Source organism: Scatophagus argus, chromosome 9 (genome assembly GCF_020382885.2).
Source record: "Scatophagus argus isolate fScaArg1 chromosome 9, fScaArg1.pri, whole genome shotgun sequence".
Classification (NCBI taxonomy): domain Eukaryota; kingdom Metazoa; phylum Chordata; class Actinopteri; family Scatophagidae; genus Scatophagus; species Scatophagus argus.
This window is the reverse complement of record NC_058501.1, coordinates 5,454,679-6,023,306: the sequence shown is the minus strand read 5'-3', so window position 1 is coordinate 6,023,306 and position 568,628 is coordinate 5,454,679. Positions and strand designations below refer to the sequence as shown.

Sequence of the window (568,628 nt, the reverse complement as noted above, 5' to 3'; positions counted from 1 at the left end):
ATCTCCCCACAACCCCTGATGGAGTGTGCCTCTCACTTTTCTGAATGTGTCAACAATTTCTGGCTGGCTGGCCAGACACTGCGTCCTGGCGATGTCTGCTCTGTGTGTGTGTGTCACTGTGTGTATCCATATATATGTGTGTGTTTGTACTTGCTTATGTATGTTTGAATATATTTATGTCTTTGTTTTTTTCTGTCGTTTTCTACATAAAGCAGCGGGAAAAAGGGCCATGTCATTCTTCTACAGCTTAATCAGGAGCTACACACAGGAGAGGACTGCTGCAGCATGGACCTCCCTGATCATGTTAATGAGGTCCCCTGGCTATGCAGTCATTGAAGTATAATTGACTTGTTCGTCTCTTATCTTCCTAATAGACACTCTGACCCAGAGCACGTTTATTTCGCTATGAGAAATGTCAAGAAGGATTGGAAGTTTCCTCAGTGTGCCCATTAAAACTGAAGGCATGCCACCCTGTCTTCAGCCAGTCAGGGCTGCCATTGGCTCCCTGTCTCATTATGCAGATGCCAAACGTAAATAAATGATTTGCAGATCACTGCTACCCCCACCATTCTCCCCCTGCCCTTGCCCTCTTCCCAAATTGCAGTCTTCTCTCCTCTCCTAGCACTGGAAAGGAGGACAAAAAGGAGGGAGGTAGGGAGGGAGGAGAGGAAAACACAACACTGTCCAGGGAGCCCCGTGACGATTTGTCTCTCTGGAGTACAATAAATAATACATAGGTAGTAATTATAATAAGACATGTCCCTGACTTGAAAACCTGGCGAAGCGCATTGATGTTGTTACAGCTACGTATGTCTCCTGGCTTTCAGGACCCATCAGAATCAAATAGGGCTGTGTGTAATGTGGAGAGACCAAGAGGTAAGCTGTGTAAGCGGGCGCCAGGCGAGGACAAACCAGTGACGGTGGTTACACGCTTGTGGATATGAGGGGGAACATCTGTGCATATCGTCAGCCCCTACCCTCCCTGTATGTCCACCATGTCTTCTTGCGGAGTCACAGAGGAATTGCTTTTGGTCACAAAGCATTGTTAGTTGAAAACTGTTTTCCTTCAGTGAAGCCTAGTTTCTACATGTTACAGCTTCTGTGCCTTGACTCTCCCAAAATTCCCAACTTGTCCTGCGGTCTTAAAACAACACTTGTTTTAACAGAGTGCTTTTGATGGACTGTGAGGGGAACTTAAAGGCTCTTTCATATCACAGACAACACTTTAATGGATGTAATAACAACAAATTCAAAATGGCATTCTATCCAAGTTTTTATATTCATTCTCTCCTTTTTATGTGAAGACACATTCTATTTATTTTATTCTATTCTTTATCTTATTTTTATTTTCCATTTTTATTTTAGCTAGTATTAATTTTAGCAGAGCTAAACTCTTGAATTAAAAATCTTTTTTAAAGGAGAGGTAAGGCATACTCATAAAGCTGTTTTTACATTCTGTATGCAGCGAGGTGGTTCATCTGTTTTATTAAAATTACATAAACACTATTGGGCTCCTGATATTTTCATTTAACTTTTCAATTGTATTTTATCCCCTGTATCTATATATACATATATATATACACACATATATATGAGAATGGTACAGTACAGTAATCTGTTTTACAAGTGATTTTATTTCTCAAGGCATAATAAAAATATTTTTATTTTCAACAATAACCTACAAACCTCAATATCATTTATCAGAATACAATAAAAACATAGCTGTCTCCCTCACTTCAGTACAGATCCTTCTGTCATTTCTCTTTATTTAGCATGGATTAATGAGATGAGTGAAGCTGCCTTGTGTGCCCCCTGAAATTTTTATTTTCTGATCAGCTGCTGTGTGATCGTGGCACTGGCTGTGCCTTGACTTGGAGACATCATTATAGTAATTACCACAAGCTCTAGTAGTTGCAGGCAAATAATACTGCCGGGTTCATTTTTTTCCTCCCGTTTGCTGCAGCTCCACAGTGGAGGGGAAATTACATTTTTCACCAAGCCTTTCTGTTGTCTGTATTGTGACAGCGGTCATACTCCATCACATAGCCCCTCTCTCAGCTATGAGTATTCCACAATCGGAGTAATGGTGAAAAAAAGAAAAAAAAATCAGAGCAGAGGAAACAGCCTATTTATTGTGCAGTCCCATACCACCTTTAGCTTGTGAATAGAAAAATGTTTTTAGTACAATGACTATCTTTCATTTGCATTCATCTCAGTGATGGTTCAAAGATCATTTTTAATTAAATGAGTCTGGATTGATGAATTAATTAATCTTTTGTAGGAACGGTGTTGCCACAAGGTAATAATCTCTTTCCTGATTCATCCTATCAAGACAAATTCGAAATCTTTTATTTGGTGGTTTATGTTGGATAATGCAAGGAAAGCTTCAAGCAGCCTGACGTGTGCCTTGGCTGACTGGTATGGATTTGTTGTTTGACCTCAGAGTCTCTTTTTTTCACTCAGGGAAGGCTCGTTGTATGAGAAAAAGCTACCAGTGATACAAAGCTCCAAGAGAATCCTTTGTCTTTATTTTTTTAAAATTATATTTGTGGAAACAAAACAGAAAATAACTCACTTTTCTGTGATGTAGTCTGACCTGCACATAAAACCTGCTGGATGAAGCATTTCTGCAGCTGCAGACTTCGGAGATGTTGTGCTGACCGGATGCATGAACAGCTTGAGATGCTGCAGGTTGAGGGGAGTTTGAAAAGCTTTTCGTTTCTGTTCCTTTCTTTTCTTTGTTCTTGATCCTTCAGCTCAGTGGATCACACACTGGAGAACAATAAAACGGTCACTGTAGCATCCCCAGTGAAATTAAATTAAATAGAATTTTTCTCTTATTTTTCTTTTTCTATTCTAAGTTTTTACTCCACCTCATCTTTTTCAGTGACCAGTATGTCTAAACCAATTATTCAGTGTGTAATAACAAACATAATTAGCATATCTTTTATCTTTAAAATGATTTTTGATTAAGCACTAAAAACTGCACTTTGTCACTGTGCTGAAGTGTACTCGAGTGTTAGCTTGTGTGCAACATTTCTGAAGAGCCATTGTCATTCCTCACTTGTTGTGTGCCATACTATACTCTATTTAACAGATGAACAATTAAGAGAGATGCAATTAATGCAAAATAGGCAGAGGATAACTGGTGAAAAGAAAGGCATAAAGAAAATGCAAACAATAGTGGAATAATATTGGCCAAAAAACACATTATATGGATCTGAATATCAGCATCCACTTCACATGCTCAAGCACACACACACAGACACACACACACACACACACACACATAGATATGTGTAGGAGTGACTGAAGTGTATGCATCATATTAGTAGCATAAAATATACAAATTGAGAGTCTGTCCCCTCAGATGGCTGGGGTTAGGGTTTGTTTGTTAAACCTGACTGTAATTTTGGACAGTGAGCTGGATAATTTTTCCACTGTGTAATTAGGTATTCAAGCCAAGGCCGAGCTGGTCACTGTCTACTTCTTCTGTTCTAATTAGCCCAAATTGAACAATTTGTTTCTCCTTTCAACTCCCAAATCATCCCCTATTCTAACAGTCATTTACATTCAGAGGAGTGACAGCAAGTGACACTGATAGACCTCCTACTGCAGCTCTTCAGAGCACAAGCACATCAGAATTATGTTTCTGATAATCACCACTGTTCAAGGTGCTAGGTGTAGTAGTTTGCTTTGTATAGACGGCTACATTTCCCATAAAAAACAGTTGTGTCTCATTCTGGCTTTAGTGTGGCTTTGCCCCAGTTCACACTACCAAACATACTCTGTACTAAACATGATTAGTAATGTAGAAAACCAGAAACTAACGTAATTTTATTGTTTTAGCAGTGTGTGCCAATGCACGCCAAATTTGCATCCAGTTTTGAATTTGTTTTTTTTGGGGGGGTTTTTTTTGTTGTGTTTTTTTTTTTAATTCTGGTTTTGTTTCATGATGATGAAGCTGAAGCAATTATGGCTCTATTTCCAATGCGCATGGCATTGCTGTCATTAACACCACACAAAATGAAATAAATTTGCTATGCATACTGACATCCTGTCCAGTGTAAACGTGCTTCCTACTTAAAACCCATTATATTAAAACCTTGGAAATAACACGAAACAGAAAAATATCAACATAAAATATATAAATTACATATTTTGTTTTATTATAAACTAAAATAATTTTCAAGATCCCACTAGAAGATTGATGTGACGTAGCCATATTCTGCACTGTGCATCCATACCTTTTTAGTGTCCCTAATGAAGCGTCTTACATCTGTGGCTAATAATGTTGAATTTTTAAATATGATGTGAGATGATAAACAGCCCACACAGAAGCCAGTGGAGGTTTGCAAAGGGCTACTCACTGTGCTCCCTTGGAGAACTGATAACTATCTGTAACATAATCTACATAATGTTTTTTAATATATGCATATGCACATATATTACATTTAGCTCATCAGTTGTGTGATTTCTGTCTGGTTCTCAGTGTAGCTGCTTTTGTCCATATGTGTTGTTGTGTTGCAGGAGAACACGAAGGAATCACAGAAGCTTTCGAGGATTCTGGTTGAACAGGTTGTTTTTACTTTCACTCAGGTGTCTGTACTCCGAATTGAAAAGTCTATCTTATCTTGTCTTTGGATGAGTGAAAGTGCACAGGTGAAAACAGAAGTTGCAAAATAGGAAGGGAATGAAACACCTTGCCATTCTGTTTGCCTCACCGACCTTAATCTGCTAAAGCCAAAGAGTACAACGCACAGAAATATTAGGCCATGATAAACACGACAACATATATTTATGTAAATATTCATAATCCTTCTCTGAGCCTCAACCCCGTCAAATCAGTCAAATCACCCATACATTCAACATACAACACATAAAACATATATTGACACATACTGCTCTTTGCATGTAAAAATCTATAAATCTGCTTCGAAATCACACAAAGTAAAACTTCAGAACTTGAGAATCCTGAGCCTGAGAATCATCACATTTTAAGTTTTATTAATATCAAAGTAAACCAGTCAGAGCTGTCTGTAGATCCATTCTGAGTCCTACACTGCAAACAGGAACTGCTAATAGGACCAATTTGCACAAATGTAAATAAATATACATATAAATAAAAGGAAACAGAGCTGAAAAGAGAATACCAGTAGCAGTACTTACCTAAAGCTGACATTGTAACATTGTACATTGTAACAGTACATATAGTTTACAGGTTTTTCCTCTCCTGATTGCTTTCATAAATATATATATATATATATATATATATATATATATATATATATATATATATATATATATATATATATATATATATATATATATATATATATATAATCAACCCACCTGTGCTATATAAACCTGTAATATTTATGATTTTATTGTATAAAAGAAAGAAAGAAAGAGAGAGAGAAGCACCGCCATGTGTTTGAGACAGTGACCTTTGGCCTTTCATTGATAACTACAGAGTATTAGCACTGGTGTTGGTAATCACTGCTCGAACCCTCTGCAAGTGCCTCTATGTAAAAGAGTGTGTTTGTTTCTTTTTGTGCATCTGTGTTAGTGTGTTTTCATTTGTGTATGAATAGATTATGACTGTGGGGGTGCACGTGTCCTTGAGCATGTATGTGTGTTTGTGTGTGTGTGCCTGTGTGTGAGCGGCAGCGTGTGTTGAACATGTGCTGGCGTTCTCAGAGGAACAGCAGGGCTCTAATAAGGACTAGTCCTAGATGGCAGCTGGTAAACTCTGTCCTCAGAATAGGTGTCCTTTATTCATACACAAAGGAATGCAAATTAGTCCCAGTGCCGAGTGGTCGCTGAGAACGGATCCACATGGCACACACACTCACTTTCAAACGCACACTGAGAGTTGCACAGCAATGCAACTTCCCTCAATCAAAAGAAAAACAAGCAGGACTAATGACAAGGCCCACCCGTACAGATGTTTTGTGTGTTTGGGTGAGAGTGTGTGCCTCTGTGTGTATGTGTTTGCATGAGTGTGAGAGTGCATGAGTTCAAGCACGTGCAGTCACCAAAGGTCATTTTCCACAATCACAACAAAACGTCTGTGAGAAGTCTCAAGAACTCAAACCACACATACACACACACACACATACATAAAATCAAAGCATCTCATTTTAAAATCCCAGCAGGGAGCTGTATGGAGTATGGAGTACCTCCTGGTGAGCTCATCATTGCTTTTGAGGGTTTTTTTGTTTTTTGTTTTTTTTGTCATGCTGTTTCACCACAACGGTACTAAGATGGCAGATAAATATGATTATTGATTCAAACAATGCAAATCTAATTTTCAAGTTCAAGGCTATGTTGTAGAAAAACATCTGATGGAGCCTAAAACACAAGCAGTCAGAATATCAGACATAAACATGTTTCCATGTTACATTTGGAAATTAAGTTAGGTCTTTGACGTTCCCTAGCTCATTGAAAACTTCAAAGGAAACATGTTTGGTACAGGCACAGGAAGCAATACTCTCAGGTATAGAGTGGTGTAACACATGCCAGGGATTACCCAAAGCATATTATTGACAATAGTAAGCAACACTGTCCGTATCATTGCCTGCATTCCCTGAATGTACATTAGCTCTGCTATCACTCTTGACTGTAAACACTCCCCTAACATACAATTCTGGCCTGCTCTTCTTATAAGACTTCACACTTCAAGCACTCAGTACAAAGAATCTTGTGTGTCTTATAGCAAAACTCTGTCAAATTTTTCTACAAATGTCCACAAACATATTAAACATACAGATAACATTGTTAATACATCACAGCGAGAACTATAAAATAATATTACATTTACTGCTGGGCTTTGCCTGCGTTAACTAAACATTTTGGCAGACTTACAGGTGCAATATCAAAGATTGGCTACCTGTCAAAAGTTCCTCCAAACATATAGGGGACAACATATTACAAGAGTTATTGCTCACTGCTGCTCTCCAATCTCTTTGCTGTAGCAAGCTTTGGCTTGAGTTACTCACTTTGCTATAGTTTGCTATACAGCTAGTGGCCCTGTTAGCTGATTAGTCTACCAGAGGACCAGGACAGTGTTGGGGTTTACACCACAGGCAACAGATCCAGGTTCAGCAACAGCCACCCAGTTAGCGCAGGCAGACACCAGAATGGGACCACACACTGTCTTCAGAAGAGCTCGACGACCTGGGATTCAGTGCGGTCCAGACATTTTTTCATTCATTCGCCATTCTTTAAATGCCGTTATTTGTTGCCAACAGGTTAGCTAGAGTGGCCTAGCACCAGTTTTTATTATTGGTTGGGAACAAGTGTTTTAGTCAATCAGGTTAAATTAGTGGCTTGTTTACAACCTGCTTTGTCATGGAATGTGATATAAGCTCTCTTCCAACTTCAAACATTATTGCCATGTTGTATACTGATTTTGATTTTTTTGGTAGCTAAGTGACAACTACCAAAATAAAACTCAAGCTATGATAAACCTGTATTATCCTATAACACATAGAGAACCAATGGAGCTTTCACCTGGCAATCCTGAGACAATTTTGGTTCATTCTTTTATTTTATTTTCTCTAAAAAACAATCAGTGGATCCCTTTGGCAGATGTAGAAAAAGGTGTCAAATGAACAAAACAGTCAAAGCATTTCCGTAAGTTTGGTCTCTAGCCGAGAGCTATCAATTTTTAGGTGTCAGGAAGCAGTAAAGGAAACCCATAATAGGTATTTGCAGCATGGTGCCATATAGAAAATGATTTTGGCATCCTGAGAATATCCTGAATAGATACCCTGTCAGATGCAGCAGTGAATGTGACCCAGTGCGAGGCCAGTCAGACATCAAAGGGTGCCAGCTGTTTTCTCAAACTGAGGGGGGGGTTGGAGGAGAGAAACGAGTAGGGCTGAAAAGGAAGATTGAGATGACACGTCGGATCTCCAGGAGTGTCACTTTGTGTAATAGGTGAGTGGCGGGTATTCATCTGCTTCGAGAGAGAGAGAGAGAGAGAGAGAGAGAGAGAGGGAGAATACTCCACATGGACTTCAATGAGACTTCAGTAATTACTTATTACTGCACATATGGATGAGATGGCCGATGAGGGGACTTGAGGCGTGCACAGCTCTTGCTCCATCTGAAAACCACCTCCAGGGTGACTTCAAGAACATCCCTGTAATGCTCCAAGACAAAAGTCTCATTACAGGTAATTATGGACTGCCTATATCGCCCCCCTCCCCTTTTTGCAAAAGCCCTTATGCCTCACCCTCGCTACTTTTATCCTCTCATTCAACAGGAGAAGCAGCCTAGGAGAGGGAATCAGGGATGGAGCTTGGAGGGGTGGGGGGTCGGGGGGTTATTACCTGGAAGCAGACAGTGATCATGGCCGCTGACGCTTTACTGCACTTCCATTCATGTGGAGTGGCTCACTTGTGGGCAGCAATTACCGACCAAATGATCCAAACTGGGCCTTGTGATGAAGTAGCTGGACTGACTGAGTGACTAGCCGCACTGTTCTTTGCTTGTGCGCACAATATTGACCTATATGCTTTTAAAGTACAGCTTCTCAGTGAGTGTATGTGTATGCACTTATGTGTGTGTGTCCATACTTTGCATGGACTAGGAATAGACCTAAAATCTACTCTGCACATTTTTTGTATGTTTGATCGATTTTTTTTTCATAATAATTTCATCTAATGCAAAGGACATGATTTATTTATTAACATGTTAATGTTTAAAAAGATATTCCTGGAAAGTAAGAGAACTCATACTAAAGTAATAGCCCAATGTAGTGTAAAAAAGATCAGTTCATGAATCATCAGTCTGTCACTTAAATAGATACCAACTGAGAAATTATCTTTATCAATAATGGGGTCCGATTTAGAGAGGCTGCTACTATGGAAGGAAGGAATTTGAATTTAGAATTTTGAATAGTGTGTCTGAGAGGGTTTCAAGAGCTCTTCATAATGTCAATTTTAACTGAAGATGAGAAGGGTTGAGGTCAACTTAAATCCTTTCACTGGACAAGAACCGCCAACATTGAATAATTCTGATAAAACCTCAGAAGACATTAAAGTATAGTTAGGGTCAGATAACTAAAAGACAAAGTTGGGTAAATAAAGGTTGGTTGGGATTAATAAAGAAGTGAACATTAACAGAAAATCTGTGATGGTACATAAACTCTTATATACATATAAACTCCACAGACACCAGGAGATGCACCCTCTCGCCAAATTTTCACTTTAAGGACCACATTGGTTTTAAACACTGAGTGATGAAGACCATGCAATTGAATTTTTTGTAACCCTTTTCAGAGTATTGTTATTGACTATTTGGTAAAAGAGAAATTAAATGACAGTTGACTGTTTTGGACACTTAATATTATAGTGGTTTATGAATCCCATGAATCCTAAGACTTCACACAACCCTGACAAGAAGCCCAAAACGTCCCCAGTTGTTTCATGTTGTGAACTGTTGTGGGAAATGTCTTTATCAAAAAGCAGAAATGTTGAGCCTTCATTCCACTTGACAGGTATGGTAGGTCAACTGGCCTTAAAAAGCTGTTCACCCTAAAATAATTTCATTAGCTTGGGTTTCAGTAGAGGGTTGTAATATACCTTTATACTTGAGGATTTTATACTGGCACAAACATACTGATAGTCGTCAGACTCATGCCAAATGAGTCTGGGTTCCTTTCAGAAGCCCATATTGGTCAAATCCTGACATGTCCTGTATGCGTCCCTGCTCGCACGCCCTGCTCTCCTCTCACCATGAGTTCATCAGTGTGGAGCTGGTGCAACAGGCAGGGCTGTCATCCACAGATCAGAGGCAACAATGGTGCCTTCTTTGGCTGCCTTTGAGTATGTCACTGTGGGAACAGCATAATCAACCCCATGTCACCACCAGCTGCTCCATCCAGACCACATTAGAATAAACAACAGGCGAGGAAGAAGCAGAGGTATAAAGAGAGAAGACAAGTGGGTAGGAAAGAAAGCAACAGGCTACACTTGTCTTGTCTGCCACCGATGGAAACATGATATTGTTCTGGGTTATTAAGCCCAGTATCAACAGTGTGCTCCATCTGTGGCCGCTGGTGAATGAGGATCCATGAGGCACAACTTGAGCCAGTGACGGAAGGGAAGAAAGACATGAAGAACCTCCTCTGCTCATTTGTGTGCTGTGCTACAGCCTTTTTTCAGAAGAGACAGGTCATGCTATGTTCAGGGACAGTTCTCACTTTGTATTTCTGATTCTCTTTATAAAGCTCAAGCCTATTGCACCTTATATCAGTGTAGGTTTTTCTCCCACAGCTGTACTCACTTGTGGAATTTTTTCATACACATAAATATGTGGTAACAGTTTGGTTAATTTATACTAGTACTACTACTACTAATTTATAGTATCTCCTACGGCTGAAGACAATGTCAAAGGCAAGAGAAGGACGGATGAAAACAGAAGTCCAAGCACCACGACCACGGGAGTTGCCATTGTTCTTTATTGTGACAGAGGTAGAGATATGTTTGATGACAATGGGTTGTCCTTGAAAAAATCAAACAGAATATGAATGGAGGTTTTGTCATCATCTTTGACAAAGAACCAGTTCTACCAGTGCAGAGTAGGAGAGGCTTCCACTTTTTCTAAGGTCAAACACATGTCATCTGCAAATAGGAAAATGCAACATTTTAAGGGTTGCATGGTGCATCCAACACCACCACCCCTACCCTACCACCAACACCACCAAAAAAAGTCTCCAAAAGTCAAAATGTGTTGAAGTCATCAGAAAAAACACTGAAGGAGTACAATTCTCACCACTATATGCAGTAAATGATAATTGCATTAAATATAGGTTGGGTGATGCATATACCACTGGCTATTCATCCTGTTTGAAGTGCCTTCTCTCATGAGCCAAGATCTCTTCTCATCTCCAGTACCTGTGAATTATACAAAATGATGTGTTCGCCATTGATTTTATCAGTCCACCGTAGTCGCTAGTAATCCCATTATGACATGTCTGTTAGTACAATAGCCAGATATGGCCTGAATAAAAGAAGCCTTTCTTTGCCTTGTCAAAGGTAGGCTGTCTTCCAAATTACTTCTTCAGAAGTTAAAAGGCCCACTGCCTAATCAGTCTATTATACCAGACTAATAGATGACCAGTAATTGCAACTAATAACTTATTACTCATCTACACAAATATTCTAATAGCTTGTATTTAGAAGCCAATTTTTTCAATGGACATAGTAAGAAGGAGGGGGTTCCTATTCACAAGCCAGACAGACAGCAACACAAAGAAATACTCCCACAAAGGAAGCTGAGAAAGCAACCTGTAGCATGTTTTTTCTTCTCTTAGCTGGATTAATATCTAACCTTATTCATGGGGATGTGAAACCTCAGCTTCGTCTTCATCTCCAGAGCTGTCTAGCAGCAGGGCTTTGTTTGGTGCCCGGGCCCCTTTTGAGAGAGAGAGAGATAGAGACTGTGCTTGGAATTATAGATAATGTCCTCTATCCTCTCTCCCTGCTAGCCTGCTAGGCCTCAGACACAGAGCTCAGTGGGGACCGGAGAAGTGGACATACTGTACATGATTTGAGCAACAGCAGCTATTGTTGTCCCGACAGGGCTCACAGGTGGAAATGCATTCAGTCACAGCCAGGCAGCGAGGAATTACCTATGCGACAAAATAATAAAGCCTAGAGTGCAATACATGGCGCTCACATTTGTTTTGTTACAGTATCTGTTGTGATGGGACAATATCCATTTTTTATAATCTAAAAAGTCATACAATACAAGTCATACAATATTAAGATAATGTAAGTTTAGTGCTGAGCATCAGCAGCAATAAGTGAGTACATTACAAAACAGCTAACAGTAAAATATTGATTACATTAATCATTGCTTTGTTTTTGTAACTATTACTTGCTACTTTGCTTTAGTTCCAAGGTACAGGAACAAGACATTGTAAGCAGTCAGCCTAAAATCTGATCCTCAACAGCTAGCTTAAGGCTGGCTTATGATGTAATGCTCCAAAAATTCTCGCCAATGTGAAGTCACAAGGTTCACATACCTTCCAACTCTATAAATGAAACCTTCACAACAAAGCTTTCAAGTTATTAACTTTGGCAACTCAGCTAAAAATATGCAACATATAAATACTGGTACAACAACTGGAGAGATGCATTGGTTCTCTTTTGGTAGAGGGTAGCTGCCTGTATACTCTTGGCGGACCACTGTGATCAGCAATGTAAGGGTCACATGACCAGCGAGACCAAATCTATGGCTAATGAGCTAATCTGCTAGCATGTCTACTGCTAGCTGACCACTAGCTTTTATATTACCTTTGTGTTATGTGCTTTTTCACCTGTTTCTTTTGCTGTACAGGTAAACATACCTGCATATACCAGGTTCTGTGAACTGAACACAGAGACCAAACTACTGTAAAACCTTTGTCAGTCTTCAGGTAAGACAATAAATAAGCTCAACTAATTAGGAATTGTTGGGATTACTAATGTAACCTACTGAATTTCAAATTGTAATCCTTTACACTTCATGTTGTAGTTACTTAGCACATTACAGGGCAATGCAGTAGAGTGCTACATTATGCATTAAGCAAGTTTCTTGTAAAAGTAACAAACACATCGTGGTCCATGGTATGTAAACATACTTTGAACTGAATCTACACTTGGGAGGAAGCATCATTAACAAATATGTTTATTGACCACAGTGCATTGACCACTGAATGGGCAGAGTACAATAGCGGTAGTTAAAGGGGCAGGACACACAAAAACCCACTGGGAGTATACAGCCCCCGCTGATCAATGACCTCATCCAGAGTCAGTTTCTCTTTCAAAGGCGGCAAGACCAAAGAGCAGTGAGGCCTTTTCAGCCCTGCAGATAACAAACCAACACCAGACACCCAATAAAGAGACTTCCACTTCATTTAAAAGCAATTAATATTCTTGGCTGGCTGGCGTGATCCCTTTGGTGTGGCAGGTCTGTACACGCCCCCTGCACTGTAATGGAGTTGACTGGTTAACTTTGAGTCTTTGGCCACAGTGTTGGCTGCCTGGGTGAGAGCACTGATTCACAGTGGGACGCAGTGTTTAGATCAGAGTGAATGGACCTGTCTCACACCCCACTGCACCCCAAAAGAGACTCTTCTCCGTCTCTTTCTCTATACGTGTCTTGCTCTTTCCGTCTCTCCCTCTCTCTCTGTCTTTCCCGTCCTCTTTCTATCCTTTACGTTCTCTCGGCGTCTATCTTGGCTTTTGTTTCCTTTTTTCCTCCCTTTCTTTCTTTTTTAAGTTCTCTTCTTCACTCAGCTTTCAATAGGAGCAAGGGTTTAAATAGTTAGCCTTTGTAATATTTGGTAATGATTGTCCCCTGAGAATGTGAAAGACAGGCTAGAGGGAAAAATATTTTGTTCTTTTAAACACACACACACACACAAGGTTTTATAGTTTGGTGATGGAGTTCAGATATTTTATATTAAATAGATGTACTTTATTTTTACGTTTAGATCACTAGTGTATAAATATCAGCAAAAACATGAATATAAATCATTGCAGCCTTATGGAACCTTATATTTTTCAGTGAGATGTTTTCATTTTGACTTTTTGCTCCCAGCTTCAGCTCGTATGTGAATACACGTACCTCTCCCAGTTGAGCAGCTGAGAAAAATGCAATTTGACATGGCAATGACACAGTTAGTGACGGGCACATAATAGCAAAAAACATACACTTAAAAGGAAATAAAATAAGCTCAAGTCAGTTTACTGTAAATGAAAAGAAAGAAGCCTAGGCAGCTTCAATTTCCTCTGTCAAAGCAGACCATGTCGATCCATCTCCTGTGATGCTTAACATATTTATAATCACAGATCTGAGGTCTATCCCAGTATGCATTTGTCTAACACAAGGCTACTAAATACACACTCATTTACACTTAAAGGTCTGCTGTGTGGGATTTAGTGTTTCTTTTGTGGTACAGTTACATGTTGCAGCCAGCTGAACACCTCTTGCTTCACTCTCCTCTGTGGTGGCCACTAAAAACATGAAAAACGGCCCCCTCTAGAACCAGTGTTTGATTTGTCCATTCTGGGCTGCTGTAGAAACATGGCAGTAAGGACCTGCTGCTGTTGTAGATATAAAAGGCTCATTCTGTAACAAAAACACAACGTTTTTTGTTTCAGGTGATCATTTAACAGAACCTTTAAAAGCAGTTTTTCAGTTTTCAGTTCACTTAATGTACAGGTATTTGAACTTTGGAAAATGTCAACCTCATGGTGATGCCAAAGAAAGGGTCAGAAAGATTCATTATTGCAGAATTACTGAATCTGCATATATATTTTGTGCCAGTCTATCCAGCAGATGTGAGGATATTCCACATTGACAACATTAACCTTTTTGTGGCACTGGAGGAAAAGTTACAGTGAACATGTGTACAGTTTCATGGCAATCCAGACAATATCTGTTGAGACAAAATAAAATAAATAAATAAATAAATGGTGATGCCAGGGAAAAGTCGAGGATCACCAAACTCAATAAGGTTCTCCCTGAGGGAGTCATGAATGTCTGAACAAAATTTCACGTCAGTCTATCTAACAGTTATTGAGACATTTCAGCCTGGACCAACTGACCAAGACTCGCCTCATGTGTTAAAAAACATTAAGTGGATCCATCCTATTCATAAATCCATCACTAAGTCTGTGCATGAAGTCTTTCATCTTTTCTTAATCACAACCAGCTATTTTCAAACTAGTGATCACATCCCACCATTAAAATTGAATATAATGAAGCAAAGCACAATTGAAATGTTTGCTTTGAATACAAATGAAATCCCTTCTTTTATTTCTATTCAACAATGTAAACTTTGCACACATACTGCGTACAACAACACAGTAGTGAATGTCATTGCCTTCAGAGACCTTGTCCACTAAACTGAATGATAATGACTAGTGCATTAGCAGGCGCCTGGTTGTTTAGTAGGCTGAGGGTAATGAGGAAATCAATGAACTACATTCAACACATCTTTATTCACAGAGTCACACCACCGGAAGATAAAGAGCTTTTCCAGCTGTAGACTTTCTTCATTGTCACTGCTGATAACATCTTTCTAACAATCATGCACCCACCTGAAACAGAATAAAAGTCTGAATGCAGAGTCACACTCAGCAAGAGTCACTCTGCAGTATCAACAAGGATGATAAGTTGACCAGTTAACTGTTACCCCCTTATAGACTTGTCTAAGCAGCCTGTCGATAGTAGCTTGTAGCAGCCTGTGGGCATCAATTAAATCCAACTTTTAACCCGCCAGTTAGTCGATGAGAGCTAGACCTGCTATTTTTACTGCCTTGCATTTGTTTTTCTCGTTCTGCGCCATATCCAAATAGTGCTGCATCTTTACACTCTAGTTCATTAACCTGAATATGCTATGGCATCAAGAGCTACTGTGACAAACACACTAAACAAAACGTGAGAAGAAAATGAGCCAAAACCCAAGCTAGTCAGGGCAGAGAGGCCAGTTCTGGCCACCTGTTGCTGGACATGTCTCACAACCAAAAGCCATATCACAACTAAAGTTAGCTTGTATTATCCTGAAAGCAGAGGGAAACAGCTAGCTCAACCAGCTCAGTCCTGCCTACCAGCACTTCTGAAGTTCATTGGTTAACATACAGTATTATATCGTTATATATGTGTTTTACTGTTCTTTTCTTCACTTCACTGTATAGACAGGACTGCAGGAAATCATTGAAATAGAAAATAAAACCAAGAAAATACACTGTTTCGTTGTTGGAAATTTCAGTTTCTGCAGAAATTAAACAAATTAGATAGATTCAAGGGGGGCTGTTTCGAGTCTTTATGCTAAGTTAAGCTATCCATCTCCAGGTTCCATCTTTATATTTGAAGACTCTCTGCAAAAAGTTAAATGTATTTCCCATAATGTCACTGACTGTTATGACTATAATGACTGTTACTAAAAGTCTTTGTGACAAACTTGCACTCTTCTAAAGACTCAGCTAGAGGCTTGAAATCTAGCTGGGGACATTATGTTTCTTCACTACCCTGTCTATCAAAACCAGGTTTGCTCTTCAGATGCTGTTGAAGAAATCAGATCACTTCAGAAAGCCACATCCATCTCGTCACTTACTGTTAGGACATGCAGTTGTTCTATATGATTTGAGACTATTTGGTTTCATTGTCCCTGATATTACGTGTTTTGTGCTGTTTGTGATTTCCAACATCTCAGTCTCATCTCAGTGATTTAAATGATTTGATGTGCTGATACTTCTTTTTGACATATTTTTGCCTTCACGTCATGTGGTCAACATCATAATCAGACAGAAAACACTTGCAGAGAGAGAGTCAATAGACTTACATGAGCCAAAGGTTTTAATTTGAGTCATTCTTGGGTCATGATGTTATATTTTGTCCAACATTTATTTTCTGCTTATACTAAATCAGCAGGAAGCCAGATGCTGTTTATTATTTGTGTGCTTTGAGCTTTGTGGGTATTCTTGTTTGTATGTTTCTGGTATGTCTGCCAGCAAGTGAAACAGGACTTCACATCCACTTTGTCAGATGTTTATCATTGCCAGGAGGCCCACATGCCTGCTCCAGATGGATGCTTCACATGCTGAGATACTGAACGTACCTCAGAAAGCCATTCTTTATCAGTCTCAGTAGCATTGTGCTGTCTGTTATTGGTGTATTCATTTTACAAAATCTACCTGTTAAAATGTGGATTTGAATTTTATGGGTTGGTATGCAACATGGACATGAATAGACTCCACAGCTTGCAGACCTGACTGCTTGATGTGAGGGACCTAAACAAAAGGCGTGACAGTTTTCAGAAACCTGTGCAAATGAAAATTCATACTCATTATTCATGACATCAAACAAGGCTGGGGGCCAAAGCAGACTCATTTGCAGCTGAATGTGGCAGACAGTGGAGACAGTGGCCTGTTTAGCATGTGTTTGTCTTGCAGAGGTGGTGGAGGGACAGAGGAAGAGAGGGTACCAGTGGGCCACAGCTGGTGTGCCACAGTCTCAGCCTTTTACCTGCTGCTATCACAACTGACAGGCTGGGCCACAACCAGGGACTAACAGTCCCTCTCTATCAGAAGTTGAGGCTGTGGACTCGACCGCACAGAGACCTTGTTAACTTTACGTCTGCTTCTTTATCCATCTGAGCCAAAGTTGTCAGCTTGTTTCTCCTTGCTCCTTTATTTCATGTCAACCTATCTGCTTACCTGTCCACCTCCATTAGTGACAAGAACTAAAAATTCCAGTACAGTGTCCTCCCCAGCATAATAAAGAGTGGTCTCCTTCCTAATCTTCCCCCCAAATAAAACCTGTTCCTCTTACCTTTATGCTATAGGCAGTGAAAGGCAGATGTCCATCCTTCTGATTACAACTTGTGTCTGTCCCTGTATAAATGCCTGCACTTGTGTGTATGTATGTCAGCATGCATTAGTGTCTTTTCATGTTGCTCTATGCTTTTTTCCTCCTATGTGTTTGTCTCATCCTTCTCTGCAGCTCTGTGAAACCAGCTGTGTGTGTTTACTCTACCTGGTTAACCTGCTCCAGGAGAGCAGGCTGCCAGCAGCAGCCCCATCACTTCACATCCACTCTGTCAGAGTTCCATCATGACCAGGAGGACTGCACGTCTCAAAATGTGCAGATATTGGGTGTGCATCTAGGTCATTTTTAACTAAAGTTGGTGTGTATGGGTTTGTGTGCATATTGTATACATGTTGAGCCATTTGTTCCATCACTTTCAAGCTCGATCTGACCAGTTGTGCGTGTTGACTCTACCTGCGTTCATCTCCTGGTCTACCTGCTCCAGGAGAGCAGGCTGCCAGCAGGAGAGCAGTCACACAACATCAGCTCTGTCAGATCTAAGAAACTGAGACAAACAGTCCCTGCCTCTCTGTCAGAAAAGATTTTGTTTTGCCCATCACACTCCATCGGATAAAAAAAGATCAGTGGTGTTTCTGCCTTTACTGGTTTGTGAACACAGAATCTGAAATGTGTCCTTGAAATAAGAACATAGTAACATCACATTATGTTTCTTAGTTCTCCCTTCTGTGTCTGTGTTCTATTGTGAGACAACAGGTGCTGTAGTAGACTGAAAAAGCATTAATGATACCGAACAATGACTATTCAGTCTATTTCCAATAATCAGCAATGGCAGATATTGTATACTCCATCAGTGACTCAGTCCTGGTCCTTTAGCCCAGTGTGTTTTTGTTGTCTGTCTCAATATGGAGTTAGTAGCATTCACCTGGTGTCACAGCTCATATCATTAATTGACACTAAAAGCAGCAGACTCTTCATTCCAAGGACCACAGCTCTTAAAGTTACAGGCCTTAAAATGTCCATTACCTCAAAGTCATTTGTAATACTTTTTATGGTCTGTATTTATTCTGCTGTAGCCGTTAAATATATTTACACTAATTCATTTCCTGTCTATATAGTTGTTTGTATTGTGAGTGCCAGGGTTAGCCATTCCGGCACTGTATGGCATGAACACACACAAGGGATTTCCAGGAAATGTATAGTTTGAAAGACACGAAAGCTGGTGTATGCTAAAGACAATTCAATTTACTTCCATTGGGGTGATATGTGACATCTCAGAAAAAGAAAATCAAACTTTAGACCAAAAAAATCAATACTGTCAGCTTGGCTAGATACTATAAATACTAGAAAATATGTATGATGTTTTGAGGGGTGTAAGGGGTGGCTGGAGAGGCCCACTGAAAAGCTTGGGGTGACACACCAAAACCAAAACCCATAACTGAATTTCAGGTATTCTGCTATGCTGCTGTAGTCTAGTTGAAAACTATGTCAGCATGACATACTAATATACTTTGGGTTTTTGTTTCACAGTTAATGTTAGTAATGTTATTTATTATTTGATGTGTTTCACAGTAACCCCCTTGGTAGTGTAGACAGTTGTTTAAAGGAACAGTTCACGTGTTTAGTGGCTGTACTGAAATCTGGTTGACCGAGGGTACTGTCAGGAAACTGGTATCTCTCTTTGTTGAATTGTGGGTTATTGTTATCTTAATGTGATATCATCTGTTTTGTTATGGAGAAGAAAAGCTAGCAGCTGTGTGAGTCTGCACTTGGTATGCATATGCTAATGTTATGCTATGCTAACATGCTCATAATAAACATGCTAATTTGCTGATGTTAAGCAGGTTTAATGTTTATTACATTAAGGATCTAAATGTAGCATACTAGCATAGAATATTAACACTTGCTCATTTAAACTGAACAGCCTTTTTGTGCCACAATTTATGCCAGTTTGGCATAGCTTTTTTATGCCAGGTGTTTCACCTGACACAACCATTTCCATTTATCCAGGCTTAGGACTGACAGTTAGAAATGCATTGTGATCGTAGCTGACCCGCTCTACCTGCTGACATAAAATCTCTTTTATAAAACTATGCATAATCTGTCAAGCAATTGTGTTCCCAGTGTCAAGGAGAGGAAACCTGTGCAAACGGACATGCACAGTATGAATGTTTTATGCCTCACAAGTCAATCTGGGTCTGGGTCTGGCCATTGCCCTCAGTTGAAAAAGCCGTGATTAAATTATCTGGCAAACACATGGACACACAATTGAATGCAGACCATTTTGAATGCGCTGACGTCCACACACACGTACACATACACACTAGCACTCGTTTAGGATCTGATGTTTCTAGCTGGCAAGCCAACATCTTTCAGTGTTCTTTGGCGTTACCATCATTTTCATCACATCCTGAAGCTGCTGAATGAAGGCTAAGTGATTCCTCACCAAAGATCTCTGCATCCCTGCAGAAATTAGAATTTCCACTTTTATTTTTGTTTTTTCCCAGTCTCAGCCTTTAAAACAACCTTCAGCAACAAAACTAGATATTTCTCAGTATAAGTTTCATGTTTTGTAGGATATTTGTTTAACAATGCGACAAAAGATTTTACTAGAACTTTACCTTCACTGGTGTTTTCTGAACTCTTTCAGTTAAGCAAAGTCTTCAATGAAACATACACTATATGGATAAAAGTATTGGGACAGACCTCTTTATTATTGAATTCAGGTTTGCTATGGGGGTATTTTTCACGGCTTGGGCTGAACCCCTTACTTACAGTGAAGGGGGCTCTTAATGCTTCAACATACCAAGACATTTTGGACAATGCTATGCTTCCAACTTTGTGGCTACAGTTTGTGTAAGGCCCTTTTCCAGCATGATTGTGTCCCACTGCACAAAGCAAAGTCCATAAAGACATTCTGGATGAGTTTGGTGTGGGAGAACTGGCCCACACACAAACATGAGTCTAAAACATGCCCTGTCTTTACCATGTCCTATTTAATGCTTGCTCCGTTGAAGCAAGCTGCTGAAAAAGGGTCCTGTGATCAAGGATACCAACATCAGGCTTTAGAAGAGGCTAAATTGTAGCCTGGAAACAAGTCTGTGGGGTGGTTGGCCTGCCAGTGAATTTTGGTTTTGGATCAAATTCTAGGCTGGGAGTCAAACTCTCTCAATCAAATTCTTTTTTCCAGTGTTCCCACTAATGAACGGCACTAATTGATTGAAAACGCTGGTGGGAGGGGATGAGCAAGCAGGGTATTATAGTGTGAGAGAGTAAAGGGGCTTTGAACACAAACAGCGACTGGATTGGGTCCAGACTGATGTGGGGGCCCACGCTGAAGAGCCCTGAGTATTGTACCCGGAGCAGAAGATATAATACAAGGTACAGTGAACACAGGGTAGCAAACACAAAGGGACAGGCAGCTCCAACCATCTGAAGACACTCCCCTGCTGAGAGTGAAAACACTTTGGAGTTAATTACAATTATTCCTGTGGGTTGAATCATAGTGTGCATTGTGTCCACTTGTAATGAGAATACATGTTTGATATACTTTTCAGGGAAAGTCTGTGTATGTGCTGTGTCTCTCTTTTGTCTTAAATGCAAGGGAGTAAATATGAGCTATCAAGAAACTAAATTTGTCACGTTACAGTCAACTGCAAAGAATCTGTTTTTTCAGGATAGTTCCTTACAACAAGGGAAGCTCGGACAGTACAATCACAGAACTCTTCAGTCTTTAAGAGTGGGATCCCCATCCTAAACCTAATCTGATCACTTGTATCTGCAATGTCATTCTTTCCAACAAGATCTAAAGCTTGTGACCATTAGGTGAACAAAGATCAAACAGCAAATCAAAAGCTTTGTCTGGGCTTTATAGTTCAGTTCTTTCTTTACCATTGCAGGCACCTGGCTTGCACTTAACCCCAATATCCTTTTCACTCTTGCTAATGGAAAATCTTCAAGATATTTAAACTGCTCCACTCTGGGCAGTTATCTGGAAGGAAAAGGCCACATTTTTCAGAGGCAGAGTCAAAATGTCCATTCATACCCATTGAGATCAAACAGACAGCTCTTGAATTGGGGTAGCAGTCACCAGAATGGAATACCAGCACATTTTTTTCTGCTCTTAGCAAGCAGTTCCTGCCTCTCTGTCGGAAAAGTTTTTGTTTTTTTACACCACACTCCATTGGATAAAAAGAGATCAGTGGTGTTTTTTCCTGTACTTGTTTGTCCTGGTAATAGCAATTTCTTGACAGCAGAAATGTCTGAGACATAGTTTAGACAGATGGTTTAATTTAACTCTGGATTTGTCCAGAGCCCAGCAGGTGTAAACATTGTTAAACTGTGCATGTGACTGACCATCAGTAGTAGGCAGTAGCACAACATAAAAACACATTACAGTAATGTGATAGCGTTTTTCAGTTAGATTTTGAAAGTCAGTGTTTATGGCACATTATAGTTACCAATCCCACTAATGCTTGGCTATTTTGTCATTTTGTGCAGTTGGTTTGTTCTTACCAGGAGTTTGATGGAGGGTGGATATTAGTTTTGTGGACAACAAGTCTGGTAGCTTAGCACAGATGGATGTGTGAAGGATGAGGTTAATTTCTAACAAAGAAGGAGAATGTGACTCAACTGGAATGGTTAACATGTTAGCCAATGCCCTACAGTCAGAAATCACCTGTTTTATACAGAGGTGGATAGTAAAATTGCATGTTAACATTAGCCTAGCTGTTGATGATCAGTAAATATTATGTAGGCTGGCTGCTCTCTTAACCATAATATCTCATTTTATAGGCCAGTTCTACACATATTAATTGCAAAATTTGTGATAAGAGATTACTGAGGCTTTGGTGTGGTTTCAAGGCACCTTTGACATATTTTTGCTGTTACTCAGGCAATGAGTATTTGATTACATTTCTGAAGTAACTTTGCAGTCAATGATTACCATCTGTATCTCATTTAGTGCCTGCTAAATGAAGTGTAATGTGATGTAATGTAATAGTAACAAAATTTGTACCCTCAAAAATGCTGCGTGTTGATATTATGCAGGTGGCAAGCACTGCTGTTGTCTTTATTCCAGTTCAAGCACTGCTGAAAGATATCGCCATCATTAGACAACAGATGAGATATTCTAATGTCACACTGGCTGCGTCGTGGTCAGTGCACATCCTTGTCGGACTCCACTGTTTTACTTCACATCAAGGCTGATTAAGTAAATGCAGGTCTTATGCAAGGAGAAGGAACTGTCTGAGCACAGATAGAAATATATTTTATATGTAAATATATATATATATATATATATATATATATATATATATATATATATATATATATATATATATATATATATATTAAGATGTGAGTAAAATATTGTCAGCAACAGAGGACCTGCACAACATTTGATCACTGAATGGGCAAAGACCATTCACTGTTTTGTCGAAAGAACCCTAACAGAGGAGCAGAGTTGAATAAATGTGAATGAGGACTTGGTTTTCACATATTGTGAGGGCAGGACATGATTTTGAGTCTTATTTAGCAACACTCACATTTGAATGAATTGTCACCATTTTTTCATGATAAAAAACGTGTATGCTGAAAGTCTGTAACAGACTGAAACTTCTGCGCTGATTATTATTCATATTATGGTTCACTATGCTGCTCCCTGATTCCCCTTTTGAGTCATTTTATGTTCTAGAAAATGTATGTAATATTAAGAAACAGCAATTTTGCGTATTTGTCTCATTTTTTGGTACAGCATTTCTTAAATGGAATACATTGTACCTCACCCAGCGATGCACCAACAGCATGAGTTTTCACATAGAAGACACAAAGCAAAAAATAATGGGAGAATGGGGATTTTATGGGAGATCTGCATGTATAACCCATGTAGCCTGAACACTATGAAAGGAAAAAGGAAAAAACTATACATGTGTGTTACTCTCTCTATATGTACTTTTAATTTTGAAGTTTTTTCTAGTGTCACCGACGTGACAATGTATCAAATCCAAGTGTCAGGGACAGGAAAGACTGAATATAGTGACACACTATAGGTAGATTCTATAACATTTTCACAGATGGATTCAGTGTGCCTCAACAAGGTCGCACCTATCTTTACTGCCTTTACATCCTGCAGAATTCATTCACCAGCGGCCAATTTAAAGTATGAAATTGCCAGCGGCCCTCAGTGTGGGATGTCTTGTCTGTATATATTTTTTCCACATTGTCGCACCCCAACCAAGTCAACTGAGTGGAAAATAAAGTAATAAAGCCAGGTAATTATAGGATAGAAGGAATTCACATTTATTTTCGGACAGAAAATATAACATAAGAGACACAAAAAATAAAGTAAGAAGCAATACAAATATAATCAACAGAAGAAAACTCTATGCTGCTTTCAGTATTAGATTTGACCAGAAAATAATAGTGAGTGTGCTACAAAATGGCAGGCCGCAAAAATGGCTTCAGTTGATTTTTCTGCTGTTCTGTGTGAAGCTGAAGGTGTTTGACTGGTCAGCGGAGTAAAAGTGAGTTGAAGGCAGCTGCTGAAATGGCAGCACACTAAGCCTGCTGGAGTCCACCACATCCAAATAAGAGGTGACAGCTTTTGTTTTTCACCTCAATGGTGAAGGTGTAATACTTAAAATGCAAAGACTTGTAGGAATCAAAATGAATAACGATGAAATGTTAGCATTTAAAAGACAAACAGTCCTTGGAGCAGAATAGGAATTCAACATTCACATTTTAGATTGTGTTGACCTCTTCAGGAATGTTCCATTAGAGCTGAGTTCTTACATGGATATTAAATAGTTCTGTTTGGACAGGTTGCAGTAAATGTGTACATACTTTGTTATGTTAGCAAGAAAATATTATCTTTCTCATTTGCCAAAGTGACTGGACACTTCTGCAGGTCTCGATAGACTGCTGAAGTACATTTACTCCAGTACTGTATTTATTTTTAAAAAATGTTACCTGTACTAAAGTATTCTCACTTGATGCCACTTTATTCCTCTACTCCACTACATTTCAGACTGAAATATTATTCTCTTTACTCCACTAAGCCTTACTTTACAAATAAACGCAACAGCACATAAGATATACCATATGGACAAAAGTATTGTGGCACCTGACCATTACACCAACTTTACTGGCATTGCATTCTAAATACACAGACAGCTTTGCAGCTGTAACAGCTTCCGCTCTTCTGGGAAGGCTTTCCACAAGATGTTTCTGTGGGAATTTTTGCCCATTCATGCAGTCGAACATTTGTGAGGTCAGGCACTGATGTTGGACCAAAAGGCCTGGCTCACAATCTCTGTCCCAGTTCATCCCAAAGGTGTTGGATGGGGTTGAGGTCAGGGCTCGGTGTGGACTAGTCAAGTTCTTCCACACCAAACTCTTTCAGATTGTCTTAATATGCAGCAGCATTAAGATTTCCTTTCACTGGAAGTAAGGGGTCCAGCCCAACCCCTGAGAAAGAGCCTGGGTGTGTCTGGATACTTTTGTCTGTATAGTGTAGTTCAGCACGACCCAGACAACAGGGAAATGCTGACTACACACTGATGCATGGTGTGATAAGTCTTACTAATAATACTTGGGCCTACAAACTTTTACTTATATTTGAATGCAGGACTTTTATACTTGTAACAGAGTATTTTTATATTGCAGTGTTACTGCCATTTGTGTTGGGTATAGCGGGATTGGGAAAAGGGGATAATCAATTAGCTGAACAACAAAATCAATCAGTATTGTCATTATTATTATTGTTATTATTATTGTTAGTAGTAGCAGTAAAAGAAGAAAGCAGCATATTGCTACCTCCCTTTTTTCTTGATGACAAGACTGAGGCCTTAAAAATTAGAAGATTATTTCGAGCATTTGGGGGTTTTGACATGCAATCAGGCCACCTTGCAGCCACCTTTGCTGAGGCCAAACTGCCTGAGTACAGTGAGATTTAATACTGTGCCATACCACAACAGCAATGTAACACTGCTAAAAAATAAAGAAAGAAAGAAATGAAACATAAAAACGTACTCGCCCACCTGAATCTATCTGTTCAGCTGCATTTTTAGAGCTGATTTTGTCAAACAAAACGAAAAACCAAAAATAACGAAAAGCTTTGATCAGGTTTACGCAGAAAACGTCAGCGTTAGAGCGTTTGCGTTAACTGAGTTGTTGTCGCGGACAACAAAAACAACAACAACAACCAACTTTTGTGATATTTTAAATTAAATTTATTCAAAAACCAACGACTTAATGGACAGGAGTAAAACATTGTGCTCATAGACAATATCACTTATAAACAAACGTTTACAACACTTCTCCACTGCAATGTGAAATATCATACTTTACACTTCTTTACATCGGCTAGAACTGCAATCAGCACAATTTTCTTTCTCTAGAAATAATTCCTTAAATAAAGTCGGCGCTGCTGCGGGCTGCCTCTTTAAGAACAGCGCGCCTCGGCAAGAAAGTGCAAATTTAAGCATAGCGTGTTCTTCAGGGAGGCGCAGGGAATCAGATAAGTTCGGTCACAATAATAATTATGCACCTGTTTTTGTTGAAAAGAAATGCCCATTGCTGTTTTAAAGTGCAACTGTCAGTTTAGAAGGGAATATGGGAAGTTCTTGCCCACTTTTATTCACATTAAAAACAGTGTTTAAAAAATGTTTTTAAAAAAATCCTGTTCTTTTACAGCTCATAATGTCACAGTGCGTCCATATACAGTCTGATGGAATGCAGTGCTTTTTATTTTCTTTTTTGGATTATGCCTTTAGTTAAAACGCATGGATCTTTTCTCAAATGAAGGCGATACAAAAGACAGTTCTGTGTCCCTTTTTTATACACGGAAAAAAATCTATCTGACTTAAGAAGTCATTTAGTCTCATGTTGAGCCTTGACAGCTTTTCTCTTAAAGCCACTGAAAATGTCTTTGAGTCATGCTGGATCATTGTTCTTGCTTTGTGTGCAGGTGTGCTGCGATTGCTTTGTTTAAGTGTCAGTAGTTTTAAATGCAGCAGACAAAGACAGATTTATCCATTTGCGTCCAAAATGAAAATAATTATGGTGATTTACATCTTTTTTTGTCTGAAGCAGCGAAACATTGTACAAGTGTCCTTGAACGAGACACTGAACATTTTTACCTGCCTGATTACTGCGAGGGACAACTAATTATAAAGACAATAATATTTTTTTCCCGAATGTGTCACGATGGAACAGGAAACAAAAGCGTGAGTCCCCTCTAGGTCAAAAAGCAACATTTCAACTGTGAGCCATCATTAAGTTTGGAAACATTGCTAGCATTTAGTTCAGGCGTCCGTGGGTCAGTGTGTAAAATATAAAAAATCAAGATTCAATACAAGGCTGAATGACATGTTTTTGTTGTGTACAGAATAGAGAGTCAGTGAGCAGTCTCTGCGTGGACGTGAAAACATCTCAGTCATTATTCTTGCTCGACTCTTGGTCGCTCTGGTCGTCGGTGAAGCACACGTCCACGTCGCTGTCATTGTCGCTCTTGTGCTCTGCGTCCTCGAACAGGCCGCTCGGTTTGTCGTCCAGTTTCTTGACTGTCTGCCCGGGATGTCTGGACTTGACGTGCCTCTCCAGGTCCCGCCTTCGCACCAGCACCTTGCCGCAGAAGTCGCACCTGTAGGGCGTGTTTCCCTCTGCGTGGAGTCGGATGTGTTTGTTCAGGTTGCTTGGGTCTCCAAACGGCCTGAAGCACACCTTGCACTTGAGCGGCTTGTAACCTGTGTGAGTCCTCATGTGGATTTTCAGGCCGTATTTCCTCGAATACAGCTTGCCGCAATACAGACACAGGTGTCCCTTTTTCGGTTTGCCAGACGAGGCGTTGCTGGCGCTCCCGGCGGGCATCGTGTCCAGCCTCGTCCGATTCTTCTCTGCGGCGATTTCAGACAGCTGTTGCGTGTGCATGGCGATCTCCCGGTCGATGTTGGTGATTGAGCCCAGGTCTTGGCTTAGTGAGGGCGCGCCAAAGTAGGACATGGACTCAGGATACTTGAGGAGGTTGCTGAAGTGGAATTTGAGCGGATAATAAGGTGAGCTGTACAGAAGCTCACCGTTGTAGACAGTGAAAGGCATGAGTGGGATGTTGCAGTCTCCACCGTAAGTCTTCACACCGTCGAAGTGAGGGAGAGAGAACCTCTCAAAATGGAGTCCAGGGGGCATCTGGGGGTAACGGGAGGGGGACAGACTGGAATGCATCCGACTCTCCACGTGTTTAAAAGCTGAAGTCTCCTCCATGTGAGGCAGCAACGGGAAACCTCGAATGGCGTTTGTGCATGGCACCATTGGGGATGCGGAGTCCATAACTGCAGGTGTGCACTTGGGAGGGTGGTTCCCCCCTCCGTTTAGAGTCTCGGCTACATTGCGGATTGGTTTCATGTTCCCAATGAGTTTGCCGAATCCCAGGCCGCCCAACTTCCCATTTGCCTCCTCTCTGGAGGAGTCAGCGCTCGGGACTTTGGAGACGCCGGTCGGTTTGAAGGCAGAGCGCACACCCGGGTGGAAGCCCATGCTGCTCAGCACTGAGGATGTGGCGCCGAAGCCGAGGATGTGTCCTTGATTTCTGGCCGAGGTAACGCTCATGTCGAGGGCCCTGTCCTGTTCCTCTGAGCTGCTTTTCTTTGACAGTCCCGTTTTGTTTGGAAACGGCGAGGAGGACACTGTCCTCCTGCCTGAGTCTGAGATGGAGGAGTTACTGTGACCGCTCCTCGGAGACGTGGAGGTGTTGGGGATGTCTCCAGACTTTGGTGACCTACTGATGGTCTCCGTGCCTCTGACCTGCTCGCTGCTCACAAACCCCCGTCCGCTGCTCAGGGCGCAGTGGAAGTGGACGTGGGCCTTCAGTGTGTTCGGGTATTTGAATATTCTCCAGCAGTACCAGCAGATGTAACGCTCCTCACCTGTGAAGACAACAGCAAACATGACATTAATGATCAGATGTCTAAGGATCACTAAGCCACACAACACAGCATGAGGCCAGATAACACTGATGGCACGATAATTTACAATAAATACCCGTGCGTAAAAGTAAATAACAGGTTCGGCAACCTGTGGACAAACAATCTCCGAGTCCCTCCGCAGACAACTGAGCCCCCTTTTCCTCTATGACAGCACCGCAGCCACGCAAAACAATCGCATAAATTGAATGGAGGGTGTGATGTAATGGAAAATACATACATTTTGCACTGCATTGGCATCAGAATCGAGGGACTGTTGTAAAACAGACTGATGTTTGTCCCTTTAAACAACCTCATTCTCATCAGTCACTTCAACTGAAATTTAAATTTCGGCCTAATGGATATGATCCGGTTTGTAAGATCCGGTGCCAAATAAACGCAGGAAGCCATCTCAATGACCCCCAGACGAGCACTCAGAGGTTAATATAGATGTAATGATTTTGTAATCCTGATACGGACTATTGTTTATGATCGCCATCAAAAGAGCAAACACCCTGCCCAATCTGGCGCTCAGAAACCCATGCATTGAATGCGGGACTTTCCCTCCTTGTGCTCTTTCCCGTGGAAGTGACAGCAGCTGTTGCTTGAAATCGCAAGTCTCCAGAAACAATGGCTGCGGCCCATCTGTTGACGCCTAATAATGGGAGCGAGCGTATGTCCAGGAGCGCACACGGTGCGTTCGGCCGGAGAATCAGGGCAATATACACCCCACATAAAAGTTAGCATTCATTAGGCCACAATACCTTGATCCACTCACCTAATTTGCCGTGAAACACTTGTTTTTGAATGTATTTGCTTTTGAATACATGAATATTAATGACGCGATGACATTTGTTAACCTCAGTCTCGCATCTGAATCACCAGCCACTTCTTCTTCCACGGTCGCCGAGGCACGTCAATTTAAGCTTTTAATTGCTTTTTTATTCTGCGTTTTAAGCGCAGTAATTACTTTATCACAATTATTTTAATTTCGCTTGACGCAAATTTGGTATCATTTCAAGCTTCTACATTTTACATTTAGCTATTCAGTAACTTAAGAGGCCTTTCCAAAATGTAGAATCCAAAATTGATGGAATTTCCTGTAAAGTATCTGTTGATAGCAACCTTGTTTTAACGGATTAGTCCCTGCTGAGCTCAAGTGTATGCCAAGATTAGAGAATAATCCCCAAGCGCTAACGCCAAATTATCTTAACCAGCCCAAACACAGAGATTAAAAGTCTTAACACAGGCTGGTGACAAAACTCAAATTTCCTGAAAGGAAAGAACAGCCGCGGTCATTCAACAAATTATATATTTATTTTTATATTTTATTTTATATTTTGGAAACACATTTCTATTTTTATTAATACTACTTGGCCTTTAGACTTCACCCAGTTTCCCCCAGGGATCAATGAAGTGTTTGTGATTCTAATTCTTTATTGTCTTGTGTCTAATATCCTTGCAGTCGTATTTATTATTATTATTTGCTGTTCAGTGAATATTAATGTCCCACACTAAGTCTTAATTACTGTAGGCTTGATCCATTATTTCCATCCCTTTATTTAAACGAATTTACCCCCCCCCCCCCCCCCCCCCCCCAATAAGAAAACAATTCTTCGATTTCTTCTGTTATTGTTTTGCGAAACGATTCAACTTCAAATAAATTAATGAATGACAAAAAAAAGAAAAAAACGAATCGGCTGCCTGAAGGGGGAAAAAAACCCAACATCCAATCGATTTCCATCTCTGAGCGATAAAGGAGACACATCACGGGTATTGGCAGTCATTTAACTGTGCAGTGATGGTCCCCTCAGCATGTCGATGCTGTGTCAGTGTCAGCCCTCTCTGCTCTGTCATTTGTTGCCCAGCAATTGCTGTGCAATAAATACATTATTATTATTATTATTATTATTATTATTATTATTACCCCCACACACACACACACACGCACACACGCACACACACACACCCGGATGTTTATCAGCAGTCTGAATTACCTCTCTCGTCGTGTGTGGGAGTCGCCGTGGTGGGGATGTCGTACCACTGGGCCAGAGCGTTGGAGTACCAAACACTGAGCTCCTCTCCTGCAGGGATTTCTCTCAGCACGCGGTAGAATATCTTTAGTAGAAAGGAAAAGAGGGAGCAGAGAGCGTGGAGTTAACTGAAGTGTCCGAAAGGGAGAGGAAAAGAACGGGCCTGAAAGTGTGAGGTGATGAAAATTCACCTGTCCGCCAGGTAAATCCGACACGGCCTCCAGGTTTTGCTCTTGGCTGTTCCTGGCGGCGCGGATGAACCCGATCCAGTCTGGCACGGGACAGCCCGACTCGTCCACGAACTCCCCCCGTACCAAGCGGATCTAAACCAGCAAACAAACGCTCAGAATACGCACGAGATTGACAATTGCTACAGTATGATGAGAACAGTGAAAACCAAGCCCCGTTGACACGTCTCCGTCAGGGACACAAAGAGACGCTGTAACGAAAACTAAATGAACGCAGTCAGTAACACACGGGCCTTTTTCAGTTCTTCTTGTCAAACCGTGGACCTATCAATCCCAATATTTATTAATTGCATTCATCCATTGGTTTTTTATTTTTCATTTAACGAATTTGTCACCGATATTGTCATTCATGGCTGTCTGCTTTATTACTCAGAGGTGCTGCGGCCAAGCATGACCAAAGCGCGCTTAATGCGTCTTTATCCGCTCTGCTGATAATTTACTAAAGAGAATGACACACGGGCCTAATTGAGTTGATATGGGAAACGAATTTGAGGAGTGTCAGAGCGTTTCTAAACTGTTCAAGGACATTAAAGATCGAAGCGCGACATTTGACACAGAGATTGCACCTGATGATCGCCAGCAGCCCGGGGCCACGCATTTAGACGCATCAATCACAACCGCTGACAGCTTCAACAATAACAGGGTGCGGTTATAGATGCGCTTAAAGACACTCATCTGCGTGTCAAAATGACTGTTTTCAACTTTGAGTTTTTCTTTTAAGTTTCTTTAATGTTAATATTTAATGATACTAATTTATTAATACTTTCATTTTCAAATTTGCTTCTTGTAAGCCAAAAAAATATTATACTAGTATTTGACACCACTGATCCATTTAGTCTGATCTGATAATTTTAATTATCCCAGCCCAGTAACATGAATACAATTTTGTTTTATGTTTATTTTTAGCACTGTTTAATTCTTATTATTATTATTATTATTATTATTATTATCAGTTTTCCTCGCCGTGGGCTGCGAACCCGGCCTGAGTGGCATCTTTCTGTGGCCGGATTACATTAAAATTAAACGGCTCATCGGGATAACAGGCCCGCCAGGCAGTGAAATGTGAGGCGGCCGTGGGCATGAAACCCCACACAGCAGACCCGGGTCGCCCATTAGGCCGGTTAAGTAGAAGCACAGACTGACAAGTCAGCCACTAATGGAGCGCAATTATTTCCAAGTTGACAGGCCAAACCAATTAATAACCGAAGGCCCGATGGAGTTTGACAGTGCAGCTAAATCCAGTAAGTTCGTTTTAGATATTACACACGCTTCAGATTAAAAGAAGTACAAAATAGTGTGTTTAGATATTACAGTGGGCCATATATAGATGTGTAATATTCTTGTAATCGCAAAACGTCCTCACTTAAACTGGAAAAGACTAAGTTTGACTATAGTTTTAGGGTTGTTTTTTGTTTGTTTGTTGTTGTTTTTTGCTAATAATTCTAAAATAGCCTAACTAATTTGGTAATAAATTGCCAGCAATGTAGCTTAACTTTTTTTCCCAAGCGGCCCAGAGCACCTGATCAACTCTCTTCACTTCCAAGTATTTCAAAATAAGACGCATTTTTTGAGCTGAACATACAGTCAAACTTACAACTTAGGGTAAAACGTTTTATCAAGTGTTTATAACTAACCTTTTTCTTGGGTCCGACTTCCTTACGGTCCGACACGTACTTTCCGAGTTTGAAGATACCCGGTACCGGTCCTATCCGGAGCCCGGCCGGGATGCTGCAGTCCGCAAACACACTGATGGTGGTGGACGCCCGGGTGGCTTGCATGGCGTGGGGTGAGATCAGAACCATGAAGGCTGATGGAGACCCAGTGGAAGAGTGCAGGGAAGGAGGAGGAGGAAAAGGTGAAGGAGGAGGAGGACGAGAGGCTGAGGACCGGCTGATATCCGCCCTCAAAGTGACGCTCTGGCGTTATGCTCTCCGGCTTTTCTAGTGATGTTGCAGGCAAGGTAGTCACCCCCACCCTCCCGAACTCTCCAGCTAAGGGATGCAAGTGTGCGAGTGTGTGTGTGTGTGGGAAGCGGGGGGGGGTGGGGGGTGATGCTGTGCTATAAGGTGGTTTTAAAGGGGGAGCGGAGGATGGGGGGAGTGGTCCTGAGTTTGCAGAGAGCAGTGTGTGCCTGAGTGTGAGAGAGTTGGCCTCTCCCAGCAGCTGTGAGGAGAGGGAAAACGGGCCGGCCTGGTCACATGGAGACTTTCCCTCACCCCGCCGCATAATGAATTGCTCCAAACCGGTCAAGAGACACAAAGGGCCAGGCGACCTTCCCATCCCCAAAATCCAATTTGTCAAGGGCAGAGAAAAGAGGGTGCAGAATCAAAGGTCCAGAGCGACCATTAATCCTCAGCATGTGGCTTTGTCCTCCAGACAGTTCCGATATTTTAACTGACAAATCCACTGTATAATTTATCCATAAATCCTCACCCTTTTTCACTCTTCCCTTTCAAGCCAGGTTTTGGAAATCAGTGGCTACTTTAAATCTACTTGGCTGGCATTCTTTGAGTTTAATACACTTCAAAGCGCTTTATTCCCCCTCCTCCTTTGTGTCCTTAGTGTAACAAAGGGAGCAGGAAAGTTTAGAGGACTTGTTAACTTCTATTGACTCTCGGCGTGTGCCGGGTTGAGATCGGGCAGGTACTGAAAAGGGAGAACCACCAGCAGGAAGAGAGAGAGAGAGAGAGAGGGAGAGAGGGAAAATAGAAAATAACCATCACCATCTTCCCAACGCAAACACACACGCACACACTTGTGGTTTTCTTGTCTTGTCTTCCTCATTCATGTCAGGTACATTCTGCTGAATTCACGATCAAGGACAGGACAATCAAATAAAAAAAAATATTTTTTCTCATTGTTTTATTTTACTTTATATTTTAACTTCAGGTAAGCAGTATGAATTTCTATTTCTTTGGGACAATTCACAGTATCACACGAAGCAAAAATGTGTACAGGAATATAATGTAAATAGATGATGAAAAAATTTGCATAAATAGAACATAATCGTAAAATGAATTATTTCATTGTTTTCTTTTTCATTTTAAAGTCAGAATCAAATGTCAGATTCTCCAGGAATATGATTTAAATTGTTGTGATTAAATGTTTGGTTCCACTCGAGTGTCTCGACAGATTAATTTTGCAAGAAAAATAAAATCAAAAAAGCATAACGCTGATGAGAAAATTCAGTATTTCCAAAACTTTTCATGGATTAAAAGCAGCCCTCGTTTCCACTTTGCGACCGTGTATTTTATTCATTTATTTATTTGATTTGTGTGATTTAAAGTCTCTCAGAAGGATCAATTCATTTTTTTGCTTATCTGAAAAAAAAAATCTAATTTCCAAATAGGTGACATTCAACTCAAAACCTCAGGAATAATTTTGATGGACCAGCAACTCACTTGTTGGTTCGGCAAACAACACTCTTACATTAATGGAAAGCAGTTCTGAAAAGCGGTTGGAGAGGAGAGGCAGCCTCCAACGTGTGTCTCCGTGCAGTAACTTGTGTAAAGTTGTTGTTTTGGCCTTTTCATGCAGTGATGAAGAGTCTGACCAGAGAAGAAGAAGCTACGGGTGAACATGCTGACATTTTGACTTGTCCATGTGGAATCTCTGAACGTGAATCATGACAAGTAGCCTATAGCCTCCATCTGATGTCAAAAACAAATCTTCTGGGCTCATTTTAACAGATCATGCAGATTGATGAATGCCCAGAGGTGAAAATTTGTATACCTGCATGAAGTATTGATTTTTTTATTTCTTTAATTTTTTTCAGGAAAATAAAGAATAAATTAACCAACACAGTGTTGTGTTTAAATTCATTAATTTAATTTGTTTTTTAACAAATTATTTTACCCCCCCCCCCACACACACACAAAAAAACAAACAAACAAAAACACAAAACATCTAAACAGCCAGATAGTATAATAAAATGCAGTAAATAAACTAATATACATTCATCCCTCACTCCTCCCTGCGCTCCTCCACACTCAGTCAAAGAGCCTAAACGACACGCGAACAATCTCATCAATAGGCGCAATGTTTGCGCCTGGCTGTGCGGAGAGGTTATTTATTAACGCCTAGCCATTTGCGGCTGGTTCCCATCCACCCCTGCGCTGCTTTAAAGCCCCACTTCTCCACAGTGAAATTAATTATTCTCCGAGGAGAGGAGGGGTGGGGGCGAAGACGTTTCCTTTCTGTTTGCGGAGAAGAAGCTGGAGTGAATCCCCGCTCCATGTGCGCTCTCAAGTCCCGAGGAGCAGTCAAAAGGCTCGGTGTCGCGGTGACAACAGTGTTGGAAGCAAATGGGATGGAAAATTAAATGAAATTAAATGGCTTCACCGGCGGTATTGTACCTCCTCTTCTTAAAAAAAAGACACATTAATTACATGGTCGGACCTTTATTCTGGGACAGTATTGCGGAGTCAATCAACAGCATTCCGCAAGTGCGCTTTCATTAAATAATCTCAGCACGCCTTTCATAAACTTAAATAACGACCTGAGAAGGATCGGAGTTGGGAGAGAAGGGAGACGTTTTTATGGGCGGTTCTGCCCGGCTCTTGCCAGCCTTTTTTTTTTTTTTTTTTTGGATTTTAACTGTCTAAACGATGGGGCTCCGATTTAACTGGTTGGCCATTAATGAGCCATGAATATAGAGGAACAACCTGTCTGCAAAGCAACGCGGTAAATACAGAGAGCAATGCCCCACCAGGGATCTCCATTCATGCTCCCTGACTATACTTCAGGAGTGCCAAGGGTTCACCACCACCTCTCCTGGACTGGTTTCAATGGCCTACCATTTAAGACCCCTCTGAGCTCAGAAGAAAACACATTTTTTATGTCGACCCATAAACTTTGTTTGGGTCTATTCAGAAGAGCCCAATCATTGTCCCACTTAGCAATGTGGCCTATTTCTCACAGATTCCCACGTCTTAGAAATGACTTTGTGTTCGTCTAAATCCATTTATTTCTCCACATGTAAGCCCGCACTTTCGGCACCTCTCACATTTATTTGGTCACACGTCTTCCAATTAAAAGAGAAAGAAAGAAAAGTTCAATCCTCATTCTTTTGGTTTTTCTGAACAGGCTGAACTCTGCAACTAAAGACTTGGTATTTTTTATTCCTCTCGTATGTGAACTCGCTCTCAGATAAAGAGAAAAGCTTTGGACAGGCCTGTTTGTCTTATTCCACGCCTTTCTCCTCTTTATGTAAGGTGTCATATTTAAGGTTTTTTAGTTTCTGAGAAACCTGGGGAAAGATGCAAGCTGCAGTAAGGGCAGACCAGCTGCCTTGATGCGGGTGGGACATTAGCGACGCGTTTGAATAGTAATTATGCTTGTATGGGACTCCCACCAGATGACATGATTGGGTTTTAACCCAGACTAATATTCAAGATCGCATTAGAGAGGAGCCGAATAAACGGCACCTGATTGAACGTTGTTCATGCGTGATTTCATTCAAAACGCCGTCTCTCCTTTTTTCCACCCCGAAGTGGGCTGCACCGTTTCGGTATTCAAAGTTTCTACAAAGTTTCTGCGCCGGGCTTTTTCAAGGCACATTTCTCTGACTTAAACTCACTTTGTCTCGCATGAAGAGACGAGGATAAAAGCGTGTGAAGTTGCGTGAATTGATATGTTTCGGTGTACCTTATAAATTCATACCTTTTCTCACTCGAGCGCCTCAGAAAGAACGTGTCACTCAGGCCGATTCTCTCTGCTGTCCAACGCATTTAGCAGGAAATCTATTTGAGAGGTTCATTCCTAGGCAAATGTATGCAGGCCGGGCCCTGCTTGAATAGAGCAGCGTGTCAGCCGACCCTAATTGGGATTTAGCCACCCAAAGCATATGCGAGAAGTGACAGAAAATCACAGGTTTCAAAGAAAGTCACAACTTTTGCCCTTCGTGGTGAATATAAGATGCTCTTTCCCTCGGCTCGGAGTAAAGCGGGGTTTTTCTTGCAGGATGAAGGTTAGTGACCCTCTGCCGTTTGTATCTGCAAAGCTAAAAGCGTGAACATAACAACTTTAATGGCAAAGAGCAGGTTTAAAGACGCGCAGCCTTGACTGGCCACATTTCAGTTCAAGTCATGGTTGTTATTTATGGTATTATTACTGTGTAGCTTTGTAACATCTTGTAATAATGATAATAATAATAAGGTTTTAAATCACAATTGCTGATTTGATTTTTAGAAAATTCCTTTGGACAAACCTCTGTTTCTGTATGTATCCATTTATTTATTTCAGTGGAAAAATAACACTCATCTTTTCAACTGCACCAGTTTTTGCACTCTAAGACGAAGCACCATGGAGAGCTCCGCCTTACGCGCGCGCGCGCGCACGCACACACACACACACACACGTACGCCCGCAGACACACACTCTCAATTTCTCTGTTAATTATATTAGTAATAAATTTAGTGGCATCATCCCCGAACCTGCGCCTGAACATAAAGGCAGATTTAGGTATCTTTCAGGTTGGATGCACATTAATAATTCTCCTTAACAAAATGTAATCTAATGATATGAGCGTCTCGCTGCTCCTCATTATATCTCCGACTGACAGTTCTGTGTTCAAACTAATTGTCTCCTATGTAGTTCCTGGGATGAGCTTGTGGAAATGATGTTCGAGTGAAATATCGATTATCTCAACATGAAGTCTGTGCACAGTGGTCATAAAAATGAGTCATAAAGTAACGATAGGGATTTAAATACAGTAAGATGCTGGGAGGTTCATAGGCTCTAACAACAAGGTGGGCTTAAGCTAATATCTTAATTAGCTTATTTGTAATTTCATTTTTCTTCTTTTCATTATATTTTTACTTGAAGCCTGCCTAAAAATTTAAGTACATCATTTAAGTACATCTTAAGTTATTTTTAACACAAATATAGATATTTTAGATGTGTTGCATTGTTTTTCAAAGTAGGAAAATTTATTGTTTTGTTGCATTAATTGTACTATAGTTTATTCAACATATTCCAACATTCTGTCATCTGAAACAGCACACATTATTCATTAAACATTTAAATTGGTGTATTTTTCTATTACTTTTCCATTACAATTACCACCTTCAATCAAGGCAAAAGCGTTTTAAGGGAACACTATATGTAATGTAGAAGCGCTTGTGAAATAATATTCTTTCATTAACGGACTTCAGCCAGAAGTGTGTCCCATGATAATGATGATAGCACGGTAATGTTATTATTGGTGCACTTTCTGTCAGAGGGTTGGTGTGTTGCATGTTTCTGCTCTCAGCTGCTGAGCAGGATGCAGAGTGTGTTTGGCATCTGCTGCCCAGATCCAATCGCTCCCAATCAGCAGCAGGAGGAGAAGGTGTAGATGTGGATGGAATGAGGACTCTGCTGCAGGACAAAATTTGACTGACGGATGCCTTAGCCCTCCAGAAAGTGTCAGGGCGACTGCCTCAGCCCTCAGGTGATTCCATCTTTCTCTCTGTTTTGCTCTTCTCTCACTATTTCCTCTCCATTTCCTTTAGCTATCTTTCCTCCATGCCAAAGCTATGAATACGAGCAACATCTCTCTTGGTTGATCAAAAATATGATTATACTGGAATTACTTGAAAATAGTACTGAACAGAATCCAGTGTCCTTATAAGACACCTCAAACAGTGAAAAAAAATCATCAGTTATAAAAGACAAGGTAATTGAATGCTGATAGCTTTATTTGCAGCAAGTCGAAAACAAGAGGGAGGTGTAAGGCACACAAAAGTTTAGAGACCATGTTCAGTGTTCCTAGTGAAGCAAATTTAAACCCTATGAAATGAAGGTTTCACTCTAGCAAAGGGTCAGTCATGGTCTTCTTGTCCAGGGCAAAGGGCAAAGGTCAGCGCCCAGACATGGGTTTTGGTCAGTGCAAAGCTCAGAGGGGCATGGAGGTTTAAGGGCGACAGGAGGTCACTTGGGAATTCGTGCTGGTCAGTCATCGTCATTGGCTGCACCAGTGATGGTGAAGGTTTGCTCCTGGTGGTCCGTCTCCAGCACATCATCCTCATTTTTGACTGTTCTGTAGGGGAGGAAAGAAAATAGCTTCTTACAACTAGATGGACCTCTAAGCAGTCGTGTGGTGGTCTTATATCTTACCCTATCATAAGGCAGGTTAATACGGTAAATGAAGTTGTTCTTTTTTAATAAAAGAAACTAAAAGAAAAAGATACCTGATGGTGTCTTTACCTGATGAGCACTGTCCTTCTCTCCGTCAGCTCCACGGCCTGCTCTGGGTAGGCATCACTGTTGGTGTTATATCCACCGGATCCATGTCCCATATCAACACCACCCACACCTCCACCAACCGTAACCATTCCACTAGTGCCTGATAATCCACCCACATCACCTCCACCCACACTCTCAGTTCTTCCACTGCCTCTTATTCCGCCACTCATTCCAGTAGGACCTATTCCACTATCTTTATCTCCATCTCTATCTATGCTTCCACCAATTCCATTACCCATCCCTCTACCAACACCACCATTTCCTCCAGTGACCCCCGTGCTAGTAGTACCCATGTTACCTGTACCGGCAGTGCCGCCATCTGCACTCATTCCAACACCACCCACTCTACTGTCACCTTTGCCTCCACCACCAGTACTAGCAACTCCAGTCCCGGTGTCCAAACCTGCAGCACCCACACCAGCACCAAAGCTTTCAGCACCAGAGCCAATACCACTAATTCTTCCACCAACACCCGCACCATCTGTACTAGCTCTTACACCTCCATTTATATCTCTAGCTTGCAGTCCACGAGCAACTCCCACGTCCTCCCCACCTGCCCTACCAACAGGACCCTTCTTGTCACTCGGACCTCTTCCACCCATTTCTCCAGCAGCACTGCCTGAACCAGTGCCCATGCTTCCAGAACCCATGCCCCCACCCATTTCACCAACACCACCCATACCTCCTCCACTAAAGCTCATTCCAGCACCAATGGCACTTGTGCTGCAGTTGGCCAGAGACAGGGTTTGCACCATGCCAGACAGTCGCAGATCCTCTCCTTCAATAAGTTTTCTTAAAGAAAAACAAATGTGTAAAAAGAGAAAAAAAGTTTTGTTTACATTGATTTAAATATGTTTCATGGCACTAAATGCATTTTAACTAATTTCTTTGCTTCACCTGTATGTTGTAATCTCAATCTCCAGAGACATCTTGACATTCAGGAGGTCCTGGTACTCACGCAGGTGCAGAGCAATTTTCTCCTTGGTGGATTTCAGCTCAAGCTGCAGGGCCTCAATCCGAGCCTGTTAAGAGAACCACTGTGTGAATGAATTATTGTTGCGACTCAGTGTCGGCATGCATGGCACTAAGTGTATGTGTTCACAGTCGACTCTGGTGTGAGCAGGTGTGCACCCTGGGACTCCAGGAGCATTCACACTACATGAGCTTATCTGTACCTGCAGGTCTTCCAGTTCCTTCCTGTACTTTTCTTGTGTCTCTCGGATCTGGGCCTCGAGAGCTTCATTCCTGGTACGCAGGACATCCAGATCACGTTCTTTGCTTTGGATCTGGAGGTATTTTTATATTACTATGATCATTTAATATCAATTGTCAACAAATTCCCATTTATTCACTTTCATGTTTCAATACTCACATCCTTTTTGGCACCAGCTATTTGTTCTCTGAAGCTTCGAACTTTATCCAGGTGCCTTGTAGTCTTATCCGTGAGATCTTCAAACTTGTCTTTATACCATGAATCCATATCCTACAAATATGAGATGAAAAATCTGCATTAAGTTTAATTAGAGAACTTAACTTTAGATAGTGCTGATGTGTGATTATTTTACCTGGAGGTTTTTGGCTGCAATGTCATCATATTGAGTCTGGATTTGTTTCAAAGTAGCTGCCAGGTCAGGTACAGTGAATGCACTCTGAGCTGAGACCCGAGCTGTGTAGATCTGCTTCATGAGTTCATCAATTTCCTGGAAAAAACAGAAATCGTTAGTAATCATGAAAATGAAAGGCAACCTGGCTATGTAATTCTTACATGAAGATGTTATGCACCTGTTGATGGACCCGTTTTAGGAATTCAATTTCAACCTCCATTTGCTCCAGTTTCTTCTCCAAGGCAATGCGTGAGGAGGTGGCTTTGTCAACATCCTGAAAAACACACATAATTATATGGGTGTGGGACTTTAAATGAATAAGATGATGGTGGAGATATTGACTAACAAAATGGAACTTACTGGACGTAAAGCTTCAATGTCTAACTCAGCTTTCCTCCTCAGCTCCACTGCCTCCTCATACTTGATTTTTATTGCCTCTAGTTGAGCAGTTGTGGACTCCTTAGCCGCCAAGGAGATGTCCTGAAAACCAGAAAGGCAGAAGTAATATGGTTGTCTATTAGATTTAGAGGTGTGTACAAAATGAAGACCAGCCCCTTTTACATTTTATATTTTAACTTCATTCCTGAGTGTGTGTGTGTAAATTATCAAGACATTTCATCTGTGCATAAAATAAAAGCTGAAGACAGCTGGACTCCGTGACACCTTAACATACTCAGGCACCTCTCCATTTGCCTGCCAGAAATAAGCCTGTTACCAGGTAAGGAACCTTGAAAACACCAAGTTGACGTCTTGTATCATTGCTTGGATGGATCCTCTGCAGCTCAGTGAGGTGTAAACCTCCCCCGAAACAAAGAATTCAGTCTTTACGCTCTATTGAGTGCCTGAAATGTAAAAAAAAGGAACAGCTGATGTGCGGCTTGGAGGATTCTGTCTCACCCGCTGAACTCTCATCTGGTCAGCGATCTTTTTCAGCTCCTTCAGCTGTTCCTCATATAAGAGGCGCAAACCTGTTGGCTTCTCAAAGCGGTTCTGGTAGGCCATGATCTCTGCTTCTAGTAGCTTGTTCTGCTGCTCAAGTGATCGAACCTGCAAACACAAGATAACCTCCTTTGTGATTTCCAGTGCACCTGAACAACAATGTTTCCTGTCCATGAGCTCCCAGAGGTGAGTTATAATATCCATTTTACAATGAAAGGTATTTTTGGCCAAGGCTGACAAATCTATCTATCATCACTGATGAAAGAAGCAAAATATTGTTATTTTGAGGGCTGTTTTACCTTGTCAATGTATACAGCCAGCCTGTCATTGAGGACAATCATCTCCTGTCTTTCACTTGTGCGGGTGTTGAGAAATTCTCGGTTCTCAGCTGCAGCCACATTCAGATCCATAGCAGGCTCTCCGCTTAGCCCAACACATACCATGGCTCCTGCACTCACACTGAAAATTCACAGACAAACTCTTCAGACGTTATGCTTACGAGAAGATCATCATATCACGAGAAATAAAAAGTACTCTTAATCTGCTTGAAAGAGACCTGGACAACTATCCTTACCTTGACATAAGGTAAAAATGTTACAGCACCATCACCTAAGGAAGTAATAGACTGACAATATAGCCTCCATACGTCTAAACACTACCTCTGTCCACATGAAGGTAGTGTAGCTGACAGAGCTTACCCTGCTCCAATCACACGAGTCCTGCGTGCAGCTGAGACTGTCCTCCGACCCACTGAGTCCACACGCTTGATGCTGGCCACGGCTCTGCAGGGGTAACCGGCGGAGGCATGGCGGGTGTCTCTCCTAATGGGTGACGGGCTGGACACCCTGACCTGGTAGGATGAACTGCTGCTGTCCTCAAAGTGACGGCGGTAGGACGAGATCCTCTCTGGGCTACGGCTCATGGTGGCAGCAGCAAGTGTCTTTCCTCTGGTTCTCTGAGGAGTGATGAAAGAAATGCTCAAACAGGGTCTGTCTGTGGTTTACTGCACTTCACAGTAAATCCACCTTGTTTGCATTCCCTGTAGGTCAGTCTCAGGTTTTATACTTCTCATTGCAAGCCATGCCCAGGCCCTGTCAAACACAGCCCGGTTCATGAGCCAACACTTGTGGAATCTTGAACCTCTGCACCAACTCAGACTTGACCTGCTGCTCAGATATCTGACAGCATCTTGTGAGGAGCAGAGCTGGGCTGGGATAGTGGCTGACAGCATTGGTGGACTTCACCCCTTTGTCTCTCTGCAAAATAAAGAGAGACAAATGGGTGGCTTAACAGAAACATAATGGGTTTTGCCAGGATTACGGTACATCTACCACCTCAGTGTCCACTACAGTGCTGGGCGGCTGACAGACAAGCAGGCAGGGTCCGGTCAAGCAGAGCAGCCAGTAGGTGCAGCACTGATGTGATCTGCTCTGATGGGATGAGGGACTTTAATTGAATGCTGAGCAGAAGCTGGAGGGTGAGCTGATGAGGCCGCAGAGGAACAAAGAGCCCTGGCAAGATTTGACGTAAATTAGTACTTATTAGTCTGGTCTGTTTTCAACATGCTAAAACCAGAGTGTGCAGGGAAAAAGAAACCGAATTAACTGCTTCTGAGGGAAATTAAGGAGGCAGGAGAAAAAAGTGTGTGTGTGTGTGTGTGTGTGTTGGGGGGTGTAGTCTGGAGTTTACGGTTCACATGGCACAGTGATATATGAGCAGAAAAAAGTGCTCAAGTGCCTTTTCACTGCAATTCTCACTTGGCGAAGGGTCAATAAACGCTGAAAAAAAAAAAACTACTGTAAACTTTAACCCTCATAGAAAACCTTGGGTTCCACACTCAAAGAAAGAGAAAGAGACACACGGAATAACCAAAACGTAGGTTATGACCTATCTAAAAGTCAGGTTTTATGGGTTTGTTTTTAGCAATGTTAAAGAAATTCAACTGTTAGAATGCTTGTTTATTTTGCTGTTCTTGTGACACCCTTTCTTGATGGATTAAGCAAGCATCTATTCTTTCCCATTGACCTCACATCTTGCAGCAGTGTGGGACTTTTCGGAAGAGGTGGAATCATTTGTGAACAATCTATCTCCACTAACCAGCTCTTTTCATGTCGCAACCAAATAACTCACATCACTGTGGTGTTTTCTGTTACAGTATTTATAACGCCTGACTTCAGATACCAACACAACCCCACCTCTCACGTTTAACATTTCTTTCAGAGTCATTCAGTGCATTTTAGGTTTTCCTTCTGTAACAGTGGGCATTTGGATGTTAGACTCAGGGACCTGCTTTAACAGTTAATTTTTGAGCAATGATTTCAGATTTTCCTGCTTGTGTCATTAAAGCAGAAATACTATTAACACTTGTGAGCTGTTTACTCATGCATCTGGAAAATCACTTGAGAAGTCAGTTTCCTATTCAGTGACAATGATTCAGTATCAATAAGTCGCTTCCAAGCTTTGTGAGGCACTTGGACTAATTATAAATCTAAAAACAAATGATAATGAGGAGATAATTTGTGCATTCTGCTTGGACTTTCATTGTCAGCTGTAAAAGGGAAAGTTAATAGGGAACCAGGTTCAATTGCCAAAGCCAGCTTACTATAGTAGAGACATTTTTCCTGATTAAAAACAAACACATTTATTATCATGGATGATGCAGGGACCTGATAATGCTCCCTGGAGGGTGGGTGACAAATTCATACTGAGACACAGTGGATATTAGACATGGCCTTTCAGTACTGTAGATCATCTTAGTCCCAGTAGCTGTCACCTCAGTAAGCCTCTCGGAGCCTACTTATATCACAAGTTATCAAAATAAATATCCTCCTGTGTCCTTTGTAACAGACCTGTTGTCCATAAAAAAACATATAACTGCAAAGCACAAACTAGACATCACTGTCAAAAGTATCATTTTATTTATTGGATGATGTTGGCAACAACAGCACTGACAGCACCACATATGAGCAACAAGCTATTTAATATTTACATCAACTGTTGGAGTGTTCATATTATGCAATGAAAAATGTCAATTTAAATCACAATCATTCACAGTTAAGTGGTGATTTGCATAGTTAGTCTGGAAACAAAAACTTCAGCACTTCATCTGCTTTTAATATCTGTGAGGTTTAGAATACTTACTGGTTATATATTTATTAAGAAGTTGTAAAGGGTTTATAAATAGTTGTATGCTGAATCAAATTTACAGGTAACTTCAAGTAATATTGCAGTAGTTTTGATTTTTTTTAGCAGCAGATTGATCTGTGCTGAGCCCTCTTGTCTTAGTCTTTGGGATTCACAGATGAGGATATCAACTTAAATCACTGCCTCTTAAAACAGAAAAGTGAATGAACTTTTTAAAAACCCCTTACAAGACTGTTCGCATTCTCACCTTTCAGTCTGATTTCAAGTCATTTTCAAAAAGAGCTATAAATATATAGTTTTCTCCTTCTTCCTTTAGCCTTGGATCAATGATGTCGTTCATTTTTCACCCAGTCTTGCCATCCACCTGGGTAATGCTGAACACTGAAAGAGAAAAAAAGAAGAAAATTAACGAACTGTTGCATCAACATAGACATGTCAAAATTAAACTTAATATTTTTTTTAAAACACAGTAATATGTTGCACTTAATAATTAAACTGCCAGCATCTCAAGGAGATTTTCCCCTGCTTTTCATTATGATACTGGAAATGTGGCATGCGGCTGCTTTCAAAAGGGCACCGCATGATAGGCTGGCATTATGCAACAAGAGGTCAATAATCTCAAGTTGAAGAAATTTAATAGTGTCTTGTGGTGAGATATAACAGCCACATATAATATTCAGTTAACTAAATTCAGCCATAAAAATGTATGAGTACTCTAGACTTTGTCCAGTCTGGGAACAAAAGCAAACTTTAAGCGTTAACAACAACAAGAATTCCTATTCAACTTTTGCAATACATGAGGGGAATAGTTCAATAATTTGTGAACTTGACTATGAAGTGAGAACCAATGTGTTTGAGAGGTATATGCTAAGAAAGCATGTCTCACTCTTTGTATCCCAGCGAGATGGCTGTGTCGAGTGCATTCTTGCTTCTGACCCCTGTCAGACAGCTGAATACAACGTTATCTGTCTGCTGAGGCATTTCACCATCATATTTTTCTTTGAACTCTTCCGGATCCAACTGGAGGGCAGTGCCAACTTGTCCCACTGCAAAGTCAAAGAAGCACAGGCAGGTTAGATATAAGCAGTACATTAGATATATGCTATGAGGTAAAACAAAACTTTGGTGGACCAGGTGCGTCTAGGAGTTGTTGTAAGTGGTGTACAAACACCTGACCTAGATGCACCAGAGTTACCCAGGGAAAGTTACACAAGAAGTAAGTTCCTCTCTCACAGGATTTATTAAGTTGTCAGGTGCCATCCATGTTGAATTAAAGAGCTATATAACTTCACTGAGAATGTGTTATCGAAACAAATTTGCAAGACAAAGAAAAAACGACTAACCCTATCGTTTTTTATGTCTATATGCTTTGTGTGACATTCCCATATCCCAGTTTGTTCGCTACCTGCAGACAACACATACGATCGGTCACTACATTAGCGTACCGGTGAGTGAGTGAGTCTGACGTTACAACCCTGCCAACCTATCTATAATTTTCTGTGTATTTTAGGTGAATGACACTCACAAGGAACATTAATTGACCCGGGGATGGCGCCGTACTCTCGGAGCTCCCACGGCTCTCTGACATCTATAACTACAGACTTCCGAACAGCCAGGAGCTGTTTCAGCTGGTCATAAGTCACATCTGTGCTAGGTGGTCCTGAGCTGAACCTGAAGAACAGCAGCTCTGTAAGCGAAACAAATAACATGTAGTATATGGACAATCTCATAACATGACAGTGAGTCACGAGCCGAAGAGTTTACACTCACATGTGACAATCGAGTCAAATACAACGCTAATTTTAAAACTCACTTTTGCAACTGGGATGGGTGTTCTCAAGGTTGGACACAGAGATTCGTCCCATCGGAACGGAAACCCCAGGCATGGCGGTACTGTTCCATAACAGCCGCGGGACAGCCCCTGCAAATCTCCAGCACCTTGTGAGAGTCATGTGTGATTAGTTTAACCCTAAATTAACACTTCGTCAACATAAACCCGCAAGTGCGCAACAATACTCCGGATGACCATTAAATTCACACTACTTCCGCTCACCCTGCCTGCATTGACCTGAGCGTAGGCATAAGTACGGAACAACTAAAGGACAAAAATGATGTCTCCCTTGACTTCTTGTCAAAGTAAAACACAAGTCATTAATATTTCACAAGTCAAACCATTATGACCACAAAGAAACGGTATGTGCCCTGTGTAACTAAAACTAATTAACTAACTATTATTAAAGATATAACTGTGATAACTGACGTGTTAAGGGCTCTCTTGATACACTCATGCACTCATCAGATGCGTTTTTGACAACATTATACATTTTTTGTCTTAGTAAATAATATCTAATAACAAATGTGTGGCCATGTGGTTCTTGTGTGAGAACACGCCGAAAAGAAGCTCGTGAATACCTCAGAAACCGTGACGGTCTATCACTTTCGTGAGATTTTCCATTGTAAGTAAACGCAACATTAGGCCAAACTGAGCTGCCGTAGTGCGTCACATGTTGAGTAGGGTTTGCTAGTTGATGCTACTGAAAGCTTGAAAATATGTAGCAAGTCAACGGCTGAAACGAAGAATTATTGTGATAACTGTTCTGTGCTTGTCGGAGCGCTGTATGTTGCTTCGAAATGGTGTAATATTTCCCGTGTATTTTTGGATAAAACACACCTGTTAATGTTGTGTTTATTCTGACAAGCTAATGCAGCTAGCCTGTTTGCTAGCAGAAAGAGTTGACATCTCACCGTTGGCATCAGGTTAGCTAATATTGTCAACATAGGCGCTAAACTAAAGAGGTGAGTTCTTACCGTTTTTGCCAAATCTAACATCTAAAAAGTTAATTAATTTTTTAAAGACCTTTCATGTTCACCTGAATTGAAAGGAGGCTCCGTAACTGTGTTATTAGCCTTTATTAAGTAGATAGTTATCCTTAAGGTAATATTACAATATGGTACCTGGCTGTATTTTCTGTCTTATTGACATACTATATACTCCGTAAGTATTCTAACAGTTACACATTTTCTGTTGTTTGGGGCGTCCCGCAATCTGGTTTAGAAATTGTTTTCTGACTGGGGTCAAGGGACATTCAGTTTCAATGATGCTTGAGAGTTGTCCGATGAATATTTGGTGAGCTGTGTATGAATAGTTTCAAAAATGACCTCCCAGTTTTTGGACAATGCAGCAAGATCGATATTTTTAACCCGCGAGCTATTATGGAGTGATTAGGGCCAAACAGTGGAATTTTCTTTAGAGGAAAAGTCATTAACTCGACCTCAATCCACCCGGACAGGTGTTTCACCTGCTAAGTACCAGACTGAAGGTGTAAAGTCCACCAAAAACAAGCAGGTATCTGATGGTGTTTGTAGGATGTAAATATTGATTGCACAAGATTTGCAAATACCTTTTGAAAATTTGTACTTCTAGTCCTCGCTATTAACAAATCAAAATTGATAGGACAATGTATTTCAAGAGCCACAAGACTTCACCGTAGCTAGTATTGTGTAAGTAAAATTATCAAGGCAGTTATAGACCGGTGCAAGTTTTGCTGTGCTCAACTTTTTTTTTTTTTTAGACTCAGTTATGTTGAGGTAATTGAATTTTGCGTAGAAACATCTATCTTGGTCCCCCATCATCCCATCCAGAGCTCCAGATGCGGCTGAAGGACCCCTTCTCTTTAAAAGCCGCCGATATGACTAAGCGGACTAATAAACCAAGGAAACCCCGAGACGAGGAGTCATCAGATGAAGTCAGTGGTAAGTCACTGAAACGGCACAGAACACCAAGCAGGCTGTGAGATTTAAGATGGACATCTATACACAGTGGACAGTGGGATGAACAGTTGTTTGTGCTTAAAAAGAAAGGTACATATATAGGCCACACAACAGTGTTTTTTGTTAAAGTGTAATTTACAGAGAACATCCACTCACTGCTTTTGACACATTTGGAAACATTGGTGTCAAGTGAACAATCATCATTTTGTACTTTTATACTGTTTTGTCAGACTCTTTTGTCCTATTAGATCAGGGCAATAAGCTGTTGGTCAATGGATTCCCATGACACTAGTGGAATATTCATTACAAGGATTTTATTTTGTAATAAATAGTATATATGCTTTTTCTATAATCTATCTTTTATATGCAAATGTATCCCTTCAAAAAAGTGAATGGAAAATAAGTGGCTAATTTATCTTTATTATTTATTTTATTTTATTTATTTGTTCTTTTTTTTAACAGGGTTGACTTGCCAGCACGTGAGTAAGGCAGTGGATCTGAACTCAGTGAAGAAGTCAGTGCTCTCCAATGTGTGGCTGGTGTGCTCAGAGTGCCTGAAGGAGAGGACCATGATTGATGCAGAGCCGGTGGCATCACATGACATTGTGGTATGCTTAAAGTGTGGTTTCCAGGTAATAACTATAATTTAATTATAAAAAGTGCTAACACAATACCTAGCACACAACATTTTATACAAATTTGAAGCTTAACCATTATTACCCCAGAAAGTACAAAATGGAAAGTGGTTGTCTTCTTGTTCGAAGAATTACAGCTACAATTTCTATATTGAAATGATGAGAGATAAAACCTTGATGGAATAAGTTGTGTTTCATTTGCAATGAAAGAATCTTTGCACTGGTCAGTTAAATTGTAATGGCATTTATTCGAGGTTGGTTAATTTAAATTTTAGATGGTTTAAAAAAATAATTAACACAAAATGTTATTGTTATAATCAGACATTCACCGTTGCAGAACAATTCAAGGTTAAAAAGCATCAATGTCTACATATTCAGTGTATATGTATACTGTCAAAGGGCTTAAAAATATGAATATGTTGTTTATAGTATTGCCATAAGTAGATTTAGCTGAAGTGGGAATGAGCCACAGTGATTAAACATGGCCATATGTGCTCTGGCCCTCTGAATGTATCTTGAGCTTTTTTAAATCCAATTTAACTATCTTACAGCTATGTAACCAGTCAGGGATCCATCATGCTGTAAAGCACCACCAAGCTGTCCATCCAGAGTCTCACTGCATCACTATCAGCTTGAGCACGTGGAAGGCCTGGTGAGAAACCTCAAAACTGCATTTATTGTTAACTATAATGAAAAAGCCAAGGCTTCTCACACTGCCAGTGTGTGTCACCTTGAGATGCCGCCAGTGCAGTGGACTTATATAGAAAACAACAGACATTGATTTTTTAACTCACATCAGACATCGTAGGTGTGTGTTTTTTGTTTAGTTTTAGTTTCCAAACCTAAGTATTTTTGCTAGACATGTAGATGTATGAATAAAAAGTCTTATAAGACCATCAGTAACATAGTATTAAAAGTTTTTTACTCCATTGTTATGTTTGATTTGGGTTATAAATGGTTTTCACAGTAACTTTCTGTGTGTGTCTTTGACACCTTCTCATTGTAACAGGTGTTTTGAATGTAATGAGGAACTCTCCATTCACTGCAACAAGAAGGCTTTGGCTCAGACCCTGGACTTTTTGCAAAAGCATTCTGTCAAGGCAACATCAGGTAAAGTGTGTGTCCCCCCCATATATATACATAGTAGACATACTGTACATCCTCACTTCAATTTCAGTAGTGCTGAAGACAGGTCAGTTGGAATTCAGTTTTGTATAAACATTTCTTCTATAATTTAGCACCTGTGTCTTTGGTTAAGGTAAAAAGTCCCATATGTGTTAGTATTTGCTGTACCCGTCTAACCGGGTCTAACAGCACAATAACGCCATGACTGTATACCATACTTTTAGTGGATGCCTTGTTACTACTTCGTGTTGAACAGCAAGTACTTGTAGTACATTGAAGTATCAGTAATACAGACAAATTGATTTACTTGGTCACATAGGCAGGCTTTATATGCACCTAACTGGTACACACATACGCATGCACATCAAAAATCAGAAATGCATATCACTGATTGTTTTAAAATGTGTCTAATAATAATAATAATAATAATAATAATAATAATAATAATAATAATAATATTTATTTAAATAGTCAATTTTCTTAAGAAAGTTACAAGAAGAATACTGTACATTGTCCATAATATAGTACAATTCCAAAGCCAATTAAAGATTAGAGATCAGCATAATGCAATTACACAACAACAGACCAGTAAAAAAATAAATAAATAAATAAAGAAAAGAAAAAACTTGTCAGAAGGAAAGACTTGTCTGAATAGTGGCTGCAAGCTTGAAGTTCAACTGGTTCAGTTGAATTGGTTGCTGACTGAAGTGTGCAGGCCGTAAGGGATTGACTTGTGACACTCTTCCGTGATACAGGCTTGGATGACAGAAAAGTTAGTCCCTGTGTGCTTTAACACATTTAACACATGTAACACATTTAGTGTAGTTTTATTTACAAAGTGAAGCAAAAAAAGATTGTATAAAGAAAATGGGAAAGTTTCACAGATGGTCTTAGATGGTCTGCGTGGAGGCATGAAACACTGTTAAAATATAAAGGCTGTTGTCTGCCATTCAAATGATGCTGGCCCTAATTGTAACAGTGTCCTGCAACAGAGCATTTTATTGCTTTCCAGCCAGCGTGTCTGACATTGGTAATGTGAAATCGCATCCAATAGGTTTCGAAAGGGAAAGTCATGATGGCTGTTGGACAGTTCAAACTTTGACTTGATGTTGCGAGCCATTACAGGATACATACAGATAACAAGGACAAGATGCATTTACACAGAGGTTTAAGGGTTCAGAAATGAATCAAGCCATGTGTTCATTTATTTTAGTTTTTGATCCTTCAACTTGGCATCAGGAAATGCAAGGTCTGCACAGTTTTGGCAACATTGTCACGTCCACTTCTTCAGAAATGTGAGACATCGTTGAAACTTGACAGAGACTCAACTTTGCCAGGAAAGATGTGCCTAAAGCAAGCGAGAAAATGCTTGGCACCATCCTCTATGTCTGACCAAATTGTTAATCCAACATCATTGAGGTGATTATATTATTTCTTACCCTTCTTCTAGGATTTGAGCAATGCAGCATATGAGAGGGGATTCATGCATGTCAGCATAATAAAAATAATCTCTACTCATCTCTTAGCCCTGACGCATATTCATGCGTCAAAGATAACAACAGAGACTTTTGATCAGATGCCAGGACTGAAGAGGACAATGAGGAATAGTAGCAAACACCTTCACCTACTTATCAGGTGTTGACTGCAGTACACCTGCTCCCCCTGGTGGCAGTTGTCATCTGGATGGGGCTTTCAGCTTAACAGGCTACTTGTGTGTGATGGGTGAGACCACTCTGTGTTACAGGAATTATTTTTTGTGAAAACATCTACTTCTTCTTTGTTTTCCTAAGCTACTTAGGACTTAGAGTCGTAAAAGTACAGTCTTTGACACTAAAGAGCATATAGTGAAGAATTTGAGTTTTAAGAAAATTACTTGTGTCGCAGGAGGTTGTGTTCACATTTGACAGTCTAACTGTGCTCTACTTTCAGTCTTATGTCCTGTCACCTCACTGAGGCCTCTTGAGTCCCCTGTGGCCAGTTAGTGAACCATGAAGATATTCACTCCCTCCCCTTTCCTTTCCATACTTAAAGATTCATACACCTTCTGTCAGATACCTTTCCCATTTTGTGCTGGCATGCTGAGAGGCCTTCTCACAGGCTGTAGCTGATAAGGGTGGTGGGCACCATCACTTTCAGTCTCACTGTGTGCCTTAGATAAGAGGCCAGCTATGTAGGCCCAGTCAGGCTGGTGCACCATCAGTCTCTCAACCACAGCTTCAGAGTTGAGGGACTGATTCTGCATCCACCCCCCATCCTCACCCCGCCATACTCACCCTCACCATTGCATGACTGCACACATTAGAGAAATTAAGCGCTTGAGCAATACTTCCCGGCTGGGTTCCCTGAAGAACAAGAGCAGCTGCGTGGGGTTCAGCCACTGCTCTGTCGTTCTTTGTCTTTCCATCGCTATCTGTTTCTGTCCCTTGCTTCCTCTGCTGAGGCTCTGTATGTCTCACCACCTTTGGGCCTGTGTGCTGCACTAGTGGGAGCCAGGGTCCTCAACAAGTCAGAGCAACTGGATCCTAACAGCTGGAGCGCAGTACCTCTCAGCGGACATACACTCACAGATACACATACACAGAATGTAGAAAATAATGATCAACTCCTGCAAATACCCTGTGTACTTTCATTCTGTATTATGTGTTTACTGGCCATTACAAATGACATGATATTTCAGAAATAAATTTCATTGTGTTCTCATGGCACACCATATTCTCTGCAACAGATGGCACACACTCTTCCTCGAACAGAACCTGAATAACTATTACTTGACCAGTACATTACATACCCAAGGAATTTTGGAGATTCTTTGAGTACAATGTGTCTTACAGGCCTATACAGATTGTGTTACTAAGCTACAACCCCTCACGTGGGTAAATAGAAACTGTAAAATTGAAAACAAAAAAAGAATTAAAACATTTCAGCTAGTTGACGAATGGTGGCATTTCCAGATTCCAATTTTAATCTCCATCAGTTGACTCATAATAAGCATTTTTTCCAAGTTAAATTTCAACATTACTATTATGTTTTTACTACTAATAATAAAGTTTATTAAGGATCTCGCTGCTGCATTTTGAACAGTTTGGAGAATGTTGATTGATATTTGATTTATACTTGTTACAAGACCATTATAGTAGTCTACCCGTGAGGAAATAAAAGCACAAATTACAGTTTGAGTATCATTAAGTCTTACCTGTCCTGTTTTTGCAATGTTCCTTGGATTGTGGTATTATAAGCAAAGGAGAACATGGATTAGCAATTTGTGTGTGTTTTATATGCATATTATATTTGTGGAAATGCCCTTTGGAGGACCTGGTGCCAAACAGTGGTCTACATTTGTGGGAAACAGTATGCTGAGCTGGGCAGTCAGTGGCTACAGCTTTCCCCTTTGCCTCTTTAAATTACCTGTCACCTTTCGTGCCATCCAGTTGTTCTACACCGGTCAGCCAGATAGATATAGAAGCAGGCAGCCATTGTTGCAGCAAAATAGGTGGTTGTTGTCTGTGGAGGGGCTTGTGAAATTGCATTTCAGTATGAAGGCCACATTTTCAGAAGAAGCTGCTGTTGTACTGTTTTTCCTATAGACACCACCACAAAAGATCCCTAGCAAGGATTTTTTTTCAGAATCTATAATAATTTTGTACGACAGCAGCTCAGTGTAGAAAGAAAGTCGATTAACAGTGCTCTCTCACCATCAAGGCCTTCAGCTCAAGTACCAGAGTCCCAGTAAAAAGCGAATTGACCTCAGGGTGCTAGACTCCAGCTTGTAACACAGCTGGGGAGTCTTTGTGGAACAAATTAAATGTTGGTTAGGCTTAGGGTTAAGAGGGTTAAAATGTTGGCTCTGAATAAGCATCAGAGGTTGTTTGTTGGAATCTGTCAATTCTGTCTTGCTTTATGGTAGTGATTATAAACAGTTATCACATCACCATGTTATGGTATGGTATGCACCATATTAGCGTACTATGTAATTTCGTTTTTAATTCTGCAACTCAAAGATTCAGTCCTAAATTTTTTTAGCTTAATAAGATACAGTAGGTCTTTTTTATTTGATTCTGTGTGTTTTCAGTACATTCAGAAATACAGTGTTTTTTAGAGACATGATAATAAGTATGATTTAGTGGATTTCTGACGTGTTTGTTGGGCAAAACATTTTGAAACAAGGCTGTTAAGCAAATGGTTTGTCCATCTTTCAAATAGAATGTTAAATTTGTTTGTGATACAGCTCAGCTGTACAGCTAAATAATAATGATAAAATTCAAAATACCTGTATTTAACATTTTCTCAAAAAAATGGCTTTATAAAAGGGTTATGGTTTAAAAGTAATGTAATTGATACCGGATTTACTTTTACGACATTCATTATTACAATTTTGAAATCCTATTTATAAATGAATTTGTAAATCTGTGTTTTTAAATGCACCTTATATAATATTTGTATCTAGAGGCCTCACAGTTGAAACAATGAAAAAATGTAGTTTGATGTTGTAGTGAAGTAACATGGGAATTATTGGGGCCATTGTCTTCATCGTTAGTCATCTTTGCAGATCAACATCTATCAGATGTGACTCAGGCACAAAAAAAAATATTAAAAAAACAAAGATCTGCTAACGTTTAGGCATTTAATGCAGAAATGTTACAGATTATATCTTATAACTGTATTTAAGTCTATTTATCTTAATCTATTCTAGCCAAATTTGCTGCACATGTTCGAATGCTAGTTTTGAACGCTTGCAACATTCTGCTCTCAGGTGTACCACAGATGCAAAAGGTTATCTCATAATTAGCTGCACAGATTTGTTCAAGTTGTTTTATACAGGTTGGTCATGAATGGGGAAAAGGGGAGTGGTTCATAAACATGTATTTGTCATCAGTATTGTCTTCAAAACATGATCTAAATTTCACTGTAGGTCCTAGAGAGCCCATTTATTAGTACTTATAGGTCTGTGTCAAATTTGGTAGCATTAGAGCAGTTTTTGAAGAACTTACAGTGACAGATTTGACTGTAGGTTGCAGTAAAGCAAATTTTGTCACATATCAATGGATGAAGCGTGCAAATGTGTTGTTTTTCAACTTTCAAACTTGTAGAATTGTTCTTTTATTCTGATAGACAATGACACACTGCTACCTGAAGTGCACAGTCAAGGTTAAAACTTTGGCAAGGATGCATTCTTCCTGCCTTCTTTTTGTGTTTCTCTCTCATTTGTGGAGTTACACATACCCACATTCTCTTCTTTGCATACAGAACTCAAACTCATGACAAGACATAAAAGCTTATCACCAGGTTGAAGTTGGAAAACTCCCTAGTGACAAGTTTGAGATCATTTTATGATGCCGGTGTTGGTCATACTTACATTAAATGTCTTGATTTGCTTAATATACCTGGTCAGAGTAGAAAAACAACTACAGTAAGTGAGTTGTGTTTTTTGGCTGAAATGAACCAAAGATGAAAGTTTGTACGGCGAGTGATGTCATGATAGGAATGTTATGTTATGCTCATAAGAGGGATATATATATCTTCTTTTTGTCTGAATTGGCTGATTGAGTCTACATTGACGCTACATGTACATTTTACAACTTGTATATAACAAAGTAATTTTAGAAACAACCATTTATCCAGTTTGCTTTTGGGCTTTTTTGCCTTTTGTTGTTTTTTTTTCCGTATCTGAGGGACCTTGGTGAAAGATTGTGTTGAATGATTCGATGTGTTGTATGATTACTGCACCCTGGTTCACCTGGTTTCCTGCCTCATTGAGTTTGGTAACCGTAGTTCTTAGTTTACTGTCCATTTAGCTCAGCCGAGTCAATAGCCAGTAAGATGCTTGTTCCCTGGTGGTGCTTTCATGGAGGTAATCAAGGGTGACTCTGTCTTTATTCCCACCACCGCACATGAAAGTAGGCCAGATAGTGTGTAGCAGAAGCTGTGTATACATATGTGTGTGTGTTTGTGTGTCTGTAACATGGCATTGGGTTTCTCTTGGCCTCAGATGGCAAAGAAACAGGCTTTTCATGCCCTGCAGTCACAACAAATTAGCAAATTAATAAGACATTTGGTGTTGCCTGGCCTTCCCCTTGACTGCCTGCTCTGCATGAAGGGAGCTGGCCTTGGCCCTCCACACTGCTGCACTATAAGCGAACATGGGGGCATAAAGCCTAACGGCTATGAAAGAGCCATCCAAAAAGTCGTTTTTTAATATAAATGTATATGCAGTGTGTATATATATATATACACACACATATATATATATATATATGTATATATATATATATATATACATATATACACTCTTATTTTGGGCTTTGCAGAGAACGGCATATTTTGAAACATGTTTTGAAACATGCTTGAAATTCATGAGCTTGAATTTTCTTACCACATGTCTGGTATTGACCTTGCTTCAGCTCACAAAAATAATTGTCAAAACTATGCAAAGTCTTCTTTTAAACTCATTTTTAATTTTCTTTTGCAAGAACTCTTGTATTGTTCTTGTTAAAAGTCTCAAGCCCAGTGTCTCTTTGTACATCTCTTGTGTGAAAAAGAGCAGGGAGTGCAGGAGGTGTTGGTGTACATGCATGCATGTGGACGACCCTGAGCGCAGAGATGCTTTCCTCTACCCTGGGGAGAGGCTCCACAGTGTCACTGCTGCCCATACTCGGTGGCTGAGCAAGGAGGGCCAGGTGGTGGTGCCGAGTGCAGTACAGTCAAGCGTGGAAGCTGCGCATGCTGACATTTGCCTTCGCTGACTGCTGCAGGGAGAGGAAAAATCTGCTTTTCCATATGCTTGTGCTCGTTGCAACCCTTCCCTCCACCCACTGCCCCTCCTGCACTCCTCCTCCTCCCCCCCAGTCTCAACCAGATGGCTCCCCAAACATTGTTTACCTTGGGTGACGGTCCCAGATGCGGAGTGTGTCCATCGGCATCCCCGTTCTGCCAAGTTAGTTCCTCATTCCTCTGCTCCCTCTTAGTTGAAGTGCCAGTCACAGCTATTGCACTCAAGTTGCATTTAGTCTGTTGATTTTGTGCCTCTGCTCACAAACACCTCAACAAGTAGACGCACTCATTTACACATTCTTTCTCTCTCGCAATTACTTTTGCTCGTTTGTTTGCACTTCTGTAAACACATCACTTCACACCTTCTCAGTCACTCCAAAACCAAAAATACACAGTTTGGTTTTTTTTGGTCAGTGCTTACAGTCTTTCCCCATGTCCACTTGTTTTCCATGCATTATGTGTGTTGACATATGGGAGCTCCCTTATGGCTGCATATTGGAGGTGGAAATAGACTTTCAGATGTTGCACAGAAGTACAGAGGGCCAAATGCATTTAGCACCACTGGGTGGAGTGCCAGAAAAGCTTGTCATCCTGATAAGCTGAACCACACCTCTTGTTAGCCCCTAAGCCTAAGAAATGCTCTCTTAATTTTTCACTGGCATTGACCATTTTTCACTTAAAATGATGTAAATTTAAAACTCACAGCTGGTGCAGCCAAAAAATATATGATAACACAGTAGGCCTGAAGGAGGCTATGTGCTGTATGTGCGTTTGTGTTACAGTAAATATTTTTTTTCTCTAATCAGCTGAACAGAAAAGTTGCCCTTTTATCCCCATTTCTTTGAGTGAAATTTTTTTCATATAAAATGCAAATTATTTTGCCACGAGTAAAAAGCCCAGGGTTCACATTCTAGCTAGTTTGACTGGGCTCTTTCCTGCTAATGTCTTTGGCCTTGAGAAGGAAAAGCTCACTGCTGCTCATCAAGCTTTGAGCTTACCACTGCGTTAGGTTGAATAGCTTTTTCAACAAATGTGTTGAGCGCAAGGAGTGGCTCTCTGAATTGAATATGTAGGCAAAGCCATTTGTGTGTTGAGGAGAAGAAGGGGAGAGTGGATGTGCAGGTTGTTTTAATGATTATGATGGTGTGCAGTTCCTTACTTTGGATTTAAGCGGGCACAAGCCAGTAAACTTGCTGCTAACATGCAGTGGGTGAAGCGTTTTCTTAATTTCTCTACAGCCTGTAGACCTTAAAGTACTTCCATCAGTCCCTGTAGAACTTTTGTTTCATCATCTCATGGGGCTATGCAGTTGTGATGGAGCAAAAAACTCAAGAATCACTGTGACTTGATTACTTATCTAGAAATTTAGAAAATCAATCTAAAAAATGTATGATGCACTTTGGAAAATGGTCAGCAGATTGGGAAATATACCAAAAATGTATTCAAATTATTATGAACATTTACCAGAACTGTTATTGAAAACTGTAGTGTTCATTTTATTAACCATTCATGCATCATCTGTCATTCTGTATTTAGCTTGTGGCATGGCAGCTAAATGTTTATCAGAGGTGTGTATAAAAATGCAATCCTGTCAACTCTGTAGCACTTCAAGACTTGTTTTCTCATTAATGCGTAATGTGAGAGGACACCACTTGTTTTTCCTTTCATTAACTAGATCAATGCCAGTTGAATTGAAAGTGCTCATCTCGATGAGTTATCGTTGTTTATTTCTAGCGCAAGTGTTATTTACATACCAAGGTTCTACATGTACTGGAAACTATGTCGTACTTGTGGCTGGCTAGTTCCATGTTGTGACCAATTTCTGACCACTTGACTTCAAAAATAAGCAAGTTCAATTGAGTCGAATTGTGAACATGTTTTGTAGACACCAGAATTTTAACTGAAACTGCCTGGGATTTTCTGTATTTGTCAAGCTTGTCCAATATCATGTTGAGTGAAGATCCTTCTGCCTCAGTTTGCACCTTCTAGAATAATGTAGCTAATGTAGCACCACCTCCATTTTTTCATATTCCGTCTGAATGTAATATTATAGTCCATTCACATGTTGACATTTTGTATAGCAAACAGTATGAAGTTCATTTATTGTTTACCCTGTTACAGTTTCTATTTTCAGGATTTCTTATTTTTTGAAAAATGTCAATAACATGCTAATTATATTGTGTTATCATGGTGATGGCCTTGCTGTTAGCTGCTGGCACATCATCAGCTCACACTGCTCAGCTACACTACATGATCTTGTCTGTCCCCAGCAGCCTATCTATATGTCACTGTTAGATTCTGACCATCTGTGTGTGAGTTTCTGTTTAATGTTAGTTTTCATTGGTGGTCAGGAGTAACAGCTGGCTCTGGAGAGCCATCTCTCCAACCCCAGCCCCCCCCCCCCCCCCCCCCCCCCCCCCCCGCAGTCTCACTAACCATCGGAAACTTCTACAGCTGTCATCTGCTTTCCCAAATGACCCAGCTTTCCTTCCAGCTGCCGTCCCAGCACTCAGCTCCCAGCCCCAGTCTCGCATCAAGGCTAAGCCCAAATTTTGCCATATCCTGCTGCAAGCCCCAATTTAATGGAAGCCAATATTTTCTGTAAGACTGACTGCTACCCTCAGTTACAACTAAGTTTCAACCCAGCCACCATCTCAGCTGTGTCTCTAGTTTGGCTACCAAGTCTTGGGACCAAATATAACCTCGTATCAAATCTTTTGTCAACTTCATAGGCCGTCCACACGCTATATCCCAATCATATATCTGCAATTTCCAGGCATGTAATATATCTCTTGAATCATTTGATCTTTATGTACATTTTCTACTGTTTCTACTACTGTGTATCACTGAGCTTTTTTGTTTTTATGTGTTCCAGGAGCATTGCCAAAGATCATCAAGTTGCAGGAGGAGCCATTAGAGTATACTGACCCACCCAAAGGCAAGAGTCCAGTCATCAACAGCACCTTGGTCCCTGTTAAAGGCATAAATAACCTTGGTAACACCTGCTTCTTCAATGCCGTTATGCAGGTTGGTATAATTATGAATCAGTCCAAATCTAAATTTTCTTTCCACAAATCTCTGTACTGTTAAAGAAGAAAACAAGCATTTAGGAGCCTCAATATATATTTTTTTCTGGACTATGAAATAAGGTACTATTTAGTGCACCATTTAGTCAGAATGAATATCTTAAATATAGCAGAAGCAGATGTGATATATTTATAACTCTGATTCTAACGTTACATTGTACATTGTTTGCAAAATTGTTTAGCAACAATTGTTTTACAAAGTATTCCTGAGCCCATGTAGTAATATTCTTTGCTCAGTCATGTGATTTATAAAGTGGTGAACCTCACCTCATCCTTGATTGTCAACAACTGACCCTTTCAAGGATGCTCCTTTCATACTAAGGGCATGTAATGACAAGAGTCTGGCAAATCACTACATATCTCAGTACACACGATATGACTCAATATGCTGTGATATACTTGTGCTTTTTTTTTGCACTGAATTTTAGTATATAAAAGTTTATTTTTTGTGATTAATGATAAAATAAAGGTCTAACAAATGAAGAAAATAAATATTTGCAACAGTAACTGCTGAATTTTACAAGTTAAGTGCTAATAAATGAATTTTGAATATTTAATGAATTAAAATCAGTACAGTGATTTGATCATCAGTACAGCATCAGAAAAAAAGTAATTGTGTTGTATTGATATTGTCTTACACCCCTGTTCATGCCCAGTCTTGATGCTATCTCCTGTTACCAATGAACCTGTTTACCTGTGGAAGGTTCCAAGAGATATTTACAAAAATCAATGAAGTTCATGAAATAAAATATTAAATATATTGTCTTTGTACTGTTTTCAATTTGGTATACAGTATGTCAAAAAGGATTAGCAAATAATCACGTTCTGTCTTTCTGTCATAAATCTGGAGCAGAATGACACTATTTTAAAGTGGATTTCTCACACACTACCTGCTTACAGGTCATTGCTTTATTACTAGAAACCTTGTGATAGAATAGAAACCCGTGTGACTCATTAGGCTAAGATGACCTTATGAGTATTTATGCTTTTGCAATGTGTAAACACTTCTCAAGTGCTGCTTGCTAAGGGTCTGGTCTGTAGTAAACTGGATTGAGGTTTTTCAGTAACTGTGAGCTTAAACCGGCTAGGCCTTGAGGTCCTTTTAAAGTATATTCAGTGCAACAGTGAATGCAGTGCCGGCTTGGACATGTTCACCTACCAATGTACAAGTGGCACTCAGTTGGTGCAGAGCACCGTACAGCACGGATATAGAGCCTCCCCAGTCTTTCTCTGGTCGTGTCATGGTGACTGCAAACTGACATGCCTCTTCAACAATGAAGATGTTTTTTCCACCATTTGTTAATCACCCTCAGGGTCTTCCTGATTGATTGAAATTTGAGTGAGCATGCTTTACATGCCACCCCCCAACCCTCCCTGTCTGTTTGTATTGTCTCCTTGAAAATTGCAATCTTTCTGGTGAAAACACATAATTGTCAGAGGATGAGCTGTGTCTGCGTACACAATGCCAGCTCCATTGTGTGTTTTCCATAGCAACTGTCTTCATTGCCAGGATGTGACAAAACAAATATCTCATGAAAGGAAAGGAAAGGAAAAGATGTTCCTCTAACATGAAGGGACAATGACTGCTTCATGCTGTCTCCTCGCCAAGGATCTTCTCCACATTTCTAGCTAACAGATCATAGATAGATTTGAAAGCCTCTTTCAGAATAATAAACTCCCCACAAGTTTCTTAAATTCTACTAAAGTGGAGATAGCATTTCACCAAGGAATTTTAATTGACCACATTGAATTTCCACAAGCGAAGTATGGATACAGTTTCATATTTTGGAAGGATTTTCATTTTATTTGTTGCTGTCTTTTCATTTGATGAATAGTAAAATATGTTCATATGGCCAGTTTGGTGAATTGCTGATTTTGTCAGGTATTCAGCTTATTGTTGTGCTGCTCAACATTTGTTGATCTTATGTAATACCTGAACAATACCTTTAGCATTGTCTTTCAGTGCGTGGATTGGTTAAAATGCTGAATGGCTGAGTCTTTAAATAATCGTGTTATCCTCACAGAACCTGTCACAGACGCACATGCTCATCGACCTCATCCAGGAAGTGAAGGAAAAAGGGTACAAGCTGAGGATCTGCCCTCCTGTTGAGACCAATCTGGTACAATTTGCTGTCCATCTCTTCTGCTTTTCTAAAGCCTTTGTCTTCTCCAAACAAAACAATAGACTGAACCAATACCAATTGTGCTTTTGAAGTGATGCTTCCCTATGCTTCTGACCCATTGTTCTCTCTTGTGTCTGTAGCATTCATTAGGTCCGTGACAGAAAATAAACAAAATATAAATAATTGTAATTAGTTAATTGAAAATTGATCATATGTAGAGCTTATAAATAAAGAAAATCTACTTAAACTTTCTCAAAACTGTGACACATTGGCACAAAATCTGTAGTGAGATCCTGTTTTGTTAATGTCTTTTGAAATTTGGATATAAATGTCTCATAAATATTTGTTTTGTTCATATTCCAGAGTCCATTGACGGTAACGCTGCCTGGTCCAGAGCCCCTGACTTCAGCCATGTTTCTTTTCCTCCAGAGCATGAAAGAACCAGGGAAAGGCCCACTCAGTCCCAAGATCCTCTTCAATCAGCTCTGCCAGAAGTAAGATAGTGTTCTTCATATCAGTAGCCGTAAAATCACCCATGTTGAGACATTAGCTTCAGACTCTGTATACAGATATTTTTTCTCAGGGTAGTGAAGTTGTCAGACAGTCCCATAACATGCCAAAAACACTACCTTATTAAATGTATAGCAGTTGCTAGCTATTCTTCTTTCTGCTGCTTGCCACACTGCTGTGCCACCTGTGTCATATTGATTCAGAGCGAGGTCTAACAGGCTGTGTGACAGGCAGAAACAGCCCCGCGTTTTTGAACTGTTGTTTTGTTCTCTTTTATGAACAGTGTGAATGTTTGGTTGGCTGGGTTCTTGTTTGGGCATGGTGCACTGCTGGTTGGGTCCACCCTGTATGTGGGGAGGGGGTGCAGGTGGGTGGCCAGGGCATTTGACGATGGATGACTGGGTACATCTCTGGTGTGTCTTTGACAGTTATTCTGGTACTTAGCTTTTATGAGAAAGGTCTGGGATTGTGTGTATGTAGGCTGCCACCTCACCTGGTACCACCTTAGCCTGCAACGCACATGCAGACAATTGTGCATTCAGACAGCAAGTGGTGCTCACACCTTTATGCATTCACATGTGTCTAATTTCAAGTAGACAATCTATTCCACTGACATGTATTTGAATGTATTAGAGAGATATGGCTTTAAGCTTCAGCACCCATTACCCACATGGTACATTTACCACAATTAAACGTTCATCATGGCCTGTACTGTAAATTCTACATCGATAGGATAAATGCATATATATACATATATATGTATATATAGCCACTAGCATTGTTTTCAGTGCTTTAAAAGGGTAGAACACAATAAAAAAGAGGAGCATAAAAATAGCACAGTCCTTAATTTCTTAAAAACATATTTGAATAGATACAGAAACAAATTAATTGACAGAACTGAATTGACAGTCAACTAACAGAACAATCAATAAGCAGAGTTTTGCTCAGAAAAAAAAAATAACCAAAAGAACCAAGATATGTCACACACACTCCTTCTTGTGATTGAGACGTGTATGTCTAATAGGTTAAAATGATGAATTGATGACATTTTATATCCCAAAGGTCAACTTCACTGTGACATCATAATGTTATGTCAAAAATAATTTGTGGCATTTTTGCAGTGACATCTGTTTGAGGTTTGAGACAATGTGGTTCAAGAAATTAACACCAGCCAAATGCAGGTAAAATATGACCGTGGTTGCTAGATTTCAGACACAAAATTGTCATGTACTGTTGAGTGGCTGTTGAATTTGAACATCTGTCTGTCAGTGGCTGGTAGATGTTAACATTTTAAAAGTTAATTTCCTAGCCTTTTCATAAAAGTTGCAAGCATCCAGGTATATTGTAGATAATAAAATTCTTGAGTCTTTGGCCAAGAATTCAAAAGTGGTGGCTTTGTTCTGTGTGACCTTGTTAATTTTTTAGAAAAGAGCTCTCAATTCCAAGCATTGTTAAAACGAAAATTAAAAGATATAAATTCAACAAAGTTTTTGTACCAAAAGGCTGTGTCAGATCAAAAACTTTGTCTGTTGAAGTACCAAGAAATTAAGATTTACAATATGTATTGTTCTCTAACAGACTTTGTGGTTGACAGAAACTTTTTAGCAATTGCTTTATGAAAGAGAAAACCAAAAGAAAACAGTTTTCTGGTTCCACCTTATCAAATGTGAGATTTTGCTGTTTTTCTCTGTTTGTATTATTGCAAATTGAATATCTTTGAATTTGGAACTCGTCTGTGATGGACATTTTCCACAAATACAGTATATAACTTTCTATAAGCTTTCTATAAGCTAAGATTTCAGTCATTTAGCACTGAGAATAATCACAAGCTCCAGCATCATATAAGTGATATTTATAAACACTTGTACTTGCTAACTAACACATTTGCTAACTAACGCATTTGTTTTTACAAATTCATTAATCAAGATTTCATGCAAGTAGACTTTAATATTCATGGATCTGATGGCCATGGAAAAACTGGACATTTATTGCCCTTTTAGGGCCTTATTCACTGCTGTTCCCTCTAACATTCACTGAAAGTGCATGGTGAAGCATTCTGAGCCATCCTGAGCTCTTACATGCTTCTCCACACAGAAATTAATCTACATTCAGTCAGGTCTAAAGCTTTAAGATAAAAGGGCATGGTCAAGTGCTACTCCTGTTTACTGGCACATTTTTCTCCAGTTTAGTAACATTTACAATTGATAGATTCTGTGAATCGTAGCCTATCATCCTCACCTGTCACTGCAAGCTCTTGTCATTCAAAAACATTTGAGTGTGACCTTGGCCTGTGGGGACAGAAAACACTTTTCCATTTCTATTTTACTGTCTTTCCTAGTATGTTGGTGTTTTCAGGCAGGTTAATACGGCTTTCTTACTCAGATCAGGGTCGGTTTGAGTGTTAATTTGCAACAGTGGAGCCCTGTTGAACCCAGTTTCATGTGAATATGTGTGTGTTTCTGTGCCTGTGTGCACGAACATGCCTTTAACCCCAACCAGCTGAGTAATCCACTGCCTGCCTCCTGCTCCTGCCAGCAAAAGCTGTCTGATCTGGGCTCAGACTAGTGCCAGGCGTTGTGGGTTGGATAGTCAGCACCACACTCTCTATCTGGTGCCAGAGAGGGTCCCAGCTTGTACCCAGACTTTGTTTTACTATAAAGCTAGTCAGTGGTGGCAAGACTGGAAAAATGGCATTTAATTAAAGCTTTGAAAGCTATTGATCTACTTCTTGGATACCTGCATTTTTAGTTCACTCAGGGAGAGTGGTTTTCATAGAGCCCGTCTGCTGATTTTGTCAATCTAAAGATTTAAAAAGTACATTTTATTTCTAATGTTGCTACTTATTATCACTATCCGTCGATTGGGATGCACTTCAGGTCTCATGCAAAAGCTGAACGAAAAGGCCAGACAGAAGCACTCGTCTGCACCTGCTTCTTTCAAGGTGATATTCAATTTTCAGCACAGCCACAGGACACTTTCTGCGTCACAAAAACAGAAAAGGGTGCTGGCTGCCCTCTATATCCATGTGCTGTAATCAAATCTCCGCATATTCGCATCTTTCAAATGTTTTTCATAAATCTTTATGAGAAGCCTGCTATCCCTGATAGAAGTAGTGGAGGACAACAATGAATTTCATCTAGTGCTCTGGTATCCAGGAGACAAACACACATCTATATTGACATACGGTTCATACACAAAGAGGCAGGAGTGGCATGCAGGTTTGCTCAGAAGGAAGACATCCTTCATGTTGAAGAAGCAGATGTTCATGGTTAGTTAAATATAAATAGCACAAATACTGGATTGTGCACAGATGCTGAGCCAAACACAAAAGTCCAGGGATTCTAACTTATAACCTGATGATTAGAATTCATTTGCTTCGGTCAGGTTTACAAATGAGCTCAGGTTGATAGAAAATACATTGTTTTCAAAGAAGCTGAACATGAATCATCCCCTAAGACTGGTATTGGCTGGCCTGTGGCTTGTAACACTACAGTTGTTGTCAAGTAGAAAACTTACTAAAATAATAAAAAAAAAATAATGATCTCCAGAGTTCACATTGATATATATATTTATATATATATTTTTTTTGGATTGGTGTCTTTCAGTCCTGCAATACTGTGTCCTGTGATACTGTAAATAGAGAGACACATGAGGGCAAATATGGTTATTATTTTTCAAAATATTTAAGTTGTAGCAAAAGACACAAATGTCCACATAACCCGGAAGCATTTTTACCCCGTAACCTAAAAATTTAGGATATAATAATTAAGTATAACTAAATAATAAGATACAGTATACTTAAATATCAGTGATCTGTGGTGTGATAGATGACATGGTATTGTAAGATGATATTTTGATTTGATTGATATGATTTGAATGTGTTTATGCTTAATACCATTGCTTTATAGGCATTAATATACCCGCATTTCATGATATGGAATGCATAAGTTTAACTTTTTCTACAGTTAAGTGAAATTAAACCATAAGCAAATTTCCGTCTACTTCTACATGAGCCACCAATCAGGCATAATGTATTCTAACCTTTTTTACTCTTGAAAATTGTACTAGATTGTTTAGAATTTGTATTTAGAATGTGTTATTCTTGGTAAAGATGTATGGCTTAGTCAGCCAAACCAGTGAAAGAACGATAGAATGGGCACCAAACAAAACTAAGATGCATCTGCTGCTAAGACATTTCTTATTTATTTATTTTTATTTAGATATTTATTTCTGAACATATTGTAAGTTATTCAGTCATTTTTCTATTTTTTTATACCTATGCAGAATGAATTTAATATGTAAACTGTGTGCGGGTGCATTGTGTTGCTCAAACACAAACGTGTGTGTGTGTGTGTGTGTGTGTGTGTGTGTTGGGGGGGATGGGAGGGGTTGTGGTCTTGTGTCTGGTACTAACTCATCCGGCTATTAATTGTGTTAGCGCAGCTGTTTGCATAGGCCAGATTGAGAGCGGTGCTACAGGGCCCTTCTGCTTCTCTCCACTGGGATGAGTTTCCAGACCTCCTCATTCCCACTGATCCCAACCAAGCTTTTCATTTTTCTCTCTATACTTCTCTGTATCTGTATGTCTCACTCATTTCCTTCCTTCTGCTTTTTATTTCTCTCTCACTGCATCTCTGTCTTGGGACATCAACAGACTAGTTAGCAGAACAGGAGGGGACATTCCTTAACATACTGTTTATTTTTAGTGACATGACATGTGCTCTCTACCATCCTCAACCCTCCACTCAGCCTTCCTTGTGTGTCTGCACGAAAAGGACATGTCTGTATGTGAGAGTGGAGGTGAATTTAGGCTTCTCTCTTGAGCCACATGACAGCTTACCTCAGAGGGAGGATCCATTTTAAATGGATTCTTCCAATAAGTAAGACTATGAATGGAATTAATGATACAGATTGTGAATAAAAAACACAAAGACCTGTAATAACCTTTAGACTGGTACTAGCTATCTTCTGTGTAAAAGAATTTGTGGCTTACAAGGTTAACCCATGACCTCAAACTCCCACCCTCTGAACACCCTCAACACTTGACTGGCGGTTCCTCAAATCAATAAGATGGCCCCTCAGTGTTTGTTGCGCCTGTCAGACCAACCTGTCTTGTGGTTATGTGGCTGGCTCGGCCCAACAGGTTGCAGTGGCTCCAGCCATGGCTGCCCATCTGCCCCTGGCATCTGTCCTCACATCTGCTTCACCATTGGACAGCCAAGGGACGGACCCAAGGAGAGCCTCCCCTCTAACCACTTTGGCATTAATGTCCAGGATGGCTGGTCATCAAAAAAGCAAATAAATCAAGCTAATAAATTGACTGCCAGGTGGAGATGTTGCTGCAGACTGCAATATTGACTGTGTAGAAACTGCGTACATTGTCCAGCCTTTGTATTAGTTGGTTTCCTGAGAGCATAAATTAATATCTTGAATTACAGAACAAACAGTTTCTGATTGTTTACTTATGTCACCTTTTATTTTGTGACTTCCTATTTTTCAGTTTCAATGCCATAGTTCACTCTTTTAAAACTTTGTTTCAAGCTTTCAGATTGTAGTTTTAATGTTTTGATTTGTGACAGTAGTGCGACCTCATACAATAGCAGGTAGGATTTTACAGATATAATAATGAAAAGGCCTTGAAAACAAGTAATTGTGGTTTTCTCCGTTTTCATTCTTCTTTGCAGATTTGAGTTGCTTGTTGTGCAGTGGTTTTCTTTTTCATGACCTTAGAATGCATAAAAGTTGAAGATTCACTTCCACCTTGATGCTGCTGACCTGTTATGACACATATAGTGCAAATTTTTTACTTTCAGCCAAAGACTTCTGGTTGTTCATGTTAACAGATGGTACCTGTTTCTCAACCATACTCTGCTTCATTTCACTGTATTTTCATAGTAAGCCTCTGTCTTTCTCCTGTTAATTTCATTAGTGTTTTTATTTTCTTTTGTCCAGGGCTCCACGCTTCAAGGGCTACCAACAACAAGACAGCCAGGAGCTTCTGCACTACCTGATGGACTCCATACGAGTAGAGGAAACTAAAGTGAGCATTATATATATAATATAGCACAAGCCTTTATTTGATTTGAGGTTTCTTTACAGTGTGTTAACTGGCAAATTTTAGCATGTGAAATTAACATGCTGACATTAGCACGGCTGCAGACTCTTAGTTTGTTTACTTTCTATTTGATTTAGCAGATTTTATTTTGTTTTTGGTTAAAAAATGGATTACTGTGGACTACAACTACAGTTAATGAAAAATTAAGTCAAGCAGCAATGATGGCAGTTCACGTATAGGATTAATGGTAATACCTAAAAGGACTCAATAAGCTGATAGCAGCACCAACAACAGAATTATCAAACATGTATGTCTGGAATTCTATATTTATATCTATTCTTTTAAAATCTATTACGCTTGTGGCCTTTGTCATCGGCCTTATCAGTCCTCCGCTTGTACAGTATTTTTTATGTTAGAGCTCAATAAAGATCTTGCTTAAGTTTAGTCCTAATGTGAGACACTCAGCTGTGTGTTTATGGGTGGCTGTGTGCTGTCACATGACTTGATGTCTTCTTTTTGCTTGGCCAGTCAGTTTTTGTGTTTTAACCTTATGGTGCCATGCTTTTGGCAAGTACAGCGAACCCCCTCCCTCTGAAACCTTTGCAGGGCAATTAGGAGCCACAACAGCAGCTCTTTGCAGGGTTGAGCGGCCCCCCGTGGCCCCACCAGTGCCTACGTGAACCAAGGAGGAAAAGTTAGCGGGTGTGTTTAGTGGTCAGCCCCTAGACCTAAGAAGAGCTGCAGGTTTGGCCCCCCTGCTCCCTTCCAAACTTGTGAACACTGACAGTTGCGCCACTTAGGGGAGTTGCAAGTGGCACGACCGGCATCATTGTGTGATCTTGGGAAACCCACAGCTGCTGAATGAGCTCCAGGGCCGCCCCATTGTGTTTGAGGGTCACCCACTGCCCCCTCCTACACACACACACACTCACTCATCAGCCTATCTCCCAACCCATCAACGAGGTGAAGAGGGAGGGGGTACAGCCTCTTCTATTCATTCACTCAGAAACTCATTTTTCTTGCCAAGCACATTCGGAGATACAGTGTCATTTTAGTCTGCATTATTGAATATGTTTTTCAGTGAGTGCAAATATTAATCCAGTTACTAGCTTTTCTAATCAAGTTGTCATGTGCTTTCAAAGTTTTATTAGTAAAGCTTGTTCAAACACAGAACACACACATTTTCCTTACATGAATTTAAGCCTAGTGAACCTGAATAAACCCATTCATTTTGGATAGGTGCATTTGAGGTACTCTTAACTGTACTACTGTTCAAATAATATACACACGTTGTCCTGTGGTGTGTGTGTGTGTGCGTGTCAGAGAGGGACACTGGAATTTTTGCACTGGGTGTCACCAACCTTTTAGAGGCCCTAAGTGTTTGTGTTGAGTGGCCATTAGTATCAGAGATCTAAATATGCTAATTTGCCCCAGTCAATTATCACCAATTAGCTGAGATGGTAGGTATTACTCTCTCAGGGCATGGATTGTCCTTCTTCGCCTTGTCTTCATTTTGGTTTCCACCCCTGCACCCTCATACCAGCAGCCGTCTCCACCCCCTCAAACCTCCACCTCACCCCATCCTGTGTAGGGCAGTGCACGCTGTTACACTGGGGAGGCCAACAGGGAGGGTGGGGGTTACTGGTAATTAATGAGTAGTGGAGCCTTCGCCTGGTTTGACTGTGCTGACTGAGTGGGATGAAGGCTGGCCAGGCTGGGATTAACAGGACTTTTTGACCTAAATAGCCAGTCCAGTGCGTGGGTCCTGGAACAATGGGGGCCAACTGGTCTCGACCGCTGACATAGACCATGGCCAATTATCTATTGATTGGTGCTTTGCTGTGGCTGTGCCTCTTCACAGCTCTCTCACCAACACACTCACTGACCACGTCACCTTCAATAAGAGGGCCTCGTAAAGAACTTACACACACACAAACACGCACAGTTAATTAAGACATTTACATGTTAACGTTTTTAGACAAGCACAATAATTATTTTACACTAATGATGCTTATAATAGGTACACCTGTCAAACTGAGCTGTGGTCTAGATTTTGATATTTCACTAATGGATGTAATAGAAAGAATTTGAGAAGAAAAGCATCCCATTTTGGGTATTTATTTTGCATCTAAATCTATCACTTTAAATCTGCTTTGTTTTGTATTTTTTGGTTCTTTTGCTTCCAGAGGGTGAAAGCAGGAATTCTGAAGGCTTTCAACAATCCCACTGAGAAAACAGCCGATGAGGACACCAAACGCCAAGTCAAAGGTTCATCCGCTTGCTGCAATAGACAGATGGCCAAGATCAATAGTCCCATCTTGTGGCAATTAATGGAAATACAGCTTTGTTACTAATCAGGGAAGGGCTGATTTGACGGAAGACAGAGAACAGCATAGTCTGTGTTAGAAAAATCTTCAGGATTACCTGCAGATTTTTATTCATATTATAGATATAGATTAGGCTTGCTTAGTAAAATATAATCCAGACAAATATAAACTACACAGAACATAATACATAACATTGGAATTCAGTAGTATTAGCTGACAGCTTTCATTGAAGAAACTGTATAATGGTGATCAGAATGATTAAGTGGAGTGAACTGACTATTTATTACATAATAACAATATGTGTAGTCAACTGACAGGTATGTCTCTCTTTCCATTAGCATATGGGAAGGAAGGTGTGAGGATGAACTTCGTAGACCGCATCTTTGTAGGCGAGCTGACCAGCACCATCATGTGTGAGGAGTGTGAGCATGTAAGTGTATGGAGATGAACTGTAGCAAAAGATCCAAATAGTGTGAACCAATCAGACACAGCTCAATGGTGTTCCCTTCAGTGTTACTCAAATCAAGCACAGCAGGGTTAACAAGTTTATGCTTTCTTCAGCCAACCTAATATTGAGACAGCAGTTGCTTCTGAATTCATCAATGAGTTCATAAGCCAGTTAAATTTTGCTGTGAAACCCTCCATTCCTCTTCTAGCTGTTACATTTTTTTCACTTTGATAGCCACAACCAAGGATGATGATGTACTAAAGTCCCAGGAAAAAGATGTGAACAGAAAAAAAAAAAACAGAAAAGCACTTCAAGGACCAGCTGAAACACCAACTGTTTGCAGCAGGCATTTACAATAAAATGTTGGAGCTCAGAGTTGTTAACAAAGCCACTGCCACAGTGAAAACTAAAGAAATCCTTGAAGGTAGAGAGCACCAGGTGTGGAACTGGAGAGGAAAAAAAGCAAAGAAACAGCCATTTCCTACATCTTCTCTTAGACTTGATGAAGATAAAATTAATTGTTAATAACTGGCTTTGATGATGTTTATTAAGAAAGCTGATGAATGTTTTATGCTGACAATGACTTGCATGCAATTTGTCTTTCAGATTTCAACAGTGAAGGAGGCATTCATTGACATCTCATTACCAATCATAGAGGAGAGGGTGAGCTGTTACAATTGTTCATAAAAATATCAGTGCAAAGAATATTTAAGTATGATGGCTATCAATCCTACGGGATACCTATCTTGATTAATAGACATTTGTGAGTAAACATTTGTGCACATTTGTTTTCAGCTGAAAAAGTTGACCATTATGTTTCTGTACTGTATAAGTTTCCCCTTAAAACTGATGATGTTTTAATTGCCGTGTTCAGATATCAAAACCATCCAATCCTGGCAGGCTGGGGAAGGGCAGCAGAGAGCAGGATACCCATGTGACTCATGCTGACCATGTCCTTTCCGCAACACAATCGGTCAACAGAAACACAAGAAAGCTGAGCGGACAGGTAGGGGTGTGTGTGTAAAGAATACAATGGTAAATACATACTTTTGCAAGGTGCAAAGCGTGGATCAAATGTAGACATTTTATCCATCATATGTCACTTTCTAAAGCTGGCCCTCTAAATTATTTTCACAGCCCACCAATAGAAATACAAAGTATGGTGTAATGGTGGGTAAGCTAATAGCTGACATTTTTTCAGATGCATAAATGTAATTATGTGTTTATCAGATATTTTGCACCCATGTCACCATCTATTTCCAGACTGACCTTGTTGAGATATGTACATGACCTTGAACATGTTTGCTGACCACGATATCGCCTGTTGTGTTTTCATGCGTGTTTGTTTACATAAGAATGCCACCAACATTTTAGTTAACGTGTCAGAGTGATTGGCTGGGTTACCATTATAAGACCTGGGTGCAGCACCTAAGATACTTTTTCACATTTTATTTATTGTTATGGTTGTGGGGTTTTCATGTATTCATTTAATTCTATGTTTTGTTTTTTAGAATATTTTTTCACATTGCAGCGTCTGATTTTTTTTTTTTTCTTTTTTGTATTGTTACGTATCTCTCTCAATCTTGGTGTCATATTGGTCAAGAGAGAGAGAAGATTTTTCATTTTGGTGTTCTTCCAAAAGTAGTAAAGCTCTTGTAGCTTGCAATAGTCTTTTCTCAGTCACATGTACTGCTTTAAAATGATCAAGGCTCACCATTTAAATCATCTGTTTCTTGTCTCTGTCAAAAATGACATACGTAAGTTTGTCAGAATCCTTTACACACCTTTACTTGTAATGGGAATGCTTTTATTCAGCAGTTGGCCAGAGCCACCTTTATAGAAAAATGATTTAAAGGTTATTCAAGAGTATGCTCTTTGAAAGAGGCTAATGTATTTCTTTTTCTTTTTCCAGAAGCAGCAGAGCAGGAGGTCTTCAAGCTCTGTGGAGGAGAAGGGAGCAGGCTGCAGTGCGGAGCGGCTAGAGGAGGAGGGCGTAGCAGGTGGATCAGCCCGTTGTGTCTCAGTTTGCAAGATGGCTGCTGGTGGCAGTCTATCAGATGGCAGTGAAAGAGACTCAGGTGCTCAGGACAGCAGTAATGATGCAGACAGCGAGGCCTCAGAGAGCGAGTGGGCCCCACGCACCTCTTCCTCCAGCCACAGCCACGGGCACACAGCCGTGCCGTCGTCCACTTCCGCTCTCACTCCCTCTCCCATGCCCGTCTCTGCCTCCTCCCCTTCATCATCATCCACCACAAGGCAAGGTGGCACAGTAGAGCAGCTAGTTAACGCAGTGTCTAAAGTCAACCTTGGCTTCACTTCTGGAGACTCTCCCTCTGCACACTGTTCTCCAGACGAGCAGGGAGAAACGCAATCGCGAGACAACCTCCACCATCAACACCACCAGGGAGCCTTCCAAGCACTGTCCCACAGTTACACACCCAGCTCCAAGGAGTGCTCCATCCAGTCCTGCCTTCACCAGTTTACCTCTGTGGAACTGCTGATGGGCAACAACAAACTGCTTTGTGAGAACTGCACTGAACGTAGACAGAAGCAGCTGCGTAAGAGCAGTTCAACTGGTAAGACAAAACAACACCAAGAATTACTGATCAGTACATTAGTCTGTCTCAAGGAAACCCTTAAAGTGATACTCAACAAAAAAATCTTTCTTACTGAACTCCCATCCCCTGTAGGCTTGATTGTTGGCTGCTAAACACTGCAATTTCATTTTTCACTGGGCATGGCACCTTATGTAGCTTGAAATTCCATTCAGTTCTAATAATGACCAGTTTTTGCTCTTGAAAATTACTACGAAAATGTCCAAAGAAGCTTTTCACTCCGCTATTGTGGTGTAATTCACTTTTTTGCTGTGTGCTGACAGTGTTCCAAACACTCATATTTCTTTTTTGTACAGTTAGATACCCCTGAACATGTCCCTGTTTAGTTCATCAGTAGCAGAGTGTGTTTACACACATCAGAGGAAGTACAATTCTTCCTGGTCTCAATCTCACTTCTTTGTGCAGTTGTCAGTTTCTCCATTGCTCCAGATCTTCCTGTGATGAACATTTTCTACTTTCTCTTCATCAAAACATTTTTAAGACAATCCTGACTTTGCTCATTTGAATAAAACAGAATGAATGTTTTAACAGATACACCTGACACTGACGTTCATGCTTTTGCCATGCATAGATAAGAAAGTGGAGAAGATCTACACCAGCGCCAGGAAGCAAATGCTGATATCCTCACTGCCTCCCGTCATCACATTACATCTTAAACGCTTCCATCAGGTGAGAACATGCTGCCTTTTCTTGCACTCTATTTTACCATGGAGTCAAATGTTGTGTTTAATGCAGCAGTGTGTTTTCTTTCACGTATCCTAAACAGTAATGATATGTGAGGCTTACATGGTGGTGTAAAAGGGCCTGAATATGAATGTCTTCTGGTTCTGTTTTTGTATTTTAAGGCAGGGATGAACTTACGAAAAGTTAACCGTCATGTTGATTTTCCCCTCATTTTGGATCTGGCTCCATTCTGCTCGGCATCCTGCAAGGTATGAAACTACTATTGCAGTGTATTTGAAATTGAATTAATCTTGTCTATGTCCAGCTTACGTTAAAGGGATTTTTAACTGTCTGATATTCACCGCTACTGTGACTATACAGAAAGGTTTTGTTATTCCTTGCCTCAGTAGTTCAGTTTATGAATGTCCTTGTTTGGTTCTATTTCTGGAGACAACTACCTCTGAGTCTGTACCTTTTTTAATATATATGGTTCCCTTTTTGTTTTCCCTTTCTGTCTTTCCATTTTTTGCTAGAACCTGGCAGCTGGTGAGCGTGTCCTATACAGCCTGTATGGGATTGTTGAACATAGTGGGTCAATGCGAGGAGGCCACTACACTGCATATGTAAAAGTCCGCACACCCCAGAGGAAGACCGAACAGCACCACAAGAACCTGTCAGGTCAGGGTTTCGTTCTCTCGAGCTTCTGTAAGACATTTTTATCTACTCTGTGTGTTGCTGAAAGCAGCCAGTGGTTTGCAGCAAAGACCTCACTCTTGTGACATTGAAAGTTCCCTCCACAAAGTGCAGGATCAATAGAAATCTTTGTGTTCTATGGATCCATGCTATTTTCTCTTTTTCTTTTTCTCCCCCCCTCTCACGGAGAATGTCCAAGTATACAGTATTGAGTAATGCTCAAAGGTAGTTGATGCAAACAAGTTGAAGTACAACTTGACATATTGTAACTGGAGGTATTCTTTGGTAATGACATAAGGACCAGAGAAGCTGTTAATAGTGACTTCTGACAGAATGTGGAGTACACATTCAGTACATCTACCTGTTTTTAGCTGTTTGGCATTATTTTAACTTCGTTGCTATAATTTGCTACAAATATGTAAACTGAACAAAAGTAGGTAATGAGAGGGCCTTAGTGGCAGTACAGCATTATTAAGGGCATATGATGACTAACAAAGGGTCAGTATTCTAAGAATATGTATGCTAATAAAATTAGGTAATGGTTAATATGTGTTCCCTAATGTAAAGAGTTACCCACACATGAGGTGAGTGCTTTGTTTTGTTTGTTTTGTTTTGTTTTAATAACAAATGCAACATCAGATAGCTATTTGTTTCTCAAATGATTCTCTGTGCCCCATGATAATAACACTGTGTGTGTATGCATGTGTGTGTTTCAGGTGCAAGGGATGCTGGCAGCGGCTCCCAGGGCCAGTGGGTGTACATCAGTGATACTACCGTGCAGACGGTACCAGAGTCAAGGGTACTCAACTCTCAGGCATATTTGCTGTTCTATGAGGAAATGCTGTAATGTGACTAGTGAAAGTATTTTCCCCCAGATTTCTGTTTTGCTTAATATTGCTTTTGGCACATGCCTGTACTGCCCCTCTTACTCTGTCTGTGAGTAGGTGCAGAGAAGAAAAGGGAAAGACTTCACTGTATGTTAACTTGTTTTACATGAGACGAATGGTTGTGTTTTTTAGTTCACTGGCAAATATATCTTAGATATCTAAAGGATTAACCACAGGGGTTAAAGTTACTATTTTCCGCTTTGATAGACTTTCATTCATGTCTCTTGTTTTAATCCTACCCTTTAAAAAGAGGTTGGGAGATAAGAGTGTTACTGAACCTGAGCTGTTCTGTTTATTGTCTTTCTCAATCATGTGCCGGAGATACCTGCATGAAGGAGTTTCTCTACAGTAACTAATGGCAAATAAGCAGAATTTTCGCATGCTAAACTGTGCTCAGCACTGACTAGTTGATGTCAATAATGTGTGCATATACACACATGTACGTGTGAATGAACGAGTGAGCGAGAGACGGGAGAATGTAGATTTAAGGTGCTACGTGTATCATTGGCACATCAGTAAACCGTTGTCACATTAAATTTGAGTTAGTATCATAATTAGTGTAATGTAACACTCATGACCATCATGAAGAAGGATGGCTTCTCTGTCTGCATTCAACACAAAAGATTTTTTTTTTGGCTCTGGCTCAGGTTTGTGAAAAAGTGTGCTTGATGGCTTCTGGCAGAAAGTAGAAGTTAACGAACATCAAGACAAAAATGTCTTCAGACATGTTTTGACTTTTTAGTAAAGAAGAAATGAAAGAAAGAAGAATGATGCATGAGGACAAGTATCAATATCATTGGTGACTTGAGCACGAATAGTACAGTACCAATGGTGTTAAATAGTCTCAGCCTTTGTGCTATTTATTTATGGTAAAAATGATAACCAAGCTATCATAGCTTACAGTAGTTTACATTAGTTGTGTTTCCATTATTTTTATATGTATTTTGAAGTATTGGATTTGAAAAAAATGATTAAAAATCTGAAGATTTCAAGAAGGCTTCCTCAGTTTTGCAAAAACCTTTTTACATTAGTATAAGGTTGTTTTTGCCTTAAAAAAAAAAAGTTAAAGCACTTAATTGGAAACACTTTATCCAAATAAGTTCTGATATAGTGACCATTTAACTCACATGACTGATCAGCTGTGTCCACCCTGTGATGAAACTATGCTTTGTGTAGCGTAGTTTATTCTCTCCCAATCAGTTGCATTTTCTTTTTTTGTGACAGTTCAAAAGTTTGCTTCAGATTTGCTTGACAATTAAAAACATAACTACTATGACATACTGGTTTAAATAACTGACATAGCACCTTTAAGGAACAGCACAACAGTTATTCTGCAGACAACTTTTAATGGATTGTTCTTTTTGAACTTCAGAATGTATAAATATAAGACTATCAGTGATTTATGTTTGCCAAAGATGAGTTTTGCAGCTGCAAGTCAGATCAGGAAATCAGAGCCAAACACATAGGAGTTTACTTCACACAGAGTTTCTTTAACATCGGTTCTCTCAAGGTCATCAGCGTGGTTCTTGAGTGACATGGTGCACACATACTCGATGTTTATCAGACCAACAGCGCACCTTGACTGCCTTCATTGTATTTCAGCTCTACCATAACCGTGTAGGTGCACATACAAACCCATTCAAATGTTCAACAGAGTAAGTGCTGTGACCCACTGACTTATAATTCCAGTACGATCAGTAGGTTGAGCAAAACCTAATTATAAAAAACGCAAAGGCTTTAAGCCTGACTAGAAAAAACATCTTTGCTGTAATGTGCATGGGTTAATGATTGTATTGCCTATTCTTGAATTGTCTATGTGAAAAGAGCTGTTCATCCTTTTCTATGAAAGTATTTTAGATGAAAACCTTTCTCCTGCTGGTTGGACATTTGCCAAAACAGTAGAAGGGAAAGGGTTGAACACATGAATCAGAATCTAGAGGTTTATTGTTTTGTTTTGAAACGAGGACAAATTCAGTGCCTATGCTTCAGGTTTAAAAACATGCATAGTCAAATGCAAAGAGGGATATGTGTGGCATATTTATGTACAGTAGAACTTACTGTAAGCAAAAATAATGAGTATGTAATTGTACATTCTAGAAACAATACAAACTCATGGTGCTTCTGGCGTGCAGGGTTTTTCCTCCAGACAGAATTGTTTCCAAAAAAATCATTTAATTTCATTTATGAAATGGTAAAAATTTGGAATGAGTATAACTACATCCTGTATGATAAATAATAAATAAATAAATCTAATTTAAGCACTGAATACTCTGTTAGACTCATCTGTCTCTTCATGTGTTGGCCTCTGTTGTGCAACAGCACTAGCAGAGGAGGGATCACAAGGGAGAAGGTTTTGTTGTTTCTTGCTTTGGACTCTGTGTCATCCTGTTTTTACTCTAAGCGAGACGTTGTCCACCATTGCTCTCGGCTGTCGCTGCGGATCCCGTGGTGCCATATTCAGCCCATCTTTGCCGGTGATCGACCCTGACGGGTGCAAAGCAGCACTGCTTCAGAACATGTCGTGAGCTGGTGAAGAGGAGGTGGGTGTGGAATCGGGGAAAAGGGCAACGTCCAAAAACATTGCCTTACGCGTCCTCTCGTTCCCACACGCTGTGACATCTCAGTCGTGCTGCTGGAATGTTAAAACAGGTTGTCAAGCTGCCACCAACAGAAAGAGCAAATCTTCTCTGAAATGCATTTGTCTATTTTTAAAGTGGGGGTGGCTTTTGGCTCGAGGACATGCTGCTGAAGCATTAGATGTGATTTAATCGCACTTAATGAAAGCCCCCCCCCACCATGTGAGGCAGTTGTAACAAACTAAGGCTGGAATGCTCATTACTGTCTTCCTATATACCAGCAGTAGAGGTTAAATTTTACTGCTCTCACCATGCACGCCATTGTCACTGTCAGTCTCACCTTGGTTGACAACACATCACACATACCCTGCGTTAATAAGCAACACGCCCAACGCATTTTTTCACGCAAATGTCCACACACTTAGACTGCAGGGGCGGTAGGCTTTGCCCCTCGCAGTGCATACAGTATACTATGCATCACCACCACTTATTAACACCAACATAGCACTGAACAACACCTGCACATGACCCTTTCTTTAAACAGAGCATGTGCTAAATATGTTTCAGATGTATTTCAGGAAAACGCCGACAGCCAGACAGTGCTACAGAGCAACTGGAACCATCAACACTGTAGGTACATTATACGTTGCTGAAATCACTTATCAATATGTAATCTTGGTCTAGCACCCAGTCTAGTTTTTATTTTATTTTTGACTTAAAGACATTTGCACTGCCAGTGACACGTCCAGGAAAGATACCAACACATGCTTCTGCTGCCATCTACCGATACAGACATATTTGTGATTTTTGGAAATACCAGCACATGGTTGGTAAAATGACTGGATTATCACCAGGGTAAAGTGGACAACTGCCCTGGGACCACAGTGCTTTTCTTTGGTTTTATGGGTTAGGGTTAGGGTTACGTGAACTGATCCACAGTATAAACTGAAATGTCAAAAATATGACCTCTGTTATTTTGTGATTACTGTATCACAGTGTTTTGTTGAGAGGCCCTGTGTCAACATACATTGTAGCTTTAATACTTGATTGTACAGTATATTATTAAGTATCTTATTGAGATCTTGTTGTTATTACGTTTTTAGTTTCAAAGTCCAGCACAAACAGTCCAAACACCACACCTCCCACCCCCGCCGGTCATTTTAATAGATAAAATCAGAGTGTAAACAAAAATAACATTAGTATCCATAAAGACTTTGTGTTGGCCTTCATTACAACAGTTCACAGTGGTCATATTTAGGACTGGCCAATGAGGAAGCTAAAAAAAGCATTTGTGTAAATAATGTACATAGTGTATCCTGCATTTCTTCAATCATAACATTTGAATAATCGGCAAAATAGGCCATCTCTCCTGGACCTCGACACGGTAGGCTGTCCCTCTAGCTCTTTCCACCTTAGGGAAAATGTGCGCCCCCTCTTCAGGAGAATGAACCAATGGAATGGTCACAGGACTGGGTAAGTGACACAATCCAAAAGGTCATGTGAAACATCTGGAGGAAATTCAGTGACTGGATGACAGAACAGTAGATTGTAGTAGATTGTTTGTTCAGTACAATTTAATTTTTTTGTGTGTTGTGTTGACCAACACCCCTCAGTTGGAAATGATTTAATTCAGTGATTTCAATTTGGTTCCAACTTATTGTACAAAACTACCCAAACTTGTTGAAACTTGTAAAACTTGTATAGCCTTCAAAACCACATGCTGCAGATAACCTTGCAGCACCGCTGACAAAATGACCTAAAAATTCAGCAAATTCATCCAAACCATATTGTTCCTTTTGGTCTTGGTACAGCTTTCGTCAGTGGTTCAATAAGCCATGTTGCCTTACATCCATACTTTTACCCAAAACAGCTAGTTTAATTGAGATTTGATCAAAACCTTGCTGATAAATCCAGGGCAACTCAATATACTGTAGTAACGGAGTTTTCTAGAGGTGCCCAAAGGATTACTTCAAAATCATCAGTATGTAACGCCAAATCAATACTTATATTTTGCTGTCTCAGTAACTTATTGTCCTTGTAATACTTGCTGGCTTGAAAAGACTAACGGTGCACATAATAATTCTTGATCAAATACTATTTAGTCCATAAAATCTGCCTGTTCTAGTAAAGTCTCAAGTACTTTAGTGACATATATATAAACAAAAGCATTATTAGCTGTGTCACAAGGATAGTCTATGGGTTCTAAATTCCTTCTGCCATCTGTACATAGGGAACCTTTCTGTGATGTTGTTAAAAGGAGTGGATTACTTTGAACTATAGCATAATAAATCCCTTGCAAAACAGAACCATTAATTTCAGTTTTATGTTTGGAAAAGATTTCTTTGATACTGTTGAGTCTGAATGTTAGAAAGAAAAAAAAATATCCTCTAACCAAATCCTCTTCAGTCTACTGTGTTGCACCTCTAGTAACATGAAACACTGTCTGCAAATACAGAAAGTGTCTCTCTGGCTGCATCTTCCACGATCTCTTCCCTATTCTGTGATGATTTCTCTGCTGTCACTTTCAGATTGTTCACCATCATTTACCTCATCTTTAGTATCAGCTCTTACTGTTTTTTGAAAACATTTAAATATACAATTTTTATGGGTTCGACTTCATTGAGAACTGAAGGTAGGGTGGTTGTTTCAAAGGTACACTTTAGAATGGGACTCTGTACAGTTTCTCAGTTCTTTAAATGATGTTCAGAAATGCTTTAAAAATGCTTTTGGTCATGCAAATGGATGATCCTTAGTTTTCCTTTTAAACTTAAATCAACATTTTCATAAGCTCTTTTATTTTTGTCTGGCTATACAAATTGGAAGTAATCATTAATTACATGATCCTTTAAGAGTAATCCAGTAATCTCTCACTATAAAGTGTCTTTACTGGATAATGTTTTCCATGTTGTGAACGTCTCAACCATCAGAGCTGATATAAATAAATTCTGTTTTTGCTTTTCAAATTCCTGGTTGTTCCATTGTAACATTCTGCAGGCTCCATTAAGTGTGTTTACACTGAGGCTAAAAGGCTATATTGGGCTTGTTTTAGACTTGTATTTGAAGCTCCGGTTTCTTATTTGTCTCGCGAGACTTGGCAACACTGCCTCAGAGCTGCTCACTAGTGCAGCCATTTTGATTTGGAAGCGCATCGCTGGAGAGAAACTGTCTGGAAAAGGTGGGGGCTATGTTACTTTAAGCACATCGCTATTATTAGTTTCCATCACACTTCCCCCCTTGTACACAGTGTAATATGGGTGTATTTTATGTGTGTAGACGGTAATATACTGGTACTACTATTTGTTAGCTTTCATTTTGAGTTTAGCTAACGTTAGCTCATGCTATCTTTGGTGAGCTTCCTTAGCTCACAAACGCATGATCAGAGTCAGCTCAGGGGTTTTGATTTCACCGGCCCAGAATTTATTTCAGTATTTAAGTATTTAAGTAATGACACAAGACCCCATATTATCTAACGTTTGCTTCTGTTATTAACATGGGAAATGATCCCCTAGCTAACACAGCTAGGCGGTCAGCTTGAGGTAACGGTAGTGCTCGAAGCTAACGCTCGCCATTTCTTACTTTTAATGAGACCCAGTTGTAATGTTAATGCACGTAAACGTCTGCAGCGCTTGTCACGTTTGCAGTAGAATTGATAAGGTTGCAAATCGAAATCTATCTTGCCTTTTTGTTTTTAGGTGTGAACCCTAAGGAGAGTGATGTGGGATCAAGGAGGACAGCCTTGGCCGCAGTGGCCTCTGAGCCAGCAACAGTGGATGCAGTCTTTCCAGCACCAGCAAGATCCAGGTTAGTGAGTGATGCATATGCACCTTGAAATATTTTGCTATTAAAGAAATGTGCATATGCCGGCTGCCTTTGCACATGTACACACTGCTTAGACAAATCTGATAATTCTGCATGGATGCATTTTTTGGCTGTGAAGGTCAAGTGGATTGGGCTGCCCTGGCACAGGCATGGATAGCTCAGAAGGAGTCCACAGGAGCAGAGCAGCAGAATATTCAGCCCAATGGCCAGGACATCCCGGGTCTTGAACCTGTTGGACAGAGCAACCACAGTGCCTTCCAGGGTGATCCAGCATTTGGCAGAATGTGGCAGCCAGGTACAATTTTCCCTATTTCTTTATAGATTTTTTTCTGGACTGTTCTTCTTTTATTGTGGTATTGAAAAAATGGTGCAAGAATAATTCTTGTATAATTCATTATTGACCTAATATCATTTATTAGATGTGAGAGGATTTCACTGTTTTTTTTTCCCTCTTGTGGTTACAACAAGGTGTTTATATTGCTTTTGCTCATTACATTTTGTCATTAACAGAATGGGGAATGCCTGGCCAGCCCCCTCCTCCTCCACCCCCTGACCAGGCCTGGATCCCTCCAGGTTCAGGACCGATGGATGTGGTGAACCCCAGTGAGGACAGCAACAGCCAGGACAGCGCAGAGTTCAACTCTGAAGCCCACCATGGGGTTTACCCCCAGAACAGCCATGGGTATGGGGCACAGCCCGACAGCTACGCCATGGCCCCCATGGCCATGAACCAGTTTGATTATCAGGTATGCAGATGCTACAGTAGAAACTGTTGAAGCGTTTGGGTTTAAGTGTGACACAACAAGGAGCAATCCATAGAAACTGTGCCGGGTCCCTGCATCTAGGTGTATCAGTCATTGCTTTCTTGATGCGGAGCAGAGGAAGTGTTGGCTTGTTGAGGATCCAGCATGGTTTGTTATTATTTTATTGGCTGATTTTTTTAATTTTATTTTTTTTAAAAACATAACAGGCTTTCTAGCCCAGTTGGCAGTGATAGATGAATGTCAGCCGATCTAATCCTGGGAAAGACATCAATAATCCCGCACTCAGTGCGTGCCACTTGATGGCAGTTGAGGGAGGATCTTCTGCACTTTGAACTTTCTTTAATTTTCATTTTGTACTCTCTCTCTATACACAGCATGGAGCAGCCTCGTCCTTCGCCCCTGCACCCACAGGCTTCCACTCGCCGTACTGGCAGGGTCCCCCTCAGAACAGGCGGGATGCCAGACCGCCCGGGTTCAGAGATCGGCCCAGATCCCCTATTCAGCTTCCTGTCAAGCAGGAGGCCCCAGCACCACTAGGTGTGTTTTCACTCAACTGATAGCGAGCCATCATTGTTTTGGATGCATTAATGTACTGCACACATTGTGTTATACACCTGAGAGAGGTTGATTTTTATTTATTTTTATGGTCCATAAAATATTGCTTCTAATTTCATGTAAGGAGATTGTCTTCCAATGAGACAGCACAAGTACTGTTATTAGGTACTATTTAATATTAAGTACCATTTGGGCTAATTTATTTTCTCTTCTGTTTTTGCGCTGATGTGATTTAATTGTCAGTACAATGTGTGAAAACAGGCTTTATTAGTCAAATTATAGTACTGTGACAGTGTCAGTGCAGAAATGAATGGTTCTGCAAAACACTCATTCGCCTCACAAACACTCACACACCTCATTCCAGAACCTCCACAAAAATCATGTGTTAATGTATAAGTGTTAATGTATCCCAAAACCACACTTTAGTTCAGCATTGTGCAAGTTAAACAAAGTCATTTTAAAAATTGTTGCTAACATTAGTGTAAAGGCTCAAAAGGGGTTTGCGCATTGAACAACATGGCGTTTGTTTCACGTGGATAATTAATTTTGATCTCAAACTTTGCATTTAGATGCTGTAAAAAGGCGCACACTGCCTGCCTGGATCCGCGAGGGTCTTGAAAAGATGGACAGAGAGAAGCAGAAGAAGCTGGAGCGAGAGCGAATGGAGAAGGAGCGTGCAAAAATAGCAAAAGACGATGGCACTGAGAACGAGGCAGATGAGGATGGTGATGGGCCTCGTGTGCCCCGCAAGAGTAAATTTGTAAGCAACCTATTTCTGACCTTGATGCCAAAGTGGTTTTGAAAAATTGGTTACAGTTGTGTATTGGGAGTGTGGTGATGATCACCTTTATAAAGGATGCATGCTTTGCTACTCTGTTAATTGAATACGAGTCCCTGCATGTGTCTGCATCAGGACAGCGATGATGAGGGAAATGATGACAATGACAATCAAGAGAAGATCTCCATTAAGAAAGAATTTCCTGGCCGGAGCCCGTCGCCTCCCGCAGAGGACAGTGAACCTGAAATGACTGAGGAGGAAAAGGAGTTCCAGCTGGTCAGTTTGGTCGTTGACATTCTTATTTTTTTTTTAACTGCTTTTGTAGTTTGTCTAGTTTTGAAAAGGATTTATTGAACATATTGTATTCGATGTGTCTTCCTCCCACACCTTTAGATGATCATCACTAAAACGCTACTGACAGAGATCCTTCTTGAGGTGACTAATGAAGAGATCTTGCATGTTGCCAGAGAGGCTCACCGGAAAGCTACTCGAGGTCTGCTCTTGTCTTTTCCAGTTTATGTATCATCTAAGCTTGTCACCAAGACATTATTTTTAAATTTCAAGAGAATCCATTATGTGGATATAATCAATTTTAAATTAAACTCAGTTTTGCCCTGTAAAGCAGTGTGATTGTGCGGCAAACATGGGAGTATATCTGACCATTCTCTGCTAATGCATCAGAAGAAGAGAGCAGAGCAATGCTTTTCACAAACAATATTTGAAAACCTGATCTTCTGGTACATGGTATTGAAGTTTCCTGCTGAAAGACTGCATGATATGACTGAGTAAAGTCTCAGCACTGGCTGACCAGCATCCACCTGTAGATACAAGTGACTTACTCCATTGAAGTGACTGTGCATTAGTACAGATTGGTTCTTTCCCTCCTGCCCGACTGTTTGACTTGGATTGTGTCAAAAAAATTTGTTTGTTAACCCTCTCTTTTTTTTCTCCATTTTTTATTTTATTTTATTTTATTTTATTATTTTATTTTTCTCTTGTTACCCACGGCAGCTCTTGTTAATAGTGCTTTATCTGTGACCCCCTTCTCTAGCGACTCTTGCCTTTGAGAAAATGGATGTATGTGTTTTAACATGTTGTTCCTGTTGTTGATGTGAATCAAAGCTCCTGCAAAACAGCTGGCACAGTCAAGTGCACTGGCTTCTCTGACTGGTCTCAGTGAGTATCCCTTTTTCTGTCACTGGGCGGGGTGGGGGTGGGAAGGAAAATATTTATCATTTTTAATTTATGGTTGGGCGTTTGTAGGAACCTGGGAAAGTCTGTTAGCACGAGGCATAACACCCAAGCACACATAATTTTAAAGATGGATTCAAGTAGAAGTGGATTCACAAACACTGAGTTGGGTTGCACTTTGATGATAGAAGCATGCTCTTGAATACGAAGTATTTCTATAAGTGTGTATATATGTATAAAATAATATATATAACACAAATACATCCTATATGTATTAGTTTATAAAGAGGTTTATCAGTGTGAAATAATACATTATACAGAATGAAGTGCCTTTCATTAGGACCTTGGGTTGGAATTAAGGGCTTTCAAACATGAAACCTGACTGTGAGAATGGATCTTCATCCTTACCAACACTCAGCAACTGGGGGCTCTGTTATGGCAGGTGGGCTTGGTGACTACGGTTCAGATGAGAGCGAGGAGGAGGATGATCGGAGCGTGCGAGGGTCCGAGTCCTCCGACACAGATGAGGAGGAGTTGCGTCACCGCATCAGGGAGAAGCAGGATGCCTTCCGCCGCAAAGAGCGGGAGATGCTGCAGCTGCAAGAAAAACAAACACAGGAGGCTCTGCTAGCACGTGGTAAGACATGATGTTCATGACGCTGCTGGTTTAGACTAGGACCACAGTCATGCTCATAGTGTAAACAAGAGTTAAATGATCCAAGCTAGTGCTGACTTGATCTCATCTTGAGCATCACTTTAGATTACAATTGGCGTGAAAATGTGTCATGTGTCCTTAGTCTTCACAGGGCCTGATGTTTCCTTGTTTAACAAGAGTCTTGTTTGTTTCTACAGAAGAGATGGTGAAGGAGAGACTGAGCAGAGAAAAGGGGGAATACGATGAGGGCCAGCCAGAGAATTCACACAAACAGGAAGTAAAAGAGAGGGAGGCGGAGCCCTTGGTAGAGAGGCGTAGATCCCGTAGTGAAAAGGAGGAGAGTGAAAGCAAGCACTCAGGCAGAGGGAAAGAGCGATCAGGACGAGGGGGCAGCGATTCCCCGGCCAACGGTCACAGCAGCAGCTCCCGCTCCACCTCCAGCCACAGCAGTCGTCGCTCTTCCTCCTCCTCCTCCTCCTCTTCCTCCTCAGCATCTTCCCGTAGTTCTTCTCGGTCCTCTTCCCCACGAAGGAAGAGGAGGCGTAGCCGTTCCTCCTCCCACAAGGCTCGCCGGCGCAGCCGCAGTCACAGCTCCCACAGGCATCGCAGTGACCGTAGTGAGAAGGGCAGGGACAGGAGGAGGAGCAGTGCTGAGAGATCGGGCCGCCACAAGAAAGACCGCAGTGATTCCAGGGAGCGCAGGAGCCGCAGGAGTAGATCCAGATCCAGAGAGAGAGCCAGGGCCAGGGCCAGAGACAGCCGCAGTCGTAGCAGAGACAGAGAAAAGGAGAAAGAAAGGGATAAGGAGAGGAAAAGGAGTCGGGATGGCAGAGATGACAGTCACAGTCGTAGTAGCAAACACAAACAAAAGGCCTCCAGCAAAGACACTGAGAGGAGGAGGGACAGGAGTCACAGCCATGAGAAAGACAAGAAAAAGAAAGATAAGGATAGAGAGAAAGAGTCAGATAAAAAGAAAGAAAAGCTAAAGGCTAAAGAGAAAGAAAAGGAAAGAAGCTCTGTAATTACAGAGGAGAACAACAAATCGAAGAAACGGAAAGAGAGTGACTCATGGACGGACTCTCAGAGTGACAAGTACTCCCGACAGGATAGCAAAGCCAGCAAGAAGGGCTCCGCCAAAGCTAGCAAGAGGCGTTCAGACTCTGACTCAAGTAGATCCCCTACCCCTGAAGTTAGCAAGGAAAAGAAATCAAAAAAATCCAAACGTAGTCGCTCAAGGTCGACGGAAAAATCTCACAAGTCTGGTAAGAAGGCAAGCCGCAAACACAAGTCTAAGTCACGATCAAGGTAGTATTCGTTTTTTTCTCTTTTTTCCTACTCTGTGTTCTCATTGTATGTCTTGTTGTGATTTCTCTGGAGTCCTTTAATCAATGTATTTCAGCTTTGAAAAGGAGATTAGTTGACTGAACATTTTGAAAATGTAGTCAAGTGCAGTCACGTCTGCTTAACTGTGTAAAGCCCAGTCTGATGCAATAAACGGTTTTAATGCTTCATGATACTTTTATCTATCAAATACAAATTTGATTTTAGCACTTTGTTAAAATGTGGGGACTTAAAATAAGGCTGTGCAGTGCCAAACGAACCAAGCAGAAATGCTGTGCGCTGCAGGGTAGAATTGCTTGTGTGGAGACTGCAGAAAAGGCAGTTTTTGTGGAGATTGTGTATAGTTTTATTGTGCCCTGAGAGTACAGTATGTCTGGGGAGCTATTTGTGCATGTTTGTATTTTGAAGTATGCGTGGGTAAGTGTGATTGGTGCAGTATTAATGTGATGTCCACGCCTCTCTTTCAGGTCAACGTCCCCCTCCCGTCGTAGCAGACGCTGAGGAGCACAGTTAACTTCCTGATCTGTGCGCTTAACCATTTTAAATTCCATGAGTTGAACAGGCTTGTCTCATTATCGAGGCAGTTGTGTAGGTGAACCCCCCTCATACATTTCTTTCATCTTTGTAAATATGTTGTTATTTTTAAAGTGTGACTGAAGAACAAGACTTTTTGAATGGTAGGAATTTTCACTTGTATATCATTATGCAAGGCTTAATAATAAGACTGTGGACACTAAGATTTCAAGTTGTATCATTTTAAAGCATAACGGGATTAACTTTTTGCCTTGAATATTATTGTGAGATGTCCAATAAAACTGTTTATTCCTTGTCTTGCCTCGCTGTTTCTTTTATCTTAAAGCTGCACTGAACAGCAACAGAGCACTTCTTAACACTTGTTGAAGAGTCATAATGCTGGTTAACGCAGTCCATGTAACAGAGCTGCTGCTGCCCTTTTCAGTTCATACCTTTAGAGAAAGTTTGTAAAATGACTGCATACTTAAAAACAACAAAAAAAAAGAAACGACAAACATTCAAGGTCACAAGGTGCTGGAAGTAGCATCACATTTACATGCCAAGGTTTTTCTGTTGAAATTGTTTGCAGGATTGCAGATGTGGCTTGAAGCAGTAGTGTATTCAGTCAGTTTCTCGGAGAGACTGGCGACGAGGCCTTGAACACGTGTCTTGCAAACGTGACGTGATCGCTATGAGCCTCGGGGAGGACTCAGTTAACCGTAGAGCGCGAATACTTTGTTTCTTGAACACGTTAAATAAAACCCAACTGTTTATGAATACATTATCCAAATCGTCCACGGCATAACGCTCATACTGAAATAGTCATAGCCACAATAATATTTTCACATGCGACAGTTTCTCCAGAATTAAGGCTTTTGTGAATTTGTGGAGTGAATTTCCCCACTGCGGGATCAATAAAGTCCATAATATCTTTTGTTTGTCGTCGGGGCCTGGTTGGTCAAGAGCCTGAGCAGTAGGAACGGAAGTGTGTGTTGTTTCCACACGAGCACAAGAGATGTGAGCACTGTCGGTCAGACAAGCGTACTGAAGTGCAGTGAGCAAGTACACGACAGCTAGCCGCTGTGACATGACAGCATGTACTCGAACAAACTGGCTCGCCTCATGTTAGGGCTGTACAGCCGTAAAGCGGCCGCTGTGTACGGAGCGATCCAGAGCGGGTTCAGCTGGACTGCGGTGTGTAAACAGCGGGCCCTGTGGCTGCAGAGGAGCGTGAACTGTCACGTCAGGTACGGGAGTGACGCGGGGGTGTGCTGAGGGCGTCAGGGTCGAAATCTGGTCTGTCTTGATACCGCTTTGAATGGAGCAACTTGCAGAGTCAGATAAAGGTCGAATTAGAGCACACAAATGAGCTTTTAGCAAAAGTGCGCTTCGGCTGTTAACATAAACTGAATGAATCCTAAAGTTATCAACGTAGCTGAATCTATGGAGACCTCAGATGTTTGTTTTTATCCGATTAACAGCCCAGTACCACAAAATGTTGGGAAGCTATAACCAGCAAATGTTCTCAAAAATCTATTTTTTGCTTGATAAATTACTAAAACAGTTCCAGCCGGTGAGTTTTATATCACTAGATACAGCGACTTTTCAATCCACGGTCCCCAGGTCCCCTGATATTTTTCCAAGGTTGTGTACCTCCTTGTATTAAATGCCATGTTTAGACATGTACGGTGTTGATGTGTCTGTTTTGCCACGCACAGTGTTCGGACAGCCTCCCAAACCACAGTGGATCCAGATGAAGTGAGGAGGTTCCAGTCACTGGCCAGCAAGTGGTGGGATGAACAGGGAGAGTTTTCAGCTCTTCATGCTATGAATGACCTCAGGGTGCCTTTTATACGGTGTGTATTTGTGCACAATGTGCTCTTGAATATTCTTTATATTTTTTGAAATGTCGACATGTCATGCTCACATCCCTGTCAACGCAGGGGACTGATTGGCAGAGGCGTAAAGCAGCTGTGTCAAAACATAACCTGGAGGAGGCCCAGCCTTTTGTTTGAACTCAGACAACACATGGGGGATGCACTGAAGTAACATATAGTGAAAGTGACAGGATTCCTCCACACATCAGCACGTTTTCTGGCATATAACGTTTCAGCTGCCCCGATGCTGCATACATGAATGTTCTTAGGGCTGCGGCTGTTTTGATTGATAAGATCTGCTGTAGCGGCTCCACAAGATAATCATTACATTAGCCATCCAGCCAAGAGCCAAGAGCCCATCGCTGCCCCAACCCCCCCTCCTCTGTGGTCCCATTGGACACTGTGAGGATGATGATGTGTGTTTATGGTGACAGTATGACAGATTCAGTGTCAGTGTATGTCTGGGAAAGGCTGATTGGCCTGATCCAGGTCTGCCCTGAGGGTGTGTCTAAATGAGACCACTACTGCTACTGTTGCTGCTGTAGCTTCTACACTCAGACAGTCTGACTGTGTTTCAGTCAGTCCTGACTTTTGAAAACTGTTTTTCTTCTTGTTCCTACAGTTGAATGTTTGAGCTTCAATGCGTAGGATGACGTATGTGTACTGCAGACTCTGACACCATATTACTGTTTTCACATCCAATGTTCAAAGTTTTTGGTTCACATTTTTTTTTCTGTGCTAAGTGCAAGTCTGATTTTAAGAGGCGGGTCTCAGCATGAGCTGTGATATCAGTCCTGACCCAGCATTCAGCCACACAAATGTGATGTTGAAACCTGAAAGAGAATGGACTTTACAGTGAAGTAGGAGAGGTCTTGTGTCTAGCAGTTAAATTGAAATGAAAAATATTTGTCCATTTTTATTAATAATTGATTATTTTTAATGAGGGAGAAGGGAGAGGTGCAATTTTAAGGATTTTAACGTTTAACTCTAAAAAAAAAAAATAATTCTGCAAAAACATGTTGCATAGATTCAGTGGTCTTCACACCTTTAGTGTTTTGCTTTTGTGTTTTAAAACATCATTTTGTGTTTAAAGGTGAGTCAGTTTGGCTTTTTGTATTGTATAGTGTTGCACAGGATACATCTGTATGTATTTAGTTTCATTTAATAATTAAATATCACTAATTTATTTGGTTTAATATAATTAATTAATCAAATTCAAGAGAAGGACATGTAGAAGTAAAGAAATACAATCCCTTTTCTGCCTACAGTATATTTTTAATTTTTTTTTTTAGTTCTTACATGAATAACAGCTAATCATGGCCAGATGTTTCACTCGCACTGTTGCAAAGTAGCCGCTGTCAGCATCTTTCTTTGTTGTTGCGTGGTTGGGAGCCAGTTAGGTGGATGTCTGCCAACACCTTATCTCCTCGCCTTCACTGTTTGCACAAATACTGTTGCACCCCAGCAGTGCTTTAATGAGGATGATGGCTTCCCAGACCTCAGCCTGGTCTACATTTTTGGTGCCCGAGGCAGACAGTCGTCAGACAGTGTGTGAGGGAAGCAATGGAGGTAGGGAGGAAGGAACTCAGAGGAAGAATCTGTAGCCAAAAGGTTATTTGAGGTAACTAACGATGTGTGTGTGTGTGTGGACAGTAAGAGGAGAATAGATGTGCTTGTGGGAGAGACTTTGTTATCAAATTTAACCTATTGCTTGTTTACCTGTTCAGGGATAATCTGCTGAATGTGCACGCCACACGTCATCCTGGGAAACCACTCGCAGGACTCAAAATACTAGATATCGGCTGTGGTGGAGGCCTGCTCACAGAGGTAAGAGTGTGTGTGTGTGTGTGAGTGTGTGTACACTCCCTGTTGCATCAATTTCAGTCCTTTCTTTCCAGCAGTCTGCTGCAGTATGAGAGTCTGCTTTCATTGCATTATAGTGCCAGTCGCTTCACATACGTACCGGTGGCCAAAAAACAGATAAACATCAACCTAATTCTCGTTCTCTTTTGATTTGACTGGTCTCAGTTTGGTGGAGCGGACAGTCGGTCGTTTACAGTTGTTTATCTGTTTGTTAGTGGTGATAGCTGGGCGGCTAGGACAGGGCCTCTGCCTCTGCCTTCATTTGAACTGAGGACATACCAGCTGTGGTGTGTGATTTGAGAAGACAAAATCAGGTCCTGTATTTAGATGCCTCTGTCATCCAGGCTGTCATATTCGCACACACACACACACAAAACCCCAGAAAGTGTCTGTGAAGATTGGTCGTGTCTCTGGTTGTCTCATCGCTGCACTCCTTCCCATCCGAAGGGCTCAGCTGTGGGAGGACAGAGATCAGCCCCTGGGCAAGCAAGTGCAGCTCAGCAGCACACAGGCCTGTGTGTTCCCACCTTTGTCCAGAAGAGGGCGATGTAGTACACATGAGATGGAGCAGTGCGGAGAGCTCTCAGTCTCTTTTCTTTCTCCACTGCTCTTTATTGTTCAACAGTGGCAAAACAATTAACCTTTCATTAAAGACATGAAGTCTTTTTCTGTCTCCCTCCCACACACAAACGATTATTAATAACCCGCTCAGAACGCTGCTATGTGAATTTCCCTCAGGATCAATGAAATATCTATCTATCTATCTATCTATCTATGTGGCCTGAGCTGTAATATTTTCTTGTAGGCTGACGTAGGTCAAATACTGTTAAAAACATCGTAAGAGAAAATAAAAAGATATAAAACAAGTGGTGTAAGTGAAGAAGCATGAAAGTACAAAGTTGTCAATAGAAAAATAATATAAAATATATGTATCGTAATTTACTGTTACTGACCAAGTAATGTGCAAAAGTTGATGATTTCTCATCATCATCAACATCCTTCCTCATTATCTGTACTGTGTGTATTTGGTGACCCTGATCAGTTACCTTGTATTGTTTTTAACCCTGTGTGGTGAGTCAACTTCGCACAATGTGGCTGAAGTTTAGTGTTCTCTAGAAGACATTTTTTTAAACATCTGACTCAGAGTAGATCCACTTCTCACATGTCTCTGTCTCCACCCTCCTCGTTGTCCTTCACAAGCCCCTGGGTCGCCTGGGAGCCACCGTGTTGGGTATAGACCCAGTAGAAGACAGCATTGGCACAGCCCGGCTGCATGCGTCCTATGACCCAGACCTTCGTGACCGGGTCAGCTACCGGGCCTGCACTCTGGAGGAGCTCCCAGCAGAGGAGGAGGGTGGAGAGGAGGAGCGGGGGGCGGGCCAGTTCGATGCCGTTGTGGCGTCCGAGGTGGTGGAACATCTGGCTGATGTGGAAACGTTTGCCTTCTGCTGCAGCCGTGTGCTGAAGGTGTGTCCTGGGATAGTGCATGGGTGTGTGTGTGTGTGTGTGTGTGTTCCTCCAGCTGTTAACTCATGTTAGATATTTCTGCTTCAGTACAGTACGTGTCTGTGTGTCCATCTGAGCGTGTGCTGATGTGCATATGGTGCTGTTGTTACGTTTGTTGTGTTTGCATCTGTTTTGTGTCTCTGGGAATAGCTTAGCATGTGTTTTTATGTCTGTCAGTTGCATTGAACCTTGTAGTGAAAGCTGTGCATCATCTCTGAGACCGGATGATCTTCTGGGTCGGCGAACCAGAGGAGTTGAGAGGAAAAATGTTCACTTAATGGCCCTTTATTTGCCCAAAAGGCCCAAATCTCTCACTCCTGCTCTTTACTAAAAAAAAAAAAATGTAAAAAAATTTAAATTTAAAATGTGTGTTGCTGCAGGGCACCTATGCAAGCATACTTTAGCATGTATTCTTGTATTGTTTGGATTCATTTGAAAAAAGAATGGGGGTTTTTATCTTCCACTCCCTCTGCCTGTCTGCTCTCCTTCTGCCCAGTCCTGACCGAGTTTGAACCTTGAGGCTCAGCACTGTTGCTTTCTGTGCCCTGAAAGCTCTAAATCCATTCTATAAATACCCCAATGGCACATGTAGCACCTCGCTTGTGTAGGTAGTGACTACAGGGGTGTGCGGTCATTGTAAAATATATATTCTGTAGCAGTAAAAACTCTGTAAACCCTGCAATACTTCATAAACTTAAACTGATCCTTTTGTGTGTGCGCAGCCCGGTGGCTCCCTCTTCATCACTACTATTAATAAAACCAACCTGTCTTACGCGCTGGGAATCGTTGTGGCCGAGCAGCTGCTGCGCATCGTTCCCAGCGGGACGCATGACTGGGAGAAGTTCATCAGCCCAGTAGAGCTGGAGCGCCTCCTGGAGTCCAGTAAGTCCCTCAGATTTCCATGACGGGGGAAAAATGGCGCAGAGAGAAGCTGTCCCACTCTGTTAACATGTCCTGGTTTAAACGTCGCTGAGCAGGTTTGACATGGAAAGTGATTTTTATTTTGGTGCATTTTTTTTGTCTTTAATGAGGAAAGAAATTGTCAGTCGCTGATTGGCTTTTTTCCAAGTCTCAAGAATCTTTGTTGAAATAAAGAATACATTACTGAGTCCATCACATAGGAATTAGATCATTTTTATTAGGGGCTGCTATCATGTCCTGTTCCCTGCTGTAAACATGGGTTGGATAAAGCTGTACTCTTACGTCAACTGGATAAATTAATGGTTATTGTTTTTCTTACGGACAGTGTAATTCATGCGCATTAAAATGGTTCTCCTTCAGAGACTTCTGAGGCTGCAGCCAGCCAATAAGTGTGTCATCTCCTGGTACTGCCCAGAGTTTAAAATATTCTATTCCAAAGAGGAAAACGTCTGCCTTTCTTCCACTCTCAGGTGGTTTCTCGGTGCAGTCTGTCCAGGGAATGCTGTACAACCCAGTGTCAGGAGCCTGGAGCTGGACTAACAGCACTGCCATCAACTACGCCCTCCACGCCGTCAAAGTGATAGACGACGGCGAGCCGGAGCAGGCTGACGAGAGCACCTCCCGCCCAGAGGACAATGCTGCTGCAGCTACACACAGCTGAGCCAAACAACTCGACAACCACGTGGAAAATATGAAAAAAAAAAAAACAGTTAATGCGCAGGTTCATGGTCCTACGATCCCTGTGGAAAAGCGGGGTTATTGGAGGAAAGGGACAAACAGCCTTGAGATAGAGTTAAAGACATTCTGCTGTGGCTGGTTAACAGAGTAAGACTGCAGTGTGTTGTTACACATTGTTTAAAAGTGTTTAGCGTTTGATGAGCTGTAGTTCTCTAATCACTCAGTAACAGGGTTTCATAATGTTCACATTCATCATTTTTCAGTATTGCTGAATCAGCTTTGTCAGTATTTTGTGATTTCTCCTACCCTCTGTCCAAAGGGTCCTTTCATCACTTGCTTTTGTGAAGAGTACAGCAGTGATTTATTTGGCCCTGGACGCTGACATTAAATACGACTTCATGTTGGCTTTGGCTGCACACTGGAAAGGGATTTTTAAATGTGTCCATATGTGTGGACGCATCCTCTAAAAGTGTCCTATGAGAGGGCTCTGTGTTACATAACAGGAGCCTGTGGCACAGAACAAGTCATTCTTGCATGATGTTTTCAGGGAGACTAATAACATGGCTGTAATGTTTGCAGAGGTAGTATTTTTCTCTCTTGCAGTAGCTAATAAAATAGGCTGCGGACGTTTCAAGAGTCCCAGCAGACCAAGGAGGGTTGCGTCTGTTGGGTCTCTATCAAAATGAATGGACAGTTAAACATAGTGATAGTGAACCACCGTGTTGTGTAGGAATGAGTGCGGGGTGTCTGATGGGCCGTTGTCCCCGCACCGGTTCAGCCGGCTACAATAACAAACACTCCTGCTTCAGTGCGCGCTCCCTGAAGCCGCGGGAGCGCGCACCTAACTTGCAGTAACCATGGCAGCAGCGAGGACATCAAGGCGCATCGCCGTGCGACACATTCACTAAAGATCACCAGTTCGTCCTGCTCGGCTTCATCGCAGCAGCTGATCGAGATCAGACGGGATTTCCCCGGCATCAAGGCGGCTCCGGTGGCGATCTAAAGCTGTACGGTCTGTACAATCCGTTTTTCTCCAAGTTGTCTGCGCCCTCCTCTCGGCATGCTCGACAAACAGACTCGGAAAGCACCCGGCGGATTTACCCGACAACATGAACGTCTTCCTCCACTTTCGAAGTTGTTCCAGAGTGAGTAGACTTTGTGCCTGTCATCACATCATGTATACGTCCATGTTTACTTGTTCCTACGCTGGGAAGTCGGTGTAGACGGACAACAGGTGACCTGGTTTGAAGCGACAAATACGCTGATAAAATTAGATCTTACATTTTTCTTAATTGAGAATGTACAGTATACGTTACGATTTGAATCAGTTTACAAGAATTTTAATTTTTAGAAGTTTTTTTTCCTATACATAGAGTGTGCTTTGCAGTGTTAATCCTAAAAATGTTTTTAAAAAAAGAAAAGAAGAAGAAGCCACAAACTGCAGCAGATTCCCTGTGGGAGCAGCAGCCCACAGTCACTGAAGCGTCGCATACGCTGTTTATTCTCTTATATGAATATCATACGTGACGTCATGTGGTGTTGTTGGCCAATAGGCAGCGCTCCTCACGGTGAGCCACTGCTTTCACTGGGATGCAGGAGGCTCGTCAGGGCGGGGTGACTCCTCCACTGGAGCAGACAATAGGCCGGCCCAGCTGCATCAAGCTGCCACAGTTAGACACACTACCACCGGATGTTTACCCAAGCTCACCTGGAAAATAAAAGTATTCGCATGTTGTACGCTATTATTTTTGTTCAACCTGCTGCCAGCCCCCCCCCCCCTTTTTTTACCTTGATCAAATAGCTTATAATATTATAACCTATTTAAAAGTAATCTGAAAAAATAATTTGCCTAAATTTGAGTGAGTGAGTTGATGCATTTTCCCAAGCAAAGCTACCAATCATTTACTAGTTTCAACTTGTCAAATGTGATGATATGCTTCTTTTCTTTTGGTTAGTCCTCCATCCATTAGGCCTTCGGGTTTGGCCCGCTGGTCTCCTGTAACATTTGTGACATCGGACATATCTAGAAAATGACTGGTTGATTTATTGATCATTTTAGCTTAGTTGCAGTAAGCTATAAAGATTAAAATCACAGTAAAAATTAATGTTCACAGCTGAAGATTGAGATTAGTTCTGTAGGTTTTAAAAGTTTCCATTATTTACAGACGACGTGAAACGGTGTGAAATGTCAGCGTTGTTAGTGGTTCTATTTAGAGAACACCATGCAAATCGTTAAAATAACATTGTAACGCGACCGCAACACTGACGTTTATTTTGTGAATAAATAAATTTGGCCGGAAGTGGAGCCGTTGTATTTCTGATGGGCTTGACAACGTACTCTAAAAACCTGCAAAGGAAAGCGAACTGGGTGCCGCTGAGCATCGTCCTGGGGAGGGGGAGTCGAGATGTTTACTCCTTCTGATTTTCTGGAGAGATGCTAGCCACTCCACCGCCATGCCGTAGACAACCCGCCGGGCGCTTAGATGAAGCCTAACGGGGACTACAGCAGGGAGGGCGCGGGGTGGCTGTAACCGAGGGAGGGAGGATGTACTGGGCTGCTGGCTTCGCCTCTTCCCGGCCGTGTGTGGTTGAACTCGGGCGTAATCACAGCCTGCCCCTTGGGCTGTGTGGGTCCGAGCAGCAGCAGTCTTTGTATGGCTATATCATCACTTTCCCTTTACAGGACTACGGAGGCATCATGTCGGCTCTGGGCTCGGACTCCTGGTGGAAGAAGACTCTGTACATCACCGGGGGGGCCCTGCTGGCTGCTGCAGCCTACCTACTGCATGAACTGCTCGCCATCCGGTAGGGACGCTCAGCATGGCTGTTTCTCACCGCATTCTTGTGATAGGGGCTTCAGAGCCGTGAGTGTAATTGTTAACGACCCTGAAGGATGGGTGTCATTTCAATGGGATATGATAAAACCATGAATGGATAAGAGAGTCCTTCCATAGGATGGGGTTTCAGTGCAGATCTCGCGGTGGTTGCTGAGGTTTCAGTCACTTTCCCCCCCTCCCAAGGGCACCACTGTAGATGGAGAGAGAGAGAGACAGAGAGAGAGAAATCAAATATATAAAAAGCGAGTCACGCGTCCGCTCCCGTGCCAGATCCCGTGCCAGATCCGTCGGCACCTCAGCGCGTCTAAATGAGGCGCTGTGGAGTCACAGCGACCTTTCACGAACCGTGCCATTAGACACACAGCTGCATGCATATCCAAGAAAGCCCACCTATATTTACAGATGTGCCTTGTAGAGATGGCGGGTAGATGGGTCGGTGGATGCGATGTAATGGTGATTAACTCAGGGCTGTGCGTGCAGTGCAGGGAATGCGTGTCAGTGGAGGGATTATTTTGGGCCAGGCCAGTGCCGGGGACTAAGTACATCCTGTAACAGTGGCCTGGTAGTTTCTGCTTTCACCCCCCCACCACCGTGATAATCTCTGTAACCTTGCATTTCGTGCAGAGACTGCTGCCCAATCACGTGCAAGCTACTGAGGCTGCACCCCGCAGCCTGCCGGCATCATCTGTTCATGCCATGTGATGCTGGCACTGGCAGCAGCTCTGCCATTGTAGTCAGCCATTATTCTCCATGTCCCTTCTGTGAGGGATCCTTAATGTTTGCAGAGCTCTGCGGGGAGATTTCAGCAGCACGTTTCTAAAGACAGAAGTAAAGGGAGGATAGGATGCAGAGGACAGATCACACACAGTGGGACAGCGGACGAAGGTGTTGAAGGATACTTAGTGCAGACTGCACAGAGATGTGGATCCTGCACCACAATAACGTGGACAGAGACACACAGTGTCATACAACAGTGCTGTAATAAAGCCTCTCCTCATGAAGGTTATGATGCTCAGTTGAGTTTGTGGTGCTGTTGGACTGTATTGTGCTCAAGGGAGGGCGGTGTGGTGGCTTTAGTCTAAGATAGCTTTTGAAGGGGTCTTCTGTTGACTTTTCAGGTGCATCAAAGAGATTACAGTATTTAATGTGTTCATACTTTTGTTTCCAAACTTGACATGACTTCACTGCCTGGCAGATCTGTGCTATGTGGACAAACCAACAGAGGGATTTAGCCAACTAGATGTCCTGTTCTCACTGCACAAACTCCTCCATGTGACTCTTCCTTGGTGATTAATTGTAAATAAAACTATGTGAGTTGTAGCTATCTGCATGGCTGATGATGGGATTATGCCAAAAAGAATCACCTTTAATGCAACATTGTGTTTTAATGGTGAAAATTAAAGTCTCCTGTTAGCACTTCCTGTGTGCTGCATAAATATCATCTGGTGAGAAACGGGAACGATAGGTTTGACGTTACAGATCCAAACTGTATTTTTCTTTAATTCTGTGTAGCTGCTAAAGTAGCATGTAAAGCTTCAGCAGGTAATGTTTAAGTGTTAAGGTAAATGGTATTAAATGTCTGAAGTCAGGTAAACAGTAGTCTATTCGAATTCTGGATTTCTTTTTAGTTTGTTTGTTTTGCATATGCCCTGTTTTATGTCCCTCTTTGCAGCAATTATGACAGGCAAATGTAAATGCAACAAACAGGAGATGGACATATGGATGTAATCTGATCTCACTTAAATGAAGTATTTTTTGTATGTTGCAAACGAGACCTTAAATGACCAATATAGACCAAGCTCTAAAATGTATCCAAGTCAAACATCACTCAAGAAGTAGGATGTCATGGTAGCTACTTTTGCTGAAATAACTGCAATAAACAATATTATTGTCCTTTTAAGATCACTTTGTGCCACCGATAAAATGATAATATCAGAGCATAATAATGAAAATACAGCATTTTAAAGAACAATGAGACAATGATTCATAAGAATCTTCAGACAATGGAATTGGAATGTGAAAAGCTATTAAAATATGCTAAATAAATAAAAGATAAATGAACCTCACAACCAAAACAATTAAAACAAAGGGGCCTGTCAGCTCCTTCATTCCTTCCTCAGTGTATGCATGCACTGGCACCGTTGCTGCAGAGCCGCAGCAGTCCAGGAAACACAGGCAGGGAACACGTGTAGAACTGTTTATAATTGTGTTCAGACAGCAGGCACACAGTGTGACCGTAGCTGAGGGATGGAAAACGTCCAGCACCGCGTTTGGTCAAAACTATGACTCATTCAGTCAATAATTTCTCTTCTGACCGAAGCTCCTAATGCAACTCAGCTGAGTGAGGCGGAAGTTCACTATCAGCAGTATTCGCATATAAACTCAGATCGACACATTTCGCAGGACAATACACTGTGAAAGCACCATAACTGTTGTTTCTAGGGTCATTATGGTTACTTAAACTTTTACACATAGGCAATCATTTCTATATGACAGATTAGACGAAATCAGATGCAGTCTGTAATAGAATGGATTGTTTTCAGCCAGGACAACAAAATGTAGGTTAATGATGCGAACCTGCCGCAGTTGCTGAAAATAAAAGCCTGCATACAGCTGTCTGGTTTAAAAAAAAAGCAAACAGAGTTCAGGGACACAGGGACTCTCTGCTGTGTCACCATGCTATAATAAACTACAGGTGTGACCTTTTTCTCCCGGGAAGGTTTGTTAAAATCCAAAAGTGAACAGCAAGTCCAGCTTCCTGTTTAGAAACTCAGTTGTATTTGGTTTTAATCTCACATCTCTGACTGACCTAGAAAGCAGATGTACCAACACCAGTCGCTCTCAGCAACATTTATGACAGTTCCGTATTTGAATTTGACCATTGCTCTCCTTTAATTTTGTATAAATCCTCTCTTTACTAATGTTCCCGCTGACAACATAGATATCGAAGCTTACACAATCAGCTGTTTGCAGTTTGAAACACAACGTCCGCAGTGTGAGGAAATCCCTCAAAGCAGACACAAGTCAAGCCCCTTTGCGTTCTGCTGATTGTCAATCATGTAATTCCTCAAAAGCAAATGCTGATTATTTAAGTTGGCAGGTTAATCAAAGTTTGTTTTGACATCATAAAGTATGGGTTTTCAATTCAAATATACTGGTAAAAAGCCTAAGGAAAACAATGTGTATTTATTTAACTTATACCACAGACATTGCATAAAGCTTAAGTAGAGTCCAAACAACACCTACCAAAGATATTTTTGCCTTCATGTGTACAGGAAGGAACAGGAGCTGGACTCTAAAGATGCCATCATCCTCCATCAGTTCTCCAGGCCAAAGAATGGCGTGCCCAGCCTGTCACCCTTCTGCCTCAAAATAGAGACGTACCTGCGCATGCTGGATCTGCCCTACCAGGTGATACTGAGCAGACTGTCTCCAAACTGATTAAATTCACAGCTACACGAGAGGACCCTGAAGTGCTCTTTGATGTCCGCTTTCCAGAGATCACCAGCTGCTCAAACATCTTTGGCACCTCGTTTCTGTTGATTAAAGTCTGTAGTGTTTCCTCCTCAGCCGTGGCTGCTCATGCTGACTACCCAGTTCTTCCAATGCTCGTGATTAGTGACAAGTCAGTCGATGCACATGTCAGCTTCATGCAATCCATGGCTGTTTAAGTCACATGCTCACACCAAGATTCTCTATTTTTGATCTTCTTTGGTAAAAACCTAGACAGATGATTTGTTCTTGGCACTGAGTTGACCAGTGGTTCTCGGATATTTTGGCTTTTGATCCCTTGAAACAAAGCAATTTGTACTAGTGACCTTTTATATCTGGTTATTATTCAGTAATTCACTGAAGTAAGTTAAACTAGAAAAAAAGACTTGCAATTTACAGAAAGAATGGTCACAGTCTTTGCAGCAGAGGCCAAGTTATTTTGACTTTTAAGTCCTGGCTTTTGGTTAAAAGTGTGGAGCCTACAGTTCCCATAATGCAACTCAATAGCATCCCTTCCTGCTTGGTAAACAGACAAATCTTTCAAACTTCACTCTTTCAGAAGCTTTTCCACAGCCAGAGGAGGTAAGCTGATTAGCAAGCTGATGAACAAGCTAAACATATTGTGTATAATGTTTGAGGAGTCAACACCCACAAGTTGAGAACTAAACATTTTTAAAAGTCAACACAGGAAAACATTTGCAGTAAAAATTGGAATATTACAACTTTTTATTTGTCCATAAAATGTACATGGAATCATTCATATTCTCACATGAAGCCGTTCACCTCTGCAGAACTACTTTGATGGGAAGCTGTCGCCGCAGGGTAAGATGCCCTGGATGGAGTACAACCACGAGCAGGCTTCAGGGTCTGAGTTTATTGTAGACTTTCTGGAGGAGAAGCTGGGCGTCAACCTCAACAAGAACCTCACCCCGCAGGAGCGAGCCGTATCCCGAGCTGTCACCAAAATGGTTGAGGAGCACCTGTACTGGTAGGTTACAGCTGTGTCTTTGAAAACCTGTTGGAAAGTTTGACTCCAGTTGCTGCAGCCTTGTTCCAGTCTCCAGTGATCTCAGTGGAAAAATCCAAGGCGGCTGCGTGCATTGGGTTTTGTGTGACGCAACTGTTGCGCTTGAGGGCTAAAATTGTGCATTTACCAACTCTAATGTTTTTATTTACATATTCATATTTAATTCAGTGGTAAATTCAGTGTTAATTCAGTATATCAGGAACCAAAGTGACAGCTCTTATTGTTGAGTCCTAGATGCCTACTTTTTCATCGTCTTGCAGCCTTCCAGCTCAGGCTTAATCTATCCTCACCAACTCAACTGTGTTATCAGCCCTCCCTGTCTGTGGTGAGTCACCCCAGTACCGCTGGGTGAGAAAGACGCTGCTGCTAGGAAATCGTTTACCACTCCTCCCACAGCCGGAGAGGCTCAGAGTGTTTTCCATTACCTAAAAGCTCTATCCATCTTACACTGTCCACCTCCCTCACACACACACACACTGATGTAACACTGATCCATTGTGGCGTGGCCAGTTCTCCTCTATTAATAATGTCAGGGCACATTTTGAACTAAGAAAGTAAATGACCGTCTGACATGTGCAACCTCACTGTATGTGTTTAGGAGTATTGGAGATAGATTTGAGATCCTATCACATTTCTCCAAAGCTTTAGAAGCCATTCTTCCTTGCTCTCCTTCCTCTGCTCCTCCACCCACCCCTTGCCAGGTCTAGACCCACATATAGACCTATTGATTGAATTATTTATGTCAGGGAAGGGCAGTGTGGCGGCTTGCTGCTCTTTTAAGAGCTACAGAGTCACAGGCCAGCAGCAGCAAATGATGGTGAGGTCACCCACAGTGTTCCACCAGCCCTTCTGATTCATGCTGAAGAACTGTTCTTTATGCTTTATTCTCCATTGCCATCCACCATAAGCAGTCACGTGAGTTATTAGTTTGCTAGAGATAGTGGACAGTTTTGCCTTTCAAATATATATATGTTTTCAATAACTGTCTTCTGCCTGTGCGAATCAATATTTTTATGTTAACAATGGACCATATGGCTCTGTGCAGTGAGAATGGGTCCTGTGGTGACAAATTCACTGAGAATTATCAGCTGACTGTTCAGAGAATTTTAGCCTCTTGTAGTTTCCTATTTTGATTTTACAGCCCACACATTTACTGATCTGTTAATAACTATTAATAATAACCGTTAATAATGTTAGTGTTAATAATATGGCAGATGTTTTTATAGCTTGTTCAACTGCCCCAAGTAGTTCAAGGAATCAGCAAAGGCAATTTTAAATCTAAATATCATCAACTTTGCCACCTAAATAGTATTTTAACATTAAATAAGCCAAGCTGTCATTCTGTATTGATGATTTTATGAGCAAAACATGACTGTTCCTGTTCATATGACTTTTTCAGTTGTTACAATAGAAACCAATACTACTATTACTTAACATCATTGCATAAGACTTAAAAAGGTCATGTTTAAAATGAGTTTGTTTTGTTAACATGTTGTTTTCTGTCTCCCTTGAGCTTACAGACTAAATCTGAATTTGACATTTTAATCCACTAAAAAGGGTTTTTTTTGTGTCCAAAGTTTTTTTCCTTACTAGTCTGGAAACAAAGTATAGTATATCCTCTTGGCGCATCAGATATCAGATATCAGGTAACAGGAAGTAATACCATCACCACTCCCAGATGTAACATTGACCAGATGCTCTAATTCAGCATACACTGGTCAGCCAGTCCTCTTGGGTGAAGCAGGGGACTGCAGACTGGCAACCGCCCCATCATGGCTCATGGGTTTGCCACTACCCACAGAAATATGACATGAGGCTTCCAGGCTTTTAGACGAGCTGAGGAAGGAGCTCAGTCTGTATTTCCATTGAGGCTGTGTGAGAAAGTGCAAGTGTGTAAGGATATAGCAGCTTAATCTTGTTTGTGTCTACATGCGCAAGCAGCTTGCCTGGAAAGACATCAGACAGGCAGTGCAGAATCAATGGTGCACTGAATGTACCGAACATAACAGACTGTTATTCTTGAGTATTTTAATAAGATACATGCAGCTGAAAAAAAAAGAACGGTCTCTTATCGGTTTCATTTATTAAATCTATGGTAGTGACAAAGGAGGAGATCAATAGAAGCAGTGTTTTAGAGGGATTTTCAGGCTTTGTGTCAGGCTTGTTTGCACACATGGACACCAAATCTGTCTGTCTACTGCTGTGAGACAAATCTCTATTTGACGTCAGGAATGTTTGTGTAGACACCCATGTTTCCTTTTTAATTTGAACACAAAATCCGTGAAACACAGCAATAAGCGTGTGCTTCTGTCCAACAGGTTTTAATCCAAATCTGTAGCGGAATTTCTTCAATGTGCTCAGTCACCTCTCCTCCTCTAACCTGTTTCTGTATGAGAGGCAGCAGCGGACTGCAGCCTTTTCCTCATGTACATAACAGCAACAGCTGACAGTTTGAAAGGCTGAAAATATGATGCTGTCTCCTGGCAAGCAAGTTGAGAGCAGCTCGGTTGATGAATGGGCAGTGGGACGGATGTGGTGGTGGATTTTTATTGACTGGGACAAGGTCAATTGATCCAAACGTGGTAACAGGACACAGGGGCTGAATCTGTTTTAAAAGTCTTAATTGTGACACTGCTGTGCACCCTGCAAGACAAGCTCAGTTGCATGTTTTTATTAAGAATTTGAACTGCTGATAAAGAATTGTGTGCAGACATGAGGAATTGCTTTTGATATCCTGAAATTATGGCTTCTCACCATTTTGCTTAAGGATCTTTGGAGAAAGTTGTTTGTGAGGACCAAAGTGCATAGAACAGACAACATGTGTAATATGAGACTTGTTTAAAAGTTTTAAAGATCTTTGCTGAAGTCAGCACACAAAAAAGAAACAATCTTTGAAAAAGAGAAGTGAACTGGCTCAGACTTTAGTTATTGAGCAAATGCTTAAAGGAGGCGGATCTGACTGGACGTGAGGTGATCTGTGTGGAGTAGATGCTGTTGTTGATGCTGTAAGATGTAGAGTGGTGAGACTAATAGAGGGCGTAGCATCTTTGGCAGGAATGGCTTCCTTCAGCGGATCTCTGAGATTGTGTGCATGCTGTGTATGATAACCAAAGATCTGTCTTTGGTTGGGAATACTGCATGTGCAATGTCTGTAAGAATAAGAATTTCCCTTCAGGGATAAATAAAGGAATTCTGATTCTGATTTTAGTAAAGAGGCAGAGCTTCTAGGACCTCGCTTCTGTGTAAATGCTCTTTGGTTTGCTTATAAAATTGCTTTTTCTTACCAGAACTTTGAATGTGAGTTAACAGAGAATTTGCTAATTGCAGAGACAATGTTTTTAATCTTTATAATGGAACAACAAGTAGCAACCTTTTGTAGTCTAGACCTTAGAAAGATGAAGAAGAGCCTTTTACTTCTTGGCAAGATTCCACTTCTGACAGACGGCAAGTGTTAGGTCTGTAGTGTAAAAGTTTGGTGCCAGATGGTGCCTGCTTTGATATAATTACATTTTAGGTAATCAGTGATAACATGATGTTGTCTCCTGTGTGTGTCTTCTCAGGACAATAGCCTACTGTCAGTGGGTGGACAACTTGGAGGAAACTCAGAAGCTTCTGGCGATGAGCGGCCCCCTGAGCAACACTCTGAAGTGGCTGCTGAGTCACCTGAACGGCAGCATGGTGCGCAGGGAGATGTACGGCCATGGCATCGGTCGCTTCTCTAAAGAGGAGGTCTACGCACTGATGGAGAAGGACATGAGGACGCTGGCTACACTGCTTGGTAGGAGGAAGGCTGTGTGTCAGTACATGTTTGTGTGGATAAATGTTCTTAATGCCTCTTCTCCAATACTTTGCCATTAAAATGTATTCCATTAGACTTTCCTTATCAAATTTCTGAGCAACCTTGAAGAGATTACTCAAACTCTGCTGTATAATCTGATAACAGAGTCAACAGATTTTTATAACAGAATAGAAGCATTTGTTTTTACAAATCCCTTACCATTAGTGGGATGTGTTCTGTTTTGTTTCTAAAAGCACCAAACAGTTTCAAATGTTTTCAGAAACTCAGTCTGGTGGATAGATGTGGAGAAATCTAACAGCTTTCCACAGCAGCTGCTTTGTCATTTTTCTATAAAACCGAAGGTTAATGTCAGCAGCAGTCTAAGAAAAGTTAGTTTCTCCAATCAGACACAGTAATTATTCTTGTTGATATGTGTGATGTTGAAGTGACATCTGTATCAAGATGATTTGTTGTGATGTTGCCATGCCATAATGTCCAAAGGGAGGATTGTTGGTGGGCTCTGACATTAGGACAATATGGCCTAATGAAACAGTAGTGTTAGTGACTAATAGACCCTGACAAATAATTTCAGAATAGATAATGCACAATGATATACTGCATCCTGAGATGAAAGCCTATGAATAGATACTTAACATATGTGTACTGGAATAAGTAGCATTTAAATGGATTTCATTTCTTTGCAGTCAACATCAATTAAATATTAAATGTAAAGATTCAATCATATTTGTAGTTTCCAACATATATTTTGTTGTCTCTGTGTTTGGACTTAGTGAGGTATGGAAGAAATGAATGAAAACAGGGAAAGATCTGGATGTCAGCCACAGGGATACAATGTCAGAGTGTTCAGATGGAAACAAAGAGTCAGATGCTGGAAAGAAAAGTAATTTGCATCGATCTGTCTGTGCCATTTCAATGGGAGACTGTTGTAAAACGGAACGTTATTCTCAGAGTAAAAGCTTCAGTACGCTCTGTGAACACTCTGCTTCTCTTTTAATATTTTGCTGTTCCACACTCAAGTGCCAGAAGTGTGAATCTAAAATTTGCTGCTGCCAAATGTACATCTGTTCTAGCTTCACGATGAAGTGAACTTCATTTGAAATGTATTCTCTGAAGGCAAGGAGAAGATTATTGATTTAGCATCATATTTGAGGCCACAGTGTTTTATTTACCCTCTGTTTTATTAACACTGGTTACAGTTTTTTTATTTAAAAAAAACTGTCACCTTGTAAAGCATTAGAAAAGTGATTCAAAGTCAGGAGTGTTTGTATCACTGGAGGTTATTCTGTCAGGAGGTGTAAGGAAAGATTGTGTAGCGGCTTAGATTATTTGAAAAAATTAGACAGTGTGATTTAAAAAGATATATATTTACATATTGGATTTTAGGAGGAAAATAACTATCCATATTGAATCACCTAATTTGGTGCAATACTCACCAGTAAGCTACCAGCTTCAACAGGCTGACTGCACAGTACACACATACAACTAACCTGACTGCATTAGTTGTATGTGTGTATATTTAGCTTCCTCTGAGGGGTTGTGGTGGTGCTTCTGGCAAAAAAGATAGGAAACCACTGCATTATATCATTCAGATTGCTTTTTTAAAAAATCACTACTAAGGCTTTTTATGGTGAGTTAATTATTACCTTTAAAATTTCACCTTTCATATTGGTTTTAGTTTATTTTCATAGTTGTTTCATTAATTTAGGATTTAAAAAATACTGAACATTTCTCTGCAGAAGTACTCACTGTTTCTTCTCTTTGTGCAGGAGATAAGAAGTACTTTATGGGCTCCAAGATGTCAACATTAGATGCTACAGTGTTTGGGCATCTTGCACAGGCTATGTGGACTCTGCCTGGGACACGACCAGAGCAGCTCATCAAAGGTCAGTGGATATGTGAAGTGAGAAGAGTGAAGCAGAATATTTTAATATTAAAATATGAATTAGATATTGCATTTTTACTGGCTTTATGTTGAGAATTGTTATTACAACTACATTGGTAGATGTAGTTGTCTATTCCAGCCACTAGATGGCAGCAAGATTCTTCTTCAATGCAGTATTGCTGAGAAAGACTTTGATTGTTGGTTTGACACCTTGCACGCAGCAGGAAACACTGGAGTCTTTAATCTTTTCAGAGAGCAAAATCAAAGCTTGCAGTGTCACATATGAAGAGTCTTTGATAGGTAATTTATGAAGATAAGCAACACAATAAAGGGATAACACAAAATATTTCACAAAGTGTCCACAAAGATGTGTTGTCTTCCTCTGTATCACACTCAGACTGTCAGTAAGCACCAGTGACACCAGCGACAGGCTTGTGCATGTCAATCTGCTGTGTCTGATGTCTATACAGGAGAGCTGATCAACCTGGCCATGTTCTGCGAGCGGATGCGGAGGAGATTCTGGCCCGAGTGGTTTGTGGAGGTGGAAGATCTTTATTATGATGGAGACAGTGAGAGCAGCAGCGGTGGCTCCCCTACAGGCCTGGTGGACTTTGGCCTCTTCTCCAGGACTGACACTCTGGACGACAGCGATGCCAGCAGCCACTCGGCCGGACACACACCCTCCCCCGACTCCGACCACTCACTCTTTGACTCAGACGTGGGCACGGGATCTGACAATGACATTCAGCTTAAGGAGGAGTTAATGCCTGACCTGGAGGTTTGACTTAAGAAAGGCTGTAATTGGCTGACATATTGAGACTGACAGGAGGCGGGAAAATTTAGCTTGATAAATCTGGCAATTTGGACAAGTTGCCAGACGACAGCTATTCCAGAAGAAACTATTCTAGCTCCTCCACACCCTATAACCCAAATGATACACCCTCCTGATGGGCAGACTGGGTATTATATGCAGAGCATACAAACTGAACCTCATAATACACATGTTAGTGTATGGTTTGTCCCCTTCTGTAACGTCAGAACTGTCTCTGGGGCAGTTCCTCTTTGCCTTATTTGTCTCGTCCCAAGATACAGAAGCAGGCGTTGTGAAAGGTTAACGCAAAGGAAACATCTCATCTCATGAAAAGTGCGCAGATTACAGAAGAGTGTCGTAGACAAGACAGGTGGCACTTCACTTGCTATGAAACGATGCAACTAATCACCACTCTGCCATGTGTCTTAACGCACAAACCCATTTGAACAGGTGGAGATTGATCAAGTGGCTAAAAGGAACAGCTGCTGTGTCTCGGTTGTTAACTACCTGTGTGCTGGAGAGGAAACACAGATGACACAGAGTGCCAGTCCGTACTTTAGATTGATCCCTCACGTCATTTCCTTTATGCTACTGTATGTCGGAACAGTCTGTACTAAAACATGATGTGCTGTACTGTATGTCTCCATCAGGCCACAACCCAAGGTGTACTTGTAGTGCTATAGTATAGAAGTGAGAAGGGGAGACAAGCAGATTTGTGCCTGTTTCATTTACTGATTATCGTCCTCATTTCTCTCCATTTAGTAATTATTTGTTTGCACTTTGTTGTTGGTGAGGCTGGAGCTTCCAATCCTTCATTTAAACATCTCTTTGGTAGTAAAGAGCTGTAATTTGTATATTTCACCACTAGATGGAGTCAACAGTCAGCTTGATGCCTCCTTTTTCTGTAACACCAAGGTCATTCCATCCTGAACACAGTGAATTATTTCTCCTTCAGTCTTTTAATATTGTCAGTCCTATAATATTGTGGTTTCCATCCACCTGTCTGTGTAGGTGTGATGTGCATATGCATGTATACTTGCATAATGCAGCAAATCAGCCTTAGTTCTTTCAGACTAAAGTGGAGTCTGAAACAGTTTTTGTTGTGATATAATTTATTATCAGTGCCACTTAACTATTCTTTCTATATGATCTATTGTCAAATATCTATTTTTTGTTGATCTTTGTTTTTTTTTTATTGCTCTCAAGGAGAGATGTTATTTTGCACTAGTGGAAATTATTTTCACCTTATTTTAAAGGGGGCAGTCTGCTCTGGGGGTAGAAAACAGTGTAAGCCAAGTGAATGGGAAACATAAATGTGTATATCAATAGAGTGAGTGTTCTGGTAATGATTGTGCTGGGAAGGGGACTGTGCTGCTTATACCGACTGTGTGTATGTGATTGTTACTGGGGGAAGCAGTTGGTGAAGATGTGTTTGCAGAGTCAGAATACCAAATCAACAGAACTAAACATTGCTAGTTTAAAAATATTGCGTTTACAATGGACCAAAATGTCTCTGGAAGTGTTTTGTCTGTCATGTTAAGCATGGTGGAAGTGCTTGTCAGTGCAGTATAATTACTGTACAAATATTGTGGTGCATGTAGAACAGATGCGACTAATTAAAGGGTCGGTTCACCCAACTCAACCAAAAACATTTTGTCTCTCAGTGCTACGCTGATAGCTTTGGATTTATGTCTCCACATTTTGACATTTCTGCTTCAGCCTCAATACAATAAAGGGGGAAGACATTTTGTTTGTGGTGTTCATAGCATTAAAAGCAGATATGAGGAGCAACATCTCATTCCAATTCCTGTTTTTTTGCATGATCCACAGAACGTGCTGTCATCACTTTTCATCAAGGTTATTTCTCTAAATGAGATCCAATTAAAACTGTAGTACCAGTTTTTCCAAAAGGCAAGGTCAAGCAAATGGTAACAAACTGTTCAAATGAATTAGAACACATGTAGCATCCTAATTGTAAGATTGATTTGACAGGCTAACGAGACAGACTTCTTGTTGTGGTAATGTTATTATAAGGTAGTTTTACAAAGATAACAAACATCTTCACTTTTTTAATATTTTTTCCATCTATGGTGTCATAGCCAAAATGCTATTCCCTCATTTACAGACTTAGTTGGGTTAAAGAATGATAGTTCTAGTCCCAAGAAGAGAACAGACCTGCTGTGGCCATTTTTTCTGGACTCTTTTTTAAAATGACTTAAAGCTGCTATAATCAGAATTTTTGTATTAACAAAGGATCCAATACCAGTGTGTAATCTGGAAGCTGGAAGATGATACTATTTCACTTTTAACATCTTGTTTCTGCAGCCCCCTAGTGGTGAAAAAAAACTGTTAATGCAGCTTTAAATGTCATTATTTAGTTCTGTGGGCACCTAAAACAAAATCATATTCACCTTAACTGTATTGGAGTGGAGAATAATATGGACACCTGGACACACCAAGACTATCTGCATGGCCACACACCACCTCCTGGGGGAATTGAGAAGACATTTTTTTTTTTTTCTTTTTTTAGTTTCAGTGAAGTGACCCTTTAAATGAGAAACCTGGGCAGACAGATGACACAAAGCCAGAGTGAGGTTTAGATTCTGGGACTCTTGAGACAACCTTCCTCCATCATGTCATCCTGTGGTTTGCATCCTGACCTGGTCTGGGTCGGGTGCTTTTCAGTATACAGTTGGACTGCTTTAATCAAGCCATATTAAAACTAAATGTCTTGTTATTTGAACCATGTCATAGCATTACTGCTCGGGTAATGTAAATATTGTATGTGTGACAAAGTGTACCATACTGTATGTAGAGCTGACTGAAACTACCTATGGATGTGCAGTCATTTACTGGAGCGACTGGATGATTTCAATAAAGAATAGCTGTGACAATTTTAAAGAGGCCGTTGTTACGAGTTTAATTTGCATCCTTATCATGTGTCTCGGGTTAATAAAAGGGTGTCAATGTCCTGGCACTGATTTATTGAGTTCTGTAGTTTAGTAATAATAACAGCCCCCAGATTGTGTTATATTGTCATACCACTTACTGTATTTTATGTATGCGGTTCTGTGTTTTCAATCAGGCTAACAAGTCGCAATCATTCAGGTGCAAAGGGGTGCTGATTAAGACTCTGCCAGTCGCTGGAGGGGAGACAAGGGGAGAGGAGCAGATGGAGCAGGAACTGGAGGAGGAAAAATTACAAGGAATGAGAAAAAAATTCAGGAGATAGGATGAGGTTGAACTTGGGCTGAAGAGGCAAAACAAAAAGTGTAAGTAACCAGGAGCAAGAGGAGAAGGAGGGATAAAGAGGAGGAGAGGAGCAGGTGGTGGAAAGGAGAGAAGGGGTGAAAAGGCCAGGACTGAGGACTGAAGGGGTACAGGGAAGTCACTGGGGAGGAGGAGGCGAGCATCAGGATATTTTGGAGGGGGGAGATGGAGAATTAATGTATAAGAGGAGGAGGAGGATGGAGAGTGCAGAGGGGAAGGAAAAGGAGTTAAGTCGATGGGGAGGAGGAAAAGCAGATAGGAAAAACAGGAGTGGGAATGAGAGGAGAGGAGAGGAGAGGGTGGCTGGGCTAGGGGCCCGGGGAGGAGAAGTGAGGGCCACGGATCAGGAACCAGGCTCCCGGGGGATGGAGCAGGTGCAGGCTGTGAGCAAGGCCTTTGGGCCTGAAGGGGCTGCCAGAGCTTAAAACAATCTGCACTGCTCCTTTTTTAATTTGGCTCTCTGTACAGCCCACCCTCCACACTGACTGTCTCTTCGTCTCTCTCTGCTTAACAGATCAGCGATCCACAAAGAGGGGTAAACACACACAGAGCAAAATTAAAATCGGAACTCCCCTGGCACCGTAAAACAAATTAGAGCAAACAAATTACAGACAGTCAACACACAAATAGTGGAGCATCTGTGGCTCTCTGGACTACTGAAGCCGGTGGCTACCTCCCACACCACCACCACCACCGCCTATAGTACATGTTCACAATAAACTATTCTATTTTATGTTAAAGGTATTGTTTAGCTGTGCTTTGAGCTAATTGCTAACGTCAGTGTGCTAACATGATCACAGTTACAATGCTAAGGAGCTGGTATACTGTTTATCATGTTCAGCATCTTAGTGTAGTGTGTTATCATGCTAACATTTACTGATCAGCACTAAGTACAAACTACAGCTGAGGCTGATTTGGCCATACTGGGCAAATTGAAATTTTGACTTGATGATGGTGGTAGATGGAATGTTGAGGAACTTATCAAAGTTATTACAGTTCATCCTGTGAGGAGCATGGCTGTCTGTACTAAATTCAGCAACAAACCATTCAACTGGTGTTGAGATATTTCACTCGCAACCCAAAATTTCATATTAGCTCATTGGGAAAAGACAGAGGTTCCAAGTCATTGGTATTCATCCTCTGGGAACCATGATAGAAAATTTCATGGCAAAACATCTGAAAGTTGTCAAGAACTTTGTTGTCTGTCCACCAGCCAAAGAGGTGGACAGACAGACACAGATTCTGCCATCCCGTGAGCCACATTATCAGCATAGCTAAAAATATAAACTAACATTAGAGAGTTCAGATTTCATTAAAGATATCAAGATTTGAGGCAAAGAAACAGCAAAGGCCTCCTTTTCAGAGCTTATACAGGGAAAAAATAGACATGAAGGGTTATGCTGCCAAAAGCTTGGGCAACAAATTGGGTGTTTGTAACTGAGAGAAGTGTGCAGATACGTTTTGTGATAGTTTTGGTGCCATTTTGGCACATATGACAAATAGCTTGCAGCTTGTATACTCTCAATCGTTTTCAGCCACTTTCAAAAGGCCTTGTGCAAAAAGCTGGGTCTCACTAGCTGAAGTAGTCAAGTTAAAGAAAATTCTTTTTTGTTACAATGCATATGTTATTTTTGTAGATTTGGCCATCGTTTCTGTCATCCTTGTTATTTTTTGATTGAGATACAAGATTTTGTAGCAACACAACAAAATGAACATGATTTTGGGTGGCCGCTATCTGGAATCACAGCAAGATACTTAGAAGAATCGGAACAGAGCAAGAAAAGCAAGCGCATGGCAGTCATACAGGTTGCAATCTAACTGACAGTTTATTTAAACTACATTATTTGGAGGTGAAATTGAAGGGGCTGCAGAGGCTCAGGATTGTCCATTGATCCAATGAGGTCTGTGGTTCAATCCCTGGCTCCAGCTGCATGTTGACGTGTCCTTGGGCAAGGCAGTGAACCCCAGTGGCTGTTGGTGTGTGAGTGTAATTGTGACTGGCAGAGCATAGAAATATTGTGGGTGTATTAGATAGGATACAAGCCTTTGCAATCAGTGTATGAATAGGTGAATGTGACAAGTTAATATAAAAATGACTTACATTACATTTTGATAAAGGGTTCTTGGAGTGACTAAAAATGGAAATTACAATGCAACTCTTGCAATGCGCTGTACACCACAGATCTTAAACAATGCATTTATTACTGTATGTTGTCACCACTTGTGCAAATTACCATGAATATTTATCTGCACATATCATATAAAATTTAACAATTAAAAAATTACAAAAAGATTGATTTAATTTGTATCCAAGTATCACTATAAATTCACAGAGTTTTGTATCTCACAAGTATTTGATTTGTTACTGTGTTTGCGTGTTTGTGTTTACTTTCTTTGTGTGAGCTCATTTGGTCTTGGCTGGCCCTCTCCCTCAGTCCTGTGGCCCCTCTGGCCCTCTGGCAGTGGCTGTGGCCTGTCCATCTGCCTCCTACTGTCTGGGTCTGGTGGGACAGGAGCAATGGAAGACCCCCCACATCCCTCTCAAATATCCCCCCATCGAACACCCTCGCTCCAGCCCCCAGGCCAGCTGCTCAGGCCCCAGAATCTGCACAGCACTGCCAGGTGGGCCCCAGGACACGCAGTTGGACCCCTTCATGTACACACTCGTACATGGAGCAGCGCACAAACACACACACATACACACACACTCACAATACCAACACATATGCTCAGTAAGCCTCTTTACAAATGGAAGCCATGCAACACACACGCTTACACGGGTGGCCCACACGAAAAAAAAACAACTTCTTCTCTCTCTCACTCTCTCTCTCTCTCTCTCTCTCACACACACACACACACACGGATTCGTATGTGCCAGCCTTTTAACACACAGCCTTTGAATGCTCAGGTGTTTCCCACAGCACCCCATAATGGTCTGAGTTCACAGGGGTGAGACACCAACAGGTGGCGCTGTTTTCTTTACTAATTACAGCTTTATTTATTCGCTGGCATGTGAATGCTTCCAGATGACTTTGGCTGGCCTGCTCATTTACAGGATAAAAGCCAATGTGTGTGTATGCGTGTGTTTTCTCGGATGCTTTCATTTGTCCTACGGGACACAAGCTATCACCTGCCTTTTAGTACTCATAATACACAGAGTAGTATTTTTGATATGTTTTTCCTGTCAGCATTTTTTGTGCTAGTACAAAATGAATTATGTTAGGTGAAATATGTCATCTGCAACACTGTCTCTCAGTGCCAATAGCCCCAACAGGATGTTTATGCGACTCCTGAGCTAACGGTAGATTCATGAACTTGCAGGTAAACAGGTCACAAAGTGTGATCGAGCCAATTCTTTTGTACAATAATACAAGTACAGAGTTCTACTAGAATCAGTGCTTGCCCACTTTTGGTATAGGTTGGTATATTGACAACAAAATGCAACGAAGTACAATTTAACTCCACTGAGCAAATAAATCATGATGTACAAGAGGCATTGACCAGAGTTTCAGCTCTTCTGGAGAAATGAATAATTGTAGTTGTCAAAAACATCAAATTTGTGTGGACCAATAACTGAAACAACATTTATGCTGTATTGTTAAGATCTGGATGGAAACATACAGTATTGCTTTTAAAGGTGATATGGAAGACCACCTAGTTTCTAAATTTCATTGTCTTCTGTTTAGACTGAACCAAAACAATGAGCTGATTGCTGCTTTATTTGTACCATTGTTAATGTATTAATTATGGAAGCTATTTTTTTTAAAATGTCATTATATTAAGATTTGTACTCTTTGTGTGTGTATTTGTACATGTGTACATTGTGCGACTGAGTTTTGGTTTTGATGTCATGGCTCGAAAACCTCTGGGCAACAATTTACCTGTTGGTACTTTGTATCTGAGAGGGGTCATAACAGAACGTTTGCATAAGTTCTGACTTGGTACTGACTGGTGCAGTTTGAGATTTGCCCATTTGCCCCTGGTCCCTTTTAGATTTAAACCTGTAAAGTGTGAAGAGACAGTCAGGTATTTTATCATAGATGAAGTGATTGCTGTTCTCTTTAACTTTCTCTGATTATTGTTCATCCATTAATCGTCCGACGTTTAAACTTTTGCTTGTCAAGTTGCTTTCACTTTTCTAGATCCTTGGAGACAGAGTGAGTCAGTGAGTCTCCTGATACCGTGATGTGTTGTAGCAGAAAGTCAGAGACACCGCCATGGACCAGACCCTATCATAGCTCCCCTTCTGTCAGCCCATTATCTTTCTCCCACATGCTCCTCTTTCCTTTTCACTTCTCTCCCTCCCCTTGCCTTCCTCTGGATGTTATCTCCAGCCGCTTATGCCCTAATACCTCAATTGTTGTACTCTAAAAACAATAATTAGCAATCCCAAACGAGACTGAGGGGCGAATTTAACAGCTTTCTTCTGATGTGCCCCCCCACCCCCCGTTTTTTTCTTTTTATCTCCCCCTCCTTTTTTCATAAGAGCAAAGAGAGGTGATGGGGGGGGGGGGGGGGGGTATTGGCAAAGCCTCTTTAAACTCTCTGGTATTATGGAGGATTATTTTGTGCTGAGATCCTGGCTTGTGTGTCTGTTTTTTTTTCTCTCCTTTTCTCTTCCTGGTTGTGGCAGACACGCTAGGTAAACAGTTTGTGTCACACTTGATTGCGTTTGAGAAATTAAAAAACAGGAATAACAATAGGCCAGGGCTGGGGATGAGGACTGGCGGGACACTGACACCATAAGACCCTGCCTCTTTGGGGACCCCTGGTTGGTACGCTGTGTGACAGAGCGACCCTCAAAGCCATAACAATACAAGACCTCGTCCTTCAGAGAACACTCTTCGCTCCCAGTCTCTGAGTCTATCTGCACTGGGCCATCTGCTCTCCTTCTCTCCTCTTCCTCCTCCTCCTCCTCCTCCTCCTCCATGACTCCTTTTGGAGAGACTCTGGCTCAATTATTCAAGTGTTTACAAGCACAAACACTCTGCCAGGTTGGAGGTGTGTATGTGTGTGAGTGTGTTTTCTTGACATATTCCCCTTGTGATTCACATACACTCTGTGTACATACACACAGACAGTACAACATCTGTGCCTGTCACTGAAATCAGTGCAAAAGTTAGAATAAAGCAAGCCACTTACAGTTTACACTGAACAAAGCTCAACTACGCAAAATGCTCCTAGAAAGCTTCTCAGTAAAATATGGTTCTCTCTGTGATGAAATGTAGATCAGCAGAGTGCTGTGAAAACAGCTTGAGAGGGTATGTCACCGAAATACACATCTCTGTGTAGGAGCGCAGTTAGAATCCATCCCTATAGAGGGCAGTGTGATACTACAAAAGCAGTCTGGTGAGTATGTTTTCAAAGACAACATGAGCACTAGTAGGAGCTCACACAGAGATGTAACTAACTGTTCATTATTTACACCTATTAATTTTGTGACAGTGTTGTTTATTGGTAACGACTTCAGATTTAAATAGGACCAATCACAAGAAACAAATTAAAAGTGGATAAATGTCAAGTTAAAGACATTACAGATTCAGGTTCAAGGTATGCAATGTTGCTCAGTGCGGTTAAGCTGCTCATGCATGCCTATTTCCATTTTTCTCTGTTACTCTTTTTTCTTTTTTCTTTAGGTTGTATTCTATGCGTGCAGGTGTAGCAAAATCAAATTTTGTCCCCATTCAAGCACAACAAGAAAATCACTGTAACTAAAACTAAAACCACAGCTGCAGTCAAACTTGCATGTAGATTAGAGATGTGAATACCTCGCTTCATCAAAGACAAAGCAACAGCTAAAGATAAAATCTAGCCACATGTAAACTTTCAACCCTAAACTTTAAGTTTAACTTCAGTTGAATCAAACATTCAAGCTAACTGTAACAGCCAGTTAACTCCAAAGCTAAAACATAACCTACTAAAGATAAATCTATAAACTTCAAGTCAAATCTTAATACATATCTAAATCAGAAACATTTACATAAACCTGAGACTACACTTAGTAATAAAGTAAACAGTGTTTTGCATGTAACAATTGTGTGAGAAATACTGTCTATCTTCACCATACTAAAGAAATGAGTTAAATAACAGCTCTTACAGCAAGTCTTGTGACACTGAGATGCTGCCATGGAAAGTGTCAAGGTAGAGGAGAGGGTTATACAGTTCAGTTCCAGGTGCACACATTCAGGTTACACTGCAGAAAACATTTCTTAATCTTCATAATTGCAGCAATGTAAACACATCACAATCTCATGTTTATATCATAAAGTCATCTTTAATGTTGTGTGCTGAATCTTCACATTATTCATGTTGTATAATCTGTATTTCAGAGTTCATCCACCTTTAGAGACTGTGACGAGGCTCCAACTATTGCAGTCAAGTTTGTGCCAGCCCCAAAGACCTGTGACCTGTTTCATTTCCTTCGGTTTGCATTTTGTGTAGAAGCATTTACTTGCTGGCCAGCACAATAGAAACCAGCTTAAAGCCAAACAGGGGTGCTAACTCATTTATCACCCGGAGCTTTCTTACTTCTGTTTGTGTTCTCCCTGTGTTACAATCAATCATGTTTAATTCAATAGGCCTCACTTTGCTAAATCAAATATGGAGTTTTGGATTAGTTGGTGTTTACTCGTGCAATACATTTGCTTATGATTATATGCATTTGACAATTTAGCAGGAGTAAACCTGACACAGGTTCCACCCAAACTGTCACACATTGTGCGTCTGTCGAGGGACCATCCTGCACCGGCCTGCCTGCAGCTTCAGGCCTCCCCTAATATATAATCTGTTGTTATACTGTCACCGCAAGGAGCACAGCCAGCCCTGCAGAGACGCCACCGAAATTCATTAATCTAATTAAATATGTCGTATTGCCCAAATGAGACGCTGGTATGGCTTTGCTGCAGGATAAGAGCAAAGTAAGGCTGAGTCCCACTAGAGTAGCATACAGCCGACGTGTGCTAACGCTACTGCGCTTCATTACACTCTTAATTACCTATTGTTTCTAACTAGTTGGTGGCGTTTTAATGAGAATCTACAGGCAGTTAAATGTAATCTAAATTTTCTAATCTACTGGTCCATTACCAAGGAGTCAAAATGTTATTGGTTTTGTGAGTAATCAGACTTTTAAATGGTGCTGATATCACTCCCGGAGGGCAAGGAGTGGGTTTCGACTGTGTAATTGAATTCTGTTTTTTTTCCCCCTCCTTCTTCTTCCTCTTCTTTTTCAGGGAGCTGAGAGGAAGATTTTTCTGTTGCGGCTGGTCGCTCAGGTCGAGGAGCATGTCTTTGGTTCCGGTCGGATCACAAGGTTTTTCCGCTCAAGGGTCACCATGGCGACCCCTTCAAGAAAATGTGTGTCTCTGCAGAATGTGCGTGTTTGTGTTTATGTGGAATGTGAATATGTGCGTGTGCGTGCATTTTTTGTGTGTATTTCTGTGTTTGTGCCCCAGTCAGCCGCAGTGCTGTGCTGTGCTGTCACCTGCAGCCAGATAAGCCAAAGGATTTATCACCCAGTGAATTGCCTTTGAGTGGTGGATAAAATGGCTCCAATACATTCTCATATGAAAACGCTGCGAGGTTAATGAGAGCCAAATTCACAGAGGGCTAAATCTATTAGGTTTTCATGGATGGAATCAATCAACATGCACCACACCGACTGATTTGTCATATTGAAGCATTGCCCGTTTGAATTCCAAAACACAATCCTCCTCACGGAATGATTCACTTTGATTTTGATTGCCTCTTCATCAAGAAGATGACAGCTATGAACTAATTTTCTTTTCTATCATGTTACACACTTATTAGCTCCGGCTGTCCTTGGCAGATGACTGATTCCCTTCTTTTATAGAGCTACAGTTGGATTTTCCTCAGTTCTGTTCAAACACTCACAATGTTGCTGTATTCTTTTTCAAATTATTTAGTTTTCAGGATTTTCATTTGCATAAAGGATTAGCCCTTGACTAATTCAATTCTTTTAAAGATGTGCTTATGCACGTTCTTGCAGATAGATTCGCCCGATACTGTGAGCTGGTGCTGGTAGTGCTTTTATACTCTGCCAATTTGCAAGAATAAAATGTTGCCAATTTACATTTCTGCAAACCATGGATGTGTTTTAGGCTTTATACGTATCACAGCAGCATTTCTGGAAAACATGTCACATCACATCCAGATTACACAAGCTGTTATCTGGAGGCAGGGGGGCTTAAGCAGTGTGACACCTGTGCAAGACAGCTGCCAAGCAAGAGACCACTGTCCGAGACCACCTCTACCAGCTAACGAACCATTTGTGGCAATTTTTAGTTGTCTTTGTTGTATCAGAAGCAGATATGTTGAATGATCAACAGAGTTTCCAGCTGTGTTTGTGGTGACAAAACCAAGTATTTTGATCCAAACCATGATTTGTTTTTGTGCCTTAATCTAACGAGACTCACATAAAATTTAAACATAAAATTAAAACTGAAATGTAAAGAAGCAAATTCCCAATGGTACAATGTTGGCACTTTGTACAACAATAATTTTAAAATGGTCAAGTTAAAGGTATAGTTCGACATGCCAAGAGAGAAGATCAATATCACCCTTGTTTTGCTAGAGTAAATGTGAAGCTATACCAGCGTCTGTACTGACGAATGCTTTTGTGTGTGGTGAGTCAGGATTTTCATTATTGTTTGCTGGAGTTGATAAAGGATTTTTTAGCAGCTCAAGTCTCCGCTGGATTTTCAGATCTTTTTTTCAGTCGCTGTTTTCAGATGGCACCACGTACAGTATGAGAGAGCTACCATCACTTTATTCTCTCTGTGTGGATGCTGTGATGCTCCGTGAGAAGAAATCTCTAATCATTGTGGATGACATAAAAAACAGATAGATGCATTTGTCTTGGGCAGTTCAAACCTTTCTCTCAGCACAGTGATGGATGACAACCTTGGTGTTGAGTGTGTGTGTTTGTCTATCGCAGCGGTGCAAAGTGACCAGGGACAGGCGCCAACAGAAAAAGGCCCTGTCCCCCAACTAATGAGCAGCATTATTCAAATGGAGTCTTTGTTGTCAGTGCACTGTGCTGTAGTCCGCATGCTGCTGTCACAGGCAGCATCGCTTGATTCACCGTTTCCTCATTTCAATGCTCTATCAGTTTATCGCCTATTCAAATGCATGTGGGAAAATAAGACACCTTGACACTGCTGGTAGTTCATGTTTTGCTGTACTGTAATTACACCTTCCTGCAAGTGCTCATACCGCACAAAAGTGATCTTCTAATCAATATTTACATTTTAACACAATAAAAGTAGTGATTTTGTTGCACTATAGCCTCGAAGGATTCAGATGAAAGCTGTAGGAGGATTACCCTCTGGGCTGCCATACATGGTGTCAGTACAGGATCAAACAGTAGGTGGGCACTGAGCAAAAGGCACATAAAAGACAGCAAACACAAAATGTCAACAAATAGAGGAATATCACCCAGTTTGTCTATCACACCGTGGAGTCATATGGAGAAAAAAAAGCAAGAGCAGCTTTCAAGGCCTTCAGCAGCTGACAGGAAGAGCAGCGGTGAATAAAAGAGTAAGAAAAAAAAGATGGTAGTCGAAAGAGGAAAATCGGCCTTTCTACAAAGAAGGACGGGGAGAAAAAGAAAGCAGGGTGTTGGAGGAAGCTCCTCCGACCGAGCCCATCTCCAGCTGTCACAAATCATTTCTGCTCGGGAAGTGAGGGGAGGCGAAATGTCAAAATATTTGAATAAATTCCACAGAAGCCTGTTGAGAGTGGGGTGGTGCGGTGAGAGGGGTATTGTTGGCGCAAATGGGGTGGAGAGGGGATGAGAGGGTTGGGGAATAAAAAGGTGGGGTTGGGGGGCAGCAGCAGAGGGGGTTTGCATGTGAAATAGCTTTCACGGGCCTGAGGAGGAACATGAGCTAAATGGAAATCAAAGGTTTGGCCACAGCAGTGATATTTTGGCTCATTTTAAACATTTTCTCCCCTGGATAAGATTACTAATAATGACACCTGCAACACAGCAATGCAGACACTGTGCACCCTCACCGTGTACTACATACAGCACCTCGCCTTCAATGTTATCTAATTCTGTGACATGAATGAGTTGGTAAGATGATCTAGAGTTTTCCACAATATGTTGTTTTACATACCTTGGCAGCGATTTTAAAATGTTTTTACTTAAGACACATTTTCCATTTCCATTTATGTTCATGTTGTGGTTTGTATGTGTTTCCTTGCATATTGCTTGCAGTATTCCATGCTTTTTTTCCCCTCAATTTTTTAATTAAATCTTGACACAGTTGGATTGACACAATTCCTATTTGTCATATTTTTGGGAGTATTCCTTTTACATATTGTAGCTTTTCAAAAAAGAGGCATCATTCACTGAAAAAACAATTTCTGAACTTGTAAAATTACAACATTCAGTGACTGAGACTGCAGACTGTGAGACTTCCACTTTAATATGTCTTAAGTGAAACAAATGCTCTTTTACATACAGTGAGTAGAAATATTGTAGTCCAAACTTTAACTTCTCCTACCAGAACCCTCAAAATACTCGCATTAACTATTTCAGCTAATATCATTCTGAAATGAACATCTGTTACATCAACGCAACAGAAGGGCACGTGTTAATAAAGTGACTGGATGTTGATGGCTACTAGAAATGTCAGCTAAACCCAAAATGTTCTGACACAAGTTTCTGTAGAGTTTTCGAAGGCATAAATGGATGTGCAGTGACTTTTAGATAGTAACATGTATATTTAGTCTTGGACATATGCCAAGATTGTGACATTTTTACTTGTGCTTGTAGTATATTGTTTGTGGTGTTATGTTTTTTATCCTCTGGGTCTAAACAGAAGCTAGTATCATCATGAGTTAATGTTTAGTTTTGCTTAATTTCCCTCTGTGCTCCTATTAATATTTATCATGCAAGGTGAAGAGTGAATTAAGGACAGGTTCTGGTGATAAAGGTCTGATGGTGCTTGTTTGTTCAAAGTCTCTAAATGCATGTACTCTATCAGCCTGTGTGCATCGACTCTCTTTGTTCAGATGATCCCTGGGGTGCATTAGAAGTCACAGGGTCAGTGTCTCCTCTGTTTGCCTCTGAACTCACTAACACTGTATTTAATTAGGCCTCTAATCAGCCACTAAACACACAATAAAATGAGACAATCTGTATCTGTTTACCTCCCTCTCAACTCTTTAACACACATACACACACATTCTGCATATTTGCATGTATAGTTGGCTAAAAAAAAAAAAAAAAAAAAAAGGAAAAAAGAATCACTTATCAGGGAGAAAGATCAAGGTCATGACTCCTCTTCACACCCGATTCCCTGAAACCAATTAAACTGTCGGTCGGTGAAGTTCAGTTGGAGGACACGGACTGGGAAACAATAGCAGATGACAGCTTCTCTCCGCTATCTCTGGTTGGGTTTTCTTGCAGCAGTAATTATATTTGCAGATTCTGTCATTAAGAAAAAAAAGCAGAAGAAGTTTCGCAATCAGGCGGATATATTCAAAACATCCTGTTAATAGGCATTATCAGCATTTGGAAACAGAGTCAGATGTCAGATTGTGATGGGAGGTCAGACTTGAGTAAAGAGATGTGATCTGCACTGGTAAATTAATCATGTGAGCTTTATGAAATGCAAAAGGTCAGAATGTAACATGAAGCATCTGTGACTATAAAAACATGTAATGAGTGATTGATAACAGAATGCATACTGTAGCGGTCATCATGCTATAATATAATATAAAATAATTCTTGCTAGATTTATCCCAGTACTTTCAGCTTAATGACCAATATCTTTTCTGATCAGTGGACTGAATTACCTCTGGCTTTGTAAATAAATCAGTCAATAAAATTAATAAAGGAGCGTGGAACAGGCCCTCACACCTTTGTGTATGGCAGAGTGTGCTGCGGCAGTCTTGTTACTAAACACTGACTGGTTTGACACCATTCTGAAGTTTTCCTTTTTGACACTGAATGAAGGAGATCAACAGTACTTCCTATGTGGCACTAGGGAATACTCACTAATTATATGCTATACTGCAGCATATTAACTGCAGACCATAGCGTGATGATTGTCACACAAGCAATGAAAATGTCTTCTAACCGGTATGTAGATGTCCTCAGGTCAAGACCTGAGAGCAGATAGGACATTGTATATTTGAGTTACAACTTCCTGTTTCAGGACTGTATTTCAAAATTTGCCACGCCACCATGGACACACTAAATGGACACACTATGGACACTTAAAAGAAAACTCAGATTTGGTAATTTCTCATGGTGAAGTTCTTAAAAGTGCACTGACCCATTTTGAATTCAAAATGGCAGACTTCCTGGCTTCCTGAGACTTTTTTGTAGATACTTTTTGTGTACAGACTTTTTTACATCTTGGTAAAACTTGCTGTGAGGGCTGCACTTTGGGCGGTGCTATCAAGCCTCTTTATATCTTTTGAGATCTCTACAAGGTTTGAGTGAGCTTCTAAACACCTTTAGTGCCTCAAAAATATGATTCATGTTTGGTAAGAATAATTACATTTTTAATATATAATATGATGACATTCTCAACATCATCAGTTGTACTTTGTGTTTTCTGCTAATTGACAAACATTAGCTTCAATTCAGTTTATTTATATAATACATAATTCACAACAAAAGTTATCTCATGACACTTTCCAATTAGAGCAGGTGTAGACCAAACTCTTTAATTACACAATACACATTATACCTGCAAAACATCATGCAGCATGTCAGTACAGCCACTGTGAGCGTGTTAGCATGCTGACGTTTTAGCACAAAGCCCTCATCTGTGAGTACAACCTCACAGAGCTGCTGCTCTAGACTGTAGACTCTTAGTCTTTACAGAATAAATATTCATACATTGTGCATTTATCTTACTGACTTTCACATGCAGTAAATCTATACAAAGAGAAGTGAAACATATATCAATATTTCCACCCTTTGCTTATTCACTCTAACAGCCTTAAAGTTGCTCTCAGCTCGGTCACCTCTACTGACTGATTAACGGCAAAATAAATCTCTTCCTGTGAACAAGTGCACTGCCAGCTCCACTCTCTGTTGTCACTCAAATCAACCCTCTCAACTCCAGGTACTTCACATTTTAGCTGCCCATGAGGGTTTGGCACAGCTGACATGTCTTAATGCATAAAACATTTTGGACTGTCAGACATATTTAAATGTTTGTGAATAGAAAACGTAGTGAAACCTGGAAGTCATGTTTATAGTGGCACTGACCACAGATCTGTCTGAGGAAAATTATGTTGTACTATAACTTATAAAACTCCATTTACAAATAACAAGCTTTTCCAACTCCTTTGTGTAAGAAAGGTCTCACAGTGCATAAACTAGGACAATATGTTTGATGCACTGCTGTACAGCAAACTTCTTTTTCTTCCTGGGAAGTGCATTAAAATAGGAGGTTAGCTAGAGTACAAGGCTGCCTATCACTGCCTCGATCTAAACTGAGATGGGCAGGCAGGCCTGGATATTCTCAGAGCCTCCTGAGACATTTTCTCATGTGGGCTGACCGTGCTGCAGCTGGGAGAAAAGCACACACATATACTGTTCTATACAAGCAATAACCAGCTCCTCAGCCTCTATGCTAAAAGGAAGCAGAGCAGCACACTCATTATTTAACTGCCTTTTGACAGCTGGGGCATAGCAGAGGGACAAAAAAGTGTGACTGTATGGGTGTGTGTGTGTGTGTGAATGGCACAGAAAGAAAAAAATGAGTGTGTGTGTCTGCGTGTGTTCATACACATGTAGTTCTGCATGCACTTATGCGTGTGTCCCTTCCCATTTACATTTGCGTGCATTTGTGTGTGTGTGCGCTTGGTCATGTGCATATGTATGTGTGGCACAATGGACCAGAACAGAGCTCTGACAGTAGCAGGACTGTTGTTCGCTGATGCCTGCCTGGAGGAGCTGACAACGGCCCGGCCTGTCAATCACTATGCATGCCCACTAGCCTCTACTCACATCATCCTATCTTGTTAACTCTAAATCTGGCTGGGTACTGTTTATATACTCTGTGTCTTTGTGTGTGTATGTGTGTGTGTGTGTGTGTGTGTGTGTGTGGACATGTATTCCTGTAGTTGTGGGGACAAAAATCTGTTTGCACAGTCACATTGTGCAGACTTGCCGCACTTATGGGGACAAAATTCAAGTCCCCACAACGTAAATCATTAAATATTAGGGTGAGGATGTACTTAAAGGTTAGGCTGAGGTTAGGGTCAGGTTACAGTCAGGGTTAGGACTAGGCAAGTAATGCTTATTGTTATTATTGTTATGGTTAGGTGGTGGTTAAACCAACAGGAAACAAATGTAAGTCTATGTAATGTGCCAAAAGTGATGGAAACACGACTGTGTGTGTGTGTGTGCGTGTGTGTGTGTCTGTGAGAGAGAGAGAGAGAGAGAGAGAGAGGGTGGGGTGGTGCATCCTTTTCTCTGATGTGTTTCTGTGTTACAGTCTAAGCTGCATGGGTCTGTTTCAAACAGAGTGAATTGAGAAAAAGTGAGGAAAAAATTGTACAGGGATTACTAAGAATTATGCCGTTCTGTGGGAGTCAAACGTTTCCTGTAGAACCAAGCAGTTGATTTAATGCACTTATGTTAAAGTATAGCTGATTATTCAACATATTTGAGAAGCATTACAATCAAAGCAGATCAAGGTTTTAGACTTTTCACAAAAGAAGCAGATTTAGTTAGTAGGTTTATATTTACCTCTAAAGTAGCCTACGGTCTCCATAACAGGCCAAGGATTGGTGCCACTGGGACAAAAAGAGCAAGAGCTCTACTAGTCAAAGTCTGTGGAAACTGTTCATGTTGCTTTTGGTTTTGGTGCACTGAAAAGACAGAGTGGCTGGACAAGTCATTCGGCTATGCAAATTCCAGCCAAAATATGACCGCTGTACACAAGATCCATTAGGCTCTTAATTACCACCCCTACAGGGTGAGGTGTGTGTGTGTGTGTGTGAGAGAGAGAGAGAAAGAGAGAATCTGTGACTATGAGAGTGAAATGAGCTGTGATATAAAATTCTGCATGTCTAGTATAAAAAAGAACTAGTATAAAAAAAAAACGCTATACCTATTTCAATATCATGATTAAAATAAAAAAGTCTTAAGGATACAAAATCTGTTAATTTTATTAATGACCTGCTCACATAGCTGGAACAGAAAAAGTCACTAAACACATATCAACATAAGAACAAGAAAGAAGGAAAGGCACTATAAGTAAATAATATTTTTATATTCTACTTAAGATTGATTTTAACCGTACCACACCAGCGATATAAAAGTAAATTACCAGACTTCTTCAGTTTTAAGCTCCTTAGAAGTTAGTACACACTGTCAGAGTTTGTCAATTTGTACTGTCTCAAGGCCTGAAATAAAACCCAATTAAGCCTTGTTCTCAATTTAATTTGAATTCACTAATCAGAAAAAAAAAACATGCCAAAACAAAACAATCTAAATTTCAGGCTCTCATTTCTGGTGTGATTAGGCACAAGCAATACTGCTACTGTTATTGTTAATGTTAAAGTTAAGTAATATGTATATTTTCATGACTGCACCTTTAAAATAAAAAGACCAGACTTTATTTCTAATTATTACACAAGAACATTGTGATACTGAAAAAAATAATTTCTAAATAATTTTACAAGTAAATTTTTACCAATTAAAGGGCCACAGCTGTGTTTTCCCTGATCTGATGCTATCTCTATATGACCTTGTAGTGTTTTACTGCCTATGGCTGCCTATGCTACCTTTTCAGACACTTTGCTTAACGTGCTGTGAGGTAATGCTGCACAGGTCTTGATGTTAAGGAAGAAATTTAAATTTGAGGAAGTACATTGACACTAATGCTAGTTTTAATATTTTAATTCTTTAATTTTATCAATAACAATAATGTAAGCACTTCTGGTAAAACATTTACTGTTGTTTTTCAGCAGCAACTGATAACTGTTTAACACACAAACCTGTACCTTGTTTAAACTAATTCCTTATTCACGGACACTGAAGGGATTCATGGACTTCTCGCTCTACAAATGTATGTTCTTTCTCTACAGGTGTATCTTGCCATCATTCTGTTTTCAAGGAAAGACTACAAAGTTGTTGCTCCTCTGTGTTCTTCTTCTAATGAATCTCAAGAGCATTAGACATAGCAAGATGTTCTAATGGTCCCTACTAAGCATATCATTTCAAAAGAAACACCAGTCTCCAGAAAATGACTCACGGCAGGAGCACTTCTTATGTACAAAGAGCTGGCTGATTTTAAGATATATGAAAGTCAAAATCTGTGTGATTTGTGTAACATCCACGTGACAAAGGGTGTTACTTTTGTAATACAGTACAAGCCTCTGGAAAACAAAGTACTTGTCAAGTCACCAATAGCTCGACACAAATTGACTTTGGCTAATTGTGTTAATGGGAACTGGAGCATTTCCCAGATAGTGAAGCCATTACCATCTCCCCTCTGGAGAACATACATTATTTCAGTTTTTTACACCTCCGCGTGAGTGGAGGCATCAATGTTTTCAGGTGTCAGTCCTTGAAGGAATTTCTTCAAATTTGCCGCAAATGTCTATGGACTCAAGCTTGAACTGATTACATTCTGGTGGTCAAAGTTCAATGACCTCACAAAATAATTAAGAATTAATCTAATGATTATGACAAAATTGCATGGCCATTATTACCAGCATAACACAGGAACAGAAGGGCGGATTGTGACCATATTTCATATTTTGTCAGACACTGAATTGCTAACACTAATCCTGGGCTGTATAGATCTTCTGTGATGCTGGGTTGAAAATGTCTGTGAAGCATCTGTGGAATATGTAGCAGATTTAATGGCTGAACATGCGAATGCGTACAAGGAATTTCTTGTTTTTCTGTTCATCTCAGTGAACTTACACACTAATAGACCTTCAGCAGTCGTCCACCACAATCTAATTGGTTTTACTGATATGAAGCTTCAGGTGACTGTTGTTGCATGATGTGATGAAGCTCTCTATCAGTCCTCTGTAAAAATAGTCTTTAAATGAAGACACTCTAACTAAATTTATTACCTTTGTTAAATTCCATCAAAGTCTTTCCAACATATATTACGTGAGTCTGGGCAGATATGTTTGTGAACTACAACTTCACTGGTGTGTGAGGTGGTGATTCTAGTTTCTTGATGATGGCATCAGATGATTATATGTTTTCTGTATTCTCATTCCTTTTGCTTGCTCCACCTGAAACATACAAAAATCCCAAAGTTACCACCAAGAAAAAGCTCTAACACCTGCATCGATAGTGTCTTCATGAACACTGAATGGATTTTTGTATGGAAACTCACAAACTAAGTCTTGCTTGAAACTATGAAAGACATCTGAAGTTCATATACTTGCATCATATGATGACATCTTTGTTTCTGCGGGTGGAAGGTTTGGATGAACACACACTTCTGCAGATAAGAGGCTTTTAGCATGTTTTTAGCAATCCTTCTATTAGACTACTACCTCTAAAATAAACACACTGTTCGTAATGTGTGTGGAAATATTAGTTTTTGCATCCATTAAAGTGAGGGTACAACGAGAAATTACATTACAGCATGCACATTCAGATTAAATTAGCATTATTGAACCACACTCTATCTGCATTTTAAGCTATTTGTTAAAAAATAAAGTGCAATCAGAAGAGCAAGCAAAGTGTTGAAAAAGTACAAAAAAAAAGTTAATGATTATTTGGCAAGTCAGAACTGTTGTCCAATTCTTTGTCAATAAACTGAATTATGGCAGATAATGTTGTTATTTGAGCTTCTCAAATGTGAGGATTTCCTTGTTTATTGCTTTCATTCTTTAATTTATTTTTTTGACTGTTCAGACAAAATATTAGCATTTTTTTTAGAGACTGAAAAATGACATTTCATATCCTGACCAAAATAAGAGATGTATTGACTGACAGAAAAAAGGACACTAGTTTAGTTGTATCTGTGAATTTAATTAAAATGAAGATTATTTTTCAGTTGAAATTGACATATGCCCAAGGAGACTACGGCTCTTAAACCAAAAAACAGAACAAAACAAAATGTCGACTTTAGTTACATAACCTTTTCTACTGGCTCTGCCATTCTATTCAATTACACTGACACAGAGAAATAAATCAATTTAACTCACGCATTATTCAGTTTAACAAGCACAAAATGCTCCTCTGCTATCATGAGGACATTCAGGAAGTATGATCAATTTTACACAGTGCCAGCAGTTCACTGTATGTAATCTATGATCCCTTCCTCAAATAAGCCCATTTCAGGGCAGACTATCCAATAACCACTAACAGTGTTAAAAGACAAGTTCATCTGTTGACTGAATGTGTCTCATGCATGTAAGAAAACAGAAGACTTGATTTTGGAGAGCAGTCAACATGCTGACAATCTTTTGATGATAAATCCAACAAATCCCAGTCTTTTATAGTCTGTAAACAAAACAGTATTGAAATGAAAACATCAACTGTCAAGGGTTCTGGATGAAACACAGAAAACAGTCTTCTGCTGTCCATAAAGAAAGTATGTTTATTAATATTTATGCTTGAAAGAACACATACTTTCTCTAAGATATCACTCTGAAGCTTTCCTCAGGTAAATATTCAGAGAAAAGTACAGGACATTGGAAATATGCTGAGAGATGCCAGGGATCATCAATTATCTTCTTAAAATTTTGTTTTTAATCACATCTTTTACTCAGATTCTGATGTTGGCTTTTACCTTTTGATATTTACACCACTTTGAAAATCATTTTTCATCCAGATCATCAAACTGTTTTATTTTGGTGATAAATATATATACACAAGAGTTACTGAATTTGAGCTGTCCATATACTGATCATATGACCTGATCATATGACTTACACATACACTTTATAGACAAAATTTTTTACTGGAACACAGCTCTTTATTACTGAATTCAGGTGTGGTGCGGGGCTGTTCTCAGGGCTTGGGCTGGACCTGTTACTCCCACTGAAGGGATATCTTAATGCTTCAGCGTACCAAGACATTTTGACAATATGCTTCCAACATTGTAGGGTTTGGGGACGGTCATTTTCTATTGCAGCATGACTGAGTTTGGTGTGGAAGAACTTAACCTGTCTGCATGTTGCATGCGTGTGTTCAATCAGTGATGGGTTAAATGTAGAGAAGAATTTCATTGTAAGTAAAAAATATATTGATAATTAAAGTTTGAAGAAATGAAGAAACTAACAAAGCAAGTGTAGGGGGACTCTAGCTGATAATAAGAAGGAATTTGTGAGTGGAATTTTTCTGATTCCCTTTAAAGATTGATACAACTAAACATTTAAGAGTGAACTTAAAAGCTGGTAAGACCACAGTCGTGAAAACACTCAACAGCAGTTTAGTCAGCTGTTACACAACACTTGATTTATTCTGTAAATGTAATAAATCTGCTCATCATACCTCAATTCTTCAGTTTCAGGTAGCAGAGGTGATCTGTGATCTGCTGATCTGTCTGCTGTTTCTCCCAATGAAGTGTGTGTTTATATGAGGGACTGCATCCAGCCAGAAGATGTGGTGGATGGTACAGAGGCCAAAACCAGTCCTGCTGAGGAAGAGTCTGGTCTGAAGGAGGCACACTGTCAGGCAGAGAAACAGTCTCAGTCCCTCATTACTCCACCAGCTCCACTGACCACCACTGCTGAACCTCCTGCCCACACTGCCATCCAGAATGAGTTGAACAGCAGTCTGTAAGACACACAGGAAGCAGCACTAGGCTAGAACAACACTCTCTGGTCGCTTCTCCTCCACCTGCTCCTCTCACTCTTGCAGTTGAACCTCCTGTCATCATTGGCTGAGATAAAACAAAGGACCGACGGGTACCCTGTCCAGAGCCAGACTCTGCTGTGGTTTTTACTCCACCACATACTGTGACACGCACTGATGAGCCTTCTTGCCTCACTACAGTGCAGGTGAAGCTGCTCAAAGTAAACACCACAACAGGCAGAGATCATTATTCATGCTGACATGTTGTGTCTGAGCCATGAGGTGTACTCACACAGTGGTTAACTGTTAGTTCTACTGTGATGAGACTGTCCTCCTTTGCTTCTTTATATAAGTCGAACAGACAGAAAGGAGTGCAGTCAGTGGCCTTCAGTTGGCTGCAGAATACATCTACTGTTGTGTCATGCCTGAAGATGACACAGGGGCTGAACAAAATTCCCTCTGTGAAAAATCATTTTAGTGCTGCACTGCTGTAATTGTTTAGTTTGTGGTGAATTAATAAAACTGTGTGAACCTTAAGACACTTCTGTCTTACATATGTACATGTACTTATTGCATATACAATATAGTTTTTTTTTTGTTTTGTTTTTTTTTTACAAGTGCATCTGAGCATGTGTTTACATGTATTTGAAAAATGAGATATTCTAATTTGTGTGAATCAAAATCAAGAACGGAACAGGCACAAATATCTCACAATGGATGTCAAATTTTCCCCAAAACACACTGATATTGACCATTATTGGTGACATGTCTTCAGACATCTGGGCAAGGGTAAAACAATGATTCTACCACAAAATTAGAAGGACTATTCTGGATCCAGAAGAGCTAAACACTCATTATTCTCGACCTGTCCTTAAATAAATAAATAAATATTCGCCTTCCCAGAATGCTGACCGGATGTTGATGATTTGTTGTCCGGAACTGGTGCAGCCTTTATGTACTTACGTAACTCAGTCCAACTATATATATTTCTTAAAATACGCGTAGTCATTTACGAAAACTGTGGAAACGGACATGGTATATATGTCTTTATCGTAATCTTTTGCAAATTAGGCATAATTCAGTTAAGTGTTGCTGCAATACACTGAAGAGGATAAATGGCAATTATTTAGTGTCTATCGCTGATATCCTCAACTGACTACACGACCTTTGCTCACATGCACTTTCTAAACATATTGTTTTATAAGCTGGGTACAATGTAAAGCTTCGGTATTCCCTGTATTGTTTTCCAGACTGGCTGGCTATAATATGGACTGAATAATTATCCGACGGTCAGGGAAGGCATCGCGAGGTAAACGGGAGGAACGTGGTTCGTTGGTTGGAATAAGCTAAAAAGGAAGAAGAGAATTGTACCTCATGAATGGATTTATCGATCTACGTTTACTGTAAAGTTAAATTGTGTCCCGTCTTGTTTGATTGCCCGATTATGCAAGCTAGCTGCGGAAACTAACAGTTATGTTTTGACAGCTCAGCTTGTCCGAAGGCTAGCTAGCTAACGCTGGCTAACTAACAACAGCTATTTAACAGTTACGTTAACACCAATAACTTAGCTGGCAGAGACAGGTAAGGTTTTCTGGCTAATGTTAGTGGCCTCACTAATAGTCATTTTGTTTGTTTGTTTTTTAAACTAAGGTATTCAGAAAGCAACAGTTTCTTTGTGGTAGCTAGCTTAACGTGTACTATTTTCTTGGTAATGTAACGTTCATGCAAAATTGGAAACACCTTTATGATTACCCAACGTTTTTAGTTTTTTCGCTACAAACAAGACTTGATGCTTGACAATAATGTTATAGCCATTTCTCTGTAGCACTGAAAAAGCGAACTTATTTTTGACTGACGTTAGTCCCAATAGCTATGTGCTGTTTTTTTTTTTACTTATATCAGGCTTAGTGCTAATAAAAACATTCATGTTGTTCTTTTGCCAGTCTGAATCGTTTGAAGTAATTATCCACTAGCGTTTAGGCCCAGTGTTTCAAAGACCTGTCAGTATTTTGAATGGTCCTTTGGTTGTAGTCCTGTTGCTGATGGGGCTGTTTCATTGTTTACGTTTTGACCTCCCGTTATTCATCTAAGGTCTTGTAAATGCGCATTGCTTACTGCAGCTTACAGCTGGGTAGCTGTTTGATTTGGAGTGAGAATACTTGAGCAAGTTTAACTGAAGTCATCCCAAACGCCTGTATCACAGGGATGTCACATTTCAGACATTGACGCTCTCGTGACATTTAACGAGTCACTCAACACGTCTGTGTGTTCCCAACAGCCAGATTTAAGCAACTGTCAGGGTGCAAAATAAACCTGCAGGATACCAGCCATTGAGAACCTGAAGAAATACCCATTCGAGAGCTTTTTGATTCTTTGGAGTGTTAATGTGCATTTTCACTTTGCCACTTGCCACTATTACCTGATAAATTTGCTGTCATGCTTTGGTGCATGTTGTTACCAGCAGGTGTGGTCATTATAAAAATGGTTATTTTAGTCATGGGCAAGCAGTGGGACTAGGAAAGTTTTTACTGATAACTATGGCACCTGTAGATCGGCAGTGTCAGCTTGTATCACATCAATGAAAGGTGTTTGCTAAGCCTGGCAGTAGTCTATCTATGGCAGCATTATGTAATGTTTCTGTCAGTAAGCTTTTAAAGCTACATCAAGTCTTCTCTCTCATTTATCTTTGTCCTATGAAGGAATTCTTGTAAGCGCTGAGAGAAAGCAAGATTCTGTTGGTTTACATTCTGTTTAGAGGCTGATGTGGTTCTGTAGTTTGGAAACTTTTCATTGGCATTCAGCTAAAAGTATAGTTGATGCTCATTCCTCCCCTTAAACTTATATTGTGAAATAGATAAGCATTATAGTTACTATAATGTTCTGCTTATAGATAAGCAGAACATTATAGTTTATATTAGGGCTGAACAATTAGTCAAAATATTATTGAATTGACAAAATGGCCAAGAGTGCCAGAGCTGCAATTTTTGGATCAAAGTAAAATGTGTCACAACATACCATTGTAAATGAAGCATTGTGGTGCTACAAGGCACATGGAACAGGAACATGCTTAAGTAGTACAGACCCCAGCAAACATCACACCATCATTTTTGGTAAAAGTAAAATGCACAAACTTTCCACCACAATTTTGACTTTTATCCCAATATCTGCATATTGTTAACCCCTAGTTTATATCAGGGCTAAGAAGCAGTTGTGCTCTGTGGTGCCTCAGATCCGTTGCCTTGCTGTTCTCACTGTTTGTGTTTGTCTCTGCCTAACCTACAGGTCATGCATGCAGCCGGGCCTCTAGCCTGCGCTTTGTACACCCCCTGCTCCTCAGACACTGTGCTTCCAGTAGGTGGAGGCTCTTCCTCCCTGTAACCTCCATTTCTCCCTGCTGCCCCCATGTTAACCCTCCTGAGCATGTTTTACTATATCTGTCTACGGCGACGCTCCAGGAGTGGGACTCGAGGTGAGGCTCTGACCAGTCGACGGGCTGTGGAGTCTGGCCAGCGGGCGGCATTGCCAGTCAGTGTGGAGGTGGAGCAGTATGCCAAGGAGGTTCTCGACTTCAGTTCCCACTATGGCAGTGAGAACAGCATGTCCTACACTATGTGGAACCTGGCTGGTGTACCCAACGTCTATCCCAGCTCAGGGGACTTCACTCAGACGGCTTTATTCAGAACTTATGGGACGTGGTGGGAACAGTGTTCCAGTGCTCCACCACCTTTCCGCCACACCCCTAAAGGTTTCTACAGCCAGGATTACATTGAGCTGGGCTTTGAAGAGCCCGTCTACCCTACAGGAGTGGATGTGCTTGAGACTTATTACCCTGGAGCCATTGTTCAGATTCTGGCCTGCTCTCACAACCCCTTCTCCCAGAACCCACCTACTGATGTCAGGTAAAGACCATCTGTGTTGGAAAACCACCACTCTACCATTTTTAACAAACTAACACTACCAAACAAACCATGCAGTACCACCAGGTACACTCAATTTTGAGGTAGAAACCAGTTTTTGCATTGAATCCTGGTGATAAGTTAAGAGTTATTTGAATTACTCATGATGCCTTGTATTTTTTCTCATTTTTTCTGTTTTATTTATTTTCAAACGTAATTGGCTAGATTGGTGTCACCAGAGAGAGTCTCCTCAGACAAAGGTTCACCATTTATCTACAGCATAGCTTTTTACCTCTTTGACACTGCCAGAAGGGTATCGATGCATAGCCGGTGTCAAAATAAATATACATGGCCCTTTACTAGTTGCAAAAAATGTAAAAATCCTTAAATTCTACTTAATAATTACTCTGTAATCAGTAGTACAGCTATTATATTGTTCATTCCTGCTCACCAATCTTTCTTCCTGGTTTTTGCTAAAATCGGCAGTCTGTCAAGTTGTGAATGAGGCATGTTGTTGTCCAGTCCCAAAGCTCAGAGATCATTTTGCATTTTATTCAGTCTTTGAAGCACACACAACAAGCAACAGGTGTGACCAACCAGAGTCAGGGTATGAAATCCTGATGGATCTGGAATGTTGTCAGGCACGAATTATATAAATGTTTGAGTTATATAAATGACTGCACAGATGTGATGGATGCTGTGCACTATACTCCAGTTAAACAGGAACCCACAAACAGTGTTATGGGCCTACTTTTACTTCTTGTTGTGGCTTAACAGTACAACTTTTGCATACACTTTATTCTGCCCAGGTGGGAGGTGCTGTGGTCAGGGGAGCCCACCAAGGTGCTGACACCCCAGGCACGCCAGTTTTCCCCGAACATCAAGCATATCAATTTCCCCACAAACCTGCTGCGTCTGGAAGTCAACAGCTCTCTGTTGGACTACTACACTGAGCTGGACGCTGTTATCCTGCGCGGGGTGAAAGAGAGGCCCATGCTGGCTCTTTATAAGATGCCTATCATTGACATTAGTGACCTGAGTGACAGCGAGGAGGACCTGTCTGATCTGGGAGGTCCATTCAGACAAGGAGGAGACAGCAAGCATCAGAGGACCAGCAATGGCTACTTTGACAAACTGCCATATGAGGTGATTAAAGACCTGACTCATGTGTCTACTGAATCACTCAGGCCAGGTTGAAGATTATATTCACACCTGGGGCCAGATGTATAAACAGTGTGTACCCACAAAAATATATGCCCTTTCCCACACATAAGCTGGTTATTTAGAAGAAATGTCCACACCTCCCACATGCTTCAGACAAGGCATGCACACGTTTTTCAAGACATAAGGTGCAGGTGAAATGACGAGGTGGACGTTAAACATAAGGTGATTGTGTTATTATTTTACCGCATTCTGCGTGTCACACAGAGACGCATTTATAAACTGTAATTGTTCATTACTTTCCAAAATTAGTTAATAGTGATCATTGAGATATTAACCCAATGGTGTAGTACATGATACGTGCTGATGAAACAGTTGTTTAAATTGCACATTTTCTTAAAATATTTGCCATTCTTCTCATTGACAGGAGCGGTGAAGCGGGCTCAAGTATCATTATGCAATTGGATGGTTAAGAGCGTTCCTACATCTACTTATGGGTGTGGAAATGAAGTTTGTGCACATGCTTCATAAATCTGAAGAAAAGAATGCATATGCCTATTTCTGTCACTGTGCTTAAACACAATTTTAGTGGTGAATCTATGCAGAGTTTTATGCATCTGGCTCCACAACAACATAATTAATTTTTTTTATTTTCTTCTGTTTTCTTTTTTTTGGGTCTGGGACTTAGAAAAGATGTACATTTTGCTGTGGATTTTGGACAGATCATATAGTTATAGTGCATAAAATGAATTAGCTAACTGGTTGCTGAATTACACAAAACAAAACCGCGTGGAACTGAGGCAGTAGGAATACTTTGACCAATGCATATTTTCTAAAAGTCGAAGTAAGTTGCCCATCCAATAATCACTTTGATGTATTTTAACAAGTAAGGGGCTCCCACCATTCTGCTAGTACCCACATTATCACCAAAAGTACCCCTTTGGAGTTTTCTTGTCCACAAATAAAAAAATTACATTTAACATTCAGTGTTTGTCACCAAAATGTACTGTGTGTCCTTGAGCTCTAACAAAAGCTCTGTGTTTCCTTTCTCATAATCATTTGCAAAGCTGATTTATTTTTAAATGTTTGAAATCCAGCATTAAACCACATTATGCATTAGCTTGCAGTCTACTTCTTCACTGCTTTTGTTTCTTGGACCCTGCCCGCTGCCTGTACATCAGTGCTTGTCTTATTAGTGGTTAAAACTTGACACGTGACCTTAAACCAGTGCCAGTGAATGTGGACTGTATGATTCTTTTTGGGTTTAAACATCAACAGAAATAACTTGAATTTAATTGATGAATGTTATTTTAGAAACAAATTTAAAGCTGTACTTGTTAGTAGAGCACATAACCCTCCAGTCAGAGATTTTCCAGATGCTGATGGTCAGCTCTGATTGTATGTATCATACTGCTCACAGAGAGTCCAGCGTTATCAGTTTGCATGTTAACGTTCTATTGTTTTGCTGTAGGCCTGAAAAAGGCAGCCATTTTCAATTATCAATGAATCTGATTATTTTTTTGACATATTTTAATCTATGTTATGTTAGTAGCTGTTGAAAAATCTCCATAACAAGACAGCCTCTTTAATTTGCCTGTTTTGTCTGACCAGCGGTCTAAAATCCAAACATTCATTCCATATATGTGTGTGTGAGTGTATATGTACGCTGATTTCCCGGTTTTCCACACAAACGCATGAATGTTGTAGCTTGGACCCATTCTGACACTTGAACTCGCACGCACTCACGGACACAACCATTTTCATGCCATGCAGATATATCATGTTGTCTGAGGCGAGTTTCAAAACGCCAGCAGTACTCTTGATATTCCTTCTCTTATCTCCTCTCCAAACCGCTGCCATTAACGGCAGTCTTCACAACCGCTGTGTGTTTGTTTCAGAAACACAATATAGCTATTATCTGTCAGCTGATACGCGCCTGAACAACGCGAATTGTTAATTCACTGCAACGCACACTTGCACGAGCACAGTCATTCTTTCTGTTTGAGAGCCACACAAACGCAGTGCAAAACAAGCCAGCTCACCTCGCCACTGATCCTGCTATCAGTGCTTTGTGTCCCAGATAACCACTATTTAGATGTGCCTGACAGAAGGGACACAATTAACATTCCCTTTCTGTTATTCTGTTGTCTACTAGGTTCTACTATTCTTTAATGTTGCGTGTCGTGTTGCTTTCTGCTGTTTCCTCCCAACAGATCTAACAGTCTTATGTTTTGTCTCTCCTATTTCTTCTTGCTGCGTTTCACCCTTTCCCCGTCTGCTCTTTTCTCCTGACCCCTCTCCCCATCTTCCATCCATAGCTCATCCAGCTGATACTGAGCCACCTGACCCTGCCAGACCTCAGCCGTCTGGCCCAGAGCTGTAAGCTGCTGCACCAGCACTGCTGCGACCCTCTGCAGTACACCCAGCTGAGTCTGCAGCCCTACTGGGCCCGGCTGAGTGACGCCTCCCTGGGACACCTGCAGAGCCGCTGCACCCTCCTCCAGAGGCTCAACCTGTCCTGGACTGGCAACCGTGGGGCTCTCACCCTGACCGGCTTCAGCAGGTCAGACTGTCAGCACGCCACAAGTGTTAGAAAACAGGGAGATGTCCTTGGAAAACTAGCAAATACTCATAAGCATAATCATTTGTTTTGAGGGAGAGAAACTTTTTTCAGGAATTCATGACAAAGAAAGTAAGAGAACATGTAAAAACATGTTATCCTTGTTTTTTAAAATAGCGACAGGTGGACAAGAAGGTTGCTGATATATGATGAATTTACCTCATTCATCTCTTTTCTTCTACATTCATTCTTCCTCTCAGCTTCATGAAGGCCTGTGGCCTCAGCTTGGTCTGCCTGGAGCTGTCATGCTGCCACTTCCTGAATGAGGCCTGTCTGGAGGTCATTTCTCAAACTTGTCCTGGGCTGCAGGAGCTCAACCTGTCCTCCTGTGACCGCCTCCACCCACAAGCCTTCGCACACATCTCCAAACTAACACGCCTCCGTAGGCTGGTGCTCTACCGGACCAAGATAGAGGTATTCATGCTCAGAGTGTGTGTCTGTCTGAGAAACCACACTAATAACAACATTTCTAACTACATCCTTACGTCTGTCCTGTCCAGCTATGACAGGTACACTGCTGCTTGGTTAATGATATGTTTGTGTCCTAAATGGTTGGCCTTGAACTTTGTAATATTAGAATGCACAAAATGCTTATTTACCTGTTAGACATGCAAGGCTATACCTCTACATTTTTTGTAATCATTCAGTATCACTAAATCTAGTGGAGATATTGTTATATATTGTTGTCTGTTAGCTTTGAAATATTAAAACCCTACTCTCATGGAAGATTTACACTAGTCTTTGTATTGTTATGATATAATGGAATTGACGGATACAGCCATCAGAGGGAAAAGATTAGGGAATTTTATCAGTCGGCATACATCAAGTTTACATGACAATAAGCAAACTAGTCATATAGTAAAGGTGTCTTATACAGTTGAAAGCACCAAGTTTAGAGTTGTGCTTATTTTGTCTGCAGTGGTAGAAAAAGTGGAAATGTTTCTGTTTGAGGTTTTTCTCTTTCTTCTTATCTACTGTCTTTTTATCTTGGTCTCATATTTCAGTCTAAGTGTCAGCTAAAGCATTTTAAGTCTTGAATTCAACTCAGTTTAAGTGGTGATAAAGAAGTTTTGCTTTCTAACTTTGTTGCTACCTTCATTCAAGTTGTTTTGTATCTTCATCTTCACAACTGTGATGAAAGCTGGTCAAGACTATGGGCAAACGCAATCATTGCAAATCAGTAGTAAAGATCAGATGGTAGGCAACTTAGCGTACAGGTGGATAAACCACATCTGTATGCTAATTACAAGGCAGAAAAAGGCTTTGATGGAATGATGGACTGTATGTGTGACAATAACATGAGTATCTTAGCTTTGCAGCAAAAACAGTCATTTTATGGTCAGTCCTCATTAACTGTTGCTTTATTTTTTGTCTTCACGATTCACAATAGTAATCATATCCCCTCATGCTTGTAGACATTTTGAGGAGGGAAAATTTATCTCTTGTTGGTAGAAAAAAAATGATTGTGTTTGTATGTGTGACTGTTTGGAACAAAACAGTGACAAAGGCAAATAGACTTTGGTTATTTCTGCTAGGTACTTTGCATGATTTTTGTCTACAGTAAAATACATTAGGTCTAGTTTCACCAGATCACTGAAGGCTTTGGTCTAGTGGTGCCCAGCTTTTTCAGTCATACAGCAGGTCTGTCAGTCAAGACAAAAGTATTGGGATGCTTGACCATAACTTTAATTCAATTCAATTCAGTTTATTTATATAGTGCCAATTCACAACAAAAGTTATCTCATGACAATTTCCAATTAGAGCAGGTCTAGACCAAACTCTTTAATTAAATTATAATATAGAGAACCCAACATTCCCCCTTGAGAAAGCACTTGGCGACAGTGGCAAGGAAAAACTACCTTTTAGAAGGCAGAAACGTCGGAGCAGACCCTGGCTCAAGATGAGTGGCCATCTGCCTTGACCGGTTGGGTTGAGAGAGAGAGAGAGAGAGAGAACAGGAGCAAGAGAGAGAGAAAGATAGACAGACAAAGAGAGAAGGAGAGGGAGATGGGGTGTGAGAGAAGGAGCACACAAGCAGAGATGCAAAGCAGCAGTAATAATACCAAAAGTATTGGAACTGTAGATAACGATAATGACAATGAAATATACAGAAGGTACTATGGTGATTATGATAGCAATATTAGTAACAATAATAATGGTAGCAGCTGCAGTAGAGTAGTAATAGAATTAAATAGATTATGACTTAACAGTAGTATTCACAGTAAGTTTCGAGCAGGACTGCAGCAGGAGGTCTGACGACGATCCATGGGAACCTGTGAGACGAGAAGGCACGAGGACTCCAGGGAAGAAGTTGGGTTAGTGATATGCATTCATGGGACATAAATTTGTGCAGAAGGAGAGGGAGAGGAAGAAAGAGCTCAGTGCATCATGGGAGGACCCCCGGCAGTCTAAGCCTATAGCAGCATAACTAGGGGCCGGCCTAGGCCGGCCCTAACTATAAGCTTTATCAAACAGGAAAGTTTTTAGTCTACTCTTAAATGTAGAGAGGGTGTCCACCTCCTGGACAGAAACTGAAAGATGGTTCCATAGTAGAGGAGCTTGATGACTAAAGGCTCTGGCTCCCAATCTACTTTTGGAATCTAGGAACCACAAGTAACCCTGCGTTTTGGGAACGCAAAGCTCTGGTGGGATAATAGAGAACTATCAACTCTTTAAGATAGGATGGTGCCTGACCGTTCAGGGCTTTTAAAATCTATCCTGAATTTTACAGGTAGCCAATGTAGAGAAGCCAGTACAGGAGAAATATGATCTGTCATGCTGGTTCTTGTGAGTAATCTTGCTGCAGCGTTCTGGATTAGCTGGAGAGTCTTTATAGATTTATTGGGGCAGCCTGGTAGAAGGGAGTTACAGTAATCCAGCATGGAAGTAATGAATATATGGACTAATTTTTCTGCATCTTTCTGACTGAGAATGTGCCTAATTTTTGTAATATTGAGGAGGTGAAAGAATGTAGTCTTTGAAATATTCGATATGTGGGGGTTAAAGGACATGTCTTTAGACATGACTTTAATGACATCGCATTCGAAATACACAGACAGCTTTGCAGCTGCAACAGCTTCCAGTCTTCTGGGAAGGGTTTCTACAAGTTTTTTACCCATTCATTCAGTAGACTATTTGTGAAGTCACACACTGATGTTGGACCAAAAGGTCTGGCTCACAGACTCCGTTCCACTTCATCACAAAGGTGTTTGATGGGCCTGAGGTCAGGACTCTGTGTGGGCCAGTCAAGTTCTTTCACACCAAAGTCATCCAGCCATGTCTTGTCTATGGACCTTCTTTGTGCACTGGGGCACAGTCGTGCTGAAATAGAAAAGGGCCTTCCTCAAACTGTTGCCTCAAAGTTGGAAGCGTTTTCCAAAATGTCTTGGTATGGAGCTGTTTTTGTCTATATAGTGTAGGACCAATGATCTCCACAAGCTGTTTGTTTGATAGTTTGTGTTTTGGGTTGGGCGTAGCTCATTTTGTGTTGTTGTCTTTTAAGATGAACTGAGTCAACTCTGAGGCCCAGAGGCCTAAAAGTCACGTACTCCTTCAGGTTCAGACCTGTGTGCCGTGTGAAACCACTGACTTGTGTTTTGGTGTTGCTCCTCAGTGTTTGTCATGTTTCAGAGCACCATTGTGGGCAGGAGGCAGTGTAGAGTTTCTGTGGTGGAGCCAGGCAGCGTGCTGCAGGTTGTTTATACCCAGACAGACAGAGCGAGCTGTGTGTCTGTTTGAGGTCCTGACATCTCAGCTGTCATTACCCTGTCACTGCTCTAATTAAATGGCTAGCTCGCCAGAGGGAGGCGTTTATAAAGATGCCAGTGACAGGCTTGAGCATACACACACACACACACACACACACACACACACACACACACACACACACACACACACACACACACACGCACACTCTCATCAAACACACACTTACACAAAAGGCTTTCACTTGCATGTCTCACACTTTTTCCTGCCGCTGAGGTACGTGTGTTGGCAGTTGCAGTGTTGAATTCCCATATCTCTATCCGAGCTGCAGCACCACTGGAGAGGTGTCTGTCCTCACTGAGCTCCACTCTGTGAGGTAAAAACTATATGTTGTCCTATATTACATGCTCTTAAATACAGTAAGTGTCACCTGAGTGTGCCAGGCAGCAGACAGGAAATCACTTAGGAGGAACTTTGGGTGACATGACTGCACATGTTACTGTTATTTAAATGTATCTAGTTTTTTTGATGTATACCTTTTAGATTTACACTCAGATAAGATGTCAGGTGTTTGGTTTATTGTTGAACATGTGGCTCATACGCAGCAGTTATTTCAAGTGATGTTCCCTTTTTTGTATGTTGTCTCCCATTGTTGATTTTGATGCGATAGGATGAGATGTAATGTTTAATAAAATGTAAGCTGTGCATCTTTCTCCTTGTTATCTTCACAGCAAACAGCTATTCTGACTATCCTGACTTTCTGCATTGAGCTGAGACACCTCAACCTAGGGAGCTGTGTGAGGGTGAGAATTTGTGTACACACACATGCGCACACACACACACACACACACACACACACACACACATACACACACACACACCCCCAGAGAGAGAGGGAGAAGGAGAGGGAGGAAGAAGAAGTCCAAATACAGCACAGTCTGTTAAACACACAACCTTCCATGTGTCCTTGTTCAACAGCAGCTTGTCTAAAAGATGGCAGGGACATCAGCTGTGTTGCAATAATTGAGATGCTGTTAATACAATGGTGTGGTGTAAGCCAGTGATACAGTTTAAGTGAAATTTGTCTTCAGCCTCACTTCACAGCACGGTTAAAATATGAGTGAACTCTACACACATAGGGCCTTATTTAAACAATCTATAGTGCATGGCACGTGTATTTAGGGTGTGTCCAATTCCACTTAAGTTAAATGGTGCATAATCTGGGTGCAAAGTAAGGTTTAAGGTGCAAAGGGGTTGTATTTATCTTTATAAATCAGGTGTATTTTTGGCGTAACATGAAATAAACCAGGTAGAGTCATGTCTGCCTTTTAAAAGCCAGGTGCATGTGCACATTCATTAAAGAAAACTCTCATACATCAATACAACACACAGTGAAGAAATCACCTGGATAGCTCATACTGCTTAACACGATTTAAAAGGAAATAATACCTTCAGGGACTGGTACTGGTGAAGTAAAATCAGAGGAAGTAATTCATTCAGGTGGGTGGCAATGAGTTGAAAATGCAGATATGGTTGATGTTAGGGTCGATTTGCACATCATCAGTGTGTAACAGACAGAGTGTATGTGTGTTGTGCAGTGTTTTCCTGCCCTTGACATAGCGGGAAAACACTGCACCTCATCACAACTCATTTTAGGACCAACACACCCATGATCAAACAGATGGGCGCAAATACATTTGCTTCTTACACAACACGGGTGTTGGGTGTGAAAATGACAGCTGACTCGCTCAGAGACTAATAATGACACTTGCCGGTAAGGTAGGGTTCATAGAGTAATACACACAGTATTTTTCCAGAAATAATGAAGCTTATTGGTTCTTTAGATTCTCATATATGTATGGTTAAAAGACTAGTTTGACATTTTTGGAAATGTGGTCATTTGTTTTCTGGTCGTGAGTTAGATGAGAAGATCGATAACACTCTTCAACCTGTCAAAGATACAGCTAGCAGCTGGTCATGTTAGCTTAGCACTAGAAAACAGTTGGCTTTGCTCTGTCCAGATAACAACATCACAAGCACCTCTAAAGCTCACTAAACAGCACATTATATTTTGTTTGTTTAATCCGTACAAAAAGATAAGGCTGTAGCAAACAGCAATTTGTTGTTTTACTCTTCAGCTTCTGGACAGATTAAACAAACAAGACAAAGTGAGGTAATAAGTGAGCTTTTGGCATGCTTTTAGGTGAATTTTGTTACTGTTATACGGAGCCAGCTCTGTTGGCTGTAGAAATGATAGATATGACAGTAGTATTGATTGTCTTATTCTCTTTCCCAGAAAGAGAATACAGGAATTTCCCATAATGCCCATGTCCACCATGGTGGGTTTTTTTTCCCCACATTGTGCAATAATTAAATTAATGATTGAGACATTTTAGGAAATGTTTGAAAATAGTTATAGTGGTGGGGCAGATCAACCCCCTCCTAGTATATATCTTTGTAAAAGATCATTCAAACAGAAAGGAAGGTTCACCACAAAGATATATATTCCTTATTTACTGACCTTACCAGTCACTGACTGACTCAGCAACTCACTTGCTCACCTTGTCAGTAGCTGAGTTTCCATCTAACTGATGGATGTTTTCAAATTATGAGGTAGAAAGTGAGAAAAGGGTAAAGGACATTCCAATTTCACTGCATTTTTTTCTTGTGGTCTATCTTAGGGCATATGTGTCACCATAGATAACAAAGCTTTGCAACACTGGGCTATTGAAATACATAATAACAGCAACTCTTTAAGACAAGTTTTAATATCCATCCACTAGTAACTCTGAGAAATTTTCTGCATGCTATCATTTCAGTGGGTGAGGTGCCTGCACTGGTTTTGTGGCTCTTAAATTGCATTTCTTTGCTTTTATCTTTGGATGAAAGGATGAAATATGGCCAACATTACCTGACACCAAAGAACAATAACATCTTTGCAAACACAAATCAGTTCTTGAAAGACTATTTAATTTATTTTCTGGTGAGGGTGTTCTCTGTTAGTGCTTTGTTCTTTCTTGAAGAAGTCAGGTAATGTCCCTCACACAAGCCGATACAGCTAATCAGATTTTTATTATCGCTATATTTCAAAAGTTTGCTCAAAATACACAAGATACTGGGAAGGATAATGGCTACCAGATCACTCATTACTTCATCGTTGTCTCATGTATGACATCCTCAAGGCAAATTATTCAGTTCTGTGTCTGTGTGCCACAGAGGAAAAGCATTTTAGTGTAGTTACATGAGCTGAAGCAAAAATCATAGTTATTGAAACGATTTACAAATCCTGTCCTCTGGATCAACTGCAAAATTTGATAAGCTTGCTGCAGAGTGACATATTTTGTAAAACTGATGTGGACCCTCCAAACTCCCTCTGTGAAGCCTCGAACAGACTGGAGAGGCGTTAACTGCTGCCTGTCTCTGCTGCAGATTGAGGACTATGACGTGGTGGCCAGTATGCTGGCCGCTCGCTGTCGCTTCCTCTGCTCACTGGACCTGTGGCGCTGCAGAAACCTGACTGATCGAGGCCTGGCCGAGCTCGTCTCTGGCTGCAGGTAGTTAATACCAGTGGGTTCATTGCTATAAAAAAAATCTACTTGGCGTTACTGAATAAAATGAATGCATTTCAAGTCATTTTTCATCTATTTTGCTTTGTCTTTGCTGGATAAATGTCATTCCTTGTGCTGTTAAACAACCGAGAGCATAAGATTTCTCACTAAACAGTGTAATTATAGTGTAGAGACCAGTAAAGGCTACCAGTATTCTCAGTGATTACCTTGTGCTTGTTAAATCAATATAACATTAAAGTTACCAGTTTGTAAAATACAACACATGTATAAGCATTAAGCCCCATTTATTTAGATTGCAGCCTTTAATGCAATTAGCACGTTCTCAGAAGCCGTTTAGCCATTTAGTCTTGTAGCTGAGGAGAGCCAAAAGCAGAGAGCATCTGTCTTCAGTGAATATCTGAATTTGTGGACTGAGTCACTCCAGTGCTCTCCTGCATGCTCCATGATTGCTCAGGATGTTGGAGGAGTTGGACCTGGGCTGGTGTCCCACACTGCAGAGCAGCACCGGATGTTTCCAGCACCTCGCCCGCAGCCTGCCTCGCCTGCGCAAGCTCTTCCTCACCGCCAACCGCACCGTCTGCGACTCAGACGTAGAGGAGCTGGCGGCCTGCTGCCCCTCACTGCAGCACCTCGACATACTGGGTAAGCTGTGGATGTCCCTTCACAAACATTTGTTATTTGTTAATTGTTTATTATTAATAGTTATGACTCGTGACCCGTTTATTTAACCGAGGCTTTTGAAAAGATTTCCATATATACATATATTATTCATTGTAGCATGTGGTCCAGAGCAGCTCTCCTCTGGGGCCAGAAATGTGCAGACTTTACCATAATGACTTCCTGTTGACGCCGTTGTCTTGCATGGTTACAGGAACATTTCATGTGTACATGTTCCTGTAAAATGCATTGAATATTTCTGTTGAGGTTTCAGACAGTATGACTAAGCAATGTATAAGTTTTTCTTTTTCATAACATTTTTATGCCTTCCAGTCACATGTGATACTGTGAATACATGTTGCATGACCAACTCTCACATATCACTCACTTGGCAGTGAAAATACTTAATATTATTAAGGATTCTAGTATGAATAAAATATTCCTCATTTGCAAAGTTGCAGCAGCACCTCACAGCAGTATGTGATGTGCACAAACATCACAGTTACAGTTGCAAAAGATGATGGGCTTGGCAGCATGGTAGCATGAGAAGTGCTACTCAGGCCAGCTCTGTTGATGTGTCACTTCTGTGGCTATAGAGATGTGCTATAGTAGGTGTGTTGGTCTGTATGCTTTACATTAAATCCTGTGGTGCAAGGATTGAACATAGAGCATGTTATTTGGGTCTGGACTGTATGTCTATAATATATATCCATTGGAAATACATATAGTAAGTGACATATTAGAGGGAATTTCTTACTGAATTACCCAGACATTTACATATGCTGGGGTTTTTTTACAACTCAGACATATAATTAAATGTTCTGTATTCGTCTGCTCATGTTTTTGCAGCACATCTTTTATATTTTCTTCTTGTCCCCGTTGTCTACTTGACAGGTACACGGCTGGTAAGTGCTGCCTCACTGAAAAAGCTCCTTCAGTCTTGTCCACAACTTCTCCTCCTGGACGTCTCCTTCTGCTCGCAGATAGACATGCGGGTCGTCCAGGAGCTCTCTGGGCTCTTCCCCAATGTGGCCATCAAGAAGAGTTTCACTCAGTGACCGCAGGGTCATCTCATTTCATCCTTCATAGTCCAGAGGTCCAAGTGCTTTCCAGCAGACAGTGTCCCAGCGTGAGAACGAGTCAGGTCAGATGCTGTAAGTGATTGCTGACCTGCCTGCGCCTGTATCGCAGACAAGATCTTCTTTTAGCGGTCAGCAAATAAAGAACTTTGAGAAGGTTCTTTGGATTAACTGGTTGAACACAAACAACTACAAACTCCTAGTCACAGGATTACAGAATGGGAGACTTTTTATTTATTTATGTTTTTCATTTTGGACACTTGAAATCAGGGTCGTTGCAGTAAAGCTGCTACATCTTCCCAGAATATGAATCACCATTCATGTATTGCCAAGCAACACAAGCCTAGGAAATATGCCTTGGTACTGGAAGCAAAACACAAAACAAAGCATTATTTGTGAGCAGTCGTCCCTTGAACATCTTGTTAGGACAATGAAAGGGGACAAATGTGTGAAACCCTTATTGAAAACCAACAGTAATATTTGGTAGCTACATAGTAGCCGGTGAGATAATTAAAGATCAGGGCCTTGGTCAGTGCCTTGTCAGAATGAGCAGCAATTATGGACTGTTTCAGTGCGTGAGGATCTTTCTGAGGGCATCTGTCAACATCAAGCCAATTTGATTTTATTCTAAGAAATCATCAGCTGTTGTGTTCAAAGGTAATAGGAGCTTTTAAGGTGCAAACAAAGGAGTGAACACAGCCTTATTTCATAGTGTCTTGTGGACAGTGTCAAGTCAAACCTTAATGACAGTATACACAAGCTTCTTTGTGTTTCTGCAAACAGTGAGGAGGATTATACACAGGGATCTCATGTTGAGAAGAAATGCTCCATCAGCTGTCCTGCACCTTAGATTTTCTGACAACATGTTTTCATCCAACAAATATTTGAGAACTTGTGAAAAAACAGACAGGGACAACATTTGTTTCAATTTACACATGCAAAAAAAAAAATACCCAAGGTATCAAATCAGGAACAGACAGACAGTCCGAAGCCCACAGATATACAACTTACAGTGTTCTAAAATCAAGAAAAGCTGTAAATCCTCTCATCAAAGAACATGAAACCAGTAACTGTTTGTTGTTTTTCTTCAAAAAAAAAAGAAAAAAAAACATTGAAACATTTATTAATCATCCAAAGTTTGGGTTTTTATTTCCTGTCAGTTGATTAAAATTCTGATCTAATTGTCATTGTCTACCAGATAGGTCTTATCAACAACACAAATTCATTTAAAATTCATGTTTCACCGCATTCACCCTCCAGATGAACGTGATAAAGATTTATTAATTAAAAAAGAGCTTTAACTCTGGCATGGTAGATGCCTTCTTAGTCGAACATGACACAAGACTTACATTACTGAACTTGAGACTTTTGTTGTTTTGAAGGAGAACACCAGATCTAACATGCGTATTCCAGGTTAAATTCTGCCCTGTGTCTCAATGTTACATTTTCGGTTGAGTCCAACACTAAATGGTAAAGTTTGGAAGTCATCACATTGTTTTCATCATGTCACAAGCTTTTCCGGTCGTCATTTACACTGAGCTCTCTGTCTCTGCTGTTTGACTGCAGCCACCTGCTTACTTAAAGGCTAATTTTGGTATTTTCCAACCTGCTCCCCCTAGAAGTAAAAATATCAGGAGAGGAGCAAGAGGTAGGACTGGCCTCAGTGGGTGGAATGAGTGTATAAGTCAGAATATTTTCATATCTAACGCAGTGAATTAATAGTTTGTTTTGACGACACCAGAGTTGGTGATTGTTGGAACAGTGAAAGGATGAACCAAGACTGTTTTGGGGAGTTTTGGTTTGATTCTGTCAAGTTTAACTCAGTGGTTTTGGTGAGAGTGATAGCTGCTGTTTTGGTTAAACTGAAATGACTCTATTCTTGGACATATCTCTGTAGGGATCCTTTCCATAATGTTGCCAGACACTTAGAATAATTGAGCCTATCAGTGGGAAAAAAGAATCACTTAGGTGGACGTGCTGTGGCAGTCGCACCAAAGGATTGCTTTGTGGCTGCTAGTTGCAGCTGTCTCACTCAGTACTGGACTATTTTCAGAAATTGTTGTCCCCAGTAGTCACTTAGACAAAAAAGCATGGGAAATATGGGTCCAGGTTGAAAAGTACCGAAGGTACCCTTTAAGTTACCCACAAATTGTTTTGCTAATGGTAAGGTGTACTGTAGATATTGTAGTACTGTGTATGTTAAAATGACTCTATGAGACCTCAGTATTTATCCTGTAACTCAGGGGTTTTAATATTTCATGTGGTTTTAGATATTGTTTTCACATATTTTGCTCTAGAAACCAGCACAGCAGACATGTTGACAGACTAACAGCAGAATGAGTCAGCTTTGTGGTTACCTGCCATGTTGTAATGTTGCTCTTAAACAGCAAACACAGGGGACACAAATGATCGCTCAGCACTGATGTAACTGAGACTGAGAAAAAAATGTCTAATTGGGTGTGGAATGTTGCAGTAATTGTATGACTGAAAAATATACTGCTGTTCTTGCTCTTCATTTATTTTTTGTAATATATGAAGCCACAGTTGTGGTGTGGCAGAAGAGCTTGAAAAGCCTTTCTTAAAAAAAACAACTTGAAGTTTTCTTTGAAGCACATGCTACTAGTCAATATTTGTGCCTTATACTCCTGTCTGAATGTGGTGTGATGTCCATGTGATATAGATTGTAGTGAAGTGCTTTGCTTTGTGCCCTTCAACCAAAGTAACACACACAAACCTGGTCTTTAATCCTACATTTATGTTTGACCAGTTTCTATGCTAACCTGTGTATCAGCCATGGTAATTAATATGCAAAATAATATTTATTTATATTTCCCTGTGTGATGCAAATGTTATTTAAACTAACTAAACTCCATATATACGTAAATAGTCATGTGCTTTTTTTAGTGCACTCAGTGCATGTCCAGTCTAGCTAACGACTGGAAGTATTTAGTTCAGCTCAGAACAAAGAGTGGAAGCAGCGTTAAACTGTTAACTGGCGAAAGAATACGTTTTCCAGCAAATGGAGCTCATGTATGTCAGAAATCCAGACTACGGTCTTAATGCTAGCAGTTTTGCTTCTTATAGTCTTTGTGCTAAGTTAGGCTTAACATGCAAATTGATAATTGTACTCGATGCCCAGAATTCAAATAGATATGAACCCCATGGGAAACTGCCCCGGTAAAATTGTGTTTTTGTTGAAATGGATGTCTTTTTAGTTTACTTCCAGAGTGGTGTTTTAAACAGAGTGGGTGTGCTAACAGTATAACTAACTTTCAAGATAATTACTTACTACACTGAAAACTGACGATGTATTCTATGTACAGCAACTAGGAGCATTTACTTGTTAAGGCAGACTACTTAAGAAGCAGTTTGGTTTCAACTTTTGTGTTGTTTAGCTCTGAGTGAGTGACTGACCTTGCCCTGCTTTTCTGTAACAAACATGAACTCTCTCTTCTCCTGCTCTGGATGTGTGATCAACCTTTGTGCCATTGGTAGGACATGCAGTGATGCTCCCTGTGCTGCAGTGTGAAAGCCACTGTTGTGTGAAAACACTGTGCCTCTGTCATGATGAAACTGGGTGCTTCACTCTCAGCAGATTTTAAATAAACTGCAGGCTGATGGCTGACACGACAGACTGTTTGTGTGTGACTCATTCAGTTCTAACAGCCCTTTGATCCTGTGAGGACGTGGATTTTTACAAAAAATGTGGCAGTACAATAAAGAGGCAACACTGCTAGAATTAAGTTGCTAATATTCTATTTTCCCTGATTCTTTAGTGAACAGCATGCAGTCACTGACAGTACAAATTACAATTATGTTACTGTATAATGCTGAGGCTTCTTAAGTAGAGTCATGCAAGTGTGATTGGAAAAAAAGTAGGGTCGTGTACTGAATCCACAACAACTAGTGAAGCCATTAGTCAGGATGACTGACTGGCTAGAATTGGCGGAATGATCCTTTTTGCCTTAACCCTCTGCCATTTTACAGTCTATTAATACCCCAGAGAGAAGTGACATTAGCTTGTCTTCTTAACGGCCTTTTAATGAATTGTTTATGCCTGGTTTAATGATGTATATTGTGGCCCTGTAATGTGCCCTAATGACGGAGAACGAGGCGGCCTCGGCTGAAGTATTAATTTGGACTGCCTCCCCAATGATTATTCCTCAGCCAACAACACCACTGCTGCCGCCTCTGCAGCTCTGCGTGTGGGTACGGGTACAAGTGAGATTCATGGAGTCTTTCCGCTCTGAGCTGTGGCTTGATTTCTCGCTGTCACGCTCCTTTATCAGGCTGATATATCCAGGGGGGATCCACAGCAATTAGTTCAGCTTTTTATTTGTCTTTCAAGAGCTTACAGACGTAGCTTGATGAATCTGCGAGGGGGATGTATGGATGGAGATATTGCTCCTGAATAATAAATCCAGCATTAACATGTAAACATGGGAAGCGTTAGGAGGCTGGCACAAGGTTGCCCCATGCCTCCTTGCTTTCTTTTCAGCCCTATCTACAAACCATATCAGTGGCACCAGAGCATACCTTGACAAATATGGCAGCAACCCACTGGTGGAGTAATCGTCTTCTCTTCGGTGAGACACATGAACACTGTGGTCTGCCTCCTCTGAGCCTTCCTCAGGCTGGGACTCGACAGGCCCCAGACCTGCCTGAGGAAGGCCTCACTGTGATACCCATCATTATGTGGCTAGGTGCTCCTTCTCTAGTTTCTCAGCTCAGACTCTAATAATGAAGATGTCCCTGTCAGTCCTTACCCTGATGTGTCTAAAGCTTATTATTTCAGTTTTGTTTTTAAGGGTGTTGAGAATGTCAGCACTGAGTTTCTCAAATCCATCTCAGTATTTAAATCCATCTGTAGCTTTTTGAAGCAGTACAGAGTCCAAATCCCAGTACACTCTGTTGTGTGCCAATGCAAACGTGTGATACTCTGGTGTACTTACTATAAATAAGTGACACCACAGTTGAGACAATTCATAACCTTGATCCTATGCTAGTGCTGCAGATGAAGTGCTCGTGTTTCTCCAGATTAAGACAGGATGTCTCATCAAACGTGCTGCTGCCTGTTGCGGTGAGTCCCTGCTTGTTCTTTTGCATAAAGCTGGGTGTCTTTTTTTTTAAGGGAAAGGATACATATTCCACAAAGTTGTTCTAAACTAGATCCAGTTGTTTTTTTGACCCTTCAAACAAAAGGAATCATCTACTTGTGAGCAGGTTATGGACTTGATGTGGATGTTTAATGGGGAGAACTTTCTTTCTTATGTTGTTTTGTTTGAAGGATCTCTAAGGGCCTGAGGTGAAGAGTTAAGATTTCTTTCTTTTTTTTTTTTCTTTTTTTTTATCCATTTAATCAGCTTGCTTCATCCTAGGTTAATTTTGTTGCCCCTTGTGGTGACTGGATCCCCGTTTGGGAACAACTGAAACAACATCCTTTACTTGTTTTGTGCCTTGAACCAATCCAGCAGGTTTCCCATCATACAAAGGCACATGAGAGACACGTCTGCCCATCGGAATTATTGAGTAGAGTATTGCCTGGATGCACTGACCTTAATGACATCTTTGCCTCCTTGGAATCAAACAAAAATAGTTTTCTGCATGTTCAAGCTGTAAATACATAAAGCTACAAAGCAGAATGTTTCCCCCAGTTTAAGTGAATCTCTAAAATTATACCTGAAATCTCAGAGACTAATGAAAAACAAGGAAATAATCACTGTCTGCTGTTTGCACTTTATTCTTGCAATAAGGCTTTTACAACACAACATTATTTGGTTCTATTTTGTTTTAAATACTCTGCTATAGTTTTAGTTTATTTACTGTAGTTGCTTTTATTCTTCTTTGTGCTCCCATGTGTGTGTATACATGTACATACACCGATCAGCCGCGACATTAAAACCACCTGCCGTATATATTTTGTAGGTCCCCCTTGTGCTGCCAAAACAGCTCTGACCTGTCAAGGGGGCCGACACAGGATCTCTGCGGGATATTTAGTGTTTTGGTCAGCGGCATCAGAATGTTGGATCCTTTGGGTCCTGTTCACTGTCCTGTGACTCGGTTTACTTCGGTGCATCCCACAGATTCTCGATCAGGTTGGGATCTGGGGAGCCTGCAGGCCGCTGATTGCCAGAACAAAAGGTTTCCCTGCAGAGCACTGCATCGTAAACACACGATTATGTTATGCACTTCACCTGTCAGCGGTTTCAATGTTGTAGCTGATCGGTGTATAAAATTATATACAGCACTTCTCTTATGGATAATATGCTGTGAATATTTTGTTTGATAACTTTTTCTGAGCTTTTAACCGTGTTCTCATCAGAAAATGACTCACCAACAGCCGCTGGCTCACACTGAATCATTTCCACTGATGTGGTCGAGAGTTCCTGAAAGCTAGTAAGTGGATATTAAATTGGGATTATTTTTTTCATATGTGAGAAATTTACAGTAGATTTGTTTTAAATGAAAAATCATATTGGTATCATATTGGGTAGTTTGTCTCATGAGTTGTATGTGTATTTTAACTGGTAGCAGCACCTGAGCAGTAAGACTTTTTTTTACCTCCTGATGCTCTTTCTTACTATCAAACCTCAATGACTGTTGTCCATCTAGAACTTGCTTTGGTGTCAGCGCCTGTGGACAGAAACCATTTAAAGGCTCATGGGCGTTCTCAAAGAGGATCTGGCACAGAAGCCTTCTGAGATGGCCTTGCTGAGAGATGATGTTTCACAAACAGGCCGAGCAATTATAGCCTGAATAATTATGCGCTGTAGGGGAGACACGATTCGCCCCACTGATCAGCAAAGTTCATGTGAAGTTATAATTAAACAATAACTCGTTTACAAATGAACGCACATACGCATTTGTGTACTTAAGTGTGCAAACTGTAATTAGCTGTGATGCATCTGAGTGAGACTGAAGAACAACAATGTCAAATGGGGGAATTATGTTCAGCTTGTGAGCTTGTATCACTGTTATCTGTGTGCTGGGGGAGGAGGAAGAGGAGGAGGGAAAAGAGAGAGACAGATCGAATGAGTGATTGATGCAGAAGGCTGATTCATCTTCACACGATTCAGAGATGGACATGATGTTTGACAGGGAAACTTCACACAAAGACATTAGATTGAGATCTCTGGGGGGTAAATAAAGTTGGTCACAAAAACATTTTCATTTTCAAAATTAATTAGACCCCAGGAAATCATAGTGAAACATGTTATTACTCAATGTTAAGTTACATGATGTGATGAGAGAAAGCTCATTTTATTAATGCTGTTCCTTCAGACAGACAAATATATATGTCTGTTGTTTAACAGCGCTTTCATATATCACTTTCCCAAGATGTGAGTGAATCTGATAATTACAACATCAACAACAACAAAAAAAAGTTTTCATTGTGCTGAGTTGGCATTGCTCATTACTTTGACTCCAGTAAGTACACTGTATGTCTGGAGGCACTGGCCATCTTTGGCACTGAAAAAATAGTGCTGTTGATGAGCAGCATCAGAATTAAACAGGCTCATGTAGGCACAAGTTCACACTGCTTAATTCTGATCCATAGCTCACATCTAATTTTGTTGTTTGGCTATTCACGCTGTTTCTTAAATATAGTCAGTATCAGACTCCAGTGTGAACTGGTCATGGTCCTGAACTGACTGGCCACTCAGCGTTTATGGATTCAGTTCTGAGTTGGTGTGCAGTGAAAACCAGCAAATATGTGATAACAAGGATGAGGAGAGAGAAGGAGACAAATTTTAATTATGGCTTTTTGTGGAGCGATGGATGCTACTATGGAGGTGTGTGTGTGTGGGTGTGTGGGTGCAGAGTTGGAGCCTGGAGCTTTGGGACTGTGATGTGAGTGACTTTGCAGAGAAAAATTTCATCCAAAACTCTGCGTTTGTACTCACCAAATGACTCCCACCAGTGCAGAATTGTGACGAACGTTGGTCGAGAGTGATGTGAAAGTCACGTGAAATCCAATGGGATTGTTCAGACTGAGATCACGTTGTGAAAAAAAATTAAAACTTGCAACTCATTTAGGACCAAATATGAAAGTGACCCAAATCAGACTTGAAAGATCAGATTGCCCCTGCAGCCTGAACGTAGCCTTACAGATGAGACCCTTCTGCTGTGAGGAGAGTATCCTGATCACCAGTCTGAGCTGACACCCTGCATGATGTTGCCAGCTTGTCTGCTTTACAGACTGAGATGTTTTTTTTCACATCCAGCGTTTGATTTTCACAGGAGCACTTAGCAGTAATAAGCACAAATTTACAAGGCAGAGATGTAAAAAAAATATAAATATATAAAATCTGCAAAGCAATGTGTGGGTAAGTGTCATCCAATGCTGTTTGTGATTTTTGGGAAACAGGGCTGGATTATCCTGCCAGGACTCTTGCTACAGTTATTTTTAGTGTTGAGTCTAGGGATGCAGCTAACATTTAATTTTGTTACTGTCCATTATTTTTGTGAATTGTTCGGTCTATTAAAATGTCAGGTTTTATTAATGACATCAACAGTGGCTTCTGTTCTGTTTGTGTCCCACTAACTCACATCTGTGAGATACCAGGACCCTAAAACTGGTGCAGCTAAATGGAATTCAGCCGTTATTCTTTTTTCTTTTCTTTTTCCATCTGTACTCTTGATCTTAGTTGGTTCGTTAGTTAACTAGTTGTACTTCAGCCGGGCTGACCGAAGCATCTGTAGTGCTTAATAACATTGCCAAGGTGCGCTGTTGTTGTCAGAACTTTTCAAGTGGCTTATTTCCAGGAAATCAGGGGCAGAAAAATTTATCTTGGCATCATTAAATTTTAGTTACATTTTACTTAACAACATTATATAAACAAATAGCTGATGATTTTCTAGTAATTTTCCATGTGTAACCATGTGTTACCGGTCAGTTAAAGTGTTAGTTTATATTGCTTACTGAGACTAAATATTGACGTGGAATGCAAAGTTTTTTAAAATAAACTGTTTTCAGTACTTTTTCTTATTATTTATGACCTTAAGTTCTTTTTATTTTATTGGTCTTCAAAAAACATTTCGTGTTTGTTATAAGTAAAACGTTATATATATATATATACACCTTTAGGAAAAATCTTGTCACATTTCTGTCTATTAGTTATTTCTTTTATTTATGAATCTATTTATTGGTTAATCGTCTCAGCACGACCACACTATCATATTTTCATGTAAGTCAGGACTGACTGTGTGTCTGTTTAACCAACTATGACGCGTGGCAGAGCTCTACAAAGACCACTGATGTCTGTTGACCTTATTTAATGTTTATTTGATGGTATTTTAATGCCCGATATTACTTTGTTTCTCATATTAATTATTTAAATACTAAATGTTGCCACATCTTTGTAATTATTCTAATCTTTTTATTATTATTATTTTAGACCAAACCCTCACAAACCATAAAATGACATACCAGCTTGAAGTCACCCTCGGGTCATGCTGGTGTCACTAGATGGCGCTAGAATACCGACCATCTCCCTCTCTGTTTCTCCACAGCTCAGCACCACAACATTGGAGTCATTTTTTTTTCTTCCCAGGGAGCCTAATGGGAAATTTCAAGTCACCTAAATAAAAAGGAAGGTGTAATTAACGCGACGCGCTATTAATTGCGTCTTCTGGAGAGCGGATGAAGGGCACGAGGGCGCACTTTTTTTGATTACTGGGTTCCACAAAAGTCTACTTCAGAGCTCAGAGAGAGGGCTTTATTTCCGGGTGTCTCTTCGTGCCAGGCATCCAAATGGCAGGTCAAACGGCGAGTGACGATGATGCTGAGAGGAACAGCTTTTGTTCTCCCGCATCAACAACAAAACGACGTGTGAAAGTGACACTCGTACAATGTTTGCTCATCAGTACCGCCCACCGCAGCTCAAAGGGATGCTTATTATCCCATATAGAACTGAATTAACCGTATTGCCGCTGGTGAAAAATACAATCAAGTCACTGAAAACTTCTAGTCCTGGCTGCTGTGGGAATATAACGAGACATTTTTCACAAGTGATAGACGCCACTTCTGCGTCATTATTCTATCCAATAGTTCAAAAAATAAATGTGAGTGCAGACGTGGTCACCCTTAGTGTCACCAGAGGAACTGATTCATTGTAATACCCACGTAAAGCTGCTCTATTTGTTCTCTAAATTCGGTGGACATAGGAAATAAAAGAGGAACCCTACGTTTTGTTGCTTACGGTCAGGTTAACTAGACCATGCAATCAGTAGCCGATCATGTATTGATTCCCTATCAGCCACGTTTGCCTAATAATGCTGAGGCGTGTGAATCTCATTATACAGGCTCATCTTCTCACACTCACACACACGGCTGCAGACACCAGTACAGGTCGGCTGAAACGGGAAGGAATCCGATTGTAATGAATATTTTTATGGCAACCACAGAGGGCAACACAAGTTGTTTTTTTCCCCACAGGAAGTGGCAGGCGAGTGAAGCTCATACAAATATCACACCATAGGTTCCTATGGGAATATTATAGAGGAATAACAGACCATATGGAGGAGGAAAATACCATCAGGGTCACCACTGTCACTATCACTGTCACGATAAATCCCTATAGAAATATTGGAATGTATTAGAATGGGTTTTTCTCCAGAATATTTTGTTTTGATGGGAGTATCTTAGGGACAAAATTCAGTCAAGGAAACGCTCATTTAGATTTCACAACCTATGATGCGTTTAAGCCCAGTTGTTTTTTTGTTTTTTTAATTTTATTTCTTTTACCTTCACTATAGCCTAATCAAGATTTATAGCCATCTAACGACCAATACAATGTAAGTTTTGGTCGATGTAAATGTAACCCTAAAATATAAAAGATTTTTGGTTGTTGTTTTTGTTTTTCCTCGGACACATCTGCAGGAAAGTTCCCAGAGACCAAGAGCAGATTGATGATAGTGAATAAAACAACTTCGTGAATTTATATCATTGGAAAAGGCTAATTATCTTTGTTTGAAACCCCATGTGATTTTTTTTTGCCTCGATACAGTGAGGATGCAGCAGAAGCAGTGAAAACTGTGGTTCCAAAAAGCGGCGAAATGAGATATCATCACGTCGGACCCATTTCAGTCCTCCGAAGGACCACTATTGGTCCACGGACCCCGCCTTGAGAACCCCTTATTTAACCCTCGATGGAAGCTGTCCATTTAAAAGCAGCCTGGGGCAGAAACAACACATCGTCGGCTCACAATCTCCCATTCATCAACCCTGATTTTCTCTCAACCATTAATTCTACCCAAACGAATGAACTCAAAGCAAGCAGCACCACGGATGTCAAGCAGACAGTGAACTCACTGCAGCTGAATTACAACAAAATACATTTAGCCTCGACGTTGGAAAAAAGCTGTTTAATATCAACCCCATTATTTAAAAATGTGCAAGTCCGTTGTTCATGTGTCTAGCGATGAAACACCTACAGGCGTTTATCATCTCTGCTTTATCTACCCCAAGTTCATCCAGTGAATATGACATAGCCTGTACCCCCCGCGACCCCCCCCCCCCCCCCCCCCCAAAAAAAAAAAACAAAACAAAAAAAAAACCCAAAACACTGGCTTAACAAGCAATGAAACAAAACAACAAGAAAACAGCGTCGGATTGCTACAGGTCTACATCTCACAACTTGAATTGTTCAGTAAATTATGAGTTGGATCGATTCATTAAAGCTACTGAGGAAAGATTTCAATGCCATGATCGTTTCTGCTTACTGTTTTCTGCATGAGAAACACAAAATTCAGAGGGGGGGTGGGGGCAGAAAAAAAAGAGGAAAAGCTGTTGAAGGGAAAAAATAAAACCAAAATCCCTGGATATCAGTGTTTGCATAAAACGAAAGCAGGCTACTGTACGGAGAAAAGATGTATATATACATGTAGCTGTGACGGTCCAGGCTGTGGCAATCCCGCTGGAAAAAAAAATAAAAAAAAAATAAAATATGTCTCTCTTCTTCCCTACAAAACAAAAGCTTCCTCCGTGTGGTTTCATATATATCTCGCACTTTGTGTCATCTATAAAAGCCATTGTATAATAAATTACAATCTCATTAACAATACTAAAAAATAAAATAAAATGTCTACGAGCAATTTCCATCATGTAATAAAGCAATATAGACGAAGATGAACAAAATGGCTGAAATGAAATGCATGGCAACGATCTCACAAACAAATTAAAATAATACCTCGTGAATAATAATAATAATCATGATAATAATTTTGATCAAATGCTGCCTTTTTTGGAATTGAAATTGAAAGGCCTTATTATTGTTTTTCTTTTTCAAACACACCAGTCATGATGTTATCTCCGTTTGTCTGATTCTTTGTGGACAGTTCTCTGCAATAGTGCTATCGATTCGATTAATGTGAATTCAGTCCTTAAAGCACTATATTTTGATTTGGAACACAATCTAATGTGATTTCAGTGTGGACGTCAAATGGCAAAACAGATCTCCTTAGACAATTTAAACAAGTTAAATTAATTTTACATTCATAATGAAAATATTTAGACTCTAAATAAAATGCGCCACAGAAATTATTAAATCGTAAAAGAGCATAATTTCGGCAACAAAATGAACGTTAAATAGTACACAAATACAAGGCAGAAGGCAGGCTATGAATGAGACTAGATTTAAAAACAAAACAAAACAAAACAAAAAAAACTCAACCTGTTCGTTTTTTGAAAACAACAATCCAAAAAGTGCCCCAGTGAAGAAAAAAAAAACCAAATGAAGCCATGACCTTTAAAGTTATACAATATTTACAAAAGTGGATCTGAATGCTCTGTGACAGTTGGTGACATATATTTTTGTAGAGCTCTGTATCTATAGCCCATCCTTTTGTGGAAAAGTGCCAAATAATCCAATCAATCGCCACGGAGCCCTTCCTGGAGCTGGGAGACTCTCTGAGGGGGGAGGACATTATTTAACGCGTTTAGTGAAAAATGTAAAGGACTTTTTGTTTACACTGCCGTTTGACTTATGATAACCTAGAGGTCATACACTTTTTATTTACCACATCACTGCACTCATGCCAATTACTTTGGTCAGTGAGCTGCACAAATGTAGCCTAATAATAATAATAACAATAATAATAATAATAATAAGTGTTCATAACTAAATCCTGACCTCGATCTTTACAGAATAAATAAAAAGCTGAATGGCCTGCAGTTTCCAAGTAGTGTTTTGAATGTAAAGCGGCTCTGTGCTGCCTGGCTGGCAGATGGGACTCAGGCGATGCTCACCCTCAGCTGGACTCCACCGGACTGGACTGGGGCTGCAGCCTTTACTGGCCTCCAGTTTACTCCATTAACGCAGCCCCTTTGACCCCCTCATCCCACCCCCCCACCCCCTTTACCACCCACTCCCCCATCACTGCTGGACGCACAATTTAGAGCTACAAAACTAAACGCCTTTGCATTTGTTTTCCCTTTTGCGCACAGGAAAAAAAGTGTTGTTTTTTTGTGATTTGATATAAAAGTGGCGAATGGAGACCATTCAGCTAAGCTTTTCGTCTACAAGCAGGTATCCCTCCTCCCCTTCCTCTTTTTTTCGTCAAGTATGATTTCAATACACAATAGGGGCTACACCTTGAAACTGCGTCGACTGGAGTCACAGTGCTGGGCATGTATCCTCGGAGAGCACAACACAGGCTTATGTTCCTTTAGCTCTGGGAGAAGAAAAATGTCCTGTTCTCCCCTTACTCGATCATTTTCCATTTCTCAGATATTCACTGCAGATATTGTGTGAGTACTCACTGCAATCTATTATACATAAAACACCCACTATAGCGTTTCATAGTCCAGTGATTTATATATAACCTTGGGGATAAATAAAAAGGATAAACATGTCCTGGAGGAGCGGTCCAACAGAGTTCATTGGACCGGGGTCTGGACCCCGTGGTGTGGCGGTGTGTCCCCGTACACATCCTCGCTCCCCGGCAGAGCTCCGGGAGGGGTCATGCGTTTCTCCTTCTGTCTCCTATTACAAAACCAAACCCTCACCACTTCTTTCTCCAGGTGCAGATTGTCCGCCAGGCTGATTATTTCCGACGCTGACGGTTTAGGGCACTTCAAAAAATGGCTCTCCAAAGCTCCCTTTACGCTTACCTCGATTGAAGTCCGTTTTTTCCTTTTCCTCCCCTGCGCCGCGATTTTGTCCAGGCTGGTCGGACTGCCCGAGGTGGAGTCCGCCTCCTCCAACCACTTGTTCAACAGAGGCTTCAGCTTGCACATGTTTTTGAAGCTGAGCTGCAGGGCCTCAAACCTGCATATGGTGGTTTGGGAAAACACATTTCCGTACAGGGTCCCAAGGGCGAGTCCTACGTCCGCCTGCGTGAAGCCCAGCTTGATCCTCCGCTGTTTGAACTGCTTGGCGAACTGCTCCAGGTCGTCCGAGGTCGGCGTATCCTCGTCCGAGTGGTCGTGGTGGCTCTGCGGTCGGTGCTGGTGCTGATGCTGGGACGGTGGGTGGCCGTGTTCGCTGAGGTGCGGGCTGTGGTGGTCGTCATGACTGTCTCTTAGGTTGTGGTGGTGCATCCCCTGCCCGCTGCCCGGGATCAGCCCGTTGACGCTGAAGCCCGGCTGGGAGTAAATAAGGCTTTGGCCGTTCGTCGTCGCCATGCTCGGTATGTGCGCCGCGGTGGTGGTTCTCCACGCCCGGCCGTCGTGGTGGTTCCCGTGCGTCTGGTGCACCAGGTGAGGTGGTCGCGACTGGTGCTGCAGGTTGCTGCTGGAGTTGTGCATCTCGTCCCGGGCGCCCTGCACCGCGGGTTTGATGTCCTGCTCCGCGCCGAGCGGGCTGGAGGACCACGGGGCTCCCTCTCCGTGGGACAGCGCCGTGATCCACTGGTGTGCGTGGCTGAGCGTGTGGCTGTTGCTCTGCAGCGGGTAGTCGCTCTGCAACAGGCTCTGCGCGTCCCGGTACGCCGTGGCTTGCTGCATGCTGCCGGGCTCCGAGTGCACGATGGATGCGCTGGAGGTGAGGATGTTGTAGTGGTTAGACGCTGCGGTCGCCATGACTCTCGGAGCCGGACTGGTCGCTCTTATTAAAGGAACCTCGCATTTGACAGATCCTCTCCTGCCCACAGGCGGCTCCCAGGCGCTCTGCCAAGTGGACGCCGAGGCGCACCTGGACTTGGCCCCGCCCCCGTCACTCATTGGACATCAAGGGATGATGGACGTGGTTACCAAGGACAACGGCGCGGTGATTGGTTAGGGGGAAGTCTCAACAAACACTACTCTCTTTGTTGGAGAGGTGCGAGTTGAGGCTCCTGTGGAAGCGAAGAGTCGGAGTGCAGCATGGGAAGACGGAGCACCGGGATCAGCAGAGCAACTGTAAGATACAGTTGATTTACTTTGATAATCGTATTCTATCCAGACTCAGGCTGCAGGTAGTCTAGAGCTAGGAGACCAGGGTGTCCTCTGTTGGGAATGCTAAAGCTATACTGTGCACGATACTCAGATGTTTATTGAGGTAGACTTAATAATAATTATTAAGTTAAGAATTATTTCTGCGCAAAGCTATGATATTAAACGTTGTTATGGAAACGTCTGTGTGTGTAACATCTTAAGTTGATTAGGCAACGTTATCTTTTTCATTGCATCAAAGACACTTAAATTTCCAATGAGATGCATATCTTTTAAAGCTACAAATTCGTATACCGACAAGGTCTATTTGTAAACAAAAAGAAAGTTTTTAGGAGTGATGCAGCGTTGCAGGTGTACACATAATGTCTGTTGTTTGTGCATTTCTCTCTCTCTCTCTCTCTCTCTCTCTCTCTCTCTCTCTATGTTAGTTTTAAATTCGGATTAAACAGCTGAAATTGAACACTGACATTTTAATTCCCGAAACAATATTTTTTAAATGCACTGAAGGCAGTCTTAAACCAACAGGACGACTGTCCTAATGTTCTCTGTGTGTATGAGGCGACAGGCATGGCGCGGTGTGCGAGAAATAAATCTGTAACATAACTCGATTGTTTTCTGAATGCAGGTATCTGGCAGAGGAAAAAGCTCAGACAGGTTTCAAGCAAATCAATTACTGAAGTAATCTTCCTTGCAATAAGATTGGATTAAATTGGGAATGAAATGGACAGCCTTCATTTGATGATTTATAGTTTTTCTCCTGTCTGTCTTAACAGCGGTCAAGTAAAAGTTTACGGCAGTTAAAACCGAAATACCTGTCGTTTAAACACTACTTTGACTGCCTGTCCCTGCTACCCTAAGAGTTTTTTTTTTTTAAAAAAACTATTACTTATTAAAACTATTACTGTCAAGATCCTGCAATTTTACCAACATTTATCATTGCGTGTAAAAGTGTAGATTTTTCTTATTGAAGTCTTATCTAAATGTAGACGCGTCTCATATGTCTTAACTTGAAAACCTTTGACGGCCCATAAAGTAAACAAATCCACTTTTGTGTCCTGCTAGGCTGTAAAGTAAATTAACAAGCCTGCCTCAGGCTGTGGCACACAGAAAAGGCGGCTCCCTGGAGCTTCCATATATAGCTTGAATAACCTAAAAGATAAATAAAAAGCCATGAAATATATCATTTATATGATTTCCAAAATGTTTGTTTAATAAATGTAGTCTGGAGTCTTTCATGTGTTCTCAAATGATTGCTTGCAGCACTGTAAAGGTCCTACGTAGGATTATTTGAGCATGGTGCAACAGTACTGAAAGCCTTTCAGGATTCTTTACATTAGCAAAAAAGATTTAGAAATTATTTTCAGGATTTGTATACAACTCTTTTGGAGTTAATAGTGTGTGAAAAGCTTCTCTGGCTGCTCATCATCCAGTAAAGTGAGGATAGACACAAGTGAGGAGGAGGATTAAGTCCAGACTCAGGCCTCCAGTTCAGGGCAGGGAGGGCAGGTTTCCATCCCGTCCCAGCTGTCGTCCTCTCGGTGTCAGCTTCAGGGACCAGGACTTTGTCCAGAGAGGGGACATTCCTGGCCAACCACTGCTGGTTGCCATAGGGAGAGGTAAATGAAACAACAGCAGTCACGTCTCTGCTGCTCCCCCCCTGCCCCCCCCGCCTCCCCTGTTCCTGGACTATCTAAAGGCCTCTATTTAGAGGGGCTCTCTGCTGCGGGGACAAAGCCTTCGCAGGGATAAAGGAGGGAGGAGTAAAGAGCACAGGGCCCTAAGAGGGAGAAAGGGCTAAAAAAACTGAAAAAGATGAGAGAGATTATGTCTGTCCTCAGCGCTGCTCCTCACACTGCAGTGACATAAAGCAAACTGTGGCAGCACAAATACTAAAATCTTGCTTGGCAGAAGTATGTTTCTACTTACTAACTTCTGAAACAGTCCCTTCATTTGGAATATTAGAAGGCATTAATAATTCCTACTGTATATATGCAATTAAAAAGCACTTTTGGTTGGTCTATGGCCTATAACAATTCAATCCACCAGAAATAAAGTAATACATACTGGCCACAAATTAAACCTATAAATCAATTGAGGCAGTTCTTCAATATCCACAATTTATAACTTCTAAACTATGCAAATGACTGAAAGTGTAATTAAACATTTTATTTAATAACTTGGACCTAGTAGTAAAATTAAATGGCAATAAAAAAAGGCAATTATCAAAAAAATGTTCAAACTGTGCAGTAAAAACAGAAAAGTGTACATACTGAACACGCACACTCACAAATCATTCTTGGAAATGTTAATTTATTTGAAAAGTTCACACAGGGACACGTGTCATGTGTCGAGACTGCGGTCTGTGAACAACACGGCAGCACGTAGCAAAGGCCGAGTGCTAATTACAAAATGTTCTCTAATCCCTGCTTCAGATGACCTGGATTGGATTTTGAGTTCATACACGGGTTTATCTTCCACTTTTCTTTGTCTTGATGCTGCTTTGGAGGCCAAAATAGAGATTCTTAATCTCTGATGTTACTACTACTAATAATAGAAACATAAATATAAATAAATAAATGTAATCAGAGAGACATAAAATTGTAAAATAATAATTAAAAAAAGAATAGTTAGTGATATTAATCCTTTAAAGGCATAATATGTAGACGGAAGGCACAGAACTTTTAAATGAAATATCATAAACTGTTTCACTTGTTATTAACAAAGACAAATAATACACACACACAACAAATAATTTTAAACCTGAAATGTTTTCTCATGTTGTTGGGCTGTTGACATTAATAACATCCATAAACAGCAATATAAAACAGACCTGTGGTCAGTTTGGAAGCACAAAATGCTCATATTCTGCATATAACTCAGGCTCTTCAATTAAGTATTACTGATTGGGCCTTTAATGGATCTCATTTCATAGGCTAATAATCTTTTATGGACGTGAATCCAGCTGCACTGATAGCACATGAAGCCACCAGGATTTAAGTCATATGAGGAAAAGTTTCCAGGCACGGCTCAGTAATTCATTCTGGTAATATTGAACATTATTGTGGCGTAACATTGAAATCGGCCAAATCAAAAGAACATTGTGGTAATTAGGCTGTAATTCAAGGAATTACCACATCACCACACAGGCTTAAATAGTCGTGTTGGGAGAAACGCAAAGCACATTATTTTAATGGTGTAATATGCAAACTATGGCTCGTTTCAATTACATGGCTTAACAATGCATAAATGATGCGAGCCTTGTTATTTGGACTGCAGGGTCCTCAGTTATTCAATCACTCAGAGGGGCTAATGTTAGGGGCCATGCCGCCTCCTCTTATACAGTAAAAACACTGGGCTGAGCACCGAGGGCCACTGCCAAACTACATTTAAGGGAATAAAAATGAACAGCAGAGAATGTAAGCGTTAAATTAACAGTAGGATAATTATATGACCCGTGTGCTGTAAAGATTCAATTTCTAACGCTCTAATTAGGCGGCTGTCTCCCCATACATCAGCTCACATCCCTCTGCCAATTTCTCACCAGAAAGTGTCCTGCGAGCGGAAATAATTAGATTTTATTAAGACACGGCTCGTGTAATAAAGAAAATCAGAGGAGGGGCTGGTTGAATATGATATGTTTTTAAAATTATCGATTGTTCCACATACACAGTTCAGTGAGTCCCATTTAAAGACAGGGACAGTTGAGTTCAAGCTAGAGGGAGAGAGGCTGGGATCTGCCTGTATGTCTGACTGACTACATTAACCCATTGACTGAACTGTCCACTGTCTATTGCACGAGGAAGATACAGTAATTCAACCCTTCTAACAGAAATATAGTCCACTTGTAATGACTTTTAGAAGGCTGCTGTACAAAAATCATCACAAAATGACTGTGTGTGAGGCTGCAGCTAACTAGTGAAAATGCCAAGTTTTCCCACAACCCAAGATGACATATTTCAAGTTCCCAGCCAGTCAGCAATGAGTTTTGCTTATTGTCTTATCATCACTTGAATGAGTTCCACTGTCCACAATGACGTACGTGTTTTTTACATGACTCAGCTGAGGGGGAAAGTTTCTCTCTGCTCATCTTAAGTCTCAGCAGGATTTTGTGACATCACAACTGGAAGCCAATCACTGTCCAATGTGCATCTTTACACAAGTAAAGTAGCAGTGAAGTAGGAGACATCTTGTGTTTAGCAGTTAAACCCTTGGAAACACAACATATTTGGACATGTAGTTTTTCAACATTGGAGAAGGAGTGGATTTAAGAAAACTGTGTCTAATCCTTAACCTGTGCCTGGAAGAGATCTTTCAATCGCGTGTGTTGTCTAATGAACAGCCCCAAACATGTTTGGACTATCATCACAGAAGTTGAAATCACAAAATAGTCTTTGTTGCAGAATGACTGGCTTAGTGCAGTCTCATCTTTAGGCAACAGTCATGACTAAATGATGAAAAGATGAAAAGTCTTCAATGTATCTTTGAAATAAAATTTCTTCTGTGTTGTAACAATGCAACCTGCATTGCTGCACTGTGGACTATATGCAGGGAAAGAAATATGTTCAATATTTTTTTAATCGAGCTCAGATGTTGTCACAAATGTAATAGCAGAGCTGTCATGTTATTGAAGTTTTATTTCAGATTAGCTGTTCAGATATAAATAATTCTCGTTAAGGCTCGTTTTAAATCTTACATAACGATAGCCGACCCACGCCTTTCATCCTTACTGTAATTGTTGTGTGCATCAAAGAGAGGAAGATTGACAGGCTGTATGGGAGGATTAATACGCTGGGTAAGTGACTACATACTGGGTCGGGAGAGGGGGGACCAGAGAGGGAGAGCAGAGAGAGAGTAAGATATGGGGTGAGAAGGAGGAGAATGGAAGAAAAGTAGGAGAGGACAAAAAGTGGGGAGAGAGTTAACGAGAGGGAGAGCATTAATTGTGTGTATTGTGCCGGGGCTCTTTTGCTGAGTGTGGCTGTCGAGGTGCGGGCGCTAACCCCTCCAGCAGCCCGCCGTGATCTGAGCCAGCTCTCAGACTGCTGTATTCCAATGAAATTAGGCCACTCAAAGGCCTGCTTAAAGCTGCCCGCCTCCCCCCCAACACACACACACACACACAGATAGCAACAGCCCCTGTGGGTCCCCTCCATTGTAGGAGAGAGGTGTATTCTGTCCCTCTTTGAGGCCCTGGATGAAGAGACCACCCCGGGGAGCCGAAAAAGGGAGGATTACCTCTCTTTCTGTCCCTTTCCCTCTGTCTTTCTCTCTGTGTGTCTCCTTTTCTTTCTCTCTCTTTCTAGTTTAGGGGGTTCACCTCTAAATCAGCTCAGGCAGTCACAGAGCTGAGCTTTGGTTAGCTCCACCAAAGCGACACAACTTGTGAGTTTTTGCAGGAGGAAACAGAAGAAGAAGAGCAATGAGGCGTTTCTGTGATGGATGTCATTGTGGGACTGCTTTAGCGCTTTCCTCTTCCTCTTTCATTATTCATACAACCATATATTTCAACAAGTGGCGTGGGGCGTGTAGCTCACTAGCTTGTCCCTGTTGGCATCAGCGCCGCAGCCTCAGTCTGTCAGTCCCCTCTGTGTGCTGTATTAAGAGAAAGCTCTTCATGATAGCAGAGTTCTCTTGGCTGGGTTTCAGCGTGTCTCGTTCCCCAGAAAGCATTTAAAGTAGATTACCATCCTAACGCTACACCTCCCCAATAAGAGAAGAGAGGGGAGAAAAAACCTGGCACATTAACACCTGCAATACTACTCAATGGCATCAACAGATTAACGAGGTAATCCACACAATGAGGTCTTTGATTCGTGTGGTTTGGCAGCCAATAACGCCAGGCATAATGCACACTGTTATTTCAGACCGTCCCAGCACGAAGAAACCTGGCAGAAGCCATTCCCTTTTTTGTCTTTCCATCAGATGAGCTTTTGAAGAATTTTAACTCGTGCAGCTGGTGTGTTTGCCTGTTTTCTTGTCAGAGAAATAACCTGCTGGCTGCTCCTGTGGCACATGTGAAGGGAGAAGGGGAGGAATCACAGGCTTTCTGAAGGCTGTTTAAACAGCAGGGCTGAGGAGCTCTCCCTCGTCTTCCCCCCCATTTTTCTGCATAAGGACGTGCGTATAAGATTTGTGTGCATGTGCGTGCTTGTGTGTGTGTGTGTGTGTATGTGTGAAATAGATTGCACAGTCCCATCGCTCATGTGCGGCTCGATTAGCCCCACGTGCCTCGTTCGTCAGACGTAGAGGCAGAGCAGATGGCAGGAGACGCACCGTGTTACCATGCTGCGGCACTATGTAACGCTGCTCTAATTGAAACATCAATACTGCCCTGTCAATACACTACTGCTACTTTACCAAACACCACTAGCTACAGACCTGCACTTGACTGGGGCAGAGCCTATTACTCTGACATCTTTGTTTCACATTGAGATGCGCTGCAAAAAAGTTTCCTGCTGATATCAACATGGCAGAAAAGTAACTTTTTCTATTTTTTCCTCTGAAACAATTTCTGGTAATTTCAATTAAACAGTTGAGTTGACTTGTATTTGTATACAGTGTTGTGGTGGTAAAGGAACCATGCAGAAATAAGAGAGAGAATTTCCTCTGTAGCATCTCTGCTGTGGCACATTTTTTAATGAATTGATAAAAAGTTGAGGGAGTTCACATGGCTGTGATCAGTAATTCGACGTTATCGGAAATTCAGTGGAGAACAGAGAGAAATTAGGTGGCTAGAAATTAATTTGCTATTTGTCCAACTCAATGAGGAGTGACACAGCCCCTTTAATGAATGGGTAATCCATTTCTTATTGCACTGAGCTGAGTTCACCCTTCAATGAAGTGGAAAAAGACAAACATATCTTTCACTAACCTTTGCAACTTCCGAAAGCAAAGGAGGAGGGGGAAGATGAGTGCAGAGACCTGCTCCTGGAGCTATTTGTTTTTGGGAGAGGATTTATATGCTTGTGTACGTTGTTTCTGTGGCCAGGAGAGTGATTGAGTTTTAATGCCAAGCTAGGAATCCGCAATAAATAATCCGTGCCAACACTGAGGCCACACAGTCAAAGCGCTGGACATGGAATTGATTCATGATCAATTGACTTGCTGCACTGTGGAAAACAGAAGTCTTTATTTAATCGTGCCTCATATTTGTGTCTTCACTTCCTGGCCCGCTGCGCCGTCTCTTTCTCTGCCTTTTCTGCAGTTTCTCCTGCTCCTCCTGGATCTGAAGACTCCGACTGTTGCACCTCCTTCACATCCATGACCGTACCCTGCAGAGCCTGTGATGGTAAGGGGCCGCTCTCTCCGTCCACGTGAGGCTCCCTCACAGCAGAAGGTCTTGACCCTGAGGAGGACTTCTGTACATCATATGTCTGGTGACGCTGTTGGACATAGTGTTAATGTAACATGAGAAAACCTAACCTATAGAAACTATTTGTAGAGACATCCAGTAAAAGCATATAGGGCTGCAACTATTAATTACTTTCAATATCAGCTGATTGTGTTTTTAATTAACCAATTAGTCGTTTTGTCTATTAAATGTCAGAAAATAACGAAAAATGCCTGTCATCATTTCCCAAACCCAAATATGATGTGCGGTGATGTCAGTTTCTTGATTGTGCTCAACCAACAATCCCAAACCCAAAGACACTTAGTTAGTCATACGGGAAAGAAAGACAGAAAATCCTCACAACTGAGAGGCAGTACGTAATGGATGTTTTTGTTATTGTTGATGAAGAAACGATGAGAAAAAAATCTCAACTAGTCAGCTAAGTGACTGATTGTTTCAGATGTGGAAGCAGCCACATGTCCAGTAAGAAAAAGAAGCACTAGCGTCCAAATAACTAAATGGCATGTTCCCTAAACACTCACTGAATTCCTGAAGATACAAAGCAACAATACAGAAGCAATCAGTGAGTGTGTTTCCATCCACCTGTTCTTACACACATTTTCTCTGTGTGCATAAAACATTGTGAGTGGAAACCAAGTCAATTTGACTCAAAATAATGTGAAAACATGAGGTAACACTCTCTATGCCTCATCATGACATTTCATTGTTAGTGGAAAGTATGTGTAAAGTGTAATGCATTTTCATGCGTTTAGAAGAATCTATGCTGGATCATAAGTGATTATTATGTTATTTCATGGACTGTTATAGCATAACATCAGTCCTTACTACAGTTGAGGTGTGTATAGGTGATTACAGATAGTCATAATGAATTCTAAGCTTCATAAGTCAACGTCTAGTTTAAAACTAGTCAAGAGCATCCATAAGACCTTTGAATAACTTCTAATTCATTATACATCTGTAGCGTTTTATGACTGTTGATATCGTGAATCAGAATGCATCATGTGTGCTCATGACTCCAGTCAAAGCCTCATGAATTCATTATAAAACATGATGAATGACCCCATCGCATTACAGATTATAAAATTATTATAAAATTACCAAATCAAACCAAAAAAAGTATATGATTTAATCAAATAACAAAAATATCAGTTACACATTATATACAATTATATTTTATATATGCACAAACTAATTACATGAAACAAACATAAATGTCGAGGCTTGACTGGTGCACTTTTGATGACGTCCTCTTCACATTTTCTTTTACTGATTTTCTGGACTTAAACTTGACTACACTACCCGAACTTGTGATGCTCCATAGCCTACCTGGAAAGCCATACTGGACTTGTTGAGGGTCTGCTTGTCCAACCGTAAGTTTCCAGGAATCTTCAACATCTGTGTGATGGAACAAATATTTTATATTAAAGACAAATAATCATGGATCCTTTCCTGTTTCTGAGAATGAAACCCCGGATGACAACAGATCATTTGAGGGGTCACTGCTGTAGTTGCGTTAACTTGGAGGACTCTCAAGAGAGAATGGTTTAAAAACAAAGAAGAGGCATTTTCCCCACAATGCAACCAATAGAATCCTGTCATTCAACCCTCTGTGTGAGTGACAGAGGACATTATACATCCCTTTGAGGTGAAACTCACCTTTATGTGTAAAATCTGTGAAGTGGCCCTTTAATCTTACTTTAACATGCCATGAATTATTTGCAGTTGTTGTGGTAAATTATTTGCTCTTTTTAAGACTCCATGAGGTCCTTTTTCTGTTGCACTTCACAACTGCACAACGTGCAGAAGGGTTTGTGTCTCCTTTGACAGCCTTCCCCTCCTCCTTAAGGATGTCATGAGGGAAAAAAGCAACAGAAAACACCAGAGGAAATCTGATTCAACTCTGTTTTCTCAAGAAAAAAGACAAGGACAAACAACTGAATTTGAAATCAATCAAAAACTGGCTCTGTCCACAGGAGCGACGTTCAGACTCTGGTTACAATTTGATCTTGGCTCAAGTCTTCACTGAGTGTTGACATGTCAGAGTTGTGAGGAATCCCGAGTCGGCAGCTTACAGCAGGGATTTCAGTGATACAGTATTTACAAGGCACGAGGAAGTGGGAGCACTGCAACAGACGGCACCGTACACGGCGCTTTCAATTATTTCTCACAGCATTCATGAAAATAGAAGCTCAGTGGGGAGCACAGTATGAACAGCAAAACTAAAAAAAGACATGGAGCGAAAAGAGAACTCCCAAGCTAAAATAAATGCCGTCATATGGCTAAAAGCTGAAAATAGTGTATGTCACAGAAATAGGAGAAATAGAAAATGTGTGGTGTGGAGTGTAGACAGTAACGGAGCAAGAATCCTGAGCATAAATAAGTGGAGTTATGGCTTTGTTGTGATGGCATCTCACAAATCAGTTTTGAGACTGATAAACTCCATGACAGAAGCACTTGTTCAAATAGTGGTCCTGGGGAAAAACACGAGTTATGATGCCCCATCCTGAGTGACTTTAGAGTTCGAATGTGTTCGAAATCATCTTAAATTAAAATAGAGTAAAAGCCTACAACCATTCTAGCAGTGTCAATATCAACGTACTACCATACTCCCAATGACAGTGATAACATGCTAATGTTTAGTATATATAAAGTTCAACATGGTGGCACATTGGTTAGCACGGTCCCCTTCCAGCAAGAAGGTTCCAGGTTCAAGTCCAGGGTAGAGTTTGCATGTTCCTGCCTGTGTGGGTTTTCTCCGGGTACTCCAGCTTCCTCCCACAGTCCCAAAAACATGCACATTAGGTTAACTGGCTAATCTGCATTGTCCCTAGGTGTGTGCATGTGTGGTTGTCTGTCTTTGTGTGTCAGCTCTGAGACTGACTGGCGACCAGTCCAGGGTGAACCCTGCCTCTCACCCGTAGTCAGCTGGGATAGGCTCCAGCAACCCTGATGGATAAGCGATATAAAACATGGATGGATGTTCATCGTGTTCACCATCTTAGTTCAGCATGGACATATTTACATCCTGGGCACCCTTTAGCATCTGTGTGTGATGCACAAAGACACAAAACTGTGCAGTTAGTTTTTAAAGAAAAGATCTGTGACATTTGGTTTCATACAAGACGTGAACCTGTCTCTTGGGGGAAGCTCGTGTGCGTGTGTATGTGTGTGTGTGTGTAACCTGCCACTTGTCTTGGAACTTTGTCACTCTATGTACCATACTGGATTGTGTAGTTGCTGTGATCTTCTCATAGTGATGTGGGTGGTTTATATAGGAGTTAGTGAAAAGCCTGATATGTCTCAAACAGATGTCAAAGGGTACCTTCTGAGTCTCGATTAGACACTGAGGAATGTGACAAAAAAAGGCGGTATTTGATGCCCTGGGAATCAGATCGAGCTGGGATGCTATTACTTTTGAAGGTGTTATGTTAAGTGTTTGACAAATTAAAATTTTGACCTGATGTTGACATCAGATGGATAGTGAATGGTTTATTACAGATGTCACAATTCATCCTGAGCAGCTCAAAAAGACTGAGCTGTAGCAAACAGTCACTCACCAGCTATGCTTATTTTCATTTACTGCATTCATTTTTCTAACACTGTACTGGCATGTGCACCTTTCCTTCAGTAGAAAAAAAACCACATTCTTTATGAAGGTGACATCACATAAAGAGATTATATTCTCTCATTCATCCTTCACTGTACCATCCCTCTGACCATCTCCCGTTTAAATCAAACCATTCTTTCATCAAGTCACTGCCAGTCACTCGCATGACAGTCACACATGTATTTTCTCTTATTCCAGTCCCCTATAACCTTTAAACTACTGACACTGGTCTTCTGAATTTCAACAACAGTACTCCAAAATCTGCTTTTTATTCTTGAATGGTGTTTTTGTGAATTAAACAGTACATCGTGGCCAGCCTAATATAGCAATTTGGGAGGCACCGATTATAATGAGCAAATCTTAAGAACAGCACCTCCTCATTCATTACGTCTGTGAAATGAAGAGAGTTTGCTGGATCTGAGCCTGAGAATACAAACATGTTCTTACGCAGCTGACTTGTGAAGGATAACTCAGGGCCTTATGTTTGTTCTTTTGACCACCATTTGTTATGGTTATGATAACGGAACAAATCTGTTTGATTTTCTGATTCCTCTTTCTTATTGATGCCACCATGTTGCCGGATCTCAGTGATTAACTTTGTAAGCACACTGTTATTTATTACCCATATGAACGATGACCAAAGCAACAAGAAACACAAAACCTAAGTGGCAATAAATCTGAAATATCACTGAGATTGCTAGATTTATTTTATTCACATCCTGGAATGCACATACACCTACACTAAATCCTGTCTGCCCTCTCAGTCATCAACAGAAAGAGATGACAGCCAGCTTTTCCTGGAGCTGATCACCCTCTCCTCTCTTAGATGAGAAGCTGTTAGCGAGGAAGGGAGAGAGAGAGCGAGAGACTCACAGACAGAGACGTTTGTTTCCCAGCCCTTCCACCATCTCTGTGGGACGACCCTCCCCATCCACCCACCAACCCCCCCCCCGCCAACCTAGTGGATCAAACAAAGGACATCATTTGTAGGCCAAGTCTTTTTCTGAGCGTCTCTCTCATCGGCTCTGCATACCAATCCAATACAGCCCAAGGAAAAAAAAGCCACGCTGTGGTACGTGTGTGTGTGTGTCTGTGTGTCTGGGCCGGGGGTTGCAAGGTCTGTTTGCCTCTCCGCCAAGCATCGATTTATCCTTTTCTCCAATTTATTTCTCCTCCTTGCTTCTACGATCCATTCAGATCTGCCTCTAGGGGAGGAACTTGGGGTAAAGACATCGCCGGGCCTCGACATTGCCTCCTAACATCGGCTCAAAACTCATCTACAGGCCCAGGGACCATGTACCCCTGCAAGGACATGTCGGGCAGGCACACACACACACGCACACACACACAAACAGAGCTACCTGTCGTCCAGCAGCACACTTTTGTCAGAGCTGTAATTGGCCCTATAATGCAGCATAAAGGACAGAGAAAGAAGGCTTCAGTGATTTTTGAGGATAATGCTGTATTAGTCTGAAAGAGTGTTTCAGTTCAAACACTATGCTGAAAAGATGATTCACTACAACACAAAATGTCCTCTGATTTCAAAGGGGAGTCGTACCCTGCTCCTCTTTCTGCCGTAACAACTGTTGAAGAAGCCAGAATGATATTTAATTGTTCTTCATAATCAGGCCTAGACTCAGCGTACGAGCAGATATGATCAGAATAACAATATCCCAAGTCCTCATTCAACTGTCTCTGTCTGTATGATTCTGACATTTTCAGATGTTATTACTCATACTCAAGGATTTGTATCCTAAAGCCACGCTGAACAGAAATGCTACATGTGCACAAATCCCACTGTCGTGCCCCTACACAAACACAGAGTGACACACACACACACACACACACGTATGGCAGAGATCTGCGAGCCATTCTTCAGTGTCATGGTGAGCGACGCCTGGCACATCCTTACACCTGAAGTTGATCAATGCAGATATGTCCAGGGGGAAATTGAAATCCATAGGAAATTAGGCGGTACCAGTGATTTATTGGAATAGTAAATCACAGTGTGTGTGATGTGTGTGTGTGTGTGTGTATACAGTACTGTACCTGCTGTCTGGCTGGGATGGTGATATCATCAGTGCGTACTTTCCTGTCTCTCTCCATTTGGTAGATCCATTGAATCAGGTCCAGAGGGGGGTAAGGGTCCCTCTGGTACATTCCCCTGTGGGGGACGTGGTGGCGGGACCCCATGGACACAATGCTCTCCAGGGGTCCCTCTGAAGAAAAAGAAGAAAATAGAACTGCTGTTAAAGCAGTGCATGTGTGTGTCTGCCTCAGTGGCTACATTTCCATCCAAATGTCAAGTCAATTTTTTTGCAAATGTTTGAAATGTTGCCAAAGACAATATGGAAATAAGGTCTCTAAATACATTTATTGGGCTTAGGTGATAGAAAACTACAAAAGCAAAAGCAAGAAACAAATCTTTTAGGGTTATTTGTTAGCATTTGCTGAGTTTTTACTGTTTTACCCAGCATAATCCTTTTTAGATTTTCATGAAATCAAATCTTATTTTTGATACCATTTAGAGAAGCATTTTTTTCATTCATTCAACGGATTTACATTTGGTAATTTCCTCTCTATATGGTTCATTGTTCTTGGAGGAGTCATCCGTTCTTGTGTGAAATTCAAGCTCCTTGGCTACATGTGAACGATTCACAGGGAAATGAGGCAGCATCTAATCCAGCCTTACTGTTTTTAGTTTTATCTCATTCAAATCATCCTCACTGCGCTCTCTAAACTAGCCCCATCAGAGCTGTGATAAGTTACAGTAAATTAAGTATACTTCGCTACTTCTAATACAAACCAAACATTTCCTTGTGCTTGCGCCTTCTTCACATTGAAAGCATTCAACTGAAAAAACACAGACTGGCTTTTATTGTGAAGCAGTGACAATAAAATGTTTCAAGACCAAAATGAATAAGTGAACTTGTTAGTTTTATGACAAACCAACTGTTTAATGTGTGGCTGTTTAATCGTGATGGCAGCTCGCAGACACGAACAACGACAGGTTAAATACTCCTGAATGGTTGTGGTGAACAAATATTTCAGAACACCAAAAATTCAGCCACTTCATGGGCAAATCATGCCAAGCTTTAATAATTAGGCAAGCAGATTTCCAATTCAACTGATGCATAATTTCTTTGGTAAAATGTGACATTTCTGCAGAATAAAACACCCTTATCACATAAAAGGTGCAGCTTGCCATTTTCAGCCTTTTGTAATTTGTTATATTTTGATTCAAAACATACTAGAAAATGCAGCTATTCCTCTTTGTGTAATACTGTGTGTGTATGTGTGTGTGTGTGTCTCTGTGTGTGTTTGTGTAAAGACTCAAACAAAGGCTCTAATATTCTACCTTGACCATAAATAAAAGTTTTAATCCTAAACTAGCCCCTTTAAGAACAGCAGCACCAAAACGTTCTCAGTTTAAGAGGCTTCTCCTCAACTTTTTGTGCTTGTGAGGAAATCCTTTCAAAAATGTAACTTGAAGCACCTTGAGGACAACATGAAAATCCAAAATATACATTCAACACTGAGTAGTTGTGTGAGTTTCTCAGAGGTGATTTCATTCATGCTTGAATGTTCAAATACAGAAAGTATGGAGTGTGACTGAAGAATCACCACCCCTAACACACACACACACACACACACACCCCTTCCCTTGCTGTTTCTTTATTCTTTTTCCAGGTACACCGCTTGTGTTCTAGTGTGTTTTTGTCCTGCTTTAATTGCTTTTTTTTTTTTTTTTTTGCAGAGAACAAGAAAAGACAACAACAAGGCGGTGAGGGCTGCAGCTAATGGAGAGGCTGTATTTGTGAATGGAGGCATTCATCTGGAGACATCGTCCGTGAATTGCGCTGCACAATAAGCAGCGCTGGGCTGCTCAGATCGCCAACCAGTCACCAAACACACACAGATACACACATAGTGATGCACACACTGAAGCCCTTAGATCACTGGTGCTCAGAGGAGGAACGTAATCACACCTCCGCAGAGACAGGGGAGGAGAGAAGGAGGAGAAGAGGTGGTGGGATGTGGGGGGGGGGGGGGTACAAGGAGAGAGGAAGAGAGGGAGGTGGAGGAGGAGCGGACAGGATGGTGAAATTGATGTTTCCTACCATTTGATTTGGGCCATGGAGCCCAGGAGGCACATCAGATAGAACTACATACAAACACACGCTCTGACACATTTAAAACTATACACACACACTATAAACATATTTGTACTATGTAACTTGTCAGAACCCTACACTGCTGAAACAATAAAGCCCACGCACATCCTTCAACCGAACGCCATTAAACCAAAACACACAGAAAAAGACACAACAAAGCCTATGTGAGGGTATATAAAAAAACCCTCTCGTCTCTGTGAGGCGAGGCACCTGTCAGCGCCGCAGCTCCTGCTACTACGGAGAAACATCAGGAAACAACAACTCAATTAAACACACCATCCCTGTTCAATTACTGCCACATAATCACAGCAATTTACCTTCACTTGCCGCACAGCCACCAAACAAACACACACACATGGGGGCAAGCGCACATACAGAGACGAAGAAAGACACACATAAACACATGGATCACAAAAGACACCCGTAACTTCATCCTATACATCATGATTATAAAGCTCACTGTGTGGTATCTGCTAGCAGGATGTTAAACGTTAGTCAGAGAATAATATAAGTGGACTGCTGATTTATTGTAGCTCTAACAACAATTACATTTACACGTCTACTATAGTATAAATGCCAAATAAGTATCAAAGCTCCTGAGCTCAAAATTTTAAATGACATTGTGCACTACATAAAAGATATGTGGACATATTTTTGCAACATGTATTTTGACACTTTGGTCTTGAGACTATTCTCAAGGTTTTGTGCTTGGAACTCATGCACATCCAACTATGTGGTAAATTTGGTAAATTTGAAGCTAAAGCTGTGAGACGGTTCGCATAACATAACAACCAGCCTAGTTCTCTTGAAAGGTAAAAAGTCAGCCTTGCAGAGCCTTTAGAGCTTACTAATTATCACATTATACCATGTTTTTTTAATACATGCTGAAACAATTTCCCCCTACTTGAGTTTTGTGCTCAGCTAATTGCTGTCAGGCTACATATTTAGCATAAATACACATGTGTGGTACCAATATACCGATCTAAGGCTTATACAGAAACAAATTTCACAAATTTAAGCATTTATTTAATGTATTTTATTAACATGAAAAGTTTCAGAAAAGCATTCAAATATATTCTGCACACTGTGGATGAGGTTCATAATGTGCAAATTACAACGGAATGATGTCATGGGGGACAAGTGTGTGTGTTTGTGTGTACGCATATTCATGTAGTTGTGGGGACCTGCTGCACTTATGGGGACAAAATGCAAGCCCCACAACGTAAATCATTAAATATTAAGGTGAGAGAGTACTTTAAAGTTAGGCTGAGGTTAGGGTCAGGTTAAAGTCAGGGTTAGGATTAGGCAAGTAATGCTTATTGTTATGGTTAGGTGGTGGTTAAACCAACAGGAAACAAATGGAAGTCTATGTAATGTCCTGAAAGTGATGGAAACACGACAGTGTGTGTGTGTGTGTGTGTGCATGTGTGTGTGTATGTGTGTGTGCATGTAGACAGCAGATTGACTAACAGCTTGAACTTGGGTTATATCCAGGAGCATGGAGAGGGATACATGGATGGATAGAGAAAGAGGGAAAGGGGGGTGGGCATTGATTTCTCAACAGAGAGATCAGCATCTTGACAGAAAGAGATGAGAGTGCAACAGAGCAAGACGTACACACTTCACACACACACTCAGGCACACACAGAGCGAGGATTCCTGCTGTGGCCCTCAGGTAAATTCCACGATGTTTCCATCACGAGCTGGAGTACTTTAATTGGCCTAAAATTTTCGTGTTTTTGGAATAAAGTTGGATTAAAATTCAAATTTTGAATGGGATAAGGAGTTAAAAAGTTGTGAAACTTCCCAATTTCAACACTAAATCTATTAAGGTCCTTAACTTTTCCTCACTATCTTTCAAAAGTCCATGATATTCCAGGATCTTTTTCACTGATGGGAAACCCTGTTGACAAAGATCAACAGGAAATTCTGATTCAGTGTCTATGTCCCAGCATGCCTTGGTGATTCTAACAACCCTAAGACCCCTGACAGGGACATGGAGGACAGTGCTGTGGCTTCGTGCTGGTGTGGCTAACGAGGTGTGAGTGTGTATGTGCGGAGGTCATAGGTATCGAGGGAGCTGACACACACCATGGCGGAGGGGGGGAGGGGCGGCCAGGGGTCACGCTGTAATTACACATCACAGTCCCTGTGGTCAGTGGCTCGACTGACTTCTTCTGGCTACACTGCCTCTGCCACAGAAGCAGAGATGGCAGGAGGTGGTGGGAGTAGAGGGTTAGGAAACTTTTCACTGCACTTGGAGCTACAAGAATAAAACATTGTAAATTTTTCTTTGAAATTTTCTTGTTTATTTTGTTCATTTTCTGCTTTGAAATAAAGGAATGCATTGATTAAATTGGCTCTCAGTGGGTGCAGCTTTACAAAAGTGAGAGTATGTGTTGACCCTCTGTGGTCAAAGTAGTGTGAGTGGTTGACCCTCTCACATACCATGCGTGGTCCTGTGCGGGTGGTAGGTGCCATAGAGGATCAGTGTAACACTAAGCAGAGCTCCAGATGCCTCCTCGTCACTCCTTGTGCAGCTCCTCACTGTTCCTTCGTGATCAGTCACCTGGAAACAAACACATCAGCAAGGGCATCATTTCACCAAAAACCCCTATTCACACACATCTAATGTTATTAAAACACGCAAATCTACTCGTTTGGACTGAATTCACGGGGATGAAGGGGGGAATAACAAAAATGAAAAGCAATTATTGTTTGGTCAATGCAGTGCCTAGTGATTATAAATTTACAAATTGGTCAGTTCACTATCTCTGATACAAATATGTTGCTACTTCAGATCAAAGAGTTTAAAGAGCATTTATGAAACCATAGGAAAGCGATGACATCCGTCATCATCACTTATTTTATCACTTCTCCTTTCATGTTTTAGCTATTGTGTAATTTCTTGGTCCCAACCAATTTCTACAGCAATCAAGTCTCTTGATATATATATGCTATATAGAATCAAGAATCAGAAGAAGAAGAATCAACTTTTTATTGGCAGTATATATATATTTTTACATACACACATACTGAATTTTACTACTGCATTTATCCCATCCTTAGTTGAACACACACATGCAACACCTGGCAAATTACATGCAGTGAAACACACACAGGAGCAGTGGGCAGCATCAAGCGCCCAGGGAGCATATTGGGGGATTAAGTGCCTTGCTCAAGGGCACATCAGCCGGCTAATGAAGGGGGGGGGGGGGCATTTTATCGCATTAATCACTCCACCACAACCAAATTTTTCCTGCCCGTCCGGTGGGGGAATCGAATCGGTGACCCTCCGATCACAAGCCGCTTCTCCAACCTCTAGGCCACGGCTGCTGCCAGTATTATTACAGTATTATTTTGCAAATAAATCTTTGCAAAGGAAGGATGTAATATTCCACCACACCATATTTTGAAACTTTGCTCTTTAAAATTAATTTTCTTTTAAACTCATGCACCATGCCTGATATAACCAAATGTTGGTACAACTCAGAGTTTCTGACTCAGTAACTCAGGGTTCATCTGTGGGGAACTGTAGGGTGGCCTTTTGCAAATGCTCATTTGAGCAGACGTGTTTCTGTGCTTGGAGCATCAACATGTAGAACTACTTACTTGCATCAACGAAAACTTAATTAATAACCATTTCACACTCAAGTTGAAATACATTTTAAAGAAATATTTAACCATGGATGATCTGCTTTGTGTGTGTGTTTTTATAAATAAATAAATACTGTGTGAAATTGGTTAGTACCGTTGTCCCTATCAATCAATCAATCAATAAATAAATCAGGCATAGTTTGCTGTCTATGAAAACCTGTGAGTAAGGTACTTAAGAGATTTGAGCGGATGTTCCAGGGTACAACTTCACTGGACCCCTGCCAACAACATGCTGTCATGTAGTTTGATTCTGCCATTATTGTAGAGGTCTGAACTCAAGTCATTTGAATTATACTTGAAACAGACTTTAGTCTTTAATCTGAGAACTTTTCACAAGACTAAACATGAGTGGCTTGTGACTTTGGTTTGACTTTAGCTTCTTTACTTGACTCTGGAAATATCCTTCACAAGTCCAGAGGTGTGTATGGCAGTGCAGACCAGCAGACAGATTATTGCATTTGGAAACAATTAATTGGAATATTCAAGTATAAAAGAGTTATATTTATCTCCCAGTTAAACCTTGATTCATATCACTCATGCTGTAAGCTGATAACATTAGCAGCCCTGAATCAAGACATTCTGTATCAGGATCAACTAACTTGTGAAAAACTGGATGTAAAAGTAAGAACATCTGATATCTTCTGCTGCTCTACAGCTATGTTATATCATACCAAACAAACACTCCTTTAGTCCAGAGCAGGTCAAAGACAGACCTCACTCCATATAAACAGTGTGCGTGTGTATTCTATATATGTGTGTGAGAGTGTATGTGTGAGTGCTCCCAGCAGACCAGAGGCCAGGCATGGCGGCCCCCAGCCGAGTGCTGCATTGATTTGTTGTTGGTAAACAAACAGCTGGATGCTACAGGTGGATCGATACGCCTCGCATGCCTGCTAGCCTCCCAGCGTGCCCTTCTACCGGGTAGACATGTCTCTCTGTGGAGCTGAGACCCCGCTGTCGCTTGGAAACTTCATGAGTCAAATATTTTGAGTTTCTAATTGAGCAGAATTTAAAAAAAAAAAAAAAAGAAAAATTAAATCAAATTCACTTAATATGAGGGTCTATGAAATCCCTAAATAACATAATTTTACAAAGGGTGTAATTTATGGTGTAATAGTAAAAGATCATGTTGTCCTGTTTGGTGATGATATCAGCCATAAGTGCACTCAGTCTGCATATAAATTAAGCATTTGTTGCCAATCAATGTTCAAAACTTAGAGTACAATATCAAAATGTTTATACTGTATATACCATAAAACTGTAACTTATTTTGGGACAAAATGACCCTAAATGTTAGTCAAAAGGAAACATTTTTTATGCATTATACGTTTGAATATGTAACCTGGCCTCATGAAGCCAACACATACATATGAATAATAATAAAAATAATTTGAATATTAATTTGAGGATAGTGTTTAAATGGATGTTCATATGATAGCTGTGTGTTTTCGTGGAAAGAATCAACATGGTTTGAAGTGCCATTTGCAATCAATTTTTCCACAGATTTGTGGAATTTTAACAAAAAAAAACCCACAAAAAAACTATAAACTGTTTTCAGCTTTGTGTTTAGAGTTTGTGTTTATGGTTTCAACTATAACTCAGAATTTTGAAAGGAAAAAAAGCAGTTGGTATGATATGATGGATATGACGTTTAACTACAGTGAAATAAAAGTGTGAGAGCTACATGCAGAAACAAAACCCAAGCATGAGGGAAGGAGAAACTGAACTGACTTTTAGCCAAAATAGAGACAAAGAAAATGAAAGGATTAGCGGGAGCAGAGGAACAGAGGGGAGAGGGGAAGGATGTTAAAGCCAGAGAGAGAGAAACTACACAGGGAAAAAAAAATCTAGGTGGGAGGATTAGTGATGGGGGAGAGATGTCAGGATATCAAAACGGGTGAGTGTCAGGGAGAGGAAAGTGAGACCAAGTAATAGAGGGCGAGCCTGAGAAGAGAAACGAGTTCAGAAAGAAAAGGTGGTACAGTGGGAGCCAAAAAGAGAGGGAAAAGATGGGACAAGGACACATGAAGCTAGTAAGAGGCAGAGGACATCACTGAGAAAGACACACACAAGAAAAAGAGCTTGAATGTTGAAAATATCTCAGTTTTCCCGTTTCTTTTTTTCTAGGAACATGAAGCAGCTAAATGGATTTCAATCAGTTCAACTATTTAATTAATTTTATTGTTTACACCTTGCACTCCAAGACCCCCAGGACACTTTTGGACAGTCCCCTCTAGAGGTATCAAGTGATACCAAACCAGGTGCTGGCCGGCCGGACCTTTTCTGTGTGGAGTATGTATGTTCTCCCTGTGTCTCCCTCTGAGTGATCCAGCTTCCTCCCACAGCCTAAAGACATGCAGGTTAGGTCAATTGGTGACCTAATTGTCTGTAGCTGTGTGTGCGAGCATGAATGGTTGTTTATCTATATGTCAGTCCTGTGATGAACTGGCAAACTGTAAAGGGCGTACCCTGCCTCCTGCCCAGTGTCAGCTGGGATGGGTTCCAGCTCAAAATCAAGCCATAATTCAAAGGTAGCTCCAAAAATATGAGATGTAGCATATCACCAGAGTAACTGCCAACTGCTGATCAATATATTTATGCTCTTTCGCTGAAACTGTAGCTACTATGAGCATTAGCACAGTTAAATGGAATCACTGCAGACAGCAGGGCTCAGCTACCTCCTACCAACACCAGTGGAAGCTGGTCTGACCACAGGGCATACAGTATGGTGGAGATTCACAGCAGATCAGATAGAGACTAAGACCCCGCGGAAAAGAGGACAGGGCTTCAGTAATAACTATAACTTCAGTATTACATTTATTTTGAACTAAAATTATTGCCATATCTTACAGTTGCACCATTAGTGACTATCTGATAGTGCTGCTTACATAGCTCATAGATTAGGGCTACATAGCTCTTATTGAAAGGGGAGCTTTTTCAAGATTTGACACAAAAATTGTTAGTCAAAGTGTGCTTACATCTCCTAAAAGAAAGAAATACGATGCTGATATCTGTGCAGAATCAGTCAGTAGCTGTTATTTTGAGCTGAAGCTGACATTGATAGACTTTTTGTGTTTTCACTGAATGTCATTTTTGTAAGTGTGGAAATGCATACAGACCATCAAAATCTCCAGTGAAACCACAATCATGCCAGTGTGAAATGATATCAAATGTATCATTTTAAATGCGTTAGTGGAACACCACCCTTCATATTTGAGACAAGACAGAGGCAAAATGTATAAATGTCGAAGTCTAAATAAATTAGCATTATAGCATTAACTTCTGGAAGTTAATGCTCTCTGTGTGTGAGAGCTATGACTACTGGGCATAAAATATGAAGAAGGAGGTTGCTAGAAAAGCGCACAGTACTCAGTTTACTTTCACGGAATAAACAGAAGCTTCAAAATAAAGTCCTAGAAAGGAACCTGTTAGTGTTGGCTGTGTTGGAGCGGGAAGCAGAGTCAGATGGGAGGGGGGAAGGAGTCTTGCTGCGTCTACATATGTAAAGCAGCAGGGAAGCAGCAGTGTGTCAGACTGAGGCTCTGGCCCAACCTGAGCTCCTCACTGCTCCCTCCAACACATCAATCATCCAAAACAGGGCCATCATGGCCACACTGCATGCTGGGAGGCACACACACACGCACACACGCACACACGCACACACTCAGGCACGCACACACTGTGGCGGGCTTAAACACAAACAACTGAACGCACACACACGAGGTTGCACAAACACAAACGTTTAAATTACACACGCACACACACACACACAGCACAAACATGAAGTGAACTACGAACACATGCCTATACACTCGGGTAAAACTTACAAATGCAAACAGCATCACAGTGCGCGCACACATGGATGGTTGCAATTACATAAATGGACATTCTGCAACACACAGAGGGAAAAACACATAGGCAAGAACGCACTGCAAAACTGCACGTTGTAAATGACAAACACCTACAGTGCAAACTACACACAGGAGTCACACTCTCTGTGCCTCACAAAGCGCGTAGACAAACAGAAATAGGTATCCTGTGCCCACAGGGTGCCCTCGCCCCCGACCATCTGTGACGGGTGCCAACACACAGTGGGTGATATTTACATGGAGACCCACCCTACTCCACACACATGCACATACACAAATACACACACACACACAAATGCAAAGGGGAAAAAAAGAAATACCCACAAAGGGCTGCACGGATCGCTTGATCTCCCAAAACTCATTTAACATGCAGATATATGTAAATATATGCACCTCTAGAAATCCACCTTGGGCCCAAGTGAGTGAAAGTGTGTGTGTATTGGCTAAAAGTACACATTTGCGGGAATGTGCATGTGAGTTTGTTTCCAATGTAGCAACTACCAGGGCTGTGACAAACTTGACGATTTTGTGTAGCATATTGTATATAGTGTTACAGCCAAGTGTCGAGAAGCCGTGACTGGTCCTTTTACTATAAGCAATGCAGTTTATCAAAATATCATTTTATTTTTATAAGCAATAAAACTGAATATCAAAACCAACATGGCCCCTTTGCATGTTTAGGGCTGAAAGGTCTCAATTACTGCTTGGATTAAAAATTGCAGAGAAAACTGTGTAACTAAGTTCCACCCCCACATGGAATTATTAGGTCTCAAATTAGTACAGTCTAACCCCGAGCACCAACACCCACTGTACCTGTGCTACAGAACAAGTGTAGACCATAACAACCAGTTAATACAATAAATTGAAAAGTGTTTCAAGGCCTGAAAGAAATACAACTTTCACAGTTTAATACGTTATTAATGTAATTGATGCAAAGGTACAATATCAAGCAGTCTGTTGAGATTAGATTTCCAGCTTTTTGACTAACTCACTAATATTTGGAACAGATACATATTTGCAGTAAAATGACAACTTTGTCAACATTTAGAATAACCAGTGATGGAATGCAACTATGTAAAATGTACTCAAGTACTCAAGTACAATTTTGAGGTACTGCACACACTGATCACACGCCATAGTTTTGACAATATCTGCTGTTTATTTCATTATCAGTTTGTCTCTGTGTGTGTTTGGTGTGTGTCTTCAATTTGGAAGACAAGAGGGAAGCAGCAGGAGTGGCTCCAGAAAAAGCGCCAGGGATGATGATGGTAAATATATGATCTGTCAGTCATGGCCAGCAAGGATGGCTGTTTGTGTGTGTGTGTGTGTTTAGCCACAGTACCGGAGGCTAAATAATGCCATTATATTCCTACAGCAACACTAGTCACAGTCAGCTTGAGTGTCAAAGTCCTCTGGGAATCAGAGACAAAGACCACTGCCACCCTGCTACACACACACACACACACACACATTCCCTGTGGCATTGGGTGCAAATGTATGTGTGGCTATGTGTGTATATATTATTATGGGTTTGTATGTGTTTTTGTATGAAATGCTGTTTCTCTGGAAGTATCATGTAATAATGCAGAAATGCACTCCGTCATTCTAACAGTAACCTAATAAAACAGTATTCGCTGCTTTACGCACATGAACATACAGTGTTGGTTCGGCTAAACTACGAAAAAGACATATTTTCCTCCACATCTAGTGCTAGTACCTAGTATTAGTTTTGTGTGGCCAGGTTTTGAGATATTTCTCTTTTCTCAGATTTCTTTTTCTACACCAGTTCTTTACAGACGTGAATGCATTTTTGTTTTCTGTACTCATAACTGTGAAATCTTAGATAAAAAAATCTCCTAAGCAATGTTTCTTTCTGGAAGCAGTTTACATTTCATCAGAAATTAACAGAAAACTGCTCACAGTGTGTTTTGTGAATTAGTCAAATTGATGATTCTGCTGAATTTGGCACCACAAATTTCCATTCATGTCACCACTGTACTGGGCTAGAGACAGATCTCCGAAAAGTCTTAAAACCTGGGCAAAACCTAAACTATCTGCATGGATAGATACCATTGGCAGAAAGTGTCTTTTTGTATTTGGCTGATCCAATAGTATACATATGGTATACTGATAGTCATATTTTACAATTTCCTTTACAATGTTACCTCTTAGCTCTGCGGTTAAACCAGTAATGCTTTAAAGAGATGAGAAGAGAAAGAGACACTGAGATAAAATGTGTGAATGTGTGTGAGGGAACAGAGAGACAAGAGAGACAGACAGACAGACAAAGAGGATGAAGAAAAATCAAGAACGGACAGGGTCAAAATAACATTTACCTTTTATCCTCTTCGAAACTCTAATGATCATAGATACTGCTGATTTTATATTATTGTTTTAAAATCATAGAGTTAATCACGTCAGTGTGATTAAATTATTGTTTGTTAGCATTTTCCATATTGTGCAATGCCGCCTGCAATATTGTCTCTGATAAGCCGTAAAAGCTGAGCTGAGGCACCACAGATGGTGGTAGAGCGAGCACAGGGGAAAGCACATACGAGAAGAGAGGGTGTATTTCTAGCCCTGCGGTCTCATCTCCTTCACAGCACTGGAAGGTCAGCCGAGCCTCAAGCCATAAGACTCGCTGCCTTTACACTTCAGTCCCTCTTTTATTCCAGCAGCACCACAGCGCTCTTTGACAGTTGTCATCATGACGAATCAATATGGACTCTCCACAGACACCCCCTCTGTGCTGCCCTTGAGTTTTTAAAGAACTGATCCGGCAGATAGTCTAGTTAAAGTCTCTTACCAGGGCCTCCATTTCATAGTTTACCCTTCACTCTCCACCATCCCTCCAGTCTTTTCTATTAGTCCTGCATGTCCTCTCTCTCTCTCTCTCTCTCTCTCTCTCTCTCTCTCTCTCTCTCTCTCTCTCGGCTTCTCTGTTATTCTCTGTATCTTTCTGATTATCATTTCAAGATTCAACTGGCTGATTGTAAGGCAAACTTTACCTTTGAAGCAACATAGAAAATGTCAGAAACCATCAAGTAACATTTTCCCAGGAACCATGATGTGATAAATTTCTGTATTTAAACTGGTGACTAAAATAGTCCTTCTAATACATAATTTTACTGGAACTTTGGGTAAATCGAGAAATTTGATCATCACTATGTGTAACAGTAGTTCAGATTTTAATGAAGGTCACAAACCTTTTACTGTGTATTGTTACAGGTTTCCGTTCTAGGTTTTTGTGTTGACTTCAAGTGTTGTAACACTGTCTTTTTTTCAATGGCCTGCATTTGTCTTTGTTTGGGAACACATTTCTCTCCAATTTGCGGCAAAGCTGACAACCAGCATACAACCAATCAGCATGTGTGTGTATGCGCTGATTAGCGGTGTGCTAAGGCATGCGGCACATAAGATGAGAGTGTTAATTCGTGTTGCGAGCATCACAGTTACTCGTCTCGGCCCTCCGGTAATGAGCAGCGGCGTCGTTATGTGGCTCTGCTTCACGGTGTTTCCTCCCCGTCTCTGTGACACACTGGGCCTTGGTAATTGGTCACAGAGGAGACAGTAAATCTGCACGAGGACGTGGGAGAGAAACAGAGACAGAGAGGTAGAGAGAAAGTGTGTGTACCTGTGTGTGTGTGTGTGTGTGTGTGTGTGTGTGTGTGTGTGTGCAGGAAGAGCTAGGTGATAGAGGACAGGGGGTGGGTGTCTTTCATCTTCACAGCTTTTTCTCTATAAACCTCCAACTGTTTACAAGGACTGATGCCTATTTGCACACACACACACACACACACACACACACACACACACACACACACACACACACACACACATACACACACACAATGACCCCCCAATCTCTACTGCTCCCACCCACACGCATATACAGTAAATGACCTCAGCGCGCTACTGTCTGTGAGTATGGATTCTAATCAGACGTCGGCAGTATTGTGTCTGTCAAACCTGGCCAAGGTTACTTAACCTTCCAGTCTTAATTTCCCTTCCATTTTAGCTCCTTCCTCCATATAAAACATCAGCACATCTATGACAGAAAAAAAAAAGAAAAAAGAAAAGAGCACGGGGAGGAAAATGAAGATTGCCATGCTTGACTGAAACTCGGAGATGAAAGTAGAGGATGATTCACATAGCTATGGCAAAATGAACTGAACCAAGCTGAGCTGAGCTATGCTGTGCTGGGCTATTTTTAAACGTCTATACTCCACAGCTACTGGAATAGGACAATGTGAAGCAGAGCACATCATTTCTATATCATGAGCGAAGGTATGTGAAATAGAGTTTCCATGAGGGTATGTGAAAATTTGCGTACAAGCTTTGCAAAGAAGATTATTTTTGGTATATTTTGCATGCTAGTTATCACATGAGAGATCCGGGGGTCTTGCACAGACAAAAAAAAAATAAATTCCACACCGGATTCAAAGTCATATCAAAGGATTGAGGTATGCCAATACAGTTCAGAATCATGGAGACTATTCAGGTAAAACATCAGCTAAATGAAACTACAGACATGCGAGCAGCAATGTTTCGAGCCTAAGGCTAAAATTAGCATGCAAACATGCTAACAGTGGCAACACTTACATGGTATCAGGGTATAATGTTTACCATATTTACCATCTTAGCTTAGCATGCTAACATATGTTTAGTAGCACACTGTACAAAGTGCAGCAAATCATGGCAAAAGTGAAAGTACATTTTCTCTCTCACCTGGAGCATCCAGAGGCCTTGAGGCTGCTCTCCCCAACAGTGCACTGTCATCAGGGTCCAGTTTTTCAGGCCATCAGAGGAGGCGTCATTGGGCCGTGTGTCCAAGAGCAGTGATACAGTGCCGGCTGGAGACTTCAGGCTTATGGAGAGGTCACCGCGACACACAGTGCTGATGCTCACTCTCACCTGGTGAGAGACAGGTGGCAGGAAGTAAAAAAGGAGGGTGTCGTGAACAAGGAGATTGATGAAGGTGTGGAGAAACAGGGTAAAAAAAAAAGACAGGAAGTGGGTGGACAGAGACAGAGCAACATGTAAACATGTTACCTTCCAAACCTTCACATCATTAACACTGTGACACAACTGAATGAAGGAAGGACTGGTCTTTAGTTCCCAAACACACCTGATTGATTGCTAACTTGAATTTTTACTTTAGAAGCATACTTTGCCATTTTAGCAAATGCACTTCTTTGCTTTCTTGCTGAGAGTTAGATGAGAAAATCGATAATATTCCCATCCCTTAGCACAGAGGCTTGAATCAGGGGAAACAAGCTAGTCTTGCTCTGTTAATTTGCCTTAGAATTAATAATTTATATCTGTTTGTTTAATATGTATGAACAACAAAAATAATATCTGTTTTTTGTGGATGCAATGACTTTGAGTTTCCACTGGTTGCTTGGCAACCTTGAGGGGATGACAAGACTCCAAGAAGTTACTGCGCCCGGCCAAGAAACAGTCCTGTACGTACACCCCCATAAAACCATAAAATGTTGCTTTCACATTTAGGTTTTGTACATTAATTTGTAACATTTAGAATTATTGGTTTGCAGTTTTTCCCGTTGTTTCCAGTTTTTGTGCTGACATAAACTAAGTGGTTGCTGGCTGTGGCTTAGTTTTTAGCAGACATGAGACATTTTCAAATATCTCACTCCCTGCATAATTACTAAAATGCTAAAGAATCCCTTTTAATATGAAGCAACACCTCCACCATCAGTATATTAAAAAAGATTGCTGTGATCATCATCAGATCTAAGGTTACACATGTGACATATGCATGATTAGGCCATTGGAAATACTGCAGAGCAAACTGCAAGGCACTGCTAACTTACATTGTTTCTCCATGTTTAAATCCAAAAACAACCAGTTTCATCTGCGATACTAGTAGGGAGCAGACAGAGAAGTCCAAAATGGTTGATGTAAATATAAGATAAATGATTTAAATGAGCACATATACTCCCCCCAGAACACCCATTTCCCTGGTTCCCAATCAGTAAACACTCTCCTTGTCCCTGTTCATCACAAGCAGCACATCTGGTGTGACAATGGCACATCGCAGAGAGAGCCGCCAAGCTGCAAAAAGACTGACAACCCGCTCCTGTTTACAGCGTGTTACCACGGCAACACGTCCATCAATCACACCTCGCAGCGATGGCCTGACCCACGCTTTCTGCCAGGGAGCAGAGCCGCAAAGATGAAGCCTTTTCAATTTACATGCTGACACACTCCCGCTCTCTCTCTCCTTGCCTTTTCACGAGTACACACACACACACACACACACACACACATGCACACACAAACATAGATGAGGCGCACAAACCCAAATGTGCACATACTCAGACACATACAGTATGCCTGCTGACACAGTCAAACATTTACATGCATGTGATTGTACTCAAGAAAACACAGTTTTGCCATTTTCTGCAAATTACACATCCAACACACTACACATCACAGTATGATCCTTCAGATCCTTTGATCCTATGATTTGTCATTTCGATTCTAATTTGACGCAAAAACACTGGCAACAATTTGTATGAAATGTTGATGCCTCTCGCTTATGGTCAGAAGTTAAGTTTTCAAGACACTTCGTTTTGATTTGTATAAAGTCAAGAGCAACAGGAAACTGACTTCCTTGTCTTTCCATGTTTGCGAGAAATATTTAAATATTTTTGGGGATAACTATTATCTGCTTTCTTGCTATGAATAAGATAAGAAGACTGGAAACCTTGTAAAATCCTAATCAGGGTAAACTGTGGTTTTATATGGTACGCTTACGTATGCAACTCATTCTTTGCCAGGAGCAGTCACTTTCTTGAGACTTTGTTGGTTCAGATCACATTGCTTTTTTTTACTTTGGTTTTTCAGTGTATTTAACAAACGAGATATTACACTACAGTGCCTTTGGAGGAAGTCATGCCAGCTGTTCCCTCTGTTTCAAGTCTTTAAGATAAGCTAAACTAACCAACTGCTAACTAGCCTTACAATATATTTAGCAAACAAATAAAACAGTGGTTCTAATCTAAATCTCAGCAACAACTCAAATTAGTGACTTTCTCAAAAAGTCAACCTAAATCTTGAAATGGAAAAACAATTTTGAAACAGTGACGCAGTACATTGCACATGCCGTTGTTCACAGAGTGTGTTTTAAACGTGCTGCCTGACCTGAACGTGCTCCAGAGCGTTGATCTCATTAGTTGTCCCATGGCAGGCCTCTGACTGGATCTTGACACTGACCACGCCACGTGGAGAAAGAATTCTAACCAATAAAACATCACTGCTTTTGTACTTTTTAAATACACACTCAAATGCATGCATACTCTCCTACAAATACAGACACACAAACACAAAGCAGTGATAGCATAGATGAAGATAAGATGAAGGATTATTGATTCGTGTGGGGTAGCTGTTTTGTTGAGGCAGGTACAGCAATGTGATGCAAGGAAAGCATTTAAGCAACAAAAGTCATATAAAGTAATAAAAAACAAAATCAGCACAAAAGATTAGTACATAAGATTACATAAATACAGTACAGTAGAGAGTCTATTTTTTTTCAAAAAAAATAAAAAAAAAGGTTTATTACCTGGTAGGAAGCAGCGTGACTTCTTTTGTGCATGTCCTCTGCGGTGCAACAGTGTTGAAGTGTGCGGCCTGCTGCACCATCAGCCCCGCGTCCAGCAATCCAAAGCCATACCTGAAACAAAAGGGGAATATGCACTCCATTATATACTGTGTGTGTTTGCATATGCGAGAAGGACAAACATCCTTATATCCTTATATCCTCTTTCACATTTGAACTGAAGGCTTTTACGTGGGAGGCTGAATCTTCTGCAGGAGCAGAATAAGTGCTAATGGCTCTGACATGAGGAGGCAACAAGTCATTGACAAAGATGATGTTGTCCTCTGACACAAACGCTTCACGCTCTGTCCGGGCTGAAGCTGAGGGCTGCTGTTTGTACCCCCTGTAATTGCCAGGAGGATTGATTCTGAACAATGTGCCATCTTACGGACTGTAATCAAGCCTCATTATTCATTCTTTACCACCCCAGTCTGGGTGCTGGAGACACAATGGCTGACCCTTAAGTGGCGTTGCTGCCTAGTGACTGTATGACCACTGTCTGTCTTACTCTCTCTCCAATTTGCTGCTCCTGCTTTGCCGTCTCCTTATGTCTCATTTGAATCGTCCACTCTCATCTTTCCTCTTTGCCCTCTCTTTTTTGCAGAGCAGCCTGCTATTCAGCGTTCTTTTCCTCTCTAAATTCTCCTTCACTCTCCTCCATCGAACCAGAATTTCTTGCATCAGAACTCTCCTCTGCCACTTCAGTGATGTTGAAACCTCATAAGTCTTAATTCTCCCTTAAATCTTTCATTTTCACACACTTTCTCTCTTTCAGTTCCCTCTTGTTAAAATCAGTCCTCACACTGAGTAAGAGGGTTGTTACAACCTTCATTCTCCCCAACCCCTCCTCTTTGAAATGCAGAGGGGGTGACAAAGAGCTAATTTCTGCCATTATTACCATACAGACCTTATGCCGTTAATCTGCAATAAGTGAAATTCATTATCCTGATGACGGGGTCTCTCGGAGCAGCAGAGAGAGACAGAGACAGGGGAAAGGGGGGAGCTGATCAATAACTCAATCTGCTGCCCTGCATGGGGCTCCATCTCCTCTGTCTCAGATTGTCAGTGTGTCTGAAGAGGAGAGGCAGGAGTTGCAGCCCACACCATCCTCTTCCCAACAGCACGCCGCGCAATCAATGGACACAATCTAATCAGCCACTATCACTACCAATGACTTTTAGCATGTTGGGCCCAGAATAATGGCATTAGGCAGACGGGTGTGTGGGGTTGAGGTTTCGCTGAAGTTCAAGGTCAACCGAGAGGTTTGTGAAAAGCGTGAAGAGCTGTAGCAAAACAAAGCTGAATGCAGAAGGGTCGACCAGTGACTGCTAAGGCATCGACTGACACGTATCCTAACAGAGAGGAAAGAACCTAAAAGTGCTAATTCTACATGATGGGATGTAAAAGTTCTATCCATCCATCAACTATATCGCAGGGGGGCTGGAGCCTATCCCAGCTGACTATGGGCGAGAGGTGGGGTACACCCTTGACTGGTCGCCAGTCAATCGCAGGGCTGACACACAAAGACGGAAAACCGCACACGCTCACACACTCACACTTAGGGGCAATGCAGAATAGTTTTTGGGACTGTGGGGAGAATTAGGAGTACCCAGAGAAAACCCACACAGGCACAGAGGGCCGGTTAACTCGGACAGTGGTGAGACAATGAAACTGGCAACCCTGTGTTTCATTGTTGGAGCCCTCCACATTGGCAATCCCCTGTGTCTATGAAGTGGCACCATTCGAATGAATGAGGGCACAACGTTTATTTTTGATGCACAGCTGGTCTGAGAGCGGCACTGGGTTGGTGTTATTCTAAAAGTTTTATTATTGTTAATAATTGCCATGAAATAGCTGACACCAGCTAGGTATTATTTTGTCTCAAATCACTTCCTGATCTACACAGCCTCTGTGGCATTCAGTCCCAAGTACATTCATTCCTATTGAAAGCATATGTTTAAACAAAGGTAACATTAATCAAACAGGACTAAACCGTGTATTTGTTTAGGAACTATTTTCAGTGATGGATCAATCAAAGTTTTGTGCACTAATGATTATTAGTATCACCAGAGGTGCCTCTAAATAAATTACGACTGCATGTTATGTGGCTTTATTTTATTGTAAAAAACAATGAAGCCCTATTGCCGAAAGGTAGTCAGACATGCCAGGCTACATGGACATTACCAATTAGCAAGATTAATTCATTGTTGTTATGCTAATTTGATCATCCACTATCAAATCGATGCATGAATTAGCAAATGTCCATATGTCAGCTTCACTGTCCTATAACACAATTGTTATACCATTGTTGTAAATAAAGTTCAAAATTCAGTGTCAAGTGGGTCAGTATCATGTATAGTTCTGGAGTTATTGTCTTTTCATGAACATATTTGAGCCCAAACAGACACTTACACAATACAGACTCACATCAGTGTCACTAGAATATATTTTTGTTTAATTTCTTGATGGATACTAAAATGTACAATAAAAACACCAGCAATAGCAATAGATCTTTCAGATAAGATATTTCACAGTGTGGGGGAAACTGATACCCTGACTTCTCATAAAACACAAACTGTTAGTGACCTGGTCTTGCCACCCTGCTCCCTTTAAGTGATTAAATATACCTTCCCCACCCCATACCCCTTAGCGAGATCTGTGCACCTATTAAATCCTACAGCTCCCACAGATCGATTGGATCTGCCCTAGCACCATGGCCATAAACCCACACAGACATATATCTGATGGAGAAAGCTGCAGGAAACAGGTTTACCCACGACAGAACATGATGAAAATGACAGATTTTATGCCCCCTGCCATGTCAATGAAACACCACCGCCGAGCTGTGACGCTTTTCGGCAAGACTCTCCGGCCTTTTCATCCATCTCATCATCAGTAGCAAGAAAGGAAAAGACTAACACAGTGCTAAATTCAGAAGGAGGCTTGTGACTTCTTCAAATAGAAATGTGAGCAGGATTTATTGCTGACAATGCTGAGTAATTTCATCTCAAGATTTGTAAATTTTCTTTAATGTACATGATAGAGATTTTTAGAAATACTGCAAAGATGGTCAAGATTAAAATGTCTCTTAGATGAAAACCACATCAAGCAATTTGTCAGAAAACACAGTCATCAAATTCTCAACTTGTTCTTTCTCCACCTCCTGCGTGGTCGGAGGGAGGTTGAGCCAAGCTGACTACAGAGTGACAGCCGATCTTCTGTCCACGCAGCACGAAGCATGTTAACCCCCCCGACCCGCCGCCTCCATACATATCGAATCTTCAGCCCTCGCATTTTCTCCATCCACTTTCACTCCTCGATGGCAAATGCCCTTGCAAACTCTTACTCCCTCCTTCTTTTTATCCATTAGGATGAAGGCCACTCCCCCCACCTCTCCATGGGGCCTCTTTGTAACTGTCAAGGAACCCTTTTCACTTTTTGTTCTCCAGGCCTTCCCAGGTCCTTTCTCTGTTGATATTCACACCATCTGCCAGCAGCAGAGGAAGGTGCACACAAACCCAACCAGCTCTGAGACATCAAGATTTCCAGGGTGGAGGTCCTTGCTTCGTCTTTGCACATGACATTAAAAACAAAAAAACAGTTTTAACAACTGGTATGCAACCAAAACAGATTTTTCTGCAGCTATCCAGAGACCTAGCTACTGTGGTCTCACCCCTTGTTTGCAATGGTACGTCCTGCTATGTCCCCCCAATAGAAGTGGCTATAAAGAATCACTCAAGCCGCACTAAGCAGCTGCCTGTGAGTTAGGTCATTTTCCCAGGAGCCACAGAGTGGGCATTGGCAGGACCTCAAAAAGAGGGGAAACCATCTGTTCAGTGCCTGAAAAGGTTGGTGACACCTTCTGTGGTACCAACAACTTCTAATTAAGTGGCCAGGAATGCGGTAGCAACACCGGCGCATGATTGGTGGGCTTGCCTTAGTTATCCTGACGACAACACAGCAGACCCCGGTCAGTTTCACGCACATCTCTCTGACATCTGGCCATGAGGTAATGAAAAATGAACAAAGGGGGGATAGAATAAACACTTGATGAAGATGACACACCACTGGAGCAACCAGCAAAATCTATATTTACTTTTGTTTTCTATGATTTTCTTTGTTCCATTTTTGTTGCACTTAATTGAATGTTTATCAGGGCCATAGAAAACTACATTAGCCCTTTGGTCAATCCCAGCGTGGTTTGTTTCTGTTATATCACAATGCCCTAATTTCATTAACATAAGGATTTAAATGAAATAACAAATAGACTTAACATTCTTCTGATTTCCATCGCTCTTACAGCCAAATCTGCTGCTCAGAAATGTTTCTAATTAGGCTTATTAAGTAATTAAGAAGAGGTCTTAATTATATCTGCGCCACTGGGACCTGCACGGCTGTAACCATGAAATGCTGTGCCGCTCTGCTCAGCTTTGTTGGTTTGGATGTTAAACAATTTCATCCATTTAACTCTTCTGATTGTGTATTTTTATAGAGAGAAAGAAAGACAATTTTTAGGCTGTATTAGGCAAATATCTGTCCCACTTGAAATTACAGAGAGAGAAACACTCTACAGCCTTCAAGCACAGCCTCAAAATGTCAAGCAAATTACCTTGCAAAGAGTTAAAAGTTTAATGAAATATATTGCAGGGAGGAAAATGAGGGGTTTGGCACAGGCATGGACTTAGTCTCAGGAGAATGGGCACCAAACGGCCTTCCCAGTCTCCACAGCCATCAGTCAAAGTAGCAGCCACCCGTCCCCTTCTCTTACACAAGGAGACTTCTCTGGAAACCACATTGATCTATACCGCATGACCTCACTCTCAGTGTCCAACATATTTTGATTTGTAGCTTGAGTGTTATTCAAACACAAATTCAAAAGAGGATGAAATTCAGCAGAGAGCTTTTGTTGGATGCACACCAAGGTACAGTCCTTTTAGATGTCTCTGCCCTTCTGGGGAAAGAGAAAGGGGGGTGAGGGGAGAGGGGAAGAGAGGGAGAGAGTGAGAGAGAGAGAGAGAGAGAGAGAGAGATGATTGACTAAGAACTGCACTACAAGCTTGGCTTAAGATTCTCTCCTGGGTCCCGAGTGCTTTTCTTTGACTCTGGACAAAGCAAACACCGAACCAGGAGCCCCTGTTTAAATCCTCAAAGGGTCAAGTTTTTGATGCCATATCACTAAATGTGATAGAACAAACAGAAATGCAATGATGAAAAACAAAGTCTGTTAAAGAATGACATTTTACATAATCATGGAAACCACAAAGAGTTTTTTATTCCACATGCAATATTAAAGAATACAAGGTGATTATGCTTTACAGGTCAATTTACGGGCATAAGCCACTGTTGCTCACGGAGCTCAACTGCCTCAACATGTATATTGAACGGTAAACATGCATAAATAATATAAATAGCACTGACACACAAAAGTCACTTGGAAATTATGTTTAGGTAAATAAAAGTGTGATTCTTAAAAGATGTTTATCTATTATTTCAAAATCACAAAATGTATAATGACCATAGAGAAAAGTCTTTCACTACAGAAGGAGATATTTCCTTTTTGTATATTATCTCATGAATGAAGAAGTAGGCCTGTGTATTGTTTTTCAAAACAGAATTTACAGACAATGAAATATGCAGTTTGTTTTCTTTAGCAATGCTTTTTATGTTCAGGGTTAAAAAAAAGAATGGGAATCCAAAAAAAACCCATTGAATTTAACCATGGTGGTGTCTCTGAGATGGCAAGCAGAAGTAATGCATTATCATCTGTGACAGGAATTCTGTAACATGTTACCAGTTCAAAATCAAGTCACAAGTAACTCTCATGAAGTTTTGAGAGTGAGTGTTGGGTATGTCTTTTTAAGCTCTTAAAGAGGGCCCTGGGTTTCCAACAACGCAGTCACAACATCAGACCTGACCAAATATTGGATATTGTTTGTTGTTAGTCATCACTCTTTTTTGCAGCATGGATGTAGAATTGTTTTTTTTTTTTTCCAAAATGCTGTATTGCTGAAAATGTGGATGTGTACAAGGCACTGAAACTTCTGCTCTGCAAACATGAAAAGCACATTAACATTGCCAGCAACGTGCTGTCAGTTAATTGCGGTGCTGACATATTTTATTTCTGAACGAGAAAAAAGGGAGTTCGGGAGAATAATTGTACAGGCTGTTGTGGAACTTTATTTTGAAATTTCTTCTGTTTTTCTACCCCCCGTAAAATATCAGAATTGCTACTTGTACATGAATTATGCATTAGCAGAGGTTTAGAACAGCGCAGGGTCTCTACAACCCCCCACCCGTCTTGTAGCACAGCAGGATGGAGCGGGGTGGTGTGTGTGTGTGTGTGTGTGTGCAGGCAGTTGGGTGGAGGGGTGCACAGGCACCCCCCTGCTTTCCTGCTGCACCCCCCTGCCAGGAGACACGGCACCCCCTGTAGGAGGTGCAGCGCTCTGCTTCCCCTGTCCCTCAGGGCGAGTTGCTGTATGTCACACACAAACATACACTCAGCTCATTCAGCCCAGTTTGTCTGCTGACCCATCAATCAAATGCATAGACACAAACACACACACACATGTGTACACAAATGCACACACCCACAATTAACATCAACATTTTGCATCTCTGCGTACGACTGGAGTATTACATTACATCAGGCGTGCAAATAACAGAAATACTTTCAGATGAGCCATATTCCACTCAAAACAAAAGAGAAGAGTTAGCCTCAATAAAGCTATTATACCCAAATAATCATTTGAGGTCAAGGGTAATGGCTGACCACTGGCCCACCCATCCCCCACAGACATGCACACATCCACACAACCAGAAAGAGCCTCCACTTCCTCTCAATTAGCCAACAATTGCTCACACACAAATCTGCTCTCCGGAAACAATATGATAGCATTAGCTACTCTAACATTAAGTGATAGTGGGATTGTTAGTCTGTGGATGAGCTATAGCTGTAATTTCCCTGCACCCGCACAGTCAGACACACACTTTCTCTCTCTTGTCTAAAACACATGTATATAGACCACAGGCTCAGCCACGGAGTAATTGGCTCAGCAGTGAAAAACAGGAGGTCTGGATAATTAATTAATCTATCTGGCTGGGGCAGAAACACAAGGCCAGTTTTACAACCCCACCAGGGAGACTGAGGAAGGGGAGGAGGGAGGGGGAGAGAGAGTGAGAGAGAGAGAGAGAGAAAGAGAGAGAGAAAGAGAGAGACCTGACATACTCAGACGATCTATGGCCTTGCATGAAATGGAAATGCCTTGCCAGAATGCATTAGGTGGGTATGCACACACATTTCACACAAAACACACATGTTCGCATATTCCACATTCGTTACATCTGTGTGCTGTCACAAACATATGTACACACACTCTCCCTCAACACAAACACACGTATTAACACCAAAATGCACAAACACCCTGTGAATTGTATGTTTATCAAGATTTACAAAGCTCACAGAGTTGCAAGGTTATTGATCTTTAGGCAATTCACAGACAGATCAAATGGGAACACCCGACTGCTCTCTCATCATATTTTCAAAACAAGATTACACTGCTCTATTCACAGTGATAAAAGTGGGCAGAGAGATAAAATGGCACACATCATCTCTTTATTGTTTAGCTATTGTGAGACGACGTGTATCTTACAGAGGCACAGATTGTCCAGGTTTTCTTTGTTTCTCATTTTTTATGATTAGAAGTGGGTATTGAACTTCTTAACATTTGGTACCGACTGAAAAGTGAGCGTTTACTTGTAGGCCATTTCCACTGCAGTAAGTTTTTCAGGGGCCAGAAACCATTTTAGGAACTTAGGAACCACATGTAGGAACCACCTCAAATGAGTTTGTTTGCAGTAGTTCCTGGCACCACATAGTTCGAATTTTGGTGTTAGGACTTTTGTCGATGGACCAGGAACTGTCAGGGCAGAATACGCAGTGCTAAAACTCCCTTTCTTTCATTCACATCCATTTAAATATCAGCTACATAACAATACAAAGAAAGGACAACTTGACTAGGGGTGGGAATTGATAAGTTTTTATCAATATCAATGCCATTGTCGATTCTGCCTATCATTCCAATTATCAATTCTCTTATCGATTCCTGAGTAGTTCATTGAATGGCAGAAAAAGAGTTCTACACAGTCTTCTGCCCCAAAAGCAACCATTTTATTTTTACCCAAAATTATGTCTGCACAAGTCTGTGAACATGAACATATTCAACTCAAACATGCTGAACAACACCTTCACAAGATATGGTGTAGAAAGAAAAGTAGTCTAAATAAATCAGACTGATACAGTAAGTGATAAAAACAGGAATGGACATTTAACACTTGAACATGCTAAATTACCGCTTAATACTCCAGCAACGTTAGCACTCGTACGCAGGCGGTCGAACACATGACATTCTTGGTGCTTAATTCCATGCTGGGTAGACAAATGTTTTAGCATGTTGCTGGTATTTGCACCCTTACACGATATTACAGCATTGCACTGATTACACGCGGCAGAATTCTCATCTTGTTTGGTGAAATGGAGCCAGGCTTTGGATCGCTTTCTGCTCTCCATGATGCTGCCTCGTGGTGTGGCTGAAGATCTGAGTAACAAATGTACTGAGACGCAAAATTTCCGGAAAACGTCGGGCAGGGAAATAAGAGAATCGTTAAGAATAATTGATAACGTTGGAGGCGTACAATTCTGATGGAACTGCTCAGTTGGAACCAGTTCTGAGTCGGAACCGCTTCTCAGCTCCCATCCCTAAACTTGACCCTGTTGTTTCTTCACATGTGAAATTTTGTTCCGCTCAAATGCTGTTTTTTTTTTGTTTGTTTTGTTTTTTTTTCAAATTTACTGAACTAATTTGTCTAAACTTTACGGTTCTTACAGTTCAGTTTCTGACTTGAGTTATTTGGTTGAAAAGAGGTATTATTCTTTCTTCAGATAGTAACAGATGCCAACCAATTTCAAAATTTGAGACTATTTTGCTTAAACAAAGCTGTTGTATTACCTCTTGTGTTTAGACAACACGTGGACATTTGAGATCTTTGACTTATTTTGAAAAGTTACGTTTTTTTCTTTATATATTACTTCACATAACAATCATTGTTTCCACACTCTAACCAGAAACTTTGAAACAATACTAATGCTATTTCTGCTATTTCACTTTTGAACACATTGTAAGACAGTTTGGATGACAGGAAAGGATCACCTAAATGCCTAATGGGGCATAAAAATATAAATGAGCCTGAACCAAACAAATTTGGGAACCCACTGCAATAGCAACAGACTATCAACTTGTTTTGAGAATATACTCCTCTTTAGAGAATGGTGTCAAAATACACTTCTTGGCTGCTTAAATCCTGGCAGAGGATTGAGGTGAAGAGAGTACGGTAAGAAAGGAGTGTAGCTGTTCCACGATCCCAGACAGTTTGTCTGTCAGCCTCAGGGAGGGATATGGAACTTGAGAGTATTTTTTCTCTCTTTTTTCACCATGAATCTGTGTTAGTGGTTGTCAGATCTAACAACAGGATGGGAGAATACAACACACACACACACACACACAGACACACCTCAGCTGAGGAGGGAAGTGGCAGGTACATCACGTCTATGGTAATAGAACAGCAGATGGAACTGGCAGGCACACACAGCACCTTGTGCTTTGACTCAAACACACATACTCTTGCATGTGCACACACCGACTTGTTCATACATAACAAAAACACACTGACACAAACACGCAAGAACAAGCTGCTTTTACTTCTTTGTGATGAAATATCACCTCTGAAAATAAACACATTGCCATTATCCACACATGCACACACACATACAAGTTTGACTTTCTCCTATCAATGTGGTAAAAAGTACAGGTCAGTTATAAATGGCTCATTCTTAGTGCGACAGAAAGGTATCAGAGTGTTGGTCCTAGAAGGTGTCGCCTGTTTCTGACCTGTCTCTGCAGGGCATAGTGTGAGAGATGACGTGGCTACTGGCCCTGATTATCTAAGAGATAAATCATCTTTAGTCACTCTCACAGCCTGACAGACAGACCTGCCTAAGTACCTGGGAGGGTGGCAAAGGGACACTTTAAAATCTCCAGTGATGAGAAGTACTGCCGTGAAGAAAACAGTTAGCCGCCCCGAGCTTCCTCCTATCCTCCCAAGTCTCTGGCTGCCATTTTGGCAGAATCTCAAGGCGCTATTCCGGCTCTATCTCATGTCACCGTTCTGGCTGTCGTTCAATCCTCATGTTGGCTCCCGTTCAGCCTCCATTCTGGCTCTGGTTCAAACTCCACAGTGGCTGTGTTTCAGGGGTTTCATTGTGGCTCTGTTTCAGCAAATTCCCCCCACCCCTTCCCCTTTCAGTTTCAGCACCCCAGGTAGCTGGCCTCCTGCCCGGCATGCAGATCAGTGGGAGATCCAGGCTCAGGCCTTTTGTTTGGGGTGGCATTTTGCCTTTGTTTTCCCATCTCGCCTGTAATCTAAACACCCAAAACATCTCATGCTTGACAAATCGGCCCTGAGACGAGGGAGCAGCGGAAGACAAACGGCTGGAAGCGGTTCAACCCCAGGCAGGACTGATGGTGTCCGACTGGGCCTGACCTCCCAAAGGTTAAAGACACGTTCACTTACAAAGCAATCAATTACCCAGGCTGTGTGGGCGCTTTTAACCAACCTCCCCTCCTGCCTTCCACACAGCCGGTGTTATTGATGAGGGTCCCAGTGTACAGCACACTCCAACCTGGAGTGTGTTTTACATTTCACAATTGAAATAAATCTCAGATTCTCAGTGTTTCTGCCTACCTGAACCTCTCTCCTGCTTTATATTGCCTTTCTCTCCCCCTCTCCTTCCACCCCTCCCCCACTTTTCTCCTCTCTGCAGGTTGTTGTAGCAGGTTTATTCTGGTAGTTGGGCTCCGTGGGCCCCGGCAGGCCCCTCAGCTGTTCCGCTGGGTTTGTAATTACCATTTCATTAAGAATGACAGTTTCGGGGGTTGAAGCACCATTTCATCCGGGTCTCGTGGGGAAGGCTCTTGCCAAATTTCCAGTGTGAGTGGCAATTATCTCTCTCCGTGTCTGCAATTCACCATTTTGTACTTAGTGGCTTGACAACGGCTAGGAACGTTTTGTTGGAGTAATAATATGTCTGGGATATTTACACTGCAGACCACTCAGGCTTAGCTCTGTGAACAGACTGGTACGAGCTATCGGAAGATAGAAACAAACGAAACAAAACACTACAAAGACAAACACTACATCACTGCGTTTTGTACATACTTCAGAAGAAGTGGTATTTCAATATACCTTCCAAAAAGCTGCACAAAACTGGGCAGTCTGTAAGTATATTAATTTGAGGTTCAATTTATTTTATGTATATGGTTATTCTGGGCTGATTAGATTCAATGTTTTTTCTTTACTTGCTTCTTATAAAGTTTCTTTTTTGACCACTTTGCAAAAATGATTCGTGATCTCAGCGGAGCTACTTGGCTCAGCTGTAAAGTACAGACTTCCCTAAAATGCAACACTAATGCTAAAGCACTGTATTAAAACATACAACATATGACTTGTCAAGAGACTGTTGAAATATCAAGTTTACTTTAACTTTAACTTTATTGTGTACTTAATGTAAAATGTGCATTAATAATAAATAAAGCAACAGAAATTCAACCACTTCACTTTGAACATCCATGACCTTCGTTCTCTTTGAATGCCAACATTTTTATAATTGCCTTCTTTTGCCTCTTAATGTACAGCTTGTACATTCACTTATATTTATCTGCACGCTGAGGTACTGTATGTGCATACACATGTATTAAAGGTAGATTAACATCTTTCCTGGTGCGACTACTCATGCTGGGCAAAAGTACACTCTAAAATCCAGACAATGTTAATGCGAGGCTACAACATGCTGTGGTTGACAAATCACATGAGTATCTCTTGTAATTTTGTTCAAACTCCTTAAACAGTTTTGGTGATTTGTCATCCTGCAATACTGTACACAAGAAAAGAAAGAAAGTGACATATTTTGTCATTGGAGGGAACTCACTCCAACGAAATTTGTGCTCTGCATTTAACCTACCCAAGTGACGTGCACACACACAGCAAACCCGGGGCAGTGGGCGACCGTGTGCAGCGCCCGGGGAGCAGTGGGGGTTAGGTACCTTGCTCAAGGGTACCTCAGCCATGGACACCGGTACGGGGAATCGAACCAGCGATCCATTGGTTACGGGTCCGACACCCTAACCGCTGATCCACGACTGCCACGACAATAAATACTTGTACTTGTAGGTGATATTTAAATTCTCTATGACAGAACAGCTAAAAAAGAAATGGCTGAACATGCAAAATGAAAACAACCGATCACACCAACCCGACTTCATTCATCAGAGATGCCAAAGAAAAGGTTTTAGATTTTATGATCCCGTGAGCACCAGACTGAAGGAGAGAACACAAAGTGAAGGTAACGCAAAGCAAGGTAACATAAGAAAAGAACTGGTTCCTGCAACGCGTGTGATATATGAGATAGGAAACGGGAAATCAAAAGTGTTGATAGTTGTTCTGAACAGCCACACTCAGGTGAAAAGGCAGCTCTCAAAGAGAGGGGAGGAAACATTATCATTTAAAAATGAAGATAACTGTAAACATTTCTAGACAGTCTCTGCTGGAAGACATTCACAGAGTTGATTGTAAACTCAAAAAAATATATATAGTTGTAACCAATGAAAAAAGGTTCAAATTCTGCTTACTGTCTCACCTTCACACACCTGGAGAATCGCTACCTAATGTGAGTGCGAATGTCAATTATGGAAACTTGGACTGTCAGCTTCATGTTCAAAGAAAAATAGTTAATTGTTGATTCCCAGGTTGTCAAATACCAACACTTTGGGCTGGTGTCCAACACAAGACACCAACTTAAAGCGTCTGTATTTGGTCATCTTTCTTAAAAATTACTTTAAAGTTGCATAGTGCTGTTTTAGGCAGGTGGGGGGTGAACACAGCCTGGAGTTCCACAAATTCCAAGTAGCTGTAATCTACTGAGGAAATTTGATTAATATCTAGTAAATCTACAGATAGTTGGATATATATAATATAACTTAATCCGTTTATCAGCTTGCTTTACAAATCTGTGATGTCTTTCAGTCAGCCTGGATTGGACATCTTTTTCAAAAACCACAAGAACAAATTAAGCATTTTTATCTTACATACGTTCATACATGTACATCATGTTCAGTTAAAATCACGTCATGCATAGAATTTTCATCTAATCATGACTTCTCCAAGACTGTTTCCTAACTATATCTAGCAGTTTCAAGGTGGACATCCAAAATTAGTGTCACCAATTCAGTATCTGAGCAAATATAAAATAAGGTCACAATGGTGTTGCAGAAGATTTGCAGAATATTAGACAGCGAAATTGACCTTTTACCTTTTGGGTATGAAATCTCATTACTTCATCATTTTATGCTCTTGAATGGAATTTTGTCATAATTAGCACTCATAAGAGACACTGCATTCATGAGAATGGGAGGAATGGACAACCTGAAAACATGCCTTCTTGGGCCACTGCTATCGCTGGCACAGAGGCATGAAATGTGAACGACAGGAAGTGTGTTAGCCTCAGAAGAGTGTGTCTGTCTACGTGTTTATTCCTGCCTCTTAAGAACAAAAAATGGCAGGCGTCTGCTGTGTTGAGTGATAGTGACATGACTCACGCGATGTCTACCGCGAGTGACGGCTGCAGCTCTTTTAATTGCATGTCTGCGCTGAATGATGGGATACTTAATTCCTACACATTCCACACAATTGCTTTTCACACTGGCAGAGGCCTGGGGAGGCAGCCGAGGCTTTCTGTGGCCATATGGAGAGGGAGGCAGAGCCCATGCTGAGTGATTGGAAGCTTACCGCCTCATCCATGCACCAGACTGGCTGCTATACTGTACCAAGCTGCAGACGGGCACGTGAAGCAGCACCACTAATGAAACACATTGCACACACACCACAGACCATACACACACATGAAACTGGGATGTGGTAAGATGTGAGATTTCATTTAGCTTGAAAACACCAAAGCAAACACACCCTCATTACTTGCACTCAGACAAACACACACATATGCAGCCAAACTTACATAGACACAACCAAACACAAACACACACATACCATACACACTCGGATATAGTCTCAGTCACACTCACACACTGTATTCTTGCATGTATATTACACTGAGATCTTCACATAACTCTCTCTCTCTCTCTCTCTCTCTCTCCAACACACACACACACACACACACACACACACACACAGTGAGTTGTATGAAGTGTGTTGACAGTCCTGTCAGCTCATGGTAGCACCATGAGACTCCCTGCTGTCCTGTGAATGGGTCACTTCTCCTTCTCCTTCATCTCTCTTATCACTTCATCACATCGCCTGTTTTCTGTCTGGAGTAAGAACAGTGCTCTAGTGGTACAATAGTTGGATAGTGCCGTGACGCTTCAACCCCAACTTTTCTGATCCTGGATTCTCAGTGGCTATGAGGTTGATGGGTGATTTGTAACGTGGTGACAGCAAACCCAAAAACATGTATAATTTTCAAGCCACCACACTCATCGGCACATATTTTAAGTGTAGACTTCATTGCTTCATAGACAGATAGATAGATACCTTGCATTGTTAACTAAAGGATTGTTGGCCAGACATTTTATTTTGAACCACTATGTGCTACTGTAGAAAAAAGGTCAGGGATCACCACCATGAGTAGGATTCATCCCATGGGCACCATTAATATCTGAATATAATTTTACTGCAATCCATCCAGTAGTTCTTTACAATAATTTACTCTGGATTGACTGACAGACATTCCCATCTACAGCTAAAAAAATCTGATCTTTAATAGATGAATTTAGCGTTGTGTCATTATGCTATTAATGCAGTAACAGAGGCTTTTCTATTCTGAAAATGACAAACTATCTCTTAGAGTAAGACCTTGTAATTGTTTGGAATTAAAAATGGCTCAGATTGCAATTATAAACTGTCATGTTCCTCGTTTTCTCTTGCATTGGCACGTCAAACATGAGAAAAAAAAACATCAGTTCCTATGTGTGAGAGAATTTTTCCTTGGCAAAGTCCTACCTAACCCTGGTAATTCAGAAGTGCAAATGTTAAAGCTCGCATGAATTGAATATGCATCCAAAAGACTCTTTCTCTTTAAAAGTGTTGCTGATTATTACTTGAAACATACTGAATGTCAGCACATATATTACCTACTGGCTGAATGAATGCAAACATACAGGTATTGGCCCCAGATGTAGCGGTTAAATGTCAGCTGCAATAACATCCAGGAGTACTGTTCATTGATGTGACCCTGAAAAACACCTGGCCCCCACGGACCCCAGCAGGGTCCTGTGCATGCAAAGTAAAAAGAGAGAAAGAGAGACATATAGTTTAAAGGAGAGAGAGAAAGAGAGCATACTAATGCATTTAGTAGCCAGGGCTCATTTAAGAAAAGCCCTTAATGACTTTAATTAATCTTTATTAGCTTCAATTAGAGAGGGACACTGGGGGGAAAACAAGGGTGTGATTCCTGCAGACAGATCAGAGAAAGAGAGCAGGACCAGGCCGAGAGAGAGAGAGAGAAACTGCAGCCAAAAACTTCCACATATAAAAGGTGCACCTCCTGTTCTGATTTTGATTGATGATCTTGTGACTTGAATTTGTTACGTTTTTTTACATTGTGCATTTATTCTCTTGGGTTCACAGCAGTTCAGTGAAGAAATGTTAGTGTACAGGCACAAGGCACATTTCACAGGTAGCTCAACTGCATAAAAAGCTATGGGAAGAAAGCAGTTGAGTGCAATTGGATGCAAATTCATCTGCAGGCATCATGAATTGAGAAGACGACACGTGAATAGTTTTGAAAATATTTCAAATTTGCCAAAAATTGTCGGTAGATAGCATCAATGTAAAGGTGCTATCATCCTATGTCATGTGGCTGGTTGGGGGACAGGTTAGTCCACTTAAAAGAGCACAGAGACCCATGTTGTGGCGTGGTTGTGGCTATTTGGTGAGGTGATTTACAATGATTACAAACGAATGACTTTCATTATACAGGAACCTCTTGGGCCTGTGAAAAACTTTTTGATTGCAAAAAACAAAACAAAACTTGGCAATGTCGACAGTCTTCTTTTTTCTTTTTGTGAAGTGATCATGAGATAAGCAGTATCATGTCCTTCAAGGTCCCTAATGATCAGGAATTAATGCAATTTGTGGGCTTGGACTCTTACATACATGTGTTTACCAGCTTGATTCAAAAGTTGGCATTTTAGCCTGGATTGACATGGGAGAGACAGACAGAGAACATGGAGACAGCGAAGAGGATCACGTGATTCTGTGTTGTGTGTCTTAACTAGCAGACTACACAACCACGTGATTGACCCCTTTAGATAACCTCTCTTGATCTAATTTACTTACTACATTCATAAATCCCGTTAGAAAATTTTGGCTTGCTTCTCAAACTGTATTTCATTACTGAGGCTAAAATATTCCACCATAACTCAGGAACTCAGTTTCATACTACTTAAAATGTGTAGTAAATTTAAGTAATAAAGGTTTATTAGCTTAAAACAATATGAGTTACTCTTTTCCACAAATAAAAAGGTGAATAAAGCAGAAACAGGATAGCCAGTGCTGGAGTGGAAATCTCTGTCTCCATCTCAACCCCAACCCTTCATTCCACTCATCCAGTCCACCATCCATCCCTTCCTCTTCCCAGAGCTGTGTTTGTGTTTCTAGGGGGAGCTGGCTGACCCCTGACCCTGGGCTAATGAGAGCGATAACGAGGATTAAAAGGGGGTGACTGGAAGGTGTCTGAGAGTGGGGTTTAAACAATTACACTGGGCTGCCAACATGCCTTTCTTCATGACTCAGGAAATTACAGTCTCCTTCGCGCTCTCCCCCCGCACTCTTTCAGTCGGCACACAAAAGAAAGGGCTTATGGAAAATAATAAATTATCTCGAGGCCACGTTAACTTGGATGTAAATCGCTGGGCAATTATGTTTTAATAGCCCTTTAAGAGAATGAGTAATTGGGTTGACACTACTGGGGTTGATCAGGCTCACCCGTCTCTTTCCCTTCGTGCCGCCAGAAGAGAGCTCTGGGTCTGTGTGTCGGTCAGCCTGCAGAGTGACTCTATAATGGTTAGTCAGATAGCTTGAAAAACAATGTGAGAATGACATCAAGGAATCTGGATGGCTGGATTATCATCATGCTAAAAGTAGAACTGTGCTGTGGTAAAACAAGTATTCACAGCATTTTGTTTTTAATTTTGTATTACCCCTTTTGCTATTGCTAAAATGTCTTTACTTTTCACCGTTTTAAGATTGGTTTTATAGGTGGTGCTCTTTGCTTTGTCTTGTCATTCATTATGGCTATCTGTGCTGTCATTACAGGTTGTGTCTATCCCAAGTTTCCCAACCCAAGTTGGAAATAGTCCAGACTGCTTCATTTTCTGGGTTAAATTGATGTTTACTTTCATGTATACTCCTCATACAAGAGCAACAGAAGTTTAACTGCTAACAAAATACACATAATAACAATCTCTGAACCATATACCAAAATTAATCAAATGATTACGTATAATGTTTAACTAAAATCTGTGGAGCTGTTCCACAGTGTTCTACTGTGTAACTGATTTCAAAGCTGGTCTTTAGCATCTATTAAAAATGAGACTGTGCAAGCAGCAGGACGATGGTTTGAATCACGATATAAAAGTAACACCTGTGGAACATCAATAAAGCTTTCTCATGCACTACATAAGGAATCATGTTGATGCTGAAACTGATGAAAACTTGACTGAAACTCACAAAATTTCTAAATAAGATCCAACTTGGAACTATCCATCCATCTTCTATACCGCTTATCCGTCAGGGTCACGGGGGAGCTGGAGCCTATCCCAGCTGAGTACGGGCGAGAGGCAGGGTACACCCTAGACTGGTCGGCAACTTGGAATATTTACTTATTTTTAGCATGTAGCAAAAAAAAACAAAAAAAAAAACAAACAAAAAAAACAAAACAAATAAATAAATTAATAATAAAATATATATATAATAAATAAAATAAATTAAATCATGTTCAAAAATTTGTATCCATTTAGACCACATTGTCTGTTCACATCCCAGCAATGTATTTATATTTGATTACACAAATTACACATTTTAAAAACAAGGTTTTTATGTCACCAGTCAGTATATGTGTAGTCCTGGCTGTGAGTTATGAAAGAAAAAAAAGATAACATCCCCATCACCATAATTGTTCCCACTAGCACACATCCACACAGAGGTGAGCTGGACAGCACCCTCCGACTTTTGGCCTGGACTGTGACCTGTGGATGATACGTGTATGTCTTGATGTGGCCACCATAGGTGGAAATGGAGACAGGATCGATGTACGAAGGGAAAAGATCACAACAGGCCAAACCTGGTGAGCCGAAAACCACCAAATGAGACTGCAGCAACACAAACAGCAGGGGAAGGAGGAGAGAAAAAAATCAGGGGAAAATCAGAGAGAGAAAAGAAGACAGAAAAAGGGAGAAAACAGCAACATAGGTCTGAGTACAGACCGAATCTGACACAGTAGAGAGAAATAATCAAAATCCCTGGCAAGGATGTCGGACCTTACTGCAACGAACAAGCAAATGGTGAGATAAACCTATATTTATCTCCTCTTACTTTCATCTTGGGAGGAAGACAAACGGGGTAAGAAATTGATCAGATGAGCATCTGTTGGGCTTGGCAACAGTCACAAGTCTGCAGAGACGGTTTTTAAATCTCATTTTTCAATCTCTTGTCCATTACTGTCAATGCTGTACAGGCACTTAAAGGACTGCTACACAGTGAAAGAAGAGAAACAGAGCTGCATATGCAAATGCAGGTTACTGCACCTAAGTTCATCATTGTGTAAATGTTTCCTTTAAGATAGAGGTTCTCTACTTCATGCTGCCACATTTTGTGTTTGAGACGAACAGTTTGCACAGTGAGTTTTTACAGGAGCAATTTTGATAATGCACCTTGTTTAAAAGGAGCTATGAATAACTTTCTGATACTTAATTCTTAGTATATGCTCTTTACAGAAATATAATAGGTCAACTATGGTGCTGTTTGTACCTGGCATTAACAAGAGCCTTGGGTGATCCAGTTGCAAGAATATGTATGTATGTCTCTTCACATCTGATAAAAAATTGTTCTTGAGTGTCCACTTGTGATTGGACCTCCGTTTACCACTCTGAATGCAAACAAACATATTTCTGTTTGCAAAGACTAAATGCATTGTGCTGAGACCAAATGAAACAAAAAAATAATTCAGTGGATAATGTTTGTCAAATTTACAAAAAGGCTCAAATAATTACGAACTTGCCAGCCAGTTAATGCCAGGGTTATGGCCAAAGGGAGCTTTTTCCAGAGAAAACAAAGTGCTATGACCTTGTACTGCACAGATATTGGACAGATATATGGTGGTGGCGAATGCTTAACATACACAGTGCAAGAATCTGACACTACAGACCAGGATATGCAATGTTTTGGTTGCTACGGCGAAACTGTAAAAAATGAAATATGCTGTCATTTAAATGTGCACTCTGTAGGATTTAGTAGCATCTAGCATTGTGGCTACAGGTTACAATCAAATGTACACTCCTTATCTCATCTTCTACTGGTAAAAAGAACACAATACTACAGCCAGTGACCAACTAGCACGTGCGATCTGTGACTGCATAAGAGGAAATAATGCTCCACACCAGAAGGTGGCAGTAGTCTGTATTGGTCATTCAAAAAGGCAAACCAGAAGACCTAGAGATGCAAATATACATGCCATTGTTATGATATGATTATGATAAACCCTACACACTGGACACTACTACATTAACATTTTACTGATATGCTCAATATAAATCAAATGTAATTTGGACTGGGTTATGTTTGATACTTGTTGTCAAAAAGGGATGGCATTTGGTGGTTTATATATGGTTTATATATCTAAAATAAGATACAACTTTATAAAAGGTGGTACTTTGGTGATGTAGACCTTCTCATAGAGGAGCATTAACCACATCAATGTGGATCATACTGATAGGACCGCACTGATACTTGATAAAAGTCCCCCATATCCCATATCCTATATATCCTGTGCTATGGAGCACCTGCTGATATGTGGCTGTATCTTTTTAAGTGTGTTAGTGTGTCTCTGTGTAGTCCTCCCATCCTCACTGAGTCTCTTTTATTCCCTCCTGAGCGGCTCCGTCACCCATGTCGCCGGGGGACAAGGAGAATGTGGCGTTTTCCCTGGATCAAAAATTTACGAGCAATTAAAAGTCGGCCGACGCCCGGCATCCATCAGCCCTGCGTGCTGCTGCCAGGATGGGTGAGGGGGACTTGCAGTAAACCACAGGCTATATACTTTTATATCTGTTTTCCCTCCAAAGAGGGAAGGTTATGACAAAATTATGTTTTACTGTCCTGGGTTTCCAGTGCGATGTAGACATCTTTCACGGAAGAGGCTCGTTGGAGGTCAGAGCCCCTGAAAAGGAGGAGGAGAAATATGTGTGTTTAAAAGTGTGTGTTGTGTTTATGTTGGGTGATTTTTTTTTTTTTTTTTTTAACCACTGACAGAAGCCTTTAACACAATAGGAATAACATAGTATCTCTTCCTCTGGTCGATCACTTACTGAGGGAAGAGTGACCTAATTACTCTGTTGTTTATTACTGCGCAGCTCTGATTTATTTCCTTATGCTGATGTAATTTCAACACTGACTCTTCCTCTTCCATAAAGGCTGCAAGACACATTTTCTTTTTTGTATTCTAATAAACACTCACACACACGCACACACGCACACACACACATACACACACACACACACAATGATCCATTGCGGCACACCTAATACACAAAAAAGTACGCCAACGATCATACATCAATACAGTCACTGTTTCACTTTTTCTGGCTGCTTGCGACAGGCTCAGACTCATTTGCATCCTTAATTGTGTTGTAATGTACTTTTAATTTGAAGACGGAGGCAATTAATTATTTTGATATGGAACAAAATGCTGCAAATGTAAACATTCTAATGGTTCTCTGTGAACAGAGTATCATTTTTCAAAAGAGGGATTGAATCTTATCTAATTTTTTAATGCCATACTAGTTTTTTCTTTAAAGATACAGTTTTACTATTCACACATTCTCCTTGATATTCACTTTGTCTTTGCAGACAGGGCAGCGGTTCTTTGATCTACACCGCCGCTGTTATTTTCTTTCTAAATCTCCCACAGGATAATTACTGTAGTTTCACCTATGCTATCAGAAGAGATTAAATAACGTGTAAGTCTGTTTGGACATTCTCCTTCTTCTTCTTCATACGTCTCCATACGTCATCCCTCCAATGCAAGCCGCTGATGCCAGGCCCTCCACTCGCTATTTCTGGGTCAGAAAGGCTTCAAGTGGAGATGCGAATCGCAGATATAATCCCCCCCCCTCCCCCAATCTTACATGTGATCAGTCAGTGTCAGTGTTCAAAGGATAGCAAGCAATGCCAAAGGAGGAGAGGAGAGGAGAGGAGAGGAGAGGAGAGGAGAGGAGAGGAGAGGAGAGGAGAGGAGAGGAGAGGTGAGGAGAGGAAAGGAGAGGAGAGGAGAGGAGAGATCCATTTGTACAGACTCAGGAAAAAAACCTGACACTTTCACTCCCTCAACCTGATAAACTCCCCACAGAGAGGAACAGGATGGATGCGTGTTATTTTTTCTGCTTTTCACCCATTTCCATCACCTTTTCTCCCTCCCTCATTGCAGTTTGCTCTCTCCCCTCTCTCACAAACACAAATTTTTTGTCCTCTTATATCTCTAAACCCCCACCCAGCTACCACCCCTCACCCCTATCTCCTTCACACTCCCACTTCTGATTCTCCTGAGGGTGCTGGGAGCTCGCTGACATCACAGCCGGCCTGGCAACAGCCTATAAATTATGACTGACAAGTCTTTGGACCAATAAATGCACCACCATATTTCATGCACAGTAAATCTGATTGCAGATTGCTCTGGCGTGTGGCGGCTGACATGTTTATTGTCGTCATGACGGCGGGAGCTGAGGGTGAGAGGGGTGGGTGGGTGGGGGTGGGTGGTGCTATCCAGCATAAGAGTTTCAAAAGCTCCCAGTCTATATGGAGGTCAAACAGATGGGAACTCTGCTGGGATGCGGGCGAGCCCTTCCACCCACCCAGCAACCCACCAAATCCCCAAGCACACACACACATCAATGCCAAGTCACCCAACATCTACAAGGCAGCTATTTCTCTTTCAGTTTTTACAAAACCATGCAACTGCTTCTTTCACTGCAACCATCTGTCCTCAATCTGAACATGCTCCCTGTGAAACTTTTACAGAGGTTATACTGATTTTACTTATTTAAAGACAGACTACGTAATTATTCAAAGAAGAAGTAACAGATTTTAAAATCAAAAGCATTGAAACACTGGTGATGCACTTGAACTAGTTACTGGCACAATAATCAGTCAGACTCCAACAGAAAATTCTACTTGTTCTCTGTGACTTGCAGTAATGTTTTATTGGTTTTTGTTTTTATTTGCCGTGTTTATGCCGTGCATATATTGTCTAATAGGTGAAGGAGTTTCTTAATTGGGTTCATGTTTTATTTATTTGCAGCATTGTATTTCTAATTGCAACCTACACTATGTGTTGTTGAAGTCGAGATGTCTACTTCATTTGTTTTTTCATTTGTATTTCCATGTGTTTTCTTAAGTTGCAGATCGTGGAGCTATTTCACCAACAACAGCGCTTTACAGCGAAGGTTCAAGTTTTCTACTCAGTTTAGTGGTCCTATTGTCCTGCGCCTAAACAGTTATCAGCACTGTGGCATGTTTTTATGTGTTTGTTTGTTTTTTTTTTGTTTTTGTTTTTGTTTTTTGTCTATTTTGCATTGCTGGTTGTCACTGCTGATTTACTGCAAATTTTATTTATTTTACTTATCATTTTGTTTCTAAACAAACAAAATGATTAAAAAAACAGTTCTGTTTGCCAAGGACTTTTCTAAGAAGCACACTTAAAAGTACTTGTATAAAGTGATTAAATCAGTCAACTGGCAATTTGTATAAAATTTGTAGAAAAATGTACAGTACATACAACAGAACAAAAAAAAAAAGCTAAAAAAACCCTATTCCCTCTGTAATTACAACTTCCTGCTATGACCCATACACATCCAGCTTTATCTTCAATTTTCTCTAACATGGATCCTCTCATTACAGATATCATATCTAATCTTTAATGTATTGTAACAACCTCATTGATGGTAAGTGACCCTGTGCTCACTGTACTGTCTAGTCCATCCGTCCTTGCCCATGCAATAAACTATTCTTCATAATTAGCCTGCAGTATGATCTGGGCATTACAAGTCCTCTGCCACAGCCCCTAAATGGACAGATTTCAACATACGCCCGCTGGTGTGATCGGCATCATTATATTTTAATTAATCCATTCTTCTCACAGCAACACAGTAATTACAATCTATTTTATGACACGGCATGCTGTGAAAGAGAGGATGGAGGAGAGAAATGGGAAGGCAGCGAGAGGGAATAATAGCAAAAAAAGGAAAGACACGGGGAGAGGAAAGAGAAATAAACTACAAAGAGAGGTGAGGACATGGAGCTAGAGTCATGATGAAGAGAGGAAATCTTAAGGTGAGTGAGACAGAGAGCAGGGGAAAAAACATCACAAGCGCTATGACTGATTACCGATATGTCATCGCCCGACTGACATTGTAAAAGCATTGTAAAAGCATTTATACGATGTCTGGAGGAGCACAAGGCTCCCTCTCTCTCCCTCCCTCTCCCTCCCTCCCAGGTTCAGGCTTCATACAGTCAGAAGGAGAAGCTCCATTTCCTCCAGCCGCTGTCTATATAAATCAGAGCAGGTACGGACACTCAGACACGCTGTGGGTGTGATAATAACATTAGAGGATTACAATGACACTCCTCTCTGGACAAGATCACCTGTCTCAACTGTCGTAAAACAGCTGCTTTTTGTGGTTGAAGGGCTTTATATGAGGAGCGAGAGAGAGAGAGTGTGTGTGTCACATTAAAGTGGTGTGTGTGCTGGTGGCATGTACAGTAGTGAACAAGTGGAAGATGATGCTGCCTTTGGATTCATCGCTGACAGTTTAGTTGAGTAAATCCGCAACAAACGCCTCATCTCTTCGGTTTGATACTTAAAGGTGTTACTTGCAGTTGACTTGAGTTCAAAATAGTATTTTAAACAAACAGTTAAACAGCACTGTTTTACTGTGGCTCCAAACGTGCGGTTAAGAAACCTTCAGGACACCTCAGGTGGTTTACGAAGACATAAATGAATTTTACACTATTTCATTCAGCTGACATTCAGCTGCAGACCACATAGAGATAATTATTGTAATCATACATATAATAACTACGAACACTGGCTCCCCATGTATGTCTCCCACATGTACAAATACCTTTAGGAAGTCTATGACATGTTACATAGACAGTTATTTGATGCCTGCACCTACAGAATGGACCATACAACACAACCATTTTCATTATTATCACAAAGTAGCATCAGAGTATCCAGTGTTCTGAATGAGGTCCAGTTAAAGCATTCAATCCCAGACCAAAAACTGTGCTATATGTTTGCTCCTCTAGAATAACAACCTCTCCTTGAGATGAAGGAACTGATGTGACGAGTGTATTCAGTAGTGATGATGAATTATGTACATGTTGAATTTAGGTCCACCTAATAAAAGTAAATTACAAAGTGCATTTATCATAATTCTGAGCCGTTGAATATGATAGCTCATCACAAAACAATAAGTCATCCTATAAGTGAAGCCTTATAGCCAATAAATCACAAAGGTGAAAATTGGTAAAATGTAACAACAAACCGCAACACTAGAACTTATTTACAAATGTTTAATTAATACCAGCGACAATAGCCCAATCACCCTCTACAACCTCTTAAATGCCTTCAAGGGTCAGTTCACCACAAAAACGTATTCACGTGTAGATCTACTCATCCATCTACATTGTTTTGGTGCGAGTTGCAGAGTTTTGGAGATATCAGCTGTAGAGATGTCTGCCTTCTCTCTTATATAATGGAACTATCTGTGCTGCACAAAGTACCAAAAAATAAAACTGAAAAACTCAACAGCAATTTCTCTTGCCAAAAATCATGTCCTACTTAGTCAAGATAATCCACAGATCTGAAGAGTTTCATGTAGGAACTATTTTCTCTCCACCAAACTACACCATATCACCATGTGGAAGGGAATGTGCATCCATTCATGGACAAGAGGCTTGTGCTTGTGAAAAGATCTATTCCTTTAAAGAAATGACGTTTTGGGAAATATGCTTATTCACTTTCCTGCAGACAGCCAGTCAACAGGATTGTTTAGCCTATCAATAAACTGGCAAACAGCTGGTCTGACAAATGGTCTTCCAGTGGTTGTCTGGACCACTTCCTGGTGGGAGCACTAACTTTTTGAACTCTAGATGTCAGCATGAAGTTGCCAGACAACCACTAAAGACCTCAGGCCAAGAACTCCTCTTGGCCAAGAAATATTCAGGTACATGAATACCCATGTAACCAGAGCATTTTACACTTTAAACAAACAAGATATTACATGTCACTGAGGAAGTTTTAGAGGTGCTTGCTTCCAGCCCTTGTGGGCAGCCGTGGCCTATGGGTTGGAGAAGCAGGTTGTGACCAGAGGGTCGCTGGTTCGATTACCTCCCAAGACTAGCAGGAAAAAATTTGAGTGTGGTGGAGTCATTAATAATGCTCCCCCTCTCCATTAGCCAGCTGATGTGCCCCCAATTTGCTCCCCGGGAGCCTGACATGACAACCCACTGCTCCTGTGTGTTTCACTGCATTTTGCATCTGGGTGTGTTTCAATCAGTGATGGGTTAAATGCGGGGAAGTAATTTCCCAGCTTGGGATTAATAAAGTAAATAAAATTAATTTTAATTAAATTAATTTTAATAATTAAAAAATTAATTATGCTAACATAAGCTTAGATAACACCTGGATACAACCTTATATTTACCATATAGAAGTTGAAGTGAAATGTCAACTCAAGAAAATAAACAGGATAAGTGTATTTCCCTAAATGACACAACCAACCAATACAGTTTACATGTAAGCCTCATAAAACGTGGTAGAATGTTATCAGGACTCAAGGGTTAAATGTATGATGCCAGTGTTTGTGTTGTACACCGCTGAATGTTTGCATGGATGTATTACAATACCTATGGTGAACATGGTATCCTGCAGCATTGATGTTCCATCCAGGCTCCTTGGGGTCAGGGATCTTTGCCGTCTTGGCAATCAGATGCTGAACATCCCTCCACGTCAGCTTAGGGCTGGGGGAGCAAAAGACATGAAACAGAATATCATCAAACGCATCCTTCCTTCGGCCCGTGTTCTACACCGACTGAAACCACAGAGGAAACACTTCAACTCTGTGTGATACTCTGAAAAAAAAAACCTGTAGGGAGCGCAACATGGACTCTTGCACTGAAAGAGGCTCAAAGTTTTATGGGGCTTACAGCACACTGTATCAGGCAAACATGTAATGCTTACACTGTATTAATGCTAAGGTTTATTGAGACATAAACCGCAGCGATGAGACACTGCCATACATTTTACAACAGGTCCTCCAGACATAAAAGCACCTGTTTAAGCCAAGCTTACGGTTTTAATAACGGTGTCACTAAAAACTGTGAATCCAACAAAGAATATTTGAGACTTTAACAAAAGAGCCTCGAGAGTCGAATGTAGAAAAAGTCTTCTTTTTTAATCCCAGGCAGGGGAATTCTAATAGAGCGCATTCAAGTGTCATGTCAAGCAATATACTAATGGAATCCAATTAAGACCTTTAAACTGCGGCAAGAGCTGGAGGATATTAGCTCAGTTTTCTATAACAAAAGACCAAAGGGTCGTCAACGAGGGCTTTTTCAGGATATAAAAAGCATAAAGGAAATTGGGTTTTTCTGCTTTATCCACTCATTATTGTTCCCTAAGAAATTGAGGTGAATGGAGTATGAGAAAACCGCTTGGCCACCCATTCTGAACAGCCTTTTCTCTTTCAGAGAAGGAATGCCTCCACTGTTTGCTTAACATCTGTACTCTGTTCCTCTGCAGTACAGAGGAACAGAGTACGGAGGAGTGAAGGTAATTAAAGGTATGTAACACAGTTAGACTTCTTTTTCCTCACCGTTAATGATATAACTGCAATGCATCATGCATATCGATTAAGCCGCGTTAAGGTATATCATCACGGTTTTACAGTATGGAAAACGTCAAAAGCACAAAGATGTGTAGGAAAAAAAAATAAGTCACAAGTAGCCTCTCCATTACTAAGTGTCAGACATCTCAGGAAATATCAGACGCAGATATAAACAGATGTATTCCATTCACGTATTGGAAAAAACGAAGCAGAACAAAAGCAAGGAGAGAGGCTTTCATTAGCAGCATAAAACAAAACCCCAGCAAGCAGCGAGAGCAAGCAGCTAAAACAACATGATAGGAATAATACCAGTAACACTAATAATAGACGGATAGAATGAAACAAAACACTACGCACAAACAATTATTTTAAGCTTTGATTTCAAAGGGATTGGAGTGTGTGTGTGTGTGGGTAGGGGGAGAATAGGCTTTGTACTTTTGAACTATTGCTGCTCACTGCATGTGTTTGTGTGTGTGTGAGTGTGCGTTCTGTATCATATATTAGCGGCAGCAGTGTGATTCTGTTGTGTGCACTCCCCCACCTCCATCATCAGCACCACCACCACCATCACCCCTCTGGTGGAATCAGAGAAACCCCCGCGGCCCCGGCTGGTTTGCATAAAGCAAACAAAATTAAATTTGCTTTGCTAAATCAAAGCATGTATGGTATTCCAAGCCGCTCTCTCTGGGACAAATTACTTCAAACGGCCTCCTTTGTATCATAACAGAATAAAAAAAAAAGAATCAGCCCAATCAGCGGCTCTCCAAAACCCTCGACTCGGGAATTAATTATTGAACCGAGGGCTTTTCTCCCTCCTAGCAGTCCACGACACAGATCTATTTATTTTGGAAAAGTCATTTTGCTCTTAAAAACACACTGTTGGCTGAGAACCCGGTTTACCACTCTCTCTCTCTCTCTCTCTCTCTCTCTCTCTTAATGTTTTCACTCCTCTTTGCTGCACAGCCCCTGAAGGGACATGTGAATAGGTTTAGGCCACAAAATGAATCTGAAAACCCCACAACCAACCAGCACCAACCATAGTGCTGGTTAAACAGAAGTATTGCTTATGCTGTAATGGACTTAAGATGAACTGAGCTTGTGAGGTTTCTCTCAGATAGCGGTGGGATTTATTTCCTCCGTACCACCTCTTTCAATCAATGCTACACCATGTGTTTCTCCTCCTGTTGGTTATAGTTTGGCAAACACAGAAAAAAAAAGCACAGACGCACTGAATTTATGGAATTTGGTATGCAGCTCAAGTAGAACATGATAAACCAGAGTTAGAGTTAGTTGCTATTTCTGTTTAGCTATTAAGTAATGTAATGTAAACCATTTTTGAAAGTATTTTTAGAAAACAAATCCTGTGGTACTAAACCAATATAAATTCTGTCCTTATGTTCAAAGTAGACTTCAAAACGAAAGACATTTAAGTACAAAAATATCTCCAAGCTGAGATACATTACGCTAAAACAAAATGATGAAGAGCGTTTCTGTGGAGTTGTTGTGCATGAAAATACTAATATGATGAAACACAGCCAGCAACGTCAACATGTGCAAATGCTGGCAAAGTGCTGCACTGTATTTGAGGAGCTAACTGTAACATCCTAGTTATTCAGGAACATGCTAGCTAGCAATAGAATATAGCTCAGATGTTAACCAGAGAATACAGGACGTTAACAGAGTTTCTTTGAGATATGGATTTCTACCATCAAGTCAAGTCTAACTGACTTTAATCCACTCCTCTATTGTGGAGCAGTTACTGCTGCATTACAGCAGCTAATATGACAGTTTCTTTTTATTTTTTTTCTGTTTCAGTTTCCTATAGGCCATTTCCATGGAAGACATTTTGGCTTGCCACATCGGGAAAAGCATTTGAGCTAAATTACATTTCATTTTGTTTTAGTTTAAGGCTCCTGGTATTGTGCATACTGGCTCACTGTCACACTTGATGAGTTAAAGTTTTTCTACAATGACAAGTTGAAATGTCTTAATGTCTGTTTGAAAATCGCCTGATTTCTCAAAGTTCAGCAATGTCAAGATGGTTTGCTATAAGCAATTGAATTCATAAGACAAAAATTCAAGGTGAAAGATTTGCAGTGATTTACAGCTGCCTCTGCGAGTACATTGATTGTTAATCCATTGTCGTTGTTGAAATGTTACTATTTATGAAGAAGAAATACAAAAAATAACACAAAAGGGAGGAACAGATTACAAAGACAATTTTAAAACAGTGTTTGTCCAGTGTGTACATGAACAGGAGTTGGATGCAGCTCACAGGACACTGGGGCAGAGTGCTGCAATATATGAGCCTCCTCCAGACTCTTACTGCCAAGGTTCACAAAGCAGCACAGCAGCCGTCACAGTGAGCACACAACTGTTTACAAATCCCCAGTTAATAGGATCAGGCCTCATTGACTGAGCTGCTCCAATGTGTCTGATGTAATCTATTAGCTGTATGATAGTCAGTGTCTCGGTCCAATCGATAACCCTGGGCCTCCATATTGCTCCACTGTGGACTGTTACTCCTCTTTAGTGCTGTTTAGAATGCAGACTTAGTGACTATAAAGTGTGTGTGCGTGGGTGTGTGTGTAGTAGTAGCAGTGGTAGTAGCTGTCGAAAGAAAGGTGTAGTTTGTATATGCACATAAACACATATACGCATTATGGCTGATATTTAGGCAGACATTAATTCACTTTAGTGCATGAATACATATGGGGATTGCAGGTGTCTCTGTATGTATGTGTGAGTTGTGTAATTATGTTGACATTTGTAATATGCATGCACCTATACACCCATGTATTCTTACACAGTGGTGCCTATGTCTGTATTAATGCTGCTTTACAGTAGATGGAATGTCTGGAAGTACGTGCTCGTGCATCTCTGTGTGTGTGCGCTGTGTTTGTGTGTGTCAGAGTGTGTCTGTAGATGGTGTAACTGGGTTTCCAATTAAGTTGAACCACAGGCCAGATCAATGCTAGTCCTCTGTGTGCAGGAATGAGCAGCCCTGGGCCCTCAGAGCATGCCCACGAATAATTTATCACTCACACTGGGCCCAAGCAGGGAGGAGGAGGAGGAGGAGGAGATGAGGAGCACAAGGACAAAGTGTCCAGCCCAGGGGAGAGAGCACGAAAGATGGGCAATCGAGGGGACAGAAAGATGAAGGGGTAAAGAACGAGAGAGAGATCAGGACCCAGAGGAAAACACTGTCAGCTCCCTATCATTTAGAAGCATCACACTCAACATTTTTCTCTGGTAAATGAAATGAAATTCTGTAGGGAGCACAAGCCACATAATTCTTTCTAACACAATGTACTACATGTTTGCAAATGCTCTAAGAAGTAAGAAAGATGAATAAATGTAACATAGGATCAATCAGTTTTCTGGTAATTGCCTTTTGCAAATCAGACATCATCCAGTCATTCTGTAAGGCTGTGTGTGTGATCACACATTTATGGAATATCAATCAATCTAGTTTATTTGTCACATATAATAGTGGTAGAGATCCAACAAGTGTGTTGTTCTGTATATAGAACAACACACAGAAGTGTTTTCTGATCTGATGCCCACACTGGCAGGATGACATTGTTTGTCAGTGCCCCCCGAAACCTTTAAAAATCACTGTTGAAAAAAAACTCTGCTTTTTGATGTGACAGTATTATGGCTATAGTTCAGAGTAATGCTGGTGTAATATAGTCTGGGTTAAGGTTAGGATTGGGGAAAGCTTGAGCCAAAATTACTACTGCATTAAAGTTAGGGGATCTTTGATGTCATGGTTACAACAACAAACATTTGGTCAAGTTTAGGGACTGATTGCAGTCATGGTTAAAAAACATAACAGACTGAATCATAGTCAGTATCATGGGAGACGAAGTTGTGTTGGTGCATCTCTAAATATTTGTCATTCTTTTGCCTTGAAAAGGTCCAATTTATGAGTATGAGCCATCATCATCCTCTTCGCCTCGTGATGTATTATGGACATATTTGCAGTCAGAAAAGATTGATGCATTTATATTGACCCTAATACTCACTTTACTGAATCTAAGCATGTCCAATTTTCTTATAGTTGTCTTTATATTTTAACAGAACCTGAAAGAGATATCACTGACAGTTAAGCTTGTTAGTCAGAACAGTCTAATGTGTTGGTACAAGGCAAGCAACAGTTTAAACCTCACTGTCTCATTCCAGCTTGCACATCTTCTGCTTGGACACTTCACATCTAGATCTTCAGAGAAACACAGAAACACACAAAGCTGAAATAAAAGCAGACACACACACACACACACACACACACAAACAAATGCATATACATATATTGACACAAGTTCAATCATCCACTGTGTCATAACTGTAGAAAAGCACTGGGGTGCGCACACGTACAAAAAACATACAAACACTCATAACACACATAACACCAACTGCTACACAACTACACACAATTACAGTGTCCCTATCCTGTGGAGTACTACAGTCCAATGTTCTCTGTGTCTCTTTCCTTACTTCGTCTCTATTAATCTCATAGTAGCAAGGCGTGGACTGGTAAGATGCTCCACATCACTCTGTAATCTTGTCTTAATGTGCTGCACTCTAAGCCTAAGTGAACCCATTTGGAGTGACTGTGAGCAGACTGAGATTCCTCCCATGTTATCTGAACAAGTGTTACTAATGGGTTTATCAATTAGGCCAAGTCCAATAACTGCATGGCTGCAATCTCCTTTAAATACACTCCACTGCCGTAGCCCTCATTTCTGTGGTTAATGAGTACATGTGTGTGTGTGTGTATGTGTAATTCTAAAACCACAGACAAGTTGGATTCGTATGTCTGTATTTATGTGTGTGTGCAAGTGTGTCTAAATTTGTGTGTGTATGCATGAGACTGGTTCAGAACTGTGTGCTCAGAACACACAAGTTAATAACTCCTTGCGAGAGCAAACTGTACTTTGGTGCCATTTGTAGGTGTGCTTTTATAAATCCTTGTGCAAGTACAGCAATATTATTTTTTATTCTGCCATACAACTTGTTTTTTGAGTCTTCTGACTTTTAGGAGGGAACTGCACACTGGTTTATAGTACTGTGTTGAATTAGCTAATACCTTTTACCAGACTACCAAGTAAGCCCTGGTAAACTGGTTTAAGCTGATCTATATTTGTAATGTATGTATATTTGTATTTATGTATATCTGTATTTTTAAGACGATTTGAATGAGGTATGAAGAAGTATGACACAGCAGAAAATGTTTTAAATAATTAACAGTTGAATGTAAAATAACACATGGGCCAGATTGGCTAATGTAGAAAGATAAAAACAAAAAATGTTGTATGTTGTTATTGTGTGAGGGGTCATACACTCTAGTGACCTTCAATGCATTTCAAATGTAAAACATTAGTACAGGAGACCCCCCTCACTAAGGGTGAGGCTGTGTGTCCAATTAGAGTCTGTAAATTCACTTTTCCATGTGCTCTCCCCACTGAGATCACTGGGTAATTAGTTATTAACTTCCCACAGAGAACGTTCTAAACATTATTTTTTTCTCCTATTCTTTTAAGAGACACAGGCAGAAAGAGAAAGTAGAAGAACAGAAGTTATTGCACAATATTTTATGTGCAGATGCATGTATATTACATGACTTTTACACTGTTTCAAGTCCCAAGCGGAAATTGTCATATACTGTAGATATAATAAAAATTACAGTTACCTTATAATAAACGTGATGACACTGAAGAAAAAGGCAGTTTCATTTACAATACATTTGACTGGCTTAGAGCAGAATTAGAGAGTTGAAAACTGTGGTATGCTGTGAAATACTGACAGATTGATCTGGCAGTGATGGAATTGATAAGTGAACTTTGTGAACATTGTGTGAACTCATTTGCCAAGGTCTTAATGGATGTTTATTTATATGTTCCACACTTGGGATTAATGGAAGTGGCCCATTATCACTCTACATGGAGTTAGCATGGAGCCCTACAGACAGAGTGGATGACCTCTCCTGTCACTAAATAACAAAATTGACCAACAGGTTAACTACGATTACTGCAGCTGAATAAAAGGACTTGCCCAAAATAGTGCAACATTCACAGAACAGGGTGACCGGGGTTAAGGTGGAGACAATCCATCTTTCCAGACAGCCCAAATACACTCAGTAGAAGCAGGAAATGATGGACAGGAAAATGGACATCAGGTGTAAATCCAAATGTTCAGCTGCTTCTGAGCAAATGGATAGACCGGAAGAACGAAAGAGAGATAAAGTGACAGGGAGGCTGAGGCAGTGATAAAGTGAACAAACAAACACTTACAGACAGAAAGACTGACAAACAGGACGAGAGGAGAATTGATTTACCTTGATGGTTTGCTGGACAGGCGTCAAGACGGATGGATAGAGACAGACAGGCCAACATAGTGTCAGAGAGACAGATAGACAGTGACGCCCTGACACTGTGGGGGTAGCCAAAACACCTACATTTCTTTACTATTTTATATCAACTCTGTATGTTCCAATACCAGATATTCCCAACAGGAAACCTTAACATCACACTGTATCAGAAATGTTGACTCATTTGTGGAGATAATAGAGTGATTATTAGAGGGATTAAAGGTGCAATAAATAACCACAAATGACAAGTTAAATAAACAGATTATATGTATTAATAAAACTGCAGGTATGTGCATGTATGTATGTAAATACAGCAAGTCTACAAAAACAAACAAACAAAAAACCAAAATTAAAAATTTGACCAAATGCTTGTAACAGACGGAGATTCAGGGGATTCATTATCTGGCAACTATGAATGTTGGTACCAAATGTTGTGCCAATGAGATATTTTACCTACTAAATAAAGAATCGTGGCAGTGAAGCTATAGGAAATAGAATCATTAATACATTCAGATTCATTCTCTGGGTACCACTGGCTTTCAGGGCAAGTCATCCAGTGGTTACAGAGATACTTCAGTCTGGACCAACAGAATAGGAGACTGACATTATCGTTCCTACAGTCACAGGGCTAGCATGGATAAAAATAAGATATCAAGGTCAACGCAAAGAATTCATGAAAACAAAAGTGGTTATCTATGCAACACAGTGGTTGGTGCCCCCTGAAATGAGGCAATAATGAACTTTGCTATGAGTGGTGCTAGCAAAGAGCGATTTTTTTGTTCTTTGACTGTGGGATCTGAAGGATTTTTGAGGCCTGAAAAGGTGTTCCCTTGGGATGTAGGTAGGTTGGAACTGATGCTTTAACCTGTTCTATTTGAGATGGTCTAAGATGGTTGCACAGAATTTGACAAAATTACAATTCTAAAAACATTTCAGCAGCACAAAAATACAAAGACACGTGTCTTTATAGACAAAATACTTAGGTGCTTGTGGATGCTATAGATGAGACAGGTTGTTTCTGATGAATGGGGATCAGAGAAAAAAAAAGGTGTGTGAGAGAGAATGGCAGAATATATGAGTGTGACTGTGTGAAATGCGGGGAGAAAGAGTGAGACACAGAATGAGCAAGTGTGAGAAACAGAGAAAGAGAGAGAGAGCCAGAACAATACACAGGCAGAGAGAGAGAGAGAACCCAACTCCATAAAGACGTGAGCTGAATGCTGCTGATCTGAGCCAGAGAGGTGATATATAGTTTAGTCTGTAGCAGCGGGTCACGACAAAGCCTTTAACAGTAATGTCCTGGGAGTCGCCTCGCCCAGGGGACCCGCGCTCCATTTTACAGCCAAGCGACTGAGACTGAGACTGAGACGCTGCGGCATGACAGCTGGAGCAGTAAAGCTCGGCCTCTAGTACCATCCATAACATGAAGGAGGCGTAGACGCTGCTGATATCACCACAAAACACCAGGCCCGAGGCCACACCGACAGCTGGCGAGTTAAGAGGGATGAAGAAAAAGGGGGCTTGGGAAATGGTAGGAAGAGGCAGATGAGACAAAGGAGGGAGAGAAGAAAAAGAGCAAGGAGATATATTTGCAGATTCAGACAGAGGAGCAGTAGATGATCTACATCAAAGGAGGAACCAAAAAAACTAACAGAGAGAAGGGAAACTGGGAGGAGAAATGAGGTATGGCTCCAAGGTGTGAGGTGCAGAATTTTAATGTAGAAAAATTCTTTCAGTGTCTTAGTGCTGAAATGATTTGTAAATGGACAGAAAATTAATCTTCAGTCATTTGATAATTGAGTAACTGTTTCAGGCATTTACAAAGCAAAATGACAAACCACTGGCTCTTTCTACAATCTATTTGAAGACTGATGGGATTTTTTTAATATTTTCTGATATTTTATACACAAAACAATTGATTGATAATTGATTATGATAAACATAATAAGTCTGTTGGAATGATTTACTGTACAGCAGGGAAATCAACTGCTTTATGACACAAAAATGGAGACTGTTTTCAAGTTTTTTAGACCACAGCTGCAAAAATGCAGTGGTGTGAAAGGCTAATGAAACAGGCCAAAGAGTACTGTGCTGCTTTAATTCAAACATGAAAGTCAGCATGCACACAAAGACAATGTTAACGCTCTGATGTTTAGCAGGTATATTGTTTACCATGATCACCATCTTAGTTGAGTGTTTAGAAAACAAGCAAATTAGCACTTAACACAAAGTACATCTGAGGCTGCCGGGACATCATTTGTTTTGCCATATTCGGTACAATGAACAAAAACCTTGAATCTTGAAAAAAAAAAGAAAAGTTTGAAAATTGGCAACCTGTCTGTACCAGATTTTAGGACAGTCCTTCAAATTGTAGTAGAGATATCACAATCTGGACCAAAGTCCTGGACTGACTGAGTCACACTGCTAGCATGCCTGATGATCATGAGATGGAGGCCTGGTGTCAGCTGAATAAACCTTTCAGGTTGTGTGCCACCAAGTTAGATCTGTATCACACAGGGAGACTGCTTTACTGCACAAAACAGGAGGAGTCAATGTGCTACCAGAACAAAGAGCTGAACCCTTCAGATTTTCTGGTTTCTACTGAATGCAGAACAGGGTTGATGGGAAAATTACTCTAACAGAGCTGCCTTCTGAAGAGAAGACAATGTGTTAAGAATGGATATGTGTGAAATTAGCAAAAACTCTTCTATAAAGTAAAGCACATGACAGATACGGCAATGTGGTCTAAAATATGACACTGAAAGCACCACTAGCTGAAAACTGAGCCAATCAATCACCAAAAATCAAAGTAAAAACCACAGAGCTGAGGACTGATGCCCCTCACATAGGAGGCATACACACTGTTGACGCGCTTGATCGACACATTGTCTACAAGAATCAACAAGGTATAGCATTTGTTGTTGTAGCATTACTAGTGTGCGGTATGGCCGGGCAGACAGACACTCACTTTACTTCTAAGACAAGAGCCAGAATCCCTGCAGCAATCGGAGCAGCACTGGATGTTCCTGGAAAGTGTGTGACACAGCCATCACCAATGGTGGTCACTGTGACCTGGAGGGACAACATTCCAAATATGTTATAAGATACAGCTGCGCAGATGTCATATCAGAAAATGGAATGAGGACATGTGTGCATATGAGCTGTTGTATTTAGCTACACATCTTTCTGGAAAAGAATGAAGCTTTGCAGCAACTTGGGCCAGCAGTCAGAGCTCCCACACCGTAGCAGCCACTGTAACAGTAGCTGTGTCGGTTTTTCTGTCGTTAGAGCACGTCAACACAGTTACATACATACAGCTGATACAGTGATGATAACTAGAAAATTAACTTGTGTCTAGTCTGACCAACTCCTAATGTAAGGTGGAAAAGGGCAGGCATCCCAGCAGACAAAGGTGATATCTCACTGATAAAATTGTCTGTTCTGTTTCTGTAAGCCTGGAGCTGGCAGTGCATTACTTCTCGGCTTTTCACTGCTACCTCTGCCATCAACACCTCGGCTTCTTCCTCTCCCTTTCTCAGCCACTACAGCCACGCTTTACCTCCAATTAACACTCGTTTGCTTCTGTGTGTATGTGTGTGTGTGTGTGTGTGTGTGTGTGCCCAGCAGTCACCTAGGTCATTTGGCAGGCCTCTATAAATATCACACCAGTGGCTGCTCTTTAACAGGCTTCTCACAGCTCACAGGAGCCAAAGAGCAGGGCTGCTGGCACACAAACACACACACACACACGCACACAGAAGCACTCACACACATGACCTCATTAACGATAAACACTGTTGTTAGATGTATTAGGAGGTACACGCACAGTAACCAGAGGTAGAGAGCCTCCCACGTCGGCCCCTGTCAGGGTGACGGCCATCACACCGGGGCAGGGCTCGCCAAAGTAGGCGGGCTTCCCTGTGTGAGAGACAGCGCCGATGGCAATGTTGTAGATGGAGTTAACGTAACCATCTGCACCGCAATGGTCACGCTGCATCCCACCATTACCTGCCGCCCACACAAAGATGCTGCCCTTCCCACCTCGGCCCTGACAACACAAACAGAGACACGTCAAAGTGAAAGAAGTGAAAAGTGGATTTCATAAAGAATGTTTCCATCTAGCGGTCAGCAGAGCACTTCAAATATCACGTATAAAAAAAAATATCATACTGTATTTACACAAGGATCAAATAAAGGGCTCACAAGGAGGATTCCTTTGTGGAGGAAAAAGTCTTTATAGGGAAAAATTCAAAGATAATTTAAAAAAAGTCAACCATATTGTGTCAGTTACTGTTTTTTGCTAGAGACGGTTAATGATGATAAAAAGGCAATGATGAAGACTTTTGTGCATAGTCCTAGCGAGTGTACCAAGTGAATACGAAAAATGTTGGTAACTTTTATGCTGAAATCTGTTAATTTCAGCATCACGTGGGAGTAAACTGTTTCATATTTATATACACTCACAAGAACAGATTACAATAATAAGAATGTAAATGAACTAAAGTTACAAGGCATTTACTGCAACCCTAACCACCTTGAGTGGTCTGCAGTTGTTTTAGCTATATTTTGTAGGTAACTGTAAAGGGACTTTTATAGTCCCTGGCCTGTTCCCAGTAGGGAATGAGCTTCTTGGAATGATAAACACAATGGGACTAAAGTCTATCTCCAAATGACCAAAACAAGCTTATGTAATTGGAAAGAGCACCCTGACTTACAGAAAGACAACTCGAGAAACACAGTCATTTTATTTGGACCAGTTTTCAACATGTCTAAATCCCTCTCTAATCTGAAACACTTAGTGCAAATAGTAATTTTGTAAACTAAATAAATATGCATTTAAAACCGTCTACGTAATCCCAACACTCGACATTTTGTCCTTCCAATCTCAGCTCCGCTGACAGCACGGCTGTCTGCTTTCCATCCGACAGACAGCAGTGCGAACTCGGAGATGAAAGCCATGCCTTATGAGTTCCTAGCCGAAGGGCTTGCTCTGTCAGGCTATTCGGCCCATCCATCTCAGCACCGTCATCCCGCGGGCCCCAACTGCAGACGTAGATGTCGATGAAGTGGATGTTGAAGGTCAGAGCTGTGGCCTCCATGGCATCAGTGACAGAGCCGTCCAACAAGCATATACCTGGACAGAACGAAAAGGTCACGCAGAGTTCGGAGAAAGGCTTGTGGAAAAACAAAACAAAATCGAAACTTTATATATCTGAAAGGCATTTTGTATCATGGTGCTGATTAAAAGTAGAGAAAAGAATTCGGATTTTCACATTGTAGCTCTTGTGTTGCAGTATGTCTTCTGCTGTAGTGACATGTAGTCACTGTGATATTCCATCCACAAACAGTCAATAGAATAATAGAGGTAAGACACCATACCTGGGGTGCAAATGCATCACAAACACATCATGAGCACATACATAGCTGGCCTGTGGCCTACAGCAGAAACTGCTCCTGGAGTCTTCTCTATATTTTCCTTGTTTCCTGTGTATCATTTGTGTCTATTGTTTTCTGTCTATTTCTTCTTGTTTCCTCAATGTCTGTGTCTGCTTCTTTGCCACATCTGATTTTCGTCACTGCATGAATTCCATCACCGTCTGTCTTGCGTGTCTGCTCTTGCTGTATTCATATTTCAGTGCATTTGCTCCATTGCTGTTTGTTAAGATGAAAATGTAGCTGTATAATAAAACTGCACAATGATTTTATCACAGCAGTCATTTTCCTCTGACGCCACGCTGAGTGTGGGAAGCTTAAATGCAGGGATAACATCATACTGCTGTGTTCTGCATTGCAAGTCCGAGAATCATCGGGAAGCTGCCAAATCGTTGTCATTTTACTACTTACAGATTGATCAGTAACTGAAAAGACAATGGACAGTGAAAATCCAGGAACATCAGGCCGTATTTCAAGGTAAAACTGCATATCTGATATCTCACTGGCTCACACACTAGACAACAGCTAATGTTAACATTCAAACACTTCCCGAGTAAACATTACCATTTGATAGTGTTACATGACACAATTAGCTGAAATCGAAATCGAAAATTCATTCTGAAACATCAACACACATCTTGGACACATATGTTTATGCTATTATTCAATGTAACACTCATACAACTTGTAACCTTGAATGAAGCAGTAGACACCATGCCATCATGTAAGCTTCCCAGCCTGAGGGTGGCATCAGAGGAAGATGGTGGCCTTGTAAATACGAGGTATAGTGTTGTGTTATAACTGGTTTTAGCTCGGCAAATGGCTGAAAATATTTTAAAAAAGCTCTTCAAGCTCTCACAGCCTTGAACATAAGGGCTTTTGCTTTTTTTTTTTTTTTTGCTGGATTTTAAGTCACCAAAAATCCTTTTAAGAACATCTAATATCCACCCTCATAAACTTATAACCTGTGCTGGTTTTGGTGTTTGGAGTTTAATGCATATATTAAAGACACTTCAAAAATGTTGTTGTTCAATACACAACATTAATATAATTAATTCTTAATTAATTAATAATTCTGAAAAAATGTAATAGAACATTTGTTTATTGCACCACTGATGATAACATAAAAATAAAGCTTATAATACAACATGATAAATAAGCCTGCTCTCCTTAGAAAAACCTACAAATTATCACTGAGTTGTTTTTATGAGGACCTATGATACATTGGAGTGGTGATACTGCTTGAAATACTTGCAATATTACTGTGACCCAGGTTGCTATGTAATGTTACATTTTGACATCAGTGGACAGAAGAGCAGAAACGGTGAGAAAAAGCTGAGCTATGTATTTTCTCCTGCCTGGAGAGCATCACTCTAACAAAGCTGAGAACGGTAGCCAAAATAACATCTCAATATACAGTGGGCACATAACACATGGGTGAAATTATCCATCAGTGGATATAAATCATATTATCATCATCCTTTTGCTCTCTTGAACACAACAAAATTTCATTACTGTCTCACTATATACAAATATACAGGAATGATTAATCCACAACAGATATACCATGTAAACCAAAGTATTGGGACACCCTGTTTATTGAATATAGGTGTGGTGTGGGTCTTTTGGGTTTTTCAGAGGTTGGGTTCCTTACTTCCAGTGAAGGGAGAGCTTAATGCTGCACCAAAAAGTGAACCAAAAGGGACTTAGTTCTTTATGCTTTCACATTTATTTGAAAGAGGGCCCAGTTCTCTTTCTGGTACCCTTCAGCTCTGACAAGGGCTCAGTCCTCTTTCTGTTCACACTATAGTTCCTCTGGAACTCTCAGACCTTTACTGCTTTGGATTATGGAACACGGTGGCAGCTGCTGTAGTTGCCTTTTCCATATTGCTGTAGTATGTTGTTAAATTAGCCCACAGACAGAAAGAAAAACAAAATAGAAGTTTATACAACAGCTCATCCTCCTCCTCCACTTGCTATCTTTTCATCAGCATTGTTTCTGTAGTGTTTGTTGAGTGCAGTGTCATGTGATCTACATAGGGCAAGTCTAAAGGGCTAAAATACAGTGAAAAGAAGGCAAAAGAAACCTGGAGCTCTTTTTGTTCACAATGCACAAGCTAAGTGAACCACTCCGTGGACTTGAAGCAAACTGAAGACCACTACCCAAAATGGTGTTGCTTAGGTTCATTTCAGAGGGGTCTGAGCTTGTTTACTGTGTTCACATATGCGCAAAAATGGTATATTACACAATTATATTAAATAAACGATATATGTATCTCTTCTACTGACTGTCTTATATCAGCTGCATTGTAGAGGTCTGGTGGGCCACAAGGTCAGTGGGAACCCCCATTAGGCCAATTTTTATTTTTATGTCAAATATGAGTTCATTCTTTTCTTTTGAAAACTCAGCTCATTACATTACTCTAAATGCAATAAACAATAAACAACAATAAATTATGTATGTAATCCATCTAAAACCAAAAAACAGACAGATGTCAAACCCAAGGTTTGTGCATAGCTACTTTAAAAACAACATCAAATCTAACAGGACTATATAAATTCACAGAGAAGTTCAAGTAATTTTCCCAAACAGAAGCACAATGAGAGGGAAAGCTCAGTCAGTCCTCATCGTAAGAGAGCACACATTGGTCCAACATGCATCTTTCATCTGGGTCTTGCCCCTTCATCTCCTGTACTCCAGACTCCAGACTGTTTATGAGTCAGGACAGAACAGACTCAGCAAGGTTAACTGTGGAAAGAGATTCCTGGTCTTGTCTCACAAACATTTTTTTTCTCTTTTTGTCAGTTCTGCGGGAGGCTCTCATCAGCCCCTGACAAATGAGGAAGGGTCAAGGGTTAAAGCTCACAGAGCAGAGTTCAAATGTCAGAGGTCAACCGAGAGATTCCTCTTCTCATACTGCATGTTTCATGCTGATGACACCACTGTATGAAATTGGTTCTGAAGCACACAGATCTGAGTGCAGTTGTTTATAGCTCTCTTAGTGTATCCTATATAAATCTTTGATTTCACAACAGAAAAGGGGCCATCTTGTGTATTCAGTTCATTCATCCCTGGCAATGTTACAACCAACACTAAAAAAGCCATTACTGAAGCTCCCACTAAAAATGAGCTGTTAAATAGGGTCAGCACGGCTTGGTAGCAACCAGTCACTGTGTAGTCTGCTGCATTCACACAAACCCAAAGCTATACCTACATACAAAATGCACAATATCTGCAAGATGAATATTTATATGTTAAAATCTCTCTCAGTCTTTTTCTATACATTTTTCTGATCACTTAAACCAAAAGTCCATCTTTTATTCAGGCATATGACATCACACCTTCTCTAAAAAATCTATAGGTTTATTGAACAGTTGATGAGTTGATGTTCAGGTGAAGTTCAGCAACAAAGAGCCAGGTAAGCCTCTCTCAAAATAAAATAACAAATATTTTATATCTTGTGCTGTGCAGGACATCATTTTTTTGTTTGTTTGTTTGTTTTTCCTGGTCTGGGACTCACTGCAGAATGTTGGGCAAAAATGTGAGTCTGAATCATTTATTTTTCAATTAATTTAGCTCATTTTTTTCAGCAGGGGTCTGAGGCAAAGTTAAATGTGGCTGGGTCCAAAGCATCCTTTCACAAACCTCGTTTTATTTCCTACAAGAACTGAAATATGAGAAATAATCTGTCATGTGGCTGTTTATAGGTCTTGCATAAGTGAGAAAGCCATGCTGTTCCTCACAAAAACATCTCGTTATTGTTGAAGATAATGTTTACGTTATTTATCGTCCAGATTTCAGTTGAAATAAGTGTTTTTATATTATAACACAATAACTGAAAAGATGTGTGTCTTACTTTGTTGCTTTGAAAATGCCATGCCATAGTCTTGGCCACTGCAGTACACCCACAATGCACTGCCTCCCACTGTCTTGATAAGGCTGCATTGTTTTCCTCACCTCCGATCCTGGCATTGAAGGCGATGCCCACACCGCAGTAGGAGTTGTTGGCCTCCATGGCAACCTCCCCTGCACATCGGGTACCATGACTGAAATGCAGGGGCGATAATACGTTAGCCACACACTAAGACTGAATATGCAAAAATTTGGGTTTTCTTTTTTTGGATGTGTTGACCTGACTTCACAGCTAATTAAGCCTGGACTGACAATTACGTAGAGTACACCCTGATTTGAAGACTGGTGCAGATGAACATCAAGATATTGGAAACTGCAGTTCAAAACAATTAAAGCTTTCTGCAACTGATTTCCTGTTCAAACACAGCACTGAATACACTGTGACATTTCTTAGCTTGAAACCTCATGCATGTAGCTGTTTGATACTGCTACATTTTCTAAAGGTGTTTAACATATTTACTATGACATAATTGTGTGTTATTACATCGTGAGCACATGATCCTTCAGTGAGTTAACTAATAGACTGTTTGCTTAGCCCTTATTCATCCATATTTACTATTGCTAAGCCTGTTAAGCTTTCTGTTCTCGCACAAGTGGCAGAAATCCTATAAAACATGTCTTAGTTGATGATTCAAGCAGAAAACATGGAAATAGAGAAATAGCAGTGATTCTGCATTCCAGTGAAGAACCAGATAAGGACTCTTTTGGAATCATCATCATCATCATCATCATCATCATCTACTTCTTCTTCTTGTTCTTCTTCCTACTAGTAAAGTAGTCCCCATGTGTGAAAACAAAACAAACTTTGCACAAAGGTCCAGTCCTATGCCAAACTTCCTGAAGTGGCTGTGTGGGCTGACAGACCTGATAGAATTTTTGACAGTATTTTGAATATGTATGCAAACTATTGCAGTAAATAGTAAGTAGATCTTTAAATGTCTGTTTCTCACATTGGAGGAGTCAATTTTGGCAAAAGCAAATTACAGACATCTCTGTGTCTTGATAACTGACTTTTTGACACTAGTTCAAAGGAGAAATCTCACTATAATCTGCTTTTAATTTACTATGTTTTAAATAATTATGATCTGCATTATTTTGTGGAAGGACCCTCATGTATCTGTCATAACCACGTGTGAAGCCACCTTATAATTCCTGCAAACTCAAAGCATACTCACACAGCTGGGTGGGCAAGCATACTTATGCAAGTATGACAGGTTAGATTTATGATTTATTGTTTGTTGCTTGAATGTAAAACACCCCAAATCAAATAAGGAACAGGACAAAACTACTAATGTTAGCCTAAATAGTCAACCAGCTTCCACAGGCTGAGGAAAAACTACACAGTGGATGTGTTATCATTAATAGGGATTTCAAAATGTTTTTAATCTGTAAGCCCATAAAGTGAAGTTAGCTAATGAAATGCTCCTTTTGTAGCGTCATGTTATGTTCCTCCTGTAAGCTAGTTAGTCCGGATGTGCTCACACTAGAGCAGAAACGTATACTGTTTAATTCATTTCTCTTTCTCTCTTGTGCTTTTTTGGTTTTAAAAAAAAAGCTAATTAAATTGGTCCGTTTATTGACTCTCCCGAGACAAGAAACATAGCCCAACAGTCGGTACCTATTCTCTTCATTTCGGACAGGCATGGGATCATGAGACAGACTGTGTGAAGCACACAGGTCAAAACTCGCGAGGGCTTCCTGCAATCCAGACAGAAAACAAATGGAACACAATGTAACACAATGTGACTCTCAACACAAAAACATCAGAGTCATGTAACAGGAAATGAAGGAATCCCGTGAAAGACTCTTGATACTGCCACTTGAATTAGTCTGTCAACATGTCTCTTCTGACTGAAGGGAATCACTGTCACTGAGGAGACGTCTGTGACTGCGTGTGTGTCTCTGAGTGGTTTATGTGTGTCTCATAAAAGTGAACATGTTTGAATGACTTGTTTCCCAGAGTATATAGGCATAACGGGAGGAGGATGTCTTGGCAGCAAATGGTACAAGAGCAATTATGTATCTCTCTCTCTCTCTCTCCAGCCAGGCTTATCCATGCCAGACAATCTGCTCTGACAAAGTACAAGTTGGCCTGTGTGCTTCAAACTGCCTATAGGATTACATACGACAAGGCAGGAGCAAACAACACTGCCACTCCACATATGCTTTATGGCTATCCCTAACAGAATGATACAGCTTTATCACTATATGAACATTTTATTGCCTCAGGTTGTAAGTCATACAGAAGTTGGGAAGTTAAAGAGAAAGTCAATACTCAGATTTCTGTCTAATGACAATTAAAGTAAGCTTGTGTATCCAAACAGTACTGTTAAAAAACCTCATAAAAACTCAATAAGAAATTACATTACAGAGAGCTAGTGTATATGACATAACTAGAATGAAAATATTTTACTGCACAGTTTAAATATGATTTAGTAGAGATCAGTTCTTGTTCAAAAACCACATTTTAAGTTTACTTACAAAGTTTTTCTTCAGGTCCTTGTTTCCGTGATCTACACCTGAAAATTAAGAGAAAGAAAAAGACAAAGAAAACGTTATAAATTAGCCAAAAATCAAATTCTAATCTGAATAGTTGATGCTAGGAGGAAACAAAAGATTTTGAGTATTCTTGACAAAAAATGTACGAGGAAAAAAATACTTTGGTGCAGTAAAGTGGTGCAATCAGACCATGTCTAAGTGCAGTCATTGTTTCATTATTTTCTGTGAAGCCAAGTAGGAGCTGTTTCAAGTCACTTGAACTTACAGTGTGGTAGACAGGTTATTAAAACCAAGAAAATGTTGAGTGCCCTACTAATTGGTGTAATTAATTTGCCAAAATGTAACAGTGAAATCTAATTTTTATAGCAAGCTGTGCCAAGCTTCGGGCTTTGCTGTACGAGGTGACTGATGGATGAGTGAATGAACAAATGGGCACAGAATAATGTCTCAAATTTCTATGTATTCAATTTGCCATTTTTTTAAAATTTCGTATTCTTTCCTTCACGCTTCACCTTTTCATGTATCTTTTTGTCATCCTCTCTTTCCACATCAGTTGCCTTTCTTTCACTTGCCCCCTCCTTATCCTCTCCTTCTCGTCACCCCAGCCGCCACCACCTCCTCCTCCATCTCTGCTGCATCAGGGCTCCTGTGGTCTCAGCGAGACACAAACGAATGAGGGCCCCAGGAGGGCCGTGCCTGCTCTGCCACACATCACTCACTCTCTCTCTCTCTCTCAATCACACACACACATGGGACCTGCCAGCCTTTGTCCCATGCAGGCAGTGCCTCCAGGTTGTCATGGTAACCTGCAGTCGGTTTTGCCGTTGACGCCTGATTGTCTTGAGCTAGACGGGATGGAACCATGTGTGGGTGAAGCCTCATTGGAGCTTGCCATGCTGTGCCATGCTATGCCACGAGATGCCAGGTCAACCTGCTACATAACCTCTGATGCCTTATTCTCTCCTCATCCACCACTTTGGGTTTTCCTGCCCCAGACAGACTTCCTCCTTTGCTGCTTTTGTTTAGTACTTCACAGGCTGAATTCCCGATCCACAGCTGGTTTAGATGGTGCAGAAGTTTGTTGACAGCCATGTGCCATCTTCAAGACAAACTGTGTCGCCAGCTGCTTCTTTTCACCTGCCAGCGAAAAGCTTCACCTCGAAACAAGAAAGGACCTAGCTAACAGCCATTAACAGTCTAACAAAGCGCAAAACAGCTAATGCACAAATTTTGCATAAGCATTTCTGTTGGTGAATAACTGTGACTGCTGAAATGTATTTCTACTTGAAAATACAGACGGTTATAGTGGTGGTCAGGTGGTGGTCATGAGATAAAAAGCTATAACTTTATGAGTGTTGAAGTTCCATTCTCTCAACGGCCTTCAACTGTATCGCATGATCTTTATCAGTAAGCAAAGTAAGCAAAAAAAGAAAAACACAAACAAACAAACAAAAAAAACAAAACTCAAACTGTGAAAACGCGGTCCACTGAGAGTTAAGATTTTGTCGAACTACTGCCTTTTGTTGCTTTGTGCAGTTTCTGTGGTTTGGTAAGAAAAGGGTAGAAAATGTAGTACCAGTTGCTACTGAATGTTTCCAATAATCACAAACTTGTGAGGTTTTTTATTGATTTTCAGTTTCTTGTTCTCAAGGGAACAAGAGAAAGAGCTCTCTGGCCAACTTTCCTTCTTGCCTGAGCCAAGTTGGATTTTCACCATGAGCATGAGGCCAAGTGAGGATGCTGAGTAGGATCTGAGCACTCTGATTTAAAGTTTGAAGTGTGTTGAGTGATACTACACTATGGGCAAACATGATGTCTTCATATGGAATTCAAGTGACTCATTAAAGAGTTCTGTCAGATGTCAGATATCTTTTACAAATTCCCACTCATGCTGATGTGTTTTCCTTTTTTAATCCCCCAAACTTCATCATCAGTGAAACCAGGAGACTCTCCCACGTCCTCTGCTCCAACTCTGATCAGTCACTCACTTTTGCTCCAATTTTTGTCTTTTTCTTCAGCTATCTATGATGCTACAAGAGAATATTTATGTATTTATGTGCAAACCACCAACGTTTAAGGAAAAAACAATCCTGTGAACAATCGATAATGCATGTGACCCATCCTCATCATCATCTTTGCTTAGGCTGGTCTGAGTCATAAAACATGCTTTTTATGACCCAATTGTTAGATACAAATAAGGGTAGGTGAGGAAATTTGAACCAGCTATTTAATGTTTCCCTGCACATATCACAGTGAACAACACAGTAAGCAAGTCTGACTCACCAATCAGGGAGAACTTTTCAAGCTTTTAAAGGCAGGAGTTTAAACCTGAATATGCAATTAAAACTCCTCTTGGAAAGGACATCTTTGCTGTTATGTGAAAAGAACTGCTTGTTTGCATGAGGCAAAGGAGACTGTTCTATAGAGTTCATCTTCGTTTAAAGGCACCTCAGTGTGCAAGAATGTTCTTTCACCTCTGTGTGTGTCGGTCAGACATGATGACAATCACATGTCATGTCAGCATTTTAAAGGTGACACCATCACTTTTCCATTTGTGATGCAGACATCTATGGGAATTAATGTCAAAGTGGCTCAACATGGTACAAAGTTACAAGTGTGGAATTTGAATTTGCACGTAGTCCAGTAAGCAAGTTGTGCACTGCTAGTAGTATTTTAAAATCGATTTTCTGACTTACTGGTAATGCACTTTAGCTGGGGTCTAATTTGTTCATGTTTCTTTGATCTTTGGTTAGATTTCCGGCAGCTGCATTTTGGACAAGCTGGGATTCTGTCAGAGCTTACCTTAGTAGAGCCAAAAACAGAGTATGACAGTAATCGAACATGCTTGTCTAAAATGCTAAAGACTAACCTTAACAACAGCATTTGGACATTTTCAGTTCTATAGTCCTATATATGATAAAAAAAAAACTTATGCTAACTGATTTAATATAAATTCAATTTGAATTTAATTTGACATCTAATTTTAAATTAATTTTAATTTGATTTTAAATATGAGTCTAAGACAAAAGCTAGCTTCAACAACCAGGAATCAGACAGCCAAGGCCTCCACCTTTGACTGCCGCCCGATCGACAACACCCAAAATTCACCCACAGTTTTTAAAGATGTACACTGATTTTTCTGTTTTTTATTATGCAAACACACCTGAGTACCTCAGCTTTGTCTTTATTTAGCAAGACATCATTTTAGTAAATCCTGCCATTAACTTGCCAAATAAACTGATAGAGTGTGGGCAGGACAGTCGAGAAATGCAGATTAAAGCACTGTTCACATAAATATAGCAATTAATGTTACTACTCTGAAAATTCAGGCTTCAGGCAGCATGTATAGGATGAACAGAAGGGGGCCGTTGTATTGACGGTTGTGGTACTCGACACATCATGTTGGCACGCTTGGAAATATGATTGCTAATAGAGATTCAAATATCCTCTCTTGAAACTTGGACTTGGACAGGATAGTGCTCAGGAGTTCAGCCCAGTTTTCCAAAGCTGTGTTTACAACTGCGTGAATAGCTGTAGTGAGATCAAATAGAATGATGTTCATTTTTGAAATTTAAAAACTTAGAAACTGTTTCAGTAAAATGATGGGTAGAAATCCTGATTGGCATTTGTCAAAGCAGTTGACAGAACTAACTAACGATTCTCAATTATAGTTCAAATGAACAGTACATTTCGTAGGGTACTGAACGTATGACGTCATTGCCAACCCATGGATGATCTGAATGGCTTGGCATATACTGCACATGCATGCATCTGCATGTTCTTGTCACAGTAAGGTTGACTGTATTGATACCTTTTCAATATCACTAGTTTAAATGATGGTATCAAAGGTACAAAACCTATGAAAAAAAACAAACACAAAAAAGATCATTTTTTCGTGTTATTGAACAAGGAATTATTTCATTTTTTGACACTAGAATTGTATCAGATGTTAAAATTCTGGTGTTGTGACAACCCTACTGTACAGGTGTATATTTGGATCAGGACTGACATGTGCACAGCATGAGCACGTGTACGCTCAGAACTCATGTGTCACAGGGGTTAATATGAGCAGCAAAACACTGTGCCTTTATGTATTTACAAGTATGATCTGAGTGGAAGAACACATTGAGTCAGTCTACATTCACTCAGGTGGCACCATACTGCCATAAATACAGCCATAAACACACTCCAACACTGTCCAAGGTCTTCTGAGTGTGAAAGCAGAAAGCCACGTCCCACAGTTAGATGAAACACTGTAGGTGGTGAAGCCAATGCAAAACCTTCCATGAATACAAATGCTTTGAACCTGGCTGACCCATTCTAGATTGTGCTTGTGCAGGTGTGTGTGTGTATGTGTGTTTGCATGTTTGCTGCTCTGCATGTGTGTCAGCATTCAGAGGCAGCAGCTGCACTCTATCTCCTTGCTCCGGCAGCATTCACGCTGGTCCTCAGGGTCAAACACACACACAAATCAGACACAGAGATGTGTTGGAGGCCATTCTGAGCCGATGGTGAGTCGTGCCTGAGTCGCCTCTCAGAAAATGAGCTGAGCTCACTTCAGAGGAGGCCCTCACTACACATGCCCCCCCCCCCCGGCCAGCTCTTGCTGCTTAGCTCTCCTTTGCAGGAGTTACTGTACGTAAAACAGCAAAAGTCAACAGGCTGCTACCGACAGACTAAGACACACAAGGGAGGAGGTAAGTCATAAAGAAACTGTATTTCTTTAATGAAGCTGTACAGGGCTGATAATTTGTGTTTGCAAGCGAGAAAAAAAGGAAAGAAAGGTGTGTGTATGTGTGTGTGTGTGTGTTTGAGTGTGCGAGAGAGAGAGAGAGCTGCAGAGAGACAGGGGTGTGCATCATCACCCGCTGGGGGTGAGACTTCCTGGCCCTACACCTCCGTCTCATTAATCAGCTCGGTATTTAAGAAGGGCTGGAGTGGACACTTGCCTGTAATTAGCTGGCTTTGTCAAGGATGTGTCTCTGTGTGTGCATGTGTGGCTTTAAAAAGTGAGTGAGAGAGAGAGTGTGTGTGTGTGTGTGTGTGAGAGAGAGAGAGATCTTAGGGAGAGCTTGATGAGTGGAAGGACTGACTTGGAAGGATGAAGAGGGAGCGTGGGTGATGGAAAGCCTGGCATGAGGAGAAAAGAAGAAGAAGAGGACAGGAGTGAGAAGACACAGAAGACAAGTTGGAGGAAGAAGAGAGAGGGAGAAAAAGACTGCACAGAGTAGAGGGGGGGAGGTGAGAAAAAAAGATGAGAGAAATGAGAAGAAACTGAGGAAAAATGACAGTAAAGAAAAAGATGCAGGGAGTGATGGGGACAGAGCAGGGAAGATGTGAGGATGGAGAAGAGGTTGACGTCTAAAGTGGAACATTAGTATTCAAACGGCACGCATTGGCCGCCCCCTCACCACACCCCGCTGCCCTGTCTGCCCAGCGACCGGCGCTCCTCCTGCGGTGGACCCAGACATGAAGCTAGAGGTGGCAGAGGAAGCTTGAGTGTGTGTGCGGATGTGTGTGTGTGTGAGCTGGGACTTAAGTTCATCGCAGCTCTTCCTTCAGTGGAGATCTACACTTTAGAGAAACGTCTGTTTTTATGTGCTGTGTGGGTTTCAGCGTGCTTTCATTTGTTACATTACTGTTATTACTTCTGAAATTCACAGCCAAAATTTTACGTGCAAGTTAAATATTTTCTGTCACTGGAAATTTCTTGTTACTCAATAAAAATGCGAATCTGTACAGCAGGAGAGAAGACATACAGTAGAATCATCCCGACACAACTGAGGGAAGACCGATCAGTAAGGCTAACGATTGGACAACTTAAGCCGTGCGGTAGAGCCAGTGGGGTAAAAGCAAAACACGAAGACGGTCAGAGTACATGGAGTTAATCGGCACTGTCCACTCGATGTGGCTTTGACACTTGTGTATGTGTTAAGGCCTCTATTTATTGGGAAGTGACTTAAAATTTGTATCTAATGGTTGATTTGATCTGCCATTGACAACAACAAAAAAAAAAGAAAAAAAAATACAGTTTGGAAGGGCTTCATGTACAGCAGTGAAACCCAACTATAACAACACTGTAAACATGCATTCAGTATGCTTATAGAAGAAAACAACTGGAAGCTAACTGAAGATGTGACTGCTTGGACACACCTTTCCTGACAGAGAGGTGTGCGGCGATGGAAGCTGACACATCAGTCCATTCGTTTGATGCTGCAAATATAATTCAGAGATTATGGGTTCAAATTGCTAAAGTTTAAAGGGTCAGTTTGTCCAAATTACAAAAACATAGATGATTTAAATCCACTTCTATGACACCTAGTCATGCAGTTTGTTTTGATTTTATCTTCAAATTTTGATGTATCTGCCTTTGGCATTTTTGCACCCATAGTTAAAGTGATTTACATTTCACTTGGGATGCATTATTAGTTATTATTATTATTGTTAGTACATTACAAAAACTTCAACAACTTTCTAGAAACAACGTCCTTGTTACTGGTTATTTCACAGATTCATTATGAACAGTTTTACTGAAGAAAGTCCCAGTGTAAATTGTTCCTAGCAATGTCTGTGGATTATTTTGAGTAACTGAGACGCTGTTTCTTTAGAGAGGTGTTGTTGTTGAATGTTTTTAAGATCTCAGCATTTCCAGCACTGTGAATTCTTATCACCTCCATTCTGTTGGGGTGGAGGCAGAAATCTCAGAGACAATCTCGAAAACCTGGAACAAATAAAACCTTAACTATCAACATCACTAGACACCAACAGAGGTAAGGAGAAAATAGGTTTCCTGGATCAAATCCCACCTCTCCACCAAATTTCACGTTAATACAGTAGTTTTTTTTTTTTTAAAGGGACTAAGGCTGATAATTCTATATAATTTACTCTATACTTTCCAACCTCCCTACAATGCCTGTAGCTCTCAGGTTGGAGCCCATTATTTCCAATTGAGGACATAAATATTTGAAAACAGCTCACACATATAGTTTCATCTCTTTTTTTAACAGCAGCAAAACAAAGTGCCAAAAGAACCTACAGTGTGTTCATGTAATGAAGAAACATGTCAGATCAGCTCATGGTTCATTTTAGACTTTTAGTTAGAAAGGCTGACAATAAAAAAATATATATATATATATCACCAGCCTTATCCTTTAAGATGTTCTGCTGACGGAACATTTACCAAACTAGCAGGGGTGAAAACAAAGACTTGCAATAATTACTTTACTTGTAATCTATTAACCATTTTCTTCCTGCAGTGCTCCTGTGTTTAATTTGTTATGTGTACAAGTATCTCAGATACTGACTTCAGCTAAAAAACTATTATCCACTCTCCTGCTTCTGCTTCTAACTATTCATTTATTGAGACGCTGTATATCGTAAAAAATTAAAGTACAGGTCAGTGCCAAAACTTAATGATACTGCTGGTGGTGATGTTCAGCATGTTGAAAAAGTTGTTTATTATCCAAAAAATGAAGTGTCCTTGGTGAAAAAGAGGTGATTTTTGCTCAGTATTTGACATATTCTCCGGTAACCCCACTCACCTCCATCAGCAACACAGAAACTAGCGTATGTTTTTCCACCTATTTCTCATAGCTCCCTGCTGCAGTGGCTTCCTTTTCTTCCTTCTAAACTACCTCCCAACTCCTCCTCTGGTCTCCTCCACTGCTTTGCTCTCATTTGACTAATTATATTCACGGAGAACGGTGTTGACAAATTCATTTTGAAATCCATTAGTCCCATGGCGTTGTTTAAACATTGTGCACGTTAATGTCCATTGCTTTAATACCCCTGATTCACATTCTAATAGCCGTCTGATAAATCAGGTTATCTGCGACACCTTCTACGCGCCGTGAAGAGCGGAAATTAGAGAATTATTAACTATCCGTGGTGTGCTGTCGTGTTCGGGTGTGTTAGGAGGAAGAGGAGAGGAGATGACAGGGCAGAGGAGGGATAGAGAGAGAGAGAAGGAGAGGGAAGACAATGATGGAGAGAGAGAGCAGAAACAGAGGGATGGGTGAGGAAAAAAGAATGAGATAATAAGGACCATGAAGAGCAGCAGGACTAAGTGACAATAAATCTACATGAGACTGAGACAAACATTAAGGAAGAGAAGGAGAAAACAAGGAGAGGATCAATTTAAGGACACTGCACATTTAACATTCTACTTAAAAAGCCCCTCGCCAAAATATGAATTACAGGTGAGTTTCTATTAGCAGGGCTGTAGCACAGTAATGCCTTCATATGCATACACATTCCATGTTTTTCTTCTTCAGTGTAAGTTAATGTTGTCAACATATCTTTTACTCTACACACAGAAATTGGCTTTTATATTCTACTGTACACACACACACACACACAAAGTCATGACAGACATCACACATGGCAGCAGCAGCAGGTGTGATATGTTCAGGTTGTGCAGTAATTACGGGTGGATAATTTAAAGAGAAAGTTTAAAGATCCAAAGGGACGATTTATTTGCCCAGTATTTCTTAATGAATATGTTTTGTGTCATTAATCACATTATTTCCTAAATTAACTAAAATAACTTTATGATATCCTCTACTGTATCTACTCATCTTATACATGGGCTGTTGTGTCTGTTATAACAACAGATTATTCATGTGATTCATGTCTTTCAAGTGGCCATGTTCAAACCCAGGTTACGAGGCTACTATGTGTTCCTAAAAACATTTTTTATTTTTCAGTAAGACTCTGTTCTGTACCTGTCTCTTCCTGCAATACTTTGGATAGCCAGTGAAATTTTGACAGTTTTCTAATATTTTTTTTGTAATCAGACATTCAAACTGCAATCAGTTGAGGCAGGTTGTTTCAGGAGAGAAACACTACCCATCTGTGGTGTATGATATGATAACAAAGCACAAGTGCTGCACATAACTACGCCTCATGTGCCATTGTCTCTCCAGATGTGTTTGTCCTCCTTACTGACTGGAACTAACTAACTAACTAACTAACTGGAACTAATCTCAATATTCCCACTCCCTCCTCCATCGATTTTGGCAGTTCCACCTGCACTTTCCACTTCTCCCTCTTCCTTTCTCTTGCCCTCATCTCCAACCAAATCCTGGCTGCTTCTCCTGCTCTTACTCCTTCCAGTCCTCCTCTCAACACCCGCTGAACAGACAGAGAGAGTCTGTTAGTGTCAGTAACGCTGCCTGTGGTGCCTGGTGGACTGTGTGGATTAGACACACAGGCCTGATTAGCTGCTTGTTTACCTACCAGCACCACCACTATTGCGACCACAGGGCTTCAAGGGCAACACCATTGGCTCATCTCCCCTCAACACATGTACACACACACACACACACACACTCACAGAAAACAGGTAATAGACACACTGTGGTGAGCACTTCTGGTGTGTGAGTGAGTATGTGTGTGTATATATGTGGCGAGTGTGTGCCACTGCGCCCCCGTTGAGTCGCCCACCATGGCACAGGGCTCTTAATTAAGAGGAGTGTGTGTGTGTGCGTGTGTGTGTGTGCGTGTGTGTTTATGTGTGTTCTGGGGGCGGAGCAGCTGGCAGGAGGCACTGGGGCCAGGGAACATCTGCAGGAGGCCGCAATGCAACACGCCTGCACACACACACACACACACACACACACACACACACACACACACACACACATACATACACCTCAACTCAGACAGACTGCCTCCTATACACACATTCACAGGATTATGAACACACGTGAGCATGCACATCACTGCAACTCACACAGAAATACACACATGCAAGCACATACACAGACCCGATGAATGCCGCCATCGCCACTGCTGCCATACCAGTGGGACTGTCACCATAGCAACCCAGGACTGGTCATGTCACCCTGGTTTAGTGAGATGGGTGACAGCAAGAGAGAGTGAGAGATAGGCAGACGATAAAAAGAGCAAAAGACAAAGACGGGGAGCGAGGGGCATTAAACACCCTCCACAATGCTCGTTTCAGTCTTGTATTGAAACAAAAGGGTAAAGAGACAGACAGAGACAGGGAGAGAGAGAGAGAGAGAGAGAGAGAGAGAGAGAGTCCAAAAGCGTCTCATCCACCAAGCTGCTCTGGATGTGAGGAGGTCAGCAGCTTAGAGGACTTCAGACGCACCACAGGGCCCTCAGAAGTCAGTCTCCTTTTTCAGTAAGTCAAGAGGAGAGGTACAGTTGTGTAACACACACACACACACGCACACACACAATGTCATCATGTTGATAGGAAGTGAAAAGATAGAGAGGAAGAGAGGGATTTTGTCCTTGCTATGGGGCAAGGGCTACAGCTGAGGGTAAAGGATTAAAGGATCATATCAGTCTTAGTGAGTTTTCTTTATCTCCTGCTGTTATCTGTGTAAGCCCATATAAGGAATTTACTTTAATGTCAGTTGTTTTGCTTTACTTTTGACCACTCGAGACAAATTTGGGCTTGTATTTCAACAAACAATAAATCTTTATGACATAAAATCACAGAAATTTGTGCAAATATTAAACAACAAATCACAAACAAGTTGTTACTTTTAGCTGATGTGGACAAGTTGTATTAAGAAAATGCAGTGGAAACAGATTTACCAAATATATCATGATGTACCTACAGCCTGTGACTCAAATGTCATGCAAACTTCACCTGAAGACTAAAAGCAGCAAGAGAAAAAAAAAACAAAAAAAAGAAAACACTGGCTGGGGAGACTCTAACCAAGGTTAGAAATTAGCACCTGCCACCAGCCGAATGCGGGTGATTTTGTGTAGTGGTGAGTGAATTTGCTCAACCTACCAGCCACATTGGTGGATAAATAAAAGTGGTGTAAGAGACATTTGCGACAGAGTCTTCTAGTTTCTCTTGGATTCTTTGGAGGACTAACAGACGCTAAGCACTGATCCTCCTGCCAATGCAGTTCAACAAATTATAACCAATTCCTTAAAACAAAAAAAATTCTGGTAAAAAACTAACCTTCCTCAGATCAATATATGAAACAAATACTAATTACATATATATATATACTTTTCAAGGGTCGGGCTGAGCCCCTTACTTCCACTGAAGGGAAATCTTAATGCTTCAGCATACCAAGACATTCTGGACAATGCTATGCTTCCAACTTTGTGGCAGCAGTTTGGGGAAGGTCTTTTTCTATTCCAGCATGACTGTGCCCCATGGCACAAAGAAGGTCCATAAAGACATGGTTGGATGAGTTTGGTGTGGACGAACTTGACTGGCCCACACAGAACCCTGACCTCGACTCCATCAAATCCCTTTGGGATAAACTGGAATGGAGATTGTGAGCCAGACCTTTTGGTCCAACATCAGTGTGTGACCTCACAAATGTTCTACTGCATGAATGGGCAAACATTCCCACAGAAACACTCCAAAATCTCTGTGGAAAGCCTTCCCAGAAGAGTGGAAGCTGTTACAGCTGCAAAGCTGCCTGTGTATTATGTGATGTTATTAAAGTCCCTGTTGGTGCAATTGTCAGGTGCCCCAATACTTTTGTCCATATAGGGTAAATACATGTTTTGCATGATTTACATAATACATTATTTACATACGTTTACCATTGTTTGAGGTATGAGGGGAGGCAATATGTTGATTTGAGATGGAGATCAATCTTGAAAGAGATCCACAATCTGCTTTTCGGGTGGATCACAGAGATTGTGATGTTTAATAACTTCTTCCTTCTGTTTCAAAACTTCACATAACTTCACTGATTAGCAGACCCACGCTATGGAAACATACAACCAAAGTGTTATAGCCAACAACCACCTTTAAATCCAACTAATGAAACTAGCAGAGACTCCAGGAGATCTCTTTAGAAAACTTATGTTGGAAGTATCAGCAGAATAACAGTGAACTGTCACGTTATAATCGTCAGTGTGTGACAGCGACAGGTTATTAATAGTCAGCTGGTAGCCAAGCAAATGATGCCAGTCAAGTGACGCGAAAACAGCTTTGGTCCTCTGCCTGAACTAATGCAATGCTCTTCTAGTGTAATGGTGAATGAACACGTGACTTGATTGAAGTCCCCAGTCGCCACACTTGAAATATCTTTTCCTGCTGATTACAGCTGAAGGTGTAATATTGTGAGATGTTTCAGATTTACATGACTTTAAATTTTGAGACAAACTGACAATAACACTGTGTGTCACACTGAAAGAGGCCGAGCTGGTGCCTGAACTTTCTTCCCTGTGGAAATATAAAAGTTAACATGAGCAACTGTTATGCATTTCCCTGAAAGATTACAAGATACAGACTACCAGTCATCTAGTCCAGGGCCTCATTTGCTTTGGTTTGTTGTTTAGCTTCTAAAGCTTATTAACGTGGGTATCATTTGGCTTAAATTCCTTAAAAAAAACAAATATTGGTGGTGTAGAAGGAGGGCTGATGTAAAGTGATCTTATCTTACTAATAACTCCATTATGACCTCTTGTGTCTCTAACTGTCTGAACATGAATTGGGAAATGGTCTGTAACCACAAAGACAATGACACACACCAACACATAACACTACCTACAGCAGCTCTGCTAGCTACTGTTATATACAGACATGGACGTGTGTGTTTGCACCATGTGGATACATACACACGTGATTATTTTCTACGTTCAAGCATGTGCGTGCATGAGAGAGATGTGGTGCGACATGAGATTTACGCATATTCGTTAATCAATATCTGTGCTCCTTGGGCTATTCTATACAGTATCGACTTGCAGCCAGAGCCTGGAGCATATGTGCTTGACCCTTGACCTCAATAAAACAATAATATGCCTCCATAAAAAACAATGTGTCCCCAGTCTGCACTGACTGGGTGAGCAGCTATTGAGCTGTAGCAGAAAGGAGCACCAGTCCAGACCAACATGACAAAGAGTGAGTGTTTGCTGCCTTTGAGCTCATTAAAAAGTGAGATTATTACATCCCAGCAGCACAACATTTGAGTGTGATTGATCCTTTTTAGGAAAAACAGGAGTTGAGAGGTGGCAGGAATACTCAACATTGGGTGACTGGTATCTGGAGCACTTCCAAGGCTTGGATAAACATGAAACTCACTTAGCTGAATCAATAGTACAGAACAACAGTAAGTGCATTTGAAAATATGAAGTTCTTTGACAAGAACTGAAAAGGCTATGTGAAAATATGTCACAATATCAGACTGTCACTACGCAATTACAGTGGCCACAATATCAGTACTACGTTTTTTGAGATCACTGTTAATATTGGTTTGTTTTGACGCCCCTGGTGTAAAGTTAAGTGTGTTAGAATCTTATCTTTCAGTAAGACTTAGCACTGAGGTTAAAAGTTTGTCATATGCACTGCTAGAAACATTCAGCAGTTTTAATAATTTCCGCTTTTTTAGATTCTGGGTCAGCATTGGATGAATTTGACAAGTATTTGGTCCTGTGTTACATTAGCAAATGACAAAGTGTTTTCAATTTCCTACAGCTCTGATCCAAGGTATCAGGGTTCACTTGGAATCAGACTGAGATCGGAGCCAAGAACCTTGTTTTAAACAGATAGATAGATAGATATCCTTTATAAATCCCAGCCTGGCAAATTTCACAATTGCAGTAGTCATGTACATTCACTCTGCATATATGCTACATATATATATATATATATATATATATATATAGATATTTACAAATAATAAAAGGGAAATATATAACATATCTACAAAAAAATAAAGTTAAGTATTCTAAAAGAAATATGTTTCAGTTACATTACTCCAAATCAAACTCACTGAAAATGGGTGTCAGAATGTTTTTCTTCTCTTCTTTTATTTCTGTATTTCTTCTGAGTCTGTAAAATTTGAGGAAAAAAGTGATAACTGTTCACTCTGCAGGGAGAAACAGAAAAAGTGACACATTATGAGAAATGCAGCACTGGATTGGGTTTGTGAAGATTCGCTGGAGAAGAAAATTGTTGCCATAAGTAAGCCAGCACAGTTAGACTGAGGAAATAAACATATTATGATTAATTTACGGACTCTTACATAGAAGATCATAACAAGGACATAATTTGTGTGTGTAAGCAGAGTGTGTGTACATGCATGTTTGTGTGCGAGTAATGTGCGAGCACTGAAAGCATGCTCTGGTTCCAGCCAAATTCGGCATTAATGATGGACTGAGATCAGCTCTAACTGCGGGATCAAATAGTCTGTCTGCTAAATAATGTAATACACAGGGCCAATGACAGTCCCAGATGGACCCAAGAGTGAGATGTTAGAAGCCTAACGTATAGCAGGTACTGTAAGTATGTCAGCAACCGCTAAATACTCCAGGGCTGGAGGAAGAATCACTGCCAAATATATGCAACATTTGTGTGTGTGTGCATGTGTGTGTGTCTGTGTGAATGGGCACATCTGAGGTTGTGTGTACAGCTGAATGTGCAAGTGTGTTTGTGACTATGTTGGCAATGTGTGTCACTCATCAATAATGTACGGCTTTTGGTTCTCCCCTCTTCAAAGCTAGTGACGTTGTAGTGCTCCACATAACTCTCTCCCTGACACACACACACACACACACAGCAGACAAATAGTAAACAGACATCTGTAGAAAATTCTAACAAAAAACTTGTCTAAAAACTCCTTTTTATCATTTAAATTTGCTGTAAAATTACTTGAATGAATTTGTAAAATTTGAATCATCTGCTGAATACCTCAAATTGGGTATTTCAATTGACATGAGGGAAGATTCAGACTTCCCATTAGTGTTCCTGTATATAAGATTAGAAGCTTGGGGTGTCTCATCATGCTGATCCCGTTTGCGGTTGAAGAGAGAGCACACAGCTAAGATAAGCCACCAATGCGCCTCTTTACGACCTTGTTCTCACTGTAGTATTGCTGTAACTAGGCTGGTGGGAACAGGGATTAGTAAACAGATTCTCTGCTACCTCCGATGTGTGGAGTCTGTTTCCTCTTAGATTCATTTAAGACAACAGAGACTGATTATGTACTCATCAGTGATGAAATCTACAGTATTGTCTTCTTTCTGTCACAGTCACAGAAAATAATGCAAAGCCTGAGGGAGAGCTGACCATTGGATGCTCTGCTTTCAAAGTCTACTTGGGAGAGCACCAAGGAGTATTTTAGATTGTAACCAACTTTAACAAAAATATGTTGAGGATGTTAAATGACCTGAGAAATGAATATTCAGTGGACATGAGCACAGATCACCACTCTCTATTAACTCTGTGTCCCGTGCTTTCTACATCTTTTTTGGGATTCTCTTATCCATGTCAGACACAGCATAGCTCAGAGATCTAAAAAATAACTCTTTTATTCACTCTCTCTCTATAGTATGTGCCTCCTAGTGGCCATCAGTAAGCAGGGCACTGACACACTAGTGATAAGGTTAGACTGTGTTGAATCCTTCATGTCAGTATATCCTTTAAAAAATACCTTTTCTCACTTTATTAAATCAAAAAATAAATTTATGAATATTCTATGTTTTTCTTATTGTCAACATATCAAAAGACAATAATGAATAATCCTGCTAACAAGTATTGTCTGTGTATCCAAAGTCTGATCCTTCATGATATAACAGTAAAAACACAGAATCTCACCAGTTTTAACTGGTGCTAATTAAAAAAAAAATAATTTAATAATAATTATAATAATAAAAAGTGTCTTGCCATGTTAACAGGTATCATGTTATGAAGGAACACACATATGAGACACAACAAAGAGACACAATGGAATAAGGCCTTTTGGGTGCTTTCAGATTTATTTTTAAGTTGCCCTGAAGAAGTTGTTTTTCAACATTTCTGAAAATTAATGCCAGCTAACAGCAACTGGAAACGAACCAAAACTAGCATGTATATTGCTGAAAGTTACTGTGACTTTTTGGATGAAATTATGTATGTGCATATCATTTAGTCAAGTGTTATATAGTTTATAAAACACACAGCAACAAGGCGTGTTATCATCATAAGCACAACTCTGGATGCTCTGCCGCAGCCCTTTAAGCCTCAAACTCCCCATTTCTAATGGGGACCTAACCTAAATGGAGACAGAGGCTGACAGATGATCATGTTTCAGCAAAAATAAATGGCTAATAAAGAAATAATCAAGCAAGAAATGGAATGACGGCCGTAATGATAATGACTTTTTTGTGTGTCTCATTGGATTTTGGATTTTGTGCTCTTATTGAAATGGATTAAAATAGTCAGAGCAGCAGGGCGGCAAGGATCTATTTTCTGACAATTGTGTGCTTTGAAATTGTGCTCCAGCGAGGAGATGTGTTAAACACACACATAGCAGAAATACATCTGCACACATGTACACACACAAGTAGTGAGTGGTGTTGATGCCAGCTTGGAGTGATGGTAATATCAGAGACTGGAGGAGCTGCTAATGAACACTGCGAATGGGAAGAAAGGCTCCAGCTCAATCCACTAATTGCCTTAAAAGCTTTTCATACAATTTACCCTGTCAACAGAGATGGTGGTGGTGTGTGAGTGAGGGAGAGAGAGAGTCTGTGTGGGTGGGCGGGTGAGTGGGTGGGATAAGAAAAAGAGATAATTCTGAGAAAACATATTGTAAGAAAATGAGAAAGAAATGCACAATGGTTTTACACCTACGCAGGCCCAGTCAGACACACTGTGTCACACATACACCAGGACGTCTTATTCAGCTGAAGCCAGTAGCATTTAAAACTACAGGCAGACATTTCAGACCCTCCTTAAGAGCCATAAACACTGACCACACAAACGCCTTAATGCTCATTCCAGCACACATGGATTCTCATATGTAGCCATATCTTTTATTCACACAGACACTGACACACACGCACACACCCCGTTGCCACACAGCACTGCTCAGTGCACTGCAGCAGGGTGCTGTAGCATGGCCTGGCCCTCATTAAAGTAAAAAGCCTGCTGAGTGTTTTAAGCAGCATTAAGGCAACAGCAGAGTCATAAATACAGGCAGCTCTCCGCTCTGCTCTCCAGTACGACTCCCTGGCCTATTGTTCATAACACACAGCTCAAGGACCAGAGTGACACATAGTACAGTGCAGGGCTGTACAGGCTGTACAGGCTCCTCTGTATCCCAGACTCAAATGTAACCAAGCTGACAAAATGAGATTATTCCTATTGGCACACAATACTAAAAAAGATCTAGACATTTAAATGTCCGGAGAAGGAATTTTTCTGCTTTGAACACAAGGTTAAAGTTGACTTTTTAAGCACTCGTACTTGCTCCAGTACCATCAAGGTTCTGGTGTTTTTATGGCAACTTAAATGGCAATGAATGCATTCCCCCCAAAAACCCCCACTTCATATGCATGTGTTCTTATGTTTCATCCCAGTGTTTAAGGTCCAGCTCATCCAGCAGACCGTACTTTGTTCACCAGACATCTTTAGCGATCTGCCTTCCACAGGTTGGGAAGCTGAAATTATAGTAGAGGAAATGAGAAACTGCAAAGTGCACTCAGCACCAGTTTGCACCGACCTCTTCCCCGAGACTTTTCCCTGCACTGCAACAGCGAAAGTTGGGACCAAAATGAATACGTTTCAGTGGAGTCACTGGGATCAGTAGGAAAAAAAATAATTTCATGCAGTTATTTTGGGCAGACTTCAACTTGATGCAAAAATTCAAGCTATTGACTGAAACCATAGTGACTAAAGTCAATAAATAACATAGTTGATTTACAGAAAAAAAAAAATCAGAGAAATTTTGATACTTAATTGCTTAAATGTCAAAAAGTGGTTTCAGCTTCTTCAGTGTGAACATTTAAATGATAGTTATTGCAGCCACCTATGCCAAAAAACTGAATATCTTTGAGTTCTGGATTCTTGGTTGGACAAAATAAGACACTGGAAGACATCTCCTCAGACTCTTGTAACTTGTAATGGATGACATATTTCATTATTTTTTAACAATTCTTCATTAATTTAGAGAAAAACTCAATACAAGGATGTTGTTTCTTGTGTGTATCTTACTTTTTTTTCTTCTTTTTTTTAAGATGCAGCATCAGTTTGACAATGCCGAATGTTGAGAGAACAGAGCGAGCTACAGACTTCAAAATGGAGGATGTCAGTATGCCACCAAGCATCCAGTACCATCAAACTGGAAAGAAGTCAAGTGTATCTTGTGTCACTTCCTGGTGTGATTGTGCACCATGTAACCTAAGGCAAGAAGACTTTGGACAGTGGATTTCCATAAATGAATAAGCATCTTCAAGTAGGTGTTTGTTTACAGTGTTTGTCTGCGAGTGAGTTATGGAGATCTATTTACAAAGCTGTTGATGAGGTTATTGTCGAGGCCGGAGTTTAAATGTGTTTGATCAGTCATTGCCCTGCAGATATGCTGCTCTTGTCCTGTATAAGCAGCCATGTCACGTTTAAGTGATAGCTATAGATGAGCAGAGGGTTGATGTGGATTGAATGGGTGTGTGGGATTTAGCAAGGGGCAGGGCTGTCACAGAGCAGAGGTCAGAAGTGTCTTCGGTCAATTTATCAAAGTCAATAGATAGATGGATGAATGGATGACTAGGTAGGTAGATGCCCCCAAAGGGCTGATGATGATGAACAGAGCTGGAAGGGGTTGGAGGGGGGTGTCAAGAGTGTTTGTGTAGGTGCAGAATTGCATATGTAAACCTGAATGTGAGTTTTCATGCATGTCCTCAAAAGATGTTCTCGTGCATTGTTGTGTATGTTTCTGTCTTTGTGGAGGTGTGTGTGGAGGCGTGGGTCTCCAGTGTGCGGAGACCTCCAGACCTTGGAGTCCTCCCTAGAGTCTGACGTCTGTCAATACAGACAGCATGGGGAGGCGGCGCTGGCCCTAGGTCAGCACCAAAGCCAATACCTGAAGATAGGCAGAGCACAAGTGCATACGCAAGCACCAAAATCACACACGGACGCATACGCACACACACACACAGAGCCAGCAAGCCAATAACTGCAGCCCATTATTGAGCTGGCCAGGTCCAAGTTCTGACATGAGCCACAATTAACCCTAGCATCCCCAGTGGGCTGCTGGATGTTCATTCGAAGCGGCTAACGAGGCTAAATGTAAGAGCAGTGGCTTCGGTAATGAGACAGGATAACTGTGCTGTGTTCCAGCCTGAGCGGGTCAGCTCTCACTGGCCCTGAGGATAATATCCTACTTCCAGATTCGCTTTAGACCTGCTTTGCCTTGAATTAACTAGATTAGTTTCTGGAATGGCTACAGTTGTACCAATAAACCAAACCCCTCTTATCTCTGTCTCAGTTCAGCTTCATGTGCACTGTCCACTGGAGACAAAGACCACGTGCTTGAGCTCCGTCACAGCTGCTGGAAACGATCCACTGCCACTGGAGCCTGTAGTCCACTGAACACACGCCTCTCTAGTGACATGCACACTACTCTAGTCTCCACTCATCAGTGTTCACAGAACAGGTCTATTATTTCCACAACATCATGCCATCCTCACCAACTGCACTTTTTCTTGTTGTGTTTGTTACTTCTTGGAAGTCTGTAAAGCATGTTATTGCAGCATTTAACTGAAAAACTACCCAAGTCAAACTTTAGTATTTCTGAGGGCATACTGTAACACACTGAGAAAAAACAAGAAGGGCAGTGGAAAAATGATTTATATATAAAAAAAAAACAAAACAAAAAGAATCAAACTACATTCCCTTTCCTCTACATGGTATTCCTGCCTTCTCCCCACCCTTTATTTTCCACCAGGGCCGTTATCAGACACAAATGTGCGGTGAGCGGAAAGGAGAACGCAGGGAAAATAATTACCCTCTGCTTCAACCAGCTGGTTTGTTCATAAACACGCAATTATGATTTCATGGCAGTCCATTATATACAAGCCACTCCAGGGCAGAAAGCTCTGCCAAGGCGCGATCACTGAAAACATCTTAAACACTCTGAAATGGCTAATACCTCAGCTACTGAATGCAATTTTCTGATTTGCTTGGCAGTTCCTCAATACGAAATCAATTAGGCTTTGAGGAATATGAGCAAAAGTCCTGTAAAACCAATGAGCTTGCCCTGGAAGGGCTGTGTATAGCCTGTATGGTGACCACACATAGACACTGGGAGCAGACCGGCCATTGAGTGTGTGAGAGGGGTCGATCACATTCTGCCAGTTTGTGTGTTCATCTGATATCTGCTCATTGTTAGACATCATGTAACTTAACATCAGGTGCAACCGCCTCTCCCCCAGTGGCAGCTATGATAGGCTCCAACCCCCTTAAAACCCTGCAAAGGACAAGCAGTAATAGATACAGATAAAGGATGTCATGTTATATAAATATATTATTGTCAGTTTTTATTCACATTGCCACTAAGTCTTGTGGCTGTACACTTTTATAAACTTAACATGTCACTGTTTGGGAAATGAATTGTTTGTGCATGACATATTTTACTGTTGTCATTTGGATACATTTTCTGAAAATACATGAAAACTTACAATGGCTAAAAAAGACCAAAACATGGCACAAAAATTTAGGATGCATTTTGATGTTCTGTAATGCAAACACGAGATCATGTTCATGTTCTCCCAAAATCTCTGCATTCCTTCTTTCATTTACATACTGTAGATGCTACTGTTTCTGCCTGCAGACTGTCTGCCTGTCTATTGTTGGCTGTGTTTCTTTTTGCCGATCATATTACCACTGTCCATGCCTGTACTCTGATCTCATCTCAGTTCCACAATGACACCTGGTCTCCACCGTCACTTCCATTTCTTAGCATTTCTGTTCAGTTTCAACCAACAACAATGGCTTATAATTTGGTGAGAGGCGTGTATTCACTCGTGCAAAAGGGATGGAGGAAGGAACTGAAGAAGTGAGGGAATGAATGTGGTTCTGGAATGTGTCAGTGGCATTAAGGTTCTGTAGGCTACCTAATATGCTTGAAAGTTATGTTCCTTGTTCAGACTGGATTTCAAATTACAGACATTTCAGCATGGTCAAATTAACAACACATCCCCATACCCCAACAACTAAACAAGCTGAATACAAATAACTCAACATATATGACCTTGGTGAGATATTTGTCCTTGTAGTGATATGATGGCAGTTTAGTTAGGTTTAGGCACAAGACCTATGTGGTTAGGTTAATGAAAAGATCATGTTTGCGTTAATCTAAATATATCAGTTTTATAGCTTAAGTTATGTTAATGTGCTATCGGACATTCAATAGAAAATTCAGCCACCACGGCTCTAACATTCATTCCAGCTAATAAAAATCTTTCATGGAAATAAGTATCTCTGCTTGTCTAGTTATTATTCACACGCAGCTGGGGTGCTGCAGTGCAGACCAGTTAAATGGTGAAAGCAAAAGGAGTACAGCTCAGCAAAATAAGTCAGAGCCATCTAAATTTAGGTCCAGATAAGTTTCCACCTCCTCATATCCTCTTTCAATGACACATTCTTGTGGATATCATTAACTCCTCTTTCTTTAAAGTACTGCTCAGAAGATCTGCAGAGTTGAAACTTGTTCACTTGCAAAGCGACCAAAGGATCACAGATTTCTGTGGAGAGAAACTGCATGGTGTGTCAACCTTGGGTTACTCCTTGTTGCTGTAAAACATTTTCTGATGTACAAAGGGCAACTGGATGGATTCTTGTTCTTGCCGTCAGCCCCTCACTACAATCTGGTGACCCTAAACTGTTGGTTCAAGAATGAAACCACTTTGTTTAGTTTAGCAACAGAGAGAACAAGCGGAACGTCTCTTTAGAACGACGGTTAGCAAGCAGGCTGACAGATGCATGCCAACAGCCTCCAACAGCAGCAAACCCACTGTGTGCATCTCTACGGGAGATACCTCGGTGCATTGTGGGAGTTGCGTCTCAGCAGGGGGGCGTGTCACTTCCTGGTAGGAGAGACCTCACTGTTAGAGCAAAGTCTCCCGGGATGTTTAGCTTTGAAACACTGATGCATTGTGGGAGCAGGGGTGCATTGTGAGGAGTGGTAAGCCCAGCGGGTGTTATGCCTCTGTGCTGTCCCGATGAATGTGCGAGAGGTAGTGATGCACACGCACACACAAGTACACACAACTCTGATCTACGGATACACAGCAGCCCAGCAGGATCCTGCCTTTGTTGGTTCTGAATACACACAGAGTTCACTCTCAAAAATGCCTGTACATATGCGCTCATAAACACACATTCTGTTACATACACAGAACACAGATTTACACACACTCACTCTCACAGAGGGAGTAAAACTCCCTGATGCTCCTGCTGCAAATTCATGGGAGAGAGATGAAAGACTTTCACATTCACAGCAAGCAGCAGAAAAAGATGGATCTCTTAAACTTCATCCACCAACTCCCAGCTTCACTATCAATACATGGACAGTTAACACATTTCCTCGAGCTTATCCACACTACAACATCCTCAGCAGCCGCTCCCAGACTTCTTCTCTGAAAAGGTGGAAATGTTGCTGTGGTCAAGCTCTGGCCATCCTCAGTGCATCCACACACTTTTTTACCCACACCATCCTCTCCCCCTTTCCTCCCTCTGCGATCAATGCTCTCCTCCAACCTGGCCTTACATCAAAGACCACTTCCCCTCACCCTCCAACACTACCGCTGCCCCCAACCCCTCCTCCCCCCCGTGCTGAAGGTTGGCTGATCCACAGGTAACCTTTTTCTTTTTCTTTCTTCTCTCTGTCTTTCTTTCTCCCGCTCCCTCTTTCCCTCTCTCTCTCTCTCAGAACCAGAGAGCATCAAAGACTGCTGGGCCTCATGCCAGGGGCTCCCTGCTAAGCAACCTACCCCGGACCCCCCGCCAACATCAACCCCGGTAACATCACTACACCTCCGCCGCCACTGCCTCATCTCTGCTCCCCGCAAAACCCGTATGTAACACACACACACACACACACACACACACATATCCACCTCCCACCAGGGCCTCAATCGGCAGTGGCTGCCCCACGCTGGCTGCACATACTGTAAACAACAAGCTGTCAACAGGGCTCAAGTGTGCCAGCCATCTGATGTGACCTATGGAACAAAATTCTGGCTGTGCTGTGGAGCTCATGGCTCAGCGGGGGTTGCTGGTCAGAGTGGTGCTGTGTGGGTATGTGTGTGACAGTGGGCGGGGGGTGGGGGTGGGAGTGGCAAGCTTTGACTCTGCAGATAGAGCAGAGGTGGAATAAGTTATTGTCTAAATGTTATGCCACTGGCCGCGGTTCAGAAACAAACAACACATTTTGTTTAAAGCAGGATGCTAAAGGTGCTCTGAGCAACATTTTAAATAATCATTAAATGAACCATCACCACAGAACAAAGCTGCGCTGTAACTGATTTATGCCTTTTAAGAGAAGCAACAATGTGTCAGGGCTATGGGACAAGGACTATGCTCGTGTTTTCACCCATAGTTTCCAGTGTGATAGTGAAGACAATAGTAAATAAGTAAAGTATGTCTACATGTGAAACAAGTTGTATGAAGACTTAGTGGCTTTGTGGAGCTGTGTGAGGGCTGATTACCTCATGTGATGTCACCTGAGTCAGCATTGGATGGGGTTGATAACTACAAGTTTGAAAATTAAAAAAAATAGAAAAGGTAAAGAAAGAAGTGATCTTATCACTGCTCCTTGTCTCTTGGTGCTAGTGGGTCAAAGCTACATCTACCCCTACTAGCACAAGACGGCTGAACCCCGACTGTGCTGTCTGCGGACAAGTTGCACTGTGGGTAACGTGGGCACCCGGTTTTGAAAAGAAAGAGGAACATTTGAAAAAGAAAAAGATGAAATCTCTTCCTTCTCTTTCATTTAAAGTTGTAAAGTGTTTTTCATTTTGTTTCTACAGGTGAATGTTTGAGCTTCACTGTACAGGATGATGCACGTACACAGTTTGACACTGGACGGATGTCTTCCTGTTCATCTCCTTGAAGCGCAAAGTTTCTCTGTGCTCTATTAAAAATCCCATTTGATGGAGCCATATTAGCTCACATAGTAGAGTGGGCACTGTGTGTACTTACTGCACTGGCCTCAGGTTCAATTCCCTTTGCTGCTGTGGCTACACCTTCATGAAGCGTACATTTTCCAACAAATTCTAAAGGCTAAAGGGATGACCGCTCCTGCTCACTTGATAATAATGGAAATAATAGACAACTGAGGTTTAGGAAATAATGTAAAGGCACAAGTACTGCATACAGATTTGTAATTCCCACACAAACATTAAACAGAACGGAGAAAAAGGATGGGAAATCCATGGGAAATTACGAAGGGATAAAAATACATACAGTAACAAGCTGCTGGTATGAAAGATAATTGAGCATGCAGTAAAACCCAAAGATAGGAGAATTCACGCTGTGACTGAGATAAGACGATGTGACAATACTGTATTCTACTCCTCTCTTCTCAAACCTGGATTTACGTCTGATATCCTTTTTGTCTGCACATCCTGTCTTTTGACACGACTTGTACGACTGCACTCAATCGCTGCCTCCTTCCCTGACTATTGTCTATATGCTATTATTACTGTCATCTCCCCCTCTTCTTCCCGTCTCCTCCCCCATCCCTCCACCCCTACCCCCCATGTCTACTCTCAACTCTCACTCAGATTTGTGGCTCTTAATATTGTATCTGTCTACTAGAAGGACAGGAGCACGGGAAATGACATGTTTCCGCCTGGGGTGAAAAGACACACATACACACAGACACACGCACACATACTCAGGCATCAGAGACTGCGTCAAGCTCACAATGTAATTACGGGGAAACAGAGCAGTCAGTTACACACCTGAGCGCAGCTCGGATCAGAGCTGGGGTGTTACTCTGACACTGACGGGGAAAGCCAGGAGTTAGTCTGTTAAAACACAGTGACAGACAGCTACATCTACTGACGTGGCCGTGCTGACAGACCAAATATTTGGACTGAGGTGAAATGGAGAAGGACAAGCTCAGATGTAGAACATCAAGGTGACACTGCCATGCCTTTCATGCATGTGGAAGCACAAATATATTGTAGAAATATATGTGGACAAAGATCTAATGGGAGACATTAGATCTTTGTCATGCATGAAAGCACAAATATACTGTAGAAATCAGAAATCAGAAAGACTTTATTGCCATTGTAAGTGAAGAGGTTTCACATTACTAGGAATTTGTCTTGGTGATTGGTGCATACATAAAACGTAACAAGTAACATATAATAGAAGAATAAAATAAAATTAAATAAAATAGAATAAGGTAACGCAAAATAAAATAAGATAAGTAAAATAAGTATGGTTCTGGAGGTAGTCCAAAAGCGAGGTAGTGCAGGGTGGAGTATAGTGCAACTGGGTGAGGTGAAGTGCAAATGAACAGCAGGTGGATAATGACATGAGCAAAAATTAGTTACTAAGGTGCAGGGCAGCATGTTAGTCAGTTGGTGTTCAACAGTCTAACAGCACAGGGGAAGAAACTGTTCTTGTGGCGTGAGGTTTTGGTCCGAATGGACCGTAACCTCCTGCCTGAAGGGAGTTTCTCAAAGAGTCCCTGTCCAGGGTGAGAAGGGTCAGCTGTGATCCGACCTGCACGCCTCAGAGTCCTGGAGGTGTACAGGTCTCTGAGAGATGGAAGGCTGCAGCCGATCACCTTCTCAGCAGGGCGCACAGCACGCTGCAGTCTGTTCTTGTCCCTGGCAGTGGCCCCAGCGTACCACAAGGTGATGGAGGAGATGAGGATGAAATAGCAGTTCATGGTTTAATTCAAGGTTATGAGTTGCACCAATTTCTTGGCAAACAACAGCTAGAAGAAGTGACTTCCTTCCTTGTCATAGGAAGATAGTCACACATCCGGAGCTGCAGCTGGAGACACTGCACAGGAACACTACAACAAAAGGTCATTTTTGCGTTGGTGCTTCTGTACAAATTAGACTGGAACGTGTTAGTTGGTGAGCTGTAGAGGCGTTAGTGGGGATATTTTTAATCAGCCTAGCTCTTTTCTCCCACTTCTAGTCTTTATAAGTTAGGCTTCATGTCTGTACACCCGCACTGTCAGCAAAGTGGGAGAAACACATAAGTCACCTGTTATTCTGATCATTGAGTGCTCACAGGTGTGATATTATTTTGTTTCTATGAGTTAGCTCTGCACATTTAAACCAGAGACAAACTAATTGTGTATAGCTCATTTTAAATTAGCTAAATCTCTCATATTAGTATTAAAACTGGATTTTATTCAGATGTAACTATGAGGAATGCTGGCTTGCAGTAATTTAGTCCATGGTTTGTTGACGCAGTTACTTTTTTCCGACCTGAACAACAAGGTGTAAATGCTGCATTTATGAACAGACATGAGAGTTGTGCCCATCAAAGCTTCTAGCTTTCAGAAATAAAGCTAATCAGCATACTTCCTAAAATGCTGAACAGTATTTCTTTCCACAACAGACAGGCAGTATGCTTTAATTTACCTCACTGGATGCAATTATTCAGACCCTATTGGATGTATACAGTATGCTACATGAACACATAAAAGATTTATGGACAAATAGTTAGTAGTTAGAGTTATAAAAAATGAGAGAGAGAGAGAAAATAAGCATGAGCAGAATGGGACAACCACTCCTGTTTCTAAAGGTCATGTGAGATAAAACTTCAGTGCTCAGGATGAAATAGATCGCCAGTGTTTTGGTCTCCCACTGATGTCTTTTCATTTGCTGACACCACCAGTGACTGTTCTCTTCAGCTGCTTCACGAGATTACTTTGCCACCTGATAAAGTCCCTTACAGAGAATCCCTTTAGCAAACAGATGGAGGTTGTAGCTACAGCCGCTAGTTACATGTATCAAGGTTTCATCCTGTGCCACTATACCACCTTGCTCAGTACCACTGATTGTTGGATGACAGCACCAGGTCAGGTCTTAAATCCTGGGGTTGAATCTCCCTGACAGAATGCTAATAGAGGAATCTGTTTCCCAAATTCCACACATCCCAATTTCCACATATTTACCATAAGGCCTACTACTGAACATGTCACTCACCTCCATTTAGAGTTTCTAAATAAAAATATTCATTCATTATAAATTTAATTAAGAGAAAATTTAAAAATGCAATTCAAGAAACACATTCAAGCAAAGGGTTTTAATGGAAACACATAATTATCATGTTCAGTGGCATTTGAATTGTATATGATAGCACTACCCTTGAACTGTATTACCATGCATAAAGAAGCACACGGCTTGGGAAGAGCCAGATGTACTGTATGTATCAGCACTTTCTCTCTAGAAGAAATAAGGGTGTAGCTCATTAAGTCCCTGGCCAGCCATGTTCACACTGAACCTTATCAACCTCTACATGACACAACATGACTGTACAGCAGATCCTGACTGAACGAATGAGGAGTGGGTGCAGTACAGTGCTCTGATTCATTTCTTCTTGTGTAATGCACACTCTGTGTTTGCTATGGGTTTAGTATCCTCTCCTAACCAAATGGAGGAAGAAGTCTAAATGATACTTTCCTTTGTGTAACATCCGTCCCTGGTGTGAGCATGTGTATGTGCACGCGTGCATGTGTGCATGTGTCTGTACGCGCACCTGTGTTCTACCACAGGGGACGAAAGGGCCAGTTTGATAAATGGCTTAAATAATGAGGAGTCCCAGGAGCTCTCAACTTAACTACAGTGTAGGACTGCGGTGATGAAGATCTAGATGTGTGCCCACACACACACACACACACACACACACACACACACACACACACACACTACAGTGAATACAATAAACTCACAATCTAATGTATGATTTTGAGATAAAAGAAATGCACTAAATATTGCAGAGTTGGATGCTTGTTGGATCTGTTTCTTTGCTCAGCAACACAAAGCTCAACACAGGAAAAAGCTTCATACAGTCATCACAAGTGTCATTAACTGTTATGGTACATAAGAGCATTATTAATGCGAGTGTTGATCATCATATTGCTAATGTTTGTGCTTAAAATTGACACCACACAAAAAAATGATTTATGTTATGGATTATATCACATCATTTCATGAAAGCAGCAGGTGATGTTTTAATTATTCATCCGGTGGGTTACTGGCTTACTTACTTTATCATTTAAAGCCCTGTAATATATATTATAATATTGTAATATATACTATTTCTAACAACTATTTCTTATGATTGTTGTCTTCTTGTTGTTGTCGTAGCGTCTGGACATTCTCTAGGTTACTGAGAGAAGATTTCTCTGCCAGTTGTGTGACACAAATGCTTCAGAATATTGAGAACACACTTGTTGCTGGATCAACACCATGTGCGGAGAACAAACTGCATGTTAGCGTCAGTTTCATGGAACTACAAGAACGTTTACACTGATAATAACCGATCTGATACCAAGACTTGGTTTTAAACTTACACACCTCACTCAGTGAAATTTAATGGGACATTTTTTGTATGTGTAAGTGAAGACACTGTTGACATTTTCATACAGCATTATTTTTTTAGCTTGTGCAATAATTATACTGTTTCTGTTTTTGTTTTACTGTTTTCATTTATAAAACTATATTGCTGCAACTTCCTGAAGATGGTAAAAAATCCTTCATCAGTGGATCAGAGTGTCACTAAAACCTGTAGCTCCTGTCAAAAAGTCATGCTGCTGCTTAACTGCTGGGGTCAACCTTTGCTCATTTGTTTCCACTTTCTCCTAGCTAACTAAGAGTATGACTAAATGAGTATACAATACAAAGGAGTTTTCCACTCTCACATGACACTGAGACAATCTGAATTTCGCGAAATGCTTCACAGCCACACACAATGTTATTTACGGAGAAGCTGCTAATCTTGAACGTGGTAATGATTTTTACTGTTAAAATGTTACAGAACATGCAGCACCTTTAAATGGCTGCATATGTTCTGTGTTTGAAAGCATAAAAAGTCAGGTTCAATATTGTGCCAACACATCAGAGAAAGAAAAGGAGAAACAGTAGCAGACATAATGACCCAGTGAGCCAGTGAGAAGAGCGGCAGCGTGGGTAGGGCTTCAGCACCAGGCACAGGATACAGCACCCTGCATGAATATCAAAAAGCTCCCTCCCTTTGACCTTGAGATTAATATTTAAAAGCTGGCTACAGTCTATACACACACACACATACAGACATGTGCACACACACACAGTGTTCACCGTGTGCCCCGCGGCCAGTAGTGCACTGAAGTCTTCCTCATTAACTGGCTGTTCTGTTCTGACTCTTGTATCTATAAATACTGTATAAAGCAAAAGCTAATTATACTGTATATGTTCTAATAGATATGGACGGATGACATATAGGTATAGTGTTGATGGATCAGAAAAATGAACTAACCATCTGAAGCAAGTCTATATGTTCTCTGTCCTATCCCACATCTTTAAAAAAAAATGTTAAAAAAAAAAGAAACTGACTGGAAAACAATCTTTGGTGCCTTAGAAAATAGTTGGCAATAATATCAATGGACATACTGATACACAAAAATATTTTAACATTTCAACTGTAAGAATTAATTTTATTATTTGACTGTATTTTTGTGATAATCAGTGTGTTTCTGACTGGGTTTCACAGAATCATGTGAAACTCAACATCCCACAAAGGAACAAGCAAACAACAATAATTTACATTTTTTTTTATCTTTACTGTTTCTCGTTTAAGTTTTGCCCTGCTGTACTTTTCTGTGTTTCTTCCTTTTGGTTTCTCTGTTCTGAAGAATAGGTGCTAATTCACAGTCATCTAAAAATGTTAACTTGGTTACAAAATATCTTCATCACAGTGCTGCCCTCAAATCACATTTATTACAAACTATGTGCGGCTCTTGAGCAATGAGCAGATCTTGGATCAGTACAATGCTGAAGTCTGATGGACTCTTGTGTTTTACATCTATTCAATTACTTTTCTTTACCCTAAGAACAAAAAAAAAAAAAAAAACCAACAATAAAAAAAAACATGTCTTTATGTAATGAGCGCAGGGGAGAGTTATCCACAGAAATGTAAAACAGGGAGTGTAGAGACTTTGCTAACCCCTCCTATCGAGCTGTCTGTATTTGTTGTGTTTGCACTGTGAGACTCTACGAGATGCTGCAGCCGAGAGCGGATTCCTTTAAATCAAATCAGTGTAGTTGTTTGTGTTTTCAGGATACAATGTGAGCCTGTTTGGGCTTTGAACTGAAGAAAATGTAATCTCTATTGTTTCTGTGTCACAGATTTTCTGTGCCTTTACAGCCTAAAATGTAACTTGCACTTGTTGGACTGTCTCTGCCTGAGACTAAAGCTTAGTTTATTACAGGCAGCAGTTCTGACTTTTTAAGGTGCAAAACATCAACTGCTGTGACTATGGAGTTTGATTTTCTCTGGGTGGTGTTCTTTTCATTGCCTGTTTGGCCACTGTGGCTGTCAGCACTCATGTTAAGTACCCAGCTATTCATCTGTTTATTCCAAACTGCTTTTGCTAATAAAGTACATTCAGGGAGGCAGTTAGTGTACTGTATAACTGTTGTCACTGATAAAGTAAGTAAAGTAATAAAGTTGGGACTCAACACTCAGACCTGTAACAGTATTTTCTTTCATAAATGACATCACATCTCACTTCCTCTGTCATTCAGGTGGGTATGGGTGAGAGAGATACACAAAACACACATATAATCATCAGAAATCCCCAGCCATGCACGAACACACACGCACTGTCCCTGCCTGCAGCTATTTCTTCTACCCAGTATACGCTAACCCACTTCTGTCCACTGCTGTGAGGGATGCAAACAAACTCAGAACACAGACAAAGTGCTGAGCGGACGTGACGTCTGAAGCTTAGCTTTTGTTTCATCTGCTTTTTCTTGTCTGTTTCTCTGTGTTTAGCGCAGTGTGTGAGGCCCTGGTGCAGCACTCTCCTTTATGGAGAGACGAAGGGGAGGCAACCTCACTGCCAGAGCAGGTTTTTTTTGTATGTGTGTGATCAAAGCTATTATAGAGCGTGTGTGTGTGCCTGCTATGACAGCAGTTTAGGTGTGTGTGAGACAAATATATAGACAAGTCTGGACAGCAGTGGTTTTAAGTTTGATGTCTCAAGATTCCAATTTGAGTCAGTTAATGCTGATATCATCCGCTTATTGCACTGCAGATTTTTATAAAATCTTTAAAACTTAGAGATGTTCTGACAAAGTAAAAACAACTACATGCAAAACTCATCTTTAATACATGGCCTTCACATTTGACTTAAATTGTTAAAGGAGCAGGTGGTAGAAGTTTGGACACAAAAATTCTGATTAATAAATAATGATTTATAGAATTTGATTATTGGCAGGTGCCAATGTTTTAATGGACAGAACTCTTTCAACTAAATGAAGGGCAAGTCCGCCTACAAGCACTCCAATTCTGGCAAAAAATGTACACTGTGTGAATGTTTATGAATTTATAAATAATCAGTAGTCAACACAATGGGGCCGAGCAGTGTACACTGCTTTAGCATGCTGTATGATGGAGGCGTTCTTCGTATATTCATATTCCTTCAACAGGCATTTTCACAAGTCACAGTGGGAAAAACTCACGTGAGCTTAAATGCCTGGTGACAGAAAAAGCCAGCTTGCAAATTATGTACTGCCAGGCTCATGTTACTCATGTCATATTTTCTCAAGGTCAGGATTGTTAACTGTGGTGTTTAGTATAGTTTATTACAGTTTTTTTGCTTGTTTGTTTTAATAGATGCTATTTTAATAGGTGTTTTATTTATCTAATCTCAATCTTAATATACCTTTGGTTGTATTTCTGGTTTCTGTGGTTTAAGATTTATTGCTGTATTTCCTGTGCTGTTTTAGTTTAGTGATATCTATAAAATGTTTTTCTGTCTTTATCACAACCTTTTAAAAAGAAAATGCATACACTTCAATTATTGCATTCAGCTTCAAAAATCCAATATTGGTCAGGATCAAGAAGAAATACCAGTAAAACTTCAAAACATGGTTTGTATTTGTATCTATATAAATATTATAAATTATAAATATCGTGTATTAAAGTGGTCTTGTGTATATCAAAGTTACAAAGGAAAAGCAAGCAGAAGGTCGAGTATTGACATGTCACACACCCAAGATGATACTACAAAGCTTCTTTCGATGATTTTATCCCTCCCTCTATCTCTTTACTCCCTTTTGGTCTTATCTTTTCTTCCGGTGCTGCTCTTATTCTCTCATATGACTCCCCCCCACCGCCACCACCATCACTATCTGTCCTCCCTCTTCTTATCCACCTCCTTCTCATCTTCTATGTCTCTCTTCCAGACACGTAGTATCTTGTAGTATCTCCAACTTACTTCCTGTACCTTTCTGTTTCTTCCGCTTTAACATCTCCACTCCGTCTTTCCATTTTGATATCCCCCACTCCTTACATCTCCTCACAGCCATCTATGAACATATCCCTCGTCTCCACTCCCTATATTTATCTCTTCCTTATCTGGATCTCCCTCTCCTTCTCTCCATGCATGCCTATCTGTCTGTATCTGTTCTCTCCCAGTCTCAGTGGGCTCAGCCCTCATAAGGGAGGGTGCAGAGGGAGGGATGAGCCTGAAATGGTAAATTGTTTATTTCTGACAGCTCAGCGGCTGCTTTAAGCACCACCCTTTTCTCACTAAGACCCAATAAAGGTAGTGAAGTAAAAGAATAAAAAAAGAAAAGAAAAAACAAACAAACAAAAAACAAAAACAAGTCATATTCATCATTGTAATTGTGTGGGTGCTTTGGGTACGCGGGCGGCCCAGTGCCGATGAGGGATGGCGCTGCTCACTGGCCTCCCTAACATCCATGAATCACAGCCAGAGTCGCTTGCCGGCCCTCAGCCGCCATAAAACAAAAGATGGACATGAAAAATGTAGCAATTAAGTGATTTGATTTCTGCTCTACCCTCCTGTCATCCATTCTACCAGGCCACACACACACACACACACACAACATATACATATGCAATCATACAATCAGAATATTACTGTTTTGCAAACCCTGCACATGAATAAGGACTTACATTGGCATACAAAGACACTGATGTGCACACCAACTTATAAAACACACAAATATAAATATATGTATGTGCCTTCTAAAACACATTTCATTTCAGTTAGTTTCTGTCACACATACACACGAGGGTATGAGAATTTAGCCCTTACACATTCAGTTTTACGTATCCAGCTGCAGGCATTAGGATGCTGAGAGCCCTGCAACACTAATGTGACAAAGGGGTTGGTATGAGAAATCTTTACTAGTGAGATCATCTCTGATTAATAAAGTGCTATAGACATGCAGAATGATTAAAGCAGCCCTGAATTAATAGTGATTAACTATAAATCCTTATCATATGCGTGGCTAATGTAGCTGAAGATGACACAGTAAACTGTACCACAAAGCACTGTGAGCTACATTTTCTGAAAAAAAAAAAAAAAAAAGCTATGGTAGTGTTAGCTTGTTAATCAGCAAGATGGCTAGCTTGTAGTATTACATTTCTATAAAGTTACTGGACTTGTGAGTGTCATTGTGAATATACCGTAAGCCTACACACCAGCAGCTTCTTGACAGAATGTCCTATTACCATCACATGTCAACACTCCAGAAATCACAATGCAACCAATGTGCATTGCACTTCTCTTCCCTAGTTAGGAATAAGCTCCAACAATTCTCATAATGCAACTGGATTGTGACTTTTTATTAGAACTTACCAAATAACTTGCCCCATTACTACAAGATACCCCGATGATGTCACTCGAGCAAATTTCTCAGAATTGACAAAGCTGAGCTGGAGAACAGATTTAAAACTGCTGTCAGCAGGCAACTTCCCAAAGCTAATGTTAGCAAATTGAGTTTGACATTTAAATTGCTGTATTTTCCTCTAAACATGTGGCTACTACCTTCCACTAGTGCAAGCTTCAATTTAATACATTTGCCATTTGTGTTTCTATTGAAGACAGTGCCACCTCCACTGTCAATCATGACATTTTGAGTCCGTTTTTAAACAAACTAATAACTAATTAAAGGTAAACTTGTCAGAATGAAACAACTGTACATATGTCAGCATTGTAAGAACTATTTAAAATGACAGAGACCATCGTTGTAAAAAAAAATATTTGATGTGTATTCTAGTTTAGTTTGGCCCATGTCCCATCTGCTAACAGGAATGGGGAGGGATTCATGACCTGTACTGGAGCCTGACACCAGGGGGCCATCCAGGTGCTCTGGCTTCACATTTGACAAACTCTCATGTCATCCATCTTTACAAACAGTCAATCATTCATCATCATTTACCCATCCAACACAACCCAAACAAAGTTACCCAAATGTTACAGTTTCATTCCAAACAGCACATTCTTTGTGTAGGTGAAAACACATACAGCAACACATATGTTTTCATTATATTTACTTCAATTAGGACATAGATGGAAAAGATGGCCACCAAACTCAATTTTGGGATTGATCTGAAACTTTCTATTGAGTATTTCTCTGTGCCTCTCTGGAGTAAACATATTAAAACAATCTACCTCCTATAAGCTGCAGTGGGGAAACTATATCTAAACAGTGCACTCTATGAGAAATGTGGACGTTTGAACATTGTTTAGCATGGGGGGGGGGGGGGGGGTTAATGGGACTTGGCTAAGCATGTGTAATTAAGAGCAGGGGTAAGTGGTGAGTTGCAGAGTGCACAGTGTGTGTTTGTGTGTGTGTGCGGGATATGGTAGCAGCATCAGGCCATGATGGAGTGCTTTGTGGAGCCAAACACCCATTCAGCAAGCTGTGTGCTCATTAATCCTGCCAAACTCCACTTGTTACATGCACGCACAGGAAATCATGAGGCTAGGTAAACAGGGAACTGCTGCGATCCATCACTGCACGCTTTAGCGAACACAGGAACACACGGACATGTAAGTGAATGCACACACGCACACACACACACAGATGTAGTACACATGAGAATAAGCTTGCATCCCTGCAAACATAAAGTAAAAATACACACACACACACACACACCCACAAAAAGCAAGTCCTCACCCTAATATTTAAGGATTTACATTGTGGGGACTTGTATTTTGTCGGAGAGTCTTCACAATGTGACTGTGTAAACAGATTTCTATCCCAACAACTAAAGAAGTAAGTATACACACACACACACACACAGCTATGCATGAATGTACAAAGAAAAAGGGATGTATATTAAGTCACACATTAAATTAAATTTTGTCTGTTATCTTACAGTCGGTACTTGGTCTCTATATACGATGTCTTTATGATGTTTCAATATCAATCCAGAAATAGTTCTCTCTCGTACATTACTGAGAAATCACATCCAGTGAGGGTGAAGGTCTGCACTTGCTATTAGTAGAGAGAAATACTTCCACAAAGCCCGGAAAGAAATCAATAGAGGTTGACCCCAGTTTGACCTCTCGTTGAACAGAGAAGTTATGGTACCACACTGGCCTTGGCATTAGTTTATTTGATGTGTGTTTTCCCGACAACAGCTTTCTCTGCTCTCCTTCTCTTCCTTCCTTTCCCCTCTTTCTCTTTTCTCTTCCTACTTGCTTCAGTTGCTTTGTTTCCATCTCCTCGGTGACTGTGAATACGCATGCACATGCCCACGCACACATAAACACACGCTTTACATGACAAATGCAGTATAGGGCCAGTTACACAGCCCAGTGGTTAGATGCAGTGTTGGAGCAGATCTGTTATATCTATACGCCTGCCTGGCTGGCTGTAGCATTTACTGAAGCCATCAGTGAAACGACATTCCATATATCTTTGACAGAGAGGGGAACAATACTATTTACACCAATTTAGCTTAGGGAAGCGAGGGGAGGGGGTTTCCAGTTAATGGGTAACTTTTTTTTCTCCTCTTGTTTTACCATTTGGTATTCACAGTGGCCACCTTTCAAGAGGACAGATGAGTTGTGCTCTCAGCCTGCTACTCACATGCTAATAAAATCCATTATAAGGTATGTAAAAAAGCAACAACAAAAAAACAAGGTAGGGCTTTCATAAATAAGTCAATTTCGCTACACTCTTTCATCAAAGACACTCCCACTATAAGCTGTTAAATATGATATTCAATCAATATGCAAATAGACAAAGCCACAAAACAACAGCTGTAATGTAAACAAAAACAGCAGAAGAAGAAATTCATCATTTCTTTTATTTTTTTCATTGGTCTTAGTCCACGTCACAGTGCAGCTGCAGGACTCACCCAGTTGAGCAGCTCATAATATTTACCCAGAGTGGTCTCGCTCCAAAGCCTGGGAACACAAGACCTGATCGGGTCAAAGGTCGCAGGTCATCCAGGGGCCAGTCAAGCGTTAGTGGTTGAGCAGGTTCAGGTTTGGGCTGGATGTAAAAGGTCAGTGTGGTCACGTCAGGTCAGGTCAGGTCAGAGAAAGGACTAGTTGTCCCCTGGGGTTAGTAAAAGGTGACAAGAAAATTAGGGTCTATTTTCCTGCAATGTAAAAACCACCATGGGTGTAGCACTGCAGTTGTGGCAAGAGAGAGAAGAGATTTGAAAATATTAAAATGGGTCAAAATTAGAGTTGCATGTTTTCCCATGATCTAAAAAAAATTAATACTTGCTGGGAATATCAACTTATTTTATTCGAACATTGATGTAATTCCTGTGCGATAGTAGAACAATACCTAAAATAACCCAAAAAACAAATAATAATAATAATACACTATTCATAGGAAACATCATACGAAGATGTCTTATCTTCTGTTTTTATCATAATGGTTTGAATGTCTGACTGTTTATTGATGACTATATAACAATTTTTACAGTGCTGATCTAGGCTATTACTATATGGAGTTACATTCACTAACACACTAGATTTTCATTTAATTTTCACTGAACCAGACGCCCTGTTCAGTGGTAGATAAGGAAAATTCGCCCAATGCATCCATTTCACAGCATTATTTTCATTGAGGGGCAGCAGCATTGTTGTTGGATGCCCATTTGTAACAGGAGCCTGTCAGAGTATTTGCACAAAAGATGCTCTTGCTGTTGAGCGGTCTGATTTAGGAATAGAGCCTCTATCCCACGTATCTGATTAACATAGACATGGTGGCACCAGGTGGTATGTTAAAGGATCAAGGATCAAGGAAGTTATTACAAGTCACCCTGATCCTGTAGGACACACATGTGATACTGTATGATAAATAGTGGACAGAGCCAACATGATGTCACCCATTGGTTTATCAATTACTGTTCTGAAGCCTCGAATATGGCTTTCTGGAGCCAGAAGTGACCATATTTATATGAGACGGCAAAACTGGGAAGGATATACATTGCTGCACTTCTATTCTGACTAAATCCAACTAAGAACCCTAGGACACCGTTGGTGATTTGTCAATCACAAGGCAACTACACCCTAAAGCATACCCCGTTTTCTCATTTATTTTATTCTAAATGCTGTGTTGAAGAAGACCTGAAAGACCTGACAGAGACCATAAACTTATTAGGACATTTACAGTTTACTATAGTAATGAATCATTTAAGTCATTTCTCATAAGGTTACATGAAATTTATTTTTGAAACCAGTGGAGTTGATCTGTGCTGGCCTTTAGAAAGGATACAGGTTTAAGGCACTTCTGCACTGGCTTCACATTTTGGACCCAGAAGCTGTGCCATATTCCATGACAATCAATGCAAAACCTGCTGAGACATTTGACTCACAACCACAAATGTCAAATTTCTGGTGACACGAGAGGGAGATGTGATCACCATAGGATTCTTCATAGGATTCATCCCTAGAGCCACACCCCTGGCATGGCTGAAAATACTGTGCAGCACAGCTTAACAATATGGTACAATTTTAGCATGAAAAATAAATACCAGAAAGCAGCGTAGATAACAAAGTGGTCCAAAAATTTCTTGTGTTAACATCACTTTAAGGTTGGACTATAACTGTGGTAGTTGTGCGGTAGTGTTTTGGGGAAGGCGTCATTGTTGGGTATGCATGACAAAAACTACAGACTGATAAGCAGACATCCCAGAAATTCTGTGTTCCTGCAAGTATTTTCCCCTAGAAATTGGAAGAGATTTTGGTGTGAAATCCCAGGAAAAACCAGGATCTGACTAGCTGATATCCCGCAGTGGTAAAAATATGATGAGGGCATATAAGTATAAAAAAGAAGGAAGTTAAGATGCTGCAATTACAGGATAAGAACAAGCACATTTTTATTTTTTAAGGGATCATTTTTCTTACACAAACAACTGCCTAGATTGCTGTGCATTTCCAGAACTAAATAATGGGCAACAGCTCCCTTTAGACCTTTTTTCTCCTCCCATTTTAGCTTCCTATAAAACAGAAATGACCCACTGAACACTTCGAACCACTGTATCAATGCCTGACTGACAGAAATGGAGCTCTACCTCCCTCCTGCCCAGCCTACACAACACAAACAGACTTACAATGAAGCCTGTATGAATGGAGACCTGTCAATCACAGGAAACCCATCCATCACCCAGCAATATACAAACGATCATCTCCGAGAATCAAATTCTCCAGGCGTGAGCAACTATACAGCCACACACACAGACACACATAGGCACTGGGGATAAATGCGCACAGACACAAACAATAAAACACATGCATAAACAAAAATACACACATTGACATACAAAATGCACATAAACATACACACAGCTCATCCAGTGTTGGCGCCCCGACTGTAGAAGTCATCAGGGACCTGTAAAGCATTACCCTCTGTGTGACTCGAGCCACTCCAGAAATAGCCTCTGTAATGTATTCTTACCGCCACCGTCTCTTTTGCACAATAGTGCCCTTAATAACACACTCCATTTCTGTTGGCATAAATAAGGGCTCCATTTCCATCTTATTTCATGCAAATGAGAGCGCCGGCGCCCAAACAGGTAGTGGGAGTACTGTGTGAGTGGAGTGTGGAAGTGTGTAGTTGCTGAGTGTAGTGGCATGATTGGGGACGAGCGAATTCAAATGAGCGTTGGAGAGACCCCACAGTGTGCCAACGACTCCCACGCCAGCCTGCCAACGGCGTGACAGACAACGTCACTTACGGGCCCTGCAGCCTGCACAGGGTGCCATTACGGGGGCCAACGCAAAACCAATATTTATCCAGGCAAATGGTTCTCTAGAGAGAGATTATTGATGCACACACAAGAGTTGCGCTCCAGTAGTAGGCGCTGCTGCTGCTGATTTCATTGGTTCATTGCATTTTGAATGCTTTCCTTTCTCTGTAACCATGCAGGAAGCAAAGCCAGAATGTCTGCACACAAATAATGTTTGCTTCACTTTCTGTGACATCAGTGACAAGGGTGTGGCCAGGGGTAAAAGCGGCCCTCCCTGAAGCAGGTATCTAAGCTCCACAAGACTTAGCCACGGTTTGCTCTGTGTGTTTTGCTAAGTGCTCTCTTATAATATGTTGTCTGTGATTAACTTCTTCATCCTCTCTTCAACTCTTGTCTCCTCTCCCTCGTTGTTCAGGGTATCTCTGACTTTTGCTTCACTTATTTATGTGCAGTCTGTTCTCTTTCCAGGCATCCTTAGTACAGACAATGCTATGTAGTCAAGGTCATAGACTTGGCTTGATGTCTTCTCTCTGATATTCCATCTTTACTGCAAACATTTTTACACTTTTCCAAACCTTTACTCAAAAGAGTATTGCTTCTACTTAGCAGCACACTCCTATAACATATACATACAACTGTCAGTCTCACAATGGACAGTTGTGAGACTGTTGTGAGTATTGCTTCTACTTAGCAGCACACTCCTATAACATATACATATAACTGTCAGTCTCACAATGGACAGTTGTCAAAACCTACTGACTACATGCTGACTTCATATGCTAGAGCTTTTGCTGTCATCTGACATAGGCCCCAGACCATCACCACCCTGCAAAGGATAAGATAAAGTATGACTGAATGAATGTGTTTATGCCACCTATTCTGTTTTGCACCTGACCCTTTTCAAAAATGTAACTACTTGTCGGGGATACAGCAGATGGGGACCATAAGCACTGTGTGGACATGTTTGCATTTTCTCCCAAAAGTTTCTAATACTGGTCAGTGTTGAGGAGGTGCTGATTGCAAAGACAACCTTAGAGAAGTAGTCTACCAGAATTAATAAAAGAATGTACGAACAGTCTGAAAAAAATCACTGGAATAAGTTGAACCCCCCCTCCCACCAGGTGGTGCCTACACCCTGCAGGTCTCACCCTCAATGCAGAAGACCCAATGGATCCCACATTCTGATGCTGGTGACCACAAAATCTTCCCAGAGGTCTTGTGTCCTTTCCCCTGACAGGTCAGAGCTGTTTAGGCAGCACAAAGAAGACCTACAAAATATTAAGCTGGTGGTTTTAATGTTGCGGCTGATCAGTGTACATCAAAAAGTAAATGAAAGAACGTCAACACAGTGACACAGTTAAGTATAATTAAAATTTTCCATGGGCAGATCACATATGACACATATGCGTTATTGTAAGTGTATCAGATGAAATCTGACACTGAACAAAATGAAAACCTACATATTCAGGACTGTTAAAAGAGAAGGAAATTAATACTTGTTTACATCATAGAGCCTGTTTACACCTGACTTTATCATCTGTCATCTAATCACATGTGGACAGCTCTAAATACAAGCATGAATAGTCCCAAAAAGCACCCAAAGTTTAGAAATGTAGTAAATGATAACCAGTACAGGCCAATTCTTTGTCATCCATAGAAGAAACCCCCAGTTCCTTAAAAAGTTTCAAAATTATGTGGGTTGTTGAGTTAAGAGAAACTTCATAAACTTGATGAAATGCTGTTGATGAGAAATTCTTTTTTAGTTTAGTTAATTCTTGCTTCCTGGAAAAGCACTATGTCTGCTTTCTTCAGTGTTATATGTGTTTATTTGCATACGGAGCTAAGAAGTGAGCTCCCATCACAAGTGGTCACTGGGGGTACATGAGGAGACACACATTAATTATCAGTGTGAACAGCCTCATAGTTTACTCATCCCTACATGACTTGCCTGTATAATCAAAGTCTGAATAACCAGATGAGATGACAACTGAACGTATTTTTTTAAGAAAGCATCAACAATGAGAGTTGCAGAACCAGATTATTGATGATAGTGATTATTTAGGATATTTCACTCAAACAAGGTATATAATGAGGCTACCACCAATATTTTCTGACCTTTGCATTGTACGAACTCATTTTTCAGGATCAGGAAGTATCTTTCCATGTGATATGTGGACCTAAAATCACATTTTATTTTTCAAGATGTACAAAAAAAAAAAAAAAAACCAAACTAAAAATGCCAGCAGCAACGCCCATGGCAACAACTGATTGCTTGGGCAGCTCATGTTGCAGACTGACTGTATTTTACCTTACACTGAGGTGTGGGATGAGTGTGGAGAAAAACACACACATTCTGCTGATGTGATTTTTTTTGCAATAGCTAAATTTCGTATTTTGTTATTGAGGTTGTCTCCATCTTTCTTGTTTTCACTCTGTCAGTCAAGCCGTGTGGGTGGTCGTCTGACAGCTTTTTCCTTGGGCTTTATTCTGCTGATGAAGTTTGAGTTTCTTCTGAGTTTCTTTCTACACTAGTTTTCTACTGTTCCAAACACATCAGAAGTGTAGGCAGACATGTAGGCATCACTTTCTGTGTAAAAGACCCAGCATCAGGTGTTTAGAGAAATGAGAGAAAAAGCTTAGCTGCACTGTAACAAAATCAACTTCATTTAATTTGAGAAATTTACTGGAACCATTTTGATTGTGATTACATAATGCATTTGGGATATGCAGGCCTAGAGGAGCAGTTGGTAAAGTCGGGGTAGAGTAGAGGTGGAGAGGAGAAAAGGTTTACAGGGGTGGATGGTGGTCAGATAAAAAAGCTCTGCACTCGCTTCAAGGAAAGGTTAATGTCTCTCTCGATTTCTCTGTCTCTCCCTCCCTCGCTTTCCCAGCTGAGGTCTGTGTGACTTACAGCAGGTCCACACTGCATTAGATTAAATCATAAATTACCCACCCACCCACCCCCATATCTGCATCCCCCCTCCCTCCCTATCACACTCTTCCTTCTCCCATCCTCTCCCTATCTCAATCTCGCTCTCCCTTTATTCTCCTATATTCCATTCCCCATGTATTTCTCCTGCTCTCCCACTATTATTTCTCCCCAGCTCCAATCATTATTCTCTTTTCTTCGCCCCCCTCATTTCTCTTGCTCTCCCTGTACTCTGCAATATGAATGCCTTTCTGTTAAGAGGACTCCTAGAGTGGCTTTGGACAGCGGGCCATGAGGGTGAATGCTTGCTAGCGTTGTGTATTGCGTGGTCTTATGGTGTGTCTTTGAATGGGGCTGTTGCACTGTGGTATAGGCCTTCATGCTAATACATCTATGCTTGTGAAGTTCTAATGTTCTCAGTTTGCTGTAAAAACACTTGTGGTGAGACGTAGGTTAAACATTCACCCTGTCGGTTATGTTGGTGTACAGGGTACATAAGAAAACTCCCCATTTAGCCTTTGGTTAATATGGCTGGTTAACTAACCTAGAGTGATAACACAGTGTTACTGCCAATGCCAATGAGCACATCACTAGCTAGCTACAGTAGTTTCTGAGGTTACAGGTTGCATTTCAAAATAAAGCCCTGTCAACAACTAGCACATCTACTGCTTTGTATCACCACACTCAGTGGAAGCTGATTGTTCATGCTATCAGAGTTCAAGCAAACATTCATAGCCCTGTCCTGATCTTCATTGGATTGGATAAACACCACCAACGTAAAGCATGTAAGCTAAGCAGCTAAACAGGGTTATGTCTGAGCTGGACAACTGATAAGTTCTTTACTAATGTTCTTTATTCCAGCCTCTGGCAGAAATCAAGCAACCATTATTTAAAAATAATAAGTGGAAAATCAACACCTGTTAACATCATAACCTGCAGGAACATTTTAATCAGTTTTAAACTGAAGTCACCAAAATTCACTCAAAAAAATTCCTGAAATGACTGTCTGCATCTTTAAACAAGAACGATCTAGAAGATTGTACTCAGTAGAGTGCAGGCCTCTGCCAGGTGTGTCTGGGAGCATGAGGGTGGTGAGCAGGACAGGCTGTGTGTCCAGCATGGGGTTAGTGGAAGGAAGGAGAGACGATATGCACGCTCCAAAACACCAGTGATATTAAGTGTCAATTTCACAGTAATAATACCAACAAAAGCATTCGGCAACACTAACGTGGCTGCCACGTGCATTGTCTCTAGCAGAAACAACATTCTGAGCTGGATCACTTAATCAGCTAACTTGTGTGAGCAGTCTGTGGTATAAAACAGAGCAGTCAATAAAATAAAGAAGTCTATGTGCATGCAGTCATAAATGTGCACAAAAATATTATCCTGATGGGTTGAGTAGCATGCAAAATTAGCTCACCTATTTTTAAGAAGGGTTGCCTTTATGATAATTCAAAAACAAAACAAAAAAAGGAGACGTGAGTTTAGAAATAACTTGAAACAAGCTGACTTGCAGACATGAATGGCTTTATGAATGCACTGTGTGTGTGTGCGTGTGTGTGTACAGTATGGGGACAATGACAATACTGAAGTGGACAGATTCTTCTATGAAGATACTTGTAAACACAGAAGGGGTTTGTGTGTAATTGCAGTTTGCAGAGGCTCCTAGAGGACAACTGTGGACCCTTACAAACTCTGCACATTGTGTATATTTGTGCTCCTAGGAATGAAGCTCGGTCTGGTTCAGCAGGGAAGGATGTTCAGAGACACCGAGGAGTCTTATTTTGTTTATTTTCCAATGTTTAGTAGGCTTATTTTTTTTCAATAAAAATAGGTTTTTATTCGCAGGTTTCTTCTTTATATCCTGTGTGTTTTTGTTTGGGAAAATGCCTCCCTGCCCCATAGTGCACACATCAATGATATGTCCAAGTATGATGACAGACACCTATGTAAACATTGGCACACATCATCTGTTATTGTTTATAGACTTACAGGCACAGAGGTACACTTCAAGCTTAACAGAGCGTTGGTGGGATAAGAAAGAGCCCAAGAAAAAAAAAAGAACAAACAACAGTCCTTCCGTTCAGCCCCCACACACCTTACTCCACGACTCCGCTGGAGAAAAAAGGAGAATAAAATAGAGTGGCCCTGCCACAAGCAGCTCTTTTTTCCCCCACTGCTCTCTTCTTCCTCCCCCTTGCCGTGTGAAATCAAATTTCCATGTGGCTCCCGTATCTGTTGCACAGCGAGGTGATTTATCAGGGATGCAAAGAGCATGCAGAAACAATCTTTATTACATCCATTTCCTGCTTGTCAGCCGGGATCATGTTGGCTGTTCATTAAAGGCGCAGCGCAGGTGAGGAGAATGCATCCTGATGCCTTGATAGATTGTCTGCTCCCCTGTGGTGACAGCAGCTGGATGGATTGAACAGTGGGGGGTGAGGAGGGAGGAAAAAAAGCGCTGACTCTGTCGCTGCCCCTGTCAGACACACTTTTACATAGCCGGCCAGTGTCATTTCTATCAAACAGCCCCTCACACGCTATGCACATGCAGACTTCTGACAATCTTTGGACTTAAGCCAGGAGCATGACTTAATGCATGGATGCACTAAATAAAAATTGAGAGACACAGTGTAAAGATGAGGTTTATCTTATTACCAACCTTAGCTCTCTCTGCTAAATACACCAGCGTGTCAGCCACAAGGATGAATTATGAAACATTAACTGTGGCAGACTTTCTTTTTGCCAAATTCCAAACAGAGAACTTGTAATAAAATAATTTTGTTAATTCTAATAACCAAAAATTACAAGAAATCCAGTCTTGCTTGGTGACCACTTTGTTTAGCTACTTGTCAAGGCCTTTGTTGCTTGGTGGTAAAAGATAATCACGATAATCACGTTCTTATTATTTTGTGCAAAGGAGCCTCTGTGTGCTCAGTGGGTTGTGTGCAACACTTTTTCAAATGCACTGTGATTAGGAAAATTATGGCCTGTTTTGTTTACGCTGCACAGGGAAAATACAGTGTGCACTCAGACACTAAGTAATATGACAGAAGTCACTTTGAAGCTTATCTGCCCTGGTGTGGGGTGACTGTAAGTTGACATAAACAAATCACTGCCATAGCAGTAGCATACCATACCAGCTAAAAACAAAAGCTGCTCTTTTTAACTAAAACTTAAATTTCTACATTTAGATGCAAAGTTTCTTTGTGGTGTTCCATAAAATCAATAAATCACACAACAGTTGCTGTGTAGAATATAGTGAGTTGGTAATTTGGATGACAAATATTGTGAATAATAATAATGGCTGCTGCTCAGCAAATCCCTCAGATGGTGCATCCAAAGCTCAGACAATGTACCTTGGATTATCATACAATCGCCAAGAAAACCAATTAAACATGTACACATACAGGTGTAAAAATCCAATTTTGATAATGCTATAATGAAACTAAACCAGCAATATATAAAGAAATGATGTTTATTCTTATAAGTCTGTCTGTGGAGGTGCAGAAGCCAGAACCCAGACATGCACAGACCCAGTGACTTCTGACCTCAAGGGATGTGGGATGTCAGGATAAGACATGGGACAGAACTTAATTCCTGCCTCTTCCCACCCACAGCAGGAAAAAGTTTTTAATTTATTACCTTAACACCCTTTCATTAGAGCCTTAAATTGTGTGTGAAAAGACACATCCCGCTCTAAATGTGTCATCTCCTTTCTCTCTCCTATTTTTTTGCATAGTTAAATTTTAAGACTCTTAAGACTATTTGAGCTCCAGCATCCAGACTCCTCAGCTTGCTACTGAACGCCACAAGACTGGAACACACACGCTGTGCGTCTGCTAGGATGCTTGGATTCATCCTCCTGTGGAACGCTGACCCAGCTGCTTCACAGAGCCTACAGCGGTTATCCTACAGTTGGCTGTCCAAAGATCAGAGTTTGCTTCACTATGCTCGGCACTTTCTGGGGAACTTGCCTCATCATCAGCCTTCATCACCCCTTGGATTTAGCAACTTCCATGTGCTCTGTCTGAGCGCTGAGGCAGAGCTTCCTCTAACATGGTTTTTGTTTCATTTTGGTGTAGTTATTTCCCACATTGTGAATGAATCTCCACTGAATGATAATATTCATTCATTCTGTTGACAGTAAGTTACTCATAATTTCATCTATTCATTCATTCATTTTAGACACACACACATGCACAAACACACAGAGGAAAGAGGACCGCTGACTTTGGTACAAGTTTTTTTATAACAGAGATGAAGGCCACTGTAATCAGAATTTACAACTTTCAGACATAAAACTAATTCAATTATTTTTGTGATTATTTTTTCTAATTAACCAGCTTATTAATCAATTAATCAGCAGAGGTGGAACCACATAATTTACACATGCAGTAACCTCTACAATCCCAACAGACCTTTCAGAATTGAAAGCTTTCTGACTCAGTACAACTGTGACGAGCTGCATGAGCAGACAGAAGATCAAATGCTTTTCATGCTGTATGGACACACCTCATTAAGTCAATCAGCTGAGGCTGTAGAATATCAAAAATATAGCTCTGCCTCTCACAGCAGCCACATAAGCCATCTGAAGCAGCCATAAAATGTTTTGTCACACCTCCCTCAACAGATAAATACATTCAGTGAGACAACATAAATACAGCTCTGCATCTATACCGGGCTCATATTATGCCCTCAGTAGTTTGAATTTCAAGACATAACTACAACATGACACCATCTTCAACTTAGTGCAATCCCTCTTTTCTTTCTCTCCCTCCCTCCATCAAGATGCTCATCCATCCATCCATCCATCCACCCACCCTAATTTGTGTCCCGTGTCTCTCTTTGTACCAATGACATGTAATGGCAATGACGTCAGAGTCAATCGATACTGAAGTGCTTTTGGGACGCCCAGCCAGGAGGAACGGAGGGCAGTGGTGACAGGGACACTGTAATGATGTTGTGGAACAAGGTGGGTGGAGGGTGGATGCCATTTCATCTTCAACCCACTCACTGGTCATAATCACTGGACGACAGCCCAAACACTCCTAAACACTATATATTGATGAACTCCATATGTCAAAGTCATCATTTATTCCTGTTATGGAAGGGTCTAAAGGATTTATCGAAGCAGAGAACAGCTCCCAATGTGTGCAGAGAAGACTGAAAAATGTTGCAAACAAGTACATGCACACATTTATGCAATAACTTTAAATAAGATATTAAATGACATATAAAGTCAACCACACCTAAGTCCTAGAAACCTTGTATAGTAACTTGTCAGACAAAAGTGGCACCCAAGAGAGATAAAGATGAAAAAGATCACAGACGGTGAGTTTACGATACTGTAGCCTCCCCATAACAGGCATGCAGGAAAGCTTCCCAGCATGTTGTTTGCTGTGCATGTTGGTTTTCATGACTAATCGCATGGTCTATAAAGCAATATACAACGGTGACAAAAGCAGTGGCATCAAATGTCCTCTTCCGTCCGACCATCAATCCAAAAATATTCAATTGACTATAATCTAAGATTAAAATAAAATGATAAATTCTCATATCTGAAAACCTGTAGTGATTAATTTCTCTGCACCCTTCCTTGAAAAATGACTTTAATGATTAATTAGTCATCACAAAAGTTGCCAATTGATTTTTCTGCTGATTGACTAATATATTAATTCATGTACAACTAATCAGTTAGATTGCCACGACAGTAAATGCAGTTTTACTTGACACTTCCACAACCAACTTTTAAAAAATAAATAACTTAATTAATTCAAAATTAAAAAAGAAAATGTTCAGTATGGGGAAACGTAAAAAATGATTCCGTTCCAATGCATAGCTTACACACATGCTTTTTAACTGTTGCATTTAAAAGGAAATTTCACCGTGTTTGTTGAATCAGTGTTGATGGTAAACGTAGTCAAGTCAATGCAATTAATTCCTCTGCGTGGACTACACTGAAAGCACTGTTTTCCTGCTGCAAAATCTGTTATTCTTTGGGCACCAGCATCATCATTTGACGTGTAAAATGACAAAGATGGTGTTAAAACAGAACTAACAGCATGGAAATGTACTGAGGACATTTCTGTCAAATACTCGATTGTGCATTTTACTCCAGACTCCTTTCTTGACAAAGGACAGTAACAATTCAAGTCCAAGGATAGATCAGTACCAGATGTCTGAGACCTGACTTCAAACTTGAAAGCTCTAAATTTTGCCATGTTTTATGTACTTTTATTGTATATTTTGTAGTTTAGGCTATCGAACCTCCCCGGAACCCTGACGGATAAGCGGTATAGAAAATGGATGGATGGACCGATGGCTATCGAACCTGGCGTTAGCATGTTGCGTGGCTAATATGGTTACCCACAGTCTGGGAGCCTGGGACACTGGACTAATGTTGTAAGACTGAGGGGCAGTTAACTTATCAACAAGAGCAGTAAAATGGATGCTGGTAACTGTTTTTTTTTTTTAATTTTGCTTTGTTAAATTTTACACTGCAGCGTTAATTCAGATAGCATTAGGTTTGTGGTTATATGGAAGCTTTGCTCCATGATCCGTCCTCATGTGTGCTTCTGTTGCATGTAAATTTATTTGATAGTCATGGCCTGAAGATAACAATACAGTTGTGTGGAATTAAATGGTAAAGCTACAAGAAAGGCAAAGTTTCACTCTAATTTAAATTTACAGTGTTATCATAAAATCATATATCATAAAAGCGTAACTGCCTGTCCAGAGGAGCAAAAGCTGAAAATCTATCAATTACTTCGATGTCTGACAGTTGGTTTGTGTGTAATTTTGAGATTTACTGGGGATTACACTTATGTTACTTATGTAGGTGTTTATGAGAACACACAGCGAGAAGTGGTTCTCATGCCCAGATGTTCAAGCACAAGAATACATTCATTAGTGTGATTTTATGTATAAAATAAAGCAAATGCAAAATTAGTAAATGAGGTCCCTGAGTTTATTGAACTGTGTTTTATGGGTCATGCTGATGCCCCTGAAGTACAGTAATCAAAGAAATCTAATACAAATATATATTATGTTGTAACTGTGAGGGAACAGCCTGAAAGAGCAGAGTCAGAAGCAAACCCGAACACAGAAATACAAATTGAAAGTGGCACACTGAATGTGATTCAATGCTTGGAGAGGATCGGCCTCAGATGCCAATTACATTACCTCTAAAACAGAGGGATTGGACTGAAGGATGGGGATAGAGAGAGAATGTATAGGAGGAGGAGCAGAAGGAGGGGAGGTGGGGTGCCTTCACTCAAAGAAAAATAATTTATTTCATTGTGATATTAAAATCAATAGACATCGACTGAAAGGTGGCTAAAGGTGAGCGTGTACACGATCCTTCAGCTGTGAGAGGCAGACTGTCCGAGAGGGAGGGAGGGACAAAGAGAGGGAAGGGAAAAAAGGAAGGATGGGCAGAGGAAGAAGTCAGCTCCTCGTTAACAAAGAGGGAACAGGAAAAAAGAAAAGAAAAAGACCAAGAAAATGAGAGAAAGAGAAAGAAAGAGACAGAGAAGGAATAAGAGAGTGAGGGAGCTCTTGCCCGGTGGAATCAATACAGAGAGGTGGAGCAGAGTACAATAGCCTCAGAGGAGAGGAGATTCAGTGGTGCAAGTCTAATACTCTGTCTCATACACACACATACATGCACACACAAATATATTAACACACACACACTCGCCCCCTCTCTGAATCCTTTTTGCTCTTGCTTTCTCCTGACATTTTCCTCTATATCCTTCCTCTATTTAATTTCTTTCTCTTTCTCTCTCGCTTGCTTGCTCATTCTGTATCCACTCCCCACGCCTCACCACCAATACACACACACACACACACACACACACACACACACACACACACACACACAGTGAGTGAGTGAGTGAGTGAGTAGCTGTCTGTATGCAAAGGGATGCAGAGCAAAGCGAAGGCCTTCTGTCCAAAGCAGTCCACTATAATAGCATCATGCTCCATCAAAAACGGAGAGTGAAGTAAGAATCAACACGCATGGGTGCAGGTGGACAAAAAATAGGCACAGATATGTTTCCATTTCTTGGTATGATGACATTTTCTCCAAGTCCACTTTCACACACATACTGCAGAGTCAGAGCCAAAAAGTGTCACATGAACACACACACACACACTCACACATACACAAAACAGCACACTCAAACACTACTCCAGCTCTATCAGCACTTGAGACTAGTGAGGCTTCAATTAGTTCTTGATGAATGAGCCCATAAGATGCCGCTCTCTCATTTCCCTTGTTGCCAGATATCCCAGCAATCAGAGAGAAATGAATTCTCATTGTGGCGTGACTGAGATGAAGATGACGTGGTGGTGGTGGTGGAGGTGGGCCCAAACATAAATCATTCATCCTGTCCACTGAGGGCCAGAGTTCATCTTCACCACACCACACTTGGCATGTCTGCACCAATCTAAAATCTTTTTGGATGTTGCAAGCTATTGCACTAAAGCAAAACTATGGAATTGTGTTTGCAAATATTAGAAAATATGCCACATTATTCTTATTTCCGTTGCCAAAAAATCCACTTCTGTGTTTTCAATCTACAGTGTTTCACAGGCACCTGCATAACTACCTAAGGGACCTGATCAGAGTGAAGAGTGTGTGTGAGCATGTGCTTTGCAGCAAAGGTTAGACTCACCATCATCAATGATGCTGACCACTACTCCATTACCAGTGATGTTGTTGCTCCAAACTGGCATCACATTCAGGTCAAGCCCATCGGAGCGGTACTCACCCTGTGAAAACTGAACACACACACACACACACACACAAACACTACTGTCACTACTTGAAAAGGACAACTGCAATGAGTGGTGTATTATAAAACATAAGAATTGCTCAAGATCTTGAGGTGCAACCGCGGAGGTTACACAAGGAGCTGCAGTATTTTTTGAACTTGTTTATACGCCTGCTTTGGTAAGTCTGAGGTTGTATTTAAGCAGATGAGGAATATCAGTATACCTGTAGTGCTCCTTTGGCATGAAACTGAAACTCATTTGCATCATCCTGCTCTTCTCCCTTTTCTTTTTCCACTTCTTCTCTTTTGTGTGTGTGGCATGCATGTCATAAACTGTCCTTTGTTCAACATCTGTCATTCCTCACCTGTCCTCTAGATGCTACTGCAGCTTCCTGCTCCTGCTTACCACCTGCCTGCCCAGATGCTCAAACATGCAACTCCATCTGCAGATACTGTTTTCTAATTACTAACATTCATCCTTATGCAATATTGTGTTGTCCCAAAATAATTGAGCACTTATCAAGAAAAGAACATATACATGGAATTTTTGAACACACTGCTGTCTATACACATACTTCATGCGGAATCTGTGTTATAAATGTTGGGTACAAGAAGCTGTTGTGTTCTGTGTTTATGTGAGATAGTGTGTGCAGATCCTTGTGTCTGAGTGCCCATAAGGAGCACACAGAGTTCATGAGCAAGTCACAGAGACAGATCTTTCATCCTTGCACCTAAAACCACAAATCCACCCACACATAAATGAACACACACACAAACAAATGCAAATCTGAACACACGTGCACAGTGACAACTCTTGCACGGTGAGACAGAAGCACAATCACTGCAACTCCCTTGTGCCTTACATACATCCACTTGAAAACATATAAAAATACAGCAACACACCAACACTTAACCATACAACTTGAAATGGTGCATACGCATTCACACACAATATGCACACACCACACAACAGCTGCACACACATAAATGTGCATCTTGAAAAAGGTTGTGAATAAATAGACAGTCTTACCAAAAATGTCAGCAGCTGACCAAAACTCCCCTGCCCACACACACACACACACACACACACAATAGATTTGATATTCAAAGTGAGTGTTTCAAGAGGCTTCAACTCTGTTGTTGTTATCATGATGAAGAGGGAGGGAAAGAGAGAGCACAATGGGGAAAAAACAACTCAGTAGGGGGCAGGGTGTGTGCGTGTGTGTTGTGCTTGGTTTTAGCTCAGCCATTTTCAAGCAGGAAAAAATGGCGGACTGGTCACAACCTTGCTGATATTACAGCCAGTTTCTACTTCCATTCAAGAATATCAAAAGTCTGTCTTCTCCCAGAACTCACCTTTCCTCCAGATTTTTGCTGTTTTGTTTGTCACATGAGAACAACACTGCAGTTTGGAGTTTGGATTTGTTACACTAACCTTGTTGATCCAAGTAAAATTCGTGCTCCACACATTTAATAATAATGACATGGACTGACACTGGTAAAAAAAACAAAAAACAAAAAAAAAACAACAGAAAAAGAAAACATAAGGGTACTGCTGAGATAAAGGTTTAATGCATGATTTTAAAAACCATTCTTGATATGATTAAAACCTGGATACCTGTATTGAAGGGTATGCAGTACTTTTTTTTTCTTTTTCAGGTGCTGTAGTGCTTAGTAAATGTACAATAACAGCTAATGATATTTTAGGGAAATTCTAATTTATTCTTTAAAGGGACTCTGAATTTTGCCAGAATATTTGTTTCACAGGGAGATGTCTAAATGTTGTCACATTTGTGTTCACCACAGACAGTTTCACTGAAAAACCTCCTTCGACAGGTAGGCATTGTTCAGGGTGACACGTCTCTGTTGTCCGTTTTTTTAAATATGCAAAGTAACAGCGTAACTACATTTATATTATGACAAAAAGAAAAAATCTGTTTTGTTTTAAAATGTGCAGAAAGAGTGGTCCACATGTGGTTGGTGTTATAAGAGACTGCTGCTGATAATGTACAGTGGGAATGTTCTTTGTTTGTGTGCGTGAGTGTGAGAGTGTGTGTGTGTGTTTGAGGGGGTTGCGTCTAGGGAGCACTGCTGCTTTGTAGTATGTGAGAATAAAGCAGATGAAAGCAGCTAGCAAGCTAACGTCCACCAGAGCACATGGACAGGCCCTGGGGAGTGCGTGTAGAAACACGCACACAGACACACACAGGGTTCGTAGGAACACATATGTGCAAAAAAAAACAAAAAAAAAAAAAACAGACACACACCTTTGTGAACTTGGTTATAAGCCCACAGAGAGGCATCTTGAACGCTGACTCACTTCACACACACACTCTGTCATGAAGTGAAAGCCAACAACACAAGCTTCTCTCACACACACACACACACACATCACTCACTCACACATACAGAACTGTGCACAGAATCATAATCGTTCTCTGAAGCACTGGAACACAATCAGGCCTGTCTTTCAAGCATATACGCATGTGCACGTGCACACACACACACACACACACCCAGACGTGTGAAAAAAGTTGTGTTCATGCAACACAAAAGCACTAAAGAAATACACTCAAACTAACACTTTCTCTATGCAGAAAACACATGCAAACGCAGCAACATTAAAAATCCTCCCCAATCCAATCGTCCTCTCCACCCCTCAGATATAGCACACAAATACTCTTTCTGTCTATCTCTCTCACACACACACACACACACACATACACACACACATGTACATCATCCACTGCAAGCATGTCCAGGATGCTGTATGGATTTTAGCAGCTTTGAACAAGCTCCTCTGGAGGAGCTGGATGCAGCCTCAACAAGAATACAATGCAGTCCACTTGCTTCATGTGTGTGCATGAGTGTTTGTGTGTTTATGCAACTCACCCATGATGTACACACAGCTTTTAGTAAATGCACACACACACACACAAACACAGATTATATGTGCAGGTATGGTCTGGTCCTAGCAAGCTACCCACCCTGAGCAGATTACTAACCCTCAATCAATATCCATGACCACCAGAGGCTTACCACAACAGAACAAGAGCAGGGGACGAGGGAGGGAAGGAAGGAGAGAGAGAGAGAGAGAGAGAGAGAGAGAGAGAGGGAGAGAGAGAGTGAGAGGGAGAGTATTTTAAAAATACTTCACATTTTTCTTGATTACTGAGTGAGTTAATGATGATTTTATTCTATTGTTTGGTTTACATAATCAAGCTATGTACTTACAGTTAGTTATATCATATAATCTGTTTGGTGTCCATGCATTATACTGTGTTTCCTCAGCAATCTTGTCAATATAAAATTGAGAGCAATGACGAGAATGAAGAGCTGTGTCTGATTTTTCTTTCCCTGGTGCTGCATACCACCCCCCGTCTCTCCCCATCCCTTCCCCCAGCTCTGTCTCTACCACCCTCCACCCCCATTCTGACTCTCACCCCTCCATTTTGGCCTGAGAGCTGAGATGTCAATCATCGAGTTGCCATTTGCCGCGGTGAATCTCAGACCCCGCCTCTCCTTCTCCTGGCTCTGTCAGATTACACCCTAGCATGCCAATCAAGATCATCCACTGTGGCGATTGGCTGATCCCTGCCGCCCTGATATGTGAGTGCATGTGTGTGTGTGTGTGTGTGTCAGTTCAAGAAGTCCAGTTGTTAGATGATCTAACTTGCTTAGATTCAGTTTCAGATAAAACATGTGATTTTCTGCACCCTTGAGTAAGTATATTTGCTCAAAAGGTGCTCTGTGTTTTGCATCAAAAGTGATGCATCACATTGCTGTTTTTACTAATCACCACAGTCTTGGACATGAGACATACTGCTTTTGAACTGCCACTGGAAAGAGCGAACATGCAAGAGTCTGTTCATTCTTGATGAAAAACTTGTTTTTTTCTCTCTACTCTTCTCTTTCCAGATCACACCGTGACTGTTCTCTCTCTCTCCCTGTTTATCCATCTCACTTGTGTAGATAAAGTTACAGTATTTGTTGAAATACTGTAACTGGTTGACTTCTGATCATAATAAGGAAAAGGTTGTAAAACAGTCACTAAACAGTCAGAACTGTAGCTGAAATGCTGTGCTAGTACTGTACAGTAACACATGACATTTATTTTAATATCCTCCAAACTGCTTTTGTACTGCTGCTGTTTTTCCACAAACACACATACATCAAGCTGCTTTTGTTGAATTCAGATTCTGCTGAAGGGATGAGCTTGACTTGTTGCAGCACAGTTTATGTGTCAGTATTGCTCCGAGTCTCATCAATCCCAGACATCTGTCTCAGTTCAACATGGACAACCTCTTTCACCTCCTCTCTCTCTCTGTCTCTCTCTTTCCCCCTCTCTTCCCACCACCACAATCTGCCTACCTCCCTCTCTCTTCTGTCTCCCTCCCCAGTCACACATGAAAGCCTGCCTAACTTATGCCTGTCAGAGGAACATCCTTCACCATGAGGACAAGAGCTGAGAGGAGAGAGAGGAGGCTTCCAGATAAGACCACTGAACACACACAAATACACACACACACAATTACACCCACCAGTTCCCACTGCACGGGCCAGAGCGGGTCATTGAAGGTGAGGGACTGGTCACTTTTCTTCTTCTCCGGCTGCCTGTCAGCTACAGACTCTCTCCTCTGGGAACCTGCAAGCATACAGACCCATTATGTGTGTATGTGTGTGTACATATGTGTGTGTATTTTTCTTGTTTTGAACTCTGACTTCAGGAAGTCCCTGGTCCCAACCAATGGTGAAAGACCTCCCAGATTCTCGTTCTCTCCAGTGAGGTGGAATACCACTGATAAATTACCATACCATAAGCATATTATTAGCATAACATTACTGCAGCACAGCTTGGTTCGCTGTCTGTCGATCATCAAGGCCTGCACCTTTCCTTTCCATACACTTCCACTGCCTCTCTCTCTCTCTCATTCTTCATATCGAGCCCCACCACCTCACTGCCATTCACTCTCTCTCCCTCTCTTTCTCTCTCTCTCTCACACACACACACACAAACACGATAGATATGAATTGTAAAATTACTTGTCATACAATGTCATACTAGTTATTAATGGTTTGTTGCTTTTTATGTTTTTAATAAAACACTGCACACATCCTTGTAAACGGGCTATGTTTCAAACTTAATTATTAGGAGTATAATGTTACATGTATCAATCCCAAATCATTCAATTTATAAAGCAACACTAACAATCAAACGTGCTAAACCATTTGCGACACACATCACAGTTACTGCCACTGTAATATGAGTCCAAAACATTGGACCCTGTTTGAAAATGACCTATAGGAAACGTAATGGAACGTACCTTTGCTTGGCTGTTCTTACCAGCCAAATAATAATAGTGTAACGTATAATAATGTACTATGAACAAGTCGAAATGACACCATTAAAAGCTGATTTAACTGTAAGAGAGTTCGTGTCATTGGGCAGTGTTTGGGACTCAACTTTCACAGTTATTAAATCATGCCTCTCCCTATGCAATCACAAAGATTTCTATCTCCAGTGTTATGCAGGCTTTGTTTTCAACTCTGGACAGAGTTATTTTAACACTGGATGTGAGTTGTATTATAAACCCTTCAGGACATGTTAAATTAATGCTGCAAAGATTAGGACAAAATAAACACCAGCGTAGTGTTAGAACTGACTCTCTCAGAGTTAATTTAACACTGTAAAATTTGCTGTGTACTGTGTTTTCAGTCTGTTACTGATGCAACATTCTGCTCGTTCATAAAAAGCCTATGGTGTGAGCAAAGTTAAGGTGTAACAGCGCCTCTTGGGTGCAACAGTGCCAGTGACTGAATTTATAAATCTATGTTGGCAAAATACACAGATTCGCTAAGGTCCATCTCTTTCTGTCTGATTAACAAAGAGCAATGCCCAGAAAATTCAGCTAGCAGCTGCTCCTTTCTAGTCAATCCTGACCTTTGCTTTCACAGGTTAAAATGATAAAAATCGCCAGTAGCAGATCAAATCAGATGTCACTAATTAATGTTTAATCCGAAAGTGACTTTGTGGCTCTCTGCAAACCAGTGTCTGTAGGTGTCTGTAGTCATCCAAAGACCTTTTGTGGGGGATTAAAGTCTGCTCTGTAACACCACCGAACAACTGCAAGTGGACTGACAACAGAGTAGTCTTCTCTCGAGTTGAACACATCAGGTCAATTTTAGCTGCATTCTTCCAGTAAAAACTTTCATTCACGTCACATTAAAAAATAAGGGGTACAAAAGTCAGAAGGTGACAACTTTTACTTCAATGCGTCAGATACATATTTAATCATGGATAGGTCGATATCAGTATGGGATTGTCTTGGTATTGACACATATCGAATACTACACAAACTAACAAACTCAAAATGGACATCCAAATACTCTTAACTGAAACCATTTTCACATCATGTACCAACAGTAAAGCATTCAGCTGCCAGCTCAGACAGAGAATAATAACTTTCTTAACCAAAATCACACCTGTGAATCAAATTTTGTAAAATGACTGCTGTTTATATCATAATTACCTGCAACAGCAGTAATTTCCAACAATATTTTGTCCAAGAGAGATTGTGATGTGCCACACGATCAGATCTGGTACTGACTACATTGTTTTCCATTTGAGTCCACTTTGATCTAAGGTATATTTATTATACCTTATTAGCCTGAGTAAAGTTGAACAAGGCCAAGTTGGTTAAAACAAGTAATTCAACATTTTGGGAAATACATACATATGTACCAGTCTCATGTCTGTGCACTAACTATAGAATTAAAGTATGTCGTTAAAGCCAGGAGACGATTAGCTTAGCTAAGCATAAAGACTGGAAACAGCCTGGTTCTGTCCGAAGGTAAAAATGCCTGTTAAAACACCTGTTAAGCTCACTAATTGACACACTGCGTACAGATTTAACAAACAAGATACAACATATATATGTAATATATATACAATGTGTTAATTAATACATTAATTAACATGACAGAGCATTACTGACATAGTGACATTTGTTCATTTTTCTTATTGACCTCTTGCCAGTGTTTGATTCCCCTAATTTTTCCTGTATGCATGACAAAGCATGACATTCAGTGAGTGTTTACATTTCTGCATTTGTTTTTCCTGTTCTACAGAACACATAGCAGAAAGTGAGTTGTGTGTATCATTACACTCATACCGGTCTCTAAATGAATCCTATGCTTTAACAGAGTTTAGAGTCCCATAATGAAGATTTTCCACCCTGCCAAGAGGCTGTGTAAGATGTGAGAATGGTCATATTAATACTGGCACACAATAATGAACACTGGCAGCTTCAGACTAAAAATGCTAGTAAGAAGCACCAGACTTCAAAAGTTCAAATATGTCAAAATGTAGTGCACTCGCTCCTTCCCTCTCCCAGTCCATTCCAGTCTATCCAGTGTATAAAACAAACATACAACTGCACTGTTCATCCACCATATACTTGCTTTTTCATCTTTTTCTTTCCAATTCACTTTTGTATCATCTATCAGTGCAGATGCTGAGGTTGAGGATAATACAACACACAACGAGTGAGTGAGTGTGAGAGAGAGAGAGAGAGAGAGAGAGAGAGAGAGAGAGAGAGGAAGAGAGAGAGAGGCAAAGAGAGGGAGAGGAGAAGAGAGAGAGAAAGAGAGCGAGAGAGGAAGAGAGAGAGAGAGAGAGAGGGAGAGGAGAAGAGAGAGAGAGAGAGAGAGAAAGAGAGAGAGCGAGGGAGAGAGAAAGAGAGAGAGAGAGAGAGCAATAGAGAGAGGGAGAGCCGCAGTGGGACGTGCGCCAGTACATTCATGTATAAAAACACCCACCACTTCCCACTACACACACACACACACACACACACACACACGATAACTATAACAAACAATAATAGATGTGACTTATAGGTATACACATGCATGATGTAAATATGAAACAGGCATGAAACCACTGCAGCTGTTACACTGGTTTCATCAGAGAAGTTCATTGTCACAAAGGTCACAACGATGTCTCAAAGGCATCTACAAAACAATTGTGGTATAGACTTAAGCTGAAGAAAGACATATGCACATATACAGTACAGTGCCTATAAAAAGTACCCACCCCCTTGAAGGTTGTCCCCTTTAATTGATTTTATAAATGGAATCATGGTCAATATAATTTGACTTTTTTGACCAAAAAAACTCTTTAATGTCAAAGTGAAAACAGATGTCTACAAAGTAATGTCAATTAACTAAAAATATATAATGTAAAATAAGTGAGTACGTAAATATTCACCCCCTTCAAGTCAGCATTTAATAGATGCACCTTTGGCTGCATCACAACACTGACTCTGTGTGGATAGGTCTCAATCAGACCTGCACATCTGGATAATTTCACCCCATTCTTCTTTGCAAAACTGCTCCAGCTCTGTCAGGTTGCACAGGGATGAACAGCCCTTTTCAAGTCAAGCCACAAATTCTCTATTGGAATTGAGGTCTGGGCTTTGACTCGGACACTTCAGACCATTCACTTTGTTGACTTAAAATGATTTCTGTGTAGCTTTTGCTGTATGCTTCAGATCATTGTCTTACTGGACAACACATCCTCCCAAAGTCAGTTTTCTTGCAGGCTGAATAAAAGTGGAAAACATCCAAGAGGGAGGGTACTTTTTAGAGGCGCTGTATTCATGGATGGACATGCATACAAAAAGCATATGCTTGAAAATGGCAGTCATTTCTGTAATTCTTGATACTAGATGCTAAAATTCTGAAACCAATCCTGAATTAAAAGCCACTTGATTTTTGAGAATGTATACTTTATGAGGAACACGCCACAACTTACAAAAAACAATCAATAATACTGAAGTATTTAACTGAAAAAAATGTGTTAAGTGTTTATTTATATACAAGGAAGGTATAACGTGTAATTTCTTTACGGACATTTAACTGGACAATTGAGAGTTTGTTCTAGTTTATTCTGTGCCTATGTTAACTGTCAGACAAACTCAACAAAACATTACAAGTGGCAAAAGCAAATAGCTTTTCTTAACCTCATTTCTTTGAGATGAGCATAAGAAATATAATTATTTATTCCCTCTACATTTTAATGGTGATTTTATTATTATTACTAGAAGAAACATTTCAATTGGTGACCATCATGGGCTGTTATGTCTTCCAGCAATGAGTGATTGGCCCCAAAAATACAATAAAAGCATCACTGAAAAAAGTGTGTTGTGTAAAACTTACTGTGAGTACTGCTGCGGTCCGGTCCTGTCACAGGAACCCGTTTGTCTCTATGACGACCCTGCTGCCTCTGCACCCAGTAAACCTGGAAATCACAACACACAGTAACACACCAATCGTTAATGCCTGAGACATTTTAACTTTTAATTTATTGTATGAAGTAAAGGGAAAAACGAAACCAAAATGGAATTCACTTCACTTAGCTAAGTGTAACCCAAAAGATGTACAACAGCTCTAATAATCTTTAGCCATTTCAAAAGTCTTTCTTCCACAGGATTGTGGATTTATGAAGATAAAAGCAAAACAGTAAGCAGCATGGAGCGAATGAAATAATTTGTTCTATTCTGTTTCATTCTACTTTGAAAGAGAAGGGAAATCCATAGCATGGGGAGAGTTGGGTGTCTTTATGGAGGAGAGTAAAAGGTTTCCTCTTCATTAGTTCAAAGAGTGCTCGCTCACTCTCTCTTTTACAGTCCCATTGTCCTGGGTTAAAAGCAACGAAAACACCCCCGCCTCACCTACACCTCTGTCCTTCACATGTGTGCGTGCTCGTGTGCACACACACACACAAAATTTCTTTCATAGGCCGCTGCTTGCAGCTTTGATCTGATAAGAGGCTGGTCCTTGTGAAGGTGGGTGCTCTAAATCAAACAACAGATCACAGACACACACACACACACACACAAACACACACATATCAGTATCAGCCCACCATTGTGCTCCTACACTTAAATCAGAGTGGAAGAGGTTGAAAATAAATACTATTGAGAGGCGGCTGCAGTCTTTTATGTCCTAAAAGGCTGCTAGCTTTATTCCCCTTCATGTTCTTCAATTAGACTCAATTAACAAGAGTGGTCTAAACTACCCGAGGAAGACGCATGTTAGGGTAAGAGAGGCTGTTAGAGGTAAGAACTACATGTGTGATATTAAACACAGAAGACCTCAGACAGGATGTTGATGTGATGTGTGTACAGTAATCGGATTGCTGTTTGTAGTAGGCTGATCATATTGATTTATAATGACTTAAGATGAGGTTAAATGTCATAAAAAAATATATCATAAGCTCAGTGCAATATTTGGGTTAGTGTACACGTCCTTTAGCTGATGTCTAATCAACAGGAACAAGATCTTGCTTTTATTTACACACATGCACTACATTAGACATATTGTGTCATTTGTAAAGTGTTAAGTCTTCATACCCTCACAGCATAGTTCATAAATGTTGTTTATATACACTGAGCAGTACCACAGAATACAATAAAAACAAAAAAAAATGCAACTACAAAAACAAAAATGTTTTTCAACAACTATTAGAAATGGCATATAGAGACAACATTAGATCTATAATCTAGCAGTGATAGTTCATTTATCATGGAGAAATAAGCACCTCTGCACATATAAACATATCATTCTGCTGACGCAAAGACAATCACATGCAGATGTGAGCAAGCGTCAGCAAGATGACACCAGTGCAGCCCTGTGAGACATTATCATTGGCATACCATGTACAGTTTCAGTGCACAGATGCTTTCATTTACATTTCATATGCCTGTAATTTTCAGACAACAAACATTCATTAAAAAAGTCATACTTACATAATGCTTTCATCTTAATATATAAAACAGCTTTATGTTTATTTATTATATACACAGTATGGCTATGGTTTAATGGTTCCTGATCACAGTTAGGGTTAGAGTCCATGCATATTAAAAGGTATTCTGATATTCTGAAAAAGGTTTCATTCATTCATTTTCTATACCGCTTATCCATCAGGGTTGTGGAGGAGCTGGAGCCTATGTCAGCTAACTACAGGCGAGAGATTTAATTATGTAAATAATTAACTATATGACCACTACACTAAAGCCCTCCAGACTGTCTATGGGTGTGTAGTCTGCAGGTCCGCTTGTCTACAAATGTTAATTTTTGCAGCAATTAAGCTTAGTCCATTATATTTTATATTTGCCTAAAATGTATGTCAGGTATGTGAGGTCAGGCACTGATGTTGGACCAAAAGGCCTGGCTCACAATCTCTGTTCCAGTTAATCCCAAAGGTCAGGGTTCTGTGTGAGCCAGTCAAGCTCTTCCACACCAAACTCATCCAACCATGTCTTTTGGACGTTGCTTTGTGCCATGGGGCACAGTCATGCTGGAATAGAAAAGGACCTTCCCAAAACTGTTGCCACAAAGTTGGAAGTACAGCATTGTCCAAAATGTCTTGGTATGCTGAAGCATTAAGATTTCCCTTTAGTGGAGGTAAGGGGCCCAGCCCAACCCCTGAAAAACAGCCACATCCTAGTGCTTCCGTTAATATAGTGTATCATCAACATATGGTCAAATGACAAGATCAATTTATGTTTCCAGTTCATATATAATAAAACAAAGACATGCACATGGGATATACATGGATAACAAGGATGTGACTGTGTGTGTGTGTATGTGTGTATGTGCATGCGCGTGTAAACTCCAACTACCTTGTAAAACCCCTCTAGCCCCTCCTCTGAAGGAGCAGCAAAGAAACTGTGATCAATACACATGATAGGGAGCTAATCGCTCTCTGTCAAACCAGGCCCTGCCAGCTACTAATGGCACACACTCACTAGGGAATGTCTGCATGGGTGTGTGTGTGTGTGTGTGTGTGTAGGCTTGGGCTTTAATGGCAGATTGAGACTCTTTAGGGAGTGTTGCTCAAGGTTAGACTCAGGGGACAAGGGGCAATTGACCACACTGTCTGTGACACTGACCCCACTACTGTCAGCGCATTCATCATCCAGCTGTGACATATAGGCAGCTCACACACACACACACAAACAGAGAGAGAAAGACAGAGAGAGAGAGAGACAGAGAGAGACAGTACACATGTAAGAAGAAAAAGTCATGTGAAACAACATCACTAAACAGAATGAAATGGCAGCCCAACACATGTTGCAATACAGAGTCAACCAGTTCAACTTCAGCATCAAATACAGAAGAAGCTGACATTCCTCCCTTTAAAATAAAAGGCTATTTAGAGTTGTGAGATGAGTGGGCAGAGCTATGAAAAATAAACCTTATTCGGAAAAACTGTCTTCCAGCTGTGAGGAAGAAAAGAGCAGTTAAGCACTCACATGATGGAACAGCTGAGGTAGAACTGACACAATGTGAATGGGTGGAGGGGGAGCAGAGAGACAGTAAGGTGTAGGGAGAAATATGTGCGTGTGTATGTGTGTTCCCATGAAGAATATACTGCATGTGTATGTGTGGACAAATAGAAGTGAATGACTGAGGAAGGTGCTCAGGAAACACAGAGAAAAGTGTGTGTGTGTGTGTTTGTGTGTGTTTGTGTGTGTGCATAATACTCCCATGTCTCTATATGAATGAGTGGATGTGGTGGATGGCAAGCAGCTGCAGCAGTGTGATATGAGCCGAGCTGCACAGATATCAGCACTGACATTTTGGGCTTCGCTACCCACCCACAACCCCCTGGGAAAGTGATGGCTATGGCACCGTCAGTGACCACATGGCCCCCTCAGACCACCCCCCGCTCCTTCACTCTGCCTGTCAATCACAACGCTGTGCTTCTAGAGGCCCTGTCTGCCCTGGCCTGGCCCTGGCTGGACTCATTATTCAACGCAGCAGTGAATGCACCACATGACCCACCTCACACGCACCCCAGCACCCAGACCCTGACGCTGATCCCTATCTGGACCTCACACCCCCACCCCTCTCATCTCTGGCTACCAGGCTGACCACAGAGAAAAAAACAAGACAGAGGAGAGGATTTGTTTGTGTTAGCACCAACTATAAGATGAACAGTAAAACCAACATAGAGGCATATAAAATAAAAACAATAAAAAAGTGTGAGCTCTACAGTAGCAAGCAGCAAGGGGTGGGGGAGAGAAAATGCATAAGTTGAAAGAGAGCAGAAAGATAATAGGGAGATACACTCTGGCCCCTCCTCTAGCCTTCTTTTAGGGCACCTCTTGGCCTTCTCTCCCTGCTCTGTCTCACCCTCCCTCTTACCTCCTCCCCACCCACCCCCAGGCCCTCTGGTGTGTTGCTCACTCCATTGTGTCAGCCTTCAGAAGTGCTCAGTTTGAGTGGCAGGCCGTCACAGATCAGTTCCCTGCTAAAGCGGCCCGGCAGGCCGGGGTGACGGGCCAGGAAGGGATCTAAGTGGGGTTTATCAGCGCTTCTTAACGCCTCTCCGGCTCCCTGACACAAAAGAGAGGGGGTATTAAACATCTAAAGCAAACCAAAAAGCGTGAAAGCTCCTTATAGGGCCGCGGGATTGCGGATGTGACTGGAGTCTTTAAAAAAAAAAAAAAAACCTGAAAAAAAGAAAGAAAAATAAGGAAAGAGAAATGCACACAATTGCTTCAGCAGTGAGGAAGCACTGAGGGAAAATTTTACTGTATTTTCTGTCCTGTGTGGATAGCAGTGTGTGTGTGTTGTTCTGCTGAATGTAACAGCCTTAAATATAAAACTCAAGGATTTTACATATGTAAAATGAAACACACAAAGTGCACACGTTTGAGGGACCCAGGCATAACCAACATAGAGTCAATAACAGTAAATATTACAAACATTGAGTGAATAATTTTAATCTCAGAAAGGCTGCATTTTGACAATCAAATTGTCTTTGGAACAAACATGAGAACATGCTGGTTTTCAAGCTAACTGGACTTTGCAATAAGCCACGTGATTACATGATTAACACAGATAAGCACATAAAACAAAGTGATGTGATGGGTCTTTTACTTTAGATTAGGACGTGTGGGAAAATATCAGAGGGTCAGAAGTGACAGGGTGACAGGTGTGACCTCAATTACCCTCTGTGTAGAATGCATCACATATTGTTATCAATTATCAGTGTGCTTGTATTGCTATAAAACTCCAAAATGTCTCCTGTGAAAAAGTCTGTAGACTTCTGCAAATTCAGACACAGTAGGAAAAGTAGGAAAAGCACAGGTATAAATAATAATGATAGCCAAATGGAATTTGGCGGCTTCAGTTTCAGACGGTGCTGTACAGGCTGGTTTGTCGACTTACTAAAACACTGGGCTATCATTGATGTCATTGGCAACAGACTGTGCTTTTTTTTTTTTACAAGCCAAAATGTCCTAAAGGGCGGCACAGTGGTGCAGTGGTTAGCACTGTCGCCTTATAGCAAGAGGGCTCCAGCTCTGGGGCTTTCTGTGTGGAGTTTGCATGTTCTCTCTGTGCCTGCGTGGGTTTTCTCTGGGTACTCCGGTTTCCTCCCACAATCCCAAAAACATGCACATTAGGTTAATTGGCTACTCTAAATTGTCCCTAGGTGTGAGTGTGAGGTTGGCTGTCTTTGTGTGTCAATCCAGGGTGCACCCTGCCTATCACTCCTAGTTAACTGGAATAAGCTTCAGCCCACACACCCTGATGGATAAGCGGTAAAGAAAATGGATGGATGCTGAAATGCCACCAAGGTGTTCTATAGAATGGCTATACTACACACCTGTGGTGTGATGGGAACGATCAAAATACATGCACGTAATGCAGAAGGATTATTTAAGGAAAATACTGGGAATACCAGTAGCATGACAAAGCATGTCATCAAGCAAGGTGAACTGATGCATCATACTCATAAGGCCAGTGACTTCTTAAAAACCGATGTTGTCTTGTCCTCTAAAGCACATGCCAAAAATGTTTATTACTTCAATTATAACTGATTACAAGGCCAAATTACTCATCTCCTGCATGTAAAGCTCTAGCAGGCAGGTCTGTATGCTTGGTTTCACAGTTTTTTTATGGATTCCCCATTAACTTTACCTTTGGCAACCTTATGGCAGTTGTCTCTTTTAGAAAAAAAGAAGTATCACCTGAAGTACTATGAAGTCTTGTAATTTTTTAAATGATACTCAGCCCTGCTAAATGTAATAGTTGCACTGAGATGTCAATCTTACACTGACACTCAAAAAGAGGTTGAGCCATGTTCATTTGGTTGACTGACTGACCTGACCTTGACCTGTTACAATTACATCAATGATTACAGGTTTCTCATTAAGCAACTTTGTTCAGTTACTCAGTTTAGGACATGAAAACACAACAGTTGTGCCACATACGTGTCTCTCTGCTGAGAGCCTTGTAACTGCTACAGTGGCAGCAACAATAAGGCTTCCACACAGCTACAGCTTGGCCTAACTAGGCAGTCGTTAAGACAAAGGAAAAAAAAGTCAGAGGGCCGGACACGCTCTGCACAGTGGTTTTCTGTATGGGTGTGTGTTAAGTGTGTAGTACACCAGCAGGGACCGGTGTGTGTATGTCAGAAGCTGGCAGGGGGTTAGTATCTGAGACATTTTGTAAAAGGTCAGTGTAGAGTTCAGTCAGAGACATGTCTGTGTGTTTGAGAATGAAACTGCGAGCAGTATGATGTTAAGGACAGTTAGGAAGTGGGGAGGTGGTGCCTGAAGTAAACAAGGTACAGACATGGACAAGAGCCTTTGGATGTTCTTAGATCCTGTCACACTGCAACAATGTGTGTGTATAATGCACACGCCACAGTCTGTTGGCTGCCTGTGTGGATACATTCCTGCATGTCTTCGATGAATCAGGCCGTGTGTTAGCTGTGTGTGAGCGGTGCAAATGTGCATGTGTGCGTACTGTGTCCTTATCTGTGTACTGTCTCTGAGCCCTCACATGTTTGTGAGAGGCTGTTTTTCCACAGCCTTGCTAATTATGTCATTAGCGTTGCGATTAATGCAACAGTTGATGATGGCTTTGCTGGCAGCAGGCTGATACACAAGCAGTACAGCTCTCAAACGTGAGCTTCAGACCCTCCTATGGATGGCTTTTACTCAGCCACGGTTTGATATGAGCTACAGCTGTTTCACATTGTACTGATTTATGAGGTGTGTTTATTATTTGTCTGTTATGGCACACAGTCATATTCAGCTTCAGAGTTCAGCTGAAATGTTTCACTTCACAAGTACTCTCAGTAGAATTTAACAATAGTTTTATAAGTGTTAAAACCAGTTTGTTTTGTTAGGAAAATAATACCAGCAATGGGTGAAAAGTCAGAAAAGGAAATATAGGAGCAAATGGCCTGTGCTGCCATGACCAATTAACAGATTCAGACGCCGTCAAGCAACAGTTCACAACCACAGAAGAAACTAGTAGAATATAAAAGAAACAAATGAAAAGAAGGGTTTTTCAGAGACAAGATTTTTGCTACCTGTGTGTTTAGGAATGCATTTGAGTTTTAGTTTGCAACAGGCCAAAACAAGACAAAACAAACTACAACAACAAGTATCTGAAGAACAACCATCAACCACGTGAGTGTTTGAGTGTTGGATCTTCACAGCACACAGTGACTCACAAAGACAAGAGGTCATGGTGATAATGCATGATTTGTTGGTCGCGGCTTTACATTATGATTTACACTTTGCTGATATTTATAAAATATTGGGTTTAACTTCCAATTATGTTACTATATATTACTTATTTTACTATACTGTATACTACTATATCACATCAATAATTACACTGTCTGTGCAAAAAAATTGATCTAATATAAATTTGGGGCATATTTAAGGTTACCGTATTACAAAAAAAACTGACATTCATAAAAACAAGGCATATATGACCCAAAACTGCAGGAAGTAAATTGTTCAGTCAAGTCAACCTCCAGTTGCAGTCTATCATTCTGCCCACTGGTTCATACTGGGGATGTCTTTAGAACACGTCGCTGTTTAGTGTATGAAAAAGTTGGGAGGCTGTTTGTTGGAGGTGGGAAGAGAACAGCACTTCTTGGTAAACTACACATAACACTTGGGAAACTGGCTGACAAAAGTGTCACAGTTTGCAGAAACAAGCAAAATTGAAAGGGTTGGTCCCCCTAGTGCAGTTTAGAATTTTTCTGACTTGCTTGGCAGTCAAGTGTATGCGTTTTATTTAACTGTTACGTGGTTTGTTGTATTATTCCCTTCACGTTTACACATGTATTGTATTATATATTTAAAAGTTGTAGCATGTATTTTAGAAAGGGGGACCTTGAAAGCACGCTCTTAATGGTCCTTTCCTGTAGGAAAGTAAAGCTTTAAATGAATAAATGAGTGAATAATGAATGACAATTGACTGATTTCACAGCTCAAAGACATCAATGAATCTAGTCACATGTGGTCATTGATTGTACAGTGGTATTAATATAATGCAGTACGTGTGTTATGTTACTTGAATAGCCACATTCTACTGAAATGTTTTCAGCTGTGTCACATGGTCTTCCTCAGCAGACGATGTTGTTCTGGAACTGCAGATGTTGAAAGCTTTAAAGCTTTGTTAACATGTTGGCTTAATACTTAAAAAACAACTGAGCTTTCAATTTTTAATTAAATAAAAATACTATTTTAGTATGGCAGACATCTGCAAATACAGACACACTTTATTCCACACATGACATCTTCATATCTTCTGTAAGAGGGACTTGCTAAGACATCAGTTTACAACAAATTCAACTTTAGTTTAACTGAGGCCTATTGGTGATGATAAGCATTTTTGCTGTCCAGTTGGCGTTCAAAATGTCAAACTCTCATTAATGTGTGACATTAACATCAGGTAAGAATTTTTATTTTAGGTTAGCTCCTGATGCTCCAATGACATGATTTGAACGTGACTTTGTGAGTAGGGAGAGTTTAAATGAAAATGTTAATGAACAACATGCATTTGAGTTCTACTACGACTAACACATAAAAACATTATCTAAAAATGCTAAAAATGTTGCACTATCAAACTCAATCTTTTATTTTGGATGAATCTGATTCACCTAATTCAATGCACACAAATTTGTGCGACCCCAGGAATGGTGTTTTATCACAGACTGGCACGAACTGGAAACACTGTTTTTACTTCAGAACACAATATAAGAAGTATTAAATTAGCACTGACTCAGTTTTGACCTTGCAGCTTATTTAAACTCACATGGTGCAGGGATTAGTGAGCTCTGTAATGTGACCCAACTGACATACAATGCAAAGTACAGTGTGTGATGCAGGGTGAAAATGAGTATACAGGTTTGTACAGACAGGTCAGAATGGTCAGAGGTGGGCGGGCTGGGTACAGCTCAGGCTTTGGCAGTGAGCCAGCTACTGTAGCTAACACACTGTAATTGTGGACATATATACATCTCCCATATACCCATTACACAACTGCCTACAGACCAAAATATGCTATTAAAGCAAATTCTGTTTCTGCAAAGTCTCATCGGGCTCAAGTTAGCGATTTTAGAGAATCTTTTCTTGCCTCAATGCTAAAAGCAGCAAGGTCACATAAAACAGCATAAGCAACAAACATACTTCAATGCAAAAGCATTTAAGGATGCAACAGTGCCTGGTAAGGAGATGTAATGTCTAAGAATTCAATTGTTCAGCATCCCAACTCATTACAAAACCGTGGGACATTGTGAAGGTGTAAATTTAAATTCACTGAAAGTTACAATGGTAGAAAAAGTAGTTTAAGTTACAGTGTAACGAAATCATGAACCATACATGTCCACATATGAGTGACAGGGGACCGCACATAAATTACTTCAATTAATCACACGCACACTGATTCAGGTGATGACTCTGACTCAGAAAGTTTAGAATCCTCTTCCTTCTATTTCTTTTCTTCTCTTCTTTTCTCCTCTCTCGCTTGTGTGTTTTGTGTGTCTTCCTGTGCGTATGAATGCACTGTTTTGTGCGTTGTGTGAGTGTCACTGACGGGACAGTGCGTTGAGGAAAGGGCCAGAGGTCTGGCGCACCCTGGAGAATGGTCAGGGCCAAAGCTGCAGCTCCAACCCATCCTCCAGTCCCCCCCTCCCTTGCACTGTGCTGTCATGGGATGTCTCTGTGGGTGACGGTTTCCCTAGCAACGAAAGCCCGGCGAGCAGACAGCATTGTGCTCTCCAAGGGTGATGCAGGGCAGCTTGTTGAAGGTGGCAAGCGAGTGGTGGGGGCACAAAGTGATATTGGATGGAACAGGCACACAAGCTACACAAGCAAGGTAAACAACTTTCAGCCATTACTTATCACGTGGCTCTGGTCCCCCCCCATCCTTCCCGCTAATCAACACTAGACCCTGATTAAAACAGCAACACCAGCCAAATGAACCTCCATTTGCATATACATGCTGTGTAAAATCAGAACCGACGCCAGAGTGTGAATTCACCTTGACGTGGCCATGTTAAATGTATCAAACAGTCACGTCTAAGTAGCTGAACGCTCTGATTTGCTGTAGTTACAAATCCATTTCCCACTGTGTTACACAGTCAGTGTAAGTCAGGCCAAGAAAAAAAAACAACCACTCACTGAGTGGCTTCTTTTGGGAAGCTGCAGCTTGATCTACTCACCAGATCCTGAGGTGTGGTGGGTATTTTATTCTGCAGTGTTTGTTTAATGGAACAGTTAAAAATACTCACCCCAGCTGCCGTCGCAAGTCTGCTCTCAAAGGTGGCTCTGTCAGAGCGCCCCCTGCTGTCCCTCAGGGAGTACAGACCCTCCAGACTGCCAACCTGTCAGCATAAAACATATTGCAGTCAGGACAAAACAAAAAACCCTTATTTTCAGGACATAAAGCTTATAAAGAGTTGATGCATGACTCGCTTAATTGAGTCCTTTTTATTTAAGAATGTAAGTGTTTCCATCATTTCAGGGACACCAATGAAGGTACAATGTCAGGGTCAAAACACATAACGTATTCAGCCTTAATCACCCATATGACCAACACGGTATCAGCGTATCCCCTCCAGCCATCTGTCTTGTGTGGGTTTTTCTGCAAGAGGTGGGCCAAAATCAAATAGCTCACAGTTTATCTAACCTTATCCTGGGCTTTTCATTTCCAAGCCTTATAAACTCACATTGTATTGACCGCCTGGGAGAGTTAGAACTAACTAACTAAAGTGAAATCTACTCGGCGGCAATTGTGTGCAAAGGCGCACATTGTGTGTGTGTGTGTGTGTGTGTGACTGTGGCTTGCTGATTCTATCTTCCTTCACATTCATTCTCTCCATTCTCTGTCCCTGAGGTGCATCAGGGCTGAGACTGCCGAGTAAATTGTCCCAAATTGAGTTCCTTCTTGCCGGCAGATACAGGCCACATCCCGACCGTTTAGAGCAAGACACAGAGAGAGACGGAGAGAGAGAGAGAACAATCACAGCACACATCACTCGTTTGAAACTCCTCTCTAATTTCTCTTTGCTTTTCGTTTCTAAACACCCTCCCTGTCTTGCTTTCTTTCTCTCTCCTCTGCTGATTTTCCTGCTGCCTCTCTTTCTTCTCGCAGGACTTTATTCTTGTGTGTCTCTCTCTCTTTACATCACTCCCTGTGTGTCTTCCCTTGTCTTTGTCTGCTGAGATAGGTATACATCACTCTTCCCTTGCTCAGCTTGGCTTTTTTCTTTCCTTTGATAATTCTCTGCCCTCCTGCCTGTCTTCCTCTATCCTCTCTCCATCTCCCCTACCAACAGTATTTCTCTTCCATATCCATGTCCTCTCCTCACCCCGGTTTCTATCCCTGCTTTGCTCTCTCATCCCACCCTCCATGGCTGGCTGTGCCCAGTGACATATAGTACCCATCAGCGCAGACCTCCTGGGTGGAGGAGTCTCGCTCTGACAATAATCACACAGTAAGTTTATAACGCTGGCAGTCCAGCTGAGCTGAGCTGAACTGAGCACACGCGACTCCCTTGACGCCGGCACACTCCATTTAACTCGGCAGGGGGCTGCAGGCTGGCTGGGGCACGGATGAAGCATGAGACAGGGATGGGGATGCCAGTGGATCTTTAGGATGGGGGGTACTCTGGGCTAGTGATGGAGCAGTGACTGGAGACGGATATGGAAATGGGATGAGGAAAGGTGGCTGGAACTGAAGCTAGTGCTGCAGGGGATGAAGAGGGGCTAAGGCTTTGGACTTTTGGATTCAGGCAGGTTTTTGAGGAGCTGCTCATGTCACCGTCTCTGCATGGAGTGATAACCCCTCTCTATTTTCACTGCTTGTTCTCTGAAAAATCCCTTCTATCTCTCCCCTTAGCTTTTGGGCTGTTACGTCGTTTTTTGTCGTGGCAGCAGCGTTATAGAAACTTCTCTTTGACTGGAGAATTTGCTGTGCTATAACTAACCACCTTTGACCTTTGGTCTTGCAAGGAAAAGACAAAAGAGGAAAAAATAAATGCCCTCTTTCATTTAAATAAGGAACACTTCGAGATTATTTTTTCTATTACTTCCAACCATCCACAAAGAAATAGGATTAATAAAGATTTGATTTTAGCACTCCTCATTGGTTGTGTGGTTTAGATTTTAGTGCTCACTGGAAGTTACTGAAATGCCTTTCTAAAAATAGAAATCTCCTAAAACCTGTATAAAATACACAACTGGAGTCAGTAGCAGGACAGGAATAGGACTTGGGACAGATAGAGGTATGGAGACAGGGGGGATTTCACGATCCACCTGTTACCAGAGGCCCGGGGTGTCAGCACCAAAAAGACTGGAAGATGAAAAAATCCACTGGCCCTAGCTAATAGCTTTATTATTCATTTTCAAAAAATGCTGCAGTGAAACAACTTGAAGTACTTGAGGACCATTTTGTACAAGAATATGGTTGAGTTTGCTGGTGCAATGTGTTTTATTTAAAATTTTCTAATCTTCAAAATGTGCTTATGTTGGAAATAACAGGATTTTGTTATGATTTTGCCATCTAATTACTGAAAATGTTTCAGTGAAACAAAAGGCAAGATGGAGACCTATGTATTTCAACAAAGTAAAATGAGAAAAAAAATACGACAACCATAATGGCGTTTACACAGTGCACTTAAAAGGACTATGAGGTCCCTGTCAGCACCCAGGCAGGGCAGATTTCAGATTTTATGAGGTGCACGTGAATTTCACCATGAAGTCCTGTCTGCGTGTGTCAAACTCTGAAACAGACAGAAGCAGAGTGCCACTGAAACAGAGAACAGACTCTCAGCATTGTTTTTATTATATGGCTATTTTGGTACAAATATTTAGCTTTAGTGTGGTGGACAGCCTTGGCAGGGACTGCTTTGACATACTGTGACTTAATGACTACACTGTTACTGAAAGCAAAGACAGTAAATTTCATGACATTGACAAAAAAACAAAGAAAAAAGATTTAACTCAACAGTATGATTGTATGTCTCTGTAGAATCAGTGTGTGTTTAGCTCTGGATAACCAACAGCATTAGCGCTGCGCTCAGTGGAGCTCTCCTTGGTGCTGAAGCTGTGACTGTGAGCAGATGGGGAGTTATGCTGGGTGGACTCTCTTTCCTGTTCACACCTGTGGGAAGGTTGCCACCAGTGTGAAGCTCCATGCACTGAATTACCATGTTTAATCTTTAACCTCAACTAATGTTTGTTGTTTTCCAGTTACAGTAGTTAGACTTAAAGTGTTAATGTCCATCAGTCGACCTTGGGTTATTTTCTAATGTATTAACAAAGTTCTCTTTTTCCATAGCAGTATGTGTTCATATTTCTTTTGTGTTGCAAGCAGCCAGTAAAGTTAATGGATGGTAATGGAAGCAAATCATTGGCTGGAGCCTCAGAATCAAACCTGACAGTACCACTCAGGTTCATAGGCCTACTTTCTTGAAGAGAACAAATACATGCCAGCTTTGTGTATTATTGATATAGTGCTTTTCAGGTTACAATTAGTGGATGACCTGCTCCCGTCGCCTGCACTTAAGTTTTCACTGCATTCTAACACAGACTTTAGCATGAACAGTTTCTACAGGGACCACTTCTTCTGCAGAAAGTAGTTCCAGCAAGGCATATAATGGACTACTGAGAGTTACTGGGACTTTTTGTTTAGTGAAAGACACATTGCTATTGAATCTTTTAATTGCAATTTCCCATTCATTGCCATTGTCCTGGGGTGGCAGTACAAATCTATTTGCCTAGATAACATGAGGTGATAATCTGTTTTTGTAATGGGTGAAACAACCGTTTAAAACGATCAAAGCAGTAAGTGTCCTATAGAGAGAGAAACACTTCCTGCTATATGTGTCACATTGACAATTTGACATCATTGACACTGGACGTGCACAATAAACACACATGTACACACGATCAAACTACAGCTCGACATGGAAATTAGCATGTAATTTCAATCCGCCCAAAACAAACGTGCACACACGCAGACACATACACACACAAATCCTCGTGCCCTGCCATAGCAGGTTCACAGCAAAACAATATGAGGCCAATCAGGGGACCATTGGTATGGCTCTCCCTCTGCTAATGAAGGCACTTTGAAAAGGTAATCTAATTCACCAGCAGCAATTAAGGCTGGGAGCGCCTTGTCACTATCAATTATCCGCTCCTTCACTCATGTTCTCCAGTGTGGACGCTGAGCCTGCCTGACACACAGCACTGTCGGACAAATCAACCCCATCAGCCAGCCAGTCACTGAGAACACTAATCATGAGAGTGTTCAAACACACTCACACACACATACACACACACACAGATAAATACTGTATGCTTGAATCATTGCACTACGAACTAAGTAAGCTTGACTTTTTCCCCAATTTGACTGAATTGGGATATCCTAGCTGGCTGCAGTCAGAAGTAGATCTTTATTTAGTGGAACCCTAAACAGTAGCAAAAACACATACTGGATAGTACAGGCTCCTACTCTAGGTGGCATGACTGAGGTTAACATCCAAATGTTGGTTATTGGTTAACTGACATGTACACTATAGTTGCAGCCTGCAATCTATAACCTTACATACATACATATATACTTTTAAACTTTTAATAATTCTTAGTAGACATTTGCTGTTTTCTCACATCTTATAATCAGTGAGTCCAAACATATTACAAACACACTAATTAAAGCATATGATGACAAATAATCAACTATGAGTTAGGTTGTATATTGTAATCTCTATGATACTGACATCATGTTTTATATTACACCTAATATTAGCAGCTCTCATAACAATTTTGAATTAAAAGTATTACATCCCATATGGCTCAAGACTGATCCAATAATACTCATTCTCATTCAATAATTTTTTTTCTCATTTTTTGCTCCAATCCAAAGTCACAGTGAAATTACTGAAGTAATTCTTAGACAGAAGACAAAGAAACTCTGATTACACATTGGTGGAACTAGTGGCCATTCTTATTAGTTTGATGGTGTTCGTTGTTTAATGCTGTCAAATTAAACACAATACTGTATTGATCCTGTCAGACTATAACATCATGTGTCTATATCTGATTCATTCCACATAAATATAATAAACTAGAAAGCATTGTGCACACCTTCCCCAAAGTCAACAAAATCCTCTAAAATGTGCATTTTAATTATGAATGGTTGGAAGATTTTTTTTTATTTATATGATCTACAAAATAGACATTGTATAGACAATAATGAACGCATAAATCCTGTCTCAGAATATCCGACGAGGATATGATATATGAGGATAAACTTCTCAAAGTTTCATGCCAGTCTCATGACCACTGACTTACGGATACATAAATGCATCATGCTGCTGTAATTCCAGCTGTAAAGACAATCACATTTTGTGGGATCACCTGGAGTTGATGTGTGCATGTGTCATCTAGACCCATATACATATACTTACAATGGCAAATTGTGTTACATAAGACAGGCCTTCAACAATGGGACAACTGGTCAGATAAAATTCTAAAAATTAAAAAAGTAAAAAAAAAAAAAATCAGTGTGACGGGAGACATAGAGATATATTGCTGATATGGATAGATATGTAATGATTTATCGAGTTAGGAAGGAAGAAAATGAATAAAGAGCCACTTGGTGTTTTTCACAGCGAAGACTAATCCATTTGTCTTTGTCTGACTGAGGAACTTTGTACCAGCATTCACGAAAAAATCTGCTGAATGGCATTTTAGACTAATACGTGTTTATCATTACAATGCAAAGACTGAGGTTCACAGAAACATGAACTACTTGAAAGTCTTTCTGAGGGTTTAATACAGTACAAATGGAGACACAGCACCCTGACCTGTCGCTCCCTCTTGACAAACTGAGGACAATATCACAGTTCAACTAGACCTTGAGACTCCAGACGGTGGTATGCGCTGACAGACAGGACTATTGAACATGCTCTTCTCAGTGTCTCTTCAGTGAATGACCTTAGTGCTGATGAAGAGAAGATTAGCAAGACAGACCTGCTGCTGTAAGAAGAGTGCTGCAAAGCCTTCACAGGAAAATACCTGGACTTGAGTATAATGTTATAGGAAATTAAAAAGTGCTGGGTATCCACAGATTATAGTGATACATTATAACACAATGAATGAATTAATAATTAATTGTCACTGGAATATCAGTCTGAGGTTGTCATGTTTACGTGCTGTTTCACATGTGTTAATTACCAACTCATCCCATTTACCATCTTGACGAAGAACATTATTGTAACGATTTTTTTTTGTATATTAAGGACTGCAAAATGAGTAAGTTAAAACTATGGAAAAAAAACTTTAAAATGGCTGGATTATCAAATAAAATGCTGCCACACAAGCAATTGTAGCTTAAATGAAACATTCTGCCCCCGAGGACAGATAAAAGATGGAATAAAAGAAAACCCCACCACAGTAAGAAAAGGGCGGCGAAAACCTCCCACAATGCAATACACGGACACCACAGTCACCACACGAATAAAACCATCCTATTCATCCTCGGCGGACTGAAAGTTTGCCCAACTATCTGTGTAACTGAATGCAATGAGGACAAACTATCCATCCATCCAATCTGAAGCCAATCCCAGCTGACTACAGGTGAGAGGAGGGGAACAAAGACAGACAACCACACACGCACACCTAGGGGCAATGTAGAGCAGCCAGTTAACCTAATGTGCATGTTTTTGGGATTGTGGGAGGAAGCCGGAGTACCCGGAGAAAACCCATGCAGGCACAGGGAGAACGGTGCTGGCGACAGTGCGAACCATTGGGCCGCCACCAAGGACAAAACCAAAGTAGACTAATGTGGTTCACTTCCTATTCAACTATTTAACTGTATACAGTATACTATGACAAGGAATCAAAAAAGAATTCTACAAGTACAACTTGGATCAGACCTGGCTACTACTGCTGAGAAGAAGCTCCCATAAGGAATAAATATTGGACTTGAGAATTTTGGAGCCCAACCAAAAACCACTTTGAGTTGGAACTCAAAGAAATTACCAAAAAATAATAATAGATTAGACAATTAAAGAAATTAATTTTAGTTATACCACAGAGGCTTTTTAATTTGTTAATGTGCAGCCTCAGGAATAAGTATTGCTACAGTATAAAATTCAATGTGATACATTGTGCTCTCTGATGCTAAATCCGTTTTTAACTATCACCTGGTGTAAAGGTTGATAGAACACAACAAGCTCTTCAAAGACGCCAAAAGATACAGCATTATAGATCAAGATAAAAAAATAACAAAACAGATAACATTTACCTTTATTAATTTCCCTATAAATCTGCGGGTTTCTCTTCCAGATGTGAAACCTGAAAAGTGACTAAAATGGATACCAAAATTCTTTGGAAATCACCTGATAGAAACACAATGAAAATATTTTAACAATCTCAAGTCTTGATTTGAAAAAAGAAAAGAAAAAAGACCAACATACCGCAGACATTATGTTGAGAAACTGTACTGAATAATTACTGAAGCACGTGTCTGATATGCTGGTTTTTGATGAAGTGTAAAAGCTCATCACAAGAGCCTGCTGATAAAAATGGTCGCTACAAGTCTCTAATTTTAGAGTATACTTGCCTATTAGCAATAGTACTCTGTTATATTCAGTCAATTCATCAGTGAATTCTCTAGATTTAGTTAATTATTCCACACTTTACTTCATGTCTGTGTTTTGTTTTGATTCGTCACCAGTTTGTTATTGATTCCTATGGATAAGAACTGCTTGTGCTCCCTCTTCAAGTGTCAGATCTGATTATCATACTGCGCAGCATATGATCGAAAGGCCCAAGAAGCAAAATTCAAAGCACTGGACTTGAAAGAAAACAGCAGATTTAAGGCACTGTGAAACACACAAGCTCAACAATAGCTGCAGGTATTGTGATCAACCTGTTTCCTTTTGTTCTTTAATCTCTGATTTATATATATATATATATATATATATTTTTTGTTTTGTTTTTGTGTGTGTATGTCAGTTTGTGTCCTTTTCTTTTCTGTTAAGCTCTTGTTTTGTTTCCTAAAAATGTGACTTGATACGAAAAATTGTGATCATCCATGAGAAATGTTTTACCTTTTTAAATCACAGTTGCTGAAGGCGAACATGGCCACCTCTGCCTTAAATATTGTGTTTAGCACTGATGTACTTAGAGCTTTTCTCTAATAAATAAATAAATAAAAACTTCATATGAAACCAGAATTAATAACAAATGGTCATCAAAAGTTAGTGAGGATTACATTTTTTTCTGAACGTCTTACTTAAATTCAATTTAGGCAGAGAAATTAAAGCAATTGCAGATTTCAGTAAGTTGTGAGCAGTAGGTTTAGCAGAATATCAATACTGAGATTCGTAATCAGCCTAAAGCTGGCGCAAACTCAAAGCTAACTGTTTGTTCAGGTTAACAGAGGTGACCATATTACATCTGAGCTGACCAGACAAACAACTTGTTTTGTTTGTTCACAGCTTGGAACAAACTATAACAACATAAGCATTAATACAGCAATCTCCTTGTTGTATCTTATCTTAAAGAAGGAAAGAACACAAAGCCAGTGTTAGCACTACTGCCAATCACGTCCAAGTGCGCTCTGCGAACTGCAGTGTAATGTTATTTTTCTGAAGAGTTTGAGACCAACATTTTTTTAAAACACACAATTTTTATACATCACACAATGACAGCCAAATAGCAGCATGTAAATGTGAGTTTGAAAGAACTTCACTGAAATTGATTTTCACCACTCAACCTTCATGTCATAAATTTCAGAAGTACGTGAGCAGTTGGTGCAATCAAAACTGCTCTTTGGGGTTGGATTTAAGCAATCTACACTCCATCTGGAACAATGATGTTAAATGCATAGGGTGGTTAGCCCTGTCGCCTCACAGCAAGAGGGTTCCAGGTTCGAATCCCGGTCTGGGCCCTTCTGTGTGGAGTTCACATGTTCTCCTTGTGCCAGTGTGGGGTTTCTACTCTGGCTTCCTCCCACAGTCCCAAAAACATGCTTGTTAGGTTAACTGGCTACTTGACTGGCTGCTCTACATTGCCCCTAGGTGTGAGTGTGAGAGTGTGTTGTTGTGTTGCGTCTGTTTTTGTGTGTCAGCCATGCGACTGACCGGCCACCAGTCCAGGATGTGCCCCGCCTCTCGACTATAGTCAGCTGGGATAGGCTCCAGCCCCCCACTACCCTGATGGATAAGTGGTACAGAAAATGGATGGATGGACTTTAGCTGCTGTCCTGCTTATATTGATCTCATATGTACAACACCAAAGCATGAGGAAGTTCAGAACCTCTGGAAGAATGAGAACAAAACAGAAGGCAGAAATGTAAACCTAAACTGTGAGGTTTGAGGATGATACAAACAAACGATGGTATGAAACGTCAAAGACCTTGCTGGAGGTGCCGAGCACATACAGAATTATGACCAGAATATGCAGTTCCCTTCAGCTCAGCTCAGCGTTTTAGTATCTTTCAGCACATATTTTTGGTTTTACAGTCCACAACTTCACTGCTTTGGTTCAGTCATAAAGCTCACAACAATGTTGTTTCTAGCAACACCAGGCAACTGTTCATAGTGAAAAAGATGAAAAGCTGAATGTTAGACTTGTTTGATGGCCAAAAACACAATTTCAAGTAAATAAATGCTGCTTACTCCTTGCTTTATAAAGTTGATTACATGTCAGTGTTGTATTTAATGGCTGTTTTTCTACCCCCAGGTGGTCAGAAAATAAATTAATATGAACAACTATTTCTGGAGATTTTATGTCATTTTCCTAAACACCTTCATGTCTGGGCTGCTTTTGTTTTTCTTTGGGTCATAGCCTTGTGTGAGAAATCAGCAGGGTTTATTGGAAAAATGTCAACTATAAAAACACAAGGACTGACAGCAATTATACCAGCATCCTTTGCACAAATTCATTCATAACAAAACCACTACATGTTGGTCTTAACACTAACTATGACGCATGACCATCTTAATTCCATAAAATAAAGTAAATCTCCATTTTAGTCATCATAAGCAAACATCTCTATAAGCCTGTTTTGTACTACAGCATCTGATGGCAGTTCAGCTGAGTTGGACCGAAGCATCCACAGGATGCATGCCCCGCTGCTGCTGACAGCCTCCTACAGACAAACAGAAAGAGGAGAGAGCAACAGAGATGGAGGGAGGGATGGAAAGGAAAAGCATGAAGGATAAACAAAAATAAACACAGACATCAAGAGTCATTGAAGCAGTGTGTGAGAGCCACGTGAGGCAGCCCACCCTATGGAGAAAACAGCAGCTGGTGTGTATACTAACAGCCCTACAGGGGCTGTGGCCTCCACAGCCCCGAATATGGAGAAGCAGAAAAGAGAAATAGTAGGGATGTGTGATGGAGGGGGATGCTAGGGGCTAAAGAGGGTGAGCAGTTAAGCCTTGTTGGTTACAATATTGGCAGGAACTGCAGGAGATGAGTGGGTGGGGGGGTGGGTGAGTCCATCTTACAGCGACAAATACAGGGACTGATGGGTTTTTTCAAGAAATGCATAATTAGTTTGGGGTTTTTTGGACAGAATTCTAGTTTATTACAAACAAGCTCTGGCCATTAGATAATAAAACAACACACCAAGTTAACTAAGAATGTTTGCAACGTGGCTAGAAAGAAGCACAACCATTAAGCTCACCATACAGGTTTTAAAGAAAATATTTCAAATCTATTTCAGTCCTCAAATGATACCCACAAAGAGGTGATCATTTCCCATAAAAAGCTAGCAGAGATATGTAATTAGTCATGGTGTACAAAACACAAAAAACAATTAAACGAGGAAAGAGCAAAAAAGAGAAATTTAATTCCAAGAATGTTAGAACGAGAAAAAATGTCTGTACAAACCTATGGATCGAACAGAAAATAGCAGGTAAAAAAAAAAGATAAAATGACTCAAGATATAATACATTGGGCCTCTAAAGCTAAAGAAAAGTGTACAAAATGGTCAGTGCTCCACCTTTAAATTCAGATCTATTGAGAGGGAACACAATTTAGGTCATCAGGCACTAAAAGAATGCGTTAAAATATGTAGTACAGCCTTACGTGATCATTTCACAGTGAATGAATCACATGATTACTGCGTGACAAATTCTTAACTGACAATAACAATTAGGAAAAAGATTATGAGTTATGATATTGACTGTTGGTTTCAATGTTGCTTACTGTGCTGACTATTTCCCTGGTTAACAGATTCATTGTTTTGTCTACCAAATGTCAAAGTGTTGCCCCCAAATTGCTTGTTTTTCTTGACAGGTTGAAAGAAATATTTAATTTGCTATCACATGTGACACAGAAAAGCAACAAATCCTGAAACCAGTGGATGTTTGGAATGATTCATTAAAATAAATTTCTGGTCATCTGACCGATCGATGAACTCACAAATCCTTGCAGCTCTAGAAATAATATTTTATGACATGGAATGTGTATGTAAAAACTCCTGCTGTTCAGTGAAAGATGTTACTGAGATGCCATGGAAATTAGTGGAAAATACTTCTTAAGTTATTACCTTCCAAGTCCAGTTTGCTACAAGCCTACTATATACTTCTGTCCTGCAAGAATCCCACTCATGGAACCCTGACCAGCAACCAAAATAAAATCCAAAATCATAATTCCATTGTGAAAAATAATTCTCCTTCCAGATAAAATAATGCGAGATCTATCAGCTGAAAATGAAAACTGGCATGCACTGAAGTCTACCGTCACTTTTCCTCTGCTTCTGAGTTTGGGTGAGAAATGGAAATCACTGAAAGTGGAGCATGTCACAAAAGTTCATCCACAAAGCTTTTAATAAACAACCACTTCATAAAATCTTGTTTACGTTCATGTTTTTCTGTCTGAGCTCTTATATATGAATCCACTCCAAACAAAAACCTGCTGTGGAATCCAACAGTAACGCCTCACAACGTGCAGTTTGACAATGTTTCACAACATACCAAGCTGTCTATAAGAGCATCGGGTATGAGCATGTTTATGTGCTTCTACCACCACTCCCTGCTCTCGTCCACCATCTTCCTTTATCTTCTTTATTTCTCCTTCCTTCTCTCTCTCTCTCTCTCTACATTTCAATATTGAAGAGAGTTTTATTAAGGGCTAGTCTTCTTGTGTGTGCTGAGGCGCTCTCAGTAATTTTCCTACAAAGTGCTTTAATCCATCACACGGCCAACATGTGGCCTTTGCAGCTATACATCATCTCAGCCCAGAGAGAGAGAGAGAGAGAGAGAGTGAGAGAGAGAGAGAGAGAGAGAGAGAGAGAGAGAGAGAGAGAGAGAGAGAGAGAGAAGAGAGGGAGTGGTAGCATAATTTCTGCTCTCCTCCTCCTCACCCCCTTCTCCTTCTTCTTTTCCACCTTCATCTCCCGCCAGAGTTTCCCACCTGGGAGGGAAACCGCATCTTCTCCACATATTCCTAAGTCAAGTCCTCTCTCCATTTACAAATGAGAGTGAGGCATGAGCGAGGATGGAGTGAGGGGAGGGGAGGGGAGGGGAGGGGAGGGGAAGGAGGGGGGGTAAGCAAAGAGACAGAGCGAAAATGAAAGAGATGGAGATAGGCGTGAGTGAATGAGTGAGTGAATGAGTGTGTGAGGGAGAGATTGAGAAAGAAAGAGATAAGGAAAATGGAGAAAAGCTTACTGGAATGAATTAAAACTGGGGACAAAAGCAGATGAGAGGAAGTCAGCCTGTGTGTGCGTGTGTGTGTGTGTGTGTGTGTGTGTGTGTGTGCATGCTATATGGGCAAGGTGTGTGCATCTGTACTTGAGGAAAAGGAAATAGGCAGAGAGGGAGTGGAGATGAGGGAGAGGGAAAAAAAAGCTCTGCATTTCCCAGCATGCAGCTGGTGCAGTGTTGCCCTTCGCGTTGCCCCCGGCCAACACCTGCCTCCATTTCCCTCCCTCCACCCTCCTCACACTGAAGAGCAGCAGTGAACTCTGGGCCCCCTGACTAATGGAATGGGCCCTCTCCTCCAACCATTAGAGGATTGGTGTCCCTGTTCGCACCCCTGGGTGCCCTACGGTACAGAAAAGGGAAAGGAAGGGGCAAGCAAGAAGATGGTGGCACATTGGCCTTTTCCCTTCAGTACCACACACACACACACACACACACAAACACCCACACACACGCCACACCTGGTCATAACACAACAGCCTGCAGTAATCCAGCCAGAGTAAGGCTTGACATAGCTTAGCATCTGACTGAGGCCGTTTCTGAGAGGATATTAGAGATTCTGAATTGGGTGCAGCGCTATGAGGTTTCAGAGAGGGAGCTCTCTGAATGTGTACGACAGCGGCCCCGGCTGATCGTGAAGCGTTTGTGTGATTTCATTTAGCCAGTAAATCCAGTGCTCTACCTCAATTACATCTGCTTTACTTGGATGGAAAACACACCTCGCATGTACAGAGGGAGGAGGGGTGGGGAGAGGAAGGGCGGCGGGGCATGCAGCGGATTGGGGATTGAATCTCTCGATGAGCTGATAGCACGTCGGCAGACAGCGAGCCAAGCTGTGCCACAGTAATGTTATGCTAATGATATGGTAATGATATGGTAATCTGCCAGCAGTATTCCACCTCACTGGAGAGAAGGAACGGGAATCTGGGCGGCCTTTCACCATTGGTTGGAGACCAGGGACTTCCTGGTGTCAGAGTTCAAGACAAAAACCCTCCGTGTGTATGTGTACGCACGCATGCATGCACACACACACACACACACACACACACACACACACAGGCATTTGATTCTTGAAGCGGTGATCTCAGCTAGAATAAATACAATGCAACACATAGACCTAATCTGGTCCCTATAATCGGATTTGCAAACTCATAAGTAAGCAATAAATAATACCTGTAAACAATGCAGTATCATATGATGTAACTTTTAACTAGGTCGGCTAGATTGTAAATAAGCCTGCAAGATGAGACTTTTTTTTTTTCCTTTAATCAGCATGTAAAATCAAGTCGCTGTGCTGTTGTTCTGTGCCGGCGTAAAGTGAAACAGAAAATCATCTATTTTAGATTGCGATCAGACTGTTTTTTTCTTGTCATTGTGTGTGAAACCCTGCACCTGTAATGGCTGCCATTACCTGCCTAGTCAGAGCATCTCTTTCTCTCTGGCTCGTAATGACTGCATTACACCACCACAGCCTTGGTAGGAGATGAACTCACCACTGTATGCCAGCAATCCCAGAATCCACGCCAGCACTGCCACATAGCCATAGTAATTACAAGCACAAGCTTCCTTGGTGCTTCACGTTAGTAGTGTTTGTTTATTTAAATATTGTTCAATTTCACAGCATCTTATCTTATCGAGAATGAGGTGATTTACCCTCAAATTCAGCTGAATGCTGACAACCTATAAGCTGTCTTTAAACATTTCCAAATGAGCAAAGTGTAAGCAAGAGAAAAAATGAGCGTGGATAGATAAACTCCCTGACTTTGACGCATTTAAAAATCATAAAGCCCGACAGAAAAGGCTTCAGCGGGTCTGCTGCCGAAGAGGTACCTGCAAAAAGCAACTGCAGTCCATCACAGTAAATCTGTCCGTGTGGCATGAAGACATCATCTCAGATTTTTTTTTCCTTTGTTTTTCTTTGTATTTTACAGTTGCAAAATGAATATGTCAAGTCTGCACAATGGAGAGACACAATGACATTTTCTTGGATGCTGTACACTAAATCAAAGAGACCAACAATATGTTGAGTGCCAGCATGGAGACATTTGATTCCCATTCCGCTCATGCGGCATTACCGCTGGAATGCCAGCAGACATCACAATCCTCCCAAGCTGGCGTTGGGCTTGTCAGACTTTTCATTCCACTTCAGTGTTTTCAGAAACAATACATGTATCACAGCACATTGTAACGTGTCGGCTTCTTCTTGATATTACAATTATTTGTGAGAGGTTTGACTTAACAAAGGCGATTTAGTGTCAGTGACATTTAGCATCAGCCTGTGGCGACAGGCAGGTAAAAGAAGCCAGTCAGCAGATTGGACCTAGGGGGATTGTGAAACTGAGGGTTGTCTGAGGCTCTTTTCAGGATATGGTGTGCTGGGTTGGACACCTTATTAACACACCAACACGTTTACTGCATATCCTTGATAATGGACTGAACCACAACACAGCATCATGTCCCTGATTTCTACAATCCTACAAGATTGTTGGAACATTTGACAGATGTCAAAGCAATATGTACCAACAAAACTAGAGTTACTGCAAAAAAGCATTGCATAGCAACATACACATGCACAAGTACACTGCCTCATGTAAATCGGTAAATGTGTTTGCTTTTGTTTTGGTCATACAAGTGTTCACTGCATTCAGGGACAGCGATGTATAAAAGAGCAGAAAACAATGCAGGGAGAGGCAGAGGTGTTTGCGTGCACACACAAGGGACAATGAGGGAGAGACAGGCAGAGAGGAAGACAGAAATGGGGGTGGACTGTCCAATACACTCCTGATAAAGGTCAAAGAGATGTTTTATTCATGATCCAGGCAGCAGCAGCAGTAGCAGCAGCAGTAGCAGCAGCAGAGGCGCCAGGGCCAAGGTTGAAATGAGCTCGTGTCCCCGTTCCCCAGAGCCAACGCTGCACATAGCCTCACACCAGGCCAGTGGACACTCACCGTAACTCTTATCAATAATGTCAAAACACACACACACACACACACACACACACACATACACACACGCACACCAACCATCAATAAGTTCAAACCACAGTTTTTGATTGCCTGTCATGACCAAAAATTGATGGAGGGATATACATCTGCTGCCAAAGAACAAAGTGTAATGCGCTTTAAATGAATGAAGCGCAGCTCAAACCTTTTATGTGGACTCTTGGAGATTGTAGGTGTGATGTAATCATATTTTCTCAGATTTCTCCCCCTGTAGGGCTCTATCCAATTATATACACAACTAAGAAACTGGAAAACACTGTATCAATATAGATTGATTTAATTCATTAAATGGGTCTGTCATTGCAATGTAATGGTAAGTAATTTTATGGATCATCCTCACTGTGGAGTATGTGTTGATTCGGTTGTCTTTGCGTTTGAAAAGGAGAAGTTAAATAAAAGAATCCCTTTTAAAATCCTAATTATAACAGAGCACAGCAGAAATGGATGTTAATTCATAAGGGCTCTTAATTTTTAAATCTTTAATTGTTAACCTTACATAAGAGAGAATCAGAAGAAGTTCATTTCAAAATATCTTCTGCCATTGAACCATCTCTTTGAACTTGCTCTTACAATAAAAAGCAGAACTACCATACTCCACCTCACCAAAACCTGCTTCGAGCCCTTTTTTCTTATTGCATTTTCTGAGGGAGCTGACACACTTTCAGACTCACCAACCAAAGTAACCTTTAAAGTATTGATGTGGATAAATCACATCTAGTCTTCTGACAAATGGAAAGATTTCAGCATGACAGATTAAAACCCAGGCAAATAGGTAAAGACCCAATCATCTCCAAAGACATTCGACTGGAGCCTTATCCACATATAAGACTTTCTCACTGGTGTAAACTAAGGTTGTTTGAATGGAAGTGTGTGCCTTTCTGAGTGCATGCCTGTGTGTCACTCAGTGTGGACAGCCTACACTATGTGTCTTTGATCAGATATGAAATATTCAGAAAGGCTGCTGTAATTTGATGAAAGTCAGATATCCTCCAAATAGGAGACTGAAGTCAGCACTTTGGCAGCTCTTAAAAAAGGTCCTCAGTAACCGGCTTTAGAAAATGTAAATTACAGACCCGTAGGAGGAGGTAAAAAACAGGGGTTTTAAACATGCACCGACCTGTTGTATGAACTCCAGACCGTGCTGCTCGGCCAGAGCTCTGGCAGCTCTGATGCCTCCGTCCATTTGCACTGCATAGAAGACATGGCGGTTGGTCCCATGATGCCCCTCTGTGGTCACCAGTTTCACCTGCAGCAGACAGCCAAGCACCAGCACAACTGCACTGAACATGGAGCCTTTAAAACAGAAAACAAAACAAAACAGCTTTCAAACAGTAAAGAAAAAAAAGATGCATTTTCTTATAAAATAATTTCATGTCAATTATGTGTGTTTTATGACACTTTGGCAGTCTTAGCCCACATTACAGCATTCCATCACGCTGTAATGTTTCTATGATCAAAACTAGTGTGGCACAGTAATGAAAGCCTTCCACAATGTTGAATAAGAGTCACACAGTGCGGAAAAGCATGGCAGTAAGACTGCATCTAATGATGATTCCATTTTCAGTTAACTGCTGTTGTTTTTCTGATAAATAGACTAATTGTTTTGTCTATAAAAAGTAAGGAAACAGAGGAAAAAGCCCCGCATGATATATCCAAACAACGTATTTTGTCTAAAACCCCAAAATATATGATGCATCAAAACAGTTTCCCTTCAATTTTTCAGCTCTACAGTTTTCAGCTTCATTTTCCTTTTGTAAGCTGATAGGCAAGCATCCCTCTGGATGTACTCTCTCTCATTGGTTCTTTATAATTAAATCTAAAAACTGACATTGGAAATGTCTATATTAGAAAAACACAAACACCTACGGTTTTAAATATTTCCATAACACTCTAAATACCATCTAACCACACAAATGAGTTTACAGTGTGGGATTCAGCATCTCAGCACAAACTATTGAACATTGGCAATTGTGAAACAATTTGCCCACAGCCACCTCCTCTGTACTTTTGCATGAAGTCCACAGTGGCTGCCACCTACAGCATGTGAACCACCCACCTGTAGCCACAGAGAGTGAAACGTCCAGGAGAAATGTTTCACCCAGTGCGATGAAAGCTAGAACTCTGGCATCAGGGGCCCCAAGCGAGACAACACACTCTCTCCAGTTCCCAACCCACACGTTTAATCTCCTGGCCTTGATGCAAATGCTTCTGAGAGCAGAAAAACAGTGGCGCTCTCACTGTGTGAACTAACTTCCCTCTTTAAGCAAAACAGGAACTTTATCAGTCTTTTATTTATGCCTGCACTTTTCTGTGAACGATGAAGGAACAAAAAGTTGTCACCTCACTCTTCTCAGTGTCTCCTCAACAAGAAAAACACTGAATGCACTGTTGGAAGAACGCAGGATTGAAGAACATTACTTAAACTCCCACTCGTTATGCAACTAACTGCTGATCCATGAGGCTGCTCAGTTTGTTTATACATGAGTTGCACTGAATGTAATTTGAGAAGCAGTTATGTGTATTTCTGTGTTTTGTGCACATACATGCATCTCCTAAAAACAAGTCTGCATGTAATTACAGCTGCAATGATTGGTTGATTAATTGATTAGTCAGTCATCAGAAAATGAATTGTCACCTCAACTCACATTTATAATGGTGGTTTGATCTATGAAATGTCATAAAATGGTGAAAAATGTCAATCAGTGTTTCCCAAAGCCAAAGATGATGTCCTGAAATGTCCTGGTTTGTCCACAAACCAAAGCATAGATACTCAGTTTATTGTCACAAAGGAGTAAATAAACAAAAAATATTCACATTTAGGAAGCTGTGGGATTTTTTCTTAAAAGAATTTCCTCAAACCAATTAACCAATTATCAAAATAGTTGGCAATTAATTTAATTGCTGACAACTAATCCATTAGTCGTTGCAGCTCGTTCCAGCATCTCAAATACGAACAGTGGCTGTTTTGGAGTCATTCTTCAATGATATTCAACTACATTTCAAGTTTTTAAACTATTATTCAGATAAAACAAGCTATCTGAAAATGAAAAGTAGAGCTTTTGGAATTGTGGGCATTTTTTAAAACTATTTACTGACATTGCATCTAATTGGTGTAAATACAGAACCTGTCGTGCACATTGTTTTTCTTGTACTTTTTAAGTATTTGTGACATTTTTCAAAGAGTAAAACTCCAAACCAGAAGATTAAGATCTCTCACTCTCTATATTACTCTGTATGTTTATCTGACGTCCCTTCAAAAGCAAAGTGCCTCCTCCTGCAGCATTTTCACCCCAAACAACAGGCATTGCTGCTGACCACCGTTTAAAGTCTACAGCATCATTCAGCTCCAATCTCCCAAGCCACTGATTGAAATCAATAACCTCACTTGGGGCCCAGGCCCCAGTCAATCCCACCGAGGTGCAGGGCCAGCAGCATACACCTCACCCAGCGAGGAGCAGGCCTCGGGCAGAGACGTAGCAGACAGGGAGAGGGGGAGGGAGAAGGGGAGGGCACGGGAGAGAGTACAGGAGAGCCACATTGAACAGTGTCAGGGCCTCGGGGCCTACTGGGACGCTGATAAAGTACCTGGACATTTTTATAGACAAACTACTTATTTCCGTCCTCATATCGCTTGGGAAGACTGATAACTTTATATTCCTCTCAGGCAGAGGAATGAAAGGGGGGGGGGGGGCTTTCAGGAGTTTAATTGATCAAACTGTAGCCACAAGGGTTTTTTTTTCTGGAGATAAAAGGGACTAGCACTCTCCTCTATACAATACAGAGATCTTTTAGAAAGCAGACCCAACGAAAAAAAGAAAATGTAACTCATTATGCAAAGTCATTAAAGGCCTCTGACTATGCTCCTTATAGAGGGGGAGTTAATGGTGGAATTGTGTCGTACAGGGTTTCTAGAGGTCAAGCTACCGGTCATAGGATAACATTATTTTACAATGTCCAGATTATTACTCCAACTAAACCATGGATGGCTGTTTTGAAGTCACATTCAATACTATGGCTATTTGCAGTGTCTGAAAACAGTGAAATATCATTTTCTTACTGCTCATAAAGCAACGTGAAAAGACATGTGAGATCTTTCATCTAGAGTCCAAGGATTTAAAAAGATAAAATAAGAGAGCAGGAAATGTCTTTAACTCGCCGAATAAATCTATCTCACCAATAAACACTGAATATAACTTCACTGTAATACTGCGTTTATTGTCAGTTAAAGAATTATCACAACACGTATCATCAGCAATATGGCAACATAAGTGCAAAGGGTGACACAAGTAATTGAGATCTCCTGACATGGGCTTATTTTCATGCTGTTTGTTCATTACATAGCTTTTGTTTACCAAAGGTGTTCCATAGTGTTGCCCAGAAGGCATTAACTCAAACTGACGAGTGGATGGAACGTTCACTGTCACTGATAATAAGCTATACAAATCTTTCCTTTCCTTACTATTGTTGCTCAGATACTGTTCAGATAATTACAAGCAGCCAGGTCAGAAAAACAGTTCACATCAGCCTCCCAGGTGTAATAAAGAATCAGAGGAATTGGGAATTTTTGACAGCGACAACATTTCCCACTTGGTGAAAAGAATACGTCTACAAATCAGCTACAAAATGGCTGCAAAGCTGCCATAGCTGGCAGTTTTATCTTAATCAGATCCGGTATGAAGACTGATAAAATCTGTTAATCTAATGCAAAGGAAAGCATAAATTGTTTGTTTGTATTTGTCTTTGTTACTTTTATTAAAGCAAAAGCAGCCAATTTAGTCTTTTTACTGGTGCGACTACAAAGTTAGAGGCAGGGGGAACCATCTTGGAGTAAACACTGCAAACATGCAGCACAAACCTATACCAGCAGCTGTTCTGCAGGTGACCATGACCTATGACCCTCTTGTAGGTCAGGATCCAAGAAAGGTAATACATTTACATTATCACTTGAACAAAATAAACCTACACTCCTGCCTGTGTGGGGATATACAGCCTGCATTAGGCTGTGGATGTTAGCTCTGTTACATCATTTAGTGCCAATCAAAACCTTTTCTGATGTTAAATATTTAGAGTTTATCAGCTGCAGCTAATGGGCCTTTTTCATATCATCCAATCAAGACATAAAGGAAACTGCACCTGTCGTGGATGGTGTATTTCTGCAAAGAAAGTTTGCAGCAGTTAGACTAAAAGGGATGGTAGTGTTCTCAGGCTTCCACACACAAACACTTGGGTGAAACTATAGCGCATAGCACTTTATATTTATTATTAAACTCTTTTTAATTTGACTTGTCTGATCCCTTTAATGTATTTGTTTTGGCTTCAGAAAGCATAAATGTTTCTAATGGTTGTATTTCATTTAGGTCTAACAGGCCCTGATTCCGTTCATGCATCTGTGTGGAACAAAATTTTTCAACAGATCCTCTTTGTAGTGTTCTGTCAGTAGTTCCCTGTATGTTAGTTACAGTATTCCCTTACACATAGTCCACTGAGTATATCAGAAAGCCTCAAAAAGCTGCAAGAACATAATAAAGTTCCACTGAATCCATTAGGGATCAAATTCTTTCATATTTTGATAACAATACAGAAGGATGAGGTTAATTTCTAGTAAGTGCATCCTGAGAATGGGCTGAATCAAGTTTCCAGTAGTCAGATTGTTAGTCCTAAAAATTCACAGAAAATTCAACCCGGTCCAGTGCATCAAAACGTGGAAACGAGACTACTCTGAGGGCGAGGGGTGGTGGGGTGAAACAGGTTCAAATCTCACTCCCTTCATGTATTACAGTGCACAGAAAGGACTGAATGGGTTTGGAGCTAAGAAAAAAAAAAACATTTACCTTTCTCATCCAGGCGACAGAGCCTCCACACAGACGGACTGCCTCCTGGTGAAAGCATAGCAGGAGGTTGATGCGTCGTAAAGAAAAAAAATCTCCCGACGCGTCCATTTTTATTGTCTCCACTGACTCCTGGTAATAAAACGTGCAAAGCAGAGCATGCAAAACGCCGCATTTATCGAGCATCTCCTCACCTGACACGTCAAACGTGCAGAAATAGCGAAATGTAAGTCGATAAAACGAGCACATCCACGGCGTGTGGTCGAAGGGGGATTTTGTAAAGATGTGAGAATGCATTAGAATGCAAGAAATGGTGCGATGGCGAGAGGGACTATTGGGAGACAGATCTGCATATGGAAATCAGGGTTAGCGTGGATAAAATTCTACTTAAAATGATGCACTGTTTTTTACTATTTTGGGCGGAATCCCTGCAGTGAAACTGAGGGGGGCAAAAAAGTCTTTAACATAAGTTAGCCTAATAAGTCAAGACATGGCGCGTACCCTGCTTCAGTGCAGAGGAGCCCTTTATGTTTAATGGTAGTAAGTTAAGCCATATTGGGAATTCGTCACGTGTGTTTTGTAACGTGTGACATAAACTAGAACTCTAAATTAGACTAAATACAAATATATTAAACTAATTAAATTGCCCACTTTCTCTCGAGGCTAAAACAGAGCTCAGCGCTGTCACAGATACGGGACACTGAACTTGTTCCTACAACCTCTCGAGAAATAAAGACGTTGGAATAAGACTGCTGGACAACGCAAATACCATAGCATGATACCCTACTGGAGAATAGCGACAATAAAGGAAATTCGGGGCAGTGACATCTCTTGTTCCCTGTCTAGATATGACCACACCCACTATGAAACTTCAGACCAATCATCGGCGCGGATTGAGTGTGCGCATGCGTGCCGTGAACGCGCGGGATAGACTGAAATCCCAAACAGCGGGGTAATGACAACAGTGTAATTTTCATGCTTTGCTTCAAATTTACGAAGAATTACTCCACATAAGAAATATAAGGTTTGTTCATGTTTCCATAATGTATTTGTGGTGACGCCACTGTGTTTAGTTTCCATGTTAGAAATCCTGCTATTTCAGTTTCACGGTACAGACTGCTATCTACTAGCTGTCCTTTCATTGTTAGATACTAACGTTAGCTACTAGAAACATTAGCATAGTGATGCTGTGATGCTTTATTTACCTGCAAACACACGCAAACATTGTAGAGAGAATTTCTAAAATTCCTGCGTGTAATTGTACACACTGTTGTCCTGAGATACATTTGTAGTAGGTCGCTTGTTATCTACGATATGTGAACATGACTAGTTTTGAAGCAAGGCTACGTCAGTTGCCAGATTTTGACGGATAGTATAGGCAAGTTAAGCATCACGTATGTCAAAGAAACAGCTGTCTGCTGAATAATGGCAGCTCTCTGAGAACATCGTACTTAATTTTACATAGTTCTAGCGTGTTTACAATATGTAACTATGTACATTCTATGTACATTCTGTTTAATAATCTTGTTATGTGTCAACATGTTGTCTACCTTTGTCTTTCAAGGTGGTACTGATTTTGCAGCATGGCAGATGACTTCAGCCAATCCCTCACCCCACCGGTTTCTCCCTTTGCAGCAGACGGCTTATGTGAGCTGATAGCAGCCCGACCGCCATGCTTCTGCTGCTCTGAAACAAAGGAGGACCTCACTGGAGCACTCTCCACAGAGGGATACATTGCTAGAGGATCCTTGAAACGGTAGAGTTACTGTCAGTTCACCATTATGACCAAAAAAAAAAAAACAACTTAGAGGTCAACAGTTTTCACTCTACATAGAAATGGTAGTGATGTCATTTTGTGGAAATGCACATAGATTTGTTTTTATTTTCAAAAGTCAATTTTGATGGTTTGAGCACAACAGCTGAAATTCTAGTCAAGCCCGTTTTAATGGGATGGCATCCGGCATCTCAGTGGCAGAAAAATCTTAAAGTCTTACCCGACTGCACCTACGTTGACTCTGTAGGCTGCTGTTGCGTCTTGACCCCACTCCTGCAGAGTATGAGACAGACACTGTGGAGCTCTTTGGCTTCCCCTGGGTAACAGAGACAGCACTGGTGGAATCTACAAAGCTACTCTTCGGTTTGTTGAGGTAAACCAGATCTCGGTTAAGTTTGTTTTTAAAATAAACAACAGTTTTAGTGTTAGTTAATGTCGTTATATCTGTGGCTAATCTCAGTTGCTTGTTGTTGTATTTCAGACAACAGTTTTACAGGCTGGAGACCTTGGTGCAGTCCAGCTCACATGACTTTGGTGAGGTTGAGCAATATGTAATCCATAGTTGGTATTCATGTCACTCTTTTGTATACACAGTGAATCTTGATTTGCTTACATAAACAAACTTTTATGCAGATTGGCAAATAGTTAGATGGTGACTGTAAACTGTTAATTCTGCTTTTAAAATGTGAAATACAGAGTGTATTCTAGCATTCATTTACATCTAGAAAGGGAAGCAATCTGAAGAAAAGTTACATATGCCTTCTTAGACATTTCAAATTACGAACTTGAAATCATTTTGGTAGATATGTGGGTTGACCTCAAGACCTTTAAGTTGAAGGGCGGTTGGTCTCATCACTGAGCCACAGTGTGAGTCAGGAACATTGCTTTGTGCACAGCACTATTTGCCTTAGGAGAAGTCTTACTAGCCAAAGACCATACACATACACCACACAGTATGTGCATACGGCTGCTAAAGTGCAAGTGCTGAAAGAAATTTAAGTCAGCTGAATTGTGTGTTGTACTGAAATTTGGCAATGTGATTTTAAATCTGATTAAGATTTAGACATTGAGGTTAAAGGGATAACATTCCACACGTTTACTTGCATATTAGAACAAATTGAATATTGTTGATAGTACAGAATAGTTTAAAACATTGAGTGTAAGTAGCCCAATAACCTTTGAAGTGTGAATTCAGTTTCTGTGTTGCATGTATGTTTATCTGGTTGACCAAAAAAAGTTCAAAAGAGCAGGGATGAATTATAAAGATAATAATATGCCTGAATAGTGTGCTTTGCTTAAATGAGCAATATAATTAATCAGCTGTTCAGCTAATGAGTTTACTATAAATATGTTGTTGTAGTCATGCCAGATGTCTTAAATGATGAGCATGTTTTACATAAGATTTAGGAATATGGCCCACAATGTCCCTCATGTGTTATAGGTCAAGCGGGCAGCCTCCACTATGAAGCTGAGGACCTCAGACAACAGTGTGTCTCATTTCTTCAGTATGTCAAAGTCTTCATACACAGGTAATGGTATGTGTTAAATGTCAATAGTGGTACTGCTAATTTAAAGGTTGATCCATGTCTATATGTTATAATGTCATGTGTCTGTCTACTTTTACTGCACTTGTGTGTTTATTTGGACATGCATGCCCTTCTGTATCTCTTCAGGTACCTGGAACCTTTGGCCTCCCTGGATGGAGGGCATTCACACCCTTATGAGGAACAGGAGGCTCTGCTCCCCTCTGCTCTTCTGGAGGAGCTGTTTGGCATCACTCTCTTAATTGGAAGACTCAAAGACCTGCCTGCCAATGTTCAGAGTGCCTTTACTATTTCTAACCAGGGAAAGGTGTGTGTAATACATAGGCATCAGGTGTTGCTGTTATTAAGGAGACAGACCTCTGAAACAGATGCACCAAAGTGTGGATGGCACAAGGGTAAACAAGCTTTATAGAGCAAAGGAAATCATACAGACCGTCATGGGGAATGACTCATAAGACCTCAGTTTTCGTAGCCCTTAACTAAGAGATACCAACACTTGCAGCCTTTTGCTATAACTTAGGAAAACATTGTGAAAATAGTGGATTTTTCTGTTGTTGACATTAAACTGGGTGCCCTGTATTCCTCCCACAGATTTTTCCTCCCTCTTGGCATTTGTTACATCTTCATCTTGATGTCCACTGGATGGTCTTGGAAATCCTTCATCTACTTGGTCACAAGATGCAAGGTATGTGTCTGATCCTTGCAACAGAATGTTTAGACAGGAAATGGAAACTCAAGAAATGTCAGGTATGACTTGTTATTTTGTGGCTTAGATACATTGACTGTACCTGTAATATTGGAATCCAGTTTATTGGAAACGCTGTAAAACCAATGGAGGAAAACCTCATGCTATCATGAAAATGTGGAGTTATTGCTTAGACAGTTCTGCTGAGACAACATTCTCCCTTCATACCACACAGTTTAAAGGACTGTACACTGCCTGGTATGAGATCCCTAACAACTAGCAGAGTGGGCAATAATCCTCAGACTTGCAGCTCAGCGTGAGTCATTATCATGGAAACAGTCTTTTTCATTATTTTACCTGTTCTTCTCTCCAGGCCAGGTGGTGTATGCCCACCAGTTTGTGAACCTGACGGGAGAGAACCTGACTGATACCAGCCTGTTTGAAGAGCACCTGTGCAGTCTGCTGTGTGACCTAACTGGTCTGGCCATAGGCAAATACAGCAAGGTGGGTGGCTGGCCACAACTCCTTTCATTTTGCTCTTTAGATGCACTAGTGGTATTTCAAGGTTGCTTTTTAGTTGGAAAAAGTGCAATTCTGGTATTGAATACTGTAATATTGAACACATTATCACATTTAGTACTCGGTTAAAAGAGTCCTGTTGATTTTTAGGTGAGGCCCACAGAGGCACTGAGCAGCCATCACTACCTTTGCTCCTGCACCAAAGAGCTGTGGGTTCAGCTCATGCACCTTCTGGAACACAGGAATAAAGTGTTGCACACTCAGGTAACACAAACACACACGCATATCCTCGGTGATACAATAAAACATGACTCTGTCCATGCCAAGTTAACCAACACGTCTCTCCCTCTAGTCTTTCTGGTGCTACATGAACTCACTGTTAAAGCCCCTGGTTTCCGGGAAGCCATCAGCAGAGCAGTTCAGTGGCCTCCCTACACACTGTAAGGACCCCCATGGATTCACATGGTGGCTGGTCACTCATTTAGCAATCTTAGGCCAGTACAGTCGTAATGGCACACTCCAGAGCGAGGTAAGAAACCCACAGTATAAAAGGATTTTTCACAGGGTTACCACCAGGAAATACTCTGCAGTGCTTTTCTGACCATGAAGTTTGGGTTGAAGTTTATTTTAAAATTATTTAAAGTGGTATATGTTATTATATATGCTATATGTGACATTTTGCTACTTCTCATCATCAAGAGGCCTCTGCAGTTCTAAAATCAGTCTTGAAAATGAATTTGTTCTGACACTTTCAAAAAAGATGGTGACAAGGTCTCTGCATTGTCGAGGCATGGTATTTGCCTACATTAGTCTTAAATATGAATTCAGGGGACACACTGACTTTTCCTTAGTTATTTGCACATTTACACTAAGATTAAAACATTCAGGTGTTCATTATTGTTTTTAAATGTTTCTTTTTTTTTATCTGCACTTACAGAAACATCTGGGGGATAATTGGACTTTTGTGCAAGAACTGCTCAAGTTAACTTGCAAGGTTAGCATTGTTTCGAGTTGCTAGTTACACAATTACACAGTAGTTTAATGTTTTTTAGGAGAAAATTAATCTGTGTGTGTGTTTGCATCTGTGTGTGTTCACAGGGAGGTGTAGCAGAGGAACAGGTCAGGATGCATGTCCACTGCTGTCTCACTCTCTGCTTGCTGTGGGAACCGAGCACCAGTGCTGTCTCCACCCTGTGGGACCACTACAGCAAGAATTTGGTGAATACTGACCTTTAGAGGAAACATGAAATGTGGTGGTGACTAATAGAGTAATACAGATGAAAAAAGTTGCTCAAACTTGATATGTTTTCTGATTTTCCTGATCAGCTCTACCACAATCACACCACCTTTACCTTGCTTTTGTAAGATGAATGAACTAAATTTGAGATGTTATATTCTTTAATTTATTTGTCTTGAATGGTCAACTTCTGTTTTGTTGTTGTAATTTTAATATATACTATATGTAATCAAGAGGTTTTTGCTTATCTGTGATCTTTTCATTTTGTGTAGCTTTTGATTTACAACATACTGTATGCATTCTTTGTTATGCATCTATAGAGACTAGTGGTGTAATCATTTTACCAAGACCTGCACAGTTACATTCTATGGTCCTTCCACCCCAGAGTGCTTCATTCACAGTGCCCTGGCTTGGGATGTCTGGCATGGGCACATTGTACAAGACACCCCTGGCTTTGTTGGAACAAGCCCGCAGCTGCTGCTCCCCCTCTCAGCTCCACTCTCCAGGACACACCCAGCTGTACCGTTCAGCCAACTCCTTCCACATCTTCCTTCGAGTGCTGGCCCTGTGCCTCGCCCAGGACAGGGCTGGTGGAGTCCCACAGAGACAGATCAAAGGAAGGTAAGGATGGATAGAAGGCTGGAAGGTTTTGCAGTTCTTGCTCCTTCCTCGCTCAAAAGTAGGTCTCACAACCAAGCAGTTAATTCAACACCACATGGTATAAGTTTTATGGAGGAAGAAAAAGATAAAAGGGAAAACATGGAGTAGAAGCTGTGAGAAACTATTATTAATCAGGACTAGGCTTTGTAGGATTCCCTTTTCCCCTTGATCTTCTAATGTGTGATGTGTTTTAGTGTGCTGTTTGGATTTGTGGGTGTGTGTGTAGGTGCATACTTGCATGAATACACAAACAACATGTGTGTTTGCACACTAGAATGCATTTCAGTCTTGTTTGTGTGAGTGCCAGGTGCACCGCAGTCTCCCAGTGCGTCTTTGATATTTACTCAGACCCCCCAGTGGAGCAGGTGTCTCAGGAGTCAACCACCTGCTCTTCAGCACAGGCCAGAGCCAAGGAGCCTCCTACTGATGCATGCACGCAAACACACACACACACACACACACACACACACACACACACACACACACACACACACACACAGTGCACCTGCTCCCTACAGCAGCGACATGGTTTCAGAGTGAGTGAGGCCATTGGATATAGGGAAAGTGTGTCTTTGTGAAGAAAAGTAAGAAAGAAGAAGGATAAGATCACAAGCTAATGTGCGCATGAGGACCAAGTGCTGGACCATCCTATATCCCAGGCCGGCTGGGCGCCAGAGAGAGGCATCCATAGATAAATCCGCCTAATGACTTCCCTCTGTCTGGAATGTGCTCAGTAGCACTGCAGACATGGGGGCTAATTAGCTAACGAGCGTGGCGGTTAATTCGCCTTAACGAAGCTGTGTTGGTTTCCAACACGGATAGAGAAGGGAGCTTGGGTGGTGGGGAGTGGGGAGATGTGGGTGGTAGGCAGTCTGGCAACAGCTAGACTGTGCTGGGACAGATCCAGATCCCCCCTTACCCCTACCCCCCTTCACCTCCCTCACCACTACCTCCTCCCCCTCAGGAGGCGTGCTGACTGTATCGCTACAACATTTCGGCATCGTTCCTACTCCTGGCTGGGCTCTGCGGGACACCCGCGACGAGCTTGTTGATCTCCAACGCCGGGAGTTAGGAGCATCTGCTTGCCTCCGGAAAAAAAAAAACTGTCCGGAATAAACAAACAGACAGACAGGTTGGGAGAACACAGAAAATCCCCACTGCTGCTTCCCAGCGTGCTGCTTATATCCCTGTTACATATTACCCATTCATCTATTTAAATCTCCCTCCCCTCACACTCTGACCGCATGCTTGACCACCTTCTCCTTTTATAGCCTTCTGTGGGTGTAACTAAGCTGATTTTGGTGTTAACCTGGTCTTTCTCTGTGCTTCACTCCTTTATATCAGTCATACTTCTTACACTGAGTTTGTCTTGGGATGCTCACTGTTTGTGTTTTGACCCAAACAGCAGCTCTACTCACCTGTGTGGGCTGCATCTGTGTTTGTGAGGTGGGGTGTAAAGGGGGGCGGCTCCAGGCTTCAGAGTTTTCCTGCCAGACGGGCAAACAGCAAGCTGGATGTGTGGCAGTGCGTGTGTGTGTGTGTGTGGTTTTATTGATCTCACTCTGGTGTTGCAGTAAATTGGTTTGGCTGTAGAGAGAGGGACCAAGCGCCTACTGCTGTGTGTCTGAGTGTCTCTGACATTTAACATGATCTTTAAAGGCATTTCTCCACAGTGCCCGCAGGATCTAACAGCGTGCTGGGTGAGAGAACCACCCAGCACGCTGTTAGATCCTGCGTACTCCCTCTCTCACTTTTTCTTTCTCTCTCACCAACATGCACAAACACACACACTCACACATACTGGCTGGGCAGCCCAGCCTCTCCCCTGGAGCTGAGGGGGGTGATGGAGGCAGGTGGTGTGGTGCACAGAGGGGTTGGAAAGTTCAGATAGTCAGCAGTCAAGGTTTAGGGTTTCAGAACAACAAATCATATCTGAAGACTTGGTCTTGGTCAGTTGAAATAAAATACATAAATAAATAAAATCCAACAAAATAAACAATTAAGTCATTTTGTTGCCTCAGATTAAGTCATAATGTAGTTTTTGAGTGGATGCTTTAATCTTAATCATGTCCCTACCTCAGACTCATTTCCTCTATATGACCATCTCTTGTGACACATTTAAAAAAAAAAAAAAAACTTTGTCTCTTCTGGCCTCTCTTGTTTATATTTCCAGGATTTATTCCAAGTTCTCCTCAAAGAAGATGCAGGAACTGTCAGAGACGGGTCTCATGAACTTCCTGCTGTTGTTCCTGGTGGTGGCCAGGCAGGTAGACTTGGAGGATGTGGCCAGCAGAGCCTGTGAGCTGCTGGGATTGCTTCCTTCAAACTGCCCCACTGGGCACCGCACCTTGGTCTGGAGGGGACAGCTTTCACTCCTGTTGTTGTTCCAGGTATGTTTGTCAGTCAGAAATGAAGGAATACAAGAATGCTTGAATTCCCCCATTTTTTTGGCATAATCTGATATATTTTTCAGGAGAGGGGTCTGGATGTTGGCGCACAGGCTAGATGGCTGGCCTCTTCCTTTACTGAGATGGCCAAAGAGTTTTACAGTAAGACCACAGAGGTCTCCCGCAAGCTTGCCCTCTGGGGACCCCTTGGCTCATACCTGGATGGTGTGGCTGAGGTGTTCGAAATGAGCACCAGTCTCAGCCAATCGGAGGAAAAGCTGCTCAATGAAGGGTTTGATTGGTTGTTGCCCGCTTGCCGTCTTTCAGAACTGAATTCTGCCTTGGGATTTCTGCAGATCATCCTTGCCCAGCTCAGGTGAGACCACTGGTATAAATACTCCCAGCTATCTCTCACTTTTTCCCAGTTTCTCTCATTCTTTTCTGTCCCTGATAGCTGTTCCCTCACAGATGGTGGACACATTCAGACAAATGTTTTCTGGCCAAGGCCAAGCTCAGCTTTTATTAAAATCTGATAAGTGGCTACAGCAGAGGAGAGTGATCTCATCGGCTCTTCTCAACTGTGCCTGGAGTCCACTCACTTCTCATACTGACAATAGGTGAATTGTGCTGTCAGCAGGAATGAGTGCATGTAAAGACCCTGTGTTGCATTGAGGCTCCTGTTAATCTCACTAGACCTAGTGGCCCCCAGGTCACCCTCACCAGGTGCTGGTGGAGCTCTGAGTAGAGTTACAGGCCCAAGGGATTCTCCATGGACCCTCTGTCGTTATGGGGACGGCGGCGGTTCTGTTTGTGTGTTGAGAGACTATGGTCGGTAGGATGTCAGGATGGGTTCAGCTGTAGGACACGGGTGTTCGTTACACGATCGACCCCAGCTGAAGGTCAGAGATCCACAGCTGAAACAGTGTCTGTTTATGTGGAGAAGAAGAGGCGGGGACAGAAGTGACAGTAGATACAAATCTGGTCTGTGAGAAATGATGTTTGGTCTTTTACTGATTCTCAGTTAAATCTGGTGTTTAAAAGCAGAGTGTCACCTTGCTTGCTAGCCTGTAAGTTTGCAATATTCGTTTCCTTTCCGATGAATGCATGATGATAGCAAGTAGTTCTTAATATGCTTAGAATTACCTAAAACAAGTACTTTAAACTTTTTGAATCCTCAGTTATGCCGAATCTTCAAAGTGTACCGGTAATTGAAATCTCGTTCAAATGTAGCCATGTATGCAGTGTCAACACAACTGTGCAGTGGAAACCAAGTGCAATGATTGCTTTCATGAAAATAAAATGAAGTGAGTACCAGGGCAGAGTATAATTTAAAAATGTTTGATACTGCTGTTTCAGTTCTGAGTTTCAGTTTTTAATGCCTGAACAGCATCAGTTACTGTAGCTGTACAACAACATTGTTTAAATAAAATACCATCTAAAAGGATTATTATAAACCTGCGTTCATTCGTTTTTGTTGGCCTCTTGGAGCACCAGAACAAACTGTAAACACAGTATGTGTATATTTGTTGTCATATGTCTGGCTACCTGGCCATGAGTGTAAACTCAAATGCCATCTTCCTGTAAGTAGCTGTAACTAACTAACTGTAGCGGGGTTCAAGTTGCAGGCTGAAAAATTAATTAATAATTAATTTAATTAAAAGCAGAAATACACTTAAATGCTCCACAGAGCTAAAGGAAACTTTAAAGTTTGGTGGCCATCATCTGTGGGTTTAACATTACGAGCAACCGCTTTCACATTATGCATAGTCATTTAATCAATTGTTAATATAAAAATATTGTTTTGATTTAAACTTTTCAAAGATTAGAAGTGAAGAGTACAAATCTGCGCTGGTATTTTACTCGGTGCTGTGGACACATCTAATCAGCCCCACTAAATTGCTCTATTTCTCTATATGCATGTGTTTTCCAAAATAGTTTTTGCACCTCTAGAAATATACTGTTTGTCTTTACAAAGCACTGAAATTATTACTATCACTTTATAGTGACTGCTACAAAAGGTTAATAACTAAGCTGAAACACTAGAATAAGGACATTGTAAAGTTAAGTGTTGCAGAGCCCTCTGCACCGAATCATGTAGGTGTATGATTGCTTAAATGGTTCAGTGTCTATGTTCCGCCCCCTCCACCCTGCATTCACACACACCAACCCACACACCAAAAGTGAAACACTAACCTACGTGTGCTCCTCTCTTATTTCTTTGCCGAGCTCCTGTAACATATCTTGTTAGCTTGGCTAATTCCCAAACTTCCCATCTCAGATGTCAGGGTTGGAGGGCACACATTTGCACATTAATGGCCAAGGAGAGAAAGAGAGAAGAAGAGAACTCCCAGAGGCCCTATGTGTTATGGCCAGGACCACACTGACCCATTTAACCAAAAAAAAAAAAAAAAAAACATGCTCTCTCTTTCAAATCCGTCCCACCAAATTAAACATAATTCTTCAGCCTGGCAATTCTCGGTATCTCTTTGTGATTAATGCCTTTTCTGTGACACAATTAATGGGCAATTATGTAGCCTGGCAAATTTAGACTGTGCATCATTATGTCTACTGAGAGCCGTGTGGAATCTGCACACATTAAGAGAATTATTCTGCCAATGGCTGAGGCGGTGGAGGGTCCGAACATTCACTCTTGATAACCATCGCCATGGTGCTGAGGCAAGAAGCCAGTCCCAAGCATAATTTCTCAGTTTTATTCCTTCCCATGATCCTCTACTGTGGGAGGCGTGGGGTTGTCGCTGGTTGATGAGGTGAGCTGGCATTGGCACACCATGTTGGATCTGTTTTTGGTACAAACAATTAATCCCCATCTCCTCAGCTTGAAAAAATAGAAACCTCCATGTGAAGCCTGTCTGTTTGTAAGCATTAAGACCTTTTATCAGATACTGCACATTACTTTCCAAAGTCAAGGACAACTACTGTTATGATAATCTTGGTAACAGTTACACCTATATTCAGAGTATTTGATGTGTTTAGGGAGCTGTATTTTACTTCATGTGTCTGTATGTTGGCTGCAGCTGGGGAAAGGGTTAAACGGGGTCCCTAATGGTGTGCTGGCGTTTAGTGTGTGTGTTTGTGTGTGCACACTGTAAGAAGGAGGATTAAGTGGGGTCTCTGACGATGTCTTGTACAATGAGGGTTGATGGGTGTGAAAGGCCCATTCCGCAGTAGTAACGAGGCTAATGAATTCAGACTCTAATCGATTGTCTCAGCTCTCTCTGGATTAGATGCAACCTTGCTGGAAGGGAAGGCGCTACTGAGATCTGTGTGTACATGTGTGTACCATAGTAGCAGACTAGCGTGCGTTGTGGTTGTGTGTGGGGGGGGTGTTACTAGTTCTTTTCCTCCTTACCCGGCACACCTCAACCCCGCTTCCCCACACCCCCATCTGGGCGAATGAGGGGGACAGGAGGATCATCTCCAGTCTAAATGAGATTACAGCTCCTTCAGCTGCTTATCTGGGCTAATACCAGCCACTGTGGGGCTGCTGTAGCGGCTGGAGCCAGGGCCAGGGATGAGCCAGAAGAGCCAAAGTATAGTCTGTGTACAGGGGATCAGCATTAGGCTACACTCTATGCCTATAATATCCTCCTCTCTTTCCCCACCTCTACCTCCACCCCGCTCTGCTCCACACTGTGGCGCACTGCTGCACCCAGTAATCCCCCAGGAGGGAAGAGAGGAAAAACACATGAAGAAGGAGTTAAAGAGAGAAATAGGAGCAAAAGGATTTGAGAAAGTAGAGGGCGGAGTTGGAGGATATGGGTGTTGTACACTGTGTTTGGATTTTGCATGGGATAGATTTGTTTGTCGGTTGACTTTATGTATGTGTGTCTGTGTTCTTCCAGACGGGTCCATCAGCACAGTGTCCAGTCAGCACCTGCCTTGGCATGGGCTCCTGCTTCCACCAGTGTGGTAAAAGAGCGCCACCTAGCGGTAGCAGCGGCACTCTGGGCGCAATTCTTTCCCTTCCTGCGCAGTCTACGCCTCTCTCAGACCCCTCCAGCACAGCTGGCAGATGCTGCTGCAGGTCAGTAATGTCCACCCGGAGGAAAAAAGGCATTGAGTGGAGGGAAGAAAAGGCTGGAGGAGGACATAGTGGTTAGTGGGGGCTGGTGTTTTGAGTTTATGCCAACGTTTTGCATGAATCCAGAGAATTTGAAAGGTAGTTTGGCTGAGAGATGAACATTAATAGTTATGGTAAATCAGGACACATGCTTACACTTTTGCACTGCATTTGCATGTACCAACTTTCTAGTAATTCAGACAAAAATTTCATCTTCCTTAGGCTTCACCCTGTTGGCCTTTGATCTGCCCAGCTCTGCCCCCCAGGACCTTCAGCCCAACCCAGTCCAGTCCGTCATGCAGTGCTTCGGCTGGGACGACATGGTCCACCCACTTCTGGTTACTCGCTACCTTCCCCATCTGCTCCAAAACAGGTACTGTTTAACCTTTAAGATGTACCACTTGTGCCTGTACCTCAGTCACACGAAGCATTTTTATCACATCGCTCCTGATGGGAAAACATCAGGTCAGTTTGGCAGAGATGATGTACACTTCTGTGCCGCTCTGATATCAACAATGAGCGTCCTTGGTAGTATCAACATAGGTTTTAATAGAGAAATTGCACCCATGCCTCTAAACGGAATGCAAAATGCAGTACATCTTTAAAATTACACTCAAGGGTACCAAACAATGTGACTATTTCACCCTCACAGGCCCTCTCCTCTAAGGTGCACACCTGAATATAAAGCCAGGACAAGGACACCCCTTTTATTTATTGTTTAAGAACACCTGCCTGCCAAGTCTCGATTCAGTGCTGTATGAGCTAGCAGCAATACATGAAAGTGTTATTAAATTACAACACCACAGACAGAATTGTTCATGTCTCTCTATCCTTCTTGGCTCATTATTAAAAATGTGTGTGTCAACTCTGATGGGAGTGTGTTTTAAAGTGATTTTTTTTTTTGGGCATGAATATTCTTAGAAGACAAAAATATAACACAGTGAGGCATAAAATGTGAATTTTAAGATTGACATTAATGTTAAGTGTGCTTGATATTTTTTCATATATTCATTAACAGCAAGGATCAGAACATCCAATAGCTGTTAATAATTACACAGTTTACATTCATGTAAAATGATTCTCTGTCTTTTTCAGTGAAGTGGTGTCTAAGCTAAGTGGTGCTTCTTCCACTGTTGTGTCTGGTTCGGCACAAAGCCTGTCGGTGCGAGCTTGGTTCCGCTGTGTTCTACAGCAGCACCATCAAAAGAATCCAGATGGATCTGACAGCAGGACAGGTAATACATTAAGTTTTTCATATGATAAATAAATAATCAATACATTTTACACTGGGGAAGATGAACTTAGATACAGGTATATATGGATTGTGTATATATTTCTGGGATATCATGGAATTCAGAAAGGTGTGTCCCAGACAGTATAAGTTGGAAAATTTGATCAGCTCTTTGGGCAAGACTGGAGGCGTCAGGGATCTTTGCAAATGGCACGTACTCACTCATATGCAAATATATTTTACAGCTTATATCACACACAGATAACTTTGGTGAAAGTTCAACAGTGTAGAATTTGGTCCAGAACTTTTTAACTCCTTCAACACAGAACTGAAATTTAAAAAAAAAAAAAAATCACAATAAAATAAATAAAAATAAATATTCTGTGTTCAGTATTTTGCACCAGCCACAGAGTTTGGAAAATGTTGCTGTGCTCAAACACAGATCCTGAAGCTTCATGATCCCAGTTCCACTCAGAACTGAACAGATTTCGTAGAGAATATTTGACTCTTTATATTTACCTATTTGTCTTGTATTAGAGATGAATGACAGAAAGCCTTATGAAACCTGCATTGTTTCCAGGCCGGGCCATGGAAGAACAGCTGAGTGAACTGACCCGGCTTGTGCTGAGGCTTCCTGAGGTGGACAGTCTTTTGCAAAGAGCGGGCCTCCAGCCCACAGCCACCAGGCCAGAGGCCACTTCAGTCCTGGAAATGTTTGTTAAGGTAACACATACTCACTGGTGTCACATATATTGTGGTCAGCAAAAGTAAACCATGTACCTTTGAGCTTCTGGAGTAGATTAGTCTTTAAAGAAGTACTTACAGTACAAAGTGTTTCTGTAGAATGTTTGATTTACGCTTTAGCCTCCATGAGATGTTTTTTCCTTAGTTTATGTATGTATAAGACATTTAGTATTCAACATAACTTAAAACGTAAAATTTATCCCTACACCTTTACCCAAGTCTGCTCAGGATATCACTGTTATATCTGGTCTCTATTACGGTAACCTATATTTACATGCAAAGATTTCCATAACTGTCTTTTCTTATCTGCTTTCTTGTGCTGTCAGGCTGTGGGCAGCGTATACAGTGGACTGCAGGCTTTGTCTGAGCGTTCAGCCATGGTGACCAGAGCCCTGGATTACATTGGGGACATCATGAAACACATTAAACCATCCCTAGTCAGCAAGAACCAAGAGGGACTGCAGCTGGCCTACTGGGCTGTTGGTGGGTGCAGAGCCCATATACTCTATACACTACTATATTCAGGAGTACTTCGCTTCTTTAATTTTACAGTGCAGTGCAAGGTCACAGACAGTCATCACTGTCTCTTTGAGTGTCTCTGTTTTGTACTGTTTGATTCAGGTTGCATAGTGAAACACTGGAGCCCCCTGCTGGCTACTACTAAAGCCCAGCAGTTGCTGTTTCGCATTGTGGACGGACTGCTGCTTCCCCACAACCTCACACAACAGGACAAAGCACTCAGGGCCAGTCTGCCTCTGTATCTACAGGTTAGTTCAAACATGCACTATGTAGACAAAGAACTGGGATGGGGCTGTTTTTCAGGGGTTAGGCTGTGCCCCTTACTTCCAGTGAAGGGAAATCTTAATGCTTCAGTATACCAAGACATTTGGGACGATGCTATGCTTCCAACTTTGTGTGTGTGCGCGTGCAACAGTTTGGGGAAGGTAATTTTCTATTCCAGCATGACTGTGTTCCAGTGCACAAAGAAGGTCCATGGTTGGATGAGTTTGGTGTGGAAGAACACACCAAGCCTTAACCTCAACCCCATCCAACACATTTGGGATCAACACAAACAGAGATTGTGAGCCAGGCGTTTTGGTCCAACATCAGTGCCTGACCTCACAAGAGCTCTACTTCATGAATGGGCAAACATTCCCACAGAAACACTCCAATATCTTGTGGAAAGCCTTCCCAGAAGAGTGGAAGCTGTTGCAACTGCAAAGCTGTCTGAATATTTAGAATGTGATGTTATTAAAGTCCCTGCTGGTGTAATGGTCAGGAGCCCCAATATGTCTATATAGTGTAAATTGTACAATGAGTACAGTTGGGACACACAGCAGACGTAAAAGTGTTATGAAAGAGAGCTGAAATCCTAATCAAAACCCTTTCATCACTAATTATCACTCACTGTGTATAATTGGTTCATGTTTTCATTCTGATACTTTGAATTTATTCCCCTGCAGGGTCTGTCTGTGGCTTCCAGTGTGGCTCAGTCTCAGGGTGTCTATCTGAAGCAGCAGCTCCGCTCTGTTACTCGCAGATATCTGGATCATTTCCTTCCCGCCTCACCTTCCATGGGCATCGTTGCCAATCACCCAGTGCTTCTTAGTGCCTGTGAGGCCAGCCCAACCACGCGACAAACAGTGCTAAGAAAGACCATCCTGGAGGTGCTCTGGTAGGTCTTTGGAACTGGGATGTTGTTTGCCAGGCTCCTGCAAACACATTTTTATTTGACTGAATTTTAATCCTAAGCACATTCTTGTTGATCTGATTTCCTTTCTTCCATCATGTTTCTCTGACACCAAGAAATTCTTTTTCTTCAGCATTATTGGAAATGTCCCATTTTCTTTATTACAGCGAGAGCTTCCTGCAGTTTAAAGGTCATGCCCCTCCGCCTCGACTAGCATCAGTCCTGATGTTTCTTTTGGAGCTTCTGAGACGAAACGGCGACTCAGAGCCTACCTTTCTTACTTTGCCCCTCCCCTCTCTGCTGCGCTGCGTGATGCTGGTCAACGAACCGCAGGGTAAGATCATGCTGCGCATATGCACATAAAATAATCCGATGGGTGTAGTTTTTCTACACTGTGCTTTTCATATTTTGGCACAGAGGGCATCCTTTGGTTCACCTAATGTGGTCCAGATTGGTCTTCAGAATATCCTTGTCTAGCAATCACAAACACGCTCTGAGTAATACCGGACTGCTCTCCTTGCTCACGAACAAAAAGGAAGACATCCCTTAGTGTCAGAGCAGTTTTTAGAGGGAGAGTTGAGACATTCCCTGGTACTCACATTATTGATTCAAGCCAATCCTGACCAGCATGCTGTTCTTCTTTAATCTTCAAAATAAATCTGAGAAGGCCTGCTTTTGTTGCAACTTCAATATCAGCTCAATAAATGATATAATCATAGTACTTACTGTTGGCAAGATGGTTGCAAACACATCCTTACTGCAAACAATTTTCATCAGTCCTTTATACAGAAATGATTACTGAAATGTTGGGGGGGGGCGGGGTTCTGTCCAGTGAGGAAGATGAGCACAGATGCCTTACAGCTTGTGGTGGAACGATGTGCTGCTGCATCTACAGAGGGGCCGTGTGACCAGATGATCACTGTCTTAAGGTAATGAACAGTTATGCCTCACAATAAATAACCACACCTGTATCAGAGCTGTATGGAATTGATTCACACAGCTCTGTTAAAAACGCCCTTGGCACAGAATAAACTATCTGTATTACATAAGAGCCTGTTTCATCCTTCATTTTTACTGTTTGTGTAATCTCAATGCTCCTAGGTCGTTTGTGGAGGAGAATGAGGGAGTCTACGACAGGCAGGTGTACGCTGTCCTGGAGACGGTGGCTGTGTTAGATCCCTCTGTGGTTCGAGCACTCATTCCCAACCTGTCTCTCAGTCTGAGAAACACTGAACACAAGAGAGGACTGGGAAAGAACATTGCCTTGAGGTGAGCACATACATGAATCACATCACGCAAGCCACGTAGACCATTTTCATCGCCTTCAACTATTTTTACTCTGTCTAGACAATGAGCAGCTGTTACTGAACTGTGACTATTCTGGAGCTGTATGCTTTTTTGTTTTTTTGATGTGTCCACTAATGTGACTGTTCTGACATCTCTCTGTGTAACAGGAGTGCATATAAGAAGTTGCTGTGCCTCCTTGGGGAGAGTGGACAGGCAGAAATAACCAGTCTGGAGGCCGACTGAAAGCGCTTGTTACTCATACCAACCTTCTTTTTAACATGGTGCAACAGGCTGGAAAAACACTGTATTGATGCATGGAACTGTGATCCAAAACACCTTATCAGCTGTACTTAAACTTACAATGTCATATGAAGTATGCTCCAATCATGGACTGTGTGTCTAATATCACCAAGTTGTACATAATGTAGATAATGTAAAGAGAATGCAGCTTTTCATCTTGGCAGATGCAAAAGAAAACGTGACAATAAATATGAATGGGTTTATAATCGTCTCCACAACTTTTCATTTAAGTTCTACAGTGCAGAATGTGAGCACTGAAGTGAGCAGAATGTTTGTGCTCATACCATCAGGTGCTGGATCTGTCTCTACTCAGTTGGCACTCTGAATTACAGATTTGATGACAGTCGTGGGCGAGCCCAAAGAGTTCAGGAAAAAAAAAAAAGAGAGTAAAGGAGAAGAGTACTGTTTGTTCCAATTCTCTCTTGCCTTTCCAAGTCGCAGCAATCTCTTGCAATCCGGCTTTAGTTTGCACCTAATCACATGAAGTCTCACTCCTGTCTCCCATAATCACCACGTCCCATTTTCTGTCATTGCTAGTCATTTTCCAGCCTTATCAAACTGTAGTACATCCCTTCATCTGAGCAGCGTTCTGCTGTACTGCATTCCTTTTCTCCAGCAGTATCACGGGCAAAGAAAGGCAGTAGAGGCAGTTCTTTATACTAGTCTTTAGTCATCTTGCTTCTAAATGATTCACCTTCTTCCCATCATATAGTCATTAACAGTCCTGAAATGCATTGCATTGTCATTTATTTGTTTAGCTTCTTTATTCTGAAAATGTTACATGTATTCTTTCAGACACATGTTTTGAACAGATGGAGAAAGTGCAAGTATCACATTTTCTCTGTTTTGGTCAAAGTTAAATATTTTGAAAATCAGCATTAAGGAAATGTTATTATAATGTTATATTCACACTTTGGAGAATATTCAACATAAGTTCTCCAAACGATGACAGTGACGAGACATTCAATTGAACATAAACAGTCTTAGGTCCTGAGCATAATAAAAATCTCACATAACATACACTCCTAAGGTGGTGTGTCACTGCTGTATAATTTTTGCCTTATTTGAATAAAAATAAAACTACACGGTCATTTATGCACTGATGAGCTTCAGCCTCGGGCCCTTGACACTTGCTAACCTAATCTGTAATTTCAAAGTACATGCGAGTCAAGAAAAAACGGGTTTCGTCGATATCTTGAAAACAAGCCTGAAAGTGATTATAGAGGTTTGATGGAAATGTTATACAAGCAAAAAGCTCCTACAGCCCTATAATGGGTTAGAAAAAGGACAGTTTCTTTGAACTCCCACAGACATCTGAGCAATTCAATAATGTCTGCTTGCCACACTTAATTGGTAATAGGATTGGCATTTTGTTCCTGTCTTCTTAGGGAATTATAATCCCTCTGGAGTTATTTTGTTCTTACCTTGCTCGTCGCATCTTCACCGGACATCTTGAACAGAGTCTCGGTCTTTGGGGAAATACTGCAGATATGCTGTATTATTGAGAAAGTTGCTTGTTTTTCAGGTTCCTAGAAGCTTGCAGAATAACATGGCCCTTGTAGATCAGGAAAGTATTGTTATTACATTTGGGACTCCAAGAAATCTCTGTGCACTAGTGTGACAGTGTGATGGCAGTACTGTGATCAAGTTACATTTTTTGTCAGTTATATTTGCAAATACTGGCAGTCCAGAGTTTAGTTTCAGGCTCCTCCATTCTCCGGTGTCCATGCTTTCTGACATTTTGTTCATAGGTGGTTTAAACAGCACCTATCCTGTGATGGGGTACTTGTAGAGTCTGCAGGTTTGGGCAGGTGAAGTAAGGAGCAGGGAGGAAACAAGTAGCTATCCCATTGGAGGCGAATGGCAGTGTTGGCCCGTAAAAAACTTCTTCCTTCCCTTCTGTGCTCAGATCCAGCACCTGGAAAGAGGACATTCATACGGTAATATGAGATTTTCCCTCAAACTACCTTCAAGTACATCATTTTATAGTGGCATGGCTCTGGGGACGACAAAGTTAGTCTCTGATGGTCAGTTCACCGCTTTGGTCCAGACTGAAATATCACCAAGTTCCAAGGGAAAAAAGAAACTGGAGCACATGGATTGATTTGCAGCTTATAATAGTGTAAACTAATGTTTGGACATTACTGCATTCATCACAGTCAAGATGGACAGATTTTACCAAGAAACATGAGAAATTCACTTCTTCATTCTTCTTAAGAATGTGCATCTAATATGCCTCTCTGCAGAAGAAGAAGTTAATGTCTCCAGAACCTTATTAACACTGGAGACGCTGCAGTGTCGAAACATTTGTCTGTTTACACAAGTAAAAGCTGAGAATCAGATCAGCATGCTCCAGTCCCTTTTCATTCAGCTGCATATTACTAGAAGATGCACGGACAATCCTGGTGCCATGAGATTTCGAACAGGTTCCCAGAGGATCAGTTCCTTGACTTTTCCCTCTCCGACCACCGTGAGACTATCTGATGGACTGTCATGAAATTTGGTACACGTATTCATGCAATATTCAGGAAGAATTTTAATCATTTTGGTGGATCTCCTGATCTAGCACCATCAGGTCAAAATTTCTGTTCAACAGATATTTTGCTGTCGGTCTCAGTCTCATCAGTCTCAGCTGTACCAATTGTTTTTCATTAATGTTAGCAAGCAAAAATACTAAACTAAGGAAGCAAACATGGTTAACATTCCACCTGCTTAGCATTAAGATCAAAACATTAAAGCACAGCCTTACAGTTGAGGCTGCAGACTCTTTGACTTGGATAAAATAAAACAGAGGGCACCAGTGGCAACACTACATTAACACATTAATGACAATGGTTATATTTACTATGACATGGAAAAGCCCCAAAGAGTTTTTTTCCGAGGTGGAAACTGTCCATCAATATGTCCTGTAGCCTCACATGTTGACCGATTTGAACATTCTAAAACTCCTCTATGGACACTTACGTTTTATGTTTCCAAAGATAAAGATGAATGTACATGCTATAACAACCTTTGCCACCTCATACAAACACAAAACTTGGAAAGTAAGTTTGTCTGTTTTCTTCTCAGATTCTCGGAATACTGTGTGCATGAATACATTTTTGGTAACAATTTAGAGTGAAGGTCTCCAGCGCACAAGCATTTTTTAGCAAGAAATCAGGAACTGCAGAGCACACTGACAAGTATGAAAAGCACAACAGAATAACTTATCACTATGAAACTTCAACCGTACTCTTCACCCTACAGTCACATTTTCTCAGAAATATTTGAAAGTCACTTCTATTTTATTTATTTATTTTTAAAAACACCTTTATTATTTTGCTATATTGAATACTTAACTTTTTTGACAGTACATGAAGACGGCATTAAAACAAATCATTTCACACCATTAGTACCTGCTACTTGTTCAATAGATATTTTATAATTAGTACGCTGTTGTTTCATTTCATTGCCTGAACAGCACATTATCAAAGCTGACGTCATTTCACTTAATCTGATAATTCTGACATGTCACAACTGTTTTGAGGCGAAATCCACAAGCCACATCTCTCACCTGAATGCATGCCAGAGGCTCATTGGTCCAAATGGAGTATCCTCCAACCACATAGATCCTGTCATCGTGGACGGCAACCCCGGACTCATTTTGACCTGAGGAGGACAGAGCCGGCACAATGTTTCACTGTGCCAAGCGGAGGGCATTCTGACAATATGACTTCCATGTCCCCCGAGAGGGAGCAAGGGAGATAAATGGAGAAAGATGGTGCAAGGGCAGCAGTGTATGGAGAGCCAAGATTGAGTTCCTGTTGTCTTTCCTGTGACTTTGCCTTAAACTTTTACGGTAAGAGGAGAAGATCCTAGAACAAAAGAGGAAAGTCATATAGGAGTAGAGAAGGAGGGAAGAATAGTAAAGTCACCTGAACTTTAAACCTTGTAAGCCTTGGTTGAAGACTGTAAACACAAGCTGAGAGAATGTGCGCACATCCTACAGTACAGTACAGTATGTTCACAATAAATTATGTCTCTAGTGCCTCTAGGTCCACGCTGGTGGAGGTGGTACTCCATTCCACCTCCATCAGCACTAAGGCTACAGATGTTGCATGCCCACAGGTCCAAAGTAGAGATATATGTGTTTTCATAGTATATCATCCTGCTGCCTACTCACAACCAGTAAGAAGGCATTATGTGCTGTGTTTTTATCTAATGAGCGTTTGAGATAAATTCACACTAAAGCATTGAATAATATCTCTGTAGCTGCAATCCTAAAAGTTAAAGTAAGTAAGTACGTTTTAGGACTTAAACTGAAAAAAAAAATAATCTGCTTCATCAAGACTGTGTGGTGTGGTTTGATCACATTTAACCAGTGGCATAGTATCATAAGCAACAACCCCACAACTGTCCTCACATTTTGATTCAAATGCTTCTAAATCCTGACTGTTGGACAGAATGATCATCTTTTTTTCTCATGTGAAATATCCAAAACTGAATCCAATCCAACAACTGAATAAAATTGAGTTTTGTTTGAGGACCTTGTCATTCACAGAAGCAGATTGAGAACGTTTTCAGCGCCTTATAAGAGGCACTTTAATAAAGTTGACCACCTGAGGAATGCCAATCCCACATTCACTCCGCTTTTAGCTCCATTTTGCTCTCCACCAACTCCTGACACATCTCTGGCTCCTGAGCTGCTAAGTGCTCAGCAATATTAACATGTCAGTAATATCTCTCTGTTGTTTGGTGTGGGGTAAAAGCTTTAAGACTTTTTTCAACAGCCAACCTAAACTGTAAAACTGCAGACTGGAAATTCAAGCCAGGCTAGCTGAACCCCTGTGTTTTCCAATCTTTGTACCAAGCTAAGCTAAGGTCTCATATTAGCCCACAGATACAAGAATGGTATCAATCTTGGCTGGTTTTGCAGCATTTTAATGTCCATCTGTGTTTCAAGTATACAGACCAGAAGGTTGACCTCCTGGCTGTCAACTGATTAATCATCTACAGCATCAATTTTAAGTGTATGCATGATCACATGTGTTACTTATTCATTTTGCCCACCAGTGAGTAGACTAAAGGAGCAGCGTGTCCATTGGTCCAGGTCCATGTTGTAGGAGTCAATATGGCGGACCAGGATGCGGTCGTTGTTGTAGTCCAGGTCATTCCCGCCTAGCACGTAGAGCTGCCTCCTCACCGCCGCCATGACGTGGTAGACTCGCCTCTGCAACATGGGACTGCGGGCCAACCACTGGTCCTGAAAAGGAGGTGAAGGTGGTGGAGAATGGATTAGGGGAAAAGCAGATGGTAGGTGAGAAAGAAGGAAGAAAATGACAGGATGCAGATGAGAGGGAGGTGAGATGTAGTACGAGGAGGGAGGGAGAGTGAAACAGAGAGGGTGGCAAGGAAAGGAGGATGAATAAGAAGATTAATATTTAAGCATATCCATGCATGGGTAATTGATGTATGCTCAGTGCTAGATAAATAACGTGACACTGGAGCTCTGGTTTGTACTAATGACTTCCCTCCCTATTTCTAATCATATGTTTCAGCCACTCCATTTTACACCGAGGATCCCTGCTCATTTCACTAAGTGTGTCGAAGCTTATTTTGTGTCAGTGAGTGTGTGCGAGTGTGTGTGTGTGCATGCGCGTGTGAGTGTTTGATTGAGGCAGAGAATGAGAGTGTGCATGTGTGTGTGTGTGTCTGCTGGGAGCTGACGGGTGGCCATCTGTTGAGGGTAGAGTGGGTGGGGGGTTGCTGTTGCTCTGGCAGGTGAACGTAGATTCATGGTGAATACAAATGAGACTCTCTCCCTCTCTCTTTCGCTCGCTTCTTCATTCCCTCGCTTCCACGCCGACATGCACAAACACAGACCCATATGGATATGCACCGTACACATATACACACTGCATACCTCCATATACAGCCTCACCGAAATGCAGTCCTCTTTAACAGCTGGCTCATATACATACACAAACAGAAACTGCAGCTTACTGCATTCCACTACAGTTAGATGTGTGTGAGCACTGCAAATACAGGAATGATATTTAAATAAATCCATCTTCATCTATCATACACTGAAGGCTCCACCAAAACAAAGGTGTTTGTGTATATATGACTGTTCACTTTGCCTTTAGGATAAAAGGTTGTTTTCAGAACTATAAATGAACACGAGTAATTAAATACAAATCAAAATACAATACTTTAATAATCTGCAGAGTTTCAAATTAGCATGTAGTTTTCTTGTTTTCCACATTGCCACTGATTTCCAATTATTTACATGGGGAGTGAAAATCAATTAGCGGACGCTTGTCACCTGCCTGTTGTGTAATTCATCACAGTGACCATAATGTCTGCATTAATGTGAAAAAAGCCATCACTGTTACGCTGACTGTTTAAGCATAGACTATTGCACTGCATCACCTCATTACATTAACAACATTAACTGTCAGAACAGGATCTGAATAGGATTCCCTTTATCCTTGCACCTGTATTCAGATGAAGAAAGACTATCAGTGGAAAAAACAGGAGAGAGCAACAGTAGTTACATCCATAATAGACAGAAAACAGTGATACAGTATAATTCTATCACATAAACTGCAATATTAAGTCAATAAAATGCATATACTTATACATGTAATATGATGGGTTACACAAAGCCAGTTTTGAGTCAGACAACCAAATTAGTGTGGGAGGTTCTGGCACAAAATTCATCTAGTTGCAAGATGCATGGAGAAGGGAAAGCAGCCTTAAAGGGTCAATACTATAGCAACACTTGAGAACATCAGACCAACGTGTTTATGGTAAACTGGTAACACTGTTGCACACTTAACACGTGGATAAATTTAAACACATTGCTGCCCTGATTTTAGACTGTGATGATGACCACGATGGCCATACGCACTCAGTTACCTGTTCTGGGTCGTACACCATCAGTCGATTCTGGTACTGAGCTGTGTTCGTCACCCCACCTGTAATACAAAGGAACAAAACTCTTGGCTTTTGTCACAGAACAAAAGACTTTGGTACAAATGTGTTTCAGCATGTATGGGTAGAATATGAGTTAATGTAATACATATGTGACAGTCTGTGAGTATTTTGAGTCCTTTCTCCTCATCACTGTATACCTGAGACCCAGAGCAGGTTGTCAGCCACACAGCCAGCGTGGCAGGACAGTGAGCGGTCGAACGGCTGGACAAACATCCACTTGTTCCTCTTGGGACAGTAGCGCTCCACAGATGGAAGCACCTGCCTCAGCTCATTCCTGCCCCCCACAGCGTACAGGTACTGACCAAGAGCACCAAGGACAAAGTGTTCTCTGCAGGCCTTCATGGAGGCAATTTCGGTCCAGCAGTTACCCCTGGGGTCGTATCGACAAGCAGTCCTTACTGCACATGTTCTCCCAGTGGCGTGCTCTACCTCTCCACCCACAACAAACAGGAAGTTCCCCATTACAGCCACACAGTGGTGGCTGCGCCCAGTGGGCATGGGCGCCAGCTCGCTCCAGTTTGAGCCGCCTGCGACGCGTACGTGCTCCTGCGCAGCCGGGTTGAAGTAGCGCAGCTCCCTGACTCTGCTCACCTCCCGCTTCCGTCCACCAGCTATGTAGAGAGTGAGGGACTGGAAACGGGGCCTGGTGCGGGCAGACTGGCGCAGAGGCTGAGCGAAGGTGGCGTGGTGGTAGTCCAGGGCCTCGTCCACGAGGGCAGCAGCGGTAGGGCTGGACTGGACCAGAGGGTGACTACGGGCAAGGTGGTGTAGTGTGGGGACATCCATCAGGCCATAGCGGACGTGTTGGAGTAGATCCTCAGTGTACTGGTAGCGACAGTCATGTTCAAGCCACAGAACGACCAGCTAGAGGCAGATCGAGAAGAGAAGAGCTGTGTCAGCTGAGTTATGGACTGCATCGACAGCTGTTACCAGCTTCATGAAAGAAATCAAAAATAAAGATAGATAAATAAATACAAGTTAAATGTGTCATGTACTGAAAAGTCAGTCTATATTTCACATTCAGTGTTACAGTTTACTCATTAGTGATTGGTTAGTAGGTCTTTATTAAAAAAATGGATTCACTATAATATTCATCATTTTGTTATGACTGCCATAAATGTGGCAAATACGGATGACATTTTAATGCGCATTTTAATGACCATATCAACTTTATTGTTTTATTAGACTATAGTTTAAATTGTACTCTATCTCAAATTATATCTTTGTTTTTTTCTCTTTGAATGATTATTCATAAAATGAATTGAACCAACTCAGTGCTGTTCTATTATTGACAAGTTAGACTGAGAAGGTTAAGAGTTTTTCTTAGTCCAAAAAAATAGTAAAAACATTGAGAAACGCTTTAAAAAGCTTGAAACATAAGGGTCAGCCCTCTCCTCAGCCAAAAAAAAATCATACAGTCCCTTAAAGGAGGGTGAAGGAATAGAGGAGAGTAAAGGGAAGCAAGAGACAGCAAGCAGTCAGCATGAAAAGAAGGAAAGATTAGAGGAATGGGTGGAAAAAGGCAGAAAAACGAGAGAATCTGAGAAAACAAATGAGTGTAGGACTGCTAATCATAATTATTTTTCTAGACACCTATAGGCTATCACGGCAAGACTGAGGCAAGCCAACACTGCATCCGTACTTGCCAACACACACACAAGTACTTATTAATCAGCGGCATTCAAAATACAGACTGTAAATATCCACAGGCACCCTTCTTTGTTTAATGCAGGCGGACTGGGCTGCAGAGAAGGGATTTAATTGAACTCGAGAGTAGTGGAAGGTTATTTAGCTGCAACGAGGTGTGAATGTGGGCGAGATGACTGGAGATCACGGATACCATTATTAGGAAAACAAAGTGGTTTGTAACATAATCTGTGCAGAGATGGAGAACTTGGTAGAGCTGGATAAAGGCAAGCTTTTGGGGAAGTGGAGACTGGAAATGTGTTGTTTTCCAACGATCACGAATCAGACAAAATTCACAATATCACACCAGAAATAAAAACTCAGCATTTGGTGCATGATGTACAGACAAATACTCAGTGTGGACTGAACAGCTTTTCCTTTATTTCCCCTTCAGTCCTCTAAAGGAGTAAATATGCAACAAACATGCAAGTCAGGATTGTCTTTTTGTGGTATCTGTGCCACTCTCCTGCCTCTGCCTCGCTTTCTCTACCGCTCACCCAGCCTCTCTCCTCCTCATCCCTCTGAAGTGACAGTCTATGTGTGTGCGTTTCTGAGTGTGTGTGTGTGTGCGCACGCGCGCGTGTACTACGGCAGCTGACTGTGAAGGTCACGCCGCATCACACAACTTCCTCAGGGCACAGAATAAATCAACTCTTTCTCCCTCCTTCCCCTCTGCACTGTGTGTGTGTGTGTGTGTGTGTGTGTGTGTGTGTGTGTGTGTGAAAAGGAGAGAGTGAGGCCACAAAAGACGGGGGAGAGAGAGAGAGTGAGGGGAAGAGATAGTGAGGGAGAGTGGTAAAGCGAGGGGGGGAAGTCACAGAAAGGAAGAGCAAAGGATGGCAAGAAAGAAGAGAGAGGAAAAAAAACAAAGCCAGAGAAAATGTGATTTCCAGAGCGTGAGGGACTCTAAGAAAACTCTGAGTGACAATGATTGACGGCTAAGCTATATCGGTCCGGTATTGGCGAGTACACCCCCCCACCCTTTTGGACGACAGCCCCCGCTTGCCATTCGCTTCCGTCTGATGCCCAAATTAACCTTCTGGGCGAAGTGAAGGAGGCCCAAAGCAGCCTAATCAGAGGCTGATTATGGCGGCAGCGGCTGGCTAAAGGGTCAGGGTAATTGTGCCATCAGAGGCCTGATTGTTTTCAATCAGACGGGCGGCCGAGTGACAGCTGGGGGATTGGGGCCCTGATGGAGCCGCGGTGGGCCTAATCAGAGAAGAGAAGAGGAGAAAGACAGAGAGGGAGAGAGGTGGGAGGAGGGTGGGAGGGGGAGGGCTGATTGGTGCAAATGAACAGTCAAAATAGTAAGTCCCCACCTCGCACTGCTGCTTCACTCTACAATCCTGGCAGTTCATGACACATCCACACCCACACATTCATGCACGCTCACACGAATGCATGGTCATGGGTGCATCACACATGTGTCTATCACACACGCACACACAGTCAGAAAGAGTCATCCTTTAGCATATCTGTCTTAATATAAACAAATAGGAAATGCGGCTGGCACTGTTTCATTTGTTGTTTAGTAGTCTATGTGTACACTATGTGTTTCATGCATTTTTATTGGTGTGTGTGTGATATATACAGAATAGTATGATGCAAAGATGCAATGTGTTCACATTTACAAGGTGAGATGATTGTTTCTCACTTTACTTTTCATCAAAATATTACCATAACACAAAATTTTCACACATTAATACTGCATCCCAAACCTCTAAACACACACGCACACACACACACACACATATATTTCCAGAACCTTCCATATCTCCTCCTCGCTCAGGGAGGTGAGGTGGTCGCTCTTCAGCACCTCCCTGAGGAGGCGGTAGGGCAGCTGCAGGGCCTCGTCCTGCCTGCTCTGGCTCAGCTCAGACAAATGCTCCACCAGGAAGCCCACCACAGCCTCCTCTAAGGCGGGGAGGTGGAACAGGTCGGCCACGCGGTACAGCTCCAGGTAGTTCACACTGCTCAGCTCCTGCAGGGTGAGTACGCAAGCATAAAAATATAAATATAAGCAAATGTGCACATTCTCCAAAATCATATATAAGATTCTATTTTATCATATTTACAAGAAATTTTAATTATTAATTATTTTATAGATGTTAGTTTTCTTTTTAACTCATCTATAGGAGTTGAAGGGTGTATGTGTATATATACGTATATATATATATATATATGTATATATCTTAGTTAAATGACAACATTACAGATGCCAAATGCAGAGACAGACAGAAAAAAAGGGAGATGAAAGAGCAAAATAAAAGACAATGAAGCCTGATTTGCGGAATAAGACTGCCATCTTCTGGCAGTCCCTCAGTGCATCCAGTACAAACAGGCATCCCCTTCTACAGCTGTTCAGCCTGCTGAAATATAGTAAACGTAGGACATTTACTACATCACATTACTACTGTTTTCCAGGAAAAAAGTAGGTAGTGTGTATTTTATTTTGAAAAATATCAGATTTAAGGATTTAAATCAAATGAGATTAAAGGTTTTCATTGACTATTAGAATGATGATGATACAGACACCACGGCAACTATGACACATCCATACCAGTCAAAATGTCTTATTACAATCATTTCACGTTGATTTATAATGTTCTACAGAGCAAGTGTAGAAACAAGCAGTTCATCAATATTCAATTAACTTAGTTCTGCGCATCAATATCCTCATATTGTAGGTGAATGATCCTGACTGGCTGATGTATCTGATTTTCAGTCCATTGTTGCAGTGTGTAAAGTTATTGGTCATTATGCACTCTGACTACATACCAAATTCAAAAATCGATGACTGATTCAGGATTTTGCTGTTTTGTTTTTAATGAGTTGTGGACTGGTCACTACAAATCAATAGAGATGTGGATTTTGCAACCACCAGATGGCACATTCGAGCTAATTTTACAGTTGAGATGTAACTGTAGAGACATGGATTGTAAATTGACAGTGTAAAATGATGACAGCCTAGTGCCAGGGATTTGACATGCACAAGCCGTGGAAGTATATATAATTAGCACCACAGAGAATGCATATGCATGTAATTAAGTTATTTTAAAACCACTGCAAAATGCATGAATTCTAGAGAAGCATATAACACTTTGGATCAAAGAGTGATTTTGCTCTGCAACAGCCTCAGCCTGATTTGTTTTTATCTACAGCAGCTTTTGGCAGCATACCAAGAGGACAGTAGGCTGATTTTGCCCCTGTTCCAACAGATCCATCTTAGTCTCAGTGATAAAATACTTGCAAAACACAGCAGAGTGGCCTAGTTCTTGATGAGAGCTGGACATAATGTACAACCGCGCTTCCTAAAAAGTTGGGCCACTAGGTAAAATATAAATCAGAACAGAATGCAATCATTTGCAAACAGCCTGTGATTGCTCACGGCTTTACGGTGTGTTCCTGAGCCCATGTAGTAACATCCTTTATGCAGTCATGTGTTTCACAAAGTGGTGGAGTCCATCCCTGCTTATGAACAACTGAGCCTTCGAGGATGCTCCTTTCATGCCCAATCATCATACTGTCACCTGTTACCAATAAACCTGTTCACCTGTGGAAGGTTCCAAACAGGTGTTTTCTGAGCAGTACACAACCTTTTTGTTTTATTTATGTTTCATACCATGTCCCAAATTTTTGGAATTGGGGTTGTATAGCTATTAGCAATACATCAAATGAGAGTATTTCCTTAAATGTTGAACTATCTCTTTATTGAGCACCAGTGTCCTTTGTTTCTTCACTGTTTTTTATACAGAAATTAGAAAGGGATGCTCATAAGCAATGCTCATTTACACACCGCTATGATATTGGTTTTGGAATTTCCAGTTTATGTTTGGACATGGACACTTTATCCAGATGTCTGTCAGCATCTTGTATATCCACAAGCACGTGTTTGACTCATGTGACAGAAAACACACTGTAAAAGTAATATTGGTAAAGCCTGCTGGTGGTTCCCCTTGTATTTTACTAGTCTTTGAGTCCATTGCAGGTGAATAGATGAAGAGGCCACAACAGTAATTTGTCATTAAAAATTAAGCAGCCAGTCTCAATATTCTCTCCATTATCCTTATGTAAAATTGGAGTCCATCATTTTCCATATCAAAGACATGGCACTTCCATCACCTGAAAATCCTGGTCCATGTTGCTCTGCTGTTTGTCTAATGGGGGATACTTATTGTTCTCTAGAGCAGTTGAGAACTGTACTCTCATACCGCTTCAATAAACATGTGAAATGAGTCCTAACATAAAAGCTATTCCACTTCAAGTTAAGTGGCCGGTTTGTAAATTTCCTTGATACTCCCTGTAGACAGGATTAAATCATTCCACAGCTCCTGAGTGGAACACTCCTCTCAAAACTACATAATATTACAGAATTGGCACCAACCTGAGGGGACCTCTAGTGTGTAACGGTTATCTCACTTCCATGTCTCCAGCTCACAGTGTGTGTACCTGGATGAGGTAGTGGGAGCAGAGGCTGAGGAGCTCCAGCAGCTGAAGGTGACTGCCTGCAGACAGGACGTCCTGGATCACCGTCGGCTCCAGCAGGATCTGCCCAAAGGACATAACCAAGGTGACTGGATTTCATTTTATTTTAGGTTTTATGCACTGGTCTCTCTTCCACTGCAGTTGTGTTATACTGAGTGAGATATATTTTCTTCATATTTTAGGCATTATTACCCATAGCCATTAGCCATTATTTACCCTTAAATGCATGACGCCCTTAGAGAAGCAAAGCATGTTACATCCAGTCTTGTTGATCTATTGGCTGGACCATAGCAAAGCAGGGCCAATTCAGTCAAGGCAAATGTCTGTCCCTGACTGTGTGAGTGATGAACTTATGCTATTGGTCAGTTGTTGTTCTATCAGGATGAACCGAAAGAGAACACCATTATAAGCTCAGCATTTCAATTGGTTTATTAAAATGGTCATCATGCTAAATATTGTACCTCCCTAAAGCACCAATGTGACCTGAGCTAAGCTCACTGAAGTTTAAAACCAGTGTAGTTTAAAGGCAGTGTACTTTAATGAATATCTAATTTGATTATTTATCTTTCCTTTTTTGTTTTTGCGTTTTAATTTAAAATCACTTAAAATTCTATCTCTCATACATTATTATGTCATTTAAAATGTTTTTGATGGTGCAGTACAGACAGGAAAAATGAGTTTGACATATTGAACAGAATAATAAGAGCTGCTCTACCAATGTGCTGGATGCTTCATCGTCATCATCCTTCCGGCAAAGCATCATATTCAGGCAATTACTACAGCACTGATTCCGCAAAAATGCTTCCTGTTGACCTGAATGAACAGCAGCTGAAAGCATAGCATCTTTCTGTTTCCTCCATAATACCCACCCATATGCATTCAACATAAAACTCATAATAATAATGATATCATATCGTGAGGCTTATAATGGGTGGTAACCAGCTATTTTTTGTGTCTATTCTCAGCACACTAACAGAACCACATGGCGTTATGTATTCTATATATAATTGGAGTGATTGCCCAGTCAGACTAAACATACCCCATGTTACCCTCTCACACAGCAGACTCACCTACACCAAATGAAATTTGGTATCGTCTTAAAGGGCAGGAACAAACGTTTGATAATCCATGGAGCAGCACTGCCCTACATAGCCACAGAGGCGTGACTGCATCAGTAGTGAAAGTGAGAAAACATGACTTCATCATTTGTCTCCCTCACTTCTCACTACTGTTGATACAGCAGTGGGCTGAATATTGTTAAGCAGCGCTCATGGGTATCATTTTTGCCACAGCCCACTCATTATATATGATTTCAGAAAACAGAGAAACAAAAGCAGATTTTAATCTTCATGGAGATAATCTGAACAGAAACAAACTATTACTGTTTGGGGAACCTTTGTACGGCTATTGTAACCTATGCAAAAAACATTTTAGTCAGCCTCTATGCTTAATTACATGCCATGCTGCACATCATACACACAATATTTGACCACTTCAGCATCCATTTACACAGTTTGTTGGAAATGATCAAGTAATTTGTTTATTCTAAATATTTTCTCTGTAACTGTTCTCTGTAACTAAAACCACTTAGAGAAAACTCTTTCCTGCAGTTAGCTGCATCCACACATTTGTTACAGTGTGATTTCCTGCAAGGCACAACCAGCACAATCTATGAGCTTCCATCAGCTCACTATATTAAGTTGAAAAGCAGCAGTACAGTAAATGGTTCTGTGCTTTCACCATTAGAATCTGTATGCACTGAGCCTCAGTAAGAAAATAAAGTCTTTGACCAACCATAATATAAAGTAAGAGGAAAACTAAACTCTGTGCTTCGAACCTTCTCTAAACATCATCGCTGCTTTCATTGAATGAATATAGACAGAAGCATATTGCTGATGGAACACAACAAACACAAATTCTTTCTCCTTCTCTGACTGAATCAGCATCCTGGAAGACAGCAACAGCAATGAAGGCAACCCCAAATGAAAACTGGAATGACTGTAAGTGAGCACTCTCCATATCCTGCTCTCCCCTCCCCTCTTGAGGCCCACTACAGATAGAACACTTCAACCTCACACAGCAAAAGTCAGTTTTATAACACTGTGGCAGGTTCAGTGTGGGAGTACAGTGAGCTCTTGTGTAAACCGACATTTACTGCACTTGTTACTTGCGAACCTGCACCTGGAAAAGAAGGCAAAATGATAGGAGAAGCTTGTATGGCAGAACAGACAAGTCTTCTGCCCAGGATCTGACCATAGTAGACTCCCTTCACTCTTTCAGTGTAGAAAAATGAGATTTACAGTCTTAAAAATGTCTTGTCTGTGGATAATAAAGCTGCAGGAGCACTGCAGGCTGTCTCTGGTGTTTAACTGACATAGTGGTCTTTTATTCGAAAAATGTCACCGAAGTTGCTAACTGACTTCCAGCCTGAAAGCATCCTGTGGCAGCATGTCTCCTCACCCACACTGCTGGCCTCTGACATGTGGCTGAAGGATTTTTAGTAGGTCATTATTTACGGTGTGGGGATAAGCATATTGCCCTCATCTCATCTGCTATCATCTCTTCTGGGCAGACAGGAGCTGAGCCAACCAAAGCAGGACGGCTTGCAAGCCTGCTGTTGACCTACTTACACTATCCAACCACTCATACTTTGTTCATTTCCACTGTGGAAACAAAATTAGGAGTAATTACAAAGTTCCTGGCCTCTCAGTGTGCTGAATAAGCCGCTGGGCTGCTTATTGGAGCGAGCATTGCTGGCACTAACAAGGTCAAGGAGGTTTATTAAAAATGATCGCACACTTATTCTTTGCCCGTGAGATGAGAGGGCAAGAATTGTGGCCTCACTCATATGACTGTCTCGCTGCTTTAGCATGGATATGTAAAACTGGGCTCTTTACTTGTGTTTTTTTTTATTTAATTTTGTTTCTTATTGAGTGAATAATGTGCAGCAATGTGACCACAAATGGCAAAATGTGATAGGGCACCTGCACACTCCCGAGTAACACTGTATCCAAAGGCATGCAGCGGTAGATGCTTCTGCTGATGAGGTTAAATGTAATGTGCAAATCCCCTCTTTTGAATTGTTTTAGTGACATAGTTGGTAATGGTGAAAAGTAACTTAAGTATAATTCTAAAATACTCATGCTTTACTTTAATTTCATATTTCCTTTTTTTTTTGGTTATATTCAAATTCATTTTACAGAAACTTTCTATTTTTTGATAAAAGCTGGATTAACTTGTTATATCCAGAGAGATTCTGTATGTAAAGAAATTGACAATTCTCTAAAATGGTTAGTTCTAGCTGTGGCACCCCGCCTTGCTTCACAGCAAGAGGGTTCCAGATTTAAATCCTGGTCTGGGCTCTTCTGTGTGGAGTTTCTGTTCTCCCTGTGCCTGCGTGGGTTTTCTCTGGGTACTCTGACTTCCTCCCACAATACCAAAAACATGCACATTAGGCTAATTGGCTACTCTACATTGCCCCTAGGTGTGTGTGACTGTGTGGTTGTCTGTTTTTGTGTGTCAGCCCTGAGACTGACTGGCAACCAGTCCAGGGTGTACCCCGCCTCTCGCCCGTAGTCAGCTGGGATAGGCTCCAGCCCCCTGCGACCCTAACGGGTATAGAAGATGGATGGATGGATGGTTAGTTCCAATTTGTAGTCTAAGTGTCAAGGAGTGTAGGCAACCTGCTAGTTAGCTTAGCAGGTTATTAGCTGGTTGTTGTTAGTGAGGATGTTGTCAGCTGGTGATGTTACAAGCAAAAAGCTAGTCTTTATTGTGTAAGGTGTCTGAGGCAATTCTTTTGTTTGTTTGGCCAACTGCTGTTGGCCAACACTTGATGTGCCACGTCAAAGTTGGCATATCAAGTAAAGCCTGTCACATATGTCCTTGGTAAAGTTAGTTATGTCTCCATTCCTTGATGACTGGTGGAGAAAGGCTTAACACACAACTACTGAGTGGTTCACTGGCAATCTGCCTATCATGCCAGCTGGGTCAGCTGCTGTAGGTTAACTTTTGTAGATGCAGTATGGATATAAGGCCTGATTAAGCTGTCAAGTACCTCCTATGTACTTGAGAAAGAGCAGGATTCAAGAACTGATTAAATACATATTAGGTCATAGTAAGAAAACAATGTCTCCTGTCAAAAGTCCAGTCCATTTTATACACAACTGTAATCATTTAAATCAAAATTTTAGCAAATTTTCTGAATAAATAAAGTTGCCGATATTACACTTGTACTCACATTTACTTAAAGTTTTGAATGTAATTGTAATTGGATGATCTGAAGTCTCTCACCACCTCTTTTATAAATGTAAGTAGTTTTTAACAGCACTTCCCAGTTATCACCTCCAAATAAAGTAGTTTTCTGCAGATGATGCCATTTTCTGTGTGTGTTCAGCTGTGGTGGCTGTTGCTCAGACTCACCTGTCCAGTGTAGGCAAAGTCCAATGCATGTTTCAGTCCAATGCTGGTCACCCCTTGCAGAGTCACTTCATCTGCCTCACTCTCCACCATGCACAAGCTGAACATAGCCTGATGACACACAGTCAAAACATGGATGTGGGCTGAGCGAATGCTGCATCACACATATTTTACCTGGGATTTTCTGTTTCTGGTCAAAAAGAGAAAAAAAAACTGGGCCATGGGACATTAAAAGATGCCCAATAATCAGACACTGATGGTAAAATCAATCCTGCTCCTTTAGTGTTGACTCTGTATCATATTATATCTGTTGTTGCAGTATTAACAGAATGAGAACTCGGTTTTGCATGCGTATGTGCTGAAAAAACTGTAGTTAATCAAACCTTGCCAGACATAACATCCTGGAGCCTTTCCATATTGATTTACCTGCCTCGAACCCAGAGGTCAGCAGTAATAAATAGCACAATCAGTACTTTCTGCGATACAGCCTCTCTGCCTTTCTGTCCTTTTGTCACACACATACAAGAACACAGTCACATGTGCGCGTCACTCTCCGTGTGAAATGAAAACAGTGGACGCAGTGCCTACAGTCTGGCCCTGCTGTGCGTGAGTCCAGCTTGCTGCTTGCTAATCAAAGCTATTGACTGGTGTCACACCATGAGGGGATGACAGAGGCATTGATCAGGGCCAACCAGCAGAGTGCAACAGCATGGAAAAGAAAAGCAAAAGGAGGGTGATGGCTCAGTGATGGGTTAAGTTTATATATAATATTTTTCTTCTGGACTGTAATGGGACAAACAGACACCATAAATTGCTTTTGAAAAATAATTGTAGCTGCTGTAGACAGAGTCCCTTCCATACAGTTTCCTTGCCTCAGGATAGTGATCTAGCTAACTTGCATTTTTACATATCTCTTAAATCACAGCCGCAGTTTGTAGCACAGTCACTATGCACTATCTCTAGAGACTGGTGTATAACAGAATTGTAAGCTTTGAAGGCCCTCCGGCCGGCCAGTTAGCGTGGGATGTCTTTCTGTCACAAAAACAACATTCATTGCTCCAAAAACTCAATTCAATTCTCCCTGAATCATAGCATCAATGAACTTTAACCAGGCACTGACGCCCCCACCCCCTACTTTCCTCTGGCGAATAGCCCCTCTGAATTGCACATGACAGGGTTGACTTGAGGCCACACTGAGTTTTAACCAAGGCCTGCACATCTCCTCTCAGAGTTCAGCCTTGTTGATTCACCACTGTGCTAATTAAAAATCCACTGGTCCACTGAGCACAGGAAGGCCTGTGGCTAAACACAAGTTGAACAGAGACACAGGCAGAACGTAAAAGGGAGAGTACATGCAATAGAGAAACTGCCTACACTTTGCATGTCCATGTTAGTGTGTTTGAGTGTGAGCAGAGAGGTTGAGGGAGGACACTCTCGCAAAGCTGTTCGCCTCCAGCATGAGTGCTCCTGACCTTGGTGGAGGAGCTGAGGGAGAACTGGTGGTGACGGATGGCTCCTCTGACTTGGGATATAGATCCAGCACAGGGACATATTGAGCCACAGAGCCCCGCTCACTGCAGTCTTTTCACATGATGCTGCAGTGAGGGTGCAGCGCTGCAGTTAGCCTGACCTGTCAGCAGAATTTTATGTGTGTCTGCTTGTTGTGATCACACCAGAGGACTTGTGACGCCTTCAAACCCAGTAAGACATTACCATCTTAAGTGAGGTCATTTTCATGTCTGAACAAAATATTAGTCGCTCTCTGAGGGCCACTGGCTATATTTAATCTTTATGTACGACACTGAAGCCTTAAGTCATTACACAGAAAACAATGTCCAAGGGTCAGCTGTTAATTTTTAAGATCACTGCTGATCAGTGACCTGATCAACAGTTCAGGGTGCATTATAGATTTTTTGAAGTCAAATACCAAACATAACGTCACAGCTAAATGTCCTTGGTTCCACTCATCAACCCTCATTTGTATCCTGAAAAGAGATGATGTGTGGCGTTCACCCTAAACCGTCGCTTTCATGATTGAGATGACTATGCAGTTTTTATGGCTTAAGCTTATGAATTTGTTGCTATGACAACAGCTCTAGATAACCTTTAAGACAGCTTAGAAGAACTGAAAAATACAAACTGGTGTCATCAACACTCTATACTACAGCATACAGATATAATGTGCAAACCCATGCTGGTCAGATATCAGTTGGTCTTAGCTCTGTATTGCTTTTCCAGTATTGCAAAGACAAGCGATTTGCCCTGAAAGGTTGACAGGTTTTTGCCCCTGCAAATACTTGGAAGGAAAATCCACAAAGTTTCAATTTGAGACAGGGCACTAACTATAAAGCTGAATGTCTCTCCATATACTGGCAGATTACTTTGAGGTGAGTGTAACACAATACACTACACTGGAATACAGTACACTAAATTTTCCCTTGTTGGTTGATTTACTGTAGACCACATTAGCAAATCAAGCTGTATTGGAAGGCACAAAAGAGTGATCAGTTGCAAGTTATATTATAAAACACAGTCCATCTTAAAATAGTCCTGTCTTAAAGTATAAACAGAGCTGTATAGAGTACAGGTTGTGTGTACAGCCTGAAATGTTTCTTTAAGACAATAATAGCTTTTGATATGAGTTCTGTCCTGACTGCAGGGCTAGCAGACAATATTTCTCTGTATGACAAAGAAAGCAAGGAGCGATTCATTGTGTGTGTGTGCGTTTGTGTGCGTGTTTGTGGGTGAGTGGGCGCTCTTGCTGAAGGTGGTTTGTGACACTGGCGTAACTGATTTCGTACGTCTCAGTAATGTGACGGCATTGGAAGAGGCAGGTGACACATTCAGGGCAACTCTTAGGTAAGCAACCCACGCTTGCTCAGGTATTTCATTACAATCTCTTGTGTCTGCTGGGCCAGATAATGTGTTATAATCACCGCTACATGTGTGTCTGAGTGGAGAGAGAGAGAGAGAGAGAGAGAGAGAGAGAACACAGTGACTATTCATGACACAAGGCACCTTCATCTCCTTAGTAAATGAACTAAATGAAACCCAGTGGTGGAGTCAGATGACAAACTGAAGATAATGTTGTTAAGCCCCCACAGAAGAACAGGGGAACAGAGTGAGTTTTCTTGTTTACTGTAACAGGCTGATCTAATAATCCCAGTACTGGAACAACAGTGTTGCCTCGGCTCAGCTGGGACTTGAAAGAGCGGCATTTAAAAAACGGAGCCGGAGAACAAAAGTGAGGAGGACGAACAAAAGGAGGAGAGGAGTGTGGCTCGCCCACCCTCAACTCTCTGCAGAGAGGAATAAAAATAACCTACACACATACACTCACACACACAAGGAATAATCCCTGGGCAACTTGGGCATATTTAATCTGCCTCTCATTTTCAAGAGGGATTAATTTCTACTTCCTAATCTGTTCAGTGTCCCGAGATCAAATCTCAGCGGCGCACTTTTCTGTGTGCAGCCCATCTCCTGTCTGGCTGTCTGACAGTGTGTGTCTACCTTCACCTCTGTGGCTTAACTGAGATCAGATTGAAGCGACTGCACAAAAGCAAAACACACATTCATAAAAAAAATCTCAAAATTTAGTTTTTAAAATTAAGTTTCTTTTTTCTTGGCAGCACAGTAGCACCCCGAAACAAGATTTAGACCTTTGTGGAACCTTCCATTAATCTGTGCTGTGGAGCTGCAGGTTTCAACAGTCTACCAGTCCTGAAGATGGTTACGTAACATGTTATTGTCACCTCCATCAGTGGCGAGCCCTACCCTGCCTGACTGATACCTGCTTTTTATAGAAACATCATCTTGTGCAAATCCTTTGTATCAGTTTCACCACTGGATATATGAAAGGAAGTGTGTGTTTAATCACAAACCCGCATTATCGTCCTGTGCTCATTTGTAAAATACTGACATATATTCTAAGTATGCAGTCCTGGGCTTACCCTAAAGTAATCACTGCACGCTGCCAGGACGGCTTTGTGGGCGTGGAACTTCTGCTCTCCGGCGACCAGAGTGACATCACACAGCAAGCCCTCCTTCCTCTGCTGGTTGAGGGCAGAGAGGACCGAGTCCTGGTGGGACTTTGACTGACAGAGCCTCTGTCCTGTCAGCATCTCCCTACTGCTACACACACACACACACACACACACACACGTACAAAGAAGATATGTTGTTAAAGTGGATTTATGGATTTATAGATGAGAGAAGGCACTGGTTATATTAGGGATTTCTTAACAATAATAATAATAAAACAACTATTACTCATACATAATAAATAATAACAGAGGTGTAGTCTAGTGACACTTTACTGATCACACAAGATTTGTTGGTATGAATGACATTTCCATTATGTCCCCACACTTACAAAGAACATTTTCTGCCCATCAGCCTGTGTCTCACAGTTCTCAAGTCAGATCCTTTACGGTGGATGAGACAGACACACTGTCTACAGAACATGATTGTGGCTGACTGATGGATTGCCGTGGATGCGTGTAGCACCAACTATACCCTGTTTTCAAGCCCGTCCACAGACCTTCTCCACTTGTACACATCCATCAGCTGCATGCCATCCTGTCCATCCAAATCCATCTCTGTCCACTTGTAGTTGCAGCAGAGCAGTCACTCCTGATGCTGCTGTCTGCCAGGAGGCTTGCTCTGTCACCTTCACGGTGAATGGGTGTAAGACTGAGGAAATAATGGGTCTCTCTGTGTGTGTGTGTGTGTGTGTGTGTACGCGTATTCTTGTAGTTGTGGGGACAAAAATCTGTTTGCATGGTCACATTGTGGGGACTTGCCACACTTATGGGGACAAAATGCAAGTCCCCACAATGTAAATCATTAAATATTAAGGTGAGGATGTACTTAAAGGTTAGGCTGAGGTTAGGGTCAGGTTACAGCCAGGGTTAGGACTAGGCAAGTAGTGCTTATTGTTATGGTTAGGTGGTGGTTAAACCAACAGGAAATGAATGGAAGTCTATGTAACGTCCCAAAAGTGATGGAAACACGACTGTGTGTGTGTGTGTGTGTGAGAGAGAGAGAGAGAGAGAAAGACAGAGATATGTGCCAGAGGTAGGATGAATAATGAGTCAGGCTGTTTGTTTAGTAGTTGGACTCTGTCTGAGGGAAGAGCCACGGGAGAAAAAGACAAAATTGTCGTGCTGGATGAGTGGGAAGGGAAATTACAGGATTTTATGCCATTGGTGGGTTTTGTTTTTTGGGTTTTTTTTATGCCCATGATGATAATAAATGTATAAAAATATAAAGATGAAAATGTCATCTTATAACTTCCATCAGATTAAGCTGATTCATTATAGCACTTGAAACTGGTTGATTAACGAGAGGCAGATGTTTTTGAAAATCAAACCTCCAGTGTGTACCACAGGCTTGCAAGTGTGGTCTCCAAGATTGAGATGGCATCAGCTGAAATTATTTTTCTCTGTCTTGGAAGACATAATATAACTGTTTTCACAGGTTAAATAACACTCCTGGTGACCAGAAAAATTACTTTGATCTATAAAATAGGGGGATTTTGCTATAAAGCCACAAGGTGGTTACAGCATCTTTCAATAGCAAATCAAATCAGTAGCACAATGTCGTTTTTATACTACCACTGGGCACCAAAGTCAGAAATGTTCAAAATCCTGCACATGATGGCTTTTAAGACAGGAAAAACAAATTCTTTTCTACAAAGGAAAGGGGATTTTTCAAAAAGTCGACACATCCCATGAAAAGGCCAAAACCTGCAAAGAGCTGACCCTTATAATTGTTGCCTGTGTATCAAAAAGCATGATACATTTAATTTCTGCATGCCATAGATCTCACAATGTAAGTCTGAAAAACATGAGCACTGCAATTTATTTTACAGTCAGTCCCACATTTGCTGTTCTCCTGCTGTAAATGCTACTTGTGCCCCATGTTCGCAGCTTAAAATACACAATTTACTTCCACTTCAGTTAAGTTTGCTACGTACTTCAACGCTCTGCTGTTTTAAGAAGTTATTTAACTTTTTTTTGCATAAACCTATAACCATTTTTAAAGATTTACGTCTGTAAAAAGCACACAGGAATGAATGGACTTGAGGCTGAGAGCTGCAGGCAAGCTGTATTGACAGAACAGAGAAGAACAAACAGCTTGTTGGTTTTGGTCTTTTCAAGGGATTTGTTTACAATAACAAAAATATAAAATATATGGCCATCTCGTCTATGTGGGATTACCTTTGTCTAACCTCCACCACACTCAAACAATGAACCCGATAAGAACAGAAAGCCAGTGTAACCTGCACATTAGCAATACATTTATTGAACCACATATTGATCTTAAAATGAAGAAGAGTGCTCTCAGTCCCATAAGCAAGTGGATCTTTGTCTACATTTGTTAAAATAGGCAGTGCATTTTTCAGTGTATATACAGTAACTGCTACTTAAGTATGTTTTTCTGCATGTACTGTACATGTGCAGTTAGTAGATATGGACAGGCCACTTACCTGAGGCTGGGTTCAGAAGGCATGCCCCTAGAAAAAGAAGAGGAGACGGTGGTGAAGGTGGAGGGGTGGTGCTATGTGGCTCCTGAGGACTGTAGTCTCCTCACTGGGAACATACATCAGCCTGATAGGACAGAGCAGCACGTCAGCATTACTCAGTCCATCCACTCGACCCAGCCGCACTGTGACAGCCTCCTGTGCAATGTGTGAAGGGATGCAAATGCGCGTCAAGCCTAATTCTGACTTCTCCCTTTTCTCAGACACACCGGCCTTGACTTTGACAATTCTTATATCTTTTCTTTCAGGGGCCTTTTCACTTATAAAGCAAAGCAGTTGCGACAGTCACAGGCAGCCAGACTTGAGAGAAGGGAATAAACAAGCTCAGCACTTCTCAAAACAAGCTGGGAGTCCAAATTACACCAAGTCCCTGTGGTGTAGCTACAACCTTGACATAATGTGCTACACACCTGAATCTGATACCCCTCCCTGTCTCCTGTGTCATAATACTCAGTAGCACGAGAGGGAAACAGAGGTCAGCATAGACGCACTTAGAAATCCTGCTCTGGATACTCCGACTGAAATACTACTCACTCACTGTACAGTGAGTCGACCCAGGTCCTCTCACATGGCTGTTTCATAGGAGGAAGCCCATGTCCATAAGCCCATATGTGGTTCACCTTAGGTGTAGAGGGCTGAGTGTACTACTGGTTGCTCTTGAGAGTAGTCTCCTGTGAGATAGAGTTATCGATCTGTGTATGAGTGACCTTCAGATGCATGGCCACAGGCAACTGCTGCTGACTGATGAGGGAGAGAAGGAGCTTATCCTGTGGTCCAAACCCAAAACAGGCCAACACATGCTGCACACATTTCAGCGCTTTACTTACATAAGCTTTTAATGCTGTGGTTTTTAGTATAGAGAATGAAAATCAAGCTAATGTATTTGAAAAGCCTCTCTGTAAATCACACCAGGAATGCAAATCAGGACTCCATGTCTTTCTCTCTCTCTCTCTCTCTCTCTCTCTATTTGATATATCTCTGTTGGCCATTACTGCATTGGTCTCCATAAACATCCTCAACATAGGCAGTTTATGGCATTTTGATTGTAAATTATATTGGATTCAGAAACATATCCCACATCTTCTGCTTGAGACATAATGAGTTCCAGTCATTTTGTCCTCAGAAAAGATTAAACATATTCGGAAGGTGGATATATTTAGATTCTGATAATCACAACAAGTAGGCCATTGTTCCCTGCAAAACACTGTAATCTCCTGACTGAAAACAACCGCAGTGGTAAATGTTGTCTTTTACGCACAAGAGGCAATTAGGATCTACCCACAAACAGCGCGCAGCTGAACTGGAATTGGGGAGAAGGTGGAAGGTTTGGGTTGCCAGATAAACAGACACCATTAGTGCATTAACTGCCACTTTCCAAAAGCTCCCAGCTGTCAAAAGGTCTCCTAGCAACAGGCCAGCGCCTCGGTCCACAAACTACAGGGACTGAGAACAACCTCCTCCGTACGAGCAGAGAATAATCCTGTTGCATCCATCACAGGCGCGCACTCAGACAATCCACACCAGAATTGCCGGAATTTACTGTGTTCAGATCCGTCCTGTCTTAATATGCCACAAGCTTACGCACCTCATATGAATGTGTTAAGATTCAGTCCCATCTGGCGGCGCCTCCTTTAGAAATTTCATTTGACATCCGAGACTGGTCTCTTATAGATCCGTGGCGAGAGGAAAGAGAGCGCGACGGCGAACAGATGCGCTCAGTTATCACAGACACTTTACTGGTTATACTGTAGCACCTAAATTATTACATTGTGACCCCGCCTCTCTACCGCGGTCACATGAATGTGGACGTGGAGGGGATACAGCGCCTCCAGGTGGATAATTAGGACACGACCAATTGTGTGGATGCATATATGTTTACTACATACAGCGAGATGGGGGTCTGTAGAGACAGCAGGAGTCCTCGTAGGATCTCTAGAGGGTGTGTGGAAAAAAGAGACATATTTTGAATAATGTTTAACAAGGTGCTGCTCAGCAGAGGACTGGCTAATAACAGAAAACGAATCCTATAAGTATTTACAGTGTTATACTCAGTTGTGGTGTTATTGTTATCTATATACGCATTATGTTTTTCACATTTTCCTGGATCCTTTTACAGAGACGCTTATTTGCTAAGCGTCCCCTGAAGACATTACTGGGATTTAGTTCCTTCTCTGTTCAACTGATAAAATATATGATTTTCTTCTAGTGGTAATTAGAAACTATACAGCATCCTCACATACTATCTCTTCATCTTTCTATGAAAAAGCGACATCACTGCCTGTTCATCGAGTTTATAAAAAAGGCAAATACTGTCTAGATTAAACAGAGACTAGAAGCAAACTATTGTGACACATTAGATTCATAAATTAGTGCGCTTTCCCTGATACTTTGTCTGGGACTGTCCCATTCTCTATCTCATCATGCTACGTTCAAGTGCTCCCCGTCAATCTTCTGTTTTGTTGCTGTGCAACTTTGCGTTTGGTTCTTTTCAGAAGTTATTTTTCTTGCATTTGTAGGCTATATGAGCACTTATCACACAGTTAAAAATTTCACACGATCTTAACTTTCAAAAATGTAAGATTTATTCAAAAGCACAAATGTAACTGATATGACTGTTTAGGCCAGGAAATGTTTCACAATTATTGTTTTCCGTATGGTTCCATTTTGTTGCAACATTACACTGATCTATTAAGTGTTAGCATCGGTTAGTGACAAAATATCAACCTTTCCAACGATACCTGAAAGCATCTTCGCTTCTCAACAGCCAGACAAGAAAAGACGCAAGGTCTGTGCTGGAGCTTGTCGCAGGAAAAACGCCACCACACTCCCTACGGAATTGCTTCAGCGAGTATCCGTGTAGTTAGCTGTTACACGAGCACCTGGGCATTTAGGGGTAAGTGCTTATATTTCGGGTTTTTTAAAATTCCTTAGAATTTTAACTTTCCTGTGCCTAAGTTGTTTCGGGGCCCCCGTCCCGTAGTAGGCAGGGATGTCTACTGTACTCGCTCCCCGCATTTGGTGTCCAGTTTACGGGAAAACGACTTTCCTGTCTAGCCTGTCGTACACTTTTAAGTCCTTAACCGACCGAGAAGCAGTTAATTCCTGCAGTTTTGAAGGAAACTTATTAGTTACGTTTTTACTGTCCTGCACATGTCGGTGTTTTATATGAAGCGGTGTTGTGGGTAGTACGTGTCAAATATGTGTTTTGCTAACTTTTATTGTCTCTTTAATCACTGCTAATATGCTAACCGAAAAGTGTATGCTAATAACTAAAATGCCTTACCCTGTCGCCACTTATAATGGTTATACTTTACAGGTGGTTATATTGCACGGAAACATGATGTGGTGGCATTAGGTAAAGTTTTATTGCGAATGATGAGCAGCATATGATAATTATCACGTATTCGTTCATATAAACAATTCATATATGCTTCAAAAACATGATATTTTATGATCGATAAACTTGAAATACTACTTATTTTAATAGACACGCAGTGTTAGAAGAAGTACTCAGATATTGCACTTAATTAAAAGTAGTAACAAAGTGTAGAAAGGCTCCGTTACAAGTAAGTCAGGCATGTAAAGTTTTTACTCAAGCAAAACTAAAAATGTATTGTCATCAAAATGTACTAAAGAATGAAATATGCAGAATGGCATATTTTAGAATAAGGTTTATTATATTACTGGATTACAATTGTTGGAGAATTCATATGTTCATGACTTGGTTCAAGCTGGAAGAAGGCTGTTCAACTGCTTAATGTAGTTTGTTTTCCAGTGCAGTTTGTGAATTTCCCCTCAGGGATCAATAAAGTTACCTCAGTCTATGATATTACATTATAATTTATCTGTTGATTATGTTTTCTATTTCTATTAAAGTAAATCTGCACAGTAAACTAAACTAAAAACTAAAGCTGTCAAAAAATCTAGTGGAGTACAATATGTGATAGTGAACAGGAGTGGTGTAGAAAGTATAAATTAGCAGAAAAAGGAAATATTCATGTACTTGTTATATTCCACCACTGTGCATAAGTACATGTGCCAGAATATAACTAGAACAAATATCTGAAACTAGTCCTGTATGAGCCCCCATGAAAATCTAAACCTACCGATACTTAGCTTTTGTAGTCAGTGGGGAAGTATTACATTCTGTCAGGCTTTCAAGATTCTCAGTTGCTTGTGCAAGTATGTGAAACTGTTACACTTTAGTGTGAAGTTTAATATGCACCAACAAGCTCAGACTCATTCTACCAAATCAGCCTGGATCTTTAGCATTCCCCATCCAGTGCAAATGCATATACTTTTCAAGTCTGCACAGGGACTGACAAGATTTTGTTCTCTTAATTACATCTCACTGATATAGTGCTCCTTAAAACTAGAGCCTGGGGACCTTAAAAGACCTGTAGGGGTGCCCAGAAAAGTGTTTGATATCTTTCATTTTGCTTAGCTCAGTGTATCTCTCTAGATGACAGCACAACGAGAAGTCGTCTGATAGACTCTTAAGATGATCAGGTTTCAGTGTGCAGAGCAGGGCTTTATGGCACAACTTCACCTACTTCAAAGGTGCATGGAGAAAGGAAAAAAAATCTAAATAAGTCAAAACTCCTGCAACACTTGTAGTATATAGAACAAATGTTGTTCTGAATTAGCCTATTAGTTCCTATTAGATCTGTTAGTTCTGTTCCTGCTCTGCAGCGCTATACAAGGCTAAATATTGAAATAGCCACCTGCACAAATTTCAGTTCAGGATCTCGAAGACAGGTCTTTATGAAATGTTGGTTGTGATCCAAAAATGAACCTCACAATTGAATTGAATCAGATAGCAGACACTCCAGTAAAACATCATAGTCATTTGCAAGTAAAACGCATGCACTGAAAATGTTATTTAAGTAAAACATGTAAGTGTAATCTGTAAAATGTACTTAAAGTATTAATAGTAATTGTCATGAAGGGCGGCACGGTGGTGCAGTGGTTAGCACTGTCACCTCATAGCAAGAGGGTTCCAGGTTCGAATCCCGGTCTGGGCCCTTCTATGTGGAGTTTGCATGTTCTCCCTGTGCCTGTGTGGGTTTTCCAGCTTCCTCCCACAATTCCAACAGCACACATTAGGTTAATTGGCTACTCTACATTGCCCCTAGGTGAGAGTTCCCTGAGACTGACTGGCAACCAGTCCAGGGAACCCGACCTCTCGCCCATAGTCAGCTGGGATAGGCTCCAGCCCCCATGTGACCCTGATGGATAAGTGGTATAGAAAATGGATGGATGTACTCATGCAGTGACTTCTATACTGTAATTTATGATACCATTAGTTTATTGTTGTACTCTTGCATTAAGTAGTGGAATTTAAGTGTTGTTGTTAGGTGAGGTGGAGCTCTTCTTGAATTATTTTGCAAAGTGAGTAAAGCTCTCATATAATTGTAACAGAGTAAAAAGTAGAATATTTCCTCCTTTGTTGCGGTGGAGTAGAATTATAAAGTGACATGAACAGAACATACTACTAAATTGTGAGTAACTCAAATTTAGCCTAAAGTAAATGTATTTAATTGCATTCCACCACTTCCTGTTTCATTATAAATACTTTATTTTCAGGAATGTGCTCTTCCTGTCTGTGACCTGGAGTCACATGCTGCCCACTTGATGGAAAAGTTTTACCTACCACAGTGCCCATCGGCACCACTGAGATGACCCTAGGAGAAGTGAACTGTGGATGACAGCGTGAGCCAGGGAAACTCAACGTTTATGCCAAAATATCCTCCCTCTGAGCCAGAAAGAAACCTGTTCTAGTTATTCTCACACACACACACTCCCATTCCTGTTCAGCTGTTGAGATGCTGCTGCCAGGACCACTGTGGGTGTGCCTGGCTCTGATATGGGTGGGAAGCTGCAGTGCCCATAGCCTGTTCACCTGCGAGCCCATCAAAGTGCATTGGTGCTTGGGGATGCCCTACAACATGACCTTCTTTCCTAACATGATGGAGCACTATGACCAGGATATTGCAGCCAGTAATATGGAGGTGAGTCCTCAAAAGATGTCACATACCAGTTTGTTTTGCTACTTTTTTGACACTATTGGCTTTTTTGAGTAAAAGCTAATCAGTCGTGTCTACTCACAAGTTGACAATTTATTTATATATTATGTTATTTACCAGTATTTTATTTTCAGTTGATCAGTTCTTAATTTATAGGCCCGATTTGATCTTCTTCCCATCTAGGACTGTGGTGTTGCTGTTAATTGTGGTAATGGAACAGTCAACACAGATCCATTCCGTTGGTGTGAACCGTATTTGGCCAAGCACCAACAATTTTTCAAACCCACAAAAATTTATTTTTAATTCTAGTAGAGTTCCAAAAGTAATTAGGGTGAATTTGTTGTTTATGTGTTTTGCACATAAATGATAAACTGGGACACACTGATACAGAATATATATATGAGTTAGTCATGTTAGTTTGGAATGAGATGATTTTTCAAACCTTAGAGCTCTTAAAGGGAAAAGCCTTATGTCAAGGGCTGGTTTCGCAGCTGTTGATCCACCGTTATAATTGTCATTAGTCTTGGCTTCCATGTAGAGTTGTAATTATATTGGCTTGTGTTGAAAAGCTTCCTCTGCTTGTAAATAAAATTACAAGTCAAGTCACATTTAAAGATAATGAATATCATCTCAAAATAATCGCTGGGATTAGTGCTATTATTAGTGCTATTAGCGACTTCAGTCTATAAATGTCAGCGTCTGTTGGCTTTCAGAAGCGCATTGTGGGTGAACCATAATTACCATTTCATAGTGGTCATCAACAGGGACACACAGTTTATCAGCCACAGTTTGTCTGCTGATCCTGCCCGATTGTTATAGAGCACTATTTTTAAATAAAGTGTTGAAAACATTTTATTCACAGCAGGTGTGAATATCAAGTAAGACGTCATTTGTTTTACGAGACATTTTCAAGTTGTGGTTTCACTTCACAGTTTTGCAGGCTAGTAGTTCCTGGTAGGATCTCTTTTTTGAAAAGTACTTTTGTTCATTACCAAGTAACGTAGGGTGATGTCACTAAGCTTTCTGTCTGTTTACTCTGTGATGATTTTTTTGTAAAAGAAAGGTGAAGATTTGCAAGTGATGTAAAGTTATTTTCTGTTTCTGTTGTTGAGCAGATGCTTATGTTGCTCTTAATTTCAGTTAAGTTAATTTTTGACATGGGTATATACTGTACCTACCTGTCATTTCTTTTGATTGTAATCACCAGAAAGAAGAGAGTTACGTTTTATTTATTATTCTGTTGGTATCGTGCAGCCTGTGTTCGTGCTGCTGAGGATGCGTGAATTTTTGACTGCTGGGTAACATTGTAAGCTGTGATGATTGATGATGTCAATCAAATGTCAGTCAGGAGCTGCAATGGGAAGTTTTTTGTTTGTTTTGTTTTGTTGTTCACAAATATGTTATGTCAAAAGATTTTTAATCTGTTGCACAATAGTCGCTGTGTCATAATTAATTATATTTCTTGGCACAAAAGTGAGGAGAATTCAAATTTTGACCTTGTATTTTTCTTTGGGCTGATCAACATGTAAAAACTTTGCCTAATGCGACGTTAGTCACTGGCCTTGTTTGTCTTACCTGTCTCTAGACTCTAGTGTTGTCTTATGTCTCTCCTCAGCAGTGAACTCAGTTTCTGTAGTTGATGCATCTTATGTCCTGGCATTCCTTGAGGCTAGGGTTTGGATTACACACATTTGGTGTCAGAACATTGAGCATGAGCAGTGATCTGTTGAAGGAGTCTTTTTGTGTGGCATCTGGCAAAGGTAGCAGGCTAGCAGGTACTGGCTTTTTAAGTCACATCATACTTGGCCACAGGCAACTTCATCGACTTTGTTGTGAGGGGCCTTTGATTTCTGGAGGAAGGGGAGGGACACACCCAGTCTCACACAAAGCCTTCCCTGCATACCACAACGAGTATTCACTCTCTCTCCCTGTTAATCACTCACTCACCCCCCCAACTATACACAGTTTTACCTCCAAGGTCCTGTCTCCCAGGTGACAGGCTTACACTGTCTGGCCTACATTCAACATTACATACTGTACATAGCTCTCTTTGAAAGTGTTCAGTGATTTATCACAATGCCCTAACGCTGTAATCAAGTAGATTTCTGCCTTGGTATGGGCTCAGTCCATCCTATCAGTAGGCTTTTCCGGAGGAGGGCTAACCTTTTTCCACCCTCGGTCCCAGATTCCACCCGTGTTTGCCAGCATTTGAAGTACAAAAGTTTGAAGGGTTAGCATACAAAGAGAATGACAAGACTAATTGACGTACTGCAGTGGTCAGGAAACGCTTACAGTACTTTAAAGTTTGAAAAGTGATTTTCTAGCCATTTTTTGGGATCATTTAATCCTTGAAGTACTTTGCTCTGAAATTGTCTGCAGAGAATTTTGTCTCCAGGAGCAAATCAGCTCGACTTGTAGCACTGAACCTGGTTGAAGCTTTCTGAAATGGGGGTAGTTTTTACAGTAACTCTGCCATAAAACAAATAAAGGTCATATTGTTGAGCAATGGGCAGCTCATTGAGAAGGAGTCCAGGACCTCCACCAGTGAGAAACAAGGGCACTTACTGTCAGAGAGGGAAAGCCTGGGCCCCGGAGATGTGGGCCTGCCGCCAGGCTGGATTTCAGGGGGGAAAAACGAGGGCAGGAAACATTGAATCGTGGGCTGTGTTGGAGTGTATGTGTGTGTTTTGTGTGCAAATATTAGCCGTATAGATTGACAAAAGTCATTCCATGCATGTTGGTCTGATACTGGCTGATGATGTTCAAACAAAACTCTAAAACATTCACATGTTTTAATGCATTTTGAGTGAAAAAAGTATTGTGGGTGATGTTAGTGGTTTAGAAGCAATTATAAAGGGAGCGCTGCAAATCTAAAAAGTATACACTTGCTCAAAATCCTAGGATTTAGAAACATCAGCATAGGCATCATCTGATCTTGTTTAACAGACATAAAGTTGTCTGCAGTGTAAGCTGTGTATGCCAGTGATAAATCCACACATATTGTGCATTAGACACACTAATACTGTCGCTCAGCAGCCTAGCCTGTTAACAGCTCTGTGCATTCCAGCCTTCCTGGTCTGTCGTCGTGTGTTTCCAAACGTCTGTGCACTCATTTCCTGCCACCTATATCACACCCCCCCCGCTTCTCAGTCCTCAAGCTCTTGACCAGTGTGTTGAAACGGAAGAGTATGGTTCCCAGCCAGTGAATGGGCCCCTTTGTGTGGTGCTGTAGATCACTGCAGATCAGCAAAATAAAGTGAATACGTAGAGCAGGAGTTCCACTTTTTATGGACACCTTATGTGACACCTTAAAATGAAGCAAAGATGACTTGTGACCCGACTTGAAGAGGTGAAATTATCCAGAAAAAAAGTAAAGATTTGGGACATGTCAAAAGAATATTAAAGATTAAAATGCAATACTTTTTGCCTGTTTTCTAGCTGTTTAAATCACTTCCATTGATAACCAGACTCTCTTAGAATATATTGGGCAAGTTTGTGGTCTTTCAGATAAACTTGAAGCATGAATCACAACCTCTCATACCGACAAAGTTAATATTGCATAACTTTTCTCTCCATCCCCAGCCATTCATGCCTCTGGTTAACCTGCGGTGCTCTCCAGATGTCCACCACTTCCTATGCCAAGCTTTTGTTCCAGCATGCACCGAGGACGACATGGTGATCCATCCATGCAGAGAGGAGTGTGAGACTGTTCTGTCTGAGTGTAAGGAGAATATACGAATCTTTGGCATCACATGGCCTCCTGAGCTACAGTGTGACAAGTAAGAAAACCACAATTGCTGACAATCTAGAGAAAAACCAGTGGTTCTTGAACAATCCATTAAAAGAGTTGTTTTTCCCCCTAGATTGGACAGCTGTAGCTTGCATGATAGCGTGACACCTCCCGTAACCACCCCAATGCCCTTGTCATCAGCCAAGAGGGACCTTGGCTTCTGGTGCCCACTGCAGCTGAAGACCAAGCCAGGCCATGGATCATCATTCCTGGGTGCCCAGGACTGTGCTCCTCCTTGCTCCAATATGTACTTCAAACCTCATGACATTGAATTTGCCAAGAGCTTCATCGGCGTGTGCTCTATCATCTGCTTGGGTGCAACGCTCTTCACCTTCCTCACGTTCCTCATTGATGTTAAGCGTTTCCGCTATCCTGAGCGCCCCATAATCTTCTATGCCGTCTGCTACAGCTTGGTCTCACTCATGTACTTCATCGGTTTCTTGCTGGGGAACAACGCTGCTTGTACCAAAGCAACTCATCCTGCCGGCGTGGATACTGTGGTGTTGGGCTCTCAGAGCAAAGGCTGCACTCTGTTTTTCATGCTGCTCTACTTCTTCTCCATCGCTGGTATCGTATGGTGGGTCATCCTCACCATCACCTGGTTCCTTGCAGCTGGACCCAAGTGGAGCTGTGAGGCTATAGAGAAGAAAGCGGTACGTTTTCTAAGAATTTAAGGTAATTTGTTAGTTGCAAATAGCAAATAATGGAGAGAATAGAGAATAAGGAAGGATTGCAAAAAAAATAACCAAGGTAGGACATAAATAGAAAATAAGCAAATGCAAGCTATTAGCAACCATGAAAATTGTAGATGCAGTTCTCAAAGTATTGATAAATGTGTCTTGTGTCTTTAGGTGTGGTTCCATTCTGCTGCCTGGGGGATCCCCGGGGCGCTAACCGTCATGCTGCTGGCTCTGAACAAAGTTGAAGGGGACAACATCAGCGGTGTTTGTTTTGTGGGGCTTTACGACCTGGACGCCCTGCGCTACTTTGTTTTGGCTCCTCTGTGCGTGGGTGTCATAGTTGGCCTTTTCCTCATCCTGGCAGGCATCGTTTCTTTAAATAACGTCCGGCAGGTCATCCAGCATGACGAGCGCAACCAGGAGAAGCTGAAGAAGTTCATGATCCGCATCGGCGTGTTCAGCTGCCTCTACCTGGTCCCATTGGTCACCCTGTTAGCCTGCTACACCTACGAACAGAGTCACCGCAGCACCTGGGAGAATACCTGGATCAACGACCGCTGTCAGGAGTACAGCATCCCCTGCTCCTACAAGGTAGCTGGGACTTATTGTTTTGGCTCTGAGCAAGGACATATTAGAAAAGGTTTTCAAACTCACTGACTTGTTAGTTCCACTTACTCGGTTAATGCTGTTGGTTAAAGGTCAACAGCTTGTTTTTGTCAACTTAAAGGGAGTGCTAAGCTAATGTTAAAGTGTGTGTGAGAGAGAGAAAGAGAAAGATTTTACACTTGCAGTTAATTAAAAGACTTAAAATAATTTGCAACTAAAAATGGAGCTCAGTTCGCAAAAACGTAAGCATTTTTTTCCTCAATTGTATTTCATACGCAAACCTGTGTTGGTCAAATTAAGCTCTAGATGAGGTACAGCACAGCAAATTTGAGACAATGAAACTCAACTATTTACTCAGATGTTTTAATAGGCTTGTTAGTCTGTGTTATTTTCTTTGTCATTTTATTTCAAAAGGCAGCTTACAGAACTAAAACAGACCAAGCATCCAGTATAGAGAAACAGCAGCATATTTATATTTTATAGAATATTGATATATCATAGTTATTTCAATTTTAAAATGCTTGTCTATTCCAAATCACTTATTCTCCTAAAATGTAATGTGTAGTTTATAACTTAAGTGTGCCATCATACAGTGTGAAAATGACCCAGAAAAATCAAAGAAAAGATGTAAAAATAACAATGTCAAAAAGAAAAAACCAAACTAGCTTGTTAAATGTCAGTATATGACTCATAAAGTTCAAAAGATTGATTTTGTCTAAAGTCAGACATTGGTTTGGTCAGTTTATACACACTAAATCAGAAGGATTCTATTATGGTTTGGGTATGTCTCTTTGTTTCAGACAGCAGAGCTCGACAGGCCGGACCTCTCCCTGTTTCTGGTGAAATACTTAATGACTCTGGTGGTTGGAATATCTGCAGTGTTCTGGGTCAGCAGCAAAAAGACGTGCTCTGAGTGGGCCTACTTCTTCAACAGGACTCGCAAGAGAGAGTGAGACTACATCTCCTGTTACGTTACCTGTTTGCTTTCTGTTTCCATGACAAACAAATATATAGTTTCACTATACTGTCCTGCTCTCTGACCCACAGTCCCATCAGTGAGAGCCGCCGGGTGCTGCAGGAGTCCTGCGAGTTCTTCCTCAAGCACAACAGCCGCGTCCAGCACAAGAAGAAGCACTACAAGCCGACCTCCCACAAGCTCAAGGTCATCTCCAAGTCCATGGGCACAAGTACTGGTGCTGCACTCTCCAATGTCTCCACCACCGCCACCGTAACCAATCAAGGAGCCTCTGCACTGGGTAATCACGAGCCATATGCACAAGGTTCTCTGTCTGAGACCTCAGTCAGAGAGCACCTGGACAGGGGCACCTCCAGCCGAAGCTCCAGGAGAGGGGAGAGGGAGAGGGAGAGGGAGGGGGGAGGAGAGAGACGTAGCAAAGGCGGGAGCTCCAGTAAGATCAGCAGCCGCTCAGAGAGCACGCACAGAGTCCCAGATGGGAGGTAAGTGATACAGATATGAAATACCTTGGTTAGGACTGGTTTTATTGTTTTGGTTTTATCCCTCATGATTGCTAAAAGTACAAACAAAACTACTGTATTTTAGATGTTGATATATATTTCTTGTGCAGTTCAACTTTTTCTTCTCTTGTTCTTGTTATATGAAACTATATCTGCACCAATAATCTGTATTGTGTCCGGGCTGATTTAGGATGACTCCAAGGAGCGAGCTGTCAGAGACCAGGCAGGTCCCCAGTGGACAGCAGCATCCAGCTTTAAACCTATCACACAGCAGCAGCATCCAGGACTCCACCCATCAGCTGGTGCATCGGGTGCCTGAGGAGAGCAAGGACGCAAAGGACAGCAGCTGCTGAGGCATCCGACTGTCCCACATTTATCTGCATATCCATCCATCCATTCATCCTTGAAACCACTCATTCACATATCTGTTCCAAACCACAGTGCCCGTTTGTGTCATATATCATATAAGCTTCATACGTCACATTTTGATTGTATTGGTTACATTGTATTCAGTGAATGTTCATGGCCAGGAAATGGCAACACGCGCTGAGTATGTAAATGTGGTATGTTCATAACCTGTGAGTCAGAGCAGAGAGCCTGAAGGTGTTAGATGGTGCAGTTAAAATGACAGCTGTGTCTTTCAGCTTTACTGAGGTTCTGGCCTTACACCTGAATGTTGCAGCAGCACAGCTTTGTTCCACTGAAACATCTACCAATGGTCATATAATTTTTATAGCATGCATCAGAAACTTTACACCTATTTTGTAGATTAGTAGCTCAGTGGCATAGAATGCATACTAGAAAGGAAATGCAATATTTATGTAAATATTCTATTTTTTAGAAATGAAGTCTTTCACTGGACTAGTTGCTACACTGAGTATTATGCTGAGAAAGGTTATGATATTGCCAAACATTCAACTTAAGGAGAGTCTCCCTATGGTAATTTGGTTTTGTTTGTTTGTTTTTTTTTTGAATGTCTTATTGTTGTGTCTGGAAACATGGTTTGCCTTCAAAGCACATCTTTTAATACATGTAGTGTGCTATGTTACTGCTCCTTTAAAAAAAGGGCATAGTCTCGATAGTTGATTTTTAGACGGTGTTTGAATTTGTGATTTCTTCCTACTTAATGTACAGATGTGTCTTCAAAGAAGTGTCCTGTGATTTTGGATAAAGTATAGCTTTATAGTTTTCTACAAAAATGTGCCTTCCTTAGAGTAGTTCCTCATCTTCAAAGAACCTTAAAGAACCTGCAGATGTTGTGTGTGATGTCTGCCTGTGATCTTGGAGAAGGTGTAAATTTACTTGGAGGAAACAAATCAAACAGGCTTTGCACTATTTTTCATTAGAATCACAAAACACTAATTATTAAGTGTTAATAGTCATAAACAAATACAAAAAGAGTTTTTTTCAGGGCTAATTTATAACATGTGGGGTCTCAGACCATATATTTCTTTTAAAGTACTTCCAGAGCAACTTCTGGGATTCGTTTGAAAATTTGTCATGCTGTACAGTCCATTGCTGTGGAAGGGATTGATTCTTTTATATTTGGGAGTCACAGAACAATTCCAATCAGGCTAATTAAAAGGGAATCCTTGTCAGTCTATTCCTGTTGTACATGTTCATTCTTTATCTGGCATGTGGACGGGGGTCTTTCTGAAAATCTATCTATGAAATGTAGTCCATGAAATGCGCTATACAACTTTTATAAACTGTTTTTTTAATGTTCTTTTTTTTTTGTAACCTATCTTGTCAGTTCAATTTTGTATCAATCCAATTGAATTTTAATAAAATATCATTGAATAAAAAATTGGAATTAACGAGTCAGTAATTACGCTAGTATTTCTGATGATTTTATTTTACGTTTAATTTAACACCACTAACACATTGACACTGAGACGGTGTCAAAACGAATGAAGAAAAGGCCTGTGTTAAGTTGGCAGGGTTGCAGCAGCACATGTGGACATCACAGGGATGTTCTGTGGTTTCTACGTTTTCGGGCTCCTTCCCTCTCGTCCTGCCCTCTGGACTAAAACTGGCTGGAGTTGGATGGAGACAAACTATCGCCCAAAGACTCTCGGAGGGAGCGCACAGTTGTCTGTTGTATGATGTCTCCTCTTGTTGCCCGCCTGCTGCTGCTTCTCTGCTTGGCTTTACCTCTTTATGGTGTGGAAAAGGTGAGAAATAGAGGATACCGAAAGGATCCTGACGCTGACAAGGTAAGCGACAGCCAGCAAAAATGACCATATAGCCGCTATGATCATTTTCAAAAGTAGATGTGTGGCACTCCAGGAGAGATTCATGCGTTTAGCGCCGAGTTGTGGCTCCTCTAGTCGAAAAGTGAAAAAATAAAAACGGCCTTATGATGCAGTTATTGTACTCAAATGACTTTATTTTTACCCATCGCGCTTTGTTGTATTTGTCAATACATCTCTATTAACATCTGCATGTTGTGTTCCTAAAACTCATTGTGGGATTACTTTTTCTAGCGGAATGCATTGCTGTTTGTCCAAAGTATCTTTAAACGACTGATTTCTCAAGAAAGATGAAAGTAATATGCTGATTCATGCACATGATCCACATGTGGGCTTACAGTGCAATCGAGTGTGGTCACCGCTTTGGCAGACGGAGCTCCAAAATGACCTGGTCCCGGCAGCAGATGAGAAAATGTTGTTTTATAGCTTTTGTATGGTCAGCTGGTTCTCTGTTTTTCCAGGTTTGGCTGCTTTTCAGCAGACTGAGCGGACAGAGAGAAATCCCCTAACAGGAAGCCGGGGTCTGGCTCAAGCTGTTCGTGTCCCTTTGATATCTATCTAACTATCTTAGCAGTTCAAAATAAACCTAAATGATTTTGGTATGGGGGAAAAAATATGATTGATATTTTAAGGCTGATAAATGCGTTATAATTGTGCACCCAAGCACAGCCCCCAATTCACCACTCTATGATTGTCTTTGCAGAGAATTACATAATCCTCTATGCCATATAGACAGGGGGTGGATGAACAAAGTAGCTACACATTTCTCTCTTTAATCCCCCGGGATTCACATAAAAGTGAGTCTAGTGTTTATTTTGCCAGGACTCTGTGGGGCTCTCTCAGGGACTCCTACAAGTCTGCATACGCCACTTTGAGAACCACAGAGCTCAAGCAGTTGCTCTCCATTATCCCCCGAAGTCATATTCAATTCAGGCCAGAGCCGAAGGATATAATGAATAGTATTTTATGTTACCATCTGTATCTAGTGCACTGGAAATGATGCAGAAAAGCCCAACTGCACTAGACAGTCTGAAGAAGGAAGATCTACTTATTTGAACAACATGGTAATCATAAAAGTCCTATTTTGCATCCTCTCAAAATCTTCTGAATTGAAAAGTCTCAAAGCCAAGCCTTATATCCACACTCTGCATGCTGCATGAGCGCTTCAGTCCTTGCTTTGGTGTTGACTAATGTATGAAATACTACTGATTCCTCAGCACTTTTGGGCAAATGCAGCCTTTATACTTCAGTTACAGTAATGGACGGTGTGCTACTAATATTCGGTAGGCAGGCAGCAACACTACAGAAACAGCCGAATGTGAACAGAGGTTCCATTCATTAGTCTGCTTTCAAATGTCTCAAAAAAATCCAACCCTTAATAAAACACTGAGAAATTTCCTTGCTGAATATCAGCCAAATGGACTTCATGCTGCATTTACATCATTTCCATATTTTGCCACCTATTAGCCTCAGTTCTTGGATGTTTTGTCCCCTTTTCCTGAGGACAAATCCCAAGTCTATCGCACCACATGCAAACCACCACACAATCCATTGGTTCCATCACAGACTTCCCAGTTTCCTATAGAGATGATGTCACACCTCACGTCTCCAGGTTGCTCCGGCACTTAATGACTAAAACAGACTCTCAAACGTCTGTTTCACAGCAGCTGGCTTTAGGATATTAGAATATTGTAATTCTCCCTGGATGTTGGTTTTTTCCAGATTCACATCAACTGAAAGAGACTTTTCTACTTTCACCCCAGGGACTCAGGTCGAGACAAGATGTAGAAACTGGAGTAAAGGCTCTTTGTTCTCCTCTCTTGCCTTTTTTTTTTTTTTTGCCCTAATGCCTTTTGGCCATGCGGCCCTATAGCTGCTCCACAGCTGCATGCAGAGCAAAAGGGCAGCACTGAGGTCCTCAACCGAAGGTCTCGATCCTTTTGGCAGCAGTGTTTGCTTGAGTGCAAGTACGCATTTCTACGTGTCAGTTTGTGTTTGTCCTGACTGAAGGAAGGAGTATATGACATTTACACATCACTTAACCAAAATTAAAATCCAACTCCAACTAAAAATAGCTACAACAATTGACCCACACACTGTAATCTGTCGGTCAAAATGTTACTTTGAACAATGTGTTACGCAGAGCTATCTTGGATCTTAATTGTTTCTATCTCTGTATGTGGTAGGGCAGAATTGGCAAACTCCCCATGTCTCTGTGTGTCTGTGTGTACTTGAGTCATCTTGAGTAAGATGCAGCATCTGTTTAAACATAGCAGGAGGTTCAGCTGGACAGTGAATCATACTGAGAGAAGTATGGCCAGACACCCACTAATTTAGGCTGTCATCAAGGCTTCAGTTCCTCATTAACACACATTCACTTGCTTCATGGCTCCGTGGTGGTTCTGTTGCTTTGCTTTGGTTTGGATCGTATTACTTGTCTTACTGCGCCCATTTCAGCCCCATGGCACTGCGTTTGTTTATGTGACTGGTTAACGAGGTATAATCTGGCAGTGTTCAGGTGTTTGTGTTGCATGCAGCCCAAACAGAAACATGTCCACCAGGGAGGATAAAGAAAATCAGAAACAGGAAGTTAGATAACAATAGACTCAGCAGATGTTGTTGCTTGCCTCTTTTTCATGGTCAGCTTCTGCCACCACTTTCTCTCTCCTCTGTTCTTTCAGTATGGCAGCTGCTTGCAGGGGCCGTCAGGCACCCCTGGCAGAGACGGTAACCCTGGAACCAACGGCATCCCGGGGACGCCGGGCATCCCTGGCCGTGACGGGCTCAAAGGCGAGAAAGGCGAGTGTGTTAATGAGATCTTCGAGGAGCCCTGGAGGCCCAACTACAAGCAGTGTGCCTGGAACTCTCTGAATTATGGGATCGACCTGGGTAAAGTAGCTGTAAGTGTCTGGATGCAGCAACTGACGTACTTCTTACAATCTGTGGGTGCCCGTTTGAATCATTTTACAAACTCAGCAAAGCACATTAACAACCACCACAATGCATGAAAGTGTGCGTGAAAGTTCTCCATGCTGTGTTTCAGGACTGTACATTCACCAAGCTGCGTTCAGACAGCGCTCTCAGAGTCCTCTTCAGTGGCTCCCTCAGGCTCAAGTGTAAGAACGCATGCTGCCAGAGGTGGTACTTCACCTTCAATGGAGCAGAATGCACAGGACCCCTGCCCATAGAGTCCATCATCTATTTAGACCAAGGAAGTCCTGAGCTCAACTCAACCATCAACATCCACAGAACGTCCTCAGGTACAACTCCACTCAGTCTTTGTTGCGTAATAAACAGCCTGAACCAACAACATTTTTTTCCCGTGCTTTATAAAGTAACAGTTTAAAGCAGATGTTCTATATTTTGGGGAGTACATTTATTCCCTTTCTTGCCAAGTATACTGTACTGGATGTTAGATAAACTGCAGCTAGAGCCAGCAGCATATATTTATATATATGTACGGAGTCAGCCAAAATAATGTATACACACATCAGGAAAAAATAAACATGCATGTGTATACATTATTTTGGCTGACTCTGTATATATACACGTGTGTAGTTTAAGGCACATGTGCTGATATATTTCTTATCCAGAAGCAGAAAATTCATTAAGATTTCTCTGTTCTCTCTCTCTCTGCTCCCAATTCTCAACATTTTAGCCCTGGCAGGTGGCTCCCCTTTTCCATTACGTTATATTATGATTGAGACAAGCTAGTTGTTTCCCAGTTTTCAGTTTTTGTGCTAAGCTAAGCTAACTGGCTGCTAGCTCTAGCGGCAGTTTATCTAAGCTAAGCTAACGTTTACTAGACAAAGAGTGGTATCAATCTTCTCATCTAACTCTCTGCAAGAGAGCGAATGAATGCATTCCCCTGTTCTTTCAAGTGGTAATTTAACTGCTGTGGTAAAGTCATGGTCCTCCAATTAACTATTAACAATTTCCATCTCTGGAGACAGTTTGGGTGTTCCCTGAAATTCATTTGCTCTGTCTTCTTCTTTTTCCCCTGCAGTCGAAGGACTGTGTGAGGGTGTGAAAGCAGGGCTGGTGGACGTGGCCGTGTGGGTGGGGACCTGTGCCGACTACCCCAGAGGTGACGCATCTACAGGGTGGAATTCAGTATCCAGAATTATCATTGAGGAACTGCCAAAATAAAATAAATGTTACATGTCAGGGAGGGACCAGTCCTGTTAGGGTAACAGTATGTTATCTGGCCCTCTGAAATGATCAGGTATGGTTTTCTGAGGGGTCACAGCATCACTGATGGTAACTTGAATGTGTTTATGTTTTGTTAAAATACTATACTAGTCGACGGACTTATAAACAAGGATACTGTGTCAGTCTGTATACCAGAAATAAACTTTGTACTGTAGCTTCTTTGCTCATGGGTGCTGGTGACATACAGTGAGCATTTAACAGACATTGTGACAAGACACTGATGATATTTAAAACATGTAATCATGTGATGTGTTTATGTTCATTATTACTGTTTAATAAAGTAACCTCTTTTTAAAGAAGCGAACTCAAACTCTATGACTGCTTGTATAGCGACTGCACCACACACTTGATTTGATGTAGCAACAAAAGTAATACATTTAATGTATTAATAATAATACTATTAACAAATATAACGCATTACAATATGTTGCCAGGAAACAAAGATAATCTAAACAAAAGCATGAATTTGGGCATAAATCTATTGGTGTTTGGACTCAACTTCTGCTGTCTGTTCACATAAAGAAATAACTTAAAAGAGACAATCTAATGTTTCACATACATGAAACTGGAAACCTGAGAAGATTTGCTGCTTGAGTCAGCTTTTCAAATTTCAGCCAGTAAAAACCAAACCAAACCAAAAAACATCAAATGTAAACAGAACTATGATATAATATTTCAGCCTCCTCTCACATGAGCAAGGCATGCTGACTTACAAATCTTTTTTTTTTTATAATAATAATAAAAAAAGACTAACATGATAGCAGCATGTCCTTTGGCATGTGTGACAACATACAAAATCTTCAACATCATCACATTTTTCTAAAACAGAGAGTTTGTATAAAAAAACGAAAACGTTGATTCCGTTTCTCAGTTTGGCAACTTTTCGATTCTTTCTGAAATGCAAATGAATGCTCCTCACATGACAACAATTACACGTACACTGAGCCGAGAGTTCAGTTTCAGTCTGGTGCTTTTCTTTCCGAATGGCACCAAAGTGTCAGCGTGAGCTCAGAGTCTTTGCAGCCATGCTGTTAAGCCTCATTTAGTTGGTCTCAGAAGGAGTCGAGACACATTCTCATAAACTACAAAGGTGATGCAGCAGGCGGGAGTGACGCGAATCACGTTGGGGATGATGCCTTTGTAGAAACCGGTGAAGCCTTCATTCCTGCAAGGAAAGGGAAATTACTAAAAAATGGACGTTACTTTGTTTTAACAGCCAAATTTAAAACTGACACTGTGATGGCATATTTGACTCCCTTTCTGGCTGGATCAGTATCATACCTCCATGTCCGTCTGATGACATCAACGACTCCATCGTATCTATTGTGCTGGTCTTGCAGGCGAGCTCGCACCACCTGATATGGGTATGTTGTGACCACAGCAAATATTTTGGATAACGCTGCCATTGTGATATATTCCAGTGCATTCTGTTCACACAGACAAACAGATGGAGGACAAGTGAGGAGGAGAGAAGTGAGCACAGCAGAGGAGGAAAACTGATGAGTCACTTCTTCAACTGCTAGTTATCAATTGTGGGCTCAGTCTCATTAAACTGAAAAGTTACAAGCTTTATGCCTGGATTTTATTCAGTGCTGTGTGTTTCCAGACTGCTTATGGCTCATGGGGTTAATGACTCACCAGCTTTGCTTCTGAAGGCTTTTTCTTGTATCTGTTGTAGTCTCTCTTGAGCTCCTCATAGGCCATGAACTGCAGTGCTCCATGAGATGTCCCAAACAGACCAGGAACATATCCCTTTGACACATATAAGCTTTGCAAGTCAATCTTTGATGACACACTAATATATTCATGATATGCATGATTTATAAATAGCAAGGTACGCCACATTGTACTGTATCTGGAGTGCTTATTTAAAAGAATGTGTTTAATTTAATTAAAGAGTTATAGAGTTGATAACAGTTATCCTGCTAGGCTAACGGCATTAGTGAAGAAGCTAAAATGCATCTTAAAAATTCTCTATGTACTGCCATTGCTCTTGGCTTTTAAGTTCTCTACTACAGCTCATTTGGTCTGATGATGCCCTCTAGTGGTGAGTCATAAACCAATGCAAAACTTCACTTCAACCAAGCAGGATAAAAGACAAATTTTGGTGTAGTAATTCCGCTACACAAAACAGTCTACTATCATTGGGCAAAATAAGCATCTCATGTACTGTTATATAACATGAAAATAGAAAGACTGATGTCTAACCTTGTATAATCCAGACACTCCCTCATGTCGGTAGATCTTGACCAGAGCATCTATCATCCCCCGGTACTGTTTACTAGTGGGATCAGCATTGTACTGCAGCACCAGCCGGGTCTTGGTCACCCAGATTGGGTTGGTTAGGGTGAGCGTTAGGATGCCTAGGTGAAGACAAGAAGGCACTGTTGGGATGAGGCTGACAACATTTGCCAAATCGAGACTCTCTGAGGTGCATTCAGTGGCTACAAGTTAGATACACGATTGCCAACGCACAGCCCATCCTTCAGAGAGTGTATATGTAAGTGTCGTTACCATTATTAACAATGCACAGCAAAAACTCTTTTACATAAGCGCATTCCGCACCTGTTGAGGTATGACAATGACACTGACCCCTGTTTACTCTGATGGTGTGCACATTTGCAAGATCTCAACCCAACAGAGCACTCACATAACATTAGCTGTTTGATGAATAATGCTTTAATTAGTTTAGGCTATTTTTGGAGGCAAATGTTCTTCCTACCCAGTACTAATCAGATGTTCCTAATAAAGCCCGGTTGAAGTTACATTTTCAGCCCCTAACTTCCTTTGGCCAGCAGGAAACAGATCCAACGTGACCCTGTGAGACGAAAATGACCAGAAAGAGCTATGTACTAATTTGTATCTGCCTCATGTCTGCTAAGGCCGGCTTGGAGCAGTATTATCTGGCTGTTGTTGTTGACTGTGTGCCATGAGCGTGTCAACAGGGCGGCAGTGATCAGAAACATGTAGGACCAACCTGCTTCAGCTGCAGATACCAGGTGCTCTGTGGCACTCAGCTCAGTCTGACGACCCTCCTTTGTGTACCCTTTAATTGCATTGTAGCTGAAAGACAGTGTGGGAAATGAGACATGTTACAGTTACAAAGCAAACTTACACTTAAATCAAGTCATTAAAAATATCATGATGCAGGCACAGTCGAACAGCTTTATAGCTCACGTACAATAAGAAGTAGAGACCCCACGATGCTCCAGCACCCCAGACATTGGGTGTCACTCCTTGGTAGAGTCCTCTCACTCCTTCCTCCAGCCAAACAGTCTTCATACAGTGTAATATGCCACTGTACTTAGGTCTTAAGTCCAGTCCATCGCTTACTGCATTGAAAGGACATCAATATTTTTATTAGGTCAAGTAATCCTAATTTAACATGAAACATCAACAATTTCCAAAAGGAATGAAGTTAAACTATGGCAACATTATGATTCTGTTACCATTAAGCAAATCAGTTTTAGAATACAGGGTGCCTACCGAGAGTTCTGAACATGTTTCAATACAAGTAAAAGAAACAATGGATCATACTTAATAGATCCCCTCAGTGACAAAGAAAAAACTACAGTATTCTAGGTGACTTAGCTGATATTATTACAGTTATCAATACTTTCATACTATACCTGCAAACCTGATTTTGACCAGATCGAGAGGATGAAGTACAAGGGTTGACACCACACCTCCACTGAGTCCCGCGACCAGGTTTTCTATTTTCACATGGCCAAACATCTGCTGTACATGTCCGGCTACTGAGACGGCTGAAACCGGTTTCCTGGACATCCCTGTCCTGTCTGTAACGTTTACGGTACCGTTATTTGGACCGGAGCTCATGTTTACAGGTAATAAACTCACCTAGCCCCTGTCAGTTAACCGTGTTTACAACACAAGGTAAGGTAGTGCTAAAATTTAGCTTATACCAATAAGACGACAACTCACTGGCACTTGTGCAAAATTTAACTACAGTAAACAGACGGTACTAGCTCCTGGAAACGTCCGCATTTTCTGTAACTGAACCACGCTTTTGACATGTGGCGGCACTCCATAGCTGAGGCAACGTTATCTAAAATATCGAGCAGCAGTCCCACGGCTCGACCTTGCTGTGTATATTAAGTGAATGTCAAGTTACCATAAATAGTAATAGTGCTTCCGGTTTTAACTTTCAAAATAAAACAATTTCGCAGGAATAAAGTATAACGAGCTCTTTCCACCCATCAAGTTAGTGAAGGTTGTATGGTTTAATGTGTTTTTGTAATGTGTCCTGAAACGCCTGTTGGGCCAAACTCAGGTGGGTAAGAGTCAATATAATATCGCATTTTGTTAATTTTGAAGCCCGCTTTTTGAAGCCCCTTTATATTTTAATTAACTCTATGCTTCATATTGATGACTATATACCTATTTAAGTGTTCTTATTCTATTTGTGTTCTATCGAGATCATTACTCCGTCGTATTTTTCTCATAATTTTTCTTGTCTTTGAGGAATGCTGTTGATTAACTTTACCATTATTTCTTCATAATTCTCTCAAAGAATCTAGAGGTTTATCCATAATATGAATTAACTGTCCCAACAGTAAAAGTCACTCAGGCTATGTACTTTCACATCAACTGAAAATATTTAATTTGAAAACTAATTATTGTGTTTCCTGTCTTTTTCTTGTTAAATTTTGCACCTTGACAGCTGTTTCTTTGAACCTGTCAGTGACGCAAGCTGGAGGACTGGAAATCCCACAATGCAACGCGGTCCTGAATCTCTTGATCTACACATGGCCAGTTCATGCTAATTTTTTTCCTTGTTTAGCTTAAACCTGGTTGCGTATTACCTTACCAAGTGTGTATACATTTTTCATTTTACTGCCAAATGAAAGTTAAAGTCCTCTCGAGGAACCCGGATGAATATGTTCGGGAGACCAAACTTGATATTCAGCGTGGTAAGTTATAAACTTTGGACTAGGATAGGCTAAACACATTTAGCTAGTGGTACTGTTTTTCACAGCAAACATCAACTACACACAGTATATGAAATAAGTCCGGTCAAACCTACATTTACAACCTGTTGCATAGTGACTACAAAAACAAGACAATACAATTATTTTTGCAGAAACGAGGCTGTTGTCTGTACGCTTTTAAAGATAGTACATAGCAATAGGATAGACTATAAATACGTCCCTGTAACTAACAGCTACAACGTTAGAATCTGTTTATATGGCTGAATGAAAATCGGGAATTACTCTACAGTATGTGTGTACGTCCAGTAGCTCGTATGAGATATATTAAAGAGTGTAACTGAAAGTAACGTATGAGTAAACACAAAGGGTTATCTCTATGATGAACTTTTAAGTTGATTCCATTAAATATGATATCTATACTTTTGGCTGGCTTCAATATTGATATATATATGCTAGTGAAATGTCCATGTGGCTCATTAAGGTGTGATCACTCTCTCTCGTAGTTCCTAGAAACTATGACCCAACACTTCATCCGTTTGAGATGTGCAGGGAATACACACGGGCTCTGAATGCCACCAAGCTTGACAGGGTGTTTGCCAAGCCTTTCCTGGCATCTCTGGATGGACACCGAGATGGGGTGAACTGCATGGCCAAGCACGCCACGAGCCTCTCCACCCTGCTCTCTGGCTCCTGCGATGGGGAGGTAACTATCTGCCAAAGTATTAATACATGACTTCAGCTAATAACATCGTTTGTTGCACCTTTTGAACGTTGTGCACACAGTAAGTGTTACTCACTCATTCTTGAGACTGACAGGATGTTTTATTTGATCCTTAGGTCAAAGTGTGGAATCTGACTAAACATAACTGTGTCCGCACACTCCAAGCACATGAAGGCTTTGTCCGGGGAATGGTTGTCCGCTACTGTGGAACGTCCTTTTTTACGGTGACTGCTGCCCTTCAGCACCTGAGAAGAGTTTTCATTTCCTTTTGTCTATTTCTTATGAGCTGACCTTAATACAGCTTCTGTTTTATATCTCGCCACACTGACTGTAACAGGTTGGTGATGACAAAACAATCAAGCAGTGGAAAATGGAGGCACCAGGTTACGGAGAGGACGAGGAGCCAGTCAACACTATTCTAGGCAAGGTATGATCAGCGTGCATCTGATGCAGTAGCGTTATCAAAGACGATAGGTGGTTACATCATCATAACATAAAAATACTGACATTTTGATTCTGTTAAAAATGATTCTTGCCTTCTGCAGACAGTCTTCACAGGACTGGACCATCACCTGAAGGATGCTGTGTTTGCAACATGTGGCCAGCAGGTGGACATCTGGGATGAGCAGAGGAGCAGTCCAATCCGCTCTTTCACATGGGGTGTAGACAGCTTCAGCTCCGTCCACTTCAACCCTGTGGAGGTGAGACACCGTGTCTCCACCACACTCACACCGGCCTTGTCCTGTCACAGAGTGAAAAATACTTTGCCATTAACAATATGTTTATATTCAAACTAACATCAAAGTGATTCTAGTCAGACTTATTTAAATCTGTGGTTCACATCTTTCCACAGACTGAACTTCTTGCAAGCTGTGCCTCTGACAGAAGTATAGTACTATATGACATGAGAGAATCGGCACCACTTAAAAAGGTAGGTCCTACCATTCAGTTGTGACAGGAATTTACCTTTCTCTATGCTCATCTCTTCACAATGACAAGATAGTGACCTACTGCTCACTTTCTACCACAGGTTATTATGACTATGAGGAGCAACACATTGTGCTGGAACCCGATGGAAGCCTATCACTTCACATGTTCAAATGAGGACTACAAGTGAGTTGAGGATACTGATGATTGTTACAGTGAGAGTGATTCACTTGGTGGTACTCGTGCGCTTCATTAGGTCTCCTCTACATATTTATTACAGTCCCCGTAGAGTTTTACTGATATGCCTTTCAGTAAAGGGCAATTTTATTAACAAGTGATTTTGTTTTTCTTTGTCTCATCAGCCTGTACACCTATGACATGAGGTACCTGGACCGGCCGATCACAGTGCACATGGACCATGTCTCTGCAGTGCTGGATGTTGACTATTCTCCCACTGGGAAGGAGTTTGTATCTGCTAGTTTTGACAAAACCATCCGCATCTTCCCCAAGGACGGTGGTCACAGCAGGTTAGTAATGCAGCTTCCAAAAAAGGCAAGTTATCTTTTTAATGTAGCTGATGGTATTCATACTGTTATTTCTGAGGTCTATAAAAGTCATTATCTTTACTTAGTTTAACATGTATTCATGCATGCATCAGGCAGAGCTGATTGGGTATCCTGCCCTTTGAGTGTAATTATTGATATTTATGTTAAGGAAATGGCAACACTGACCTGTTTTTCTTAATACGGCAATTCAGAATGCCTGTTGTGGAAACAGTCCTGTTGGCAAGCATAGCTAATAATAGTTTCTAGTTGGCAAAGCTACTATGCGGACGCTGATGTTTCGACTGACCTTTTCAACCAAAAAAAACCAAACAAACAAAATAAACAACCATTGCCTGGTTGCTGTGTGACGTAATGGTACATACAGCGTGTGTTTGTTCACTTGTCAAGCTCCAGAACGAATGGCTTCAGTTGTGGTAACGGTAACCAGGGGCACATAGCTGGACAGCATTACAAGATGGCTTAGGATGAGAATCCCCCATGAATGCTATGTGTTGCGGGAACAGTTGAAAACACTTTGTTTCTCAATGAATATGATCATTTTCAGCATCAGCAAGTGTTGACCTGTTTCACAACACACATTTTGACACGTGTTAATAGGTGAAGTGCAGGTATTGGTACGAACGTTAGCAATTAATCTTGCCAGTGAGCCAGTCGGGACTACACTAGGGGCAAGGTACTGAGGCGCCCCAAGTTGAAGGCTCTTCTTAATGTTAAATGTTATCAGTTACCAATGCCAGTATGGTAGCTGGCAGCATGAAATGAGTCTATGTGTATTTTGGTTAAAATTAATTTCTTTTTTGAAATTTAGGGAAGTCTACCACACCAAACGTATGCAGCATGTCATCTGCGTCAAATGGTCAGCAGACAACAAATACATCCTGAGCGGTTCTGATGAAATGAATATCCGACTATGGAAGGCCAACGCAGCTGAGAAACTCGGAGTGGTGAGTCCCGCCTTGTCTTCTCTATTTCCTTCCTGCGTTTAACTCTGTCGGTTTTCTATTTAAGGCAGCTTGCTGCGTATTAGCTGCTTCTTGGTAAGTGGTAATCAACAGCTGTCAGACTGTGTGCTGTATCTCCCTCCAGTCTTTTACCTGAGCTTGCTTTATGTGTTAGCTGTACTCTTTGACACAGCCATGGCCCTGGGCCCACCTCAGTGGGGTAGGAGTGGGTGACTCTGCCAGGAGCTACTGTTGCCAAATGCCCTGATGGATGCTGACTTAGTGTAGAATCACTCTCAATAAGTACAACGTACCAACTGGCACAGTGACTACTATAGCAGGTGGCAAGTGGAAGCCCAAAAAACTCAAAAGCTTGTGCAGTTGTTTGGCAAATTCCCAGCACAAGATTCAGCTAAAAGACTGTCCTTTTCCAAACAAATGTCCACCGACGCGTACTGTACTTGTCAACTAGTGAGCGTCACATGTATTGTATTCAGTTAATATAGTCTGAGGAAGCTGAAACATTGGCCTTAATGTTATGCTCAGCAGTCACATAAAGCTCCTGTAAAATGTTGGAAACTGTTCTAAAGCCCACATCCCAGTTGTGGCTGAATAGTGAAAATCATTGGGCATCTCATGTGCCATCTTCGACAGCCATCTTTCATTCCCAGTCTGATTCACTCTTGCTTACTCTCTTAATGCAGCTTCAGAGTGGAAAATTGGCCCACTTTTGGCACCAGTTTTACTGTCAGTGTGTAAGAGAAGATTTATTCGCAAGCTTTGCACTTAAAGAGATCAGACAAGGGCTGCTCCTATCAGCAGTTTGAGTCGGCCAATCACTTAAAGCGGGCCACTGAGCATAATGAAGCATTAACAATCAAGTTGTACTGAAAGGGTCTTTAATTATCAAGAAATGCTGAAATGCTGAATCAAGGCTTTGTCTGTGTCTGAAGGCATCACACTGGACTGATTGGAACTTCTGTCAGCTGCCACACATCACTTTTGGTTTTTCTTTTTTCCCCCCCTTTCTCTCATAACTTGACAGAAGCAGCGTTTTGGCTTCAGTGTAAATTAGACCCTTTATATTTTTAAGCCAACACCTGAAACATGTTGAATCAATTAGGTCCTGTTTTTCAGTTGAGTAAAATATCTTTACCATGCTCAAGGAATCTTGATGAGTCAGCCAAGACCAGGTACCACCGCACTCGACTAACCCACACATCACACTGTGTGCTGCTGCATTAGTGAGCCAATCGCACGTCACATTAAACCGAAGAATGCTTGTGGTGATTGGCTGCGAGCAAACCATACAAACAGTCTTTTTTTTCCCCCTTCGATCTGTGAACAAAAACAATCAAATACAGGTGACTGGAGAGGTTTGGATACTGCTTGATTCTGGGTTATTTCAGTCAGTATCTTAAAGGTACAAATACCTTTTTATGAGAACAGACTTGAAGCTTAAAAAGAACCTTGTGAGCAAAACACGAGCTGCTGCAGACAGCTGCACTGAGTTAAAATAGAATTGTGTCAGTTCCTCCGACATGTTTGGAGTGAGCAAGTGGAAAGAGGCTAAATGTCTCCCATGTGGACCAGGTACAGGACATGTGAACACTCAGGTAATCTTAAGAGTAGTCCAGCGATTTAGTATTTGGCAGATTTAACACTCATTCCACAGAGCATGTTTTTAAATCCATGCAGTCTTCTCCTCTTGTTAAAACCTTGTGCCTACATCAACCCATAATCTAACTTGACCGCCAACTGTTCAGTTAGAGATTCGGGTGTGTTATTCTAGTAGTGGATAATGACACCTTGAGTTGCTAGCCTCAGAGGTGAGCTGTGGGCTACACAGGTGTGGTAAGGTCTATACTTTACATAGTTGTGCCTTTTACAGTTTTTCTTTGTCAACAAAGGATTTTTGCTGGCATTTCAAGCATGTTTACTTTTAGTTTTACCTCCAAAAGTAGTAGTTAAGACAATATATCAAAACTCAATGCTTGTTTCTAAACTGTCTGTTTAATACTTGTATTTCTTGCCTCATGAGTTTTTTCACTGTGTCCCCAGATCTTAGTGATGAGTGATGGATTCAGTGTTACTGTAACTGACAGAATGCCTCATTTCAGTTCCATTAGCAAAAAGATCAATGGCATGTGATTGTGCAGATCCTAAATATGATTTAAGTGACAGTGACCTCTTTTCGATCTATGCCACTCTGTTTGTGGCTGCATTTTACCTCACAGCTCTGCCTGCGGTCTGTCAGCGTTTTCTTCACCAGCACTCACATCGCGTCCTCATGTATGTGTCATTTGGATGCAGTTTATTCAAGCTGTTTGTGTTTTTATCTAGACCTGAACTGCTGATAGCAGGTTGAGAGCCTGCCTGTATTTTAGTATATACTATATAGACAAAAGTATTGGGCCACCTGACGGTTACACAACAGGGACTTTATTGACATTGCATTCTAAATACACAGACAGCTTTGCAATTGACAGCTTCCACTTTTCTGGGAAGGCTTTCCACAAGATTTTGGAGTGTTTCTGTGGGAATGTTTGCCCATTTATGCAGTACTGCAGTAGTGAGGTCAGGCACAGATGTTGGACCAAAAGGCCTGGCTCACAATCACCTTTCCAGTTCAGGTGTTTTGTGGGGTTGAGCTCAGGTTTCTGTGCGGGCCAGTCAAGTTCTTCCACACCAAACTCATCCAGCCACGTCTGCTTTGTGCACTGCGGCACAGTCATGCTGCAATAGAAAAGGACCTTCCTCAAACTGTCACCACAAAGTTGGAAGCATAGCATTGTTCAAAATGTCTTCGTATGCTGAAGCCCAATAAAGAGGTCTGTCTGGATACTTTTGTCTGTATAGCGTATATTCTAACAGGCAGGTGCAAACTACACAGTCTCACCCACATCTTCTAATATCACCCAACTGAACTCCTGTTTCCAGGACAATTGAAATGTTTGCTTGCACTGCACTTCATAAATGCTTTTACCTGCTGCCATTTGTTCTTGAGTTCTTGATCAGTACTGTACATGTGCAGCTCTCAGTATTCAAGGAGTGAGCCACTCACTCCTTGAATACTTTCATTATCAACTCTGGGGAAAAAAACAATGTGTAAAATTCTTTTTTTACCAGTAAGACACTAGATTTACTAGCCCAAAGTGGCGTTTTACTTGCCTCAGACAAACGGGCAGTCCTTATTTTTGAGTCATTACGGTACCCTGCTGAGCCAATTGTCTTTGCTTAAATAAGTATACATCATCTGAGCCTCCCTATCAAAACAGAAACAAAGAAATGCATCATCCCCTGCTGTCTCACATCCATCTTGTTGAGATTCTACAAGCAGCATTTAGCAGGCTAACCATGTGTGTATCCAGGGGAATTAGTTTGGTCCAACAGGATAAGCATCTGAACGCTCTTCTTCAACAAATTGAATCAGAGACAAATCATTGCTTTTAATTAGAATAAAAGCCTTTGAGGAGGGCAGCCTCAGCCAAGACGTGTCCGAGTAGCTGGTGCTTTTATGTGGAAGAAAGAGAGGGAGGGAGGCTGTTGAGTTGGTGTCTTCACTTTTTAACAGACATTGATTCAGTTTTGAATGAGAATGTTGTCAAGATGAAGTTACTGCTTACTGTGCCGGCCAACATTTTTATGATGTTGGACTGAGTATGGTAACTGTCAATAATTAACAAACCAGCACCTTAGCTTTAAATATGTCTAAAACGTAAATGGGCTTGTTAAAGCAGCAGAAGTAAACTAAACAACCTTTCTACGCAGCCTGCGTAGCAAAAGAAGTGAAACACGAGCCACTGAACAGCTGCTGAGACAGCTGTATTGATTTAAAATAGTACCGTAAATGACATTCATGTTCATGTGGCACATATAAATACAACGTAACAAGTTAAATGCTTATAACAAGGCGACTGACTCCTCTCCAGAGGGAGTTTCAGAAGTGTAGACTCTGCAAGGGTCATTCTCCGTCACCTAGAGCCTGGGAAAGAAAAAACAGCAATGGTCCTTTGTTTATATGCTTAAAATGTGGAGCTGAAAAGGACATCCTGCACTCGTGAATTTTAACTGTTGTCTCTCAGAAGCAACGTTTTGGGAAAATATGCTTATTTGTGTTGTTGCTGCGTTAGATGAGAGAATTGGAAAGCACTCTCATGTCTGTGTGTTGAATGTGAAGCTGTGGCCAGCAGTCAGTTGGCTTAGCACAAAAGTGGAAACAGACAGTCTAACTCTGTCCAAAAGAAACAAAATATACTAGCCGGTGCTTTGTAAGCCTGGCTTTATGTATGTAAACCCGAGAAAGCTGTTTATCAGTATGAACGCTAACGTACAGGGCTCAGTGTGTGCAGAGGGCAGGGTGTGTGAAACAGTCCTGTGTTTTCTTGGTCCTCTCCTTTTCACTTCTCCTCTTCACCTGCACTGTCTCTTAGTCCACCCTGGTCTTTTTAACCCCCATTACTTTTCTGCCCCCCCCCCCCCAAATTTTTTATCTAACCAACTTGTCCTGTGTTGTGTCGCGCAGCTGGCCCCGAGAGAGAGGGAAGCCATCAACTACAGTCAGAAGCTGAAGGAGAAGTACCAGCACCACCCGCAGATCAGACGCATCGCTCGTCACCGACATCTACCGAAGAACATCCACCACCAGAGGGAGGAGCTGAGGGTTATGAAAGAGGCTCGCCGTAGGAAGTATGAATTCATTGTTTTTCTTTTCATTTTATGGAATAGGAAGTGAGCTAGATGATTTATCTGTAGGAATGGTGCAATGTCCCCTTTGTGTCCATGTGGAGGTGAGGGAGACTTGGGCTGATGCCAGGGTAGGTTTGACCTATGCAGTCACAGCAGCCTGATGGAAAATCTCACAGATGGCACTGCTCCTTGTGACATGGTCTCAGTAAGCCTTACACATTCATTTACAACTCGTATGGTGGACTGATTGTCCTGATTTGCCCTGCCTGCGTCCAGTGATTCATAGCTCAGTTTATGGCTTTTTTTCTTTTCTTTTTCTTTTTTTTTTTTTAATTACCAGCAGATTTGTGACACACTAGACAAGTGTTTGGACTGTGAATGATTTATTATCCATGCTTTATGCATTATTTTCAGGGTGCATTAGAATAGTCGGTGACGTGGATGTTAGATCAACTGTCTCATATTCAGTCTGTTCACTCTCTCTGCTCCCTCCATCCCTCTTTTCTCCATCCTCTCCTGAACATTCTCACCAACAGATTTGAGTCATTCACGTTTCTTCCTCTTTTGTCTTGCCAGGGAGAGGAACGTCCGCAAGCACAGCAAACCAGGAACTGTTCCTGTGGTGTCTGAGAAGGACAAACATGTTGTCACTGTGGTTAAATAGACACAGCCAGAGAAAAGGACAGAAGACAGAGGTTGCTGTCATCAAGATTTGAGGTGGACATGGGACACAATCAAACTGCTCTAACTTAAGGATGTAGACAAAACAGTCTGGATTTCTCAGCTGTTGGGAAGGACAGTAGTTAGAAAGTTAGCATTTTTCATCACAGGATCCACTGCCAATATAATGAATGAATTAAATCAAGATCAGAGTCAATTAATCCAGTGTAATGTGGCTTGGCACATAGTTACCTGCCACTTAATGTTCTTAGCGTTTCAGTTTCTATTTTTCCCCCATTAATAAAGTTTAACCAAGGAATGTGCTACAGTTGATTATTAAAACTACAAAGGATTCAGTTCTGTTCTGTGACAAATCAAAAGTCTGTCCATCATAGCCTCATCCTGGCCGCATCCATGACCACCCTGTAAGAAGTCTGCATCTTTTGCATGTCTTTTGTACTTTCACTGGGGCAAACCGTGTGCGTGGGGCTGATGGTGCACCCATTGGGAGAGTCTCTTGTGGTGCTGCTCACAGTGGGACACATGAAAACTGATGGAAGCAGCTGTGACAGAAGAGAGCATGAGAGTGAAGTTCAAACCCTTGTGTACTTTCTACTACACACCTGGTCCCATAATGTGTTATACATTTACTTACTTACTTATTTTTCCCTTTTCTCCTTATGCTGTGATATTGTAAGTTTACTTTTAGCCCGTGTGCTGGACATTAAACCCTCAGGTTGGTTAAAAAAAAAAAAGCAGTTTGAAAGATGTGGCTGACTAACAAAATCAGAAAAAACTTGTTTTCCTCCAGTTTTTCTGTGTTCCCCCTCAGTTCTGGAATACCTGATTGCCTGTGGAGTAAGGTAACGTTTTTCAGCTTACTACATTGAATCTGTATGTATGTGGGACTTGCACACTATTGGCCGATGTACATTTATAATAAAATTCTAAACTGAGTTTTTGTTGTAAAAATGTCATTTGGAGCAAATTACCTTATTTGACTGTTGCAGCCGATCACTGCAAAGGTGCTAATTTACTTACCAGCCCTAATGAGGTAGAGGATGTATCCACTTAATGTTGCCCTTCAAATCCTCTCAGCAGTGCTGCCTAAGAGAGACAGAGATGTGTTTGGGGAAGGAACTTGGATTGGTTTGAGGGATTTAGAAATGAGAAAGTCACTTCCTGACTGTTTCAGATAAGGGTTCACAAGAGTACCAACACAAGAATGATGGTGTGATCCAAGACTGTTGCATCTGTGTCTAGAGCTACTAAAAGAAAAGGAGTCCATTTTGGTTTTACAGTTCCTTTGGCACAGTGGAATGTGGTACCAGGAGTCTGAAGTTTTACTGGTTGACCCTTGGCACAACTTGTCATTTTTTTAACATGAAAGAATAATTTGAATTGAATTGTGAATCACACGGCCTTTCCAACTCCCTGATCTCTGTTCTCCTTCATTTATCATCACAAAAACTTCTCACTTGAGCTTTTCAGTGAAGCCAGGTTTCTGCTGTACACTAACTAGAAACAGGACTGAGCGACACCAGCGCCACACCTGCAGTGTCACCAGTCATGTAGCGTATTTATCTTCACATTTCCCCACTCTCACAGTGCTCATGGTGTGGTTATGAAATATGCATCGGGCTCTTGGTTGTGCTGAGCTGCTCCCGCTGCACCCAGTTCCTCCACTCCGTGTTTTCGCTGCTGCTGTCTGCCTGCTGTCAATGAACATCCAGCGCGTCCTCTCCGCTTTATTCTTCCACGTATTTCCATCGCTCCTCCTCTTCTTCCTATCTGGATTTTCCCCCTCCCCTCTCTTTCTCTCTCTCTCGTTCGCTCTCTCTCTCTCTCTCCCCCCTCCCTCCCTCACTCTCTCTGCATCCATTTTTGTGCATTTAAGAAATCACCAAGAATTACCAACCTGGAGGAAAGCGAGCTAAGCGGAGTGACAGAGGAGGGTTAAGGACTCCAAACGAAAACAAACAAGGACGGACCGGACACCTTTTATTCCAACATGCGAGTAAAGCCTTTCTAAAGGATGGCAGCGATGGGTTAGACAGGATTTAACATGACTGCAAAATAAAAGGCAAGACTTGTTTTTTCGTTTTTTTTTAATCCTCTGTATTTTTCTACTTTTTTTTAATCCCTGGCTGGATGGTGGCTTGTGTTTGGAATAGGCTACCTGCAGGTTGTAGCCTACACTCTGTGCGCTCCGGCTTCTTTTAAGGGCATCTGTTTCTAATCTTGAATGTTTTCTGTTTCAGGCATTTTCATGTGTGAATTTGACGTTTCAACCTGCAACAGCTCGATTATTTCGAATTGCGGGGCAAATCTCATTCGGCCGCAGTGTATTCGATAACCCTATTATGAGCATTTAATAGATGAGGAGGCAGCCTGTAATTAATATTTTGACGCTTATTTACGCAGCACAGTGTACTATGTGCATGATAGTCCCAACAGGGCTGTCATGCCTCTCTGAGCCACTGTGCTCCCCAGCAAATCCCACCGCCAATTTGAATTTTGACAGCATGAAATGTAACAGAAAACATCGCCCAGAATGCTGCTGCTTGACGGTGCTTTTCTCGTTTTTTTAGCCACTGTGTGTAAAAGATGTCTGCTCCACACGGGCCCCGGAGCGGCCCTGGCCCTGCTGCTGCCTCAGCGGCCGGCGCCATGCCGGAGATGCCCGACCTCAGCCACCTCACCGAGGAGGAGAGGAAGATCATCCTCGGAGTCATGGACCGACAGAGGAAGGAGGAAGCGAAGGAACAGTCGATGTTAAAGTAAGAAAAAGCGGACATAGCGGAAGCTGTTGGTGCTGCTGTCGGCGGGGAATAACCCCGGCTGTGTGCGGGTTGTTGTTACAGTATGAATTTTTATACCTGTCTCTCTGCGAGATGCTGGTGGATCATGTTGCCTCATGACATCCAAGCTAGAGTTTAAATAGTCTACTCCTAGCCAACGGGACCAAGGTGAGGCGAATCTGTTCCTCGCCTGGCTGACATCTCTTGACCCCTCCGTTATAGTATACTTTATTTGAATGGCTGTGTATCATATTATAATGCGGCATACATTCCAGCCCCTTTCCCCTCCACTTTGTTGTAGCTGTAGCTGTACTATAATGGGCTGGTTTAGCAGCAACGGGCGCCATTTTCACGTAAAAAGCACGCCAAATTGCTTAACCTTTCCCCACGAACGTCACCGAGATTACACAATATGACACTGGAAAGATCATTTAAGGTGTCCTTTGTGGTGGTGGCGCACGCGGGGTGTGTGTGATTTCAACATTAAAGTCCCGGTGGATCCTGTCCCCCCCCCACCCCGCTCCGCTCCTCTCGTGTACAGATGTCGCTCGGAGCTGTTTCAGCACCACGGCGCTGTCCACTGTAGGGTTTAGTTTTTAAGGTGGACCGGACTGTTTCCGCCATCATCGCTTTAACCTTTACTGTGAGAGCCATAACTCTGCTTTATGGTGGCGTATCACACTCTGCCTTCTTGCCCTGGTCGTAAAGACACACTCAGTTGATGTGTTGTTATTTAAAAATTTGGTTTGACTCTCTTAGGAAAGCCAGGTTAATGAGAAGAGAGGGATTTTGGGATGGTGGCCTTAAATATTTCTATCCTGTTGATTTTCTTGTAGTTTTCCTTCTTCATTGAAAAAGATGCACATGCTTGCGTGGCTGCAAACCAGGAGATGGAGTGATTTGATTTGATCAGGCTGGAACATAAGTGTTAGGCCACATTTTAGACGATCAGATGAACTAAATCTATCCACGTTTCTGTTAGAGATTTCAGGCAGGTTTTTACTATTGCTGCAGCCTCCCAGTATGGATGGGGGCTTGAGTGTAAAGGATGTGTGATACCATCACTGGGAGCTTTTCAGAGGCATTAATGCTGTTGTTTTCCATCATTAGTTAAATATGTGCACCAAGGCAGCATTCCTAATGGAGTGAAAGTTGTGCAATCCCTACCTAGTGCTGCTGCATGATAAACATGACTCATGTACTCCAAGACACGGCTACCTCAGCCGCTGCTGTGCGTGCTGTGTGAATCATCCAGGCCTTTTCCGTCTTCCCTCTGCTTTCACTGTCTACCCCCTCCGCCTCCTTCACAATAGCTGACTATTTTTCCTATTTCTTTTTCTCTGAGGTAAAGGGGATTGTCAGTTTTAGTCACCCTTAGTCTGACAGTGATGTCAAAGCCTTGTCATGACTGAGCATGGGCAGAAGAGGCTGTTCTTTGCAAGGGACATGACTGACTGTCTCACCGTAATGTTAAGTAACCCTGATTGCAGGCCACACAAGCTGAAAGCATAACAAGACATTGGGGCGGACAAAGGGGCCTTTGTATCGATTGCTTGTGTGCTAATTTGCATGAGAATTATGTTTCCAGCATGGCTTCTTCCCCTGCATGCCTTGGTTACCTGGGGTTTTATCTCACCAGCAGGTCTGTACTGCAGATGCTTAGCACCTGACAAAAGACAGACTTAATATTAAGGGCTGGCTGCCACCATTTTGTTGCGTTTGAGAGATTCTGATGTGCAGGATACCTTTTGACATCTTTGCCTTAATAGTAAAGTTTTCTTTTAATATTTCATACAGAAAGACTGTTTTATTTTTTTCTGTCTATATGTACAAGGTGACGCATCATGAATCATCAAAAGATCCCCACTTCCTTCACCCATGAATCACACAAGCATGGCATATCCTAAAGCAGCGTTAATATGCTCATCCCTGGCATAGGTACAACTGCAGTGGATTAACTTGTAATTAGATGGTTCATAACATTTTCAACATCGGAAACAAACACCCACACTGCAACATCCAACCCTATAGCCCCATGCATCTGTGCTGTCGCAGTCATAGTCCAATCCCACAGCAGCTTGGATGGCTTTTTGGGAAAGTGGCAGTTTGAACAGCGAAGTGTGTAATCTAACAGAGGGAATCCTAGGAGGATGGAGGGATGGAGAAGAGAGAGAGAAGCCTCCAGCTGCAGGGCTTGCCAACTTGCTGTCATCCCACTGGAGGTGCTACAGAGAGCGTGGATGGAAATCCAGTGCTGCTGACTTGCATGTAATTAGCTACTCTCTCTCTCCTGCTCATTCTTAGCAGGCCTGTGTGTGTGTGTGTTTGCATGTGGAAAATGTCGATTTCCTCAAGTCCATAAGGCGGTCTGTGCTCTCCATATCTATAGTTCTTTCTTAGAATCAGGTCCTAGAGAGCTCATCAGAGCTTCTGTCTTAAGAGTATATTGAGTTCAGAATCCTAACATTTCTCCATGCAGAAGCATGTACAATTAAGCATGGCTCCAGGCAAATTTGTTCCATTAAACTGAATACACTGGAGCTCTCAGCTACCTTAGCTTTCCACGCATCAGTGAGTCTCTGAGTAGTACAGTAATGATGGTTATGGGACCCCCACCCCCACCCACCCAGACATTTGTGTATCCTACAGGCAGGCATCAGCTGCCTGTGATGGGGTGACCCACAGAACGCCTGGGGCTCCACTTCTCCTTTCTGCCTGTTCCTCCAGTCCTGAAGGGCTGCTTCCTGGTTCTGCTTGGTGGCTAGGAGATGGGAGCAGGAAGGGGGTCAGGAGGGGGTAGTAATGTCCTCCATCCTACACCTCTTCCCTCTAATGCTTTGTCATTGTTTCCATTTTTCTCACTGCATATGTATTATGAGAGCAGGAGCTGATATTTGAGCACACACACAAACTTTGACCTTCAGGTGGCAAGTATCAGAATGCACATCTATGAGTGATGCAAGCAAAAAGTATTATTTAGCCTCCCTTCCGTTTTCATGACCACATAACTAGCATCCCAGTAAATATCCTGGTCCCTCTTCCTCCTTGTGACAGAGTTCAGCACATGAACTGGGGGGACTGTGTCATTTGCCCGGGAACCTCCTTTGACATGTGCTAATTATACTGGCTGCCTTGTAGGGGGGACTCCCACTGAGATGCAGCTATTCCAGGACTCTGAGGTGTCTGCTGCTCTGCCATCTATTTGAGCACCGCCATTTTTTGTTGCACAAGACAAAAGAAGCTCTGGCTTCCTGTTCAGTTTACTGGCAACACATAACATAGTATTGACATTAACTCTATTTTTTGAATTAATGCTTAGTATTATTATCTGGGAACAATCACACTTGTGTATTACACTTCCACCGAATTTGAGGTTTTACAGAAGGCAGATAAAAGGCTGACACATCCTGTCTTTTTGTCCATAATATCAAGCAAAGTTATTTTTACAGACTATGGAAAACCCAGGCTCTGTAGAGCCATAGGAGACATTATCCAACCCTTTTCATGGGATGGTCCTCTTCATAATAAATTGACTAATCTGAATGCGTAGACTTGGCATAGTGTCCCTTTAATTTCAGCCACATTTCCCAGCACTATTTTAAATTACCTTGTTGCCATGTACACTGTTATGCTGTCACTATTTGCAGAACAGCATGGTCCCTGTTTAAACTATTACACTACACTGTACAATGGTGATAAGCATCCACAAGATGTCCTTTATTTAATTTGGATCTTTCATTATGAATGGAATGACAGCGGAACTAAATTGTTTGCATAAAGGGGTTAAGAGCTAGGAATTTTATTTTGATGGTTCTTGTAGGAAAAAAAACAAAAAAACCTCAACTCTTTATTATGCCACCTGTGTGTGTTGATTGACCCATTCTCTAAAAGTTATCTATCCACAGTGATTTGTAAAAAATCATGTTTCTGGTTATCAGGCAGCACAGCTATAGTCAGACGTGTAGGATACTGGTGTGTGTGTGTGTGTGTGTGTGTGTTCAGCATGAAGAGCATTGACCTAGAATTAGCTTTGATTGATCACATCCCATTTCCTTTTTCTGTTGCTCCCCCACCACACATGCACACTCACAAACCTCGTCCCGCTGTCCCGGTCATTTATCTGATAGTGCTAGAGAGCCCAGTGCACCAGCTGGGGTTAGAGCTACAGAGAGGCCCCGTGTCCCTGGAGGCTAAACAGTAGGATCTCAAACCCTCTGAGAGAGTAGCAGAGTGCACACACGCATGTTATAAATTATCTGAGCGACCAGAAACTGAGGAAGACCTCGAATAAATACAGATGAAATGACCACTGCTTGGTGGAGGAACCTGGCAACCCAAAGAAAACACACCATGCAAACATGAGCCACAAGCAGGGAAACACTTCCTGTTACACTGCAGTCTGTTTAAAGACAAGAGAAGCAAATTTGTTACTAAGAATTTATTTTAAAAAAATCTGTCCGACCAAGTAAAACAACACTGGAAACTGTAGTCCATGAAGATGTGATTGCATCTGTGTAACATAGTGCAAAGTACAGTATGTTGTGTACTGTGTGGTGTTTCATGGAGTCCAGTGTAGTAACATAGTTCTTACAGTCTAAATGATTACTTACATTTGAAACTGTGTACAACCTGCTGATGAAAGACTCAGTTGCAAATGCAGCAAATTTGAATTTGAGAAAAAAAATAACTGAGAGAGAAAGAGAGGCCTATGTTGGTGAAGTGAGGCGAGGCAATGCTCAGAAGCTTCCCACTAGACAATATACAGTACACTCTCTCTCTCTCTCTCTCTCTCTCTCTCTCTCACTCACTCTCACTCTCTCTCTCCCCCCCCCCCCCCCCCCCCCCTCCCTTAGCTCACTCACCCATGTTCGCTCTGCTTCCCATGCAAAGAGCAGATTCTGTCATGAGTGTTTCAGAGACTCCCATCCCCCATCACTTTCCCCAAGGGAGGGAGAGAGAGAGGGAGAGAAAGTGAGAGAGTGGAAGCTGTCTTGACTCTACAAAGCAGAACACACGCCAAAGAGATACATCATCATGCCAATTAAAGTAACAATGTGCTTTGGATATGGAAGGTTGGCATGTTATCAAGTAGTGTGGCTCAGCTGGACATGAATTCTGGTTAGAACACAACTGCAATCTTTAAAATGATATGAAATTATACATTTACAAGTTACTTGTATGCTGTGCTATTATGGGAGCGAAGTTGCATTACTTAAGTGTCGAGGTCCTTTTGGTGCTCTCCTATCCATATGTCTTTGCATTTCAGCCACTGACTTCATTTGCCTTTTCTGCTTTATCCCACACACCTGAAAGTGTCTGAATGAAGACTAAGTATGCTACAGATGGCTAAATCACAGTATTGCTATTTACTTTTTAAGACAAGGCCAGACCAGCAGAATAAATCTGTGTGGGAAATGTGAAAAAGTATTGCTCCCTCATTACCACCACTAAAATGCCCTTAAGAAAAGACCTTAATCCCGACTGGAGCTACTCAGTGACCAGCAGATCAGAGGGTGATTGTACTGGGTGGCTTCCAGGTGTGAATGTGACTGCTCTCAGTCACTTCCCTGAATACATAAAGGTAAAAAAAACAGCAATGGGTCCTTCTGTGTGGAGTTTGCATGTTCTCATTGTGCCTGCGTGGGTTTTCCCTGGCTACTCCAGCTTCCTCCCACAATCCCATAAACATGCACATTAGGTTAACTGGCTACTTTACATTGTCCTGAGGTGTGAGTGTGTGCGTGTGTGCTTTTTTGTCTTTGTGTGTCAGCCCTGTGATTGATTGGCAACCAGTCCAGGGTGTACCCCGCCTCTGGCCCGTAGGCAGCTGGGATAGGCTCCAGCCCCCCTGCCCCTGCAACTATACGGATAAAAAATGGATGGATGGATGTCATTTCTGTTGCTCTTAATCAAAACAACTGAAGCTAGACAACTGAAACACAAGGTATAATTTGATTAGTAGTTACACAACCATCATTTCTGATGAAAATCAATCTCAGCCAGAAATGTTCATCGACGAGGTAATGTTTTTAATGTCCAGTGTGTATGCTGTAGTGGGACTGGGAGCAGAAATGCAATATAATATTAACAATTATTTTTTCATTACTGTATAAATCATTGTGTTTGTCCCTACAAAGTCCGCTATGTTGCACCCCCATGTTTCTATAGTAGCCCAGAATGGACAAAACAAACACCACTGGCTTTAGAAAGGACCTTCTTTGTGTTTTTTGTAAATTATTTTTTTTTTTGTGTTTTTTACCTTGACTGTTGGCTATGTGTTTGCAACCACATTATTAAATGTCACTAACTGCTATACGCTGGACTTTAAAAGCTTTATTCATGTCACATTGTGCCATGTTAAACTTATTAAAGTGCTAGATGGCAAAAGTACCATTCCATTGAATAAAATTATGGATTTGTTTGTGTGTGAACATCACTGGAAACATTTGGGATGTTGTAATTTGAGTCAGGACATTTTAATGCAGAAATGTTATATATCATATTTTTGAATGTTGCACAGAACTGAATGATGGAGTGATAATTCTCTGCAAGTTTGCCTTTACAAACCCCTTTCACATTACAATATACTGTATATACATGTTTGACCAGTTCTTCATATAGAAATATAGATTTATGCAATAGGTTATTTCAGCCGGGACTGGTAATTTTAGCAAACATCACTCAAACAGGAGTAAACATGCATTTGTTGTGGGCTATTTTTATCAGAGGGTGTGCTAGAGAATATTTATGGCAGCAGGAGTGTGTGTGATCAAAATAAACTACAGTGCTTATATTCAGGTTAATAAAAGAACAAATATCCAGTAGGGTGTGGCTTATTGATGTATTTTTAACCGTTTTTGAACAACAATACAGATCTACGTCACAGAGAAGGGTCAGTCAGTCTTTAGCTACTCAGGCAAAACTTGTTAGTAATATCGATTCATTGTTCGTTTTGTTTCATGGGATTAATGGAGGAGCATAAGGGACACATAAGGATAAGCTGAAATGCAGTAGAAAAGGAGACAAGAGGGCAGACTAAGAGGAGTGTATAGCACAGGGTAGCATAGGAGAGGGAAGAGGAAATGAGAAGGGATGAGAGGAGAAGAGAGGACAGGAAAGGAGAAGAGAACATCAGAGAGAAAATGAGAGGACAGACATTGACGTCTGAGATGCTATCAGGTCTCACTGCTGATATGACAGCCTCAGTCCACACTGACATAGCAATCAGCCTGCCATCTCCCATAGCCTGCTATTCTCTTGCATGGCACAACACAGCATTGGGCTCCATTGTCTCTCAGGGCTTTGTTCTAAATAACATCTGCATTTGTCAGCATAGGTTTTGTTCTGTTCTTGGCTTTTATCCCTCAAGTTTGCAGGGATTTTCCTGCCCCTGGCTGCACAATTTGAAATGCCCTTGGAGAAACATGACAGGAGGAAAATATTTCAAAATGAGAACTGGATTGTGGTAACTTGTATGAGGGATGTTTTATATTTATAGTAATTCTTAATAATGTGAGTACTGCAGTGCAGGGTAATCCATTTTTGACTGTATATGTTAAATAATTAGTCAGCTATGACTGAAATTGCTGTAGTATTTTAATAATTACTGTATTTAAGCAGTATTTACCTTGTACATTAAGGTCACCAGCTCACATCCCCAGCTAGTCAAAGCATTGTTTAAACTGCAACATGTTAGTGAAAATGTAACTGAAAAATGTGATGCAGTGTCCCCAGATGAATAGATGTTTAAAAAAAAATACATGATTGCAACATTAGTGGCTAGTGATCCTGGACTGAGTCAGAACAGAACCCAATCACAGCTCCGGCGCTAGAACATCTGGCCTGTCATTATGTAAGCCTCCCAGCATGCTGTGCAAGAGTGGCCTCAATGAGATCAACACAATCCAACAGAAATGCAGACAGAGCTGAATAGTAAAAAAAGGAAAAAAAGCAGATAAAAGTAGTAGAGTACAAATGTGAAGGCAAAAGGCACAGAGAAGAAGGCACTTTATCACTTTCATTGCCCATCCCCCGTCCCATTCACCCTGAGTGGAGTCAGTGCAGAGGAAGATATACAGCATCTGCCCCTCTGAGGGGAGCCTAGTGCTTCTGAGGAACATATGTGCCTGCCATAGAGTAGCAGGCAGCATTGATGTTAAATGTATCTTTCGAGACCATTGATGATACTGTTGAGACAAATCCAGTACAGCACAATACAGTACAGGAAGCAAGGGGACACAACTAGCCAGGGTCTGTCTGAAGTTTAAAAACTTGGGGTTTCCGCCAAAGATTCCCTGTTCCCCTTCCCTCTGTCTCCTTCATTTAGTTTTTCCTGGTGATTCCAAAGTCTGTCGTCAAGTAAGTAATATGTTTCTGAACTGGCTAACATCCTTAAGTATTTGCCCATTAGCTCAAGTGAATGTTGCTGCTAATGATAAAAGATTTTTTTTATTTTTTATTTTCCCAGACTAAGACACAACTCAAGTGAAGTTAGACTTTTCCCAGAATGCAAGCAAGTACATTTCACATGGGCCACCTTAATAAATCCTATTTTTGGTAAACGAAGTTTTCATGTTGCAGAAAGACAGTGCAGCACAGACCCTTGTTAGGATTTTTGTCCTAGATTTTGACCCTGTAGAGAGAAACTAAGCAGAGAGGTGTACTGGATAGGTCTAAAATGCATGTTGAGATTGGTTAGCCCACATTTTTCCTCTTGAAATTACAGTAATGACAGCCTTGGAAACAAGAACTACTGCAAACCCAAATGAATGTTAAACAAGCAATAAAATGAGCTTTTAATAGTCGCGCCCACCCCAATATGCTTTGCTCTGTGTGTGAGCTGGTATATTTACTAGCAGTTTACACATGACACTCTATTCTTTACTTCCCTGTGTGTGTTTGTGTGTCTGTCTGTGTTGCTCATTCAAGACTCAGAGCAGGTGCAAACGTGCATGCTGCCTAGCCAGTCCTTCTAATACGCCTTTGTGTGGGCCAAAACTCAAACTATCCAGTGCGTTCTATAAACAAACAGAGCCTCCCAGCACACGCACACACATAGACATACTAGACTCTCAATGAAACACCCACACACTCACACACATTAGCTCCATGGAGGCCTCACAACCAGACTCTAGAATTTATTATGTAATGACTGGAACAGTGATTTTGTGTATTTGTTTTGTAGGCAAACTTTACGTTTGGTCATGCAGTCCCTGCTCACATCACACACACACACACACACATATATATATATATATATATATATATATATATTCCTCCCTCTGTGAATTTATATCCTTACTTTTATTGGTCATGGTGCCATTGTAATTCTCATCCTGCCACTTTGAATTGGTCGTTGTTGTTAAAGGTCTGGCAGGGATCAGAGGTTGTTTAGTAGCATTACAGTGCTTTACATGAACAGTAGATATTGCTGTAGGTAGATTACAGAAGCAGCCGACTGACATAAATAGGAGAGAGGATAAAGAGCAGCCGTTATCATAACGTCACTAATGCAGCTTGGGCCCTTATATAAGCCCACTGTTTGAACACTGCAGACAGGCGCTACCATGTAACCTACACTAGGACATACTGTACTGCATATAGACCACTGCTCACACTGCCTAGGGCTGAAGGTGGCTTTGTGGGAGCTTTAAGTGCATTATTTCACAGATTCAGTATCTGTGTGAGCATGCATTAGAGCATTTGTGGTTGCTCGGTTTGTGTAGTCTTGCATGTGCTACAATATCTGCTGTGAAACAGTGAGGAGGCCTGCTTTTCACCCCCATCATCTGGCACTGATCAGGACAGAGACGCAGTGAGCTGTTGTTGTCATCCCGAGATCGTGCTCCTCAACCGAAGTCTGATGGAGGATCTCCCACTAATCCCTTAATATCACTCGTCCCACTGAGATACTGCTGCCATTGCCATGGTGATGCTCAGATGGCCTGGATGTGTAGTAGTGGAATGAGGAGGGCGGTGGGGTTGTTGCAGCATACAACTGGAGAAATCCTGCTTTGTAAAACATAAATGCAATGATTTGAAGTAGAATCTCAAAGCAGGAAATGCAGGCATTTAAAGCCACCGGGCATCAGGCCACGAGAAGCAGTTGCTCGATTGGCTGTGTTTGGTGTAGATGGCGAGTAAAAGCTGGTCGCCTTGTCCTCGAGTGGGCGGCTGCTTGGATGGTTCGTTGGCTGGTTGGCTTTAAATCTGTGCAGCGAGACGACTAATGCAAGGGAATCCTTTTGATTTGGGATTTTACAGCAGCCAGAGTTGAACAGATCTTTCGGACAGATGTTGAGAGACAGCGAGTTCAAGTTAATATCAGTCGTGTTGTGGTCACATCTGTTTATTTGGCTGAAGGTGCCAGTCTTTTAAGCCCCTATCATATCTCTTATATAGTCTACGTAGTATATGATAACTCTAATAGGAAAGTGGTGGGTGTAACCTGTTTGTAGTGAGGTGATATCAGATTGCTTCTGTGCTTCTGCCTGCCTGCCTGCCTGCGTGCACTGTAGTCAGTTTAGTTAAGTGAGCTAATAGTGACGTGCTGTAGCGTTGAATTGGGACAGGAAAGAGTAGAGCAGGCTGGGCCAACAATAGGCAGGGTATCTATTACCTCTCTATTGTTAGCCATGGATGGGCTATTATTATAGCCCAGAGTGAGACACAGACAGCTGACTGAAGTTTCAGTACAACCCACCTACTGCTGCTAGACAGGAACAACAACATCACCCAGTGATTTTTCTATGTGTTTGAGGATGGCACTGTAATATGAGTTAAAGGTAGATTAGATAGCCACAAAGAATTCAAAATATGATCATGATCCTCCCTAATTCTACCATGATTTGTTGTAAATGCTCTTTTTTCTTTAAGATGAAACCTGAGATGCTCCAGTTACAAGATAGTCCCTCACCAAAGAGGCCAGGAGGAAAAGCTGTAACTAAGCTTTTGCTGACTGTGCGACTGGAAATAATATGGCAATAGTGAGACTGGACAGAATTGGTTCTCGAGGAGCAGTTTGATGCTTCACCGTGTGTAGTAAAGGGTTAGAGGAGGACATGGAGCTGCACTCACCCGTCTCTGTCTGGCTATTGCAGCTAGGGAATGGGCTAATGCAGGGGGTGGTGACCTAGCCATGGTGGCATTGGGGCTGAGTTTCTAGAGTATTCCCACTGGAACTGTTGAACCATGTATGGGAGGAGTCGTGACGTTACCATGGGACAATGTCAGCTGCCAAGAAAGTGCTGATCACAGCCAGAATAAAATGTATTTGTGTCAGGATGAATAAAGTGGGCTGACAGGAGAAGCAACCAAGCATTCACACACAAAGAGAGACAGGAGCGTACGCACACCATTACCAAAGCAAACAAGCGCATATGTGCAAGAATACAGGCGTGATTTATCACTAACTCTGACTAAATGTTGCCTGTGTAATTGATATGTTTCACACAGCGCAAAACTGTCTGTATTAAAATGAATGTTGCTGTAAGCCTTGCACGGAAATACACTTGTGAATGTGTGGGCTGCTGGGTGATTAGCTGACTCTTTGCCACTTGGAAATCTCTCAGGAGGGGAGATATGGAGCAGCTCAATTGAATCCTGGCAGGTAATCTAAGGAAACAGATGGATTTTAGTTATATTTGGCAGCAGATTAGCCACTTCCCCGTTGCTCAGAAAATCTGCTGTTGCCAACCCTTGTTTGACAATCTGGATATTAGTCCTTGGTCAGGAGGTCTGGCTTGTGCTCTGTTAGATCGTCTATTCTGATGAGCATGCTCCGTGGATTCAATCCTATCTGTGCTTTCTAAGGCCCAGCTGTGGTAGCTGGCCAACCCCTCCACACCGAGGCGCTTGCCCTCTCACCATCCCTCCTGCTTGCCTTTCGCGCTGTGCCAGCGCCTCGTGCCAGAGGAAGTTATCAGTGCTCCATCCCCTGCCACTAATCCTCTCTGAGGTGGAGAGAAAGTGTTAAGCAGCACTTCTTCTGGCATTTATTGAGAAGGCAGAATGAACAGGTGTCTGAAGACCTAATCATCTGTCTTTAAATGAACTTCTATTTTTAGTGCAAACCCTCTTTTTCTTGGAGATTTGCAGGGAAAGTACAGTAGAGGTGGTACAATAGGAGATTTCTGTTTTATATATGCAGGGATAATGCTGACACAGTCATGCACCGTACATGTTTATTTTCCTTATGTGGTTGAATAGAGTACTCATTTCTTTATAAAATACACACTATGGGCATTATTACGCACTGTGTATACAAGGTTAGTTTTCACTGATTCTGTTTTGTTCTGCCACAAACAACCTACCACAACAAGCTTGTCTGCATGGTCACAAAAATAAGCAGAATATCAGAATTCTGTCCTAAATGGGACCTGGACATGCAGAGACCAACATAGTTTAATTGCACACCATAAACAGCATAAATAAATCAAAAGATGTTGAAGCAGGACACAGGACAAAAGTTAACAGAACTTATTTGCACAGTGGTTCACTGCTGTGGCCCAACTGTATTACGGACTCAAATGGAAGTTGTTGATTATAGTAGATACACATTCACCAACCTCTCCTCTTTCCACGGCCTTTAATAACATATTTTCACATAAGTTTTTAAAATTGTAAGCCTGGTATCAGATCTCTGATGCTGTCTGGTGCCTGGCCAGTTTGGGATTTATTCATATAACTTGCTGCTAAATGTTGAACCCTATTAGCATTTCAGTGGTTTGAAATGTTCTAGTCTAAGATTAGAAACGTCATTTTATTTTTTAATAAATCTATTTGCTGCTTAAAATAATGGTAGAAATCATATGCACTGTCAATTCTTTAATGTACCATTGTCGTACATTATTTGTTTTCATTAAGAAACACCTTTTCAGCTATAAAACAAAAACTCCATTGCAGATGACATAAAAAAAACCTTTTCTTTAATATGTCATCATGCTATAAACACGGCAACATAAATAATTATTGATACCTTGTATCATACGGTTACAGCAAATACAGAAAAAGACAGCCAGCAGTGCCACAGCCCCCTGAGAGATTCCCCTGTGGGTCACTGGCCTCTCAGTGAAATCTGACATGGGACAGTAACTCATCTCCTGCCAGTGCTGACTGGCTGTGATGATGTTAATGATGTATGCAGTTGGTATTTAACCACTGAGCCAGATTACACTCTTATGATCCAATTATCACTCAGTCAGGGACTGCAGAGTCACTTCTTAGCCCTGAGATCCTCTATTATAGTTTTTCTGCTTAGGTGCTGATGCCAAGACAAGGCTCCATCTCACTGTTTATACTATCAGGCACTGTGGGATGCACTGTGAAGTCTGGTTTACACTCTGTAAGAAAGAACACATAGTGAGCAAATACACAAATACATCTAATAGGGCTTCACACAACCCTACGTTCATGTTACAAAGGATATTTGGTTGTTGAGCTGGAAGCCATGTTGGACTTGTTTTCTTTTGCTTTTGGTAATCGCTGAAGTCACGTTTGCCCTCGTGGAGATCATCACTACTGTACATCTGTATCTCTGCTTTTCTTTGCTGTTCTACCAACATGTGGCTGACTTTTGTGAAGGAAAAAGAAAGGTCTAAGCAGTGCTTTGCTCGAAGACAGGATTAGAGGGAGAGAGAAAGTGAGCGACCTCAGAGTGCCTGCCTGGGCACACCCGGCACACTTTGGATTGGGGAGGTGGTGTAATTGGAAAGTAATTATACCTTTTGGTGGAAGCTCAGTACAGTGTGACAGAGAGAACTGTGTTTGGATCTGCTGTTAGTGTCTGACATAAACAAATGTGGATGCTTCCTGTTGATCTCTAGCCAGTAGTGTTTGATAGCTGCTGCCAGCATCATTTCTGCTTCTGAGTATGCACTTGAATATTTTTCTGATAGTCTCCAACAAATAAACTATTGCAGGGGTTTTCAAGTCTTAGACTTTGGTCTCCTCCTTTAGTTTTGCCCAATTTCTGAATGCCTATGGGATTATGATTATGTAATTTATTCCCCCAGACACTGAACAGTTGAACCAAGATAGCCTAATATTGATGCTTGACATAACTTCAGACTAGATTAAATATGCAAAAAAGGTGTGTCTTAAGGCATGTATTAGTTTCTGACTGTGTAAAAGTGGGAAATCAGTAAAGTTTTCCAAAACTACCGGATCTCTGAACTATCTCTGTAACGAAATTACACACATTATCAGAATCAGAATTCCTTTATTTATCCCAGAGGGGAAATTCTTCAAAGTAGTGTGAAATAATAAAAGCAGCAGAAAACGGTAAAGAAAGTCAGGAGCGTCTGTAACAGTCAACAGAGCTTATAGGTGGTATTTTCAAATCATATCACTTCTTAAACCTGCATAGAGTGAACAGTTGTCCGTTTATACCAGTGTCCAGCACATGCAGAGCAGCATTAGCACTGATTTTAGTTGTGTTTGTGTTTGCCTGAAGGATTTAAGTCCCATATTCAGCTCTGGTTCGCTCTTTGTTTCCACCGTCCCCTAAGAGAAATATCTGTGTCTTTAGCTGCTAAACTCTCCTCTATGTTCACTAATGAGTCTCTAACTTTGTCTTTCTGTCTGTTTGGTGCTGCGTAGTTAGTGTACAGTGGGTTTATCAGAAAACAGCCATCTAATTGCTGCTGGAGGAACACTGATGAGAACCCAGAGACTCCATCAAAACAGTCAAATTGCCAGCTGTAAAAGCAAAACAACGACCTGAAAGATGCTGAAACGCACTGCAGAGCTGAGGGGAACCATTGGGTGATAAAATGTTTCTGTTTCAGAAAATCTTTCTTAAGATGCACAGTGACATTCATTTTCACTAAAGCTTCTGTTACTCATCAGTTCATTTCATGTTGTCTTGATCTATGAATGATTGCATCCTCTGTACCAGGCCGTCATGACTCTAAGTGGGCGGGCTTCTGTTTCTGCTGCCCATCAGAAGTTGTTAGATGCACATAAGCTGTTGCTGGACCTGCTGTGGTACATGTGACATACTGCCAACCTTGTTCTGGGTGTTGGGGATTGTGATGATTCAGGGATCGTTGTACAGCTGTCACATCAGTGCATTTGCCCTAACACAACGGCGGCAAAAGAGGCAAAGGAGCAGCACTTTACGGGTGAAAGAGAGATGGAAAGACAGCTTAGTTTCGAAGGAGGTATCTTTTAAGCTTCCTCCTCTCCTCTGCTTATTAGCAGAGATATCTTCAGAGGGCTCAGATTAATTAAATCTCTGGGATCTCAGTAAAATGTTCAGGTCCTTGTGACAGCCCACTGTGTAATTGTCCTGCTGTCTGTACAGAAGGAGCTGCAACAGCCCAGCTCTCCTCAGGATCTCACTCCCATCCGAGCTGAATGAAATCCACGTATTTTGGGATCACAGCATGTAAATTTTGCTTTCTCTTTCCTGTGGGCACAGAATCAACACTACATTCCAAATGATTTCTTAAAGGGGTAATGCACACATTTCAAGTATATTTTTGATTTTGCTGACATCTTTTACGTTAAGTAATATAACTGATTAGCAACTACAGAACATGGAGAGCAATAATATCCTTTTGCTCTCATTTCCCATTGATTTGTTTTGTATTTATATACAGTGTCGCTTTTTCACCTTAGTGACTATTGCCTCTCATACTCACCCATTCTGGATTTACTAGTTTGTGCATCAACTCCTGTGGAAATTTGGCTTTCTACTAAGATGGATCTATGTGGTGGCAGGCAGCTATTATGAGCTTTCATGAGCAGCTTATTGTTACTTACTTACTTCGGACAGGCGAAGAGGAACTCATTTGCAGACTGAAGTGTTCTGCTGAGTAGCCTAATCTAGAATAATACATCATATTTGTTCATAATAGCTGATTTGTGTTTTTTAAAGTAACTAGTAATCAAATGTGGTTATCAAATAGAGTGGATTAAAAAGTTAAATATTTTCTCCTCAAGTACCTCAAAACTGTACTTAAGTTGGACTTCTTAGTGTACTTTGTTACATTACATAATGGAATATTTTACATTTTAACACTAAGCTCTGCAAATGTATCTTTTCCAAATATTGGATATTGGTTATTGGTCACCTTGATTACTAATACTCAGTATCAGTACCGGCCCTCAGAAAATTATATATGTTGACCCCTACTTCAACATTTCCCTTCCTATATTAGCAACTTTTGTCCTCATAAAATATTTTGCTCTTGAAAGATTTATAAGTCACTTTACACAGATTGTAAAAAAATTACAATCTCAAGAACCCAAAGTGAAAAATTACCCATTTTATCTGATCAAAAGCCCAAAATTCATTGATATTCAGTTCGCAAACAAACAGAAAAACAGCAGAAAGTGATCACATTTAACAAGCTTGTATCAGATGCTGGTGTAAGACTCAAACAATTAATTAATAACCCATAGTTGCTGATTAATTCTCTGTCAGTTGACTCATTGATGCACTGACAAATACACTATGTAGACAAAGTATTGGGGCACAAGGATTTTAATGACATTGCATTCTAAATACACAGACATTAATATGGAGTTGATCCCCGCTTTCCACAAGGTTTTGGAGTGTTTCTGTGAGAATTTTTGCTCATTCATGCAGGTCAGGCACTGATGTTGGACCAAAAGGCCTGGCTCACAATCTCTGTTCCAGTTCATCCCAAAAGTGTTGAATGCGGTTGAGCTCAGGGTTCTGTGCGGGCCAGTCAAGTTCTTCCACACCAAACTCATCCAACCACGTCTGCTTTGTGCACTGCGGCACAGTCATGCTGGAATAGAAAAGGGCCTTCCTCAAACTGTCACCACAAAGTTGGAAGCATAGCATTGTCCAGAATGTCTTGGTATGCTGAAGCATTAAGATTTCTCTTCAGTGAAGTAAGGGACTCAGCCCAACCCCTGGAAAACAGCCCCATAAAGAGGTGTGTTGGGATACTTTTGTCTATATGGTATAAACATTTCCCCTTGCTATGTCTTCCCACGGTATATCTTGGACTTTTTGGACAGACAGTACTGCTGAGCATTCTGCCAGCAATTTGCGTGAATTTGTGAACAACCAGAAAGAGATCCAGCAGCATGTTGAATGACTAAAATAACTAAAGGCCACTAAAGCCTTTTAGATCTAAGAGTTCAGGTTCACTCATTTTATTGTCCCTGTCCCCCTTCTTCTACCTGTTGCTATTTTTAGTAGCATCATTTTCAAAAGCAGCAGCAGCAGCACAGAAACTGAATCAACATGGCTTAAAATCTATTTGTTTCACATTCCCTCACAGAACTCATCTTATGCAGCACATCTGTCCACTAGAGAGCAGTGCAGCATCAGTCACTGTCAAGCCTGGCTGCTTCCCTATTCAAAGCCAGTGAAGCAGAGAGGGTTGAAACCCAAATACATAACAAAATAACAACAGAGACTAAAAATAACAGCAGCATGTGGCTGATTAAAACTGCCACGCTGATTCAAAAAAAGAAAGAATCATACATTGAGACACGTGAATGCTCAACACAGACCTTTCTCTAACTTTACCAGCATGTGTTTCTTATTTTGTGTGTGTGTTAGAGGGCTGCTCATGAGAAGCTGAGCGCAGGTTAAAGAGATGGAAAGCAGAGACTGTACCTGCCCCGCAGGCCTCCTCAGCAGCCAGGATACTGAGTACGTCACTTGTGACATTTTACACTCACTCATTTTACTGCTCCATGTCAAATAATACGCTCACACTCACCAATGCACACACATGAGTACAGTACTCACATGGATATGGGTACACGGACGCTGGATGCATAGAAGGACATTCACATACACGCGCTCACACACACACACACATACATACACTCTCTCTCTCTCTCTCTCTCTCTGTCCGGCAGCTGTCCAGGCAGGCAGGATGGCAGCAGCCTCTATCAGATAAATATGAGGCTTGTAATGCGACCACAGAGACGAGGGTGATGGGATCAATAAAGAACGGCGCTGCAGGTCATCGGGAGAACACAGCGAGAGGATAAATATGGACTGGCTCATCGGAAAACAGAGCAGCGAGACTGATGGGTACACAGGACTATATCTTCTCTCGTGTGTTCTCTCTCCTATCTGACACAGATCAGGCAGACTTCTCACTCTGGCGCTCTCTACTTCTAGCTAAAGTTGACTGTTGGGAGGCTGCAGTGATGTGTTCTGAGGATCTGCACGAGAATCGAGAATTGTTTTACTATCAGTATTTGTTGGGAGGTGAATGGCATCCACTTAGTGTACACAGTGGGATTAATCTGTAGTATTGGATCTTTATTTGATATAATATAGCTTTCATTTGGACATTTTGTTCATTTTCCAGTCGGTTTTGTAAACCAATTCTTCACTATGAGACACCTAGTAGCTGTATACGGTCACTTCATGAGGAGCTACTAACTTTTTTTAGTGGAGAGTTTTAGTATCACAGGGTATGAAAACTGTTTCAGAGGCTTTTCAGTTCCAGCAACAACAAAGTTCTGGCAGTAAAATCTAATAATTTGGGATTAATGTGCTGCTAATGTGAAATTTTGTTGCTTCTCTGTGTTTTCTTATCATTGTAATTTGAATATCTTTGGCTTTTGGACTGTTAACTGGACATCTTGATGTGCATTTTTCACTGCTTTATAAAAATTAATTGATTAATTAAAAGAAACAAAAAGATGTATCAGTAACAAAACTAATCATTAGCTACAGCCCTGATACAAAGCCTGAATACTGATGTGAATATGAGTTGACAAATGTAAAACTCTGCAATATCACATCACTCAGTGAGATTAGGAAATGTTGCTGTATCTCAGTTACAAGCGGATAAAATCCAATTAACACATTCCATTTCACACTGCTATATAAAGCTGACTATGTACTTTACATAAGTGGTGATGAGGTGTGTGCTGACGTGTGATTCTCGGCTGCAACTGGTCTCCGTTCTGCTCATGGTGACATTAGTTTCTTAACTGGAAGCGAGCAGCTGAACTGGCAGCTTCAGTTTATGATACCCAGAAGCTGGACGGTGGTGGTGTTTACTGTTTGTGTATGTAGGTGTATGCGTGCTAGTTGTGCTGTATAGTTGTGACACTGTGTATGAAAGCTAGAAAGTGTACGTATTAGTTGTTTTGAGTAGTCAAAGCAATTGGTCTTTTCCTGGTACATACAAACTATTCAGTTTATACATATATTGTTATTGTACACAGTGGTGGATAAAATATGATTTGTAGATTTATACATTTTATAGATTTATTTCCATTTCCAGTCCTCCTTTTCGAAAACTTCATTTTAAAGAGTCACTCAGATCATACTATGCTATGCTAATACAAAAGAGGTTAATTTAATTTTGCTTGTGGTTCTCACGGGATTTAATATTTACATTGTCCAACAGCAACATAACTAGTTTCCAGTTGCAATTTGTGGTGCAATTTGTTTTGTAAATTGTCTGAAAATTGTCTACACTGAGAAGCTAGGCCAAAGCAACCCGGACATTGTTTGTGAAGAGAACATGTTTTTCAGAAAGACAGTTTTTTTTTGTTTGTTTTTTTTCAGTGCTTAGAGCTCCACAATTTCAGAAAGTGAGAATTTATTTATGTAATTCAGGTGAACTGAGTCCTTAACCCTAATTTAAAAGAAAAAGTTAAGTGCTGTTTACATGGGCTTTACTGCTGCTGGCATTAGCTGATGCGTTAATGGCTATGCTATCGGTCGTAATGGAATCTAATCAAGCATGTTGATGCTTGGCATAGATGAACTTTACACAGAGTGAGCTTCTGCTTCTATCCCCACCTGCTGATGCAGCTCAGTGTGCAGTTCAAAGGAGTGCTCACATGTCACTCTAATGGACTATAGTGTATCTGGGAACCAGTGGGCTCGTGGTAATGGAGGCCCCTATTAATTAATATTTATTGTGAATTTCTCTTAGAAAGAACTTGCAGTAGGGAGGTGGACTGGCACTTTGATCCACCCTCTTGTTGTCCATAGAGGGTGTTATTCACATGAAGCAGTTGTTTTTATGTTTAAGTTGATCAAAATCAATTACTTTACACCATCTCAAGTCATTCTAAATTTTTTTCATGTTGTTTACCTCATTATCATTGTCATGATCATTAATACATCATATAATATCATCATCTTTAATATCCTGAATGTTATTCATATGGTTGAAGTATTATTTATGTCATATACATCCTTACTGATCAGTTTTGTCAATATTTTGTGTCTTTTAAATTGTTTTCCTCATCTGTTTGTGTTCTGTATGCACTGAGATGTGCACACCTTTTATTTTTTTATGTTTTAGGATCAAAGAAGAACCAAAGCCTCAGCCGGCACAGTAAGTAAACTGCATTACCCAGGGTGCTCTAGGCTTTGACACTTCTTCCTGTCAGTTGGTGCTTTGTGCTTCATGTGGCTTTCTCCTCATTGTCTGGGAGGAAAATAAAAGAAATGTCACTAATGTCATGGAAAGCTGCTGCAAATGCACGGTGGTGTTTTATTTTTTAGAAGCTCTGAATGAGTTGCATTGACCAGATTACTGAATTCTGTGCCAGACACTTAACAGCCGACTTTCATGACATCAGTGACAATGAGCTTTTCCTTTTGACCAGCTTTTGTTATAGCCAGGCACCCAAACCCTTTCCCTTTGTCCCTGGTCTCTAACTGGCTGCCCATTCTCATCCAGTGTGTCATCAGCACTCTGACTGGCTTGTGCAGCCTCGTAATTCAAACACGTATGTGGACAAGGTACACCTGCCCCGCTCTTACTGTACCGTAGCAACATTTTGACTAGATCCACTTATAGGTCTAACCGATAACCTGACCCCGACTGCACCACCAGGCTGGAATACCCTCAGCTGGGCGTTTAATGCAGCTCTCATTTTCATTGGCTGTAGAGCTTTCCTGCTTCTTCTCTCCTTCCCTTGACTGTACGCCTGTCCGTATCATTTTTCTTTCTTCTTCTATCTCCTACTCTGTATTTCTGATACTGTGTCTTGCCAGTGTTCCACTAATCACTGCTTTGCCGTGTCCCGGCCTTCTCCTCTCTCTCTGCTCTGGTTCTAGTGAATGTCCCTGCTATTGTTCACTTCTTAGAATCTGACCTGCCTCCTAAAACCTCCTCAGATTGTTTTCTCCCATGATGACTCACTGCGATGTTCCAGTCACACTTTGCTTATTTGAACAGGTGGTTTAGTGGGATCACTGAGCTGGTAAATAACGTCCTTCAGCCTCAGCAAAAGTCCCAAAATGAAAAGGAGCCAGAGCCAGACGCGTAAGTAATAGTGCAGATCCCTTTTGATCTCCTGCAGGCAGCAGGCACAAACATACAGTGCTGATCCCAACAGCTGGATGCACAGTATGTTTGACCCTAGTGGATAGTAGACGATGTTGCACAACCTCTCAATGTGTTTGCTGAAGCATACGAGGACAAGAGAAGTGTTGTGGGAGTAGTGTCCCGCAATGGATTTTCTAAATGACATAATGGTAATGCTTCATGAGGTGCTGCCTAACCATTATGCTATAATCAAAGGAAAACTCAGCCAAAATGATCAGATATGTTTATGTATTCCTTGGCCTTGATCAGGTCCATCACTCTAATGTTCCAAATTTGTGATCAGGGCTATTCACTTTATGCAGTTTTAATACGGAGTTCAGAGTAACTAAAACATGCACATGTTTAGCATTCTATAATTTCAAGTCAATATACTTGAATGGGGGCAACAAGTAAGGAGTTGTTGTAGTAAGGAGCTACAACATCCTGTCTCTGCCATCAGACTTGTGAGAGCATTAAGAATACAGGTGTAACTGATTACACTGATTGTGGTTCTGTTCCATCATGTGTCCCAGTATACCATACATGATCATGCATGGCCAATATCAGGGCCTTACAACAGTGAACTTACACCAGTGAAATTTAATCATTATTAGTTGCACCTGACTTTTCTGGCTTTTACATATCTGTTGTGAATAAATGGCTGATTCCCATTTGCTTTAACTAGTTTACGGGCCCTAATACTTAAGTGCAACTGAGCTGTTGCTAATGGTATTAGCCACACTTGTGTTTCTACTTCCTTTAACAAGTCACACTATGTGCTGCATTAAAAGGATTTCCATGGACAGCCATGCAGTAACCCTTAGAAGAAACATGCAGGTGCAAACCAAATTTAGCAACTCAAAGTAAGTTTCAATTTATGCATGTGGGTGAACAAATTTGTCACATGTTTTTATAGGGCTATGTAGTTTTAAAACATTTTCTCCCATCTACAAACCCACAGAAAATTAGAAATCAGTTCTGCTTTAACATGGAGAATGTAACCTTTTATAGCTTCATTTTGCTGGTTTGATAGAGTTAGACTACTATTTACAAACTTCATTTGTAACCACAGCTATTTTCAGTAAATAAAAAAAACAACGAAACAAAACACAACAAAAAAACTACTGCCACTGCTATGTAATTGAGAGACAAAGCTAGAAACTAACTTGAGCAAATAAAAAAATAGCTAGCAAGCTAAAGTCAGACACTTTGTCTCAAAGGTTTGTTGGAGACAACCAGAGCTGGAAAGTTAACTATTGAAATTAGAATTTGTTAGATGGCCAGAAAAACAACTACTTGAAAATGATAATGTTGTTGAGCCAGCCATTTTAATTTGTCACAGCTGTAGATTTAGAGAACTAATGCAGTGTTAGCTTTAAACATGCTAATGTCCGTTTTTATATTTTATGTCTCTGCCTTCAGTGCAAACATTATATGTTGAGGGTGATAAACTGGAGTTAAACTGTGGCCCAGACAGAATCCAAAAGCTTGTAGAGAGCTTGTAGTTCACCCATGCTGTTGATATGTTGTCTGTCATATGTTCAAGAGAGAAGCTCAGGTTACTGGCTGTGCGTAACTGCTCTGGTGTGGCCCAGAGGTAAGAGAGCTCCGATACGCTAGCATGAGATCGGACAATGAGCAGCGTATGATTACTTGTCAGCAGTGTCACCTACATTTGACCGTGTTTGACCAAATAAGTAATCCCTCTGGAATGGGCACTGTGTACCAGCTGCCTGCTGCTGCTTTGATCTATTCTTACTCCATGTTTATTCTTTGTTTTCTTCTTCGTGCCTTATCTGGTAGCTCATTTGTTGTAATTAAATCCTCTATATAACTGACTCTTTACTCTATTTATTCATTTGTGTTCCTTGATAGCTGTCTCAGTGTGGAGCTTAGAATTAGCGTGCAGTGCAGCGAACAAACATTTAAAACTTTCAGATGTGAAAAAGGCTAACCTTTACATAGTCCCCAAGAGGTGAGTGACTTGATACAGAGGAGAGGATAGGGGTGATCACTGCTTATCTTTAACACATCTTCTCAGTGACCTTGTCTGTCAATAGATCAGTGGCCCTTACTTCATGCAGTAGCCCGGGTCTCTATGTCTGTAAACATTTGAGTGTAAGGGAAGATTAAGTGAGAATAAAACATGATTGTTTGTAGTCCTATTTCCTTGATCCTCTGAGACAGTGGCTTTACCTCTTGTATCACAGTCTTCATCACTGTGTTATCAGGTCCGCTGTCAGTAAATGAGATTTGGTGGGATCTGTTAAACAAGGCTACATACTAATCTCTGCTTGGTAAACACACAAAGGCTGTGACACAATTAGCCCTTTAATCCCTTAGTGGGTACAATGAGGGGCATGCCAATGGTACTTTGTCTAATGTTTAGATGGCACAGAGACTCCCTCACACAACCACATGCACAGATAGTCTTTAGGAGGTGTGTAGCTATTACATTTGGGCTCTAAAGGTCTGGCTGTTGGTAAAGGAAGCACGTTTATCTCAAATGCAGAGCTGTATGTGGTAAAAGGATAGCGCTGCTCAATAATTCACAAGTGCTAATGAATGTTGCAGGGGATATGTGGGGCGAAACCAATTCTAATCGCCATATTATGAAGTCAGCCCAGTGTTTAGTTTCCAAGGAGACGCTCAATTGGCATGTGTCATACAAAATGCATGTGAAGAGTCCGTGCAGGTTTTTTCACTGGCCTCTCAGGACTTGTTAGGAGTTAAGGATCTACTACATAAGATCAGGTGCCATCTATAGGACACAAACAGTAACACAGTAGATCCTCCACTGACAGATGCTTGATGGGTGGTGGGCTCTAGTGTGTCTGACCACCATCGCTATTTTACAGTGATGCAACAGAGAAATAATAAGTGCACTGGCCATATCATCATCTAACTGTATGACTCTTGGGTATCTCACCTTACGACTGTCCTGATACAGAAACACAGGTGCAAATGATTCATTAAATGCAGGGAAACCTGAGAAAGTGGAATTAAGTGATGTTCTTAAACTTGCAAAGCAAATTTGATACCCTCACTCCCTTTTTTGGGAGAGGTATCAAAGGAGCATCACAGCTTTGAAGCTTCTGAGGTCATGGTGTCTGCTTTTCTTTTCAAAACCTCACACGCTGCCCACAGCTCAGTTAGTCAGTCAATAGGTGGAGCATATTGTGCAAGTGTGATTTTGAGACCAGAACTGAACACGTGTCAGGCTGGTGGCACTTAGAAGGACAATTGTAATGCACAAAGATTTTTCTCTAACAAAAGATTAAATGTTCACTTATCCTCTATGCCCAGACTAATACACAAATTTACATGTATGAGTTTGTGTGTTGTTGTTTCACCAGGATATTTAAAGTAAAACACAGCACTTTTTGAATAACATAAGGTTCTGTTCTGTACGTAAGGTTTGGTCCAAGTTACTCTGGTAAATGGATATTTTAAAGGTCCCTCTAGGGACAGACATTACATATTAGCTTGGGGTTTAAATGCTGTTGTATATGGTTTTGGTTCATGCTATATACTTTCCCTATTCAGATAAACATGACATGAATCAATAAATCAAACAACAAGCTTCTTTTGAATTGGTCATCAAACTTTATCTCTTTTTTTCCTTCCCATTTGCTTGCAGGAAGTTGCACCAGCAGTTTGAGTCGTATAAGGACCAGGTTAAGAAGATGGGGGAGGAGACCAAGCAGGCTCAGGACCAAAAGAGTGAAGCCCCCACATGCGGAATATGCCACAAAACCAAGTTTGCCGATGGCTGTGGCCACCTCTGTTCATATTGCCAAACGAAATTCTGTGCTCGGTGCGGAGGACGAGTGTCTCTGCGGTCAAATAAGGTAACACTAGCTTGCATGCTCGGTACTCTCCATTTATGAGGATACACGCACACACATACATACATACCCATGTAGATGTCCCACCCTCAGGCAAATTTCTCTCTGTGATACTATTTGAAATCCAAGGTTATGAAACATTGCAGTAAAATCATAATCTGGGAATTGAGCCAACAGTGTCTCTAATGGCAATTGATGTTTTTCAGACTATCAACACCTACTCCAGTCTGACACACTCTCCATATCTGTATTCAAATTCTGTCCATTCAGATGTGTCTCACACATGGGGTTCATGTTTACTGTATCTTACAGTTGTTCTGTATCACCACTGGAGGGAACTGTTCCTCCTTTTCTTGTCACATGAGGAACCTGGTTGCTGCTTTTGAATAATGTGGCACTCCGGTGCCTAACTAACCTCTGTAAAATCCTCCCCCAGACTAAGCCAAAGCTTTTAGTATTAGACTGCTTAAATTTGAGTCATGAGCTGTTGCTGAGTGTTTTTATGCAATGCCATCCAATCCTTTGGAGTATGTGACAGTATTACCAGGACCTACTAATGCCACTCACAATCTCTCTCTCTCCCTATCTTTCCTGTTCTCTCCCCTCCCCCCTCTGACTCCCTCTTTCTTTCTTTCTGCTGCATTCCTGCTCTCATGGAATTGCAACAGGAGGACAAAGTGGTTAGCAAATCCTTTTCTGCATTTCTTGGAACTGTGTCTGAATACAAGCATTGTTCATGAAATGCTGTGATATGTTTGCACATACAGCAGCCAACAATGACACGTAACAAATAAAGAAAAGTGTCTGTGAGTCTACTGTGAGTGCTGAAATAAACAGTGAATATACAAAACAAAACAAAAAAACTTTAAAAATGAGTTTTTTCCAACTGTAGGTAGGTGTAATACTAAGCTACTGGTCTACTACTGATATTGGAATTCAAGTTGGGCTTGCGTATACACATACACAGAGTTGGTCATTTTTAAAATAATACTCCAACAAGCATTCAGGAAAGTAGCTTTTTTCGACCAGATTATTGGTGGAAAGGATTTTGATCAATATGAAAGCCCACATCCAATCTGAACTATCCCAATTCAGTACTGACACGTGGTCCTACATGTAACATAGAGCAGAACAATATAGATCAAACCGGAAAAGCTATAATGACTGACTGTAATATTGAATACCCATGGGGATTATGTATTACATAGATTTCCCATTGCTGTCTCTAACCTGCCTGTGTTTAACTGGTGACTGCAAAAGAGTAACTATACATTTCATAGACCACACTGAAGAGAAGTTCAAACTAGGAGGTTTGAGCCAAATAAGGGAGCAGCAAACCACGAGGAGAGACCTCTGCCCTGCTGCTCCTTCCATTGCCAAGACCCCAGTTGTACAGACTGTCATTGTTCACTGGTAGATAATAGCTGGGAGATCGGTTACCTTGTTGTGCAGATGTCGTTGAATAATAACAGTAGCAGCAGGCTGGCGATGGACAATCAGGGCATTGGCAGGGAGACCTCAGGATGTGCCACGAGGCAATGGCCTCTGTTTACCTGGTAGTGCCCTGGCCTCAGAGCACTGAAGGTCAATTTTCCATGTAGACTGCGGACGCTGATGTTAGCATAGTGTTCAAAAATTAACTGAAAAATACCTTGTGAAGTAAATGCAGACTATATTTGTGTATACTGAGGTGCAGCCACTAACCTCACAGGATGATGCAGGAGGAGGATTTGATCCCAGTCCAGAGGTGTATGTGTGGCTCATTTGTCAGTCCTTAGTCACTCCACTATCTCTGTGCTTGACAACACTGCCAGAATGAGTTGAATATCCAAGAAATAGCTTATACATCGACTTGTCTTCAGCAGGGCAACACAGTAAGCATTTTATGGCAGTTCTGATGACAGCATCAGTCAGAGAAACAGAGAGACAGCATGGAAGTGAACAGAAGAGATGAGGAGCACATTAGGGTGTAAAAAGAGATGGGTTGGTTCACTCATCATACTGTCATGTACACAGTCTGTTCTCTGTTCTCTCTGGTGATAGAGTCCATTGTCTTCATCCTGACCAGGGCTACTAGGAGCCAAGAAGGTCAACAGGGGCCAGTGAAGGCAAGGTTTGGCCTTTAGTTGAGACCAGATGAAAAGATTCTCTTTCATTTCTGTGAGGGGTAGACTTCATTGAGCTGAAGTGCAAGTTAATCACACAGGCATCCGCAAGTATCTCACAATTGACCCAGCAAAAGATGACGTGTGTGTTAATACTTGTCGTAGTCATGACACAAGCTTTGATTGCTGCTCCATAAACAATGTGCCATGTTTTGGGATAGCCAACCAGCTTGTCTGTAAGCTTGTGTGTCAGTGAAAGAGGTGGTGCCATCTGCCCTTTTTCCATCCGTCTACTCTTTCCCTCTCTCACAGATGGTGACAGCAGTGGCGAAAGAGATCTTGTTCTGTGAAACGGCATGGAATATTTAAAAGTCTCTGTGTCTGAGATAGCTAGCAGAGCTATGGTATGCTGAAATATGAGATATAGGAGCTGGGAGTTATATGGATGGTAAAGGAATGTAAGCTGGGCAAGATGGACCAGACTGACAGCTCTACTCAATAATCATGCTGAGATGCATGTATGACTCATTTGATATATATAGACTCACAATTAATCACTAGCTATGCCTATCACAACAAGGTAGATTGAATATCTGTGTTGATAATAATCACTGTTGCTTGATTATGCCAGGTGTATAAGTGTCTACAATAGATACATGCAGAACAAAGTGCTGAGTGACATTTTGAGGGTAAAAATATGAAATTTCTTTGATATAGACAAATACTGTGTCGTGTTGTGAAGTCTTCTGAAACCCTGCCTACAGCAGTGGAGCTCCCCACCATTTCCTCTGATGTGGCTTCAAAAGGGCCTGAGGAATCAACAGTCTCCAGGGAGGAAGTAATTTGTGATTAAAGCGATTCTCGATGAGGTTACGTGTGCTTCTTGACCCCCCTCAGCATTTCTGATCTGAATGTGAAGGGGAAGTACCACAATAAATTAAAGAATCTATTTTCAATCTTAAAACAGCACTTTGGTGAAGAGAATGCTGTTTTAAATAAGATTTGTGAGTCTCTAAACAGCAGCACAGAAATCATTATCATCATTAGAAGACGCCATGAGGACTAGTAACTATTAAAATGTGTCAAACATGTCTCAGTCTGAACTAACTAGTGTACTAACGGGAATAATGTAAGAGTTTTGAAGTGTCTGTGATGTTACAACATCTTTGTAGCCACAATGATGATGTTAACAGCAGGTTAGCAAACACTCTGACTCTGCCCAGACTGGGACGTTCTGAGGAACACTCCACTCCTGTAACAGTGAGTCTTTAATGAGTGGTTCACTTCACCCCAGTTAGGGAGAAGCCATAGGACAACAGGGACATTTGTTGTGTTCTGCTCTCCTCTCATTTTCTCCTCTGCCCCATGTTCTCCTCAATCTTGTGGCAATCATGTGGGTGCTCTTTGACACACACCACCCACCTGACAATTGCAGACCAAATACATATCCCCCATGACAACGGCTCTTTCCCTTTAGCATCAGCCACCCCTCAGCAGGACAGTAATCATATCCGTCACATTTCGAAAACTGCTCAGAAATGTCTCAAGGACCACAACAACTGCCTGCAGGATCCCCAGATCCCAACCCGATGGAGAATCTATGGGATACACCTTAAATAACAGAATTCACCTTCCCACCTGAAGGTCTCACCCTCAATGCAGAAGACCCAAACGATCCAACATTCTGATGCCACTGACCAAAACACTAAATATCCCGCAGAGAGCCTTTGTCGGCCCCCCTGACAGGTCAGAGCTGTTTTGACAGCACAAGGGGGACCTACAAAATATATACGGCAGGTGGTTTTAATGTCGCGACTGATCGGTGTATATCGTAATTATTACCTTGCCCGAAGCCCAACAAATGCTCACAGCACAGACTGAGTCGGAAATGACAGAACGTGCTTGTTAACGCTAACACAGGAAAAAGCAGCGGCGCGTTTCTCCGTCTATTGGACTGTGGACTGTGAGCTGGGACGCGCCGCATACGCAATGAGCTCTCATCAACTCCGGCAGAGCTCTGGCTCTCTATTACAGATGAACTGTTACAGCGGTGGTGGGAAACGTAACGTGATTTGACGCGCTCTTGCTCGGCTCACACGGTTGTTTTTTTTCCCCACTGTAGACCCACTGACATTGAGTCCGGGATGGTTTGCACGGTTTGGTGGATCCAGTGAGGCGATTCAACTGTTCTTTTAACTGAATTGGCGTCTTTTGCGTGCGTAATCTTTGCGTTGATAGAGAGAGAGAAAACTGCGTTGGTTTTGTTGGATCGGATGTGGTCAGTTGAATCCCGGGTGTAACCTTCACGGTGTTTCCAGCAGCCGCTGTCCGGCAGGCTGCTTGGTGTCTGGACTTGGAGCTGTCCGCGGTGCTGAAGGTCGGCAGTTTCTTCATTTTGAGGAGCAGGAGCTGCGGACAGTCGTCACCACAGTATCAGGACTTGAACGCGGCGATCCTTCTGCACAGACACAGTGTTTTCCCTCGGCGGCACCATGGGTAAGCTGAGCATGAGGCTGTGACCACATCGCGTTTGTCCCCCGGTCATTTTGTTCACCAGAAATGTGACCATGTCAGCTTTCTCAAAATATGAAGCTGCAATTCCTGATGTCCACAGGCGATTTCAGTCGTATTTTGAAGACAGGGGAAATATATCAATTTGATGTTTTTATTGTTATTGGTGCATTATTATTATACCGATATTTCATTTTGCTCCAACAAATTACCCAACTAGATGTTGTGTCAGCGACCGCGCGTCACGTCTGTTCCAAAAACATATTGTAAGACGTTTATTTCGGTCTGAGAGCGGCTGAAGGGGACGTGGGTCTGACAGATACTGGCTGTTTCTATGTTAAACTACATTTCGGATTTTTACCGTGTTTCCCTCCTCCTCCCCATGTCTCTGAACTTCAAACAAGGAACATAAATATTCATCAAGTCTATTATTATTACTGGCGCTCACACTAAAATTAGAAGCTCATTAAAATGTAATTTACCACGTGCAGCCAGTGTTAGAGCATGTGAATGTAGGCGCTCCCTTTTCGTTCTCATTGGCTGCCAAATGAATCACCAGAATGCCCTGTAAACTTTTTATTCTGGAAAACTGCTTTAAAAGCCCAACAGCTTCCACAGAATAAGAAACAAAATGTAAACATTGGTAGAGAAAGAATATATGTTGTTATCTTGCTCCTCAAAAGAGTAGTAAGAGATACATATGCACATTCATAGATAGTTTCACCCATCTTGGCATACATCACTCACTGGCCTACATATGTATTATAATGTCTGACATTGCAGCCCATCACGCCTCTGCAGCCCACAGCTGTGTCTCTCATTTGCTCTGAAGTGTATTAGATAGTATCCTTATTGATGCCTGTGTGCTTAAGCTGGACTCTGTCCAGACTGGGACGTTCTGAGGAACACTCCACTCCTGTAACAATGAGTCTTTAATGAGTGGTTCACTTCACTCCAGTTAGGGAGAAGCAAGGAAACACTGAAGCAATATGATACCTATGACAGGTCATTTGCCGCCACATTAATACTGCAGCATGTGCCATCTCTAGTCTTTAGTTCCTTTTGAAGATTATTTTGCTGGGATTATTTTTGTCTTTATTGTGGTTTCTTAATTGAATCAAATCAGGGTGGCAGAGTTACACTGCACACATCTTAGACTGCTGGCCCACCAGGATGCACAAATCATTTCTTTGAACTCTCAAATGAAATGATCGGTCTCTACAAAGGCCCTGTGAAATCAAGAGGACCGTTGTCACAATTATATGATATATACAGGAATGAATGAATGAATGAATGAATGAATGAATGTAAAATGAATGGATGTAAAAATAGTGCTGGCTCTCCATTTGAGGACACTGTGATATGCCTGCAAGGATAGTGCTGATTCACTCTGGATCCTCTGTTAAGTAATGTTGTAGTGCAGTTTAATGGCCACAAGAGAGAGCTCAGTGCCCTCTGTTACTGCAAATCTGGCTGGTCTCTCTCTCTCTCTCTCTCTCTCTCTCTCTCTCTCTCTCTCTCTCTCTCTCTCTCTCTCCACCCCCCCCCCCCCCCCCCCCCCCCCCCTTCTCTCTGTATGTGTGTGTGTGTGTGTGTGCCTCCCAAAGGGAAATTTTGAATGAGGCAGTGAGGCTGGCTAAAATGGAACATATGAAGTACATTGCTGAAGGGTACATGTTATTTTCTATGTACACATGTTTAGTACACACTGTATGGTATGTATATATGGGCTATTTACCACAGAAGAAGGTGTTCTTCAAAATCTTAATCACATTATTTTTACAAGACAGGCCATATAGCAGACATCTTTTTGGAATAACTGAATGTTCTCCGTCAAAGATAGTCTGTCCTTCAGCATTTTTGGCTGGTGTGTTTGTTTTTTCTTTTGTTTGTTTGTACTATCGTCCCTCTTCTAAGCAGACATGTTTTTGGAAGATTATTTTTGCTGGTATCGCACACCCTCTGTGTGAAGAGAAAGTATTAGAAAGGAAATTATTTATTGATCCCATGGTGCTGGGTGTTTGTTTCCCTTAATTCAGTGCCTCAGTAAACAGCCTATAGCACATTTAATAGAGTATATATCTTTCTGTGGTAGTGCTAGGTTTTTTAGCTTTCTATTTTTAGCTGCAGGTTCAATGACTATGAAATGTGCAAACACAGGAAGAAATGGCCCTGCCCAAGGGCCACAGCCCCCAACCCCCTACCTGCGCTCAGCCATGAAGAGTTAAGCCGTAGGGAAGTGCATTGAGTGTGTGCATTTGAGAGTGCAGGGTAGAATGGCTGCCATGAAAGTGAACATACCTCTGGCTTTTACAACTGCTTGAACTATGTGTGTATTATTTTGCATACATGCATCTGCTGTGTAGTCTTTGTGTCTGTGTGGTCTGTTGGGGAATGAGGAGTATCACAGTTTCCCATCAGTGTGTGCTGAGCGCACACTGTCTTTGGGCTGCGTCCCTAGATGGACCGTTAGCAGCCTCATGCTGCGTGATGTCGCTGCCAGTGTGATGTAAGATGAAAAAAGTGTAATGAATGAGAGAACATGCTTCTGTTACTGTCACATATCTGGTACAGGGAGACAACATGATTAGATTTCCCCTTGAATGTTGGTTGTTTTGCAGATCTGAGAGACTGAAGAATTTGTACAGTCATTTAGAATAGCTTCACACGATGCTAAATCCTGTTTCAGCCTGTTTCAGATGTTTCTAGCTTAGGCTTCTCTTTCCTGCTATGAAAAACCTATAGCTCACATCCCACCTATTTCTCAGTTGGTAAAACTCTTTAACCTCTTGGGCCCATGTAACCTTTTTTAAATCCCTTTGGATAATCTCAAAATGCACTATCATCAAGCTCAAAACAAGGCTGTTTTGATTTTACAGTTCATGTAATGTTTTGGGCATATGAGGGTTCAGCCCAGCAGTGACATATTTCTTACTTTTGTTCTTCCTGCCTAATGCACTGTATAAACATCCATTTTCATTCTGACTCTGTTCCAAAGTGCAAATCAAATCCATCCAAGTATTGATGTCTGAGGTTCAATGAGCTCAATTTCCTGGACCCATGCACATTTTTGTTAGCCTGCTCTTTTTTTTTTAATCACTAATATGCTATTAGGTATTCACTGATGAGATAAAAGAGATCAACATGTGGAGTCCAAGGACTGACAATGCAGCTAATTAACCTGACTCCATGTTAATTGCAGTTTGGAGGAGTAGATATGTCAGCCACAGTTGCAGTTTACTAAGAAGGAAGTGGGCTGTTTGAGAGTGAAAGGCTGATTGAAAAAGGTGAAACTAGACCTGCTTCTTGAATAGAGTTTAAACCCCAACTAATATTTTGTTTTTCTCCTTAGAATACATGATGTGTGAAGATAGATTTCCTCCAACTGAAAAGGTTGATGTGGAATATAATATTAAACTGCTCTAAACATAAAACATGCTTTTTTATAATTTTAAATTTTATAAATTTTATAACAAGATATTAAAAAGATACTGGTTAGGCTTTAGTGGTGGGAGGAATAAAACAATGATCTCAGCCTCCCTGCTCTTAGTATACTCACCATGCTCTGTGCGCACCCATCATTTTTATTACACCCAGTATATATACATAGGATCAGGTATGCTTGCTTTTTGTTTAACCAAATCTTTCTGTATCATTTCCAGTCTTAACCTTATTGCTTAAGATGATTTTAATTTGAGCACTCTGTTGCTTCATGGCTACATTTGTTGTAATTACTATAAGATGGACAATAAATGTGACAAACTAAGCCACTTCTTACATTGGCTGATCTTGATCTCTGTGTAGTGATCTGATAGAATTTAAGCCATGACTTTCCTTGTCTCTTAGGTATTTTACTTTACTACCACTTCCCCTTATGCGGAAAGACCCCCTCCCCCCAAGCTAAACTAACCAATAGAAGCAAAATAGTGTCTGATTCTAAGTGTCCTCTCCGTGTGATGCTGCCACTTTAACATAAATTCCTCCCTTTCATTTTGATATGAAATATCAGTAAAATTACTGTTTGTACATACTTACATGTGTGAAACCTCAAGGTTTAAGAAGTGATGTGCGTTTGATTAGCAGGAAAACTAGCCTTGGTGATGCTCGGGTCTTCGCTGATGACTCATGGTTCACTGCAGAGCTCTCACCATGACCCCAGTTAAAGAGGCAGCCATGGCCTCACTGGCTGCCCTCCCCTGGGACACATAAAGCACAGTTTGTAGCCTCTCTGCTTCTATTGTGTGTCAGCACAGTTATAGCCTATCTGTAACATTGATAGCTGGTCATAAATGCCTCATGTGTCAATATCACATAGGCCAGGTACATGCTGCCTGTTAAGCTTTTGTAGCACTACATGTGAAATGCAACTAAAATGATCCATCATTGCTATTTAGTGGCTTTAACATGGTTGCCACACCAACCTGTCAGCCTGTCACAAAGTAAGGCCACTGAAGAACTCAAGAAAAGGACTCAACCATCTATGCACCCAGGCGAACTGTAGATAATGCTGTTCCCAATGCCAAAATGCAGTTCTTTCAACATTAGGACTGGACCTTTTTCGCTTTCACTTTAATTCAGATATACATGGAAAAATACTCAAAACAGCCTGTGAAAGAAGAGAAGAGAAATATGGCTTTGAAATAATAAATGTGCATGACTTTTTTTGTAAAAAAAACAAACAAAAAACCCCCAAATGGCTGCAGATGAAAACTTTGAAGTATAGCCATGTGCTTCACCTGTATACATTTTCATACATGGTTACTGATTCCACATTTTAATATTATTTTCAGTATTATCTTTTTGTTCACTCACTCACTCACTCACTCACACACATGCACAGATATACACCATGTTCGGGACTAGATGAATACTGAACTCACAGATACTCACTACCAAACACACTGTACTTGTTGCTGCTATCTCACGCTGATAGTCTGAAGAGGAGGTAGACAGCAGCCAGCTGGGAGCCCCATGAGGAGGGTGTAATGGCATCGAGGTTTATGAAATCCCTCCCAGATTTTAGTACCCTGCATTGACCTATCAGTAAGTCACTAGTACCAGTTACAAGGATATCATCTCTCACAGACTTCCTACCCGTGAACACTGACTTCGACTGACTTTGACTGAGCTAGCACAGAAGAGAATCTTGAGTTGTGTAATTGAACACTGATTTCTTTTCTACTCCCCCCGTAAAAATGTTTATTTTTGTCTGTGTGCTAGTACAAAAAGCAACTTTATATGATGTGCTACAGGTTGTCAAGCGGTTTGATTGTCTATTTCTTCCACAGCAATTACTACTCTGTACCGCCCTGTGGTTCAGGTCCAGCCAGTCACTGAGACAAGCAGTTGTGATTTAGGCTGTGGCTACAAATCCAGCCTTTGAACTGCTGCAGCCAGTAACTGTACAGACCAATTCAGTTTGAGCAAGCAAGCAACCTACTAGTCAATTTCTATTTGATTCAGTGCTTGCCGAAGAAAAAAATGGCAGAACAGCTGATGGTGGGTGAGGCAGCATTCAGGTCCCGCTCACACTAATAACAGTAATGCACTGACTCAGCACTGGGATTGTAAAGGCAGGGAGTGTAGTGAGGCGGGGGGTGTGGACGGGGGCTGCAGTAGTTCTTGGCCATCCTTCCGGCTGTCTGGCATGTCAATCATTTGGCAAGCTCCTAGTCTTCTCAGGCCCACTTCGACATCACTTTAAGTTGCTCAGTGTTAATAAGACAGGTGTGGTCACGTGGAGCAGGCCTGAGAGAGAGATTCATTTGTTATAGTAACTCATATCAAAGGATGGAGTTTTTACAAATAAAACTATATCTGTTATACCCACAAGATGACTGGAAACAGAATGCTGAACTTAAACATGTAGTTTGTATGTGTGTGTGTGTGTGTGTGTGTGTGTGTGTGTGCGCGCTCCTGTCTGCTCCTGGATTTATGAGGCTAATGTGGTGAGCTGGCTGCTGGGGCTGCAGTATAGAGCAGATAAAGGCAAGAAATAACAGAGCAGTAAAAAGCTCCACTCTCCAGTCCTTGTAGAACATAACAGAGGGAAAATGTTGCTTTTCTTTTTCATTTATCTTACTGAAGTGAACTGCATTATCTTTCCTTACTGTACCTTCACTGAGATGTGAGCAATCTCTGCATTCATTAGTCATGTAGAGTTGCAGTTTGCTAACCAAACAAATTTAATTTTAATGTACTGCAACATAACTAGTAAGAAGAATTAGCTTATGTGCAATATGGAAATGTTAGCACATTTAATTCAGACTAAAAGATCTATGGGGATTATTTGAGCTCACAGACTCAAAATGTATAATAATAACAACATACTGAACCCACCCATTTGATTTGAACTTGCATTGATAATCAAAGGCTGCTGCATGTGTAAAATATTTCATCATTCACCTCATCAACATGATCAACATGAATTGTCAGTAATGTTTATGAATATTGTTGCTGTGGGGTGAAAACTCCAACTTAGAATTTTTTTTTTTTTTTTTACTTTGAACTCCTTTTTAAATTTAATGAGCCATACCTAGTTTCTGAAAACTTGACGTTTTGGATGTAAAAAGATGTTCACCCAACAACAGCGAAATGCCTCACAGCTATGTTACAGCTTTACATAACACAAACACCCAAACCACTCCATTACAGCTCATCATAGGTTATATAAGACAACCTCTGCCTGTCAATCACCATTTCAAACTATTAACACCCTCCTTTTCTTCCCCGCAGGTTATGTGGGTATGCAACTTGTGCCGAAAACAACAAGAAATCCTCACAAAATCTGGGGCGTGGTTCTACGGCTCAGGGCCTGGTCAGGTGCGGGGCGTGTTTGAGGGCGGGCCACAGGGGAAGAAGGCCAAATTGCAAGACCCGTCCTTGTACCCGTACCAGGGAGCCTCAGGGGACTTGACACCAGCGTCAGACAGAAGCAGACCTCACGGCGGGCTCCTGCCCAGACAGGCGTCCCTTGACAACGGTTCGGGGCTGAGGTACTCAGTACCTGGCGACACACCCATAGACAGGTCAGATTGAAAAACATGCTGCAATTACATGCTGCATATGAGTTCACCAAGTTCTTTTTCTGATTGTGTGAAGTCAAATAAATTGCTTGATCAGGGAATAATGCATCACAGAAACAAAGAACTTGCATGTGATTCCATTTCATGAAGGGGCATGGATGCCATAGAGAGCCCTTTTGCATTAGCACTAAGATATGTTGTATGAGCAGGACAAAGATTCAAGTCTTCCATAAAAGCAATGTCTTCTAGCTAAGCCTGTCTTAGACCAGCTTGAACATGGAGCCCATGAGGCCTATAAAGGAAACAGAAACACAGATACTGTATCTGGTACTAACTCAGCAATCCTCCAACAGTCATCCACACACACACACACACACACAGAGCACATATCAAGATGGTGGATCACACATGTTTTGAGTCAGTCTCGACTAGAATGGGCTGCTGGAAGGTGAAGGGTGTTTGTAAAGTTTATACTATATCCACCTTTGAGAGAAACTGCATTTTTTAAACTTTTAACTAATAATTGTTCTGTCATCAGGACTGTTTGTAGGCCAATTCAGCCACTGCAAGACTTGAAAGCTGAGCTTTATCAAAATGCTTTTGGACTAGAAAAGTAAGAGCAGGGACATTGCATTCCATTTGTCACATGCACCAAATGCCCCCTCTACACTCACAGTTGCTGACAACACAGAATGCCTCTGAATTACATATCCGGTTGCCTATTTCTTGATATCAGTGTCAATAAGTAAAATAAATTAGGTAGTTACTTTGTTGTCCACTTGGGGGCTCCTTCCTCTTTTGCCTTTCAAAGGGAAGAAGAGAAGCTTATGGTCAACATCTGCACACTCTTCAGAAATGTAAGGCAGAGAATCATTTCAGAAAACCTCTCTCATGTCCTTGTTTGCTCCTCAGATGAAAAGGTACCCAGCATTTGTTTATTGCAACCTTAGACTGTACAGAAACAAAGTAATTAGGGCTAATTATTAAGACTCTCCCCCTGAGGGTCTAAAAATGTCTTTACGTTGGGACAACAAACCTGTAGTCTGTCAAGTGAAGTGGTCATATTGGCGGTGGTGAAACTCTGTTGTGTTATAGTAAAGCTTTGATATCAGCTTTTGTTTTTCATAACCTACGATCCATCACAGTAAGCAGAGCCCACAGGCTAACAGATGTCTTTGTCTCTCGTGCTGGCCTTCTCTGCCCACAAGATCAGACTTCCCGATGTTAAGATTGAAAATGTGTGGTATTTGTTGCGCCATCCGGTGGAGATCAAACCCAGCAGGTGGCCTGAATCCAAAGGGAGGGTGAATTTGACTCACATATAAACATTATGGACATTTAAATACACTTACAGTATACATGAGAGGTGCAGTGGGGGAGGAGGTAAATTTGATTCTGTCCCAATTCAGCCCTTGTCCCTGATCATATTCCTGACCTTGTAAATGTATACTTGTTCTTGCACAGAAGCACACCCGCATGCACAAGCTGTATGTTTGGAGACACAGCTCATTATTTCACCCTTTTTTCATCTCAGAACCTGTAAAAATGAGAGAGCTCCTTGGGGAAAAAACAATGTTTGGTTTGAATGCCTAATATTTTGCTCCAAATGGATATTTTGATGAATATATCCATCATACCTGCCTGTTAAGCAGCAGCGAGTACTGGAGATAAGTGTACATACTTTCAGTGCTTTCACAGTGTAATGATGCTGCTGTGCAGCTGTGACTCATAATCAGAAGTGTTGTTACAATTCTAAAGCACACACATCTTTTCCCATGTCTTGATCAAATTTGGCTTTTGTACTATATTTGTTAAATGCCTCATCCATTATATTTCCTGACTCTGAATACACACAGCACAGAATCTGCTGTAATGAAAGCTACACCACTTTAAACCTTTAAGGGTGATGCAGATTACAATGTGTTGTTTCTTAGTAAGTGGAGTACATTATCCATCTTGTCCTCAGAAGGCTGGCTGCTTTAAGGTGGTTTTAATGGATGATCAGACTGATTATAGATCAGTCTATAGATCAGACTGCTCCAATCATTCAGTCATCCAGTCACTTTCTGTTCTAGCCCAGGCCCTCACCACTGTATATTAATTGATTGCATTGCTAGAGAGGTGGAGATGGTACCAGGGAACGATTCTTGCTGTGCCATTGCCTACATTCACATTGACACAACAGGAAACTGGCTGTCTGAAAATTCAAGGGATAATGCTGATGATGGATAGCAGGGAGTCCATAAATAGAACTCCCACTGCATAAGCACCAAAACCCCATTTCATTAATCTTAAAGAATGTTTAAATTAACTCCTGGATCTGTTCTGCTGAAGAAAGGAGGGGAAAAGCTGACAGTCTATTTATAAGGAGAAATAACTTGGGAAGGCTTCTAATTTATCTTGGTCTCAGAGGTGTCATTTGAATGAACACACAGATACGGTGGGACAGCTGCAGTGTTGGGTGAGGCTGATGAAACAGCACTGATTGCGCTGGGATAGGAACATACTGGTGGAATTTCTTCAGATTCTGCATGTTTAGTCTGGCAGACGAGCTGATCAGCTGGCCCAAAAAAGTTAGCAGAAGAGGAGCAACACACTTGACTGGCCCTTTAATATCCAGCCTGACCCTGTCCAGTACAGAGTAGCTTTGCACTGTTCAGTCCATCCTTGTTTTATCTGCCTCAGTTTCACCCTAAGTACCCAGACAGACTCCACCCTGCTTTGTATTTTACCTGCCAGTAATACAAGGCTGCCTTAAAATAATCATTTGTCCAAATAAATCACATTTTTGTTTTTATGGGTTTTTTTTCTAGTTTGTCATAGTTTTAGTCATCATTCTTATCAGTTAAAATAACATTTAAGGCCTACTGACAAACTGTGATGTTATGATGCTTTAACTTCCAAAACTTTGCAATGGAGCGTGGTATGAAGGCAACACGAGTGGCCAGACAGCGAGAAAGATATAAAACAATTGTAAGGTGACCTCTGAATCACTTATATGGAAATGAGTAAACCTATGTTCTTTATAAATGTCCTTTGTATTGCATAACTGCACACGTGTACAACTATTGCTATACAACAGTAAGTGTGCATTTAAATCTATTGGATATTTACAGCAGATGTTTGGGGTAATAACATGAATGCTGAACTTTACTTTTCCCTTTGAATAAGTGATTTGAAGCTAAGATTAGTCTGTGAACTCTGAAGCCGTGCCTCTGGTTTTACCAGTTTCCCACATCCCCACATCTTAACAATATATTTTACAGAAGACATTTTGACAGGAAGTAAATAATGTTTCAGTTGTAAGGGTCATAACTCATCGTCTTTTGGTTCGCTGGGACACTTGAATGAAACGGAGCCATTGTTAATGTTATACGTTGGCCTGCACTTGCCTTATTGTGACAGGTGTGCTGTGAAGAAGGAATATTCATTTGGAATAACATGTGATTATGAGAGTAAGACCCAGATGGTAAAAAGCGTGGGTCTGTGATATTTTCATATGTTCTAAAAAACTATATTTTAGAAAATCTAGGCTGTTCAAATTCAAAGAAAATTTTAAGTATCTTTGCATGGCCTTCGAACATTTTTGTTGTGAGAGACTAATTTTGTGTTTTGGTGAGGATGCAGTTAAGGAAAAATTGATTATAATGCTGTATAGGAGACTTTATTTGCAGTTGATGACACATTATGCAAAGATAGAGATATGTGATCCATTATCATCACAATGATGAGATTATCATAATCCTATTGCCGTTCCACACAACACATGCAGCTCTTTTAAATTGATATGAAGATGCATTATTGTAATAAGTAACTGCCGAATAGCTGCTTATCTGTAGCTGTCTTATCCTTTATCACTTAGATGCTGAAGAGCTAACCTAGACAGATCGTCTTCCTGCTCTGGGAATGGTTCTTTATACATGCATATAGCAGAGCCCATTTATAGAAAGTCTTCAGAAAGGTCGGTGTTGGAGTGGTACCACAAATACTTTTTATCTAAACACATTAAATGTCTTGTATCTGCAGCTTTAAAGAGCCTCTTGAACTGCACTGGGGTTATTTAAACTAATTTTGACTCTCTACAGTTACATGAAATACACTGAATGAATAAATAAGTAACCTGTCAAGAAGCAACCCCCCCCCCACACCCCCCACCCCCCAACCACCACCACCACGCACACACACACACTTTCTATATGTGTGCCCTGTCTATACAGGCAGACACTCCCTTTCGGAGGTATTAGGACCATCCTCTGTCTTTAGTGATGAGGGGCTGATGCTCTGAAGCCGGATATGCAACATAGGGGAAAACACTGACGACAGCATCGCCCCTCTCTCTTGTACTGCACGGTGGTCCCAAAGAATGTATGGGAGATGTGGCAAAGAGTGCAGACGATTGCATATCAGTCCCATAGTGTGTGTGTGCGCGCGCGTGTATCACTGCTCCGTTTTGTGCGTGTGTTAGCGTGAGTTTGTGCGCTTCACAGGCGACGGGAAATATGAGTTGAATGTGAGGCAGCAGCTGACGCGCCGGTAAGGGATGCTGCTGCTGCTTCTGCTGCTGCTAGCTGCCGTGTAGGATGCTCCTCCGCTTCTTCTCTCCTCCGGGCGCTCTTCGCCTCTTCCTGCACACCGAGAAGAGATTTTTGCTTCAGCGAGAGGAAGAAAAGGCTCGTTACCGGCACCGGCACTACCTCGTTTTTCTCACTTCATGTCTGAAGCATTATGTCCGACGGATCCCGCCCGGAATGCGTCTTATTTAAGGACACTTTTTACCAGAAACGGCAAGAGAAATATGGAACTTGATCGGCGTCTTTTCTGCGTTTAATGCGCCCCTGGAGATAATAATAACAAAATACTGAGGAGGTATATGTGTGGAGGGGGGCGTCCGGAAAGAGCGCAGGCTTTGGGATGTATTGTTGGTGAAGTGTGATCATTTACTGAGGATAAAAGAAAACGAAGGGGGAAAATGCAGTTTGAGACATTGCGTCAGTTCTGTAGCTCGGTTTTATCACATTTCAACGGGGCTTTCTCTGCGCCTCAGAACATCTTGCAGACGGAGCTGTTCGAGCAAGCGTTGAGCAACATCGGGTGAGTGATTCCTTTGTGAAGAAATGCCCTGATTTATGAGGAAGGGCTTCCCCATTGGTATGTCAAACGAGTATTGGGGTGGGGGTGGGGGGTTGTTGCGTTTATCGATCGGCAGCCAGCCTGCGTAATAACAACCTACAGTATAGTAGTGTTGCTGCTGCAGATATTTCCTGGCTGGATGATGGGGGCCGATCAGTGATGCTGCCGCGGTTTGTCGTGTGCGCGTGCTCGCGCGCACATGTACCACGTTTGAGGGGGTGGGGTTGTTGGGGGCGCAGATGAACCCTTTAGGTAGAGTGGGGCCATGCCAAGGTGTGACTGTGCTGTGCTCGTAGCAGTCTGTGAATCTGTGCGCATGCACTTATGCCCACAGCGCACCGCTGCTGCAGCATGTGTGCTATACTGCCTCTGCTGCTGTTCCTGAGAGGAGAACGTGAGGGCGTGAGGAGGGTGTATGTACATTTTCAAAAGAGTCCAGTGGGCACACCACTCCCAACACACCCACACACTCGTCTACCTACACACTCAAGCATAGGCTGTTGTGTTTCAGAGAATGTATACACAAGGCAGAGCATTCTTTCTCTGTTACTTGATAAAATAGTGTCCAAACTGCATTAGCGGACATTAACATACATACTGAAATATTGACACCGAATTTGTAATTTTCTAGACTTAGAAAACAGTGCTTTTGATTATATGAAAAAAGAAGCATGTTACCCTTTGAGCTACAACACTACTACCTTACTACTATTTTACACTCATGTATTACTAATATTATTGGCATACAACATGTACTGTGGAAAAGAAGTGCACAGAGTGAGAGAGAGAGAGAGAAGTTGGATCTCACTTCGATGCACTGGAGCATATTATGATTAGTCTGCTAAATGCTCCGTTCCCCCATGGAGAGGCCCTGTTCATCTGGCCAAGCGTGGCTGTTAGACACATTATGCAGACTGCAGAAGGGCTTCAAACTTGCAAACAGACTCACATTCTTGAAGCCGCAGGGCCGAGAGAACACGTAGACCCTGTATCTCCACACCATGCACTGTCTGTCTCTGGGGACTGCAAGTCTTTCCCTCTTGTCCCCCACCGCACCGTCAGAAATAATTTACAGCATTGCTGGGCTCTCTGCCACCTCACATTACATGGCCAGAACACTCAGGCACTGGAAGGGCTGAACAGGGGGCTCTGTGCCTGGAAACTGTGATCCAGCAATCATCACATTTGACTGATTAAATTGAACTTATTTTCCATCGCTACCTTTTTTTTCTTAGTAAATTCCTTCAGTAGACACTGTCTCTGGATGGTAGTTGATGGAAGAACTACGCCTATCATTTCCATGCTAAATTATCATAGTTGGCTGATTTGGTACAACTAACTGTTAGAGAGTGTGTCTTCATTTTTATCACTGTTCCAGGATATGGAGGCTAGCGTTAGCCTGTAAGTCCACTAATTTCTGGGTCTTTAAGTAATACCTTATATCTCACTGGTACAAAACAACACAAATCTCTGCAAACCAACAATGTGTGCTGTAATCATCCTTTCAATAGCTCCTCTCTCTGTCTCTTTCTCACACACACACACGCACTCACTGTCTCTGTCTCCCCTCCCGTATCTCTTCTTGCCCAGGCCAGGCCTGCTAATGGGCTCTATGCTTTTAGATCCAGCCTCTATGTATTATGCATGTATGCGTCAGCAGAGGTTCTAATGGGGTGTGTGGATCTGTTCTTAGAAGGCCTGAATAGTTTTTAATTGAGTGGTCACTACATTTAAACTGCAAGCATATACCACCCACTCCTCAAACACACACACATGCATCTTATACCCCCACCCCGCTCAGCTCTTTGGAAAGCAAGCACAAAGTGTGCCTAATATCAGACTGGTGTATAAAGCATTAGAGGGTATATTATTGCGTCTTTGGTAAACATTATGTAGTTTTTTCCAAATGAGCGTTTTGCAAAGTATAAGCAGATATGAATAGCTGCACTTGATTTTCTGCAAAGATGCTATAGATAAATGCATAGATGCAAGCAGCACTGTGCTTCAAATCCAGCATATTAAATAAGACCCATATTGCTGCTGTTTAATGATTCTAAAAGTTCCACACAATCTTGGGTGTGATTTTAGTGAGTCATCGTCATACCCACAGCTGTTTCTTCTTTCCACAGTCTTATATATTGTCCTCCTGCAGTGACAGCACATCTGCAGCTTCACACTTCTGCATTTTATAGCTTAAATGTGCGGTACAACATGTACAATCACGGAAAGAAGGAAAACCAACTTATTCCCACCTCTCTCAGCTCTACACTAAATGTTCCTCTGAAGAGGAAGCCCCCCAGGTCCCTCCCCCTCCTACACCCATGCCCATCTGCTCACTTGACCCTTCAATACTGACGTTGCCACAGTGATAAGGTGTAATGTTTGAACAACACGTTTCATTGGTGATAATGTATCTTCTCTGTCTGTTGAAAAGACAGAGGAAGGCACGGAACATTGACGTTATTTCCAACACAATTACATAAGGTGTAATAAAAGGACAGTTGGGTGGAGCATATCACTTTTGTTTTGACATATTGTAGAGTTCTAAAGTCTTAAATCCTCCTCTGAGCTGTCTGGAGACAGTTTTGCTTGAATGTCATGTCCTTTATTTATGCAACTGTTGTCTGCCTTGGCATGTTAACAAATTCTGTTTATGGTAATCAACATGATAACATGCTTAATACAGCTGAGAAATATTGTATTTAACTATGACTATGACTGATGCTGTTAAAACTGAATCTGAAACATCTGTGAACCTTTGGGCATCTTAGTGTTTTTTTTTTCAAACTGAAACTGAAGTCAGTTCGGTGATCACTAATCAGTGTGGATGAATCCATTTTTTAACTCAGAATCAAATCTGAGTTGCTTTTCAGCACTGCATTTGTAGCAGGTAATTTGTCATTGCTAATGCTCTATTGAGCTAGTTTGTTTGTAAGTACAATGGGCATCATTTTATTTGCCAGCAAAGCAGAGTTATGTAACAGGCATGTAGCTTTTTGAGTCTGAGCATCAAACAAACCAGTTTTCCCAACCAGACACCATGATATTAAAATGCTGCTAACCTTGAATAACAGTGTTTTAGATTTTAGCTTGCCTTTTTGGCAGTACAGCATTGATTGCCCATCAGGAACATTAGAGGGCTGTGCTAACTTCAGCTACAACTGCAGCTCATTCTGCACTCATTACTGCACATCTCAGGTGCGTCACTTTTTATCTGGACATGTCTGGACATCTGTTTCCATATACTTCTCTTTTGCTTCAGGTCTCATTGGTGAGTAAATCTGAGTCCTGCACCTTTTGCAACAAACAGAATAAACAAACTGAGAGAAGCATATGGGATATTGAATTAATTAGATAGTTCATTTAAAAAAGTTACATATATAACTTTTATGTAATCAGGCGATCTCATAGAGAGCAATATATCTTTAGAGAGAGAGATGTAAGGAAGGAAAAAAAAACAAACATCAAACAACATTGCAAAACATAATAAACTACAGTATCAGTGACAGTCATACATCCCTAAATAGATTTGAAGTTTTCACTTTCACTGTTCCATTGCTCCATGTCATAACATAAATGTCAAATATTGGCATTATTATTCTAAATCTACTGGCTTTGAGTGGCTTCAAAACACTCACATCTCATCTGTCATGCACAACACACACATTCCACTTCTTGTATTGATCACAAGCATTGTGAATGTGAGGTGAGAGGAGCTCAGTGGAGTGACAAAGCACGGGAAGAAAACAGAGAGAGGAAGACAGAAAGTACCAGGAGGAGGCAGGAACACCCAGGCATCAGTCACCATGGTGACAGCTAAAGACGAGGCAGACGTAGCAGGCTGCAGCTTGTGGGACTCTGAACCCCTGGAGCCCCACATTCATGTTGATGTGACAGAACTGGGGGAAAGGAGAGGAGGCAAATAAGAGGAACGTGGTAGGAGGAGGAGGAGACAGACTGCAGACCTAGAAACAACAAGAGACAAGGACACAGATCCCCACCCGTCCTTCCCTTGGCTCTTCACAATCCTGGACACTTGTGTTGATTTGGGGGTGCATCCACCTTGATATATCATTGGTCACATTGTAGTATATATAGCATAAACCTATCCCCTGTTTTTACCCTTCTGTATCCAAGGTAAGTTGGCTGAGTGTATATTTTGTTTTCCAGCAATGCCCTGCTTTACATTCAGTTACACCTTATTGCCTTGTGGATGCAAAATCAAGCTGACTGAGCTCTTCCACTGGAACCACTGGGAGTTATATGCTACCCACATTTCCCAGCCAGCCTCTAAGCTACCATCACCTCTTTTTTCATCTCTGTGAGTACTATAAAGTAGTGTCTTGAGGGTTTAGATGTGGGAGTCAGTCTGAGACTCAAGCTGTATCCTCAGTAGTTGAGAACCCCCCCGTCACACCTCGCCCACGCTTAGCCCACCCTTAGCCCCATGGAGTCGTACCCGGGTGTTGGCAGAACTCAGCAGCTGTAATTAAGCCAGACCTTTATTGGTTTTGTCCTCGCCAAGGGAGATGTGCGCAGGAAGAAGGGAGGCCCTGGTTTATTGCCTGGGCGTCTAAGAGAGGGGTTATTATGATTGCACGCTGGAGAGAGAAAGAAAAGAAGTGGCTTGAGAGAGAGAGAGATAAAGTGGAGAGAGTTGGAATGATAGCCATGCGAAGGAAAAGGGGATGAACAGTGTGAGAGAGACAGTGGCAGGGACTGAATCGATATGCTGGACTCCTCTCACCAAATCATATCTCAGCATCAGACAGAAAGCGAGAGAGGAAGAAAGAAACAGAGAGAGGGAGAGAGAGACAACTGGTAGCTAGCGGTGGGCTGTGTAGCCAGATAAGCATCAGGCTAATGTCCCCTAGCCCCAGGCCTGCTGCCACTGCCGCTAATGCTGCTGCCCAGAGAGGGAGGTGAAATTGCCGAGACTTAGTTACATGTTGTCACAGCGTAGTCCCATGGCCAGAGATACAAGTGATGTCACTCAGCGAGATGTACATTGCGTATAGGTTCAACTGGCCAGCCTGTTCTCAGCAGTGAAACAGGATGAGGACAGTACAGAAAGGGTCACAGAGCAACAAAGGAAAGATGGAGTACTTTTTCAACAGAAATGTCTCTCTGTGCAGAGCGCTGACATCTGGGCTCTTTTCATGCTCATGGAGCGAGACTGATTCCCTCAAAGGCTGAATAGACGCATGTGCACATGCACTTGTGTGTGTGTGTTGTGTGTGATACCCTCAACCTTAACATGCCATTAATGGTTGAGTTACAGTAGGCAATGTGCCCTCCCAGTAAAACTACATTTCACTTCAGCATTAGACGCCACTTCCAACTCTGCCCCAGGTCCTTAAGTTCTTCCTCTCTCTCCACACACTGATGGACTAAAGGGAGGGCTGCTGAGTGGCACAAATGTGAGACTCAGCTCTTGTGTGTGTTTCTGTGTGTCCTTGTGTTTCTTTGTGAGAGTGCATGTGCCGGCACTTGTATGTTCATGTGTTTGAAGCCCAGTCCCTAGGAGGTCTTTTTTCCCCTTAAAAAGCCTCTTTTCTTCTGCTCCCAAACAGATGTCTGATGTCATCTTGTTTTTAAATAGCCATGAGAGGGAAGAAAAACTGCACATGCTGCATGGATAGTGCTTTGCTTTCAACCATATGCCTTTATGTGTGATGCTATTTGTCAATGTCAGTAACCATTTAAATTTGACTGCCTTTGCTGTAGAGACTTACCCTTACTGTAGGATCTTAGTGGCAGTGTATATACATTCATTATTCCACAAATCCTCCTCTGGCCTTGATGGTCAGTGGAATTGCTAATTGAAAGCCAGGGCTCTCTCCTCCAAATGGTACTTCACAGCATCATCATTCTTGTTTTACATTTGATTTATTGATTCAAGAGGCTTATAAGGTCAGACCTTTGGAAGGTCAGGAGGTGGACTTTCTTAGCTAAATCCCTGTTGCTCAGTGCATTGAAGCCCACATGACAAACCTGAACAAACATTTCAAGCTATGCTGGCATGCAGTCAGTTTACATTCAGTAATTTCTGTATGAAAATAATCTATTTTAAATCCATCAGTAGTTAATAGTTAGACTATTTTAGGGTCTATATGTACAGGTATTATGCTGTAGGAATCTGTTTTAGTAATTTAGCAATTCTCCTATTACCATCTCCACTCCTCACACCACAATAGACCTGATAGCACAATATCTGCATCCATTGTGTTATGAATGGGTAAGAGACTGATTTACTCATAATCCTGTTGCTGTGTCCCAAATCCAAATCTATTTCATGCTCCAATTTATTCAATTACCAAAAATACACTTGAAGAAGCTGAGTGATAAAGCAATAATGAAAAAGCTTAATCTAAACATCTGCGTCTATCCAGCCCATTGCTATCATCATCCGTCTCATCCCCAGCCTGTGCTCAAATCCTCTTTTGCAACACTGATGTTATTTCACAAGCTCAATGAGATTAATTATTTCCATATTTTGCAAACATCGCACCGTGTGTGCGGGTCCCTCGTCTCCCCGCACGTGTACAATTAGCTCAGTTCATTTGTGTTGTAAATGAGCCGGCCCTGGCGGTGCTTGGCGGCCTCCCTGGGCTTCTCCTGCCACACAGTGGAGAGGAGAACCCAGTCGAGGAGTGATCAAAAGCCTCCTTCTCTGGCAGGCAGATGCTGAGTAAACACAGAAGTAGGATCTCCAGTAACTGTCTCCTCCCACCCCTGCATCTCACCTTCATTATTTTTGGAGTCTGCTGGCTGGCATTAATGAAACTCCATGTAATATTCATTTAATTCCCAGCGTTTACTAGTTCATTAGGTTTCAGGATAGTAGTTGATCTGATCTCCAGGGGTGGCTGGGAAGAGGAAAGAAGCTGACTTTGAAGATTTTTCTTTTTTTCTACAATCTGGACTTCCTTTCATTTATTCATATGCCTCCCTTGATCCTGTTGGAAGACCATTCATAGTCTTTTCCTTGCTGACTGAATTGTACAGCATTCCTCTTCCCTCGTCTGCTGCACCACACTCCTGCTCTTTTTGTACAACTATAGCTAAAGCTTGGATGCTGTTTTTGGATTTTGGTGAGGTTGTGCAAAAATATGTCGACCAAGGACTTATTATCAACATCTGTATGAAACACAATTCAAAGACATAATACAGACGACTACTTCCCATCATGTATGTAAATGTAGGAACTGTAAAAGGTGGTGAAAAAAGTGGTAAATGTGATTCAAGTGATAGTAATGAGGGCTGCTATCTCCTCTGATCGCTGCTGCAGATTAAATGTTTTCCTAGGCAAGGGCCCCTCTGGCCAGCTCAGCTCATATGTTACAGACACTGTCCTATGCAATTACAATTAACCCACACAGTCCTTTGGTCTGGGGCTCACTCTGCAAAGGTCTGACCGTGGGTTCATCGATTGAGACGTTGGCTTGTCAATGCCATCGAGCGCAGGAGAAAAGGTCTTTCTGCTGAGCACACAGGGACACAGCGAGTGGCTTTTTCATCAGATGAAGAGGAAAGGCAAAAGTTCATCACAAAGCTTGTATTTTTTTTTTTTAAAAATGTGGTTTTAAAAAATCCAATAGGGACACAGCAAGTGGCTTTTTCATCAGAGAAGGAAATGCGAAACTTTTTCGCAAAGCTTACTTGAATGTGAATAAATTAATCCTTTATTGATCCTCATAGAGGAAATAAAAAAAATCCAATAGGTAGTACTGCAGTTATGTTTGATTTGAAAAAGAAAGTAATAATACTTTTGTTGGATGATATATTATCACAGAAATAATTGTGCTGAACTGTCCCTGACTAATGTAATAATAGAATAGCATAATAATGCCAATACACCCTTTCAAAATACTAATGAACTTTTAAAGCCACTGGAATTGGAATATGTCAAAAAATATTTGAGAATATCCAAAATAAATAAAACAAGCGAAAATAACAAATCAATAAATAAAATTGACTCTTGGGTTCTGTTAATGAAAACTGCACATAAATTTTAAACATTTAAGCACACAAATATATTCAGTCATTCCGTTACAGGTAAAATAGTGCCAATCCAGTTTTTGCTTCTTTTAGTTAGGTCATGTTTGAGGTCATGTCCATAGATCAATAACTCAATAAGATATGTACAATAGGATAAAGACATGTACAATAAGTCGATAATGTAATTGTTGTGACATGTCTACATAGGAGTGGAAGTTGTCAATTTTTATTTCTTATTGTAATAAAAATTGAAATTGTATTTTTTTCTAAGAGCCAGGTCATTGTTTCAATGAATTCTTTTCTGCCCAGTAGTTGTTGATCTCCTACTGTCTGTGTCTAGATTAGGTTTTCCAAACCACTATTTCTGGAGCATGAAGCAACAGTGTAGCTCTAATTTTAAAATGTGCTAAAACTTGTAATAATAATGTATTTGGTCTCAATGATCTCCATTTGACTGAGTGTGTGTGTGCGTGTTTAGTGACATCTCTCAGACAAGGGAAGTGTTACAGAAAGGAGCTCGAGGGGCACCTTCTCCCCATTACGCACAACTTCCTGTCCCCCACCAGGCAAGCCTCCCAGCAGCCGAGCTGTTTGAATTCAATTTAAGAGAAACTTTAGGGGAAAGGCAGTGACACTGGAGAGAAGATGGGGGGCAGCAGCAGTTTATTAAGCTGAAACATGTAATGAAATGAATAGCATTTTCAGAAAGTTCTGAGCGGGAAAAATTTTAGAATGTTTTGCCAAATAGTCTCAGAAAATAGGATCAAGAAAATGAGATCATCTGACGTGTTCACTCCACAGGAACCCTTTGTACACGTTTGCCATTTTTCTGCTGTTCTGCCCTTTCTCAAATGTAATATACCTAATACGGCATACTGCTGTGTGATTATGTGTCTCATTTCTAAAACCTTTTGTTACTGCAATTTTTGCTGTTGTTGGCTTAAATTGTGTCCTTTGTTGCTCAGTTTAAGAAAGAGCAAAATTCGAATCTTTCCAAATGAGGCCATTATGCAGTGATTTTTTAGCACTAATCCACTTTGTACACAGTGGGACAACAGAGGCTCAATCCACATGCCTGATAAAGATAAAGCATAGAGATGTTTGAAGTTGGCTCTGTGATGTGCTGCCTGCTGTGTGTTGTTGTCAGTTACCTTGCAGTTGCTGTATATCAGAGTTTGTTAAGCTGGGTACTCAGTGAGCGATGCTGTAGTGAGTAAAGTAGCATACATCTTGATTTGATTATGCCCAGGGCCAGCCACAGAGATGCATTGGTGTAACTTGGCTGCAGTGGCTTCCCTTCCCTATGGATGTAATTGGAGAGTGCTTATGCCTCCTTTCCCTGGCAATCTCTGTGCCTCTAATCCATAGCAGGCCACTGTTTATGACAAGAATCATCCTAGGAGATGACCAGTTTTTAGCAAAGAAAGAAACAATGAGAATGTACATAGACAATATGACATTTCTGTACCAACTTCTTGGTCCTGAAACTGCTTTGGAAAGACATGAAGTGCCCCTCCACCACACACAACACTTTTACAGCAATAATTTGTTTTATTATTATTATTGTTCATTTCTAAGTGATGTGCTAAAAATAGGTGCCGTGTTGATAACTGTGAACTGTGTTGGATTGCCAAAGGCAATATGGAGTGTGTGCCGCTGTGGAACAAAGCCACATTTAAGTGGCTCCCTCATGTTTTCTTTGTGTTTCTCTTCATTATTTAATTGCAGTACTTAAAAATCAGTGTTCCCTCCACCACCAAGTATGAACTCATACTTAAGCTTGTCACAGTTTTATCAGCATTATGTTTCACTGTTCTTCTTGTGTCATTAGTTGGACCAAAGTTCTGCTGGATATCCGATTAATTTTGGCATTTAACATAACCTGATGACAGTTGTCCAACCCACTCTAGGTTCATATTGTCTTCAAAAATGATTTGGGCGTGAATAGACTTTAATCTCTGGAGTTACTTCAGCCAAATTGTAGTGGTATACTGCAGTTACAAGTTTAGAGTGATTAAGTGGTGGATGAGAAGTTTTTGTTCAGAACTTTGATAGTCACAGTGCTAATTACTGTAGGCTCTCTCTCTCTGTTCAATATCAGGGCTGATCCCTTTGCCAGCTACTTCCAAATCCCCCACTGCCAAGAGAATATTATAGATAGATAAGATGAAACTGACAGTAGATTCAGAGAAAAATAAATGATTCAAACTCAAAGAGGTCCATTTAGAGAAAATTTAGAACTCCATAATGTCTATCTTGCATTGTATAACATATAAAATATTGGATATTCTGTGCCCCTAGTTTGGATATGTTTGTTTGTATGTTTTCACCCTCTACTTTTCTCCGCCGGAGGTCTGGGTCCACATAGGATGAAGTCTGGGTCTTGGATCTAGATTCACCCTTCATCCCCCCTCAAATCACCTGTTGCACAAAGACTCCACATCCAAATGATTGTCAGTCCTGGACATATGCTGAGATTAATGGTAATATTAGCATGCTAACATGAGTTTAGTCGTAATGGTAGTATACTTACATGTTGAATGTTAGCTTGCTAATCAATTGTGGCAATACCAAGCAGAGTCTGCTAGAAACGCTAAAAACAATAAATGCTGTGTGCAAGAGCCTGATCAAGTGGAATTTAAGAATGTCAAGTGAGTCCAGAGGGTTTGTGCAGAGATATTAGATTGACATCGGTAACACTAGATGACAGGTTCTTTTTCCTTTTCTGTTTGTTTGCACGGGGCAGAACACTGCAGGGACAGCCATGGGAAAGTGTTGTACGGAACAATGCAGGCCCAACCTTGAACCCAACATGAAGAGCTATTTAGCTTCTAACCCATCACCATTTCGCTGTCAGCAGTGATTGGACAATAGCCAAAGACACATTACTACTCACCTGTGAATAGACCTCACCCTGCTTCTTCCCACTGACTGGATCATGCTTCCTTCAGCTTGTCTGTTCCGCATGCACACCCCTCTGCCATGCTTAGTGTCGTCATATATTCAGTACAGGGAGGGCTTGGCTGTATGCTGCGTCGTGTCGTGCTGCTGCAGTCTTATCTGTTGACAATAATAGACTCAGAGGAGTTGGGAGGAAAAAAGAGGGGAAAGTGTATGATGCGGGGAAAAGGGGAGGCCGACGTGACGAGTCCTGGCCAACCCGGACCACTGCTGGTTTCCCGAGAGGCTCTTTGGTCCATCCGGGCCCAGAGAAGTTATTTGAGGCAGCAAGGATTATTAAAGCATCCTCTGACTCACCCCTCAGCTTTTTTTCATTACTTCCTCACTTTCTGTGTAGCCAGACAGCCATGCAGTGTCACTGCCTTTGATTTCAAATGCAGCTTGCTCACTGGAATGAAAAATGCATACTTAGCAGAACCAAGAAGTAATTCATATGTTGTGTGTGTGTGTGTGTGTGTGTGTGTATGGGTGGGTGGGTTGGTGGGTGTGTTCAATTACTTGTATGCCAGAGAGAAAAAGAGGTGGCAAGACACTGGTTCTTAAGACTTTTTTTCCCCCCGTGCAGTAATACAGATCAGAGTGTGGTTACAATAGAATTTGCTGGCTGGCTTATGAATAGCTTCAGTATGCTTCAGTATGTTCTCTACACTGAGCTCTTTGTGAAAATGAACAATGACTGACAAGCACTGGGCAGTCATGCTACATGCTACAGCACAGCAGCAGACAAGAAGAGTAGGTTATTCCTTCATGCCAAGCTGGAAAGTCTTTGTAATGTGTTTGTGCGTGGGGGATGATAGTGTAAAACTGTGAATAGTTGCATGCCATTGTTTACTATTTTATGATGCCTTAATTATACCTGTGTGTATAACTGTACAATAGGATGATAGTTTGCTATTTGGAGTCTCGTCTGAAAATAACACTTAACACATAATTTACCTATCACCCCCTGAAGTCTCCTGATTCTGTTTTTTGCTGGCCTCCAGTTGTTCAAGTCGCTGCAGTGATGGAGCAGTGTACTCCAGGGTGCTTTAGCACACCACAACCCGTCACTGATGGGTGTAGTATTAATCTAACATGAACATTAGCTCTGTTTTATTTAAGTGTTCCAGTAAGGCCATGACAGTGTGACAGTGAACATGCACAGTATCCTGGACCTGAAACTAAAGCAGCTAAACTGAATTCATTATTTACACGTTTCTCCTACTGTGACATATCAAAATGTCATCTGTGAAAAAGGCCTACAGGTTAAATAGAAGTGAAATAATCTGTTATTCAGAGCAAGTCCAAAGCCAGGTCCTGTTTCCCATGTGTTGCACAGGGGGTGTTGCTGTGGTTTCTGTACAGGGGAAGATTAAGATGACGACATCTTTAATGTGGTCATGTAGCAGTAAGGTCTAGTCATGGGTGAGTGCCAATCACATGTTTCTTCTCATAGGTTCAAATACTGGGTAAAAAATGTTAATTACCACCAGTGTTGGGGTGTTGATTACTTACAGGCCCTCTACAAGAGACCCCTACCCTGCCCTGCAGCAGTTCTCTGTATTATACTGTAGCTCTGTTCAACTCAAGCTGAAGTCAATAAGCATAATTACAGGCAGAGCTCCTGTGCTGCCCCAGTGAACTGTCTGGCTGTTTGTCTGCTCCACAAAGGTGTTTGCTTTATTAAAGTGCAACTGTAGTGTGCATTTTTTTTGTGCATCGATGTTCTTCATAGTATGATAACAAAGTGCACACATGCTCTGCTTCCCAAACCTTTCTCTGTAGGGAGGGGAGAAGCAAGCAATGTTATAGCAGCCCTGACTTGTAGCTAATCTTAATGGCATATTCTGTTGGGGCTTGGCCTACATAGAGTGCTAGCGGTGCCTCTTCTTAAAAAGGAGACCTAACAGGCGGTGCAGTGCGCAAGATGTATTAACCACACAGAGTATAAACATGGACACAGAAGGCACGAGTTGGTATGCTCTTAGACAGGAGGAAAGGGTCTGTGTTCTTGGAACCAGTTAGTGAATACACTCACAGATCTGCAGACACTGTCAGCTGAACTGATTGATGCGGTGCTGCACAACTTTGTGTCCACTTGCTTCACATGAAACTTTCCACAGAGCAGAGACACTAAGTGAGGGAGAGGCTGCCATCTGTTACTGTGAAAACTGTGCCGCATCACGCTGTGTACATGTGTGTATGGAGTATGGTTCATGTATTTCTTATGTGCATGAAGTGGCTAAGTTTCAGCAATACCTTTAGAATTTCAAAATTAAGCAACTACCATATTATTTTAAATACATTAATTACTGTAATTAGTATGGGCAAGCAAGATGAGATGACATGACAGGAGTTGGGGCTTATAGTTCTTACATAGTGCATTTTACATAGGATGACAAGATTTAGATGGAAAGCTGCTGGATAACTTTACTCCTGTGTGTATAGAAGTTCCTAATCCAGTCCTCATGTAACAGCTTTCCAAGTTACTAGTCGATCCTTTCCTCTCTTTTTCTTAAACAGCCCTGTTTCATTTCCAACATTGACATGCCTCTTGAAGCAGTAGAAGCAGATGTAAATAAAAGGTGTCAGCATCAAGTGTGAGCTCTTAAGTAGATCTGATGTGCAGGAGTGAAAATACAGAGCAAAATCTTTGCAGGACAAGGTGTACTTGAGTAGTGAAGTGGGAGCACCACTTAACTGCACCGTGGGGGATTTCATTCCAGTCCAGTACAAGAACTGTTTGATAACTGACTTATCACAATATTTGCAATGCATGGATTTAAACTGATTTCAGATGACTTGTCAGAATGATGACAGGGTGATTACAGTTTTAATTAAAACTAAATATGCACAATTATTAGAGCATTTTGCCATTCAGTGACATGACAAGTCATCACTCATGGTCTGAAGTTGTCTTCTTGTCTCTAAGAGTGGCAGTCACATGCACACTCCATTCAGAGCTACTTAGAGTTCTGCAGCCTTGCCCCATCACTGACTTTGTGATGATGAAACATCCCCAAAGGTCCTTCACCACACCACCCCCCCACCCCCAACATCTGTCCTGGGAAACGCTGTGTCAGCTACCCATTGCCCATCTGCACTTACCAGTTCCACGCTCCTGTCAGTTAACTGTCACCACAGGCATGACAAACGCAACATCCTCTCTTGGTGTACCATCAATCCAACTCAAAGAATGTGTCATGGGAGGGCTGAGGAGAGGAAGGAGGATGGAATGAGAGAAAGCGATTGGAGAAACACGGTGACAGATGTGAAAAGTGTTGAGGCACAACAGTAAAGAGAAAGAGGCAGGAAGAAAAACTTTACCAGCACCCAGATTCAGTCAGTCATAATACACCCACCCACATGCATGCACCAAGTAGACTTATCAAACCAGGTCACTGAAAACGATCACCATGGTGAAGAACCAGGAAAAAAAAAATCTTTGATCTGTTTTGTAATACACAGAAATTATTGTTTAGAGAAATTTCTTTCTTCCTTTTCCCTTTGTTTCCCTCCCTCTATTTTTTTCTCTCTTTCTTCCTGTTTGTGTTTGATTCGATGCTTGAAAATCCATCCCGTGGAAAAAAAAAAAATACATAAGCGTTGTTTTTTGTGCAGTTTAACGATCATAAGACTTTGGGCTGAACGAGATTATGTGAGACCTGCGCTGCTTGTGTTAGATGTCAGCTAGTAATCAACCATGGACTGTAATCCATTCCTAGGCAGAGGACTGAGCGGCCGATGTGCTGGACCAGGTGGCTGCTTGAACTCAAGCAAATCAGCGATCACATGATGGTTGTATTAAACCCAAAAGTCAGCTCACTTTCAGGCCCCCTGAAGCCTTTGCAGCAGTGTCATAAACTGTGCCATCTATCCACACATCCAGCAGTGTAGTGGGGCACTGTGGGCACAGCAGAAATAAAGCAGATCATGCCCCCACTACAATATGTTTTGGATATTAGGAACTGCAGCTTAAAGGTCGGGCTCCTGCAGGACTCTAACCTGATTTGATTGCAGTAAGTAACAGCGGTATTGGATGTGTTTACTTCGAGGGACGTCTCACATACACAGCGACCAGCTGAGTAAGTCTTGGAGGGGAGAGTGACGCTGCATCTGTAAATGGACTCTTCAAGGTGTTTTTCCTCCTCTGCTCTCTTCTCTGATTGCTCGGTTGAGATGTGCACATTCAGCTTGTTTTTCTTCTGCTCTTGCTTTCTTTATGGTTATCTCATTTCAATAGAGGCCATTCCAGGATGTATTGTTGTCATTAGTGGGCCAGATTCCCTCTAAGCAGAGAGATCTGCAACACTCATTTGTTCTCATTTGACTTCTCTCCATTACCCACAAAGTAGAGGTGGCACAATCCCCACAGGGTCAGCGTTGCATTTTCACCTTGATTGCTTTTGGCTTTCTTATTTAACATGTTTTTTCAGCAGCAGTAAAGGCAGAACAGACAGAGCTGCTGTCACACACTCAGTCTCAGTCAGTTACTGCTGCTGTGTGAAGATTATTCATGACCTTGTAGAAATACAACAAGAACAATTTTAGTGCTGGAGGAGAAAGGACTGGGAAAACAACGGGCCTCATCGCAGGCTGTGAGCTGGTCCAGGTGCTGGGTATTTGGCACTGGAGTGCTTTTGTGAATGTGTTTGTTTGGAACAGCCAGGCAGAGATTTGATCTGAACTACGTACCAGGATCCAGCAGTTAATCTCGGTAAGGCCAGTTATTCCTCCTAATTGAGATTGTTGTAAGCAATTTGAATGTAGAATTTACCGTACCTGTACTCTGTGCTTCAGGTGATATATTCAGTGTCTATAAGGCATTACAGAGTGAAGTGCAATCAATCTTTTCTCTCTATCATCTACAGTTATTTCTGCACAAAAGTAGTTTTGTTTGCCTCCAGGATAATTGTCACAGCAGGAGAACAGCAGTTTTAACATGGCATCTTAATTTTTACAACATCACAAAAAGGTTCAAGTTGGAGCTAATACCTAAGAAATGCTGAACCACAGTATTGTGGTGGGAGAGTCAGTTCGTGTCAGTCTGTACATGTGTCAAGGTGCCTGCATGTGCTGAGAGCATGAAAATGGCAACATCTGTGAAGGATTAATTGCTACTCATTGCATTTCAATTATCGATCGTTGTGCTTGTGGCATTTCTTTGGTTTTAAATGGAATATGAATATAACCTCTAGGCAAATGGGTGTGAGGGTAAAAGCCCACATTGTCTAATTGACTAACCATGGAATTCTTCAAGAAAAGGCCAGTTTCTCTCCCTCTCTCTCTTTGTCTATTGATCATCATTTTAGCTATTGTTTTTAGTCCATGAGAGTCATGGACCGTGTTTTCGGGAAAGAGTGTTAAAGACTGATGCGTTCTCACTCTACAGTAAACTAACGATGAGCCTGTGTGTTGCAGACGCTCTGTGTAAATGTATGGATGATAACCTCACCTTTTTTTTGTATCATAAATCCATATCAAACATTAATGATTTGCAAGCTCAGGGGCTTCCTGCTTGATCTCAGGCCTTTCATCGTACAGCTAAGTCAGTGTTGTACGCATACATGCACAGTCTTAGAGAATGACACAGTTAGACAGTTTAGTCTATTTGCAGCCTGGGAACTGGGCTCTGGCTGTGGATGTTTCTGATCAGATCCCTTCAGTAGGTCAGAGCAAGAACACATCTGATGAGGCAGAGTGGGACAGGCTCACCACAGACAGACGAACCTCTCATTACACCAATGTGTAACGGGGAGTTTATCGAATTGCTTTTTGTGTCATGTTGTGGAAAATAACAGCATATAAAGGTTTTATCGTGGTGAGCATGTCGGGTCACTTCTAATCTTCAGGGTCAAACTTTTTAATCTTTCGAGGTTATAGTGTAATCTCGTGATTTTTGTGAGCCACGGATTTGATATATTATGCTGTCTTTGATAAGGAGAGTGTACTTTAAAAAGATGATTATAATATTGGAATTACCTTCTAGAGGGCTGGAGGTGTGTAAGCTGAGAGCGAAAACAGAATCCATGTTTCCATCTAAGAGATGTCCCTTCACGCTATGTACTTTGGACTCTGTTTTGCTCTAGAGGTCAACCCATGTTCTCATACTCAGATGTTAGGAATGACAGCTATTAGACCCAAATCAGCATCTATGCTCTCAATGTCATAAAAGTCCTTCTTCTGGTCCAGTGTCGCCTTCCATGAGTTTAATCTTATTGTCATCACCGTCCTTGCCAACAACTGAATGAGGCCTCATACTTCATACACTGTCAAAGCGGAGTATTTCTATAGAGAGCTAAGAGTAGAGCAGCAGCATTAAAGGTGAAATAAATGACATCCACTGCCCCTAGATATCATACAAGAGCATCAGCGCCTTAGACCACAACAAATGTGAGCGTTGTTTACTTAAGGAAACTGGGAAAAAAAAAGGAAAGTAGCATCTGAACAAACACACGCTGCTCATGAAACTCATCAAACTTTAAAGACTGGACGTGGTGATGATAAAATATGAATGAAGATTTTGATTTCACATTGTCTCTTTAAGTATTTTACTGTAGGAGAAAGTTTGTCACCAGGCCACCATGTGGAAAACCGGTATGAGGAGGAAAAAGAGAGACAAGCACTGGAGACTTGCATGCACTGATCTCATGTTCTAACAGTGTGACTTCATTCCTAGAAAGTAGCTGTTCACTGCTGTATTAATGTTCAAAATCTCCTGTATTTAACCTTTAATGACAGCTGCTGTTATTCCCACAGCATGGATGTACAGAACAGTACCGCTTCCCTTGTCTGTATTCCCACACTGCACCATACAGACAGTGAACATGACTCTGTTATTGTCCTGTTAGGATGATTCACTGCTGGTTGATCTCTTCTACACCACACCACACCACCTGTGCTGTGGCTCAGTGCCATCCACACACGCATTTTGCTATATAGGAACATGTGATGGAGGAAGGATGTCACTGTGCAGTTCGTGACTCAATCGTTGCAGCAGCCGAGCCTCTGCACATTATCACAGGCATCATGATTCCATGGTGTCCCGTCCTGCCGCTTCATGCTGGAGCCTGACAAGCGTGGCTGAATGCACCATGCACACCAGCTGCAAATGTCAGCAGGTTTAGATACAAAACACAGTTAACTGGCATCTTTCCTGTTTTGCTTTTTTCATGCTCGTTCAAATTCACATACACCGTCGACAGTTTTCCACATTTTCCTTTTTCACATTTTATCCCGCCCCTCTCTATCTGTGTCACTGAGGATGGAATGCAAATCTATGATCAGCAGAGTGTGTCATAGCAGAGTTGTGGAGAGCTCAGAGGTATCTGCAGAGAGGCTATTACAGTAGCAGTGGCAGCTGGAGCAATAGGAGAATAATGCACAGTACAAAATTTAGTGCTGCGCCACTGCTCTGTTGTACTTACTGAAGGCTGGGTTAGGACTGACAGTGTTAGCATCATGATGCAGATGCTGATGGAGCAGTGTGTCGTCGTTAGCTCGCTTGCTAGCTGCCATAGACATTTCTCTGTTTGGACAGGAAGGACTACAAGTCTAAATGGGAGCAGGGAAATGTGATACTTGTGTCAAGATGAGTTAGAGCTCGTCAAACGGGACTTTGTTAATGTTTGCTGTAGTCGCTACATGCACGTTCTTTATGCATGTGTGTGTTCAGGGTGTAGGATTTCAAGACAACATCCCAGAGAGGACATTAGCCTGAAGCCCTGAGGACATGCCCAGAGCCAAAGTGAAGCATTTCTTAGGTGGCCAGTGCAGCACACATAAAAAACACATAGCTACAAGAGTAGTGGCATGCTCAAGTGAGCACATGCACACACATAACAGAGCCTTCCATCAGCTCGGAGTGTCTATAAAAACATATTTCATATGCTTACTATACAGAGATGGGGATCTCTGACTTCATATTTTCTCCCATCCAAGTCACGGCTTCTGTCCCTTACTCCAGCATATAATTTCTGCCATCGCCTCACTTTGGATTTGTGAATGAAGTGCTGCTCTGTTAGTGTCCAGGAACAGATCATGAATAATGCAGCAACCCTCATGCATTTGTCCAGATGCATCTGAATCACCAGCGAGACTGGATTTGAATGCTAAGGTTGTTTTGATGTGAAACAGGGAGGAGAGGTCACTTGTGTGAGCTGACTGCATCACAAAACCTTTCCCTTGGTCTCTTGCTGTAAACTCTGCATTTATCTAAGTCCATTAGTCTTGTTTTTGTGCATGTTTCCACTGCAGTCTTGGAGCAAAAATGTTGTTGTTTTTTGTTTGTTTGTTTGTTTGTTTTATTTAGAAAAAAAAAATCAGTCACCAGTGATTTTGTGGTGAACACTATTCATCCTTTATCTTGGATTTGCTGCTGATGAAGTAATGTTGTGGTGCTGGTGGTGGATGGTGACATTTTCTTTGACTGCTCACACTCTTGTGGTGTGTTTTTTTGTTTGTTTTCTTTTTTGTTTTTCTTTAAAACGTGACAAATCAGAATATTTCATTAAATGACATTATGCGAATCAGTATTAAATTTGTTTGAAATACAGGGAGTTATCATAGCTAAATAAAATCTTTTGACTGCAGACGTGGAGAAAGTAAACTCTAAAAGCTTGTGAACATAGTGGTGTTCACAAACTGTGGTGGTTTAGTGCTGGACAGGTAGTGTACAGTGGCTTTGTTACAGGTTTCAAGCTAAAATTTACATTCTTGAAATGAAAGTGAACCAAACAGTTGAGTTGTAGGCTACAAACAAAATAGTGGGCTAAATGACCCTGAAATGTGCTGTAGACCTGAAGGGAACTGTAGAGATTAGAACTCTCTGAATGGTGTGCAATCCTTTCTATGTATATATGATCATTTAATCAGTTAAAAATAAAATAAAGAATATTATTGCAGCTTTAAAAAAAGTTAAATTAGTCGGTTGTTGACCTAATTTAATAAATACTAATCTAATTTAAAAATAATATTAAATATGGATTTTGCTGACTGATATTTTGGTATTTTTCTGTAATTTTAACCAAGCAATTCTGTTGTAATGTCCTCTCTGCTATCAAGTAAATCTTGTGTTTTGCTGGAATGCACATTTTGTACCACACTATTACTCAGCTTCTGCCCCTCTCTTACAGGCCATATTTTTTACTGTACAGTAGTTCATGAACTGTACACAGCCCTCATGTATCACTCTATCGCTCCTTAAAGCTGGCACTTCACTTTAGTGACACTGTTCAATGTTATACATAGAACACAGAACACAAAAAGCATTTTTCTCACGTGTGTCTCACCACAGTCCTGATATCCATCGCACTGTACATTCATTATACTCAGATTAACCCAGATGGCCTGTGATCCAGCAGGCAGAGACCAAATCTGTTCTGTGGTTCAGTGAATGAACCAATCACACGTGAGGAGTCCTTACCTTGGCCAGTGAGCAAAGCTGGCAGCAGTGATTTATGAAGCCCTTTGAAATTTATGGAAAGTTGTCACAGACAAAATTAAAGGGATGCTTCACAGAGCTTTTTCCTCACCAAAATGTCATTATTATTTTGGAGGAAAAGTCAGAGAAGTGTGGGAGAAAAGTGGCTTATGAATAATTGATTCTCAACAAAAGAATAAATGTATTAATGTGCAGTTAAGGCTTTTCATTCACTTCCTGGCTGGTTTCCTTTCTGACAGATGGACAATGATAAAATGATTTATCGCCAATTTTAGAAATATGGGGCTTCTGACTGTAACCATGCTCAAAAGTATCCATCTCAGCAAGTTATTTTCATTTAATTTTCAAAATAACTTCAAGATTTTACTTCTCTTCAGCTTGTCAAAGAGGGCTATTCTATGATCTGTACGATTTTGGTGCATGCCATTAGAAAATGTGTATTTTTATGTTTTGTTATTTCTGAGTCACCTGAAGGAAAAAGGTGATGAGATAAATTAGTTGGCGAAATCCCCTGAGCTTAGAGACCATCTCAAACCGCTCAGACACATTGTCGCTGTCCCTCTGCATCCCATCATGACCACTGCACTGGGCACACAGATACAGTCTGTGAGATTGAATCATTTGTCACTATTGCACTATTCTCAGTACACTGTCTGGTTCCTCATCTCTCCCCTTGCACACACATCCACAAACACACACACACACACACACACATGTACACACCTAAAATATTAACTTAGAAATACAAACATTGTCCTGTATTACAAAAGATGATGATTTATGCACCTATATCAGCAAGGTAATCAGCTGTTTTCAAAATGAAAATAAAAGATTGTCTGTGGCACTGAAAGAGTCAAATATTATATACAACATTGTCTGTGTGAACAACAACTGAACTACAACAAATTAAATAATCAGAACAGGATTTTAACTGCGTGATTTGTAAAATGTGAATTCCTGTTTTTTGTGCGTATTTGGAGAATTCAGGTTGAAAAGATATTAGTGTCACACTTCATGCTGTTCAGTTGGGCCAGCTCAAGAAGCATCTTCTTGCACATATTTCCTGGAAATCTGAAGATAATGTGCCAACTGTATGTAAAAATGAGAGCATTAGTCAGCCATGTTATAGAGCATACAGAATGCAATGCAGTGCAGTGAGAAGAGGGAGTGATGCTGCATCCTGCTGCTTAGTCCCATTTCTCTCTCTCTCTCTTTCTGCCTGCGTGTGTGACAGAGACAGAGCAGGCTTTCATCAGGTTTTGACAGGAACTGAGGCATATGCAGTGCAAGGCAAAGTAAAGTGAAGTTATAGACTACAGACAGACGGCTTCAGTCTCAGCAGAGCTGTGCGATGAAGCCCTGTGATTCTAATGCCTGACTGATATCTCACATTGCCATCTGCACTCAGACAGACACACTGGAATTTAATTTAACAAAACAAAACAACATTTTATTCATGCCACAAGTCTTTTATGCACAAGGTCAGGCTCAGAAATTAAACAAAATATATACTGTATATTAAATAACATCCAGTTACTAAGTTCCACTGTTTTGTTCCCCTTTTTTCATCTACAGGAAACGAAGCCCATCTGCATCCAGGGATCCAAACCAAAAATACGACCAAAGGGAGGGGGGTGACCACGCACAGTATGCCCCGACGGACGGCGGCATGCCCAGATCACCGTCTGACTATGGGCATGGGGACCCTCGGCGGGCTCCGCGGGGCCCACACTTGTACCCAGATGCGGCACGGATGGGATACCGGGACCGACGGGGGCCCGGACGCTGGCACTCCCAGGAATACCCACTGGACCAGGATCTAGATGGACCACCCAGTGAGTATGACCTCCAGCGGCAGCGTCAGGAGGAATTCCAGGCGCGTTATCGAAGCGACCCCAACCTGGCACGTTATCCTGTTAAGCCCCAGCCCTATGAAGAGCAGATGAGGATGCACGCCGAGGTTGGGCGCTTCAGACATGAACGCCGCCATAGTGATGTCTCCCTGGCTTACACGGAGCAGGATGACCCAGGCCCCATCCGCCTATCCCGTCAGCATCTCACCGAGCGCCGGCCGCCTATGGTGGGACAGCGATCTTACTCTGTCGACCGCTCCTCCCCGGGGCCCATGGGCCCTGGGCTTGGAGGCCACAGAACCTCCAACCACAGCCCCCCGACGCCACACCGTAGCCCTGTGCTGGGCGACCGATCTGGGGACCTGCGGAGAGGTGACCTGGGTGTAGGCGGGGATCCCATGAGGAGGCAGCAACACCACTTGGACCCCAGTTCAGCTGTCCGCAAGACTAAGAGGGAAAAGATGGAGAGCATGTTGAGGAATGACTCTCTCAGCTCGGACCAGTCGGAGTCGGTGCGCCCGCCGCCTCCCAAGCCCCACAAAACCAAAAAGGGAGGAAAGATGCGGCAGGTGTCGCTGAGCAGCTCGGAGGAGGAGCTGGCCACTACACCAGAGTACACCAGCTGTGAGGATGTGGAGATAGAGAGTGAGTCAGTCAGTGAGAAAGGTATGGGCCACACACACACACACACACACACACACACCAGCAGCCTCATGCATTCTGCTTTCTTTCTGATACTTTCACTGTAGATACCTGTATTTAGTGTTGCTGTATACAAATGCACATTTGTGATGCTTTCCATACAATTATAAAACCATCATTATTAGTATTATTGGCATAATGTTGTGAGGAAAGGCACATTCCATTCAACGATAACTGAATTGTTGTTCTTATTTCCTGATGATATTGAATGTTGCAGCTGTTAACTCGAATATAACCTTCAGATTCCCTAGTCTACAGTCTCTGTATGTGGTTTGTATGTTTATATGTTTATGTGTGTATTTGTGTGTGTGAGGCTCATTATTTTCAAGAAAATAACATTACATAACACAAATAACATTTTTGAATTTCTTATTTTTTTTTAGAGATTTTTTTTTAAAAAGAAGCTCAAAATCTGTTCCAAACATCAATTCAATAAAATCTTATCAACAATGTGCTTAAAACATGAATTTTTAGTGCAAACAGGTTTTTTTGTACAGTCAGCCACTCATTCATATTTTCTCTTTCTCTTCAGTTTTTACCTTCTGAGCTCAGCAAAGTACTTTTGAATTAGTCTAAAGTACTTTTTTGTTGTAAACTGTGATGAACAGTGAATTTATATCCATGTGGTGACGTTTTATTTCTTTAATAAAATCCCAGCATTTTCAGTTACATCTAAACTAATGTCTAAAAACCGAAGACAATGAGCCTTACATATGTGCTAAGCATTGTTGCATTTCATGTGTTATATATGAACTTACTCCAACAGGTCTCATGCCATTGAGGAGGAAGATTATGCACTCCTGATATGTTTCAGTGCTGATGTGTGTTCATGTGTGTGGTTGCGATTTGAACGAATGTAATGCTTCTGCTCTCATGGCCTTCTTCTTTTGCGGTCATCTTATGACACACTTTGTCAGGTCCTCCCACTGCTGTTTCTCATAATTGGTCTGTTCTAATAGACAGTGTTACATAACTGACAGACAGAGGGAAGCAGGGAGAGGACTGGTGTGTGGGTGTCTAGTAAAACGAGGTGAGCTGAGTTAATAACAACTGTAGTGTCTCTTATTGAGCAGTTATCACTGTTGCACATGAATGGATAGAAGCTATCAGCAAAGCAATAATTAAGCAGCAAAAGGTGATTATTTGTTTTCCTGCAGTATACTATGCTTCCCCTCTTAGCTTTGACTTTTTGTCTTTTACTGTGTTTTGATACCACGCCATGTTTTTCCTGGTACAGTAGCCCAATACAAAGTGGCAACAGGATTATGGTTCAGTCCAGCGGGGCAGAGTAAAAACTCATGGTGGACGGGGCTAAATGATTATGAATGCATGGCGTGTCTCTGCTCTGGGTTTATTGACCCATATACAGAACAGTAGTTCAGACTGGCACTACCAGTTGTATTTCATTTACTGTCAGCGCCCAAGCACTGTTTTAGCATTGAAATAATAATGTCAATTATGTATTCACACAGTGGGTCCAGTTTACTTTGGTGTACCTAACTAAAGCGGCATGCTGGGTATTGGCTCAGTTTGGCCTGTCCTGCTGTTTAACAACAGGAAAATGGAAGTAGATGTTAGATAGCTCATGGAAAATGTTCTAGCTGCTTGGAGACACAAGTGCACTTGTCCAAGTCTATAAACATGCACTGAAAAGCAAACAGTCACACTGGCTGAATTAAATGCCACTTTGCATAGAATCAACATCAAAAACAAGTGTTTAGGCTGTTAGATTCTTGACTGCTCCACCTAGTTGACAGTTGTCGTGATTGAAAATTGATTTTGTTGTCAAACCTTTAATTACAGAGGCCTTTACATTAGCAATGTTAAAAGCACTAAAGGCAAAAAGGGAGGAGCTGCAGTTGACAAATGGAGGAATAAAAGACAGGACAGAGGAAGGTACAGTAGCACAGTTTACTTTTGTCAGTAGCACTAGACAGAAGATCCAGCCACATGCACCAAATGTTTAAACTAGAGGAGAGAAGAGGAATTCAGTTGTCTGCTCTGTTATGTAACTGTTCCTCTCACTAAAGGAAGCAGCCCAGCACTGGTGCTACATTATTGATGTGGGAGTTTCCAGGTAGCCGTGAAACAAAAATAGGGAGAAAAGGCAGGCTGTTTTGAGGGTCAGAGTTTCTGCTGTTTCTCTTTTATTCTTTCTGTCTCCTCCACAGGTCAGCCTGTGGAGGAGACAGAGGAAAAACAAAGGAGCACGTTGAATTGTTGACCTGAATAAGTAAAACTTTCCTTACAAGCTACATCTTCAGACATTCATCATTGGTCGTTATTTAGATATAATTGGCAATTTCATTGATTTATGACAAAATTAAAGTTGCACAGCAAAATACACAGCAGTACACAGAGTTTGCAAATTGAACAAACCTAGCATCACTGGCATAGATGTATTGCAGGTTGAAGACTGATCTTGATCTGCATCCACTTTTCTATCTGGAAAAAGTAAGCTAAAACAACAACAGCAACAAAAAGCCAGAGCAACTAAGCGAAGAACATACAGGACAACAACTGTAATTGCATGTGAGGCCTGAGTGGGAGAGAGAGATGAAAAAGAGGGCAGAAAGGCAGAAAGCACCTTTTGGCCATATGTGGCCTGTCAGCGTCTTGGGGTCTGTGTACTCCACTTGACTGGGTCAGGAGATGGGTGTGTAACAGCAGGCCAAGCAGGGTGCATGTCATGCTCTCAAATCCCTGATACCCTAAGGGCTCTGCTGAGGAAGGGGGCTGCTGAGGAAGGAGGCGGGCTTAATGGGATGATAAGGAGGGGAGACCAATGGGAGGAAGAGACTGAAGGAAAGAGGCTGTGCCAGCTGTAACAGGCCTGGCTCGTGCCTGCAAGCCCTGGAGACTGATTTATCGCAACGGTCCTCTCCCCATGTTTTCCTCTTTATTGATTCTTCTGACATGCAGTCTCATAATAGTGCCGAACAGACAGAAAAAGAGAAGCTGGCTGGCTAACTACAGCAGAAAGGTGGACAAGGTGTAGTGACAGCCTAAGTTACATTCTCATTAATGGCTTTTGGGTTCAGTTTTTGCAGTGCTCGGTTTGTTGTCTGTGCTCTCAAGGTGGATGCTAGAAAAATGTTCTTATTAACTGAAGGTTTTGTACATCAATGGGAAATATGCTTTGTGCTTAATAATAAAAGTTAGTTAGGCCTTTTGTGCTAGAATATAAGTTCATGTTTTAAGATCTATCTCCACCAGGGCTTTTACAGGACACTGTAAAACTCATCAACACTCATGTCCCCTAGCATGGCGAATATGTTAAAACGTACACACTGTTTCACCCATGCCTCCTTTCTGCTCTCACCCCTTGAATTGTAGTAAAAACAGCATCAATAATTAATGATCCAATTAATAGTTTACACTGGTTTTTATTGAGCTGTCAAAGTGATGGAGAGCCTGCTGGTGGTGAACTCCGCCATTGCCCGCGCTCTGCCTTCACCCTGACTCAGCACTTTATGGGGCTTCGGAGCCGGTGTGAAACGGCAGGGCAGGGCGGAGATTGCTGATGCTCACAATTTATGGCTATGATGAGTTCCTTGCTCCCTGAAAAACCATACTGTGCCTTGCTGGGGATCAGTGCCCAATTGTGGCGTGCAGCTGGTAATAAGGCTTCAGGGGAAGAAAGGGGAAAAGGCCATACATACCTCCATGCAGGAACCCACTCAGATTCTTTTTGACATATATTGAGGGTGGACTGGGTAGGGTACTGGAGGAGTGTGATGGGAGGAAGAACAGGCAAGGTGAAGGTGAAACTGAGGCTCATATAACCTTGAGACAAGCTATGCACAGGATCTTAATTTAGCCTATAGCTCTGAAATACATGCAAACCTCTCACTGTCTCAACATAAGGTCATTTACATGATACGTTGCTTCCTTCCCCTATCATAAATGCAGGCCTTAAGCTGTTTGGACTATCATGGCCACATTAGGCAAGTGACTTGTTCAGTAGGAGTGTCTGCCACGCTGAACTGGGCTCTGGTGTTTATGCTGCTGACAGAATAGCAGCTGGGAGGCAAAGAGGGTAATCACTGTTGTCAGCTGTTGGTTAGGAGGCCGCAGAGGGCAAAGCCTGTCTGGGGACATCCATAATGTTTTATCACAGTGCATAACTGTGTACAGTAAGTAGTTTTAGCACTCCCTTAGACTGATGGATGGATGGATAGTTACAGGAGTGGGAGACAGGGAAGGAGGAAAGTTTGTTTGTTTGTTTGGCTCACACTGACCTTGCAACTCAGACACAACTTTGAAGAAGAGAAGTGAGGACATGTCATTGGAGAACATTTCACTTTTGCAGGTATGATGTGGTTATTAATATTCATGAGCATGATGTTGAAGCACAATCATAACAACAAAAGGTAATGATTGAGAAGATTGGTCATTCCCAAGAAAATACAACTCCAAAGGAGTGTGAAATTCCTCTCATATAATAATGTGCATTGGAAAAAATAAAAATGCACAATTTATTAAATATTACATATTGCATAGCTTCCAGTTTGCTAAAACAATGCTACTAAAACTGTCAAATCAGAAACTGACATAAAACACAACTCCATGAAAGGACAGCCCCTTCTTAATTTTGGCCAGCATTCCTTCAACTAATACTCATAATGCACTTACCAAAATAACTGCTGAGGTATGGCATCAACACAAAAATCAGACGGAGGACTCTGACAATTTGACAGGTTTTAAGCTGCACAAGCATATGGTCCATTAGCCACAGGGTTGATGGTTGAGTCCCCTGCTTGCCCTGTCCACATTTTGAAGTGTCTTTGAGCAAAATACTGACAATGGTGCAATAAAGGATTATCTCATTCACAGTTTTACATCCATTGAAGCTGTTTTAGATAATATGACTCAACTGTTGTCAGGTTGCAAATAAGAATCGATATCAGTACTTACTTACACTGAGTAACAAAGCTATGAAATTAAGAGTCAAGCTGTAATAAACCTGAATGATCCTTTAAAACAAGATCTGGCTGTTCACAGTGGCACTGTCTTTACACAGCTGTCTTCTCCCATGCAGCTTATTTCTTCTTTATGGAAAATCACTTGTTCTTTACCCTTGTATGCTCCAGCCAGCCATCACCTCCTCCTCTACATCTAGAAGCATATGCAGTCTATTTTTATGCCTTTCCATCAGAGTTCCCTGATTTCCCTGAGATTGAATCCTCAGCTGGATAATGCCTGAAGGAGGCCTGTCCTGTATAGATCCATTAGGTTCTACGGCTCTTTGCAGGAGAAGTGAAGTGTGAGAAATGTGATGTATATGGCCCAGAGGTTGCACAAGCGCAGTGTTTTCAGATGACCTTATCGGTGCCTGCGGCCCTGTCATTCACTACAGCCACATACATTCATGCAAACACACAAGTGTGTCGACAACAGCACATGTACAAGTGGTAGACCAGGGTCTGCTGAATGCCTGTCAGCACCAAATGGGACTTCTGCATTGAAAGAATGACCATGCATCATGCTTTATATGCTTTAAATTCATTGGGACCATTTCTTATTTCACAATGACTTGCCAGTGTAAGCAAATGATAATATATATCTGACAACCAATGTGATTTCTCTCTTCCTTTGGACAGCCGGAGCCCTCAGTACCTTCATATAAATAAAAAAGGAAAGTAACAGAAAATGTCCCAGAAACCTCCATTGTGTAAGACCATCATATCCTCTTGCCCAGCCTGTATTTCTCAAGGTTGTGTGTCCACAGGTGTTACAGAAGTTGTAATCAGAGCCTCATCTTTAAAGTTATCCCTGGTGCATTTTAGATTGAGGCCAGTTAAGGCTGTGTGGCACTGCAATCTGTTTTAACTGTGCTATGTTTTGTTACCAGAGATGATCTGTTTCAAAACAGTGCAAAAAAACTCAGACACTGTAAACAAATGACACTACTGTATGTGTGAAATAGACAGGACCATAAACCTAATTTCTAATATTGCACCGCGCTCCTCATACAGTCCCATTCCATTTATTGTGAAGAGTAAGAAGTAAAATTAATGTTCATTAATGGATTAAAATGACGTCCTGTAAGAACAACTCCTTTCCTTCATGCCAATATTCTTAGCTGTATTGTAAAGTAACACAACATGTTTAATAATAACTCAAAACCAGTGTCACTTAAGTTACTGTGAAACACAGTGCTGAAGTCAGAGGCTTTCATCAGTTCATCAAGACAATGAGCATGAACTGATAACCAAGTCCAGTTGTGTTCGATTCAGTCTCCTTGAGATTATTGTCTGTACCGAGTTAGTATGTTGTCTGTGTCTTTATAAGGCTAAAGATGAATGTTTGGATTGATTCTGTGTCTTGCAGGAAAAATGAGGAAAAGAGGAAAACATGTATTGTGACAACTGAGAGTTCAGTAGCTCGTGTCCTTCCTTTACTTTATGTTGTTGAGGTTGTCAAATCATTACTGATCCTTTCTGTTGTCTTCTGAGCTGCAGGTTTTTTTCTCCACAGGGATCTTAGAGTTGCACAAGATGATCAACGATGTATGTCTGTGTGTGTGCGCGTGCGCCTGCAAAAATTGGTGTTTGGATGTCTTGTTTTGTGCTGTATGTGTATTATGTGTGTGTTGATGTGTGTACTTTGTGGTATGTGTTGTCCTCACTGGTCCCTCTCACTGTCCTCTCTCGTGTATGTGCGCACTTTCCCCCCACCTTACAGGAGATTTGGATGGCCACTGGTGGGACCATGCGTCTTGGCATAGCAGCGAGGCTTCCCCAATGTCTTTGGTGAGACATGCGGAGCCCTGCCTTGACACGCCCCCCCCCCCCGACCCAACCCTTAACCCCCATCTCTCTCTCTCTCTCTCTCTCTCCCCCTCTCCCTCCCTCTGTCTCTCTCCTCCCCATCCCTATCTCCCAGAGTCTTTTGTCATTTCATGTTTCCTTTGTTTTATTTACACCTTTGCATGTTGTTTTTCTGTTTTTCTTTCTGTTTTTATCCCACACCTGTAGGGGACAGTCAAAGGGGAAAAAGAAAAACTATTGAGCAGACATTTATGTCCGAGCCGACACACACCTTATCTGAGAGGCAAAAGAAAATGGTGCGCTTTGGGGGACACTCATTTGAAGAGGACTTGGCATGGTGTGAACCGCAGGTTAAAGACTCGGGAGTTGATACGTGCAGTAGCACTACCCTAAACGAGGAGCATAGCCATAGTGAGAAGGTACTGAGCCAATCTAGCCTGTATTTTGTTATTATTATTTATGACCTACCCATCCAGTCTTTGTTTGCTATCTGTCACTAAGTGTAAATAGGTGAGATGTTTGTACTTTTGGATTTTATTTGACTTTGTATAAATTGATTTCTCTTGCGATTTCGTTCCTTTTTGTTTGTCGGTTACTTTTGGCTCCACCTTGCTCGGTGTTGCTGAAAAAAGCCTTTTGGGGCCACCCTCTTTGCTTGCTACTTGTACTTGCTGTTTTGCTCCCCCAACAGAAGCTACACATCTTATAGTAGTTGTAAAAAGAAGATCATTGACACACAACCTCTCTGTTTGTCATGGCACACAGGAATGTGGGTCTCTCCTAGTTGCATGCTCGTTCTCCTACGTATGTTGTGTTTTTGCTCTGCAGCGGTCCTGTTTAGTGCAGTCGGAACACCTTTACTCGGGCCCGTCCCTCTCACTCTGCTGCCCTACCCCACAGCACCCAGTCCAGACAGAACCCGCCCCCTGCCCAACTTTCCACTCACTTCTATAGCAAAACCCAAATGATTGTAAGCACACAAAACAGGGAAGACTGGATTTGTTTTGCACAAAAAATTCAAACATTTGTTTTTCTTTTTTCCCTTCCACTGCGCGTCTGTGATTTCACCTCATCTGTGTCTCTTGGCTTTATTCTGTGCTGTCTCTGTTTCATCCTTATAATAATGAACTGGCACCACCTCAACATGGTCCACCTCATTTCTTCTTGACCTTTATCCCCCCCCCCACCCCCTTTTTGCTGTCTGTTTTCCCCTCCCTACTCCACTTAATGGTGGTTGTATGTTTGTGTGTAGAGAAGCACCAGAGTGCAGCTTCAGCCTTCCTGCTCCAGTCTGAGGAGCTGGTTTGAGGAGGAGTGTTGTGGCTGCTTGCTTTAGTCTGCATGGGTCGTTGCATGAAGCTCACTCCACACTCACACTGGCACGTTCACACAAGCTCTGGAAATATCATCCAACACTCTTGTTTTGGATGATATTTTTCATTGACAGTTTTACCCATAATTACCTTAGGAATTTAATATTACATCTATAAGAACTGAAATAATTGAACGTGCTGTTATCTAAACTAACTGAACGGTCTTGATGTGTGAACAGAGTTTGTGTGAACTTTCTTTCCTCAGTGAATAAATACTTTCCCCATGCCCCCTTTTCACTATTAGCAGTTGTCTGCTTTGGTCTAAAGTAATCAAATTTGAGCGGATGAGATGTTAAACAAAAGGTGTATTGTTGCTCTGACCTTGTAGCACCCGGTGACGTGGCAGCCGTCCAAAGATGGGGATCGCCTAATAGGGCGTATTTTGCTCAATAAGCGCATGAAAGATGGAAGTGTGCCTCGAGACTCAGGAGCTCTGCTTGGTCTGAAGGTGAGCTTATAATGACTCTGTCTACATGTCTGTGTCTGAATGGTATGATGCAAACTCTTACACTGTGGTGCTGCACCATTAAGCTTTCTGCTGTACCATCATCTTTCTGCTTTCATATTAACATGTTAAGATATGCACATTTCATACCCAGGAAACCTGGAGAAGTCTGACAGTTACAGGTGATCAGCATCAATGAATCAATCAAAGTTTATATCAACATGCAGTACAATAATTTGTTTCATCCATGAACTGGACTATTTTGTAGCCTCTTTGTTTGTCTGTGGCTTGCTGATTTTCTCCTTAGCTTCCGATTATTGATTACATCGTAGTGCTCTTCAGAATTAATATTCATTAAAGACTTGATTATGCTCCTGATGAATATTAATGAGTAGTGTTTGATATTGAGCTGCATAGTTTTCTGAACTCTCTCACACTGGAGTACTTTAATGAACTGCATTTAGCAGCTCAGAGGAAACAGCTCAGTCCAAAACCTGCCAATGTCCACATCTGACAATTGAGATATTGTTTTGCACAGTAATTGTTTTGAATAGTACTATATAAGTTCCCTGTATATTCTTGTTGTGTGTTTTCTATCTTATGCTTTTAGTGCTATACAGGCAAGTAAGATTGTACCAGAATTTTAAACTATGCACACAAAATTGGATTTTTTTCCCCTTTTTTAAATCAATAACCTGCACACAGTGTGGTTACAGAAAAAGTCACTGACCACATGCCAGACATTAGTAATAATGTTAATGTTTGAGCATCCTTGTGTTGGAAATTTGATTATAGATCTGGTTTGTTTTCTTTGTATATAGCTTCAGTACTTTTGATTTTATTTTTTTAAACATGTGTATCAATGACAATGTGTGGATACCTTAAAGGGTATTTTGCTTGAGACATATGACAGATTTTTGTTTGGGTGGATGCTTTGGTTTCCCTTCCCTTTTCACTGTTTCATAAATCTGTAAGTGGTGCACACTGCATAAGGAAAAAAAAAAGCTGAGCAGTTAAATCCAGAGGAGCATGGTGGGACATGAAGAGAGAGAGCACAGAGTGGCAAGATGGGGAAAAATCATTACTGATTGAATGAGCCTCCTGAAATGGCATGTTTGTGTCTGCTCAGTGCCTCTGTGCGATTCTGTCCGCTCAGCAGCAGCCAGCCAACAACCCAGCCAGTCAGTCCATCAGTCAGGCTGCCAGCCTCACCCTCACTGTCCATCTCTCACTCTTTTCCACTGCGAGCCTCCTTCTCTGACTCCTGCATGTTACATAAAGCCATTTCATTTAGCAGACTTCCCTAAGCTTCTTTGTATGTTGGCATTCAGCTGCCATTAAGAGGGATTTTTATTTGTATGATGCCAGTGTAAGCTGAGCGGAGTGGAGTACAGCAGCTCAGGACTGTACAGTACAGCTCTAGCCCACAGGCCTGCACTGTTACCGAACCACAGAGCAGCACCAGAGTGTGTCCCTGGGGGAGAAAGCCCTGGACATTTATTTAAAAAAAAAAAACAGAGATGTGCTTTTATCACTGACCCCCTCCTTATTATGCTTTTACTGAGGATTAAGTAAAGGCTAAAGCCACGACAAAAAATATGCCTTCTTCTGTAAGCGGCTATCCATAGTGACGCATCTTCATAGGTTTTACTGTTATAACTTGACATGGCACCATAAGGCTGCAGTGATGATAAGAGTTCATGCTTAGTTTACACATGTATTTCACTGCTGATCTGTCAACTCTCGACTTCTACAGGTGGTGGGAGGCAAGATGACGGAATCTGGTAGACTTTGTGCTTTTATCACTAAAGTGAGGAAAGGAAGTCTAGCAGACACTGTTGGACACCTCAGACCAGGTATTAAAAACCCAAACACACAAACAGGTTTTTGTAATATGCAGTATGTTCTAGATGTGCATAATGATGGGCACTTGTGCAGCAACATAGACAGCACATTAAAATATCTCTGGTGTTTCTGCAGGTGACCAGGTGCTGGAATGGAATGGGAAGCTTTTACAAGGAGCCACATTTAAAGAAGTTTACAATATCATTTTAGAATCTAAGCCTGAGCCGCAAGTGGAGCTGGTGGTCTCACGGCCTATAGGGTGAGAGCTCACAGTCACTCAGTCACACACTTAGCATCTATACTCTTGGGGGACAATGGGGTCAGACGTATTTTAGCAGTAAAGTACGTCTGCAGGCATTGAATGACAGTGATAATGACAGTAGTACCAAGTGAACACTAGGATAGTTTCAAGACCTCTGTGACCTTGAAAAAGAAATAAACAGATGGAGAGGATGAATTTGTTAATAAGACCGAATGCTATTCTTCTGCCCAGTAGCTGGTGCTAGGACAACATATACAGATGTAACTGGTTGTTTTTTTTTAAACTTTTTAACATTAATTATACACTTGTGAAATGTATACAATGAAATGTGTGGCTTTTTCAGGAATTTCATAATAGCTTCAGATGTGTTTTAGTCAAACACTGATTTTTTTTTTTTTTTTTTTTTTAAATTAATGAACAACATCAACCAAACTAAAACCAAAACAGGAATTATCATCAGATTGTGACTACATCACAGTTAATGATATGATTTTCCCAAAGGTAATTACAGTTTTTGTGTCTGTGGCTCATATGTGCCGTGTCCCCTGCCCACATTGCTTAGAGTAGCTTTGGATGTTCTGGAGAATGTCTTTAATAATAAAATATCATATATATATATATAATATAGAGATTTAAATAAGAAGGTCACAGAGGGAATGACTATGTTTGACAAAAAGAAAGTCTGCCACCTCTCTTACACTCTCACCAACAATTGTTTTGGAAAGGGTTAATTGCGAGGACCCAAACAGCAACACCTTTGCATTGTCAGTTCCTATCTCTGACCTGTTTTTGTGCTGCTGAGGGAGCTGCTGGGTGAATGAAGACTAATGTGATGCTTACGCTCATTAAAGCACCGTGCAGTCAGCATTAGCTCACATTGATCTTTTCCAACCCCTCCTTCTGTCCTGTCTCATATATTCACTCTGTTTTGTTTTGATTTGTGTTTAGAGATATTCCAAGGATACCAGACAGCACACATGCACAACTGGAATCAAGTGAGTATTGTCAAGATCTTAAACCGATTTCACTATCTTATTAATCAACAGAGAAACATCAAGTGAAGGAAATGTTTGTGAGAGTTTTTTGTGTCTCTCATTATTTCTGTCTTCCTCACAGGCTTTCCTGTCGTCTTTTAGTCTCTTCTTTCATCTATCTTTAGATCTCATCATGTTACAAAAATAACTACTACTCACTACTACATAATCTGACTATGACGTCTGTGCCCTGTCAGGTTCGAGTTCTTTTGAGTCTCAGAAGATGGATCGCCCATCCATCTCCGTCACGTCCCCCATGAGTCCCAGCATGCTGAGGGACGCCCCCCAGTACCTGTCAGGACAGCTCTCAGTGAGTGACCTCAGCATGACATACAGACTACATGTGAAATCCTCTGGATTGCATTGATTGTAAGATGGTTAAGGGTTATTAAGTCTAAATGACTGTATTTTGTAATACACTAGCCATTTTGTGCATTTAGTATGCATCTCAAAGTATAACTTAAATCCTGGTTCAAACTACTGGGCTACGAGGTGCAGCTTCTCTTCCCTCTGCCTGTTGAGTTGGCCCTTTACCAACCCAGCACAGGATTGTAGATCAGGTTACTGTGTGTGTTGTCCATTATCTAGTATAAAAACCCTCCTGGGGTAAATGGGTAAAGGAGCTGCATTAAGTAGGAGATAAATCAACGCTCAAGTTTAGGATCCACAAGGGAAATAGCTTTAGAATCTTTGTAACTCCTCCAGAACAGGTTTTTCTCACAGCATCAATATTTATGAGAAATTGTTGGGTTTGACCAACATGACTCTTCATGATCTTAACATTTGACAATTGATAAGTATTTTCAGCTTTTGACGATATATGTCAGGAAAATAGATTATACTTACAGTGTGGTGCTGTCAAGTGATCTGACTCACATTGACATCTCTAGCATTATGTCAGCCAGTTAAAAGTAAGCAGTGAATTCTGCAAACCCCAAATCTCAGCCAGATGTTTTTTATGCTCCGCATTTCTTTGAAGCAATGGACCTTCATAAACATCCAATCACTGAACGCTCATTGAAAAATCCTTATAAGAGCTGCAGTGCCTGATGACTGATTCTACAGAGTGAAGAACTGTCTGTGTGTTTTTGTGGTACTCTTTATATTATGTTTAGGAATAACAAATGTTTAATGTCACTGTGGTACAAGCTTTGAAGCAGGGGAGAGAAAGAGAAAAGGAGTGATGCATCCTAAGCAGAATAGAGCAGAGAGGGTCAGGGAGAAGCAGAAATAAAGATATAAGTCAAAGATGAAAAAGTAAAATATGAATGAAGCCACTGGCCCAAACCCCCCCTGTGAGCAGAAACTACAAATGTTTGTTGTGGTGTTTAGAGTGTATTGTGAGTTTTTTGTAGTTGTTTTGTGGGGTTTTGGGGTTTTATTTCATTTTCTTTCTTTCTTTTTTCTTTTTTTTTTTTTTTTTTGCTGTTTAATTTTGCTTATCCAGAGCCAAAGCCTTAGTAGAAGAACAACGCCTTTTGCCCCTAGGGTCCAGGTAATGGGCCCTGTCTGAAGGGCACAATCTCTATCTGGTCTTTGCTCATTGACTGTTGACTGGCCTTTTTTTTCTGTTTCCATACTTTGGAAATGCATTCCTGGGGAAATGGCAGCTTTAAGTTTCCCTCTCAGTGCAGTGCATTGTGTCATTTTCTTCAGTTTGATTTCTTGGTATCCCTGTTATGATTAGAGTTATTATTACTCATTTTAACCCATTCACATCATTATTCCTAGGTAGTGCATGCCCTACTAATCTGAACACGTTTTAAGAGACACTCTTCCATTGCCTGTTTTTCACACCAGTAGTTGCCCCTTCCTGGTGTCTTACATTTGCAATGCAGGAGGGTGTCTCCCTGAACTTTGTAGGACAAAAAAACTTGGGTTATTTTCTGCTTCAGTGTGACATGAAGCCAGGCCTTGATAGCGCTAACCCTGCACACATCTACAGGAGTACTCCTCCCTGAGCGAGTTCAAGTGATGGTAACTAGCAGCTTATGGTTGATGGGTCTGCAGTTTCATGTTGCAATGAAAAGATACCAAGTCACTGTCTCATGTTGAAAACCAAACTGCATTTTCCCTGCCCGGATGAGAGTTAACATATAAGCAAATTGTACCTCCCAAATAATGAACTGTGAAAGTTTTCCTTTGCTCAGAGAATCTTAAATCTGTCATATTTCGTGGTAGTCTGTCTTTTTGTTTTGTTATTTTATTTGTTTTATGACATATAGTGTAATCACTTTGTGTAATTCTGTTTTCTTAATTCAGTCAGCTTAAAGGTTTACACTCCTACTTCTGTTATTTGCATATTAATCTCTTTGACACTGTTACAGTATGTTATTTTACTTTGGAGTAACCTCAACATACTTCATATGGATCTAATTCACAAATATTGTTATTATGCATAGTAAGTATGCAGATGTCTGGAAGGATATGCACAGTGGGATTTCAAATTAAGAGGGATCTAAATATGTGATATGAAATTAGAATGGATGTAAATAAGTGGTTTGTGTGTGTGTGTGTGTGTTCATGCATATACTCTTGGAAAAGCTTATATCTTTGACTAAATTCATTATTAGTGCACACTGTAAAACCACTTCTGTTTGTCTATTTTAGCAGTTTAGTATTGAGCCATGTGTACTATTACATATAAGCATTACAAATTTAATTTAATCAGAGATGTTCCACAAATTCACAGACAGCACAGTATATCCATATTCTGCAGTATTTAGCTTTTTGTTGGGCTACAAGTTTGGAAGTTATTTGGTACAATTTGTTTTCCCATAAGCCCTCTGCTGTCTGTTTTTGCCTACATGAAATCTACTGACTTGAATGCTCTGCCTTGCATTGCTGCATGTGTAGCCGGTAGTTTGAAATGGTGCGGACCTTTTCCATGATCATATTTTCAAAGAAGTATGGACAAAAGCTTAGAAGTTTTATTTCTCATTTCATCTACTCTCTTTGAGGCCTCAGTTGGAGTTTTTTCTTCTTCTTCTTCTAAGTGTCTTCTTTTGGAGTCCATACTTCCCTTTTAGTGTGAACTGTCTTCAATTCCCCTTGCAACGGCATGATTGATTTCTCCGTGTCAATGCCCATTGAATATCTGAGAGAACATTATTAGAGACAACATCACCATTTGCTGACACTCTCATTTCAGCAGGGCACACTGTTAATTTTAGAGCATGTTGCCTTTAGCATTTCACTTCAGTTCACTTCAGTCGAAATGACATTCAGGCCAATTGCATTCAGTTCCATTCAATAAACTTTATTTATCCCTGGAGGGGAAGATTTTAATGACAAACATAAACACATTGATTTTAAACCACACAACAGAAAGGAAAAAAACACAGTGAATACATATACAAAGTATGCATAGCATCATGCATATAACTAAAAAACACACCTGTTCATTAAAGCAGGGGCTTTAACCACAGAGACCCTCATATATTAATATCTTATTTTTAGCATTATTGTTCCATATTAGCAATGATACAGTAAGTCCATGTTTAATCAGCACTAATGAGCTGATAAAAAAATGCCCCAACAAGCATGTGACCTAACCTCATCTGAGCAGGCAGACATCTTTCTCCTTTGCTGAAGGATAAATACAGGAGAAGACCCCATGCTGTAAAAAAGTGACAGTCAAAATGAAATAGGTGTCAATAAAGAAGACAAACAGCTACATGTAACTGTGTTCATTCTAATTTGCTGAAGTTGTCTTCTCCTGCATTAGTCCCTCTGTGTGTTTTTACCACTGTTGGCCCACACCAGTCTCTCAGAAGACTATCTCTGCTCTGCCCCCGCAGGTCAAACTGTGGTATGACAAAGTGGGCCATCAACTAATCGTCACCATCCTGGGTGCCAAAGACCTGCCGCCCAGAGAAGACGGCCGGCCCAGGAACCCTTATGTCAAAATCTACTTCCTGCCTGATAGAAGGTAAGACTAGAAGCAGTTACCAGGATTAGCATTACTGTGTGCTAATTTTACCCACCCCACTTGTTTAATGTCAGTTATTATATATTATAGAAAATGGATTCTGTCTTTGTGTAGATTTTTTGGAAAAATGATGTGATGTCACAAGTGTTTTTAGAAATTAGAATTTAGAAATCACCTGGATTTATGGATATGTGTGTAATCACTTTGTTCAGTGCAGTTTTGCACTTTGCTAAGCAGTTTCTCCTTATGCACTGTGCAGGAAATGGATATTTTAGCAGTCAGCTTGCTATCTCATCCTCATCAACAGCATGCCACAGTGATGTGCTCTGTGCTGTGTCGTGTTATTGATCTGTTGTATTCGTGGCTCTTCCCTATCATGGTTGTAAATAAAAACAGTTTGAATTATTGTTCCTCCAGCGACAAAAGCAAGAGGAGAACAAAAACGGTAAAGAAATCCTTAGAGCCCAAATGGAACCAGACCTTTATGTATTCGCCGGTGCACCGGCGGGAGTTTCGGGAGCGCATGCTGGAGATCACACTGTGGGACCAAGCCAGGGTGAGGGAGGAGGAGAGTGAATTCCTGGGAGAGGTAAGAAGACCAAACCCCACCCATCAGGGACACTCTGTGACAGTATCTCAGCTAATCCTCTTGAATGAGGTCGAGCCCTTCATAGAGCTCTTGGCCATTGCAAAGTTTAGGTGGTTCAGTCCTCATCCATTTGATATTTTTATTTATTGTGCAAAACTGTTAGGATAAATGTACCTTGATAAGATGGAAGCTCACATTGCGAGCTCTATGAGTACTGCAGTACATGTGTGTGTTGCCATAATTCCACCACTGACGAAAGTGTTAGTTTGCAAAAACTAAGTGAGGACATTTTTGAGTTAAAAGACATTGTCATGGCCATTTTCTTATTGCAGATCCTTATTGAGCTTGAGACAGCTCTTCTGGATGACGAGCCACACTGGTACAAACTGCAAACCCATGATGTGTCCTCCATCCCACTCCCACGTGCCTCCCCGAACACACAGCGTAGGCAGCTCCATGGAGAGAGTCCAACCCGGCGGCTGCAGAGTACGTAGTCCCTCTGTCACTAACATGTCACAAAACTCTTATTAATATCTTGAAATTTACAGAAAAGACAGCATGAGAGTGGCCACCCTGTAGGGAAAAATAAATTAAAGGAGATATGAGGTATACTATAGTATACTAAGTATAATATACGTGTGAGACACAGGCCAGATCATTTTTTTTAACATGGACAAATTGTTGCAACAGTGGACAACTCAGGAGCATCCCTCCACTCTATATCAATAAGCTGATGTCACTAAACCCTCACAAACCAAATGTTAATTACAAGTTAGTCACTCAGTTAATTAAATAACATAATAGATCCAGTTTTGGTCAATTTTCTAATGTCAAATAGTCATTTTAATTTGCAAATGTAAGTTCTCAGTTACGAGTAAGGGTTCACATACACTATACTTCTCGCTTTTCAAGTAACTTTACCCCGTAGTTTTCTGTTCCTGCTTTAGTTTATTAAGCCTTTTCAGCAATTGTAGTTTATGCATATTTTGTCTTTGTCATTTGTGTTCACCTCGACCCTACTGCTTCTGCTTTTACAGACAAAGGCTCATATTCATACAACTCAGGTAAAGCCCCCCTGCACTCGCAGGCAGTGCTGCTCGATAGAGCATCTGAGTGTTTTCCTTCCTCTTCAAAAATGCACCCTTGTGCCCTGATTCTCCACCCATTTTTCCATGAAGGGTACATGTTTCTGCTGCCTTACATGGATTTCAGTGAGAGGAGCTGGCGTAAATATGACACTGCTTGTTTGAAATCCGTTCAGGGCATCAGACACAAGCACTCTCCAGGGAAACAGAGATTTAGGACTCAGTGGTCTCTACCTCTCTGTATATTCACCTGTGAACTATTTCACAATCCCATCCTGCAACCCACAACCACATCCTGCAAAACTGTGCTCGAAACTCATCCTAAAGTGACATTATAAAAACCCAGGCTATCTGCCAGTCCTGCACACACAATATACTTTGATTCTGACAACTTGCTTTTCCTCTGTGATGTATATTGTTTATTATTTTGCCTGCTACCATTGTTCCAACTTTTAAAAATACACAAAATATTTGTGGAAAAAATTGCTGCCCATTCTGCTTTGCTTGTATGTGTGTACCTTGGATGTGAAAATGTTTTTTGTCATGGATACAGTGGTGATACCTTGCTTATTATTCTTAATCTTCAGTGGTGGTATATTTACACAGAGAAAGGAAAAAAGAACATTTTAAATATCTTACGTTAGATATATGCATAGTATATCGAGCGTTATATTTACCCTAACCAAAAAACTGAAAATACCTCTTTTTGTATTCCTTCTCTCACCGCTGGTACATTCTGTGAGATTCTGGTGAACATGCTTTAGCCAGCTATACTGTAGTCTATGTTACGCAGGACTGCTTCACTGTACTAGACACTTAAGTCTTGCTTGTTTCCCCCACCAGGATGATTTTCTGGGCGTTTGTGTTAGTGTGAGGTGAAAGAGCTGACAGCTGTAAAAAGTCTCCAGCCAACTGAGATGAGAGGTTGGGAGCGGCACTGCCAGAGTGCAGCACTTGTCATTTCTGATAAAACGCACATGTCCAGGTTGATTTAAGTTGACTGAACGGTGGGGTTGGGGTGGGGGCAGTCATACTTTAAAGAGAGGGGACAGTGAGGCTACTGGGGAAGATGAAGAAAGAGCTGTAAAGTCACATCGCCAGGTTCACATGTAAATTGAATGATTGAACGTGTCATTTAAAAGTGCCACAGTTCAGATGAAGAGAGATCTGCTGTTTTTGTTGAAGTTGAGCAACGAAATGCAGCATTATTTGTTACAGCTGGCACATATCTTCACATATATTATCCAAAATGCTCTCTTGTGGGAGCGTTTGATGTATTTGTGTGGTGCGTTGCGACATGAGTTAGAAACACACAGTCCAGGTAGACCAGGTATCAGGCATGATACAGAAAACTGATGAGTAAATGAGCAAGGGAATGAAAATGACTTCCTACTCTTCCCTCTATCTCTCTGTGTCTGTGTCTTTCCCTCCTCACTGGAACTTCTGTTTGTCTCTGCCTCTTCATCTCAAAGGATCGCAGAGGATAAGCGACAGTGAGATCTCAGACTACGATTGTGAGGATGGTGTCGGGGTAATAACAGGTAATATATTAACGTCATGTTAACATGCAAGACTTTCAGTGGCACATGAATGAATTCACTGGTAATACAAGTGAATACAATCTGAAAAACCAAACAAAAAAACAAAACAAAAAACAAAACAGAAGGCAAAGAGACAGTCTGGAGGTACATTAACATATAGTTTGTAATCTATTGGTCACCAGGTCTTTATTTTATGTTTATTTGCTTTGGCCTTGGTCTCAGCTCAGCTACATGTGACGATCCATCAAATACTGCCCAGGCTTGAACAGTTTACAATTACTCTTATACATATTAGCAAGATAAAATGCAGTCCTGTACCACTGGCAGCAGCAGCAGCACAGTGGGGCAGAACTGAGATTTTGTCTGCCTCTGCACAGCTAGTTGCTGTTCTGCTGTACTTACCAAAGCTCCAACAGTACGCCCCCGCTGTACATCAGAAAAGAAGAAGCAGAACCAGAGAAGAGGGAGAAGGAAAGACTGAACTACTTCAAATTTGTCCACATAAAATATCAACCTCGAAGAAAACGCTACTGAAATAGGTAGCAAAGCTTTAGAGATGGCAGGTCTGCTGTTAGTGTTGGCAAGCAGCACATTATGTTCCCTGCTATCATTGTTCAGTAAATACCATCCCTCTTTTTTCTTTCGCTTGAAGACCACAGAAATTGTGCCCACCTTGTTTGCAGGAAATCTGTTGGTAAATTGCAGGATGAAGGCAGCTGCCTGCACGGGTGGTTTAGGTTGTGGTAATGCTTCACATTCCTATTAGCAGATACAGCCCACAGAGAAAAGGGAGGGAAAGAATGTGAGACATTAGAGAGGAAATGCATTGTAGAGAGAAGAACGCCTGTCAGACAGGTGGGCAGAGAGGGGAAGACACTGTATCTTAGGGAAATCCTCCTCCAGCCTCTTTAACATGCTCATCATCCCCTCACTGCCTCACCATGCCAGTCCCCTTCACTTCATTCACAGTGAAGGGGATACCCCCTCCCTCAGCTCTGCTCACACCCTCCTGTTTACTGAAGCTCTACCACATCTCAGTATATCCTCTTGTCAGTAAGCTGCTGCCTCGATTCGCTTTCAAATGGAAAAAAAAAACAAAAACAAAAAAACATTTCTTTTTGGTACATTTTATTTTACAATCCTATAAGTGCCAGGTTTCTAATTGTTTGTTACATAAAGTACAGCAGTATGCAGCAAAGTAAGTGAAGTGTATGCTAGCAATTACTGCACAGGTCATACTTATGTAATCCTGTCTTTCAAAGTATAATTCCTGCAATTGGACTCTTTTAATGAAATAGAATTGGGTAATCTTACTGTGACATTCCTGTGCACTGTTCCCTACTTCTGCACTGATGCAGCCCATTCCTCTTGTTAGATCCCATTAATTGTCAGGAAAGGTTCTTCTCTCTACATGTGCTTAACAGGCAGGCTGTATTCATGCATGAAGCAGCACGTCAAGAAAAAGAATAGATTTAATTTGGCTCCCGCATGGGAGTTGATTCCTCTGCTGCAGGAGGCTCTGAGTTGAAGCTGCTGATTTGAAATACCAGATACTTTTTTTTTGTGAGTAAAAACATCATCATCATCTTAAACATCATAATGAAGCAAATATATTGTTTACTTTGTTCTTGTTTTTATTGGGTTTTTTAAAATAGTTTTATTAAAGTCTATAAAAAGCATGTGACAAAGTACTATTCAGAGTTTCTGATGCATTCAGTTGCAATCAGGATGGATTATTAAATTTGAAATATTTTAATGTATGCCAACCATTATGCACAATGACCTCCCATCAAAAAGAAAGGCTTATCATATTAATATGTCAAACTCGCTCAAGTGAAGATCTACATTTCTTTATCATTACCTGCCTTATTTTTCTTACCTTTCCTTTCCAACTTTTGATTCAGCGTTTTCTTTCAACTCATTTTAATGTGTTACACACTCTATTGAATATCAATCAACTTTAATAGCACTGAGCACTGACCTTAACCATGACTGCTAGCCATGTCTGATTATCGCTTAATGAACTCTTTCAATTTCAGTGGAATAATCAGTCTTGCAGAAAAAATTCATTATAATCTTTCTGATTTTTTAGAGGCTATTTTCATGTTTAATGCACAATGTTAACACAGCAGATGAATTGCATCTTTATTGAAATCTAGTCCTCATTTTTGGAATATTGAGACTCAGCATAATGAAAATAGAAAATCTGTCCCAGTGCAGACTGGCATTTAGTGTAAGTTTTTTTTAAAGATTGGGGTGTTATTACAGGGTGGAGTTGAATTGGAAAAAGTCAGCAAAAGTTGCAAAAGTCAGCATGTTTCAAACACACAGAGTCCACAAGATGTTTAAGTTGAATTAGCAAAGAAGTTTTGCTTGACTGTTGTATTTGTTTTGAAATTCATAGTTCACCACTGCAGTATTTTTGGAGCAGATTATGGATACAGATCCATTACTCTCTTAACCGTAAATTCCTCACTTTCTTTATCCATTGTTGTCTTCACAGACTACCGGCCAAATGGCAGAGACTTCCAGAGCTCCACATTGTCTGTCCCTGAGCAGATCATGTCGTCTAACCACTGCTCTCGGTCAGCTGATATTAACAGGGCGCGGTCGCGCTCTCCCAGCGTCCCCCCGCCCTCCAGGTAACTTATGCTCAGTCCACAGCTGGGCTGACCCTTGATTTCTGGGTATACACTGTGTGGTTATTTTGCTTATATGAATGTATTCCCTGTTGATACACATGTTGAAAGAGGATGTCTTAAGTTTCCTGTTTAGGGAATCACAAAATTATGATAAATGAAGGGTTATATTATGCTTTGTAACTTAACTGAACAAAACACTGCTTCAGGTTAATCTTGAAAATGGCCATTCGAAATGTTTCACCTATTTGATTGTAGCAGTGAGTGTTGCTGTCCTCGTACTCCTCGTACTGCCTTCCAAATGCCACATCAAGCCTATATACAGAGTGCACTGTCACTGGTTTCTCTGAATGCCTCACATAGACATGAGGCGATGTGTCCCCTGGGAAGTGCGGGGGTAATGTGTGGTGGGTCACATACACTGTCAGACAGCAGAAGTCTGGTCCTGGTCCTTACTTTTTGCCTTCTCAGTACAGCTCCTCCACCAGAGTGAACCACCACTATGTGTCAGAAGATATTTACTTACCTGACAGCTCCACAAACACACACACACTCCAGCTTACACTTGTGTACAGTGGATGCATTTACATATACGGACATGCATGAAGAGATGTTGGAAAGCACAAGCAGGGACTATTGAGCAAATGTACAGGGAGGTGCACAGTAACATTGCAATCACATGTGTGGGTGCTTTTTTTGATATATATTCCTTTAAAGAGCAACTTTGCCCATTCCTTGGAAATATTTGATTAAAAATATTGCTTCCTCTATCTTCCTATACCTCCAACCAAAAGAGAATTTGAAATGGCCACTAAAAGTGTAAATGTTAAAAAAGTCAAAATAAAGTTGTCACTTCACAGATTCATCAGGCGATTTGCATTACATTTAGAATCCTACACGAAGACCAGACTTAGTTAATACTACACTGCGTATGAGGAGTAATTAACAATTAGCTTATTCAGTCTTAGATTTAAGTGGTTTGAATTGTGCAGGTAACGTTTGAAGCCAGCGCAGTGCAGTGTACAGTGTACTGTGTCTGCACGTACCTCACTCTTTATGGCAGAGGTGGTCAAGGGGAAGTGGTCAGTTATCCTCCATCAGCACTTATTTTCTGTGAGGGTTGGAAAATGTTGCTCCAAGAGTCCAATCATAGCCTTGGCACTGCTAGGGCACAGCTACTTTCCCCTGTCCAATTAACTTTATTTGATATTTCTGAGGCTTGGCCTAAATCAGTGTCAGATGCAGAAAATGCACTTATCTAAATTGTCTGAGACAGTGCTCACTTGAGTGTGTTTCCACTGCTTTAATCAACAGTGTCTGGTTATTTATTGAAAACAGTTGAAAATGGCACAGGAAATGAGTCATGCACAATTTGGAATTATCCCAGAACACCAACGATATTAAAAAATTTGGTGAGGCTAGTATTTTGTTTCACACTTGTGTCACTTTCATTGTATTTTCCCTCTTTTTAAAATGTTCTTGAACTTGTGCCCATAAAAGAAGAAACCTTATGTCATGTGCATGGTCTTAAGTTGTTTAATCGTGCAGTAGAAGCGACAACAAGCAGGTTTAGGTGTTTGGACTGTGCTGTTCTATTCTTTCCTGTGTGAATGCTGCTGGTGTGTTTGGGGTACCACTTTCATTTGAGTGTGTGGTAAAGCTGAGGAAGACATCTCTTCACCCTGCGATTTCTCAGCTTCTCTTATCTTTCTCTCCTGTTTTTCCCCTTTGAAACTGTTACATCAACCTTTCCTATGAGCTTTCTCAGTCTCTTTACATCCTGTTTCTTTGAGAAATCTCTTGTTCTGTCTCCCTCGGTTTCCTCACTCCTCCATCTGTCTGCCTATGATTCTGTCTATCTCCAATGTTTTCTATCTCTCCTTTCCTGCTCCTCCTCCTCCACTTCTTCGTCGGCGCCATCTCAGATCCATCTCTGTCTTCTCTCCTCCCTCCATGTGGTTGCAGCCATTTTCTCACCCTACCTCGAACCAGACATACTCAACATATTGATCCTCAAAAGGACCCCAGGTAGACTTTTAGCTGAGCATGCATGAAGCCCCATCTCTGCACCTCCGTTTCCCAAGCCAACACCTCCACAACTAAAAAAAAAAAGAAGCTCTTTTTTCTTTTGAGGAAATTGTTCATTAGGGTGTTGGGTGTAGGGTGAACACATGGCACTGACACTATGTCTTCACAGTAGTCTATGTACTGTAAGAACCTCAAAGCAGTCACTTGACCTTAAGTCCACTAAGCCAAACTATGCTGTCTTAAGGAAGACCTGGCTGTTGTCAGTGCCATTGGTGTTGTGTTGTGGTAAAGTATATATTTCCTCTGCAAAAGATCAAATATATATAAAATGTGCATTGTTTCAATGGCACAGCTTACTAAAAAAAAATGATCCTTTGGTCATACACTTCATCCATCAAGCGTCAGCATTGCTTATTCTCTCTTTTCATCATCAGAGTCATTCTCATATAAACATTCTTCTACAAAAGTTTACCATGGGATTTCGAGATGGGCAAATTCTTCAATTATTTTTTCATTTTAGCCGTCAAAAGAGTGACTATAGCAATACTGAAAATGGATAAGTGGTCTGTGGTTGTGAAGTTTTGTCCAGAAGAGTTGATTGGTTCCTGCAGAGATGTTGATACATTCAGTCTATAATACTGTATATTAGCCTTCAGTTTATATGTAATCACTGTGGATCTGTGGGATAATTAAATAAATACCTGCTCACACAGAGTCTGTAATGAGAATCCAAAAGGTATATACCAACTTTTCTTCCTTTCCAGGCTTTTTTTTTATTGCTTCCCCTTCTGCTGGAAAAAAAAAAAAAATGCTGACCAGTTGTGATATTTTTTCGCCAGCCGCAACCATCGCGTATACCCAATCTGCCGAGAGGAAGCAGTCAGGTTACTGCGTTCCACAAGGATGGCCCGTGCCTATTCTGAGGGCGCCTACTCCTCCGACTATGACTACGAGAGGTATTGACATGCACTGCTGTTGCATCTGTGCATCCGCCATCTTGTGGTCTCCTCAACTTGTCCCTCGTCCGTCTTTAATTTATCCGTGATCGAACGTGTGATGACCGAAAATGATATCCTCTCTGATATCGGTTTTTATTAAAGAGTCATCACAGCTCTGAAGCTGTTGATGTAAAATAACCATACACAACTGCCTCTGTCTGTTGAGGCTCAGAGCTATGTGTGTTGCTGATGGCCAGCACCTCTCTGTTTCTTCGTTGATGTCCTTGTTTACGTACCCATGTACATTATACCAAAAGTGGTATGTTGATCAGTGGTGTGTATGATTTTTAGTGTTGTCCTTTTTTACATGCTATTGACAGCTGCTTATTGCTCATCTATACAATGACATCTGTGATGCATTGCTCTGGGCTGCACAGTAGCTTTGTACGTTCTGTGTTTGCCCTTTGACTTCTTATGTCTGGCCAGAATGGGCTTCTGGGCTGTTCCAAGCAAGTATAGAAAGGCCTGCTGACACCCATCCATCCCCAGGATCCATGCCAACGTCCTAGTGCACCAATAAAAAGAAAAACTCACATCAGCCACCCCATCCAGAGAAACGTTGTAAATGAGTCCACTTTTCTCTGTCTTCAGTCTTCCGCCTGCTGCCATCTGGCTTTCAGTCAATAATAACGTGACATTTGTGCCATTTCTCTCCTCACCAGGAGGAAAAAACTGATGAGTCCTCAGAACCCAGCCCGAGAGCCCAATTGACTTTATTAAAGTGTCACAGAGTTTCCCTCAGGCCCAGCTTGGCTCAGCTTCAGACTAGGGTTATAGCCTAGGTAGCCGTTAACGAGAGCTCTCCGTGTTATGTTCACCCCCTCTCTTTTCATCTACACCAGCAGAGAGAGGAACGCTAGTATCTTAGTATTATCTGAATAGATCTCCCTCTTCCCTTCATGCAGATACAGGTTGTTTCTGTGTGCACGTGGAAAAGGAAAATGAGATGAACAGTGGAAAGCATTAGTTTGGTTTTAGTTTGGTGATTTTCTCCCAGCACATGTTTTTTGATGGTTATGTTGTCTAAAAGTGTTTTCCTAGAACTTGCCCTTTGTGGGGCAGAGCCTGCAGTATATATGTTTCACAACAGCAGCTTTTTCGAGCATAGATAACTAATATATTGGACTCGTTTGAATCAAACAAGAATGCAGTGAACAGCACTATTCCGGTATGGGTATTCTCGTATGTGCATATCATGGCTTTATCCATCAAATTACACCTAATGAGAGGTTTGATTTATAACATGACCTTCATGTTAGCCATAAATCCTTAGCCATAAGAACCTCACAATGAGATCCACTAATGATTATATTGACCATCACTGTAAATGACTGCTAAATGACTGTTAAAGGCTATTTGTCACTTACTGATGAGTCTTTGTTTTGCTGTTGGAGAGACAAAAAGGGCATCTCTACTGGACAATTTTTCATACTGCCAAAGGCTACAGACACTACAAGATCATGACAAGATTAACTTATTAGTTAAAATTCAAATGATGAAATGAAATCACACCATATTAAAACAGTTTCCTTCCACATTCTCAAATGTTTTGAACAAAGTCATGATTGCAAATTATTTCAAGAAGTCTTTTGGTGTCTGTTATCCTTATTGGAATTTGTACTGTGCAGAGACACAAACAGGTATAATGGTTATTTCAAATAGTGTTTGTTTTATTAAACATAAAAACTGTGTTTGATGTGTATGGGCTTTATATTTAAAAATTAAAACCTAAAAAACTTTTACAGTTTCCCAAATAGGGTGCATGCTCTAAATCTGTTCTATCAAAAACTCATGTGCAAAGGTCAAGTTGAATATCTCACTTTTTGACATGTGCCATGTGATGCGGTTTTATGAAAATGCATTTTTCTTCCTTGAAGAATATCCTTATACCCTGTCATTGATTTTCCTAGTTGAGAAACCTCACCTGCTTTTTTTCTGCAGCTCTTCAGATCAGCATGATTTACCTTCATCCTCACTGTGCCAAAAATACTTAGGATGGCTTGACATTTTTTTTTAGGAAATAACACACATAACAAGCCAAATGCATTGTAAAGATACACTTCACTTTCCCCTCACATTTCACTCTGCCTCACACGCCGTGTATATAGAGACACCACAAGGTCCCTGCCAGCTCTACACAACCAGAAGACTACTCAGTTAATTCACTACAGGAACCATAAACCATACAGGATCCACCAAGCTATACATACTGTGAATCCCAAATTCAGCTACTTAGGGAGAATAATAGACAAAGCGGTCATGTTAAAATTAAGTAAACAACAGCATGCAAGTTGAACTATACATTTCACAAAGTAAAGAGTGGCTATTATTATAATACTTGAAATTTCATATAATGAAAACATTAAAGTGAATTCATATTTGTGAATAGGTTTTTCTGACTTAACATGCAGCATTAATGTATAGTTTAATACAGAATAAAACTTAGGCTATGTTTGATGTTGAGTCCATGACAGTAAATATCAAATCAGCTGCAGATTGATTCAGAAATCTGCACCCACAATGCAATGCAAGTATAATAAAATTTGACCATAACTAAACTATATATGATGTTCATTCAAACTGCCTGCTTTGAGTCCAGTGCCCAGCTAACTCCAATGAGGCATCACATAGAAACTGACAGAGTGGCCAGCTAGTAGGCAGGGAAAACATATTCAGAATGTAAAGTGCACTATGTTATTTGTAGTAAATGGGTTAAAACATTCAAAAAACAAACAAACAGAAAAAAGAAGTATATCACTTACATGCACTGTGACCTACGTGCACTTTGCAGCAGTCTTAAGGTTGAAACACATATCTTTGCCCTCCATACTGTCCACCATGCCAGCATACTGTCCCTGCCCTACTGGGGCCCCACTGAGTGCCTGCTAATCTCTCAATAACCTCTGTAGGAACCACGGAGCCATGGATAGACATGAATATCACAGCAGGTCCCGCTCTGCAGACCAGCGGCCCACTATAGAGCGCCCCACATCCCGCTCGCGCTCCACTGAACGCCCCCACGACTCTTCGCTCATGAGGTCCATGCCGTCTCTGCCATCTGGGAGGTCCGCTCCCCCCTCACCTGCCTTGACGAGGTGTGACCCAGATCGGAGACGCTAACCATCTTAGCACAGAAGCAGCCTGGAGTTTTAGTTGTACGATCATTTCCCTGAGGCATAGCTACTCTGGAGGGAGAGATAATTTAAATATTAGCTTAAGTCATCTATAAGTAGACCAAAAACCTAGCCAGTAAGTACAAATTGTATACTAAAGCCCAGTGAATACATTAAAGCTAATATTAGCTATGCTGCTAACTGGGAATGTGCAGTATAGACATCCAGAGGTCTGGTAACTTAAATTACCTAGGTTAGTTTGTTAGGATAGTTACCTAGCTTACCCAAATAGCTTCATATTAAACCATTTAGATAAGCTAGGTAGACTGTTGACTCGCTGTGATTTTGCTATTATATTGTGATTTTTATATTATTCATGTCTTGCTAATCTACAAATCTAGCTGCTAACTACAGACATCTTTATTTCTCTTAGGCAACCAGTACGATTATTTCTTTCCCCAGAGCAGCTCTATCTCTGCCAAATGTTTGCATAACTAGAACCTCTGTAGAACTTAGCCAGTTCAGACCCTGTCCCATGAGCTCCCACCCACCCCGAGCCTGACTAACTCAGAATGAACCTGAAAAACCACATCACTACCACCTACCTCCCACCCTCCCAGTACCCTGTCTCCCTACCTCACTTCACCCCACTTCACCTCACCCACTTCCCCCTCACAACTGCCCCACCACCCACCTAGCCACTTTCTGTTTTGTCCCCAAAAGCACCAGTGCTGTATTTCCTTTACACATGTTCCAGGCACGACAGCCCTGATACCGTAAATAGCGTGCTGACTTGTTTTAATTTGGAACACACTGCTCATACGCTTGCGTGAGTATAGCAGTGATGGTCCAACATTTTACTTTAATTTCATTATTAACATCAACTGATGTTGTTTATCCTGTGATGGCATTCTGTTCTTTTCCTTTTTTGGTTTTGAGTTGCAGCCTTTTGGGGACAGTCTGAACGCATGGTCGTGCTGGTCTGCTGTTTCTGCATTGAACTCTTCTCTCCTAGCAGCTTGATGAGGCGACTATACATGCGATTCACACCTGGCATTTTTTTTTTATTGCAGCTCAGTACTCTAGAGTTGATGTATCCCTCCACTTCCATGCCATGTGCCAAACATCATTGCTGTGTACATAGGTTTTATATTTGAAGATACAAAACGCTTTGTAGATTTCAGATCATCAGGAAATTTTCTTCACAAAGTTACCACATATATATTTACATTATAGAAAGCAATGTCAAGGTATAAACTGTTTATACAACCACTGTTAGAACTATCACGTTGAAGGTTCAGCTTTGAATTATTAAACAATATAATGATCTCTAAGTTGCACATTGGTACAGCTGCTGTCCCTGATTGTCTTCATTTGAGCCTGACAGTGACTGGCATCAAAACGTAGTAAATAAGTTCACTAACATATATGCCAAACTATTAAACAGATCTAAAATAAGTAGATTAGATCATGTATTAGTCTCCCACCATTACTTATAACTTATAGTTTTTCCTTTAAAATCCCTTTACTTTTCTCACACTGTGATGTGGGTACGACAGATCTCGAATGATCTGTGTCTCACCATACTGTCTTCTACTTTTTGTCATGTAGGGCGCATCCTCGTAGTGGATCAGTGCAGACCAGTCCCACCAGTACCCCCATGTCCAGTAGACGAGGACGACAACTCCCACAACTTCCACCAACAGGGAAAGACAGAAGTAAGTCTCATTGTTTTTTAATTGTATTACAGCTCTATGGTCTGTGAAGAGACATGTCTACTGAGAGAGGACATCTTTATATTAGTATGACAGTGTGTTTCTCTTCAGCATATTGTAATGGTATAATTATTAATTTGGTAGCCCAGCTGACTGCCATTGAGAAAGAGCTTTGGTTTTACAGCATTTGCTGACTCTCACACTTCGCTTTGAGTGAGACAGGGATTATTATTTGCTGATGGAATTTCTCTGCATAACTGCAGATCATATCATATATATAAGGATTTTTTTTTGTTAATTTATGTTTCATTGGTGTTTGCTTTTGCCTTCCATCCATAACATCTCTACTCGGTTCCTTTTCCATTTCTCTCTCAGAAGATGGAGACGAAGGAACAGAGCCTTGTGAAGGTCTGTACCTGAATGTGTGGGTTTAGTCTTTCAGACTGAGAGTGCTGGTTTATCTGCACCTTACTCTGAAGGCCAAAACCCTGTCTGCAATGGTGGGTGGTTGGGTTCAATGGAGGCTGAGCTTACACTTTGCTCTTTGAACTCTCCTTCTGTTGCAGCTGTCTTTAACGTACAATTTAGATGTCCTGTGCCGTCATGTTCAGATGTTCCTATGTGATTTTATCAGATTTGGACTGCTGAGATACTTCACCAAAGATAATACAAGTTTGTACTGTCTGTATCTGCTAAACAGGCTAAACATGGGACTTTGAAAGGCAATTAAAGCACAATCATTTGAAGTTCTCACATCTTCACAACTACAAAATATCATTTAAAGTCATATTTGTTCCTCAGCACTCCTTCAACAAATGTTATGAGTTGTACTAAGATGTGACGTCTACCATCAGAAGAACTACGATGAAGGCGATGATCATGTTTCTTCATGTTTTTGAATCAGACACAGTGAAAAAACACTGTTCAAGCTTTGCAGTGATTGGAGGGGATAACTGGGAGAAAGATGAAAAGAGGGCATAAAGCTCAAGGAGTTCTGGAAAACTCGTCAAAGCACTCGCAGAACACTTTCATCATTGTCAGTGTCCATGAGGGCTTTCCCTGTCTCCTGTAAAGCTGCCAACACCCCCCCCCCCACCACCATCTTTACTCTCTCCTTTACACTCTCGCTGTCCTGCCCTTCTATTGTATCTGTGCCATCTTTTATATTATGAAGTTCTGTCTGTCTGGACCTCTCTGTTGCTTCTCTGTGTCACCTTTTCTTTATTATTCTTACTCATGTCTTGCTTTCTACTTTTTCTCATTGTCCCCCCCCCCTGCCCACACACCCAACCCCACTGTACCTTTCAGGCTAGTGGCAGCATGTGTGCAGTGGGAGGTATTGATCTGACCTTGTGCTGTAGCTCCCACCGAGCCGTATGGCATTCAGCTTATGTAATGCACATGTTTGTGTAAGTGTGTGTGTATGGAGTACTGTATGATCTGGACCCATATCATTGCCTCTTGCTGATTACAGAGAAGGACTGTGCTGTTGATAAACCTGCTGTCATTTTGTCTGATTGCTGTGCTTCAGTGTTTAGCCATACCTTATATTTGCAAGTACCTAATTATGTTGTATATTATCTGTTCATGTGTGGCACCTCCTAAGAGGGAACAGGGGAGGAGCTCGGGGCACCTGAACCCCAAAATGGTCGACCAGGTGTGTTTATTAGTAAACAAACAGCCTTTAAACCTGCCCTGAAACATGTTAATTTACAGTGAAAACTAATTAACTTTATGTATCAGCTCTGTTAGGTGTTTGGACCTTGTTTTGTCTTTTGTAAGAAAGTATTGTACAATGCGGGTTGATGTACAGTGCATTCATCCACAGGCTTGAATGAATGGCCAGGCTGTTGGCAGAAACTGGAGTTCCCCACAGTTTCCACTTCCTACTTTCCCATCTGTTTATATGGCTTGCTTCTTTGACTGTGTGGTGCTATTACTCAACACTGCTGTGGCTGCAGTGCTGCCTGACTCAGTGAATACTGTGTCTAAGGTCTCTAAAAAGTCACATTCTCTTTTAAATTGCCTATAATCTATAATCAGGTATTCTGCTGACCAAATGCTGCTGCAAGAAAGTTATATGTTGTATTATGAGAATGGAAACAAATGCTTGGCACATGTAAACACACATTGTGCTGCAGTATTAACCTAAATTTCACAGCATTTCTGTGTAGGGGCTTCTATATGCCATCTAATATTCAGTATCTTAGGATGCTGGAGTGTGTTTGTGTGTGGATCTGTGGGTGTATGTGCGTCTGTCTTCGAGCACATACAGTATGTGTTGCCATGTGAATGTGAAGTACAGTACCAATATAAGTTTTCAGAGCTTCAGCCTTTCACAGTCCTCCATCTGTCTCTCTACTAGCAGCAGATTGTGAGGAAAAACCCCAAGGCCAACCGGTGAATGGGAGGAAAGGCAAGTCCTCTCAGTAGTGTGATGGTGTGACTTTGCTGTGTGGGCTTTCTCGGTCAACAAGTTCTCCTTATGTGAGAACTCCTTCACTATCATCTCTAACTCTCAATACTTTGCTACTCTTAGTGACTCCTTCTTATCTGTATAGAATATAGCCCTTTTATTCATTCTTCCTTTTGTCCACATTTCATCTGTTGTATAGACTAGAGTGTAGTTAATTCCTATTGAGTTGATTTGGAGTGATGAAATTAGAGAGTTGGATGTAGCTGAAGCTGATGTTAATATGTACCGAGTGCTGTCATTGTGATTTCTGTTGGTTTGTTCTTCTCTGGCTCCAGTAAGGCCCCAGTCTGCTCTCCACTTTGATAGAACTTAATTCTGCTCAGCTTCACCTCACAGAACTCTCCATTTCCACGGTGAAATCGCCAATCGTTTTAATTAGACATGGATTACTGAGCACACACACACACGCATACATCCTGTACAGTACTCCATTAAGACTGGCTGTTTCAGTCATACGTAATTCATGTTTAGAGCAATTCTTTGCAGTTGGCCAAACACAGTCAAAAGATAAATTAATGCATCTCAACAAATAATAATCTAAGTGTAATATTCCCTGGATCCTGTGCATTGTGTGTTGCTGTTGAAGTACTGCAGAGTATAATCTTTTTATAGAACCTTATAGAGTGTTACCCCTTTTGGCCAGCAGATGGAGCAATGTTCATTATCTTTGATGAGGAGCTGTCCATGATTTCAGTGCTGAAGTGTTATAGTGTTTTTCTTTCCTGCCAGTTCTCACTAAAGGTCTCAGTTACCTCTGAAAAAAGATACACATAACAGTTTTAGCATGTAAAATGAGTATTAAAAGGTAATGAAATAAAAAATTATTCTTTTTAGCACGTTTGACACAGCATCTTCCTCATCAAAGTTCCCTTAATAATTCAAGGTGGTGTGCCTGAGTTTCCTGTGGCATGCAAACCAGTGTGTGCGTGTGTGTGTGTGTGTGTGTGTGTGCGCGTGTGTGTACTTGTGTGCATGTGTGTGTGTGCATCTTGCTGTAGAAGTGACATGGGAGGACCAGCAGCGAGGGCTGAATGGCTCTTTGTCTGATGGAGGGACACAGCCACACCCCTCCCTCACTGACACAGGTTGGTTGGTCTGGGTGTGGATTTCTGACTCTTTAAAAGCTATATTTCATTACTGGACTTTTTCGGAATCAATATGAGTCCATGAACAGGAATTAGCTCTGTCCTGTCACGACAAACAGAGAGGATATGCTACCACCTGACTGTGCATCATGGTGATGAGGTGGAGCCTCATCATGATTAAAATAATAGCAAAGTTCTTATAAAATGAAACTGTTTATTAGAGCCCAGGCTGTGTGAGTTAAGTGTGAGGACTCAGACAGTTGTGTCCACAAAATATATGACTTAGATGTAATTGTTTTAAGACATTTTAATGCAGAAATGTTTCATACTATATCTTTAAACCAGCCAAGGAAAAGCAACCAGTAGTCTTTCAATTTGTCTTTCATATGTCCATTTTATTGCTGAAAATGGCTGTGACAAACCCAGGTAAGGGACATATGAATTGATACACACTTATTTAAAATACTGTGGAACAGCTTCTTATAATGTCCCATAGTATAGCTTTTTGAGAGCTTTCAAAAAAGAACTTAATTTTTAAAGTAAGAGTAAAATTCTTCATATGAACAGTGTTTGCTATAGACCAAGAAAAGACAGTCTTTTACTTCTCATTCATGGTCTCATATGAAGTTATGCACTTTCAAGTCTCAGCAATATTTCACCAAAGTAATGTGTCCTTGAAGACTTTTTCCTGCACTGTCCTTCACTGTTTGTGTGGACTGTTATCAACTGGATTACAGCCTCACCAGAGACACACCTGGACAATGTACAGTAGAAGCTAAATGTTAAAAACATGTTTAAAGAAAATGTGCAGATAAAATGCAGGGAGTCTGCTTCACATTTTGTATGGGCTGGTAGAAATATTTCCCAGTTCAGCCTGTGGATGGTGTCCTCATTTTGTGTCTCTTTCTGCTTGGTGTGGTTTTGCAGTGCAGCATGTAGCTGTTTCTGTAGACACTTTAAACTGATCTTGGTACATCTAATTACCACATCATTACTTCTTTTTATTAAAGTGTCTTTTCACAGTTTTCTGCTTTTAAAAAATATAATGTTTGATTTGGTGCTGTCATCCACAGATGTGTTTTAGAAAACATGAAATATATTGCTAAGGTAATGACTGGCTCAGTATAAGTAGGGATGAGGGTGGTGATGGGTGGGGGGTAAATTCATTCAATATTAGACAAAGCCAGAACAAAAACAGCCCAAACAGTAAAGTGTCTGCAACTACTGTTTTTATGAGGTTTTTTTTGGAATTGTTTCACTTGCTGTTTTACCTTTGTTTTGTTAGGGTGTGTGTACAATTTTTCGCTGATGAATGTGTAGCTGTAACATGTAGTCTGTGTTGTGGGCTAACAAGGCCCAGTGGATTAGACATGGCTGTAAAGCCTCTGCCTGCCACCGCCCGAGATTCAGGCTGTAATGGACCCTCATCAGTCAGTCTCCTACACTCTCAGTTCCTCCCTGGTCCTCTTTGTTTTCCAGACTCAGTCTTTCTTAAAACTTTTCAGGTGGTTCTCTGTTGTGCGCTTTGTCCCTGCATATTTGTTAAAGCTTTCATTTGTCCTGGATAGGTTTACTGAGGGTAGTCTTTTCCTGCCAGACTATATTCAGCAAGAGTGATTTTGTATAATTTTAAAACAAACCCCTCACCAGCAATTGTTCACTATTTTCCCTTACTAGTCATTTATACACAAGCATGCACGCTGCCACTAACAGTGTCTCCAGATCTTGAAGAGAAACAATATGTCCTTGACTAAAATATAAGTGAGTGGAATAACGTGGATGATGTGGGGAAGTTTTTCAGTTCAGTTTTGCTCGATCTTACACAGTATGTCTTACACTCAAAGCTGCTTTGACATAAATTGAAGTTACCCAGTTACTGGGAGCAAAACTGAGATAATAAAAAATCCTTCCAGCATGTTACAGCATTTCTTTGCTCTCTTCTGCTATTTGGTGCACAGTTCCTATCCAATTGTTCACATATTTTATACTTTTCAGAACTTAGTACCATGGTCGTTAAGCTCATTTTTCACCAGGCTTTAATAACACATGCTGACATTTACAAGACATTTGGGTGCCTTGGAGTCAGAATACTTTCTTTGTTGTTGTTGTTTGTGAGCTCGTTGTCATCTTGCTGTTGTGTCTACAGCTGAAGTCTGTACTCCTGGAATAAGTTGTCATTCAATGGCTGGTGAGGTAATTATCATATGTCAATACCATCTAGTGTTAACCCACCACAGCACACTTTTCCACACTGACTTGTTCTAGTTTTTACTCCCGTCTCTGCCTTAATATATCACTCTGTTATCCTGATGACCTACATCATGCAGCTGAAGTAAGGAGGAAAAAAAATCACTTGCTCTTGATTATCATTTGACTCTCTAATGAGGTGATGTTCGCTGCCACTAAGAGATGAAAGCTGGTGAGGCAGATGTCTCACATTGTCTTTTTATTCATGTGACACTTCATTATTCACCCTAATGGAGTACTAATTGCACAAAATGCAAATTCTGTGTAAGGGAGTATGAAAATTGAGTCTGATTGGAGTGGGCCTCTGTTGCCACCCCTTCTGTCACTGCTGTTTTTATCAGGACTCCAGGACGGAGATTAGACAGGAAGTTTGGAGAACAGAGCAGTGGACAGAGTGGGCAGACTCGGGACAGGGGGGGGTCACAATCTGACCTCGATGCTCAACCCACAATCTGAGGTCATGTGGGACCACGAGTGGTTGCTTACACAGGATCAAAACACACAGGGTCTCCATCTTTGGAAAAAAAAAAAAGAAAGGAAACAAATTTTTTCCAGCAGGCTGAGCAGACGCTAAGGACATGAATAATATGAAGACGGGGGAAATATGTAATCTGAAGCAACAGATATGCCTGAAAGCAAGTCAGACTTGTTGTTGCATAACCCTCTTTCAGGAAGATACACGTATAGGAAGATGCCTGTGTGTGTGTGTGTGTTTGTACGCATTTGAATGTACACTCTGGTGCTCTACTCAGGTTACGCGAGTATTTTCGTCAATTATGACATTTTTTGCTGAGAAAACAAGTGATAGTTGGCTCTCTCTTTTGTGTGCTCGCTGCTCTGTGCTTTTAGTTTTGTGGGGTTTTTTTTCCTTTATTTTTTGTTATTTTTCCAGGCTGTCTGCCCACAGTTTCCCCCATGCAGACTCAAGTGACATCCACTTCCCCTTCTTTCCCCTCCTTTCCTCTCCCTCTTCCCCCCACTTGTCCTCAGAGGTCTCCAGTTTCTATCTTCTTTGAGACATTAACATTCTCTTTACTGTTTCAGCTCTTTTTCCTTTAAAGCACAGAACCTCACCTTCCCAACCTCTTCCCCCTCTTTCTTATTTGTAATAACTAAAGTGTTAGCCTCTACCTCAGCCTGTCCTGGCCTCGCACCCTCTTTTTGACTTCTCACTGTGCCCATGGTGGAGTTTGTGTTCTTGGTTTACTCTATGATTTTGTTTGTGCGTTCGGCGCTCGTTGTTTTGTCATTATCGTGTCGTGTTGTTGTTGTGTTGTGTCCCTCCCTCCCTTCATCCTCTTCACTCTGACTCTCCAAACCTGGCATACATGACGATCACTGCGATGGCGTCGCCCTCCCTCCTTCCCTCTTCGTCTCCCCCGCCCACCCTACCCCTCCACCCCTTACCCTTCGTGCATCCTCTCACATCCATCTTCCTCTCCTCTGTCTGTGTCTGTCCACTCTGTGATGTGATCCCAGAAGACACGGACTCACCAAGTTGGACGAACTCAGGTCTGTCCCTTCTTCTTCTTCACCTTCTTTCTTTTCTGACTCAGCCTTCTCTTCTTCTTCTTCTTCTTTTTCTTCTTCTTCTCTCACTTTTGTTCACTCTGTACGTCTTCCTGGCTTGCCCTCCCCCACCCACCTTCCCTCATCTCAATCATTTTTTCTCTTCCTGCTTCACTCGCCTCAATCCTCTTGAGCGTTTCATGCTCTCAATTGCTCTGTAGGCAACGCTTTCAGCTTCTTTGCCATGTCACACTCTTTTTATTTTGCTGTGGACAGACTGTGTGCGGCTCATAGAAGCATGCTCATGGTCACGCTACTGCGGCTTCTTTGCAGCAGGCCTTGACGTGAGACACTGTTATTTTCTCCCTAGAAAGCCTTGTTGATATGACTGCAGAATTCTCTTCATTTGATTACACTCTTTGTGGAAACACATTTTCAACATTTCTTTAAACCAATTTAGTAACCTATTAAAGTATAACTTAACTGACAATAAACAATAACCAATAAATCATCTTTATCTACTTTTCTCATTGAAGTGAAAAAGTGATGATGAGGTTGAAGAACTGACATCCAAGACACCTCTCTGGAAGTCTTGTCATCTCTTTGAGGTTGCTAGACTTCCATCAGAGCTTTAAAGGAAGTCCCTCAGCTGATCAGGATATAAAGAAAAAAGATATCTAATATGATGCATATGCTGCTTGCAGGCACAGTTTGTTACCTTAAGACAGAGCCTAGTGCACTGTTTCTCCCTGTCTTTGGGCTAGGCTAAGCAGTCAATCTAATATCAAACCATTTCTTTATAACTTTATATAATCAGATAAGATTCATCACTTTTTGTCTTTTTTAACCTCAGATCCATTTTCTCATTTCAAATCCAATTCACTGGTAGACAAAGCTATCAAAACAAACACTAAAACACTGTCCTCATGCTTTTAGATTGCTCGATAATTTCAAAAGCTACTGAGCTACAGCAGCTACTTAACACAATTAAAGGTTTTTAGGCCAGCAGATACTGAAAATGTTTGCTGATATAGTTTGAGAAACCACTTTTTTGAAATTATTCTTTTGCTGCACTTAACAGAAAACTTGTGATGAAGATGTGCAAGTGTGTAGGCTGAGTTGTTACTGAGACAGTGTAGTGAGGGTTAACAAATAGCCAAGACAGACAGAGAATAGACTCCACTGAAATGAGAAAAAAAAAATCACTTTGCCTCACCTGTGCAGTCATTCATTTGCTCTTAGCTTGTGCTACTTTTCTTTCTTCTCTGCGTGTATGTGAAGCTACAAGCGTTCTGTATGTGTGCATGGCACTTGTGTGTATACATTCATCTTCACTTCATCATTGCTATCATATGACACAAAAGTAGAGACAGAGAGCAAATAGAAAGAATGGAAATGCGAGTACAGCAGGAAAGCCATAATTTGGTGGCAACTGAAAATTGCTTTTGCAGAGACGAACACATGTAGCAGTTTGAGCAGAAGGCATTTGTTGTGAGGTATTATTTTTATGCTTTATTTTACTTTTAGTTCTATAAAAGGTGCTTTGTGAATAATGTAGTGCCATTGTTACTTCCGAAGAACAAGGTTAAGCTGTTGAATTGATATTGCTTGATATTGGTATAATGCAGATTGCATATGCAGCCAAATGAAACAAAGCGCTGCGCTTAAGTTGAATTTGGGAGGAGATCAGATGGGCAAACAGGACGATGAGATGAAGCATTGAAAGAGGGGAAAACAGTGATTTTGCAAGCCTTTTACTTTGAGCTGAGAGGAACCCTTGGCCAATTTGTCGGATCTTTGAGGAGTTTCATTTGGTGTCAAAGGATTGGCATTTATCTAGACTTTCATGTAAAACGTGTCCCAGTGTGGGTTATAAGCGGCGCCGTAGGCTGGATATTTTGTTCATTGAATCAATAAATGCTATTTCAGCTACATGCTGCTGTGTTAAGTGCTATTTAGTCAATTAAGAACACCATTGTGCTCAAAATCTTCCAGAAAGTTAAATAAGCCTGGTATTGTGACAACTGGTTACAAATATAGCTGTTTAACGTGTTATACAGCTTACCTTAACCAGTCAGTATCTTCTGTTTGTGTTCCTCTTTTAATACAGCCGACCATTCAGCTTTTTCCCATTAGATCTGTCCTTGTCATAGCTCATGGCTCATAGCTCAGCAGAAGCTTGTCTCTCACCACAACAGTATGTCCCTCCATAAGACCTTCCTCACTGCATCAGCACCCATCTGACAGTCTTCTATCTCTGTGCTCAGGTATGGACATGGAGGAGAGGACCAGGCAGATGAAAATGAAGATGAACAAGTACAAGCAGGGAGCGGGCTCAGACTCCAGACTGGAGCAGGACTACCACAAGGTAAAAACATGTCCAGATATGCTGAGTGCATGCTTCACTGCTTCAGATTCACTGTAAACACATATCTACTGTATACTGTTTGCATGGATGCACCATGCATAGGCCATATGGCACACTTTGCAGGCAGTCGAGCATGTACACATATCAGCCTCATACCGTGCATGTGTGGTGATGTTTGAACAGTGTACATACAGTGTAGGCACAGAGTGACACCAAAACAGGAAAACACTCAACTCAGTTTAAAGATTAAAAAAAAGAACACTTAGGTTCAGTATCTCATATACTCAGAACTCACTAGAACTCAGCAGCTACATGCCTTCCCAGATGTCTTAGTAAGTAGTTGGAGCATTTCCCAGGCCTCACTTAGAATTAGAAGTGAAATATTGATGATAATAATAACAATAATAATAATAATGATGATGATTCATTTTCACAGCAGGGTATGGGCATTATTTTGAACAACTGGGATGAAGTTTATAGAAAGTTACAGGACTGTTGTGTCTGTGCCATTCTTTAGTACTCCGCACAAACAAAAGTGAATACCTCCTAATCTTAGTACATAAAGCCAAAATGATCTGTAACATTAAGGGAGGAAAAGTGTTTTCTCTTTGTCATTTGGATGAACTGAGCCTTTAAGCCTTTATTTGTAAATTCAAGGAATGTGACAGTGAGTGTGTGCAGAGTCAGATGTTTACTATATCTGTTCTGGAGAGGTCCTGAACGTGTTTAGAGAGCCCAGCCTGAGCCTGGTGTCTCGTCTGGGACAAGCCATGTAAAACAAAGGCTCCTTGTCCAGCTTTCCTTTTATGTCAGTGGTATGAAAACTATTGCATTAGGAGCAGCCAGTGAGTTCACTACAAGCCTATAAAAAGCAGATGAAATTGTGAGTTGTCTTTTTCTGTTGAACAGTATCTTCCTTGAAAGAGCCATTGACAAAACAAACTTTGGAGTGAATGCTTATAAACAGCAGTGTGTTACAAAACCATAACCCACAGTTCAGGTTCTCTTACAGTAAACACACCACAGAAAAATATACACAGGATATCATATACACATCCAGCTTACAAGCTTTGTTGCCCCAAGTGGTGCCAAGACTGTCATGGCAGTTGAGCTTCTAAAGAAGCCTGTGTCAGTTTTAGTATAAATCTGCCATCTAAATTCAACTAAATCCAATTCCAGATATGGAAACACTCACAATCCCTTTTTAAGTAAAAGAATACCTCAATTTTCACAACTTAACTTGAGTAAAACTAAGTAAACTAAACTAAGTGTTATTAGCAATTTGATTATTATTATAGATATTCCAGAAGCATTAACATGTAACCATAACATTATGCACATAGTTGGCTGGAGAGAAAAACACAGTATTGCCCACTGAAAACAAGTACACGTATAAAGTAGTAGACTTGGTCAAGCACACAAGTACAAACCCAGTTCCAATAAAGTTGAGACGCTGTGTAAAACAGAATGCAGTCAATTGCAAACAAATTGTGTTAACTGACAGTTTTACAGTGTGTTCCTGAGCCCATGTAGTAACATCCTTTACACAGTCATGTGGTGAACCTCAGCCCGTCCCTGCTTGTGAACGACTGAGCCTTTCGAGTCATGATCCTGTCAAATGCCACGTGGTGCTGGCATCAAATTCCGAATGAGCATGTATTCACAAAAATCAACGAAGTACAACATTAGATGTATTGTCTTCGTGTTGTTTTCAATTGAGTGAAAAACAATTATCACAGGCTGTTTTAATTATTATTATTATTATTATTATTATTATTATTATTATTATTATTATTATTATTTTACACAGTGTCACAACTTTGATTGTATCACACATCACTATCAAACACAGTTATTGCCTCAGTTCTGTTTCTGGTGATGTAATCAGTGTATGCAAGAGCCAGACCCCCCCCCCCCTTTCATTATTGGGATCATTGTTAATCACAGGCTCATCGATCAGAAAGTGATGAATCCTGAGAGTGAATGGGACATGGGATGGGACAGTCTCTTCTAAGTGCTCTGGGCACACTGAGCTACCTGACAGTAACTCACACTGTGTGCCTTCAAGATTCAACCCTCAGCCTTATGTTTTCTACTTCTTTGATGTATTTGACTGAATTACATCCTGACATTTCAAAAGGCACACCTAATGTGCCTTATGTAACAACTTCATTCCGTCTCTTTCTTTCTGTGCTCCTCTGAGAGCTAAACTAATAAACCTACATTATTCACATTCACTTCAGCCTACTTGTGCAGCAGAACTTATCTTGATCAAGACTGCTTCAGTCTTTAAGAAGCTAAAGGTATGCGAGCAGTGTTTTTGTTTTGTTTGAGCTTAAAGCTCATGCCCCTTTGTCACTGTTTAAAGTTTATATTGAAGTTCATATTTGACCATTTATATTAATAAAGTGTCTCCTTTTTACAAATACATTGTGAATAACCACAGGTTAACCACCACAATAGCCATTTTCCTGTTGTCAGAATCAGAATCAGAATCAGAATCAGAAAAGACTTTATTGCCATGTAAGTGAAGAGGTTTCACATTACTAGGAATTTGTCTTGGTGATTGGTGCATACATAGAACATAACAGTAACATATAATTGAAGAATAAAATAAAATAAAAAATAAAGATAAAAATAAAATAGAATAAGGTAACACAAAATAAAATAAGTGAAATAAATACTTTACTGGAGGTAGTTCAAAAGTAAGGTGCAGGGTGGAGTATAGTGCAAGTGGGTGAGGTAGACAGTGCAAATGAACAGCAGGTGAACAGTGAATGAGCAATGTGTTGTTGTGTTATGCGTTTGAGTCAGTAATAACCTCTTTCCTTTATTTATTATATTTTATTTTTATTTCCTCTCCGCAGCGTTCAGGCAGAGATCCACGTGGCTCAGACAACCTGTCGGCCAAATCATCGGACAGCGATGTAAGCGACGTGTCCGCTGTGTCGAGAACCAGTAGTGCCTCTCGGTTCAGCAGCACGAGCTACATGTCTGTCCAGTCAGAAAGACCCCAAGGAAACCGCAAGATCCGGTAGGCCGATTGTCCACAGCAGACAGTGGACAGCGAACTTCGTCTCACTCTTTAAACTCATCGAGCTGTTATCAGATGTGGACAAACCCCCCCTCAGCTGTGAACTCCTTTGAAAATATACATTGCCACGTTCAGACATTTTCAGTTCTGAAAGTGTTTGCACCTGGTCAAACTTGAAGAGGAAAATGCACAGTCCAGTGCTGTGTGTCATTTTCTCACCGTGATGAGTTCAAGTTTGGCTCTGTATTAGAAAAATCTAGAACCAAATGATTGAACTCTGCTCATTCCAGTTGTGGGGGAAGTTTGGCCATATCTGGCAACACACTGACACATAAAACACATTGCATCTCTTTTGGTGTTGTTTCATATCAAAGCAAAAAAACAAAAACAAACCCAAAATCATTTGCATGGTGCTTTCTTGTCCATTTCTGTTTTCTGTTATTTTGATTCAGTCTGCTTTCGATCTGGTCTGCACTGTGTCTCTCTGTGTCTTTGTCTTTTTTTCTCTCGTTGTTGACAATGTTCATGCTTTGTTTGGTTTTCTTTTTGCTTTGCATGTGCTGCTCTGTTGCTTTCGTCTCCGACTTCAGCCAGTTGCGATCAAGGAGCCATTCTCGGGAGGGAGATGAGCATTTAGGAGAAGTGCTAGAGGAGGAGGAGGCAGGTGGGGGAGGAGGAGAGGAAGGCAGAAGGGAGAGTAAAGAGGGGCGATTGCAGGGAGGGAGGAAGGGATCGTTGGGGGAGGTAGACACAGACAAGGAGCATCAGGAGGATTTGGTGGAGCAAGAAGAGGACTTGCACCAGAGAAGTGTCTCAGAGACTGACCTCAGGTAACACGTCTGGCAGCCTCCAACTGTAGAATCCTACTAACAGTAATGAAGACCTCCCAGATCCCAGTGACCTACTGACTTTTGCACGTTTATATGATGATGTGCAATGCAGAATGTGGTGTCTATCCTCCACCCTTTAATCTTGACACATATGTAATTGGCCCTATTAACCCTTACCTATACTAAATTGGAGTAGCATTACTGCTGGACAACTGTAGTGAGCTGATAACAGTTGAGTAACCCATGCAGCCTTTTCACACTAGTAGCAGATGAGATGGATATAGACTACAAGTAAGCATTTAGGATGAGTATGTGTATGAGTTCAACCAATTGCAAATTATTTTGTAGCCATGCCGACAGATTCAGTTTCATTTACTGAGATCTTAAGATATCATGTGCAGGAAGACAGTGTGCATGCACAGGATTTATGTATGTATGTATAAGTAGTCACTGCAAGGGAGGAAAGGGAAGGGAGTGGCATAAGATGAAGAAGGAATTCACCAATGTTTTCTTATTTGGGATTCATCCTTATGTGAGAACACAAAATAGACATATTCAAGGGTACACATTACTGTGTTCTCTGCAGTTCTACAGTATAGGAGTAAATTTACAGTATGATTATTTAAAGGCTACAGTTCATTTCTAGAAAGAAATGCATCATTTACTCATTTCGTTTCAAAATTCAATCAGGTTCCAGTACCTATATTTCTTTTTTCTTTTTTTTTTCTTTTTATTTTTTTAGTGTGGGAGACTAGAGATTGTGGGAGATTGTTATGCCAATTAAAAACAACTGACACATCCTTTAAATTTATGAGGACAGTGAGATTCATCATTAAAAATTTGTGCCAGTATGTAAAACAGCTAAAACAGAACGTGATGATTTGCTAAACCTTTTTGACATATAGAGAACAGTACAAAGACAGTGGGAAAGTTGTGTACTGCTCAGAAAGCACCAGTTTGTGAACACTTTGTGAAACACACAATTGTATTGTTACTACATGGGCTTAGAAACACTTTGCATAACTGTTGTTGGTAAACAGCTTTTGTTTGCAAATGATTACATTCTGTTTTATTTGAGTTTTACACACCAGTTCTGTGGTTTGAGAACAAGTCATGAATCTGACTTAGACATTTTTTAGGACCTTTCTAATGAACAAATTTAAGAAAACACTTAGGAAAATATTGGTGAATGAGGCCTTATGTCCTGGTTGCTCAGATCAATCCACAGATCAGCAGACTTTATTAAAGACTGACTTTTCTGACTTTGGTCAGTGGAAACTGTTGGCTGGATAACTCCTAACTAACCAGGACATTGCCAAGATATGCATGCTGTTTTTGGAATCTTTTTATGAAAAGTGAAGAATCCAATACAGTAAATTGGAGGCAAATCCAAATGTGTTCACATCCTTGGTCCTGGAGCTAGACATAGACATATGAGAGATGGATATCTTAAAACCTCAGTGAATAAAACCAGACCCATCTATTAGCATGCCAAAGTATTACTCAGTGTAAGTGAAGGAAAATGAAACCTTCCCTTAAATATCCCTAAAGTAGCGGTATGTGACACAGAGAATTTGTTGCAATGCAAAACTAAAGCTTAAAACTTACACAGTGTGTGAGCAGACAGCAGTGAGGTGATATGCTCTCTTTGGCACCTTAAAGGCACACTGCAGTAACAATGCTTTCTCTTGTTACATTATAGTTACCTTTTCCTTGTATTCCACACATGTATGGACATCTTTACTTTTTAAGTCTCGCAGACTGATGTGGTTTTTACACCTTGACTGTATTCAACAGGACCCTATTTTATTGTGGCCACGAGAGAGTATAGCTTCATTCCTGAAGAGTATATGAATGACAGGTTAAAAAAGTATGTCAAGAGCAAATTCAAGAACAAACTGAATCCCACAGCAGGCTAACAGCTTAGCTTGCTCTCCTAATAAGATGTCTTCACTATCAAATCACATTCACAGCAGGATCTAAGCTGGTGCTTCTTGCCTGCTTGGACTCGAGAGAAAACACATTAAGATAAAAGCCATGCTATGTGTGATTAACTCTGAACCTGTGTATACAGTCTGATTAGGAAACACACAGCACATGTGTAGAAGGCCAGATACACATGGCAGAAGTGTGAGTTGATCCATTAATGCTAAAAGACGATCTGAAAAAGAATCCTGAGACAGTGCAGTGTTGTCTACTGAGGCTGCAATCTGTGTTGCTTTACTGGGTGTCTGCGCTGCTCAGTGCTGGAATGTCGCTTCGCTATGTTGTCTGTCTGTCTGTCTGTCTATTTGTGTTTTCTACATGCTATCTGAGTCAGACAGTATCGCTCTGCACCTTAACTTGTCATCACAAACCTCCCACATTCCTCCAGCTGCTCCTTGACCTGCCATTTCACTGTGTGTAACACCACAACCCTCATACCTAGACTGTCAAACTGTAATCGGTTCACTTTCAGTCAGAGTCACCAGAAACTGTAATTATATAGTTAAGTTCAATTTCAAGTGAGGTCTTCCTTGACTGAAAGTGAGCTGGATTAGTCCTTCTTTAAGACTCTTATCTGTGTGATCAAGCCCATTTCCTTCATGACAGCTACAGTATAAATCTGTAATTTACCTGTGTTTTCACCACACGTGAGTCTTTGCACATTCTGCAACACATGAGCAGAGAATTACTAGTATAACTAACTAACTAACCTAATAAATAAATAATACAGGTCCAAACAAATATTATGTTCAATAATAATCCTATTTTTACTCAAAAGTATTTGCATAGCAATAATAACTGAATACTACTCTTTTATCAAGTAATAATGTCATGAAACAATCAGATGATAAATTCATCAGTGAGTGCCCAGTGTCATACTCATATGTTCAGTGCTGAGTTTTATATATGAACTGTATATGTGCATATGGAAACATTGCTTTTCAACATCAGAAGCACTAACTGTAAAAAGTACAGAAGAAACTTCTGGGTCTGAAAAGTGAAGCCAATATGCTGGCACTTTAAATCTGCACTCGTTCTAATGGCCTACACCGGAGAGAATGCAGGCCCCCAACAGTTTCTTGAGTTGTCCTTAAGTTTACTTAAGTTTATGATTATCTTCAACACAGTATGATATTCATTTAAATTATGGTCGTATGTAAACAAATGATAAAGCTGGGTATGCTTTAGGTAGTGGCTACATTGTGACTGATAAGTTGCCCTCCAGTTCTAACTCAGATCCAATCAGATAGAGATTAAGCAAAGCCTGTCCTCCCCAGCTTCACCATCTCATTCAAATATGATCACTTCTGGCTCGAAACAATGTAAGTAATGTCAAAGTAGAGTCTTCAAAACCGTATTCCGCAAAGCAGTGGGCGAGGTCATGGTGGGTTTACATTTGGTCATAAGCTTAGTTGTGTGATTTCGTCTATATTTTCCATGTGTTGTTATGTAAGCTCTGCCAGTGACGACACTCACTTCAGCCTGTACAATGAACTTTACACAGTAAATGAGACTGAGCTATGAGACTTTCGAGATACCGATACCGTACATACTGAAAATAATTAATACTCCATTTAGAAATCTTCTGAGGAGTCTGAAAGTGTAATGAATAAGAGGCTACCTGCTTCAAGCGATAAAGCTTCATTCACTGCTCCGCTTATCTATGTATGAAAGCCACAAGCTACATTTACTTATGACTCATCTTGTATGTATTGAGGTCACAGTGTAAATATACATTTGGTACTCATTAAACCAGCCTGTTCACATTGGCTTGCCGTACAAACATCATGATAGCCATGTGTGTTTTTAGTCCACGAGCACTTTCACTACAAACGCACACACATGACTCTAAGCGGATGTTGTGTCCAGTGGTCTTCAGGACGCACAGTAAGAAGCTTTCCATCAGCACATTTAAGTCCCACGTCACTTCTTCAGCAGCATGTCTAGTGATCTGAGTTGACCTGATGCCTGATGATAATGTTTCAATATGAGCTGCAGACTTTGGTTAATTACTTGAGTCTCTGGGAAAAAAAAAAAACTTTGGAGCCGTGTTGACAGACATGTCTGCATTCTAATGCTCTGGCCGGAGGCACAGTTGCCATGGAAACCATTTTTTCTGCCTCACCTGATAAAGAAGCAGTGATCCTCTCTGTGAAAGGCCAGATGAGGGGATCAGTATGGGAGGACAGGATGCATCTAGATATTATGTGACCACTTTTAAAGTACACTGTAGTGTTTCTGAATTATTTTGCAGGAATACAAAATGTTCATGCTGATACAAATCTTATTTTTATATGAAGAGATTTTGATGTACTCTTGATTGGTGTTAATGGACACCAAGTGAAAATCAGTGACAACGTATCCCTTTATCTCATGGTTGTATGTTAGTGTTATCTTACAGTATGATGATTGCCCCATTTAAAGACAGTGTGTTGTGAACACTTTCGCAAGACAAAAAAATTCCGGGTTTTATTTTGCCTTGGGAACATCTTGGCCTAGATGAAAATGCATGGTGAGCAATCTGCATGATGAGGAACACAGTGTTCTTTGGGCTGAGGTTGACAATCAGAAATCCCCAGAGTCCCAGTTTTCCAGGCAGGCACATTTACACAGTGAGTGCCAAGACCTGTTCATAGGGTGGTGATACAGTATTGAGGTATTACAGGAACAGTGAGTTAATGCTGGTATACGTTCATTTTAGACAGTTCTGCTTATTTCCAGTTACTTTGATCAGTACAATCCAGTGTCCAGTTAGACTAGAGGATTATTTGTTTAACCCAGCATGATGGTCGTTAGCTTAGGAACATGTTAGACGAATTCACATTTAAACGTCATTCCTGGCCTGCTTCCTGGAATACAGTGTATGCAGTTAGACAAGAAAAACATTAGTCTCATTATATGAACACATTGTATCTAATTTTCAAATATTGAGTACTTTTTTTTAAAAGTTCAAAAGTTCATGCAATATGATTTTTGATTTGAAAGGGTCTGTTCTCATCCGGATCTGTGCTAATCCATTTTAAACTCGGTGGGCAATAATTTGTAACAACAACAATGCCCCAGTCCAGCTGACCTCGCAACTGTGCTGTTATTTGATGTAATGGAAGAGGCAGCATTATCGCCCTGTGTCGACTAGATGAAATGCAGCCTTGCTGTGATGATAGTGAAAGAGCATATTTTAGAATGTCACCTGTACCACATCAGCCAGTGGTATTGTCAGAGAGTTGAGGCGCTTGAAGTCTGCTTCAAAGCTTGTGGACTGCATTAACTGATCAAAGACCCTAATCCCCCAATAAGCGTTCAATATTTATGTGTTATAGTACAGGCTGATCCACAACAGAACTCTCTGACATTAGAACTGGCATAAACAAAAGGCTTTATACTGCAGGCTGAGGTACATGGTGTGTGCATTCTTTCAGAGAACATCTGACTTGTTTCACCACCTGCTGGCAACCAAAATAAGAAATATAAACATCCAAAACATAGTGTTTAGGACAGCATCGGTGAAAAGATCAATATGAACAATCATACCTCAGTTCTCATACACTCATCAAATATTATGTTTCATGTAATTTATCAATTTTACTTTTTTAGCTGCTTGAGAAGGCTTGAGGGCACAGGGACTGGCCTATGAATACATGTTAGACAGGCGGATTGCTGTAGCTCTATTAAGGGTTAACATTTAAATTAAAAGCATCACTTACCTTCAGTGTCAAGGTAATGCAATATTGTTGCCTGCATGAGACCCTATAACCATATCTTGATTATATAATGAATGAATACTTAACTCGAATATATGAAAGAGCAGAATTTGAAGAAGTCTAATTGCAGTAATTGATGGAGTCAATTGTCAAAATGCATTGATTCCTCTCCCGTTTTAGTCAGCGTGACTCTCCATAAGTTGTCTTTATAAGACAGTTATGTGTTGGAGGTCAGGCACTTTAATTAATGAAGAGTAGCCTGAGGGCGCTACACGTAACTCATCCTATTAACAATGCAGAGCCTATGATACAGAATGTAATTTGTCTCTTCAAGATAATTTTACAAGCAGAGCTAAAATAAGACTTTAATTTGGACTATGGCCTATTTCCTTTCAAACAGGAAGAGCTGGAGAATAATGCCTATAACAGACAACTGTTAATTCAATCTCTAAGTTGTATATAAATACACAATAATTTTAACATATATTTAACCATAGTGTTTAACATAGGACAGATGCATTTTGATGCTTGTTAAACTCTGGTGTATTTGATATTAATTGTTTCAATAAATGTTAAAGTTTGTGAGCAAATTGGTAAAATAATTTAAAAACAAAACTTTAAATGGTCTGAAAATGAAAATGAAAACTAAATATAATTCTGTACATATGCTGACACACATAAATCTCACTCATAAGGGAACACATGGCTATATATCATATGTGTCAAAAATAAAAAATCTGGTACTTTAACTGTAGATATCAAGACGTAACTAACAAACCAGAACAAACTTATTAGATTTCTATAGACCATTCTCTAACTGATCTAAAGATCACGAACATTGCATATGGTCATAACTTTGAAAAACTTACATAAACATCAGTGGAGTCTCAGTGTGGTATGAACATTTTGTTTTCAATCGAATATAATATAAATGTTAAAAAAGACAACTCTCATAGTCAAGATGACAAAAAGACTTGGTGCTAGCTAGAGTTAGTGCTCTGTGATTTACAGTGCAATCACATTAAACCCTAAACTCAGCTATACTGTAAGTCATGAACTCCTGTACCTGAACTCTGTCCTTCTCTCCTTTTCACCCCACATCTTCTCATCTCCTGTCCTCTCCTCTATCCTCTCCACCTATCTCCTCTTCCATCACTTCTCCCTTCACATCCCGGCCTCCTTTCTCCTCTCTGCCCTGTCCGTCCACCCTTCCCCCCCGCCCCCCACCCAAATCGATGGTGGTGGCTGACAGTGACTTTGCATCCAAAATGAAAAACAGGCAGATGGGCTCATCGGGCGGGATGAACATGACCAAGAGCACAAGCATCAGCGGTGACATGTGTAACCTGGAAAAGACGGACGGCAGCCAATCAGACACAGCGGTCGGCACGGTAGGCACTGACGACAAGAAGAGGCGCTCCAGCATTGGTGCCAAAATGCAGGCCATGGTTGGCATGTCACGCAAGAGCCGGAGCACCTCTCAACTCAGCCAAACAGGTAGGGAATTCAAGTGTACTGTCAGTGTACTGTATGTATGTTCATATGTGCATCTGTCTTGTGTTCTGTCTGTGTGTGTTTCTCTGTTGTCTTCTGTGCTGTTGAATGTTGTTCTAATACTACTCCTCTCTCTCCTCCAGCTCTTCCTATTCCCACTTTTTTATCTAGAAGGTCTTTGGAGTCACAATAGAACAACTTCTACTCATTCATTTTTCTCTCTTCCTTTTAGGTAACAGCTCTGCTGGAAATTCCTTTACCTTTCTACCTCCCTGATTTGTTCTTTTCATTCTTGTTACCCAACTGCTGTTGTGTTTTCATGTGCAATGCTGATGATTGATGCTGCTTTGGTTATAATTTCTCATTCGATTTTGGAAAATATGTCAGCCTCACTGACGTTTTGCACTTTCTGCCACATTGATGACCTCTTGCTTGCTGCAGGTCAAGTCTCTTGTTGTGATGCTCTCAAAAAAGCACTACCTCAAACTGTAGGCTTCTGCACTTGTTTATATTTTTTTCTATGAGTGGATGTGAGATTGTGTGTACATGTGAGATATATGGAGACGTGTATCTTGTTGGTGCTTTCAAACCACTTTTCCTAGATGAATGCAGCAATATGTGTTTTTCTGAAGTTGAAAAGCTAAGAATATTTAACAGTACATGGGACTGTTATTTTTCTTCTCTCTTCTGTGTACTTTTTTTTCCTATGCTACTTTCTTTTCAAAAGTGCTCAATAAGCATTTGTGGAGGGTTGAGTTGCATTAGCTGATGCCAGACAGTGTGAAAAATAGCCTTGCAGGTGGCGTGCAATGATGTCTCTGGCCTACAGATTGGGGTCTGGTCTGTTCATGCCGAGGTCAGTCAATTAATCCACTTCCCCCGTCTCACAGGTGCGTCTCCAAGCATGTAGCGCCCATTCATTTCATCTATTCAGACTTAAAGTGGTCAATAATAAGTTGTACCCATCAGCACTCTCTGTGTAAATGTGGCTACATAGCATTGCAGAGGGACAGTGAGATAGATGTGGACGTGGATGCATGGTGAGGTGAGGTGAGATGAAGCGAGGCAGTGTGCTCACGTGGCACTGCACTTCCCCGCTGACGCATGATTTGACTGGCACATGGACTGCTGCCTTCTCTCTGTGGGTTAATATGCTGTAATTTTTACTAATTATCAGTCACATCAATATGGCAATCTTTATGGCATTTAATTATGGGATTAAATTAAATATGGGATTAAAAAGTAACTTTTCAATCTGTCTTCAGGAGTTCTGGAGGGAAAAGACAAAACCCGAGTGATATTTGTGTTATTTTAAGATACCCCTTTGAACATTTTAACACAACCACAGGAGCAAAGTTACACACTCATGCACACACTCTTTCCTCATGCAGACACTGAGCAGCCCAGTTCTCCTAGTTATTAATATTTCACTCAGTGCTTCTAAGTGCATCAGATGGAGTCTGTGAGAGCGTGCATACATCTGCCTTTCAATATTTGAGATCTGTATTTGGTTCTGCACAAGCACAAACACTGCCAAGCTGCCTTTTGCCCTACTTTGCTGTGTGTTATCCTGAGAGGCTCATCACCTGATTGAAGGGTGCATTCAAAGGATGGTTGATTTTAAGAGGCCCCTCGGTTTGTGAGCAATGCCAAATGCTGGTGGGGGATGGGCAGATCATCCAAGCGGCACGACTGGCTTTCACAAACACAGGTTAGTCATATGAAATGGATGTGCTCTCAGGTGGCCACCGTGAGTAGTGTGTACACAGTCTGCAGCTTCAGGAGCTGCTGGTTTTGTGCTCTCAGCCTTCGATGGTTAAGGCACTTGATTTTTCAGGAAACACAAAAGTCTTGTATTTATAGTGCATGGTGGAAAAATACATAGTTCAAGACAAAGATGCAGGTGAATGTTTCCCAGCCGTATTGGCTGGTGTGCAGCTGTTTCAGATGTCTCTGAGTTGTCAGCAGTTCCACTATAGACACATTTCCCCTCTTAATGTGGTTCATTTGAATAACTGCAATACCTCACACACACTAAAGAAAAAGAAAACATCAGAAATATGACGTACACATTTACATGTCATTTTTTTCTCTTCAGAGTGGCTCAATCCCTACCTTGGCCAAAACTGGACTCAAGAAGCTAACTGAATATGAAATAGTTACAACTAGCTACAGCAGCTGCAACAGCAAACTGGTGCTTACACATTGATGCATCAGTATTAACAATCTTATTGTGTCAGATGGAATCACATATCAGCACAGGAAACATTTTACTGCAGAACATACACTTTTGATGCGCTAAGTACATTTTATTGATAAAACTCATGAGGTTCTGCTTAATTTTGCACAAGTCTATATTTTCATAACAGGACCTGAGACCCGACTGCAAGGGGCAGTACAGAGCAACCAGTGTCACAGAGAAAACAGACTTTACATATCCTCCAGTCATTAACAGCGTTTGGTGAAAATCTAGCAGTGAACAGCAACAAGATACCACACGTGTCCATGGATGGAGAATGGAGACTTTCTCTGAGACTGATTCAGTATTCAGTTCATTTGGTTTCAAATAATCATACACAGAAAAAAAGGAAAGTGTTCCGTGTGGCCACTGTTTACAGTCAGTGCTCAGTTTATTTAAGAGTTTATAATGGCTTCAATGTCAGCTGGGACATAGTTCGAAAATCAAATGAAGAATATAAAGTTAAGCCTGTGCTTAATGTAGCCACTTTGAGGGAGCTGCGACATCAAGCTGATTTGCTGTGCTCACTTGTTCCATCCACCACTCAGCAGTCCTGTGATCCCAGGTAGATTATGTTTTCAGCCCAGTAGAGAGCAGCTTTATTCCCAGTAACACCCCCCCAAACACACAGAACCAAAATCATGCTACACAGCCTGACTCAGCTAAAGGTACTCACAGTAACTCTCAAATGTTGCAAGCTTTCTGAAAAATCATCTTCATGCATTCATCTGTACATTTCTACATATTTTCTTTCCACCAGATTGACATCTGAAGCAGAGGCTTGTTTTTCTCCGCCTGTTAATTACAGTACATTGACTATCTGTGCTATGTATTCTCAGTGGGGAGGCATGTCATGAAAAGTATGCTGATGAAGACGTTGTCAGCAGTTTACAGTATTGACCTGCTGGACACATTTTTCAGTTCTGTTCTTGGTACATGCTCATGAAAACCCCTTGCTCTGCAGAAGCACTAATAGTCAAAGATTCTTGTATCTGTAGCACGGTGTGTAGTAGTGTTTTCATGATGCAGTTTGCCCAGGACATAATTTTCCTTTGACTTCTTCTTCTGCAGCTTTTTGAAATCATAATGCAGGAAGGGGTTTGCTATGTGAGCATTCAGCCTAACTTAAAATGAGCGGCTTCTGGTGCCTGTATGTCAACTATTCAGAACTGAGATGCCTTTCCGGGAACAATACTGATTCTTTTTACATCCTGTTCATTCTGCATATTTGAAAGACAGCTCTTTCAGTCTTATGACCACTAATGCTGTCCTTTAGCATTATGAATTACGGGATGGAAAAGGACTAGGAGAGCTATCTTTTATTGTATTGCTGAATTATAATGTAATTTTTTTTCCTACCATTTTTACAGTACAGCTAGTAGCATTCTGCCTGTTAATCCATTTCAATAATTTTACCCCATTATTGCCTCTTTCCTGATGGTGTCCCAGAAACATAATGAACAGGAAGCTTTACAATATAGCACTCGCCTCTAAGGCTGAGAAGGTGAACGGTGCAGGGAATACAGGAAATTGGGCCTTAATGGGCGAAAAAAGGGCAAGGCTGCCTGCAGTGATATAGAAAAAAGAAAAGGTGGAATCAGTGGGGAGGATTGTGACAACAGGTTAAAATACATTGTCAGTAGCATCTAGTTTTCTGTTCCCCTGGGTGTAGTCTTGAGTATTCTAGCCTGTTTCTTCTTACGTCCTACTTTTCTTCACCTGACCCTGAGAAAAAGCTCACTACCAAATGTGACATGTTCTCAGCTGAAAAGAATATCTGTAAGAGAAGGATTAAAACATTTCACTCACTTAGTTTTATACATTTTCCCATGGATTGTTTTTAAATAGAGTTGCGACAGGGCATCGTAGCATTGGCCATAAAAGTAATGAGCCAAAGCCAAAATGCTTACTTTGCTTTCACTTCTCAGAAAAGACAAGGTTTGATTCCATTTCATTTAAGTGTTGATGCACTAGCTGAAACTCACACCGCAGGACAACAGTTTATGATGAATACATACATCCATGCAGTGTGTTGTGTGGCTATTTCACAATGAGGGAGTATAAATGCGACCTAACTAATTATGGCTATAACAGCCAAACAATACATTGGCTGCACTGTTTCTTGCTCCTCTCTCGCCCACACCAGATATGACGTACTTTTGGACCTCCAAAGTTCTCAGACAGCCTGTGTTGTACGTGGTAAAATAGCTGAACTTTGAGCTTTCAGCCGAGGTAATTTATCTTCTGAGCTGAGTTGGGTGCCTATCTCAGCAGCTCCTCCGCAAGCTGAGGCTGCTAATTAATCTCCTCGGGGGCCAGAGCAGACATGCTGCTCTCAGGATGATGCATGAAAGGAACACAGGAGCACAGGTACAACCGAGGCTAAGGCACACCACCACTGCCCCACTGCTTTCTCCCTGTCGCTCTTTAATGCTTTCACACTCTCCTCGCTGTCAATATATCCAGTCTGTCTTTTTCCTCTCTCATTTCATCTTCTCCAACCTTCTTCATTTCTTCCACCAGCTCCATACTTTCCCTTCATTTATGTCTTTCACCCTTATCCAGGTTTCTCTCTCTCACTCTCTATTATATTTCTCTAGAGAACTCATGACTCTCAGATGAGCCATCTCTGCAATGACCTGTATGTAGGAGCGATGATGCTTTTAATACATTCGAATTCTATGAATGGATCCACTGCAGTATACCCACACTGCGTCATGATGGTCAACGTATATAGTCAACCAATATTATGATGATAGTTTTCTCACAAATATCTTGACACAACAATGTAACACCCATTTGTTCAAACTGTACTTTTTTATTTAATATCAAGGACTACATTGTGTCTCCTGTGTGGTGGTGCAGTTGGAACTGCACCTGTCTGTTGCAGATGTTGTGCTGGCCCACCACAAATGATTGCAGGAGTTTTGCAAGCTGCTACCTTTAAAAAGCCAACTCTCCTGGCATTTACAATAATACCTGAGTCCACTGAAAACATAATATATAACATTTCGTCTGTCCAAATACAACTAGACATTTGTTATGTATTTTCCCAAACGTTTCCAATAGCCTTCAAATCTGAAATTTTAATCCAGCTAATCATTCATTTGGTTGCTTGTCGCTCGAACTTGCAATGAGAGAAGAAGCCAACATAACCAAACATAACATGAATAAAACCTGTGAGAATCTGTGAGCATTTCTGACACATTTCTTCATGTCACATAGGTTTCCATCAACAATGGTATTTGTTAAACAACAAAGACAACAAGTCCCATGATCCCACACTATTTATATCTTTTTGTCTTGGGCAGAAACTACATACTCTGTGTTTAAAGCCCTGTGTAGGATGCTACTGCATGATCCTGTTTACTCTGCAGAGTATATCATGTAAATGCAAAAAAAGAGCCTAGTTTTGCAAGGGTACAGTAGGTAGACCTGTCAGGTTTCATCGTGGGTTGACAGACACCAGTGTTGTGAATATTCCATCTGTAAAACACATATTTTCATGACATTGTCCTCTTTAGGTGCTTCACTGTGTACAGTTTCATAGTATTAGAATCAGGCCTATTCTGAAATACTCTTAAATATTGTACTAGAATTGCTGATGACTATGTTTATTCATGAGCTGTGATGGGAATATCAGAGATGGTGGGCTAAATAAATTGTTTTCACACTGAGAGCAGCACACATTGTCTCTCCTAGCAATGGGTGTACTTTGCATTATCCTAGAAATTAACCAATGTTCTTGTTTTGAAGATGGTTTTTTTTCTGTGTTGCAGTAATTATGCAGGAGCATCATTTAAGCATTTATTAATGTTAACCCTTGATATACATGTACAGTTACCCAGCAAGCAGCGGAAATAACATGAACACACGCCACTAGATGGAAACAATGGCATTTTACTGCTGCTTTTGAAAGGGAAGTGTACTTAACTGATTTAATTTTGAGCAGCTATGGATACACATTATCCTCTTTACATGGTTTTTATTTTCAGATCTGAGTGATCATATTCTGACAGATAGTCCATTTGACAAAAACCATTAAACTTTACTCATCAAACTCAAAATTTAGTGGAAAAAAAGACTAATTTGTATTTGTCTCCATGAGCTAAGCTTAAAATCTGTTGATTCATCTTCTAAAGCCTGCTACGCTCCACCAACTGCTCACTGCTTTCTGTGACTCGTGCTCCACAGCCATATGTCTCCTTTGCCTGAATCTGAGGCTTGGAAACAGCTCAGAATACAATTGTACAGTTGTGTTCCGCATTTCAGTACAATAAATTCATGCCTCCCATCTAAAGTGGGCTAAAAATGAACTTCCACCATACGCTTTTAGATTTTAAGTACTGCTAAAAATATGATTTCCTTTTGTGATTGTTTTTGTCTTTAAATGCTGACAGGAACACTCTGTAGCTGCAAAGAGGAAGCCAACTGAAATATGCAATTTGGAAAATGCTATGGTCAGTCTAGTCATGGAGTGTGGGTGTGATACCTCTGGTTCTCATAGAAATGGTTCAAAACACTCATTTCCTCTTTCAGGATGAGAAGTAATCATCCTGTGGTGACATGTTTGTGTCACAATTTTCAAACACAAGACAAGTTTTTACATATCACACTAGTTTGTTGTGACTAAAATCAGCTGGAGTGATGTCAGCACTGTTTATCAAGGTTTTTCATATACAGATATAAAGTCTGGCAGTAGTTAGATCCCTGTTTTCTCTCCATCTGTTGTGCTTTCAGTGTTTGCACCACTGAGTGGTGGGAGGCAGCCAGGGGACTGACTGTTCCAACTGCTACACCTCCTGCTTTTCACGTCTCAGATATGTCCCTCTTACCTCACGCCTACTGAAGGTGTGAACCTTTTCAGGGGACGTGTGAAGGCAATGGCAGGACAGAAAGTGTGCACATGTTGGCGTGTGAAGTATTTTGTAGTATATAAAGCGTGAGCTGTTGTATCGCTGAAAATTTCTCTACTGCAAGGCCTGTGCTTTCAATTGCATTATGGGATTTAAAGTTGTGGAAACTGAATCAAAAGATGTCTCTGGGATAAGATGTGATGAACAGAAAATTAGCACTCAACTTTTTGGAGATTTTTAGCCTCTTTCAGCTCTTTTCTTTTTTACTTCACTGTTATACAAGACCCACTGCTGTAATTAACCCCCACACAGTATGTAGCGTATTCAAGAAACTAATTTGTAAACTGCTTTCTTGGGTCCACACTGCTGTATCCAGACAAAATTATAGTCACTGAAAACAGCGAAACATCTAACAAGCTAAAGACCCCAATATTTTATATACATTATTCTCTGGATTTGGCGAAGACCAAACCGGCTTAACAGGCTGTAATACATCAGAATTCTGTGTCTTGAATATACCAGCTTAAGATCTGAATGAATATGTCTTTGATATGTTGTAACATGGGATTTAAACTGAGTAGTAAGCTCAAACATGGTACCAACTTATTGTGTAATGAAAGCTATTTCCCACAGTACTGCTCTTCATATTTGAGTCAGACACAGGAGGGGAAACAGCACTTCCAGTCAGCAGGACTGTCCTGCATCAAGGCTGCAGGTAATGTAAACTGAGAGAAGAATAAGTGTCCCTCTCTATCTTTGTTCATGTTACCGGTGTGTGTTCTGGTGTGTGCACATTTAATTGTTCACGTGTGTTTGCCTGCAGCTGCTCATGTGAGTACCCGGGTTAGAGCCGTCCATTAAGCTGTGTTTACAGTGTGTAGGGCCAGAGTCGCCCTCTGACGCTTGGCCTGGCCTGGCCTCATTAATCAGTAAGACTTCCGAAAGCTTCTGCCTGTGATCCCTGCCACCCGCCAGACAGACCTCTCATGTGACTATGACTTCTGGGATATTGCGCTCTGCTGTTGTTGTCGTAGTAGAATTGGCCAGATTCTTCAGATTCCTGCCTTCTGAGGTACTTGTGATTTCCAGCCGTGCAGTCACGGTCGTATAGGTTTGTCATAGTTTAGAGTGAGAGCAGATATGTTTCACGTTGTGTTTTGATATTAATCTGTAGAAGTCATACTGCTGGGAAATCTGTTCGTACCTTCATGACCTAAAATGGTGACTCTCCAAAATTTAAAAAGACCCCCTGAGAGAGACTTATGATCTTCCCTTAAAACATCATTCATCAGTTCATCAATCTGGTCTTTGTAACTAAAATGATGTTCTACAAAGAGATGTTTGAAATACAGCAGTTAATAGTCTCACGCTCATGAAGAGACGTGAGTTCTTTTCTTCAGGCACAATTTTAAAGTTGTTTGAAATATTCTAGTCTGTTTCAATAGGCTTGTAATTTGTTAGTAATGATGAGTATTATCTGACAAATGAAAGTTTCTCTGTGGCATTTCCTTGAACACTCATGCACGAGCTGTCTTAAACACACGTGTGACAAGTGTAATTAACCTTTTGCTCTTTCTTAAGGTGTTGTGTGTCAGGTGTAGTGAGCATATGATGGTGAAAAATGCTGAGATGCCTCATTCTTTTTGTCATTTTGCCGTGGGTGGATATGTAAGAATAAACTGTACCAAAGGTGTAAAAGTTGAAACATGCAACACGTGCTAAAGATGTTGTTGCCACATGTGCAATGACGCATTCACTGTAATTTAGAGAGATGAATTGTCATTTTCTGGTGTGTTTTGGGTTATTATTTTGGTCATGCTGTCATATTAGCCGCCATGTTGTATCCTGGCTTTGTGCTATCTCACAGCATCAACAGTTTAATCTAATAATATTTATGATTTAACATCAAATCAGCAGGCAGAAGATTGACGAGCTCACCGAAAGATTTTTCATTAATCTTTGAAGTGTTATTATTTGTGACAAAATGTCACCGTCATAAACCTGTAATTGAGCTAAGGTGATGGTTAAGAGATAGGAATGTTAAAGATGGTATCAATAATGTTTGTAATCATCTATCTGTATAGTGGAATATCATGAAATAGAGACAACCTCTACTTTGTTGTTAAAACACAAGCACACTGTCAGGTCACACTTGCAGGACCTGTAGTTTCACAGTCAAATCATTTACCTTTCACTGCTATATAGCAGTAATAATTAAAACACTGAAAGGACTTAACATAGGTGAGAGAATCTCCTGTCGGTGTGTATGTTACAAATATCCTGTTGGCAGGATTATAGTCTTATGGCCAATTGACCAAAATACAGCAGCTAGTGGGAGACTGTATTTATAATACAGTATACATTGTAAGGATATTGAATAGACAGTGTTACATTGAACAGCCAATTCTAGTGCTCTAATACGTTTTGCTGCAGTCCTGCTGGCGGCTCTGTGAGGCTATAATTAGGTACAACTTTCTGTGTATGAAATGTGAACTCCAACAGGGCAACATGCTCACAATAACAGTGCTAACAGGCTGATGTTTAGCACATATGTTTGCCATGTTCAGTTTAGTGTTTACATATCTTAAAATATGCTAACTAGCCCTAAAGAGAAGCTGAAGCTGATGGGCATGTAATTAGTTTTACAGGTATTTGGTGATAAAGTACTGACTAAATTAAAATAAAAAAGGGACCAAAAATGATATCCTTTGTTATACCCTAAATGTTTGTCCAGTTTCCTCTGGCTGTAAAAGTGAAGTTTTTTGCTGAGCTGACCTAGATGAAACCTGCAAATTGATGCCATGCATTTAGAGGCTCCTTCATGGAAGTAGGCTGCAGTGTCTCTTCAAGTGGACCCTCTGCCTCGGCTATAACACCACAGGGAGCTTGCTATATTTATGTCAGTGCAGAGGGGCACCATAATTGTCCTGGGCTGTGCCTATTCTGCCAAAAGCATGCTCAGAGAAAAAAGCAGAGTTGGTTTTGGGTAATGTGTCAAAACAGTATAGTTTCACTTAATATTTTAGCAAGTGGCAGTTATGACTGAGAGCAGAGGGCCTAAAGTTTAGCTCAAAGCCATGCATTTACTTTACGTACTACCCAGCTATAGCAGATTTATCAGTATTTCAGAGACCACCTATGAAGAAACCTTTTTTCTTTGTGCCACTTGCTGTGCCTTTCTTCTCTGCACTGTTTAAATAGAGTGAGTTGTGCCTTAGTTGTGCACAAATGGTAGAATAGACTGAAAAAACATTCGTGTTAAGGTAAGTTTGGTCCTAATTCAAAGAGCTGGTCTGATTGCTTTAAAGTTTGGTTTGTGATTGTTCAAGGAAAACTGACTTTAACACAACATAACTGTGTCAGAAACTGTGAAAGAAAGACAGATGAGATTTTGAGGTAAAAATTGTGAATATAATCAACCACGTGATTTATCATTCTCAGCAACCATGAAAAGATCCAACAAATACAAAAGTGAATTCCCTCCCTACACAACACAGCTGCGATATGGTAGTTATGGACGAGAGAAAAATAAAGTAATAGAGTTTGGCACGTGAACTTCTAGTGATCACCATGTGGCTGAGGCCATCCAGAGAGCAGCAGGGCTGTTGGCAGACATGATGACGGTTTGTTTTCACTTGCCTCTGTGGATAAGATGGAGTGTGGGGGGTGTGATGGAGAGAAAAGGAAAATAGCAGTGATGCATAGCACAAAAGAGACAAAACAGCAAGCAGAGGGGGGAAACAGAGAAAGCAAATGATAGAATAAGAGTTGGAAAAAATTGGTGAGAAAGACTGGGGAGGGGGGCTCAGTATCTCTGGGTAGACCGCGATCACCCGCAGAGCCAGCCGAGGTGCGCCTGAGCAGCCTGGCTCTCTGATTGGTGGAGCGCGATGCGGCTCTTTCCCCTCCCCCCCTGAAGAAAGAGGTGCAGCAGGAACGTCAGACCCAGACAGCACAAGACTCAGCTACTGAAGCAACGCTTTTCTGAAGCTCCCCCTAAGATGCAGTGTACAGAGCACATAGGGGCAGACTAGATGATAACACAGACCCTACAGCACTGAGTCGTCTACTGTAAGGATTAGGAATTTATCATACAGATTAGATTTGAATTGATTTGCAAACCTTTACCAGTGAGATCAGCTAGAGAAGGCAAAGCTGACATCCAGCGCATTCGATTTTACTGCACTGAGAAGGACGGTCGCCGGTCACCATGGGCAGGCAGGGGCACGATACCTCTGCTGCAGCTCCTGGGATGCGCATCCAACGCTCCCAGAGCAAGATGAGCCTGTCTGCATCATTCGAAGCGCTGGCTGTTTATTTCCCCTGCATGAACTCCTTTGATGAGGAGGACGGAGGTAAGACGACATCCACTCAAGTGTTGTGCAGCGCTGTTTAAACTGGCAGAGAGGGAGATGGATGTGGGATTAGTGGGAAGTTGAAGACTGGGGCATGTTGGGAGATTATTCATTAGTTTAATTAGGATGACAGTGTAGTTTAATTAGGATAATAATGAGATACTTGAGCTGTGTGTACTCTATCATGAATGGAAAGTTGATATCTATGTCTAAAAATGAGTCATTTATCAGTTTGTTGTGACTCACACATACTGGCTCTATTGTTTCTACTGCTGCCAGAGATGGTGATGCTATAGGAACTAATCAGTTTACTGTTATGTTCTACTCATGAGGATTTTAAATCTGACTGTGGGAATGAAATCAAAAGATTCAGTAACTGGAGTGAATCACTGCTTAGTATGTTGTGGGTGGTTGTATTTATTTATCTTAGGATTACAGAATTGTTCTGTGTCAGTAGTGATGATGCCTCTTGCATGTGTTTATATTTAGACCCCCCAAGATGCTCTCATCATTTCCTATTCCAGTGGCAGTAGACTTTTATTTAGAATAGGTCATGGATTTGCCATACAGAAGATTTGCTCTTTTATCCCTTCTTTAACTTCTGAACAGCTTCACACACACTTGTGCTTATACTTCCACTATTGGCTACTCAGCAGCTCTTCTCTGGCAAGACTCAAGATTTGAGTGACAAGCCTAACGTTTCGGCCACTGCTGCTTTGAGCTATTACAGATACAAAAGTGCTTGGCCAAAAAATTCTCCAACCAGTGTTGATGGTGATCCTGTCTTTGGCACATTTACCTTATCTGACATCATTTTAAATGTGGCAGTGAGATTCATATTTGTGTGATATGTATACATAGGTACAGGATTTTAGAGTCCTGATCTTTAAAGTCTGTGCTATGGTGAGAACATTAAAAAAAAAAAAAATCTCAGTCTTTGCTTACAGTAACTCCTGTAAAGTTGTTATTATATAAGCTCATCAGAGTAAGCACAGTAACACACTGCATATATCTCAGTTTTATCAGCTGTGTAACATGCTAACATGTGCATATCGCAATTTGTGTAAGAAAGCAGGAAACCAGGTTCCTCTTGTTTTGTTTGTGTGTTTTTAATGGTCATTGATAAAATCCAACTGGCCACTGATTGGCGGAGGAGGTCTATGAGCTTCCGTTTGCAGACGTCAGAGGCGACCTCCGTGTCTTTGTGTCTCTTTGTAATGTGTGAAGAGCAGGGAGAGGAGGTGGAGGCCAGCTGAATAACTGAGATTTCAAGGCTGAAGGGCTTCATGTGTGTTTATGTCTATGAGAGACAGGACATAGGACCATATCTCTTCTCCTCAGCTCCTCCCCTGAGGAGAAGAGGCAGGAGACAGTGAAGGCAGCCTGATGAGGCTGGATAAGGAATACTGCAATCTAGATGTGATTCATCCACACAAACCATTAAGTGGCTGATTGTTTCATCACAGCCTGGGAGTTGCACATGGTGAGCTGATAATAGCTCTTATTTTGTTATTACTTTTATATGGCTTTGTAGTTACTGTGTGACCTCTGGGAAATAACGTGGTGCCCTCATTTTGCATTTATTTGATTACAGATAAGAAAAAAGGAACTCAATAACTAAAATATTAGCAGCAACCTTTTAGTGAAAGTTGGCTGCCTAATCTTTGTTGTGTGATGTGATGACTGCCTCTTTGTTGAGGGAGAATTTCCTGGCCCTTTAGTAGCAATGTTGTGTGTTTGTGCTGGTTGCATTCAGACTTTAATGTAGGTGTGTGTACGCCTGCCACAGGCGCAGCCATGTGGCCCTACGTGCAGGCTGTCAGGAAGGCTGGGTGGAGATGAGCAACAGCAGGGCTAATGGGGCAAGTCAGCTGTCATCTTGGATCAGTTAGGATGAAGGGCAGATGCTGGATGTTTGCAGGTGGAGCGTGGCTCCCAAAAGACCTCCTTGGGCAATCTTAGCACAGACAAGGGGAGGACTGTACACACTGTTGAGCTTAACACATACACAGAGTCATTTTCTGTGGAGCCGTCAAAATGACCTTGTTTGATTGTCACAGTGAAATTGTCATGATCCCTCTCAAAACAAGCTATGTCTTGTGTTCTGTTTTCCTCCTGGAATGATTTTTCAGTGAGTCAATGAAAACACGAGTTTGTCAGTAATAATCTTTGTGAATGCAACTCGCTGTATGAGTCACGACATAACTGAGTGTCCCCGACTGACAACCGTTGTCACTCTTTCTCTCTCTCTTCATCTCTCTTTCATTTGCGTGTCATTGTTGCGTGCAGAAGCGGGAGGTAAGAAGTTACGCAGCACGATCCAGAGGAGTACAGAGACCGGCCTGGCGGTGGAGATGAGGAGCAGGATGACTCGGCAGGCCAGTCGGGAGTCCACAGATGGCAGCATGAACAGCTACAGCTCTGAGGGAAAGTAAGGAGACAAGGATTTACATTCTGAGGATCCACTCCTCCTCATGGCATCTTATAGGCTATAGAATAGCTCGACTGCAGCTTTGTCTTATATGAACAACCAATGTGTCTTTCTCTGTTCCAGTCTCATCTTCCCTGGTGTGAGGCTCTCCTCAGATGCCCAGTTCAGTGACTTCCTGGATGGCCTCGGCCCTGCCCAGCTGGTCGGACGACAGACGTTGGCCACTCCACCTATGGGTGAGAGCCTACAGAATCCCTTTATACAATACATTTACATAGTAGCTTGATAGTCACTGAAATAGCTCTTTGCACTTAGAATTGAAAATGTTGGTGATGTTATAAGTTATAAGTATATACTTAGATCTTACATATGCTGATAAATATCACATTAGTAGTGTGCTTAAAGTTGGCTATTTTTCTTATTTTTGTTGTTTAGGTGACATCCAGATTGGTATGGTAGAGAAGAAAGGAGCATTGGAAGTGGAGGTCATCAGAGCCCGTGGCCTTGTGGGAAAACCAGGTTCCAAGGCACTGCCAGGTAATTGAAACTTTCATTATCTCATACAATGCCTTACTTACCTCATAAATCCAATGTAAATGTTGATATATGGTAAATAAAAGGGATGAAAAACCATGTTTCTTTAGGGGATTATGCATATTGTGAAATTTTCTTGCTTCTCTTCTGTTCTCAGCACCATATGTAAAGGTCTACCTTTTGGAAAACGGAGTCTGCATAGCCAAAAAGAAAACAAAAGTAGCAAGAAAAACCTTGGATCCTCTCTACCAGCAGCAACTGCCGTTTGAGGAGAGTCCGGGAGGGAAGGTTTTACAGGTAATGAAACCAGACGGCCAGAATCAGTCTTCCTGAAATGACTACATATGTCTCACTGTTTCAACTTGTTTCATCCTTTTGATTAATTTCTTCCTGTGTTCTTCTCTGCAGGTCATCGTTTGGGGTGACTATGGACGTATGGACCATAAATCATTCATGGGAGCAGTTCAGATACTGTTAGATGAGCTGGACCTGTCCAACATGGTGATTGGCTGGTTCAAGCTATTTCCTCCTTCCTCACTGGTGGACCCTACTCTGGCCCCACTGACTAGAAGAGCTTCCCAATCCTCACTGGACAGTTTCTCTCGATCATAGCAGCGTGTGGACTGATAGCGTTGTTGTAGCAGCCAGTGTTGCGATTACAGGTCACGCCCCCCGGTTACACTGCATGCTTGATGTTGTGTCTTCTGAGCCTGTTTCTAGGGGTGCAAACGTGATCCTGTGTTTTAAGCAAAAACATCGCGCACTTTGTGCACGTGGCGAAGCGTGTTGCAAGCGCCTGGTGACCGGGATTGCCGGGTGTTGATGTTGTTGTTTTGGAGGAAGCTGGAATGAACTCCTTAGCACGAGGAATCTGTAAGTTCCAGGTTTTCATCCAATTTGAAGCCATGGGGGTCAGTCCTGGGAACCGATAAACGAGTTCTACAGAAGCCCTTTTCGAATGAAAAATAAATGTTCTGCTTTGATTTTTTTTCTTTGTTTTCATCTGTTCTGTTTATTCTTTCTTTTAAAGTCAGTGTACTTGTATATGAAGGGGGTGACAGTGTTTCTAATCAGATGCTTGGTCACGCCACGCCAACAGACCTAGCTGTTTAGATGGAGTTTTGGAGACCATCACTTTAGGTGAGGTGTGTCCCAGCTTGTATCTACACTCTCCCAAAACACCAGAAGAAATGCCCCACATACTCTAGGTTTATGTACTGAATCAAATCGTGCTGGTAAATCACCAGAAATACTTCAAAGTTAGTAAGGCAATATTCAAGTGGCTAGCATCAACACTCCAGAATATACAGTAATGATACAGACTCCATGAAAAGATGTACAATCTACCATCGTTCTTTCTCTGTTGATATATTGTATGAAAATTAAATGAGAAAATATTTTTTTCCTCTTTAGTTCATTTGCATGGACACAAATTTAGCTGAATTTAAAAAAAAAAAAAGAAAATTATTTTCTTGAGGCTGCAACTTGCAAAAAAGATGAAGAAAAATAAATAAAACAGATCAGCCATTTTCAACAATTTATATTATTTTTAAAGATAAATTTCACTAGTGCATGGTTTTCAAGGGGAGTGAATGCAACATTGTGATTAAAAAAAACAAAAACAAACATTGTTTATCATTCTTTAGACCATTCATGAGTCTGTGTTTTGCAGACATGCAGATAAGGGAAACTTAAAGGAAACTTTTGGAATTATTTAACAGAAAATGTTTATGTGACAAAAAGTGATAATGAAAATAAATGTAAATTATTTATTTCATTGTAAAAGGCTCACGCCTTATAAAGATAAACATTATGTGCAAATTGTACATGTTTCTCTTTTTCTTCCTTGTCCCAGGGTACTTCTCATTGTACTACTCATCGCTACCATTGTTCAGTCCCCTGATATTGTCCAGATTTTAGGACTGTTGGTTATTTTACAGTTCTGTATTGTTTCAGTATGTATTTAATTTTAGATCTGATTTGTTTAACAAGCATGTTGAAAAGGATTTTCTGCAACATGGCTTGGGCACACCTTACAGTAACTCAGCATGTTTTGATAAAGATGATATTTGGAATTTTTGCAGTTTCTTGTACAGTGCATGTCAACTTCATTACTTTTCTCCCTCACCTTAAATTGAACGCTACAGCAAATTAGTTCTTGGTCTTCGACGGCCAACTATTGACGTTTCAACAAAAACATTCCACCCCAAGTTCATATTTTCTTTCAGGTTTTTCAGAAAAAAAAGTGACAAGGAAAATATTTTATATTTAATGGAGGTTGACGAAACAGTTGTGATTGCAAGTGTATTTTATTTCAGTATTGTTGACAAACATGCAAAAATAATCTGTATTGGTACAGCAAGAGGTCTATACCTAATCAAGAGGCAGCAAACATGCCAGATATGTATGTTGCTGTGGTTCAATTTTACAGGCGCTGTTTGTGAAGATGAGCTAATCACAAGTTCAAATAAGGGATATTGCCACAGAAAATGTTTTTTTCTTGTTTTAATGAAAATGAAATTAATTTACTATATTTTTGTTAGTTTTATTTAAAAGCCAAGACCAGTTTATTTTTTATTTTCTATTTTTAGTAATTATAAATACTTCTCATGTCTGGGAAGTATATGAATCTTATAGTTGCAGTATGTCTGAATGAAAATGAACTGAGGCATTATTCCTTTTCCATATGAAGATAATACGTTTTAATGTCCAAGAAGACCTTGTCGCTGTAACAAGCTACAGTATATTTTCAGTTAAATTTTCATTGTACATACCTTTAGATGTCAGGATTTGAATAAACAAGCTACCATGAAAAGACTGATAGGCTCTTTTGGAACAGGAAAAATGCCTCACATGATGACAAAGACATATGTTATTTATCCTTTTGAATGCCTTTTAATTTTCTCTTTTTGGTGCAATGTGTTAATGCCAAGGCTATGTCTTGGTTAAGTATGGTTGAGTACAGAGATTTATGTAAGTTATTTTTCAAATTAAAAATAAAAAATTGATATTACACTGATGCCAAGTGTTGGGTGATAAGATATACACAGACAAGTGTTTCATCGTTTTTATAGAAACTGCAGAGAAAGTATGTAAAAAGTATCTTTGTTTGGAGTCTTTTCAGAAGTATGTTTAAACAGAGTTGTCCAAATTAATACAGCAGAAGCTGAAAGGTCCTGGCTATTAGTCCCTGCTACAGGTCATGCTCCCAAAATGCTGAATAAGAGCAGTAACTTTTGATAACAAATAATGTGACAATATCAGAGCCTGTTACTGTGGGCTGTCTGAGGACTGCGTAGTCTGACCAATCCTTAACTCAGCCCCACACATCCTGTCCAGTGGCCAGCAACTTAATAAGGAAGGCAAAAAAAGATGGACAAGTGGACAGTCGGGGAGGGAAGACGAGCATCAGGATACTCAGGGAGAAGCGAATGAGAAGGGATGAAATAAAACACTCACTGTCATCTCAGTTATCCTTTTATTTGTGTGACGTGTGTCTTCCTGGATTTCTTCCCTCTCCTTTTCTATCACTAAATCCACATTGTATGCTCACATTGTCTCCTGGTGTGACTTCATCAAACTGCAGGATGGGGTGATAGCTTCATATCGTCCCTGGATCCCCCTCCTCCTCCTCCACCCTTTGTGGAGCTCCCACCCTATCGAGGCATTTGTGTTGGGCTTGATGAAGGCAGTTTGAAGGCAAAACTAGTGAGCAATATTTATTCAATAATCATTCACCACATTTTATTAGATCATATTTTAACAAACACGAGTAGGTAGCTGCAGTTAAAATTTGTTTAAACCTGCTCTAGTGTTAAACAAATCATTTGTTTGCTGGAGGTGCGATCCATGAACAATAACGTGTGATTTTGACATCAATATTTTGATTTATTTATGACAGTATAAAATTAAAGGTACTTATGTTTGAAATACATGGGTTCATGAGGAAAAATGAATTACATACCTTAGATTGGTGCAACAAAAGTTTTATAAACAAACACTTTCTCATTACATTCATAGGCCAAGACTTCATCATATACATAGAACTCTCAAATATCAATACTGCTATCTGTGCTGGTACCTGCCTAAAACTCATCGCATCCATGTCTTCAGACAGGAAACAGCAGCAGAATGTCTTTCTGCACCAGTCAAAAAAAGCCTTGGTCGCCATCGTCAGTCCTCATTTTGTCCTCGTCATCCTGCTCTGTACTGATGACAAGTTGGTGAACCTGTGACTACAGCAGAATCTGGTTCTTTTTGGGTTCCTTACAGTTGTCCTCCTCTGACTGCGTGAGAGGAGGATGGGGGGGGGGGTCCAAAATACCAAGTATTAGCTCCTGTGTGCTTCTGCTTTTGGTTGAAAAAATAGGGATGACTGGGAAATGACGAATGTCTGAGGTTTGAGGCGACAGAAGACTTCCTGTTTTACCAGTACTTAAGGAGACTGCATGCATGAAAACAGATGCCAGCTTTACACAGCAGGTTTGTTCTTTGTGATTTTATTAAATTAATGTGTAATGTTTCACATTAAAAATCAGATTTAGCAGAAAGTTTAAGCCAAATAGTTGAACATTAAATGGTGGATATCATTTGCAACTATTTGTTCATCTAAACTCTCTTTTGTCTGTTGCACTCCAGTGTTGGTTTTCCCCTCTTATGTCCAGGATGCTGGTCTCACGGACGGCAGTACAGCAGAACCTCAAGGATATTGGTTGTCTGTCTGTGGATGTTTTTCTGACTGGTAAAAGGGATGGCCTTCAAACAACTCTCATCCTCCTCCTCACCTGCAGCTTCTCCAGCCTCCTGCTCAGCTCCCTGCTCCTCCTGTACCTCCTCTTCACGCTGCATTATGAGCTAGCTGTGGCTGGAGGGATTGCTGGCTGCTTTGGGATACTACTAACAGTTGCCCTCTTCCTATCAAAGAGGATGAGATGCTTAGGAACTCTATTTGTGATCTCTGTTTTCATGAAGAAGAGTCGGAACCTGCTCTTGACTGCTGGGACCAGTTTAGTGGTACTTAGAAATATCCGCAATACCTTGGAGAACCTCACAGGCCTGGTCAAGGGTATGATTTGCAACCTGAAAGCCAAGAAAGCAGCCGTCATTGCTCCATTCCGTAACTATGTGAAGATGTTGAATTGGATAGGATATATGCTGAAGGGAGTTACAGACTTAGGGGTTTTGAACCTTGACCCTCAGCTTAAGGTTTCACCCAGACTGGAATCAGAACAATTCAGGGAGAGACTCAGTGAAGCAGAGCAGAAGCTGAACGAAACTGTGAAGTACGTACAGTCTCTTATGAACACAGTCTCCTCCGTGGCCGAAAGGTTGTTCCCTGCTATTAGCTTCCTCGTGCTCATGATGTTTATAGCCCTGCACATAAAAAAATTCTGCAATGACATGAAATATGATAACAGATTCATCAGCAGCAGATTTGTTCATTTTGACGAGAAGCAGAAGGCGGAAGGAAAGCCCCACGTCCTGCCCCTCACGCCGGAGGAAGAGAAGCTGTACACCGCTGTCCCCTCCGTCCGTCCCACTACCAGAGAGGGGAGAGCCATGCTGAAATTTGGTGTTCCAGTTGTTTCCCATTTTGTAGCGTGGGTCCTGTTTATAACTCTTGATGCCTTACTGTACTGTTGTATTGATATTCTAACAACAAAGTTATCAGAGCTGGAGCCATTCCATGTCCCGTTGTTAATGAGCTTTAAAGTAAGTATGTTAGTGAGTGCGTGAGAACATTTACAACTGTTGTTCCAGTCAGACAGCCACTGATTATTTATTTGTTTATCTTCTCAGGAGATTGCAACTTTAGTAGGTATAACATTTGGTGAGGAGACCCATCAAAAAGACTTTTCCTACTCTGTGACTCTGTTTGAAAAGAAGTGTCTTCCTGAACCCAAGCTGCTGCTCTATGACTCTGTAGCTCCTTTGGCTGCCATCCTGCTCACCTTGCTCGTTATGGGTCTGATGGCTGCCAAAGTGGCCCAGCTCAGGCTGATGGTCTGTGAGCGATTCTTCTCCACAGCTGCCGAGGCGAGAGTGGAATACCTGCATGCCAAAATCCTTAGGAAGAGGTTAAAAAGGAGGATGTGCCTCCTCACATCACTCTACTTAAAGGTAGGCATTAGTGAATATTGTGGGTAAATCTTTGTGTATGATGCATAAGGGTGAAATCTAATCTTTTTTTTTTTTCTTATCATTTCAGCCACATTTCTGGTGCCCTCTGCTCTTCAGGCCCAAAAAGGATCCATGATGCTTGATGTTTTTTGGCAAATAAGAAAGCAAATAGATTCTGCACCTCAGTGATCTCCTTATTGCAGCGTTGTACATATTTTTAACTCAACTTTGAAATACCCCAAACTCAAAATCCCTCAAAACAGCAGGTAGTTTCTTTGGTAATCAGTCTATGTCTATAAACGTCCTGTCAGTCAGAAATCTCTGGTCAGATCTCAACTACTTGCTTCATCGGACGAAAACAAGGTCACATCATACTTCAGACCTGATGTGACCATGACTTGGACCACTATTAGGCCTTCTGTTATTTACTCTTTATATAAATAATATTACTTTTCAAACTGAACGACTGAATTTTTCTTTTGATGATACCATCTATACTGTAAACCTTCAGTCCACTTTGATGACCTCCAGACCCCTTTTATTCATTTAAAGCTTGTTTTAAAGTCCAAAAATACAAAAAGTGTTCATTTCCAAAGTGCAGTCAGCTTTGATGTTCACAGCTGATCATAGAAATCAAATGGATACAGTGCAGTATAGGGAGCTTTTTTCTTTTTCTTTTGCCTTTTCAGAATTTGGAACCATTATACAATCCACTGTGCTACTGCCACTGGATTATGGAGATATCAGTTACGGAAACAACTGAATTATTATAACACTAGATCAGACTATGATAAATTTAAAAGTCCTACTAATTCAGGGGTGGAAAAGCTAAGATGTGAGTATGCACCTTGTAACTGGAATAAACTGAAAACGACTGGGTCTTTAAACTCAAACTAAAAGGGACTTTAAACTTCTAATTTATAATATTTGTGACTGTGTTAGCGTGTGTGTGTGTGATTTTATTTGTGAGTGAATAGTGTCGTGATCTTGTATACGTGTTTTTTTAACTACATGTATAGATACAGTAATTTTCTATACGAATGATTTTTTTTTTACAATAAATATGTACTGCTCAGAGACAATATTTGTTTCTACCTGTACGATGAAATTGTTCCTTAGCAGGCTATAGTATTTAATAAGGTGGTCAGTGTGCTAATTGACAGCAATGGTAGCCAACGATTCATCGATTGAACATTTTGATTACAGAAATCAAATTATAGACCATAAATGCAGAGTCTTTGATTCATTCCAATTTAGCTTCAATGTGCACTCAGTAACATTACATTCGTTACATCATATTCATTATATAACAAAGCAGCTGACGGTATTCTGTGAGGAGTGTACCCCAAACTGTCAGCATAATCTATGAGTTAAGAGAACATCCTGTAGATATTTAAGATGGATGCCACAGTAATCAAAGAAATTTATTTAATCTCATCAGAGTTCTTGGGCTTGTTCGAGGCATTGAAATAAACTACTTGTATGCTTCATTTTAGCGATTTACAATTATGGACACATGATGAAAGCGGTGGATCCTACCATTTGTTAGCACTAAACCATTTTGTCTTGAACGACAAAGAAAAAGGCAGAGGTCTGTCTCTGTGTTTTACCTCCAAGTGTGACCCTTCCCTGCAGAGAGTAGAACAGCGATTTGCTTATATAATCGAAGACAGATGTCCCCTACATGTGCAGCGAACAGCACTATCCTATTTCCACTTACACAATGTCACTGTTCATTAACATCTCACGGGTGTTAATGATTTTTTTTTTTAACCTTTTGGTTCCTTCATATCACTTTTCCATCAGCTTGCCTCCCAAGAACAACTTTGTTCTAGCTGATTTAATGTATATTGTTTGATCCCATTTGCCTAAAACTATTTAGTTCATTCTAACTTATGGTTTATTCTTATCATCTAATTTAAAAGTGTTATTCTTTATTCTCCTTCCAGCATGTACCAGGGCAACAGAATCATGTATAAAAAAAGATCTCTTTTCCCTTTTTGTGTGTTTTCCTGCATTGTTATAATGTTGTGTTATAATTAGTTACCAAAAGTGAATACCGTTAAGCCAAGAGTAATGCTTTGTATGATTGTTGACATGCTCCCTAATATGAGCGTATTACAGTGTGGTTGGAGGCCACCAATTAACAGTTGACTTTAAAAAAGAACTTCTTGACCTGTTGTCATGAATTACTTGATAATGTAAAAATACAAGTATGAACTCTTTTATGTGGTCTAATTTTTTAAAAGACAAAGACCGTCTTCCAGTTTAGACTACATTTTTCTAATCCTGCTGAAAATGCTGTGACCTCGATTTAAAAAAAATACTTTCAGTTATGAATTGATTATTACCTCAATTTTTAATTTACTTTTAAAGTTCAATCAAAGTTCTCAGTGTTCCTTGTTGTTTACTTCCTTAACTCCAGTTCTCCAACAGACATATAAAGGTGCATCTCACCATTTTCAGAAATACTTCGTCTTGACCGTACAATCCAGCACCATTACTTCCACAGTCACAGGAAAAGAGGAAGGAAGTGGTACAGCTCAAGGATGAGTAGGTCCTCTGTGACTCATACGTTGCCACTGACCCGTGTGGCAACCTGATAAGCTCACATTATGTCTCAAGTGGCCCTGTGGCATAATACCACGCCAGCATGCCAGCCCAATAGGAAGCTGCCACATGATGCTCGGTGACAGCCACAGACTTTTTTACCATGGGAAAGTATGAACGCATGTCCATACATGGGCATAGATGGTGTGCATGTGATAATGTGCAATCCTACTGAATATGCAAATACGCAGTCAATCTGGGTCAACAAAGTAAATCGTAATGCTTTTCATGCATGCCAGTGTATCTTAATGAATATTTCTTCAAAGGGAAGGATGCTTTTGGGTGTGAAACATCAGTCCTGCTACCAATGGCAACAAGCATCTAAGAATTGAAAATGAAAAAACAGCCAATAAGAGAAGGATTATGCACAACTAAAGCAGGTAATGATTTTATGACACAGTTAACAATAATATCCGCAAAGAACCAATGACATGAAGCATAAGGCCCATTTTCAAGCCTTACAGTGAATTAATTGCTTACTTGCATCATGTCTGTTTGAGCAAATGTAATTTTCAGCAGCAAAGTGGGCTCTACTGACCTTTGTACTGAGCACAGCTGAACTGGAAACAGAGTTAAACAAATATAACAAAGGTATTATCAGCCAACAGAGCATTGCCCTGAGTGTCGGAGTTGACGGGAAGACCAACACTTCAACAATGACTGAACATGACTAGCAGAAATGTGCAAAAACAGTCACATGTTAATAAAGTAAAAAAGTTTATGAGTAGGACAGCATTCAGTTGTTTTGGCTTTGGTAGCTGCAGACACACAGCTGGAGATTTAAAGCACCTTTCATATTCTCGGTCAGTTGCTCACACAGAAACAACTTTGCCTTCATAGGGCTTTCTGATCACAGCTGTAGGCTTCCCCACCTGCAGGCCAAATACAAAGCAGAAAGAAAGGTTAAGTGACCTTTGTGTATACCTCTCTGTGTCTCATCAGGATCTAGTTGCTTTAAATTCATCATAAATCTGAATTAAAATGACTCCCTCACCCATTCATTTATTATGCCCTTAAAATTTTCTGAAATCGAGAATTAGATGAGGAAGTTGACATTGTTGTCACGTCTGTATGGTAAATATGAAGACAGAGCAAGTTAACAGCTAGCATAGCTTAGCTGGATCACAGCCTGGTCTTGCTGGCCTATTACTAGGTCAGGTAAACCAGTGACGACTAACTGTCTTGGCCACTTGATACCAAACACCGACATACTGGCAGTGTGTTATTAACCTATTTACATATTCAACACGGCCGGACAAGAATGAGAGCGACCAAAAACAGTAAAACTGTGGCCCGTAATACCAAAACAACGTGATAAATGATGCTAAAAACCTTCTCCTGAGAGAAATCTAGATTCAGGTTAGTTCTTTGTAGGTTTTAGTCCATTTTTGAAATAAAAATATGATACTGATACTACTGATACCACATATTGTTTCATTGTCTTTTAGGTTTTTTTTTTCTTTTCAAAAAATGACTTCATTCTAAAATAAAATGGCCTAAAGCAAATTTCATGTATCAAATGTATAAAATAAGGAGTGATTTCTGACACACACTCAGGACATGTTTCCTTATACTAATTGAGGTGCTATTTTCTAGTAATAAAACTTGTGGAGCTTGACTGACCTCCTCCCTTTGCCTGATTCGCTTGTAAACAAACTGAGAGAAGGGTTCTCTGTGGATGAATTTGCCGTGCCCTGGGGACACCTTCAGCTGCCCTTCCTCATAGACCACTTTGCCTCTGGAGATGGTAATGACAGGGACGCCGTGGCACTCCATGCCCTCGAAGATGTTGTAGTCCACAGCCTGGTGATGGGTCTTGGCTGAGATCTTCCTATCAAGGAACAAAGATACAACTACAGGTTGGAAAACAGCTACTGACAGCTACTTAACTTAACTCCTTTATCACAGTCAACTGTTGTGGTAAGTGAGGTAATCTCTGCATGCTTTCTGAATACCGAAGCTAAAAAAAAGAAAGCATGCAAGCATACGTAAATCTACTGTGAAGCCATAATGCATTCTGTTCTTCTCTGAAACTGATTGAATCGGGCCAAGATGTGCTTGTACACAGCATCGAGCTACTGCAGCTCACTTACTTTGTAGTAAGGGGCAATATACTATAATGTATTATTCACAACTTTTGCTCATGTGATGCTGTCCGCTCTAAAAAGGCTGTAACAGTATGTTGAACAAAAAAAAACTTTGATGCAACACAAATATTCATCCGAACAAAGTTAGCACTGCTGCAATGGAGGTAAAAATGATTAACACTTACTTCGAATGATTTATCGAAAAACACTCAAATAAATGGCAAGAAAGGTTTTAATCAAGAAATGCATATTTCAATACTGTAATATACTACTACTACTCTAATGAGGTATTTCTACTTTATTTTCCTTGTCTTTCCAACCTAGTATTTCTTAGTATTTTATTATTTACTTCAATGATGCTTGGTTTTTGGTCTTCGCTGTCTCCTGAGAAAATATCTGGCTTTCCAGCTTCTACATGCTGCACAAGGTGAGTTAGTTTCTGGCTTTGTATGTCATTTAGGTCTGGGCAGGTAAGATACGAGGTGAGAACCAAAACTGCAAAGGTGTGCACCAAAATGGAAAAAAAAAAAGGGAAAATGAAAATGATAAGCTGAAAGACACAAACATACTCTATGGAGCTGAGGCTGTAACATTTCCCTGTGAGTTCATCATTATACTGACCTCTTACAAGTAGTCATGTGAGACATTGTTAATATTAAATGATTGTTTATAAATATAAAGAACCATTGCATATCCTTATCAGCAGTGGCAGTAGCAGTAGCAGTAGTAGTGACAGTAGTAGTAGTGGTAGTTGTAACTAAATGAGCACATTAGGGTCATCAGGGTGGTTGAATGACTTCTTGGAAAATGTAATATTCTCTTAAAGAGTAAGCCAATTACAACACTATGTTCTGCACAGTACAGATTGATGATGTCTAATAAATAAATAACATCTGACTGAAAAGTCTAAGTCAGCAGGTATCAGTGAAATATGTCTGACTCAGCCAGTTCCATGAAACATGTTGAATGACTTTTTCTTTCCCCCATTCACACAGGCACTTTTCCTTTTGGTTTGTAAAGCCAGACACCATACCCAGTGTGCACTGACGGAAACAAGATGTACCCTCATTATTCAAGTAGCCTAATTATGAGACACAAGGCAATTGACTGAGCTTCCGAGGCATTTATGGTTATGCAACTGTTTGTGGCCCCTGGTCCCGGATGTTATGAAGTGACACTTACGCTGAAGGCAATTAATTGCACAGTTTCACAGATGAATTCACGGCTGCAGCAATGAAACATGAGGCGCTCTCATGCTTGAAAGGCATTATAACATCAGCAGACATGCACACACGGTAAAGACAGAACACACAGCAGCAGTGAAACAAAAAGACCATGTCCAATGGGTGACAGGCCTGAGAGGATCAAAATACTGCAAAGCACTCCACAGTGAGAAGTGAGAAGGTGTCAGGTCTCACACAAGCTTTCCCAATGTTACCAGTGAATTCATTTACAGCAAATTACACTGGGCTGTAATGTGTTCTCTTCCAATTCACATCAGTGGTTAGTGACTTCCCTGAGGGGCTTAGCCCAGATACTCCAGCAAACAGAACAGTGCAGTGCAATTCTGGGTTATATAAGCCTGTGAGTGCTACAGTATGCAAGCTACTGGAATGCAAACTGTCCTCTGTGCCTGCATGTGTGCATGTGCACCACAGAATAGCACATCTTCCTCTGCTTCATATCTGGGACTTGGTTAGAATGATAAGAAAGCGGAAAGAAACAGTCACATGATTAGTTTTTATTTAGAGTTGTATGTTATTATGTGCTGCCTGCTGAAAATAGCCTTAATACTGTGTGCTCTGTACTATGAAAAATTGGTTTAGTTCCCACTTGAAATATTCGTCATTTTTATGATCCTCACCATGACCGTCAGCATCGTCCCACTGATGCTGTGCGCATCTTGCTTATGTAAGTGTGTTAGAATCCTTCCTAAAAAATACCCAAATTTGGGTAAGAATTAATCACCTTCCTAAAAAATACCCAAATTTAGGAAAGAATTAATCATCCCAACAGTCTATTTAATGACTGATGAATGTGATTCATATGTAAATAGTGTTGTGCTTTAATTTGCAGCTATAGATAAGTGATGACATACTGACTCTGGATACTGCACAGACGTAATCAGCTTACGTGGCGGGTTAGTGTGCGTGTGTGTGTGTTGAGATGGCAAAAGATGAAAGATGCATCACTTCTCTTTTTAGCTGCCTGTATCTATATCCAGCAAGCTTTACTGCTAAACTTTAGAAACCTTATCTTATTCAACCAAATGCTTGATACCCTGAAGACATGTTTGCCCAGTGTTTCAGCAGCACCATCTGCAGTTGAAGCTGCTGATAGCACGGGCAGAAACTTAATGCTTAAAGGTGAGAGCACACAGAATGTGCACTGAAGTTTTTCATTGCCATATTTCTTTCTTCTTCTTCTCTGCTGAATGGTTGCAGTTGGGTCCTCACCTTGTCATCTTGGGGTCCCATATAACCACATCAGCATCCGAATTCTTGGCGATACGGCCTTTCTGCGGGTAGAAGTTGAAGATTTTTGCTGCGTTGCTGCTCGTGACAGCTACAAATCGATTCTCGTCCATTTTGCCACTTTGCTGAGGGGAGGAAATGCACAAAGCAGCTGCTTTGAGTGAGATACCACAGTGAATGACAACAAAATAGAGAATTAGCAGACCAAAGGTCAACGGCTAACTGTGCAGCGGGCAACAATTTCCGCCAAAATATCAACTAATGTGTGATGTGTAAGCAGTGTTGCATGTGGTAAATCTTTCCAGTGGCCTTGGGGCAGCCGGGCTAAAACACTGTTTTCACAAGAACGGTGAGAAAATGCATCATCTGCTCCTTGCTGCAATCTGCAGCTCCCACAGTTTACTACCTTTTCTGTTTGTATTGTACAAAAACCGAAATACTTGTATTTCAGTTAAAAAAAAATATGAAAAAGTAAAATATTTAGCTTTAATGCATTTTGAGGAGGGTACAAACTGAATGATGTAAATTTATTTATGTAATGCCCAGTAGGATTTAAAACATTGTCCAGTGGACTCATGTCTACTCTGGACGCATATACAAGGTCCAGAATGCTGGACAATTCTTCATGACTTGATATCTGCAGATAAAGCAGATAAGATTATGCCTATTCTCCTAATAATTTGGCCTCTATACAAAATGAGTCAGCTTTGAATATGCATTACAGCTGATGTAAGATATGTGCACATTGGGACTTTAACTCAAAAAGCACAGTTTAATTTGAGGTTATGTTGTTGCTGGCCCTGTTTCATGCTTTTTATTCAGCCTAGTTCCTCTTGACATATCAAACTAATGACAAGAAACTGCATTATAGCTGACTTAAATCTCAGTCTTGACCAGTGACCGATAAAGAGCAGTCACACTATCGGCTCATACCACTCCTTTCTCCCAGATAACAGACATCCTGTCCTCGACTCCGTTCACTCCGTTGGGGATCTTGGTGAAATCGTCTTTGCCGAGAGCCTTCTGGCACACAGAAAAGGTGCAGTTGTCCGTCCCCGTCACACTGAGGTCATCACTAAAAGATTTGATGGATGAGTGACAGAACAGATGCTGGAAATAGCAGATAAAAATAAATACTAACAGTTATAACTATTAATTCATAATGACATTTTTAGAATCTGTACTGACATTATTGTTTGGTTGCTAAACTTTTGTTTCCACCTACTTAGCCAGTAGGTCCATGAGGTACCCAGGGGTGCTGGGGTCAGGTCTGAGGGGAGGACCCATGACAAAGCTAGCAGCATGGGCCCACTCTTTGTTCCAGTAGTGAGTACCGTCAGTGCCCAGTCCAGCTGCAATGGGCTCCCCGAACACCACACGCCCTGTAGAGAGAGAAAAATACATTTTCTCTTTTTACCGTTTCTGAGGTCACATGATCATAGTGGACCAGGGGTTTAAAGTGTTTCAGACTTTTCAACCATGACAGGAAGAAAAATCAAATGGAAACATTGAAATACTGGACTTTCTAAGCATGAAAAACATAAGGATATGAACACTGATATTGGCTCTGGCCTTTAATAGGCCATGTAGGGCCATCATCTCTCAACCTTGCCCTGTTTCAACAGCAGGTGGCAGCAAGCCCATGCTCACCATCTCTGCGTGCATTAGACACCACCTTGGCAGCAGATTTGCTCATGACATGGACCACATACAGCGGGCAGTTGACAGAGTGGGCGATGGTGATGGCCCGCTGGGTGGCCTCTGCCTCCACCTCCTCTGGCCGGCACAGCTCATGACCCTCGGGCCCCGTGATGCCCATAGACAGCATCTTCTTAGCCCCCTGTGGAGTCCCAGCAGGACAACAAGGAAGGAGAAAGGTTAAAGGGGATGGAAGAATAACAACAGCAGTATCTGTCCAAGCAGACACCAAACAGATTGTATTGAATACTAATACTGCAAAGAGCAAAGAGCTTGTTAAAACCTGAATCAACCATTCAAAGCAGTACTTACACTAGTTCTTATTCTTTATTTTTGGGGTTCCACAGACCTCAGTGCTGCTTATGTAAAAATGTCAATAACAGCGAATCAGACATTTTTTCCCTTTAAATATTTTTTCCTTTGCTTCAGATCCTTTTAAACCTCATATACAGAAAAATAATTTAAAAATGTGTCTTCCCATCTGGGTTTGCACATTTGATGAGAGTGACAATAAAGCATTTATTTTATAACAAATAGGGGAATATTTCATGCTTTCTATATGATATATGCAACTAATATATATTCATTTTGTTTTCCCAAGTCATTCACAGACTATACACATGTACAGATAGTGGTGTTACATATGCTTTGAGACCAGAGGAGCTGTTCGACTGATTAACAGAGACTGACTTATGAACAAGTACTGCTGCATACAAAGTCAGTGCCAATCACATATATAGAGAACATTCAAACCCATAGTATCTGACCATGTTTTAGAGCTGAGACCTCTGACCCAAAGATTTTCTGTAGCAGACTTCTGAAATGTGAAATTAAAGATTCATTTGCGATTGTGTTCAGGAGAGATTTTCATGAAATAAGTACGAGGTCTCACTCTCATAGAACAGTGATATGGATGTTTTTTAGTTGTCACAAAAAAATAATTTGGGTTAATAATACAAAGTTATGCTTGCTTAAACACATTTTTGAATGTCAGTATTAATGAAGAGCTCCCCACCATGAGACATGTTAAACTTTTTTGACATTTGCTACCCCCTAGTGGTGAAATTTTGTCATGACATTTGAGAGAATACATATTCAAAAATACACACAAATCTATGGGGAATAATTAATTATGAGGAATAGTTATTTTGACTTCTCAAAGCAGAAACATACAGGTGCAGCTAATATTATTAATTGTGGATCATTTCAATAGCAGCATTTCAAATTATGGCAATGAACCACTGAGCACCGCACAAAGGCCCTGGAATAAACACATCTAAATAAAACATTTAGACACTGGACAGAACAAAAGCTACATTTGGTCTTTCATCAAACTGCTTTTCTGAACATTTAATCTCATTACTTGCACAGGCAGTGTAAACGGATATTGAATGACCTAGAATATGCAGGGAAAATAATGAAATGTCTCTTCATTCAAACTTTTTACAGATTCTTGAAAGATACTTTCAGCTTTGCTATTACTGAAAACTACTGCGTTTTCTGTGACTATTGCTGTCACGGAGTCTGCTCTTCTGTGGCAGCATGCAAATCTCTTGAAGCACTCAGGTCAGCAGTAGTGTGAGAGTTGAAATCACACACATAACAAAAATGGGAAAAAACATCAATCTGCCAGTTTCCATGAATACACTCTGTGCTCATACTAACCTCTGCAATAAGGTCTCCATTCTCAGCATGCACCTGGGCTATAGCTCCGACCTCCTTACACTGGGAGAAGGCAGCATATAGCTCAGAGTCCTGCAGCATGAACACGTCTTTATACGCCATAAACATCTTAAAGGAATTCACTCCTTTCTCTTTGGTCAGTGTCAGCATCTCTTCCTTGACCTGGAGAAGAAAAGGGTATGGAGACGTGCATGCATTATTTCCATACAATTCAATAATAATAATTTCTGACCCTTGTTTATTTGGAACTGGCAAACATATATGTAATCTTTGCCAATATACTTTTTTTTTGTGCTTGTGAATGGTGATCTGTTCATTCACCTTGTCACTCCACCACGTGACAGCGACATGCAGCGAATAGTCGCAGCAAACCTTGGGGTCAGCTGTCTTACGCCAACAGTCGTAGGCCTCCAGGAGAGATTTTCCCTTTTGGGGGATGACAAAGTCCAAGATCATCGTAGTCCCTCCTGCCAGAGCGGCCTGGTCAAACACACGTTACCACACGGATTTAAGTTAAACATTAACTTCTGAATGCTGCAAGTGCACTGACACTTCAAGAATTGACTGATTCATGTAGGATAATTATTGCCTACTGATGCTCTGGAGAAGGCCTGCCAGAATATTTTATAACTAATTTTTGATTAAATTATGACTCTGGCCTTTGCTCCTCTGTTAGCCGCTTCATGTCACCCTGATGCCTAAATTATAAAACTTGTGACTTTCATACTTCTAACAAAGCTGGTCTTTGTTCAGAATTTTTTTCACATCTTCTAGATTATGTGCTTCACTATGTGCTTTGTCATAACTTAATCTTAAAGTTAAATTACACAAGATCAAGATTTTGTTAAAAACCTTCAAAGTGAAAAAGCAACATGAATGTCAAATTGACGTATAAAATGTTTTTGCAGAAACACTCTCAAAATATTTTTGATCATTAAATAAAGATATTAATCAAATGCCAATATGCACTATAATGCATCAGTAAATATCACACAGGTGTTTACCACCAGTCACAGGACATTAGACATACTGCAAATTCTTCAATATCAAAGTTATGCTTACATTCATCTGTAACACAGTGGAAAGTCTGGTTAATGTAGCATGCAGTGTTAGAAATTAACTAGTACATTTACTCAAAAAGCTAGTGCACTTAAGAGCAATTTGGAGATACCTATACTTCAGTATCTCCATTTTCTACTACTACATATTTCTGTACTTCTACTTCTATACTATATTTAAACTCAGCTGTTAAGCAACCTAATTTGCAGTTTCAAATTGATAATAAAAATAACCAACACAGCAAATATGATGCCGTACTGTAGATTAATTAATTAATATTTATCCATGAGTAAAAATTCAAAAGCAACCCAGCAGTATCTAAAATAAATAAAAGAGTCCTGCAGCATCATTAAAGTGATAAGCAATAAAATAAACATATTACACATTACTCTAATAGGTATGACTACTTTTGCTTCTAGTATTTTAAGTACCCTACATTTTCATACATGTACTGAAACTTCACTTACAAAAAAGTTGAATGCAGGACTTTTACTAGTAACAGAGCATTTCTGGACAGTGGAACTGGAATTTTCACTTAATTCAAAGATTTGTTGACAGATGTGCTGGTAATCATGCGGATGAGTATAATGCTTGTGCAAGTAAATGCCCCTCTTAGTATTAAAAGTTTATTTTAACTTTAAGTAAATAAATGGGTAAATAAATAGGACCTTGTGTTAAAAAATAAAATTGTTTAATAGCTATAATTAATAAATCAGAACAGCGTCTTAATGTGAAGGTAACACCGCTTACTTCCGTTCTTATCCTGTTACTTTGATGCACTGTGTGATGCACAGACTGTGTCTGCAGCTCAGTCCTTGTCTTTCCTGATGCTGTGTGAGTACTGTATGTTCACCTTGGTGCCGATGTGGAAGTCGTCCACAGCCTTGGTGCCCATGAACGCCAGCTCCATGTGCGTGTGCGTGTCGATGCCGCCCGGGATCACCAGCTTATCGGTGGCATCGATGACTCGCACTCCCGACGGGATCTGGAGATTCAGTCCGACCTCTACTATTTTGCCATTCTCAATGTAGACGTCGCTGATCACGGAGCAGTCTTCGTTCACAACTTTGCCTCCTTTTATCAGGATCCTGCTGGGCTGTGCCATTCCTGCTGTGCGCCCTGTGCTTCGAGTGCAGGCCTGTTACAGCGTCAGATGTTGTGCAAACCGAACCGATGGCCGAGTCTGACTGAGCGCTGAGTGATGTTCAGAGACTTACTAAACGGGTGGAGGTCAGCTCCAAAGTTCATGTGAGATATGGATGTCTACGCCCGAGCATTCCAGATATTTCAGCTCCTGCAGTGTATGAAAGCAAAGTTAGTGTGCCAGACACGGCTCCGCCTCCCTGTCTGTCAAGGGGAGTAAAGTGAAATCATCTGTTGTTGTTGTAATGTTATTAAACAACAAACTGAAACAAATTTGGTCTGAATACTGGCTTTCAATTTGCGACTAGTTAATCCAGCCTAATGAGTAGTTTTTTTCTTCTCATTTCACTGCGTGCATTTGGAGTTTTAAAGTTTGACAAACATAAACTTGTTTGAAATCATGACTAGATTGACTCGCTAGGGGGCAGAAAATGAGCAGTATCCGTGTGTGAGGGTCTTGACAGGTTTGAAGTGTACTGGAATGTCATGAATGTGTTGAAAAAACTAGTGAGATTTTAAACACGAGGCTCTCCAAACACATTAGTCTCTAAATGTACAAGATACTGAATTACATGTTTTGTGTTTGGAAGGTCTGTTAATTGAGTTCTGTTTCCAATACCAAACTGCTGGAGTTCACAGGTCAGCAGGTCAGACACTGTTTGGCTTTGAGAAGGTTGTATGTAAAGATCCACAAACTTAAGCAGTTTTTGAATGACTTAAATACTTCTTTTGAGAGCTGCTAGCACTCCTAAAATAATTAGAAAATCTTGGTATCTACTAGTTTAACACTTATAGAGGCTGTAAAGAAAAAATATGCCAGTTGCTAGTTTATTATTTTAATTACCGCTGATTAAAGCCAACACAGTGTCAACAGCTAGAATTTATTGCAGGACTGTTGTATTAGCCTGCATTAGTTTAAACTAGAAAGACAAAACTGGCATCTGAGTGATCATGCAACAGGATTTTAAAGGTTGCAGCAATGGAACATACTAATATTACTATTGACATTTCAAAGTCTACAGTTGTTCAAAACTGATCTCAGGTCACATCACTGTAATTGATCAGTGTGCTGTTATATACTGAAGGAAGCTAAAGTGGGCCAAAGAGCAGCAACATTTTATTTAGCTAATAGCTGAGAAACTGAGAATAATAACCTTTTACCCTTTACTCTATGAATATATTCATAGTCTCTCAGGTTGTCCTCCAGAGGAAGTCTCTCTTTCATTACACCTGCTGTAGTTAAGTCATCTTATGCCATCCCCAGTGAAACCTGAACCTAATAAAAGAACCCAAAGACAGTACCCTGTGATCTGTCCTACAGTCAGCGTTTGGCCCTGTTCTCCTTCAGCTCAAATACCACAGAAATAGTAGAAACCAGCAATGTCACCTCAGTTATGTAATCATACTTTAACTACGTCTAACTCATTTTGTCTCTTTTCCATCACTCTTTAGACTTTTTTACAGCCGACATTTTCAGAACTGAAAAACGCAGGTAAAACTCATGTCATTTATCGTGGCCCTGTTCGATTAAAACAGGCACCATACTGCTGTGGCACACTACACCACTCACAGAGTCTGGGCTCTAACGCGTGAGGACACCATTGAACTGGTTGTCGTTCAGAAAATCTGTGACCACTGCGCCACCAGCTCAGTGCCAACATTCAAACATGGCCACACTCTACGGAGGCTGGGAAGCTGACTAGTCAAAAAAGTGATTGTGTGTTTAGAAACTGATTCTATTTACTGTTTAAAAAAAAAAATCCTCAAATACAGCTGGCTTCTGATAATGCTGTGATATCCCTGGAGCATGCAACTGCCTCTCTTTCATGAAGAGTTGTTAGCCACTGGGAGAGATTAGCATTTTACTGCAGTGGATTGGTTGTCTGCGCCGCATCAGTCCAGACAACTTTTCTCATCCATTAGTGTATTACGAAAACAAGACACATTGGAGAGACAAAGATGCATGCGCTGGTGAGATAAGCGCACGCACAGGGCTTAGGAACACCTAACCTTCACAGTTGCAATAAACAATAACATGTGACTTAAGAGGATTTACATAAGATGAGAGGAGTAATCAGAGGGAGTGAAAAACCAATGAGGCAGCAATGGCATCTCCTCAAAAGTCTCTGTGTTGCTGAATGAGGAAAGTTCCCATTCCGCTTGATTTAGAGGAAGGCTGTTGTTATCATTTTATTACCTGTACCAGCACTACAAACCAACACAGATGTCAGTTTCTTTTCGACTGCTTTCAAATTCAGCGAGCAAAGCTCTGAGGGTTGACATAGTAAAACTCTGGCATTAGAAGGGCACAGCATGCACACAAAGTGACATAAGGTAATACTCTGGCAGATTATCAGTGCTCTCTGCTCAGGCAGAAAGAGGCTTGTTTACAGTGTTTGTGCTAAACTTCACACATCACACTGCGGCTACAGTAAATGTGTGTTAGAGATCTCAAAAGGAAAAAAAGCTGGATTATAAATCTGTCATTTTGTCATTTCTTTTGGCTGTTTTAATTATTTTCTTTTGGTAAAGCAGAGGAGGTCTTTCTAGGATATGTGGTAATTTTGTGTTTCTACTTTACATTTCTTATCTAATTAGATTTCATTAAAATCTAATCTTGTCACACTTGCTTGTCTTTCATTTTGACGAACAAAGATATTCCATTTTTACTTTTTTGTGTTTTCATTTTATTAAACAAGGTTAAAAGGGAAAAAAAAATGCAAAAGCACATGTCTATGGAGTCAGGCAAAGAACACGCTGTAAAAGGAACCCAGGTGGGGTTGGAAGGTGGAAGGTGGACCTAATGGGAAAACAGATCACCTGGACCAGGATTAGTGTAGATTTGATCATTCTATGTACGCTGTCCTTGTTCCAACCCAGCAGCACAACCCCAGCATGCAAACTCTGTTGGTTTAGCCTGCCAGCCTCCACCTGTCAACTGATCACCTACTTCCCGACCGACAGGAACCAGCAGGTGAAGTTACAGGTTACTTCCTGTGGCAGCAGAGGGAGTTCAACCTGCCACAGGAACTGTTTTATGCACCAGTCCCTGTTCCCACACAGATCAGTTACAACCTTTTTTTTTGACCAGTACCAAAAAGGACAGTTAGGACCAGATCATCGACACCACCCTGCCCCGCCTCCTGTACTTGAACATCTGTCGAGTCAGGAAACATGCAGGGAAATCCAGCACAGACCTGTCCTTCCCAGGTCACAGCAGCTTATTTTATCTTGCCTGGCATACACTGCAAGGGGCTATGTTACAAAACAGGCAGACACAAGTAGAGTTACTCTACAGAGCAGAACACACTGATGGGTAACTCACTCATCCATGTGAATGTGTCACTACAGCAGTAGTGAACAATAACCAGTAACTATGGAGGCACTTCATACATATGTACGTATCTACACTTTATACATGCCACTTATATGAAATATCCTCCGTTGTACAGATGCTATGGCACTTTTATTCACAATACAGGTTATGTGTAGACATATATACCTTGTTTCTGTGTGCAGGGGCTGTACATACAACAGCCTGTACATTTCATTTTACATTTACATTTTCTACATTTTCACAATAATCTTCCAATATTCTTTGTGCTATAAAACAGTCTTCAGGCTACATTCAGACTCAACATTCACACCAGACTTGCGTCCTGGTTGTAACACACATAGCTTCAATGTTTTTACGCATCTTTATTGGCTGTTTCTATTTTTATACCAACTACTCTATTTTTAATATTCATTTTATTCTATTTCACTTTTGGATGCATATTTACCATTTTTTAAAATAACCTCCTCCTTAGCAGAGCATGTAAGCACATTATGAATGAGCCAGTAACTTGATTCTGGTCCTGATTTTGAATATTCATGCACACACGCAAATAGCAGAGGGTTGCATTACCACTAATTGTAGCCCAGATGGCAGTGTTCTCCTCAGGCTGAAATGAAAATGTGACCCACAGTGCTGACAACTGAAATCTTTTATTGTACAAAAAGATCACAATTACTAGAATGTAATATATTGGTATAGAATCTAAAGCTCATAATAAGATTAGTATATGATCTGATATGGTAATATTTAAAAAAAGAAAGAATAACAAAGTGCATGTATTTTTATTATTATTTATTTTTACTACATCTCGTGTATTTATGTCATAAGGACTTCAGAGAATGAATAGATTTTTTTGGGATGTTAACTAAAAATCATAAATAGTTGTACATCACAGCATTAAGTATTATGCATGGCATCAACTGAATGTTGTACTTACTGGTAATTTGCAGCCTGAAATAGGAAAAACAAATATCCATGTTATGAAGCTTCAAATGTGACATACAGTGATGTAAGATTCCATGACTCTTGGCCTACAAAGACAGTAAAAAGTCTGCAGCTACTTCAAAACGATTGTCACTCACATTGTTGCAGCTCAAGCATCACAAGGCAGCTGTTAAGCAGACTCTAAAAATGTTAAGCTTCCAACAATGGAAGGCAGAAAATGTGAAGGGAAACAATTAAATTACGCCTTGCATGAAGTTTGCTTTTCATTTTGTGAGGCAAATTTAGTGCCATGGTTAATCATTATGCTGTTGAACACGATTTGCAAAAATATTCAAGAGCTTTATGTGCCTCAGTGCCCCTTCTGTATTGAAAAATAATGGGCCTCTATCCAATTAAAAACTGCATTAAATCTCTAAAGTATTACATGCACTTTACTGGTATCTCTCTGATTAGGCTTTTCTGCATGTGCAGATGCTGACAGCACACTGAGAAAGGGTGCTTTGACTGACTGCTCCCTTTTAAATCTAGTTCACGAGTTCAGGATTTTTATGGATACAGAAGGTGCGTGCATGCGTTTCTGCTAAATAAAAATTGAATGTTTTGAATCTGGGAGAAATCTCTAATGGATGGAAATAATTTTTAACTAAAAGTGAAAAAAATGAAAACCATTTTTATCAAATTCTACAATTTAAATTGCATTTTCATATAATTCAGCACCAGGTTTGTGCAGATTTTTTGCAAAAACAGTTGAACCTTAGATCTGTCCACATCACGATATGGATTTAATAATAACAAGACAAGCTTTTTGTATTCATAACAGCCCTTATGTTTTGATTCTAGCACTGATAGGCAGTGATTCATTGTTCTGCAACAGAGGCACCAGTCCAACATGTGAATGGATGATTTATGTGACCATCTGTTTTGTTTTGATCATAATTTGATTATCTCTTTTTGTGTGATGACTTTCCATGTCAAGATCCATTTTGTTACACACAGGCACACACACACACACACACACACTGTGTATGTACACATCCCTCAAATGTACACACATACGCAACACAACTTTGGAATAATTGAGCTGCCTCTCGATCACTGTCTCAAAACCACAGTCCACATTCACACTCTCATTCTTTTAAAAACTGACCAAATTATGATTACAAGTAACAAGCAGGATAGTCGCACAACCAACTCACTCCCACTATCTATTTGTGTTAATTAAAAGATTTGCAACTACATGTGTCTGCAGATAATCAAAATGTCTTCTGCAGCAGCACTCCCAGATGCATCGGCACTCCAGAGCTCATTTGCTTGCTGCGATCTCGTGTTTGTTTAGAATTAATCAATCTACCCACAATTGAGTTAATTAATTAGTGTTTTAATGCTACTCTTTATAATTGCAGTCAGATGAGTCTGCAGACAAAGCAATCACATTAATGCAAATACAACAGATAATTGTTATCCAAACTTCCTCAACAGCAGCAGCAGGGGAGAGCTCTTACTGTACTGTGGTGCTTGTCCCGGCTCGCCCTCGAGAAGCACTAGATGGCACCATTGAGCAGAGTTTCTTCTCTCTGTCCTCTTGTCACTTCCTGGATATTGTTCAATTAACTGTCCTCACTATACCGTTCTCGCTGGGGCGGGTGTACGTATGCATTCAGGGGTAGATGACACGAGTGTCTCCGTGATACCCTCACTTGTAGATGAACGCCTATTTAAGTTTTGCAGCGATGAAATAAAAGGTCACTGTTTCCAACAAGTGCAACAGAAGTACATCCCGTTTAAAAAGTGATATTTGTCTGTATCTAGTGTAAATCAAGGGAACATTTTCTGCGTGTCTCCTCGCTCCCCTGATAATGTTTAATTTGGTTTTTCACAAGAGGCATCAACAGGATGACCTTAGAGGCTTCTTTCACTAAATGTCAGGGGCTGTGTTCTTTTCAGGGACATTTTCCACAAAAGGTTGCCCAGTGTGTAGAGCATCCTTTACCAGTTCTCATTGCATCTATGTAAGAAACAAATCCGACAACTCTTACTTGATGCAGGCAGGTCAGCGTTTCTCTGCTTGACATTAAACAGTGCTATAATTGGGTAAATAATGATTGCTCTCAATATCATGTTTAAAAATTCTGCCCAGAAAATGTCCAGGTTGTCTCTTATTTCACTGACAGAGAAAAAGTTAGCCCACATTGTGCTGTTGGCACTGTTACTCCTTAAAACTCTCAATCATTCAAATTTTATTCACAGCATCTTCATCATCATTATCATCACCATCATCACCATCATTAACCGCAACTCATTTTGAATTGCATGGCTTTGTAGAGTACATTTTTGTTTACCCAGCTCCTGGTGTTTTTCAGGAATATGCTCGTATCGTTCGGCAGCCTCTCAGCAAGAGCCATTATTCCCTCATCTCTTTAGTTTATCTCCTCTGATGATCTGCTCAGATAGATATGACAGCTGAATAAATATGCAAACGTAGTGCACAGCTCCACACTTCACCACAGAATTTCTATTATGCTCTCAGATTTCGAGACGAACAGTATACTGAGATAACAATGGGACTCTTTGGGGATTTGGTTGAATGCGATTTTTCTTTTTTTATCATCTTCTGATAAACTATGGATATCAGCTGAAAAAATCAAGACACTTCTTACTCATTCACTTGGACTAATTAAAAATCTCTTTTCATAAATCTGCTGACTTTCGGAAGAGATCGCTGAATATTAGAGAATAAAATTTGATTCATAAAATCATGCTTTCATTAATTAACTTAATCAACACTGTCATGTTTTTACTTTTCTACAAGCGCTGCTGTGTCCTTCAAAACTTGTTTTATTCCAAATAAAGTCAAAGTGATCACAAATGTTTTCAGTGCTGTGACCTAATTACCTGTGAGCAGGATGTGAAAGGGATGATCCAGACAATTAAGTCAGATCATTAGTAAAAAGTGAAAGATTCATTCAAAAAAACCAACAACTTTCTTTAAAAATTTCATCGCAGCTGTACTAAATCTTTTATTCAGTTTTGTTTCTTGTTATTTTAACATTTCAATTATTGTTCCACTCAGAAAAGACAGGTTTGTTTTTGTTTTGTATTTTTTACAAAATTAAAGTACAACAAAAAAATAACTACGTTTTTTTTCACACGTAAAAAAATCTTCAGCATCACAACATAGACTCTACACTCCAATGCTCTGTTGGACTTGTGGGCATATGTTGCCTTTTTATAGCATACTGGTGACTATCTCAGCTCTAATACTTTGGGCTTTCGCCTGGCCCCCAGCTCCCAGCATGCTTTGAAACATGTAAGTCTCTTTTCAATCAGTTTTTGAGCATGGCATCGATATTGGCTACATTCGTGGCAGAGGAGGCGCTTTGGCAGCTCCGTTTGAAAAGAATTGCCATGGGAGGGGTCGGCTTGACCCAGCTTTAATGCAAAACTGAAAAGGAGAGGAAACAAAAAACGCTACTATATTTAACCAAATCTGCAGCTTACTCGGAAAACACATGATAATGATATCCTCTTAACACTCCTTGCTACAGAATTACAGCCCTCACAGCAGCAGGGGCCAAGATTCAGGACTAGAGAGAAGACGCAGTTATTACAGCACAATCATTTTGTTGTGACTGTGTTTCTGGCCCTGTTCACCTTACTCGGTCAAAAGTGCAACACCACAAAATGAGCAATTAATGAAGCAATGCTATGACTTGTTCCTCAGAAAAGGGTGCATTACCCTCAGATCCTAAATAAGCACATGTAAATGTGATTATTTTCTTTTTGGGTTAGTCATTGTAAAGGATTTGTTTCTGCACCACAGTTATGTTAATTGAAGCACAGCCCTCGTGTGCACCAGTTTCAGCGGATTTCTCTTGGTCTACTAGTGCAGCAGTAACATTGCTCCCTCAAGAACTTCTCTTTGGTTGTGACTGACTGTTCGCAGACAGCTGCTGCTTCTTCAGAATATCCTCTAAAAATAGATACATCTTCCTTGACAGGTTTCTTGTTGTTTTTGCTAAATCTTAATTAGCGATTAGTTGGAATAATTCTCAAAATGATTCTTTTTTTTTTCTCAGTGGAGGATGGTCTGTTATTTTAATTAAGCTGAGGTCAGAATTATTAACTCAGCAGGAGTGTGTTGAGTGAAGCTGTGGAAATCAGCAACAACGCTACACATCGGGCCACTTTACACACCGATGCACATTTTATGCACCCCCCCTTCCAATCCCCTCCCTTCCCACCCAAACTGTGAACCGAGTGAGGAAGATTCTCGGGAGGGGGTTGTGGGGGTGGGGTGCGTTTGTGTTGTGTTATGTTGCTCAGTGATTCCTTTTGATTACCAAGTTGATGCTGTCTTTCTTTTAGCCCCCTCCTTCTGCTCTACCCAATGGTTTAATGATGATACAGCTCAAACCAGACCCCTGATGGGAGCATAAGCTAGGTTTAGGAGGTGGGGTGTGGTACAGGAAGAAAAGTTAAAGCAACGAGGAAAAAAGAGAAAGAAAGGTTGTGTGGAAGACACACAAAAAAATGAAAGTGGGCTCTGAGAGAGGAAAAAGATGGGATAATTAAAGGAGAGTGAGCAAGAGTGTATCATGCAGCTCACACAGAAGAGAGCTGATCAGACTATAAATCAAAACGTCTCTCTTATATCTCGGTTCAGATCTTTTGACAGTATATTGCTTGTTTTCCTCGTGCAACATGGCAGCTGGCCCCACATCAAAGGGATAGATGTACTGTACATAAAAATTCCATTTTCAACCTCCTCTTAGATGGTGAAATCTAAAACACAAATGTTATCAAGCCAGTCAAATTCTCTAAAGCCTTCGCCCATAAAAACTTCATTCTAGACTTTTAAACTCAGTTAGGAAGATAATGTATAGTAGATAGCATATTAGTTAAATTGTGATTTGAAATCCACAACACAATGACTCTGTTAATGTGTAAATACACAGAGACAAATGCAAATTTTAGCAGCAAAGGAGAGAGTTCACTCTTGGGTTTTATTTGTTAGAAATCTCTGCAGGGAAAGATTGCAAAGTGTTGTACATTCTGTCTGTGGCCAAAAGGCAATTACTGCCAGAAAGCTTTTGACTCCTTCTGATTATGTGATGCCTTTCAAAAAATTACACAGATTTCACATCACATGCTGAGCATACCTCGGCTTCAGTTGGGAGCCTCAGAAGAAAATCCTGACATTCATGCACACCACCCCCAAGCTCCGTATCTACTGTAGGCTTTATTTTGTCTGTGGGGACGATGACAGATGAATAGAAGAGGGTGCTGCTTCCACTCCCTGGTCAGTACTGCAAAAAAATATTCATATTAACAAGCCATTTAGTGTAGTCTTGATTTTAAAATACCATTTTTTACATAGCATAAAGTGACAGTCACAATAGTAAGCTGACATGATTAGAGTGTACCAGCCTTAGCATTATTGTTCCATTATTGATTAATTATTAATCACTTTTTTGTGAAACATATGTACATGGCAATTATATTTGACAGGTATTTGACAGAGAGACAATGGCTGTAGCCTAGATTTACTTTAAATTTTATACAATGAAGGTGAAATTTGTCAGATAACTTACTTTATCAACAGAATGTGAAGACATGGTGTTTTACCAAAGACATCTATGCAATGTGTTGCACAGATATGTACTGAAGTTAGCACACAAACCAGCTAGCCCAGGCCCTTCCTTTGTTGTAATACCACTTTGTACCTGTAGAGGAGCTTGTTCAATAATGCACTGTAGTTTCAGCTGGGGGGATGTAGGCTTATGTGAGTGAGTTTGAGAATCTCTCTTAGCTTTTAAAAATTCTAAGAAATAAAATATTCTTACACTTCATTTTTTACTAATCAAAATAAATAATAAAAACAAACAAATAAAACTCTACGTCATCTGGATTCAATTTTTTTAGCTGTTACCTAATTAAGATGAGTTTAACGGCCTTATTAACTTAACACATTTCATTCGAACAAGATGAAAACTAAATAAAACTCTCCAAAAATGTTTTGGTTTGTCCTTCCACAGTCACCTTGGGCTTAGCAGAATTAAAACCTGAATTCACAGAGTAATGTGCTGCAGTGCCTTCTCATCCCGTCATAGTCCTTGTCCTAGGCTCCACTGCTAACCAAGCTAACAGGCAACGATACCTATAACAAACTGTGTAGTATACCGCTGCTCTTTCTGAGATGATAGTTTTATAGAAAACATTAACACTGATACAAATGCTGGCAGTGATTTTTTTTTTTTTAACATATTGTTTGAAGTAATTGAAGCTCATTTTTACCCTTAGCTGCTGTGCTAGAGAGCTCGAGAACAGTTAACATTACATTTAATGAATTAGTAGTATAGCTGGTATTAATGTCATTAGCTTACAATTCAGGTGCTGACAGTGATGACCCCGGCTTGTCCTGGATAAAAAGTTCAGGTAAATTTAGGGTCGATAAGCAGATAAGGGGAAAGTAACAAATAGAATAAAGGTGGAAGGTGGCAGGGAAACAGAAAAATCAGCAAATTTGTAGAGAAACGCCTTTCAACAATTTGCAGTTTACAGACCTGCAGCTTAATTGTTGCTCCTGTCAACAGATTATTATGTGGATTTTGTTCAGAAAAAGCTTCTTTCAGAAATCTACCTGTAGAAAATCTCATATAAAATGTTATATTATTTGTGTAGAGTGCATTATGATTGTCTGTTGTTGACTAAATAAAAGAGAACTTTACAGTATCAGTTTTGCAATGATATTAAAACTTAATCTCTGAAAACAGCTGAACCTGAAAATACCGTGGTCGCATGTTGCGTGTGCCAGTTTTCTAAAAAGTGACATTGCTTCCCAAATGGGCCACATGGTTCAAAAATTAAGATAAGTCAATCTACATTGTTAAAAAGTTTTCTCTAAATGGGAGACAGCTATTTTATTAGATTATTAATGCTGTACGAAAAGGCTTCTTAAGGTGGAAATTTTTTCATCATGTCCTTGGAGACGTTCAGATTGCACCAGCGTCAGTCAGGGGCCTCAACACTGACTGACACTCTGTGAATGATAGTGAAACCTAGCAGGTGCATTTGGCTTGCATACCTC

General features: G+C 41.1%; 19 protein-coding genes across 52 annotated transcripts; 11 read left to right on the top strand and 8 right to left on the bottom strand.

Moving 5' to 3' along the window:
• Window positions 1-26,569: 26,569 nt before the first annotated feature.
• On the bottom strand, window positions 26,570-32,372 carry prdm13 (PR domain containing 13). Its single transcript, XM_046400417.1, has 4 exons — window positions 32,205-32,372; window positions 30,514-30,645; window positions 30,287-30,407; window positions 26,570-28,253 (listed from the first exon to the last, which is right to left on the bottom strand). The coding sequence occupies exons 1-4, from the start codon at window positions 32,370-32,372 to the stop codon at window positions 26,764-26,766; spliced, it is 1,911 nt and encodes a 636-aa protein (XP_046256373.1). The 3' UTR covers window positions 26,570-26,763.
• Window positions 32,373-38,250: 5,878 nt separating this feature from the next.
• zgc:172323 (uncharacterized protein LOC564165 homolog) lies at window positions 38,251-42,998 on the bottom strand. The gene is made up of 11 exons (XM_046398936.1): window positions 42,038-42,998; window positions 41,639-41,798; window positions 41,298-41,447; window positions 40,761-40,880; window positions 40,579-40,674; window positions 40,362-40,496; window positions 40,169-40,279; window positions 39,972-40,082; window positions 39,694-39,818; window positions 38,758-39,588; window positions 38,251-38,590 (listed from the first exon to the last, which is right to left on the bottom strand). The coding sequence occupies exons 1-11, from the start codon at window positions 42,259-42,261 to the stop codon at window positions 38,503-38,505; spliced, it is 2,151 nt and encodes a 716-aa protein (XP_046254892.1). The 5' UTR covers window positions 42,262-42,998; the 3' UTR covers window positions 38,251-38,502.
• Window positions 42,999-44,234: 1,236 nt separating this feature from the next.
• tstd3 (thiosulfate sulfurtransferase like domain containing 3) lies at window positions 44,235-46,568 on the bottom strand. The gene is made up of 4 exons (XM_046398937.1): window positions 46,297-46,568; window positions 46,009-46,170; window positions 45,370-45,529; window positions 44,235-44,864 (listed from the first exon to the last, which is right to left on the bottom strand). The coding sequence occupies exons 1-4, from the start codon at window positions 46,433-46,435 to the stop codon at window positions 44,807-44,809; spliced, it is 519 nt and encodes a 172-aa protein (XP_046254893.1). The 5' UTR covers window positions 46,436-46,568; the 3' UTR covers window positions 44,235-44,806.
• Window positions 46,569-46,951: 383 nt separating this feature from the next.
• On the top strand, window positions 46,952-78,452 carry usp45 (ubiquitin specific peptidase 45). The gene is made up of 18 exons (XM_046398935.1): window positions 46,952-47,279; window positions 48,126-48,236; window positions 48,717-48,886; window positions 49,441-49,541; window positions 49,899-49,999; window positions 59,658-59,809; window positions 61,893-61,988; window positions 62,355-62,485; window positions 68,454-68,541; window positions 70,743-70,824; window positions 71,222-71,313; window positions 71,938-71,994; window positions 72,206-72,337; window positions 73,244-73,907; window positions 74,518-74,615; window positions 74,792-74,878; window positions 75,143-75,287; window positions 76,019-78,452. The coding sequence occupies exons 2-18, from the start codon at window positions 48,134-48,136 to the stop codon at window positions 76,147-76,149; spliced, it is 2,430 nt and encodes an 809-aa protein (XP_046254891.1). The 5' UTR covers window positions 46,952-47,279; window positions 48,126-48,133; the 3' UTR covers window positions 76,150-78,452.
• Window positions 78,453-81,807: 3,355 nt separating this feature from the next.
• Window positions 81,808-88,697, top strand: pnisr (PNN-interacting serine/arginine-rich protein). Of its 3 annotated transcripts, none has more exons than XM_046398849.1 (12): window positions 81,808-81,940; window positions 82,458-82,566; window positions 82,703-82,879; window positions 83,095-83,330; window positions 83,723-83,885; window positions 84,473-84,663; window positions 84,817-84,957; window positions 85,075-85,174; window positions 85,804-85,857; window positions 86,315-86,509; window positions 86,725-87,789; window positions 88,336-88,697. In XM_046398849.1, exons 2-12 carry the CDS (start codon window positions 82,479-82,481, stop codon window positions 88,380-88,382), a joined length of 2,457 nt encoding a protein of 818 aa, XP_046254805.1. In that variant the 5' UTR covers window positions 81,808-81,940; window positions 82,458-82,478; the 3' UTR covers window positions 88,383-88,697. The 3 variants fall into 3 exon arrangements, with proteins under 3 accessions (XP_046254805.1, XP_046254804.1, XP_046254806.1); XM_046398848.1 differs by having other exon boundaries at window positions 86,725-87,832; XM_046398850.1 differs by lacking the exons at window positions 84,473-84,663; window positions 84,817-84,957; window positions 85,075-85,174; ... (2 more) ...; window positions 86,725-87,789; window positions 88,336-88,697 and having other exon boundaries at window positions 83,095-83,266.
• Window positions 88,698-89,350: 653 nt separating this feature from the next.
• On the top strand, window positions 89,351-95,880 carry coq3 (coenzyme Q3 methyltransferase). The gene is made up of 6 exons (XM_046398853.1): window positions 89,351-89,628; window positions 90,100-90,237; window positions 91,986-92,085; window positions 93,322-93,588; window positions 94,350-94,509; window positions 95,019-95,880. The coding sequence occupies exons 1-6, from the start codon at window positions 89,477-89,479 to the stop codon at window positions 95,207-95,209; spliced, it is 1,008 nt and encodes a 335-aa protein (XP_046254809.1). The 5' UTR covers window positions 89,351-89,476; the 3' UTR covers window positions 95,210-95,880.
• Window positions 95,881-96,020: 140 nt separating this feature from the next.
• faxcb (failed axon connections homolog, metaxin like GST domain containing b) lies at window positions 96,021-111,960 on the top strand. 2 transcript variants are annotated; one of them, XM_046398852.1, is made up of 7 exons: window positions 96,021-96,371; window positions 97,910-98,031; window positions 101,339-101,474; window positions 102,347-102,543; window positions 106,143-106,360; window positions 108,148-108,264; window positions 108,734-111,960. In XM_046398852.1, exons 1-7 carry the CDS (start codon window positions 96,336-96,338, stop codon window positions 109,045-109,047), a joined length of 1,140 nt encoding a protein of 379 aa, XP_046254808.1. In that variant the 5' UTR covers window positions 96,021-96,335; the 3' UTR covers window positions 109,048-111,960. The 2 variants fall into 2 exon arrangements, with proteins under 2 accessions (XP_046254808.1, XP_046254807.1); XM_046398851.1 differs by lacking the exon at window positions 96,021-96,371 and having other exon boundaries at window positions 97,235-98,031.
• Window positions 111,961-133,038: 21,078 nt separating this feature from the next.
• On the top strand, window positions 133,039-152,431 carry fbxl4 (F-box and leucine-rich repeat protein 4). 5 transcript variants are annotated; one of them, XM_046400306.1, is made up of 10 exons: window positions 133,408-133,693; window positions 135,395-136,011; window positions 136,818-137,154; window positions 139,488-139,732; window positions 139,990-140,203; window positions 144,226-144,297; window positions 146,924-147,048; window positions 147,518-147,705; window positions 148,615-148,625; window positions 148,704-152,431. In XM_046400306.1, exons 2-10 carry the CDS (start codon window positions 135,515-135,517, stop codon window positions 148,776-148,778), a joined length of 1,764 nt encoding a protein of 587 aa, XP_046256262.1. In that variant the 5' UTR covers window positions 133,408-133,693; window positions 135,395-135,514; the 3' UTR covers window positions 148,779-152,431. The 5 variants fall into 5 exon arrangements, with proteins under 5 accessions (XP_046256259.1, XP_046256260.1, XP_046256258.1 ...); XM_046400303.1 differs by lacking the exon at window positions 133,408-133,693 and adding an exon at window positions 133,039-133,147 and having other exon boundaries at window positions 148,615-152,431; XM_046400304.1 differs by lacking the exon at window positions 133,408-133,693 and adding an exon at window positions 133,254-133,391 and having other exon boundaries at window positions 148,615-152,431.
• Window positions 152,432-162,174: 9,743 nt separating this feature from the next.
• pou3f2b (POU class 3 homeobox 2b) lies at window positions 162,175-163,919 on the bottom strand. The gene has a single exon (XM_046400307.1). The coding sequence runs from the start codon at window positions 163,819-163,821 to the stop codon at window positions 162,679-162,681; it is 1,143 nt and encodes a 380-aa protein (XP_046256263.1). The 5' UTR covers window positions 163,822-163,919; the 3' UTR covers window positions 162,175-162,678.
• A 4,353-nt stretch (window positions 163,920-168,272) lies between these two features.
• Window positions 168,273-331,653, bottom strand: LOC124065158 (proprotein convertase subtilisin/kexin type 4-like). The gene is made up of 20 exons (XM_046400308.1): window positions 331,482-331,653; window positions 326,768-326,943; window positions 310,208-310,300; window positions 299,809-299,890; window positions 295,134-295,237; window positions 290,494-290,599; window positions 239,940-239,977; window positions 239,077-239,156; window positions 237,504-237,592; window positions 233,074-233,246; window positions 231,939-232,160; window positions 231,081-231,184; window positions 220,763-220,876; window positions 194,417-194,527; window positions 193,999-194,092; window positions 191,560-191,745; window positions 181,754-181,874; window positions 177,180-177,349; window positions 172,850-172,918; window positions 168,273-171,554 (listed from the first exon to the last, which is right to left on the bottom strand). The coding sequence occupies exons 1-20, from the start codon at window positions 331,651-331,653 to the stop codon at window positions 171,330-171,332; spliced, it is 2,529 nt and encodes an 842-aa protein (XP_046256264.1). The 3' UTR covers window positions 168,273-171,329.
• mms22l (MMS22-like, DNA repair protein) lies at window positions 331,579-349,821 on the top strand. 3 transcript variants are annotated; one of them, XM_046400292.1, is made up of 26 exons: window positions 331,579-331,704; window positions 333,043-333,234; window positions 333,500-333,625; window positions 333,734-333,786; window positions 334,694-334,781; window positions 334,926-335,103; window positions 335,388-335,481; window positions 335,855-335,985; window positions 336,151-336,264; window positions 336,353-336,529; window positions 336,938-336,994; window positions 337,099-337,218; window positions 337,623-337,858; window positions 340,071-340,287; window positions 340,371-340,660; window positions 344,148-344,329; window positions 344,588-344,738; window positions 345,461-345,600; window positions 346,177-346,319; window positions 346,667-346,823; window positions 346,962-347,107; window positions 347,804-348,015; window positions 348,198-348,364; window positions 348,863-348,959; window positions 349,132-349,299; window positions 349,485-349,821. In XM_046400292.1, exons 2-26 carry the CDS (start codon window positions 333,062-333,064, stop codon window positions 349,558-349,560), a joined length of 3,693 nt encoding a protein of 1,230 aa, XP_046256248.1. In that variant the 5' UTR covers window positions 331,579-331,704; window positions 333,043-333,061; the 3' UTR covers window positions 349,561-349,821. The 3 variants fall into 3 exon arrangements, with proteins under 3 accessions (XP_046256248.1, XP_046256247.1, XP_046256246.1); XM_046400291.1 differs by lacking the exon at window positions 331,579-331,704 and adding an exon at window positions 332,325-332,430; XM_046400290.1 differs by lacking the exon at window positions 331,579-331,704 and adding an exon at window positions 332,347-332,502.
• A 541-nt stretch (window positions 349,822-350,362) lies between these two features.
• klhl32 (kelch-like family member 32) lies at window positions 350,363-375,537 on the bottom strand. 7 transcript variants are annotated; one of them, XM_046400296.1, is made up of 11 exons: window positions 375,318-375,537; window positions 373,679-373,705; window positions 371,139-371,319; window positions 367,189-367,296; window positions 362,731-362,829; window positions 360,047-360,262; window positions 356,733-357,459; window positions 356,518-356,576; window positions 354,667-354,859; window positions 353,171-353,265; window positions 350,363-351,535 (listed from the first exon to the last, which is right to left on the bottom strand). In XM_046400296.1, exons 1-11 carry the CDS (start codon window positions 375,320-375,322, stop codon window positions 351,374-351,376), a joined length of 1,872 nt encoding a protein of 623 aa, XP_046256252.1. In that variant the 5' UTR covers window positions 375,323-375,537; the 3' UTR covers window positions 350,363-351,373. The 7 variants fall into 7 exon arrangements, with proteins under 7 accessions (XP_046256252.1, XP_046256253.1, XP_046256254.1 ...); XM_046400297.1 differs by having other exon boundaries at window positions 371,139-371,316; XM_046400298.1 differs by having other exon boundaries at window positions 373,679-373,870; window positions 375,318-375,536.
• Window positions 375,538-376,475: 938 nt separating this feature from the next.
• LOC124064846 (frizzled-6-like) lies at window positions 376,476-388,117 on the top strand. The gene is made up of 8 exons (XM_046399662.1): window positions 376,476-376,625; window positions 379,319-379,743; window positions 383,341-383,537; window positions 383,622-384,201; window positions 384,400-384,819; window positions 385,635-385,783; window positions 385,882-386,292; window positions 386,501-388,117. The coding sequence occupies exons 2-8, from the start codon at window positions 379,558-379,560 to the stop codon at window positions 386,661-386,663; spliced, it is 2,106 nt and encodes a 701-aa protein (XP_046255618.1). The 5' UTR covers window positions 376,476-376,625; window positions 379,319-379,557; the 3' UTR covers window positions 386,664-388,117.
• Window positions 388,118-388,230: 113 nt separating this feature from the next.
• LOC124064848 (collagen triple helix repeat-containing protein 1-like) lies at window positions 388,231-393,078 on the top strand. Of its 3 annotated transcripts, XM_046399666.1 has the most exons (5): window positions 388,231-388,526; window positions 389,549-389,626; window positions 391,244-391,462; window positions 391,606-391,822; window positions 392,569-393,078. In XM_046399666.1, exons 1-5 carry the CDS (start codon window positions 388,413-388,415, stop codon window positions 392,709-392,711), a joined length of 771 nt encoding a protein of 256 aa, XP_046255622.1. In that variant the 5' UTR covers window positions 388,231-388,412; the 3' UTR covers window positions 392,712-393,078. The 3 variants fall into 3 exon arrangements, with proteins under 3 accessions (XP_046255622.1, XP_046255621.1, XP_046255620.1); XM_046399665.1 differs by lacking the exon at window positions 389,549-389,626 and having other exon boundaries at window positions 388,233-388,484; XM_046399664.1 differs by lacking the exon at window positions 389,549-389,626 and having other exon boundaries at window positions 388,233-388,526.
• Window positions 393,073-396,904, bottom strand: LOC124064847 (mitochondrial folate transporter/carrier-like). The gene is made up of 7 exons (XM_046399663.1): window positions 396,404-396,904; window positions 395,956-396,106; window positions 395,752-395,837; window positions 394,983-395,137; window positions 394,413-394,526; window positions 394,056-394,201; window positions 393,073-393,939 (listed from the first exon to the last, which is right to left on the bottom strand). Exons 1-7 carry the CDS (start codon window positions 396,609-396,611, stop codon window positions 393,813-393,815), a joined length of 987 nt encoding a protein of 328 aa, XP_046255619.1. The 5' UTR covers window positions 396,612-396,904; the 3' UTR covers window positions 393,073-393,812.
• Window positions 396,905-397,464: 560 nt separating this feature from the next.
• On the top strand, window positions 397,465-406,983 carry dcaf13 (ddb1 and cul4 associated factor 13). The gene is made up of 11 exons (XM_046400367.1): window positions 397,465-397,705; window positions 398,227-398,426; window positions 398,561-398,668; window positions 398,782-398,871; window positions 398,990-399,145; window positions 399,298-399,375; window positions 399,475-399,557; window positions 399,734-399,898; window positions 400,746-400,881; window positions 405,404-405,567; window positions 406,144-406,983. The coding sequence occupies exons 1-11, from the start codon at window positions 397,636-397,638 to the stop codon at window positions 406,229-406,231; spliced, it is 1,338 nt and encodes a 445-aa protein (XP_046256323.1). The 5' UTR covers window positions 397,465-397,635; the 3' UTR covers window positions 406,232-406,983.
• A 1,120-nt stretch (window positions 406,984-408,103) lies between these two features.
• rims2a (regulating synaptic membrane exocytosis 2a) lies at window positions 408,104-541,393 on the top strand. Of its 17 annotated transcripts, none has more exons than XM_046399796.1 (29): window positions 408,104-408,310; window positions 408,819-409,007; window positions 429,302-429,334; window positions 430,184-430,270; window positions 433,953-434,163; window positions 445,512-445,804; window positions 472,890-473,833; window positions 480,850-481,061; window positions 482,344-482,463; window positions 484,217-484,316; window positions 484,441-484,564; window positions 485,516-485,562; window positions 485,799-485,911; window positions 489,402-489,532; window positions 489,950-490,121; window positions 490,454-490,607; window positions 492,679-492,747; window positions 495,251-495,389; window positions 501,322-501,507; window positions 503,137-503,243; window positions 512,825-512,925; window positions 515,793-515,959; window positions 516,550-516,789; window positions 523,756-523,973; window positions 537,710-537,851; window positions 537,975-538,087; window positions 538,287-538,388; window positions 538,543-538,682; window positions 538,794-541,393. In XM_046399796.1, the coding sequence occupies exons 2-29, from the start codon at window positions 408,835-408,837 to the stop codon at window positions 538,995-538,997; spliced, it is 4,842 nt and encodes a 1,613-aa protein (XP_046255752.1). In that variant the 5' UTR covers window positions 408,104-408,310; window positions 408,819-408,834; the 3' UTR covers window positions 538,998-541,393. The 17 variants fall into 17 exon arrangements, with proteins under 17 accessions (XP_046255752.1, XP_046255751.1, XP_046255754.1 ...); XM_046399795.1 differs by having other exon boundaries at window positions 523,729-523,973; XM_046399798.1 differs by lacking the exon at window positions 480,850-481,061 and adding an exon at window positions 480,557-480,624 and having other exon boundaries at window positions 523,729-523,973.
• A 1,475-nt stretch (window positions 541,394-542,868) lies between these two features.
• Window positions 542,869-545,594, top strand: LOC124064206 (dendritic cell-specific transmembrane protein). Its single transcript, XM_046398439.1, has 3 exons — window positions 542,869-544,117; window positions 544,169-544,505; window positions 544,594-545,594. Exons 1-3 carry the CDS (start codon window positions 543,042-543,044, stop codon window positions 544,639-544,641), a joined length of 1,461 nt encoding a protein of 486 aa, XP_046254395.1. The 5' UTR covers window positions 542,869-543,041; the 3' UTR covers window positions 544,642-545,594.
• A 1,888-nt stretch (window positions 545,595-547,482) lies between these two features.
• On the bottom strand, window positions 547,483-557,464 carry dpys (dihydropyrimidinase). Its single transcript, XM_046400040.1, has 9 exons — window positions 556,970-557,464; window positions 555,379-555,537; window positions 555,040-555,219; window positions 553,327-553,516; window positions 552,902-553,058; window positions 552,610-552,751; window positions 551,659-551,801; window positions 548,739-548,946; window positions 547,483-547,987 (listed from the first exon to the last, which is right to left on the bottom strand). The coding sequence occupies exons 1-9, from the start codon at window positions 557,219-557,221 to the stop codon at window positions 547,928-547,930; spliced, it is 1,491 nt and encodes a 496-aa protein (XP_046255996.1). The 5' UTR covers window positions 557,222-557,464; the 3' UTR covers window positions 547,483-547,927.
• Window positions 557,465-568,628: the final 11,164 nt, after the last annotated feature.

Bases quoted from the DNA above. Each gene is read 5' to 3' on its own strand.
- prdm13 (XM_046400417.1), bottom strand. From the start codon at position 32,372: ATGGTTCTGATCTCACCCCACGCCATGCAAGCCACCCGGGCGTCCACC. The intron at 30,408-30,513 runs GTGAATTTTCAT...TTTCTACTAAAG, and splicing joins CGGATTTACCTGGCGGACAG to ATATTCTACCGCGTGCTGAG. The intron at 28,254-30,286 runs GTAATTCAGACT...TTGTCTTCACAG, and splicing joins TCCCACACACGACGAGAGAG to GTGAGGAGCGTTACATCTGC.
- zgc:172323 (XM_046398936.1), bottom strand. From the start codon at position 42,261: ATGAGCCGTAGCCCAGAGAGGATCTCGTCCTACCGCCGTCACTTTGAG. The intron at 39,589-39,693 runs GTGAAGCAAAGA...TTTTTCTTTAAG, and splicing joins ATTGAGATTACAACATACAG to AAAACTTATTGAAGGAGAGG. The intron at 38,591-38,757 runs GTAAAGACACCA...CCTCCCCTACAG, and splicing joins AGAAGGACAGTGCTCATCAG to AACAGTCAAAAATGAGGATG.
- tstd3 (XM_046398937.1), bottom strand. From the start codon at position 46,435: ATGACTCTCACAAGGTGCTGGAGATTTGCAGGGGCTGTCCCGCGGCTG. The intron at 45,530-46,008 runs GTGAGTGTCATT...TTGACTTTGCAG, and splicing joins CGGGTCAATTAATGTTCCTT to TGGGACAAGTTGGCACTGCC. The intron at 44,865-45,369 runs GTGAGACATGCT...TTTCTCTTTCAG, and splicing joins ATCTCGCTGGGATACAAAGA to TGTTCAGCATTACCCAGGTG.
- usp45 (XM_046398935.1), top strand. From the start codon at position 48,134: ATGCGGCTGAAGGACCCCTTCTCTTTAAAAGCCGCCGATATGACTAAG. The intron at 70,825-71,221 runs GTTCATCCGCTT...TCTTTCCATTAG, and splicing joins CACCAAACGCCAAGTCAAAG to CATATGGGAAGGAAGGTGTG. The intron at 73,908-74,517 runs GTAAGACAAAAC...TGCCATGCATAG, and splicing joins GCGTAAGAGCAGTTCAACTG to ATAAGAAAGTGGAGAAGATC.
- pnisr (XM_046398848.1), top strand. From the start codon at position 82,479: ATGTGGGATCAAGGAGGACAGCCTTGGCCGCAGTGGCCTCTGAGCCAG. The intron at 82,567-82,702 runs GTTAGTGAGTGA...TTGGCTGTGAAG, and splicing joins CCAGCACCAGCAAGATCCAG to GTCAAGTGGATTGGGCTGCC. The intron at 85,858-86,314 runs GTGAGTATCCCT...CTGTTATGGCAG, and splicing joins GGCTTCTCTGACTGGTCTCA to GTGGGCTTGGTGACTACGGT.
- coq3 (XM_046398853.1), top strand. From the start codon at position 89,477: ATGTACTCGAACAAACTGGCTCGCCTCATGTTAGGGCTGTACAGCCGT. The intron at 89,629-90,099 runs GTACGGGAGTGA...TGCCACGCACAG, and splicing joins AGCGTGAACTGTCACGTCAG to TGTTCGGACAGCCTCCCAAA. The intron at 93,589-94,349 runs GTGTGTCCTGGG...GTGTGTGCGCAG, and splicing joins GCTGCAGCCGTGTGCTGAAG to CCCGGTGGCTCCCTCTTCAT.
- faxcb (XM_046398851.1), top strand. From the start codon at position 97,772: ATGTACTGGGCTGCTGGCTTCGCCTCTTCCCGGCCGTGTGTGGTTGAA. The intron at 101,475-102,346 runs GTGATACTGAGC...TCACCTCTGCAG, and splicing joins TGCTGGATCTGCCCTACCAG to AACTACTTTGATGGGAAGCT. The intron at 106,361-108,147 runs GTAGGAGGAAGG...CTCTTTGTGCAG, and splicing joins GACGCTGGCTACACTGCTTG to GAGATAAGAAGTACTTTATG.
- fbxl4 (XM_046400303.1), top strand. From the start codon at position 135,515: ATGTTAACCCTCCTGAGCATGTTTTACTATATCTGTCTACGGCGACGC. The intron at 137,155-139,487 runs GTGATTAAAGAC...TTCCATCCATAG, and splicing joins TTGACAAACTGCCATATGAG to CTCATCCAGCTGATACTGAG. The intron at 147,706-148,614 runs GTAAGCTGTGGA...TCTACTTGACAG, and splicing joins GCAGCACCTCGACATACTGG to GTACACGGCTGGTAAGTGCT.
- pou3f2b (XM_046400307.1), bottom strand. From the start codon at position 163,821: ATGGCGACCGCAGCGTCTAACCACTACAACATCCTCACCTCCAGCGCA.
- LOC124065158 (XM_046400308.1), bottom strand. From the start codon at position 331,653: ATGCGGCGTTTTGCATGCTCTGCTTTGCACGTTTTATTACCAGGAGTC. The intron at 231,185-231,938 runs GTGCGTGTACCT...TTGTCCCTCCAG, and splicing joins GCTCTCTACCTCTGGTTACT to GTCACAGTGACCACCATTGG. The intron at 194,528-220,762 runs GTATTGTAATAC...CTTTTGTTTCAG, and splicing joins GGATACCATGTTCACCATAG to GTATGGCTTTGGATTGCTGG.
- mms22l (XM_046400292.1), top strand. From the start codon at position 333,062: ATGGCAGATGACTTCAGCCAATCCCTCACCCCACCGGTTTCTCCCTTT. The intron at 333,626-333,733 runs GTAAACCAGATC...GTTGTATTTCAG, and splicing joins CTACTCTTCGGTTTGTTGAG to ACAACAGTTTTACAGGCTGG. The intron at 344,330-344,587 runs GTCAGTAATGTC...CATCTTCCTTAG, and splicing joins GCTGGCAGATGCTGCTGCAG to GCTTCACCCTGTTGGCCTTT.
- klhl32 (XM_046400293.1), bottom strand. From the start codon at position 371,784: ATGGATTTGGATGGACAGGATGGCATGCAGCTGATGGATGTGTACAAG. The intron at 354,860-356,517 runs GTAACTGAGTGC...CCTCCTTTTCAG, and splicing joins TGGTGTACGACCCAGAACAG to GACCAGTGGTTGGCCCGCAG. The intron at 353,266-354,666 runs GTGGGCAAAATG...TGTCCTCCTCAG, and splicing joins CTCCTTTAGTCTACTCACTG to GTCAAAATGAGTCCGGGGTT.
- LOC124064846 (XM_046399662.1), top strand. From the start codon at position 379,558: ATGCTGCTGCCAGGACCACTGTGGGTGTGCCTGGCTCTGATATGGGTG. The intron at 385,784-385,881 runs GTGAGACTACAT...TCTGACCCACAG, and splicing joins AACAGGACTCGCAAGAGAGA to TCCCATCAGTGAGAGCCGCC. The intron at 386,293-386,500 runs GTAAGTGATACA...GGGCTGATTTAG, and splicing joins CACAGAGTCCCAGATGGGAG to GATGACTCCAAGGAGCGAGC.
- LOC124064848 (XM_046399666.1), top strand. From the start codon at position 388,413: ATGATGTCTCCTCTTGTTGCCCGCCTGCTGCTGCTTCTCTGCTTGGCT. The intron at 389,627-391,243 runs GTAATCATAAAA...CTGTTCTTTCAG, and splicing joins CTACTTATTTGAACAACATG to TATGGCAGCTGCTTGCAGGG. The intron at 391,823-392,568 runs GTACAACTCCAC...TTTCCCCTGCAG, and splicing joins CATCCACAGAACGTCCTCAG to TCGAAGGACTGTGTGAGGGT.
- LOC124064847 (XM_046399663.1), bottom strand. From the start codon at position 396,611: ATGAGCTCCGGTCCAAATAACGGTACCGTAAACGTTACAGACAGGACA. The intron at 396,107-396,403 runs GTATAGTATGAA...CTTTCAATGCAG, and splicing joins GGTCAAAATCAGGTTTGCAG to TAAGCGATGGACTGGACTTA. The intron at 393,940-394,055 runs GTATGATACTGA...CTTTCCTTGCAG, and splicing joins GTCATCAGACGGACATGGAG to GAATGAAGGCTTCACCGGTT.
- dcaf13 (XM_046400367.1), top strand. From the start codon at position 397,636: ATGAAAGTTAAAGTCCTCTCGAGGAACCCGGATGAATATGTTCGGGAG. The intron at 399,376-399,474 runs GTAGGTCCTACC...TTTCTACCACAG, and splicing joins AATCGGCACCACTTAAAAAG to GTTATTATGACTATGAGGAG. The intron at 399,899-400,745 runs GTTAGTAATGCA...TTTGAAATTTAG, and splicing joins AAGGACGGTGGTCACAGCAG to GGAAGTCTACCACACCAAAC.
- rims2a (XM_046399795.1), top strand. From the start codon at position 408,835: ATGTCTGCTCCACACGGGCCCCGGAGCGGCCCTGGCCCTGCTGCTGCC. The intron at 503,244-512,824 runs GTAAGTCTCATT...CTCTGTGCTCAG, and splicing joins ACCAACAGGGAAAGACAGAA to GTATGGACATGGAGGAGAGG. The intron at 515,960-516,549 runs GTAGGCCGATTG...CTCCGACTTCAG, and splicing joins CAAGGAAACCGCAAGATCCG to CCAGTTGCGATCAAGGAGCC.
- LOC124064206 (XM_046398439.1), top strand. From the start codon at position 543,042: ATGTCCAGGATGCTGGTCTCACGGACGGCAGTACAGCAGAACCTCAAG. The intron at 544,118-544,168 runs GTGAGAACATTT...CTGATTATTTAT, and splicing joins GTAAGTATGTTAGTGAGTGC to TTGTTTATCTTCTCAGGAGA. The intron at 544,506-544,593 runs GTAGGCATTAGT...TTATCATTTCAG, and splicing joins TCACATCACTCTACTTAAAG to CCACATTTCTGGTGCCCTCT.
- dpys (XM_046400040.1), bottom strand. From the start codon at position 557,221: ATGGCACAGCCCAGCAGGATCCTGATAAAAGGAGGCAAAGTTGTGAAC. The intron at 555,538-556,969 runs GTGAACATACAG...GTGTTTGACCAG, and splicing joins ACTTCCACATCGGCACCAAG to GCCGCTCTGGCAGGAGGGAC. The intron at 552,752-552,901 runs GTAGGTGGAAAC...CAAATCTTTTAG, and splicing joins CTCATGGACCTACTGGCTAA to TGATGACCTCAGTGTGACGG.